This window comes from Acanthochromis polyacanthus, chromosome 7 (genome assembly GCF_021347895.1).
Source record: "Acanthochromis polyacanthus isolate Apoly-LR-REF ecotype Palm Island chromosome 7, KAUST_Apoly_ChrSc, whole genome shotgun sequence".
Classification (NCBI taxonomy): Eukaryota; Metazoa; Chordata; class Actinopteri; family Pomacentridae; genus Acanthochromis; species Acanthochromis polyacanthus.
In genome coordinates, this window is record NC_067119.1 from 19,807,854 (window position 1) to 20,271,241 (window position 463,388).

The following is a 463,388-nucleotide window of genomic DNA, read 5'->3' on the forward strand; positions in this document are numbered from 1 at the left end:
GTTTTGTAGCAGTTTTGTTGTGGTTGGTGTTGTTTTGAGTTCTTGTTAAATCTACTGAAGAGATAACAATTATTCAAAGTTATTAATAATACATGTACTTGATTTTCAGGATTTTTTTCCCCTTTACACTAAAATAAATCTTTGCAATAGTGATGTGGTATTGAAACATCAACACAAAAAAAATCAGACTTGGGGCACTTTCTAAAATGCCTTAAGTTTTGGCCGAGTAAGGTTTTACATTTGAGCAACAATAAAATAGTGGGATCATAATGGGCATTATTTCCACCAGATGACCTCATATTTGCTCTGAATTAATAGAATCTCATATATATTGTGTTTTAGTGAGTTTTAAAACACATTTAAATACGTTTATTGACACTATAAATTGGATCTTAGACGTTCAGGCTCAGGATTTTTTCTCACTTTAAGCCCTGGGAACTGCTTAAATAAAGAAATAAATGCTATTTAAATTTAACTTTCTGTCTCAGGAAAATTATACACGCTGACCAGAGGCCTTCATTCAAGATGATGATACCTAATTACTCTTTGTTCAGGTTTCTAACTTGTTTTCCCCCAATGAAATCAAGTAAATCTAACAAACTTGTATGTTTTTAAATGACTGAATTAAATTTTAAAAAGTTGTAACAATCTCACCATGATGGTTTGCTGCTTCTCTTCCTTCTACATTTGAGGGAGGTGCTGTCTTTCCAGTTGTACCTTTGCACAGATAAAGTTGCTCACATTGCAAACTTGTTGTAAAAAGATTGTAAAACACATTCTTAAGCAGTATACAAGTTATGCAGGAATTAATTCAGCGAGTATCATGTATCTGCTCTTTGTCATCATCAGGAACTTATCAATTCATGTTGAGTTTGTGTCATTACTTTAAACATGATGAAAGCATTTGTTAACTTGTTGCTATCTTAATTGCCTGCTTAGAGCTTAAATTAGTCATTAGGGTTCATAGGCAGTTTAGGAATTGTCAATAATAGCTGTCTGCTCCTTGGCTGATGAATTTTCTGATTCTTCAAAACTTGTGGTAACACTGAACACCCCAGTCTCCTCTAAGAAACTGAACACATGAAAGTTGAGCTAACTAATGCTCACAACTATGTGAATGCAATAAAAACAAAATAAAATGTTTCCGTCTTGCAGTTTGCGATACATCTGTGCATTCTGCAGAAAGGCGGAGCAAAACCCTCTGGTGGTGCATCATTTTATTATTTCTGCTCAAGGAAATAATGTTATTTGTCCACATTTTCTAGAACTTTTGCTTGGCTGGCACCTTCATTGGGTTTTGGCACAGATGAACACAATCCTGTCATAGCTTGAGGGATTAAAAAGAAGTTGCAGTTGAGTCAGTGCTGGAACTATTTCTCTTAATAGTCACGCTTTCTGCTGGCTGCTGAAATGTCTCTGTAGGTTTTATTTAGGGGTTGTAGGGTCTGTTGAGTGTGATAATTATGTGAGATAGAAGACAGGCAACTTCTCTCAAATAAAATTGTTATTCTGCAAGTAGCTTGATATCAAGGACCGTTAATGTTCAGAGGACTGTTATCAACAAGACGTTAATCTGTAGCCGTCTTCTCAGGAATGGATGAAATTTACAGGATACAGAGTGTATTTATGAAATGTGCTACAATCTTATTGGCCAAAAACTGATGGAGAGGAACGATGTTTAACTCGGCCCTCTTGTCGTCGGTGCAGAGGCATCTCCATAACCTCTTGGCACATGATCCCTTCAATCAGAAAATCCCAGATACTGTAAATGAGAACCTCCCCATTATGATTCATATGTATCTTTCTGTACAGTTCCCTTCTCCATTAACTGCTGACTTCTGTCTCAATCATATATTATCACAGCTTCTAGCTGGCACATCAACTCCAGTCATCAGTATTTTATCATTTCTTAAACACAACAGCTTTTGTTCTCACAAGAAGTCCTTCTGACTTGGAGTTGCCTTCAGTACTAAGTGAATGTGCGTGTACGGACAGTGTGTCTATGTTTATGTGTGTCAGCAGTGTATGTTGGTGTGTAAATGAGTGTAAGCAGCTGCAGTTTGCCCTCTGTTGACCTGGTCAATCTACAGTCTTTCTACCCTTCACACCGTGGGGTAGACGCTTGAATCACTTTTATTTATTCACAGGTCAACACATCTCTTTTATTTGGCACATAATGCAATGTGTAAATCAGTATTTAGCCAGCAGTATGTTTAATAGAAATAGTAAAAATAATAAATCCTAACAGATCATTTTATATTTCCACTGTGTTTCTGCAGTTCTACTCTCTGCAACATTTAATGAATTTACGGTGTCTTTTTTTTTTATTCTAATTGTCATAGTGGATTTTTATAATGTGTTTTTTCTGAGCTAATCACATTAGTATTAATTTTTTATGCCAACTCTTGGTTACTATAGTATAGAATGACAAATCTTTTTATTCGTTTATGAAACCAAATAGAGAAATGAAAAGTATGCAACTATTGTTACCTGCTAGACATATTGAAAAAATATCATTTAAGATCTTTGTAAACATCAAATAAGGTTTAATTTCAGTTTGATAGCAAAATGTTGAGCTTGACAGTGCTAAAAATAAATACTTTTCTTCTCCAAAAGGGCCCATGAGCAATATTATTCAAGCCCCAGTGCCAGTGATGGATAGTGATATCCTTTGGTCTTTGTGAAGACTAATAAATGCTTTTGGTAGTTCCTGACAAATTTCTGAAATTTTAGCCTGGTCTTCATGTGTAAAAATTTCCTACAGTAAAGCAAAAATGTTCTAACCTGTTGTTTTCTGTGCCATAAGTTTTAAATTTGTGGATCCTACCAACCGAGTTTTTGGAGCTTGACTTCTCTTGGATGTTTACCTTCTTAGTGCGATGCAGTATCATTGTCTCTTAGCTTTTTCAATCAGATTTTTCATCTTTGCTGTGCTTGCTACTATGTTTTAAAACCACCATAAGAGAGATTTATCTGTGTCACAGCTGAAGCTAAATCTGTTCAGTTACAAAGTTCAGTAGTCTTATATCACCTACAAAACAGCAGTATTAGATTGGAAGTATTGATAATATGACTGCTTATACATAAACAAAAAAATCCTGCACGTCAGAAAGATTTAGATTTTGTCATTCAATTCATAAAAATGTACTTTATAATTCTAGATAACTATGAAGAATTATGTAAACCCTTGCAAATGTAGCCTGGTTGAATAGCTTGGATTGCACTTGTATAAAGAATCAAACAAATAAATATTAATTAGGTTTAGCAGGAAACTCTGAATCTCCCTGCATCCTTCTAGCGACTTTTCTCTTTTTTTTTTGTTCACTCACGCCACATTAGTCACGTTTACTGCAAAAACATGTTACCACAATGATTATGTGATTACACACGTGGACAAAATTGTTGGTACCCCTCAGTTAAAGAAGGAAAAACCCACAATTCTCACTGAAATCACTTGAAACTCACAAAAGTAACAATAAATAAAAATTTATTGAAAATTAAATAATCAAAAACAGCCATCACTTTTGAATTGTTGATTAACATAATTATTTAAAAAAACAAACTAATGAAACAGGCCTGGACAAAAATGATGGTACCTCTATAAAAGATTGAAAACTATTTGACCAGAGTGACATGATTAACTCAGGTGTGTCATTTAATTGACATCACAGGTGTTTCCAAACTCATAATCAGTCAGTCTGCCTATTTAAAGGGAGACAAGTAGTCACCCTGCTGTTTGGTGAAAAGGTGTGTACCACACTGAACATGGACAACAGAAAGCGAAGGAGAGAATTGTCCCAGGACATCCGAAAAAAAATTATAGACAAACATCTTAAAGGTAAAGGCTATAAGACCATCTCTAAACAGCTTGAAGTTCCTGTGACAACAGTGGCTCATATTATTCAGAAGTTCAAGACCCACGGGACAGTAGCCAACCTCCCTGGACGTGGCCGCAAGAAGAAAATTGATGACAAATTGAAGAGACGGATCGTTGGAATTGTATCCAAAGAGCCCAGAGCAACCTCCAAAGAAATTAAAGGTGAACTCCAAGGCCAAGGTACATCAGTGTCAGATCGCACCATTCGTCGTTGTTTGAGCCAAAGTGGACTTCATGGGAGACGACCAAGGAGGACACCACTGCTGAAAAAAACTCATAAAAAAGCCAGACTGGAATTTGCAAAAATGCATGTTGACAAGCCACAAAGCTTCTGGGAGAATGTCCTTTGGACAGATGAGACCAAACTGGAGCTTTTTGGTAAGGCACATCAACTCTATGTTCATAGACTCAAAAACCAAGCATACGAAGAAAAGAACACTGTCCCTACGGTGAAACATGGAGGAGGCTCAGTAATGTTTTGGGGCTGCTTTGCTGCATCTGGCACAGGGTGTCTTGAAAGTGTGCAAGGTACGATGAAATCTGAAGACTATCAAGGCATTCTGGAGAGAAATGTGCTGCCTAGTGTCAGAAAGCTTGGTCTCAGTCGCAGGTCATGGGTCTTCCAACAGGACAACGATCCAAAACACACAGCCAAAAACACCCAAGAATGGCTGAGAGAAAAGCGTTGGACTATTCTAAAGTGGCCTTCTATGAGCCCAGATCTGAATCCCATTGAACATATGTGGAAGGAGCTGAAACATGCCATTTGGAGAAGACACCCATCAAACCTGAGACAACTGGAGCTGTTTGCTCATGAGGAGTGGGCCAAAATACCTGTTGACAGCTGCAGAACGCTCATTGACAAATACAGAAATCGTTTAATTGCAGTGATTGCCTCAAAAGGTTGTGCAACAAAATATTAAGTTATGGGTACCATCATTTTTGTCCAGCCCTATTTCATTAGTTTGTTTTATTAAATAATTATGTTAATCAACAATTCAAAAGTGATGGCTGATTTTGATTATTTAATTTTCAATAAATTTTTATTTATTGTTACTTTTGTGAGTTTCAAGTGATTTCAATGAGAATTGTGGGTTTTTCCTTCTTTAACTGAGGGGTACCAACAATTTTGTCCACGTGTGTACATAATGTTTTGCAATGGCATCTTTTCTTTGATGTTGTGACAGTAAACAAACAGGAAGTCAGTTCTTTACTTACTGGAAAGAGGCTGCAGACAGGCGCTGATGGCAACTATGAGGAAACACTATAAAATAGCAGACTTTCCACCTGTAGAGAAGTGAGCCAAAAAAGAGCAAGATGTGGATGACGTTGTCTCCTAATTGATTTCCCCAAATAGCACGAGAATGCAACTGATAACTCACCAAAATTGTCAAACTATAAATGTTTTGTAAGTAAGAAGGAGTAGAGAAAATCCCTCTCCACAATCCATCCTTGATGTTGTCATGCCAGACACTCCCAGTGAAGCAGGAAGCCACTGAAGTTGCGTGTCTTTCTTTGTCTCGTGCATAACACATCAGCTACACATCTTTCAGTCAAATAGTTCATTTCCCAAAAAGACCAGCCGGGAATCTGTCTAGAGACTCCCACGAACATTCCCACCACCACTTCTTCATATCTTAGATATTTACAGGTTGATGAACTGAGATGATTTCCTTATTACACACACAGTAGCACGTTTCCCACATGACTGGGGATGCCGAAATAACTTTTATTTAATTAAATGTTTAAATAATGAAATTGCAATCCCTCATCTGTATCTTGAAGTCATCATTTTTAAAGTCCAGCTTGACAGATATGTTGTTTGAATTGTTTTGTTTCTACAGACTGTGATGCTATATAAATATTTCCATTCAAGAACAATAAAAATTGCTTTCTTCACATTAACAACGCAGTTTATTTTGTATTGTTGAGGCAAAAAATATCCTTTCACACGTGGCTCACATTGGATAACTCACACAAACTACTAGAAAAAACATGTTGCACAAAGAATGAGGGTAGTTTTCCTGTTTAACTGTGAATGTTGGTGATAGTATAAATTTTTTACACAATATTTCAATTGACTGGATCATTAAGTATTGACAGAGGATATATTATGTGGTGTTGAGCTTGTCAGTTCAGTTCAGTCCCACTAAATTATATCTAATATGGATGTTACTGCTTGTTGTCATGGAGATAATGTTGTCTAAAGATGTAATCCACATCAGTCCAGTGATAATCTCATTAGCTAATGGCTGATTAATGACCACTTCAATTTCTTTTAGCTTGGTCCAGTGGCTCCCAAACTACAGCACGGACTCACTGTAACAGATGAGCTGCTATGATAATTATTAATTATTATTAAACCCATTTTTGAAAGGTCAGAATGGAAAGGAAGGAGGATTAATATCGTTGAAACTTACAGTAGCTTAGGCTCTTGATAATAGACTACCTGCATTTGATGCCGGAATTGATGATATAACTTTGTGTAATGTTACTTGGCACACAGCACTGAACGCCGATGAACTTGTTAAGAAGCAAATTCCTTTAATTCATCAGATGCTTCATATGGGCACACCCCCTGCCAGTCAGCCAGTGGTGAAACTGGATTTTACATCTTTGCAGGCCTTAATCAAAGCACCTGGCAGCAATAATTAAATTTGTCCGTCAATGAAGCATCTCAAAAACACACCCATCATTCCCGGCAGTGACTTAACCTCAACATCTAAAATCAACATTCTCGATCACTGAAGAGATGATGAAGAGATGCCGTAGGTCATTGTGTTAGTGTTAGCGTCATTGTCCAGTGTCAACACACAGACTAAACAGAAAAAGCATCCATGCAAGGCAAACAGGCAGACGATTTTTATCCGCTTCCTCTGCGTTTCTCTGCAAATCTTAAAATCGAGCAGGTGAACAAATCAAATAATCAGGATCCAAGATGTGATGTGTTTTGACTGTACAGCATTTTTGGTCAACTTTTGCTGGTTTTCAATGTCCTTTTTAAATACATTTGACATTAATTTGTAACTCCAGGCTGTAAACCAGCTAAAGCAGTATTTGTGGTTAATTGAAATATCTGGAAAACTTATTTAAAATAGAAAGGCAGCAGATCAAAGACAAAGAACGGTTAGTGTTTTTTATATAGCTTTGTACAAAAATATGGATGATCCTACATGGTGTCAATCATTACCGATAGTTGTTATTTTTGAAGTTTTACTCTGCATTGGTTAATACAGTTTAATGGTGTTCAAGAAATGTCATTAACTGCTGAGATGGTGCAAGCTGAACTATGATCACATGGACAACAAATAGCAAATACTATCATACAACCAAATCAGTCAAGAAAAGTGTTTGTTTTGTGCAAGAGATTCTGGCTTAATGGATTCCAAAATTTCTTATAATCATTTTATTTTAGGGAAGTTAAGTACCAGTGCTTTTAATGACTGCTAAAATAAGAATCGAAACCTTTGTGCTCTGTACTTTATGCAACAAAAGAGTGAATAATGAGGTCATGCATCACTCAGCACAAGGAGTGTCTCACGTTCCAAACAACTCACCTCATGGCCACATGTCTTTCCTGTGATTAAACACCTTCTTTATCAACAGTGAATTCTAACCAACATGCCCACAGATGGTCTCCTCCATAAAGCAAAATTTTCATTATAGATCTGTCACCTCAGCTTGGAAAGCTTCTCCAGTTTTTATCTTAAACCCACAACAACGGATAATTTCAAGATTAGCTTAGAGTTAGAGTAAATTGTAAGTTTTTGAAACTTTTAAAGTCCAAACAGTTCTCAAGGTGAAAAGGTAAACTGTTCCAGTGATTAGGATCTGCCACTAAGAAGGCTCTATCACCTCTATTTTTAGCAATATTCATTTCAGGAGCCTGGAAAGATTCAGATTCAGACCGATTACATCACAGTTTTCTAGCATGTGTAGGCTGAAAATTCTTTTCTTTTTCCTGTATTACTTCATTCATTGCATTCCTTGTCTAAAAAAATTATATATGTGCATATTTGTAGCACTGACTCTAACATTTAATAGTCTTTCCTTGGTAGCACTGGAGCAAGACTTGGATCATAACCTGAACATTAAGATTTGAATTCATCATAACGTTTCATAACGTTTGTCACTCATGCATAAAAGGTTTACTTTGACATGGAGCCAAGTTAAACCAGAGGGTTCACATGCCACAGCAAGTGCCAGGCAGCTCTACCCATGTGAGGCTATGAGGAAAACGTTTTCATCTGTCACACAGAGCCCTGCTCAGGATAAAATACTGTATATCAGGAACATGGACACAACAAGTGTTATGTTACAAATATTGGCTTGCCTGTGAGTTTTACCATGGCCTTAAGCATTTACTATAATAACATTAAGAGTAAGACAAGACAAATGTATTTTCAGAAGCAGTGTATTACATACAGGCATTAGGACAACATTTAAAAGGAAGTGGATGTAGAACAAAATGCATAAACATAACCTATGAGGAGTTAAATAAAGCTGAGTATGTTTGATAAAAGAGGAGAATAGTATTTTATCATTCCTTTATCTAACTTTCACCAAAAACAGATGCAAAACAACAACAACAATAATAGAAATAATAAATGCCCAAATGACTGACTTGACTGTTTTGAGTTGATGCTCTGTGAATACATGTGAACTAACTCAAAAACTCAAATGAGTTGTTTCAGGTCAAAGTCTTTCAGAGGTGACAAAATGATGAAGAAGTTGGAATAATTAAAAATAAAGTGTTTAATGTAAAATGCTCCTCAAGTAGGAATTTCGTAACATTTTTTAAACTGACTGACAAAAGGCCAGATTTAAAAGATGAGTCCAAAAGTCTTTGGATCACTCATCATTACATGTGAGTGATTTAAAGTTGCATTGTGGCAGAGCTGCATTTACTGACAAACAATTACCCTTACATTCACACCTTAGGACAATTTAGAGTTACCAATTAACTTGAGCATGTTTTTGGACTGTTGGAGGAAGTCAGTGTACCTGGAAAAAACCGCATCCACAGGCAGAACAAACTCCATGCAAAGTCTGGGAAGGCCGGGATGTGAACCGGGGATCTTCTAGCTGCCAGGCGAAAGTGCTAACCGCCACTGTGCAGCCCCAATTATTTAACTTTAATATTATAAACAATAGACTGGCGACCTGTCCAGGGTGTCCCCTAGTCATCTGGGATCGGCTCCAACCCCCACGCAACCCTAATGAGTATAAAGTGGTGTATAGAGAACGGATGGATAATTATAAACAATTCCGATTAAAAATGGAACACGAAAAACCATTTTGCGATGGAATCAAACTGGCCATGATGCCATCAACATGTTGATGAGTTGTTGTGATCCACATACTCACCAATCATTAAAGTTTTATGAGTACACACTATCAATATGTTGAACTACATCCATCGTCACCTTCGCCCTGAAGTTAATTGCACACCTTGAATGTTCTTGAGTGCCTGCTGTGACTCTATTGGGCTTTTCCATGACTTCAGAGGACTTAATATTGACTTACATTTATTTACTGGGGCTTCCTGGAGACTTCCTCAAACCTCATGTTTCACCTTAAAATTCAATGATTTACATTATGCAGACTTGTTTTTGTCCCATAAAGATGAAGTGTCCTCATAATTTGACTGTGTAGACAGATGTAGATAATTAACAGTTCATTTTCAGAAGCGTGAAGTTGACTAAAGCATCTCACCAGTTGCACACAGTCCCAAAATCAAGACAATTCAGGAGATAACAGAGATACTGTCTTGGGAAGATTACAAAGCCATTTGTAAGACTCTGGGACAGGGGTGTCAAGATCCGTCCCTGGAGGGCCACTATCCTGCATGTTTTCGATGTTTCCCTCTTCCAACACACCTGATTCAAATGATCAGGCTCGTTATCAGGCTTCTGCTGAGCTTGATGATAAGATGATAATTTGAATCAGGTGTGTTGGAAGAGGGAAGCATCTAAAACATGCAGGATAGTGGCCCTCCAGGAACTGAGTTTGACACCCCTTCTCTGGGACCTCATAGATCCAATGAGAGACTTTATCTACTAATGGAGATGACTTGGAACGATAGTGAACCTTCTCAGAAGTGGTCGACCTTCCAAAGTGCCTCCAAGAGCACAGTGACAGCTCATCCAGAAAGAGACAAAACATCCAAAGAACTGCAGGCCTGTCTCACCTCCATAAAGGTCAGTGTTCATGACTCCACTGGGGAAAAGTGGCCTGGAGTGATGAAATTAAAACCACTGTTAACTCAGGAGAAAATTATTGGATTAAAACGCTTTATTATTGGAGAATGTTTTTTGGGATTGAAGATTGTTTCATCTAACTTGAACCAAACACGGTTGTCAACAATAAGAGCATTATGCCTCTGATCAAGCCTGGAGGTGGCAGTGTTTTGTTGTGGGGAGGCTTTGCTGTTTCAGGGCGACTTGCCATAATTGAGGTAAACAAGAGTTCTTCTCTCTTACAGACGATCCTGAAGCAGAACGTCAAGTCATCAGTTCATGAGTTGGGCCTCGGACGGGTCTAACGACAAGACAATGATCCAAAACATAAACGTAAGTTCACTTCTGAATTTTTCACAAAGGATAAAATTAGGGCTTTGAAGTTGCATAGTTATTGTGTAGACTTGAACCGTATTGAGGTGCTGCATAGGGACCAGGAACGGGCAGTTCATGCTCACAAGCTCTTCAGTGTTGCTGCACTGAAACATCTCTGCAAAGAAGAGTGGGACACATTAGAAGAGATAGACACTGAAAAAGAAACAGTCAGAAGTGGGACAAATACTTGGTTTTTGGTCTGATAGCAAATTTCACTTATTTTTACCTGAGAAAAATTAGTATTGATGTAGTTCAGGTAAAAGTACCTGAGATGACTGAATGCATCGTAGTGTATCGGGAGGGAAGATAATTTGATGGTGGAAATGTCACTCTATGATTTACATGCTTTTTGACAACCTGAACTGTGTCAAAGAGAATTTGTTGTGACCTTTTGCTAGGTCATACACTTTACTGACTAACAGAGTTTGTCCAGATTCTCAGAGAATCACAAATCTAACCTGTCACTATACTGTACTACCGCCACTGTGCATAGGTTAATTTACATATTTAATCTATTTTACATTGTTTTCTTTATTACTCCACCAAGGAATGCAGCGGAGCTTTTTGACGATCGGTGAACATTTGTCTTTCTGTCTGTTGTTCCGTCTGTGTGCAACATTACTCCAAAAAGGAATAACAGACTGGGATGAAATTTTCAGGGAAGGTCAGAAATGACACCAGGACCATCTCATTAGATTTTGAAAGTGATGCGGCTTATAGTCTGGATTCACGGGCTTGTTAAAGATGTCTGTATCATTGCAGCATCACTGTAGCTATGACAACAAGTGACGTTGGCAGTCTGCTGACAATCACATGATTGTGATCTTACTACAAATGCACTGCTGCAGACTTATGAGGACTTATCATACAACGACTGAGCAGCTCTGATGGAGTATGGCGCTCTCTGAATGATCCTTTTTTTTAAATGTATGGCAATAATACAAAGTTGAGAGAGACGTTCTTCTGTATGTCCTGGATAGACAGAAAGAAATTGACAACAAAAATCTTCTGTTCTATTCTCACTCAACAATATAACCTCAGTAATCCATTGGAAAAAACATAAGTATTAAGAAAGAACAAGAAAATACGGAAAATCTGACAACTTGAAAGCAGCTCTTTCTCCCTTCCTTGAATGTAAAAATAGGACATGATAGTTTGTGTCCTAACACACCCTGTGAAGAATGTTCCTCCTAATGTGCTTCCTATGAATAATACACCCATGTGCATCAAAAAATATCCCCTGGCAAGCTTTTAGCATTCGTGTACTCGGTTGCACCCAGCAGACTTATTGCTGAGTACAACAATTAAATCTCTCTCTCTAAAAGTTGGAGGCCTAAGTGTGAAGTCAACAAATACTTTCCTTCTTTGCGTCTACGCAGTATTTTTATCTCTTAAAAAGCACAACAGTAGTGAACAGTACAAAGAATAGTGACAAATGGAACATTTAATCGCATATTTTCTTACTTTCACCAAGGTGTTCATTATCTATATTCAGTCCTCATGCACAGGAAATTATCTAAAATTAAATTGAGTAAAAAATAATAATTTCAGAATTAACAAAAGCACAATTTTCATAATAACTGCTGATATGAGTGCAGGTGAAGTTCCTTAAATTTAATTCAACTTCCACTTTCAAATGTAATTCAAGGGATCTGTTACCTCCACTTCATTACATACATGGTTTCAAGAAAAAGAAAAATAGAATGTACTGAATTAGATAAGCCTTTTTAGTTTAAAAAATAATTTGGATTATATGCAAATACATCCCTTTAATATCATGTGCAACTTAGACTGAAATGTCTGTATCAGTTGATTAAAAATTAAAATGAAATTGAGTTAACTTCATAAAACTGACTTGTTGATTTAACTGCATTTAATTTTCTTGCACATTGAGGTCAGAATTTTTAGTCACCTCCTCTGCCTGCATCACTGTGGAGCAACTTAGTTCTTTAAATTTGCCAACTTAAATACTTGTGTTCATAATTCTGGTAGCAACAACACAGCATTAGTATCCTTCTATTTGACACAGGGTCATAATTTACTGAAATATTAATATAAAAATAGATCTGCACAGAGGTGGAACATAGTAGAATTTAAATTCCATGCTTCTTGTGTTCCTTAGGTGGTTTTAACCTGATCTTTAGGGAGCTGGTGCATTGCCAGGCCGAGCTGAACACTTTGGATCACATGATGAGCTGAGGGAAAAATCCACTGAGCTGGCACCTGATCTGAGACCGCGGTCTGTATCTGAGCCTTTGTGGGTTATATTCACACCATTTTCATTCTATCTTGTTCCTTTTGAGGTTGCACAAAATGTACCAGTGCTGTGGGCCCTTACAGTCGTGGCATCAGGATTAGCTGGCTGTAGGGTTGCTGGCTGGACCTCTAAGACACACCTGATAGCAGTGATATGTAATCACAGCCCTTTAGGACAGGAAATTAACCAAATGACACTGATAAGCATGTAGAGTTCGGTGTGTTGGCCATATATCTTAACAAACTGTCAGTTTTAGACTTTAGTGTGAGGACGAGTGAATCTTCACTTCATCGATGTGCCAGACCTGCCCTTCCAGTACCATACCAAAGAATGGAAGAACATACCTCCGACTTTGGAGGGATGAACTCACTCATGACTTCCACAGAACATTGCAGAAACAAAACTATGATTTTGAACAACACCTCCAAACATTAGATATAAATCACATTTTTACATAAATAATTTGTTTTCTGTTATATTTTGTGTCATAATGTGTTTTTTGCTATTGAAAAAAATCAGTTATCTGTTAAAAGTCTTCATGATACAAATGTCTCCTACATTTGTTGGCTTGTTAATGTGTCTCTGTGGTGTTTTTTTGTATTCTAAAAGACACAACCTCAGCAAAAATAACCAGTTAATGCCATGGCTGAGCATTTCCATCAGAAAACTGGAGTGTATCGATGACAGTCTTGTAGATTCAGACTTCTCAAGTTTCATATGTTTCGGTATGCCCCTGGAGGCACACAAAAAAACAACCCTGCCATCTTGCATTGTGGGGCTTCCAATGTCATTATTCTTCCTTAGGAAAAGTTTCTGTGTGGCTGAATTACTCCAAGATTACAAGCTGAAATTATATGTGTGAGCTGGTGTGCTCGAGCGGCGGAGGGGTGGGTGGAGATAGATTTGAAGGATAAGACAGAAAGAGATTGTTGTCATGGAAAAACTTGTAAATACGCAACTTTGAAATGCGGATGTGGGTTTTTAGGAATTTAATCAATAAAGGGAATCATATTTTAGGTGAAACTGAGCTGTCTAGTCTCAGAGTCTGCACAGTGAAGGCCAGACATCCAAACACTGTAACCAAACAGTGGAGAGGAGTATAGCTTGCTTTGCTGACCTTAGAGAGACGGTCTTCCTTAACTTAAATTAAAAGATTGATATGTACATGAATGCGAGATCTCAGTGACTTCAAGTATATAAAATTACTGTTCATAATAATGTGTTTGCAAGATCTTAGATGTTGAATTGTGCAACACTGGAGCAGGTAATTTAAAAAGATTGCTTAGCCTCTTTTGGAGGAGTACCAAAAAAGGCAGCTGCACAGTTAAATAGGTCTCAAAAACATCTGACAAGCCATCAAATGATCACGCAAGGGCAACGTATCTGAATGTACTTGGCCTCCAAGTCATGTAAACTAATTTCATCTACGTGTTGAAAGGACATATGAGGAATGCAATTAAAATAATATATGATGATAATGAAAGGTGAAATGGTTCTGTGACAGCAAAAGAAGCGCAAGAATTCTTTCCACTCCTGAGTTATTTTCAAGCTTGATCTTTTGCACATTTTCTGTAGATTAGATGAGGAGATAATGAATTTAAAGGGAATCTGCAGTATTTCTGTTTAACAGCCAGTAAATCAAACTGACAAAAACTGTGTCAGATCTGCAGCTGGTTGGTGTTCTGTGACTCATCTCTTCTGAGCAAAGGAAACTTCCTCCAGAGCAAACAAATGCTAATAATGAAATGAAAAAAACAAACAAACATGCACATCAGCACGTGAAGCATCAGGAAGCAAATTCTGAACATTTTCTCATCACATAGGCTGTGTACAATCTGTGAATTTATGCATGAAAATTACTAGAACTTCAACTGCAGCTGTGATGAAACTGGCCACAACTTCACTCTTTTTCCAGTGCAGCATAAATGATCTGTTCAACACACACCATAGGTTTATAGAAGGCCAGCAGACAGACATATTTAGTTTATATGCATGATTTTCTGTCTTCATTTTATTAGTATGATAACTCCAAGATACAGACCAACCACACCTTTAAACACGTGTGTCTGCCTAATTACCCACGCTTTTTTTTCCACTCAAAAGTTTGGACACACCTTCTCATCCAATGCTTTTTATTTATTTGTAATATTTTCTACATTGTAGATTAATTGTAGATTAATACTGAATATCCCACATGTATTCTTTCATAGTTTTGATGTCTTCAGTATGAATCTACGGTGTATATAATAATTAAATGAAAAGCACTGAATGAGAAGGTGTGTCTACTGTAGAAGTGTGAAAAGATTCTTTAACTTTACTGAACTCATATGTGGGAAATAATGGGAAAAAAGGCCCTTTTTATCCTGCACACCAGCTGGGACTTTAAATGTGGAGTTGCAGTGAGTGAAAAATACAAAAAAAAAGACTTGAGCGTACAGTACAGACAGTGAGATTTACGGTTCAACACGATGACATTCATGTAAGACGCATAAACTTCAAATATAGACAAAAGCTGAAACCACAAAACGAAATCATGCACTTAGTTCTCCTGTTAGGTGTAGCCCACATGTTCATAATAAAGTCTAATTAAGGCCGACACAAATAAATGTGTGTCTTGTGCAGACTGTGCCAACTGCGCCCGTTAATAAGAAGGTTTTTAAGGCGCTGGAGATCTGTTTAATTGTTGCGCAAAAAGACGCACAGAAGATGAAGGATGAAGGGTTGTTTTTAAGATTGTAGATAGCCAAGTGTTGATTTGAACGCACAATACCGTTTCCCCAACACAAAAAATAAGAATACCCATCCCGCCCTCCCTCCATATAGGCACACAACTGCACACACACACACACACACACACACACACACACACACACACACACACACACACACACACACACACACACACACACACACACACACACACACACACACACACAGACAGAGTTTTCGTCTGGATGCATGAGGGTGCGAGCGGACTTGTATCTCAGCATTTTACTTGTACTTCCAGATTGTGAACATGCATATGCATATTTCGTTTCTGGAACACAAAACTCCTCCAACTACGGGCCTCTTTTGCGCAGGATTTCGCGACGCGTGACTGGATGAATAGCTTCTGAGAGAACATAATGTTTGTGTGTTTTGTTGCTCAGAAACGGGGATCCGTTAACAAAACAATATTAAAATAATTTCATGACTTATCAGAGTAAAGTGCTCATATAATTATGCAGCAAGGAAACACATTTCTGCTTATTGAAGTTCCTCGTTGCAGAAAATAGTTTTCTTTTCGTTTGTCACGCCATAAGGAGTTCCCACTCATCATGTGGCTTGTCAGAAAACCTGGCGACTGATTTTTTTTTTTTCTCAAGAACGCCAGACATATCTGACATTGTTAAATACCTTGCTTTGTTTTGTTAAGTGCTGTTCAAAAACACAGCAGATTTCCGCCTCATCAGAATGGTTGGTACATTTGTGCGCCTTAGAAACAAATGTTTGGCAAGAAAAAATATCGATCAAATGAAAAATAACACAACAGTCTGCAGTCTTTTTGAAATAATGTTAATCCAACTACGGAGTTGAGCTGAGGGAATCCCTCTTTCCTGAACAATTCCTTAATCAGTGGAAGCACACATCTGATTTTTTAAGAAATCCTGGACTCAAATAGAGAAAAAAATATAAGTCCCCAAACCAATTTAAACAATTTACTGGAACTTGAATCTTGTTTTAAACTGTTTTATGCAGAAATTTAAGTTTAATTTACACACGATATTAAATAGGTGTGATTACAGTTTTTATTAGCACAACTGTTTAAAAAATGTTTGCAAGTGTGTGTACATCAAGAACGTTTTGTTTTTTTATTTATTCATCTTGCAGTAATCCATTTTATTATGAAGTGGTAACAGGTCCTGTGTAGAAATGCAGAATATTCCTACAACAGAGTGTCCAGTTGAGGTTATGGCGAAAAAGCTATAATAATAATAATAATAATAATAATAATAATAATAAAAACTACAAATAACAGGATTTTAATTCATATTATCCAAACATATATTTTTAAACTGTAGCTGTTTCTAAAGAGTACAATGACTTTTAGCAGTGCAACCAATGAGAAACAACAACAAAGTATCAGGGCCCATCAGGAAGAATAAACATCTTCCATAAGTCCAATACTGGGACATTTTATATACACAATAATTAAGGTTTTGCGCAGAGAAATGCTAATTAAATCAAATAAAATCAAATCAAACTTTATTTATAAAGCACTTTTCATACAAAAAAGCAGCGCAAAGTGCTGTACAACATTTAAAAACATTAAAAATAAGAATACCCATCCCGCCCTCCCTCCATATAGGCACACAACTGCGCGCACACACACACACACACACACACACACACACACACACACACACACACACACACACACACACACACACACACACACACACACACACACACACACAAACTCTCTCTCTCTCTCTCTCTCTCACCAATGGCTGTAGGAAGACATGGCGTGGCACCGACGATTGTGGAAAACGCCTCCATTGGGGCCGTCCACACCGGGAGGAGCTCCAGGCCATGCCCACCGGAGGCGCCGACACCCAGACTCCCCGACCACGACAGACACAGGGACCCCACACCGAGGTAGGGAGCCCCCCAACTAGCCGAGCCGAGGAGACCCGAGGACAACACCCTCAGCAGCAGACCAGACACAGCCCCCAGTGTGGAGGACTCCCCTGAGGAAACACTGGAGTTGAAAGAAATAAAATAAACAAATAAATAAATGTGGTAATAACTAAATAATGGGAAGTAAAAAACCGTAAAATACATAAGATGATAAATAAGGAATGATAAGAACATCAGAATATAAGAAGGCTTAAAAGATCAGTTAAAAGCCTGATTAAAAAGGCAAGTCTTTAACCTTCCTTTAAAAACACCGACAGTCTCTGCAGTCCTGAGGTTCTCCGGCAGGCTATTCCAGAGGCGGGGGCCATAATGGCTAAATGCGGCCTCGCCGTGTGTTCGAGTTCTGGCTTGTGGTATAATTAAGAGTCCGCTGCCAGAGGACCTCAGGGTCCGCGAGGGTTGGTATGTTAAAAGGAGATCGGACAAATAAGAAGGCGCAAGGCCATTAAGACATTTAAAAACTAATAAAAGGACCTTAACATCGATCCTGAAAGGGACGGGGAGCCAATGCAGCGACTTTAAAAGTACTCTTTTTGGGAAGACCAGAGAGCAGGGCATTACAATAGTCTAAACGAGAAGAGATAAAAGCATGCATTAGCACCTCCATGCTGGCCTGAGAGAGAAATGGGCGGACTCTGGCTATATTCTTAAGATGATAAAAACCTCGCTTTATGTTTTTAATATGTGGGATAAAATTCAGCTCAGAGTCAAAAATAACGCCCAGGTTTTTTACAAATTCTGCTGGTTTAAAAATGTGTAATTTAGGTAAAAGTTTCTCTCTCTGACCTTCAGGACCTATAACTAAAACCTCAGTTTTGTCCTGGTTGAGCTGTAGGAAGTTTGCTGCCATCCATGACTTAATGTCTAAAATACACATTAAAAGAGTATCAATTGGCCCTGTGTCATCAGGAGACACGGCAATGTACAGCTGTGTATCATCAGCATAGCTATGGAAACTGATGCCGTGTCTCCTGATGACGTCCCCAAGAGGAAGCATATAAAGATTAAAAAGAATGGGACCTAAAATTGACCCTTGGGGAACCCCACACCTAATTTCATGGGTTCCTGAGGAACACGTATCCATACTTACATAAAAACATCGGTCTGAAAGATAAGAGTTGAACCAGTTAAGCACAGTACCAGAGAGGCCAACCAGGTGTCTGAGTCTGTTTAATAAGATATGATGGTCTACTGTATCAAAAGCGGCACTTAGATCCAGTAGAACCAACACTGTTAGTTTTTTATTATCTAAATTCCACCTGATATCATTTAAAATCTTTAAAAGTGCTGTCTCTGTACTGTGGTTTATCCTAAAACCAGACTGATGTTTCTAAAATGTTAATTCTGTTTAAAAAGTCATTGACTTGGTTAAGAACCAGTTTTTCTAAAATTTTACTTAAAAACGGTAAGTTGGATACAGGACGATAGTTATTAAGAACATTAGGGTCTAGACTGCTCTTCTTCAGGAGGGGCCTCACCACCGCCGTTTTAAAGGCAGTGGGGAAGACACCTGTCTGAAGAGAGCAGTTCATTATGTTTAAAAATTGTTCCTCAAAGAATCCATAAAATGATTTTAAGAGTGGTGTGGGAATAGGATCTAAAAGGCAGGTTGTTGGGTTTACTTGGGAGAAAACTCGACCAAGTGTCCTCGCATCAACCAGGGCAAAACTCTCCAGGGTTTCCTCAGGCAAGGACAGCAGATCAGATGTGTTAACAGGTAAAACTTGGTGGGATAAAAGGCTGGATCTGATGTCCTTGATCTTGGTTCTGAAGTGGTCTGCAAAGTTCTCACAAAGAGTGTCTGATGGTGTCTTAAAAGCTTTATTAAAATTAGTGCCTGCTAAAACATTGAAAGTGGAGAAGAGGAACCGGGGGTTGTTTTTATGCTCTGTGATGAGTTGTGAGAAATGAGAAGTTCTTTCCTGTTTGACTGCATTATTGTAGGTTTTGAGTTGTTGACGTAAGATTTCATGATGAACTTTTAGTTTTGATTTCCTCCATCTCCTTTCAGCGCTCCTGCAGTTTCTTTTTAAGTGATTGATTTTATCATTATTTCTCCATGGGGGTATCGGTTTCTTTCTGATTGTTTTTGTTAAAAGTGGAGCCACTGAGTCCAGAGTTGACGTCAGTCTGTTGTTAAAATCACAAGGTGCAGGCAGAATTTCGGCAGGAAACAATCACAATCACACACAAGCAAACAATCACACTTATGACTAAAATTGTATGTATGTATTTTGAGAGATTTTATTTATTTAAATTCTTGCGCCAGGCCGCAGTATTGATTTATATCTGACGGCTTGTTCTTGCGCCAGACCGCAATCGTTTCTTGATAAACGAAAAACAAATTAAAAACAGTCCGATGTTTCTGTAATTGCTGAATCTGCTCCGAAGTTGTCTGACGGGGAGGCAACAGAGGAGGAACCAGGAAAGAGAAAATTCATTCGCTGTCAGAGCAGAATTCCTGACAGTCAGCGGAGTTAGGGATCAGCCCATCCCCTATAAAAAGAGTAAAAGAGAGACAGTAACTCAGCTCAGCCGGGAGTGGAGATCTGACAGCAGCTGGGATATCCGAGGTGCACACCGGACAGGAGTCGAACCTTTTGCAGAGATGATGCTTCTCTTCCTGTTGGTTTTAAGTCTGAGCTTGCAATGCCAGACTGATGCTAGTGAGTCCATCTTCTTTCATCTTACTTTACAACACATAGCTTTAAATACAGTCATTATTTAGTTGATCTAAAACTATTTTTCTGCCATTTGTTCTCTCGTTCGTCTACTAAATTTATCAGAAAGTTGATAGAAATGTCTAAGTTGTGTTCCTCAGTTATGTAATAATTTTTTTTTGAAATTCTGTGATAGGAGTGAAACATAAAATTTCAAAAAGAAAAGTCAGTGTCCACTACCATCAGTATAAAGAGTGACCCAAACAGTAGCCTAAATTAAACATGAGTTTTTCCTCTTTGTTTTTTTCATTTCAGGGCTGAGCAGGAGCTTCATGGAAAACAAGGTGGAGACTGCAAAGGCCAGAGTAGACGCGGACTACTTGTACTCCAGACAACTGTAAGAACGCAAACCTGTTCACTTTCTGATTCACATGCCTTTTTCACTGATGTATAAAGTCTTTATAGAAACAGCACAGCCGTGGCAAGAAGAGGGATCTCAGACACGACTTTTTGTCTGTTAACCATTACAAAGTTACAATTCTTTGAAGCCTTAAGCTGAAAAAAAGTTGAATTTCTTTTTAAATCAATATCATAATTTTAATCTATTCAAACGGTTTTGTGGTTCAGAGGGTTAAGCTGTTGTATAAATTGTTCCAAGCAATGAAAATAGATACGGCATTTGTATTTCAAATAATGTCACTGGAGATTATCTAAATGAACATGTTGATAATTCTGACCTGTCAACGCAACAGTTCCCTTGAACGAGTGAGAAGGGATGCTTCCACCCCCTCGGACTTCCTGCGGCTGATGAAGCAGCCTGAAGGTGTGTCCAGACAGGCCGTGAGGGCAGCGGACTACATGGACTACACCGTGGAGCTCATCACCAAGTCTCTGCAACGGCGCCACAAGCGATCCATCAACGCCACAGGTCAGCATCCACGATGTGTTTTTTGTTTTTCAACTTTCCATACAGGTGGCTTCAAGTCGGAGCTAATTTCTTCTCCTCGCCTTTGTTAATTAGATCTGCTCTCCGACGAGGACCTGCAGACCATCGCTGAGCTGACAGGCTGCACTCCACTCCAGCGACCGCCTTCCTGCAACACTATTCCGAATTTGAACGTCTTTCGCACTGCAACCAGCGTCTGCAACAATAGGTGAGGCAGCTTTTAACTGGCAGACTTTCCAGTGTTTGCTGTACTCTCTTGGAGACACATAAGATAAACAGTGTACAATGCTGAATTTATTTCTCTTATCCAGAGTGAACCCTCGCTGGGGATCATCCAACAGACCCTTGACCCGCTGGCTCCCTGCTCAGTATGAGGATGGCATCTCTAGGCCCAGAGGTTGGACCCCAAGTGAAAATATCAACGGATTCATGCTCCCACTGGTAATACACTTAAGAATATCATCTTAGCTGGTTACAAGGTGAAGTAAACTTGCATTTGTGTAAGTTCTTTTTACATGATTCTCACTGTGCTCTCTTCTCAGGCCCGGGCAGTGTCCAACCGTATCGTGGCAGCTAACGATATGGTACCGACTGACCCCCTCTACAGCCACATGGTGACAATCTTTGGGCAGTGGACTGACCACGACCTGTCCTTCACCCCCCACTCTCCTGTCATCCGCTCATTCAACGACGGCATTGACTGCGATGACAGCTGTGAAAACACAGAGCCCTGCTTCCCCATCCAGGTCAGTGTTGTTACATTACTCAGGAAAAGACACGTATGAGGGTGCTTCAAAAAGTTCTCTGCCTCACCTGGTAACAAGAGGAGTAACTCCAGTTTTGGGGCACAACTGTTTACCATAACCGTATATAGTCATGTAGACAGTGATAAAGGACTTTCTAGTATACGGTTATGAACCAAAGTGGGAGTTACACCCCATCTAAAGCACAAACACACGTATACTAAATGCAGTCTGCTTCTTGTCATTCAAACAGATTCCCAGTTTTGACCCCCGCTTTGGCAGGAACTCAAGTGAGTGCATACCTTTCTTCAGGTCAGCACCAGCTTGTGGTTCTGGAGAGACAGGCAACATCTTTGGCATGAGAAACATCCGTCAGCAGATGAACACCCTCACGGCCTACATGGATGCAGGTCAGGTCTACGGTGCTGATGATGCCAAAGCTCGCTCGCTCCGCAACCTGACGACAGACCAGGGCCTATTGAGGGTCAACACGATGTACACAGACAACGGCCGTGAGCTTCTGCCATTCAGCAGCATGGACCCCAGAATATGTGCCACCCGAGGGCGCATAACTAACGACAGCGATGCAGAGGAGGTGCCCTGTTTTTTGGCAGGTGAGTAGCAACAAATATTCTGACAGCCAATCCTTAAAAGTGTTACAGGTATTCCAAGCAGGGCTGACATTTTTTTCCCCCACATTTTGCATGACTTTTCCAGGTGATTCACGTGTAAATGAGAACATTGCGCTGACTTCTGTACACACCCTCATGCTGCGTGAACACAACAGACTTGTCCGTGCCCTGGCTCAACTCAATCCTCACTGGAACGGAGAGAGACTGTACCAAGAAGCCCGCAAAATCATGGGAGCATATTTTCAGGTTAGATAAGAGATTAGCTACATGATAATAATGCAAATACTGGATTAAAGGATGAGATGGTATGCTCACCTATGTTGCAGTTCACTCAATCCCTTTTTTGTCTTTCAGGTTATCACTTACAGAGACTATTTACGCCTGATTGTTGGCCCAGACTTCATTGCCTCGCAGCTGTCCACCTACCCTGGGTATAACGAGACTGTGGATTCAAGCATCTCCAATGCGTTTGCCACGGCTGCCTTCCGATTCGCCCACCTCCAGGTTAACGCGTTCATATTCCGTCTGAATGAGACATACCAGGAGCACCCTGAATTCCCCCATGTGATGCTGCACAGAGCTTTCCGAGCACCATGGAGGGTCACCTTTGAAGGTATTGCAAAGAACTTTGATAACTAAAACCTCCACAAACAGACAGTGAATCAGTTGATCAAAAATAAATCATCTCGTGTGTTCCTCAGGTGGTTTGGACCCAATCCTGAGAGGGCTGGTAGGCGCGAGGGCCAAGCTGAACACTCAAGATCAGATGATGAGTGATGAGCTGAGGGAAAGGCTGTTTGAGTTCAACAATCATGTGGCACTGGATCTGGCATCACTGAACTTGCAGAGAGGGCGAGACCATGCACTTCCTGGTAACTATTCAGTCTTTATGCCTTCTTTATATCTACAATTAACTTTGTCCACATACAGTAACTTTTGTTGGTTCTGCTGAATGCACACTATCCTCAACTGTCTGTGTTCGGTTTAGGCTACAATGAATGGCGCAAGTTCTGTGGACTGTCACAACCACAAAATCTGTCACAGTTGGCAGAAGTGCTGAACAACACAGACCTGGCCACGAGGCTGCTGGATCTCTATGGCACAACCGACAACATTGATCTGTGGCTGGGAGGTGTGTCTGAGCCGTTTGTCAGAGGAGGAAGAGTTGGACCCCTGTTCGCCTGTCTCATTTCAACACAGTTCCAAAAGATCCGTGAGGGAGACCGGTAAGGAAACAGGAAATTATCCAGCTGGCACTACCAACGATGTGAAGTTAGCTCCGTGAGCCACACATGTAGATTCACAGAATTCAGCCTTCAACAAACTGTCCAATTTCAGATTCTGGTGGGAGAATGACGGTGTCTTCACTGAGGCTCAGAGGGAGTCCCTGGCAGAAACATCACTTGCCAGGATCATCTGTGACAACACCGGCATCACTGAAGTACCTGAGAGACCTCTGCTGTTCCGACCTCGAGGCAGTGGTTACACTCAGTGCATGGACATCCCAGCCTTTGACCTGAGTCCATGGCAGGAGAACAGTGAGTCATGCTTTGAACTGTGTGAATCAGCGCCAACTTTGACATTTTGAAAATACTGATTTTTGCCTTTATTTTTCTGTAGATACCTCACCTGGATCCCCTGGAAGCCAAGGTAAATCTAGCATTCCCTGTCCTACTAGCAGTACATATTAAATTGATATACTAGGAATGTTGCTGGAAAACACTGTGATGAGAAGGTTCATTTTGTGTAACTTCAATTCAGTTTTACTTACATAGCACTACTTCACAATGTATGTCATCAAAAGGCTTTTCACAGAGTAAAGTGAAGAACTTACAGAATCATACAGGGAAACCCAACAAATCCAGAGTTTCCTTTGCTTCGCATTCAGCAACACCTTAGTAGAACTTCTTCTAAGTGCATTTTAAAAATACTGATTTTTCCCTTCGATATTTTTTGTTAAACAGGCCCTCCTGGACCCAGAGGACCTACAGGTAAATCATATTTCTGACAATATTATCCATGAATATTAAAACTGATATACTAAAAACATATTGAAATACTGTAATGGGAACATTCTTTTAAAATATTTGCTCTGGCCTTTTGGCACAGGACCCAGAGGACCACCTGGCCCCAGAGGACCACCCGGCCCCCCTGGACCTTCTTCCAGCACGCACAAAGTGGCCTTCTCTATGCAACTGATAAACAACTACCCCAAATCTGGTCAACCCATTGTCTTCACCCAGGAAGTCTTCAATGAACAGAAGTCCTACAACAATAAAACTGGGTATTTTATCTGTGAGTACCCAGGTGTTTATGAGTTTACATTCTACTGTAGGATCAGCCAATATGGCGCTAAATTGGATCTGATGCTTAACAATACCCGGGTTGTGCATTCGTATACCACCCGGCAAAGAGGTTTCCTCACAGCCAGTGGAGGCGTCATCCTTAAGCTTGCGAAGGGAGACAAAGTCTGGCTGGTGGCTCACCATAGAGGTAACGGTCTTCTCAGAGACAGTGTTTTCAATGGGCATCTTCTCTTTGAATAGAGCTGCTCTGCCTGCTGCCCCACAACACTCAAAACCCTGCAAGAAATCAGTAGTTTTGTCCACTTCATTCTATTTATCACAACTCTTAGATGCTTCCAACCCTTCTTTTGTAGTTTGCTACTGTCAGAAGCCCATAGATTGAGAGTTACCTCACTCCAAAGCAACATCTGTCTTAAAATGGAATTCTACTTTTGCTGTGAACCTTGCTGAAAAAAAGCACAATATTGTATACCATATGACTTTGCTTTACTGTTTTAAAGCTTTGTATTGAATGAAGGCACACACATAATTGCACAAATGTACAAGAAACGGGAAGGATAACTGATTATACATATTTAATGAAGTACAAAAAACAATGTGAACATTTAAAACAATAATTTGGTATATTTTCTTTTGAATTAATCATTTTATTGTATTTTGCAAACTTTTACAAATGGTTGCTTTACAGCTTTTGTTTGACAAATGAATGTAAATCATCAGGTAAGCCTTGCATAAGAAGAAATTGAGTTAGAGCTACAACTTTAAACTGATTCTTTTTGATCAAACTTTTGTTTGAGTGTATAATTTTAAGTCCTTTTAAGTTTGAAAGTAATACATACATGTTGCATATTAATCTCTGACTGTGGATTATGGTACAGAACTCTGTTTTAGGAGATAAAGCCATTTGTTTGGCAACTTAGAAAACCCTCAGCTGTCAGTGTGTTCCTAACCAGACCAGTAGATGGCACTGATATACCAGTTTTTAAGGGAGGAAAGGCAGACACAAGAACAACCGCCTTTGGATTAATTTCAGTCACTGCACTACACACAGGACATAATACTTGCTGTTCAGTTAAAGTGTTGATTTTTAATTAATTCCATGCAAAAAATGTGATAAAATAAAATTGATTGAACCCTTACATACTTGTATTGTTGTACTTTGTGACAGATTCAGTGAAACTAAAGCTAATAATCAAGTTGGTTTATCATTTTGAGTTAAATTAAGAGAGTGTATTTTAGGAGAACATTCATTTAGATCGCACTGCTATATTATGTTTTTAAGAATGCTATTTTCACTTTAAAAACTTCATATTTAGCGTAAAGGTACTGCTGGGAGAACTCCTGTTCAATACTTTGCGAGTTCTTATTTTTTCTCAGCAGGAATGTATACATGCAAAGTTTCTGCTAAAATGATAATGCATCCTGTAGACAATAAAACTATAATACCATTAAGAGATGTTCAAGAACAAACAACAATTACAATCTGGAAGCCAGCTTAAAAACAGGTAAAGAGATACATAAGGACCTGAATTAGGATGCGTTTACCTTCAGTACTTTAATGTTCTGACAGGCCACAGTCTACTATGACTTGCTATATTGTAATGAATTCAGGCTAAGGTCTTCATCATTTGGAAGGACGTCAGTTTGTTTTTAAAAGTGGGGGGGATGGAGACTTGCAAAAGTGACTTTTGAGAAGTGCTTGGGATGATGACTGTAACTGATGTTGCTTTTGGTATGCTACTATAAAATGCTTAAGAGTTATTTCATGTTTTAAGTAATTGTCATGTATTGAATAAAACCCGCTTGAGAGCTGTGCCGACACTTTTACATGAATTACAAACCCCTAACGATGTTGAACTTCATGTTGAAATCAGCATGTCAAATAGACCACCTACATCTCAACAGGATTTACAGCTCAGGGACAGCACATAAACCAACCACTCAACTCTCTTCATTGCAAATAAGATAAAGGTTAAGCCATTTTGAATACAAAAGAATAAACCAGGGGTCACTGAGGACCATAGCTGGAGTAACATTGGAGCACAAGCTGTTACCATGACAACCCATTCAAACCGCATCGTATATCCATGACCGGGAGAATATTGACTTTAAGCCTAACCAGCCATTCCCACTCAAATCAAACAGTTTTAGTACAAAGCAACTCAAGGAGTAAAAGGAAAAATTACAAAAACACAGATAGCCAGCTCTCCAAAAAAGCCACCACGATAAATCTGTCTCATGACTCAAACTCAACTCAAACTGTAGCAAAAACCCAGTAAATAAGCAGCGGAAGAAGAAAATATCACAATATGAAGCCTTCTTTTATTACCTTTCTTGTTTGTAGACTGTAAACATTTATTATTATAATTATGATTGTTTTCTTTATTAATTCAAGTGAAATTCTGCCATGGATGGATAATCCGGGTCATGACCTCCTCTTCTTCTGTGATGTTTCTTGGAAGAGTTCGATTTTGCTTCGTCGTGTTTACCGCCTCCTAAACAACTGGCGTGCAGCCATTCATTCTTTTGCCTTCTTTCATTAATAAAATCTCAGCAAATACCCAATGAACATGTCAAAAAGAAAAGCAACCGACATCAGAGTTTTTTTTCACAATGCAGAAATGCAACGTAAGCAACAGCAATCTAACAGCAATAGCACTGATATTTGTACAGTTACTGTACAATAACTCCATGAATATAACGGAGTATACCTTGTGGTTTAGCTAGCACGACCAATTTGACTGCCATTACTGTCGTCAACAACTTTAGTTAATAAATGACAACTGAAACATTTTGGCCTTAAGAGCCATTTTATCAAAACTCTGTCCATCCATACAGCCACATTCTGGCTTTCACTGAGGCAAATTAAAACAATCTGGTAATACTTAATAATCACCACTAGATGACCTTAAATATCTTTAGGCTCAACACGCTAACATACCAAATATAAACATTTACATTTTTTTGCCATGGTTAAAATGCTCTGGCACCATTAAAGAAATATATTAAAATGGTAACCTTACCATTGACACAAGTACAGACATTATTGAACATTCAAGGTACGTGAAACACAGAAAACCATCAATCTCAGGTGTGTTTTTCCATTATTTTATTTGTCTAGAAGCAGAGTTCAACAGAAATAAACAAAGAGCTGCCAGAGCAGGTGACTTCATACAAAGAGTAGCTTCTTTAGTTTCAGGAGCACCACGTGGTGCTAACCCAGGGACGATAATTATTAGTGATAATTAACGTCAGCTCTGCTCCATCCCGACTGAGGTATTGCTAAGGTAAGGCCGAACAGCTTCAAAATGTTGTTCCAAAAGTGCTGAAATTCATCTGGCAGCCCATATTCTAACTGGATTTGGTATCAGGGATAATGCACATTTTCCTGACAGAGCGTTTTACTCATGGCAAATTGTACCATTAGTAAATTTGGTATGATAGTGTGTTCAGTGTAGTTATTCAAAGACATCCACTCGTCAAAACAAAACAACCGCCCCCACTTGTGTAGTGGTTTCTTTTAATGTTACCATATTATGACGTAGCTCGTGGTGCAGGTTGGACAGAGAGGACACCAGGCTGGTTCTCTTAGCGCTGTTTGACTGGGCATCATTTTAGTGGCAACACAGGCAACCGGTCCACAACAACTCTCCGAACATCATATCACTCCGCCTCCCAAGCGGGCACTACTTTTTATAAGTATAAGTGCGCTGCACTATATACTACAACTTGCATATATTTATTAAATATGATAATCACAGGGTTAAACAAGCAAACAAGTTTTCAAACTCCCCACACCCATTGTCACATGGAAATGCACACCCTGGGTCGGAGCTTTCACTTGGCACAGGCGCAAATTTGGCATCTGCACGGTTTTTTTTAACCTCACAGAGGTGTGCTCCATGTCTGTGCAACTCTCGGCCGAGTGCGGATGGTGCGTTCATGAGCGTCGGAATTACCCCTGACAAGAAGTGGGGGGGACACATTCCCACCGCCCCCCCCCCAAACTGACGCCTATGGAAGTAAGACAGTTTTGTCTTTGTTTGGGCTGGTATCTGCAGTGAAGGTGAAAAGTTTAAAATAATGGGCCGAGCAGATGTTAAACTGCTCTGATATTATAGAACCAATTTAGCAGAAAACTCAAACGTCTCATTTCATGAAAATGTTCTAACCTGTTGTTTTCTGTGCCATAAGTTTTAAATTTGTGGATCCTACCAACCGAGTTTTTTGGAGCTTGACTTCTCTTGGATGTTTACCTTCTTAGTGCGATGAAGTATCATTGTCTCTTAGCTTTTTCAATCAGATTTTTCATCTTTGCTATGCTTGCTACTACGTTTTAAAACCACCATAAGAGAGATTTATCTGTGTCACAGCTGAACCTAAATCTGTTCAGTTACAAAGTTCAGTAGTCTTATATCACCTACAAAACAGCAGTATTAGATTGGAAGTATTGATAATATGACTGCTTATACATAAACAAAAAAATCCTGCATGTCAGAAAGATTTAGATTTTATTTGTCATTCAGTTCATAAAAATGTACTTTATAATTCTAGATAACTATGAAGAATTATGTAAACCCTTGCAAATGTAGCCTGGTTGAATAGCTTGGATTGCACTTGTATAAAGAATCAAACAAATAAATATTAATTAGGGTTAGCAGGAAACTCTTAGTCTCCCTGCATCCTTCAAGTGACTTTTCTCTTTTTTTTTTGTTCACTCACACCACATTAGTCACGTTAGAGCTCCTGTAAGACAGTGTAAATACTACAAACAACAGTCTGCATAATACTGCAAAAACGAGTAACCACAATGATTATGAGATTACATAATGTTTTGCAATGGCATCTTTTCTTTGATGTTGTGACAGTAAGCAAACAGGAAGTCAGTCCTTTATTTACTGGTAAGAGGCTGCAGACAGGCGCTGATGGCAACTATGAGGAAACACTATAAAATAGCAGACTTTCCACCTGTAGAGAAGTGAGCCAAAAAAGAGCAAGATGTGGATGAAGTTGTCTCCTAATTGATTTCCACAAATAGCACGAGAATGCAACTGATAACTCACCAGAATTGTCAAACTACAAATGTTTTGTAAGTAAGAAGGAGTAGAGAAAATCCCTCTCCACAATCCATCCTTGATGTTGTCATGCCAGACACTCCCAGTGAAGCAGGAAGCCACTGAAGTTGCGTGTCTTTGTTTGTCTCGTGCATAACACATCAGCTACACATCTTTCAGTCAAATAGTTCATTTCCCAAAAAGACCAGCCGGGAATCTGTCTAGAGACTCCCACGAACATTCCCACCACCACTTCTTCATATCTTAGATATTTACAGGTTGATGAACTGAGATGATTTCCTTATTACACACACAGTAGCACGTTTCCCACATGACTGGGGATGCCGATATAACTTTTATTTAATTAAATGTTTAAATGATGAAATTGCAATCCCTCATCTGTATCTTGAAGTCATCATTTTTAAAGTCCAGCTTGACAGATACGTTGTTTGAATTGTTTTGTTTCTACAGGCTGTGATGCTATATAAATATTTCCATTCAAGAACAATAAAAATTGCTTTCTTCACATTAACAACGCAGTTTATTTTGTATTGTTGAGGCTTTTTTCAAAGACACAATATCAAACTTGATGCACAAGTGCACATTTAATATCAAAGCAAAACAAAATTTACAGAAAACAGCATGCAAGTTTAAACTGACACAGACAAAAGAGGCATGATGGACTTTCTTGGTCAAATTGGAACCTTTTGATGTCAGATCTGAGGAGTCTTTGTGCAAAGTAAAGTGTCGATCTAAATTTATAATCAAAAGATTGTTAAACTGATTTTTTTTTACCCATATAAGAAATTAATGTTTTTTGTGTTTTCTAGAAGCTGGCGTGCTGCATTACAGAAGTGCTGCAGCGACATTGTAGCAGTTAAGGTACTGTGATAAAAACACAAAGCATTCTCAGACTACACAGTGGGAAGGCAAAGGGAATTATCTTTTTTTTAAGTACAGGCCAAACCTAATACTTATTTACCTTTTTGTTCTTATCAGTGAAGTATTCTGAAGCAAAAAAAATATCCTTTCACACGTGGCTCACATTGGATAACTCACACAAACTACTAGAAAAAACATGTTGCACAAAGAATGAGGGTAGTTTTCCTGTTTAACTGTGAATGTTGGTGATAGTATAAATTATTTACGCAATATTTCAATTGACTGGATCATTAAGTATTGACAGAGGATATATTATGTGGTGTTGAGCTTGTCAGTTCAATCCCACTAAATTATATCTAATATGGATGTTACTGCTTGTTGTCATGGAGATAATGTTGTCTAAAGATGTAATCCACATCAGTCCAGTGATAATCTCATTAGCTAATGGCTGATTAATGACCACTTCAATTTCTTTTAGCTTGGTCCAGTGGCTCCCAAACTACAGCACGGACTCACTGTAACAGATGAGCTGCTATGATAATTATTAATTATTATTAAACCCATTTTTGAAAGGTCAGAATGGAAAGGAAGGAGGATTAATATCGTTGAAACTTACAGTAGCTTAGGCTCTTGATAATAGACTACCGGCATTTGATGCCGGAATTGATGGTATAACTTTGTGTAATGTTACTTGGCACACAGCACTGAACGCCGATGAACTTGTTAACAAGCAAATTCCTTTAATTCATCAGATGCTTCATATGGGCACACCCCCTGCCAGTCAGCCAGTGGTGAAACTGGATTTTATATCTTTGCAGGCCTTAATCAAAGCACCTGGCAGCAATAATTAAATTTGTCTGTCAATGAAGCATCTCAAAAACACACCCATCATTCCCGGCAGTGACTTAACCTCAACATCTAAAATCAACATTCTCGATCACTGAAGAGATGATGAAGAGATGCCGTAGGTCATTGTGTTAGTGTTAGCGTCATTGTCCAGTGTCAACACACAGACTAAACAGAAAAAGCATCCATGCAAGGCAAACAGGCAGACGATTTTTATCCGCTTCCTCTGCGTTTCTCTGCAAATCTTAAAATCGAGCAGGTGAACAAATCAAATAATCAGGATCCAAGATGTGATGTGTTTTGACTGTACAGCATTTTGGTCAACTTTTGCTGGTTTTCAATGTGCTTTTTAAATACATTTGACATTAATTTGTAACTCCAGGCTGTAAACCAGCTAAAGCAGTATTTGTGGTTAATTGAACACACCCTGTGAAGAATGTTCCTCCTAATGTGCTTCCTATGAATAATACACCCATGTGCATCAAAAAATATCCCCTGGAAATCTTTTAGCATTCGTGTACTCGGTTGCAGCCAGCATACTTATTGCTGAGTACAACAATTAAATCTCTCTCTCTAAAAGTTGGAGGCCTCAGTGTGAAGTCAACAAATACTTTCCTTCTTTGCGTCTACGCAGTATTTTTATCTCTTAAAAAGCACAACAGTAGTGAACAGTGACAAATGGAACATTTAATCGCATATTTTCTTACTTTCACCAAGGTGTTCATTATCTATATTCAGTCTTCATGCACAGGAAATTATCTAAAATTAAATTGAGTAAAAAATAATAATTTCAGAATTAACAAAAGCACAATTTTAATAACTGCTGATTTGAGTGCAGGTGAAGTTCCTTAAATTTAATTCAACTTCCACTTTCAAATTAATTCAAGGGATCTGTTACCTCCACTTCATTACATACATGGTTTCAAGAAAAAGAAAAATAGAATGTACTAAATTAGATAAGCCTTTTTAGTTTAAAAAATAATTTGGATTATATGCAAATACATCCCTTTAATATCATGTGCAACTTAGACTGAAATGTCTGTATTAGTTGATTAAAAATTGAAATGAAATTGAGTTAACTTCATAAAACTGACTTGTTGATTTAACTGCATTTAATTTTCTTGCACATTGAGGTCAGAATTTTTAGTCACCTCCTCTGCCTGCATCACTGTGGAGCAACTTAGTTCTTTAAATTTGCCAACTTAAATACTTGTGTTCATAATTCTGGTAGCAACAACACAGCATTAGTGTCCTTCTATTTGACACAGGGTCATAATTTACTGAAATATTAATATAAAAATAGATCTGCACAGAGGTGGAACATAGTAGAATTTAAATTCCATGCTTCTTGTGTTCCTTAGGTGGTTTTAACCTGATCTTTAGGGAGCTGGTGCATTGCCAGGCCGAGCTGAACACTTTGGATCACATGATGAGCTGAGGGAAAAATCCACTGAGCTGGCACCTGATCTGAGACCGCGGTCTGTATCTGAGCCTTTGTGGGTTATATTCACACCATTTTCATTCTATCTTGTTCCTTTTGAGGTTGCACAAAATGTACCAGTGCTGTGGGCCCTTACAGTCGTGGCATCAGGATTAGCTGGCTGTAGGGTTGCTGGCTGGACCTCTAAGACACACCTGATAGCAGTGATATGTAATCACAGCCCTTTAGGACAGGAAATTAACCAAATGACACTGATAAGCATGTAGAGTTCGGTGTGTTGGCCATATATCTTAACAAACTGTCAGTTTTAGACTTTAGTGTGAGGACGAGTGAATCTTCACTTCATCGATGTGCCAGACCTGCCCTTCCAGTACCATACCAAAGAATGGAAGAACATACCTCCGACTTTGGAGGGATGAACTCACTCATGACTTCCACAGAACATTGCAGAAACAAAACTAAGATTTTGTACAACACCTCCAAACATTAGATATAAATCACATTTTTACATAAATAATTTGTTTTCTGTTATATTTTGTGTCATAATGTGTTTATTGCTATTGAAAAAAATCAGTTATCTGTTAAAAGTCTTCATGATACAAATGTCTCCTACATTTGTGCTTGTTAATGTGTCTCTATGGTGGTTTTTTTTTGTATTCTAAAAGACACAACCTCAGCAAAAATAACCAGTTAATGCCATGGCTGAGCATTTCCATCAGAAAACTGGAGTGTATCGATGACAGTCTTGTAGATTCAGACTTCTCGAGTTTCATATGTTTCGGTATGCCCCTGGAGGCACACAAAAAAAACAACCCTGCCATCTTGCATTGTGGGCCTTCCAATGTCATTATTCTTCCTTAGGAAAAGTTTCTGTGTGGCTGAATTACTCCAAGATTACAAGCTGAAATTATATGTGTGAGCTGGTGTGCTCGAGCGGCGGAGGGGTGGGTGGAGATAGATTTGAAGGATAAGACAGAAAGAGATTGTTGTCATGGAAAAACCTGTAAATACGCAACTTTGAAATGCGGATGTGGGTTTTTAGGGATCTAATCAATAAAGGGAATCATATTTTAGGTGAAACTGAGCTGTCTAGTCTCAGAGTCTGCACAGTGAAGGCCAGACATCCAAACACTGTAACCAAACAGTGGAGAGGAGTATAGCTTGCTTTGCTGACCTTAGAGAGACGGTCTTCCTTAACTTAAATTAAAAGATTGATATGTACATGAATGCGAGATCTCAGTCACTTCAAGTATATAAAAACACTGTTCATAATAATGTGTTTGCAAGATCTTAGATGTTGAATTGTGCAACACTGGAGCAGGTAATTTAAAAAGATTGCTTAGCCTCTTTTGGAGGAGTACCAAAAAAGGCAGCTGCACAGTTAAATAGGTCTCAAAAACATCTGACAAGCCATCAAATGATCACGCAAGGGCAACGTATCTGAATGTACTTGGCCTCCAAGTCATGTAAACTAACTTCATCTACGTGTTGAAAGGACATATGAGGAATGCAATTAAAATAATATATGATGATAATGAAAGGTGAAATGGTTCTGTGACAGCAAAAGAAGCGCAAGAATTCTTTCCACTCCTGAGTTATTTTCAAGCTTGATCTCTTATGCATTTTCTGTAATTAGATGAGGAGATAATGAATTTAAAGGGAATCTGCAGTATTTCTGTTTAACAGCCAGTAAATCAAACTGACAAAAACTGAAACCAGTTTGTCAGATCTGCAGCTGGTTGGCGTTCTGTGACTCATCTCTTCTGAGCAAAGGAAACTTCCTCCAGAGCAAACAAATGCTAATAATGAAATGAAAAAAACAAACAAACACGCACATCAGCACGCGAAGCATCAGGAAGCAAATTCTGAACATTTTCTCATCACATAGGCTGTGTACAATCTGTGAATTTATGCATGAAAATTACTAGAACTTCAACTGCAGCTGTGATGAAACTGGCCACAACTTCACTCTTTTCCAGTGCAGCATAAATGATCTGTTCAACACACACCATAGGTTTATAGAAGGCCAGCAGACAGACATATTTAGTTTATCTGCATGATTTTCTGTCTTCATTTTATTAGTATGATAACTCCAAGATACAGACCAACCACACCTTAAAACACGTGTGTCTGCCTAATTACCCACGCTTTTTTTTCCACTCAAATGTTTGGACACACCTTCTCATCCAATGCTTTTTATTTATTTGTAATATTTTCTACATTGTAGATTAATACTGAATATTAACATTATTTAGTTAGCAACATAATCCCACATGTATTCTTTCATAGTTTTGATGTCTTCAGTATGAATCTACAGTGTATATAATAATTAAATGTGGGACTTTAAATGTGGAGTTGCAGTGAGTGAAAAATCAAAAAAGACTTGAGCGTACAGTACAGACAGTGAGATTTACGGTTCAACACGATGACATTCATGTAAGACGCATAAACTTCAAATATAGACAAAAGCTGAAACCACAAAACGAAATCATGCACTTAGTTCTCGTGTTAGGTGTAGCCCACATGTTCATAATAAAGTCTAATTAAGGCCGACACAAATAAATGTGTGTCTTGTGCAGACTGTGCCAACTGCGTCCGTTAATAAGAAGGTTTTTAAGGCGCTGGAGATCTGTTTAATTGTTGCGCAAAAAGACGCACAGAAGATGAAGGATGAAGGGTTGTTTTTAAGATTGTAGATAGCCAAGTGTTGATTTGAACGCACACTGTTTTCCCTACACACACACACACACACACACACACACACACACACACACACACACACACACACACACACACACACACACACACACACACACACAGAGAGAGTTTTCGTCTGGATGCATGAGGGTGCGAGCGGACTTGTATCTCAGCATTTTACTTGTACTTACAGATTGTGAACATGCATATGGACACTCGTGTGAAAAGCGTGCACATAATTGGAGCTAAATAAGATAATTTCGTTTCTGGAACACAAAACTCCTCCAACTGCGGGCCTCTTTTGTGCAGGATTTCGCGACGCGTGACTGGATGAATAGCTTTTGAGAGAACATAATGTTTGTGTGTTTTGTTGCTCAGAAACGGGGATCCGTTAACAAAACAATATTAAAATCATTTCATGCCTTATCAGAGTAAAGTGCTCATATAATTATGCAGCAAGGAAACACATTTCTGCTTATTGAAGTTCCTCGTTGCAGAAAATAGTTTTCTTTTCGTTTGTCACGCCATAAGGAGTTCCCACTCATCATGTGGCTTGTCAGAAAACCTGGCGACTGATTTTTTTTCTCAAGAACGCCAGACATATCTGACATTGTTAAATACCTTGCTTTGTTTTGTTAAGTGCTGTTCAAAAACACAGCAGATTTCCGCCTCATCAGAATGGTTGGTACATTTGTGCGCCTTAGAAACAAATGTTTGGGCAAGAAAAAATATCGATCAAATGAAAAATAACACAACAGTCTGCAGTCTTTTTGAAATAATGTTAATCCAACTACGGAGTTGAGCTGAGGGAATCCCTCTTTCCTGAACAATTCCTTAATCATTGGAAGCACACATCTGATTTTTTAAGAAATCCTGGACTCAAATAGAGAAAAAATATAAGTCCCCAAACCAATTTAAACAATTTACTGAAACTTGAATCTTGTTTTAAACCATTTTATGCAGAAATTTAAGTTAAATTTACACACGATATTAAGTAGGTGTGATTACAGTTTTTAGTATCGCAACAGATAAAAAAATGTTTGCAAGTGTGTCCCTTTTGTTTTTTTATTTATTCATCTTACAATAATCCATTTTATTATGAAGTGGTAACAGGTCCTGTGTAGAAATGCAGAATATTCCTACAACAGAGTGTCCAGTTGAGGTTATGGCGAAAAAGCTATAATAATAATAATAATAATAATAATAATAATAATAATAATAATAATAATAAAACTACAAATAACAGGATTTTAATTCATATTATCCAAACATATATTTTTAAACTGCAGCTGTTTCTAAAGAGTACAATGACTTTCAGCAGTGCAACCAATGAGAAACAACAACAAAGTATCAGGGCCCATCAGGAAGAATAAACATCTTCCATAAGTCCAATACTGGGACATTTTATATACACAATAATTAAGGTTTTGCGCAGAGAAATGCTAATTAAATCAAGCAAACAATCACACTTATGACTAAAATTGTATGTATGTATTGTGAGAGATTTTATTTCTTTAAATTCTTGCGCCAGGCCGCAGTATTGATTTATATCTGACGGCTTGTTCTTGCGCCAAACTACAATTGTTTCTTGACAAACGAAAAGCAAAGCAAAAGTCAATTAAAAACAGTCCGATGTTTCTGTAATTGCTGAATCTGCTCCGAAGTTGTCTGACGGGGAGGCAACAGAGGAGGAACCAGGAAAGAGAAAATTCTTTCGCTGTCAGAGCAGAATTGCTGACAGTCAGTGGAGTTAGGGATCAGCCCATCCCCTATAAAAAGAGTAAAAGAGAGACAGTAACTCAGCTCAGCCGGGAGTGGAGATCTGACAGCAGTGGAGATCTGACAGCAGCTGGGATATCCGAGGTGCACACCGGACAGGAGTCGGACCTTTTGCAGAGATGATGCTTCTCTTCCTGTTGGTTTTAAGTCTGAGCTTGCAATGCCAGACTGATGCTAGTGAGTCCATCTTCTTTCATCTTACTTTACAACAAATAGCTTTAAATACAGTCATTATTTAGTTGATCTAAAACTATTTTTCTGTCATTTGTTCTCTTCGTCTGCTAAATTTATCAGAAAGTTGATAGAAATGTCTAAGTTGTGTTCCTCAGTTATGTAATAATTTTTTTTTGAAATTCTGTGATACAAGTGAAACATAAAATTTCAAAAAGAAAAGTCGGTGTCCACTACCATCAGTATAAAGAGTGACCCAAACAGTAGCCTAAATTAAACATGAGTTTTTCCTCTTTGTTTTTTTCATTTCAGCGCTGAGCAGGAGCTTCATCGAAAACAAGGTGGAGACTGCAAAGGCCAGAGTAGACGCGGACTACTTGTACTCCAGACAACTGTAAGAACGCAAACCTGTTCACTTTCTGATTCACATGCTTTTTTCACTGATGTATAAAGTCTTTATAGAAACAGCACAGCCGTGGCAAGAAGAGGGATCTCAGACACGACTTTTTGTCTGTTAACCATTACAAAGTTACAATTCTTTGAAGCCTTAAGCTGAAAAAAAGTTGAATTTCTTTTTAAATCAATATCATAATTTTAATCTATTCAAACGGTTTTGTGGTTCAGAGGCTTAAGCTTTTGTATAAATTGTTCCAAGCAATGAAAATAGATACGGCATTTGTATTTCAAATAATGTCACTGGAGATTATCTAAATGAACATGTTGATAATTCTGACCTGTCAACACAACAGTTCCCTTGAACGAGTGAGAAGGGATGCTTCCACCCCCTCGGACTTCCTGCGGCTGATGAAGCAGCCTGAAGGTGTGTCCAGACAGGCCGTGAGGGCAGCGGACTACATGGACTACACCGTGGAGCTCATCACCAAGTCTCTGCAACGGCGCCACAAGCGATCCATCAACGCCACAGGTCAGCATCCACGATGTGTTTTTTGTTTTTCAACTTTCCATACAGGTGGCTTCAAGTCGGAGCTAATTTCTTCTCCTCGCCTTTGTTAATTAGATCTACTCTCCGACGAGGACCTGCAGACCATCGCTGAGCTGACAGGCTGCACTCCACTCCAGCGACCGCCTTCCTGTAACACTATTCCGAATTTGAACGTCTTTCGCACTGCAACCAGCGTCTGCAACAATAGGTGAGGCAGCTTTTAACTGGCAGACTTTCCAGTGTTTGCTGTACTCTCTTGGAGACACATAAGATAAACAGTGTACAATGCTGAATTTATTTCTCTTGTCCAGAGTGAACCCTCGCTGGGGATCATCCAACAGACCCTTGACCCGCTGGCTCCCTGCTCAGTATGAGGATGGCATCTCTAGGCCCAGAGGTTGGACCCCAAGTGAAAATATCAACGGATTCATGCTTCCACTGGTAATACACTTAAGAATATCATCTTAGCTGGTTACAAGGTGAAGTAAACTTGCATTTGTGTAAGTTCTTTTTACATGATTCTCACTGTGCTCTCTTCTCAGGCCCGGGCAGTGTCCAACCGTATCGTGGCAGCTAACGATATGGTACCGACTGACCCCCTCTACAGCCACATGGTGACAATCTTTGGGCAGTGGACTGACCACGACCTGTCCTTCACCCCCCACTCTCCTGTCATCCGCTCATTCAACGACGGCATTGACTGCGATGACAGCTGTGAAAACACAGAGCCCTGCTTCCCCATCCAGGTCAGTGTTGTTACATTACTCAGGAAAAGACACGTATGAGGGTGCTTCAAAAAGTTCTCCACCTCACCTGGTAACAAGAGGAGTAACTCCAGTTTTGGGGCACAACTGTTTACCATAACAGTATATAGTCGTGTAGACAGTGATAAAGGACTTTCTAGTATATGGTTATGAACCAAAGTGGGAGTTACACCCCATCTAAAGCACAAACACACGTATACTAAATGCAGTCTGCTTCTTGTCATTCAAACAGATTCCCAGTTTTGACCCCCGCTTTGGCAGGAACTCAAGTGAGTGCATACCTTTCTTCAGGTCAGCACCAGCTTGTGGTTCTGGAGAGACAGGCAGTATCTTTGGCATGAGAAACATCCGTCAGCAGATGAACACCCTCACGGCCTACATGGATGCAGGTCAGGTCTACGGTGCTGATGATGCCAAAGCTCGCTCGCTCCGCAACCTCACGACAGACCAGGGCCTATTGAGGGTCAACACGATGTACACAGACAACGGCCGTGAGCTTCTGCCATTCAGCAGCATGGACCCCAGAATATGTGCCACCCGAGGGCGCATAACTAACGACAGCGATGCAGAGGAGGTGCCCTGTTTTTTGGCAGGTGAGTAGTAACAAATATTCTGACAGCCAATCCTTAAAAGTGTTACAGGTATTCCAAGCAGGGCTGACATTTTTTCCCCCACATTTTACATGACTTTTCCAGGTGATTCACGTGTAAATGAGAACATTGCGCTGACTTCTGTACACACCCTCATGCTGCGTGAACACAACAGACTTGTCCGTGCCCTGGCTCAACTCAATCCTCACTGGAACGGAGAGAGACTGTACCAAGAAGCCCGCAAAATCATGGGAGCATATTTTCAGGTTAGATAAGAGATTAGTTACATGATAATAATGCAAATACTGGATTAAAGGATGAGATGGTATGCTCACCTATGTTGCAGTTCACTCAATCCATTTTTTGTCTTTCAGGTTATCACTTACAGAGACTATTTACGCCTGATTGTTGGCCCAGACTTCATTGCCTCGCAGCTGTCCACCTACCCTGGGTATAACGAGACTGTGGATTCAAGCATCTCCAATGCGTTTGCCACGGCTGCCTTCCGATTCGCCCACCTCCAGGTTAACGCGTTCATATTCCGTCTGAATGAGACATACCAGGAGCACCCTGAATTCCCCCATGTGATGCTGCACAGAGCTTTCCGAGCACCATGGAGGGTCACCTTTGAAGGTATTGCAAAGAACTTTGATAACTAAAACTTCCACAACCAGACAGTGAATCAGTTGATCAAAAATAAATCATCTCGTGTGTTCCTCAGGTGGTTTGGACCCAATCCTGAGAGGGCTGGTAGGCGCGAGGGCCAAGCTGAACACTCAAGATCAGATGATGAGTGATGAGCTGAGGGAAAGGCTGTTTGAGTTCAACAATCATGTGGCACTGGATCTGGCATCACTGAACTTGCAGAGAGGGCGAGACCATGCACTTCCTGGTAATTATTCAGTCTTTATGCCTTCTTTAAGTCTACTATTAAGTTTGTCCACATACAGTAACTTTTGTTGGTTCTGCTGAATGCACACTATCCTCAACTGTCTGTGGTTCGGTTTAGGCTACAACGAATGGCGCAAGTTCTGTGGACTGTCACAACCACAAAATCTGTCACAGTTGGCAGAAGTGCTGAACAACACAGACCTGGCCACGAGGCTGCTGGATCTCTATGGCACAACCGACAACATTGATCTGTGGCTGGGAGGTGTGTCTGAGCCGTTTGTCAGAGGAGGAAGAGTTGGACCCCTGTTCGCCTGTCTCATTTCAACACAGTTCCAAAAGATCCGTGAGGGAGACCGGTAAGGAAACAGGAAATTATCCAGCTGGCACTACCAACGATGTGAAGTTAGCTCCGTGAGCCACACATGTAGATTCACAGAATTCAACCTTCAACAAACTGTCCAATTTCAGATTCTGGTGGGAGAATGACGGTGTCTTCACTGAGGCTCAGAGGGAGTCCCTGGCAGAAACATCACTTGCCAGGATCATCTGTGACAACACCGGCATCACTGAAGTACCTGAGAGACCTCTGCTGTTCCGACCTCGAGGCAGTGGTTACACTCAGTGCATGGACATCCCAGCCTTTGACCTGAGTCCATGGCAGGAGAACAGTGAGTCATGCTTTGAACTGTGTAAATCAGCGCCAACTTTGAAATTTTGAAAATACTGATTTTTGCCTTTATTTTTCTGTAGATACCTCACCTGGATCCCCTGGAAGCCAAGGTAAATCTAGCATTCCCTGTCCTACTAGCAGTACATATTAAATTGATATACTAGGAATGTTGCTGGAAAACACTGTGATGAGAAGGTTCATTTTGTGTAACTTCAATTCAGTTTTACTTACATAGCACTACTTCACAATGTATGTCATCAAAAGGCTTTTCACAGAGTAAAGTGAAGAACTTACAGAATCATACAGGGAGACCCAACAAATCCAGAGTTTCCTTTGCTTCGCATTCAGCAACACCTTAGTAGAACTTCTTGTAAGTGCATTTAAAAATACTGATTTTTCCCTTTGATATTTTTGTTAAACAGGCCCTCCTGGACCCAGAGGACCTACAGGTAAATCATATTTCTGACAATATTATCCATGAATATTAAAACTGATATACTAAAAACATAATGATACTGTAATGGAACATTCTTTTAAAATATTACTCTCGCCTTTTGGCACAGGACCCAGAGGACCACCTGGCCCCAGAGGACCTCCCGGCCCCCCTGGAACCTTCTTCCAGCACGCACAAAGTGGCCTTCTCTATGCGAACTGATAAACACTACCCAAATCTGGTCAACCCATTGTCTTACCCAGGAAGTCTTCAATGAACAGAAGTCCTACAACAATAAAACTGGGTATTTATCTGTGAGTACCCAGGTGTTTATGAGTTTACATTCTACTGTAGGATCAGCCAATATGGCGCTAAATTGGATCTGATGCTTAACAATACCCGGTTGTGCATTCGTATACCACCCGGCAAAGAGGTTTCCTCACAGCCAGTGGAGGCATCATCCTTAAAGCTTGCGAAGGGAGACAAAGTCTGGCTGGTGGCTCACCATAGAGGTAACGGTCTTCTCAGAGACAGTGTTTCAATGGGCATCTTCTCTTTGAATAGAGCTGCTCTGCCTGCTGCCCCACAACACTCAAACCCTGCAAGAATCAGTAGTTTTTGGTCCACTTCATTCTATTTATCACAACTCTTAGATGCTTCCAACCCTTCTTTTGTAGTTGCTACTGTCAAAGCCATAGATTGAGAGTTACCTCCATCCAAAGCAACATCTGTCTAAAATGATTCTACTTTGCTGTGAACCTTGCTGAAAAAAGCACAATATTGTTACCATATGACTTTGCTTTACTGTTTAAAGCTTTGTATTGAATGAAGGCACACACATAATTGCACAAATGTACAGAAACAGGAAGGATAACTGATATACAATTTAATGAGTACAAAAACAATGTGAACATTAAACAATAATTTGGTATATTTTCTTTGAATTAATCATTTATTGTATTTGCAAACTTTTACAAATGGTTGCTTTACAGCTTTTGTTTGACAAATGAATGTAAATCATCAGGTAAGCCTTGCATAAGAAGAAATGAGTTAGAGCTACAACTTAAACTGATTCTTTTTGATCAACTTTTGTTGAGTGTATAATTTTAAGTCCTTTTAAGTTTGAAAGTAATACATACATGTTGCATATTAATCTCTGACTGTGGATTATGGTACAGAACTCTGTTTTAGGAGATAAAGCCATTTGTTTGGCAACTTAGAAAACCCTCAGCTGTCAGTGTGTTCCTAACCAGACCAGTAGATGGCACTGATATACCAGTTTTTAAGGGAGGAAAGGCAGACACAAGAACAACCGCTTTGGATTAATTTCAGTCACTGCCACTACACACAGGACATAATACTGCTGTTCAGTTAAAGTGTTGATTTTAATTAATTCCATGCAAAAAATGTGAATAAAAATAAAATTGATTGAACCCTTACATACTTGTATGGTTGTACTTTGTGACAGATCAGTGAAACTAAAGCTAATAATCAAGTTGGTTTATCATTTGAGTTAAATTAAGAGAGTGTATTTTAGGAGAACATTCATTTAGATCGCACTGCTATATTAGTTTTTAAGAATGCTATTTTCACTTTAAAAACTTCATATTTAGCGTACAAGGTACTGCTGGGAGAACTCCTGTTCAATACTTTGCGAGTTCTTATTTTTCTCAGCAGGGAATGTATACATGCAAGTTTTCTGCTAAAATGATAATGCATCCTGTAGACAATAAAACTATAATACCATTAAGAGATGTTCAAGAACAAAACAACAATTACAATCTGGAAGCCAGCTTAAAAACAGGTAAAGAGATACATAAGGACCTGAATTAGGATGCGTTTTACCTTCAGTACTTTAATGTTCTGACCAGGCCACAGTCTACTATGACTTGCTATATTGTAATGAATCAGGCTAAGGTCTTCATCATTTGGAAGGACGTCAGTTTGTTTTTAAAAGTGGGGGGGATGGAGACTTGCAAAAGTGACTTTTGAGAAGTGCTTGGGATGATGACTGTAACTGATGTTGCTTTTGGTATGCTACTATAAAATGCTTAAGAGTTATTTCATGTTTTAAGTAATTGTCATGTATTGAATAAAACCCGCTTGAGAGCTGTGCCGACACTTTTACATGAATTACAAACCCCTAACGATGTTGAACTTCATGTTGAAATCAGCATGTCAAATAGACCACCTACATCTCAACAGGATTACAGCTCAGGGACAGCACATAAACCAACCACTCAACTCTCTTCATTGCAAATAAGATAAAGGTTAAGCCAATTTGAATACAAAAGAATAAACCAGGGTCACTGAGGACCATAGCTGGAGTAACATTGGAGCACAAGCTGTTACCATGACAACCCATTCAAACCGCATCGTATATCCATGACCGGGAGAATATTGACTTTAAGCCTAACCAGCCATTCCCACTCAAATCAAACAGTTTTAGTACAAAGCAACTCAAGGAGTAAAAGGAAAAATTACAAAAACACAGATAGCCAGCTCTCCAAAAAAGCCACCACGATAAATCTGTCTCATGACTCAAACTCAACTCAAAACTGTAGCAAAAACCCAGTAAATAAGCAGCGGAAGAAGAAAATATCACAATATGAAGCCTTCTTTTATTACCTTCTTGTTTGTAAGACTGTAAACATTTATTATTATAATTATGATTGTTTTCTTTATTAATTCAAGTGAAATTCTGCCATGGATGGATAATCCGGGTCATGACCTCCTCTTCTTCTGTGATGTTTCTGGAAGAGTTCGATTTTGCTTCGTCGTGTTTACCCGCCTCCTAAACAACTGGCGTGCAGCCATTCATTCTTTTGCCTTCTTTCATTAATAAAATCTCAGCAAATACCCAATGAACATGTCAAAAAGAAAAGCAACCGACATCAGAGTTTTTTTTTCACAATGCAGAAATGCAACGTAAGCAACAGCAATCTAACAGCAATAGCACTGATATTTGTACAGTTACTGTACAATAACTCCATGAATATAACGGAGTATACCTTGTGGTTTTAGCTAGCACGACCAATTTGACTGCCATTACTGTCGTCAACAACTTTAGTTAATAAATGACAACTGAAACATTTTGGCCTTAAGAGCCATTTTATCAAAACTCTGTCCATCCATACAGCCACATTCTGGCTTTCACTGAGGCAAATTAAACAATCTGGTAATACTTAATAATCACCACTAGATGACCTTAAATATCTTTAGGCCAACACGCTAACATACCAATATAAACATTACATTTTTTGCCATGGTTAAAATGTCTGGCACCATTAAAGAAATATATTAAAATGGTAACCTTACCATTGACACAAGTACAGACATTATTGAACATTCAAGGTACGTGAAACACAGAAAACCATCAATCTCAGGTGTGTTTTTCCATTATTTTATTTGTCTAGAAGCAGAGTTCAACAGAAATAAACAAAGAGCTGCCAGAGCAGGTGACTTCATACAAAGAGTAGCTTCTTTAGTTTCAGGAGCACCACGTGGTGCTAACCCAGGGACGATAATTATTAGTGATAATTAACGTCAGCTCTGCTCCATCCCGACTGAGGTATTGCTAAGGTAAGGCCGAACAGCTTCAAAATGTTGTTCCAAAAGTGCTGAAATTCATCTGGCAGCCCATATTCTAACTGGATTTGGTATCAGGGATAATGCACATTTTCCTGACAGAGCGTTTTACTCATGGCAAATTGTACCATTAGTAAATTTGGTATGATAGTGTGTTCAGTGTAGTTATTCAAAGACATCCACTCGTCAAAACAAAACAACCGCCCCCACTTGTGTAGTGGTTCTTTTAATGTTACCCATATTATTGACGTAGCTCGTGGTGCAGTTGGACAGAGAGACACCAGGCTGTTTCTCTTAGCGCTGTTTGACTGGGCATCATTTTAGTGGCAACACAGGCAACCGGTCCACAACAACTCTCCGAACATCATATCACTCCGCCTCCCAAGCGGGCACTACTTTTTATAAGTATAAGTGCGCTGCACTATATACTACAACTTGCATATATTTATTAAATATGATAATCACAGGGTTAAACAAGCAAACAAGTTTTCAAACTCCCCACACCCATTGTCACATGGAAATGCACACCCTGGTCGGAGCTTTCACTTGGCACAGGCGCAAATTGGCATCTGCACGGTTTTTTTTAACCTCACAGAGGTGTGCTCCATGTCTGTGCAACTCTCGGCGAGTGCGGATGGTGCGTTCATGAGCGTCGGAATTACCCCTGACAAGAAGGGGGGGACACATCCCACCGCCCCCCCCCCAAACTGACGCCTATGGAAAGTAAGACAGTTTTGTCTTTGTTTGGGCTGGTATCTGCAGTGAAGGTGAAAAGTTTAAAATAATGGGCGAGCAGATTTAAACTGCTCTGATATTATAGAACAATTAGCAGAAAACTCAACGTCTCATTTCATGAAATGTTCTAACCTGTTGTTTCTGTGCCATAAGTTTTAAATTTGTGGATCCTACCAACCGAGTTTTTTGGAGCTTGACTTCTCTTGGATGTTACCTTCTTAGTGCGATGAAGTATCATGTCTCTTAGCTTTTCAATCAGATTTTTCATCTTTGCTATGCTTGCTACTACGTTTTTAAAACCACCAGTAAGAGAGATTTATCTGGTCACAGCTGAACCTAAATTGTTCAGTTACAAAGTTCAGTAGTCTTACACCTACAAAACAGCAGTATTAGATTGGAAGTATTGAAATATGACTGCTATACATAAACAAAAAATCCTGCATGTCAGAAAATTTAGATTTTATTGTCATTAGTTCATAAAAATGCTACTTTATAATTCTAGATAACTATGAGAATTATGTAAACCCTTGCAAATGTAGCCTGGGTTGAATAGCTTGGATTGCACTTGTATAAAGAATCAAACAAATAAATATTAATTAGGGTTAGCAGGAAACTCTTAGTCTCCCTGCATCCTTCAAGTGACTTTTCTCTTTTTTTTGTTCACTCACACACATTAGTCACGTTAGAGCTCCTGTAAGGACAGTGTAAATACTACAAACAACAGTCTGCTAATACTGCAAAAACGAGTAACCACAATGATTATGAGATTACATAATGTTTTGCAATGGGCATCTTTTCTTTATGTTGTGACAGTAAGCAAACAGGAAGTCATCCTTTATTACTGGTAAGAGGCTGCAGACAGGCGCTGATGGGCAATATGAGGAAACACTAAAAATAGCAGACTTTCCACCTGTAGAGAAGTGAGCCAAAAAAGAGCAAGATGTGGATGAAGTTGTCTCCTAATTGATTTCCACAAATAGCACGAGAATGCAACTGATAACTCACCAGAATTGTCAAAACTACAAATGTTTTGTAAGTAAGAAGGAGTAGAGAAAATCCCTCTCCACAATCCATCCTTGATGTTGTCATGCCAGACACTCCCAGTGAAGCAGGAAGCCACTGAAGTTGGCGTGTCTTTGTTTGTCTCGTGCAATAACACATCAGCACACATCTTTCAGTCAAATAGTCATTTCCCAAAAAGACCAGCCGGGAATCTGTCTAGAGACTCCCACGAACATTCCCACCACCACTTCTTCATATCTTAGATATTTTACAGGTTGATGAACTGAGAATGATTTCCTTATTACACACACAGTTAGCACGTTTCCCACATGACTGGGGATGCCGATATAACTTTTATTTAATTAAATGTTTAAATGATGAAATTGCAATCCCTCATCTGTATCTTGAAGTCATCATTTTTAAAGTCCAGCTTGACAGATACGTTGTTTGAATTTGTTTTGTTTCTACAGGCTGTGATGCTATATAAATATTTCCATTCAAGAACAATAAAAATTGCTTTCTTCACATTAACAACGCAGTTTATTTTGTATTGTTGAGGCTTTTTTCAAAGACACAATATCAAACTTGATGCACAAGTGCACATTTAATATCAAAGCAAAACAAAATTTACAGAAAACAGCATGCAAGTTTAAACTGACACAGACAAAAGAGGCATGATGGACTTTCTTGGTCAAATTGGAACCTTTTGATGTCAGATCTGAGGAGTCTTTGTGCAAAGTAAAAGTGTCGATCTAAATTTATAATCAAAAGATTGTAAACTGATTTTTTTTACCCATATAAGAAATTAATGTTTTTGTGTTTTCTAGAAGCTGGCGTGCTGCATTACAGAAGTGCTGCAGCGACATTGTAGCAGTTAAGGTACTGTGATAAAAACACAAAAGCCATTCTCAGACTACACAGTGGAGGCAAAGGGCAATTATCTTTTTTTTAATACAGGCCAAACCTAATACTTATTTACCTTTTGTTCTTATCAGTGAAGTATTCTGAAGCAAAAAAAATATCCTTTCACACGTGGCTCACATTGGATAACTCACACAAACTACTAGAAAAAACATGTTGCACAAAGAATGAGGGTAGTTTTCCTGTTTAACTGTGAATGTTGGTGATAGTATAAATTATTTACGCAATATTTCAATTGACTGGATCATTAAGTATTGACAGAGGATATATTATGTGGTGTTGAGCTTGTCAGTTCAATCCCACTAAATTATATCTAAATATGGATGTTACTGCTTTTGTCATGGAGATAATGTTGTCTAAAGATGTAATCCACATCAGTCCAGTGATAATACTCATTAGCTAATGGCTGATTAATGACCACTTCAATTTCTTTTAGCTTGGTCCAGTGGCTCCAACTACCAGCACGGACTCACTGTAACAGATGAGCTGCTATGATAATTATTAATTATTATTAAACCCATTTTTGAAAGGTCAGAATGGAAAGGAAGGAGGATTAATATCGTTGAAACTTACAGTAGCTTAGGCTCTTGATAATAGACTACCGGCATTTGATGCCGGAATTGATGGTATAACTTTGTGTAATGTTACTTGGCACACAGCACTGAACGCCGATGAACTTGTTAACAAGCAAATTCCTTTAATTCATCAGATGCTTCATATGGGCACACCCCCTGCCAGTCAGCCAGTGGTGAAACTGGATTTTATATCTTTGCAGGCCTTAATCAAAGCACCTGGCAGCAATAATTAAATTTGTCTGTCAATGAAGCATCTCAAAAACACACCCATCATTCCCGGCAGTGACTTAACCTCAACATCTAAAATCAACATTCTCGATCACTGAAGAGATGATGAAGAGATGCCGTAGGTCATTGTGTTAGTGTTAGCGTCATTGTCCAGTGTCAACACACAGACTAAACAGAAAAAGCATCCATGCAAGGCAAACAGGCAGACGATTTTTATCCGCTTCCTCTGCGTTTCTCTGCAAAATCTTAAAATCGAGCAGGGTGAACAAATCAATAATCAGGATCCAAGATGTGATGTGTTTTTGACTGTACAGCATTTGGTCAACTTTTGCTGGTTTTCAATGTGCTTTTTAAATACATTTGACATTAATTTGTAACTCCAGGCTGTAAACCAGCTAAAGCAGTATTTGTGGTATTGAACACACCCTGTGAAGAATTCCTCCTAATGTGCTTCCTATGAATAATACACCCATGTGCATCAAAATATCCCCCTGGAATCTTTAGCATTCGTGTACTCGGTTGCAGCCAGCATACTTATTGCTGAGTACAACAATTAAATCTCTCTCTCTAAAAGTTGGAGGCCTCAGTGTGAAGTCAACAAAATACTTTCCTTCTTTGCGTCTACGCAGTATTTTATCTCTTAAAAGCACAACAGTAGTGAACAGTGACAAATGGAACATTTAATCGCATATTTTCTTACTTCACCAAGTGTTCATTATCTATATTCAGTCTTCATGCACAGGAAATTATCTAAATTAAATTGAGTAAAAATAATAATTTCAGATTAACAAAGCACAATTTTAATAACTGCTGATTTGAGTGGAGGTGAAGTTCCTTAAATTTAATTCAACTTCCACTTTCAAATTAATTCAAGGGATCTTTACCTCCACTTCATTACATACATGGTTTCAAGAAAAAGAAAAATAGAATGTACTAAATTAGATAGCCTTTTTAGTTAAAAATAATTTGGATTATATGCAATACATCCCTTTAATATCATGTGCAACTTAGACTGAAATGTCTGTTTAGTTGATTAAAAATTGAAATGAAATTGAGTTACTTCATAAAACTGACTTGTTGATTTAACTGCATTTAATTTTCTTGCACATTGAGGTCAGAATTTTTAGTCACCTCCTCTGCCTGCATCACTGTGGAGAACTTAGTTCTTTAAATTTGCCACTTAAATACTTGTGATTATAATTCTGGTAGCAACACAAGCCATTAGTGTCCTCTATTTGACACAGGTCATAATTTACTGAAATATTAATATAAAAATAGATCTGCACAGAGTGGACATAGTAGAATTTAAATTCCATGCTTCTGTGTTCCTTAGGTGGGTTTTAACCTGATCTTTAGGGAGCTGGTGCATTTGCCAGGCCGAGCTGAACACTTTGGATCACATGATGAGCTGAGGGGAAAAATCCACTGAGCTGGCACCTGGATCTGAGACCGCAGGTTCTGTATCTGGGCCTTGGGGTTATATTTCACACCATTTTCATTCTATCTTGTTCCTTTTGAGGTTGCACAAAAATGTACCCAGTGCTGTGCGCCCTTACAGTCGTGGCATCGGATTAGCTGGCTGTAGGGTTGCTGGGCTGGACCTCTAAGACACACCTGATGAGCAGTGATATGTAATCACAGCCCTTTAGGACAGGAAATTAACCAAATGACATGATAAGCATGTAGAGTTCGGTGTGTTGGCCATATATCTTAACAACTGTCAGTTTTAGACTTTAGTGTGAGGACGAGTGAATCTTCACTTCATCGATGTGCCAGACCTGCCTTCCAGTACCATACCAAAGAATGGAAGAAACATACCTCCGACTTTGGAGGGATGAACTCACTCATGACTTCCCACAGAACATTGCAGCAAACAAACTAAGATTCTTGTACAACACCTCCAAAACATTAGATATAAATCACATTTTTACATAAATAATTTGTTTTCTGTTATATTTGTGTCATAATGTGTTTATTGCTATTGAAAAAAATCAGTTATCTGTTAAAAGTCTTCATGATACAAATGTCTCCTACATTTGTGCTTGTTAATGTGTCTCTATGGTGGTTTTTTTTTGTATTCTAAAAGACACAACCTCAGCAAAAATAACCAGTTAATGCCATGGCTGAGCATTTCCATCAGAAAACTGGAGTGTATCGATGACAGTCTTGTAGATTCAGACTTCTCGAGTTTCATATGTTTCGGTATGCCCCTGGAGGCACACAAAAAAAACAACCCTGCCATCTTGCATTGTGGGCCTTCCAATGTCATTATTCTTCCTTAGGAAAAGTTTCTGTGTGGCTGAATTACTCCAAGATTACAAGCTGAAATTATATGTGTGAGCTGGTGTGCTCGAGCGGCGGAGGGGTGGGTGGAGATAGATTTGAAGGATAAGACAGAAAGAGATTGTTGTCATGGAAAAACCTGTAAATACGCAACTTTGAAATGCGGATGTGGGTTTTTAGGGATCTAATCAATAAAGGGAATCATATTTTAGGTGAAACTGAGCTGTCTAGTCTCAGAGTCTGCACAGTGAAGGCCAGACATCCAAACACTGTAACCAAACAGTGGAGAGGAGTATAGCTTGCTTTGCTGACCTTAGAGAGACCGGTCTTCCTTAACTTAAATTAAAAGATTGATATGTACATGAATGCGAGATCTCAGTCACTTCAAGTATATAAAAACACTGTTCATAATAATGTGTTTGCAAGATCTTAGATGTTGAATTGTGGCAAACACTGGAGCAGGTAATTTAAAAAGATTGCTTAGCCTCTTTTGGAGGAGTACCAAAAAAGGCAGCTGCACAGTTAAATAGTCTCAAAAACATCTGACAAGCCATCAAATGATCACGCAAGGGCAACGTATCTGAATGTACTTGGCCTCCAAGTCATGTAAACTAACTTCATCTACGTGTTGAAAGGACATATGAGGAATGCAATTAAAATAATATATGATGATAATGAAAGGTGAAATGGTTCTGTGACAGCAAAAGAAGCGCAAGAATTCTTTCCACTCCTGAGTTATTTTCAAGCTTGATCTCTTATGCATTTTCGTAATTAGATGAGGAGATAATGAATTTAAAGGGAATCTGCAGTATTTCTGTTTAACAGCCAGTAAATCAAACTGACAAAAACTGAAACCAGTTTGTCAGATCTGCAGCTGGTTGGCGTTCTGTGACTCATCTCTTCTGAGCAAAGGAAACTTCCTCCAGAGCAAAACAAATGCCTAATAATGAAATGAAAAAAACAAACAAACACGCACATGCAGCACGCGAAGCATCAGGAAGCAAATTCTGAACATTTTCTCATCACATAGGCTGTGTACAATCTGTGAATTTATGCATGAAAATTACTAGAACTTCAACTGCAGCTGTGAATGAAACTGGCCACAACTTCACTCTTTTTCCAGTGCAGCATAAATGATCTGTTCAACACACACCATAGGTTTATAGAAGGCCAGCAGACAGACATATTTAGTTTATGCATGATTTTCTGTCTTCATTTTATTAGTATGATAACTCCAAGCGACAGACCAACCACACCTTAAAACACGTGTGTCTGCCTAATTACTCCGCTTTTTTTTTCCACTCAAAAGTTTGGACACACCTTCTCATCCAATGCTTTTTATTTATTTGTAATATTTTCTACATTGTAGATTAATACTGAATATTAACATTATTTAGTTAGCAACATAACCCCACATGTATTCTTTCATAGTTTTGATGTCTTCAGTATGAATCTACAGTGTATATAATAATTAAATGTGGGACTTTAAATGTGGAGTTGCAGTGAGTGAAAAATCAAAAAAGACTTGAGCGTACAGTACAGACAGTGAGATTTACGGTTCAACACGATGACATTCATGTAAGACGCATAAACTTCAAATATAGACAAAAGCTGAAACCACAAAACGAAATCATGCACTTAGTTCTCCTGTTAGGTGTAGCCCACATGTTCATAATAAAGTCTAATTAAGGCCGACACAAATAAATGTGTGTCTTGTGCAGACTGTGCCAACTGCGCCGTTAATAAGAAGGTTTTTAAGGCGCTGGAGATCTGTTTAATTGTTGCGCAAAAAGACGCACAGAAGATGAAGGATGAAGGGTTGTTTTTAAGATTGTAGATAGCCAAGTGTTGATTTGAACGCACACTGTTTTCCCTACACACACACACACACACACACACACACACACACACACACACACACACACACACACACACACACACACACACACACACCACACACACATCTCAGCATTTTACTTGTACTTACAGATTGTGAACATGCATATGGACACTCGTGTGAAAAGCGTGCATATAATTGGAGCTAAATAAGATAATTTCGTTTCTGGAACACAAAACTCCTCCAACTACGGGCCTCTTTTGTGCAGGATTTCGCGAAGCGTGACTGGATGAATAGCTTTTGAGAGAACATAATGTTTGTGTGTTTTGTTGCTCAGAAACGGGGATCCGTTAACAAAACAATATTAAAATCATTTCATGACTTATCAGAGTAAAGTGCTCATATAATTATGCAGCAAGGAAACAATTTCTGCTTATTGAAGTTCCTCGTGTGCAGAAAATAGTTTTCTGTTTCGTTTGTCACGCCAAATAAGGAGTTCCCACTCATCATGTGGCTTGTCAGAAAACCTGGCGACTGATTTTTTTTCTCAAGAACGCCAGACATATCTGACATTGTTTAAATACCTTGCTTTTGTTTTGTTAAGTGCTGTTCAAAAACACAGCAGATTTCCGCCTCATCAGAATGGTTGGTACAATTTGTGCGCCTTAGAAACAAATGTTTGGGCAAGAAAAATATCGATCAAATGAAAAATAACACAACAGTCTGCAGTCTTTTTGAATATAATGTTAATCCAACTACGGAGTTGAGCTGAGGGAATCCCTCTTTCCTGAACAATTCCTTAATCATTGGAAGCACACATCTGATTTTTTAAGAAATCCTGGACTCAAATAGAGAAAAAAATATAAGTCCCCAAACCAATTTAAACAATTTACTGAAACTTGAATCTTGTTTTAAACGCATTTTATGCGAAATTTAAGTTAAATTTACAACGACGGATATAAGTAGGTGTGATTACAGTTTTTTAGTATCTGCAACAGGTAAAAAAATGTTGCAAGGTGTGTCCCTTTTGTTTTTTATTTATTCATTCTTACAATAATTCCCATTTTATATGAAGTTGGTAATCAGTCCTGTGGTAGAAATGCAGAATATTCCTCACAACAGAGTGTCCAGGTGAGGTTATGCGAAAAAGCCAGTCATACTAATTAATAATGAATAAATAATAATAATCATAATGAATAATATAATATAAAACTACAAATAATCCAGGATTTTAATTTCATATATCCAAAAACATATATTTTTAAACTGCAGCTGTTTTCTAAAGGTACAATGGACTTTCAGGCAGTGCGAACCAATTGAGAAACAAACAAAGTATCAGGGCCCATCAGGAAGATAAAACATCTTCCATAAGTCCAATACTGGGACATTTTATATACACAATAATTAAGGTTTTGCGCAGAGAAATGCTAATTAAATCAAGCAAACAATCACACTTATGACTAAAATTGTATGTATGTATTGTGAGAGATTTTATTTCTTTAAATTCTTGCGCCAGGCCGCAGTATTGATTTATATCTGACGGCTTGTTCTTGCGCCAAACTACAATTGTTTCTTGACAAACGAAAAGCAAAGCAAAAGTCAATTAAAAACAGTCCGATGTTTCTGTAATTGCTGAATCTGCTCCGAAGTTGTCTGACGGGGAGGCAACAGAGGAGGAACCAGGAAAGAGAAAATTCTTTCGCTGTCAGAGCAGAATTGCTGACAGTCAGTGGAGTTAGGGATCAGCCCATCCCCTATAAAAGAGTAAAAGAGAGACAGTAACTCAGCTCAGCCGGGAGTGGAGATCTGACAGCAGTGGAGATCTGACAGCAGCTGGGATATCCGAGGTGCACACCGGACAGGAGTCGGACCTTTTGCAGAGATGATGCTTCTCTTCCTGTTGGTTTTAAGTCTGAGCTTGCAATGCCAGACTGATGCTAGTGAGTCCATCTTCTTTCATCTTACTTTACAACAAATAGCTTTAAATACAGTCATTATTTAGTTGATCTAAAACTATTTTTCTGTCATTTGTTCTCTTCGTCTGCTAAATTTATCAGAAAGTTGATAGAAATGTCTAAGTTGTGTTCCTCAGTTATGTAATAATTTTTTTTTGAAATTCTGTGATACAAGTGAAACATAAAATTTCAAAAAGAAAAGTCGGTGTCCACTACCATCAGTATAAAGAGTGACCCAAACAGTAGCCTAAATTAAACATGAGTTTTTCCTCTTTGTTTTTTTCATTTCAGCGCTGAGCAGGAGCTTCATCGAAAACAAGGTGGAGACTGCAAAGGCCAGAGTAGACGCGGACTACTTGTACTCCAGACAACTGTAAGAACGCAAACCTGTTCACTTTCTGATTCACATGCTTTTTTCACTGATGTATAAAGTCTTTATAGAAACAGCACAGCCGTGGCAAGAAGAGGGATCTCAGACACGACTTTTTGTCTGTTAACCATTACAAAGTTACAATTCTTTGAAGCCTTAAGCTGAAAAAAAGTTGAATTTCTTTTTAAATCAATATCATAATTTTAATCTATTCAAACGGTTTTGTGGTTCAGAGGCTTAAGCTTTTGTATAAATTGTTCCAAGCAATGAAAATAGATACGGCATTTGTATTTCAAATAATGTCACTGGAGATTATCTAAATGAACATGTTGATAATTCTGACCTGTCAACACAACAGTTCCCTTGAACGAGTGAGAAGGGATGCTTCCACCCCCTCGGACTTCCTGCGGCTGATGAAGCAGCCTGAAGGTGTGTCCAGACAGGCCGTGAGGGCAGCGGACTACATGGACTACACCGTGGAGCTCATCACCAAGTCTCTGCAACGGCGCCACAAGCGATCCATCAACGCCACAGGTCAGCATCCACGATGTGTTTTTTGTTTTCAACTTTCCATACAGGTGGCTTCAAGTCGGAGCTAATTTCTTCTCCTCGCCTTTGTTAATTAGATCTACTCTCCGACGAGGACCTGCAGACCATCGCTGAGCTGACAGGCTGCACTCCACTCCAGCGACCGCCTTCCTGTAACACTATTCCGAATTTGAACGTCTTTCGCACTGCAACCAGCGTCTGCAACAATAGGTGAGGCAGCTTTTAACTGGCAGACTTTCCAGTGTTTGCTGTACTCTCTTGGAGACACATAAGATAAACAGTGTACAATGCTGAATTTATTTCTCTTGTCCAGAGTGAACCCTCGCTGGGGATCATCCAACAGACCCTTGACCCGCTGGCTCCCTGCTCAGTATGAGGATGGCATCTCTAGGCCCAGAGGTTGGACCCCAAGTGAAAATATCAACGGATTCATGCTTCCACTGGTAATACACTTAAGAATATCATCTTAGCTGGTTACAAGGTGAAGTAAACTTGCATTTGTGTAAGTTCTTTTTACATGATTCTCACTGTGCTCTCTTCTCAGGCCCGGGCAGTGTCCAACCGTATCGTGGCAGCTAACGATATGGTACCGACTGACCCCCTCTACAGCCACATGGTGACAATCTTTGGGCAGTGGACTGACCACGACCTGTCCTTCACCCCCCACTCTCCTGTCATCCGCTCATTCAACGACGGCATTGACTGCGATGACAGCTGTGAAAACACAGAGCCCTGCTTCCCCATCCAGGTCAGTGTTGTTACATTACTCAGGAAAAGACACGTATGAGGGTGCTTCAAAAAGTTCTCCACCTCACCTGGTAACAAGAGGAGTAACTCCAGTTTTGGGGCACAACTGTTTACCATAACAGTATATAGTCGTGTAGACAGTGATAAAGGACTTTCTAGTATATGGTTATGAACCAAAGTGGGAGTTACACCCCATCTAAAGCACAAACACACGTATACTAAATGCAGTCTGCTTCTTGTCATTCAAACAGATTCCCAGTTTTGACCCCCGCTTTGGCAGGAACTCAAGTGAGTGCATACCTTTCTTCAGGTCAGCACCAGCTTGTGGTTCTGGAGAGACAGGCAGTATCTTTGGCATGAGAAACATCCGTCAGCAGATGAACACCCTCACGGCCTACATGGATGCAGGTCAGGTCTACGGTGCTGATGATGCCAAAGCTCGCTCGCTCCGCAACCTCACGACAGACCAGGGCCTATTGAGGGTCAACACGATGTACACAGACAACGGCCGTGAGCTTCTGCCATTCAGCAGCATGGACCCCAGAATATGTGCCACCCGAGGGCGCATAACTAACGACAGCGATGCAGAGGAGGTGCCCTGTTTTTTGGCAGGTGAGTAGTAACAAATATTCTGACAGCCAATCCTTAAAAGTGTTACAGGTATTCCAAGCAGGGCTGACATTTTTTTCCCCCACATTTTACATGACTTTTCCAGGTGATTCACGTGTAAATGAGAACATTGCGCTGACTTCTGTACACACCCTCATGCTGCGTGAACACAACAGACTTGTCCGTGCCCTGGCTCAACTCAATCCTCACTGGAACGGAGAGAGACTGTACCAAGAAGCCCGCAAAATCATGGGAGCATATTTTCAGGTTAGATAAGAGATTAGTTACATGATAATAATGCAAATACTGGATTAAAGGATGAGATGGTATGCTCACCTATGTTGCAGTTCACTCAATCCATTTTTTGTCTTTCAGGTTATCACTTACAGAGACTATTTACGCCTGATTGTTGGCCCAGACTTCATTGCCTCGCAGCTGTCCACCTACCCTGGGTATAACGAGACTGTGGATTCAAGCATCTCCAATGCGTTTGCCACGGCTGCCTTCCGATTCGCCCACCTCCAGGTTAACGCGTTCATATTCCGTCTGAATGAGACATACCAGGAGCACCCTGAATTCCCCCATGTGATGCTGCACAGAGCTTTCCGAGCACCATGGAGGGTCACCTTTGAAGGTATTGCAAAGAACTTTGATAACTAAAACTTCCACAACCAGACAGTGAATCAGTTGATCAAAAATAAATCATCTCGTGTGTTCCTCAGGTGGTTTGGACCCAATCCTGAGAGGGCTGGTAGGCGCGAGGGCCAAGCTGAACACTCAAGATCAGATGATGAGTGATGAGCTGAGGGAAAGGCTGTTTGAGTTCAACAATCATGTGGCACTGGATCTGGCATCACTGAACTTGCAGAGAGGGCGAGACCATGCACTTCCTGGTAATTATTCAGTCTTTATGCCTTCTTTAAGTCTACTATTAAGTTTGTCCACATACAGTAACTTTTGTTGGTTCTGCTGAATGCACACTATCCTCAACTGTCTGTGGTTCGGTTTAGGCTACAACGAATGGCGCAAGTTCTGTGGACTGTCACAACCACAAAATCTGTCACAGTTGGCAGAAGTGCTGAACAACACAGACCTGGCCACGAGGCTGCTGGATCTCTATGGCACAACCGACAACATTGATCTGTGGCTGGGAGGTGTGTCTGAGCCGTTTGTCAGAGGAGGAAGAGTTGGACCCCTGTTCGCCTGTCTCATTTCAACACAGTTCCAAAAGATCCGTGAGGGAGACCGGTAAGGAAACAGGAAATTATCCAGCTGGCACTACCAACGATGTGAAGTTAGCTCCGTGAGCCACACATGTAGATTCACAGAATTCAACCTTCAACAAACTGTCCAATTTCAGATTCTGGTGGGAGAATGACGGTGTCTTCACTGAGGCTCAGAGGGAGTCCCTGGCAGAAACATCACTTGCCAGGATCATCTGTGACAACACCGGCATCACTGAAGTACCTGAGAGACCTCTGCTGTTCCGACCTCGAGGCAGTGGTTACACTCAGTGCATGGACATCCCAGCCTTTGACCTGAGTCCATGGCAGGAGAACAGTGAGTCATGCTTTGAACTGTGTAAATCAGCGCCAACTTTGAAATTTTGAAAATACTGATTTTTGCCTTTATTTTTCTGTAGATACCTCACCTGGATCCCCTGGAAGCCAAGGTAAATCTAGCATTCCCTGTCCTACTAGCAGTACATATTAAATTGATATACTAGGAATGTTGCTGGAAAACACTGTGATGAGAAGGTTCATTTTGTGTAACTTCAATTCAGTTTTACTTACATAGCACTACTTCACAATGTATGTCATCAAAAGGCTTTTCACAGAGTAAAGTGAAGAACTTACAGAATCATACAGGGAGACCCAACAAATCCAGAGTTTCCTTTGCTTCGCATTCAGCAACACCTTAGTAGAACTTCTTGTAAGTGCATTTTAAAAATACTGATTTTTCCCTTTGATATTTTTTGTTAAACAGGCCCTCCTGGACCCAGAGGACCTACAGGTAAATCATATTTCTGACAATATTATCCATGAATATTAAAACTGATATACTAAAAACATAATGAAATACTGTAATGGGAACATTCTTTTAAAATATTTACTCTCGCCTTTTGGCACAGGACCCAGAGGACCACCTGGCCCCAGAGGACCTCCCGGCCCCCCTGGACCTTCTTCCAGCACGCACAAAGTGGCCTTCTCTATGCGACTGATAAACAACTACCCCAAATCTGGTCAACCCATTGTCTTCACCCAGGAAGTCTTCAATGAACAGAAGTCCTACAACAATAAAACTGGGTATTTTATCTGTGAGTACCCAGGTGTTTATGAGTTTACATTCTACTGTAGGATCAGCCAATATGGCGCTAAATTGGATCTGATGCTTAACAATACCCGGGTTGTGCATTCGTATACCACCCGGCAAAGAGGTTTCCTCACAGCCAGTGGAGGCATCATCCTTAAGCTTGCGAAGGGAGACAAAGTCTGGCTGGTGGCTCACCATAGAGGTAACGGTCTTCTCAGAGACAGTGTTTTCAATGGGCATCTTCTCTTTGAATAGAGCTGCTCTGCCTGCTGCCCCACAACACTCAAAACCCTGCAAGAAATCAGTAGTTTTGTCCACTTCATTCTATTTATCACAACTCTTAGATGCTTCCAACCCTTCTTTTGTAGTTTGCTACTGTCAGAAGCCCATAGATTGAGAGTTACCTCACTCCAAAGCAACATCTGTCTTAAAATGGAATTCTACTTTTGCTGTGAACCTTGCTGAAAAAAAGCACAATATTGTATACCATATGACTTTGCTTTACTGTTTTAAAGCTTTGTATTGAATGAAGGCACACACATAATTGCACAAATGTACAAGAAACAGGAAGGATAACTGATTATACATATTTAATGAAGTACAAAAAACAATGTGAACATTTAAAAAATAATTTGGTATATTTTCTTTTGAATTAATCATTTTATTGTATTTTGCAAACTTTTACAAATGGTTGCTTTACAGCTTTTGTTTGACAAATGAATGTAAATCATCAGGTAAGCCTTGCATAAGAAGAAATTGAGTTAGAGCTACAACTTTAAACTGATTCTTTTTGGGTCAAACTTTTGTTTGAATGTATAATTTTAAGTCATTTTAAGTTTGAAAGTAATACATACATGTTGCATATTAATCTCTGACTGTGGATTATGGTACAGAACTCTGTTTTAGGAGATAAAGCCATTTGTTTGGCAACTTAGAAAACCCTCAGCTGTCAGTGTGTTCCTAACCAGACCAGTAGATGGCACTGATATACCAGTTTTTAAGGGAGGAAAGGCAGACACAAGAACAACCACCTTTGGATTAATTTCAGTCACTGCACTACACACAGGACATAATACTTGCTGTTCAGTTAAAGTGTTGATTTTTAATTAATGCCATGCAAAAAATGTGATAAAATAAAATTGATTGAACCCTTACATACTTGCATTGTTGTACTTTGTGACAGATTCAGTGAAACTAAAGCTAATAATCAAGTTGGTTTATCATTTTGAGTTAAATTAAGAGAGTGTATTTTAGGAGAACATTCATTTAGATCGCATTGCTATATTATGTTTTTAAGAATGCTATTTTCACTTTAAAACCTTCATATTTAGTGTAAATGTACTGCTGGGAGAACTCCTGTTCAGTGCTTTGTGAGTTCTTATTTTTTCTCAGCAGCAGGGCCAGCCGCTGGCATAAACGCTCTATGTCGTTGTTTATAGCCACATCCACTCGAGGGAGGCCACACCACAATAAGTGTGTGATTCGCATTTTGTCCCTGTCTTCATGGGCGTAACGGACGCGGGGTACGCTTGGGACATGTCCCCTGCACTTTCCACATCTGTCCCCTCTGTCCCCCGCACTTTTTTCAGCCGTTACAACAGCCAAACCCGTTATTAGCATCCAGTAACGTGTTTTCCCGAGCCGTCTTTGAATGCACCATGAGCGCATGCTAACGCAGGTGTTCCACAGGAGACGTGCTGCTGTGCTGAGCAGTGCTGAACGTGCGTCTGGAGTAATGTTTAGCAAACCAGCCAGAGCCAGCAAGAAGCAAAAAACTTTACACAGTTCTTTCCAAACAAACCGTGTAAGTTGTGTGACCTTGTTGGATGCAAACAATGTTAGACTTGTTAGCTAAATGATGACAAGGTAAAACGTGGCAATATATCAATATGTTAAGCTAGTTAACAATAATTCAAATGTGGTTGCCTCTGTTACATTACTGCTAATTAGTTTATTCTTGGAATAAACCCAGTCCTCTTTAATTTCTGGGCAGACGATGTGCTCACAATTGCTCTCCATGTATTTAAGTCTTTTGGTCCCAAAAGAGGAGAGTCAGGGAGGAGAAAAAAGAATAGGCTATCTATGGTATAAATTTACAACTATGTTTTTTACTCCTTCTCTTTCTAATTCTATCTCAGAATTTTGATTTTCAGATTTTTAATGATTATTTCCATAACAAAGAGCAGAGTCAGGCAGGAGATGGACCAGAGGCGGTGGCCAGCAGTAATGTTGACCATGCAGGGTCTGCAGAGGTGGGAAAAAAAAATACAAGTGGCTGAGAAAAAAATATGTATCTATGGGTTAAAGTGATTTTGAGGTTAAATTCTACTGCAATTTTTACTCTTCCTAATGCTATTTCAGAAATTTTCTTACCACATTTTTTATGTTTATTGCCGTAACAGAAAGAGCAGAGTCAGGGAGGAGATGGATCAGAGGCCAGCAGCAGGGACAAGGATGTCGGGTCTTTACAGGTAAGGAGAGATTATAACTTCCTGAAAATAAGATATCTATTGCAGGGAGAAACCAGGCAGTACTGATCATTTCATGTTCAGTGTTTGGCACCTTTGGCTACTCGTCCAGTAGATGTTCAAGGGACATTGTTGTCAACTCAGCTAGAGCTTGGCCACTAAAACTTTAGATTTTATAGTTTAAAGTTTTATGCTTTATAGTTTAAAGAACTAGCCTAGTTGGTCCCCTGGTATTGTACTGTGGCTGTTAGGGATTATGTGGTTCTTTAGCCACTAAGGACGGTGCAATTAAATGTAAGAGAATGATAAATCGCTCTGAAAAATTTGTCCCCCTCACTTCTGAGATGGTGGTTACGCCCATGCCTGTCTTTATTCCAATAAAACATAAATCGTCATGGTAACATAGCAATTTAAACTGGCTTATTAGAAAACTATACGGGAAAAATACAGGAAAGAAAAAATAAACCAGCAGTCACTTGGTGACTCCATGCTTCGTGTGTAAGTTAGGCTACTGTGACACCACAGCACCATTTCAAACTGGATTGATTACACTGGTCTGGAGAAGCCACAGATGGAAAAGCAGTAGCACTAGAGATGGCATCATGGCTCCAAAAAGGAAGTTCAGGAGTGGGCTGAATATTTGCTGTCAATCATGTGCATGTGTGTTTTAACCCAATTACAAGCTGTGCATGTGATTTGGTAGTTGCCCTGTGCATGTTTTGGGGCCACAAAAAAAATCTTGCTTTGGGCCACCAAAGTCCTCGGGCCGGCCCTGCTCAGCAGGAATGTGTGTAGGAGACAGAGTGAGGTGCACTGTCTGTTTGAGTGTGTGTATGTGTTGCAGAGGCGGTGCTTCACTTAGAGTGGGCGTGTGCACGTTTGGAAGGTTGTGCATAAAGGTGCGCACTTACCTGTGACACATAGGGAGAGTCACGTTCGGGCATAGCCGTATTTTTTGTTGACCGCGTTTCATTTTTTCATACCCAATTTTTACAGTTTAGTTATATGTTTTTTTCATGTCACGTCGCTCATACTGCTGCGCTCTGATAGCTGTCTTTTGTCCTGCAATAAATGCACCAAACGTATTTGAGGATCTGAGCGTATTTGTACCTATAAAACTTCTTGCGCGTCACAAATGTATGAACCAAGGACCCGACCTCACACTCTCAGCGGCTACAAGGCTTGGTAAGGGGAAGCCGCAACAATGTGTACATGCAAAGTTTCTGCTAAAATGATAACGCATCCTGTAGACAATAAAACTATAATACCATTAAGCAGGGGCATCACCAGACCTAATACTGTACTGGGGCACCCCTGGGACACAAAGCATTCATGAGAGTGCGCAAAGTGTGCGAGAAAAAAAAAACATATTCAGCACTTATTCACATAAAAAAAAAACTAAATAGTTCTTTGAACCATTCAATAATATCAGACTATGCTGTTGTCTAGATCTTTGATTAACCATCTGAAATGTACTGCGGTAATGCATTTGGCCTACTTGTGCACTTCACTCTCGACTTCTAAACCATTACTGATAAATGCAAATAGGAATGTTTCTGGTGAAAAATACAGAAATTTTACTATTTTTTCTGGCAACAAAACCAGATGCTTTAGCTGAAGCCATTTTTCTGGTGACAACACAAGAGTCTTTTAGTCAAAGACAAACCGATTAACAAGACAAGTCTGTGCTATTTTTCTGTGAAATAAACTTGAATGGTTTAAACATTTGGCTCACGACTTGATGATAGGGAAAAATGTTTTTCTTCCTGAAGATAGACCATTTGAGAACCACTGCACCATCCATAGGCTGTATCTGTCAACTAACACAAGCTTACTCAAAATCATCATTGATGCAGAGGTCCTGAGCAGAACCAGCAGACCATAACCAACATTATGTTTCATGCTGATTAAACTCACTGGAAATTCCCCCGAAGCTTGTACAGCAAATTAATATGGTTTGTCCTGATACAAGGATAAGATAAGTAATAAAGAAGAAAAATATGTACACACACACACACACACACACACATATATATGCTTAGAAGAGTAAAGAGGAAAAGAAACCCAAATTAGGGGAAAAGTGGGACACGCAGAGTTCACACAAATCAACAAAAATCTGAAAATTTCCAGTATTATTTACAGGTGATATTTATACATTAAAAGACCTTGAGCTGCTGCTGTTAAACAGTCTGACAGCAGCAGGTATGAATGACCTGTGGTAGTGCTCCCTCCTTGATGGTGGCGGCAGTAGTTAGTCAGTCTGCTACTGAAGGAGCTTTGAGCAGCTCCTTCAGTGTGGTGGAGGGGGTGAGAGGCGTTGTGAATAACGTAAGCTAACTTAGCATTAACTGAAGACAGACTTATGTTGCCTAGCTAGCTAGGACTTACCTCTCTCATTCCTCGCTGCTTTATCCCTGCTGCGGGCGAATAACTTTCTGATATCCATCTAGGAGTTACAGTTCGAGTCAAACCAAAATCAAAAAATTATATTTAACAAGTTGTCGGCTAACGTTACCTACCTCACGCAGTGATTCTCATCGCCTCTCTCTCTCTCTCTCTCTCTCTCTCTCTCTCTCTCTCGACTTCAGTTGATCAGCTGAAGTCGCTACACGTGAATTAATTACCATATTAATTAGCTAGGGTGACCATATTCTGTTTCTCTGAAAAGAGGACACACTTCCAGCTCCCGCGCGAAAAATTTTCAGGGGACTTTCTGTGCTTCAAACTCAGTTAAACAGATATGCTGAATTCCCCAGAAAAGAACACTTTACCTGGATATACAGAAAAATAGCCCAAAACACTCACAAACAGTTGCTTTATAAATAATATATTTATTAAATTAAAGCAATTCTCCTAAACAATATAATCAGTCACATACAAATATGGCATGCTCTAGTCTTTAATAGTTATTGACTCAAGTTGTGTAGGAACACATGTATTCAGATGTTTAACAAAATAAGAAATAATCATCTCTCTTAAGTCTGACACTTACACCAGAAAAGTGAGGTAGAGTACCATTCTTCAAAATAACCTCCCAATTATCAATTATGTAAAAATAGAAATAATGCCTCAAAATATTAAACAAAAAGAAAAAAGAGAGGTAGCCTATTTTTCAATGTTCAGTTAGCCCATTCTTCAAAATAATGTGTCTAATGGCAAATGAAAAAAATATAGAAATAATGCCTCAAGTCAACAGTCCTTTTTTTCCTTCTTTTTCCTTTTCTTATTAGCTATAAGTCCCAGCTTTGCAGACTGTACATTCTGCCTCCCATTTGAGACGACCCGGATGAAAACAGGGGTACTTTTTTCGCATTTCATCAGTGAAATGACATTTGCGTTTCGGCATTTTTTTTCGGTTCGAGTGCTCTCTCGCAGTGTGCCTACCTGCCTGTCAGCCTGTGAGCAAGCGAATCTCCAGCGCCGTGGCGCGCGCCGGCGCTTCAGAGACGCGGCGCTGGCGCTCTGCAGTGTGTGTAGTCGAAATTGTCTGATAGAAGAGAATGGGTTCTAAGTGCTGCAGTACGATTCAAGAGCGCGGCGCTGTGCGGCGCAGCGGTTTCGCGTTATGTGGAATTTAGGGGATCAAAAACCCGGACATTTGAAGGACTTTATAAACGCCAGCCGGACAGGCCGGACAGCCTCTCAAAAGAGGACATGTCCGGGCAAAAGAGGATGTATGGTCACCCTAAATTAGCCATGTGCACATTGTTTGAGTGGAGTGAATACAGTAGCAATGAATTACCATACTAAGTAGTATGTGCGCTGTAGACTTAAAACTCCGAAGTGATTTTTATTTTTTTTTATTGGTGAAATTTTTACTGGGGCACGTGACCCAGTGAAAACTGTCTGGCAGCGCGGCTGCCATTAAGAGATGTTCAAGAACAAACAACAATTACAATATGGCATAGAGAAGCCAGCTTAAAAACAGGTAAAGAGATACATAAGGACCTGAATTAGGATGTGTTTACCTTCAGTACTTTAATGTTCTGACAGTCCACAGTCTACTATGACTTGTTATATTGTAATGAATTCAGGCTAAGGTCTTCATCATTTGGAAGTAAGACAGTTCTGTCATATTCAGCATCACGTTATAATAATCCTACAGGTCCCATAGTGCAGTTGCATATCATTTATATATATTATTTATCACTTGTCCTTTCATTTAGACAGGCTTCAATAATTCATCTTTTAATAATAAGTTTCAATTGTTTGAAGTAACTCCTAAGAGTCATCAAGTTACTGAAACAGTAATCATATATAGCTGGGCTTTATTTAGTCCAGTTTCAGGGCCTTATTCTTGTGCATTCTGGTTCATTGAAGACCAAGTTTTTGCTTTCTCAATTGAGTGTGTTAAACTTTTAGTTCATGCTTGACAGATCTGAACACTGTAACACCATTTTTGGTGTCATTTATATCTTTGTGGGCTGGGCACTTGTATGTGCACAATACAACAAATACAGTAATAACAAAATAAGTAAGTGGGACACTGAAATCACTGAAAGTGCAGGACCATAAATGCAGCACCTGTGATTTTATGGTATCTCAGGTTATGGTATCTGCAGTGAAGGTGAAAAGTTTAAAATAATGTGCCGAGCAGATGTTAAACTGCGCTGATATTATAGAACCAATTTAGCAGAAAACTCAAACGTCTCATTTCATGAAAATGTTCTAACCTGTTGTTTTCTGTGCCATAAGTTTTAAATTTGTGGATCCTACCAACCGAGTTTTTTGGAGCTTGACTTCTCTTGGATGTTTACCTTCTTAGTGCGATGAAGTATCATTGTCTCTTAGCTTTTTCAATCAGATTTTTCATCTTTGCTGTGCTTGCTACTACGTTTTAAAACCACCATAAGAGAGATTTATATCTGTGTCACAGCTGAAGCTAAATCTGTTCAGTTACAAAGTTCAGTAGTCTTATATCACCTACAAAACAGCAGTATTAGATTGGAAGTATTTATAATATGACTGCTTATATATAAACAAAAAAAATCCTGCATGTCAGAAAGATTTAGATTTTATTTGTCATTCAGTTCATAAAAATGTACTTTATAATTCTAGATAACTATGAAGAATTATGTAAACCCTTGCAAATGTAGCCTGGTTGAATAGCTTGGATTGCACTTGTATAAAGAATCAAACAAATAAATATTAATTAGGGTTAGCAGGAAACTCTTAGTCTCCCTGCATCCTTCAAGTGACTTTTCTCTCTTTTTTTTGTTCACTCACACCACATTAGTCACGTTAGAGCTCCTGTAAGACAGTGTAAATACTACAAACAACAGTCTACATAATACTGCAAAAACATGTTTCCACAATGATTATGTGATTACATAATGTTTTGCAATGGCATCTTTTCTTTGATGTTGTGACAGTAAACAAACAGGAAGTCAGTTCTTTATTTACTGGTAAGAGGCTGCAGACAGGCACTGATGGCAACTATGAGGAAACACTATAAAATAGCAGACTTTCCACCTGTAGAGAAGTGAGCCAAAAAAGAGCAAGATGTGGATGACGTTGTCTCCTAATTGATTTCCCCAAATAGCACGAGAATGCAACTGATAACTCACCAGAATTGTCAAACTATAAATGTTTTGTAAGTAAGAAGGAGTAGAGAAAATCCCTCTCCACAATCCATCCTTGATGTTGTCATGCCAGACACTCCCAGTGAAGCAGGAAGCCACTGAAGTTGCGTGTCTTTGTTTGTCTCGTGCATAACACATCAGCTACACATCTTTCAGTCAAATAGTTCATTTCCCAAAAAGACCAGCCGGGAATCTGTCTAGAGACTCCCACGAACATTCCCACCATCACTTCTTCATATCTTAGATATTTACAGGTTGATGAACTGAGATGATTTCCTTATTACACACACGGTAGCACGTTTCCCACATGACTGGGGATGCCGAAATAACTTTTATTTAATTAAATGTTTAAATGATGAAATTGCAATCCCTCATCTGTATCTTGAAGTCATCATTTTTAAAGTCCAGCTTGACAGATACGTTGTTTGAATTGTTTTGTTTCTACAGACTGTGATGCTATATAAATATTTCCATTCAAGAACAATAAAAATTGCTTTCTTCACATTAACAACGCAGTTTATTTTGTATTGTTGAGGCAAAAAATATCCTTTCACACGTGGCTCACATTGGATAACTCACACAAACTACTAGAAAAAACATGTTGCACAAAGAATGAGGGTAGTTTTCCTGTTTAACTGTGAATGTTGGTGATAGTATAAATTTTTTACACAATATTTCAATTGACTGGATCATTAAGTATTGACAGAGGATATATTATGTGGTGTTGAGCTTGTCAGTTCAATCCCACTAAATTATATCTAATATGGATGTTACTGCTTGTTGTCATGGAGATAATGTTGTCTAAAGATGTAATCCACATCAGTCCAGTGATAATCTCATTAGCTAATGGCTGATTAATGACCACTTCAATTTCTTTTAGCTTGGTCCAGTGGCTCCCAAACTACAGCACGGACTCACTGTAACAGATGAGCTGCTATGATAATTATTAATTATTATTAAACCCATTTTTGAAAGGTCAGAATGGAAAGGAAGGAGGATTAATATCGTTGAAACTTACAGTAGCTTAGGCTCTTGATAATAGACTACCTGCATTTGATGCCGGAATTGATGATATAACTTTGTGTAATGTTACTTGGCACACAGCACTGAACGCCGATGAACTTGTTAAGAAGCAAATTCCTTTAATTCATCAGATGCTTCATATGGGCACACCCCCTGCCAGTCAGCCAGTGGTGAAACTGGATTTTACATCTTTGCAGGCCTTAATCAAAGCACCTGGCAGCAATAATTAAATTTGTCCGTCAATGAAGCATCTCAAAAACACACCCATCATTCCTGGCAGTGACTTAACCTCAACATCTAAAATCAACATTCTTGATCACTGAAGAGATGATGAAGAGATGCCGTAGGTCATTGTGTTAGTGTTAGCATCATTGTCCAGTGTCAACACACAGACTAAACAGAAAAAGCATCCATGCAAGGCAAACAGGCAGACGATTTTTATCCGCTTCCTCTGCGTTTCTCTGCAAATCTTAAAATTGAGCAGGTGAAGAAATCAAATAATCAGGATCCAAGATGTGATGTGTTTTGACTGTACAGCATTTTTGGTCAACTTTTGCTGGTTTTCAATGTGCTTTTTAAATACATTTGACATTAATTTGTAACTCCAATCAAACAAATAAATATTAATTAGGGTTAGCAGGAAACTCTTGGTCTCCCTGCATCCTCCCTGCAGATTGTCAGTTCAGTATGCCTAATCCCACTAAATTATATCTAAATGTATCTCAGTGTAAACACACAGACTAAACAGAAAAAGCATCCATGCAAGGCAAACAGGCAGACGATTTTTATCCGCTTCCTCTGCGTTTCTCTGCAAATCTTAAAATCGAGCAGGTGAACAAATCAAATAATCAGGATCCAAGATGTGATGTGTTTTGACCGTACAGCATTTTGGTCAACTTTTGCTGGTTTTCAATGTCCTTTTTAAATACATTTGACATTAATTTGTAACTCCAGGCTGTAAACCAGCTAAAGCAATATTTGTTAATTGAAATATCTGGAAAACTTATTTAAAATAGAAAGGCAGCAGATCAAAGACAAAGAACGGTTAGTGTTTTTTTATATAGCTTTGTACAAAAATATGGATGATCCTGCATGGTGTCAATCATTACCGATAGTTGTTGTTATTTTTGAAGTTTTACTCTGCATTGGTTAATACAGTTTAATGGTGTGCAAGAAATGTCATTAACTGCTGAGATGGTGCAAGCTGAACTATGATCACATGGACAACAAATAGCAAATACTATCATACAACCAAATCAGTCAAGAAAAGTGTTTGTTTTGTGCAAGAGATTCTGGCTTAATGGATTCCAAAATTTCTTATAATCATTTTATTTTAGGGAAGTTAAGTACCAGTGCTTTTAATGACTGCTAAAATAAGAATCGAAACCTTTGTGCTCTGTACTTTATGCAACAAAAGAGTGAATAATGAGGTCATGCATCACTCAGCACAAGGAGTGTCTCACGTTCCAAACAACTCACCTCATGACCACATGTCTTTCCTGTGATTAAACACTTTCTTTATCAACAAACATCACACGCCAGGCCTTGACCTGGAATCCTCAGGGGAAGAGAAAGAGAGGCCGACCAAAGAACACCTGGAGAAGAGACCTGGAGGCGGACGTCAAGCAGACCGGCTGCACCTGGGGAGAGTTGGAGCAAATCGCCCAGGACCATGGACGCTGGCAGACTGTTGTGAATGGCCTATGCCCCTCTAGGGGATCAAGGCCTAAGAAGAAGAAGAAGTTATCAACAGTGAATTCTAACCAACATGCCCACAGATGGTCTCCTCCATAAAGCAAAATTTTCATTATAGATCTGTCGCTTCAGCTTGGAAAGCTTCTCCAGTTTTTATCTTAAACCCACAACAATGGATAATTTCAAGATTAGCTTATTAATAGTAAGAGTCACAAAACAGCTAGAGCAGAACCAAAGTACTGTACAATTAAAATGCAATTCAAGAGACATGGTAACGTACAATGACTATAAGACAAATCTGAACAAAAGACAATAAAATAATGAAAAATAACACTTGCGATACAACAAAGGATGAGGTCAAGATGTCAAATGTCCAACAGAGAGAAGAATCGAGTTTTCTGCAGTAAATTGTAAGTTTTTGAAACTTTTAAAGTCCAAACAGTTCTCAAGGTGAAAAGGTAAACTGTTCCAGTGATTAGGATCTGCCACTAAGAAGGCTCTATCACCTCTATTTTTAGCAATATTCATTTCAGGAGCCTGGAAAGATTCAGATTCAGACCGATTACATCACAGTTTTCTAGCATGTGTAGGCTGAAAATTCTTTTCTTTTTCCTGTATTACTTCGTTCATTGCATTTCTTGTCTAAAAAAATTATATATGTGCATATTTGTAGCACTGACTCTAACATTTAATAGTCTTTCCTTGGTAGCACTGGAGCAAGACTTGGATCATAACCTGAACATTAAGATTTGAATTCATCATAACGTTTCATAACGTTTGTCACTCATGCATAAAAGGTTTACTTTGACATGGAGCCAAGTTAAACCAGAGGGTTCACATGCCACAGCAAGTGCCAGGCAGCTCTACCCATGTGAGGCTATGAGGAAAACGTTTTCATCTGTCACACAGAGCCCTGCTCAGGATAAAATACTGTATATCAGGAACATGGACACAACAAGTGTTATGTTACAAATATTGGCTTGCCTGTGAGTTTTACCATGGCCTTAAGCATTTACTATAATAACATTAAGAGTAAGACAAGACAAATGTATTTTCAGAGGCAGTGTATTACATACAGGCATTAGGACAACATTTAAAAGGAAGTGGATGTAGAACAAAATGCATAAACATAACCTATGAGGAGTTAAATAAAACTGAGTATGTTTGATAAAAGGGCTGCTCAATGGAGTAGTGGTTAGCACTTTTGCCTTGCAGCAAGAAGATCCCTGGTTCGAATCCCGGGGTGGGCCTGGGATCTTTCTGCATGGAGTTTGCATGTTCTCCCTGTGCATGCGTGGGTTTTCTCCGGGTACTCCGGCTTCCTCCCACAGTCCAAAAATATGCTGAGGTTAATTGATCACTCTAAATTGCCCGTCGGTGTGAATGCGAGTGTGATTGTTTGTCTGTATATGTAGCCCTGCGACAGACTGGCGACCTGTCCAGGGTGTCCGCTGCCTTCACCCGAGTCAGCTGGGATAGGCTCCAGCACCCCCCGCGACCCTAATGAGGATAAAGCGGTGTATAGAGGATGGATGTTTGATAAAAGAGGAGAATAGTATTTTATCATTCCTTTATCTAACTTTCACCAAAAACAGATGCAAAACAACAACAACAATAATAGAAATAATAAATGCCCAAATGACTGACTTGACTGTTTTGAGTTGATGCTCTGCGAATACATGTGAACTAACTCAAAAACTCAAATGAGTTGTTTCAGGTCAAAGTCTTTCAGAGGTGACAAAATGATGAAGAAGTTGGAATAATTTTTAAAAAATGTTTAATGTAAAATGCTCCTCAAGTAGGAATTTCGTAACATTTTTTAAACTGACTGACAAATGGCCAGATTTAAAAGATGAGTCCAAAAGTCTTTGGATCACTCATCATTACATGTGAGTGATTTAAAGTTGCATCGTGGCAGAGCTGCATTTACTGACAAACAATTACCCTCACATTCACACCTTAGGACAATTTAGAGTTACCAATTAACTTGAGCATGTTTTTGGACTGTTGGAGGAAGTCAGTGTACCTGGAAAAAACCGCATCCACAGGCAGAACAAACTCCATGCAAAGTCTGGGAAGGCCGGGATGCGAACCGGGGATCTTCTAGCTGCCAGGCGAAAGTGCTAACCTCCACTGTGCAGCCCCAATTATTTAACTTTAATATTATAAACAATAGACTGGCGACCTGTCCAGGGTGTCCCCTAGTCATCTGGGATAGGCTCCAACCCCCACAAAACCCTAATGAGTATAAAGTGGTGTATAGAGAACGCATGGATAATTATAAACAATTACAATTAAAAATGGAACACGAAAAACCATTTTGCGATGGAATCAAACTGGCCATGATGCCATCAACATGTTGATGAGTTGTTGTGATCCACATACTCACCAATCATTAAAGTTTTATTAGTACACGCTATCAATATGTTGACCTACAACTTTCAAAAGACAAAGGTCGTACTGGAGGTGAAAGCGTCTCTTTAGATGAACCTCAGGCCCTTTTACTCTGATCGCTTTTCTTAGAACCTTATGCAACCCGTCACAACCATGAAACATGTTTGCATAAGCATAAAATAAACAGATAATTAACACATAAATGACAATGTAAGAGCTTGGAGTTGAATTTGTTTTTGCAACTGTGTGTTAAAAGAAGAGAAATCTTCATCATTAATGAAAACATCCAATATACAAACAGTAACATGTTGGAATGCTGAGCTGGGACGGGTTTTAGATTCCTGTAAAACAGTGTGTTCATTGCTCATTTCTTTTGAAACTTGCTCAAGTAAAGATGCCGTAGTTCTCACCAAAAGTCTCTCCTACAATGTAAACTACTTACTGGAAGATAAAACTGGGACTTGTTGTAGATCATGATTTCAAACTCTGTGTCTAACCTTTTTACCTTTCACATAGTATTTCCTGGCACTGTGTAGATTGTACAGGTTCTATTCAGGTAGCCATGCAGGCTTGTCTGGTATATAAGTATTTATTTGAAGCAAAAGTCAGAAAACATCAGTGTTTTGTACGCTTCGGTTATTTAATCAGTGTGAACTGAGAAAAACGGTGGAGTCTGAGGTGAAGTTGGTTTTAGTGATAACAGCAGGTCTTTCAGTTCAATTCATTTATTTCGTCAAGGATGTGTAGCACAGAAATGCACATTTTAAGATCATCAGATAACCAATCATACACATATTATGTGATACACACCCCTACTCGAAAGGGAGCAGGCTGAAGAAAATCTTATATTTCCTGCCCCTTATCAACTAAAAACAGCCTTGCTGGATGACTCACGCAGCAAGTAAACATATTCAAAAAAAATCCACACAAAATACATTCAAAGATAACAAAAAGAAGAAGAAAACACAAATAAACAAAATTACCCTTCCACAACCTTCCATGAAATACAAAACAAACACAACACATATAACTCTGCAGCGTACAAAACTGTACAGGACATCTTTTCTATTTCTAATCATAGGTACTGGCCCTGAACGAATAATCCATATTGAGGCATAAATTAAAATCAACAGATCACACATGACACCTATGCGCTTGCATATAATCTCATTGTTCTATCTTTAAAAGCTTTCTTCAGCGAAACTATATTTGTACAATCCTTAAATTCATCATAAAGAAAATTCCAAAGTTTCACACCCACTACTGACACACACATCCGTTTTAAGGTAGTCCGTGCATATGGCTGTTTAAAGTGACCTTTCCTTCTATGCTCAGTCTCCTCTGAAGTATAGACAAATAAGTTTTGTATTGCTATTGGTAGAACTTTGTTTTTAACTTTGAACATAACTAATAATGTACATAACTGAAGTAATTCCTGCCACTTCAGTAATCTAGAATCAAAAAAAGACCGTATTTGTGTGCTCCCGATAACCTACTCTATGAATAATCCTGTTGGCTCTCTTCTGTAGAAGGTACAGTGGTTTTGTGTTACTTTTATAAGTGTTTCCCCAAACTTCCACACAATAACTAATATAATGCAATATAAGTGCACAATACAATGTCCTCATTGTCCTAAAATCTAATATGTGTTTTACCTTATTTAAAATAACAATACTTTTTGACATTTTTTTCCTTACATGTGCAATGTGGGCTTTCCAAGTTAGACCATCATCTAATGTTACTCCCAAAAAGCAGAGTTCATTGACCCTTTCTATTTTAATTCCATCTATGGACTATACAACATTTTCTTCCTTTTTTCCTATTACCAAAAATCATAAATTTTGTCTTTTTTTACATTTAATGATAATTTATTGTCTTCAAACCATGTCTTGATTTTCACCTATTCTTGTTCAACAATATTTATCAAAGCTTTTATATCATATCCAGAAATATATAAATTGGTGTCATCAGCAAATAAAACAAATTTCAATAACTTTGACACCTCACATATATCATTAACATAAAGAATAAACAATTTTGGTCCCAACACAGAACCCTGCGGGATTCCACAGACAATCTTCCTGTGTTCAGATTCACTACCACCAATCTCCACAAACTGTTCTCTATCTTGCAAATAACTCCTCATCCAATCTAATACTATCCCTCTCACACCAAACGTTTCCAGCTTTGACAATAATATGGAATGGTCTATTGTATCAAATGCTTTCTTTAGGTCAATAAATACCCCTATGGTATATTTCTTTTTATCAATTGCTGTTGCTATATCCTCTGTTATATTCATTACCGCTGAAGCAGTTGACCTGTTACAACGAAAGCCATGCTGACTCTCACTCAGTAGCATATTCTTCTCAATAAATTTGTCTAATTTTTCAACAAATATTTTTTCAAATATGAACTGAACTGAACTGAAGGTTTTGCAGGAGTTATAGGATTGATTCTGTACATCTGTCAGTAGCTGCACAGAAAGACTCATACATTTACTCTCTGTTACACTGTATCACAAAATCTGCAGTCTGTCTTCACGTTAAGAACCATTTGCACCGCTGTCACCTCAATAACCTGTCACTATACTGCACTACCGCCACTGTGCATAGGTTAATTTACATATTTAATCTATTTTACGTTGTTTTCTTTATTACTCCACCAAGGAATGCAGCGGAGCTTTTTGACGATCGGTGAACATTTGTCTTTCTGTCTGTTGTTCCGTCTGTGTGCAACATTACTCAAAAAAGGAATAACAGACTGGGATGAAATTTTCAGGGAAGGTCAGAAATGACACCAGGACCCCCTCATTAGATTTTGAAAGTGATGTGGCTTATAGTCTGGATTCACAGGCTTGTTAAAGATGTCTGTATCACTGTAGCTATGACAACAAGTGACGTTGGCAGCCTGCTGACAATCACACGATTGCAGTCTTACTACAAATGCACTGCTGCAGACTTATGAGGACTTATCATACAACGACTGAGCAGCTCTGATGGAGTATTGCGCTCTCTGAATGATTTTCTTGTACTGTATAGTGATCCTTTTTTTAAATGTATGACAATAATACAAAGTTGAGAGTGACGTTCTTATGTATGTCCTGGATAGACAGAAAGAAATTGACAACAAAAATCTTCTGTTCTATTCTCACTCGACGAATCTAAACTCAGTAATCCATTGGAAAAAACATAAGTATTAAGAAAGAACAAGAAAATACGGAAAATCTGACAACTTGAAAGCAGCTCTTTCTCTCAGTTTAAACAAGTTCAACAGTGTAAGCAGCGTCTGCAGCAACAGCTGAGCTAACCTCCAAGTGTAAAAGTACACAAAAATGTCAAACTACGAGCATGTTCACAACTGACTAACTGTTTGATTATTTGAATCTTGTCAAAAATTTACATCCAAGTTTTCTATCTTTTTCCTCTTCAATTCCAGATTTACGCTGTTTAAAAGTCGGACTCTGTCTGTTGAATGTAAAAATAGGACATGATAGTTTGTGTCCTAACACACCCTGTGAAGAATGTTCCTCCTTATGTGCTTCCTATGAATAATACACCCATGTGCATCAAAAAATATCCCCTGGCAATCTTTTAGCACTCGTGTACTCGGTTGCACCCAGCAGACTTATTGCTGAGTACAACAATTAAATCTCTCTCTCTAAAAGTTGGAGGCCTAAGTGTGAAGTCAACAAATACTTTCCTTCTTTGCGTCTACGCAGTATTTTTATCTCTTAAAAAGCACAACAGTAGTGAACAGTACGAAGAACAGTGACAAATGGAACATTTAAGCGCATTTCACCCAGGTGTTCATTATCTATATTCAGTCCTCATGCACAGGAAATTATCTAAAATTAATTTTGAAAGCACAAGTGCCTCTTCAAAGAAAATTTTCTGACCCTATTAAAACACACAAAACGGTGCCTGACACAGTGGTCACCCCTTTCTGCATCCTTGGTTGGCTGAATTAATTTAATCAAAATGAACATTTTCCCTAAATTTCTGTACATTTTTCAATCAATACCGACCTTCGTTCCTAAATCATTCTTTGATACATTAGATTCTGTTATATCATCTTATATATGGAAGGGTAAGTGCCCTCGGCTAAATAAGGTCCATGTCCAGAACTCGAGAGGAGAGGGGGGTATGGCATTGCCCAATTTTCGTTTTTATTGCAGCCAATATCCGCTGTCTTACTTTTTGGTCATATTTCCATAATCGATTAGACTGTCCTTCATGGGTGGCAATGGAGTTGGGTTCTGCTAAAAAATTTTTTCCATTCTAGCACTTCTTGGATCTTCACTCCCTCTCCCACTAAATAAACTCATTGACAATCCAGTTGTCTGGCACATGTTGAGAGTGTGGGCTCAGTTCAGGAGACACTTTGGTTTCCTTGACTTTTGTCTCTCGAGTCCCATTTCTGCCAACCATCTCTTTCAGCCCTCATTACTGGACCCAACATTTCAGGAAGGTAGTGTCTACAGATACGGATCCGTACCCGTAGCCTGGGCTACGGGTACGGCACTTTCCATTTGCCAGACAGATACGGACCCGTACGCGAGTCTCGCGAGTCAAGAAGCTGCTAACCACTGCAAACTGTTGAAAGGTAAGCAAAGGTTAAGGTTAGGGTTAGTGTTAGGGTCAGGTTTAGGGTCCGTACCTGTAGTACCGATGCTACGGGTCCGTACCGCTAGCGTCTACCGGGAGTCACGTGACCAGATCTCGCGTATCTGATTGGCAAATGGCAAGTGCCGTATCCGTAGTCCACAGGCTACGGGTACGGGTCCGTACCTCCAGCAACAACCTTTCAGGAATGGCGGAGATTGGGCATTGGGTGCTTCAGAGATCTCTTCACGGATATTGGTTTTATGTCGTTTGAGAAATTGGCCAGAGAGTTTAATCTCCCAAAGTCTCATTTTTATAGATATCTACAAATAAGACACTTCCTCCGCTGTCAGATACCAAACTTCCCTCAGACACCTGATGTGAACATTGCTGATGCACTTCTTACTTTACAACCATCACGCAAGGGTTTGATCTCCATTATGTACAATAAATTGCTAGGTATAAAGCAAGCCCCTCTTAACACCATTAAAACCGCATGGGAGCAAGACCTGAACCTAACTTTGTCTGAGGACATGTGGGATACCATTTTTAAGTTGGTTAACTCAACTTTGCTCTGTGCCCAACACTGCTTGTTGCAATTTAAAGTTGTTCACAGGACCCATATATCCAAATCAAAATTGTCTCGCTATTACCCAGATGTAGATCCCTGTTGTAACAAATGTAAACAAGAGGAATCTTCACTTATTCACATGTTTTGGAGTTGTCCTAGCTTGGAGAAATACTGGGGGGAAGTCTTCCAAACTTTATCTGTAATTGTCGACTTGGACTTGAAACCCAACCCTCTGATTGCTCTTTTGGCACCTCGGACAACATCGATGTGCGCCTGACCCCTGCTAAACGCTGATGCCTGTCCTTTGCCTCTCTCTTGGCCAGACGTGCATTATTGCTGAGGTGGCAGGATGCTGCCCCGCCCACCCACGCTCAGTGGTTGAGAGATGTTATGTCTTGTTTAAACCTTGAAAAAATACATTACTCAATTTGTAACTCCAAAGAAAAGTTTCAAAAAGTGTGGGGACCCTTTCTGGAATTCTCCCATAACCTTCAAACTAGCTAGAGAGTGGATCTTTACTCACACTTTGTTCCTGGTTTTTTATGTTAGCAATATTAATTGTACAAATCAGTCCTCTCTTTGATGCCTCCTTTTGACCAGTATGTGGGTTCATAATTTATAGATATATTTATTTCTTTACTTTATTCCATCACTTTACTTATGTTTTTACCTTCTTAGATTGGAACCTGACATCCAGCTGCTACTTGTATCTCTCCAGGAATTAAGTACAGTTGGTGGACCTATCCTGTTGACTATTTTACGTAAAAGTCTGGCTTGGAAATGATGGGTTGGGTGGGTTAGATAAGTTTTTTGTTCTGTGTTTTGTTTTTACTCTCTTCCTGCTGTACATGGACAGGATTTTCTTTTTTGTCTTGAGTTGACTCTGTGCTTTGCTGATTTCCTGTCACTACTTTATATCCATACCATGTATTTGCAAAAAAATCCAATAAAAATATCCTTGATAAAAAAAATAATTTTGAGTAAAAAATAATAATTTCAGATTTCGATGGTAACAAAAGCACAATTTTCATGATAACTGCTGATATGAGTGCAGGTGATTTTCCTTAGATTTAATTCAACTTACACTTTCAAATGTAATTCAAGGGATCTGTTACCTCCACTTCATTACATACATGTTTTCAAGAAAAAGAAAAATAGAATGTACTAAATTAGATAAGCCTTTTTAGTTTAAAAAATAATTTGGATTATATGCAAATACATCCCTTTAATATCATGTGCAACTTAGACTGAAATGTCTGTATTAGTTGATTAAAAATTGAAATGAAATTGAGTTAACTTCATAAAACTGACTTGTTGATTTAACTGCATTTAATTTTCTTGCACATTGAGGTCAGAATTTTTAGTCACCTCCTCTGCCTGCATCACTGTGGAGCAACTTAGTTCTTTAAATTTGCCAACTTAAATACTTGTGTTCATAATTCTGGTAGCAACAACACAGCATTAGTGTCCTTCTATTTGACACAGGGTCATAATTTACTGAAATATTAATATAAAAATAGATCTGCACAGAGGTGGAACATAGTAGAATTTAAATTCCATGCTTCTTGTGTTCCTTAGGTGGTTTTAACCTGATCTTTAGGGAGCTGGTGCATTGCCAGGCCGAGCTGAACATTTTGGATCACATGATGAGCTGAGGGAAAAATCCACTGGGCGGCACCTGATCTGAGACCGCGGTCTGTATCTGAGCCTTTGTGGGGTATATTCACACCATTTTCATTTTGTCTTGTTCCTTTGAGGTTGCACAAAATGTACCAGAGCTGTGGGCCCTTACAGTCGTGGCATCAGGATTAGCTGGCTGTAGGGTTGCTGGCTGGCCCTCTAAGACACACCTGATAGCAGTGATATGTAATCACAGTGTCACACTTCTCCTGTGCCCGATCCAGCTAACTGAGCTCAGCTGAGGAGAAGCTAAGCCAAGGAAACACAGCTGAGCTCCATGTTCAATCACTGCAGCATTTAAGCTGGCTTCTCTGCACAACACGCTGCCGCTTCATTGACTCAGCCACGCTCCTCCGTCCAAGCCTTAACACACTCCGTTGGAATCCTGCACTCCCCGCAGAGTTAGAGGAGCCAGATGCCACCTCGCCTTTTGAGCTGGTCGACGCTGCCACTATTCCCAGGCAGGTCGACACCGTCTCACTCCCTGCCGAGGAGAGACCCTGTGCCGCCTCACTCCCTGCCAAGGAGAAGCCCCATGCCGCCTTACTCCCTGCTGAGGAGAAGCCCCGAGTCACTTCACTCCTGGTTGAGGAGAGGCCCTGTGCTGTCTCCCTCTCTCCTGTTCCTGTGGGGGCCATTGCCCCGACTCCTATCCATATGAGGACCATCGCCCTGTCTTCAGTCCATCGAGGGCCTGTCGCCTCATCTTCTGTTCCGGTGGGGCCCATGGCCCCGTCTCCGGTTCCTGTGAGGCCCATGGCCCCGTCTCCAATTCCTGTGGGGCCCACGGCCCCGTCTCCTGTCCATGAGGGGCCCACGGCCCCGTCTCCTGTCCATGAGGGGCCCACGGCCCCGTCTCCTGTCCATGAGGGGCCCACGGCCCCATCTCCTGTCCTTGAGGGGCCCAGTGCCCCGTCTTCTGTCCATGTGGAGCCCATCGGCCCGTCTTCAGCCCTTGTGGGCCTGACAGCCTTAGAAGAGCTCAACGCTTCTCTCATTTCAGCGCGAGAGAAGCTAAAGGCTCTTGATGCAGCGTTGAAGAAGCTACAGGCTCTCGCCGCAGCTCTGAAGGAGCAACCAGCTCCCGCCGCGGCTCTGAGGGAGCGACCGGCTCCCGCCGCGGCTCTGAGGGAGCGACCGGCTCCCGCCACAGCTCTGAGGGAGCGACGGGCTCCTGCCACGGCCCTGGAGGAGCGACGGGCTCCCCCCGCGGCCCTGGAGGAGCGACGGGCTCCCCCCGCGGCCCTGGAGGAGCGACGGGCTCCCCCCGCGGCCCTGGAGGAGCGACGGGCTCCCCCTGCAGTGTTAAGAGAGCAAGAAGCTCTCCATGCAGCATCAAAGGAGCAAGAAGCTCCGGCTGCAGCCTTAGGGAGGCGTTCCGCCCCCTCTGCAGCTTTAAAGAGGTTTCCCGCCTCTCCTGCAGTCCTGAAAAGGCGTAAGGCCCTCTCGGCAACCTTGAGGGGGTGTAACACCTCCTCGGCAGCCTTGAGGGGGCAGAATGCCTCCTCCGTGTCCTTGCCGAGGCGCTCCGCCTCCTCCATGTCCTTGAAAAGGCATACCGCCTCCCCTGAACCCTTAAAGAGGCGTAATATCTCCTCGGCAGCCGTATGAGAGCATAGCTCCTCCCCGGCACCCTTGAGGAGGCGTAGCTCTTCTCTCCAACACCTGCTGAGACTTTGTGCCACCTTAACATCGAGTGGTCCTCCTGCCGGGGCCACTTTGACACCCTGTGGTTCCCCTGCAGGAGTGGTCTCCCCCGTCCTGCCCCTTCAGTCCCTCCTGTCCCTCCAGTCCAGTCTGTCCCTCCTGTCCCTCCAGGCCTTTCTGTCTCTCCAGTCCGAATCAAGTCTAGTTCAGTTTCAGTCCAGTCCGGTCCGGTCCAGTTAGTTGTCCCTGTCCTGTCCTGTCCAGTCAGTTATTCAGTCCAATCCTGTCTAGTCCAGTTCGTTTCCCAGTTCAGCTAACTGGCCAGTCCAGTTCTTGCCCAGTCCAGTCCCCAGTCCAGACCCAAGTTTTGCCCCCGGAGGGGCCGCCGGTTCCAGTTTCGCCCCCAGAGGGGCCGCCAGTTCCGGTTCCAGTTCCAGCTCCGCCCCCGGAGGGGCCGCCGGTTCCAGTTCCGGTTCCGCCCCTGAAGGGGTCCCCGGCTCCGACTCAGGCCCTGTTGGGGTCTCCTGCCCTGGTTCCAGTTCAGACCCTGAAGGGGTCCCACCGTAGCCGTTTTCCAGTCCGGCCACCGGCCCTACCCCAGGAGGGATCCCACCATCGCCGGTTTCCGGTCCAGCTACCGGCCTGACCCCCAGAGAGGTTCCATCATGGCCGGTTCCCAGTCCGGCCCCCGGAGGGGCCCCGTCGATCCAGTTGCCAGTTCCCGGTCCGGCCCTCGGAGGGGCCCCGTCGATCCAGTTGCCGGTTCCCAGTCCGGCCCCTGGAGGGGCCCCGTCGGGCCTGCTGCCGGTTCCCAGCCCGACCCTACTGTCACACTTCTCCTGTGCCAGTCCCCGATCCAGCTAATTGAGCTCAGCTGAGGAGAAGCTCTGCCAAGGAAACACAGCTGAGCTCCATGTTCAATCACTGCTGCATTTAAGCTGGCTTCTCTGCACAACACGCTGCCGGTTCATTGACTCAGCCACGCTCTTCCGTCCAAGCCTTAACACACTCCGTTGGAATCCTGCACTCCGTTCATCGTCCCCCACACGTCGTTTCCTGGACTCTGCTACTCCTTCGGATTACTCTGCCTCTTTCCCTGCCTGCCTCTCACCCCCTCCTGCAACTCAGTCTGCTCTGCCCCTCCTTTCCGCCCGTCAGACACTGGACACTTTGGACTGCTGTGAGTTCTCTTCCCCCCTATTTAGTTCAGTTTTTGGTTTAGTTCTTCTCGGCCTACTGGTCCGCCCTTTGTTAGTTAGTTTACTTTTCCTCTCCGTTGTTTCCCTCGGGCTTCCCTCACTCAGTGTTTCTGTTCAGTTAATCTTCTGGTTTTCTTTAATTAAATCATATTTAACTTCACCCTCCTGTCTACGCCTGCTGCTTGGGTTCACACTCCCAGTTGTATGACACACAGCCCTTTAGGACAGGAAATTAACCAAATGACACTGTACATAAGCATGTAGAGTTAGGTGTGTTGGCCATATATCTTAACAAACTGTCAGTTTTAGACTTTAGTGTGAGGACGAGTGAATCTTCACTTCATCGATGTGCCAGACCTGCCCTTCCAGTACCATACCAAAGAATGGAAGAACATACCTCCGACTTTGGAGGGATGAACTCACTCATGACTTCCACAGAACATTGCAGAAACAAAACTATGATTTTGAACAACACCTCCAAACATTAGATATAAATCACATTTTTACATAAATAATTTGTTTTCTGTTATAGTTTGTGTCGTAATGTGTTTTTTGCTATTGAAAAAAATCAGTTATCTGTTAAAAGTCTTCATGATACAAATGTCTCCTACATTTGTTGGCTTGTTAATGTGTCTCTGTGGTGTTTTTTTGTATTCTAAAAGACACAACCTCAGCAAAAATAACCAGTTAATGCCATGGCTGAGCATTTTCCATCAGAAAACTGGAGTGAATGGATGACAGTTTTGTGGATTCAGACTTCTCGAGTTTCATATGTTTCAGTATGCCCCTGGAGGCACACAAAAAAACAACCCTGCCATCTTGCATTGTGGGCCTTCCAATGTCATTATTCTTCCTTAGGAAAAGTTTCTGTGTGGCTGAATTACTCCAAGATTACAAGCTGAAATTATATGTGTGAGCTGGTGTGCTCGAGCTGCAGCGAGCGGCGGAGGGGTGGGTGGAGATAGATTTGAGGGATAAGACAGAAAGAGATTGTTGTCATGGAAAAACTTGTAAATACGCAACTTTGAAATGTAGATGTGGGTTTTTAGGGATTTAATCAATAAAGGGAATCATATTTTAGGTGAACACAGAGAAACTTTGTGTTCTCGGCAGAAGAAATTGAGCCGTCTAGTGCCAGAGTCTGCACAGTGAAGGCCAGACATCCAAACACTGTAACCAAACAGTGGAGAGGAGTATAGCTTGCTTTGCGGAGCTTAGAGAGACAGTCTTCCTTAACTTAAATTAAAGGATTGATAATATGTACATGAATGTAAGATCTCAATCACCTCAAGCATAAAAAATTATATGAAAAACACCACTGTTAATAATAATGTGTTTGCAAGATCTGAATGTTGAACTGCACAACACTGGAGCAGGTAATTTAAAAAGATTGCTTAGCCTCTTTTGGAGGAGTACCAAAAAAGGCAGCTGCACAGTTAAATAGGTCACAAAAACATCTGACAAGCCATCAAATGATCACGCAAGGGCAACGTATCTGAATGTACTTGGCCTCCAAGTCATGTAAACTAACTTCATCTACGTGTTGAAAGGACATATGAGGAATGCAATTAAAATAATATATGATGATAATGAAAGGTGAAATGGTTCTGTGACAGCAAAAGAAGTGCAAGAATTCTTTCCACTCCTGAGTTATTTTCAAGCTTGATCTCTTACGCATTTTCTGTAGATTAGATGAGGAGATAATGAATTTAAAGGGAATCTGCAGTATTTCTGTTTAACAGCCAGTAAATCAAACTGACAAAAACTGTGTCAGATCTGCAGCTGGTTGGTGTTCTGTGACTCATCTCTTCTGAGCAAAGGAAACTTCCTCCAGAGCAAACAAATGCTAATAATGAAATGAAAAAAACAAACAAACATGCACATCAGCACGCGAAGCATCAGGAAGCAAATTCTGAACATTTTCTCATCACATAGGCTGTGTACAATCTGTGAATTTATGCATGAAAATTACTAGAACTTCAACTGCAGCTGTGATGAAACTGGCCACAACTTCACTCTTTTTCCAGTGCAGCATAAATGATCTGTTCAACACACACCATAGGTTTATAGAAGGCCAGCAGACAGACATATTTAGTTTATATGCATGATTTTCTGTCTTCATTTTATTAGTATGATAACTCCAAGCGACAGACCAACCACACCTTAAAACACGTGTGTCTGCCTAATTACCCACGCTTTTTTTCACTCATACCAGTCAAAAGTTTGGACACACCTTCTCATCCAATGCTTTTTATTTATTTGTAATATTTTCTACATTGTAGATTAATACTGAATATTAACATTATTTAGTTAGCAACATAACCCCACATGTATTCTTTTTGATGTCTTCAGTATGAATCTACGGTGTATATAATAATTAAATGAAAAGCACTGAATGAGAAGGTGTGTCTACTGTAGAAGTGTGAAAAGATTCTTTAACTTTACTGAACTCATATGTGGGAAATAATGGAAAAAAAGGCCCTTTTATCCTGCACGCCAGCTGGGACTTTAAATGTGGAGATGCAGTGAGTGAAAAAATAAAAAATAAAAATAAAAGACTTAAGTGTACAGTACAGACAGTGAGATTTACGGTTCAACACGATGACATTCATGTAAGACGCATAAACTTCAAATATAGACAAAAGCTGAAACCACAAAACGAAATCATGCACTTAGTTCTCCTGTTAGGTGTAGCCCACATGTTCATAATAAAGTCTAATTAAGGCCGACACAAATAAATGTGTGTCTTGTGCAGACTGTGCCAACTGCGCCCGTTAATAAGAAGGTTTTTAAGGCGCTGGAGATCTGTTTAATTGTTGTGCAAAAAGACGCACAGAAGATGAAGGATGAAGGGTTGTTTTTAAGATTGTAGATAGCCAAGTGTTGATTTGAACGCACACTGTTTTCCCTACACACACACACACACACACACACACACACACACACACACACACACACACACACACACACACACACACACATCTCAGCATTTTACTTGTACTTACAGATTGTGAACATGCATATGGACACTCGTGTGAAAAGCGTGCATATAATTGGAGCTAAATAAGATAATTTCGTTTCTGGAACACAAAACTCCTCCAACTACGGGCCTCTTTTGTGCAGGATTTCGCGAAGCGTGACTGGATGAATAGCTTTTGAGAGAACATAATGTTTGTGTGTTTTGTTGCTCAGAAACGGGGATCCGTTAACAAAACAATATTAAAATAATTTCATGACTTATCAGAGTAAAGTGCTCATATAATTATGCAGCAAGGAAACACATTTCTGCTTATTGAAGTTCCTCGTTGCAGAAAATAGTTTTATTTTCGTTTGTCACGCCATAAGGAGTTCCCACTCATCATGTGGCTTGTCAGAAAACCTGGCGACTGATTTTTTTTCTCAAGAACGCCAGACATATCTGACATTGTTAAATACCTTGCTTTGTTTTGTTAAGCGCTGTTCAAAAACACAGCAGATTTCCGCCTCATCAGAATGGTTGGTACATTTGTGCGCCTTAGAAACAAATGTTTGGGCAAGAAAAAATATCGATCAAATGAAAAATAACACAACAGTCTGCAGTCTTTTTGAAATAATGTTAATCCAACTACGGAGTTGAGCTGAGGGAATCCCTCTTTCCTGAACAATTCCTTAATCATTGGAAGCACACATCTGATTTTTTTAAGAAATCCTGGACTCAAATAGAGAAAAAAATATAAGTCCCCAAACCAATTTAAACAATTTACTGAAACTTGAATCTTGTTTTAAACCATTTTATGCAGAAATTTAAGTTAAATTTACACACGATATTAAGTAGGTGTGATTACAGTTTTTAGTATCGCAACAGATAAAAAATGTTTGCAAGTGTGTCCCTTTTGTTTTTTTATTTATTCATCTTGCAGTAATCCATTTTATTATGAAGTGGTAACAGGTCCTGTGTAGAAATGCAGAATATTCCTACAACAGAGTGTCCAGTTGAGGTTATGGCGAAAAAGCTATAATAATAATAATAATAATAATAATAATAATAATAATAATAATAATAATAATAATAAAACTACAAATAACAGGATTTTAATTCATATTATCCAAACATATATTTTTAAACTGTAGCTGTTTCTAAAGAGTACAATGACTTTTAGCAGTGCAACCAATGAGAAACAACAACAAAGTATCAGGGCCCATCAGGAAGAATAAACATCTTCCATAAGTCCAATACTGGGACATTTTATATACACAATAATTAAGGTTTTGCACAGAGAAATGCTAATTAAATCAAGCAAACAATCACACTTATGACTAAAATTGTATGTATGTATTGTGAGAGATTTTATTTCTTTAAATTCTTGCGCCAGGCCGCAGTATTGATTTATATCTTGACGGCTTGTTCTTGCGCCAAACCACAATTGTTTCTTGACAAACGAAAAGCAAAGCAAAAGCCAATTAAAAACAGTCCGATGTTTCTGTAATTGCTGAATCTGCTCCGAAGTTGTCTGACGGGGAGGCAACAGAGGAGGAACCAGGAAAGAGAAAATTCATTCGCTGTCAGAGCAGAATTGCTGACAGTCAGTGGAGTTAGGGATCAGCCCATCCCCTATAAAAAAAGTGAAAGAGAGACAGTAACTCAGCTCAGCCGGGAGTGGAGATCTGACAACAGTGGAGATCTGACAGCAGCTGGGATATCCGAGGTGCACACCGGACAGGAGTCGGACCTTTTGCAGAGATGATGCTTCTCTTCCTGTTGGTTTTAAGTCTGAGCTTGCAATGCCAGACTGATGCTAGTGAGTCCATCTTCTTTCATCTTACTTTACAACACATAGCTTTAAATACAGTCATTATTTAGTTGATCTAAAACTATTTTTCTGTCATTTGTTCTCTTCGTCTGCTAAATTTATCAGAAAGTTGATAGAAATGTCTAAGTTGTGTTCCTCAGTTATGTAATAATTTTTTTTTTTAATTCTGTGATAGGAGTGAAACATAAAATTTCAAAAAGAAAAGTCGGTGTCCACTACCATCAGTATAAAGAGTGACCCAAACAGTAGCCTAAATTAAACATGAGTTTTTCCTCTTTGTTTTTTCATTTCAGGGCTGAGCAGGAGCTTCATCGAAAACAAGGTGGAGACTGCAAAGGCCAGAGTAGACGCGGACTACTTGTACTCCAGACAAATGTAAGAACGCAAACCTGTTCACTTTCTGATTCACATGCTTTTTTCCCCCTCACTATGGGCTCATTTTTCACTGATGTATAAAGTCTTTATAGAAACAGCACAGCCGTGGCAAGAAGAGGGATCTCAGACACGACTTTTTGTCTATTAGCCATTACAAAGTTACAATTCTTTGAAGCCTTAAGCTGAAAAAGTTGAATTTCTTTGATCTTTTTAAAATCAGTATCATAATTTTAATCTATTAAAAATGGTTTTGTGGTTCAGAGGGTTAAGCTGTTGTATAAATTGTTCCAAGCAATGAAAATAGATACGGCATTTGTATTTCAAATAATGTCACTGGAGATTATCTAAATGAACATGTTGATAATTCTGACCTGTCAACACAACAGTTCCCTTGAACGAGTGAGAAGGGATGCTTCCACCCCCTCGGACTTCCTGCGGCTGATGAAGCAGCCTGAAGGTGTGCCCAGACAGGCCGTGAGGGCAGCGGACTACATGGATTACACCGTGGAGCTCATCACCAAGTCTCTGCAACGGCGCCACAAGCGATCCATCAACGCCACAGGTCAGCATCCACGATGTGTTTTTTGTTTTTCAACTTTCCATACAGGTGGCTTCAAGTCGGAGCTAATTTCTTCTCCTCGCCTTTGTTAATTAGATCTGCTCTCCGACGAGGACCTGCAGACCATCGCTGAGCTGACAGGCTGCACTCCACTCCAGCGACCGCCTTCCTGTAACACTATTCCGAATTTGAACCTTTATCGCACTGCAACCAGCGTCTGCAACAATAGGTGAGGCAGCTTTTAACTGGCAGACTTTCAAGTGTTTGCTGTGCTCTCTTGGAGACACATAAGATAAACAGTTTACAATGCTGAATTTATTTCTCTTGTCCAGAGTGAACCCTCGCTGGGGATCATCCAACAGACCCTTGACCCGCTGGCTCCCTGCTCAGTATGAGGATGGCATCTCTAGGCCCAGAGGTTGGACCCCAAGTGAAAATATCAACGGATTCATGCTTCCATTGGTAATACACTTAAGAATATCATCTTAGCTGGTTACAATGTGACGTAAACTTGTATTTGTGTAAGTTCTTTTTACATGATTCTCACTGTGCTCTCTTCTCAGGCCCGGGCAGTGTCCAACCGTATCGTGGCAGCTAACGATATGGTACCGACTGACCCCCTCTACAGCCACATGGTGACAATCTTTGGGCAGTGGACTGACCACGACCTGTCCTTCACCCCCCACTCTCCTGTCATCCGCTCATTCAACGACGGCATTGACTGCGATGACAGCTGTGAAAACACAGAGCCCTGCTTCCCCATCCAGGTCAGTGTTGTTACATTACTCAGGAAAAGACACGTATGAGGGTTCTTCCAAAAGTTCTCTGCCTCACCTGGTAACAAGAGGAGTAACTCCAGTTCTGGGGCACAACTGTTTACCATAACTGTATTTCGTCATGTAGACAGTGATAAAGGACTTTCTAGTATATGGTTATGAACCAAAGTGGGAGTTACACCCCATCTAAAGCACAAACACACGTATACTAAATGCAGTCTGCTTCTTGTCATTCAAACAGATTCCCAGTTTTGACCCCCGCTTTGGCAGGAACTCAAGTGAGTGCATACCTTTCTTCAGGTCAGCACCAGCTTGTGGTTCTGGAGAGACAGGCAGCATCTTTGGCATGAGAAACATCCGTCAGCAGATGAACACCCTCACGGCCTACATGGATGCAGGTCAGGTCTACGGTGCTGATGATGCCAAAGCTCGCTTGCTCCGCAACCTCACGACAGACCAGGGCCTATTGAGGGTCAACACGATGTACACAGACAACGGCCGTGAGCTTCTGCCATTCAGCAGCATGGACCCCAGAATATGTGCCACCCGAGGGCGCATAACTAACGACAGCGATGCAGAGGAGGTGCCCTGTTTTTTGGCAGGTGAGTAGCAACAAATATTCTGACAGCCAATCCTTAAAAGTGTTACAGGTATTCCAAGCAGGGCTGGCATTTTTTTCCCCCACATTTTACATGACTTTTCCAGGTGATTCACGTGTAAATGAGAACATTGCGCTGACTTCTGTACACACCCTCATGCTGCGTGAACACAACAGACTTGTCCGTGCCCTGGCTCAACTCAATCCTCACTGGAACGGAGAGAGACTGTACCAAGAAGCCCGCAAAATCATGGGAGCATATTTTCAGGTTAGATAAGAGATTAGCTACATGATAATAATGCAAATACTGGATTAAAGGATGAGATGGTATGCTCACGTATGTTGCAGTTCACTCAATCCCTTTTTGTCTTTCAGGTTATCACTTACAGAGACTATTTACGCCTGATTGTTGGCCCAGACTTCATTGCCTCGCACCTGTCCACCTACCCTGGGTATAACGAGACTGTGGATTCAAGCATCTCCAATGCGTTTGCCACGGCTGCCTTCCGATTCGCCCACCTCCAGGTTAACGCGTTCATATTCCGTCTGAATGAGACATACCAGGAGCACCCTGAATTCCCCCATGTGATGCTGCACAGAGCTTTCCGAGCACCATGGAGGGTCACCTTTGAAGGTATTGCAAAGAACTTTGATAACTAAAACCTCCACAACCAGACAGTGAATCATCCATCCATCCATTCCCTATACACCGCTTTTTCCTCACTAGGGTCGCGGTGTATAGGGAATCAGTTGATCAAAAATAAATGATCTCGTGTGTTCCTCAGGTGGTTTGGACCCAATCCTGAGAGGGCTGGTAGGCGCGAGGGCCAAGCTGAACACTCAAGATCAGATGATGAGTGATGAGCTGAGGGAAAGGCTGTTTGAGTTCAACAATCATGTGGCACTGGATCTGGCATCACTGAACTTGCAGAGAGGGCGAGACCATGCACTTCCTGGTAATTATTTAGTCTTTATGCCTTCTTTAAGTCTACTATTAAGTTTGTCCACATACAGTAACTTTTGTTGGTTCTGCTGAATGCACACTATCCTCAACTGTCTGTGTTGGGTTTAGGCTACAATGAATGGCGCAAGTTCTGTGGACTGTCACAACCACAAAATCTGTCACAGTTGGCAGAAGTGCTGAACAACACAGACCTGGCCACGAGGCTGCTGGATCTCTATGGCACAACCGACAACATTGATCTGTGGCTGGGAGGTGTGTCTGAGCCGTTTGTCAGAGGAGGAAGAGTTGGACCCCTGTTCGCCTGTCTCATTTCAACACAGTTCCAAAAGATCCGTGAGGGAGACCGGTAAGGAAACAGGAAATTATCCAGCTGGCACTACCAACGATGTGAAGTTAGCTCCGTGAGCCACACATGCAGATTCACAGAATTCAACCTTCAACAAACTGTCCAATTTCAGATTCTGGTGGGAGAATGACGGTGTCTTCACTGAGGCTCAGAGGGAGTCCCTGGCAGAAACATCACTTGCCAGGATCATCTGTGACAACACCGGCATCACTGAAGTACCTGAGAGACCTCTGCTGTTCCGACCTCGAGGCAGTGGTTACACTCAGTGCATGGACATCCAGCCTTTGACCTGAGTCCATGGCAGGAGAACAGTGAGTCATGCTTTGAACTGTGTAAATCAGCGCCAACTTTGAAATTTTGAAAATACTGATTTTTTGCCTTTATTTTTCTGTAGATACCTCACCTGGATCCCTGGAAGCCAAGGTAAATCTAGCATGCCCTGTCCTACAAGCAGTACATATTAAATTGATATACTAGGAATGTTGCTGGAAAACACTGTGATGAGAAGGTTCATTTTGTGTAACTTCAATTCAGTTTTACTTACATAGCACTACTTCACAATGTATGTCATCAAAAGGCTTTTCACAGAGTAAAGTGAAGAACTTACAGAATCATACAGGGAGACCCAACAAATCCAGAGTTTCCTTTGCTTCGCATTCAGCAACACCTTAGTAGAACTTCTTGTAAGTGCATTTTAAAAATACTGATTTTTGCCTTTATTTTTCTGTAGATACCTCACCTGGATCCCCTGGAAGCCAAGGTAAATCTAGCATGCCCTGTCCTACAAGCAGTACATATTAAATTGATATACTAGCGATGTTTCTGGAAAACACTGTGATGAGAAGGTTCATTTTGTGTAACTTCAATTCAGTTTTACTTACATAGCACTACTTCACAACGTATGTCATCAAAAGGCTTTTCACAGAGTAAAGTGAAGAACTTACAGAATCATACAGGGAGACCCAACAAATCCAGAGTTTCCTTTGCTTCGCATTCAGCAACACCTTAGTAGAACTTCTTGTAAGTGCATTTTAAAAATACTGATTTTTGCCTTTATTTTCTGTAGATACCTCACCTGGATCCCCTGGAAGCCAAGGTAAATCTAGCATTCCCTGTCCTACAAGCAGTACATATTAAATTGATATACTAGGAATGTTGCTGGAAAACACTGTGATGAGAAGGTTCATTTTGTGTAACTTCAATTCAGTTTACTTACATAGCACTCCTTCACAACGTATGTCATCAAAAGGCTTTTCACAGAGTAAAGTGAAAAACTTACAAATCATACATGAAATGGAAAACCCATGTAGTAATCCTTATGTAATGTATTTATGTTGAAAATATTTAATAAATTCATTTTTAGTGAAAAAAACGAGAGTTACAGTACATTTAAATAATAATACAAATCTTGGGAATATTCAATACTGTTTAATAGAATTTAATCAACGCAGTCACTAAAAAATGAAGTTTGTCCCAAAGTGTTTGCCGTCCAGCCGACACATGCGCACTGCGCACTGCTCAGCAGCCCTTTCTGCACGATCATCACCTGTCTGCAAGGCCTGTTGTGGCATGTTCTCCTGTGATTTTTCGTCGATTTTCTGGTAAGTACGGAGCTCCAGACACGACATGGTGGAAATAAAATTAAATATAGGCTACAATACACCTTTACCTTCGTCACGAGATAGTACTTCGTTCCTACAAAATGAGTTTAACGTGTGTATAAAGTAGTGATGGTGAAATCGAAGCTTCATGAAGCAATGAACCGCTTTGACACATTTGCTTCAAGAATGACACATTGCTTCGAAGCATTTGACACAACCAGAAGACTGACATCTGCTGGTCCTGTGTCAGAACTGCATCTAAGTTGAAAAAACTGAAAAGCCTCAGGACTGCTTGTCTCACACTGCTTTGTACTTGCAATAAATGTTTTAAAACGTTATATATGTATGTTTGTGTGCATATATGTGTAGTGTGTTTCTATGAATGCACGTGTGTTGTGTATGTGTGAATCTATGAATATGTATCTGTGTGTTATTTAATGCATTTTAATGCAATCTAACTAAATATATACTCTCCCTAACTAGCATATCTCCTCTCAAAAACCCACAATTTGAAGAGTGAATCAGACCCCTATGCCTTTTAAGACCTGGACAGATTGAAATGTCCCACCCTTCAAAGTTCGCGCGAAGCACCGCGACATGCGATGTGATGTAACGAGGCCTCGCTCTCGATAGTCACATGATTGTGGGCGTGCTGAAGCAGGGAGCGAAACACCGGCTGTGTCTGAAATCGCATACTAACGTACTACATACTACATTCTCAATGAGTATATACTGTATACTACGTACTATAAGAATGATTAGAATGCCGACCGTTTCACACTGTAGTATACTACTACGTTTCCCATAATGCATTTCAAACCTCCGACGACAAAAACCGGAAGTACGGCTATCAAATATCTCGGCTGAATGCCGGCTTCAGGTCGATTTTACGCTAACAAACAGTCGCATAATTAATGTGGCAATTTCAAGCCGGCACTCCTCATGCAGTTATTAGCCAGATTATGCGAATCGTTTCAATTGTAGCTGCAGGCTACTGGAGGTAGCTGCTACTTGTTCTGTATGCAAACCTGCTGCAACTAGCTGCTAGCATTCAGTAGCACGTTGTGAGGCGTCTGACAAATTTAAAATGTTGGTCAGAAAACGCCCATTTCTCAAATCTGTGGGGTGATTAGGATGACTACTTAACCACATAAAATAAAATAAAAATCGCCCCGGTCCGGCCACATATCCCGCGGAGGCTTGCGTTTCGGTGGATAGCTCGCAAAGCATTATGGGGCGGTTGAGTATGACTAGTGTGGTCACTGCGCATACTTAAAATTTTTCCAGAAATAGTATACATCCGGGTATTTCTCGCGTACTCAGTCTTTTCATACTATCTAATGTGAACGCACTACATACTTATTTTGACGTCACACTTAGTATGAGTAGTACGTTAGTATGCGATTTCGGAGACAGCCACCATCTCGGAACACTTCTGCTTCAAAGCTCGGCACTGTGTCGAGCAAACTGGCTCGAGCGTAAGGCGTTTTCGTGGCCATGAGGAAGCTAGGTTCCTGGAACACCAGGTGAGAAAATCAAGCGCACCTCCTGGACAGGTAGGGAGCCAAATACCACCAAGAAGGGGCGCTCAATTTGCTTACCTCATGGCTCAGAAACTACTATCTACGATCAGTATTAGTTACACAGTGCGGCTTTTGAATAAAAGTTTCTATTTATGAAAATATATCAAGAATAACAGCGTGCTTATATTTAAGCACCGAAAAGAACTTTTAGAAACGTTGTGACTTTGAGTTTGTGGACAAAAGTGGTAGTGTTTTGCTGGAATGAAGACTGCATTTACTCTGAGCTCGGTTTTTACTGGCTAGCAGCTACCGTAGCGACAACTCGGTGCTAATTCATAGCCTTGCATGCTCCAGATGACCTGTGCCGTCTGCGACGGGGGTCGTCTGGGTAACTTCCCATCACGCCCACCAACAGTGGGGGACTAACGGGTCTGTTGTCCCGGGCTCATTGTGGGGTTGCAGAACTGGGCGGAGGGGCCCGCTGCCCCCGAACGGAGGGAAAGACTTGATACCGGTCATACAGAAGAGGAATAGAGTCACAGTGGAGCGGGAGGGGAACCTAATTTTAGTAATTCTGAATTATGGCCAACAAAAATGACTGTCTCTGAGAGACTACAGTGTGTAGATTGTGAATGTTTATTTCTCTTCCACAGAATCCCTCTGTTGAAAAACGCAGAGAATGCATCCTGAAGGCACTTTGTTTTTACCTCAATGAAAGTCCTGATAACCTCATAAAGGAGTCTCTGGTAAGTTGCAAAATGGTATTACGTGTATGACTCCTTTGGTGAAGCATTTGTTGTTATGGATTTTTAATATAAATATTTATTTAAATCATCAAGTAAATAAACATTTATGATAAAGATCCCTCCTTATGATTATAATGGATTGTGACATAATGTTTACTGGGTGGGAAGTTTACCGAATAAAGATAAAATAATGTAGATCACTGGATCCACATGGGAACATTAGGCTCCGATGTGGATCATTGAGTTCATGTGGCCAGCCTGTGATGTCAGTCAACTATGATGCCAGTCATCTGACATATCGATTATGGATGACTCGAAAGTTAGTCATGCTGTCGGTACAATCACAGACCAATGGACTTCCATCATGAAACTGCATGTAAATACAAAACCCAAAACCAGTGAACCATCCTTGTTTGTGAATGACTGAGCATTTCAGGGAAGCTGCTTTTATACCCAATCATGGCACCCACCTGTTCCCAATTAGACTGTTCACCTGTGGGATGTTCCAAATAAGTGTTTGATGAGCATTCCTGAACTTTCTCAGTCTTTTTTGCCACTTGTGTCAGATGTTTTGAAACATGTTGCAGGCATCAAATTCCAAATGAGCTAATATTTGTAAAAAATAACCAAGTTTACCAGTTTGAATGTTAAGTATCTTGTCTTTGCTGTGTATTCAATTTAATATAGGTTGAAAGGGATTTGCAAATCATTGTATTCTGTTTTTATTTACAATTTGCTAAATGTGTCAACTTCACTGGTTTTGGATTTTGTATTTCAAAAGTATTAAACATATGAAAATAAACAGGGATACTGCTGTACCAAATTGGCAGCGTGCTTACAAAGTTTGGTCCAGCGGTATGCAAAATTACTTCCAGGTTTATAATTAAGAGCTGAAATTATTATTCCCCGCCTCCACGAAGTGGAAAAGGGGGATATAGGTTTGGCCTCCGTCCATCCGTCCGTCCGTGCATCCGTGCGTCCGTCCGTCCGTCCGAGATGAAGGGGACAGCTTTTCTCGGAAACTATTACAGCTGGGATTACGAAATTTAGTGTATAGCTTCACACCATGGATACCTTGATCAAGTTCGAAAATGAGACCTGTGCGATAATATTTAACAGAGTTATGGCCCTTTATCACTATTTTGGATATAGACTCATAGACATCACATGTGGCGGTTGATGTTGATGACCATGTCATGCACTGTTTTCCAAACGCTACTGCTTCACCATACTTTCACCTACAGACTTCATTTTAGTCTTAAAAAAAGCCCCAACTCTCTTCTTTTTAGCCATGTACATATTGTGACGGTGGGATTTATGGTTTTCCATACAGGAGCCTCCAAAAACCCCTAAGTTGAGCAAAAAATCCCATGTTAGAGCATGTTCTCCTCTGGTGCTAGAGTGTGGAGAGGGACAAAATCTGTCCGGTTTTTGTTTACTTAAATCGCCATCCTGGCCAAACGGTACATACTACAAGGACAATCCTTTCACAGACTATAGTAAAGACTCTCTACATTCTGCCTGCACCATGTGATTTTATTGTTGACAATTTTAACAACAGACTGAAGTCAACTCTGGACTCAGTGGCTCCACTTTTAACAAAAACAATCAGAAAGAAACCGATACCCCCATGGAGAAATAATGATAAAATCAATCACTTAAAAAGAAACTGCAGAAGTGCTGAAAGGAGATGGAGGAAATCAAAACTAACAGTTCATCATGAAATCTTACGTCAACAACTCAAAACCTACAATAATGCAGTCAAACAGGAAAGAACTTCTCATTTCTCACAACTCATCACAGAGCATAAAAACAACCCCGGTTCCTCTTCTCCACTTTCAATGTTTTAGCAGGCACTAATTTTAATAAAGCTTTTAAGACACCATCAGACACTCTTTGTGAGAACTTTGCAGATCACTTCAGAACCAAGATCAAGGACATCAGATCCAGCCTTTTATCCCACCAAGTTTACCTGTTAACACATCTGATCTGCTGTCCTTGCCTGAGGAAACCCTGGAGAGTTTTGCCCTGGTTGATGCAAGGACACTTGGTCGAGTTTTCTCCCAAGTAAACCCAACAACCTGCCTTTTAGATCCTATTCCCACACCACTCTTAAAATCATTTTATGAATTCTTTGAGGAACAATTTTTAAACATAATGAACTGCTCTCTTCAGACAGGTGTCTTCCCCACTGCCTTTAAAACGGCGGTGGTGAGGCCCCTCCTGAAGAAGAGCAGTCTAGACCCTAATGTTCTTAATAACTACCGTCCTGTATCCAACTTACCGTTTTTAAGTAAAATTTTAGAAAAACTGGTTCTTAACCAAGTCAGTGACTTTTTAACCAGAATTAACATTTTAGAAACATCAGTCTGGTTTTAGGATGAACCACAGTACAGAGACAGCACTTTTAAAGAGTTTAAATGATATCAGGTGGAATTTAGACAATAAAAAACTAACAGTGTTGGTTCTACTGGATCTAAGTGCCGCTTTTGATACAGTAGACCATCATATCTTATTAAACAGACTCAGACACCTGGTTGGCCTCTCTGGTACTGTGCTTAACTGGTTCAACTCTTATCTTTCAGACCGATGTTTTTATGTAAGTATGGATACGTGTTCCTCAGGAACCCATGAAATTAGGTGTGGGGTTCCCAAGGGTCAATTTTAGGTCCCATTCTTTTTAATCTTTATATGCTTCCTCTTGGGGACGTCATCAGGAGACACGGCATCAGTTTCCATAGCTACGCTGATGATACACAGCTGTACATTGCCGTGTCTCCTGATGACACAGGGCCAATTGATACTCTTTTAAAGTGTATTTTAGACATTAAGTCATGGATGGCAGCGAACTTCCTACAGCTCAACCAGGACAAAACTGAGGTTTTAGTTATAGGTCCTGAAGGTCAGAGAGAGAAACGTTTACCTAAATTACAAGTTTTTAAACCAGCAGAATTTGTAAAAAACCTGGGCGTTATTTTTGACTCTGAGCTGAATTTTATCCCACATATTAAAAACATAACAAAGCTAGGTTTTTATCATCTTAAGAATATAGCCAGAGTCCGCCCATTTCTCTCTCAGGCCAGCATGGAGGTGCTAATGCATGCTTTTATCTCTTCTCGTTTAGACTATTGTAATGCCCTGCTCTCTGGTCTTCCCAAAAAGAGTACTTTTAATCTTCAGCTTTTACAAAACTCAGCCGCACGTGTGCTGACAAGGACCAGGGGGCGGGAGCATATTACACCAGTTTTAAAGTCGCTGCATTGGCTCCCCGTCCGTTTCAGGATCGATGTTAAGGTCCTTTTATTAGTTTTTAAATGTCTTAATGGCCTTGCGCCTTCTTATTTGTCCGATCTCCTTTTAACATACCAACCCTCGCGGACCCTGAGGTCCTCTGGCAGCGGACTCTTAATTATACCACAAGCCAGAACTCGAACACATGGAGAGGCGGCATTTTGCCATTATGGCCCCCGCCTCTGGAATAGCCTGCCGGAGAACCTCAGGACTGCAGAGACTGTCGGTGTTTTTAAAGGAAGGTTAAAGACTTGCCTTTTTAATCAGGCTTTTAACTGATCTTTTAAGCCTTCTTATATTCTGATGTTCTTATCATTCCTTATTTATCATCTTATGTATTTTACGTTTTTTTACTTCCCATTATTTAGTTATTACCACATTTATTTATTTGTTTATTTTATTTCTTTCAACTCCAGTGTTTCCTCAGGGGGGTCCTCCACACTGGGGGCTGTGTCTGGTCTGCTGCTGAGGGTGTTGTCCTCGGGTCTCCTCGGCTCGGCTAGTTGGGGGGCTCCCTACCTCGGTGTGGGGTCCCTGTGTCTGTCGTGGTCGGGGAGTCTGGGTGTCGGCGCCTCCGGTGGGCATGGCCTGGAGCTCCTCCCGGTGTGGACGGCCCCAATGGAGGCGTTTTCCACAATCGTCGGTGCCACGCCATGTCTTCCTACAGCCATTGGTGAGAGAGAGAGAGAGTTTGTGTGTGTGTGTGTGCGTGTGTGTGCGTGTGTGTGCGTGTGTGTGCGCGTGTGTGCGCGTGTGTGCGCGTGTGTGTGCGTGTGTGTGCGTGTGCGTGTGTGTGCAGTTGTGTGCCTATATGGAGGGAGGGCGGGATGGGTATTCTTATTTTTAATGTTTTAAAATGTTGTACAGCACTTTGCGCTGCTTTTTTGTATGAAAAGTGCTTTATAAATAAAGTTTGATTTGATTTGATATGACTCCGACATTGTTCACCTGGCACATTGTTATGTCATGCGCCAGCCCTTAATTGACGTGGGAACCTGAATCGCCCTCCATAAGGCTCAATGCAAATTTATGCCTTGTGCTGCTTCACACACAGCGATTTTAAAACTGCCGTTTCTCGGTCATTTTTCACTCTACAGCAACATTAAACATACCGACCTCTTCCGTGACTCATCCTGCCACTCACCATCCGGTTACTTTTGAGCTAGCATTCACGGTTAGCCCGTAATTAGTGACAGAACGCGACTGCAGCTGACAAGCTGTAAATTGCTGCAGGGGCGGCACTAGGTTTTCAGGACAGGGGGGTCTTAGCCCCCAGGAGATGCACACAATGTGAGTGAACGTTTAATTTTACAGCTAACAATTTAGTGTGTAGCTTCACACCATGGACACCTTGATCAAGTTCGAAAATGAGACCTGTGCGATAATATTTAACAGAGTTATGGCCCTTTATCACTATTTTGGATATAGACTCATAGACATCACATGTGGTGGGGGATATTGATGACCACGTCGTCTTGTTATTTAGAGTATTGTTATTTTTATGAAGTCTGAGCCAAAATGTCATGAACTTGTTTCAGCTTCTGATTCAGAAGTATTTCCTACTTACTGATTTTCCATCATTGTAGTTGACTATATTTGGGGTTTGGACTACTGTTTAACGCCTCAAAACTTTTTGAACTGTTCTGAATATCTTTTTAAAATAGTGTGACAATAAAACAATTTGAGACACTGACTGTTAAAACAGATCTTCACAATACTTTTTTTCTGAATCCCTTTTTTGAGGATGTTGATCCTGATGTGCAGCAGGCAATGAGTGAGCAACTCGACATGGTGGTCTGTGTCATCCAACACGAAGGAGCAGAGCCCACAGATGACCCTGAGGACGTCAGCATTATCATAGAGGGGGTGGAAGTGCTGCAGGGCGTGAAGGACGCGGCAAGTGGTTGCGCACTTCTCCTTGGACTCATCTACTGCCTAAATCTAGCCTAGCCGCGCTAGACAACCCACGGCAACGAATTTAATTCTTTGCTCTGCCAGGGTCGGTCTAGTTACCCTCGGTAAGCCTCGAGGTTGGATGCTCCTAAAACTGGCCGACGAATCACCATGAAGTGTAGAGTCAGAAGGCGGGCGTAACTAAGTGACGACAGAGGCGCGACGATTCTGACAGAAACAACCGGAAACAACCATAGAAACAAGGATAGACAAGAAGATAGCTGCGCACAATAAACAGTTATCTTTCGACTCAGCTTTGGCCACAGCCCTTAAAGGTTTCTGTTAACATGTCTGTAATATACTTGAGCTTCACCCATTGACTGTATAAATAAGGCTTCACCGAACTCCTCAGATTTCCGGCGCTCTTGGAACTACGTCAGCCTATTCGTTGCGCTGATTGGTTGTATACCTACCCAACTGCTGCAGAGTGATTTGAAAGACGACCTTTTAGCCCGCCTCCCTCCCTGTCGAGAGTTCCTAGACCCTTGCGTCTTCAGACCTGGGTCTAGCGCGGCTAGGCTAGCCTAAATCTGGAATACCCCAGAAACCTCAGGTACACCTTTGAATTCATTCAGAAGGTGCTGATGGACATGGATGGACAGAAACTGTCACAGAAGGTACAGGTCCTCAAAGGTAAATTATATGAGTAAGGCAAAGGAGTTTGCCATGTGCTTGCACCAGTAGTGCCTATGACTGCTACCAGTTGGACTGAAGTTGAATACAATCACACACTGAAGTTATAGTGTTTTCAGTAGTATGTGGTGGAGGCTGGAACAGCAGTTTCAACATGTATATTGGGTTTGAGTTCCAGAACAACACATCCTCATCACAGATGATCAAGCAGGGCTTCTTGTTCGATTGCAACAGCCATCGGTTTCCTAGCCTGTAAATAGCTTGTCTAGACATCAGCACTGTTCCAATAGAAGTCTATCGAAATATGACATTGTCGGATAGAAGTATATGTTATGGCGGGTGTCAGTGTGACAAATGACTCCTGTGTATTATGAAGTTTACAAGTTTGTAACCTGTTCTGGTGACTCATTGTGCCCGAACACCTCACTGGCGTTTATTATGTGTTTAATGAGTGTGTTACCTGTTCTGGTGGCTCATTGTTGCCCAACACCTCGCTGATACACTTTATTTTTTTAAGTTTGTAACCTGTTCTGGTGGGTCATTGGTCCCCAATACCTCACTGTGCACTGTTTTAATGTTAATTTTTATAGTTAGACAGCCACAGAGGCAGACAGGCACTCAATCTAAGTACATAAGGCCTGTGTTTGGCACATGCCATTTTTCAGTTTGATTACATATGGCTATTTTCCACAGGCAGACACAGAGACACAGAGTTAGACAGACATGGACAGACACAGAGACACAGACAGACACAGGTAGAAAGACAGATGTACAAAAGCAGACAGATACATAGGCCAACATACACAGAGACACAGGCAGAGACACAGGCAGACATACATGCAGACAGAGACACAGAGTTAGACACAGGCAGACATACATACATACATGCAGACAGAGACACAGAGTTAGACACAGGCAGACATACATGCAGACAGAGACACAGAGTTAGACACAGGCAGATACAGTGTGTCTGTCTGCCTACACACAGGCAGACAGATACACAGGCAGACATACACAGAAAGACACAGACAGACACACTCAAAGCACTTGGGACCTGTGTTTGGCACATTTGGCACTTGCCACTTTCTTGCCTGTTTTTTGAATTTGATTTAAATAAATAAAACATGAGTAACGTAAATTGACATGCGTGGTATTTATTGAGGTCCTCCAATGTTTATTAAATTCAACACAATGATGATTAATACCATAAATTCAATGTAATGTTTAATAAATTCAACATAATGATTTTTACTAAATTAAACATAATGATATTTGGTAAATGCAATGTGTTAAATAAATTCAACATAATGATGTTTAGGCAATTAAACCTAACGGCATGTAGTAAATTCAGTGTGCTTAATAAATTCAACATAATGATATTTAGTAAATTAAACATAACGATATTTAGTAAATTGGGTGTGTTTAATAAATTGAACATAATGATGTTTAGTAAATTTAACAACAACATTTAGTAAATTCACCATGTTTATTAAATTCAGTGAAATGGTATATAGTAAATTCAATGTGTTTAACTGATTCAATGTAATGAGGTATACTAAATTAAACGTAACAATATTGAGTAAATTCAACATGTTTAATAAATTCAACTTAAATGTGTGATGTGGCACTTAATTAAGAAGGTTTGCTAAAATCTAGTCATCTCGTATTTTTAAAATTTAAATAAAAAAGTTTTGTGGGACCGGTTGACGTTATCTTATTATTTAAATCCAATGTTCTGTTTTTTTTGAGTGAGGGAAATCCAACAAATCCAGAATTTCCTTTGCTTCGCATTCAGCAACACTTTACTTCTTGTAAGTGCATTTTAAAAATACAGATTTTTCCCTTTGATATTTTTCCCTAAACAGGCCCTCCTGTATGGAGTAAGATTACTGTCAAAAGTATTCATTCACGATTCTAACCATTCGTATTCGTAATGTTAAACATTTGTATGTTAATAAAAAATTTGTACACAAAGTTCTGCTGTCATATGCATGAGTTTGATAAATTAAGGGTTAGGATTGTTTTTACGAGTATGAACCTAAAAGTTGTGAGTGCAACTCTAATTTCTACGACTACGAAGTCTTCCCTGTGAGGACGAATTCAAGTTTATGGGTACGAGTAGAAAAATACTGGAATGACGTCACATAGGTCACAGGGGAAGGTAATCGAACACCGATTGCTTCAAACGTGCATGCGCCATTTATAAAGAGTAGATGTCGGGTGGACCCGGTGGACCTACCGGGGCAGGTGACGCCTCACAGGTCAAGTAAATAACACATCCAACTTCTTGTAATTTATTTATTTCATGAAACTGTACTGTTTTAATTGATATACAGTTTATGGACGAAAGACGGTACTGCTTAGCTTGCACGCTAACGAGCCGGGCCGGTGACACATTAGTCTTCTAATGCAAGGAGGCTAATGAGGAGGCTAAGGAGGCTTAATAACAAAACAAACATAATTTGAGATTATGAATCGTGGCAATTGGCGTATGAATCAGCCCATTGTACAGCCTAAATTGCTGTAAATTAAGTCCAGTTTTAGTTCTTTGCAAACTCAGACACGTGCATTAGTTTAGTTTACAATGAATCTGGCGGAGTTCGGTGAAGTTGGAAAGATATTCACAGATTCGGACTTCCGGCATCAATAACTCATGAGATATATGTTGTCAAAACATGAACGATGCCTCTTTCAAATCGTTGTAAGGTAGACAATGTGCTACAAGGCCAATTTTATCAAAAGTCGCTGTATTTCAAGCTACAGAAATAACATTGGCGTCTATGAGCAGCCGGCGGTGCAACGAGTGAACAGGGACATAAAACATAAAAATTCCTTAAAATTCAGATTTTTAATTTAGCGCCAAAGCAAGAGTTGTAGTTTGACCAGCAAGAGCCCATTCATGGCTCCAGTGATTTTAGTGGCTCTACAGGGTACAAGAGTAAAGTTATTGAATAAATGTGTAGTGTCTCTTTTCGCTGTTGCAGCGGTTTTGCTATTTGCAGACGGTCCCTGTTCACTCGTTGCACCGCCGGCTGCTCATAGACGCCAATGTTATTTCTGTAGCTTGAAAGACAGCGACTTTTGATAAAATTGGCCTTGTAGCACATTGTCTACCTTACAACGATTTGAAAGAGGCATCGTTCATGTTTTGACAACATATATCTCATGAGTTATTGATGCCGGAAGTCCGAATCTGTGAATATCTTTCCAACTTCACCGAACTCCGCCAGATTCATTGTAAACTAAACTAATGCACGTGTCTGAGTTTGCAAAGAACTAAAACTGGACTTAATTTACAGCAATTTAGGCTGTACAATGGGCTGATTCATACGCCAATTGCCACGATTCATAATCTCAAATTATGTTTGTTTTGTTATTAAGCCTCCTTAGCCTCCTCATTAGCCTCCTTGCATTAGAAGACTAATGTGTCACCGGCCCGGCTCGTTAGCGTGCAAGCTAAGCAGTACCGTCTTTCGTCCATAAACTGTATATCAATTAAAACAGTACAGTTTCATGAAATAAATAAATTACAAGAAGTTGGATGTGTTATTTACTTGACCTGTGAGGCGTCACCTGCCCCGGTAGGTCCACCGGGTCCACCCGACATCTACTCTTTATAAATGGCGCATGCACGTTTGAAGCAATCGGTGTTCGATTACCTTCCCCTGTGACCTATGTGACGTCATTCCAGTATTTTTCTACTCGTACCCATAAACTTGAATTCGTCCTCACAGGGAAGACTTCGTAGTCGTAGAAATTAGAGTTGCACTCACAACTTTTAGGTTCATACTCGTAAAAACAATCCTAACCCTTAATTTATCAAACTCATGCATATGACAGCAGAACTTTGTGTACAAATTTTTTATTAACATACAAATGTTTAACATTACGAATACGAATGGTTAGAATCGTGAATGAATACTTTTGACAGTAATCTTACTCCATACTCCTGGACCCAGAGGACCTACAGGTAAATCATATTTCTGACAATATTATTCATGAATATTAAAACTGATATACTAAAAACATATTGAAATACTGTAATGGGAACATTCTTTTAAAATATTTACTCTCGCCTTTTGGCACAGGACCCATAGGACCACCTGGCCCCAGAGGACCTCCCGGCCCCCCTGGACCTTCTTCCAGCACGCACAAAGTGGCCTTCTCTATGCGACTGATAAACAACTACCCCAAATCTGGTCAACCCATTGTCTTCACCCAGGAAGCCTTCAATGAACAGAAGTCCTACAACAATAAAACTGGGTATTTTATCTGTGAGTACCCAGGTGTTTATGAGTTTACATTCTACTGTAGGATCAGCCAATATGGCGCTAAATTGGATCTGATGCTTAACAATACCCGGGTTGTGCATTCGTATACCACCCGGCAAAGAGGTTTCCTCACAGCCAGTGGAGGCATCATCCTTAAGCTTGCGAAGGGAGACAAAGTCTGGCTGGTGGCTCACCATAGAGGTAACGGTCTTCTCAAAGACAGTGTTTTCAATGGGCATCTTCTCTTTGAATAGAGCTGCTCTGCCTGCTGCCCCACAACACTCAAAACCCTGCAAGAAATCAGTAGTTTTGTCCACTTCATTCTATTTATCACAACTCTTAGATGCTTCCAACCCTTCTTTTGTAGTTTGCTACTGTCAGAAGCCCATAGATTGAGAGTTACCTCACTCCAAAGCAACATCTGTCTTAAAATGGAATTCTACTTTTGCTGTGAACCTTGCTGAAAAAAAGCACAATATTGTATACCATATGACTTTGCTTTACTGTTTTAAAGCTTTGTATTGAATGAAGGCACACACATAATTGCACAAATGTACAAGAAACGGGAAGGATAACTGATTATACATATTTAATGAAGTACAAAAAACAATGTGAACATTTAAAAAAATAATTTGGTATATTTTCTTTTGAATTAATCATTTTATTGTATTTTGCACACTTTTACAAATGGTTGCTTTACAGCTTTTGTTTGACAAATGAATGTAAATCATCAGGTAAGCCTTGCATAAGAAGAAATTGAGTTAGAGCTACAACTTTAAACTGATTCTTTTTGATCAAACTTTTGTTTGAGTGTATAATTTTAAGTCCTTTTAAGTTTGAAAGTAATACATACATGTTGCATATTAATCTCTGACTGTGGATTATGGTACAGAACTCTGTTTTAGGAGATAAAGCCATTTGTTTGGCAACTTAGAAAACCCTCAGCTGTCAGTGCGTTCCTAACCAGACCAGTAGATGGCACTGATATACCAGTTTTTAAGGGAGGAAAGGCAGACACAAGAACAACCACCTTTGGATTAATTTCAGTCACTGCACTACACACAGGACATAATACTTGCTGTTCAGTTAAAGTGTTGATTTTTAATTAATTCCATGCAAAAAATGTGATAAAATAAAATTGATTGAACCCTTACATACTTGCATTGTTGTACTTTGTGACAGATTCAGTGAAACTAAAACTAATAATCAAGTTGGTTTATCATTTTGAGTTAAATTAAGAGAGTGTATTTTAGGAGAACATTCATTTAGATCGCATTGCTATATTATGTTTTTAAGAATGCTATTTTCACTTTAAAAACTTCATATTTAGTGTAAATGTACTGCTGGGAGAACTCCTGTTCAGTACTTTGTGAGTTCTTATTTTTTCTCAGCAGGAATGTATACATGCAAAGTTTCTGCTAAAATGATAATGCATCCTGTAGACAATAAAACTATAATACCATTAAGAGATGTTCAAGAACAAACAACAATTACAATATGGCATAGAGAAGCCAGCTAAAAAACAGGTAAAGAGATACATAAGGACCTGAATTAGGATGTGTTTACCTTCAGTACATTAATGTTCTGACAGTCCACAGTCTACTATGACTTGTTATATTGTAATGAATTCAGGCTAAGGTCTTCATCATTTGGAAGTAAGATAGTTTTGTCATATTCAGCATCACGTTATAATAATCCTACAGGTCCCATAGTGCAGTTGCATATCATTTATATATATTATTTATCACTTGTCCTTTCATTTAGACAGGCTTCAGTAATTCATCTTTTAACAATAAGTTTCAGTTGTTTAAAGTAACTCCTAAGACTCATCAAGTTACTAAAACAGTAATCATATATAGCTGGGCTTTATGTAGTCCAGTTTCAGGGCCTTATTCTTGTGCATTCTGGTTCACTGAAGACCAAGTTTTTGCTTTCTCAATTGAGTGTGTTAAACTTTCAGTTCATGCTTGACAGATCTGAACACTGTAACACCATTTTTGGTGTCATTTATATCTTTGTGGGCTGGGCACTTGTATGTGCACAATACAACAAATACAGTAATAACAAAGTAAGTAAGTGGGACACTGAAATCACTGAAAGTGCAGGACCATAAATGCAGCACCTGTGATTTTTATGGTATCTCAGGTTATGGTATCTGCAGTGAAGGTGAAAAGTTTAAAATAATGTGCCGAGCAGATGTTAAACTGCACTGATATTATAGAACCAATTTAGCAGAAAACTCAAACGTCTCATTTCATGAAACAGGCAGCCTACAGTAATAAGGAGCCTTCTTGTGTTGTTCAGATCAGAACGTTAAACTTCTGTCTCAGTTTTAGCACAATAATGGACCCTGTAAGGTTTTCTGTGTTTTCGACCTGATGTGGGCCTATTTTTATCTGTGGACGTTTTTGTATTTGTTCGTACTAAACACACCATAAAATGTTTCTTTGAGCTGCAGTGAAGGACTGTTTTGAATGAATCTCATTTATCTTTCTGGCACTTTGGATTATCTCAGCTTGAAATTACAGTTTGTCATTTTAAAGGGGGAAACGGACTTTTCTCCTTTAGCATTGCGCATCTGACCTCCATGTTTCTTTAGTATTTTTCTGATGCACCTCAACTGCATTTTACTTACTGTTGGACTACAGAGTAAACAAAAGAAAGAAGTCTAATGACAAATCATGTTTTTCACTTTTACTATAGGGCAAAACAAATACTTAAATTGCAAAAAAAACCTTAAAGCTGAATTTCCTTTAACTCAAATTGCAACAATGCAAACTGTTTTTAACTGATTTAAGTGCATCTCACTGGAATTAGTGGCACTACTTCGACTTACTTAATTTGAATGAAGACATTTTTTGCTGCATGTCAGCTATTGAAGCAATTCATTCAAGTCGATCCAACATTTTTTTTTTCTCTTAAGTGTGTTTCTTTCTTTAAGGAAACATTCAAACTCCAAATTTGCAACAGAGGACGTGGGTACTTGGAGAGTGTGTTCCAAAAGGTTTAGCAGATGATGGTTTGTGATATAAAGAAATGAGGCTGGAGGGGATCACCCGGCTTTAATTGCAGATGCCTCCGCTCCCCGGGGGACCTGCAGCGGTGCCTAAATAAGTAAACAAAAACGTGCGCAATATATGGCGATCGATTGGAGACGTGGTGGGTCGCATTAGCTCTGTTGTTTCCTTCACAGTGGAGAGAGGACGGACGGGAACCAGCTGCTGCGTCCCCAGCACCCCCCTACCCCCACACACCCCTACCCCCCCACACACACACACACACACACACACACACACACACACACACACACACACACACACACACACACACACACACACACACACACACACACACACACGCCACGCCCCCTCCTGACCTCCGTGGACACCGTCCCATCCACACAGAGTGGCTCCGGGTGTCCCACGGGAGCAGGGGAATGCTGGAGAGGACGAGCGGCACACGATACCCCATTGTTTGGTTTTTGCAGTCACTGATCCCCCCCCCCCTCCCTGAAACACACGGGCTGACCGTCTCAGCGGGTTAAATTGATTAGAAAGACGTTTGTGGTTGGACTAATCCCCCATTTTCGCCCCGGCTCTCCGCTTCACCAAATTAAAAAGAGAGAGAGAGAGACAGCCACACATTTAGACAGCAAGTCTTGCGGGTTGGGATAATCCCGCCGGAGCCCTGCGCACCTGTGGGGCTGAACAGGAGAGACGAGTCTGCGCGCAACGTGACGATCAACTGCACAAATCAGAGCAAGATTTTCTGTTAATTTGCACACTATTTCTACTTGTATTAAAATCCAGCAAACTTAGGCCACGCAGCAGTGCCCTTTATGCGGAATGAAAGTAGTGCCCATGTGGAAGGTGCGTAAAGGTGAAGAATTAACTGCTATCAGGCTTCTAAAAAGACACAACAATTCAGGTGCTTTTTGGTAAAGAAGTTGGATACCAATAAATAGATAAAAAGGAAATGTAATTAAATTGAGTAAACAAAATCAGACTTTACAAAAAGAGTCCAATTGACAGTTATAACATGCAGTTCGTGTTGCCAAATGGAAGAAATTGAGACATCAGTGTCTCTGAGAGACTGAACAAACACAGAGGACTGTACAGCTGCTGATCATTGCACTTCATCTTCCTGTCGCTTTTGTTTTCTTTTCGTCCAACATGCCAGTGCTTTAACTGGGCTTTTTGTTTGTGGTTTTGTGATGAAATTTGGGTTTTGTCTACTAATCAAGTAGGTTTATCATTTTGAGTTAAAGACTGGTAACAGAGTGACACCGCTGCTGAAACGCCCACTGGTGAAAAACTGACCATTAGGATTAACCAACCACTTTGTGCAAAAGATTTCCACATGATGATGGCATTTCTGATGGTGGCAGCTGAGCAACTGTTGTGTTTCAGTTTATTTCTAAAGTTTTAACTTAATCTTTTCTCTTTGTGGTTCCTTTAGGTTTGCAAAGGCACCATCACAAAAAAAATACATTTCCTGCACTTAACCAAAAACTCCTAGTCGACTAAATGCACTTAAACACCGAAGTGGCTGCAGTTTTAATGGGCCAGAAACATCAGGCTAAATACATACAGGCAACGTACCCAAAAGAGCGCATCTATGTTTGTTTGTTTTGCACTGAACTGACTGACTGAAGGAATTCTATGAAAGTATGTGTCATCATGTATGGATTTTCCATGGTTTGGGGGTTAAGCAGAGCTGTCAGTCACGTTAGGAGAAGTGTGTGAGGGACACGGCGATAGGGCGGAGACTCGGCAGCAGGATTCCCCAAGACTGCTCTCATAATTGGGGGAACATCTGACTTTGTCCCGCGCTGGCAGATGGTGGGTTGAGGCGGGATCCAAAGGGGGGAGATTTACATTCATTGTCCAGGCGCACAAACTCCACACAGAGACAATAGTCTCAGTAAGGGGCAAGAAAACCAGGATTGGGAGAAAGAAACTTTCCTTTTCAAAGCCAGACGAATGGGAGCGGAAATTAATTTTTAGTCTGGGAAAAATGCCCTAAAACATGACACATGCTGCTTTTATTGAGTCTAAGCAATTAAAATTATACTCTTATAAATAATATTACAACATTTAAAGAAAAATAGAATATATAGTCTATGAGATGGAGAGTTTGTGAATTTACAATATTGTCTAAAATTAGTAGAAACTGTCTTTCGATGAGCTCGGATTGTTTTATATAAACCTGGAGTCAACAAATTATCCAAATCAGCAGCAAATGAAACTTTAAAAGATCACTTTTATATCCAAGCAGAGCACTTATCCATAGAGATCACAATGAAGTTTAAATAAACTATTTCCTTGTTAGCGTTGGTCTATGCACGGCTGATTCCACTACTAGTGTGCGTTGGGTAACACAGTCTGTTGTATTGATTAAGAACTCATTTCGGGCACTGTCAGGCTGCGGTCCAAACGCCAATCAGAGCGCAGCCTTGTCTGCTGCTGGCGGAGATTGATGGACCAACCAGACGGCCATTGTTGCGGCTGACACTGATGCGATGCGTCCTCAGCGGAATGACTGCGTTCAAAGGAGCAGACGGTGGAGCTGCTGAATGCGCGCCTGTCGAGAGCGCACTTGTGTTAAATGTTGACTTGAATGAATAGTCCAAACAGGATTTGCTGTACGGGCTATTCAGGGCAGGAGCTGCGCAGCATGTGGAGCAAAAAAAAAAACATTAAAATCTGCGTCCAAATTTGAACAAGTAGCTTCAATAAAACACAAAAACATCCAGACAATCTGAGCATTTAGAAAGCTTTTATTGAAGCTGTTCATAATTCTGAGGTTGTATAAAACGAATAATGCTGATTGCACCCTCCACTCCAGCTCCAACACAAAGGGAACCTTTCGCTTCCATTTGTAGAATAATATTTCCCCCCCATCGCAGAATTCACAGATGCGCAAAGTTGCAGCTGGAAAAGGAGCAAAATGTTGTGATTTTCTGATGCCATCAACCCGGTCGAACTTGAAGCGTGAAAAGTTTGCAGAGAGAGAGTCACCGGTTGGATGCTGAAACTGGCAGAAGTCCAAACAACGGATGCACTTTACACCAATGAGAGCATCCATTTCAACAATCGGTCCCCCATATGGCACTAAGGCCCCTCCTCCACGCTCCATCCCGGCTCAGGGTCTCATTCATGCTTCAAGACAGCAGTTCACTACAAGCTTCCTGGCCCTCGGATCAACTGTTTTGATCCGATCTGGCCTTGTGACAAAGGAAGACTTTCTTGCTCGCACGTATTTGAAAGAACATCCTGAGACAGACTGGCTGTGGAGCCGAGCAGGTGATCCGCTGACCGAACTGACGTTGGAGATATGCGCCTGGACAATGCTGGTAATCAGTGGAGGGATGTGTTTGCCACCGTCGTTTGAACCTTAATTCTGTGTGGATTTTTCTTGTTTTTATTAAGACGCCTTCTGCAGCATTAAACACCCTCATTTCCCCCCCACCCTGAAAGCTCTACGAAGGCTCAGCGTGTTTTTTTTTCCTGCAACGCTCTGGATGAGCGCAGCGCGTTGAAGTGGACCTTCTGTTGTTTGCCAAAGTGCTTAAAGTGTCCAGCTCCAGTATCTCTTTTTTTTTCTCAAGTTAAAAAAAAGTGCACCACACGAACAGGACAGGGCTTAAATGTTCGGGATCCAGGAGCACCTCATACGAGAAGTGAGCGGATTAAAAGAAAGAAGTCTCGGGGAGGAGATGGATCCAGTCCGGTCGTGGGTGCGTAATGTCGGGGTTGTGGACGCGAACGTCGCGGCGCAAAGGTAACAGTACAAACCCAGCTGATGTGCTGACATTACTTCCTCAGCAGCTTTTCATCGGGTGCGCTCAGGCTTGTCAGCAGCTTGACAGAATTTATTTTAACGATCAGTACGATGACATCTATATAATATAGTTTATAAAGCGTGAATGTTGAACAGCAGAGCAGGCGTCCTTTCAGAAAAGAGCAGCAAACTACTTGTTGCAAAATATGACACGAGTCCTCCATAAAACCCATTGCCCCCTAACTCATAAAACGCCTTTAATTATGACGAGGAAGCAACATTTGACGTTATTTTTTTTAAATCATGTTTATACTAATAAAATGGAGTGATGTGAACAAAAGGTGAGTCTGTTCCCTAAGAGTAAAACTATTATTTCCCATAAAGTCAAAAATAAGCAATTGATTACAGAATTTTGACACATGGCTAGCTTCTTTATTTTTATTATTTTACACCAGCTTGGATAAATCCTCAAAGCTGAATGTGGCTGAAGTTAAATATGCATTTTTTTTCTGGGCCAGTTGTTTCAGCTGATGAAGCTAATAAAAAACAATTTCATCCTCTCAGGTCTTAAATCTTGAAATTACGATTTTTCATCAACTAAAATACTGTTTTTTTTCCTTCTACTGTTCAGTCACACTTCTACTAACAGATTGTTCGACATATTCTCCTAAATTTTCAATTAACATCCTCACATTTTTTATTTCTTCGCCACACACACATCCTAACTAACTGAGTCCAAAGTTGAGAGAAAGAGTTATAAAACCGCAGTGCCACTTTTAAACAGAAAAGCAGACAAAAAGTTAAATAGTATAACACACATATTACATAAAGGTACGTGCTGGTCATCAATAGCGATTATCAGTTAATTAAATATTTTTATTGAGCGTTTAAATTTAATTAAAAACACACTGATTGCTGTATTTTTTTTTTTTAAATCATCATGTTAAAAATTACTTCGGGCCTTTTTTTGGTCCTCACAGGAACGTTTACGGCTGACGAGACAATGTTTAAAACATAGAATCCTAAAGTTTGAGTTGCAGAGAAGATATAAAATAGATCATTTTACAGCCGAAGTAAAATTTGCAGAAATCCTGTGCAGGCTTTTTGCTGTACAAAACTGCAGACTGATTAATCTTTTCTGCACTGATTTAAGGGAAAAAATCAAACGTGCCTGGATCTTTTATTTCTTATAATTAAATAATCAATGGTCTATTGTCTTAAAAAAAAAAAAGGCAACATGCTCAGTCCCAGAAAAATCCTTGATTCTGTTGTCAGTTTTTCAAAGTTAAAACGGAGTTTCAACAAGTTTTCTTTTTTCTTACTTTTTTTCCTATTTGGGTTTATTTAGTTTTTTTCAGTTCGAATTAGCTTCTTCTTGACAGGTAAAACAGAAGATGAATTATCTCAGATTTGTGTTACTTGTGACTGTGTGGCTAATGCTAAGGCCTTAAAGAGTTCTTATTTTAATCTTTCATTTTGCAACAGCTGAGAGATTAAGATGCTTTGAAAAAAAGATTTACAAATTAAACAACTGCCTTCTTTAAACCAAATGCATATTTCAAATGCATATTTCAGGTAATTTTCATAATTCACTGTGAGTATAAAGAAAGTGACTGGTCTTTTGTTTTATTAATATTTCTTTGAGCCATTATTCCAACCACAGTGGATTATATGCATTGTTGGATGGTAATTGTATTTTTTTTAAAGTCTTTATATTAAGCAGTATAAATGAGTCTGTTGCACACAAACATTGTGATAGTAATGATGCTAAATGTGAGCTGACTGTCTCCTCCTGTTGTGTCTGCAGTGGAGTAGCTCTGTCTAGAGCTCATTTTGAGAAGCAGCCGCCCTCAAATCTCCGCAAGTCCAACTTCTTCCACTTTGTCCTGGCGCTCTATGACAGACATGGCCAACCTGTGGAGGTGGAGAGGACTGCGTTTGTGGACTTTGTTGAGCACGACAAGGTGTGTGATGTCTGTCTCTGTGGCTATTTGAGGATGTTATGAATTCATCAGTTAATCATTGCAGCTGCTTCAGGGGAACTTTTAACCCCTCAAACTCTAAATCTAAATCAATATTGTCTCAAAAACAGGACCGACAGCATCAGAATGTGTTAGTAACATACAGCATTTCAGCTGTAACCAGGTGCTCAACTTAATCTTCCCCATCCCCTGTAAAGCCAAGCATATCGAACAGCTGACGGCTACATGTTTACACAAGCTTTACCCTCAATGAGATGATGATGTGGGATTGAAAAAGAATATCTAATGACTAATTAGCAGCTTGCCTCATTAGGAGGACATCACTACTTTTTAAAATGCAAATTATGCTTGCTCCTGTTAAGTTATACAGTGAACTAATCATCAAAGTCTCTTTTCCTTCATGCCCCTCTCCCATCCTCGAAAATACTGCTGTGGGGGGAGCTGGATTCCTCAGGTTGGACAAGACCAAAATAAGGAAGGGCGCAGTGTGGAGACAGAGTTAGAAAGAGGCAGCCTGGAGTGAACCTCATGCTCGGCGTTGATGGATGCTTTTGCCTTGTGGTGAGGGGAGCGAGAATCTCCTTAGCTGGCAACAGCTTTACCCCAAGAGAAAGACAAGGGGACACAGTCCTTTCAGCTGAAGTTCAGGCTGCAGTTTTAGGAGCTTTGTTAGTGAGGAAGGTGGCAGTGCTAATGCCAGGCTTGAAAGCTGTCAGTGTGCTCCCCTTTGTGCCACACAGGCCAGTGCAGACTAATATGATGGCAGTGGAGAAGTTCATTTTCTGCATGGTTACCCTGGCATCTGTTTTTGCTTTGTAATTATGCAGAAGGTAGCGACGGTGGCATGGTGAAATAAATGCTCCTCTGTGTGCATTTGCAAAACTTATGGAGCCAGGCATCCATCGATCTCCTTGTGTGTCTCACTTTCACGTTAAGTTTTGAGCCTGTTACCTTCCAACTTTATCCACGCGCATCTTAATTTCCCCGCTTCTTCTTCCCTCCTCGTAACTGTCTCCCTTTTTCTCCACTTTCTCTGCTCCCTCCCCGACCTCCCTGTTCTCTCTCCTCCTCTCTTGCGCTCATCTCTGTGATGCCAGCCTCCTGGGTTATTGGACCAGAGAGCATTCCTCTGAGACCACTTAGAAAGACCAGTAGAGGTAGAAGGAGGAGAAAGAAAGAGGGGGAACAAGAGACAGAGAAGGGGAACGAAGGAAGAAGTGCGAGGCCAGTGGAGAGCCTGGGGGAAGGAGGGATAGCGGAAAGGAAGTTTTTCTGTCAAGGTCGACTGCTGCTCAGTCTCACACACAGTACTTTCCACTCGTTGGAACAGACTTTGCACACACACACACATGCACATAAACCCATTCCTGCTACCTCATTGCAGGAAGGAGCGCTGCATTTGATATCAGCTTTTTAAGAGTTTGTATCGGAGATGATAGTTGAACCCTCCACAAAGAACATCCGAGTCAAGGTTAAGTGTTCAGCTTATGAGCACGACGCAGAGTCCCACATGAGCTTAGAGCCGACAACTCTCTGATCTCCATGCTGCTCCATGGGAAGGGCGAGCAGCAGGATTAGGAGAGACTCGCTGTGCTTAGCGCTGTGTTCTGATGCCCAGCTGTAGTTCTCTCTGTGTTTAACTGCATGCCCTGTGTCTGTCTGTGTGTCTGTCCTCTCTTTTCCAAGGAGCAGACGGGAGAAAAGACGAACAACGGCACCCACTACAAGCTTCAGCTCCTCTACAGCAACGGTGAGCAGCTTGTGGGTTGGCTCTTTGCCCTCATTTAGGCGGCATGCGAAGAAAAACTTTAAAGTCACTCACCTTTCCACTTAACTAGCCTCGCTCCCTGCCTCTTCTCTCCTCTCTAAGCTCATAAATTACCTTCAGCTCATTGTCTAATCACTTGGTTTGTACAGTTTTAGGTTCAGTTTTTTTTTTGCGAGCAGCCACTTCTGGGTACACTGGGGTACATGTTGCCATCCCCTTCCCAACCCCTCCTCATCCTCCCAGCTCCTCCAACCCCCCATGGTGCTTCCACATCAGATCAGGGGATACACAGAGAAATTTGGTTCCCATGAGCCACTGCTGCCCCTATACTCTGCCATCGCAGTGGCACCCATGGGAGAGAAGATAAAAGCCGTGTTCCAGAGCAGCCCCCTCACACACACACACACACACACACACACACACACACACACACACACACACACACACACACACACACACACACACACGTACATACAAGCACACCAAAAGCACTTCCTCTACATCCCCTCCTCTCATCCCCTTCCCCCAAGCGATATCAAAGGCATCTCAATCGAGACTTTGATGAGAGGAACACATTTTAAAAGCGATACTCTCCAAAGTCTCCATAAGAAAAAAAAATCAGTGGGTAATGCGCTCTTCTCTCAAGAAGCAGTTCATTACATGTTGTTTCCTTCTCTTATGTGATTTACCGAGGAGGGTTTAAAGCATCCAGAGGTTCAGGTGTTTACTTGATCACAGGAAAGTGAGAAACGATGCTCAAAAAAGATCTTTTCTCTTCAATTAAATCCCTCCACAGACTGGTCAGTTCTTTTTTAGTGTATAGCACAGCCTCATGTCATGTTAACTAAACTTGGGACCGAATCACAAGGTAACACCGAGACAAGCACAAAAAGAAACAGCTTGACAAATCATGAGAATGTTGTTGTAAATTGTGGCCTCAAAACAGAACATGACTAATAATCATCAAACATCAAATAACTCCCAATCCCCTCAGAAACCATCAGAGAGAAAATGTGAACTGCATGCCAATGTTGTTCGTCCATGTTGGCTGGACAGAGTTCAGTGTGTTGTCTGAGAGCGCGGCCAGAGTTTGAGAAAGAAAATGATTTATATCATAAATCGTTTCATTTTATTTTGAGAACCCACTGTGCAATGTAAGTTTTTATTGACTGAACAGAGCAGGTTAGAGAGTTTAAGAACTCAGCTTGACAGATTGGTTTTATAGTATCTTACAAATAATGTCAACTAAGTAAGCCTTGTTTTCCTGGTGTTCAGTAATAAAGGGCTTTATCTGCACTATAAAATGTTCCATTTAATGTTTGAGATTTCAGTTTAATTGGAAAAGTTATTCTGCTCATTAAAATCTCTTTCTTACCTAAAATAAGCTTTTAAAGCTATGGAAATCCTCCAATTTCTCATCACAGGCGTTCGTACAGAGCAAGATCTTTACGCACGACTCATCGACTCCGTCACTAAACAGGTTGGTAAACTTCCCTTAAGTCTCCTTGTTGGGGATTCCACTTTCAGCTGTATAAACAGGAGTTTATTTATCCTGCGAAACTGAATCTGTCCCATTGCTCCTTCTTTTCTCCCCTCAGCCCATATCGTATGAGGGACAAAACAAGAATCCAGAAATGTGCAGAGTTCTGCTCACACACGAGGTTATGTGCAGGTGAGTGGTAACACACACACACACACACACACACACACACACACACACACACACACACACACACACACACACACACACACACACACACACACACACTCAGTGAAACCTTCACCCACAGGGACAAAATCCAAATATCTATTACTCTCCTTCACTCTGTTTTGTCTCAGACAGCTTGAAATGTGGTTTGGGGATGACGCTTGGGGCATGAGTTTTTTGAGAATTAGTCTGTTATTGAACTGTAAGTCGGGCCTGTCTGTCATCATCCTTGTTACAGTGGTAACCCCCTGCAGCTGTCTGCTGTAACCCAGCATGTCCCTGGGCCAGCTCTGGTTTCTTCTTGGAGTTCCTCTCTTTCTGGCCTGGGGTTTCGCAGCCAAACCTCAACTGACAGCCCCAGACAGTTTTGGGGAACAAGCTGCCTTTCCCTCTTCAAAATACAACTCCAGGACTTATGTTTGGCCGGGACATCATGTATGAACTTTGTCAGGATGTGATGACAAGTGCAAAAGAAGTGCAGCCAGTGGCAGCGAGTTGCTTCAAAAGCAGGGCAAGATTAGCAAATGTTGGCATGGCTCTGGGACCAAAGAGTTTTTTGGGAGAATAAAGAAAGTAGGTGATCAGAGGACTAAGGATGGAGAAGAACATGAAGAGAGTGATGTGGAAGTGGGGCAGTGACCCAGGATTGGAGGGCAGTAGGGGGAAGGATAGGGGGCTGGGACACGGGGAGAGGGGCTAAGACGGAGTGGGTTTTGCCATTGTGTAGCCAGCAGATGCCCGAATGTGACTCACAGCTGGCTAATAACAGAGCCGAAGAGGCAGAGGGCAAGCGTCACAGCTGGGGAGTGAGGCCGTCTGACAGGGGGGCGGAGGGGGGCAGGGCAGGGCCAAGCTGGGACACGAGAGGGGTGAGGCGAGGTGTAGGGGTGGCAGATGGTTAGGGGTGGGGGCACTTTTGTTATGCAGTGAAGGGGACTTTGGGGAAGGGGTGGGGGTTGGCCAGCAGGCTCCTCGGACAGGACTGCTGACGAATGGTAGGATGATGTGGGACGGTGTGTGTTTGACTGTGAGTGTGTGAGTGTGTGTGTGTGTGAGTGTGTGTGCGCGTGGGGTGAGTCTGCGTGGGGGTTGAGTTTGATTTCAAAATCAATGTGACAGATTGCCTGGCTGGCTTTTCACTTTTGAATGGTCTCTCACTGTTTGTAGGGTGTGTTGTTGTACCTTTTCTTCCTCTTTTATTCTTTTGTCCATTCTTCCCCTCCCCTTTCATGCCTCCTTTGTGTGTTCCTGGATTTTGGCCGACTGCGAGGCAGAGTAGCCTGAGTCTGTGGATGTGGATGGGCCAGACAAACGATGACTCCTCCTGTTTAATTTGTTGGGGGTTTTTTTGTCTTTTCTTCCCCCAACACTGACTTTTCCTCTTTTCTGTTTCTTTAACCGCCCACTCAGCCGCTGTTGTGAGAAGAAAAGTTGTGGCAATCGAAACGAGACGCCCTCTGATCCAGTCATCATTGACAGGTAATGAGATCAAACCATGTCCCACACAGTGTCCGTCACCTCCAACAAGCACGTCTCTGCACTCCGTGTTCAGGCTGACCCTTTGTTGTGTGCGCACATCCACATGTTCACACTCAGTGACACAGCGAGATTATGGCTTGATGTGAAACTTCTTGTGGTGGGATCTCACCAATCAGATGTTGCATTTACAGCTGCTAAAAATAGTGACCACAGAAAGAAAAGTAGTTATGTACAGAGTAGAAGCTCCTACTGTAGTGTATGTATGGGTTGGATGTATTTCTATTATATAATATTATGTTCATATATGAGATTTATTTGTGCATTTGCATCTAAATATTTAAAGGTGTTCATAGGAGTCAGTTTATCCACCATGCCGGTTACACTGCACCAATCCAAGCAGGCTGAACCGTACAGCACACTGTCCATGTCTGTCTCCCATGTGTTTCTCTCTGTTTATCTGTTGATCTATCTTCAGCCTGCTGGGATCTGTTTCAATTTGGTCACTCATTTCAACGTTGCACCTGAAGCCTGACGAAAGCATAGACTTCCTTTTTATCAGAAGCATGTGGTGCATTCACACCACCAGGCAGGCTCACATATGTAGTAAATGTTCACCCTGACAGCCAGTTATCAGGCTTAAAGGCAGATGACCACCCCTGTAATCAGCGTGTGCGAGAGTTTTCACGTCCAGGGGAGTTTGGAGGTCTCACACTGTCTGCCTGGCATTAACCAGCGTGATGAATGCTCATAAGCAGACCGTATGTGAAATACTTTCTCTGTGATCTCATAGATGCAACCTTCATCACCTCTTCCTCCCTCACTCCCTCCTCTCTCCCTCGTCTTCCTTCTCTCCTTCGCTACACAATTGTCTGTCTAGAAAACACTCACTTCATATACGTCAAGGACCCTTTTCTTTCCCCTCCTCAGTTCAAGCTGGCTGGCTGTTGACAGTGTGTCTCAAAGGATCTCAGCTGAAGATAGTTTTCATATAACGGAAAAATCGGGCTGTTGTCTTTTGAATTTTCCCAGAATACCTTAGAGCAGCTGCTTTTCCCATTTACTGTAGCGCATTACTCCCACATTAACCCCCTCCGCAGCCTTTTTCATACATCCTCCTAACATGGCTAAAGCTCTTCGAAATTTGTTCGTGAGTCGCTTGTTGTGCTGGTGGGGGAAAAACAATCTATACGTGTTTGTGACTCCTTGTGTGTGTGTGTGCAGGCCGCTGTGCAGCTCTGAGGACTGATTGAAATGGAATCATTGACCTACTGTACTCTCTAATCACACTGGGCATATCCCGTCCTGATGGGGGCTTCTCCCTCTTGACTGGCCTGCAAAATCCTCTCCTGAGGGAGTCTCCTATTAGCAGCCAGTTAATTTCTGATAAGCCAATGGAATTCTGCGTGGCCCCGTGCCCTTTCATCCCACTTCTTGGGTGCTTTTCAGTGTATGTGCTCTGAAAAGGAGAGAAAGTGAAGAGATTGACAGAGCAAGCTGTGTGTGCATGTTCACAGCCTGCATGCATTGTTTGTTTGCTTACAAACGATGCATATTTTCATGCGTGTGGGGATCCTCGCATGTTTGCTTATGTATGTATATGGATGTATGTGCGATTCTCTGTGTCTCTGTGACCCCTATACTGACCTTTTTCCCTAGACACTGTTTGGTTCCTAAATTATTCATGTGTGTGTGTGTGTGTGTGTGTGTGTGTGTGTGTGTGTGTGTGTGTGTGTGTGTGTGTGTGTGTGTGTGGAGGAGACGGTCTGTTTCTGTGGCTCCAGTAATCAGCCTCCTGCTCCCAGCCCCAACACCTGTTCTCCAATTAACATGCAGCGTGCTGGGGCCCACTCTCTCCTATCGCCCAGCCACTACCCTTTTTCTTTTCTCTTTATTCTCTCACTCTCACCCCTCTCTGCTGCCTTCCTCCCAGCTTGTATCTGTACTCCCGCACACTCCCCTCTCGCTGTCTCCGTTTGCTCTCACATGCTCCCACTGTGCACTTACCATTTTCACTCCCCATTGCCTAATTCCCCTGCTCCTCTTCTTTTTCCTTCACGTCGCCATCTCCTTCTCCACCAGCACCACCAGCACCCCCCCTCCTTCCCTTTAGCCTGTCTAATTTTGCCATAATTAGGCAGTGTCATTAGGACACCTACCCAAGCACAAGGGAGTTTGCAATTCCCCAAACGGCCCAAACCCCCTCTTTTCTAATCTCCTTTCCATATTGTTTCAGTTTTCTCTCCCCCTTCTCCTGCTGCTGCTGCTGCTGCACCCCCTCCATCTCCCCTTCTCCCTAATCCTGATTTGAGTGAAAGGAGAGAGAGGAGATCACAGCTGATCCATAGGGAGGGGTGAAGGGACAGAGGGTGGAGGGACCGAGGGATGGAGAGGGCAAGGGCAGCTCGCTGACAAAGAGATGACTCAAGTTGCTTATGGGAGAGAATTATCTAATGCCCTGCTGCCTGCTGTGCCTAATAGTTTTACAATTGTCTAATCATAACATTGGTGGAGTGTTGCACTCGCAGGCCTAATGTGGCTTCTCTGTTTGCAGAATGTCACTTATCTTTGACTGATGGACTGACTTGTTCACTGATTGGTTAGATGATTAATCAATAGAAAAATAGACAGATCGATGTCTCTGGCCTCATCACCATAACTGTGGCTCTTCAAAAGCGCACAGTCGATGTCTTTGCTAGTTCTTTATTCTTGATGAGAGCATTTAGGTGAACCTTCTATTTGTGCATGATAGGATTAGTGTTTGCTTTATCAAGGCATTTATAAAGTAAAAAAAGACAAACATTTACTATTTCCTGCTACTTATAAATGAGAATTCAACATTTTCTCTCACCTTTGGGTGTCTAATTCCAAAAAAAAAAAGAATATCCAACCCCATGTACAGCATAATACTGGTGTTTTTACACCAGTCTTCATTGCTTTTTCTCTGTGAAACTCATCTACTCTGAGAAGTTCTCAATATAAACCCGGGCAGATCTGTTAATGGTGGCATTATTGCCATACTGACCTCTGACCTCGGAGAAACTATATTGGTTCTGGGCCAAAACTGGCCTCACTATTTATGAGCAAACCATGGGGTTTACAATGGAGACAAGCAGATGTCAGTATTAGTATTAGACTATGTGGTTTGGATGGGAGGGGTCAGCGCTTAGTGCGTGCTTTTATATTTGGCTAAGAAGCTGAGATCAATAGTTGGTCATATAGAGTGTGTGGAGGATCCATCGTCAGGCCTTGTGAGAGCAGTGGGGTGATCAATGGCAAGCACTATCTCACTAATTGATCGTGTTTCCAAGAGGGGTCTTTTTTTTAACAAGCCGGTGCTCAGAGAAAAGAAGAATAATCAATAAGAATTTTCCAATATGGTCAATATGGCTCTTCCCTCCCCCAGAATCAAAATGAGCTCACAAAGACTCTAACATACTTGTGTATATGTAATTTTGAATCCTGGAAAAGCAACAAAAAAATTCCGTTTGGAACAGCCAAGCCTTAGTACGTTTGTGATTTCTTTATACTTTCATTTTTGTGCTCTGAGTTTATGATTTGACTAATTAAACAATGATTAGTTGTCCTGCGAGATGACTTCAGATGCTCAGCTCCAAGAACAATCCATTACTCTTAATCTTCAGTTGTGGTTTGTATCGATCCGTTTGTAGTCTTGGTTCTAGTTAAGTGCATGTACCACAGGTTTGTTTTCAACTAGTCACAGCAGCGTTTTGTTGTATTTCTTGCTAATCAATGTGCAGAGGATTGTTTTAGTTTCAGAGCAACTATACAATTTTCCAGTTTAATATATATTATAGCAGTTATTAGTTGTTAATTTTTTTGTTGATGTGGATTGTCCTACTTTCCTGTGAAAATACAACTTCAAGTACAAACATTTTTGCACATTGGGTGTTAGATTTGCAGCGTGGTTAAACTGTATATCATTTTTCGTAATGGAATAACACTTTCTGAAGAGTCTGACAGTAAACTGTTCAGATATCATTTGTTGCTGTATGTGCATGTCTGGCCTGTGCTTCTGTAACGTATCAGAGCGGCAATCTGACCATCTGTTTTCATGTTAGTCTTTCCACCTGCTCGTGCTTGCCTTTCAGAAACTAATTAAAAAAACACAACACAGTGATGCAGCCCGCTACCCTCTCTGCTTCCTGCAGGGCATCGGCATCTACCTGCTCTCACAGCAGGCCGTAGAGTTTCTCTTTGTCCTGTTGATGGTGGGGAACGCCGGCCTCCTCATTCTTCAGCTTCAACCAAAAAGAAAATAAAAAGCCACAAGTCTTTGGGAAAAGAACCTCAAACTATCAGCCAAAGAATAAATGCAGTAACATTTTTTGGACCGTGTCAGGGGTCGAATTCCTCCCCTTTCCCAGATGCATACTCAAGTTCTGTAGCCAAGTCACCCTGTTAGGTCGTCATATATGCACTTGAGAGTTTTATGTGTGAGACAACAATGTCATTTTAGGAGACTGTTTCTCATACTCCCAGTATAAGTTTCTCCTTTACTGTAGCTGTAAAATGAAACTCATAACTCTCTCTGTGGATACTGGTGTGCTGTGCTGTACTTGTACTGCTGTTACCTTTTCTGTCACATTATTTTAAGATGACCTTTCTGAAGGTTAGTCAAGAGCTGAAAATCGTACGGTGCAGTTGGAGGGTGGTTTTTGATTTACACATTTCAGAAAACACAACTCAGTTTCACATTCTCGGTATGATCTCACATCTGTTTTTGCACAGAATAATACGAATCTGGTCAAGTTGCTCAACCAGTCTAATCAAGCACCATCAAGATTGCACTTTCTTGTGCACAAATACACTCTTTTGTGCTTCTGCCATCTTCACAGCACTCCCTTAATGTCCCATTCTCTTACTGCAACTAAGAATACTTCACAGGGGTAGTGGGCTGAGTTAAGGCAGGTGCATTTTTTTTTTTTTACAGGCACAGTCTTGGAACTTACTGTATTTCATCTTAAAACAAATAATCACTAAACCTTTTCAGTAACGGACTGCAAAATAGTCTTATAACTTCTGAGGATGATTTTCCTCCTCTGCTGTCCAACTTCCAGAGGGTGTGGAAGAGATGTGTGCAGCTGCAGCTGATGTTGGGGAAGTTTTTACAAACTGAGACAGACCTATCTCAACTAATGTTGTTGCTGCTAGAGCCAGTTAAGTCGTTAGATGACTAGAGTTTTTAAGTAAGAAAAGTTAGAACAAAGGGCTAAAATCAAGCATTTTATTTCACTGCCTATCTTTATTTACTCAGGACAAACAGGCTACCCAGATAGCAAACTATGGGTGAATCAATGTTGAATCTATGTTGAGACCTAATGTAGAAATTATACAGAAAGCGCAAGGTTGATAAAATGTTGAGTCAACGTTTGCTTTTCAACCATAAATCACACTTTACCCAGATAGCAAAAGATGTTAAATCAATGTTGAATTAGGGTTAAGAAGGTTGAATTGTGGTTACAGTTGAAGATTGATGGTTGGATCAACGTTGATTCAACAACATTTTGTCAACGTTGAAGTTTGTGTTTAAAAGATGCCATTGAATCTACATTGTATTTTGGTTTAATTAAAATGTTTGACAGGTCAATGTTTAATTAATGTTGAATCTATGTTTGCAAACATGTAATCTATGTAAGCAAACGTTGACTCAACATTTTATCAACCTTGCGCTTTCTGTATAATTTCTATGTTAGGTCTCAACATAGATTCAACATTGATTCACCCATAGTTTGCTATCTGGGTAGGCATTTATGAGTTCTTTTATGTGAGCAACAATGAATAATGAGCTGTCCCAACTGAAGAACATAATAGATATGTGGCCAGTTTGCTTGGCGGTGCAAGTTTTACCAAGTGTAGTTAAGACTTAGAATAACATGAACTATGTTGCTATGGTTGCCTACGCTTCTAGTATACCCAGCTCAATATGTTTGAGGTATCCAGTCAGAAAATTTGAATCTATTTTAGGTTGTGTAAGCAAACGCTGCTTTACAACTGCTGTTTGAATTCAGATAGAGTAGGTGGTTTGCACTCACAATCATTCACCGATGCAGATATTAATATGCGTGCATAAATTACCTGCCTGTCACGCGTGCATGCATGTGCAGAGACAAAATCAGACACATGTGCCTCCCTCAGTCCACTGTCACAGGTCCCTCCCTGGTGGGCTAGCACTGTCCAGTCCCTCCAGACCCCCTGTCAGTGAGCCCCTCAGGCAGGGGACCAGGCAGCGTGGCGACAGGGCCCTAAGGCTCTGGTGCACACCGCCTCACACAGCCGAGCGGCACACAGGCTGGACCACTGAGCAGCTGGCACAGGACCATGGGGATGGCTCCTCCCTTGGGGCAATGCAAGCAGGAGAATGACATGAAGACAGACAGGGAGAGACGATGCAATGTCTAGAATATCAAATTCACTGACAGGTACTGCTTCAAACAGCAAGAGCCCCACTCGGACTCAGAATGGTGAAAATGAGTTCAAGGACCTTTGGTAAGGCTGGAGCTTTTTCCGATGCGGTCTCATGTGAACCGGGAAGAGCCTGGACTCCAGTGTGCACAGGAAGTGTATAATGAGTGGTAGGTTATGGGCCGAGTTTGTGTTTGGTCACCTTTGCTCCGCTTTGGCCAGCGTCGCCTGTTGTGGCTTGAACCCCACCATAAGGAGTAGGGCTGGTTTGTTTTCTTTGAGAGCCTACAGAGGGGGTAGTAGGAAACAGAGAGCAGTGGAGAAATGTTTTGACAGGAAATGGGAATGAACTACCAATGGGCTAATGTGGAGGAACAGTGGGGGCACTTTTCGAGTGGGTGGGATGCAGAGAGGATGGAGGGGGGAATTAGAAGGTTTGAGTTGCTGCTCAATGGCACTTTGAAAGGCCTCGCGCTCCCACAGTTGATGGGGGCCAACCCTCCCATTTGTCTGACCACTAATAGGGTTCACCTTTGGTTGAGCAGTGAAGAGATTAAGTAGGGGCACTCAGAGGATCAGAAGGGGCCATATTAGTGTGATTTAGAGGTACTTCAGATCAGGAGCAAGTCTGGTTATGTGTGTGTGACTTAGACTCAGTTGTCTGTGGGTTTTCTTTACATGTAAAATTCCTGCAGTTGCCATTTATTTTGTAAAATGATCTTGTATCAGTGCAGTCAGGACCTTGTGTGTGGGTGGGTGTGGAGTCAGAGGCCAGTTAGCAGTGGTATTTAGGAACAAGGACTGTTTTCTTTGGCTGGATGCTGCTGCTGAAGGTGGAGCTATGAGTGTGTGTGTGTGTTTCTGGGTTTGGTCAAACTGCACTGTTAAGATCTTAAATTTCACTAATGACTTAACAATGCCCCCTGGTGCTGGGCCGGCCCCACAAGCCACCTTGTTTTTTTGTTTGTCTGTTTATCTGGGATCTAGACGGACTGGTATGTTTGTTCTCAGGAGTTGGATTTCTCTCGAACTCCCCACTTTTCACTCTGTGAAAACATTTCTAAACACTAATATTTACACATCTGCTGCATTTGTTAAATAAAATTTGATTAAGTATCCCTGTTGGCTTGAGCTTGAGGCAACAGTTACTCTTCCTGTGGGTCAAGGATAAAGCAGGCAGGCAAGGATGTTGTGAAGAAGCATTTTTAGTAAGAACGATCTACACTTTTAAAAACTTTTATGGATACTTTTATTATCCCAGACTACCAGAGGAATAAATAGTACGGGCTTGAGGATAGACTTCTGTGCTAAACTGCCGCACACAGAGTAAAGCAGAAATCATTGCTGACTGTTTGGTGTTTATGCAACAGATGTCGTGTTTTCCTTACCATGAGCAAAAATATGAGGAAAACAGTTAGAGCAATGTAACGATTGTATTGTCACTGCAGTGTTTGGGATGTGTGCGAGAGTGTTTGTGTGTAATGGTCCTGATGAATCTGTCAGGGCTGAGGGCAGGGGGTGATGTGACTGCTGACAGCCTCCCAGCAGGCCTGCTGAGAGCCCCAACCGGCTGTGTGCCCTCCCTGCAGCCCCCCAACCACCCGGCTCCCCTTCTCGTCTCACAGTCCTCGGCTCCCATACATTTGCTGTGTATTAGCCACGGATAGTAAATTACAGCTCCCTGGACCTCTGAGTGATTCCATTCCCATCTCTTCACACGTTCCTCCTCTTCTCTTTCCCTTCAGCACCATTATCCAGCTCACCTTCTCCGCGTCTGTCTCTCTCCCTCGTTTTCTCCCGTTTTGATCTGTTTTCCTCCCTCTGTCTGTCATATTCGTCCTGGCTCTTCGACTCCCTCAACCCTGTCAGATTTCTCTCCCCTGTCTGTCTTTCTCTCACTTCTGTTATACTTCTCATCCTCCATTCTTCTATTGTGTCACGCTACACAGCGTTCCCTCCCTTACACATCCCCTCAGCTCCCCCTTTACTTTCTTACAAGCAGGTCCCTGTTGTCTAGGCTTCACAGGTTTCTTCGCAGCTTCTCCCGCTCTCTCTCGTCCTGCTTCCTATTCCTCTCTCTCGCCCTCTCCCTCTTTGCCTCCCCCCTCTTTCTGGAAACAGATGTTGTTTGTCAGATCTTATCATTACTGGCTAATTAAGAAGACATCTCTTCTCCTTCTGTTGTTGCTTCTCTTTCCTCTCCTCTCCCTCTCGGTGGCATCCATCCCAGATTCATTGTTCTTCTTAAAGAAAGGTTTGGGTCAAGCTTTGATGCTTACATGTTATTGGTAAATCTGATTAGCAGCTGATTGATTGAAAGAGTATTGAAAAGGTAAGATTAGCTTTGGTGTATTGCAGATGACCTTCTGGTATCTATTCAGCTGTGGAGGGTGCTCCGTGTCTCCATCTGACAGTTATGAGAGTATATTTTGAATCCTCGTCCCTCAGGACACACCAAGCATGCTGGGAGAGGTCAGACCACTGATGGGACTTCTATTCCCTGTCCTGGTTGTGAATTCATGTTCTCCAGACTCTGAATATCTATCCATATCCATCTATTTGGCAGGCTGACCGCGGTCCCATGTGGCCAAGCTCTGTATGCAATCTATATTTTGGTTAAGCTTGGGAGACTGAAACATTAATTCATTTTAAATTGTTGAAATGCACATTTAGCAGCTGGTGGGAGGTTATGCAGTAAAACACTCTTTGCACCCAGGAGGAACCTCGTTGAAACGCTGGAGTGCCTCTCGTGTACTCTTCCCGACGTTCCACTTTCTTCCTCTCAGCCCTCCTTCCCTCTCAGCTCCGCCGTGCCACCGTCACTTTTTGCAGTGGCAAGCCTGAAGGTTTTACAGCACTACCAAGCTCTATAAATCAGCACTGCTGGTTAAAATGTTTGGCTTTGTCACAGTTCTCAAGTTTAGTGGCGGGGTGGGTTTGGGCTGAGGTTGCAGGGGTGAAACCAGCCTGGGAGGCAAAGGAGAAGAGGCCAAAAGGGACACAGCCGATCAAGAAATGTAGAAAGAGCTGAACTTCCTCATGCTCTCACTGTCTGCTTGAAACTATACCTGGTGAGGATTTACTCTCTCATTTTGTCAGCACTGACCAATAAGAGAGGCAATGTGTGTGTTTACTCAAGTTGAGCTTACTAATTAGTGCAATGTAAGCATGCTTTTCTAGATTTTTTTCTATTTAGCTAAAGAAGCCAGTTATGCATTTTGTCTACAAAAAACAACTATACAAAACTTTTGCATCAATAAATGCAATTTTGAATAGGCCCAAAATGTAATAAGTAATTATCAGCGATAAGGATCTGAATGGGCAAAGAAGACACACTAGAGAATCTGATCTTGCATTCGGATATAACTTTTAGTAGTTTAGTGTGGAGTATATTAACATTGTTGTATTTTATATGAGATCTGGATGCTTCCTATAATACTTTCACTTGGCAGGTTTGAGCTGCACTTAGGCACTGATGTTGTATTAATACTGTTGTCGAGTGAGATTAGGATAGCACAGTGACCACGTACTTCATAGATAAAGGTTTAAACTGTAAAAATCCAGAAAATTGACATGCCTTAAGCTGTTATTGTTATTGTCTTTGCTTTTAAATCATATGTAAAAAGCAAAGAGAAGACTTAAATGTAGTGAGTTTTGTGAGAGGGGTGAGCGAAGCTGATGCCACAGATATCTCTGTATGCTTTCGGAGGAGGAGGGGAGTGGACCGGGGGAACTGGTGTGAAAGGTCCTGTGGTGGTATGCGACAGAGGGGGTATCAGTTCGTGGAGGGTTTTCTGTGCCCCATTAGCAGTGTCAGAGGTCATGTGCCCCGGGTGTTAACCCTGGTGACCAGTCTAGCTTCCAGTCTGCCAGGGGACCCTGGTCCAGGGGTATTTATTACTTACCCCCCGCCCTCCCAGCACACATACACACACCTAGCCTGCTCCATCCCCCAAACACAGCTTTCTTCATGGAGGAAAGCAAATCTCCCCCAGTCATTCCTCAGCCAGGATACATGTACTAATTGGACGCACATCCATACAGTGATGCATGGACACCCATCTGTAGATTTGTGCTTCGGCATGAAGCATTTTTGGGTCGACACCGGTTTATCCAAATCTTCGTCCACACCTATGAGCTACAATGTGCTTGGCCCGCTACTTGCGTGTTTTATTAAAAATCAACTAGCACTTACATGCATGTGACTTTTTGAATTTGAGGCATCATTTTTTGCTAATGTGTATAATTTCACACGATGGATTGTGCACACATGGTTGCTTGCAAGTCAGTATTTGTCTTTGTGTATTTCTCTGTGAACTCATGCGTGTGTGCGTGTGTGTAGGTCGTGCAGCCTGCGTGTGACATGTGCATGCATACGTGCGTGTATCTCGGCCTGCTCTATGAGTTAGTACTCTCAGTGTGTGAGTGTGGCAGAGGAAGGCCCTCAGCATGTCAGTATGTTTTAATGCTTCACATCTGGTTTCCTAATTTTCCTCCTCCTCCTCCCCCCTGCCCTCCCTTCAGCTCCCCTCCGCCGCGATGTCAGGACACTGTTTTGTTTTTTCAGGGTGGCGGTGGGGGGGTGATGGAGGGGATCTCTGATGAGTGATGGCCCCGCATACAGGATGTCAGCATTCTCCCTCTCTTCCCCTGCCTCTTCTCTTCTTCATCTTTCTCTTTTGTGCAGTTTCTTTCTGTTTCCTACAACTATTAGGCATTATACAGATTTTCAGGAGTTGCATATATTTAGAGCATAAAAAGAAGCAACTTCTTCTTTTTTGTTGTCTCCACCTCTCTGTCCTCACCCCTTTCCCCCGTTTTCTGCCTCTGTGTGAGCAGCATAGCATTCATATTGGCTGAACAAAAATGATGGCGATCTCCTCCTCCTCCTCATTCTTTCCCTTCCATATTCTCCTCCCATAATTTTTCTATTAAGGCATAAATTTGTCATCTCTGGTGCACTAACCTAAAATTGGAAGACCAAAGCCCACTTCAGAAAAAGAGAGAAGTGGGGAGAGGTTTCTAACTAACTTTAACTCTGCATTTAAACCTTTTGCATGACATGCTTCAAGAGCCGGTGCTACCCATAAACCTTCATTTACAACGGCCACAGAGGGTGATGTGTTTTATGACTATGTGAAAAGGCAGTTTATGTCAACAGTGATTAGTGCTGATGAATGCCTATGAACATTTTTGTTAAGTCCTGCGTTGCTTAGGTGCTCAGAGCATGATTGAGTCCATATGTAAAGCAGAGTCAGTAACACTTATGCAGAACAGATGCCCCACTGGACTGAAAAATGTAAAACTGGGCGTCCAAAGTTAGGAATGAAAATTTATGAAAACTTTGTATTATTTTTAGTGTCGTGACTTGCTGTTCGGTCACTGAATGAGTTTCAGTTAAACTAGTTGTTGCTGTAGTGGGATGTCCGCCTCATGCTGCAAGGCCTGTGTTTAGTCTTGGGAACCGACGCAGATGCAGACAAAAGGGATTGGAGGCCTTGACAGAGATGCAGAAGTGAAGACAGAAAAGAAAAAAAACACACACACTCCCTGTGGTTCCACAGCGTAAAACGATCCCAAGGTTTAAGACTTTGGTCTATGTTTTGTTTGTGTTTCCTGTTTTAAGTGTGTCTGTGGAGGGAAGATGCTGCAAAAGATAAAACTTTGTTTCCATTGCTGACCGGGAAATTCAGTTTCTTAAAAAAAAATGGCATCGCTATGGAACAAAAAACATCACCACAATTAGTTTTTGTAGGTCTTTTGTCAAACTTTGCTTATAATTTATTATTTACGACATTTTAAAAATAGTTTTATACTTCCCATCACTAATATTTGCACTGAGTTACTCACTTGAAAGTGTTTTAACAAAACACAATCACCATTTTACACATGCATGAAGAAGTGGAATAATCTGTAAATGTACAACAAGGCAAATAAAACATACTAACGCCAGTGGAGTTCTTTGAAAACAGCCTTTCTCTGCAATTTCCCCATGACATGAAGATCACCTCCTATTCTTTGCATGTTCTCCTCATCTCTTCCCTGTGGACGGGGAGGTGTGTGGGTGTATTACATTACCAAAACAAAAACAAACAACAGCAATATTAAACTTTTGCAACCACAATAGAGGAGGGGATAAAAAACAGAGGGTCCTCGACTTCTTATTAATTATGCAAGATTAGTCTAATTATAATTCAGCAAATGAATGTGTGGCAGAAGGTGCGAGGCGACGGGGCTGGGAGATTTGCATGTTAAGTGGGCAGGGGGAAGCGGCTAATGCATGCTAATATATGCGTCAATGTCTCGCTTTAATTTCAGCATTTGCAGCTGTGTGCGTCCGAACTGAGGGGGGTGAAAAGTTGACTCAATGGGTTTTTGGGAGGGGGGCAAAGGTGGGTGTGTCAGTGTATTAGAGTGTGCATGCATGCATGTGAATGTGTGCTTCTGTGTGTGTGTGTGTGTGTGTGTGTGCGTGAGGCATCTGGTGTCATACAAACAAGGAATGATGAGAAGAAGTCAACAAACAAGGTCAAGAACCCTCAGAAAGTGCACAAAGCCTGAGATAGATGTAGGCAGTCCCTGAGTGAGGGTGGTAATTTTGCAATCTGCGGCGTCACCACAGCACAAATGTGTCATGTCAGTCTGTCAAATGAGTGACAGCTGTTGGACTGTGCGGCAAGGAAACTAGTGTAGCCAAGTCACAGCCGGACCATGGACGGGGCTGTTAAATCAAAAGTGGGGTTCCTGTGCTGTTGTGACTTATGTTTTCATACTGTATTTGAGTGCTATAGCCTTAAAAATGAGCCACAATATAAGAATCACTGCCAAGGATATAATGTATTTACTGAATGACTCTCAAAGGAGGCAGTAAAATGAAATAGAACACCTTTGATTATGGCCCACCTTCAGTCAAGAAACAAATTTTATATCTTTTATTGTTTGATGCACTGTACACATGGTGATTTCAAACCCTGTTAATTTTCCATCAAGGTGTCCAGGCAGTTATCAGAAAATATGACAAAGTCGGACCTGAGTGAGGAAACAAATGGAAGAAGGACGTGGGAGAGGTGCTGTAGTGGCTTTTTACATGTTCCCACCCAAAACTGAGGTCTAGCACAGCTCTGAGGTTGGAGGTCCGAGCTCTCCCTGATAAATTGTAATCACCCTGTGCCAACAACAATATTGATTGTCCTCCGACGAAATAGCTCAAATCAAGAAATATTGGACATGCTGGTTGGAACTGAGGACTAGTTTGGAGCCAGATCCTGTTCACGAGGGAGGAAGCTGGAGCGAGTGATGGAAGAATAGCGAGTAAAATCTGACAGAATGAGCGAGAGATTAGTATTCGACAGGAGGATTCAGGGCTATGGGGCCAATATGAAGTTCCTCTCCAAACAACCGCTCTCCATTAAGATGACTTATATTTGTAGAGAGCACAGTGTGGGTGGGATTGGAGCTGCCCAAAAAACACTGCCTCCTCGTGCAGCATTTCTCTCAGTGCTGTTATTCTTTGTTTAATTGGAACATTAACAGGACAGTGATGTGTTCACTGTGCAGGCAAGTGGTTATCTACTTTGAGGGCTACATGTTTGCTAATTACCACAACCCTGCGTCATTTCCCAGCTCATTTTTATTTTGTTTTAACATGCATCTTCTGCCTAATTTCTCATCACCGTGAGATTTGAAAGGATCTTCTCAGCCTCGTCTGCACCTGTCCTCTTTACATACTTTCCTGCCTCTCACCTTGCCAAGTCTCCCTCCTCCCTCCTCGCTGTATTTCAGTGATGGAATGTGTTCTTGTTGTTGCCTTCTCTTTCCCATCGCTGTCTTTGCCTCTCAGCATGGGGACTTTGGGATTGCGGCAGAGCTGCGTTGCCATGGCAGCAGGCCGTGTTGCCGAACTGTGCTCACCTGGGATTTGGAGTCTCTCTCCGTAGTCTTCCTCTCTCCTATTTATTCCACCTTTCTCTCAGGTTTTCTTTGGTGCAGCAGAGGCTATCAGCACCCCTCTCTCCTTCTCTGTGTCTTCACAGCATAACACACTCTCAAGTAAACTCACATACGTAATGAGACACATACTTGAAAACAGAATTCATGTCCATACCAGCGCCTGTGCCTCTATCACTACCTTCCTCTTTCCACCTCCTCATTTCACTTTCTCTGTAGTTGTCTAGTTGTCTCTACTTCGTTTCTCTCTCCATTCCCATGTGGGGGTTCAAATACGGCATTGCGGGATACCACAGTCCCCTGAGTCCGCTGGCATACATCACTGTCTCTAGTTTACTTTGAAACAGAGTAGCGCTTTTCACTGGACTGTGCTTTAGAATCTCATTACTTGATTTAAAGTGTAACAACATTGACTTTAATATTAAACTAAACAGCTGGGATTGATGTCAGAACTGTAATCAGATGTACACACATATTCACGCATACACACAGAACCTGTCTCTAACAGATAATAATGTCTCCTTTGACTGAAAGTGCATTACTGTAACCCAACCACAGCGCAGCAAAAAAAAAAAAAAATCATATACATGATTCTTTCATGTGATTTTCTTAGTTGCTGATGTACAAACACGTGTCCTTTTATTTACCTTTGCAGGTTTTTCTTGAAGTTTTTCCTGAAATGTAACCAGAATTGTCTGAAGACAGCAGGAAACCCGAGGGATATGAGGAGATTTCAGGTACAAATAAATGTGAAAAAAGTATGTGTGTGAGTGTGCCCTTGTGTGAGAACAGAGAGAGGGATGGTGATAATATGAGACTGAAAAAAGATTTCGCAGCCAGGAAAATATACCCTTCATGCCCCTTAATCTGGACAAAAGCATTTAATTTTTCATCCAGTCTGCTCCATTGCAGTATTATACCATAAACTCTCTAATGGTGGGGCTCAGGAGAAGTTTTCCGATGGAAGAACGAGAGCAGAGAGTTAAAGGTGAAAGTTAAAAATCAATAAGGAGTCGGGGAGACGGAAAGACAAACGCAAGGAGTTAGATATGTGGGAGACTTGGTCGTGGGGTGCCGGGGTGCAGGAAATAGGTTGAGGTGTTTCAGGAAGTTGTCAAGAATTGAGTGATTGGCTCCAGATGGAAGAGGTCATGCTCCGTGACCCAGGAAGTGGTCACAGGGGACGCTCCCGCCTCACTTCCTCCACCGTCTTTCAGCACCAGCGGCCTCTGTCTGGCATTCTCCTTCTCCCAGCAAACCCTCTCGGTCCCTTCTCCTTCTCCGTGCTCCCCCTGTCTTTCCACCATGTTTGCTTTAACTCCTGTGATGTGACACATGCTGAGAAGTTATGAGCACGCAGGCACTCCAAGACTCTCATCTCTGGGTTAAAAGGTGTTCAGAGCTGGACAGGAGTCTGCTGCTTGATCGATAATTTACAGTTATTTTCCTGTAGGCTTCCCTCCCTTTCCATCACATATAGAACATATGTTTTTCCCCCTTTTTATCTTGCGTTCTTTCACCTGCAAAGTTACTACCATGTGTTTATATTGAAGGGAGGTTCTATCTTTGCTGTCTGATTTTCTTTATATATGATAAAATATCTGCGGCTAAGCATTTAATTTAAAGCATCTTTTTCACGCTGACCCCTTCCCTTTAACTATCAAAACATGCTCATAAACACACTCGAGGACAAACTCATTATCACTTTCAGAAATAGCAACACATCGACACTCATAAATATCCAAAGAGAAAAAGCCTACATGTATCCTCTCATTAATTATATGTGCGTCATACATATGAGGCAGATGTGAGAAGGGACACACACATGCTGTGGCCAGAAAATCCAATTAAGACCACTATATATCATCCTCCGCTTTAACGGCCGACTAAAATGGGAGATTTGCTCCATATGTTTGGTGTCATTGAAGGATCAGGAGGAGACAACGATGAGCCTGCTTCATGCTGTATGAATCAAAAAGTTAGGCAAGAGGCAGCGGAGAGGCCATATGGAGACCTGATGGAGGAGTGGAGGAGTGTGTGAGCTGTGTCATCCCCAGAATGCAGACATATTATGGAGATCCCAGGGATGTCACATTACCTATTGAGAAATATTACTATCACCTGTATCCAGAAACAAATTGTTGCTTAGGGATTTTAGTGTTGTAACCAGAGACTGTGACTCGCAGCGTGCTGTCCAAGCGGTGCATATACACTCATGTATCTTCCTCTTGGCCCCTTTTCCCTCTTTCAGGTGGTCTTGTCCAGCACCGTGAGTGTAGACGGCCATGTCCTGGCCGTGTCCGACAACATGTTTGTCCACAACAACTCAAAACACGGTCGGAGAGCTCGCAGGCTGGAGCCGGGCGAGTCTGTGGAGAATACCATGGAATATGGTAAAAAAAAAAAAAAAAAAAAAAAAAGCAGACAGATTACACAACAATGTCACCCCTCATTCACCTTCAAAAAATCACTTCATATCATCACTCATTCTCAGAAACATAAGACATTGGAGAGCAAACTGTAACAGCAGGTTCTTGAGTTGCCTAATGTCCATTCATAATCACCATGATAGATCAAACATTACCAGTGATGCTACTGAGGTCATTAACTGAGCTAATTATTGCATTAATTAAATACTTGTCATGAGATGTCACTTCCATCTCTGGATGATCTTGTCTTAAACCAACATCTTAAAGCACGAAGGACAAAATAAAGCATAAGTTAAGGTCAGTTTCCAATTCATAAGTCAAGAAATCATTAATTGATCTCTAAAGCAAGAAGCAAACATCACATTTTTTTGTGCAATCGTGAAGCATAACAAAGAACAGCTACACAAGTTCTGTGAGTCCATTTCAGACCAATGACATGGACCATTTTCCACCACGTTAGTGCTCTTTACATTTAACTGGTAATACACCTGAATTTTTACTTAGAATGTAAATTCAGGACTGTTACTTGTAATTGAGTGTTTCTACTCCGTTGCATAGCTACTTTTACCAAAGTAAAGGATGTGATTATGTTTTCCACAGCTGGTGCTTTGTCATCGTCCTGCATTTTATTAGAACTTTTGCTGTATATGATTACAATGCATTGAGATTGTGTGATTTTTTTTGACGTAAAACAATGTGCTCCTCATTTTTTGTTGTGATCCATTTGTTTAGTTATTAATGGAGAACAGCCTCATCGTGAATGAATCTGTGCTGCAACAATATTTTTTTTCACTTAACTTTAACTTCCCTTGGATTTTGTTTGACACAATTCCAAATAAACAGTTTTTAACACATTCATCTTTACTTATTCACTAAAAGCACTCTATCATCTCTTTACTGTGTAACATCCCACACTGAATTCCTTGGACTAAATGCTTTTCTGTCCTGTGTAGCCACCCCATGCATTAAAGCCATCAGTCCCAGTGAGGGCTGGACCACCGGTGGGGCCATGGTCATAGTCATCGGGGAGAACTTCTTTGACGGGCTGCAGGTGGTGTTTGGAAGCATGCTGGTGTGGAGTGAGGTGAGAGTTGTCTTCAGAACATCGCACTAATGATGGCGTGGACTAAAACACATTTTGGAATAAAATATAAAGCACATGGCTTGTCCCGTTATTCAGATGATGTATAGGCAGTCTACACAAATGAATCTTTCCTGAGTGTTGTGTTAGCCTAAATATTTACAAGGCACAAGGTGAGAGTCATTTCTCGCTAGTTTGTGACACAGTTTCCGTGCTTCATCTCAGCTCATCACACCACACGCCATCCGTGTTCAGACGCCTCCTCGACACATCCCCGGGGTCGTGGAGGTCACACTGTCTTATAAATCTAAGCAATTCTGTAAGGGAGCACCTGGACGCTTCATCTACACAGGTATTTATACACGTGATTCTGCTATTTTTGTCTCTGTTATCAACAGTCTTAGGAATTTTATACATTAGGTTTTGATGAATTGTGATTCACTATATGTTTCTTTTTCTTTTCTTTCTTTTTTAGCCCTTAATGAGCCAACTATAGACTACGGTTTTCAGCGGCTCCAGAAAGTAATTCCTCGACATCCTGGTGATCCAGAGAAACTAGCCAAGGTGAGCCAAGGCTCCTAAATAAATTACCTTACCATGTGCAAGATTATTTTTCAAGAAGCTATGTGCATTACATGCATGTTATTAGGCTGTTAATGCCATAAATTTTGTTCTTTGCAGGAGATCCTCTTGAAAAGAGCAGCAGATCTTGTGGAGGCCCTGTATGGAAATCCACATAGTAATCAGGTAAACAGAACTGTGTGCGATACAATGTCATACTTTAATACAATACTTAAAAATGACAGATTTCACATCAGAATGACACTATATAAATGGAACATGAGGATATTTTAAAGACGACAGCAGGTATTTTGTATGTTTTGCCCATTAAGTATTAATAGTGAATACCATAGATTACTGCTGAACATTTTCCAGAGCTTTGGTTTAAACATTAATTTCCTACTTTAGAATAGTCACTGGTTTTCCAGTCATTTCTCAACTTCATGGGATAATAATACAGTTCTGAGAATGGACTGTTTTAAAAAGATTTGTAGTGAATTTTTATAATGTTTGACTTGGCTACCAAAAGTGTGGAGCTCAGAAGCTATGATGTCTGAGGCAAAAACCCATAAAATAAAACAATATGCAACTGCTCTACTGCACTTTTAGTTTGTGGCAGGTGATTTTCAGTTCGCAGATGAAATGAGAACACTTGAATGCACCAGCATGAGTCGGAAAATTGTCAGCAGTACCGTTAGTCTATGTTACTTGTAGTTAATGTGCTAATTGGGTGTAGCTTACACATTCTCAGCTTCAGACACTAATTAGTGCATCCCTGTTTACTGGCAGGCTGCAGATATATGAATTAACAGCATGTTGGCAGCTGAACAAAACTGTTTTATCTTCCTGTGACTGTGAGACTGACCCATTGCTGGCCATTTTATTTGATCTCCTGTAGGACATGCTGCTGAAGCGTGCAGCTGACATCGCTGAGGCACTCTACAGTGTTCCTCGTCCTCACAGTCAGCTACAGGCGCTGCCCAGCTCGCCGGCCCACGGCAGCGTCATGGGCCTGGGCTCCTACCCGTCTCAGTTAGGTGTTAGCATCGGAGAGCCAGGACAGAGCAGCCAAGGTGAGCAGAATGACCTATAAGCTACTCCTTGCTTCTGTTTTTTATTACTACTAATGAAGCTCACATATGACCCAACATTTTCATTTTCCCTCCAGGTTACATCCGTAACTCCAGCAGTTTGTCTCCAAGGGGTTACCCATCAGCCTCCACCCCCCAGCAGTCAAGCTATGGGAGCAGTGGGGGGATGACTGGAGGCTATGGGACAGTTCCCATGACTAGTCTAGGAGTCCCTGGATCTCCTGGTTTCAACAGTGCCTCCCCCACAGGCTCTCCCTACAGTAAGACCTCACCTGCTCTCGAAATGTCTGCGTGTCTTGTTGATAAAGTTCACTGTTCTGTGATTTTCCGGCTTCGTGTTGACTGTTGCTCTCTGTTCCACAGTAATGCCCTCCAGCCCCACTATACCAGGAAGCTCCAGCTCCTCCTCGTCTCTCTTGCCTTTCTCCTCCTTCCCGTCCGCTGCTAAACAGAAGAGTGCTTTTGCTCCTGTCCTCAGGCCCCAGGGCTCCCCCTCCCCTGCCTGCCCCGCCTCAGGGGGGAACAGCTTCAGAGGTAGTCACCCAACTCACTATCTGACCCCCTGTCTGAACTTACGAATGCAGTCTAACCCCTCATACTAACTAACCCAAAAGCTATGACTGAACGAGACAGAGAACAGTTGCTGGATGTACAATAATGCAAGACCTGATTGATTAGAATCATAGATTTTGTATATTTTTTTCTCTCCAGCGATGACGGGCCTGGTTGTTCCCCCGATGTAGCAAAGCACCCGCCCCAATCTACCCCAGACCACTGCTTCACTTAGCCCCTCTTTTGGCACTGAGAGGGCAGGGAGAACGGAAAATTGATCACTCGCGACCGTGTAAAACTTTCCTCTCTGACCGCTCCCTGTCCCCCTCCCTTCAGCCATTTCTTAGTCCCGTTGTCATCCAGTTGGATGAACAGGACGGGGTATGAATATGTCCAAAGACCAGCCATCTACTCAAGATGCAGAGGAGAATACGTCACCCACAACTACAGACTGACTGTGCTCCTTAGCTAACAGCACAAGACTGGACCAAACACCGCCATGTGTGTGCGTGTAATGAAGCATCTGAAAGGAAACAGAGGAAACTAGTTTCACTTCAAGCTTCAAAAGCATCTGTGTTGACCTCTGGCCTACTATCACATGCAGTATTCAGCACTTCAACACCCGCCCAAACCTTGGCCAGAGACTTACAGGACGCACTGTGAGAGCACTGATGGATGACAGACGACTCTGATGTAATGTTGCAGCTCTAAAAAGCAGGGTGCTATTTTGTCGATGTATGGACACCTTAAATGGCATGTGTGTACGCTGTCTGTGAGTTAGCAAGAGGTTGTTTTTGCGTTTTCTTTTGTAGTAGACTTTTTGAAGACAATTTACATTCCAGAAAAATAGACTCTTTATTTTTTGTTCTGATGTCTACAGTTTTTCAACGGAGAACTCTTTGTCTCAAGGGTTATTACTAAAGGAATTCATATATTGATTTATTTAAGAACAAGCAATTTAACTTATTATAGTTAGTTTAGGGAATAATATAAACGTGTTTTTATAAAGTGGTCCTTTTTCCATCTGTTACTGAAATGAAGTTATCTCAGCAATTGTTACATAATTTGGTAAATGATCATAGGGAAAGGATTTTTCAATTTTGGAGTGGATAAGTTCACTTTTTTGGAATTAAATATCCCCAATTTGCAGGTTCTTATTCTTAAGTATTAATGTTATGCCCACAATTTAAGAAGGATATTGTCCTTGTGTAAAGGAAAACATTAGGCAGCCATACCCTTTTTCATTTCACTTAAAATGCATGCTTTGTCACACCAATGCCCTGATACTTCTTTTTTTTTCTCCATTCCGCATTGCAAATCTAAATTTATATGACTATATATGGCTTATAGTATTTAGAGTTTCCTTTTAGACGTCTCAGCCCAGTACAGGTTTCTAGTCACTATGCAGTACAGTAAATAAAAGCACAACTGCTCAAAAGAAAAGAACCGGGTGTATTAGGTGTTCATTGTCTCCCTCCATCCTGTTTTTACTGCTATTGTTAACTTTTTTCATCACAACAAAAACCGCATTCTCAGGACGTGAAAACAAAGAACACAAAGAGTAGATGACATTTGCAAAATTGTTTTTAGAGTTTGGTTAACTTTATTTATTTAAAAATTATTAGCAATTTAATATTATGTTTTTTGAAGCCATTTTTTCTTTGAAACGATACAGGAAAAAAAAAGTGCAAATGTGATTTGTATATTTCAAGGTGTAATTATATTTTGTGCTCCAAATAAAACAAATGAGGGGAAAAAAAGATCAAAAGTCTTTACATTGTATTAAATTGTGAATTTCATTGGTGGTTTCTGTTTTTTTGCACAGTAAGTATTTCCACACTCACTGTATCATCTGACAGTTTCCTGGACATTAAGACTTCCCCACAATTCTCCGCATCTCAGGGTTGTGCTGGATCTATTTTGACTGTGCCCATCACCTGTGTGCTCGTGCAGCTTGTTACACTGTTTTGTATACATAGCTGATGAGCCGCAGCATCTTAATTGTGATGCGAGCGTTAAAGACTGAGTAGAGCATGTCAAGATAAACAACACCCCCCTCCCGTCTCTCTCCTCTCCAATAAGCCTGCTTCTCTCTGAGGACCAAGCCTCTGGGGGCCCAAGTGAGAACCATATGAGTCTCCCTCCATCGCGGCCTCCTCCTCCTACTCCTCCTTTCCGTCTCTTTTTCTCTCTTAAAACACACACACACACACACACACACACACACACACACACACACACACACACACACACACACACACACACACACACACACACACACACACACACACACACACACATTCATTGGCATGTGCCTCGCTGCCGCCTTGTTTTTCAGTCTTTGTTTGATACTGCTTCATCCCTTCTTTCTTTCTCTCCTCTCTTTCTGCTCCCTTGAAATGGCCCTTCTCTGTTAATGTAATTAGCACTGGTAAAGAAGGGCAGTTAATTACCCACTCTATTTTGATCGGGTAATTAATGTTATGCCAGGAAACAGCAACTGTTTCATTAACATAGCCCTCAAAGCAGTGAGGGGGCAGGGTGGCACCCAGTGGATGTACGTCTGCACACCGCTGTGTGCGTTTATACGCATATGGACAAACTGTGTCCCGGTGACGCTAAAAGACATGTGGACTTCAAACATCCAACACTGTCTGTAATCTGACCTCGACAGCAAGGCGCTCTTTTTCTCTGCGCCGTCTTTGTCACCATCAAGTAGCACTTGCACCTGCTCTTCCCCATCATCTCCCTCTCTCTCTCTTTCTCCCTCCTTTGATATGCTGTTAATTTGACAAGTTAAAGTCAGCTTTGTTGCCAGCACCTCAGCATTCATCTTGCTGAGTGCTCCTTCTGCCCAGTGGTGCAGGAGCCATATGCTCCTCTTCCACATGACTGTTTTGTTGCTGCTGTTGTTTGCGAGTGTAGCGGCGCCATTCACTGTTTTTCTGATCACAGTTTGGATAAAGACAGGATGGGATGCCACCTGCCACCAAGTCATTCCACATCATGCCGCACGCGCAGCTTCAAAAGAGCATCTAGCTGTTGGGTATGTGGCAGCGCATCCATGTCATCTTTCATTATCCATACTGCTGAAGTGCTGATGAGCCTCATGTTTAAGTTACAGTATTGTCTTCCTTACCACAGAGGGAGCACAAAATGCACCCTTCCCTGCCTCCCTCTCTGGGGATGTGTTTGTGTTTATATACCCAATTAGCCCTCCGGCCACAGCATGGCCATGCATTAGGCTGACATTAGCCCCGGGTGTATGCAGCGTCTGTGTGCACGTGTGTAAAATACAGTGCACCCCTTCCTCATTGGAGGCATAATTTCAGGGGTGTGCGTGCCTTATTAGGCAGACTGAGGCAAAGCTTGACAGGGGTGGCCCGCTGATTTGTCAGATAGATTGGTAGATTGGCTTCCACACACCCAGCCAGTGTCCTTTGCCTTTGGCCCATCAGTAAACCCTGCATTGTTGCCCATTAGACCACTGGACCCTGATTCCTTTTTCCAAAATGAATCCCCCCCACCTCACCCCTTCTGCCATTCCCCTGGGTGTCAGTAGAGTGGGGTGGCAGATGGGACAGACACAGAGCTGCCCCATGAGACCCCCCCCCCCCCACTCCAACAACACACACACACGTACACACATATAAACACACACACACACAAATGCATTCACATATAGGTGGACACACGCGCTAAGACATACATACATGCACAAAAGCATAAGCACAACACACACACACACACACACACGCACACACACACACACACACGCACACGAACACACACACATGTGCACACACACGTGCACACACACGTGCACACACTGTGTATTCCTATCTTTTTGGAGACCTACCATTGACTCCCATTCATATCTATCCCATAACCCTTACCCTAACCCTAACCTTAACCCAGACCAAAACAATGCCTAACCCTAAAGAAACGTTTTTGCACTTTTCAGTAACAACAACATGGCCAAGAAAACACTGTTTCCCCTCATGGGGACCCAAATGAGGTCCCCACAAATGACATTTCTTTTAGTTTTCCTATGGTTCCCCACAACCATAGCCAGCACCTGATCACACACACACACACACACACACACACACACACACACACACACACACACACACACACACACACACACACACACACACACACACACACACACACACACACACACACACACACACACGGCAGCAGCAACACATAGCTCCCCTGCCCCCAGACACAAACCTCATCTGTCAGCCTCCTGCTTTGTCCAGACCACAGGAGTGTGTTTTTCTGTGAGCACAGAGTGACATCTCTGTCCCTGCCTCTCAGTCTGTGCTGCGTACACCTGGATTTGTGTTTTTCTGTATCACACAGAAGTGCACAGAAACAGCTTGGTGGGATGAAATGTTTAACTTGCATGACACTTCCAAGAGAAATGACATCTTAGAAGTCATTATAATGCGCTTATGTTGCTCCTAAGATGCTCTTTATGTTGCTCCTATTGATGTTAGATTCATTAATAGACAGTTGACGATACACATGGATATTCTGTAGGGCTTGCATGTGGTTCTATCCATGACTTAGTATATGCAAATATTTACACACAGTATGCTGGTTCATTAAAAGAACTTCACTGTAACTTGTGTCCAAACCTGTGTTTCTTCCCTAATGTGTTCTTTTATTGACATTTGCATCACATTGTGCCTTAAGATTACCATACCCTGATGTACAAATACACACAAACTAAAGCTATTTGGTGTCACCCACTTGTTAATTTATCATTTAACGTTTTCACTCCCCTGTCTGTTATCGGATCTCTTTTTATTTCTTTCTGCTTTCTGAGGCCGACCTAGTTAGTTGATTAGTGAAACATCCGCTTAGTAAAATGTAAGGTAAGCAGACTTTGGGCCTACTGTGATCGGTTTGTTGGTTCAGAGGCCTTTTATGTCACAATCTTTCTCCTCCTCTGGGTACAATATTGACAATTAGCCAGATTAGAGGACTGGGGATGTAATTTGGGCCAAATGCACGTATTGGCTGTTTGTGTGCGCGGCTGTGTGAGGTGAGAAGGCCCCACGCTGGTGATTAATTACAGCCAGGCCTGGTGACAGAGGTGGGAGCTCTCCCAGTGCTGTCTGCAGCCGACATGGAGGGAAACCCAGCCTGGCTAATTGACCCGGCTTCTGTAAGGCCATCCATCAAGTGTGGCCCAAGTGGCCCCTTAAGAAACACATTATTCAGAGGTAAGTTAGTTAACCAACTAGCGCTCCACCGTTCATTAATGGTATTAGCTCCTCTCCTGTCTTTCTCCGCAAACTGGCGCATCCCTAAAATGTAGTTTTTCAAATGCAGTTTAAAGGCAGCATCATCAAACCAAGCTTGTGGAAAGTTTAAAGTTTCATTGTTAATTTGACTGGTATATTCTTAACTTGTGCCCCTTCAGCCTTAGAGCACTGAAGATGAGGCAGCTCGGCCCAGACTGATCAACCCATGTTAAAAAAACACCTAACTTAAAGTTCAAATCATTCTCACCACACTTTCAATGAGATTAACCTGCCTTGATGCAAAAATGCAATATTTATTTATTTGTACTTAAAATAAATTCTTCAGGCAGGCATTTAAAATTCAAAACACAACTTCAGAGCAAAATTTTCAACTGCTTCAAGAAAATACAAGCATGACTAAATGAAAATACAAACTACATTTGAAAAGGTAGATCAAGGAACTAATTCTCTCCTCTTAATTAAATGGATGGTTACAGTATTAACAACATAATTTACTGACTTAGTTAAACCATTTCAGTTGCAAATATTGTTTTAATGAGCTTTTACATAATGATGTTGGTAATTGCATCAACTTACTATTGTCTGTCACTTAAACTAAAATGTCTGTGTTAAAGCTGATCTAACTTAATGAAATTTGTTTAATAACTATGCTTAATAAAAGTTTCTTTACCATGAGTTTAGGATTTCAAGTCCCCTCCTCTAATTACTCCTTAACCTGTCTGGGCAATTTCAGTTAAGACAGTTCGGACTGGCAATTAAAAAAGAAATTCTAGTAAAGGAAGCATTTTGTTTATGGCTTGAACTAATTTTCATTAGTCCATCATGACTCAAAAAGATGCAAGCTGTTGTGTTAACCTTTTTACTTGAGCCCAGACATTATTTTTGAGAATATAAACAGCAGAAACAGGTATAATACTGTTCAGATCAGCTGTCAGATCAGTGTCTGGGTGGTTTGGTTCTAAGAGAAAGAAGGATGTAGAACCATGAGGTCTCGGCCCTTCACACCTGGACCATATGTGCTTTCACTTCCCCCGTTCAGCGGCTCTGCAGATATCTCACAGGAGAAGAGGAGAAGACACATGGAGACATACATTAAAGTCAGCAGGCAGCGCAGACATTTCGATGTAAGCAGGACAGAAATGATTTCTCATCCCCAGAAGGTGACTTTTCACGCAAGAGTCTTTCCCCAAATACCCCCTATCCTCCCTCCCTGCCAGCGCATGGAGAGGCAGAGAGTAATTGCTGCCGGGTCACATTTAGTTGTCACAATTGACCCTTTGCCAGTGATGAAGTTACAGTTCAGAGTGTGTGTGTGAGTGTGTGTTTGTGTGTCAGTGTTTTGCTGCTGCTCTAAATGGAGTTCATTTTAAACAAAAATGCACAATCAGACTTACAAAGGCAACATTTTTTTTTGTTAATTGTTAGATTATAAAGCAACATTTAGTATCATCTTCATTCACGCACGCTGTGGCTCCTGTGTCTATGAAGCAGCCCGATAGCGCCACCTACCTGCGAAAGAGGAGGTTGATTTTTCTGCTCTTTCAATCTTCACTGTTCTTCACTAGATTCATAAAGCAATAAACAAAAAGGGCATCTAGTTAGCTCCAAAATTTCTCTCTGTCTGATTTGTTCCATGCCGTTCCATGTGGAGTTTACATTTGTATCCGTAAATTCTGTCACCGTTGCAGTCGCTGCATGCCAGAAGCAGCAGCAACACTGTGACAACAACCAGGAACAAGGATCTTATATGTGTTCCTGTCCTCTGTATACCAGCATGCATAAATATGCAGAAGGATATCTAATCAAATAAATCCATTCATTAAGGGAGCTGCTGGTATTTCTGCTTTTGCATTAATTACATAGTCATTACCATATCAATTAGAGAAATCAGAGATCATGTAATTAAGGTTTAACCGAAAGCACCTGCTGCCTCTGAGCTGTGATGTGTGATGTGTGCGTGTTTGCTTCAGTCCTAATCTAATCTCTGGCCTTTGACAGGACTCCCCCTCATCAATCCTGAGCTGTCGGAATCCAGCTTCTATTTTTTTTTGTTGTTTGGGTTTTGTTTTTGTTTATTGGGGTGGGTGGCGGCGGGGTTGTCATTGGAAATGTTGTCATGGCGATCGCATTGATTGGCAGGGACGCCTGATTAGAAAGGAAGAATGGCTGACAGGTGGAGGGAGGCGGGCTGTACATCTAGAGGAACAGATTGGGACAAAGTGAGCACTAGCTGGGTGTCATGAGGGGAGTCGCTGTTTGGCTCCGGCTACACCTTGTAAAAGATAAACAGTAATTACTCTAACGGTCCACAGAGGGTGTTCTTCTATTCTGAGGTTTTTGGCTTCGAAACAATATCACAAGATGTTTTGGCTTTATTGCAGCTACACTGCATCAAACTAGACGGATTTATGTGTATAATATTGGTTACAGTGACACATTAATATCAACAAGTTCCAGATGCAAGATCACAGATTGTGCATGTAAGCCGGGGAGTGTTTTGTGGTGAGAGCATGTCACCTATGGGGTAAAGATGGATGATGGAGCTGAGAGGAGGGTGGAATATTTCTTTTAATGAAGGGGCTCGGAGGAAGCCACGTGTCAGGAATCTATGGAAGAAAAATACACACACAGGTAAAGATATAGGCGAGGAGAGGATATGAGGAATGACAGGGGGGAGAAATGAGAGGAAGGGAATTGGACTCAGGGGGACAGATCTGTGCCGCTGGGGTGACACCAGCCTCCGGCCTCCTCCTTCTCGGCACTTCCCGTTCCATTTCCTTTCTTCTCTTGAGTATCCCTCTTTGCCCTTTTCACTCTTCTTGGCTCTTTTCCTCGCTGAGCCAACATTACACGTTTACCAGAGCAAGGTTAGAGTCTGGTCAGTGAATTAAACAGCAAAAGTCAAGTCAAGCCACAGCTATTTTCACATTTCAAACATCAGCCAGGGAGCCTCTGTGTTTTCCAGTGGAGATAAAAGTTGCAAATTTACCTAACAAAAGATTAAGACACTGCAGTGTTGTTTTAGATGTAAATAATTTAAATATTATGGTTTAAATAAATTCCAAAATTATTCACCTGACTAAATGCAGTAGTATGGTTAAGGTACAGTGTTATTGATTATGGAGGGAAATTTAAAAAGACAGCTGGAGAAATATAATTCAAATGTACTGAAGAAGATGATGATCAGATCAGACTGAGCTGCTGATGTTTTAGCCTAGAATATCTCATGTTTCAACAATTTTCTCTGGCTCTTTCAGCATATTTTAAGATACATTCGAAAATTTTAGCGAGTAGCTACTTTTGAGGCCTCTCTCCCAACTCTGTGTTTGGCCTTTCAGGTGTTTATTGCACCAATACTCACTGAGAGATCCTGCAGCAGAGGTCTTTTGCCTCTTTTTCATCACTAAAGAAGACAGAGTCTTTGCAGTCCGAGGTTTTTCAATGACCTGCCAGAGGAAATAAGGTTGGCTTAGTCAGTGACCTCTTTTATATTACTTCTTACAACCTACTTTTATCAAATGGCCTTTCCTGATTTTATTTGGGCTTTAAATTCCTTAAAACTGTCCTCTATTTCTTTCCATATTTTCACTAAACAAAAACAAACAATAAACTGCAGGATCATGTTCAGGGTTAACACACTTTCTGGAAATCCTGGAACTTTTCAGACCTGCTTCCAGACCTAGAAAGCTCCCAGACACAGAGAAATAGTAAAATGTCATGAAAACCACTGAATTGTCCTGAACAAAAACTTCTTTTTGCTGAAAGCATAAACTGTGAGATGTTTACAACAGCTGGACGCTGAAACTATAAAGTTAGAAGGGAAGAATACAATTTGTAGAATGAGCCACTGAACGCACCACAAAGGTTTTTGGCTTTTGAACGCATCCTGAAATATCAGGCTGGAGACAACATGCACTTCCTGAACAAAAACAACAAAAACCAAACAGAAATACAAAGTCGGATAAAGGCACCGTTGAAATGAAAGCAGACATCCAACAAAGGTAAGTAAACTAAAACTTCAAATGCTGACATTTACCGAGTTTCACTTTTCAACACGTTGATCATTTAACGCTGCGCCACAAGGAGCGTTTATCGTTTTCATGTCGCTAGCTGTGAAAACTAACGTGAAACATGTCGATAATGTTAAATTGTATATTTGCTTAATTCTTCCTGGCTGTCACTCCTGCATGTGTGTCAGGTTTGTGGTGTGAACATACTGTGATGTGCTTTACTGTTGTTAAATGAATATAAACTCAGTGTGTGAGGATCAGCATCTGTTGCTAGTTTTCTGTCAGATGTAAATTTTGAAGTTTTGTATTTTCACTGTTATTTTTCACTTGAATTTACCAGAATAATTTAAGTATTATGGTTAAAACGGTAAAAAATTAACCTATAATCGTACGTGACTCATTAAAACAGTAGCTTAAGCCCCTACAGATTAATCATATGGAGATTTACCTGATTAATTTAAAAACTGAAGTTAAGACCATACAAAATTATACATGGAAACCCCAACCAATCCCAGATTTATTATAAACCATAAGTTTATTTGTAAGAGTAGAGAGACAGAACTCCCTTTTTCCAGAGTTTGACCTCCAGCAGAACCGGGCTGAGGAAGGTTGGTCATCTACCTCCACTGGTTTGGGTGAGGATAAAGAGGAGAGAGAGAAAATGAAGGCAGAGACAAACACACAACAGACAAAAGAACATAAACACAGACTGGTGGGACCGTGTAGCTGCAGCTAAAGGACCAGAAACACCTGCAGAGAGCTACAGGAACAGAGATTACACTAATTAAAGGACATGCGATGTTGCATATAAATGTATGAAGGAAATGACAAGGTTAACATGTGAATACAGTCACAAAAAGAGGAGTGCTAACTTAAAGCACACTGATTATGAAAAAACAACAAAATGAAACAGATGTAGCTATGATAGGAGACGATAAAAGAGAAAAGTAAGTGAAATCAGTCCACGGATCAATACAAAACAGTGAGGTGATAAATTTAAACTAAGTGTACACACAGTAAGGCAAACTTCAGAGGGAAGAGAGGAAGCCTTTCATTTGGAATTTCCAGTGTTGGGACAGGATTTAATTTGGAACACGAGACTGGAAGCACTAAGTTTAAAAAGTCGCTTTGTTTTTTAGGTGTGAGACGAGTAACTGTGAAGTTGACCTGAATGGCCCACTTGCAGAAAGTGGACATGATATTGCAGCAAAGTTGATGAAAACTTAATTGTGAAGTGACGAATTTGCCATTTTTATCCCCTTATTGTTGTGAAAAGGGGCCTTGTCTGTCTTGAAACTGTTTTCGTCTTGGTGATAGTGTTATTTTATTCTTGAAAGCATAAAAATTAAAAACATCCAGACGGCAACAGACCGGTTTCACATGAAAGACCCAGTCAATCAAGCTGGCCATTCTCTGCCCAGTGATGTGTTGGTCCCCCTTATTTCACCAAAACAGCTTATAGATCTCTGAATTTGACCTGTGGTATCAGACACCAAGACCTTAGCAGCAGATCCTTTAAGTCCTAAAAGTTGAGAGATGTGACCTCCACGTGTCAAACTTGTTTTTCCAAATCTGAGAATGTGGAGTCCAAGTCAACACCTTAAACTCTTGATCCTCAAACCATTCCTGAACAATGTTTGCAGTGTGCTAAGAGAGGCCACTGCCATTAGAGAATATAGCTGCCAAGAGGGGGTGTATGTGGTCTGCAACAGTATTTAAGTAGGTGGTACATGTCAAGTTAACATCTACATGAAGACCAGGACCCAAAGTTTCCTAGCAGAACAATATCCAGAACGTCACTCTGTCACTGCTGGCTTGCCTTGTTCCCAAAGTGCATCCTGCTGTTAACTCTTCGACAAACTTAAAATTGTCAAATCTAGATTTGATAAGTGTTTTTTTTTAAACATCTCATTGCTGTCTGATTGGAAAAAAAATGTTGGCATAAATAGAATAATAACATCACAAATATGGAAATGAGTTTTAAACTGCCCAACTGGGATTTCTTACCATCAGTTGTTCAATTCTTCTGTGAATTCAGGTTTCCTCAGTATCTCCCGTCTCTTCATGCTGCACGAGTCCTTGTTCTTGTGGTGACTGAGGACAGTTCTTCATGAATATTTTAAAAGCAACTTCCACATACTGGAACTTGTTTGTCTATGTCCTGATTCTCTCATTGTACCAGTTGTACGTCACAGAAAATGTCCTGGAAAATTACTTCTTATCGAGAGTGGAATCTGTGACATTGTTGATGTTGCATTATTGTTATTTAGTCGTGAAGATGCAGGTAAAGATTCCAAAGATTTCAAAACTTTCTCTGTATTTTAGCTCAGTTTTATTGATACTCCAGTGTGTCTTACAGATACAACAAAATGAAAGCATGGACTTACTTCAGTCATTGTTACTGGTGTGCATTTCAGTAGAGGTGGAGGGCAAACATTTGGTGTAGCTTTAGGATTTTTCTTTTACTTCATAAAACACAAGTTATCTATTTGCTGACATGCTGACAGGAACTAAAACAGCAGCTGCTTAAAATCAGTGTCAAGTAAGTATAATTTTATGAAGCAGGCACAGTTCATTCAAGAAGCAGAAAGCTGCCTTTCTGTTTGAATTAAAAAAAAAGTGTACTGAAGTGATGAGATTGGCAGTGATTTAGCGCCTCCAGCACACATAAAACTGTCCTGCTCATGTGCGTTCACCTTATTGTCTGATCAGACACCTTTAACGTCCACATTGTCTCTCCTTGCCTTTGCCAGCTAAACACTGAAGTGGTAAATCTTCTCCCCCATCTTACCACTTTCCTCGTAACATTCTTTCATCCTCACATCCTGTGCCCTTTATGTTTCTACTAAAAGTTTTACATTCCATTATTGAGCCTCTGAAACCCGCTGAAGGTGTTTCTTCACATGTACAGTCGATTGACAGCCACTGATAAGAAGAGACTGCTGTGCCGTAATGTCTAGCATCGGTCAGAAAGGTTGAAACGGCACATCACTGATATTGGTTCATGTGCACTGTAACTCCACTAGATGGCAGTAGTAAACTGGATAAAGTCCCTTAGCTTTATCTAGCTTTATATTTCAAGTACCTCACATAGCCTTTCCTGTGTCTTTATCGTCTCAGCGTTTATTCATCAGCCAGAAATGTGTCCAAAAATGCTTCAGTCAGTATTTCGTGTAATACACACTGAACCACTTCTTCTTTTTTCCCGTTTGTAGAACTGGGCTTTGCAGATTTTAATCACTGACAAAAGTTTGTTGATAAGACATCATGAGAGATAAAACATTGCCTCTGCTGTCCTGTTTGACTGCTTTGGGAGTTTAGCCTGTTCTGTCGCTGACAGTTTGCTGATCCTGCAGTCGTACTTCACTCCACACAGCTTCTGCTTTTTGTGCCATTTGACAGGGACTCACCTAAATGGTTGAGAACAAAAGAGGATTTCACTCTAAGCTATTTTTTTACTCTCCAATCAAGAAAGATTTCCCAGCACAGTAAAAAGATAGTGCCCATTATGTAATTGTTACAATCACCAGACAAGCTCCCTTCTAACAACCAATTCAGAACAAAGCGTTGCTTTGCCTACATGCTGCTGTGCGGCGCTTTGATAGGGCTGCCGCACATAACAGTAGTGACTGTCAATCTGCCTAAGGCCACTGTCATTCCCAGTTGGTGTGATGGTGATATTCACTGGTGCCTGAGTAGCTCTGAGACTACTCTGAACCGCTGTTCACACCTCTGAACTGATGATGCTGCAGCCTCAATGCTCAGGGCGTATTTACACTGATCCCTGGTCTACATACTTCCCTTGAATACGGAGCCAAATCAGATGAGGCCTTTAGATGAGGTGGCAGGATGCCCGAGCCACGGCACAGTGTGGACATGAAGCCTGCCCTTGGTTTGTTACCTGCCATATGGCTTTCCCAATCAGTGCTCTCTCTGCTGGTGCAGATCCAATAGAGAGGTGGGGAGAAATACTGTGTGTGTGTGTGTGTGTGTGTGTGTGCGTGTGTGTGTGCGTGTGTGTGTGCGTGTGCGTGTGCGCGTGCGTGCGCGTGTGTGTGTGTGTGTGAGATCCTTCTAAAGGAGCATTTCAGGTCTCTGAATTAACCGACTATATCTTCCCTTCATGCTCCACTAGCTAAATGTCAGGAGGACAGCAAAATGTCCAGCAGCCATTACGTTTACTGGGGGGGGAGCAAAATAACCAGAACATACAGTATGATCGAGTAGACCTGCTGCACCTTATGGCTAGATGAACATAGATACATTAATATTAAAACAGATTTGTTGATTTAACTTCATAGTTATTGTTGGTGCACCTTAAAGATATGGCCCTGCTTTTTAAGGGATGCAGGCTTGACCGGTTAAACAGTAATAATATGCTTTGTTTCATGTATACAGCCCCAATTTTTCAGTTTTATTCTTGATTTATCTTTTGGTTCAGTCATGTTTAGTGAGGACGCTCAACATATGTTAACGGTATGGGCATGGTTTTGGCTTTAAAATGAAATGGTGGCTCAAAATGTGCATTCACAAGCAGATACGATAACCCTGACTACGGGGCAGGAGGTTGCATTTGGAGAGAGATTACATAGAGATTACATTTATTTACTTGTTTTTGCAACTTGTAAACAAGGCCAGATTTGCCCTCGTTGTGACTTTTGTCAGGATTATCTAAGAGGGAGCTTTATTCAAGGCTGTTAAAGTAAGATTATGTTCACAGTTTTGTTTAAAAAATGTTTCTTTTTTTTGCTCAATGTATGTGAACATTTTGAAGGAGTGTATTTATATGTCTCCAAAACAAAAACAGGAGGTCTAATATGTTCATTCCACTACATCAGATACCTGATGTTCTCCGCAAATAAGTGTAAAAAATATCCATTTATACATCAGTACAGCATCAGCAACCAACCAAAAACGGTTGGAAAATATCAACATATTAGACATCGACATAAATCCAACAGGATTTTTAAATGGTAAAAAAATAAAATAAAATCCTACAGTCTGCATTATTAATGTTGTTCAATTTATTATGATGTAAACCAGATACAAGCAACAAATCCGCACATCTGATGACCTGAAGTCAGGAGATATTTGTCACATTTGCCTCATAAATCACTCGCATGAATAACTGTCAATTCAAGTCAGTTGTCTGTTCATTGAATGTCCATTCTGTGCACGATTTAAACAGCAGTTTAATACAGATTTCCTGCTGAGCCTGCCTTGTTCATGGATGTGATTGTATCTGAATGATGTGTTTTCTTTCAGAGCAGCGGGGAGCTGTGCAGGCTGATGGTGTTGCTTTGTGCTGCAGTGCAGTGTTGAGCTCGCCTCAGTGTGTGTATGCTTCCTCACAGTATTGTAAGAGTTGCCTTTAGGGGGCGCTCTGATCCACAGCGTAATCAGTTTTATGGATTACTCCAGATTCTGTATCACTTGTTGTCTCTGTCTCAGCAGTGGTGTCGTTTTGATCCTGTGAGATTCCACTGGAACTGGTTCTTGTGATAGTCATAGTACAGTAGTTTGTTTTAAATTTCAACCCCAGGTTTTTAGCTAGATCCTTTGACTATAGACCCAGAAAGCGAACGTCTCCGTCCCTTTTTGTCGCAATGCCTCCTATTGATCCATAGAGGGTGCTATGGGACTGCTGTTTTTTGCTGCTGGATGTTTCTTTCCTTTTCAATTGATCTTCTTTGACGACCAGCCATAATCTCTTTCACGTGGTTAAAGGGACAGAATTATGATGCTTTGATCCACTGGAAATCACAAAAATCGTGTTCATCCATATTGTCGAAGCCCAAATACAGCAAGGGCTTTCTTGCTCATCCCGTCATCTCATTTTGGCTGATAGTGACTAAGGCTGCTACTAAAATAACTCTGCTATAAGCCACAGTTGATGGTGCAGAGGATGGCACAGGCTTGCAGAATACTGTAACTCACTGTAGGCTGTGGATCTCTGCCAGCAAACACACTGGAGACTCTCTGTATTAGAAACGTTGAGGTGGATTCGACATAAGTAGCACAGTAAAAAAAAACAGCAGCACAGTTGGCTTCATCTCTACATAAGCTGCTGCTGCTGCTGCTGATGATGCGAGAATATGACTGATGCAAAGCAATAAACTGCGTTATTGTCTTTCCTGTCATTATGACTAACGATGATCTAATGAAGTGTTTGTCTGAGAAATATTCTCCGGACCTTTATGTCCCTGTGACCTGTTCTCGGTGAGGACTAAATTAGAGCAGGAAATGAGAGTATTGTCCCAAGAGTTTCACCTGTGCTGTGGGTGTGAATTAGTCTAATACTGACACTGACTTTTAAAAATAACTGGCAAGAAAGTCCAGCCCAAACACTGTGGCTTCTCATTTGTTGACACACTCTTGACCTACTCTACTGTACACGCTCTTTACTGTCCACCTACATCCAGCAAACCATTTCTGTTTGAGTATCAAATGGAGACATGTCACTGAAGCTGGCCACACTTCATCGGTTAGATGACTGACTGTCTGTGTTGCATGGTGAGGTTACGTACAGTACGCCTCCGTGAGTGGAATAGGCTGCCTCTCCCGTCTCTTTTCGCTGTGGTGAGTTTGTGTGATGGTGCGTGTGCGTCTGTGTGTGGCTCTGTCGTGTCCCGTCCACTGTTTTTAGAGGAGCAGTGGAGCAGTTAATGTGCTGGCGGGTGCTGGCCGTCACACTGAAGAAAGCTTGGGCAATAGCTGTGTGTTTCTCTCTCCCCCCAGGTCCACACAACCTGTCCCTTTGTGTCCCGGGCAGGACCACCCCAGGGACAGTCTTTCTACACTGGGTGAACTCAGAACACAAAAATTGGGTTGTACTGTACATGGGTTTTAAGATTCATCCCAGTGGTTTTGCATACAGGCTTTATTCTAACAGAAACTGTATATAATGATTATTTTATTTGACATTACAGCACGTTAAGAGCAGAATTTCACCACAGGGCTCCCATTTGAGACCTACCGATAAACTTTTTCTTGATTTCTTCTTTTCTTGTTTAAATCACAGTTTTATCCCTCAAATTAAGAAAATATTAAGTTTTTAACAACTAAAATTCCATGACAACTGACCAAATAAAAAATATTAAGGATAGTAAATAGTAAAGATTATGTAATATGATTGGAAAACGTTCTGGCAGGTGGTTGCTTGCAAAATGTTTGAAAAGGAACAGGAGGAAAATGAAACCTGTGCCTCAATCAGACTTTGCATTTTGTAAACTGATGATGTTGATGTTTTAGATCAGTGCTTCTTTTCTCATATGGACTCACTTCTTGAATTGAATGAACTGAATCTAACCTAAAGTTCTGAACAGTGAAATATACTGGACTGATGATAGATTTGCTTATTGGATGTTGATGGTTGCTGAGGCAAATGTCAGTTTATGGGCATTAATTGAAAATTCAAGGATGTTTACACTTATTGTCCAGACATATTTTGGATTACCTTCCAAAGTAAGCCATATGTTTTTAAAGACAGATCATCCTTCGACGGATCCATGACCCGTAGTTAACGTTGAGTCTTGGCGCGCTCGTGCGCCTTCACATGAGACCACAGGCCGATGGCCGAGCTGCAAACACGAGGACATTGGTGACACGGAAAACTACCAGGCGCAGCAATACGCTCCTTCCGTCTCCTTCGTTTTTCCTTTAGCTCCTCCACCCTGGAGTACTCGAACTCATCTACCACTTTACTGCAAAGTGCATGCCAAGTCGCTCTGTCTGAAGGTAGACTTTCGAAGTTGTCTGGCTGAATCTGGCACCTTTTAAGCGTCTCTTTGAGTTGGTCTTTGTATTGTTTCAAAGGCCTACCGACGAGTCGAGTGCCCTGTTCAAGTTCACTGAAGAGTAACATGCGTGGTATCCGCGTCTCCTCCATCCGCACCGTGTGCCTGGCCCAGCGCAGGTGCGCCTCCATAACAAGGGCTTCAATACCACGAGTTCGACACCTTTCTAGCACTTCGGTGTTTGTCACTTGGTCTTTCCAACTGATCCCCGCAATGCAGCGTAGGCACCTCATGTGAAAACTGTTCAGTTGTCTGATCTGTTTACGGTACATCGTCCAGGTTTCGCAGTTGTACAGCAACACTGGGACTACCGCCGCCTTGTATACTGCCAACTTTGTGGACAGATGCACGTCCCTGGCCATATGTAAGCCATATGTTTTTAAAGACAGATTAGGATAGAATATTAGATTGACTACTTATTGGTTTCCATTAAGTTCTATATGGAGCTGTAACATCCATCCCCCTTAGTGTAACTTCCATCATACATTAATCTGTCAGTTCTGAATCTTGTCCTTTTTGGTGCATCTAAAGAATTTTTTAGAATCGACTATCAAAAAGCCCTCCATCAAAAGGTTTTTGAACCATGCTGTTTTCATAAAGTGTCACTCTGATTATACTTAAACCTTCAGAGATGCACTGAGGTTGTCAGTATGTAATGGGTGTGGGACTTTCTCTTCTCTGTAAGGTTTATCAGCCCCAAATGATCCCATAGCTATAAGTGTTTCCACTGCCTGTGTTAAAATCCAGTGTAAAGCTGCTCATCCGTTAGCTCAGCAAGAGTGTAGCTTAACAAGACCAATCTAGTTGGCTAGACAAAAACCTCCTTATTACCAGAGCAGTCACTCCTGCTGGTGATTCATTTAGACACATTCCCCAGAGGTTCAATATTGTGATGGATCTCTTGCCACGGAGCTGTCAGCTTGACAGTATTTGTGTTTGTTTGTGTCATAGCTGGGCCACATGAGCAAGTGATTTGTGTAGTAGCATTGCAGGCAGAAGGCAATATCACCAGTGCTATTCATTAGTATGCTGCAGTATGGATATAGAAAGAGCTGCTATCAGATGAGGGAAACCCTTTGCTGGACAGCAAAGAAAAACAGAGCTATGAACACATCTCTGTAAGCACATTGCTATGGGCAGGAAGCATTAGCAGATAAGGAGGGGAATTTATGTGGAATGGCTGAAGAAGATGGTAACAATCTTAAGTATGTAACATCATTTTGCTGTTAAATAAGAAAGCAACAGCTAACCTTTCTTACCCTGATTTCATTCCAGTTAGAAGATATTTCATTTGAAAAAGATCTGATAATTGCTCTAAGAACAGGAAAAGACATTATAGACTGAGATATTAGGATAGCGAGCAATAATATCCTGACTGTTTCTGTGCATTTTCTATTTGGCTCCTTTAAAGTAACGACTGGAAGGCGACAAAATAAGCCATAAATAAAGATGTGGCTGCAGAATTCTCCAATAGCAGCCATTCACCAGGTGTGTGTGTGTGTGTGTGTGTGTGTGTGTGTGTGTGTGTGTGTGTGTGTGTGTGTGTGTGTGTGTGTGTGTGTGTGTGTGTGTGTGTGTGTGTGTGTGTGTGTGTGGGTGTGGGTGTGGGTGTGTGGTAACACATGTGATGGCATGTGTGTGGACTGTGTGTGTGTGTGTGTTGTAACACATGTGATGGCATGTGTGTGGACTGTGTGTGTGTGCATGTTTGTTTGTCTACCGTATCACTGTGAACTGTATGTGTGATGTATAGTGAGCCGGGCAAAGAGAGATGTTAAAGGATCTTTTCTGCCTGCGTCAGCAGTTTTGCAGGGAGGAGAAAGGAGGGAGGGGAGTAGAGGGGAGGGAAGGGAGATAGCAAGAGCATGAGAGAGGCAGAGCAATACCAGTAAACAGGTGCCGACTCCATTAGCACCTCTTTTCCTATGCACCTCTTCCTCTTTGCATTCATATCCACACTGTACATAAGCTCTGGACACACGCCTGTTTAACACTGTAATACACATGTGCATGTATTTATTCCATCCTTTTTTTTGCGTACAAAACTGAAACAGGCGATAAGGGGAAAGAAAGCAAGTCACCAGAAAAAGAAGTCAATCAAGCAAAGCTTTTGATGATGCTACTGTATCACAGTAAACAATAGACGGAGAAGGAGGGATATGGAACAGCAATTTATTGCTCCCAGCCTCACTCTGATATACACAAGCTCACTGCACCAACATCCTTGCATGGGTACCAATCCTGTCTGCTGCAGCGCCTGAACCGTAGAGCGGGAGGAGGGAGCAGAGAGAGAGAGAAAGAGAGAGAGAAAGAGAGAGGGGGAGAGTAAACGAGTAAGAGGCAGCTTTTTTTCCTCATGCATGTTTTAGATTTTTTTTCATTCCCTCTGGTATCCCGGTGTGTGTGTGTGTGTGTGAGTGACGGTGTGATTGGCTGCGGTGATGACGGGTTCCCTGTGCAGCCTTGCAATCCTACACAGATGGACACACAGCAGGACTATGAGATACTGAGAAATTAAATACAGGAAAAGGAAACAAAATCAATGCAATGTGAGGAGGCAGAGCTGACTTTGATTTAAAGCTGCTCGAGCTATTTCTCAACTGACTGTCAGTTCATCCCTTTTTAATCTTTGTTGATTGTGGGGGGGGGGGGGGTCGAAGCAGTTTCCCAGCATGTTGAAGCAGTGAACACCACAGAGAATGTAGAGAAGGAACAAGTGAGAAAAGGAAGGAAAAACCTGTTTGTTCACTGTTATTTACCCCCTTTTCTTCGGCACAGGGAAGGAGGGAGATCAGAGTGGAAAGCAGGAGAAAAAAATTGAACGAGGGAAGTGAGAGACCAGGAGAGTGTGCAAGCATCGAGGGGAGAGAGAGAGAGAGTGAGAGGGAGAGAGCGGCGCTGCAGTAGCATCCCACAGCAGACGGCTGAGGACTGCCGGTGTGTGTGTGTGACTGCACTGCTGAAGAGGAGGAGGAGGAGGAGGCAGAGGGTGAGCACGCTCGCAGACTCTGCAGGGCCATAGAGGAGCACACAGCAGCAGCAGGAGCAGCGCTAGTGTTGGCCCGCACCAGGTAGAAGTCCCAGTGCCGCCGCCGCCGCCCCGCAGACCGCCGCCATAAAGATCTGGACGCGCCAACGCCACCCGGACCCCCGCCACCAACGCCATGGCACAAGCGGCCAAACATCTCCGCAAGAACAAGGATTTAGAAGCCCAGTTAGAGGCGGAAAAGAAAGAGAAGGAGGAGGAGAGGGCCAAAAAAAGGAGTCGCTCACGGGATAAAAAGCGCAAGGTACTGGGGACTATTCACAGGTGGGGTAGTCAGGGGTGGGGAGGGGAGGGGAGGGGAGGGGGGAGAGGCTGGATGGAGAGGGGGGCAGGAAGGTTGAGACGCCCCCCCCTTCTTTCTCTGTCATGCTCTGCTGTGGTCAGGGCTGCCGGGGCACACATGGAAACCCAGTCATGAGCGTGTTTCTACTGTGTGTACACATTCTCCCCTGGCACACTTGTATGTCCTGTGCATACAGACATGGGGAAACGGTACAACGCACTGCATGCCTTCCTACTCCTCTTGACTGCTTTTTACCTGCTTTATTGACTGTCCTGTCCAAGCCGTCTGATAAGGCAGTGTAGTACTCTACCTCTCACTGTGTCTCTGTCCCTCTTCACATTTCTCGTCTCGTGCTCTCTCTCTCTCTCTCTCTCTCTCTCTCTCTCTCTCTCTCTCTCTCTCTCTCTCTCTCTCTTTCTTTCTCTGCTCTTTGTTTTCACACTGCAGTACGGTGTTAATGAGCAAAAATTTCACCACAGCACTAATCTTTCATTAGGACAGTGCTTGCTTGTTTCTGCAACAAACCGCTCTCTTCTCCTGTCCGTTGTTGTTTTTTTTCTTTACCTTCTGTGTGGCATTGTAATGACTGCAGAGCAATACCTGCAGGCTTCTGTCTGACTGACTGAGAAGTACCAGGCAGAGCTGGAACAACTGGCAAGGTTCGTTGTATGCAATAAATCTCCGCCACCCGCTGACTGCAGGGACATATCATCCAGTCTACTTTATTCCTCCGGCCGCTCGTCGCATTTCACTCAAACTCATTAATGAAAATGAGTCATCCGCAGATTGTGTATTGGTGACAAATTGGTCCTCGGTAACAGAGTCCAGCCGCCCTGTGAGCCTGCTCTGTGCCATGCTGGCTGTAAACCAATCTGATGCTGATGCAGTAGAGACAGTGTTATGGACAGAAACACAGTACAGCCTCCACTTTCCCATAGAGGGGAGGCAGAGCTGTAGGGCCGGTGTAGGGATTAGGTTTTCCTTCTTTACGATGATGAGGTTGTTGGGTGTATTTGAACAAAATGGAAAAAAAAAATGAAGGAGCACGAAGAGAGGGAAAGGTGGTATGACTCAGATACCTGTCAGTGGGGGGTTTACACCTCAGTCACATCCAGTCCTTCCATCAGAGACACACATGGCACCACTCAGTCTGCCACGACCGACGTGAGCCAATGACTCCTGAGTTGAGGGTTCTTTCTGGTCAGATCTTTTGCTTAAAGAATCAGAGAGTGATGACTGTGTGCATGTGTGTTATGCATGTGTGTAAGTGCGGAGATGAGGGTCCAAGATGGGAAAAACCTGCAGCTCTAACAGTATGGATGAGATTTCTGGTGAGGGTGCTAACGCAGTCCAACTTTGACGGAAAGTGTATGGTTTCAGAGGATCCCATATCACTTACGTAACCATGCAGCTTGAGTCTTTCAAATAAGCTTCCTGACTCCCCTCCAGCTCCCCCCCCCTCCCAGTCGCTCTTCCTTTTTTAACACCGGCTTATAGCCATTCCCGGTTTCTGGAGCAGATGTTAACACTGGGGGAATTCTCTCGCCTTTTCTCTCTTTGTTTCCTCTGTGACGCCTGCAGTTACGGATTGAAATTCCGCCGTCTGCAATTCATAAATTAACCGACTGTGTGTCCTCACATTGTTCAATTGTTAACAAACCACCGTCGTGGTTCAGCTGTATCCTTGTTTGCCACTCTACACCTGATGTTTGGAAGTCCCATCCTTTGCATCCACCTCCACTGTAGAAGTGTCATGATCCTCGCAGTGCAAGCAAGGTCAGCACTTTAGCTGTGGCACAATCATCTCTTTTCTTTATTTTAGAGCATTTACCGGTCATGCATACTCACCAAGTTTATCATTTTGATGCCAGTAAAGCAGAGTCTTGTGCACATGCTTCAGTTTTCTTTCTCTCTACTGTGATTTCAGTCAATTATCCTGCACTACTTGTGTGTTTTGAGTCATCATATGAAAAATCACTGAGTTTCTTACATTGATCTTTACTGGTTTTTGTGCACTGAAGTGTTACAATCATTTATCGTTACTAAGGTATTTTTAGTCTCAACAGGAGGAAGCTCTAAAAGGGTGGCAGTTGGTCTTTTGGTCCAGTTGGGTCTAATGAGCAAAACAGCCTTTCGGGGATGCTAGCTGGGCTTTTAGCGTCAAAAGCCTTATTTATTTTTTAGCAAAGCATTTTCATTTATCCCTTAAAGCCATAACCTGATTTGCCACCCATTTATTTATTCATTTCATTGTTTTACTCCCACTGTTTGTGTCTAATGTATGTTGGTGTTTTACATGCTTATTCCATCCCTGTGGGAACACAGTCCCGTGTGCAGTGATGAACGTCCAGAATCATAAAACTAACAATTCGTCATCAAAGGGTGAAAGTGCCATTTTAATTGGCTTCATGGTGTAGTGGCATTATGCAGCGCAGGTCAGTTGCTGAGCAGTGGATAATGTTGTCCTCAAATTACTTTTATTGATGAGTTTGCTCCTCTTGAAAAATGAGCATTGTCAGGATGTGAACAAAGCCCTATTGTCCCAGTCAGCACCTATTTTCACCTCATTCTGCGTGCGCGTTTGTGTCTACATCTGAGGATGCTTTAATGTGAAGTGGTTTACCTGGTGACAGTGGCCCTGACGTTGGAGGGAGTGCTCTGCTGTATTATTTGTCTCATATCAGCACAGATAAAAAGGAGGAAAAATGTATCTCGTGCAATTTTAATTTTAGGCTGTTTATTAGATTTTAAGGTCTATTCCAAGGTCATGGGAATCACCTGGATTTTACTGTATTAATGAACAGTCATTTTGAAGACTGAAGATAACACTCTGAGGCCGCATTGTTTTGTTTGTTCAATCTTAGTAATGTTATTTTGGCCCTTGCATTCATGAACATATTGGTGGCTTAGTTTTGGAAGCAGGGGAATAAAAGCTTTTTTTTTTTTTCCATTTGCAGTTATTTTTTTATCATTTTTCATTATGTTGATCTGCTATTAAAATAATGTAGAAAGACGAGTATCACTGCGACCGGAAAACAGTGTGCTCTATGGTATTATTAGACTCTTTTCTCTTGTTTTGCAGTCTGTTGGAATATCATGGCATGTATACAAAGATTCAGTTCAGTAAAATTAAAGTTTCATATCTAATTTTAATTTCCAAACTAAATTTGTCTTCTAAATTGGTAATAAGAGGCTTGAAAGCATTTCTTTATGACTTTTTTACCATCTGCATCCTCCTGTTAGTAATTGTTTTAGTACTACAGGATGTGATCATTATTGGTCTCCCCTCAGGGTGTTGAACAAATCTAGTGGTACCATTCAGGATGTACGTTATTTCTGTATGCAGTAATATGGAATATATTGATAATAATAACAATTTCTCAGTGGTGTCATTTTCCTTTTGCTCATTTGGTTGGAGCATGAATGAGTTTTCTATTTTAGTGAGTGCTCGTATAAATTCATCAGATGTTTTTATTTCCTCTCCAATTTTTGTGTTTTTTTTACCAACCAACAGCTTATTTAGTTTACTTGCATACATTAAGACTGCAAATATTTATGTTTTTACAGCTGCAACCAGTGAGTTTTTGGCATTTTTACTTTAAATATGCTTGATCCAAACTGTTTCTGATTGATTTTTGGTTGATCAGCTAATTAGGAACAAATATTGTGATTTGGGCTGAAGAATTTGGGGAGATCAATACGATGGTTCTGACAGACATTTATTTCTGATATGCAATATATATTTTCAGTTCAAGTCAAGCTTCAGTATTGACTGTAATAGTTTTCTAATGTGATGGAGCGTTACAACACGAGTGCGACTTTCACACAGGAAGAAAAGGCATGAATTTATAAAAGACACCGACAAGAACAGTTCCTGGATCAGATGCACTGCGTATGTCCTAAGCTGCACCCTTTGCAATTTGCAAATTTCCATTTTGTTTTAAAATCAATGAATTGTTCAGCCCTAATTGCGATCCACAGCATCAGCATGTGAATGTAAATCTGAAGCCGTTTTGTCTGCCAGTAAATAAAACACTATAGCACATTGGAACAAAAGCTGCTTCTTCCAAGCAAAAGTAAAAAAAACAAAAAAAACAAGTTCCACCGTCTATTGACTAAATATGTGTAATGTTGTAGATCTACAGCTAATGTTGGTTGTCATTGTCAGGTAATGTGACAAAATCTTAAAATTTCTGTTGATTAATTGTTATACTGGTCTATAAAACTATAAACAACACTGTTAAAATGCCTGTGAGTCCAAGGTGATTATCAGATTTTTTTGTCAGACCAATTGTCTAATAACAATAATTGTTTCATTTTCAACAATGTAACACAAAAAGCTCATTTTCACATTTGGGAAGATGACACTATCAAATATTTGTTAATTTTTTTAATGACTTGAACGATGAAACGGTCATCAAAAGATTAATTCTCTGACTAAACGAATTATTGTTGTAGCTCTATAATACTGTATTAATGGATGTATCTCAAGATAATTAGAACAATAGGCGACCATGTATCAGTCTGTGCTTGATGTTACTTAAAGGTCAGCGTTAGTGTTTATAGGGCTTTTGGCTGGTGATGCTCCTGAAGTGCAGAGAGGCGTTGTGGCAGCTGAGAAGTGAGCCATCAGTGGTGCTGCTGCTCAGACTCATCAATACATTAAGTCTGCACTATGGCTCCGTTGTTGCTGTATATTGTCTGGCACTCTGTTGGCTGCAAATGTGTAGCGGCCCTTCAGGCATCTTAGGGGTGAAAATCGGCTGCATCGACTCTGTCAAAAAGCAACGCCTGGGCAGGATTGTGCAGCTGATATGGCTGCCGGAGAACGCTGCGATGTTGAAAGTACTGTCTCGGTGCTCCATCCTCAATCTCCATCTTCATATGAAACAGAAGCAGCAGCAGCAGCAGTAGATCAGCATTCCAGCCTTGTCTCTGTCTGCCCTCCAAAATCTCTTACCCTCCCTGCCTCCACAGGAAGCCGAGCCTTCACTGAGGTTAATGTGTCGATGTCTGAGACTGATTGGTACTGTGGTGCTGTCTAGGTGTTGATGCTGTGTTTTTGTGTGTATGACTGTGTGTGTGTTTGAGTGTGTGTTCGGGTTTGGTGCAGTGGATTAGGGTGCTGCAGCAGTGACTAAGCCCATCAGAGCCAACTGTAGCGCCTGTCTGCTGATCTGCCCTGCTTACCTGTATCCTCATCAAAGTGATTTAAAAAAATATTACCCAACATGTAATTTGAGCTATTGGGTTTTTTTTTTAAAGGGAGATTTTTGAAAAATTGAAAAGTCATTTCTGTCATGTCAGCTGTTTGGAGCCAGAAAATCTCAGTTTGAAGTCGGGGGAGAACAACGTCAGTGTCTGAGTGCGATGGCGTATGACACCTGTCAGCCGAGGTGCACCAAATACTGTCTGAGGCTTCTTTGAAACCATGTAGCGTGCATCAAATCGAATGTGCTGTTGAGAGTATTTTAAAGAAAGCGTTCATTCCGTTTCTAGCAAAAAATGAGGTGGGAAAGTCGATACAACTCAAGCTGCCGAGCTATGACTTGGTCAAGAGCAATAACTACTACTTGGAGTCTCTGACTGTTGCTCTAAACTAAAGATGTGACCTCAGAAAATCTCAGCTCTTGTCAAAGAAATAGCTCAAGTCAATCTCCTATGAAACTCTTTACATGTTGTATTAACACTTAAAAACAATAAATGCACAAATTAATGAGCTGAGATTTTGTTAGCTTTTGACAGTCTGATGCTTCCTGTTTCCTGCCTTTGTGCTAAGCTAATTGCTCCGCCAAGAAACACAGTGAAGTTATGCCACCATTGGTTTGTCTGTCTGTCTGTTCAGAACCTTACTCAAAAATGGAATAATGGACTTGGATAAAATTTTCAGGGAAGGTCAGAAATGACACAAGGACCGAGTGATTAGATTTTGGCAGTGATACGGCTTATAGTCTGGATCCACAGATTAGCTAAAGATTTCCTCATCACAGTGACAGAGACGGAGGACTGCACTCTCTGAGGGCTTTTGTTGTTGGTAAATGTACTTTCTGAAATGTCAAACTAGTCCTCTAAATTCCCCTACCAACATTTACTTTCTGTTGCTGAGAGAGAAGTTAAAGGGTTTCATTTTCCCTCCTCTGCTGTTGGGGTTTTCTGGATTGATTCTATACCTCACCCAGTATCTTATAAGAAACACTGAACTAATACTGGGTTGGGTCTCCTTTTGCCCTCAAAGCCGTCAGTGGTCTTCATGGATTTATTACAGATTCTGATCCATGGTGACATGATTGCATCTCAAAATTTTTGCAGATTTGTCAGCTGCACATTCTTGATGCAAATGTCTTGTCCTACCACATCTCAGATGGATTCAAGTCTGATAACTGGGAGGCCACTGAAGAACACTGAGCCCATAGTTCTGGTCACAAAAACAGTTTGGTGCAAGTATTGCTCTGCGGCATGGTGCATTATTAGGGAATATGAATGAACTGTGTCTATAAAGGAATGCACATGGTCACCAATGATACGCTGTGGCATTTCAGAAATGATTGATTGATCTTAAGGTGCTAAATGTGCAAAGAAAACATTACAGTGATACCAGCAGCAGCATGAACTCTTGACACAAGGCAGGTTGGGTCCGTGGATTCATGTTTTTGAAGTCAAATTCTGATACTATCATATGTAGCCTCTGCAGAAAGTAAGATTCATCAGGCCAGCTGCATTTTTAAATAGTCCTCAGCTGTCCAGTTGGTGACTCTGTGCCCAGTGCAAACTCACATTTCTGTTCATAGTCAGCATAGTGGAATGCATGATGTGCCTTCTCAGATACTTTTCTGTCCTTTCTCCTCTGACCTCTCTGATCAACAAGGTGTTTCCAGCTGAAGAACTGCTGCTCACTGGATGTTTTTGGTTTTTCGCACCATTCTGAGATTCTGTTGTGGAAATGCCAGGAGAACAATAATTTAGAACCAATGAAACCAGACAATCATTTCAATCACACCATGGTCGAAATAACACAGATTATATTTTCCCCATTCTGATATTTGCTGTGAGTGTTAATTGAAGCTCCTGATATGTATCTTGCATGATTTTATGCGCTGTGCTCTTGCGATATAAATGTTTTTTTTACATGAATAAACAGGTATGCGGATGCTCAATGAGTGTAGATGTGTTAGACTTAAATGTACAGCAACAGATTTTTTGGGTTGGTTGGAAGCAGTGGAGACAAATTGTCAACACATTATTGACTTCATTGACTTTGTCGCCTTTTAAATTGAACTCCGCTGCCTATTTGTACATCCAAAAGTTATGGTAGCTGCATTTGTGGTTGGTTTTCTACCTGTCAGTCAAACCTAATTTTAACATTCAGTCTCCTTTAGTTGTGTGGTCTCAGCCAGATGCTGAGTGAAATATCTGGCTCTTTAACTTCTTTATGCTCAACCAGTTTGCCTTTAGCTGTGTCAGTCTCCTGATTGGTGCTGAGGGAAATCGCGCTTGCTGTGTCCAAAAACGTTGCTATTAGTCAGTGAGAGTGAAACGGTGAAGTTGGGGGCTGGAAAACTAAACAGTGAGGAGAGACTATATGAAGCTGTAAAGATGGGCGTAGCTGCAGAACCAGGTAATAATTTGCTCACCTATCTATTGTCTATTATAGTCAGGGACGGCTGGTATAAATGGGCTAACAGGGCTAAGCCCTCCCAGGCCAACACACAAAAGATGAGAAAATTATTTTTCAAATACCTTACAACAGATTGTTTTAAGTTTAGGTGAAAACAAAGGTAGCAACAGTACCAATCAGTCAAAAGAAAAACATAGAATATCTCTAAATGGGCATATTTTTTATAGCCCCAGCAGATACAGTCCGTTTTCATTCATTTCATTCTTGTAAGTGATTGACAGGTGTCATGTCCCGCCCCCGTGATTTACTGATCATTTGGGCTAACTTCAGGCAGCCCACAGATCACTGACTTTTGACCAATAGCAGCGAGTTAACACAGCGGTGGCTTTCATTCATTTCGTTCTTGTAAGTGATTGAAAGGTGTCATGTCCCGCCCCCGTGATTTACTGATCATTTGGGCTAACTTCGGTCAGCCCACAGGCCTTTGACGCTACAAGAAAAGGTTAAGCTATACGTTAGCATGAACGAGGTGAATTATTTGCTTTCATGTCCATTTTCCTCAATGTCTTTGGAGGAAAAGCTGGAAGTCAGGAGACTGGGATCACATCGGCCGTCGATGTGAGCTTCTTTTCAAATAAGGTAGGCCCATGTTGACCTGTTAAAGGACTGTGACACCTTGTTTTTGCTGAGGTCATCTGTTGTACTGAAGGCGTGTTTTGCACTACATGTCGCCAAACAGTTGTAATGAGACAGTTGCAGCAGGCTATCTGTGGGCAGTCGTTGCAGTTGGAACACGTTTTGTAGTGGTGTGTGTGTGTGTGAGTGAGAGAGTGTTGATGTAGAGCACTAAAAAAGTATAGTGTACCTGTAATTGATGTAACTGTGTGTATCATAGGTGATGTTGCTTTTGCAGCTGTGTTAACCATTTAATCGGTATTATGCATTTGTTAGCCCACCCAACAAATTTCACCACCAGCCGCCACTGATTATAGTATAGGCAATAGATAGAAGAACCACAAAAGATAGAGCTCAAAAAAGTCTTCTGAACAAGGTGGCAGCCTGTTGCCTCATAAGACATAATGAATATTCACCAGTTCAACCCACCAGCAGTTGACTCATGTTGCTTCTTTTTGCTCAAGCTTCACTCGTGTCTGTGCACGTTAATGAATCCCATATTATACGTTGGTGTGTGTGTGGCTGAAGCCCAGGTGGCCTTGTGGAACCCCTCAGACGGATGACTCAGCAGGCCGAGTTGGGGCATTCACTCATGTTGATGGAACTTGGGCCTGAGCCTCTGTGAGTCCAGCTCTTGGCTCTACAGTAAGTGCTGCTGGGGCAGGGTGGCTGCGAGCTGCAGCCTACTCTCCTTTAATTAAAGGAGGGGAATGGAAGCTACACGCGAGGCCAATTCAGCCAATGCACTCCCTTCTCCTCCCTCCTCCTTCTCCCTTCACCAGGGCAGTGGCAGCCCTTTATTTATGAGCTCGCAGACACTGAGTGATTTTTAAAGGAGATGCCCCAGCACACCCATTCAGGTTCATTAGAGAGGAAAACTCCCCCGCTCAAACTGTGGCATCTATTCTTTGTTAAAAAAGGAGAATGAAATAAACACGAGCAAAATAACATCAAGCATCCAGAAGGCACTCCCTCTCTGCAGGAAGTCGGCTTCCCCAAAACTCCAAAGGCTGAGGATATTTTTGAAATGTTGATGAGCGATCAGGATGTCTCACTGTGTTGTCGGTTTCATCCTCACTGCAGTGATTCTTTCTTTCGTTTTAAGAGCAAAGCCACAACCATCCGCACCTGCTTATTACACGTTATTGTCTGTGTAATAAACGGCAGCATGATGCATGATTTTGATAAGCCTCATAAGCCCGGGAGACAGACCATTTATTGGTGTGTTTGCTGGCTGACGATTGTGGATGAAGCTGAACTGACACCTGGGACTGCAGTGCTTTCAGAATAGCGTTTCGTGTGAACCTCTCAGAATCATGAGTAGCACATCTGTGCTTGCCTGCCTTCCCACAACATGCAAAATGATGTCATTTTTGACAGGGTCTTCCTTAGATTCTACTCCCCTCCCCTCCTCGCTTCATCTTCCTCTCCATCTCTCTCCTTGGCCGATTGCGCTAATCTCTTCTCCCAATTGTTATTCTGATAGTGCAGCTGTTACGTAACTGCCTGAAACAAGAATTGAGAGATCAGGGTTATTGAAATGGATCGTCATCATGCCCAAATAAAAGAGCGAGAGGAAGAGAAGCAGGGAAAAAAAATGAGGCGATATCTTCAGAGAGGAATTTGATAGGTCATTGCTGGACTGCTTGTTGTAGAATGAAAAAGGACGGCTTTTGGTGTCCGTTACCCAACCTGAGCTGTTTCCCTTTAAGCTCCTGAGGAGGGGAGAGGAAAGGACAGGAGGTGGGATAGGGAGCTTAGTGCGGTTTGATATCCAGGTACTCTGAGTCCTGCCTTGATATCCTCAGACTCTGCAGCATCTTGTGGACTGATATCTATAGGAGCCTCTGCAATGTGCAGCCTACCATTTACTGTATTGATCGGCTCTACTTTGCCCTGTGAGGAAAAGATTTCATTCGTCCTGTGTGTTCAGCTTTTAAACAATTGCCCATACAACATGTAGGTGTTTGTTGCAATTTGATGCATCTCCATCCGCGAGATGAAGTGTAAATTTGACATTGAGGTTCACCAGAGGACAAATAATACTGACATTTCCTCTCACGTCTTAGTGAGATTCTTAGTTTTTATAAACTATCTGTACAATTTCTGGATGGATTTCCATTTAAAGGTGCTGCTTCCGAGAAAATTCGTGCAAGACTAATGACCATTCAGTTGTATTTAATGTTTAGTGCTAGTCCACCATGCTAGCGTGCTAAGGAAACATGGTTAGCGTTGTAAATATTGCACATCTTCATTTTGAGCATGGTGGTGTTACTGTTTAGCTCAAAGCACTGGTGCAAGTTTGAGTGTTTGTGTGTTGGAAGGCGAGTCTAGGCCATTGTAGGACGGAGATGTGTGGGAGGCACCTTATGTGTTGGTGATTGTGAGTGTTTGGTGTGAAGGAATATAGCCCAGGGGTAGAGCCATAGAAGAGGAGAGTGAAAGCAAAAAGGAGTGAAATATCAGAGGAGTGCGGGTGACCCCAGGGTGACTCTGCGCCCTTTTCCTCTGTATTGGATGACTGGTGTCTTATTTACCTGATTGATATGATGATTCTTTTTTTTCTGTCTACCGGAGGGAAGAGGAATAATTCAATTCAAAACCCAGCAGTACAGTAGGTCATTACGGCAGCATAGCTTCCTGGCTGTAATTCTCAGTTCCAGCTCTCGGAGTGCGGACAATAGAGAATGTCTGATTCATTTATTGTGATGGGCAGGAGAAGATTGAGTCCATGATTAGAATTTTCAGACTGAATTAAACCTGTGTAGTCAAAAGTGACACCCAGAGTATAGTATACAGTCTATATGTTTCAGAAGCTTAGTAGCGGCTTTTAAGACAGGGGATTCAGATGTGGCTTTCATGACTTTGAGTCCCTTTGGAGTAACAGATGATGGCAGTAAGAGACCAGACCTCGCTTGGTGCTTTGGAGTATCACTGTGTGCTCCCTTATGACAAATCTTACTTAGCGGAGTGCAGATTTCTTGAGTCATCTAATCCTCGTGTCAAGTGTCCTCACAGTGTTGTAGCATCATGGACCTGTTATTAAAAGCTTAGCCATTTGTAAACCTCTTCATCTGAATCCCCTAGAGGGAAAGGTGGTGTCACTTTGATTTGATGCTCCTCGCTCCTCATCCCACCCAGCGTGCACAGAGAGGCTCCGCTCTCCAGGAGGATGACCAATAAATCAGGTATCAGTTAGAGGACAAAAACATGGCACAGAGCAACCTTTGTTCATCCATTCCTGTGTTGAAATCATCTGCAGCAGCAAGAGGAAACTGCTATTTAATTGCCTTGGATGTAAAAATATATTGCTTCTTTGCCAAGTTTGTGACTAACAATTCTTTTAGTGAGCAATTATTCTGGCAGCGCTGTTTTCACACCACAACAGTCAGTGTAGAAGCACAGACAGTCTTTTCTGCAAGTGTGTCATGTGTTTTCACTAATTATATTCAGTAGCTGTTGTAAAGTGTAGTAAGATTTGTTGGTGTTAAAATGCTAGAAGAATGGTGGAGCTTTTTCACACTAAACATCAGTAGAATATTTTTGGATCAGTCACAGTAGAATTTAGTGTTGGGCTCAAACAGTTGGCTCGGTTTTGGATGAAAGATTGGAAAATACCCAGAGAAGGCATCACAGATCTCTCATTATATGACAAAATGTTGCCTCACATAGTCATATATGCATGTATTTTGGTTAGTTCACACATATCAATCTTTGAGAATGAGTTTTCTCAGTCTTGACCTTGAAAACAGCAGCAAACAAGGGATCGGTTTGAAATCCATAGTTCTGTTCCTCTGCTATGCAGGTAAATAGAATTTCACTTGTGGCATTTAAAGCCTTGAAAATGACATTTGTTTCTATAAACAATGTCTCACTTACTGTGGATATTCTGTAAGCCTGACTGTGGACACGTTGTGACAATGTGACTGCAACGACCAAAGAAAGAGAAATATCTAAAGACGCCACGTCTGTTCAGTAGCAGTTTCCGATTCTCCTCAGAAGATACCCTCAACCACTAATCAAATGCAGATTTAAGTTTCCATTCTTTCAGGTTCAATATACAGAATAAGTTCCCTTAAACATTGATATATTCATGTTGCAATACCACTTAATCGGCTCCATCTGTTAAAACTATGTAATGTGACAGAAAGCCCAAAACAGCTCCTGAGTTGACCTTGGTGTGGATGTTTTTATACATTAGTTTCTGAGAGAGTATGTGTCTTTGGTAGGCTTTAGCTCCAATCATAGCTGCTCACAGCAGGGTTTCTGTTTTATTTCGAGTGACAGGGATATTTTTTAATAACAGAAATGAAATTTTAAAGTAGAATTTGTCTGTTGTATTGATGTGGAGACAGAAATTGCAGAGGTGCAGATGCTACAACCCAGGCAAATAAAACTGGATTTATCCACCTGGCTATATAAGATTTTTTTTTTTTGGTAAACATGTTGCAATCAAATTACAATTGCTTACAGGGATCAGGCAGATTTGGGCAGGCGTGTTGCTGTATTGTCAAAGACAGGATGCTGCCACAGGTATGAGATATGAGCCTCTTTGGTGGTGAAGCATGTCAATCAGTTCAGTGATGTTTGAATTACAGTGAGGAATTAATCTCTGGAACATTTCACCGTGTTTAACGCCTTCCAGTCTTACTATAAACAGACGTTTTTGCTCTGTGTGTGTCTCTCTTTGCTTGTTCGTGTGCCTCCGTATGAGCTCATATGTTCATTGAATAGAGGCACGTGGGTTGTCTTGTGGCGCAGGATTTACTAGCTCGCTGCGAGGATAGTGGTGTCACCCAGCATCTAATTGGCTGACCCCAGAGATTTTTCTTGAGCAGATGCAGAGCCAGGTGCCCACCTCCTTCCCTTCCTCCCTCCCCGCCAGAGTATATTCCTTCATCCCTCCCATAATCAATTCTGCTGCTTCAATACAGACTACAACTCCTTCCCTCTTCCCCTCTTTCTGCCGCAGTTACTTGCAGCACATTGCAACACTGCAAGATCATAGATTCGATTCTTCGCACCTCCCTCTCTTCCCTCTTCCAGTCTCTGAGTTTGCGCTAAACACTATGGATCCACATTTAGAGAGAGAGAAACGAGAGAGATTAAGTGAGCAACAGCGAGAGGAACGAGAGGGGTGGTGGAGCATCAGTCACTTTTACTGTTACAGCAGCATAATGTTTTCAATAGGCAGGAAAATGGGGATGTAGTGTAGGTAGATGCCAAATAGTCAACTTCCACTGCACACATTTGTAAAACGTTTGATCTTGTAAACAGACATTTGTCCGTATAATGTTTCAGCTGCATTTCCCACCCTCTATGTATTAAATCAGTTTGGATCGAAGAGGAGGGGGTCATTCCTTGGGGATAGCAGCGGTATCGGCTCAGGATGAGGGAGGATCTGCGTGTATGCAGCAGCTTTACAAGGTCAACCGCACCTCACACTCGATCACATGTAAGCACACATGTATATAGACTTGGCACACACACATCCTACTGTCAGCCAGCCCTTAGTCAGCACAGTGTCGACTGCTCCGTCACAGGGTTGGATGTCGCCACCTAGTGTTGATGCAGAGGAGCTTCTGATCATGATGGGAAAACTGACATCATCTCAGCTGCTCTCGTGTGTGTTCTGGTGTCTTTCTTCCAACCAGATACTCCACTTTCCGGACTCCTACTTAATCTTTCTCAACAACAACACCCATCTTCCGTAGTAACAATCTGAATATATCTTGATCTTTTAGGAGACTTTTTCAAGCGTCATTTTTTTGTTTGTGAAAGAAATCTTTTTCCAAAGGGTTGAAAAGTTCAATTATTGATGAGTGAAAGGAAATCAATATGATACTTTGTCTACAGTGTGTGTGTATGTGAGAGTGTGTGACCCTGCTGAACGCCAACAGCTGGCCGAGGGATGGCTCTAATGATCCCTGTCAGAAACACATTGCTTTAAATGTAGCCTACACACTGTCAGTGCAGTCTCTTTTACACACATCCATACTTTAAATCCATCTTAGCCATGGGTGGATCTGGTCACCACATCTGGCCACTGTGTCCTCTTTGCTTTCTATCTTCTACAGCCCAGTTTAGTCAGAGTGCCACAAAGACACTGATGGAAGCACAGAGAATTTCCGACCTGTCTTTTAGGTGAATTATTCATTTTTATCGATGGCTACACTTAAATCCTGACGACTCTGCATTTGGCTTCTCTCATTATGTCCTCATCTCTTTTTCTGCCCCTTTTCCCGTCCACTCATGCGCCTGCACTTCCCCCCTTTTCTTCCTCGCTCTGACGACCATTCTTCCTTTTCACCGTTTTCCCTGCTGCCTCCCTGCAGAGTCTAAGTGAAGGAGAATATATAGTGGAGCTCAAGGCAGTGCGGGATAGTTAGCTTGGTGGTAATGGAGAAAATGTTTGTCAGAGCATAGAGCACTGTGACTTTGGCCTCAGCGTCCCTCAGGCACAGACCTTTAATTGCTTATATACTGGTGGAATGCTTCTGCATCTGACGCAAATGTGTATGTGTGCAAGTCAGAGAGTATTTATATGTGTGCCTTTTGTGGCTCTCTCTTTGTGTGACCATATTGTAGCCTCTGGGTGTGACTAAAATAACTCCTGGATCAATATAATGCCCGGTTTCCTTTCTCTTCTTATAAAAGAAAATCTGTGACACATGTATAGCGGATAATAGTGCTGGAGTCCCTGCACTCCTAAATGTAGATTGCGTAGTAGATTTTGCGCCTAAACTTGTTCTCAGTTATGTAATAGTTTGATGAAACTGTCACGGAATATAAAGCTCACAGAGCTCATGTCTGTATCTCTTGATCAAACATGATGAGTGTCTTTGTAAGCTTTGGTAAGGGTTAAGATGTGTAGACACAGTCTGGTGTTACAGCTGTACGCTCTTCACTGCACATGCTTTGTGTAAACACACGCGTACACACATTTTAGTCTGTATTTAAAAAGGAAGAGCATTCCTGCTTCAAGCTGAAATCATCAGCTGGTGGACAGGAAATGAATCATTTTTAATCGGTTAACTAAATAATTTTGTCCTTTAAGAAATTAGAATATTCTTGACAGTATTACAAAGTGAACTGAATATCTTTGACTCTGGGTCTGTTGTTTGGATGAATTAGGACATAAAAATACATCACCTTGTTTTCAGAGAGCATGATGTCAATATTTTTTTTTAAATTTTTTGGTCAATAATCAGCTGATCACAGAAATATAAAATCATTGCATCCTTAGTCCTGTTAATACATTTCAGTTAAATGCTCCATCTCGGTAATCTTTCTGTATCCTGAAGAGAACATGACATTAGTTAAATTTTGCATTCATTATTAATAAATATGAATACTTTATGAAAATTTCCTCAGCTCAACCATTTTATTTTTTGCGAGTGGAATAACTCTCACAATTTAAAATATAAAGACAGTAGTATCCAAACAAGCCCCCCTCGTTTTTTTTCATTCCTGCATTTCTTCTGCTTGTCCTTGGTCAGCGAGCTGAAGGTCACCGTAAAGCAGCTTCCTCAGAAGGCTCGCCGTTTTCCCACCATTCATCAGTTTTCTTGCCCCACATCTCCTGCTGTCACTTCATTCCAGTCATTTTTGCATTCTCGCTTTCTGCTGAATCGATGAAACTGAATCTGCTTCAACATTTATTCTCTCTTTTTTTATTCCCCCTCTTCAGCCCATCACGCCTGTCTGCCATCCCTCATGCTCGCTTTCTCCATATTCAGGTTTTTAAATCCTTGTCGTCTATACAAGTTGGTCATATTTAGCATGATTCATATTTTGCAGCATAATTAATAATTCAGTCTAAATAATGCAGAAACATACTGCATAATGTAGTAATGCTCAAAGTATTTCCACATATACTCCACTAAACCTCTTTCATTAGCAGTTAAAGTTGACGTCTGTACTTTGATGCCGACATTTACATCCCTACATGACTAAAATGTGTTTGATTTCATTTAGTTGCACATTTTATTGCTGCCAGGTTCTGTATTTCCACCATGTGCAGTAGATGTATTTTTATGTCTCACATGCCTGTTTTTACTCACTTGTAGCATCCTTGAACTTCAGCCCTGCTGTTGTGTAATGTGCTCAGAATATCACGATACTGAGCAGAGGTGTGTGCGTGAGTGTTAATATCTGGCCCGTGTTTGCTGCAAGCAGCGCTGTCGAATGAAATCCTTTTTCTTTTTTGGCTTTAACAATTTTAATCTAAAACAGCTGCTTGGTTAGGCGTAGTTTTGTATTTTATTTTTAGTTTGTCTACTGAGGCGTCACAGACCCTGCACTTTTATCAGGCTTCTCTTTTTAATCATTTTTCTCTCAACTACACTGAACAGAACAAGATACAGTAGATTCTAAGCAGAGTTTACTGCAAAGTTTGACAAATATATTATACAACTATAGGGTTAAAAATGTTAAGTTTAAGTAGTTTAATGTTTTTATCCACTTAAATATTGAGAAAAGTCATTGTTGTTCTTCACCTACAACTTGAACCGATGTCACTGCAAAAGTAAACAAGTGTCAAGACCATACCGTGTGCTGCGGGGCTGTGTGTAAACATGCATATGTGTGTTTTCACCTAATGTATGTCTTAGCACCGTTATCTGGACATCTGCTTCCCTCTGTAGTGAGGGAACCATGGATGAGAATGGTAGAAATGTACAGACATCAATTTGGTTTCGCAATTTAAATTAAATTGCGGGAGATTGTTAAACTAACCTGATGTTAGTCCTAAATTGCCTGAAGAAGCTGTATCTGATCTATGTGGTTTGGATTATCTGGATTGATGAGTAGCAGGGGCCACATGAGGGATGAGCTGGTCTGAGCTCCCCCTACTGGACAGATGAAGGTCACACCTCATTTACATTCAACTTCCCTGTGACTTGGTCAGCATCTGAGCAGTTTGACAGCTCACCACGACGCAGTCAGTCGACTGACAGCTGGTTCAGAGATCATTCTCAAGACACACGGGGAGAGGACAGGGAGTGTGAAAGACTTGGCCTCTGCACTTCCTTCACATGGAATCAATTGTGTTGTGTTGTGTTGTGTTGTGTGGGACGCCTGGAGGACTCCATCTTTTTCCGACACACACATAGTCGCACATTGCCCCAGATACCAGCTGAGCGTGCAGTACACTCACAAGCTGTGTTCACACCCGCCTCTCCCTCTGATCCAGTGCAGCAATTCAACGCTGTTCTGCAATACTGTTACGCAGAGTCATCAATTATTCATTTAGGATTTCTGCACTCGTTCAGTCATGGGCTTAATAGACAGAGAGATGGAATGGAGAAAGAGGTTAAAAATTGATATGATTTTCCTAAAACCTCAGTGAAACATTAGATTTAGTCCATTAGGATCATTAATGCTACTGCGTGAACTGATATCCTCATGTATCAGTTACTCTCAACCTTAAATCTGTGTGGGTAGATGGATAATTATGATCTGGACTGGGATTTATCTGTCAGGAGCTCAACAATTGTCTCATCGCCAGTGAATCAGTGCCATCCCTCTGCACCTGCCTTGTAAACCCAACACATGGCTCCATCTTTTCTGCATTTTTAACTTGGGTGCCTCCTATAAATAACCACATCAGCACAGTATATTATTTAGGACTCGGTGGTGAAGGTTTTGAAGTAAAAGTTTGCCCCTGAGCTCCAAGTTGCTTGTTCAAAATTCAAAAACGCAAGCAGATTTAGGCAGATATTTGAGGACAAACAGGCATTTGGAGGTCCGTTTGCTCTTAATGCATGTCAGAAAGTGTTAGTCTAGAAAGGACAGCCACAGAGGAGAGAGGACAATATTTTAGGGAACCCTCCACTGCAAAGGATTGGTGTCCAACCTGCCTGACCCTCTGCAAAGCTCATGAATATGGACTGATCGATGGTATGGGGAGCGCTGTGCAGAGAAAGAACCATCAGAGCGAGAAGCAGATTTAAACTTGTTTCACAGATTGTTACTGATGGAAACAGAGGATACAGGTGCGTGAAGCAGGAGCAGGGAGACGCAAATAAATTCTGACTGCCAGAGTGTTTGTGAGTGTGTGTACCTGCTTGGATGAGCATTTGTAATTGCTGTCTGGGAAGGCAGATTTTAGTGCGGGGCTTAAAGCACCGAGTTTAGGGGTGTGTGTGTACTTACTGTCAGAGTGGAGACGCAGATTAGTGGAGGCAGGTCTGGCACTGTGTGGTCCACAGCACTGCAGGGTCATGAATGATTTAATGGCAGGCGAGGTGAGCTTAGTCCTCCAGCTCTCGAAATGTACGTAGACGTTTACGAGCCTCAGAGGTGATTCACTTTCATGACCGGACCAACTGCTGTATCGATATTCTGAATAAAGTGGATTTCTTTCGGTTATATTTATGCCAATAACTTCACAAACAGTATAGCTGCTGCATTTTGCTGCAGTTTATCAAGAACGAAAGAGAGGGAGAGCGAGCCCACTCCTACATTCGTGTGTCAGTGATTTCCTTACATGTTTACAGCAGAGATTTACGCAACTATCAAATAAAGTGGAGAATTATTTTGGCAGATCCACTTTTTGGGTAATAAGTTACAGAAATGCTCTTTGGATGTCAGTATTTTCTCACAATAAAAAAACGACACAGTGTTATTGTTTGACAGCTGGGTGAGAATAGCATCATGTTTCCCTGAGTTCGTAAAGCCCATGGTAATACTGCTCCAACATGGCACATTGCAGCCAGGCTATTGCTGGACTGCTGCCAGTGAGCATCTTCATATACATTCAAGACAAGGCTTTATTCACAGGAAAGGTCACGTGTCATATGGGAAATTCATTTAACCTTTCTTATTGCACTTACTAAACGATTAATTCCAATTTGTCCTCTCAGCAAAAGTCCACGGTGATTTGACTCCTGTCGCCTCGTTTTCACTTTTTTTCAAACCCTCCTGCACACCTTAGAGATCTCTTCTTTAAGCTTTCTATTAGACGGTAACACTCACACAGTGTATTTTTGACAAATAATAACAAATACACAAAATATAATTGCCATTTATGAAGATTTTACAATAACAAATTTGTAGATACCTGTCCAAAAACGTGCCCTTTCCAGATCAGTTAGGGCAGTAATCACTTTTTAGAGGCTAAAATCTGCTTGTGCGTTTACAGCAGCAGGGTCGATTGGATGCATCCAGACCATTAATGGCGCATATCATTTGCGCTGCCTTTGTCTTGCTCCACTTCTGCTTTCAAATGATCCGCTTCATGAATGCTCCAAAAACTAATTCGTCCTCATCATCAGTGGCCTCAGGTGCTCATTTGCAAAGCTGTGCTCATTTAAATCCTCCAATATCAAGACAATGATCCTCTGTTCTAAACCTGTAATCCCCTCATGTTGCTGTGACGTTATAATAGGCCTGTTTGTCATTGTGTTACTCAATGTGACAGTAAAGTAGTAGTGGCACTATGATGTCAGATTAAAAAAAAGACAGAAATTGTGATTCGTAAGTTGAGGCTCCATTTTGGTGCACCTGTGTCCATCGCAGCTTCAGATTTCTGTTCCTCATCGACAGTGGTGGAAGCCGACGTGGTCTCCTGCTGTTCTGCCTGTAGCCTCCGTGTGTTGTTCATTCTGAGATGCTTCTCTGCTCACCACGGTTGTAAACGGCAGTTTTCTGAGTTGCTGCGACGTTTCTGTGAGCTCAAACCAGATGGGTCGTTCTCCTCTGGCCTCTCTCACCCATAAGACGCTTCTGACTGCAGAACTGCCGCTCGCTGCTGTTTTCTGTTTTGCGCACCGTTCTTAAGGCCGTTGTGTGTGAAAATCTCAGGAGATCAGCAGTTTCAGAAACACTCAGAATAGCTTGTTTGGCCCTAACAGTCAAGTCACGATCACATTTTCCCCCCATTCTGATGTTGATAAGTGACCTCTGCTGGCATCAAAGTATGCATTGCGCTGCTGCCACGTGATTACTGAATTGAATAATATATGATGCTAACGTGAGAAAGTGCCTGCTGAGCATAATTTGTATGTTTGTTTTTTTTTTTTTACTGAAGATCATCAGAAAAACTGCTTTTTGACATTTTTGACATTTTGGCATTATGACAAATAACATGAGGAACACCAAGGATTGAATTAAGTGTGTGAATTAGACAGCATCAGGTCATTAAAGATCCAAAGTATCCATGTAAGGATGACTAGTTTTTGGGCAGCTGTGCACTGTGGTGCACAGAAATTAGAAATGAGTACACAGACTTAGTGCCTAAAGGATCAAGAAGAAAATTACTTCAGCAGAACTCTCCTTTACTTTTGTTTTACACATATGCGTCAAAGAAATATTTATTAATGCTCGTTTAAGCTGATGCTCTGTGGGTAAGTTATGCAGATATGCAGCATTTTCTTGTTCAATAAACGTCCTCTACCGAACACAAACAGCAAGGCTACTGAAGCACAAAGGACACCTTTGTCGGAGCTGAAGAGCACCTGTGTGAGAACACATGTCAGCGTCACTGACAGAAGGACGAGTTTGACAGAGATTAATCACAGAGCATGACAGAGCGAGAATTTGAATATAAAAAAGAAATGAGCAAGAAGAGATGGGAAACGTGTGTGTTTATATGTGTGTGGAGCAGATTGAGGAGGGCGTATGGCGCTGGTGACTGTGGAACTTGGCACTTTCTTTGGCTGTTCATCCCTCTTTCATGCTCCATTTATTCAAAATGGCAGCCAGTGCGCTGCCTAAGATTCAAACTATTTTGAGGCATTGCCCCTGGTTACAGACTTTGTTTTGCACATGCTGATGAGACCATTTTTTGAGGCAGATATATACATTCAGCACTCTAGAAGCAGTGTGTGCCCCCTTGTCCTCTCTGGTAAGAATAGTGTCGCAAACATTTTCACACAACATGATGCCCTTCATGGTTCCACACCGATGAAAAACTGTACACTGCAAGAGAAGTTAGATTCATATTTTCTGTGAGTTTTACCCCACTGACACTGCTGGGATAGTATTTTCATTCAGCAGCATCACCGAATGGGACATTCCTGCTTTGATTATTGCACAAAAGCGATGTTGTTTTGTTGTGCCACGTCCTAGACATCTCTGAGAGCCTTTATCCTCTCGCTTCAAATTACTGAACAAACTGTGGATTTGCCAGTTCTTTCTTACTTTGATCCAAAATAGTTGTCTTTTGCAGCCCACCTCTCACTGATGATAATTTATTCTCAATTTCTAAAAGTATTTTCCCACACATTGTTCCTCTTCGTACAAACATGTTCCCTCAGCAGGGCTAACAGTGTATCACCTTTTCACTTTTCGCTTTCTTTCCTCTTCTTGACCCCTCTCATGGCGTACAGCTTCACTTACAATGTTCGCTCTCATCACATCCAAACCTTTCTGCTCTCTCCTCTCCTCCCTCTTTTGTTCTTCTTCTCTCTCTTTGTGTCCAGCTCTCCAGTTTTCAAGACGCTCAGGTTTTTTTTTTTTAACTCTCCTATGCTTTTCTTTCTCTTCAGTACTCGCACTGACCCCAGCCCTTCCATGTGTGTTTCTTTATACGTTCTCAGTTTTGACAGCCCCCTTGAGCTGCTCTCACCATCAAATCCCGACTCAAGTGCTCTCTTCCTGTTTTAGAGGGCTTCGCTGGGGGTTAGGGACTTCTCTGCGGTTGGTATGTGTCTCGTTTGAAAGGGGGAGTAAATGCTTTGTAGGAACAGAAGTGTGTTTTTCTCAGGCCACAGGTGTGCATCAGTGGGGTTTCTTTTATCCTATCTGCGTCCTCGTGCTTAAATAATGCAAGAGGAAAGTTAATTTAGATGTTGAGAGTTTGTATCTGTAAACCACAAAGGACAGGAACCGCAAACATTGTACAGATTAGCTGTTGCTAAAGAGAATCTCAAGGGTTTGTTGAAGTTATTCAACTTTAAATTTGAAGCCCACATCATGTTCTCTTGCATGTTTTTCCTCAAGGCTACCACCTCGTGAACATGTCCCTGCAGGTTTACAGATTTTCTGTTCCCCAAGAAAGATTTCATCCAGCTACCCTCAGACCCTCCACACTGTTGCTCTGACAGCGTAAAATGGACGCTCCTCATTGTAGTGGACGCAAACTTCTTCAAAAGAGCATTGTCAGCCAGTTAGTTTTTTGTCGGATCATTTTTCGCCATTAGATAAGTTAACCTACTTTTAGAGCCCATTCACGCCCAGAGCCAGCGCCATGCATCAGTTCTAGATATTACAAAATGACTAAAACTTTCTGTCTTGCAGGTGCATCATCAGTATCATCAATATAGTCCTTTTGTAAATCTTATTTGCATTTTGTGCCCAGACCAACTATCAAAACATACGTTTGTCCTCGGACTATTAAGTTCGTCTTAAAGTGAAAGTAGTGGGCAGTTTTAACAGAACGGTATGTTCCTTGGAAGTAAATTTTGTGTTTGTTGCTTATTATAGAATAGACTCACTGTTAGAGCTGAAACACAGAGCCTTTTAATCCTCTAAACCCCAGGCGGTTTTTATGCATCTGTCGTATTTTTACTCACTCATTTTTAACTTCAATACAAAGACCTTTTTGGAAGTAGAGAGAACTCTAAACTTTGTGTACAGAAAGGCAAATTCTAATGCTACAAATCATAAAAAAGAAATGAAAACACAGATTGAATGTCTTTGATTATTTATTTTACCAAAGTTGAAAAAAAGGAGTATGCAGCATTTTTCCATGTGCTTTTAACAGTATTAAAAAAAAAAAGAAAAAACAGCGGTGGCTTCCCGTCCCATAGAACTATCTACATTTTACAAACTAGCTGGTTTTCTCGCTACTCTGCACTCTAGAAAGAGATTTCACCATGCTGAATGTATCCTCTAACAACTCACTGACTACTTGCTCCTCCTTTGGTGAATTATTATATGAGACATGGAAAATAAAGTGACTTTGATATTTCTCACAATCTGATGCATTCAAGGACTGTGTGAAAATATAAAATCCAATAATTCTTTTGGTTTTTACAGTTTCTGGCAATGACTACTAGTATCCCTTTACAATTTAAAAAAGCAAACATGCCTTTCAAACTATTACAATTCATTATTAACTATTTGTCAAATCAATTGAAGTCATTTTTCAAGCAAAATTCTCTAACTAGTTCTAGTTTGGCTGCTTTTCTTTTTCATTCATGACAATAAACTGAATGTCTTTGGATTTCCGCTGTTTATTGGACAGCAGCACACTGTCACCTTGAACTTAGGGATGTTACATTTTTAATGTTTTCTGACAATTTTCGACTCACTGTAAGGATTAATCTCCCGCCATCTACAGATAAATCAATGATAAAAAAGATAAGCTGTTAATAGCAGGATTAATAGGAAACACACTGTAGTTATGGAGATTAAGCAGCCTTTCCCTGCTGGAGACTTTTTTCTTGGTGAAACTGCTGAATTTAAAGATGCATAGCTTTTGATTTCACTGTCTAAAAGATGTCACATTTTACTTATTCAACTCTCTTGCCCACTTGTTCATTTTCTACTTTCGCCATGTCTCATCTGTTGTTAGTTACGGTTGATGTCATTACATCTCCTGTATCGGCGGGTCTGCTCTGATAAGATAAAGGTCGTCCTCTGGGACTCGGCCTCCTGTCCTCCTTCGTCTCTTTCTCTCTCCACACTGTGGTGGGTGTCTCTCATCAGTGCTTCCCACTAAAAAGGCAGGCAGAGAGAAAGAGGATGAGGAGGAAGAGCAGGGAAGGAGCTTAGGGACGCAAAAGGGAAATATCAGAGAGAGGAGACGGAGGACAAGAATTGAAAAGAAGGTATGGGGATGTCACTGTTGGTGTCGATGGGGAGACGAGGAAAGCTCCATGAAAGCGGCTTGACTGTCCACCAACTGAATGAGCCCCACTCTGCTGATAAGGATGATGAAAGGAATAATGATGACAGTGGGGGTGCCAATGGGCTGCTATTTATAGACGCATTCAGCTGCTCTGTACGGCTATTTGTATGAACGAGTGAATGTTCCTTTACATGGACGTCTTTCTACATGCGCAGGTCATTTGTGCAGGGCTGTATAAATCCAAGGGTGAATGTGAAGCTACGTCCAAGGGTGTGTGAAAGTGTGCGTACGTGTATCTTTGCTCCTGTCCTGGTGAGCACATGGGCGCAGGTTTAAGCCACGTGCCGTTAGTGCTGACTACAGAATCAGAGAAGAGCTGCAGTGAGGAGCTCAACGTGCCCTCTTCATGAACACGGAGAAAATGGCTTTTCAACAGCTCTGTGTGTGTGTGTGTGTGTGTGTGTGTGTGTGTGTGTGTGTGTGTGTGTGTGTGTGTGTGTGTGTGTGTGTGTGTGTGTGTGTGTGTGTGTGTGTGTGTGTGTGTGTGTGTGTGTGTGTGTGTGTGTGTGTGTGTGTGTGTGTGTGTGTGTGTGTGTGTGTGTGTGTGTGTGTGTGTGTGTGTGTGTGTGTGTGTGTGTGTGTGTGGTATTGCTTAAAGTGCTTTGCTGCTGTGTGTGTCAATACTGCGTATGGATTGAAGTGTAAAAGGACAGCCGATAGAAAGCGGAAAAGCAAATAGAAGAAAGTTATACCAACAATATGACCTCTTTTTTTCAGGACATTATCTGAATTTACGCTGTAAAAATAGCACATGAAATATATGCGCAGTAAGGAATGCAGACTTGCATGCAATGAGACTAGCGGGCCAGATAATGAGTTTACTCAATATATTTGATGCTGAAACTATTAATGAAATGAATATGAAATTGACAAGTTGATCCACTTGACATTTATAATTTTGATTCATAAAATGTTAAACCGTTTAGTTCCAGCTTTTACTTGTGTAACTTGCTACATTTCTCTGTTTTGGTGACATGTTTGAACCCTCTGTGTTAACTCCAAAACCTGTCAGCAGGTTTAAAAGGGCCATAACTGACTCAGTTGTGATTAACAGTCATCTCACGAAAAGTCTGGGACCTTTCAGCTGAACTGGGCTGTTTACACAGAGCAGTTAGGAAGCAAGCATGGAAACGAATACGAAATGTACGCAGTAAAATATATAGAGCATGTACAGGCACCATTTCTTTCCAATATTGTCCACACCTGTGGGCACTTGGAAAAATGTTGTACTTGTTATTTCCATTTTTTTTTTCAATTTTATCAAATAAATAGTCAAAGAAATCTAACTTTCCTTTTTTCTCTTTGTATGCTTTATGGCATTTTGTATTGGTGCACAAAAGCAATTTCTGAGCTCTCCCTACTTCTAGTCATGGCAGACCTGTTTCTATGGAGGTGCAGGACTTTATGTTACAGTGAAAAATGAGCCCACAGTGAGTATAAATATGACGGGAACAAAAATTGCTCAGAAACTGAGGACTTCACAAGTTCAATGTAAATCTTTTTTTTTCATTGTACTGGTCAAACCAAACAAATACTATGAATATATTCTTTGCTTTATACAGCACCTTTAAAAACAAGTAAATTATACAGATAATTAAAAAACATTCATGAATGAGTCTATGAAGACCGTCATGTAAAAAAATGATACTGTTTCTTTGTCACAGTAACTTCCAACCCTGTAATCATATAGAAGTATCAGCGGGGTGTCAAGTATTCTCCTCCTAATGTTGATCTCTCAGTTAGCTCTAAAATTAACCACATTTGAATCCTAAACAAATCGATGTCACCGTCCATCTATCATACTGGTACTAGTGCAAACTCAGGCCACAGACAAGTGAAAGCAGATATTTACATCAGCGGAGGTCAAGTGCACAAAATGTACAATATACATATAATAATAATTAGAAATTTTTCATCTGTAATGCTGCTTTTATATTAGTTTTTTGACCCTTGAATTTTGCTGCAAAGGGTGCTGCAGCTGTGGCTTCCTCCCGTCCAACTGAGCTGTAGAAATGTGAGTTGACAGGTCGGGTAATGGCCAAGATGTTCGTATTGGCATCCTCCTCCTCTCACACTTTTGCTGAGTTACAGCTTGATGAAAGATCTTTGTGTGTTTACACTTTACGGAGCAGTCCAGCAGCACATTGGCACGTACATGTACTGTGAAAACTCACACACATATGCACACACACACACAGAGTGTTTTACCAGCAGCAGCACCACTCGTGCTCCGCTGAAACCAACCAGGACTGGACTCATTAGGAGTCTCCCTGAAGGGAGAATCAGCAACAACAGGAGCGAGTGAAAGAAAGGCATGATAAGAGAAGAAAAGGTAGATGACGGAGGAGTTTTAACTCGGCTCTTAAGTACAGCTAAACCATATTAACCCTCCGTTCCTTTAAAAATTGGTACAATACAGCCCATGATGCTTTTTTCTAACCTCAAAATCTGTATCTGTATGTTTATCTTTCTTTGCTATAGTGTGTATTGATGATATTAGCATCTTTTTAGTGTAGTTATCAACTATGTTCGACTTGAGAGTAACTTATGTGAGTAAAAGTGTACTGCTAATGAGCCAAAGCTGCCATCAGGTGTATTTTTGAGGGTTAATTTCTCCACATAAATACATTTCTTTCTTTCATGAGTGACTTTAACAGACAAAAGCAACAAAGAAAATAGTTAAACTTTCATTCAAATCAGACTTGCAGGGGTCGCATTAAATCTAGTTGCCTTTCTTCGTCACAGTATCCTAATGTGAGAGCCTGCTTTGTAGGCTTTCTCTTTTTAAAGGTTAAGAAGAAAGATGAATTTTCCTGTGGGTTTTGACAGGCTTAATGTGCTGTCTCTCACCCTCACAGCTCACTGGCTGCAGTTTTTGTACCTTTGCAACCCCGAGAATATTACCCTTGAGATTCAATTTCCCCAGCTTAAATCTAATCAAGGATACATGCAATAAAGTTTCATCTGAGGAGTGTTGCAGCAGCCATCTCTGACATGTCTGTACACATTGTGGCACTGCAGTGTGAACAATGTCACAACTGTTGAAAGTTGCAGATGTGTTGGGTTTGAAGTCTATTTACTGGAGTACTACTGCATTTGTCTTTTGTTGGAGCTGCATGAAACCTGTTTTTTTTTTTTTTTTAAATTAATTTTTTTCCTCATGTGACAGTTGGGTCTGCAGAAATTCCAGATAGAAACATCTGGGGATTGTGCCAGTTTTGATTTGTTTTCCCCTTTCATTGCATCTGACAATGCTATAGATGAGAAATGCTAAAATTAATGCAGTACTCTTTTAACAGCTGTGAGGTAAATATACTGCCGGAGAATGTTGGAAACACAAAAAACACAGAGTTTCTTTAAACCGTGACTTTAAAGCTTATTTTAGACCAACTGTGTTTATATGATGACTGTGTAGGTTCTATATGTGTTCCTATGCATGTTTAGTGGTGCCTGTGTGGTGTGTGTTTGTGTGTAAATGATAACACACAGGTGTGAGATGGAGATTCGGTGACTTACAACAGCAAAGGGGCTTAGCGAGCGTCGCATGTAGCAGCGATAGAGGGGGCATCCGTCTTTCTGTCCCAGGAGGAAGCAGCAGAAGGTGATAGTACAGCTCTGATAGATGACCACCAGAACCTGCTGCTCTATTCCTCTAACTGCTGAGCAAACAGTGTATGCACAGATGAACAAGCGCTCACCCAAATGCATTTATAAAACACAATCTGGGATATCTTATTCGAGCGGGGTGCAGGACCAAACAGAGTGTTATTTTGCATGTTTGGCCACATTGCAGCAGGGGGAGCAAGCTGTAAACACAACGTGGACACACACTGCATAATGCATTGGCAAATTTATTAGCAGTTGTTGTACCTGCCTTGCACATTCAGTACAAACAGAAATATAACAACGGTGGCATTTATTGGAAGAGTTTATTTGCTCAAACAAATTTGTACTCATTTTTATAACTGATATTTAGTTTTTGTGTGCATTCCAGATGTTATCAAATAAAAAACTGTTGGGTTTATTTGATTTTCTAAAAATACTTGACAAAATACAGGTAGCTAACAAAATGAAACTATATCAAAATATATGAATATATATTTCTTTATTTAAGGCCATTTTTTAGGGTAGAGGCAGATAACTCCACAAATGATTTTTTAGCACTGTTTAACATAAAACAAGTAGGCAAACTGCAAGAAATGTGCAACAAAAACTGCTTAATGAGCAGGATAAAGTCTTGGCCGGACTACAAAACTATTTTGCACTCTTCCTTAATAGAACTCATTATTCAATCTTAATTATTCTGTCCAAATGATCCATGTTTAAATCTAACTTTGAGCAAAAATTGCAATAACATTTTACTGGTTATTGATTCACTGAAAGAATTTACTGGGTTTTTGAAACTGCAGCACCAATGTGAAGTATGAGTTTGCAGTGCTTTGACAGAGGACAGTGATGATTATTATGACAAAACATATTTAGGCTTTAGAGTGCACTATGTGTTAACCATCAGCAACAATCCGCTCGCTTTTTATTAAAGGATGGCATTTGTTGCCTTCTTGCAAATTATCTCCTCGTGTGGAACAGCTGTTGTTGTTCACTTAAATTTCACAATATCTATCCTTTCAGCTGTCGTTGGTTACTAACTTTTTCTGTCTGCTTTTTTGACACATAGCATGGAGTTGGTTTAACAGAACAGTTTAATTGAAAACAGCTCTTTTTTTTGGGATTTTGCACAATGCTTTTATATGTGCATTGATATAAAATACAAATTAGAGCAGATTTTTTGGTGATATCTTTGCCTCGAATATCATTATTATGGGTGTAGCTTTTGCTGTAGTCACATAAAATATCACATATAACGTTAAACTTGTATGTCGAAGTGGTAGATTAATTAGAACAGTTTCTTTTGGTGTGTGCCATTTTATAGCAGTTTTTGACTTTGTACAGTCTTGACCAGATAAAATGTATCTGTTCTGCATCATGTCTAATTTCTTATGCTTCATATTGAATTCAGACCATTGTGGTGTGACATGCATTGTTTGAAGATGTTTTATCACAAGCCAAATGCAAAGCAAAAAGATGCCTCAAAAGTAGGCGTTGACCTCAGGCTTTTTAGTGACCAACCCCCTAAACTATCACTTCTAAACATTTAATCTTATTGGCGTTCAGTTTGAGACATGATGCTCTGTGTGGCTAGACTGCACTCTGCATGCTGATTATTGCTGGTCTGTAATACATTCTGGCCAGTATTGTGATGGCCGTGCCCTGGTTTAAAGACCTAAATCTATTGTCCACACTGATGTCTGTGGTACAGCTGCTGTTCCTGTTGGTTTAGTCTTGGCATGGCTCTTTGGCTACCCTTATTAAAGCATGTAGCATTCATGCTACACTTGGCAGGGGTGTTTGCTCGAGTGGTAGGTGGCTCTGTCGAAAGTGTTGACGTGAGCCTGGGTAATCCACCGGCTGCTCCGCTATGCCTGTGCACGGCTCCGGGCTGGCCCCATACAAAGGAGCAGACCTGAAAAGCCCCATAATGAGGCACAGGCTGGAAGAAAAGGCATGTCTCTTTCCATTTCTCTGAGCGAAAAGAAAAGAGCAACATAAAAGAATAGAAGACAAGAAAGAAAGATGAAAATAAGCCTCTCAAATCCAGGTTTTTGGCTGTGCTGTCTCTTTGAGTTTATCTTTTTTCCATGCATGTGTTTTATTATGGTAATGAAATGTTGGATAAAAATAGTCTGAGGTGGAAAGAGGGGAAAAATAGGAGCAAGGGGCAGGGGGGCAGCTAAATGTCATTGATAAAACACATAAAGAAACTTGAACTGCCCTCTTCCTCAAACCGTCCACTTTGTGTCTTGTCTTACTTTTTCGTTCCTTCTTTCCTTAACGAAGCTTCAGTCTGCATATAACAAGTTCTGTGGGTTCACAGAAAACCAGAAACTGTAGTTCACTCTCTGTCCATGTCATAGTTCAGCTTTAGAGTGCAGACTGTACATCACTGTAATTTCACTGTGGCTGCCTGGAATCAAATAATCCTTTCTTGGAAAAACAGCATGTGTCCAGATACTCGCATTAACTTTGCTGCAGCACTGTAAATGTTTACTTATACTTGCGTCAGTAGGGACTCACACCCAGGCTCTCAAAAGGTCATTTTGTCAAAACAGACACCTCCACTTGCCGCCTCAACAATCCCCCGCTAAGTATTCTCTGTGGCGGACAAAAAAGGTACAAACAGAGCTGCAGATCAGGAGAAAGTGTACTTTTCTTCAGCTGCAGAGAACATCAAAGCGCTCTGTGGTGTGTGTGCCCTGATGTTAATCTTCCTGCTTTAATGACCTGTGACCTCCACAGGCTCAGAGGCGGACGAAGGACAGGGAGAATTGAGAAGGGCTGGACAAAATAATAGGAACACATTGCTGTGTAATGCAATCCATGTTGAGGAAATGACCTACTGTAGGCTGTGTGAAACACAGGAAAACTGAATTATTGAATAGGAACAGAGGTCAAACGCAAACTGGAGCTCAATGAAATTAACTGAATGGCGAGTAATAGATATTTGCTTAAGCGTGCAATAACAGATTTGTTTTGTCTCTTGGGGGCATCAGAAAAACCTGCATACAAACCACTGACATCAAAATATCAACATGGCATAGCAAGCATAGTAGTACACAATTTGTTGTTTGCATATCCAAATCAAATTTCAAATATTTCAAATTCCTCTTGGTTCAGGGAGGTCCAGTAGTTTTATAGGAGCTTCATTAGTGATTTAAAATTCTAATTTTAATTTGGAAAATTTTGCTAAATTTTTGGTTTGATGGAAATATCAGACTATTTCGTGTCTATCAGCTAGCCTCTAATTTGGAGCTTAGTTGAGGCCGGTGGTGCACATTGGGGTTTTAGAGCTGCTAGCTGCCTGGTACATCAAGAAAAAAACACTATGAGAGCAGTGACTGTGAACAAAACCAATAAGGTTTTACACCAAGGACATAAAAACGATGAGGTTAAGGTAGCTGTGGGAAACTGCAGAGACATGTGATACATCTCTGGGTTTGTCACTGTGACCCTTGTGATGTGACCCTTTTCGCATTTGCAAAGTCGTTTGATCTATTTATATAAAAATAGTTCCTTTAACAACACTACAAACCACAGCTCTCAGCAGTTGCAACAGTTCATCAGAGAAAAAAAACACAAAGGATGTGATGCAGAGGTGATATATACAGTAACAATGACCTGCTCTCATGTATGAAATCAGTCACGCTGTGGATCCCACATTAGGACTGAATAGGAATGAAGACAGAAGGTAGAATTGAAGTGAACAGCGAAGGATGAAGAGGATGACTCTGCACATACTCATACCAAAGCATGCACCAAACAGAGACAGAATGTGAACCCAGATGGAGAGTTAGACAGAGAGTGGGAGAAAAAAATGAGGGTTGAGGTGATAGGTGGAGGTGACTGCACCAACCTTTCCTTTCATCCCACCTGGCAGTTCCACCTGTGCCCCTCCAGAAACCACCTCTCTTCTGCTGATAGAGCTCAGGCTGGTCGGTGCTGGGCACAGAGCTGGCAGCTCTCTGCCATACATTATTAATCAGGCTGATATCTGCAGAGCTCTGCTGTTCAGTCTCTCTCTGTGGACTTTTTACTCTGTCTCACTTTGGAAGTCTCCTCTTCTATAACTGCACTAATTTACGCCTGCTTACATGTAAAACCTCTCACCCGTTTCAACTGTTTCAAGCAATGATGTTTTATTTATTTGTGTTTGGAAGGTTTACCCGATTGTATTTTAATGATACAGCAAAATGCTTCTTATATTGTACAGGATAAGTTGTTCGGTAAGGATATCATAACTTAGATATAACATGGATTTTGGTACTATAAGTTGTGAGACCAAATCTAAAAACCATGTTCTTATTCCATTGTTAGTCAGGCCTTTCTTCCTTTAGTAAGAACACACAAAGATTGGCGAGGAATATTTTTCTATATCAGTTTATATGACAATGATATCAAATCACTCATGAAGTAATACTGAAAATTAGCTATTAGATCAGTGTTAGAAATGTAAAATGTTTAATATCCTGCCTGAGTGCAGTAGGCTACATGCAGACAAAAACAGATTCTACTGCTGCCTAACGTTTTGTATTCACTTTGCTCAGGTTCAACTGATAGACACAGCAGTTATGTTTTCATGTCTGTACTGTTCATCAGGATCTGCACACCAACATCTTGTCTTTAATTACCCTTTTTGCCCTTAATGTTGATCACATTAGGGGCAAATCTCCTGTGCTTTCCTGATGTGATCAGTTAAGTCATGCTGAAACAAGAGCTGGAGACCTGATAAATCAGGTGTCTTCTCAGAAGCTTTCTACGATCCGCCACCTCAGTGAAGATGCTTTCTTGTTATAACGCCACTTGATTTTTTTTTCTCAGGACTTGAATAATTTAGTAGGGGTCCATTTAGTTTAGATACTGTGTCAGCCTTTCACAAGGAACTACTGGCCTAGCTTGACCCGTGACATTAAAAGCTTGATTACTTGACGTTTATTCCGCACTTGAGGATAATGGACAGGAAGGTGGAGGGGCGAGACCAAGGCTGATGCACTGCAGGACTAAAACAAACTAGACTGATGAATAGTTGTCTTGAGAAAGGTACTTGGTTCTTAATGCTGCAGTAATTTGTGTATCACAGCTCATCTATGCTGTGATACACAAAGGGAGTGTGAGATACTAAAGCAGCTCAGGTTCATTTAGCAGCAGAGAGCTGCTCTTTCCTTGTAGATTCTTATTTAAATTAAAACTCTGTGCACAGCTCCTCTCTGTTTAGTGAAACCACTTATGCAGTGCTTCATATGTGCTGATAATTAACCCAGCAGCGATCTCTAACAGTATCTTTATACTTAATTTGTTAATAGCACTTTTCTACGTTTGCGACCTTGACTTGAGTTTAGTTGCTTTCAGACTTTTACTTAATATGCAAAAAGTGTCACTAGCAAAGAGGCCATTTTGCTTTTTAGTATTCACTGACTACAATATAATGCTTCATTCAGTTTAAATCCATTTACTATCGTCATTTCATTCCTGGCTCATGTCCACGCACGAATGCTCAAGAGATTTAATGCGTTTAAGTAAACAACAAATGAAGGATTAAACTGTAAAAACTCCCATATAGTTACAAACTACAAAAAATTGTAAATTTCTTTATTGAATGCTGCAAAAATTTTTGCTTACGAATCAGACTTTTCTTCCATTTCCAATGATTGCAGGACAGATCCATGCTTTTTCTTCCATGTTGTCAATATATTTTGCACCTTTGCCTCACATTTTTCTTGTGATTCTTTAATCTCAGTACAGTTGTCGTGTTGATTTCCAACATTTCTGAGTGATTGTGTTTTTAGCCTGTGGTCTGACAGCTTCACATAAAGCCTTAAAACCACCATCAGACTGCAAATGATGTGTCAAATTTTTCCAGAATCATTGTAGGTTTAAAATCTCTCCCCACCTGCCAGATGGTGGCACTATAACGTCTATGAGTAACTGAAGGGAGCGTGGTGTGTTTATACTTGATATTGTTTGGCTGCTGTTGCTGTGCATTTTTATTGTTTGGGAATTTAAATCCGTACTGTAATGATGTGCAGTGAGCCTGTTGACAACATTTAAATTCATGTAGTGCAGCTGTAGTCTACATCTTCATCTGCGTCTTTATGTGATTAATAAAGAATAAAGATAACAGAAAAGAAGTTATTTCGTCATGTAGTAGTCAGTATCAGTGCACTTAGCAAACAAAACATGGATATGAGGATTTTGTTTTTGCTTTTGATAGTTCAACTTCAGTTCATATATTTCTACACTGACTGATTTCATCCAGTAGAGTCACATTTTCTTTTCTGTTTCACTGCATTCATGAGGAGAACCGTGGTCTCCTCTCTTACTGAGGTCGTATTCGTCATCATACAACTCATGCAGGGAAGCCTTCTTATGTCCTGTTTCATCAGTGCTGCTTCCTCAGGGTGTTATTCTCATAACATCCTTTAACCTCTGTCTCACACTCATCTTTCTTTCATATGAGACTTTCTGTCAACTCTGCAGCTGACACTGTGAAGAATAAGACAGGTAGCCTCCAGAGTGACCCTGCTCCCGGGACCCTCAGGAAGGTTTAAAAGCCCATAAAGCGAGCAGACAAACTGATCCGTCCTTTTACTTATGTGACTCATATCGGTTGTGTTCTTTTGGTCTTTGAGTTTGATATAAAGTAGACCAAATGCCACGAGGCTGCTGGTTAGTTGTTCGGAGGCTGTGAGTTTTATTCTTTTATCCCTTTAATCTGCAGCGTAACAGTTTGAGTGTCTGTTCACTGTCCTGAGGCTCCCAGAGGCTGCACAGCAAGTGGCCTGTTACACTTATCAGCACCTCTCTCCCCCCTCTGCCTCAGTCCGACTCCCCCTTCCTCCTCCCCCTCTTCCTCCCCCACCCCTCCACTCCGCTCTCCCTGTCATCAGTAGCCGTCTGCCACTTAATCCAATTATTCCTTTAAGCTGACACGCTCTGTAACTCAACACAAACTCTACGGTTGACGCCCCTGTGCATCACATCCACACGTCTACACACTACACAAACAACCACCTCCACACACACACACACACACACACACACACACACACACACACACACACACACACACACACACACACACACACACACACACACACACACACACACACACACAACCATATGCACAGAGACCTTTACTGGGCACCGCTACTGCTGCAAATATTCTTCACAGACAAAGGTCATGCAAAGTGAAAAGTAGTGAAAATTTAGAAAGTTAAAAAAAAACGTTGCACGTATTACAGGGATTTCTGATCGCACAGCGTTGTAGCTCTCTTCTGCTTGTTTTTGTATATTTTCAGGTGTCCTAACAGATGCTTTGGCCTCTGCTGTCACCGTCTGATTCACTGTACCCTTGAGGTGACTCTGTCTATTTCTGTGTGGTGTCCTCCACTTCCCTGCTGTGTTTACCAGCATCTGTCTTCGCAGTCACACAACCTGGTGCAGAAGGTCCTGCTTCCTCTGACTGTGTTTGTGCCCATGTACGCTTCTTGTGTCTCTGCCTTTGTGGGGATCAAATGTCCTCACAAATGTAGAGAGAAGGGGAAACTCATCAAAGAGGGCCACATTTTGTCTGTTCCCCGGCTTTTTGAAGGGGATTTTTTCAGGTTAGGACCTAAAGTTGAAATTTTAATCAGGATTAACTTCAGGTTACAGTATGAAATGTGATTAATGCTAGTTCAGGATTAAGACTTTGGGGCAAAATTTGAATTGGAGTTAGTTTTTTGTTAGGTTGAAGGATGGATCTCATGTGGTCCTAATTCACATAACCTCACCCCGAGATTACACTATTATAGTAGGTTCTTACAAGTAAAGCATTACACACTGTAAATGTTGATGGGTGAATGTTCACTCATGTAGTTATGTAACACCCTCACCTCCCCTCATCATTTTGTGTGTTAAAGTAGCCGATCTACAGCCTCAGTCAACAGTTTATGTGCTAAATGGCCGGTGGTATGACAGCCTGCATCACTGCGTCTTAAAAACACAACACGCACTGTAAAATTGCTTTCGTAAAGTAAATAGTAAATGTGCAGTAGCAGCCATGACAGGGTAATTAATCCCTGCATTCTGCGATTTCACCCCATTGCAAATCTTGACAAGTATTCCTGCCGCAAAGAGGGCAGCGCACGTCACAAAAGGAGCTGTGTTCGGTTGTTTTTGGTGCTGACACGACAACAGTCGAGAGTAACAGATGGGGCTCGTTGTGTTGTGTGTAAGTGTGTTTGCGCATGTATGTGTGTTTCAGGGTGACCGGGACTAGAGCTGGCTGCAGCATGTGTTTGATCTGAATCTGAACTGAGGGAGTCTGGGCAGACCTCTCACTGTCTGTCTGTCTGTCTGTCTGGAGGGAGAAGTTTGGGAGATTGTTTTGTTGTAGTTGACTCTCTGAGAGGAGCCTTTCTGGAAAAAAAACCAAAAGGTTGTTCTGCAGGGTTTGCACACTTTTGTTGGTCATTTTTTAAATAAATGAACGTTGCTTAAGCTGTTCTTGCTGTTTCACACCGTTTGCATATTTATTGTTGTGCATCTGCTTACGTATTATAAAGGTGTGTAAGTGTATTCTTTGCTATGAAACTGCTGAAATATGGCAGCACATGCACTCCTTCTCAGTGTTTCTATGTTTTGTTTCTCTCTCTGTTATTGTCTAAAGGTTTTTCTTGGTCTATTTTTCATGTGGTGTGTTTTGTACTACACATATGTGGTTGCACATTTGTATATAAGAATTTGGGGTAAGTACACAATATTTCCGTGTCTATATGCCACTTGCACAAGCGTGATTTCGAGGAATCCCGAGCCCACTCCCGGTGTGTAAGTTGCAGATTTCCACAGCGACATATCTGATCCATCCGTGAGCCACAAACCATCTACACCAGACCCACCTCCATCGCCATCAGCGTGGTGTTGCCTCCGACTCACCACAGTATTTGTGATGTCCTCGTGTCGCGCTACATCATACACCACTCATCCTAACCTGACCTGTTTCCCGCAGGGAGAGTTTTATGTTTTTGGAGGGGGGTGGTACAAGCCAGGTGGGATGGGTGGGGGTGGGACAGGGTTGGGGAGGGTCCTCTTCCTGCTCTCTTCCTCCTCTCCCTCCCTCTTCCACCTTGTTTTCTCTCTGGGTCTCAATATGATGTTCACCTGTTCCTCCTTGCCATTGTTTCTGTCCGCTTTGCTGCTCTCCTCCTCTGCCTTCCCTCCTCTCCTCTTCTGTCTCTCCAGCCCCGCTTCCTCTCACTGTTGCGATTAACCGGGCTCTGTCTTTATGTCGTATGTCCCTTTAGGCCCACGCCGTGCATCGCTGGCTAATCGATCAGGACAGTAGTGTGAGCTCTGAGATGCCGGATGGCCAAGGAGTATGGCACTATGATGATGAAGTAAATATCTGCAACACGTATATCTGGCTTTTCCTACTTCTTTATATCTATATATCTATATGTGTATATATATATATATATATATTATGTATTTATGACCATCTTGTATCTGTCACTTAAAGTTTGTGTCACTGTTGTTGCTCTGCTGTTGTTGTTGTTTTTATCTTTATCTCTCTTGTTTTTGTTGTGTGTTGCTTATGGTATTGTAGTTCTGGTTCCTTTGACTTTCTAGTGTTGCTGTTGTGCTGTGAGCTGATTCAGTCAGGTGTCGTGGGATCAGGCTGGAGCTTTTCCTTTGTTCCTGTCTTTGCTTGACGTATTGTACTAACTTGCTGATTTTAATTTCTTCATTTGGTTTCTTTTACTTTGCGTTCTTTCTTTTAGTTTCACATACTTCTATATATAACATGAGTGTGTTTCTGTATCTCTATTGATATCTATATCGGTGTCTGTGATCTCTCTTGAAATTAATGTTCTCAAGCAGCATATTACATGGCAAGAGTCCACGGGCAAAATATAGCTTTGATATATTTTCCATAGACTCGATACAAGTTTCAACTACGTCTGCGTTTCCTGCTACACAAAGTACACAACAGTTTACAGTAGTGGTAATAGACAACAGTCCAAGTATTTTTCCTGTGGGTTCTTCTGAATTATAAAATATGCTTGTGTCATTGTGTGTTCGTGTGTAGGGTTATATCACAACTTTTGTGCGAGAGAGAGACATAGAGAGTGTGAAGAAATGTGCAGGGATGTGTGTGTGTTTTGTTTGGGGGTTGATCTCGTTGTTTGTTATCAGTGAGTTTGTATGCATGCTTCATTTCCGTCCTTGCATGGCTTCAATCTGTGTATCGGTGTAAAGTGAGATTTGATTGTCCGTCTGAATGTCCGTCTGTGCTGTGTTTTGTGCTCGGTGTATTTCTTATCGTGATGTTCCTGTTCAGTGCTGTAGATGTTGTGGTTGTGCCTGCCTTTGCCCGCGCCTTTGATGTGTTGGTGTTGTGTATTGTGGCTGTGTGTATTTCCTGTATCACTGTTTGTCATGTGCTGTGCCTGTGTTTTGTCTGTTTTTTATCTGTTTGAACAGTCTGGGATACGTTTGCCAAAGGTTTTATTGCACCTGTATCTGACAGATGATCTTGAATCCATGCTCACTTGTTGGAGGAGAGATCATCTAAGTGCAATAAGGCTGCTGGGAAACTTGTCCCAGACGCCTCTTGCCCCTGATGATTTCCCCTCAGATCCCAGCTCCCCCCTTCTGCTCTCATGTCAAATTCCTAAACCTACTCTCCTGATCTCCATATTGCTCCCTAACACTCTGGAGCATCATTGGGTTAAATTTGTTACTGAAACTCAGCCAAACCATTTTCAGCTGACAAAGCAAAGTGTGCGAACCATTTGGAAGTGCAGAACTTAATGGCTAAAAAGATGAGGTGAACACATTTAACACAGAATGAAGGTAGCACATAGAAGACGAGTGAATAAGTGTGTAAACCATCATCAAAAACAGCCCAACGTACAACAATATGGAGTCTTTCCCTCGGTGATGCTCTTGAATGCGTGTGCACTTCGGCAGTTGTATTATTTCCTTTTTTGTTTGGAATATTCTTTTTATTTTTGTGTGAATGTGTGAAAGATGAGATTTTTGTTTATTTTTATCTGCCAAGACTATAAACTTCATCCTGCTATATCTGTAGTCCGACATTCTTCAGGTTTCCAAAAAATACCACCAGGGTAAAAACCACAGATGGTTTACAAAAGATAAAAATCAGCAAGTCAGCTAACAGAATAAGTTCAAGTGTTCCTATGTCACATGAATTGCCTCATGGTGATCACTGGGTGCTGCAGTGACATATTTGTTCCCAAAGTACAGAAAGAAAGAGAAACTGTGATAAATAGTTCTCCAACTAATGTTTACTGTTACAGCATCCCTTTCAGCCAACATCCCTTAACTTGTATTTTTTTAAGAACAAAGTTTAATACAAGTTAAGTTATATTTGTGGCATTTCAGTCATCAGTTATGGTAGCATTGTCATTGGCATTATACATCTGAACATGCAGCAAAACTGCAAAAACAATAAACAACAAACATGACTGGTCACATGATCATGCAGGTTCTAACCAGTTTACCTTGATTCATCTTTAGATCAAAACATCTGACTGTGAAACTACCACCATAAGTCAATAATAATCCTGTATTGCACAGGAAAACTGCTGGTGCAAAACTCATTGTTGCTGCATTTTTTGCCCCTTTTTCCTACATTTTTCTTTTTTGCAAAACTTTCACATTTAACTAAAAAAAGTCACTTCCAATATAAAGTCTGTGGACAGATTGAAACAAAAGGACTGAAAACCTCTTTTGGTTGATCTGCTTGGAGAGCATTTTTCAGTGGTGTTCACTTCATATACCACATCCAGATTGTGTTCATGTTTGCTACCCGCTTGGACAGTTTTAGAATATGCTTTAGCATATGTCATGAAATCAATATTATCACAAACAATGCAACCAAATGCCCAAAGCTATAAAAACAAAAAAAGTGTATTACACCATGCACTACAGCTTCACTGTATTGTTCTCGGCTGTCAGAGCAAATATGTCCAAAAGCATTAAGTAGCATCATGCAGATTGGCCAGTCAGTGGCGTGATGATAAAAAAACTCTCCCTTAAACCTCAAACTGGTCGCACAAACCATGACTCTTCCCCCGAGGCCTGACGTAATTTACACAAAAATCTAACGCTTCATCAAACGCTCCATCCTCCCCCACCCCCTCCTGTATCACGGCTTTGTGAGATGTCAGAGGTCTGTGTAAAGGCCCCATCCCCTTTGCCACCATTAATAGTTAGTGGGCCTGGAGAATATCCCTTATCATCCCACAGCTCTAATTATCCCTCAGTGAGTCCTTGGAGACAGATGCTCAGGGAGCCAAGCCCCATTCGTCACAGAACGGCTGCATGGTAAACTCAATATGAAAAAAAAGCAAACTGTCACACTCTGCACTGTCACATAAATTCTCCCCCGTCTCAGTTTCTCTGTTCCAGCTGCTCCCCGGCCCACTGTAGATGCAGACTACATTAGGAAGCCCATTCACATCCAGCCACCAGCAGTTGGCTGTAATTTGTTTCGGCTAGGGGGGGCAGAGTGTAATTTCCATGTGAAAGGCCTCGCCGCATTCAAATATTGTAACTCTCATTTTGTCCCAGGGTTATTGATACGGGCTTCACAGAATTCAGATTAAAGTTTTACTGCTATTGTACGAGACTGCAGAAGTCGTGTAATAATGTCTCAGTTGGCCACTTACCAACTCTTGGAAGAAGACAGGAGAGCAGGATTCTCCTCGTCTTGCTGACCCATTAGGAACTGATCTTTTCTGGCTTTTGGCAACAGTGAGATGCCTCATGGGAACAATCTGGCCCACAAAGAATACTTTGAATAGAGCCATCCCAAGTAACTAAAGCCCAAATGACTTTATAAGTGCAGACCCACACCTGCACTACACCAGGTTTTGAATGGCTCAAAGTAAATTTGTCTTTAAAATTGGAGATTCAAGACTTTGAGAAAAAATGATGTCATTACAGGTGAGAAAATGTTCTTGAAGTAGTCAGGGAGCATATATTGACACTATATGTACTGTGAACCTATGTAGAACATATTCTTATCACTGAGCACAATTTACAAACCTAAACAAGATATTTCACACTGGTATTAGTATAAATGTGCAAATATTTGTCACAAGGAGCCCCTACGTCATGCACATATCCCTTTATTAAGAAAGATCACCATTACCAGTTCAATCTGAAAAGTAAAATTTTGTTGTTCGAAATAAACTGAAAGTGTACTGAACTTCCCTCTCAATGTTTAATTTTAAAAACCGTGCGTAGACTACCTCACTTTTACCCATCTGATAGAACAGTTTTCATTTTTTTTCCATTCTGAGCCACAAGTCCATCCACCTAAATAATTTTACATTTTCAGTGTATTTATTTACATGACTTAATAAGCCTTCAAATAATTTTATTAAAGACTCATGTTTCCTTCCCCACTGTTCTAAACAGATTTAATTTTCATTAACTTTTTAACAGTACCATTTGTTTTGCTTTTTCCATTGAAACCTTAAAGCACCCTAGACATCATCCATTTCATTTTTTTTGTGTGTATGTTTACTGACAAAGAGAGAGAGAGAAACTGAGCAACAATCAATGTGCATGCATGCGTGCATGTGCATGTGTTTTAGGTGAATGCGCAGAGTGCATGGTAAAGGTGGAAGTATACTCCAAAAGAAAGTGCTGGTCGAAAGTCTAAAAACCGTAAAAAAGATCCTCTACGATGAAAAATCCGTTAGACAGTCGCACTCACCGCTGTAGTTTACCCGGTATATACACGGTAGGCGTAACAAGGGACACAGTTTCCAGTCCTCCAAACATTTACTGACATTCCTGCTTCCACCCTGTCAGCGTTTCAGTGATGAAGACCTGGCGAGCTGTCTGACTATAGAGCCAGGAGAGTACAACTGGAAAAAAAGGCCATTACAGATCTTCTCAGTATTTCACAGACAGACTGTGTCTGTTCGACATTTCCAAGTGAACCCTGCTCATGTTCAGCACAAAGCAGAGGAGAAAAGTCACCTGTACCAGCGATATTCTGTCATTTTGACAAGCTTTAAGCTGATTATTCAGTCATTTGCCATGTAGGAGCCTATTATAATGACATAAAGAACATAACCAAAACCCCCAGTGGATTTAAGAGCCTTTTCATATTGTATAAAACCATTTTATTTTCATGCCATCATCTCCATTAAACCTTAAACAGAAAGTGTATATTGGTTATAGCAACTGTACTGTGGTGTGGTATCAGTATTTATTAATGTATATGAACCTGCCTGCCACAACCAGAAGTTCATAGTTCTGACAAAGTTAAATGTGGTGAAAAGAGCACATTTTCAAACAAATTATGGTGTTTAAAATGGTACAAGACATGAACTAAATCATCAGTATAGATTGTAATCAATGTATGATTGTAATTTAATATTGACTGCATTTTCATGTTTAACAAAATTATTCATATTTTAGGTCCACTTGAACCCAAATCCGTAGATTGCATGTAAAAAACAAGCTTGGCGCTAAAACGTCACTGCCCTGGACCCCTATGGTTTGCACTGAGTTACACGTCTGCTACATTTAATTGCGCATCCAGTTTATAACTTACACGCCTCACTTTAATGACCAGCTTCTCTCACCTCCTTCAAGTATTCTAAGAAAGGGTACAAACGCACAAACCTCCCTCCTCACATGGTCGGACAATGCACTGCACGACCTTGTTCAGTTTGAGTATACCGCTGCCTGAACTGAATGCTCGCATATGGAAGGTTGCTGTGAGCTGCATAGGTGTGTGTGTGTGTCGAATGTAAGTGAGTATGGGTTATGCACCTGCATGTACTGCACTGTAGGTGAATGTGTGTGTGTGTGTGTAAGTGTGTGTTTGGATGTGTAAGTGTGTAAGGCAGCTTTAAAGTAGTCAAATACAGGAAGTTGAATGATTGACGCCAGCTCTAAAATCTTTCTTTGGACTGCACTCGCTCCGACTGACGAGAGCATCTCCATTAATTGCTTATATTTAATATTTATTAACACGTCAATCTCAGATTCAGCAGGCAGCTCAGCATCTGTCCCCTGAGGCCAGATATTAACTGTTGAAGTGGAAAACAACATGGTAACCACATCAAATATGTATTTATTTTTTAATTAAGAGCAGCTCATACAGTTAAGTACGAATGGGTCCTGCTTTGTTGCAGCCGGTCGCTCTGCTGCTTTGCTGTCAATAACATGAAGATGGAGGGTTTGTGTAAGGGAAGGACTGGGGTCTGACTCAGCACTGCTGTGCAGATGAAGAGGCTATCACACTGTCAACAGGACTGTGGAAGAAAAGAAGATGTTGTACATCCACCGAGGCTCAGATTCAGAGAAGCTCCCGATGTGTGTTTATTTATCATCGTAGTTGCCACTGGGCCCAACACGTCCTCTCTTCTTTCTGCTGTGGCGTGCACCTCTTGATCTTTCCATCCATCTCTTCCTTCGTGTTTTGCTTCCCGGCCGATTTCCTTGCTACTTCCACTCTTTGAGAAATGAGGCTGGTGCTGCACCGAAGCAAGTTGGAACGAGTGTGTGGAAACGTTACTGTCCCTGTACAAATGGTGTTGATGTACTGCAAGCTGAGATACAGACAGGTTAAAAAAAATAGAGCACTGAGAGCGATACAGTGCTGAAAGCCACAGGACTGATTGTGCGCCATATAAGGTTACATGCAACTTCTGTAATAACAAGCCCAAACCTTAGATTAACGCCCTCATTTTGTTAGTTGGTGATTTTTCCCTCAAATTGCAGCTCCTGATACAGGAAATGTGACACTGAGTGAAGCAGTAGAGCTAACACAGTACAACATTAAAGACTGATTTCAGCTTTTCTTTCATGCGTCCGTTTCTGTGTATGTGCCAGCTGATGAGTAACAAAGTGTCCTTCTTTCATAATTCATGTAACTTTCAGAAACAAAAGCTTACCATGTAGCTATAGTTAATGTTTATTGTAATTGTTAGTTTTCAATAAAGCTTTATAGGTTGCTAGCTTTGCTGTTTCATGCCTTGAAAACATCCTCACATAAAGGGTTCAATCTTTGAGTCCTCTGGGGATTCGCAGTGAATTACAAAAAGTGAGGCATTGTAAAAAGTAGGCTAGGTTGTTTGAGGATAAAAGGATGCATACAGAACATTTTAACCCTCTTTCAAGAAAATCCTAAAACATCATAGACCGATAATATGCAACGCTAAAACAGTAGGTTATTCTTCTGGTTCTTTTCCCACAGAGGAAACCGTGCAGTTTATTTTCTTGAGGGTTTTGTAATAGAATTGCATTATGCCCCACTTTAACTGAGTTATGTCAATAGCAGCAGGTGAACTCCTGGTCCTGGTGGAGTTTGTTGTCATTTCAGGACAGTACATTAGCTCTGAATAGAGTCTAAATACTTGGGCCACTTCAGCTGTGCGTCTATTAACCAGACTGATTGAATTATGGTCTGGCTGCTCGGACTGTCTGGTGCTGAGTCAAGCCCAGTTGTGACGGATGGTTGGACCCTTTATTTCAAATGATGGAGTCTGTGTCCTCAGCGAGTGCTCAGGTACTGTGTACATGCAGCAGAGAAAGACGTGGAGAGTTGTGAAGACATTTTCTCTCCGCGGTGATGCTTTCTTTTCTCTTTCTCCCCTCTTGCACATCTTCACTCTGTATTTTCCCCATCTCTACTTCTCCACTTATGAAGATTAATGGGAGACCGATCCTGCGCTGACAGATTGCCGTCGTCATTCTTCTCTATTGCCTTCATCTTTTCTGCTCTCCTCCCTCGTCTCACCGTTTCTAACCCCCTGTTTATTGTCTTCCACAGGTCAGTCTGGCTTTGTCACGTTGAGGTACATGTGCAGATTTTGAGGCGTCTGTATGTGCTCTGTGTGTGATAGTATGCATATATGAGAATGAGCCGTGTGTGCTCCGACATATGATATGCACTCTGTCTGCAAAGGGAAGACAGTTTTAACACCCGCTGCTGTTAATGCTGAGTTAAACCGCTCCTCTGTCACTTCACTGACCAGGGAAGCTTAATGTAGCTCGTGAGGAGGAGCTGAAGTACAGGATAAGCTATTGAATGTTTGTGTTTTGTGTGTGTATGTGTGTGATTGTGAGGTTTGTGCCAGGGCTGCAGTAATCAGCCCGACCCAGCCCATAGTCTTTGAAGCTCCGGCAGGCCAATGTTGCAGAGCGTCATGCTGCCACTAGAGGGGCGTTATGCCAAACCGGAGTAGTGCAACCCTGCATGCATGTAACATTAATACTTGTGAATTCAGAACTAGCACAGAAAGAGAATGTAGTATAAAGTATTTCATTTCAAATGATAACCCTGCACATGTTTTGCTTTTGAAATCCTGTTTTGTAAAGACCTGAAATTAGTAATACATGGTTATTTTTATAACCCAGAATTGTGTTGCCCTTCTTTCTCCTTATTAATCTTGCCCCATGTGTTCAGTCCCTACTGCTGCTTCACCACCACGAGCTCTGTTGGCCTGCAGAGTGTTTACGGCGCCATATGTCTGCTGTTTTTCACATATCTTCAGCCACTTCTTTTCGCAGCTTGAGATCAGAGCTGTAGCGCATTGTGAGATGGAGGTGTTGGTTAAGTGATGTTTGTCTCTGTCACCACAACCTGCTTTTATGTTTCGGCCTTCAACCCTTAATTTTGTTTTATCTGTGTGACGTTAGTCAGCATGTGGGTGTGAGCGAGGCAGTGAGTGTAAGGGTCAGACAAGGGCAAAGAGTGTAACAGGTTGAAGAAAGACAGCTGACAGACTGTTTATGTTGATTTCTCCTCCACTTTCTCAGCTCTGGTCTCTGTTGTCGTAGACATCAAGACACGCGCAATAAACCACCAGAAGCAGCACGTGGACAGCTGCCGTCCTTTATCCCACCAACAAGAGGAGCTTGACACAGGGTGCAGAGGGCATGTCTTTCTTGAACCTAAATCAACCCTATTACAAAACAGAAGTGTGGCATATATGCTCGATAATGACCTGAAACCACCCCGAGCCACAGACTAACTGAGTGTCCTGCCTCTTTAAGAGAATATACAAGATTGCATCTTTGCACTTGGGTATAGAGTTACAACCTAGATACTCATGATGCTGTGAGTTTTAGTTCATCCCACAATCTGCATCACACACATGGATGCTTTTCACCTTCTCTTCTCATAAAAAATATAGAATCTGTGGCTAGGTGGAAAGTTTTCACTTTAAAAGTTCCTAGTCTTTAAAAGACTAGGTTCGCATTTTTCAAATTGGCCAAACGACAGCCATGTGCCCATGTGTGCTTTGAAACTGTTTTTGTACACTGTATTCATTCCTCCTGTTCAGACTGACCATTAAAAGATCCCTTTTTGGAATCCTTCCAGTAAAAACAGCTGCATCCATTGAGTCTAGCTGATATATCAGTCAGTCGATACCATTGGCTGATGTTGGCCTGTCACCAAATTAATAAGTATCGTAACTTTTTTGTAATGAAAAAAAGGTAATAATTTAGAAATTGTGTCATTGTATAGTATGTGCAAGAGAGAAGTTCCATCTTCATTGTGTACTCTCAGCTCTGTGTGCAGCACATGTAGCAGAGTACGTAACACAGCTGAGCCGACGGGTGGGCTGAGTTAAGCCTTCTCTCCATGGGAAGTTGCTAACTAGTTTGTATAATACTTTGCTGGAAAGATAGTAAAAAAAAAAAAAAAACAAAAAAACCCAACTCCATAATTTTTATGTATATACAAAGAGTATAGGCTGATATATTAATCTTTTCATTTTTTAACCACAAATTTTAATCTAAAGATATTTTGAGATTTCATAAGTTTCATCAATCAAATGTCTGCCAAAGTTTCAATCTTTTTATTACCACATTCCATGTTTGTGATTCCACAGACACTCTATTTCACTGTATGATGATATGCTGTACATTTTACATAGACAGAGGAACAACAACACAAAGTGCCAAGTACTGAAAAACTGTAGCCTTGCAAGATTCTCCCTTTTGTCAGACTCAGACTGCTGATGTCTCAATATTGCTGTTTTTCTTTATACAAAACAAAGATTTCATGAATGTACTTTATTTTATAGTCCAACATAAGCAGAAGGAAGGACTACAACAAGCAGAAGGGTTTCAGTATAGATGTGGGCACCTGACAGAGGTTTTTAGACAAATAGAAAAAAAACAAACCCTGTCTGTCCTTTAACTTTTGGCTCCAAGATGTCTAAGACTTTACTGTAAAGAAGAGTTGGACTGTAATATTGGAGGCTTATGTAAGTTATGCAAGCAGATGAGGACTTTAAAGCCTAAACATCTGAGTAAAGTAACACTGAGAAGATAAGAAATGGCATTTTTTTGAGTGGTAGCAACTTAATTCTGCCACACCTTAAGAAGGTCTTATCAGTTAGCACCTGATTAGATCTCACTCTTCTCCTCAGATGAGTTGATTTACTCGATGCAGGCTGATCCAGAAGATGTTTATGTCAGAGTTGCAGCTTCTTTTCTTGGAGGACCACGGGATAATTTGTCATGTCTTCATGGACATTAGTGTCCGTAGTCCCCTGCCCCACATTCTTTTTCAGTGCAGCTCTCATCACTGTCTAAACTCAATTCTGTGGACAGGACAGAGGTCCCACGTGATGTTTTTGCCCAGGTCACGGTCCAGTGGTACTGAGTAGTGTATAGCCTTCTTTCTGCTGTGCCCCCTCCTTCCCCTCTCCTACTAGCATTTATCTCTCTGCATGGTTTTGGCAGCGATGTGCTTTTCCCAGCATTTAGCCAGGAGAGGGAGAGAGGAGGGGAGAGGTAGAGAAAAGGAGGCCTTTTCAAGCGAGGAATGACGGACGCTTTATTAAAAGAGGCAGGGCCTTTTGAGAGGCTGGCCCCTCCATGCCCCCCCCCCACCCCATGTGTCTGGCCCTATTGTCACTGGGCGGTGGCAGCAACCCCCCCGTCAGGCGCTTTGTCACTGTAAGTCACCTCACAGACCGAAACAGACCCGCTCGGAAAAAACACACCCATTCGCCACAGTGACTACACTATTCTGGTATCGGCTGGTCCGTGAAAAAATGGATTGTCTGGCTGTCACAAAACATACAGGAGACACAGAGATGGGCGTGACGTGTGGGGAAGAAGGGACAGCAGAAAGGAGGGATAAAGTTGGGGTGACACGGTGTGTTGGGGTGCAACAAATGTGAAAGGTGGAGAGGACAGATGAGGTGGACAGCAGAACACAGAGAGCGATGGAGGAGAGAGGAAAGATGGAGATGAAGGAGAAACAAAAAATAGAGCAAGTGAGGCAGGGTTTGAGAAACTTTAAAAAAAAATGGGGAAAAGTAGCCAAGAATCGGTGAGGAAACTCATGTGGAGAGTGCTGGGGGGACCCGGTTGTTTTTTCCTGTGTGTGAAATGTGTGTCTTTAGATACAGGCAGCATTCCTCCAGAGATAAACCCCTGGGCCCCCCATCCCCTCAACCCCCACCCTCCTCGGTCTCTCCACCCACCATGCTTACTCAAGTGTGCGTGTCTGGGCGTGTGTGTGTCTGTGTCTATGTGTGTGTGTGTGTCTGTGTGTGTGTGTTCATGTTTACGTTGGATGGGGGTCTGCGTGCCCTGTACGGCAGCACTTGCAGGGGGCAACAGAAAAGACAGCTGTGTGTTTGAGAGAAACCGAAAACGTAAGAAAGACAGAGTGGAGGGCCAACAGGCATGCCAGTCAAGACCGTCACTTTTGGAGTGAGTACCACAAACTCTGCTGCTCTCCGTCTCACCTTCCTCTTGATGCACTCGTCTCTTGTCCTGTAACTCTCTCTCTCTCTCTCTCTCTCTCTCTCTCTCTCTCTCTGTCTCTCTTCATATTATCTTTCTCCAACTCTCTGCTGCTCTTAGTGCTGTCTTTTATTTCTTGGAATGTTTTGTTCTGCTATAAAATCTGTGGTTGCATTTTCTCAGATTTAATGCGTCTGCCAGCTCTCCCTGTCTTCACCCCTTCACATCAGACCGTGATGGGCCTCTACCTTTTCTCACCAGCTTTGCGTCCCTGTTTTAAAACCATTTTCTCTTGAATATTCGCTTTCTCTCACACATGAATCTTGCATTTACTCTTTGTCCAGTTTGCTTTAGCTCATTTTATTCAGTACACGCCTCTCTCTGTTTGCTGAGTACCATTCTTGTTCTCCATCCGTCCATGTGAACAGTTTTGGAGACTTCTCACTGGCCCGGCTTTCACTGCTTCTTCTTGTTTTCCATCCTGAATATGCCCTTGTGGTTATTGATGAAAATGAGAGGGAGAAAGGAAGAGAAGTGAACATTGGCTCTGCTTATTATGAAAATGATCTGTCATTTATGGACCACAAATTAACCTGGTTTTAATCAAAGATTCAAAGAGGTAATAGTGTATTAAAAACACGGTCTATTTGGTAGACAACATGGGAGTGAGCTTGGTTGTTTGGAGTATCTTCTCAGAGTTGTGATGCATGTGCAACCAAGATTAGTGTTGGTGCGTACATGTGTGGGCGTGTATCGTGTTCTGTGTTCTCCTTAATCGTGTTTTTGACCTCATTTGTTCGTTTGTTTGATGTTCAGATTGTATGATGTCAACCAGGATTAGCTGTGGTAAGTAAACTGGAGGTCAGTAAACTGATTAGCGGGGCCAGTTAATGAGATGCTTTCAGTGAAAAACTAAAGACTGCTTCATGTAGTGAACCAACACAGGTAATATCAACACGCTGCACACAAGCCCGTGCTGCTTGAATTTGTGTGAGTGCTCATATTGTGTCTGCCTGAGTTTACCTGGGGCAATAGAAGAAGTGTCTGTAAGGTTTAACAGCAGATGATGCAACTCGTAGAAATGCACCCATTGTGTTTAGAACTTATCAGTCCAAGGATGAACTACAGACAGTTTTACAGTGCTGTCAGTAGAGTTTATTCATCTCTGAATCCCCGGTTTTCTAGAACTTTTTCATTACTTGCATTATTCACTTTCGCTCCAAATATAATTTGAAGTGAAGCAGACAAACTTGCCAATGGAAAGCCAGTGATCAGTTAAAATAATAGTGGCCTCATATAATGCAGAATAGCAATGAGCAGTGGTGGAGGAAGTGTTCAGATTCTTAACTTTAGTAAAAATGCAATATCACCCTGTCAAAATACTCAAGATAAAGTTGTGAATTCAACTTTTACTCAAGTGCAGAAATGCTTATTAAGATTAACTGTACTTAAAATAATTTCTGAGTGTTTCCTACAGCTTAATATGTAAGCAGCATTTTAATGTTGTTGGGTACTTTAATTTATAATGAAACTTGTATTTTCAATTTGGCATGTTTTGTAGGTAAAACCTGAAAAAGCTACTTGTCACTAAAGCAGTCAGATAAAAGTAGTAAAGAAAATGTATTTTCCAAAACTATATAAAAGTGCTTACAACACTGAGTTCAGTGGGTTTTCTGTAGCTGTTTTAGCAGGTGTGATACTGAAGCAGCATTCAGTTTGCAGCACTGATGATGCCATCAGTTATGTAAAGTTCAAAGTTTACTTTTATAGTCTCAGACTTTAGTTTGATAGATTTTAGGTCAGTTCACCACCTGGAATAAAGTTACATATGATGTCTCGCTGTCCTCCAGACAGTTATATTCTGTATAATTTATGGTGCAGTAAAGCACAGGATGTTTACCATCTTATCTTGATCCGATCCTCTATAGGTTCCAAGCCCTGTCTTTACCATTATGGCTTTCACCCTCTTTGTCACCTTCACAAAAGGTCACAATAACCATGACAATAATAACCATGACAATCTCATCTACAAGCGCAGAGGCTTCAGCAGAGCCGAATAAGAGACAATCAATGAGGGACAAACAGTGGGCTACAGAGTGGGGGAGGCTGGGAGTGTGAGAAAGTAAATAGTAAAAATAGGACAATACGCTTCGCTACATACAGGCAATAGAAGCAGACAGACAAACGGTTGGACAGACGGGCAGATTTACATGCAGACAGACGGTGTTGAGTGGGGGAATGTAACAGCTTCATCCTGGTGCCCTGCTCACTCTCTTCCTGTAAATCCTCCCATAGCTGAGCAGTCCCCCAGGTCTCAGCCTGACAGACTCTACACTTACTACACAAATGTAGCCGGAAACCGCCTGCTGCACGCTCAGCCTCCTCAAGCAGCCCGAGACATGAAGGCAGGGCAGAGAAAAAAGGGACAGAGGAAAGAAAATCAATTTCTAGAACAAATGCAAGTCAGCAGAAAGGCAAGATGAAATAGCTGTTTAAGCACTTTGCAGGAATTTCCATATCCGCTGTTCAGTGTCCCCCTGAAATGCACAGAAACCCTCCAATCAGATGAGCTTAAATACATCCAGATATTGAGTTTAGTGATGTAAAAATATGAGATGTTATCTGGAGTTTGGTGCATGTGCACAATTTATGTTGTTTAAAGTTCAGGAAATTATTGCAAGTGAAGCAGTACTTGTGACATGTTGAACATACACAAGCACCTTATTTTCACCTTTCTGCTGGCTGTGCAAATGGCTGTGGTGGCACTTAAAATATTTATGATTTGCACCTGGTGCTGTGTCTGCAGATTCATGTTGTCGTGTTGAACGCCTGCGTATTGCTGCGAGTGTGTGTTAGAGAGAGGGATTAAGTGTCTCTGCTGTGAGTTTTATGCTAATTTGAACAAAAATGCTGAGATTTTCTGAAGCAGATAATCACTCGCTGATCTCTGACAGAGAGATTCTTCCATTGACATACGGTGAGAGAGCTCCAGGATTTGTGACTTGATTGCACTGACAAAATATTCTTGGATTTTTTTCTGTTATTGTTGTTCCTTGGCAACAACACCTCTTTAGATTTAGTCAAACCTGTCTGAACTGGAGCATTTTGTGTTAAATCGGTCGTTCCTGAGAGAAATCTCGAGGGTCAAAAGATCATTTAAGTTATTAGAAACAAATAAATACATACATGCTGTGTGTTTCTGTCAAACTAAATTGTGCCTCGTGTTTGGCCTCTTTTCTCTATTTTAAAGAGGCTTGAATTTAAAAATGCTTACACCACATTTACGTCTAAACCTGATGGGACACATAACAAGCAGTTATTGACTTACTGAATGGGGCACAAATAAAAACAGGTTGGGAGCCCCTGAGTTAACAATGGATGCAAGAGCTCCATATGAATGTAATAATAGTTTCAAGAGATATGTAAAGCTGCATAAATGCACAACAAACTGTGGGTCTTTGGAGTGATCCTAGAAAGCATCCTTAGCTACAATCATAAGAAACTGACTTCCAACTCATGTGATTATAGAAGCATGCTCAGATATTGTGCTGTAGTCACTTGAGTAAAAGTATACAGAATATAGTAATAGTCTTCCACATTACTCTTATATTATATATAACAAAATTAGACAGAAAAGGGTTACTCGGTTTACAATCCAGTATGCATGACATTCTGCAGCAGTGTTCATATGATGCAAAAAGATAGAAAATACAGAAGTTATAACAGCCATTTTGTCAAATCCTGATCTTTACAATTAGATTGCAAACACAGTTTTCAGACAGTAAGAGTCTGTTTTCTGCCCTCTAGAATCTCAGCATTCCATTCAAGTCTCACATTGTGTCATTTCTTCCCTTCTCACACATATTCTGTCCAATCCCATTCAGAGACATTGCAAAAAAACATTGAAATTCAGTCCTATCATGGTTGTGAACATGATTCTTCAGGTCCAGTCCTGCGTTCTTCGCGGCTGGAAAGTTTCATCCTCATGCATACGTGCACACTGAGTTTTTGAACACTGCAGTCCACCGGCGAGCGGGTGATGTCATCCTGTCTGCTGCAGCACCAGCAGAGGAGGCAAGCGATGGTGGGGGAGAGAGAAACATGTAAGATGCAGGCGGTAGAGGAGGGAAAGAAAGCAACAGGAAAGAAAAAGCTGAAAGAACGACAAGCGGAGGAGAGTTCAGGGAAAGAGGATTTTCTGTGATGAGATAGGGGAGTAATTTTACTTGGTAATTATGAGTTTCATTATCAGGCGCTTTGCACTGTCTTAGCCTGAGGACAGTTGCATGTACATTGCACAACCGTGTGTGTTGATATAGCCAGTGTTAGCTGTTTAGCTTGTGAGCAGGTTATTGTGTGTTTCTTGTGCTTCAAACAGTATGATTAATGTGCTTGCTCGTTTCTGCTCAGCCCTGGAGCTTCGAGCCTGTCCACCTCTCTTTGGGAATAATCAGAGACGGACTCATTCGTCTAAATCATGCCAGAGCTCAGCACAATGTAGCAGAGGAATTACCTCATAACATTTTCATACTGCTGTATGTATGTGCACTGTATGTGTTTATGTGTGAGGTCGGGGATGGGTGTGGTCGTCCTGCGTCCTTATCTTGCCGCACCACTCACTCACTTCTTGACGCAACCAGATAATCACAGAAACTTGCAGATGCACACATGGAAATGCTGAGTGACCGCTGGGAAAGAAGAGAGTGACAGTTTGCGGTAACCAGCTGAGGGGTCTTAGAATGAGTTTCCGTTGTCTTGTAAACTTCAGCGGGCTGTTTCTGAGGAGGCAGCAGAGCTTTGAGTGGAGGGGGGTTGGACAACTGTAGAGAGGCCTCAGCCGGGGTCACTGTGGTGTTGCCATGCTACCATTTGCTGTGAAACCATGTATATTGTGTGAGGTTGTGTGTCTTTGCATCAGCTGTATTTGCCCCAGCTTTGATGAAAGGATTTTTCAGTGTGTCACCATGGCAGTCTGACACAGTCTGCACTTGTTCAGCTTGTGTCTTCTGATATTTATGTTTAGTTATTGCATACACCACACATGCAAGTTTAGGAGTCATGCAAGAGCAATTTGATAACTAACTGGAGTATTGCATTTTTCTATTTCTCTATAGAAAAACGGTATACGTTTTATATACAAAAAAGATGTATGTGGCACAACAGTGCATGTTAAAGGTGCTGTGAGATGATCATAACTCTTGTAACAGGTGCTTCTGTGTTTCACACTGGGGTCAGTTTGTTTTTATGCTGCTGTCCAGAGGGAGGAGGTTTGTGGGCTGTTATCTTTTTTTAAAGCAAAAGTGAGCAAGAGTCTGAAAATAACACTATAGGAACATGGTTTCGCAAGAAAACCTGGAAATTACTTGCACTGAAACCAACCAACTAGAAACTGAAAAAAAACTATCCAAAAACAGTAGCTTAGAAATTCAGATTACTGTTTTTATTTATAGATTTTTATTTTTATTTTTTTTCCATAATGTAATATCTAAATATCTCAAAGTGTATTTATTCGTGTTTCTGCTTTGCCTTTTTGTTGTTTTGTTGACATTTTGTGTGTGGGAATGTCTCATCAGTCTTTAGCCTGTCAGCATGCGTGTGAGTGATTCAGAGGCTTTGTGCTGCAGAGTGATATGCCTCTCAGTTGTTTGTGACCAAAAAGCTAAAAACAATGCAAAAGGAAAATGACAAAGACTCACAAACAAGTGGTTACGCCTGCATAAGTGTCCTCAAAAGCCCAGGATTTGTCACTTTAAACACAGGACGCTCTGTACTGTATGAGGTTCATCTGATAAGTGGAAACTTTGCCACTGAATAAATTTCATCTTTAAACCAGATATCAGGAGTGTCGGATGTTGTTTTGCTGCCACAGTCAGCTGGAAGCAACTTTTCCTTTTAAAGTTTTCTGTTTCCCTGCCATTGCTGTTCTGCTTTTTTCTTTTTTTTTTAGTGACCTCTGTCTTTGCTCAGCGTTGTGCCTTTGGTGTCATGCTGAGGGTGTGTTGTGTCATTTGTTGCTATGCCTTTACTTCAGGCATGTGGATCCTTTCTGTTTTACACAGACCCTCTCCCTCTCTGTCAGAAGAGGACCAACAACCCTTTCATAGCAGTAGTCAACGCAGCTCAAAGCGTTGTGTTATGAAGTTGAGGCAAGCTGCTTCTGTGCTGCGTGTCTTTGGTGTTTCTCATTTGGAACAGAAAACGAGGGGTTTGCACTGCGAATGGATTTACTATCTGCTTTTGTGTGATACAATAAGCAATTGCAGGGCTGTTTGTTTCCCTGACCAGCATGTTGTGAGATGTCTGGTTAGATGAAAAAAAAGGGGGGATGATGCAGGGTGGGGATGGGCTCGACGAGAGATGAGATTATGTAAATGGCTTGAAAAGGTGCAGGGTTTGCCGCAGTCGAGTTTCTCCCTGTGGCTCTCCCTCCGTCGCTTCGGCTCCAGCTTCTTCTCCTCACTCTGCCTCTGTGCCGCATGAGTGATCCTGTTTCAGCAGCACCCATGGCTGCCTGGGAGAGGCATGAAGCCCACAGACACAAACAAAACACAGACAAAAACACTAGACGTGCCATGTGGCGGCCCGTGAGCCAGGATTCACCAAAGCATTTTTCTGTCTCTCCTTTCTCCACTTACCTTTGTCTCTCTCCGACTCTTTCATTTATATGCACATAAATGCAGAAAAACGGCCAAAAATGTGCTGGCCACGATACATAAATCACAGACTGCTGGTATTATGAACCTCATCTGACTAGCAGATAGATGTACGAGCACATTTTTAGAGATTTCGTGGAGCTAAGACACGAGTTTACACTCAAAGGGTAAAACATCCACAAATTTCAAAGTGCAGAAGCAGATTTTGAAACTGCACTGTCCAAAATCCCAAGGGAGGAGTGAAATGAGAGGGAAACTGATGGACAACTGACATCTTGCTATCGTTCTTAGCCCTTAAATGCCTTTTTTTCCCAATAATAATAACCAAACTCTGTCTCCCTCTTCATTTTCCCTCTCTATTCCTCTACTTTATATGCCTCTCACTTTCTCTTATACCCCTTATCCCCCTTCTTTTTCCCCATCTCCGCTTCACTTTGCAGGCAGATGCTGGCAACAGTTTTCTTCGAGCAGCCCGTTCTGGCAACCTGGACAAGGCCTTGGAACATATCAAAAATGGCATTGATATAAATACAGCCAATCAGGTGAGAGAGAGCACATTCCCCAGATTGAATTGCCTGACTGGCAAGCTCATCTATCAGCCGAGGATTTTTATTTATACTATTCTTGGCTCTTTATTCACACTGGGTAATTTTGCTTATCTGCAAAACGGAACCTCAAATGTACTGCATTATAGCGAGAACAGAAATACTTGAGTATTTATGAGTCTTTGTGTAGCCACACTCCAAGTTTCCATCTGCTTTCTGACTGATTAAATTAAATTTCTGAAGGTGGGTGGACCTCTTACTTTTCATTCAAAAGATAACAGCCTTGTGTGAATTGAAAAGCAGCACAATTTAGCTAATGCTATTTACAAACAGTGAAACGATTAGTCATTTTTCAGCATCTGTGTTCATCATACAGGAAAAATTTGAGTTATATAACAGATACATGGTTTGAAACTCATCATTTTGCATTATCTTCTGCTCAACATTTGTTAGTGTGTGCAGTCATTTGTTATGCTTTTATTTGCGTATGTCTTTTGAGTATCCTGTATGCATGATGTATCTGAGTACGACCACTCTGCTGTTATGTGCCTGTTTGTCTGCCGGTGTATTCAGTCATGCACTACACTGTATGTGCATGCTCCGTTAATCAGTGGCTAAAGGTGACAAGTAGAGATTACAGGGTCTCCAGAGAAGGTAATAAATGGGGCAGAGGCTTTCCTCCGCCCCGTCTCTTCCATCGTGCCTCCTTTACCCTGACAGTCGTTCCTCGAGTGTCCGAGAAGAGGCAGTGTTACTGGGCTACGACTACTGCCCCTCAGGCTACTGAAACTTGGCCAAAAACCTGTATGTGTGCGCGAGAGATTCCTCTGCCTCATTAATCTTACTTAGTCATGGTTTCTCTTCCATTCACTTTATGCTGTCCTCAACATTTTGTAATTACTGCTGGTAATGCTTCTGTCAGGATTTCCATGAAGCCTATTCACAGGCCCTATAGCAGACCCCACGCAACGACACATTTATTTGTGTGTACAGTGACACAGAAGCTATTATTGTCAGACTCGTTGACAGTGATGAAGGGAGACACCCCATGGATTAGAAATATAATTACATACAGAAAACAGTCTGATATAGCAAAGCTTTTGACTTGTTCTGTGATTATTTTTTTCTGAATGAAGCATTTTGTTGTTGATCTTCATTATGTATTTGTCGTTATTTTTATTGTTTGGTGTTAATTGCATTTGAGTAAAAGTGATAATCTGGAGCTTAACACACACACACTGGAGATAGGCCCCCATTTGTGGAATTTCTATATGAATTCTAAATAACTTCTTTTGGTTTATTGAAAAATTGGGCATTTTACTTCATGTTTTGTGAACAGTCATGCTGCACTGTCTCTTTTACACAAGTACTTCATGTAGCAAAGTCAAGAATTTTTAAATTCTACACATAGGAGCTTTAATATTGCAAAGGTTTCATTCAAACGCCCAATCTAAGCTACAGCCTTTTCACTAATATAATGATTGTACTTATTCACAATCCTATTTCTAACACAGGCCTCTGACGGATCTAAATAATGACACTATTTACTCATCTAACACAGTCATGCCGTGATGCAGAGTGATGCATTTTTTGAAAAAGTTGTAGATTGTCACTTTCGCTCAGTGGTGAGAGCATTGTTGTTCAGGTTGTGTGACTGTGTCAGTATGGTGGAAGTTTGGCCCAGTGGAGGCGTGACTGTGGCAGTCGTGTCTCTGTTTCCTGGTCTGAGTGGATACCTCTGCCATGGCTCGCTCACCAGCACACTGCCTCGCTCCTGCCCTCCTTTACCGTGTTTTCTTTCCTCTTCTATCCCTCTCGGTCTAACAACTGCTCCACCACATTCTCTCTTCCTGTTTGTGGACCGTTTTTCTAACTTACCTTCCTTTTTTTTTTTCTTGCTTCTTCCTTCTCCATCGCCTCCCTCCTTTCCCTCCCCTCCCCTCCCTCCCTCTCTCCCGTGTCTGCAGTAGAGTGATGGTGTGCTGTGGTCTCCCCACTCAGAGGAATAATATCAGTGGTGTGGGAAAGGTCCAACCTCACATGTCCTGTGCGGCTGAAGGAAGGCTGTGTGAGGTCAGACCTATCCCACACGGCTCGTATTCTTCCCAGCCACGAGACCAGCGGCCTGCCATCTCCCTCCCGTCCTCCTCCTCCTCCTCCTCCTCCTCCTCCTCTCATTATCATTAATCGAATGAAAATTTCTCCTGTGGATTTTCATCCCCGTAGACGTTGTTTTTGCTAATGACCGGTCTGATTCTGAGAGTACCGCATGCATGGTGTCCAGTGTAAGTATTTGCCTGCACTGGTTTGTGAGTGCTTCAGTCTCTGTGATAACAAACCCTTTGTTTCAGTTGGCATGGCCTTCATGTGTCTGTTGGTGTATACTGTGCGTGTGGTTATTTATCTTAAATCAGGGAAAACTGCTGACAGTGTGTGGAGGAGCCTTCAGTATGAGGTCTGCTCTTCTCTCTCACTCAGAATGGGCTCAATGGGCTGCACCTCGCCTCGAAAGAAGGCCACGTCAAAATGGTGCTGGAGCTTCTCCACAATGGAATCGTACTGGAGACGACCACGAAGGTAAAATCTACAGAAAAATAAGTCTTGACTCTGGAAAAAACAGCGATGTCCAAAAAAATAAATAAATCAAACTTGCTTTGATTTCAGTCACTGCTCCTGGCCAAGAATTAGTCTTTAACCCTAATTTGTTATTCTTACAATTAGGTCACCCCAGAATTAAACAAACAGGATATACAGTGCTAATTACTATGCAATTTTTTTTTACTTACCTGGTTGTTTATCTTACTTTCTTAGTAAACTAAGCACACTGGCTGCTAGTATTACTGTAGCTTCATATTTATGATACAGACATAGGAGTCATATAAATCTCCACATCTTATTTGGTGCTTGGTAATTACTCTTATTTGTTATAACTTACTTGTATTTTCCAAAAATGATTTACTATTGTATTATAGCTATTTCTTTACCATTTCCATCATGAAAATGTATTTTTTCTCCACGACTGGGTATGAAATGTTCTGACCAAAATGTGTCTGAACATTAAAATCTGTTATGTATTGAAATTCTAAATGTAACACTTCTGGTTTGAATCTATATTTTAATGTTGCTACCAGTATTGACATAAATTATGTTGCAATTTGTCCAAAAAAAACCAAAACAAAAATCACATTAATGTCAGATCTCACCTATAATGCTCAGTGCTTATTATAACTGTGTACTCATCCATGTTTAAACAGAAAGGCAACACGGCCCTGCACATTGCAGCCTTGGCAGGGCAGGAGCAGGTTGTCACAGAGCTGGTTAACTACGGGGCCAATGTCAACGCTCAGTCCCAGGTGAGACTCGGAGCTGCTCTCACGGCGGTGGTTACAGGATGCACTGAGGCTGCTCTTCACTACTTACTATGTGAACTTTACTACGAAGCCACTGTAGTAACTATTGCAATTCCATCTGTTAACACGTGTCTCTGTTCCAATATTTCTGTGTGTTGCTGTTTCCTCTCTGTGTACATCCCCGTGTGTGCATCCGTGACCGTCTCCTTCTTGCTGTGTTTGTGTCTCCTCTGCTGCTGCTGCTGTGTGTGTGTGCGCCTGTCTGTCGTGTCTTTCTGAGACAGAAGGGTTTCACTCCACTCTACATGGCTGCACAAGAAAACCATCTAGAGGTTGTGAAGTTTCTTCTGGAGAACGGAGCCAATCAGAGCATTCCAACAGAGGTACCCAAAGAACTGCGAGAAGTTTTTAAAGAGTTATCCCCCAAACTCTTCAGTCCCATCCTTGCTGAGCCACGCTCGCTGTGTTTCCATTCTGTTTTGTTCTCATAAGCCTCTCTCCTTACATGACTCCCGTTTTCTCTCCACAAGTCAACATTTCTTCTCTAACTCTCTCTCGTGTGCTGCAGGATGGATTTACTCCTCTTGCCGTGGCTCTTCAGCAGGGACATGAAAATGTCGTAGCCCTGCTCATCAACTACGGCACCAAGGGAAAGGTCCGCCTCCCTGCGCTGCACATTGCAGCACGCAACGACGATACCCGCACAGCCGCAGTGCTTTTGCAGAACGACCCCAATCCTGATGTACTCAGCAAGGTGTGTGGATCTGTATGTGTGAACAGCAGCAGGTATTGTTGTACAGTACGTGCACTGAAAGAATGGGCATCTGTGTTTGTTGTGTCTGTACAGTTTGACTTTCTAAAATGCAAAGCTAATGAGAATGCCATTTATTCACGCTGATGTGTCCCCACAGACTGGATTCACACCCCTCCACATTGCTGCACACTATGAAAACTTGAACGTAGCTCAACTGCTGCTCAACAGGGGAGCCAATGTCAACTTCACCCCAAAGGTAGGGAACAGCTAATGATGATAGAAGGTCGACCATTTGTCCTTGCTTCCTGCTCTCTCTGTGTTTGTCTAAGCTCGTCCGTGTCTCTCTGCAGAACGGCATCACTCCTCTGCACATTGCATCCAGACGGGGGAATGTGATCATGGTCCGACTCCTGCTGGACCGAGGGGCACAGATCGATGCCAAGACCAAGGTGCAGCAGACTTCTATCCTGTCGTTTCCAGAGCTCTGTCACTCACCGGTTGTCGTTTCTAATTTGATGCATCATGAACTAAATCACTAACAATCGTCTTTCTCCAGGATGAGCTTACTCCTCTGCACTGCGCAGCCAGAAATGGCCATGTGAGGATTATAGAGATCCTGCTGGACCATGGAGCCCCTATCCAGGCAAAGACGAAGGTAAACTATGTATGACAGCTGAAAGAAATGTTTCACTCTTAAAAAAAGAAATGAACACCATCTAGTTTGGTTATGAAGACTAATCAGTGAGCTTTTTGTGTTTTTCCTTTCGGGCTTTAATTAAGTAAATGAAAGCAGAGGTTGGTGATTCATCATGGCCAAACACAACCAGTGCTGCTGCTTTTTCCTCTGATTGTATTCACAGCAAGATCATTTGCTTCCTTCCTGTTTTGCAAGTGATGAAAAAGTCAACACAGTTTCTTTATTTTTGGTAGAATGGCCTATCTCCAATCCACATGGCAGCGCAGGGGGACCACATGGACTGTGTCAAGCAGCTTCTGCAGTACAACGCAGAAATTGACGACATCACGCTGGACCATCTTACCCCTCTGCACGTGGCGGCACACTGTGGCCACCACCGCATGGCCAAAGTACTGCTGGACAAAGGGGCCAAACCCAACTCCCGGGCTCTGGTTAGAGAAAAGCATCCACAGTCATGACGATCAATTCTGACAAAGTTGCTTTTACACGTTGTGGTGATGAGAATTGTCCCTTTGCTTTTTCAGAATGGCTTCACACCTCTGCATATTGCTTGTAAAAAGAACCACATGCGTGTGATGGACCTTCTGCTCAAACACTCGGCGTCATTAGAGGCTGTGACTGAGGTAAATAATCATAGGGAGCAAAAAAATAAATCCAAAATAACTGGCCTAGAAGCACTACGTAAAAGTAGAAGCATCTGGCAGGTGCTTTAATAAATCTGAAAATCCGTTTCTAATTCTTCTACCTCTGCGCTCCCTTTCAACAGTCTGGTCTGACTCCCCTCCATGTGGCATCCTTTATGGGTCATCTCAACATTGTGAAGATCCTGCTGCAGAAAGGAGCTTCCCCCAGCGCCTCCAATGTAGTGAGTAGAAATTTCAGTACTAACTAAAACGTCCCACTCACATCTTTTTATCGCATTGATGCTGAATTTGACAGTTTTTTTTCCTGTCTGTTTGCAAACAGAAAGTGGAGACTCCTCTCCATATGGCATCTCGGGCGGGACACTATGAGGTGGCAGAGTTTTTATTGCAGAATGCAGCACCAGTGGATGCCAAGGCCAAGGTGGAGATTTCACACACCAAAGCACAATCTGCATATCCATGAACTCATGCAACAGATTCCTCATAGATACAGTAAATTTCCTGAAAGCCTCAGTTTGTTACCTGGAAGCACTGATTAAAAAAACAAAAATCCAATTTAGCAACTAATTCCTGGCAGATGAAGCAGACCCTCTAATTTCCGTCCTACTCACTACAGCCTCATTTTGACTAGTAATGGAGATCATAAGAGAACTCAATTAAAACAGGATCATATTTTTACAGTAGAAAACATTTTAACTCGGGTGTTTCATAGAGTATGTTAGGTGTCATATTTACCATTCTCTCCCTGTTCAGGATGACCAAACACCTCTGCATTGTGCTGCTCGGATGGGCCACAAGGAACTAGTGAAGCTTCTGCTGGAGCACAAAGCCAACCCCAACTCTACCACCACAGCAGGACACACACCTCTACATATCGCTGCCCGGGAAGGCCATGTGCAAACTGTACGCATCCTCCTGGACATGGAGGCTCAGCAGACCAAGATGACCAAGGTAAGGCTGTCATGCTAATGCTATTTTTCTGTATCATTTGGCTGTTTTAAGGCTGCCAGGCTGCACAGTTACTAACACTGTGTCCACTTCCCTCTTGGTGCCTCTGTAGAAAGGCTTCACTCCGCTCCATGTGGCCTCCAAGTACGGCAAGGTGGATGTAGCCGAGCTGCTGCTGGAGAGAGGAGCCAACCCTAATGCAGCTGGGAAGGTGAGAAAAATAGGGCTTGGCCATATGAAGGGAACTGCCAAAAGATGAATAAAGTTTGGTTTGATTTACCACAGTCCAGTGAACTTTTGATCCTCATTTTACAGAATGGTCTTACTCCGCTGCACGTCGCTGTACATCACAACAACCTGGATGTGGTTAACTTGCTTGTCAGCAAAGGAGGGTCACCACATAGTGCAGCCAGGGTAAATAAAAAAGAGATACACTCAAGTCAGGATGTAATTCAAGCAGAGTGACTTACGATCGTGGACATATTTTCCTAACCACAACTCATGTCTCTTCTGCAGAACGGCTACACTGCCCTCCACATAGCATCCAAGCAGAACCAGGTTGAGGTGGCTAACAGCCTGCTGCAGTACGGAGCTTCGGCCAATGCTGAGTCACTGCAGGGAGTCACACCTCTCCACCTGGCCTCGCAGGAAGGAAGGCCCGACATGGTCTCACTGCTCATCTCCAAACAGGCCAATGTCAACCTTGGCAACAAGGCAAGAACAGATGATTAAAGAATGAAAGAAATGTGGCCCGAGTGTTTATCTGATGTAAAATAAAATCAGCTGTGACTTGATTTGTTTTGTGTTTGATGTATTTTGACACATAGAGTGGATTAACCCCGCTCCACCTTGTGGCACAAGAGGGTCATGTTGGCATCGCTGATATCTTGGTGAAGCAGGGAGCTTCAGTGTATGCAGCCACACGGGTAAGACCTTCCTCACGTCATTGCTCTACAATCAGAAAAACCAGCAGACCTAATATTCAGGTTAAGGCAGTGTCACCTTGAACTCTTGTAGGGTTGTTGAGACCTTGTCCTTTTAGAAAATTCATGTGCTGTGTGGTTGTATGATGGGCACAATAATTACATCCTCCTTTATTGACTCCTGAAATGCTTTTTGAATGTGTTTTTATGTCAATAAAAACAAAGTAATTTAACATTGTGCTATTTTAAATCATTATTTTATGAAATATTCATTAAATGCTGAACCCCATATGGGATCAAATCTGCATAATGTTATCACGTCACAGTAGAAGGTGCTGAAGTTATGTGTCTGATCGGGACTGTGTTTAAGAGTTTTTACTGTTTTGGTCCTCCATCAGATGGGTTACACCCCTCTCCATGTAGCTTGTCACTATGGCAACATCAAAATGGTGAAGTTCCTCCTGCAGCAACAGGCCAACGTCAACAGCAAAACAAGGGTGAGTGCCTCCCCTGGTTTTGTTGTAAAACTACAACAAAATCATCCTGAGCATGAGTCATAGTTACTGTACACTGTGTGAGTAAATACAGTTAGAGTCCATTACACAGTTAAAAGCACAGGTTGTGAAGACAGCAGGGTGATTTAATGGGCTTTTGTAATGTCTCTAAAGTGTAATCTATTAGCATGTAAAGCAAAGACCGGACATGGAGGGAGCAGACTTTTATGCTCATATCAGGGGGTGGGAGTGATACTGTTTGAAAGCATGGCTTACTGGAATATTTACAGTAACTGTTTAAAACTGGTGCTTCTTTGTTGCACCACACCAGCAACAACTGAAATTGAAGGTATTATCTTTTTGTTTTGTCCATGTGTGCATCCATCTGTTTCCCATATATGATTTCTCTCGCATGCCTTGAGGATTTAAAGGAATTCCTACTAAGACTTAGTGATGAACTAATCAGGTGTTGATGGTCAGAGGTCACTGTGACCTCATAAAACATGATTGTGGTCATAAGTCAAGAATCCACATGTTAATTCTGACAAAATTCGACACAAATGTCTAGTAATACAAAATGATGAAGTGATGACATTTTATATCCAAAAGGTCAAAAGTCACTTTGACTGTAACATCATACCATTCTGCAAAAAAGTTGTTTTCTAGCTATTACTCAGTGCCTAGACTCAGGAACAGAGATGTATCTGGAAAGTGCAACTTGACAAGTTGTCCGAAGCATACAATCATTGGGGAGGAATTTCAGTTTATATTCAGATAATCAAACACACAAAATATTGTGACTTAAAGTGTCACAAATGCATTACAGCACTGTGAACTTCTCTTTTTGCAGATCCCCGATGGGGTCAGAGTGCAGGGTCAGCTATGATAAGGAAACCTTGGAGCAGATAAGGTTGAAGGTCTTTCAGGGTCCCAACAGCGGCAGCTTGACCCTGCTTTAAATAAGATAGCCGAGCCACTACCGCCCACTAGCTGGGCCAGAAAAACTAGCTAATAAATAAAGTTAGATGTACACCTACAACTGACTGTTTGTTTATACCTGCTAATCAATTCAATATATGGTCAGTTAAATTGTCAGATAGCAGCAGCAGTTTTATTTACAAGTTCCTAGAGCCCCAGCTGACTTTGAGATTACTTGTTTTATCTCACCTTTTGCCTCTCTTGCAGCTTGGTTACACTCCTCTGCACCAGGCAGCCCAGCAGGGACACACAGACATTGTGACGCTGTTGCTGAAGCATGGCGCTCAGCCCAACGAGACCACCACAGTGAGTATGAAGATACATCCCCCTCCTCATCCTCAGTCATAAAGTTTGGTCTTCACAGATCTGATCACTGTATGGCTCTCTTTCCTTCAGCATGGTACCTCAGCCCTGGCCATTGCTAAGAGGTTGGGCTACATCTCTGTGATTGACGTCCTAAAGCTTGTAACCGAGGAGACGGTTTCCATGGTGAGAAGTTTAGACCAGCTACTATGGATGCAACGCTGGCTTTATGTGGTCATGATAAACGTATGGAAATACTATTAGAAAAGTTGAAGCTTTTCTCTCTTGCTGTTGCAGACGACCACAGAGAAACACCGCATGAGTTTCCCAGAAACAGTGGATGAGATACTAGACGTGTCTGAGGATGAAGGTACAGCTTCAGATTATTACTGATTTCTCAAAACTGTAGGAAACTGTTGATGTTCAAAATGGTCACAAAATATTCATTTTTTTCAACTCATTTTTTTGCCTTTTGCCCTTTTTTTAGGAATTGCACAGCTAACATTAGGTATGAATGTCTATTTCTTTCTTTGTGCGGCATTCATAGGTCGTTGTCAAAAAGTGTGGTGCTTCATTTCAAGCTCACTCCATCTTTGTGCCCCTGCCTCTCTCTCTCTCTCGTTCCCTCTGTAGTGGTACTCACTGTGATGGTGGCTCTGTTTTCTCATTGGCATGCACCCATAGCACTCATATCTGTCCCTTCAATAACATCCTCACTCTCAAACTCTCCAGGTGTCTTTTTCTCTCCATGTTCTGACATAAATCATTGTTTTAATAATAACAGCCAACACATAGATCACCTATCTACAAGTATTGCATCCATTACTACTAATATCATATCAAATTGTAAAACTCTGAGAAACCTGCTCTGTGAGGTTTTAGAGTTCATAGTGGAGTGGTGTTGTCTGAAATGTGGATGTCTACAGTCATGTCTACATTCAAATCTGCCTTCATTGTGGTGTTGATCATGTGCCACATTTTTTTAATTGTCTTGTGTTGCTGTCATGTGATCTGTGTTTGTCGGTCGGGAATTAGAGGAAATGGTAGCTTAAAAATTCTGAAATGGCTGTAATGAACATTTTTGTATTAAATATATGCCACGACAAGAATCTGGAAGGAGTCGATTGTTGTGATGAACACAAAGAATCTTCACCTGGCTCAGTTATTCTCAGACTTACAGCAACTTTCAGGGAACTGTTTTGGTTTTGCAGCCACTTTTTGGTTCAGTGATGTAGAATTTCCACTCTGATATGCAGCTGTTTTGAATTAAAAAGAGCTATAATAACCCACCATCTAGCAATTAGCTGATAAGATGTCAGATATTTCCTCCAGGATTTGGTAGACGGCATAAAAAGACAGAGAATATTGGTGTTAGATTCATCAGTCAGACAGAAACGCAGCACTGGAATATAGTCTATCTTGTGACGGAATCACACCAACTTTGATACGCATCAACATGTTGATCCCTGAGTACTTACTAGTCATTACTACATCATAACATGAGTACTCAGTACTCATGAATTGGACCACATGCATTTCCAAGCTCAGCTTTCATTTTAATCTCAACGACATGAATGCAAAGTTTTGTGAGTGCATCGTGTACAGGTTTGACGTTATCATGCCACAATAGCGCATATAAATGACTCATTTGTGGTAGTTTCTGCTACAGAAACTGTGTCCAGGACCACATTTTTCCATGATGGCACAGACAAAAACAGACTCAAGGTCAAACAATACTAGCTTTGATTTCGCAGCCTGTGATAAACACCATAGTTTCTTTGTATCTGTAGGTGTGTGAATAAGCCGCTGTTTCTGTGACGTGTAAGTGATATGTCAGTTCACAGCTAATTTCTGCTGCCCCCAAGTGGCCATACAACTCCCTCATGGTAGGTTTCGCTTTTAATTCCTGGAGTTTGCAGCACTGCTGATAATACTGTCAGAGGATATTATGTCTTGATATATTTAGTCCCTTGATAATTCAACTAACAGATTGTCAGTGTTGCTCTAAATATAGAAAGTAGCTGAGTCGCCATCTTAAAGACACATCACATATCCGGAACGGTAAAGTGATACTGGCAGATTATGTGACACACACCCATGCATATGGTAACACTTTGCCTACACAACACACTTGGTACACAAGACAGAGAATACACAAGACATGAGCTGACTCATATGAACCTGTGGGAAGAGCTCTCACAGAGTCAAACATAGTATAATGACACCTATGACATCACTCCGGCTGCAGACCTCGTACAGACACCCACTCTCACAAGCTGTGCTGATACGGTTACAAATTCACACACACAGGGAAGACTCCTCGTCGCTGCTGGTGAATTCTTAAAAGTTACCACCTTTTTTGGGGGGTAAGTAACCGAAACCCACCTCGACTCAGATCTAGTAATGCTGTTTGTTCAAAGGAGAGTGGAGAGCAGCCTGTGCTGGTGTTCTCCTGTGTTGTTGAGGAATGATGCTGTTCTGACTGTCTCTGAGCTTGTAGTTGTGCGTTTTAGAGCAAATCTCCTCATACATCACCTTCTGAAGCAGCTGATCTTTAAAGCTCCCACTTCAGTAACTGTTTATTCTCTAGACAACAGATTTTCATAATGAGATTGTCCTAATGCATCAGAGATAGTGCACTGTGCGTATCTGTCATGTTTTCGTGTAGTAATGATCAGGGATTCTGAATCGAAAGTGTTGGACTCAGCATCCTGTGACTATGCCGGATAACTGTTCATGTCCCTGTACCTTATTTTTAAAGTGTTTTGTAGAAGTAGCTGCATTTATTTGCCACTGATTTGTAGTAACAAGGTCAGTGTAAAAAAGACTGTCACTGATGTGTCATTTCACCAGTCTAACCCCGACATAACAGAACTATCACCTAAATCCTGGGTTGTCATGTTGTCTAACCCTTCTAACCACCAGTTAACGTTCTTTTTCTTTTGTTTCTCTCTTTCTCTTGTGCTGTTTCACCAACCTGACCACGGTCTATTCGCTCTCTTTGGCATGTTGTTCTCTGAAGGAGAGGAGCTCTTGGGGACAGAAGGGGCCAGGTACATGAAGATGGATGACATGAAAGACCATGATGACGATTTCCTCTCCCCCAAGAAATCACTGGAGTACGAGAGAGGGCTGGGCACAGCGTAAGGGGGACTGGGCGGGGAAGCAGGGGGGAGAGAGCCGAGCTAGTAGCCATGAGCTAATAGGTGGATGGATAGAAGAGGATGTACCATAGACACTCACTAAACACCGGGCTGAACACTGGGGAGGAGCTCAGATGTAAAGAGATGTCATCAATCTGACTTGTTTTTTTTCTCATTTCATACAACAGGAATTACTCGCCAGCCATTCCCAGGATTCCTCGTGTTTCTCCAGAGACTGTCATCCTGAGAGAACATGAGATAGATCAGGTACTGTACAGAGCAATATGACTGACATACTTAAAAGCATAAAGGGCTGCACTAGGAATTTTACATTGTACTTCCAACACGTGGCGAAATGGTCAAAACTGAAGAAGCAGAGAAAGTCATATTTGTACTCTGTAGTATGTACAAAACTCTTAAAACACCTGATCCTTAATAGTCTTCCATTAAACCTTTCTAACCTTCTGACCCTTAAAACCTGCTAGTGGGTTTGGAAGGCATGATATCTTTAAAAAAAAAAAATCAAAATTTCACAATGACTCTCTGAGATAAATTCATGGATTATTCAGTTGATCTGCAGGCTGTCTTTAGGAAGTATAAGAACATCCATCTATACACCCTCTTAATCCTCATTTGGGTCATGGAGGGACTGGAGCCAATCCCAGCTGATTTTGTTGCAAAGGCAGGAGACACCCTGGACAGGTCACCAGTGTATTACAGGGCTACATATACAGACAAACAAGCACATTCGCATTCACACCTGCAGACAATTTAGAATAATCAATTAACCTCAGCATATTTTTGGACATAGAGAAATCTCACGCATGCACAGGGAGAACATGCAAACTCCATGCAAAAAGATCCCGGGAAGGCCAGGACACAAACGGGATCTATAAGCTGCAAGGTGAAAATGCTAACCACCAAAGCACTGTGCAGCCCAGTATGAAAACATATTATTATATGTAGAGCCATAATTTATTTTTCCAGTATTAGTAACATACGTGGGCTTTCAGAAAAACATTCCAAGACTTCATTCTTCAGTTTTTGTAAATTGAATAATTAAATGGTAAGAAAGTCAACTTTTGTCCTTTTGTTTTTTTAATGAACTAACAGCATTATAACCTTGTCATACTGTACAGATTTTTGAGTTCCCCTCTATTTCTGTCCATAGCTGTGCTTTTTATAGAGACACAGGACTTTATACTGCAGTGCAAAATGAGCCCTCAGTGATACACAAATAAACCTGAACCTGCTTGGAGTTCAGAGAGATAACTCATATATTCTTTAAAATTCGACATTCCCAGTTTGCAATACAAAAGTGGCTCGTTTACTCCAGATCTTACCACTAATCTTAGGACTAGTAAACACTAATAACCAAATAACCTCCATCTGCTAATAAACATTATGAGATGTGGCTTAAAGCTGTGAAAAAATTGTATAAAGCTCTAAGTGAATCGTGAGTTAAAGTCAAAATTCTGTTTTCAAGACCAAGAATCAATTTTTCCAGTAAGGCTGGAATCCTACCAGTGTAGAGACTATGGATGTGTTTTTAAAGAATCTAAAATACACTGTTTTGATTAGAACTTCTAAATTTAAATCTATAGATGACCTTCTTGGAAAGCACCGACATTGTCATTTTCAGTTCTTTTTTTTTTTTTGTGGCATAACAAGTAACAACAAAGTGTAAACTAGGAGTCTCTGCTTTTCTATGTCAAATTATGTGTAATCTGTCACCAGAGCCTTGTCATTACTCTCTCTGATAATCAGATGGCATTAGTTCAATTTATAGAACATTATTTTTAGCACTGTTGTAGAATCACAAACACTTTGTCTTTTTCTCTGCTGTAGCAACACACTCCACTTCCACTGCCCAAAGAATACGACGAGGACTCGCTGATTCCCAGCAGCCCAGCAACCGAGACGTCGGACAATGTCAGCCCAGTGGCCAGTCCCATACACACAGGGTCAGCACGCCACGCACAGAGGAACACACTTTATTTAACTTCGTGTCTGTTTAATCTCAGATCAGGCGGTTGATTGCCACAATGTTTGTCCAACAACAGGTTCCTGGTCAGTTTTATGGTGGACGCTCGGGGCGGTTCCATGCGAGGCAGCAGGCATAATGGTCTGCGTGTCATCATACCTCCACGGACGTGTGCGGCACCCACCCGCATCACCTGCCGCCTGGTGAAGCCGCAGAAGCTGACCAGCCCCCCTCCGCTGGTGGAGGGAGAGGGGCTGGCCAGCAGGATCATCTCCCTGGGTCCAGCCAGCATGCAGTTCCTGGGGTGAGGAAACTTCCTTCTCTGTGTTCTGCAGCCAGTTTGTTAGTGCATTTGATTTATTGTTTTAAATTTTTTTTGATGAGATTGTCATCTCCAGTGGATAGAATTTGTTATGATTTGATGCATCATTTTCAAATTGTTGTGCTTTTTATTACTCACATCATGACATAGTGTAAGTTTTTCATGTACAGGCTCAACAATTGTAGAATATCCTGCAGACTGACAAAAGCAATGCTCATTTTTTAAAATAGTTTTATACATTTCTGTGTGCATTCTTGTGTAATTCCAGACCAGTGATTGTGGAGATCCCCCACTTTGCTGCTCTGGGTCGTGGTGACCGGGAGCTCGTAGTGCTGAGGAGTGAAAATGGATCAGTGTGGAAAGAACACCGCAATCGCTATGGTGACGAGGTGCTAGAAACAATCCTCAATGGAATGGATGAAGGTGAGCGTTTAACCTCAGATGGACACTCGCATGTCACTGGGTGGCATCACTTTGTCAGAAATTAAACTGTGTCTTCTTACCCCAGACTTGGAAAGTCAAGAGGAACTTGGAAAGAAGCGAATCCGCCGCATTATCTCCACCGACTTCCCCCTTTATTTCGCTGTCGTGTCACGAGTGCAGCAAGAAAGCGACCTGATTGGTCCAGAGGGCGGTTCTCTGACAAGTAAACTGGTGCCGATGGTCCAGGCCACGTTTCCTGAGACAGCGGTCACCAAACGAGTCCGCCTGGGGCTGCAGGTGAGATGGGACGATGAGGAGAAGGAAGGAGAGCAAAGACAGAATCGTTAATGCCTGTGTTGCCTGAAAAAAAAGCATGTTGGAATCGTGGAATGACCTGATCATATCAGCACGTGTGCCAAGTTTCCTGATTTCATTTTCTGATATATTTTGTTTTGCTTGTCACATTGTTAGAGGACCTTTTTGCCTTTTATTTTATTCATTGCATGCACTTGACACCTTCATACAACAGTGGACTGCTCAGTCAGTGCTGATATTGTTCTTGTTTATTTTGTCTTTAGTGATGTCTGTCTCACTAATATATTTACGTCAGTGGCAAAGCCCTGTGCTTCATATTTAGTATATTTAACACATCTAAGAAATATTTAATCTTCTGCATTCTTTTTTTTTAATCTAGGAAAGACTGTATGCATTTTCTGGTAGTTTTGGTATCATTAATGTCAACAAAATGCACTGAAAGGTTTTCTTTTCAGAAAAGCACAAATGTTGCTCTACATAAAAGGAAGTGACACCTGAGCATGTGCGCTTTAACCCTTTTTAATTTTACTTTTATCATTGTTTGTTGAAGCTTTAGGCCCTGTTAAGTGTGTATGGCTGCACATTTCAGGTCAAGCTTTCTCAAACATGCACACCAAAGACAAGAAAAATAATAAAAGCATTTACCACACTGAGTTCTACAGCAAATTTTCATTATAAACATATTTATAAGGGTGCTTTTTGGTGCATTTTTCCTGCTCATCCTGTCATATCAAACTGCTTTTTTTACACAAACATCCCCTCATAATTTAGCCCTCAGTGTCTGATGTCTTTCCCAAACATCCTGCTTCAAATCAAGGAATTAATGATACCATTTCACTGGACTGTTAACTGTAAGATTAAAATCAGAACATTTGGGCTTTCAATTCTTTAATATGGTTAACTGCAGATTAAACTCTAAACTAAAGCAACATTCCAGTCAACAGTCATAAGATTTGATTCATTTTGGCACCATGATTCTTTTCATTCATGCCAATTATCTTCAACATTTATTACAGTTTCTAAACAAAATGTACATTAAATGAAATCTTTCCCTCCTTGTGATATATCTGTTACACATTTTCTCAAATTTGCTGACTTGGGATATTAAGGCTCTGTTTTCATGTGATGTCTTATGACTTATTGAAATGTTAAATATCCCCGCTGTTTACCAATCTACTGTTTTGCATGACCATTCTCCTAGAAAGATTTTATTTCAGCTCTGCTTGCATTAATTCCTATTTTAACAAACTTTAAAAAAAGTCTAATTCAAATTCTTCTCTTGATATGTAGGTCTGGTTTCAATTATGAGATGGAAACTTGTAATTCAGATGTTGGAGTATTTTTTAGTAAAAAAAAAAGAAAGATGGATACAGTGTGAATGGACCTTCGACTGCATGTTTAACTGTCCTTTAGACACATGAATGAATTTATAATAAACTAAATATATCTTGTAGACTAACATGCTACCACAAATCCTGTAACCTCTAAGATGAAAATAGTGAATGGAACTGAATGTACGTTGAATAGAAATTGTGATAGTATTCAGAACAGATTTATTTAAACTATTTCACAGCTGTTTTTAGGACCTTATCTAGTTAACAAAGATGTTATTGTAGTACTCATGTCTTGAATGGCCTTGTGAAAAGCCGCAGTGCCTTTTCTTTCTTTGATATCTCTTTTGTATTAATGATTGTAAACGCTTGTTAACACACATTGTTACATTTTACAATAAAAAAAGCTATAAAGTCATACAACCAGTTTGTGTTACTATTGTTTTTCTAAATGTTTCCTTTTACCTGTGAGACATTTTATTCACTGTGAACTTCTTTCTCTCTTTCTCTTCAATTTTTCCTGGTTTGGTTGTCCTCGCTTTCACCCTTTCTTCCTTTTGCTTGCCTCATTATCCACCTACTTTATTTCATTATCTTTTTTAAAAAAAATCTCCATTTCTTCCTTATGTTTCCCTCTTTTGTGTTATTTCCATTTTTCTACCACATCATCAAACCTGTGCTCCCGTCATGTGCTCCCTCTCTCCATCATTTACTTTCAACCTCAGGCTCAGCCGGTTCCAGATGAGCTTGTTGCAAAGCTGCTGGGGAACCAAGCAAACTTTAGCCCCGTCGTCACTGTGGAGCCTCGGCGGCGCAAGTTTCACCGACCAATCGGCCTGCGTATCCCTTTGCCCCCGTCCTGGAAGGAAAGCCCCCGAGACTCTGGGGAGGGCGACACCACCAGCCTGCGTCTGCTCTGCTCAGTCATAGGTACCACATGCTACAACTCAGCGTTGTGTGCATGTGGGCGAGTGATTATGTTTGTTTGTTTCAATGGCAGCAGATTGCAAGAAGGAGTTATGGTGCAAAAGTGTCAATTTACAGGAAAAATATGCCAGCATCACAGTTGGATAAAAAAATGTTTGTTATGCTTTGTAAAGACCTGCCTTCATGAGACTTTATGAGCATTGATCACTCAGTTTGCCTTCTCTCATCCTGTCTGACTCAAAGGTGGTACAGCTCCAGCCCAGTGGGAGGATATTACTGGCACCACCAAGCTTATCTATGCTAATGACTGCGCCAGTTTCACAACCAATGTTTCAGCGCGGTGAGTTCATTTGGCACCATATACAAGATATCCACCACCCTACTGAAAAACATGGTTTATTCCAAGTATTTACCATCTTAGACCTTCTCAGCAAAGCAGCTTGACTGTGATTAATGAAGACAGAGTAGATTTACATGCAACTCTGTGATTACATGATTGCCTCCTCTCAGATTCTGGCTGGCAGATTGTCCTCGGACAGCTGAGGCCGTCTCCTTTGCCAACCTGCTCTATAGAGAGCTGTCAGCTGTACCCTACATGGCCAAGTTTGTGGTGTTTGCAAAGATGAACGAGCTGCGCGAAGGCCGTCTGCGCTGCTACTGCATGACTGATGACAAGATGGACAAAACTCTTGAACAACACGAGAACTTCACAGAAGTGGCTCGCAGCAGAGACATAGAGGTCAACTGAGTATTCTACTTTATTGGTTAAACACCCTAAACTCATGATGTGAGCTTTGTTTAATTTGCTAGAGGCATGCTTTGGGTTTCAGCTTTGACTAATGCCTCTATGACTTGCAGGTGATGGAGGGAATGCCACTTCACCTGGAGTGTTCAGGGAATCTCGTGCCAGTTAGAAAGGCCACGCAGCAGCCTCGTTGCTTCAGCTTCCAGGCCTTCAGAGATAACCGACTTCCTGTCTCTGTTAAGGTATTTCTTCAATTTTTTATTATATTTGCCGCACACTATTCCCCTGTCAGATCTATCTCCACTGTACTCATCCTTGCTTGGCCTGTTTCTAAGGTGAGAGACAGCAGTAAAGAGCACACCGGCTTTTTGTCTTTCCTGCGTAAGACCACAAAGTATGAGGACAGCCAACATGTGCTCTGCAACCTCAACATCACCATGCCTCCATGTATCAAGGTAAAGCTCTCAAAGTTAGCTATGAACAAGACACATACACTTTATTTAATTACTGTCACTTTCTCTGACATATCTGACTTCTAAAGTATGTTCTTGCCATTGGTAGGTTGTTGGAAGTGAAGACCGGAGGCGAACTCTGACGCCGCTGGCTTTAAGAGAAAGATACAGTGCTCTAAATGAGCCTGCCATGGGTACTAAGCTTATTATATCTACTTATTTTCTTGGTGAACCATTTTAAGGCAAAGTGTGATTGCATTTGTCACAATACTCTTCAATCTAGAGCATATGCAGAATCCATAAGCATCTCAGCTTCATGTTTAATAAACTCACATGTTAATGCTTCAGTTGTGCTCTGATCTCTGCAGCGTCGATGAGTGCCATGGAGAGGACAGAGCTGAAGATGGCTGTGATTGCAGAACAGTTGGGACTGAGCTGGGCTGGTGAGTGAACAGTGAGAATTTACTGAAACCATCCATGTTTATCTTGTGTCTGACAAGCTTGCCTAGCACGCCGCTGATCAAACAAAGCTATAATATGGTGCCCAGCCAACGAAACTAATTATTTTCTGCTTCCCTGCCAAGAGCCACAGCTATTTTACAGAGAGAATATTCCCTTTCCTCTGGATAGAGCTACTGAAAAGCAGTGAACCATTTCAAGAAGCAGACTGTGTGTGTTACACCAGCATGACTCATGTACTAAATGATATAAATATTTCCCTTGCTTACTTGAACTTCTTGGTTTCATTTTCTAAACAGAGTTGGCACGTGAGCTTCAGCTCAGTGTGGATGACATCAATAAGATCCGTGTGGAGAATCCAAACTCTCTGCTGGAGCAGAGCTCTGCACTGCTCAACCTTTGGGCCACCCGAGAGGGCAAGAGGGCCAAGAGTGAGTCAATGAGATCTGAGTTGGCTGCAAATGTCTCTTGTCCCCTGCTTCTCTTTGTCTCTTTAATTCAGTGTAAGCTAGACAATTGTAATTGCTGGAAACTCCTCCCCTCCTTTCCTTTATCCTCGTCTGCTGGTGTCTCTTCTTCATTGCCTTCACTGCAGTGGAGAGCTTGTATGCAGCTCTGAAGAGCATCGACCGTATGGACATCATCAACATGCTGGAGGGCCAGCCGCCTCAGCCTACGAGACAAGGATCCCGTGATCTCAGCAGACGCCGACATAACGAGAGAGAGCACCTCTCCCCTGGTATGACCAATGGTAAGCTCCCTTCCCCAGATCCCACAATGCAGCCCCTCCCCATCGTCCCTTTTGCCTTGACCCCAAGCTATTTTTCCAATAAACATACATCCTCCTTCCCTGAAGTCCCCAGAAGGCAAAGTGAAGTTTCCCTCTGAATTCTCGCTAACGTCTCTGTGTCTTTCTCATGTATTATTCCGTATGATACACTTGTGTATGAGCGCTGCCACAAACGTCAGACTTTTGCAGGATTTTACCTCAGCAACATGCAGAGGGACTCAGGACACTCCTACTGTACTGCAGCCTCTGTAGAGCCATTGGCTTTACATTTGTCACTGTGTTCCTTTACTGCGATGAAAGGTCATAGAGAAATGCAGTGAAATTTACAGAAAATGATGATTACATGATGAACGCTGGGGGGTCGCTGGTTTCCTAGACTATCTTCAGTGGAGTACTGGTCTAGTCATTCCACACACAGGTAAATAAACTATCCTATCATGAATAGTTTATTAGTCTTTTTATTGTTTGTTAGGTAATTAAGATGTGTTCAACTCACCATATAGTATATGATGATATTTTAGACTCTTACACACCATTTAAAATTTAAATGGACTATAATTTAGCATGGTAATCTGTCATACATGATCAGTCCACACAGATCATAAATATAGCCTAGCAGATCTGGCCTTCTAACCAGTTGTCAGTCCTCAGTCTTTTACTCCTTTTCCTCATGGTTTCCTTCACACATGCATATCCTACATCTTATTGATTCCATTTTCACCTCTGGACTGATGTGAGCCTCTGTTTCTTCCTGGGCTGGCTTCTCCTCTCTGTATCCCGTGCAGATGATGAGTTAGTCGGACAGGTAACAGGTCCTCTCTGTGAAAACTGGAGCAATAATCAGAGATGTAACAATGCATACAGATGTGACCATGACGGTCAAAGGGTGAAAAGGGAGACGCTCAGATCACAGCTGCAGTGAATCTGATTACCGTGTATCTGTCTTCTCTGTCTATCTGTCCGGCTACCTTCCTCCCAAAGGCTGTTCCTGCTTTGACCTGGTGGCTTCAAATATCTGGATATTGTGTCTTTGTCCTTATTTTACAGTGGTAGCAGATTTCAAGAGGCTTATGACTTTCTGGATCCAGTTTAGTAGAACTTAAAGGCACAGCAGGCAGGTGCAACACCCAACCTGACCTTTTAGTGAAGAGTCAATGAGTCAACTTAAAATCAAGCAAAGTAAATATAAATGTTCAAAGAAACTGAAAATAACTATGAGGCCATACACTTCTAATACCTATTGTGGTGGGCAGTGAAGGACAAAAAACATACGTGTATTTACAATTTCTTTATGCATTGGATTCACTTTTAAATAATAGATTTCTTCATTTGTTTAACTTGTTCATTTATCTATTTATTTTATATAAAAGAAAATCGTAATATGCTTCCTCCCCAACAAGTTAGATGAGAAGATGATCTGAGTCTTATGTCAGTCTGTTAAATAAGAAGCCACACCCAGCAGCTGGTAAGCTTAGCTTAATCTAGAGACTGGAGACAGGAGCAAACAACTATACGGGCACATCAGGGCAGATTAACTTCCATTTAACCATCTACCCAGGGTGGTTTATATCCCCAACCTGGTATTTTGTATACTCCTAAGGTAAATGTGGCATAGCATTCCCTGTCCAGATAATACCTCATTGTTTTTTCATGAATAAGTGTGTGTTTCAATGTCTGGAGTGTTTTTTTCTTCCAACATAGACTTTAATAACAAGATATAACGTGATACTGCAACATAGAAGATCAACACTAAGTGTTCAAGAAACTATCAGTAATTTCTTTTTGTCTATTTCACAATCAGCAGCACCACTTTTTGTGCAATATTATTGGTTAATCACATCAAAGCTATTCGCAATACAGTGCTGTAGCCTGTGTTTTACTTAACATAACAGACCTACAATGGAAAAAAAAATATGAAAATTCATCCACAATTTATTGAGAAAACAATTTTACACCTCCAAAATTTTCATTTTTTTAAATAATTATCAGAATTTTTCAAAATTTCTGTATAGAAAATCAACATCCTGTCATAATGGGCTGACAGAATACTTAGCTGTAAAATATGGGTCTTTGTGAGCTTATTATTTTGACTTGTGACAATACAAATGGGTTTTAATTGAAGGGTAAATGGCTTTTGGATGTGGAAGGCGAACACCACAACATCATAATTTAACTAAGTTTAAGCATATTGTAAAGTAATTAGAGTTGTGTGACACTGTGTGATAGTTTTGAATTTGTATATGACAGTCACTGAGTTTGAGAGCTAAATGTCAGATTAGTGTCAGTCAGGATGACAAGAAAACTGAAGCAGTTTGTTGGCTGCAATATATGTGATAATTTAATGACAGCTTGTTTGTACGAAGCTAAATAGCAGGGTATGAAACAGCCTAACCCAAATAATACCCAGGGTATATTCTGGACTATTCTAGAATATACCCAGACTACAAAACAGGCCAGCCTACTTTAAAAGCAGGTATATTTTGTCCTGTTACGCCAGCTTTGTTCTGCCTATTTTTGGCTAAGTGCACTAGCTGAATTGTCTACAAGTTTCTTGGCAACAAGTATTCGTGCCAAGAAAGTAACTCTGCGAAACCACAGCTTGTCATTTTAAACTAACAAGATATAACCCCTTGAGCTTTAGAGGTAGTTGCAGAAGTAGATCAATGTTCAGACAGAGCCAGGCTAACTTTTCCGCTCTGTTTCCAGTCTTTAAGCTAAGCTAAGCTAACTGGCTGCTTGCAGTAGCTTCATATTTACAACAGAAACATGAGAGTGGTTTCATTCATCTCATCTAATGCTTGGCAATGGAAGGAAACATATGTACATCCAAAAAGTCAGGTTCGCTCCTCTGTGCAAACGGATCCTGTTTCTCATTAGTAGTGTTTTTACAGAAAAAAAATCCTTCCTTTTCATCTGTAGGATTTTAATTATCCGTTTTCCCTCATAGTTCTTGTGCACTTCTACAGTAGGTAAGCAAACTTCTGCGGTTTGTTCAAGATAAATTCCAGGTCGGAAAATATACAAAATACACTAGATGAAAACACAGTAAGATATCTTCTTCCATACTTTTAAAGGGGGCATTTAAATTCTGTCTGCCTGTCATTGCATGACGAGTAGTCTCTTTAGGGTTAATGTTGGTGCACTGAATGTCCTTTTGGGAGCCCTGTTTTCATTCCCTGTGAATCTGTCCCTCTCTATGTGTTTCTCTGGACATGTCATCTGCAGCCTAGCCGCCCTACTCTTCCTCCTTCTCACTCCTCTCCGAACTCTGACCTCATGCCGACCTCATGTTGACCTCTGACCCATATCTTTAGCTTTTCTTTTTTTGTTTTGTTTTTTGTTTTTTTGCGACTAGTGCATTTTTATTTTTATTCTTTTTACTCTTGAAAACCCCACCTTTTTAAATGTCCGCTCTGTGACAAATACCCCTCACACAGACTGTGTACTCAGCACCCACTGGGAGGGGGGAGGTGACCCTCACTCTCTCTCACTGTTTCTGTCTGTGTTCATCACCCTATTTTATATTCCTCTATTTGTCTCTTGCTACCCTTCTCTCTTTCCTCCCCCCTAGTCTTTTCCTGTCCCTTCTTTCCCTGCCCTCTTGCATGTCGGCATGTGCACAAGACTCTCATTGCTCGTCTCCCTCTGTTTGCATGGACACAATGGGACGAGGAGCAGCAGTAACATTGGCATGCTGGAGATAAGGCTTCAAACACTGCATTACAGCTGCTTGACCAACAGACGTGTCTCTGCATGGCATGCGTACTGAGAATGATCCTACAGTCTGTCTCTGTTACTCCTCAGTGATCTGTCCTAATGGGGGTTAAAAAAAGGCCACAGACCTTTTTTGTGAACTGTGACTCGTGTCTGCTCTGTTCATGTATGAATGCTGTGGTTGTCTTGTGTGATTCTACATAAACTGTCCATCTTATTTCGTGTGAAATATATGTTTTTATTGACTTTGTGAGTGTCGTATGAGGGTCAATCTGACATTGTCCCTCCTTATTGTAAATGTGCTTATTGTTTACTGTGAACTGTCAAATCAGTCCGTGTGTGTGTATCAGTGTGAGCGTCTTCATGTGTGTTATAATTTCTAAAATATAAGTGTGTTGTGGTTTCCATATATATGTTTGCCCAGTGTGTTTGGGCAAAAAGAGTGCTATATATATTTTTACGTGTGCTTCACTGCCCTGTTTTTTTCTGTGTGTTTTCTGTGTTTCAGTCAGAGGGTGGGTCAAGCAGTCACATTTTTCATAGTTCACACTCAACATTCATCTGATTTTCAGTGTTTAATGGATATCTTTCTTTTACTATCATGTCCAAATCTACTGACATGGAGGGAGGACTGGCAAATTCATGGCAATCAAAAATTCTCACTTCATATTTTGTGTCGTTTCATCAAAACAGATTCATAGCGCATAATCATGGCTTCAGGATCGAATATACGGGATATTTCAAAAGCATATCAACAAATATAGATTTCCTGCACTAAGAAATGTGTCCAGATACTAGTGAAGTCACTGTTTTTTCCAGAATATCCTTGTCTTTTCTGAATCAGATTTTCACATCATTGAATATTTTCATGCAGAAGTTAAATGTTGCCACAGTCATGACCCACATTTTCATCGGCAGTGAATCCATAGAATAGTGAACAGTCAAAAGGTAGATAATTAAGTTTCAGTTGAATTAGGAATGCACTGAAATAAGATTTTAATGATATTATCATAACTTTAGCTGTTTTTTTCTGCTGGTGATGTAAGTCAGATTTAAACTGTCAGTGTAAGGACAGACATAAAGAAGCATTTAAACTTAAGCAAAATGCCATTCGGGCTTTTGCCACTGAGGCCTTTACACTTTTAAAGTATCTGACAAAGCAGAGACCTCAGTATATTCAAAGATACAAATAAACACCAATTTGAAACTTGTACTGTAATGCATCAACACAATAAAATTCAATAGCTATTGCTGTGTATATAGCTTGTTTTTTTTCCTTTGTTAGCACAAATCTCCTTAAGACAAAGCACTAAAAGATTATATGTATTCCTCATTCATCGTTTCTACAGACAACTGACAGCAGTTTGGAAGGTGAAAGAGAAAGTAGGACAAGGGGTTTATTTTGCTGCTTGGTGTCTCAAATATCCCCTGCACTCTCAGCAGTAGTCTGCTGCCAGCCATGAATCAAGTTACACACTTTGCCCTGCACAGTTTTCTCTTCACTATACTGTATACAGTCAGTCTCTCTCTCTACCACTCTGTCTCGTATGCATACACATGACCATGCATTAAGGAAACTGTCTCCTCTTCTTACTATTATCTGCATATTGTATGCTCTGCACTGCATCTCCAGTTCCATCCTCTGGTTAATATACCTCTTAGCGATATGTTATCATCATACTGCCAGTCACATTTTGCTTTACCTGCATTGTCATTCATCAAAATGTTCACATAAATGATTCACTTAGGTCAGGGTCATTTTCAGAATTATTCATTTAGAGGGTTATGGACATATTTGTGTATCTGCAGGCTAAAAGTCCAGTCCTTGTTGACTTCAACTGGGATTTTCTCTCTTTTTGAGCATACTGTTGTCGCAATAAAGCAAAAAACAAAAATCCTCCCTGATGTTGTGACATTGCGCTCTGTCGTGTCAGGTCTGGTTTTACAAGAAAAACATGTGGTTATCAGTGGTGTTCAAGTACCAGCTGTAGGAGTGACCTGAGTCCACAGCACACTACCAGTGTGAAGTTTTACTCACTGATAAAATTGCATTTTACGAATAGAACTAATTAAATTTTCTTTTTGAGGCAGCAACCGTGTGGCTTTCACAGCAGGAGACAAATTGAAGTCTGGCTTAATTGTGTTTGCATAAATAATACTAATACTATAAGCTCTATGTTTATATAGCCGTGGTATATTGAATGCATTACAATAAATGTATGTGTCAGTGAGTGAGAAAGCAGCAGTGTGGAATGAGCTGACGTACGTGTGTGTGTGTGTGTGTGTGTGTGTGTGTGTGTGTGTGTGTGTGTGTGTGTGTGTGTTTGTGCACTTGAATGTGAAAAGAAAAATGAGATTGCCTGCGTGCATGCAATCCAGCCTGACAACAATATTAACCTGCCTGTTTCTGAGTGGGTTTGAAAGCATGCATATCTGAGTGTGAGTGTATGTGCGCGTCAGTATGAAGACAGAGAGTGTGTGTCCCTGCTGGACAGGTGTCAGTAATCCCTCTCCGTCTCCCTGCAGGTGGCAGCCAGCAGAGCAGCATCAGTCACTGCTGGGTTCGAACCTCAGTCTCAGTCTCTCGGTCCGTCTGGCTGTGTCTGCTGCTGCTGCCGCTGCTGCTCTCACCGTCAGCGCTGGCTGATTGAGCTTGACAACCCCTCTTTCAAAAGCTGCCCTTGCTCTCTTGTCCTAAGCTCCTTGCACCTTTGTTCTAGCTCCTATTGTCTTGGCCCTCGCCCTCCCCCTCCCGACCCCCACCCCCACCCCCACCCCACACCACACCTTTCCCATTTGTCCCTTCAGCCTCCTCTACTCCTCCCCTACATGCCCAGCTCCTGGGCAGGGGCACTTACCCCCTCCCAGGGTCCAGATGCTGTGGGGGTGAGGTGGGGAGCGAGGCGGGGGGCCGGGTGTCAGTGTGCCTCTCTCTGTCCCGCTCCAGGTTATGGGCTCGCGCAGGAAGAGCTTCTCTCGCCGGCCTCCATGCAGTACAGCCTGCCCTCCCCGTTGGGTGCTGAGCCTTACTGGCAGGAGGTCTCCAGTCTGGACTGTGCACCCATTGCCACCACAGAAGAAGACACCCTGATGGAGATGTCTGATGTGCAGGTGTGGCCCTCAGGCAACAGTCCCTCCTTGGTGCCTGTGGAGGACTCCTCGCTGGAGTGCAGCAATGCTGATGATTCAGAAGGTCTGCTGGGGCTGCCATATGGAAGTCTGGGTCGGCCGGCAAGTCAGGCCAGTGCAGCCAGCGGAGGGGGTGTTGTGCTGAGTGGCTCCATTGAGCTACCCGAAGACGATTCAGAGATGGGCGTAGACTCGCTCAGCACGACCACGCCAGCCTCACTTGGGGGCACCATCGCTGGGATCAATCTTAACGGGCTGAACAATGGTCAGGGGTCAGAGGCAAGTTCAGAGGCATCAGCAGTCACGGGCACGACTGGTGGTGACGGAGCTGGAGGAGAAGGAGGAGGAGGAGGGGGAGGAGGAGGAGGAGGAGGAGAAGGCGGGACGGGCTCAGAGGAAGGGCTTTCTCTTGTTGCAGGACAGCAAAGGGTGTATGCCCGATTGAGTGAGTCACCTGGTCTGAGCTGTGTTGCAGATCGGAATGGAGACAGGTGAGTCTGACCTCTGTTCACCTCTCAGGTGCTGCAAAGTCACAGCAAAACAATAAATCCCATTTTACTTGCATGCCAGTGAAAGTAGAGAAGATGATCACTAACGGGCTATGAAAGCTGTTTGTCTTTGTGGCAAGACTGCATAGCGCACGTACCACCTCCTCACTGATCCATTGATCTCCTTTCAGGTCAGGTAATGGTGGAAACGGAGGTGGTGGAGGCTCTTTCCTTTCCTACCTGCAGGAGCAGACAGGTCCAGGGTGGATCCCTGTCACTGACCCTACTCAGGCCTGGGTGGGCAACCAGCCTAAGCCCAGGCAGGCCGTGGAGACCATGATGTCATCAGTCCGTAATGCTGTGGACGACCAATCCCGTGTGTCCCAGGAGGCCTTGCTTCAGCCTGTGAGGGACATGGGGCACTCTGAAATCTTGCGGGGGCACTTCAGAGGTACCCAGCCATTCGAGAAGGGTTTGGGCTTTCCACACCGGGTACCAGAGCTGAGGGCCTGGGACGACGTACGCCTGAAGGGTCAGGTGGGTCATCCTCTGGGAAGCATGAATGTCCGTACATCATATTGTGGCTATTCCTCCAATATCTGAGCTATATCAAAACACATCATCCTTACATCCACATCACGAGCATAGCTTGAAGCCACTGTGGTAAATTTACCTGGGTATTAAGTCAATCTCATTCAATCCAGTGTATTTTTCAGGGCATAGGTAAAGCAAAAGCTGCTGAGCCCAACTGCTTTTCAGTAGGAAAACAAGATTCACCTAACAAGTTTAAATGCTGAGGTTAAGATCGTATAGTGTGCATATATGGTGTGCCTGAGTAACTTAAATATTAAATGTTAGAACCTTACAAAAGTATGTGAAATATAACTTTACCTGACTGTAATAAATATTGAGGGTAAGACTCAACACTGTTCGATTAATTTAATTCAAGGGATTCAATCTGCATTTGCAGAAAAATATTGCAACGAACAGTCAGTTAAAGCTCACAGTCCAGCCGCTGCCAGTATTCTTAGTTGATCTGACAGATATGACGCAGTACAACAGATTCACCACCATGCTGATCAAACACAAGCAGGAAACTGGCACACTTTGTCATTTGTTACAGTTTCTCCAAGACGTCATACCTTGAAATCAGAATTCACTTTCAAATTAACAATATGTTATACAGATAGATCCTGGAATCACACAGCAAACATAAACACACAACCACAAACACACACGTAGTCTACGGCCCAAGATGGGCACAAACAGCATGTCTCGCCAAAATTAGAAAGCGTCTCACTCTCCCACTCATGTTACATGATCCCCCACCCCAGTCATTCCCACATGGTCACTTTCTGGCACAACACAGACACATCACACTGTAAAGGACAATCTCAGCCACAAAATTGTGTGAGAGCAAAAATAGAGTGCTACGTTTAGGGCCGTTGTGGGCTTCATACTGCACGTGGCTCATATGGGTGATTAAAGAGCCCGACCAGGCTCTGTTGGGAGGCGGTGTATGCTGCATAATTAAATCTGCATAGTGTTTTTGAAGAAGTGTGCCTACTAGGCTGCGTGGATCTTGAAGAATTGCAAACATTTTGTAGTTACAGTACTAAGTGTGAGAGAGAAGTTTCTCAGTGTACATACCACAGCACACAGAGCCACATTGGAGTAGCTGGAGGTATTTAAAGCCCACAGAACACATGATCAGAAAACAGGAGAGGTGGGAACAGAAGCCACCCAAGGTTGGATTTGATGTCTTTGACTGCGGACTCCTGACCTGACGGGTGGAAGGAGAAGGAATAGAGAGCAGGGGAAACGGGGCCCACTGCCCAGCTAATGGAGGACGGATATGAACTGAAACACCAGTTTGACTGAACCAGTTACAAAAGACTGCAGCTGTTAACCTCTCTCTTTGCTGGGAGAAGCACTGCAGCGACAGAAACGGGAGTCACTGAAGGTCTGAGGGACTGAAGCTGCAGTCGTGCATTGCCTTGAGAAGACTGTGTTGATTTGCTGGGGAACAACGTGGGGCGATGTGGGCCCTGGTAACCGAGCTCCTCTTCAGCTTCGTGCTGCTGGCTTTCCTGGTGATCAGCTGCCAGAATGTCCTCCACATAGCCAGTGGCTCGGTGAGGTCTGTGCTCACCTACATACACACTCAGCTGGACCATGAGCTTGGGGAGGTCGAGGGAGTAGCTGACGAAGAGGAGAACGTCACCACCAGAGTGGTCCGCCGCAGAGTCATTCTAAAGGTACAAAAAGAGGAGCAGAGGATAGTCGAGGGGAGATTTGGACAGAGACTGATATTGACAGACTGATATTGTTTGCTGATCAGCTGCCATGTAGCAGTGATACACGATAGGTTTGTGGTAATAAGGGTAAACAGAGTGAGCATGATAAGAGAGGCAGTGAGGATTAACCAAGGATGCTGTGGATATGAAGACATTCTGCATATAGGTTGGGCAATAACAAAACTATAAGTGAAATCTATAGCATGACAACAATTAATTCTCCAGTAATTTCAATTGGTGAAAATACCATCAAATTATTTTGAGAATGTGGCTAAATTTATCACCTGCTGTTCCGGATGTAAATAGATTGTCTTCAGCTCAACAAATTTGGATTCCAGTTCTATAATTAAAAAAAAGCCTCCTGGGCTCTGTGGCATTTAGTTCCTTACTGTATATCCAACTCTCTCAATACTAAAACACTTGTGCTGTAAATGTTAGAGTTTTATTTAGTCCAACTTTGCTTGATTGTTCTGCTGCAGGAATTTCTTTGAACTTATAAATAGCTGTGCAGACACGCTGCAGATTATTAGAGGGTTTAAAAGTATTGTCATGAGCCTCATGAAATGTAATTAAAAGTGTTGCTAAGACACATTGGTGAGAACAGTGGATCTCTGTGAACTTGTGGATTTAGTCACTCCAACAAACAAGCCTCTAACCCCTCACCCATCTGTCGCTCATCTGCTTCTCCATGTTTCCAGTTAATGGAGGGATTCATGGCACACAAATAATTGCACTGCAGTGACAGTTCCTTTAATTAGGTCCCCAGTTCAAGAAGGACTTACGGATACAAATGTTTGTCTTTCTGCAGGGCGACGAGGTTGAAGACCTTCCTGGGGAGCAAGTAAGCGAGGAGCAGTTCACGGATGAACATGGAAACATTGTAACAAAAAAGGTCAGCCATTTTTAAATGTGTTTAAACTGTATTTCTAAACAGGAGTGGATTTGTTGTTTTCCTGACACCAAGCTCACTCAGCATCTCCCCTCAGAATGATTATTAACTAATAATCATGATGAAGTTCTTCATCTTTTATGCCTTCACACTATGGATACATTTTGTTATTATTATTTTTTAAAGACAGTGAGTTATTTCTCCATTTATTCAGATATCACCAGCTTAGTCTTTTCACCACCTTCTCCACCACCTTATCTACCACTCTCTCCCACCCTCCTGTGTTGTGTATATGTGTCTATGTGATAGATTGTGCGTAAGGTGGTGCGCAGAGGGAAGGGTTCAGGTGAGGAGGGGGTTCAGGAGGTGAGCGTGGAGAGTTCTCTGCTGGATGCCAACGAGCTGGAGGCTGACGCTGAGCAGTTCATGAGCTACGCCATCTTGGGTCGGGACAGCAGCAAGGTGGGCTTCTGATCTGCAGGCAGCTCTGTCTCACCCGAGGCTCCCGCTGTTAGCTTTAGGTTGCTCAGGGAGCCCTTAGAGCCGAAATGGACTGAATTATTATCAGAGTTTACATCCGAACACCATCCCATGAGGCCCTGTTTGATTTAAATGGTAGCTAGTTATAGTGAATCGGGGACACTGTGCTGCAGCGGGCTTGAAATTCTCACCTCATCATGGATTCTCTGACCGTCCTTATGTAGCTTAACTTGCATGAACACAGTCTGTGGTCTTATGAATTTTTAAAGCCCTGTTTCATTGTGTTTCAGACAGAAGATAGAGAGACGGCCGTTTGGTTAATTGCCTGCTTGTTGACTTTCTGTAACATTAATCTCCTGTCTAATGTTCATCCTCTGCATGTATGAGGAACAACTGAGTCCACTCTGCTCCGCTGCTGGTCACAGTCCATCACTCATTCAGTTTTTCATCATTTCAGTCGTCACTAAGCCACACCCACAGTTCATGTATTTGTTTCTTGCACATTCACGACTGAATGAACTGATTGTGGCTCCTTGCAGTGGTTCTATTTTCCATTCTCTCCCCATCCTTCCGTTATCTCACTCTTGTGTCTTTTTGCCTTCATTAAAGTTTTGTAGTCCTGCAATTGTGACTGTGTGCCTTATCACTCAAATCAACACGAGTCTCTGAGTCAGAGCGGGGTCAGATAATATTTAAATTCATTGATCAAGTGTCCATAAAAAAAAAAAAAAACTTTGTGTGAAATATCTTTGAAATTGGTGTTTTGTCTTATGTGACTTTATCTCCATCCACTTGGAGCTTTAGAACATTGTTAAAAAATGTCTTTGCAAATACTATTTGACACTACTCTGGACTGCAATTACAGTGTCTTATCTGTCTTTCCAACTGCCAGCCATCACTTCTGTCCTTGCTCGACTGTTTATGCATAATTTCTTTCTTTTTCCTCTCTCCTCACTTATTTGTCTCTCACATTTCTGCTACATCTCCCATGTTGTTTTCCCTGTTTGTCTGTCCTCTCGCTCTCCTTGTGGCACTGTTTGCTTCCTCTGCGGGTCTATTTCTGTTTTTCTTTTCTCATATTTCTCTGCCTCTGTCCCTTTCTCCTTTATTTACTTTCCCCTTACTAATATTCCCTCAACCTCTCGTTCTGCTCCTGTCATCCCACCTCTTCTCGATCCTCGCACCTCTTCTGCCGTCAACCCTCCCTTCCTTCCCTCCCTCCCCTCCAATGTAGCCCGATACTGTGGATGTGAAGAAAGGTGCTCAGATAGTGAAATGTGCCAGTCTGCGGAGAGTTAAGCAGTGAGGCAGACTGAGTGCTGCGTCCCCGCAGGTACGGGACTGACCCACAGCGCCTCGTCTGACCTGTGGGCTAGACCATTTAATCCAGTCTCTCTGGATTAAATGCATCTGAATGTACCTTTAATTCAATACTAATAATATGCAACGTGATGCTGGCACAGCAAAAGCGAATCTTCAGATAAACTAATGGTTGAAATATAAATGATAACAAAAAAGTTTGGGAAAAAAATGTATGACTGCCATAGTTCAACTTTCTCTTGTCTCGATAGTACAACAAAATGTAATGACTAAATCACCAGGAAGTCCTAATTCATGACAAATACTGCCAAGTCTTTCTAGTACAGAACTGATTTGGAGACTTTCGGTTAGTTTTAATACAGTTTATGTAGGTAGACAGACATATCCTGAGAAACCTGAGGTGAATGCTAGTGTAGTTTTCGTTTTGACTCTTGAGCTTCACACAAAATATATTAGCGCTGCAGCCTGAATAAATAGTAAAAATTACAGCGGCTTGCCTCCTGGCAAATACTTTGTCATGTTTACATTCAAGTATGGATTTATATTTGTGAATAACTACATGTAACAGACAGTAATTTTTTTTCTTTGCTTAAGCAAATTAGTCTAAGAATTTTTCTACAATATGAAATTTATCTTAAAGCAGTAAGATATATCTGTGCTTCTCATGTACACTCAGAAATGGGACACAAGTATAACTCCATGGGTTTGATGTAAATAGAAAGATCATTTTTATTGGAATAAATTATGTCAGGTCAGTTGTTTTCTTGTTCATGCATGTCGTGAGAGGCTGTAAAAAGGTTGGCACAATGTGCGCTCAGCAAAGCAAAGGTCCAGCAAGGATCTTATGAAATGACAGCTCTCAAGGTCAAAGCTGTAAGGCCAGTTGTCTGGAGAATTGGAGCATGTGTGTGTGTGTGTGTGTGTGAGAGAGAGAGAGAGAGAGAGAGAGAGAGAGAGAGAGACTTGCCCTTTCTAACGCAAAGGCCATGACATTCCTGAGATTACTGATATTTCAAGTGACTCACTGTTGAATGTTAAACCACTTTTGCCAACCATTTTTGCTTAAACGCTTTTGCAGAACTAATGTGCTGTAGAGTGACACAAGGCCTGATTTTTAAAGAAGAAAGAGACAACTATAATGAAGGAAACATAGAGGGTCTGCACAGGGTTTAGAGCAGTAATGTTAGACAGAATCAGGAGCTCTTCAAGGATAGGGTTAGTATTGGTAGTTAGTACCTTCTTAATGGAAGCCCTTTGTTCTGAGTGTCAGTCCAAAAATTTAAAATATAACAAGTATTTATTAATACATAAATAGACAGAGTGAAAATGTGATGGTTTCTCCACCTACTACTGTATATTTTAAATCAGAGTGCCTCGGACATTCTTTAGACTGCTGACCAGCACTAAGGACTTCCATTAATAAGAAATGAGACATTCATGATTTTTTCATCTTAAAAGAAAGGAGCAATTTGGGTGATATATGAAGATCAGTTGAAGGGGATTTCGAAAAGAGGTCATTTTACAGATAGTACTGAGCAGTTTAAACATTTCCTACTCAAAAATACTGACATCAGCATTGACTAGTTCCTGCCTGCATGCCACCTGTTCTGTGGAGTATTGAGACAAATGTGTTTATTGTCCTAAAAAACCACATTCCCCCTTTTCTCCACAGAGTTCTCCGCAGGATTCAACCCCTTCACCAAAACCATCCTACACGGACACATGACCAGCAGCAGCTGACAGGAGGAAGACCACACATCAAAAAAGGCAGACCGATGGAAACAAACGGCAACAGACACCGACTCAATGACAACCACAGGGGCTATGCCGACTATCAGCACGCACCAGAAGATAAAGGATACGGATTTACTTGTAGTTTTTATTACCTTTTTTTTTAAAGAAACCGTGGAAAAAAACATCTACTACTACGCTAGAAGCATGATTTCTTATAAAACAAAAAAAACAAAACAAACACCAACAAAAAAAACCAAAACAGAACAAAAAACTAGCAACCAAAACGTGCTTCCTGTTATCTGTATCAGCATGAGTGACTGCTGCCGCATGGCCTGTCTTTAACTACAAATACTGAGGGGACATAGGGGTGGGTAAAAGGGGAGGGACGGGGAGGAGACACATCTGTGTGGGACAGGCATGCAGTGTAGGGATTGGTCGACCACTGACCCATTTTCTAAACCCACAGGGAAAAGTTTATCAGTCAAACTTAAGAAAAAGAGAGACTAAAATACTGAGAATTATGTCATCTCTAGGCAACAGGTTATTCCCCCTCCTCCATGCCACACTCCTCCAGATAAGAGCATCACAAACTAGTTTTAAAACCTGTCCCAGTGCTCTCTAAGTCCAGTGAAGCTACTATTATCACCCAAGGATATCAGTGTTGTACATAATATTGTATGCACTAAAATGCTCTCTACGTGACTGTGTGTTACGTGTGTTGTTTATGTTATAAGATCCCTATGCGATGCCACTGATGCTGCTGTTTCAGGTACATAAGAAATTCCTCCCTGTTTTCCTGGTTTGGTTCATTTTGGTCAGAAGCTATATATTATTCTATATATCTTGAGATCTTTGTGGGTACAAGAACATACAAATGTTGTGTCGCTCTGCCTGTTTTAAACGTTGGATTTACGTGTGTCCGGTTGTTTGTTTCTTTGTGCTTTTCACGTGCTCTCATCATTTTCTTTTGACATGTCAAACTGTAGAGGGAAGACACACTGTAAGTCATTCATTGTGCCGTGGGGGTGTTTTGAGCTTTGGGAAGCAGGTTTTTTTCTGCAGCGAACCTGCCTCCCCAACCTTCTCTCAGAGTGGTTTGCCTTGTGGAGAGGTTGACAATGAGATATTTGACAGAGTGACAGATTATCATGAGAGATCGACCTAGTCTTCCATCCCTCTCCTCCGCCGTTTTCTCGTGCTGTATCCTCGTGAGGTTTGTGTTAATAAGATGTCTCCCTTCGCCCTCAATCTTTCCCTCATCACCCAACCTCCCCCTCCTCACTCCTGCAGTCAGCCTCTCAGAGTAGATGTAGCAGTCCTGTCCGCCTCCAGCAAGGGGAACAGGATCCCACCTTCAGCTCGTAGCTGTGTCTGTTTGACCTCACCATGCAGTAAATGAAACCACCACACGAGGTGCACTTATAGACCATCTCACCACCACCACCACCACCACCACCACCAGAAGATGTCACTTGCTGAGGGTAAAGTAGCTGAAATGCTGGTAATAATGTAGCACTGGTTTGACTGGGTTAAAGATGAAGTTGGAGAAAGGAAAGTGTCGTGTCAAGGGTCGAGGATGTGTTGAGCTTTGATGTTTGTCTCCTTGGCGGATCTTAGGAGTGTAGCAAAGACAGTCAGTCACCAATCACTGTGATGAGAAACTGTAATACTGACCCGTAACTGTGAGCCTGACCCTTCCCGAAGCATGTCTCTTGTTTCACTCCTTTTCTTTGGCGTCTTTTCTTTTCATGATTTACTGTCTTAATTGTTCTTTAGAAGAAGCAATAACTGCTTACAAAAGGAAAGGATTGTTTGTGTGTGAGTGTGAATGTGAGTGTGTGTGTGCGGGTGAGTGACAGAAGAGGGAGGATTTTAGGATCAGTTTATGTTGTTCCTGAGCATGGGCTTTCAATCACAGCTTTAGACTCCTCCTCACTCTACTCAGAAATGATGTCAGTACATAAGTATCCCACATTTTATCACTTTGCCTCTCTAGAATAGTAAATTTTTAGTATTTTGGTATGACTCCGTACCGGCCATCTCATCTGCAAAGTGCCCGCTGTTTGTTTTTTGTTACTCATCTGGGAATGTAGGTGTGTTCAGCCAGTTTTTGAACATTAATGACATTCATATGCACCTTGAAAGAAATCCTGCTGTATGTGTGTGTGCCTGTATGTGTGTGTTTGGATGTGAAAGAGATTTTAATATTCAGTCCTGGATATTGGGACATGTCAAAGTTGTGATAATATCACAGAAAGTAATATTGCAAATGGAACAAAGAGTATATGTGTAATTCTAAATCACATATTTTTAAAGGTTGATTTACCTCAATACGCGTGCCATTTCACATTATATCAATTACCTACATGCATTTCTTTCAAATGTTGCATCAGACATTGAATACTTTATTATAGAAAATATGTAAGTCACAAAACCGTTGCAATAAGCACCCATCAATAAGTGTTTAGTATGGCTTCACAGCCAGAGATGATGAATGTAAAGTCTTGCTATACTGTGAGTCTTGTTATGAAGTAGTCATCTGTGTTGGCTCTGTACTTCAGTAGATAGTAGGGTGTTCACGCTGTTGTTTCAACTCAGTATCTGCTGTTGATTATAATACATATGACTTCATTCACATTTCATCACAAACATACATAGAGGAGAGTTTTAATGAGCGAAGCCTCAAATTGGTTTTTGACATTTTAACAAATATCCCTTCATCCGATATTCTTTGTTTTATTATCTTGCTTGATAACCACAAAAAGTTAGATGTCACTAAAAGCTACACAGCAGTGTGAGTAGTATCCCTTCCAGTGTAGCATATGGTTTGCTCTTTATGGGCTCATATTATGGTATGCTTGGGACATTTATAAATCCACTGCTGATGTCAGGGTTAGAGCAAGAGGGGATCTGATGAAAAAATTATGCGAGGGAGCAGTTTGATGTTAGACGGAATTATGGGGATGCTTGGTGGCTTCGATGGCTAGTCTTTCAAGATGACAAGCATTTTTCCTCAACACAGCCCACCCCTGATCTTTTTCTGCCCTCTAACCAAATATGAGACTGAGCCGATTCTCCGGCTTCCACATGGTGACAGTCTGGACATGTTTAGAAAGAAGTCCAACTAAGTGCAAGCAGACGGAGCCGTGGTTACATCAGAAAACCAAACACTGGAGAGTCCTGCACTGAGGGACTACTGAGATGATGCCATGCACCAAGTTCATGCAAAAATATTAACTGTTGCAAAAACTAGAGAACACATGTATATTCCTTTAGAATGGATTGAAGACATTATTAACGCAATAGCATATTACTCAATACTAAGGAATGCAACTGCGCACATGCACAGAAAATGTTTTTAACATAAAAGGCTATATATATATATATGAAATATATGAAAATATATATAAATATATATATTTACTTAGAATGCTATGCACCCTTACTTGTCAACTGGGATTCTAGTTATGTTATGGATGTACTTTTAGCATCATACAGCTGTAGCTACCAAGAGACTGTTGAGTTCTGGGTAATGCCTGCAACCTGGGGATAAATAGGGGTCTTGTGGGTATTTTAACTTGTTTTGTTTGCTTTTTTATTGTTATGGAGAGTCAAACATGGATTTAAAATATACATGTAAAAGCCTTTTAATCCAATCAAATCCGAGGACATCTATTGACAATTTACTCTGTACACCAGCTCAACATTTACAAAATTAATAAAGAAATGAAATGTCTTTGTGTATAGTGTGTATGCTTTTGTGTGAGGCACTTAATCCATTTGCACCGGACTGCTGATGATCACCACAAGTCAAAAGTTATAAATATACTGTTCCTGTGCATACTGCTGAGCATTTTATGAAGATGACTGCATTAGAGTTTGACAAAGGTGAAAAAGGTTGAACTTAATCGTCTCAAACACATGTTTAAAACTCTGTCCACACATGCTGTACTATACATAATGGACAATATAAAGCAACAGGGGCTCAACCATATGGATAGTAATTTAACTGTTTTTAATTTCTATTAAATAGATATAGCTCTACAAAACCAGCAGGCGTTGCATGTGATTTCCTGCAGTGAAATCAAACTAGTGGTAGTACCCAAATCAAATTCATATGATGGTATGAACATACTAAATATGCACAGGCAAAAAACACAAGCTTTAAAATCAGTTTCTAGGCATTCTTTCATTTTTTACTGCAGAATAACCAGGGACAGAAGTACAGAGATTTGACTATTCCCCTTTCACTGTCTCCATGCTACTGTTTTTAAAAGCAACCTACATGCCAGAAATTTCAAGTTTTGCCAAAGGTTTGGATCACGCCATGTCTGTGATGTAGCCACTTTAATAACAGTTCTGTTCTCAAGCATGCAAATGTTCCACTAAAACAATTCCCATGTCACTATTTTGAGTGAACACAGTTACTGCAACTTTTTGTTAGCGCCACACAAGACAACAGTGATTGCAATAAAGAAATACATATATGCCAGAATTTGTTTTCCCCGTTCAGAGTGATAATGCAATGCAGTCAGACCATTCTACACAGTCTACAGAAGACTAACTATGCTTGAGAACAACTGCTCATCTGTTTTTGAGCCATGCTGCATGCTTTATTTCCCTCTAAATCTGTCATTTCTTTCTATGATTGTCCACACTCTGGTCTGTGTAAACACAGCCTGCAGCACATTGGAAAACTTTCTGTATTTTTCCCATGGGACTGTTGATCACAGCTGAAATGATCATGGAAGCACAGAATTTTTAATTTTTTTGGCAATTTTTAGTAGGACATGTACTGTATTATCCAGCTTATATTTTGATCATTTTCCCAATAGAACTGCACATCACACATGATTAGTTCAATGACCCTCGAAAACTGAAAACAGCACTATTCTCTCTGTTTTTACAGTTTCTTGTTTAGATAAAAGCTGTCATTTTTGTGAGAGAAATAAAAGGGAAAAGGGTTAATGTGATTCTAACATCGTGCTGAACTCTGCAGCCTTTGCACAACCGGTCTGTTCCAGCAGAGGGCGGACTGAGCTCACTTTGACCACGCTGGGAGTCTTTCCCCGCAGCCTGTCTGGCTGTCTGTCTGACTGTTGTTTTGTGTGCGTGTGCAGGGTGAGTGCAACGTGTGCTCAGGTCCTTTTAACAAAGATCCTGGACACCGTGTGTGTGAGAGTGCATGTTGTGATGTGACGCATTTAGATTTACTACCTACCATCATTTGCACTTATGACATAGAGGTATTTATTTTTATTTATCACAAAGGAGCCACTCCGTTGAGCCAAAGCAATACTTGAGCTGGCACGGCGTGGCTTTGTTGTTCTGTGCAGACTTAGTTTCGTGTCCCATGTTCTTTAGTTAGCTAGTTTTAGTTCATTCCAGCACAGAGAAGATGTCCACTGACTGCCAGAAGACCACTGCCAAGGCGATCCCGTCGAGCAGGAGAGTGACCATCAGCGACGCGGAGCACATGCCCCACGACTACTCCACGACTCCCGGAGGGACCCTGTTCAGCACCACTCCGGGCGGTACGTACTGTCGCTAAACATTAAATGTACCCCCTTTGTGCCCACTACCCACGGCCACTCGTGACTAACACGGTCCCCTCTCCACAGAACTGCATTGCTAGTGTCAGGCTAACAACATGAGGTCGGCTGCAGTCAGCTGGTAGCTCTGCTCGGCTAGTTGCTAATGCTAGCTAGCAAGTGTTTATTATTGGAAGTGCTGACGCAATAGTTTTTTTGTACATTTGTGGTTTGTTTCTCAGTAAATGAGACGTGTTTCGGGGTTTTATTCGGTCTTGCATCAGCTGGTCTCGGGTGTAGTTTAAAGCTGAGTGTCTGGGTCAGAGTCACATGACCAAACCTGTCTGCAGCTCCAACTGCACCTGTGCTTCAGTCTGCACCAGGTGTTGTGCAGGAGTCAGATAAACTCCTCTAGAGGTCAGTGTGTGTGAGGTTTTATCTTATCTTTATACAGACATGTTTTCCCTCGAGGTTTAAGTTCATTAAGTTCAGCTCAGTGCATTTTATTGATACCTAAAATGTCAGATCATTTACCATGCATCTTCCTTTAAAGGCAGCATTGTAAAACTGGAAAAGGGAGCTTATGTAGTTCATGGTATAAAGTTTAGATTTTAACCAGATGATTGCAACATTATTTCACAGTAAACATGAGTATAAAATGTGACCCACTGTGCTCTCTGCAAAGTAGAAAAGTGTTGCTCAGACTGTTTACTCTGGAATTAGTCTGATTACAGCTATAATCGTGTGTAAAGGTGTGACAAAAATGTTTGCAAAGCACTGAGCCTGACCAGTTTTGCAAGTTTTAGCTGACAGCTGGAGCTAGAATGACATATTCTACAATTTATTAATGCTCATTTACAATTTCAGAATATGATTTTATTTTAATCTTGGTGTCTTGCCCTTTAAATAGATGAGGAAGGACAAAAATCACCTAAAAAGTCCCGTAACGCACTAAATCTAATTAGATAACCGATAATAATCAGATCTGATAAACCGCTGATAAAAAAACACAGAAAATTCTGTCCAAGTTTAGTCTGATGACAACTTCCCTAACTACTGCAGTTGGATATAACTGTTCCCCAACTTCCGTCTCCTCCCCTTCATCCTTTAACTTCTTGAAAAAGCTTTTCATATCCACAATCGCCCAGTTTTGACTCAGTAAGTTAGTTTATTGGCTGCCACCAGATACCAACAATGACGGGCCTTGTAGCTGCTGTGTTCTTTTTTTGTACACTGGCACATACAAAATGTCCAAGTGCCAGTGTGAAGTAGATCAGCTGCTTAAATGACGCACAGAGGACTCAGAACATAGGCTACCTGCGCTCTTAATCAACGACTTCATCCTATTTTCTAGAGTTTAGTGCTTGATCAGAATGACAGAACAAGAATAAACATTCTGGGCTGTAGCCACTGATGTCACTTCTTCCTTGTTTCATTTTTGATGCTGTAAACAAGGTTACTGATTATAAAGAAGGACATGTTGTCAGCTGTTTAACTCACAGAAATAATCATCTGTGTATTCAGTCCAGTCCTCACCACATTTTTACTGCAAGAAATATTGTACGTACCGCAGATTATAGATATGCAGCATCGATAATCCATCATAGTAGATCCGAAAGAAACACTGTGGCAAATACAGCATGATATGATCTAACTGAAATGTTTAGAACCATACTGCTTTATAAACTAGTGAGATAACAAAGGTACAAGGACTATATAATAGTGATTATCTTCATTGTTAATTTACCAGTTGATTCTTTTCTTGAATTGCAGACTAAGACGACATACCCAGAAATATTAAGTTTACTGTAAGAGAAGAGTGATAATACCCAAAGATACGAGAATTTTTTACTTTTTTTGCCTTAAAAATGTCACTTAAATAGTTGACATTTAATTTAGGGGTGGACAACTAGTCAATTAATTGTTGCTGCTCCAGTCAAGAGTAAAGGTTACCAGACAGGAAAAAGGTTAAAAAAAAAAGTAGTGTCTTGTTTAATAGGATTCACTTGTTTAATTAAATTCATTATCAAAATTGCAAGCTATCGGATGACTGCCAACAGTGACGATATCAATAACTATAAATAACTGTGCACACGGCACCGCCACAGTGTATTTGTATTGATTAATTGTATAACAATATGGAAATGCGACCAGCGGAAGCACTGCAGAGCACCAAGCATCAGCAACAGCACAACAACACACGCAATATAAGGAATAATTCCAATGCCCCGGTGCATCACACAAACATGCTCCGAGTGCACTTGTTTTAACGTGCTAATCAGGTTTTGCAGGTCAAGTTGAATGATGTTCGAGCCACTGATTGTCAAGTGTCATCGAAGGCGCTCCTGGCAATCAGCTAATGTAAGTGTGACACCGGTGCGCCGTCTGATCTCATCTCTCTCTTCTCTTTTGCTGCCTCTTCACACGAAAGGCACCAGGATCATCTACGACCGGAAGTTCCTGCTGGAGTGCCGTAGTTCTCCGGTGGCCAAGACTCCTCCGCGAGGTCTGCCCAACATTCCAGGGGTGACCAGTCCTCCCTCCAAAGACACCAATGTGAAGACCCATAATGGAGAGCTACTCAACAACAACAACAAAATCATTGCACCTGACTGTAGCAGCGCCGGTATGTTCACAGTACAGGCATCGCAAACTCCAGCCCTGATTATAACCTCTGATAAATCTGCATCCCTGGTTATATTCCCCATGAAGGTGTTTTTGAGTTTGCTGCCATGCTCAGTCTTTAACGGATGACAGAAGACAGTTAGAGGTTTGAACACAAGACACAAGAGGGGTTTTTTTGCTGTTTAATTTCTCTTCATGGTTCAGCCTGAGGTTGTTCCTGTCGGCTGATTTCTGTAGAGAAGGTTTGTTATTTAGCACTGATCAGGCAGTCAGTGACCACCAACTTCATTTTCAGTTGACTCAGGAGTTGTAGTCACATTCGCAAGGAGCATTTAGCAGTGTCACGTCTTTTAGAGGAAAATGTCAGCTAAACAGTTGATAATGCTGTTGGGTAACTTGCAGTATTCTGTTGAAACCTTTTTCTCAGCGTAATTTTTCTGGCTCTAGCAAAATATGGTGTCATCCTCATTTGTAATAGAAGCACATCAGGCACATTTTAGTTGTTAACAAATATGTGATGCATGCTGTGATTCAAACCAAGCTAAAGAAGCAGCTGTGATTACTTATTATTTGTGGCTTTTGTGTTCTAGAAATGGTTGACTGAGCACTTACACATACATTTTTACCCGTTGCTGACACTCTCACTAACTTCATATTAGTTGTAGATATCCCTTCTTTCTCAGTGCATCTGTTGGCAACAGGTTTTCTGCTGCCATGCTGACTGCTTATATGTAATTTACCAGCTAGTTACGGAAGTCTCCCTGAAATTTTACAGTCACGTGCTGCAACTTTAGACAGGTAAAGTAGTGATGGAATGTGGATTTTAGTGTTCTGCTCTGCATGAAATGTGTGTTTCTGTCTCTCAAGGTGAAGATGCACAGTTCGAAATGGACATCTAAGTGGGGCTGAACAAGTATGAAGATGATGTGAAGAGAGGCTCAGGAGTACCTTCTATTTCCCCTCCATCCATTCAAAGGTTCTTCTTCAGTGTCTCGTCGTTTTAACGTCCGTCTTTGTCATTCTCATTTGGTTGTTTTGCCCAGAACAAACATGTAATGAAATTTTTTTTCTGTCTGCCTCAAGGCTTAAATTTGATTTATGTGTGACAAAGTGTGCCTTCCTGTAGTGGCTGAAATCAACACTGAGAAGTACTTAACACCGACAATGCCTCGTCGCTCAGTAAAGAGAGAAATTAACGAAACTGAAGATCTAATTTTCACAGTTTACTACCATTCCAGACGGGTTTGTCACTTCATGTGCTTTTATTTCCACACATTTCCTGACACCTCTCTTCAGATGTTGCCTTGAAATGTTTTGGATACTGAATCATTTGTCGGTCATGCTCTTGAAAAGGAGTTCATCACCTGAAGTGTTACACAAGGAATGTAAAACTGAATTTTTTGAAGACATTTTGAAACAGATTTTCTCACGGTTTGTAGGGTGACATAAAGCATTAAAGCAAACAAATGAAACTAGAGTTTTGTCTTTGCCGTGTTTTTTCAGCATGTGTGTTGCTAGTGACTTTTGCTGTCAAGTCAATGGATTGTATTTTTAATCGCTCTAAAAAAACTTAATTTCTTCTTAGCCCTCTGAAAGAGCAAAAAGCAATAAATGTAGTTCCTGCAGCGACACACACACAACTGCATTTTTTCCTGTTAAAGTGAAAAGCTAATATACATTTCAAAGTGATAAATCTTTGTCGACTTGCTCAGCAGCCTGTAGCTCCACTGATTCAGCACAAGTCATCAGAGGAATTCCTCAAGGAGCTCACTTGTGACTGATAACCTCAGTCAGTGGACTGTATAAAGAGAGGTCAATATACAACTGCACATATCTGAGATAAACTCCTTTTCCATACAACATTTCTGCTTCCATTGCCGACACCTTGTTGATTGACTGTGCCCACATTTTTTCTAAGTTAATTGTAAAGTGGCTTATCGGGCTTTTACTTTGAAGATGTCATTGAAATTTTTCAGCACCTGCTTGAAGTGAATGTGCTTGAATAGATGGATGTGCTGCACTAAATTACTCACTGTTCCTTGGCAGCACTTACTGTTTGAATGTTCTCCAAGTTCTTTTGTGTATTTCCACTTCCAACAGGATCTTCAAGTCAGGTGGATGGGTAAATAAATTATCCTCATTTATCACTACCAGCGGTGTTGTTCAGCCTGTGATGGACTGGTGCAGTCTCTCACAGATACACCATCTAAGAAAGAGGCGTTAGATCTCTGTGATCTCAAAAGAATAAATTGATAACTAAAACATAAATGATTCAGTGACTAAATATGATCACGGGGTTCTGTGAACTGTGCAGTGGTGCAGTGGTGACACAGAGGGCCAAAGTACCTGACTATCAGTTACCTGATCATGTGGATGACATATTTGACTACAGCTACTAATCAAAGTCTTTCAAATCATTACAAAGCATTTTCAATAATGTAAAATCAAACCAATTTGAAATGACCTTTTACCTCAGTAATATAGTTTGGGTAACACTATACTGAGCGAACAAATGAGATTCTTTAGTTGTACTCAACTAATGCATGAATAATGATGACTTAATGCATGAGTTAATGCAGGATACATCATTAAATCCTTAAATTCATCACGACTCTGCCAAGGGGCGGAGTTATGTGCCAACTGGCGTACGTTTGTCTGTAAATCTGTCTGTCTGTGGAAAACATTACTCAAAAGCGGACAAACGGATTTGGTCAGAAATGACAAAAGGACCACCTCATTAAATTTTCACGGTGATGCAGCTTATAGTCTGGATCCACGGCTTTGTTAAGGATTTCCCATTGCGAGATATAGCTCCACGGTGTTGCTGTAACCATGACAACAAGTGAACATTGTGTCGGTTACCTGCTGACGATCACATGATTGCAATCCTGCTACAAAATGACTGTGCTTTATCAGTTGGAAATCAGACAAGGAACAAATGATTAAACTGTGGGGTGTTTTTGAGTCCCATCAATTCCTGCCTCCCGTTACATATTTAGGTCAGGTATGCAGCAACCCCAGCCAGACAGTGGTGAAGCTCCTGATGTTTCACAAAACCTTTATTTACATTCAGCCGTCAGCCTTATTTTGAACACAAATTCACCTTTCTGTCCTTCACTCCTTTCTTCAGGAAACACTGTAAGTGCTTGTCCCCATTCCAGCTAGGTGCTTCTAAGTTTATACACATCCTTTGCTAGACAACAACAGTGTGGAACTGTTTTCTTTCATCATTACATGAATTTTTTGGACTTTTCTGCAGCATCTTCGCCATGTCAAGAACCCGCTTCTTAGATAAACATTTCCTGTGCCACTGGAAATGGACAAAAGTTTAGTATTTTGTTTAAAATATCACTAAAACATCGTAGTTCAGTATGCCATCTAAAATGTATAAAACAACATCATAGTTTAGTATGTCATCCAACAAGTGGTAAAAAGGTGCCCAGGAAGCTCAACTGGTTGAGAGGGCAACTCATAATCAGAATTGTGTCAGAGATGCAGGTTTGATTCCAGCTCATGGCCCTTCACGGTCTTCCCTGTCTTCCTCTCTACTTATTGATTGGTAAAAGGACCCAAAAAGCAACTTTCAAAAAAACGTCATAGGATGTTGCTCTAAATGTGGAAATAAATGTCATAGTTACCTCCACCAAGGAGGTTAGGTGACACCGGGTGATTGTGTGTCCGTCTGTCTGTCTGTTAGCAAGATAATTCAAAAACGCCTGGGCAGATTCAGATGAAATTTTGAGGGGATGTAGACTATGGTCAGAGGAAGAGCTAATTTCTAAATCGCACATAAATGTATGTGAATACAATGTTCCATGGGAATGTCAATATCCTTGGCGCAGGTCTGCGCTCTCTGAATCATAGTTTGGTATGTTGTCCAAAATGTAACTGAAACGTCATAGTTTAGTATGTCGTCCAAAATGAAAGAAAAAGCATGATACTTTAGTGTGTCGTCCAAAATGTGACAAAAACGTCATAGTTTAGTATGTCATCCAAAATGAAAGAAAAAGCATGATACTTTAGTATGTCGTCCAAAATGTGGAAAAAAACGTCATAGTTTAGTATGTTGTCCAAAATGTGACAAAAAAGTCAAAGGTTAGTATGTCGTCCAAAATGTGACAAAAAAGTCAAAGGTTAGTATGTCGTCCAACAAACAGAAACAAGGTGTCCAGATAGCTCAACTGGCTAAGAAGGTGATTTGTAAAAGGTTTGATTTCAGCTCATGATCCTTTACTGCATGGGCTTCCTGTTTTCCTCTCTCCCTGTTGATTAATTAAGAATGGAATAAAATTGTTCATGAAAATATATGTCTTATGTTTACATGAAAATACAATACAATACTTCAATTTCTAAATCGTACATAAATGTATGTGAATACAATGTTCCATGGGAATGTCAATATCCTTGGCGCAGGTCTGCGCTCTCTGACTCATAGTTTGGTATGTCGTCCAAAATGTAACTGAAACGTCATAGTTGAATATGTTGTCAAAAATGAAAGAAAAAACGTCATAGTTCAGTGTGTCGTCCAAAAAATGACAAAAACATCATAGTTTAGTTTGTCGTCCTAAATGTGACAAAAACGTCATAGTTTAGTGTGTCGTCCAAAATGAGAGAAAAAAACGTCATAGTTTAGTATGTTGTCCAAAATGTGATAAAAACGTCATAGTTTAGTATGTCGTCCAAAAAATGACAAAAACATCATAGTTTAGTATGTCGTCCAAAATGTGACAAAAACGTCATACTTTGGTATGTCGTCCAAAATGAGAGAAAAAACGTCATAGTTTAGTATGTCATCCAAAAATTGACAAAAACGTCATAATTTAGTGTGTCGTCCAAAAATGACAAAAACTTCATACTTTAGTATGTCGTCCAAAATGTGACAAAAACGTCATACTTTGGTATGTCGTCCAAAATGAGAGAAAAAACGTCATAGTTTAGTATGTCATCCAAAATTGACAAAAACGTCATAATTTAGTGTGTCGTCCAAAATGAGGGAAAAAAATGTCATAGTTTAGTATGTCGTCCAAAATGTAACTGAAACATCATAGTTTAGTGTGTCGTCCAAAATGTTAAAAAAACGTGATAGTTTAGTATGTCATGCAAAATGTGACAAAAACGTCATAGTTTAGTATGTCGTCCAAAATGTGACAAAAACGTCATAATTTAGTGTGTCGTCCAAAATGAGGGAAAAAAATGTCATAGTTTAGTATGTCGTCCAAAATGTAACTGAAACATCATAGTTTAGTGTGTCGTCCAAAATGTTAAAAAAACGTGATAGTTTAGTATGTCATGCAAAATGTGACAAAAACGTCATAGTTTAGTATGTCGTCCAAAATGTGACAAAAACGTCATAGTTTAGTGTGTCGTCCAAAAACTGACAAAAACTCATAGTTTAGTATGTCGTCCAAAATGTGACAAAAACGTAATACTTTGGTATGTCGTCCAAAATGTGACAAAAACATCATAGTTTAGTATGCTGTCCAAAAAAATGAAAAAAACGTCATAGTTTAGTATGTCGTCCAAAAAATGACAAAAATGTCATAGTTTAGTATGTCGTTCAAAATGTGACAAAAACGTCATAGTTTAGTATGTCGTCCAAAATGTGACAAAAACGTCATAGTTTAGTATTTCGTCCAAAAAATGACAAAAACATGATAGTTACCTCCGCCAAGGAGGTTATGTGATTTAGTATGTCGTCCAAAATGTGACAAAAACGTCATACTTTAGTATGTCGGCCAAAATGAGAGAAAAAACATCATAGTTTATTTGGTATGTCGTCCAAAATGTGACAAAAACGTCATACTTTAGTAGGTCGTCCAAAATGAGAGAAAAAAACGTCATAGTTTAGTATGTCATCCAAAAATGGACAAAAACGTCATAATTTAGTGTGTCGTCCAAAATGAGAGAAAAAACGTCATACTTTGGTATGTCGTCCAAAATGAGAGAAAAAACGTCATAGTTTAGTATGTCATCCAAAAATTGACAAAAACGTCATAATTTAGTGTGTCGTCCAAAATGAGGGAAAAAAATGTCATAGTTTAGTATGTCGTCCAAAATGTAACTGAAACATCATAGTTTAGTGTGTCGTCCAAAATGTTAAAAAAACGTGATAGTTTAGTATGTCATGCAAAATGTGACAAAAACGTCATAGTTTAGTATGTCGTCCAAAATGTGACAAAAACGTCATAGTTTAGTGTGTCGTCCAAAAACTGACAAAAACTCATAGTTTAGTATGTCGTCCAAAATGTGACAAAAACGTAATACTTTGGTATGTCGTCCAAAATGTGACAAAAACATCATAGTTTAGTATGCTGTCCAAAAAAATGAAAAAAACGTCATAGTTTAGTATGTCGTCCAAAAAATGACAAAAATGTCATAGTTTAGTATGTCGTTCAAAATGTGACAAAAACGTCATAGTTTAGTATGTCGTCCAAAATGTGACAAAAACATCATAGTTTAGTATTTCGTCCAAAAAATGACAAAAACATGATAGTTACCTCCGCCAAGGAGGTTATGTGATTTAGTATGTCGTCCAAAATGTGACAAAAACGTCATACTTTAGTATGTCGGCCAAAATGAGAGAAAAAACATCATAGTTTATTTGGTATGTCGTCCAAAATGTGACAAAAACGTCATACTTTAGTAGGTCGTCCAAAATGAGAGAAAAAAACGTCATAGTTTAGTATGTCATCCAAAAATGGACAAAAACGTCATAATTTAGTGTGTCGTCCAAAATGAGAGAAAAAAACGTCATAGTTTAGTATGTCGTCCAAAAATTGACAAAAACGTCATAGTTTAGTATGTCGTCCAAAATGTGACAAAAACGTATGTCGTCCAAAATGTGACAAAAACATCATAGTTTAGTATGCTGTCCAAAAAATGAAAAAAACGTCATAGTTTAGTATGTCGTCCAAAATGAGAGAAAAAACGTCATAGTTTAGTGTGTTGTCCAAAAAATTAAAAAAACGTCATAGTTTAGTATGTCGTCCAAAAAATGACAAAAATGTCATAGTTTAGTATGTCGTCCAAAATGTGACAAAAACGTCATAGTTTAGTATGTCGTCCAAAATTTGACAAAAACGTCATAGTTTAGTATGTCGGCCAAAATGAGAGAAAAAACGTCATAGTTTATTTGGTATGTCATCCAAAATGTCACAAAAACGTCATAGTTTAGTAGGTCGTCCAAAATGAGAGAAAAAAACGTCATAGTTTAGTATGTCATCCAAAAATTGACAAAAACGTCATAATTTAGTGTGTCGTCCAAAATGAGAGAAAAAAACGTCATGGTTTAGTATGTCGTCCAAAATGTAACTGAAACATCATAGTTTAGTGTGTCGTCCAAAATGTTAAAAAAAGTCATAGTTTAGTATGTCATGCAAAATGTCACCAAAAACGTTATAGTTTAGTATGTCATCCAAAATGTTCTAAATCGTACATAAATGTATGTGAATACAATGTTCCATGGGAATGTCAATATCCTTGGCGCAGGTCTGCGCTCTCTGAGTGCTTTTCTAGTTTAATATGTGGTCCAAAATATGACAAAAACATCATAGGTTAGTATGTCGTCCAAACAAATTGGACCAAAGTATCCAGATAGCTCAACTGGTTAAGAAGGTGATCTGTAAACAAGATTGTGCCAGAGATGCAGGTTCAATTCCAGCTTATGATCCTTTACTGCATGGGTTTCCTGTTTTCCTCTCTCCCTGTTGATTAATTAAGAATGGAATAAAATCGTTCATGAAAATATATGTCTTATGTTTACATGAAAATACAATACAATACTTTAATTTCTAAATCGTACATAAATGTATGTGAATACAATGTTCCATGGGAATGTCAGTATCCTTGGCGGAGGTCTGCGCTCTCTGACTCATAGTTTGGTATGTTGTCCAAAATGTAACTGAAACATCATAGTTTAGTGTGTCGTCCAAAATGTTAAAAAAAAAAGTCATAGTTTAGTATGTCATGCAAAATGTGACAAAAACGTCATAGTTTAGTATGTCGTCCAAAAAATGACAAAAACATGATAGTTACCTCCGCCAAGGAGGTTATGTGATTTAGTATGTCGTCCAAAATGTGACAAAAACGTCATACTTTAGTATGTCGGCCAAAATGAGAGAAAAAACGTCATAGTTTATTTGGTATGTCATCCAAAATGCGACAAAAACGTCATACTTTAGTAGGTCGTCCAAAATGAGAGAAAAAAAGTCATAGTTTAGTATGTCATCCAAAAATTGACAAAAACGTCATAATTTAGTGTGTCGTCCAAAATGAGAGAAAAAAAGTCATAGTTTAGTATGTCATCCAAAAATTGACAAAAACGTCATAATTTAGTGTGTCGTCCAAAATGAGGGAAAAAAATGTCATAGTTTAGTATGTCGTCCAAAATGTAACTGAAACATCATAGTTTAGTGTGTCGTCCAAAATGTTAAAAAAAACGTCATAGTTTAGTATGTCATGCAAAATGTGACAAAAACGTCATAGTTTAGTGTGTCGTCCAAAAACTGACAAAAACTCATAGTTTAGTATGTCGTCCAAAATGTGACAAAAACGTAATACTTTGGTATGTCGTCCAAAATGTGACAAAAACATCATAGTTTAGTATGCTGTCCAAAAAAATGAAAAAAACGTCATAGTTTAGTATGTCGTCCAAAAAATGACAAAAATGTCATAGTTTAGTATGTCGTCCAAAATGTGACAAAAACGTCATAGTTTAGTATGTGGTCCAAAATATGACAAAAACATCATAGGTTAGTATGTCGTCCAATGAATTGGAGCAAAGTATCCAGATATCTCGACTGGTTAAGAAGGTGATCTGTAAACAGACCTGTGCCAGACATGCAGGTTCAATTCCAGCTCATGATCCTTTACTGCATGGGTTTCCTGTTTTCCTCTCCTTGTTGATTAATTAAGAATGGAATAAAATTGTTCATGAAAATATATGTCTTATGTTTCCATGAAAATACAATACAATACTTTAATTTCTAAACCGTACATAAATGTATGTGAATACAATGTTCCATGGGAATGTCAATATCCTTGGCGGAGGTCTGCGCTCTCTGACTCATAGTTTAGTATGTCGTCCAAAATGTGACAAAAACTTCATAGTGTAGTATGTCGTCCAAAAACTGACAAAAACTTCATAGTTTAGTATGTCGTCCAAAATGAGAGAAAAAACGTCATAGTTTAGTGTGTCGTCCAAAAAATGAAAAAAACGTCATAGTTTAGTGTGTCGTCCAAAATGTGACAAAAACGTCATAGTTTAGTATGTCGTCCAAAATGTGACAAAAACGTCATAGTTTCGCATGCTGTCCAAAATGTCACCAAAAACGTTATAGTTTAGTATGTTATCCAAAATGTTCTAAATCGTACGTAAATGTATGTGAATACAATGTTACATGGGAATGTCAATATCCTTGGCGCAGGTCTGTGCTCTCTGAGTGCTTTTCTCGTTTAATATGTGGTCCAAAATATGACAAAAACATCATAGTGTAGTATGTCGTCCAAAAACTGACAAAAACTTCATAGTTTAGTATGTCATGCAAAATGTGACAAAAACGTCATAGTTTACTATATCGTCCAAAATGTGACAAAAACGTCATAGTTTAGTATGTCGTCCAAAAAATGACAAAAACTTCATAGTTTAGTATGTCGTCCAAAATGTGACAAAAACTTCATAGTTTAGTGTGTCATCCAAAATGTTCTAAATTGCACATAAATGTATGTGAATACAATGTGCCATGGGAATGTCAATATCCTTTGCGGAGGTCTGCACTCTCTGAGTGCTTTTCTAGTTTATTTAGTATGTCGTCCAAAATGTCCAAAAAACGTCATAGTTTAGTACGTTGTCGAAATTGTGTTAAAATGTCATAGTTTGGTATGTCGTCCAAAATATGACATAAACGTCATAGTTACCTCCGCCAAGGAGGTTATGTGACACCTGGCGTTTGTGTGTGTGTCTGTCTGTCTGTTAGCAAGATAACTCAAAAACGCCTGGGCAGATTCAGATGAAATTTTGAGGGGATGTAGATTATGGTAAGAGGAAGAGCTGATTTAACTTTGGTGGCAATCCGGAAAGGATCCTGGATTCTGGATCACTTTGAATTTTTTAGTATCTCGTTTAGTATGTGGTCCAAAATATTACAAAAACATCATAGGTTAGTATGTTGTCCAACAACTCAGAGCAAGGTGTCTAGATAGCTCAACTGGTTAAGAAGGTGCTTTGTAAGCAGAACTGTGTCAGAGATGCAGGTTCAATTCCAGCTTGTGATCCTTTACTGCATGGGTTTCCTATTTTCCTCTCTATCCTTGGCGGAGGTCTGCGCTCTCTGAGTGCTTTTCTAGTTTAGTATGTCGTCCAAAATATGGAAGCCAATGTCATAGTAAATATTATATTTATTCCAAAATTTGACAAAAACGTCATCGTTGTATTCATAATTTAAAGCCTGAGCACAAACAGTGACTTTCTCTGTTGTTTAACTGACCATAAAACAGATCACTTTGATTTTTTAAGCCTCTAAGTGCTTAAAATCCAAAAAGTGTTATTGTTAGTTAAAAAGGCTGAGTGTAAAAACACCTGAAAGTTAAATGTGAACTCAGTCTGGTCTTGTCTGGATTATGTGGATTGAACGGTTTCATCTGAGCAGTTCCAGTTCGCCCTGTTTTTCCTCCACAGTAGCTTCACCCGTCAGGTCTTTCTATGCCCTCACATTGCTCTGTTTGCTTGGGGTCTAAATATCCCCTTGTCACCTCTGCTTCCTGACACTCCAACCCCCCTCCTCTCCAAGATAAACAAGTACTACTGCTTCTTTCTCCCCCACTGACCCATTATCAGAATGGTTTTTGTCATTCTGCCCTGGTGTGCCTGTTGATCACAATCAACAAAAGACGCCTGACCAGGGAAACACTAATGTCCTCTGATGATGTGTATTGGTGAGGTGAGGAAGGTAAATATACTAAACTGTAAGGACAAGTGGGATTAAAATGTAAAGGAGTATCTACGAGCCTATTGGGAGTGCTTTTGGTTAATCCAAATGAATTTGTTAACTCAAGTGCATCACTAGCAAAGTATGTGTATTTATTTGTGTATATTAGTCATTCATGAAAAATTTTATGGAAATTGCTACAAATAACATAAACAAAACAAGCCACTGAAAAACTGGTAGCAAATAATAAGTATTAAGTCTGATATCTTATATGCAATTAAATTCTCTTTAATTGAAGATGGAACTCAAATACTAATTAATTTTTTAGCACTTGCATCTTTTCCATTTTCTTTTCAGAAAATTGACAGAATTTACATTGGAAGAGCTGAGTACAAAAAAGAAAAAAAAAATGCACACTTATGTCAAAATAAAACATTTTAATATATTTTTCATATTTTATGTACAAAATATACATGATAATGTATAAATATTATGTATGAAACATTTAACATTTTGCATAGTGGTGCTGAAGTGATACTAAAGATAAATAATACTATTGTGTTTCAGTAGTGATGAAAATTATTTTTGCATCATTCCACCTTAACAACCCTGCTGTTGCTTCCTGTAAAAGGCTGTAATGTGGAACTCAGTTTGATATTTTAATAGTAATGCTTACATCACAACAGTTGAATTAAAGTTCAAGTTTATGTGTTGTCAGCGGTGATGGAGGGTCTTCAGTGGCAGCCACACTCTTCTACAATCATGTCCTCGTGATGTCGCAGGGCCAAATCATCGTTCTCGTAATACAGCATGGACAGCGAGCTGAGGCGTGTCGGCACGCAGGACGGGCAGGTCACTCTGTCTGGATGGTGATGTCGCAAAAGGCTCTGGAAATAAGATTAATCATTCAAATTATTGATCAGCACCTCTACAAACCCTTGTGATTATTAAAGTTTCTCAAGAGTAAATGGGACAATGAATCCAGTTGTCATCTTACCTGCATGTATGCATGGTTGGTGGGATGGAAAGACTCATCCAGGGGTGTAGGACACTCTCCCTCGCAGCGAAACGCATTGTAGCGCTTAGGATGCACAATCCACTCGTCCCAGCCGATGTGCTCGAAGTCCACCCACATGTCCACCTTCCGACACAGCGGCTTCTGGACCGGTTCAGCTGCTGGTGTCACAGTAGGCGCAGCTCCAGCAGCTACTCGCATCCTCTCCATCCTGTTCCTCTTGTTCCGCCGGCTTTGACCCTCACTGTTGACTCTGTCCATGGTCACATACTTGGAGTTCTCCGCAGTATGAATGAGGCTGCAAGCCGGGTCGCCTTCCTGGTGCCGATTCTGTTTGGAGAAGACGACCATCATGACCCTGTTTGTGGTTGGATGGTGAATTTTTCTTTGCCTCAATCCCAGATTTTTGGAGGGGTGATTGTCAGTCATTTTCCCTTCATCCCCAGCACCGCTCCCAGCTTCTCTCTCAGGTTCTCCTGAGGCCTCTTGGCTCAACACTTCCTCTCCCTGATACAGCCAGTATTTCAAAAGAGCAGTCACATTAAACACCTTCCAGGAAGAATTTGCACTGCTGGGCGATGTGCCAAAGCTCCCCAAAAAAAGCTGCTCCTCCAGACACGACGTGCCGTCAAGGTCACAGCTCTGCTTCCGGGAGTGATATAAATCCACGGTGGCTTGTTTAGAGGCAGAGAAAGCTGGGATTCTGATCTGAAGTTCTGCCTGCTGGACGAGTTCGCTAGTCGAGATGGATGACATGTCAAATGTGACTGTCCATCTTTCACCCACTTGATGGCAACCTAAAAATGAGACACGGAGATGAGAATTCAAATTAACTAACAGGAGTCTGGATGGATCTGGGAAAACCAGATCCCTGGACAAATGTCAAAACACTGGAGTGACAGAGTGAAGAGGACAGGATGTGTATTGGACCCCCCTGTGCAAGGATGTCTGAGGGCTCATCTACACCCCCACACACATAAAACAGAGCAAGCCTTTAAAGTGGAATAAGCATTTTGACACTTGCTGGGCTGTAAAAAAAAAAAAAAAAAAAAGGGAGGGTCTGATAACGCAGATAATGCACCAACCATAGAGCTGCTAGAGTAGAAACCAATACATACAATATGTAGCATATTTTACATCCAGTTTACTCACCTTTGGCTATAAGACTCATGACAGAATCAGACCTATGCGCCGACAGGTTGTCACTTTGTGTAGCATCGGTGTTGACAGCTAACGACGAGGAGGAATCAGCGGTCCTGAAGGAGCGGTACAGCTGCATCATGTACAGAGGACATCTGCTGCGATGATTAACTGATAGATTTCTGAAAGCTAAACGGCTCTCGAGGCCGGTGTGATATCTGTGGCCCCAAGTGGAGGCAGCAGCTCCGCCAAAACAGAGAAATAGGGTGCAAAAAGCTGCGAGGACTCTGACTTCCATTTTAAATGAAACTCACAAAAATCTAGTCTAACCAGAATGAGAAAGGAGCAAAGATCTGGTTCCTTCCTCCAGCTGGTCTCAGGCTGAAGTGATGCTTTGTGCAGACGGAGCTGCAGACAGGCCTTTTATAGTGGACAGCTGCCCTTTGATGACCCCTGACCACTGCAGGCATCTGAACGGCCCCTCTGATCACCAGAGCACATCAGAGGGCCGGAGAAAAGCAAACATTTAGCCAAGGTCATTGTCCCGCCAAACTACCTGACCATTTATATTCACTCTGAAACCTAATTCTTTTGAAATCTATTAAATATAAAGATTGTACCAGAATTAGCACCTCTCTCTACAAATGTAAAGCAAATATTGAAGTAAGGATTATAAAAACAGATCATATCATAAATGGGCAGTTTATCTGATTTTTTTTTTTTTACAAAAGAGGATTTTTATTTATTAACAAGTTTCAACAGTATCTGCTTTACATGCTTGTTTTGCCAGAAACAGTACACATACTGTAAACCTCATCTTCAACTCTTCACAAATTTGGTTTATACTTCATAAAAGCTATAAAAACACTCAATAGATCTATGTGTGTGTGTCAGCCACATTTGTGAATTATCTTCAAGCAGCAATCTGGAGATTTCAGGAGAAATTATCAGTACAGTTCAAACAGTAACTTTCATCACTACACAATGTGTGTTAAATAAATGAACAGACAAAAAACTGCTACAGTAGAATGTTAAGAAGTAAACATTCATATAAAGACAAACTCAGTCTGTGTGTTTCATGGAGTATGGTCCTGTGAGAGATTGCAGAAGTCTCTCATATATTATAGGTAGTTATATTTGCTTTACTTGAAGAGGCTCATATGTTCCTATATGTCAACACATTCAGCTGAATGAGGTCCGACCGGTTTCATCTGTTTCCCACAGTGGATGGTTGCTGATGACCAACTCCTCATAAAGCATTGAAAAAGTTCTTCACCTGCGAATCAAATGACACTTTAGGATCACACTGGATCAGAAACAGGACACAAAAAAGTGTTGGTGCAACAGATTGATGCAGGAGTCTGAGGATAAACAGGGCCCTCATGTGGTTGATTGTGGCACAGCAGCTATTAGGTCAAAAAGGCGCACAGCAGATAAACATACCTTGGTAATAAACTGCTCCCGCACAACTGGATCACTCTTAAACTCCACACTGGCATCGAGTTCTAAAACAGGTATCTGCTTTAACTTCTCAAAATGGATCCTGAAAAGAGAGAGCAAAGCTGCATCAGAAACTTTATTACGTTAACAGCCTTAAGTCTCCAGACCACACACTGCTGACCGTCATCTGTTCACAGTGAGGCAACAAACAGCTGCGAGGAAAGGGTGTTTGTCTAAGAGCATCTGGAAAATCATCTCTCGTTTAAACATTTCACACAAAATTCTGGCTGATTCACTCGCATGTCACACCAGTCACATATTGATATTGCTTATACAACAGACATACTTTATGTATGCATGGAAACAGTGAGAACAAAACTGCAGAGAAAAGTAACTCGTAAAAAGTAAAGTAAAAGTGTCGTTCCGGTCATTGATTCAACTCTCTTAACCACAAAACCTGCTGACGAGATGAAATGACATGTTGTCTTTGGAATTGCCAAAATTATAATATTCATCAGAGCTGGGAACTGTAAAAACAGAAAGAGTCTTTTTAGCTTTCTGACAGTCCTTAAACTACTCATCTCTCATGTGCCGTTCCATCAACAAACTTAACCAAATGTAGGCTTAAAATCGCAATACATCATCAATATCCCTTAAAGCTCGTGTCCGGAGTTTCCGTTTGTTTTCAATTTATGGATCATTGTTTAACAAAGCTTAAATGTGTTAGTCTAGTTCGATACTATAATATGTTAGTATGACGCGATATGAAAATTTATTCCTGAGCTCCGCCTTCCTCTCATAGACCCCCATGTTATTCCAAAAAGCGCCGGTCGCTGCCGACCAATCAAGTTCGAGCTTCAGCTTTGTCATGCTGTCAATCAACGGTTACGCGCACAGCAAGCAAGCCCATGCAGAGGTGGGCGAGCTACGCACTACGCAACCGCGAGCACATTTGTTTTGCTTGTGGAGGAGAGAGCATCAGGGATCAGCAACTTCCAGAAAAGTTACCAATCCCACGGCTTGTCAGGCCAAGAGACTGCAGGACGTTTTTTGGCTCGGGGTGCTCGCGTCGTTCCCCGACCACGGCCTCCATAGCCCGCCTGACGGCTTCGTTTAGATGCCCGACCTCTGGAGGAAGATGTTGGGGCATCTGGGACATACTCTTCGTCAGAGGAGTCATGCAATTCTGAACTCTAGATAGAAATAAATAAACAATGTAACACATATACACGCGTAAATGCACTAAGTTTGATAAACAACGTCATCGAGAGGGATACACGAGTGTAATCACATATTGAAACTTTACTCGTTCGTCCTAGCAGATTCATGTTATTTTGGTATTAGGACAAGTTAGACTCAATACAGCATTCTAACGTAATTCCTTTATTATTTACTAAATGTACTAAATGTAGAAGAGTGGAAAACAGCAAAACAGGCGAGATGCTGCAGCACTCCGGGCACTCCTGCCAGGTACTGTGCGCGTGCACAAATAAAGGGGCGAAATCAGAGGGAGGGTGGGACCAACAGTGTTTTGGGAGACGCTGCGATTCAAACTCCGGACACGAGCTTTAATTCTATATGTCTGGCTTTTAAAAAATAATTGTCAAAAAAAATCTTTGCTATAATCATAATCGCTAAAAGACAAAAAAATCTGTGCTTCTTAGCGTAACCGTGGAACCATGACTGACTCAGCTGTGACCAACATTCATTTAATAAAAATGAAAGAACGTAAGCGGAACTGAGCTGAACTGCAGGTTGTGTTACACAGAGCAGATTGAGGAGACAAGCATGGAAATTACTTGAAAATCGAACAATTACAATTTGTCAATTTTTTTATTTTTGGTGTAGGTAAAACCTCTGGAGTATTCAAAAAATGTTCTAAGTATTGATTCCTGCTAGTTCCAATTTTTGTAAAATAAATAATCAAAGTAATTACATTTTTGTTGTTTTCTTTCTAATTATCTGTGGCATTACAACTGTATTATACTGCACAGAAAACATTTCTGAGTTCTCGATTCTAAATAGAATATTCCTAAAGAAAGAAGACTGAGTATGGGTTTTTAAGACTATCAGTTGTGTTTTTGAGAGTGGTACGCGGCGTTTCGAGGTAGAAATGCTCAGCCATGGTGTTGACTGCTTATTTCACTCATGATATGTCTTCCAGAATATAAAAAAACATCAAATGAACATCTGCACAAAGGAAAATCTAGATATTTTAAGGAGATCTTTAAATATCTCAGTCTATAAGTTTCAGTGGTCACTTAAAATATTCAAAACATGAAGGTGTGATGAGGACCAACAACACAGGTGTGTGATCTCATTCACTCACTCGGTGCTTTTCTCAACTAGCCACCTCTCGTGTTGAACATGCAGCTTATCCAGATAGTCCAGCTTCACTCCCTTCTCCTCAGCTCTTCCCCGCTTCTCCAGACGCTCCATACATTTCTGAGAGATACACAAAATTGTTTGTGTGTCATTGAATTTTTGTCTAAAATTCAGAGCATGCAATATGTTAGTCATACCTTTGGCGGGGCTCTGAGGTAAATTATGCCCTCTAGCTCCACTTGGTGTCCAAACTGCTCCACCAGCAGTGAGTGCCAGTCCTGATAGACTGTCCACTCTGTAGTGTTGATGCAACCCAGCTCAAACATGTTGAGAGCAAAGATGTATCTGACAAAACAGAATCAAACTTAAGCTAACGTAAATGTTGACGAAGAAGAATGCATTTGTGCAACATGCTAAAGAAAAGTACCGTAATATTTCAGTTTCATCATAACTTTAATTATTAACAATAATAATACTGTAATAATGTGATTTTTCATTTGCTTTTTTCCAAAATATTGGAGTCAGTCTGCACTCTATTTGAGACAGCTTTGGTAAAACATTCTCACCTTACTAGACAATCAATTTAAGGACAGGGAACTGGAGTTTTACTGACATTTCATTTTCCCTTTCTGGTCCTGCCCTGATCACTCACCTGTCACTGTAGACTGAGCGCTCATACACCTGGACAGGTGTTCCCTCTGAGTTGAGCAGGCGAGCTGGAGGAGGTTGTAGCTGTGTTCTAAGCCGGCTCATACATGAATATGTCTGAAACGTGTAAGACCAGCGCTGAGGGTCCTGGTACATCATCTGCAGCAGGTTACTGACTGTCGACTCGGGCTCTGTCCCCTGTCAAAGACACAAAGAGGGAGATTGAAGATACAGCATTCACCAAAGCCGAGTACAGTCCTGTGTGGTATAAAATTGTGTCATCTCTCAATATTTACATTATTTCTAGGTTTACAAGTGGAATATTAGCTCTCATAAACAATTAGGAACAGATATTTTTGAAAGACTATATTTAAATACAGACCCCAATATAGAAGCTCAATGCAACAAAAGTGAATATATGTGATCACTGTCAGTGATACAAAGCTAAGTACACGTGTGACTTTCATTCAGTCTATCTCTATGAACATGGTTAGAAAATGACCTGTGAACAAAGAATGTCCACCTGTATGTCTGCATCACGGCCCCACATGGAAAAGAACTGATGGAAGAACTGAAAAATCGGATTGTGTGACTTCACAAAGATGGAAAAGAATACAGGAGGACAGGTGGCCAACTAAAAATCAGGCAAAGCACAGATGCCCACAGTAATCAGGAAGTATAGAACAAGCTGTGGTACCACTCATTCCCACAGTCCCAGTACTGAAGCACAAAGGTGGAAGGGTGATGATATGGAGCTGCATGGGCGCAGAAGGTGTTGGTGATGTGACACTTAGACATGGAAACATGAATGTTGGTGGATATCCTAAAATCCTGAGCAGCAAAGCTTAGCAGATGAGGAATGTTCTAGCATGATTACAAGCCAATCTGGAAAAAGAATTATCTGAACAATAACAAAGCATCTCTCCAGAAGTTTGTGCAACACTGGTATCCTCCATCCTGAGGAGATTTGAGTCTGTCATCAGAAATAAAGGTGGATGTATGGAGTAGGAACATTTCAGTCATGATGATCATGTACTGCACAGAATTCCTACTGAAGAACCTGCTTTTTCATATGGTAAATCTAAACTGTTTACAAAGGTGCAGATACCATACAGCTCAATTTAGGAGTAACACAATTACTCTGAGGTGATCAAATGCTGGACATGTAAGTGATGCCACACATAGGATGAACCCACTTCAGTTGTATACAGTATATCAGCTCGGCCTTCTCCAGTTTTTGTTGTGTAGATAATCATGCGACTGTGCCCACCTTGGAGGTCTCACTCCTGATGTTCTGCCACTTGCTGATAGGTTCTGCCATCACTTCCCAGTCTGAACAAGTCGACTGCAGGAGTTTAGCAAATGTCGACTTTCCAACAGCTGTTAATGGGAAGAACATAATAAAGCAGATCATTACTAACACTCACAGCTTAGTACAATCAGTCAGGTCTAACTGTGGAACAACTATAGTGACCTTACCAATGTTGCCCTCGATAGAAACTCTCTTCACTCGAGCTTTTGCCTCCTCAGCTGACCTTGACAGGCACCTCGAAGAAGGAAAACTGAGATTCCTTTTCCTATTAGCCATCGCTGCTATTGTCGGTGGAGCTGCTGTGTTTCCACCTCGTATTAAACCCTCAGACATTTTCCACTGCACAAATCTCCTGACCTGTGTCAAAGCTGGTTGCTTTCTTACTTTGGAAACACAGTTGAAGAAAACACATCCATACAGCGCTGACATCGCGACAGACAAAAGCACAGTTACACCGAGATGATCACTTTTATCTGTGTGTTATTTGCTGCTTTGCTTGTGTTAGCAAGCAGCTCAGAAATCTTCTGGAATTAACCTCATGTTAGCTAGCTCATCCTCGCCATGCTGTAGCAGCAACCTTTATTATCAAAATTCAATGCGTGGCTCAATTTGATATTACTTTCAGACATACTAACATCGCTATGCTGGTAGAACTGTTCCTGTAGCACTCACACTGTCGCGTTTCGCATATTTCCTGGCGGTAAGTAAAACAAGAGGTTCATTACAACATGAGTTCACTTCACGGATGCTACAAACATTAGCAACATGAAGCACTTCCGGGTCACATGACAAAAAAAAAACAGTCGAAACAAACTTATACAAATACATATTTTTATTATTTTGGTTTACATGCTTATTGCGAATATATAAGGGCTTAAATTAAAAATATATCACAAATTGAAGTGGTGATACTTTGACAGTTCTCTCGTAAACCAGGAAGTACTTCAGCTTTGCCTACATCTAACCACATGGATCATGTTAGCAAGGTCAGAGGGCTGGAGTTTTCAAAAAAAAAAAAAAATTTTTTATTAGCAAGTATCCAGAATAGAAATATAAATTCCCCCTGCCTACTTCTATTTCTGACTTAGAGAAAAATTTAAAAATCTCATCGTGATTGTCACGGTTAGCAAAGAGTTAATATGGCCAGTTGTGCAAAGAAAGTTTTGAGTAATTCAGCTGATGATAAAATTTCAACCATTAGGTTAATCATATCAAAGTCAGGTGTGACTGGTCAGAACATGTGACCAGCACAGACACTTCTTTTGGCAGTGACCATGCCTGCTTACTACTTACAATTACTTTTAAAATTTCATTATTATACTACATAATCACAGCAACATTGCTTTATTATTTGAGTATCTTTGCGACTATTACTTTCTACTTCTGTATTCTGGTTTTATATTTAGCTTGCTATAGCTTACTATTTTATAAAGCACTTTAAATCGCCTCACTGTTGAAATGTGCTATATAAATATATTTGCCTTGCCTAAAACGGCTCCTTAAAATGCAGCTTTATTCAAGTGATACAATGCCACAGATGACAACAGAAAGACGATAATGAGCTGTTGGTATGCTGGATGCTGACATGTCACTTTAAGCTGTACTGAGGCACTTGACTGACCACAACTCCATTTGTAATGTAAGGAATTGTTTTAGACAGCATGGCACAACACACAATCTGTCAGTGAAACTCGGATGGACCATAGACTATATAAGTTGTCTTAACATATACAATGGATGTGTCCAACAACTTGATCCTTCCCCCAAAAAGTCCACCACCTTTGTCAAGCCCTTCTGGCAGAGCAGGACAATAGTCATAAACTGGGAGTGACAATTTCATTACCTCTACGTGTCACAGATGAGGGACTTGTTACTCACTTGTGATTTCTGCTCTTTGACCCCACTCTCCATCTACCCATTATCATTTCTAGTGTAGTACATACTTGGTTGTTTGTATGCTGTGTGTTGGAACAACAGCTGCTCATTCCCTTATGTGAAAAAATGGATAGATCTGATACAACATTGCATGATGTCTTTATACTTTCATTCAGCATAGTTTAGAGAATTTTTCTTTTGATCATCAGACTGTACATGTTTGTCTTTGTAATCTCATTATTGATTCCTTGTGGATTATTTACCACAGAGAGGAGATCAACAACCTCACAACGTATGAAATCTTCCAATTCCCAGTATTTTCCTTACTGTTGTGTTGAAGACATTTAAACAGCACAGCTTACTTGCTCTCCAATTCTTGATGCGATGCCTCCATCAAGTTGAACTAAATGCATCCTTCAAAGTTCACAGAGATTCATACTGTTGTTGTACAGTAATGAGTAGTTTAACCTCAGCACCTTAAATGCACAAAATCCCTTCATCACAACAAAAGTGTCAATGGTCTCAGCTGTTTGGACAAAAGCTCGGAAGACATCTGTTTTTTTTTTAAACAACTGTACAATCTACATGTCAATTCCTGCTATAGGAAACAACTTGATGAAACATCCATAGTTGTCTATTAACTGTATGTGTTTAATATGACATCGACATTCATAATGTTTTTTGCACGCATGCACAATAGATCTAATTGTATCCATGTTGCATTTAAATAGCCATCTAAGACATCTAATGTGTTCTAATGATTTAGTCAACTATCAGCTGCTTATTATATACAGAAATTCTCCTTTTAAAAAAAAACCTAATAAGTTTTGTAAAATATGTAAAAGAGCACCATCACAATTTGCAAAATGTTTTAATAAACATTTCAAACTCATTTTAAAATCTATTTAAAAAACTACAATTTACATACTGTTCACAGCAAAATCGGTTTAACAGTTCTAAATTTCACTTTAATTCAAGCTTCAAGCCTACTTATAATGCAAACGTTCTATGAAGCCATTTTTACCATTTGTTCATAGATGAAGGCAACAGACAATTTAAACATGATCAGTGGTCAAAACAACAAAGGAAAAAAACTTAACACTGAAGTGCTTGTGATTCACATCAATCACTGCTGCATCATCAGTAGCTTTTGTTTTTGATGCTGATCCTTTGAGCTGCCTCAATCTTGAAATCCCTGACACCTGAAGGAGAAAATCAGTTATTTTTTTTTAAAGCCCAACAATAATATACCATATTAGTGAGTTACAATGTAATATGTAAATGTGTGTGTGCTGGCTCACCCTCAGTGAGTGCAGTACCATCAGAGGAGAGGTGCCAGTATCTGCGATCGCTCTGTCTGGCTTGCTCTCCATTCACCGCACTTAAGAAAGGTCCCCACAGGCTGGACTCCATCTCATACCTGCAACACAGCATCAGAGATTCGTCATATAGAACTTGCAAAAAAAGACCTGAAATGCAATGGCATATTATACGAACTTACGTGAAGCCGACATGTTTCCCCTTGAGCAGTTCGAGGGCCTCCAGCAGGGAGCTTCCCTTTGGCACATCCACAGAATAAACCGCTGCTGCTCCACTGGATGTCACCACCTCCACCGTCACAGCCACATTGGTCTCAGTTGGTAAAACCACAACAGGATCTAAGGGCTCCAGCGTCAGAGTGTCTGCAGGAAGGTACACAACATGAAAAAACAATATAGACACAACCTGGAAACACAGCAAACACAGAGGAAGTGACGTTGTACATACTGTTCTCATTGAGGCACTCCTTGCTTTTTACTGTCAGGTAGGATTTCTGATGGAGCGCTGGCAGTGTCTGCGATATGGCCATGGGGTTGTGGTAGATGTTGTTTCTGGCAGCTGTCCTCATGGCCTCCATTGAGGCAGAACATTCTGCAACCTCAGTGCCCATTGCCAGTAAGGCCTTGAACACATCAAATGAGTACATTTCAGCTACCATTATTTAGTTTTGTAAGATTTCATGTAGAGAAAAGTAGAAAATTTGGAAATATCCTTACTTGAACTGCAAGACCTGTGCTGAACTCATTGCCAATATGACCATCAGGTCTACGTGAAGCCAGGAGCTTCTGCTTGATTTTGCTCAGAGCTGTGTCGAGCTCAGCACTGTTTTGTGCATGAGAACCAGAGTCCTTCACACACTGGAGAGCCATTCCAGCCATCGCATAGGTATCTATGGAGAGAAACGGGATGAAACATGACTGCTGGACAGACATAGTCTGTTTCATAACTAAACTAGGGACTAAAAAGCTGTTCATGTTTCCACAGTACCTCAATAAATATATATTTATTGATCACTTTTAAAGCTCGACAGGGTCTGGCCTCAAGCTATATGTCAGTCAGCCCTACTGACTGTTTAGAAATCTACACTTAAATCTAAGACTGACTGTATCTGTGTCTACTTTTAAATCATTTCTTTAAACCCAGTTTTACAGATGTATTTTGATGTAATGCTGTCTTCATTCTACTAGTTATTTTTTATTATTTGATAGGCATATTTATTGCTTTAAGTATTTATTTGCATCCGTTGGTATTTGTTGTATTGATTTAGTTTGTAAATCTTTTACTATGGTCAACTTAGTTTCTCCTCTGTTACCTCTGATCTTTTTCTGTCTGGCCTTCTGTTGTTTAGTGATTTTCCTAAGTATCCTCTTTTTATGACCTATCTATAACTTTGTAAACTTTGCTTTTAAAAAGTGTAAAATAAATCTAGGTTTTATTGTTAATGTTATTACATTAGTGGGGAGCATTTCTTGAAGCAACAACTTTTACAGCACAAACTGGTGGTGTGAACAGAACTGAGGTTAAGAATCAAGAACCAAGCACTGAACTGGATTGACACACTATTTACATTTAGCAGAGAGGAGACAAGTATGAAAACAAGTTTAAATTTGTAATTAGTACAACAACTATAAAATTTAAGGTCACTGTTTTATCCCAGTGTCTCTAACAATTGTGTGCACTAGGAAAATGTATCTGCGATTTCAGGATTTTTCACTTTTTGTGAAATAATAATCACAGAAATTCAACTTTCTTCATTATAACTTGCAAAAAAAGACATTTGTTTTTAGTTCTATTTCTTCTAGCCATAGCTGTGCTGTTTCCATAGAGGTGCAGTACTTTATATTGCAGTGAAAACAAGCCCAGTGACTTAAATGTGATGGGCAAAAAATGCTAAGAAACTGCTTGGCATTCAGAGGGTTAATGGACTATTAAGTAACTTCATGGACTATCTGTTGTATGAAATATGAGCCTGAATTCAGTGCAGTAACAGTGGTTCTCTTTCATACTATCTCATTCTAACATAGACAAAGGCCATTCACAGTTTTCCACAGTAGAAAATTCAGTCATTTTAGAATTCAAGATGCTCCTGTCTCCTGGATCCCGTCTGCTTTATTTCTACACATATTTTATTTCAGATTCATATTGACACTTAAAGACAACACTTAGGCATGTTTCACTCACCAACACTCTCAGTGTCTCCATGTTTGAAATGCTCGTGTTCTACAGCTTTGATGAGCTTGTTGCTGACATGGTTGTTGACCCTGATGCCGCTCGTGCAGAGAGCGAGCACACCCAGAGAGTACTGGTAATAGTTGGTCAAAGGGCGCTGGCTGACTGCAAGGAGGAGAGAATAAGTGAAGCAAATTACATGAAAACGTGACTTCACAGTAATCTTTAGGATCATGGTAGCCAATGTGATTTTTACTGCAGTTTGTATGGATTTAGTTGCTTTGCCCCTGCAGGATTTACCAACACCAATGTACCAATTGTAAAATGTTATCCTGTTTCCTTTGGAATGAGCCAATTCAACAAATTCAATTTACTGTCTTACACAATTTCTTGAATTTCTGTTCTGAAGAAATATCTACACACAGCAGACTCTAAACTCCTGCAGTAGCACACAGTGAAAAACATATATATATATATATATATATATATATATATATATATATATATATATATATATATATATATATATAAACAGCTATTGGCCTCCAAAAGATTTCCTACAAGCAATGTGCTCTTTCTCTTGCTCCATCTGCTTCTTCAGGTGTGTCAGCAGCGTCTCGCTCTTCTCACTGACAGTGAAGGTGACTGTGTTCAGGTCATAGCAGGACGACTTTAAAGCTAGAGTGTACAGCGCCAAGAGGCCAGCCACAGGTCGACTGTTAGAGAGAGAGCTGAGAATGACAGTGGAGATAAAGGTTCAGGTGAAAACATCAGTGGACATTAGTTTACTTGTGCTGAAAACAAGCAGTGACGAATGTGGGTACTAGTAAGCAGAGCAATACCTTTGAAGGTCATTATGCAAATTATTTTTCAGTTTATTGAGGTGTTCGCTCTCCTTAGCAAGGTTGTGGGAATTAGAAAGGCGTAACGCCAAGTGGACACTGGGATTTGGAAGTCCTTCCTGCGTCTCCAAAGAGCGAAGGAGGTTCTTGTTGAGGGACAGCAGCAGCTCACGGTTGGATCCTTCAGTATCTGGGATAAAATGTTGACAAGGTAACAATGTTTAAAAGGCCATTTGATATATATATATAAAAAAAGAATCCTTCAGAATCAACAGTTTTCTGTTGCTGACATCAACATGAACCTTCGGAGCATTGCAAAACCACAACAGCTGCATCAGCAGTCATGACAGAGACCACTGAGATTAATGTGCAGAATCTTCACTGCTGTCTTCCAGCTCCAAATAAATGATCGTTTACCATCAGCATTAATGACTAAAAAGGTTTAAAAAATATATAAAGTAGTTCTGGTGGTTTGGTAAAATTGCACAATGTTTTTTAATAGCTGGGCAGAATGAAGATAATTGAAATTTGTCAAAAAGGATGTTGCAAAATCTGAGAATGTCCAGATTGATGAGTCAGTGGATTTTCAAACTGGGTTGCCTCAGAGTTCATGAAGAATTAGTAAGGACAGCCAGATTTTTTTTTTCTATTTCTTTTTTAGCTTTAGCTGATTGGCAATACAGGGTGACCCAAAAGTTTGGAAACAAAGTTTAACTGCAGTGTCTATTTGAATTGGGGGTGCATGTATTCACTCTTATTTTACCCATTTTTGTTATAACATAATAAAATAACTTAAAAGCATAGTATTTGCCGAGTGCAATAACTCGGAAGAAAATTAATAGAACCATAAGGTCCAGGTATGCTGGAGGATAACTTCAAAATGCAGGCCATCAGTGTCAGATTTCAAAACTCCTGATGGTAAAGTATCTGACAGTTTTAATTTTTTTTAAACATTCAAAAGTACTATGAGGCAACATTTACTGGCCAGTTTGAGGAACCTTAAGCATGAATGAAGATACATTCCAGAAGATACCAGTGTGACCAGTGTAACCAGTTGGTGGAAACGTTCACAACTTTGTATAAGAAACAAACATGAACATGTCGAAATATGTTTGTTTTACACTAATCTGTTACTCTTCTGAATATATCTGTGGTACTGATTTATTAAAATAACATTATATTATTTGGATTATAGACTTTTCATTTGTTTCCAAACTTTTGGGTCACCCTGTAGGAAGGTTGTGTCTTTTTAAAGTTACTTACCACATGGTTTGCTGGAGGCAAAAGCCAGAAGGCTTGTAATAACAAACAAAGGCAGCATTCTGTGACCTGCAGGTTAACAAAGAGAATAAATCAACGTTTAAGCAGCATCAGAGGTACATAAAAACACTGTTAAAGACTGCTAAACAGATGTCAGACAATAAAAATGGAAATAATTGCAACACATTTTTTAAGCTACTGTCGCAGCAGTTTTGTAATGAGAGTTGAAGCTTGTTTAAGTTAACTGTAAACAGCAGCGTGTTTACCTGCTCAGAGTTTCCTCCGTGAAGAACCCCAGCTGACTGAAGAAACGAGCGGAGACAACAGCTTCTCGTACTTCACTGTCACATGACTGATCATCTGAGATGACAGAGCGGTGAAAAAGTAAAGAGGTCCCTTTAAACACAAGCTGCGTGTCTGAACATAAACAGGAAGTTTCACAGAATTAACTGGTCAACGGCGTAAACTCGTTTCTAACGGACGGCGAATGAAAACTGGTATTTTAACGAGCTGTAGATGATTTTAATGAGGCAACAACAACTTTACAAGCGAACTTTGCTTCTGAATCTAACCAGGTTTTAAAAGAATCAACATTTTGTGACAAGTCGTTTGTCCGTAGAAACTACATTTCCCACAATTCAGCTAAGTTACCGAAGGTAACATACGCAGTTTCTGCGGGAAAAGTCTTTGTACGCAGTCGATTGTCCACAACAACTACATTTCCAACAATTCATCTAAGTCATTTAACGTAGCATACGTACTTTCTGTGGTGAAAAAAATGTAACAGCTGAACTGGAGTTAACTACATTTCCCATAATTCCCTGCGCTACTGAGCGTAGGTACGCACGTTCTAGAACCTTGACGATTCTTCTGGCGCGACTCACGTTTCTGAATAGCTAGCTAACGTCAGCTCAGCCCAGTCTACCTTCAGGGCAGTTCACACCACAGGAAAAGACCATTTGGGGGCTATTTCAGCTCAACGGTTGTATCATAATATTAAATTAGTCGGACTTGGGCCTGCAGAGACTGCTTTAGTGCGGTAATAGGATTATCCCACGGGACAATAATGTAAACTGAGCGGAGGCAAGCTAGCAAAACGTCGACCAGCAACAAAAACAGCAAGGGGCAGAGTAGCTGCACAGGTCGGTCTTCAACGCTGTGTTTCTGCTTAACTTATGCAAAGTTGTTATTCTGTGCAGGGATGAAACTGCCATTGTGTGTTACAGTGTCGCGGAGTAACAGACAGTTTTGTCTATAACATCATACTAACATAGTCATGTAACTATGGCGTTGTAGCTAGCTACATAACAAACAACTGACCCCGTGCAAACACATTTATAACTTGTGCGTCATGTAGGTTACAGAAAGTGTCTATATTAGCTCATCTGACTGGTATCAATACTGATCTTCCAGATCAGATCCGTTTATAGTTACCTTTCCCGCGTGTCTCTTGAAACCATTTCATCGACTGGATCACCATGCATCACTCTGCTCCCTCAAGCAGTGAACTGGGGTTTCTGCCAGCCATGTATTCATTTTCAGGCCCCACCAGCCTTCCTGAATTTGATCTCGGATCTCCTAGTACGTCTGGACACCTACAGAGAGCAAGAGTCTCCAACAGGTATGTAGCTGATGCTTAGAAGGATGTAAACTACCTTGCATGCATTTTGTCAGAAATACTTTGGTAACATTTAAAATATCTTGTCAGTCTAAGGTTGACATGCATTTTCAGACACATCTGTCTCTGTCTCACAGCAGCTGGGAGACAAGATGCCTTAGGAAACACAGGAGGAGAATAGATGATGAGTAAGTGAGAGATGTGTAGAAAAAAACACTTGGCAATGCCTGGCATAGTCACAGAAAAGTGTTAAATTGAACTCCTAAGACTTGTTTATATATTTCTGGGTTAAATAAGCACGTATCAATATTTCATTAGGGGATGCAGTGCCAAAAAGAGGAGGCTAATGTTTGAGGCAGAAGTGGAAATTTCAGGGAACTCAAGCTCTGGCGCTCATTGTGACTGGCCTACAGCAAACAGCTGCCCTCCTCTGTCCACACAACCAGACAGCCCTGCACTTCCACAGCCCTGCCCAGCCCCTCAGCCCTCTGCTGCCCTGACCCGACCTGAAACAGAGAGCTCCTGTATGGAGATAGAGGCAGCTCAGAGGAAACTCCAGGAGATCGAAGACAGGTACACAACAGTCAAGGTGTGACAAATCTGTGTTAGTGATTGTGACATTAGACTTCTGATACTTACAGTTAGGCAATCTGGAATCTATCTCTTACAGGTTAAACAAGTGGGAGATAAAAAATTGCTCAGCAGTGAGTTTTTTGACATCTTTCGTCAATAGAACAAACACAAAGCTACCACACTCACTTCCTTGATAGACAAACACAAACGTTCCATACTGACACAGAAAGAAACATGAACAAAGTAGTACTGAAAAGTACTGTTGTTAAATGATACAACATTGGATTTAGTTAAAGAAAAATGAAAGGTGATACTTTGTCTAAAACAGTCATTGGGAGTTCATTCCAACATAGATTTGTACAGAAGAGAGATACACCTTCCATTACAGAATACTTTAGTTAGACAAAATCTGCTCTAAATAGAACCGTATGGACAATGTATATACACTTTGGGTACAATATTATCTTTTATTGTCTTGCAATATTATTGTTTTGGTAAATCAGTAAAAGCAATAAATGTTTTTTTTTATGTTACTTAATTTAGATCTACAATTTGTTGGTCATCATTCTAAAATTTAAAGAATTCAGAACTGTTTAAAATAGATACAATCTCTTACAAGCAATATGAATCGTTTTGATTGAAATTTAGGAAGTATTTCATTCATGAAAACTCAGGCAACAGCATTTATCCACATCACTAATCCCTGTGAGTATATACACACGTGGACAAAATTGTTGGTACCCCTCAGTTAAAGAAGGAAAAACCCACAATTCTCACTGAAATCACTTGAAACTCACAAAAGTAACAATAAATAAAAATTTATTGAAAATTAAATAATCAAAATCAGCCATTACTTTTGAATTGTTGATTAACATAATTATTTAAAAAAACAAACTAATGAAACAGGCCTGGACAAAAATGATGGTACCTCTATAAAAGATTGAAAACTATTTGACCAGAGTGACATGATTAACTCAGGTGTGTCATTTAATTGACATCACAGGTGTTTCCAAACTCATAATCAGTCAGTCTGCCTATTTAAAGGGAGACAAGTAGTCACCCTGCTGTTTGGTGAAAAGGTGTGTACCACACTGAACATGGACAACAGAAAGCGAAGGAGAGAATTGTCCCAGGACATCCGAAAAAAAATTATAGACAAACATCTTAAAGGTAAAGGCTATAAGACCATCTCTAAACAGCTTGAAGTTCCTGTGACAACAGTGGCTCATATTATTCAGAAGTTCAAGACCCACGGGACAGTAGCCAACCTCCCTGGACGTGGCCGCAAGAGGAAAACTGATGACAAATTGAAGAGACGGATCGTTGGAATTGTATCCAAAGAGCCCAGAGCAACCTCCAAAGAAATTAAAGGTGAACTCCAAGGCCAAGGTACATCGGTGTCAGATCGCACCATTCGTCGTTGTTTGAGCCAAAGTGGACTTCATGGGAGACGACCAAGGAGGACACCACTGCTGAAAAAAACTCATAAAAAAGCCAGACTGGAATTTGCAAAAATGCATGTTGACAAGCCACAAAGCTTCTGGGAGAATGTCCTTTGGACAGATGAGACCAAACTGGAGCTTTTTGGTAAGGCACATCAACTCTATGTTCATAGACTCAAAAACCAAGCATACGAAGAAAAGAACACTGTCCCTACGGTGAAACATGGAGGAGGCTCAGTAATGTTTTGGGGCTGCTTTGCTGCATCTGGCACAGGGTGTCTTGAAAGTGTGCAAGGTACGATGAAATCTGAAGACTATCAAGGCATTCTGGAGAGAAATGTGCTGCCTAGTGTCAGAAAGCTTGGTCTCAGTCGCAGGTCATGGGTCTTCCAACAGGACAACGATCCAAAACACACAGCCAAAAACACCCAAGAATGGCTGAGAGAAAAGCGTTGGACTATTCTAAAGTGGCCTTCTATGAGCCCAGATCTGAATCCCATTGAACATATGTGGAAGGAGCTGAAACATGCCATTTGGAGAAGACACCCATCAAACCTGAGACAACTGGAGCTGTTTGCTCATGAGGAGTGGGCCAGAATACCTGTTGACAGCTGCAGAACGCTCATTGACAAATACAGAAATCGTTTAATTGCAGTGATTGCCTCAAAAGGTTGTGCAACAAAATATTAAGTTATGGGTACCATCATTTTTGTCCAGCCCTATTTCATTAGTTTGTTTTTTTTAAATAATTATGTTAATCAACAATTCAAAAGTGATGGCTGATTTTGATTATTTAATTTTCAATAAATTTTTATTTATTGTTACTTTTGTGAGTTTCAAGTGATTTCAGTGAGAATTGTGGGTTTTTCCTTCTTTAACTGAGGGGTACCAACAATTTTGTCCACGTGTGTAGACTATATCTTTCCAGTCTACAGGCTGTTCAGTATTTTCAGTTTCATTCTCTTTACATTGTCAAGATATTTCTCAGCTTCCTTTTTAGCATCGTAGCTCTGCCCCCGTTTCTATCAGCCACACACAGTTTGTTTCAGTGGAAGTGATGGGTTTGGCGGGTTACGTCACAGTATATTGTGATACGAGTACACACTGTATTCCTTTAAGTTTGCCATATTGATGTATCCTAGAATAACACTGGAGGACGATGACGAGGATGAAGATCTGGATGTAGAGCCAGCTCAGAGACGGCCGGTGCTGGTGCTCTCTGACAGTTTGAAAGAGGGTCTACAGCGTGGCATCAGTGACATCCTCCCCCACACAGTAGCCCAGTCTGTGTATGTCCTCCTTACTTTGTTATTGGAACATTTACTGGTGAATGAAGCAACAAGTCACAAAGTCCCGACCTAAAGTAACTTGTGTTCCACTGAAGAGAGTTTCTTCATCAAGAAGCGCTAAACTCATGTTTTTCTTTCTGGTGCTAATTCTTGTCTCACTTGCTTCTTCTTTTTATTTTTAGGAGCCACTCCTGCATGGAGCTGGTTCTTTGGAGGCCACCGGACGATCCTTTCTGTCGGAGGCTGAAGGGCTCATTACAAAAACAGCGCAAACAACAGACAGTATCTCGGCAGCCTCCTACTCCGTGTCCATCTCCCATCCCTCACAGTCCCCTCAGCCCCTCTAGTCCACCTGCAGACACACACTCTCCTCTGTACAGTTTTCCTGTGGCCCACAGCTCTGGGGAGGAGGACATGGAAATGTAATAGTGCTTATTGACATTAAAAGCCATGCCAAAGTAAAAGGCTGGACATGATGTCGTACAAAAGACTGAAGGACTCATTTCAAGCTGGTCAGTTTGGCAAAGGCACTTGGCTTTCTCTGAACATTGTGCTGTTCTGAACAGTTTGTACAACGCATCATTTGCTTTACAGTCATCCAGTTTGTTTCCTGATTTCAGTCCCAGATAACTACACATGACATGTAATAACTGACCTAATTTAACAGTTGTATCAATGTACATTTTAAGGTCTATAGACAGTCAGCCTTATATAACCTGTTTTATACAACTTACAGGATTAACCTTTGCCCTTAGAAATAATTTGTACATAATTTTGCCAAAGCCTTGCTAATGACACACTGATGCATTGTAAATCTGGCTTTGTTCTTTCCTAAATGTTGTCGTCCAGCACATGAATTTCCTTGTGCAGCTTCTGGGCATTACTGACAGAACACTAAAGTCGTTTTTAAGTGCTCAAAAGACGACTTCCTGCTTGCAGTCATACTTGAGGTGGAAAGGTTATCTTCCTCTAGTGCTTAGCAAGTGTGCCAGCTTTGAGAAATGTGTAAGGAAGTCGTGGCAATGCACATTTGTATGATATGATATTCATATGTACATAACCAGAATTGCAGCAAGCCATTGCGTGTTATTACTTTATATTTGTTTTTTAATAAACGTACATTCTTCACATAAAATTTCTGAACGGCAAAGTTTCATTGGATGAGGTTTTGCTTGATTTTTAGCTTAAAATTAAAATTTACAGTCGGATAACAGAATGAAACAATCTCCAGTTTGTTACACGGAATTAAAGGTGTATTTATCAGTTCAGCTGAAGCCAACTGAGCCACGGCTGATATTGATGACTATGTGTACTTAAATGGTGACGTCATTGTTATACAGATATGCACTGGTCTGCAGGCACATTTTTTTAAAAACATTTTGATACCGGAGGAAGTCCTTAAAGCACAACCGCTTCAACTTGGGTAAATACCTAAAGAACAGAAGTACGACTAACATATTTAATATAACATACTGCTTGTGCAACAGCAGATGTGATTATTAAAAAACCATCTCTTCATCAGTCCCAGTACATTTTTTATTAATATATTTATCATGCATATTAAATGGCAAAGACATAATTGTATTTGAACTTGCCACAAACCATTATAACATTTTTAACTGTCCAATTAAACATAGAATTACATTTATAGAAGGGCCATTCAATGTAAAATCAACCAAATACAAGAACTAATGTATGTTTAATTAGCACATGCAACATCTTATCTTCATATTAAGAATATTTTCAGAGTAAACGGCCAGCAAATTACAAAGGAGTGGATTGAAATTTTGCCCATTTTTATTTGTGTTTGGCTTTCCAGCAGTTTTGAGTCCTCGCAACTTGTGCATGAGGGAGCCACATAGAAATTTCAGGCCTGCAAAACTGGTATTAATGCTCAAAGTTAGTTCTAGAGAAAATTGTGCTAAAAAAATGAGACGTCTTTAGATTGTGACATCTGGAATGGATTTAAAATTGATTTGATAGAAGTTTTAACATAGCTAAGGTGTGTTTTTCAAGCCTGAAAATTAAACGTGTGTATCTTCTGTACTTTAGAAGTTATTTGGGTTAAAAAATTACGGACAAAAATATGGCAAATTCTAAAGTGTGAAATTTTGACCCACCCCAATTTACTTAGAGGCCCTGTAACTGGGAAAATATTCATAGCGTGAAGAATTATGCATGGTTTCATTAAATACGCTGCACAATATAAGCTATTGCACAAAAGAAATCATCTGATTCTGAGATGGTCAGGTGGGAGGCACTGAATTTTCATGGACCCAGAAGGGATTCCCTCAATGACCTGCCAGCTTTATGAGGTTATTTGACATAACTCACATGATCCTCAGCTTCCAGAAAAATGTCAGGTCATCACTCATGTACAGTTCACTGCAACTGTAAGCCATAAAGTTTGACTGCTTTAACACACAGGAATGTGATCTAAAGACTGCATCATGTCACTATGACCTGCATGATCTGCTATCTCAAGCACAAGGAACAGTCAATGATTCATTTCCATGGCCACAGAGCACTGACTTAAGAACCTTTTGAGGTTTTAACAACATTATGTCACTGGTGTGCACTGACTCACACATTGTAAGGTTTCATGTCCTTCACTTGAGACTGTCCTGACTGACGATTGGCCCACAGTACCGGCACTGTCTTGACCCTGAGCGATCTGTGAAGGAGACACCAGTACTCGTTGTTAAGACGTGCACAGAAAATGTTTTTAGCAGTTTTAGAAATAATTTGCAGTTTATTTTGAGCAAGTACTGTTCGGTAAAAGAGCATTTCATATCAGACCCACAAGTGCCATGCTTCTTACCGACCACAGCAGATAGTTTGATTCTTTTTTTTCCTTTGGTGCTGCTTGATAACAATGGCAGTTGTTTTGTTTTTTTTCTTAAGTTGTGTAAATATTACCATTCTAATGCTTTATCTGTTACTGACACAATCTTTGGGAATATCAGGGCAGTGAATCAGCATCCTTCACTGGAAATGTTTCCCACAAGTTCCTGATGATACCACTGTATATATTTTATATTTATTAATTTATTTTTTACAACGTGCTGCCCTCAATTTTCAACAGAATTATTACTCAAATTAGAACATAGCTCTTTTGCGGTGAGCTGCTTTGTACGCTATTTTATCATGCTTGAGATCTATGTTAAGATATAATGACAAATTTATTGGTTTCTTCAATTCACACGCTTCTTAGATGATTGAACTTTTTATCTAATATAAATCCTTAACGGGAATACTTGACCTTAAATGCAGCTAGTGGCTACACCGAAAGAGGGACAAGGCAGTTATCAGCTATAACCTGCTAATAAAAGAAAGTACTCACAGTTGTAAGATATGATCCTGATAAATCTGAAGGGACTGTAAATGGAGGAGGTGGACTCCACATATAGGCCTGATTTTCCACACGGAGCTGCTTCACTCTGCTCTGGAGGTAACGAAGAAGCTTAAATGAAGTCACATCTGAGGGGCTCTGGGAGGCAGCAGAGTCCACAGCATGGATGGACAGAGAGCAAACGGATTTCTGAGCTTCCTGATGAGAGAAAGCACCAGAGAGACAGTATTCCCGCAAAATGAACAATATGTGCACTACACCGTTTTTGGTACTTATATAAAGGAGTTGATGTTAATGTTCACACAGGAACAGAAAAATATATACCTTCATACCAAACATCATTTCTCCTTCACACTGCTCAGGCTTTCTGTGCCTCTCCTCTTGACTCTTTGACGCTTTTCTGGAAGACAAACAAACTTCCACTAGAAAGATTGTGAAGTATATGATTTACACAAGGAGGTTTAGGTTTACATGTCACATCTATGGCTTAAGCTGCATGTCACAGTGAGTTGAGGTGAGATCATGCTCTGTTAAACACAGACAGCTGGTTAGTATGTCTTCTATTTTTCACATACAGTGATGAGTTACCTGCCCCTTAACAACTTTGCCTTGCACCTGTGGGATGGTACAAAGCAGCGCACAAAGTAAAAACACAGCATGGAGGAAGGCTTAAGTATAGCAAGTATGAAAAAATATTTGCTTCATACAAAGAACAAACATTATGGGGCTGCATTTTCACTGACTTTGGAGGATTCAGTTTTCATGTTGAGCCTGTTACCTTTCGAGTTCAGCTGTGAATTCTTCCTCAAACTTGCATGCCAGACGAGCTGCAGTCTGCTCCTTCCACTCTGCCATGCTCCTCTGAACCTGCCTGAGCTCCAGGTCTTTGGCCTTCAGCTGCTTGCGGAGAGATGCTGCAACTCCTCCACCTCCCTCAGCTCCTCCATCAGTCAAATGAGCCCATCTCAGACTGCTCAGCTCCTCAATGTGTTCCTGCACCGATGTTACAGAGTACAACATTTGTGCAATGGTGTAATTGATGTGGTTTTGTCTTTTTGTGCTGATGTGAGCTCTACAAAGTGTGTAAATTCATACTTGAATGAGACGCTCTTTTATAGAGTTCAAGGCTTGATCTCTCTCCACCCTCAGCTGCTGCCTCTGGATGCTCAATTCTCGCTCCTGAAAAAAAAAAAAAAATTTGCAGACATGTATTCCTGATTGCATTTAACGTGTTGCAGGCACAGTTCAAATTATACCTTGTCTTTTCTCAGATGCTCATTGGTTTGTTTCTGTGATTTCAGCTCCTGGTGTAGGTGGCTAACGAAGTGCTTCAGCTGCCCTCGTAGTGTTTTCAGGTATGTGAGAGCCTCAGTGCCCGTAAGACTGCAGAATATAAAGATAGCACCACTGGAAGCTAATCATCAAGAACCCCATGTTGTTAACAAAATATTCACTTCTTTCTAATTCAGATATGTACGGAAGTCAGAGCAGAAAATTGTACCTGGGAGATAGTTTCCCAGCACTTTGTTTGGCTCCACTTTGTTCCACTAAATGGTTTAGATGCTGGCACTCTGCTACCAGCTGCTGGGCCCAGTGTCTGAGTTGCTGCTCCATCTCAGCTATGACTCGGTGATGGCTGCTCTCCCTTTCTTCTAGCATCACCCGGAGCCTGTCAGTCTCTTTCACTGCCAGCTGAACATCCTGCTCAAGGCGCAGAACTGCCCTCTGACTCTGTTGTGACCACAAACCACCACCGTGTCAGCTTTCTATAACTTGCACATCTTCACATCACTGCAAATGGCTGCTTTCTGTGGTTTTCCTGTACCTTTGCCATATGTCTCTGCGATCGCTGCAGCTCAGCCTGGTGCTCCTCTTTCAGCGATTTGCAAATCACAGCCAGCAAAGACTCCTGCTCTCTCTGCTGTGCACAGCGTTCACTTTCTAACTCCTGCACTTTCTTGCAGATAAAACAAAATTGTGCAAAGACAGCATGAAAATGTCTTCAGATTTGCTTAAGATGGTACTTTTACATGTCAGGGTTGTGAGTCGTCTTACTGCTTTTAATTCCACCACTTGATGTTGAAGAATCAGTGCTTTACTCCTCTCTTGCTGCATATCACTCCTCAAGTTTTCCAGGCTTTTTCTGTGCTGCTCTTCCAGTATCCCACGGTGAACCTGTACTGCCTCCACTTTTTCTGCTTCATGCTTCCTCCTCTCTTCCTCTACAGCTTTGTGTACCTAAATGGGAGCATATCAGGCATATAATGCAATCGTGTTGGAAAAGCCTTGCATGTATCTGTCAGCGGATTACGAAAGTACCTTTTCCAAGGCTTCCATATGCCACTCCTTTTCACATTTCTTTGCCTCTTCCCTCCACTGCTGCAGAGATTTCCTCAGCTGGATGACTTCCTCCTCTTTCAGCTGCCAGAATCGAAGAGGATTACATCTTAAAAGTAAGCCGGTGAAGTATTTGTACTCATTGTATATTGCAGTAGCCACGGGAATAACAGAGACAAGATAGGGCTCACTTCCCACTTGTGGTGCTCAAACGTAGCATATAGTTTACAATATGCTCTCATGGCAATGTAGTGTATTTTATGTCAAGGTACTGCGTTGTTTAAGTCAGTATAGTCACCTGAATGGAACTTTGCATGGACTCAATGTGTCTTGTGAGAGACAGCATCTCTTCTTTCAAACCATGTGCTTTCTCCTCCTCAGCCTGCTTTTTAACCTGAAGATGAGTGACAGGTATCAGTATTTACACTTTTCAGTTTTCTTTTTGGATTTGCTTCTCATGAGCTAAAGCTAACATGAAAGACAAAGTAAACCTATTAGGTTTATCCTATCTTAGAAAAAGTATTTGTACAATAAGACAAACCTCAGCAGCTACCTTCATTCTGTGGGTCTGCTCCTGGGCTTCCTTCAGGGCTTTGGAGTGCTGGGTTTTCAGGTGCTGTAGCTCCCCCTTCAGTCCATCCCTCTCTGCTTGGAAGGCTCCACATTGTTCCTTTAAATCCAGCAACTGCAGCTCTCTCTGGGCCAACATTTTCTCCAGGGTGCCTAACCTGTCCTTACATTCTCCCAGCTCACCCTGCAGCTTGCTCACTTGAATCTCAAGTGTCTAACAGTAAGAGAGACAACAATCATAGTGACACACGGATAAAAATGTTTTGTTTTTTTTCTGTATTAGAATTTTGTATGACAGAAGGTGCTACCTCAGTCTGTTGGTTTTTCTGCATCAGTTTTTCCTCCAGACAGAAACATCTGTCCCTCAGTGAGCTCTCAGCGTCTGTGGCTCTGTGAAGCTCCTCACAAGTTTCCTCGAACTTCTGCTCCAAGATCATACAAACACATATCCAGTGGCATTTTAGAAACAGAAACTAAATGTGACATTTACTGATGAACAAACACCTTCTCCCTGGATGGCATGATGATGTTTGCTTTACTGATGAAACTTAAAAGACTATAATTAATTAGTTACAAGCTTTTAATAAAAACACATAATAGTGATTTTTTCATAAGGTAAAAATCTTTGAATTCTTAACTGCAAGTACTACCAAAACCATTAATAAACCGAAAAATTAAATGGTTTCAAATTTTTTACTAATGATTCCACAAGAAACACAGATCATTGACATCTAACCAAAAATAATGTTGCAGTTACAACTTTGTTTTACTGTACTCACATACTGTTTGAATAACCTTATTATTATACACACATACAGTTCAGATTTTTTGTCTAGGGATTATATATAAAAAGGCTTTAACCCTGTACCTCTTGCACGGACTCAAGTTTCTCTCTTGCACGTCGCTGCTCAGTAAACAATTCTGTTTTGGCATTATCCAGCTGTCTTTCCATCTCCTCCCTCTCCAGCACTGACATTATGACATTGTTCTGTTAGTGGATCAGAGAAACAAAAACAAAAGTGGTGTTATGAGAAAAAAAAAAAAGACAATAAAACTAAGAACTAAAACATATGTTTCTTGAGTCTCTTTTTATTACCCGGTTCATGCAGGATCCATCCTTTGGAGTCTGTTTACATGAACTCAGTGTTGGAAGATCTTTTTCCATAGCTCTAACCTCCAGGAGAAAGGACTCTTTCTGCCTCTGGAGCTTCTGTATCTGGCAGCTACAACACATACAATGTTGTTTTACTATCTGAGAGAATTATTCTTTATGCAGAACAGGATTATGTTGACACAGTGAGCTGTTAGCCAAGTTGATCCGTACAGCTCTGCATGAAACAACCAGTAGGAGTTGATTTTCTACCTAACAGACTCCTTCTCCATCCTGCTGTCTCTCAGAACAGACTCCAAAGTCCTCTTGTCTTTCTCCATCTGTGCTGTCTCTGTAGTCAGTCGCTCTAATTCCTGCAAGGCATGCTGGGCCACAAGCCATTAACTGTGAGCATTAGTGACACCTCTAAACACAGTTTTCTGATAAACAACTGAAGATGTTTGACTTTTACCTTCCGTTTCTGTAGAAGTTCAGAGAGGCAGAGCCCAACGTCTTTTAACTGAGTCCTCTTTAACCTTAGTGCCTCCTCTTCTTTCTCACATTTCTAAACCACACACAAACAGGCAAAGCAGCACCTCTCATCTCATACACATCCACACAAGCAAATTTATCCAACTGATATAAAAGCATTTTTCAAATTAAACTAATTAATATATTAAAATACACTGGGAGGTTCTTTCTTACTTGTCGGAGGTTAGAGAGTCGCTCTTTCAGCGCGGCCCAATCGGACTTCATCTTCGCTGACGTCCTCTCAGGCCTGGACCTCCCGCTGCAGTGGATAATTTCTTCATCTGTGTCCTTCTCGTTGTCACTCAATGAGCATACAAGTCTGGGATACACAAAAATGTAGTGTATAATCTTAAAATCTATTTCAACATTTAAACAAATTAATAAATGATTGGATAAAATAACCTTTTTCTTTTTTTTTTTTTTTACCCGTAAGTTCCTATCTTGTCACGTTGAGCTTTACGTATAGACAGACTTGTGTTTTGTACATGTCCACAAGAAGATGTCTGGACTTTGTAAATAAAGATGGGAGACAAGTTCAAATTAGTTTTATAATGCGGACTCAAAAAGAAATCCACTGTCAGATCTTGCGTTACCCGATGTAGGCTGAGCATCGCTTTCTTCCTGTGTGGGTGTGTCATGGTCACTCTGGTTGGTACAGTCGTCATTCATGTCTGTGACAGACTGAATAAGAGCTTGCCATCCTTGGTGGGGACATACAAGTTATGTTTATATATAATTTTATACATACTCTGGCATTATTACCTTCTACTTTCAAAGAGTTTGTTTCCAAGTTTTATTTATCTTAATTTTCAGTTTGTCACATCAACTGTTTTGATAGTAGTTGTATTTCAAATGGTTCCACTTTTAAAATGGGGCTCACTTTCCATTATATTTGCTGTTGTTTCTTACCTGGCTGCTTGTGAATGTGACGCCTGACTTGCTCTGTGGAGACTGTATCGAGGTCACTGTCAATGGACACGGTGTCAAAGCTACACACAGGCACTCCTGTAACAAAAAACAAAAACAAAAAAACAAGCAGCCTGCAATCACTCTTTTGAGTTAAGAGATTCCCAAAAGCACTAAACTGACTGAGCTTACAGTTTGGTACCTGCCAAACACCTGGCCGTAAGAGAACAGCTGTTGTTGTGCTGTACATTTTCATGGTCTGCTGCAACCCCTGTCCTGTGAGAGACTGAAAGGAAGGTGAGAAAATGAAAAGGTACACAGGACTGTAAAGAAATCAAGGCTGTAGCGTTGTAGAAAAGTGCTGGAACTAGCAATATTGTGGAAATTTTACGATACTTCAGGGATAAAATGTAAGGAATATGGGTCAGGTTGCTCCTTGGGAAAGTTGGGTCAAAGGAGAACACGAATGTATTCTACTAAACAGATCAGTGGATCTCAGCTATGCCTTTACTCAGAAGCCAAAAAATGTTCTAAATTTTGTTGAGATGAAACAAAGACATAGGTAGGGCTGAATAACTCACAAAGGAAACCATGTTGATTAATTTGACAGATATTGGGACTGCAATATGCTGCAGTCTACACCAAACAAGCATGTTAGATTTGACAGGATATGATTTATGAGCTGTGGCATTTTTGTAGCACCACAATGTTCATTTAAAATGGTATTTTGTGACACGTTCAACCTTTACCAGAAAGCTGCAGTTCCTCCAGTTTAGATATTGCACTTATCCATACTGTGAATCTGATAAGATTTGGATTAACTGTTCAACAGTAGATGTAGGTTAATCATTGCTAAGATAAGCGGGCTTTACATAATTATTGCTTAATTATCTGATTCACAAGATAGGACATTAATTATATTCATGCATATTTAGGTCCACTCAGCATCCTTCTTCACTGCCGGCCATACTCTCCCTGCAGTGGCTGAACGTCACTCATGTTTGGGACCACTGGAGCAGGTTATGTGTGCTATAAGTTAGCATTTTGAACTAAAGTAAGTGCAAAAGTTCGCATTCAGAAGTTTCATCCTTTGGGGGTAAGAAATGTGCTCAGTAAATTTCAAAGCAATATGTCCATTTGAGGTGGAAAGAGGAAGGAGAGTCTGTATGTTACATTTGATGCTGTAGGTTTTCTGATATCAATTCATAGGTTTCAATCTGTTTTTGAGATAGGGGTAAGGACGGAGGTGTTTTGACTTGTCTATTGTTTTTGACAAAAATAACTAAGCAAAAGTCCCGGAACTTGAATATCCAAGTTAAAGACAATCTGTCAAATAGCTGTAAACAACCTGATCTGGATCAAATTGTTGGACACACAGATGGATAGCCATCTGGATGATAGATTTGGGAAAGCAGGTGGGTCTTTTTCTCTTAATCCTCAACCACATCACCACTGAAAACTCAAGACCATGCTTGACTGCTCTCTGTTGTGTCCCAAAAATGTAAGAAATGCCAGGTTGTACATACCACTAATATATTATCCCCAAGCCTCTGTAGTGATTTGTATCTCCCTGCAGCTCCCGTTTTCTTACCAAAATGTGATGTGTTTACTCTGAAGCTGTCAGAGAGACATTTCCTCCGTTCCTTTCTTTGACCTGGCTTATTTGAGAGGGAACAGTGAGCAGTCACTGTGTCTTTACTCCATTCTCCAATTGTTGCTGATGATCTTTTGTCAACAAGACTTCGTCCATTTTGTTCATTCTGGCAATCGTCACTAGCTAACATTTCCGTCCTCTCATCCTGTTCTTCCTTGTCTAGCTCTTGCATACTACTGTCTGGCATAGCCACTTCCACCATCTCCTCTTTAAAGCGTCTGACAAAGTCCTCAGTACAGACGCTGTCTGACGGAGGGTATGTTTCTTCTGCCATCCCTCCTTCCTCACAGGTGTCTCCAAGCAGTTTCTGTAACCTCCAGATGACCTGCTCCCTCCGAGATTCCGTTTCCTTCTTGTCTCTGTGTAGCCTGTTTTCAGTTTCCTCATGAGTGACATGATCTTCCCAGCAGTCAGTGGTATTCTCTGGGGTGAAGCAGAGGAGAGATGGTTTGATTTTGTCTAAAGGAAAATCTCAGCCCTATTGCATTTTTACTCTCAACAAAATAGAAACTGAACATGCAGTGTTTTGTTAAATTGTATCCATTCTTTTTATTATAGGAGATTAAATATTTGTTGCTGTAAAACACACCATCTCTACAACAGAATGGATGTCATGAAACAACCAAGGATGGGAAGATTGAGAGTAAAGTCACAGAGCAAAAATCACAATCATGGGTCATGAGCGTGTGACTTAAAAAGGTTGTCTTTACTGCCTTGTGGCTTGGTAAAGCTGACAGACATTTTGGGAGAAAGGATCATGTTATAGGACACATTGACCCATAACTGTCTGAAATGATTTCTTCAGAGAAAAATAGTGGATTTGTGGACATTTAAGTGCCTGTCTAAAGCAGCGTGCAGCAACCAATAGTTTGTTCTCATCTTTCTTGTCATCTGCGGCATCATTTCATCTAAATAAAGCTGCATTTTAAAGTGGTCGTTGGACAAAGGAGCTTCTGTGTTCTGGACACACTATTTGATCATTGTCCTTTAAAACCACACCTGACCAGGCTGTGGATTAACTCAGTGGCTGAGAATTTGTCACTGGCTGAACAGCTCAAAAGCCTTTTGGGTGCAGTTGACCAAATGGAACCCTTTCCCAACAATAACAATAGAAATTAGATTTTTACATCTTCTTTAAGTCAGAAAACAAGAGTATTTGCATGCTATATTTCTATTTTTCTTCAGTCTATAAGCAAGTATTAAAGTGGCTTACTCTGACATTTAACAGGTTAACCAGACCATTTATGTATTTACATACCATTTACATACCAACTTGTTTACTTTTTATTTTGTCTAGTGCAAATTTAAATGTCTATGTTGTCAACAAAAAAATGGTGACAAGTAGCAATTACTATTTCTAATACTGTATGCTGTTCTCTTGTTAACCATGCCTGACGTGTACGTCAGCAGGGTTACTGCATTCACTTCGGTATCTGGCTGGCCGGGTAAGTATGTATGTGTGTATGTCCGTTCAGATATCTCTGCAAGTGCTGAAGTCAGGATAATCAAACTTGGCACTGAAGATCAGTCTAAGGTCCCCTGCTCAGTTGTGGAGTTAGAGGTCAGCAGATCAAGGTCAAGGTCACAGGGGTCACTTAGCACATTTCTTGTTGAATGATAGGGCCATTGGGCGTGGTTCTGCCATCTACTGAGGGCTCGTCTAGTTGTAATAGCACCGATACTTTCAGGCATATGGATTCTGTAAAGCGTCTTGAAACAATTTGAATTGTAATTGGCGCTATATAAATAAAATTGAATTGAATTGAATGCTGCAATATTACCTGAGGTTTGCTCCATCGTTGGAGTGTGCATCAGATCAAGACAAGACATGGGAGTGTCATTTGTTTGACTTGTACTTCCAAAGCCTGTGTCTTTGCTCAGAGCTTGACTCCACCTGAGAACAGCTAAAAAAAAAAAAGCGCAGAAAACACAGTTCACCACATGAATTCTACAATTTCATTTAGCAGACGCTTTTGTCCAAAGTGACGTACAACACAAGCAAGAATTCAGACATAAGGAAAAACCTGTAGTAAGTGCAAAAAGTGCTTCAAGTGTGATTGGTCAAAGGTGTTGCCATCAAGTTGCAGAAGAATTGCCAACCCCCCCCCCCCCCCCCTTTTTTAAACTTTGTCAGCGCTAAATAAATGCTGGGTTTTGGACCACCTGACTTATTCTACCCCTAAGGCGGAGTCAGATTAAGTGCCTAGGTGTTCTCTGAACAATTGAGTCTTCAATTGTCTCTTAAAAGTAGAAAGGGACTCAGCAGAACACACAGAGTTTGGTAGATTGTTCCACATGAAATCTTCAGATTTAATAAAAGGTGAGTGCATGAATTACCTGCATTGCTGCAATCATGCTCCCTGGAAATTGCATCATGTTTATGTGGCAGGACCTGCACACATTAATCACACTAGCTGAAACAATGTATTTTTGATTACACATTCAAAAAGACAAAAAAAATAAACAAAACAGACCTGCAGCTGACCAAGCTCAGCATCCATCGCATCTAGGAGGAGGTCACAGTGGTCCAGTTTGAGAGTCGGGGTATCCACTCCAAACACACTGCTGGTGTCAATGGGATCTATGGCATAAGGTTTAACATGAGAGGGTGTAAACAGCCAAGAGAGTGGCAAATCCAAGACACAGCGGTTCTGCTTATGAAACTTCATACCAATACAAAGAAGCTTGTCAGCGTCTCTCTCTGCTCCATCATGGCTGCTGTCTGACATGTCCGTTAGCTGAAGATAAATATGCAGAGTGTCAGCAGTACCACACACAGATCCATCCCCAGTATGTACCAGTGGTTCAGGCTGACTGGGCAGTCGTAAGTAGTGGGGGGTTTATGTTGCTCAGTTGTCCAGGAAACCAGGACAATTTAGCTTGTTAGCAAGCCAAACTGACTTCTTTTCACCAAGGAGACCATAAATTCTTGTCTGTCTCTCCCACTCCCCAAAATGACCATTCAGCCCAGGAGCTGTGAAAGTTAATTCCACCTTAAAACCCTTGTGCAGAAGTTTCCTCCCAAATGTTTAGCTAGCCATGACTGAAATGACTAAAATCTACCAGGGTTAAAGACTGTTTTTCTCAGGTACGTCCACACAAGAATATTCACATACGTAAGCCTTTAACATCAGTGGCGTTTGTATTTTAAAACTGCACATATAAGTGTAGTTAATGTCACTGACATAAATATATGCACACATATGATGGAAAACTGACTGTTAGTCTAAATCACAAAAGCTTACTAGCATGTCTGAAATTTTAATTTTTATGTAGTTAGCTTAAAAAAAGACAATTATATCACATTTAGAATCCCTAAATCACTCAGTTAAAATGGCACAGCCTCAAACAGTCGTAAGTTACTCACTTTCAGGATTAAACGCAGAGACCGTGAGTCTATGTCGGCCTTCACTCTTCAGAGCTGAAGTTCTGCTGCTGGAGGTTTGATTGACGGGAGCTCAGGGTTGCCCTGGAAACAGCCAAACAGCTCGCGACTGGTACACATGGATACGTCCCTGCGCACGCACAGACTCGGACTGAAAACAACAAGCAGAGCGGGAAGCTGCTGTCGACAAACCATGTTTCATTCACAAGAGACAAAAAAATGTGTGTAAATAAACACAATGTGATACAATACCGGAATAAACTGAGATTTTGGGATATTTTGCTTTGATAAGACTTTCTTCAAACTAGTGGAAAGAAAACATCCAAAATACAAGCTCAGCTATGGGTAATCATAATTTAATGTTGAATAGATAAATATATTTTTTTTTAAATTAGATGAATAAATGAATCAATAAAGATATCCATAAATGTAATAATAAAAAAAAAACGGTTTTGTTTATTTGTCTTTTACTTGACACTTTTATTTATTTTAGAGAACTTCTTTCCCCCTTATTGTAATATTTAATATTTATTTAATTTAATATTTATTGCAGGATATGTTTTTGTTTTCCTAATATTTATTTCTTTTAGGGGGCTTTATTTCCTAATGTCACATTCATTTATTTCAGGAGACTTTTATTTTCTAATATCACACTTATTTTAGGGGACTTTTGTTTCTACATATCATATTTATTGAATTCAGGGGGCAGTTAATTCCTAATATCAAATTTATTTATTTCAGGGTACTTAATTCCCCCTAATATCACATTTATGAATTTTACTGGACTTTTATTTTCCAATATCACTTTTATTTATTTATTTCAGGTTACTTTTTTCCTCCTAATATCTCAATTATTTATTTTAGGGTACTTTTATTTCTCAATTTCACATTTATTTACTTATTTCAGGTGACTTTAGAGGTTTTTATTTACTAACATATCACATTTATTAATTTCAGAGGACTTTTACTTTCTAATGACGCATTTGTTTATTTCAGAGAACTATCATTCCCTACTAGTGCCACATTTATCACACAGCTCTTTATATTTTCATCTGTTAAATTCCAAAGGGTTATACAGGTTCAAAACCAAAGCAACAGGGCCACAACAGCACTGAATCTCAGCAAAGTCCTCATACTACATCGGGCTGCAGCTGCAACACCCTAGGCAGTACTTAGGCAAAGACTGAACACAAATTAGGCCCTAGAGAGATGTACATTTGGGGGTAACAACTGTCTTGATGCAAGTAATTAACTGGAGAAATTTCATGGTGACATCTGTTAGTTTTCTCTTTTAAAGTGCTTTCCAAATAGAACATTATGCTATTTTATAATACGTGTTTTCATAGGTCATTTTCTTCTATTCTGAGCCAGAAATCTCCCCCTCAGTAGTGCTGGACATATGTCAAAAGTTCCAGTTGTATTTCTATCTATATTCTATAAGTCTTTACCAAGGTTTTTCATACATCATCATAACATTTGTTCATCTTAGCCACTAAATTTAACCTGTAATCAAGAAGAAGAAGTGCAGACCACATAAATTAATCACCAGTCTCCTTTACTACAAAGCAATTGTATGTCTTCTTCATTCCTGTTTGTATTTTGTAGGGATTTCACTTTCTAAAGCACTTTGTAGTCTAATCTGCTGTAAAATAAAATTACATATGGGTGTTTATTTGGTTTTCATAATTTATAGTGGGTGTTTTGTTTGTGAAAAAATGCTATCTGTATTGTAATAGAACTATTTAGACATGCTCTGTATTCCATGCAATGCCCTTGTTCAGTTTAGAAATACTAAAGTTGTCAGTTAAAGACTCACCGGTGAAGCAGTGCATCTGCAAAAAATACAATTTAAGTTGAGGAACGATATATATATTTGCTTTTTTCTTGTTTCTTTCTTTCTTTTTTTATGGATGCAGGGCCCTGACATCTCTAAAGTTTGAAAGTATGGTGACATTGCGCAAATAAATCATGCATTTAATGTCAGATTGATTAGTTTTAACACATACAGAACTTTCATTGTAACTCTAGGACAGTTCAGTACTGTAATGATCCCACAGAGGGGCCCATTTGTTTTCAGACCTATTTCTAGTGTTGGTATCTCTAAAGCTTTGAAGGCTACGACCCCCCCCCAAAAAAAAACCTCATCCTGACCTGAACAGCTTGGATCCCAAGATTTTAAAGCTTACAGCCCCCTTTTTATTGCAGTCTATTGCCTGTATTTTATTTTGAGCCCCTAGACTAATTCCATCCTCAACTCTGGAAAGCAGCATATGTTCTCCCCTCATAAAAAGGTGGGGACCATTCAGATGAAATAAAATAAAATAAAGTAATATTCAAACTTTTAATTCCTACCAAGACTTTAGAATCCAAAATAAAGTATTCTGGGTGGACACGGGTACGTGTATATTTTGGTAATTGGATTTTCCGTTCTAAAGCAGGTATTGAAAAACAAAAAACGAGTGGTTATTTGATTTTCGTTTTCAAAGGCAAAAATTAAAATTGAAATACAAGGCGTTTTTCCTTTTCACGATCAAAAAGGGATATACGAATTTTAAAAAATGCTTTGATTTTCATTTTTTATTTACGATAACAAAAAAAATAAAATAAGTAAGAGACAGAAACGAAAAAAGGTCCGTTTTTTCGTTTTCTGAGACCGGAAGTGGTCATCAGCAAGGGTGGAGCCAAACAGAGTACGGTGCATAGACTGTAAATAAATGGGTTTTTTTTGTTTGTTTTCATGGTCAAAATGAAAGATCAAGTGGCCGATCTTAAAATAAATCAATATCGATTTTTTTATTTATTAAGTTTTGCGACGCAAGGGGGCGTGGTTACCTGATTGACAGTTCGTCTGGAATGACTGACAGTCTGGAGGATTAATTCTGATATGGTCACTGGTGGTTTATCGGTGAAGAAGCAGAACCTTTTCCACAGACACTTTTCCTGCCTGTTGGCTTGTTTTAACCATTTTGCTACCTTCGGCTGATTCTACCAGCAGACACTGAAAGTTCGGTAAGTAGGCTAAATGTTTATTTTCTTATCAGTGCCGCTTTTAATGCACTTCATATGCAACTTTCGTGTCAGATATAATGTGTGCCATGCAGTCCAGATGTTGGTGGAGTTTATTTCTTTGTGTATTGACAAGAGAAGAGAGTTAGCATCCAGTAAATATTAGCTTTAATATAAATTAGTGATGCTAACCGAGCGAGCTGCTCAGTCGTAGCCTGATTAAACCTAGTGTAGCATTAAGCTAACGATGTTTGCATTGTGTTTCATGGAAAAGGCTGAAGTGTGTCGTGTTAGTGTAATGTGGTACATTTAGTTAATAAAACTGTGTGGAGACGCTGGTTCACATTAATGTAACGTTTAGAAAACCTAAATGTGATTCAAACAGTAAGGTTAAGGTTCTGTGTTGTCAGTAGTCCTAAATATCTGCTGAGTCTCTGAAGTTAAACTGGAGAAAACAGTAAATCTACTCTCTAGTCGTTAACATTGTTTAATGACTGATTCACATGTTGTAGTACATCTTAGTGCAGATTAGAAAAATAACCTCCCAGAATATGTCCAAAATAATGATGAACACTACAGTTAATACATTTAAACTGCAGCACAGATAAGCTGGATAATAAAATCCTCTCCTAAAGCTAAAGTGACTACAGGTCTTTCTGTCGTTCAGTGCTTGGAAAACTATATGAAATAGGAAATCTTTCCAGGGATACTTTAAAATGAACCTCTGCTGTTGATGCTGATACTGTGACATCTCTCTTCATCTCAGGTGTCTCATGTTCACTGTGAGGATCTTCTGAGTGAAGCCAACAGAAGGAAAACCTCATCTGGTTGTGAAGGAGACTGAATGGACGACATCCTCAGTGAACCACTTCCTGTTTAGCTTTCACTGACAGAAGGACAGACCAACTCTTTCAGCAGTTTATTATTCTCTGTTCTTAGTATTCACAGATTCTATTTATCACCTTTAACTTCATCTCTGCTGCTGTAGCAGAAATACAACAAGGTTTCTGGCAGAACAATTAATAGTCCATTAAGTTGATTTGCAGAAATTAAGCTTTTAATGGCATTAAAAATCATAAATATTTGTCTCAGGTGGCATTAAAATTTCTTTGCTGCAGTTTTCCAAGAAATAATTGACAATAATATATTTATAGCACTGCGATTTGTCAGGTATGTGCATCTGCGTAACATGCCGAAGCAATTGAAGATAACTGGTGTTCCAGCCGAGTGGGTACAATTTCTAAAAACTGCATGTTTTTAAAGTGGCTGGAGGCTGGACCAGGCGGGAAATGAGGGAAACAACAAATTACCAGCAAAAATGGCTCCAAAACATGGATTTCAGAGAATGACTGCAGGCCCGTTGGTGTTCAGGGGGGTTCCCAGATTCAGAAATAGTCAAATGTAGGGTTTTCATATAAAAAATCATCTTACAAAAAAAACAACCCGGTATTTGAGTTCATGGTCGTGCATTAATTTTACAGTATAGCATAAAAATGGCATTAAAAAGCATAAATTTGAACTGACTGATATCATGGCAGAAACCCTGGTACAAGTATATGATATAAGCGATATGCAGCCATTAAAACATCAACACCATTCAAGCTCCAGAGCTTCATGTATTTCCTTCATGCACATTTAAAAACTGCATTATTAACAATTGTGAACTGTAAATATGGTGCTAAACACAGTAATAAATGGATGAATAATGTGTTTGCTGACAGTGAAGGTGTAAAAACTGAACAGTCACAAAGACAAATATTATGAAGAGAGGAGCTTAATCTGCAGCATCATTGTTCTTAATGGAAGCATGAGGAGGACATCAGTGCTGCTCTTCCTCACAGCGATGGAGAGAAGACTGTTCGAGAACCACAGCTGGATGTTCATGTTCTCTGTAGCTCTCAGTTCCATCAGATCAGATTTCCCAATGATCCAGACCAAGGCTGGAAGGAAAAGACACAAACAGTGAGAAGAAGCTCTCCAAGGTTCTTTCAGTCCAACTGCTGGAACTTTAAATATCAGAATGAACACATCAGGGTACGAATGAAACACAACAGAGTGTTGTATTTGTCCTACTTTCTAATTCTTATAGAAATGTTGTTTTCCTGGTTGAGGCCAAAGAGTATTTTACTGCCGTAGATGGACAATAAAGTTTATTTTTATTCTAATGTAGCATTAGCATTAACATGAGCTCCACAGTTATCTGACCGTACACTGTTGTATGAACAGAAGCTGTTAAATAGAGTCTGAAGCAAAGAACAGATATATTAACTCAGAACTGAACTGTTCTTCATTCATTGAAATGAGAGATTAACATTCATCAGAGTTCTGTGTAGGAGCGTTAACATAGATTAATTTCTATCTGCTGATCATTAATGAACTGCGCCTCGAAACAGCAGTTTCCCTATGACTGATCTATTATGATTGATCAGCTGTGACCTTCAGGACACTTAGCTACACCTAATAGATAACACTGACTAACCGGGATTAGCCTCATTGTAAATACAAAGTTAGGAAACATAAATTGAGATTTATAGAACGACTTTAAAACACGATGTTAGAACAAGTTTATATCAGAGGTTACAGTCTGATGGTAACTTACAGTAACTTCACTGCTTTATATGTGATATTGTCCAGAAGTAGAGAAGAGTGCAACTAGTTACAAAGTTGACTTTAAACACTTACCTGTAGAGTTTATCTCCACTTTTGGAAGCTAACGTTGTTAGCAGCAGCGGTAGCAGCGTCCATAAACAGCAGAAGCCGGTAAATGTGGGCGGGACAGAGAGTCCTCGGCTCTGATTCAATCTGACCACCCTTGCTGATGACCACTTCCGGTCTCAGAAAATGAAAAACTGTTCTTATTTCGTTTCTGTCTCTGACTTATTTTATTTTTTGTTTTTGTAAATAAAAATGAAAATCAAAGCATTTTTTAAAATTCGTATATCCATTTTGATCGTGAAAAGGAAAAACGCCTTGTATTTCAATTTTAATTTTTGCCTTTGAAAACGAAAATCAAATAACCATTCGTTTTTTGTTTTTCAATACCTGCTTTAGAACGGAAAATCCAATTACCAAAATATACGCAACCCAGATTCTGGTCTCCTCGTTTGGATTAATTCTGATATAGTAACTGTTGGTTTATTTATCGGTGGAGCAGCAGAACCTCTTCCACAAACAGTTTTTCTGCCTGTTGGCTTGTTTTAATCATAACTTTTTCTACCTTCGGCTGATTCTAACAGCAGACAGACACTGAAAGGACTCTGATAGTTCGGTAAGTGTTTTTCTTCTTATCGGTGCCGCTTTTAATGCACTTTATATGCAGCTTTAATGTCAGATATAATGTGTGCCGTGCACTTCAGATGTTGGTGGAGCATATTTCTGTGTGTATTAACCAAAGAAGAAAGTTAGCATCCAGTAAATATTAGCTTTAACATTAGCGATGCTGCACAGTGGGTAGTGGTTAGCAATTTTGCCTTGCAGCAAGAAGATCCTCTGTTCAAATCCCGGGGTGGGTCTGGGATCTTTCTGCATGGAGTTTGCGTGTTCTCCCTGTGCATGCGTGGGTTTTCTCCGGGCACTCCGGTTTCCTTCCACAGTCCAAAAATATGCTGAGGTTAAAGGCATTATGGAAGATGTTTTTTTGTTTGTTTGTTTAATTTGTCTGATTCACATAAAATGAATATACTGACCTTTAGTGGACTTGTATGTATGGTTTCTAAAAAAAATAACTGTGGACATGGCAGGACCTGAAAAACATCAGCCAATCAATGCGCTCGGACCGAGGCGTTTGCTTTGCTCCCTTTCCTGTCAATCAAAAATCTTCCGGCTCAGGCCTAGTTATGTAGATTACGTACGCCTTGGACTTACGTGTTTTCTGTATGTGTTGCTTTGGTATAGCTTCGTAGTTAGCTGGCGACTTGTTTTGCTCATCTTTTTGTACATAATGGCAGATAAAGATCCAGTGGGACCCAGCCGTAAAAGACAACTTCACGAGTGCTATGCAAGTTTCTGGAGGGGGGCGTTTCTTCGTAAATGTTAAGAGGGGGAGGTTAGAGGGGGGGAGATGTTGTATGTGCGCATGCGCATGCTACGTTCAAAGTCGTAGGAAATTAAATCTCCTCTAATGCCTTTAATTGATGACTCCAAATTATCCGTAGGTGTGAATGTGAGTGCGATTGTTCGTCTGTATATGTAGCCCTGCGACAGACTGACGACCTGTCCAGGGTGTCCCCTGCCTTCGCCCGAGTTAGCTGGGATAGGCTCCAGCCCTCCCCCGCGACCTTAGTGAGGATAAAGCGGTGTATAGAGAATGGATGGACGGATAAATGATATTGGGACGATCATGCCTACAGCTAAAGTGCATCTTTATGCAGGCAACATAACCGTTTGTCTCTTCTCTGAGCCAGGCTGCTGATGGGTTCAGACTAAAGATCCAATTATCAGTCTGGCCAATTATCATGGTTGGTATCTGCGGATTAAAGCAGATAGAGTTTTTGAAGTTACTGGGACAAGAAAAGTGTCCATTTTTCCCAATATCCTTCCCATATGTCTGCTGTTGTGACAGTGTATTTTATAGTTCTCTAACTCATTGTCCAGTACACAACACTGTGCACTTTAGAATCTTTGTTTTTTCCTTTGGCCTTCATCAAGTCTAAGGAGACAGCAGCACTGGTGTATTTTTAATCACAAAGCAGTACTGGGTAAACTCTCTTCCCACTTGTGTAATTTTTTATCTCTTAATAACAGCTGTTAGCTGTAATTCTTGCTCATCTGAATGGCTGCTGTACAGAGTTCTCAGGATTTGCTCTGCTTTGATAGAACGACAGTCTTCTATTTTGCAGCCTGGTCCTGGAAATAACCTTCAGAACTCAGTACAGCTACATGATTTTTTCTCTCTCCCTGAGATAAAGAGAAAGCTACTGTTTATTAAACCTTGACTGGAGTTCACCAGCAGGCTTGCGGGAGACTGAAACTGACTGTAAGAAGTTTCTTTGGTCTGATGAAATTTAGTTTTTAACAGTGGCTTTCTTTTGCCTCTTTCCCATACAGTTTGGACGAGTGAAGAACAGACAGCAGTTGTTGGAGTGCAGTCTCTTCCATCATAGCTGTCTTGGCCTCGTTTATTAGACTCTTTCTTGCACAGTCACTCAACTTTTTTTTAGGACAGGCAGCTCTACGCAGATCTACACGTCATTATTCCTTCCATTTCTTAATGATGGATTGAACTGTACACGAAACTCCATTTGAAAAGCAATAAAAATGGAAAATTTCCATGGGGCATTAATATTTTCTTAAAGCACTGCATATTGTTTTCATGCTCGATTTTATAATCTTGTGTAACTACTTAATGGTATGCCTTGGTGGAAAGGTCTCCATTGAAAAAAAACAACAACTTTGATCTTAAGGGACTTCCTGGTTAAATAGAGGTTAAAAAAAAAAATCAATCTATCCCTGTAGAACAGTACTAGAATTAATTTAATTTAAAATGAAGCATTTTGCAGGAGTAGTCCATATTGCAGCCTGTATATTTATCTGTTTAGTGATTTAAATGGACAATTAGGTGAAATAAAAGAATCGCTGTCTAAAGAATTAAATTTAGGCTGGTTTATTATCTGAGACAGATTCTACAATAAATTCTCATTGGGTTTCTATTGCCAACCAAGCAAAACAGTGTAACAGAAACACCTCACTATTGGGATTAGCAATGATGATAAACTTAATCATCCTCCAACTGCAGCACAAAGATACGAAACCAGACAGATATCCAGTGTCAACAATAACAACTTTATTATCCTTTGTTTTCATTAATATGTCTTTGTTGTTTAAAGACAATGTTATACGAGTATAAATTAAGGGAGAAAATACACAATTAAAAAAAAAAGAAGAAAAACCTCAGTTGAATCTGCAGTTACACCTGAATACACCTGTGTGTATCTGGGGAGTAAGAATAGTAGTCAAGGCAGGTCGATCACCTTTGCTTCTTGTAACAGGCCGCTGTTGTGTCTCATAACTTCCATCATTGTTCAGATCATTAATATCCCCTCATTGTCTGACCACAAAGCTGTGTGTCACAGTCCAAGGAGAAGCAGGGTTCAGCTTAGACAAGGCAAGAAAAACCTCCCTATCTTCATTAGTTTAATTCTGCCTCAGAACTGAGCAGAATCGAATGAGGAGGAAATGTGTGCCAAATACGCACACAAATCAAGCTCATTATGCATACAAACAGTATGAAAACACCAACATAAGAATAATGGCACCCATGAGAAGGAAAAAAAATCTGAACTGAAAATAAAAGCTTAAAAATTAAAGCTTAAGAATCACACCACAGTGAGTTAAGAGTTGGGTGAGCTGAAACGAGACACAATGAGAGGAGGTTTACGTTAGAACCCTCTGAGACAGGGAAGGCAGATGAAGAGGTTTCTTTTACTCGACAGTACTCTCTCCACTTACACTTTGGTTGTCCCCCCCCCCCGCCTTTCTGCATGAGGCAGACAACTGTTCTGTTTGAAGCAACAGCAGCCACGAACTAACAAATCTACACTTCACTGTGTTATTGCTACAGCTGTCCGATACTATACAAGCCCCTAAAAGGGCAACTTCAGTAGGCAAGTCACCATCAAGTACTGAGGTCACGTTACTTGGAAATATATTGATTATGATGAGCTCTCCATTATCATTCAAAATATAATATGTATTCTCAAATATAAAATCATCTCAAACACAATATATTAAAGTAAATCTCTAGTGAACCTCAAGTTGATCGCCCAGAAAAAGGAAATCACAGATTAACTTTCCATTTGTACAATTTCTTCACCAGCAGTGATCTGTGTTCTTCAACATGTCACAACTGTGCACGATGCTTTCCAACACAGCAAAAATGAAACTTGCTGCTGCAGTAGTGTCCGTCCTTACACGTGGCACCCTCGATATGACTAGAAGTGTACACAACCTCAATCCAAATCTTGTTTTTATGTACACGCTCATGGAAGCATTCCCAGTCTATGTGCAGCAGACAGACAAGAGAAGAACCAAAGCAGAAAAGCAAAATGAAAAGAATCGTTTGACAGTTTGGGAAATGTCCTCATGCGCTTTCTTACCAAAAAAAATTAGATTCCACTCTCATATGTGTGTGTTCAAGGCTACAGTCAGCAGCTGCTTAAATTAGCACTAAAACACTTTAAACGACAGGAGACATTTAGTCTGGTTCTGTCCAAAGTAGGGGAGTTTCCAAAGTATCATATTAACGATGCACATATGATTTACAGTAGATAATCCAGCACCAGTAACCATCTGATTGATGCTCCATCAAAAACAAAGCATATACTTGTATTCTGAGGGTCATTACTTTGCCAAAGAAGCAACAAAATACACAACAAGGTAAGTTAAGGGATAATTTTGTCTGATGGCACAGTTTTTTTCCCCTAGTTTTGATAGATATTACAATAATATCGTTATTGTGAATTCAGCATCGTGGCTCCCAGTCCAAAGGTGAAAGAAAAAAAGCCACAAGCATCTTTCCAGTTAACAATTCAGCATATTACATCCACATGAACTTTACTTTCAAAATGTAAACACAAGTTGTATATTTATTGTGATCCAGGTGCGAGACCATTTCTGGTCCACGAGCAGCGAATTATCAAAGATATAATCTGTTGATTAGTCAGCTTCAGGTGCTGGTGGGTGGACTGTTTACTAAAACAGTCTAAGCTCTAAGCTGCTGTCTCTAGCTTCCTTTTAACATCACAAACATGAGAGGTTATCATCTTCTCATTGAACTCTGGCAGAAAGACAAAATAAAATCCTTTTCAAAAGCAGCACATTATTTCTTTAGAGCAAGTGATCTTGGATAAGATATTTAATCACCGATCAAACTGTGCTCATGACAACCAAAGATCATCACAGATTTTTCACGTAAATGAAAGAAGCATGTCTTTGTGCAAAAAATAATCAATCATTGTTCATTTCATTATCAAATCATCAATTCACTGATAAAGAATCTCACAGATAAACATTTTAACAGTTCAAATTATCACACTGAAAATCTCCTTTATCAGCCCAATATTCAGTGTGAACTAATACTTTGATGTGAAGGAATTTCTTTTACAGATAATTGTTCACATGTTCATGGTCTCAAAATCAGAGGAAAAACTGAACTGTCGTGTTAGTATCAAGGAGTCTATAAAAAATGTATTTTTAGTGTGTTAAGACGGTTTTTGGCCAAATTGCAGGCGCATCGGGGTTAACTTCCATCTTTGCAGAATCAATCATGATGAAAAATTAAAATGACAGCAAATCCTCCAGGCTCATTCAGTCTTTTTTCAGTTTGGAACTCCGCTGTACAGATAACTCAATACTCGAATTAGTATAATTACTCTTCATTTTACAATATCATTGTTTTATCACAAAATATTCACACAATTAGACTAGATGGTAGATACAATACCTCCAGCCATGAATTCTACATTCCTAACAATAATTACAAAAAAATACTAACTGTTTTTCAAAACTCTCGTCACCGTAGACTTGTAGTGCACAGGTCAGGGGACTCGTTCCCTTATTCAGTCAGTTAAAGGCAAAAGACTCAGGGTATCTGTGTGAGCTGATCCCAGATCAGCAAGTCCACAAACGGCAAATGAGCTGTGGTGAGGCTGGAGTGGCAGCTGGGACGCTCCTCTGTGGCTACAGCTGACTGCACAGTGGAGCGCTACAGGAACCAGCCCTGTCTGCTTCTAAAGCCTCTGACCTCCTGTCAGCTGGAGCCACTCTGGGCTCCTCAGAGAATCCACTCCAGTCTCAGAAACCGTAAACCCACTGGAAACGTCTCAGCTACAAACTAGTGACTGATGGAGGCTGTGGAACTCGTGCAGTGCACACTACAGGAACGAGCATGTTCCTGGGTGGTAATTACTAGATGCCTCAGTACTTTGTATGATCACTGAGAATGATGTTGGTTAAAATGGTCACCAAGGATACGGCATGTGTTGCTATGGGAGAGCACCAGAGGACAAGGTAAAGTACATGGACAGAGTGAAATCTTGTCAACATCAACACAGAGATATGTACTAATCTCTAGTCAACCACAGTGAAAAGTGCTTATTTAGGGCTTCAATGCAGATTCCTACTGGAGTGATTTGAATGTCTCGAAGCTTAACGTACCACTGCAAGGGCACTAAATGTATTACAACTAAAGGATCAACTACTACTGTAGAATTTTGTTAATCAGCATCACAAATGTCTGAAGCATGTTTGAATGACTGAAATGCTCTGAAGCATCGAGGCAATTCATATTCAAAAATATGAAACGGATCAATTGTCACATTATCTCCACTTGGAGTCTACGCAGACTGGCTATAGAACAGACTACTTGCATGTAACTAGAGTGAAATCCCAACATCCACACCAAAATAAAAATATACAGTGTTTCTGCCTGGCTGCATCCTTCATTAGTTCAGGTAAACCAGCCTCTAATGTATAGAAAGAAAGAGATTATTTGCTCAGTCAAACTATCGAGTTGTTGATTATGGAGACTTAAAGTGTTCAAAATTGAACAAAATATATTTAATAAAAACCTTTGATGAATCAGTTTGGAAAATACATAACATAAGCATCAAACTGTGGTGTGTAAATTTACAGACAGCACAGAAGACCAGTGTCATTTCATACCAGCAGTTTTAAGTCAAAATGCACTTTTTTCACAGCCTCTATTAACTTGACAATGTGTCTACTGTCATACTTTTTAGTGCCAAATGGTCACAAAACAGGCCCTGGTTATCCTCTGTTAAGAAGGTTTTACAACACCTGCAGTTTGATGCAGGGTAAAATTGATACCTTCACAATTTCATGGTTATACTACATATATTTTTTCTGTTGTTATTTATATGTTTATTGTTTTTATACTGTCTTTTTTATTTATTGAATTTTGAACACTTTTGGTCTCCACAGACCCAAGGGACAGAAATTTCTCGATACTAAATTAGGTCTTAGTCTTTTTCTTAGGCAACCAAAAGGGGAAATAATGAGCACTTGAAATCATTTCCATGAAGCAAAAGAGGGAAGTAATTTAAGATTCTTAAAGCAGGCTCAGATTAATCTCACGTGTGCTAAATAAAACAGATGGTGAGGACACTTTTTGTGCAACCACTAAAATACCAACACGTCTTTTCAACACTGTTCTGTTTCTGCCTCTTTGTGAATTTGTCGGTCTGTAATATAATGAGCTGCTCTGATATAGGTTTCTATCCAATTGGTAAAACTCTGTAATGGGATGGTGAACAGAGAAAAGTGCATTGTGGGTAGCATTTACGGAGCACCGGAGCATCAGGACTGTGCAGGTGCCTTTATTGTGTGGTGTTACAACTCCATTATCTCACATCCACACAGTGTCTCACTGCTGTTTCAGTATAGCGACAAAGAGGACTGCTCAGGGAACACCACGTCTTTTCCCCATACTAAAAACAGAGTGAGAGTGTACATTTGGAGGTACAGTGTAATCTGAGATTGTGTGAAACATACACATTCTCATGCTCACAGAGGTCCATATGGTGCTCATACGCCCGCTACGCTCCACCGCCTGAGGACCAGAGGCCGAGCAGTTCCCTGTCCGATGAGGTTAGGTGTGATCTGAGATGGGTTCCTGGGTTAGAAGATGTCAGGACACATGCTCCAGTCCTGTCTGTCCTTAGACTCCCAGTAACCTCCCTTGTACACAAAGTTTGTCTCTCCAGTGACTGAGTCCCTCCTCTGGTGAAACCACAACGGCTGGTAGCCTTCATATTCTCTACCTGTGGAAAGAAGCACAGACGTTATTGAATCATCGCAGTTTAATCGCTGTCTCGCGGAAAAGCCACACTTGCAGGCAATTCACTGAGCAATCAATTCACTTTCATACAAATGCATATATGAGAAGCAATCAATCGCTGTGCACTGCATTTGGGATAGCTCCAAATGTGAACCGAGCTGTAATGGTGGGAAAGTTGAACTCAAAGGCGTCAATAAAAAAACAAATGAGCACGATGTGTGCGATGAGAAACCTGGATCGATCATGATGAAGGAGAACATTCTAATCACAGTTTTGGAACTCCCCGAACTGAACAGTGAATCCAATTCCAAAAACAGCAAACCAGTCAAAGCAAGGGAGGAATTGCAGTTTTCTGATGAGTGAACATTGGTAAAAATACAATCATTTTACCTTGTTACCATTAGCTATCTCTTTACACAGCATAGATTTAAATTAGATGAACAAAGCTTAAACAAGGTGTTGCTAAGTGCACCAGAAAAGAGCCCAATGAAAAAAAACAGAAAGACAACAGCAGAATGAAGTGAAAATGAATCACTTGCTAATGTGGCTTCACCATATCACACCGAGGATTGTTGTAGATTTTAAAGTAGTATCTGTTATTACATGTAACATGTTACTGAGGCTCCGTTCTGAATGAAAATGTCACATGTATGCAGGAAAAAGTCTTTGGTTTTTCCTTAGTCATTATTTGGAGAAGTTGACATGAGAGGTGTATCATGCAGTTCCCACACAGAGGCAGACCACACAGAGGACACACAGAGGATGGTGTGTGTGTTTTTGTGTGTGTATGTGTGTGTGTGCACACGCATATGTGTGTGTGTGTAGGAATGATGCACAACAGAGGGGTACAGGGCGACCCCCACTCACCAGAGTCATAATCACACTCTGACCATCAATAGAGGGAGGAAAAGAAAGACAAGTCATGGGTACATCGAATACAGTCTAGCCTACACACAACACACACACAGGAATGCCACCAGGGTGAAGAGTTTCTGCTGAAGTCTGTGTAAAGATCAGACCTGACTTTAATAATTCCTGAACATTTGATTCCTGACCATTGAGATTAGGACACCCAAATAAAGCATTAGCAATACTGACAGAAAGCGTCTTTGTAACTTAATCCTCTGAACGCCAAAACTCACTGATGGAGTTGAAAGGTTTGTCGTCTAAAGAACTGCCAAAATTACTGACATTTATCAGAGCCAAAAACTATATAAACAGGAAGCATCAACAGATCTTTAACTTTCCAAATACTCACCTGTGATGTGCTGTTCCGTTGTGTGAAACCTGACTAAATGGAATCTCAAAGTAGTAGCGTTTCAGTGGAATTAATCTAACATGTCTAATTTCAAATTTCACAAAAATTAAACAGGGTGCTCTCTTTTCCTTAAAAAAATAAAAATGAAAAATCTGTGCTATACTGCCAAAACTGTAAAGCTATGAGAGAATGAGCTGCAACCAGCAGTCACAAGAGCAAAACTTCAGTGACTTTTCAGCTGAACTGGGCTGAGCCACAGGCTGTGTTCACACGGAGCAGACAGCAGATAAGTAAGGAAACAGAATAAAATGACAGCATTATAATATGTATGGAGTCACTAATTTTTCCAGTATTGGTATCACCTGTCAGTCCTTGAAAAAAATGCATATGCTGATTTCATTCTTAAAAGTCTTTGTAAAAATCCCTTCTTAACAGTTTTCCTATTTTTCTCAAACTTTTCTTTGCATTTTCTTTTATGTTCTTCAATGCAACTTTTAAGATGATATCTAGACATCAAACATCCAGAAAACAAGTTTTCAGTCAGTTTAGAAAGGCTCTCCATTAACTTCAGCTGCAAATACTACAGAAAATGTGCTCGTGTTGTTTGACTCAGTTTTGTAACGAACAAAGTGGGAACAAAAAACTGCAGAATTCATCCACAAATTTTTGAAAAGCAGTTTAAAACTTTAACATGTATTATAAGGTCAATACAAAGCATGACCTTTAGTTTCAACCCAGAAGACCTTTAAGTTCAGTAACTGAATGTTTTTTACCTAAATGCTTCTAGGGTCATAGTTAATTTCTCTCGTACTTTAAAGTCTTTTATCTTTTCTTTTTAATCAACTACTCAAACGTTTTCTCATTCAGGAGCTTATCTTTTCTGCTGATTATTCAACTTGGAGAATTTCAAATAAAGAGTGCTGCAGCTGACACTATACACCGTCTAATCTGAAAATGATTGGAACTTTTACTACAGGAGCACTGGTAGCATGAAGTAAGTTCTCCCACTTTGCAACTTTATGCCCTTATCTCCCTTCTTGATCATCCCTTCTTATCTGTCTGTCTTTCACTTGGCTTCTCTTTGCCTACCTGACATCACACTCCCTGTTCTGTTTCATACCTTCATCCAGAGCGTCAGAGGCTTCTGCTTCTCTTCTCCTTCTCACAGCTCTTTGTTTCTCCTCTAGCCTCTGCTTTTCTGAGTTTGCTTCATCCCATCGTCCGTCCTCCATCAGCCTCTGGTCTGGTCTCAGACGGCTGTCGGTCAGTCCGACTCCTTCTTCCGGCTCATTCAGGGTCAGTGCCAGTGCTGAGAAGTAGTACATGTTCTCAGCATTTTCCCTGAGAAAGTAAGAGGAAATTGGCAGTAGTTACACTGTGATGTTCTACAATCGATGATATTGATCGAACACTGCAGCTATTGCACAACATCTGTGACTCATATATTTTAATGTTGGCCGTTATGAGGCTGATAAGGCAAGCTTACGGGAGAGGGTATTTCTTCCACAGCAGTTTGGGGGACAGCGTCTGATAGACAGTCTTCTGCTTGCCCTCTGAGCCACTGCCCCCTCGGCTGCTCTGGACGATCTTGGCACTCTCCATTTTTTCATCCCAAGTACCAGAGAGGATGTAGTGAGCCTGACCCCCGCTGTCCGCCACCACACCCGTCACCTGGAAAAAGAAATCAGAAAATAAACTCACAACATGGATACCACAGGGAATTAAGAACGAAAAGCAGGTTTACTTTGCTGAGTGAGGTGGCAATATACATGCTGGTGCTGTCCAGCAGGAGGCAGCATCACACAAACTAACCCCACAGTGGATGACATCATGCTGAGGTTGGGTATCAGCAAAGCGTGTTAAAGGAAGAAATTACCTTCCGTGGAACATCCCTGGAGAAATAACTGTAGGGAGAGAATTTGAGTTGGCAGGTCTCCTTGGTCCTGTGATTCACAATCTCAATATCCCCCGACTACACAAACAGAAACAAAGAGAGAGAGAAGAAAATTATATATATTTCACTATGTAGCTAGCAAGTTATGCCATTATCTGAGGTAAATTTGGTAAACAGGCCAGCAAAACTAAAAGCTAAGTAGTTACAGGAGGTTAATCCACAGTTAGAAGATGTGATTTGACCTTGTCTTGTTTCATCTTAAAGGCCTTTAAACCAATTTTATTCACCAGGATTTTGCTACAGTGGAAGCAGTAAGCAAAACAGTAACACATACTCATAGATTAAAAATGTTTTCAGGAGCTTTAAAGGCAGCAGAATCATTTTTCTGACTACTAATGATGCTGCACAGAAATTTTTTGATGAGCAAGTCCCTCCGTTGTTAGTATGTGCTCTTCTAGCAGAAGTATGCATGAGGTCAAACATATATGAAGGGTGGGGTGATGAACACTTCTGCTTGTTGCACTCTCTGATGTTTGACCTGTTTTTGAAGCATCTGTCATAACAGACAAGTATGTTTTTTAAGTTTCAGATGTTATTATGATGTTTATTAATCATATATTCACATGCCAATGCCCATGTAGATTATCTTGTCTTGTCCGTTGCTGTACTATTGACAACTCTGCCTGCTAGTGCATTGGCCAAAAGTAGAGGAAGCAGTAGGAAAACAGCTTCTGCAGTTTAGTATGGCGTTAGTCTGACCTCGTTCTGCATCGGAGGGCAGCAGAGTGGCAGAGCAGTATAAAGACACAGTGAAAGTATTGAATGGAGTGAAAAGCAGTAAGTATCGGTGAAATTCTTTTTCTTAGTGGATAACCTAAAGTTGGAGGTGGTGTTGTTGTTCCATTAGACTAGTATCTTAAATTTACACAATTAAAAAAAAAAAAGCAGAATAGCTTATTTAGATGCATACAAAAAAAACCCATCTAATTACAGAAACTGGTCACAACCTTTATGATAGGTTGGAAGTTTTGCTTGACTGTAACTTGACACACATTGTGCAGGGCAGCTTTAAGAAAGTAGAAGTGTAAATATCCAGGAAATTCAGGATATTATTAAGTACTAATGAATAATACCGCTTTGGTCGAATAATTCAGAGCTGATGTTCTAACTCATAGAATCTCTGACCTTCTTCTAAGATTACATACAAACAGAAACATCCATCCATTCTCTATACACCGCTCAATCCGCATTAGGGCGATGAGGGGCTGGAGTCTATCCCAGCTGATTTAAGGCGAAGACAGGGGACACCATGGACAGGTTGCCAGTCTATCACAAGGCTACATAAACAGACAAACAATCACACTCACATTCACACCTATGGACAATTTAGTTACCAATTAACCTCAGCATGTTTTTGGACTGTGAGAGGAAGCCAGAGTATTTTGAGAAAACCCATACATGCACAGGGAGAACATGCAAACTCCACACAGGAAGATCCTAGGCCGGGACGCGCCCCAGGGATCTTCTTACCATGAGGCAACAGTGCTAACTGTGCAGCCAACCACAAACATTGACTGACAAAATTACATGACAGACACACGAATCAGAACGGGGAGAGAAAAAAGGAAGAAGGTTGCCGAAAAAGCCAGGATTACATTTCCAATTCCACATTTCTGCACAGACAGACAGATACACGTGTGAAGTCTGCTCCTCCCACCTCCTCCCCTATATAACTGGGCCATCGCACACAAAGAGGAGGCTGTTATTTTAGGGTGTTATTAGAGATCAAAGCTAAAGATAAATCCCCAAGGATCGTGAAGCTCTTTATTTATGTGCTGTAAGACTCGGCTCTGATTCCCTTCTTCCCACCACTCTACGCTGCTAGTCCATGCCACACTGTTCTGCAGCACTGAAGGAGAGGATGGAAGGTCAGGGGCATGAAGGCAGATTTCTGGGTTTGGAGATGTGGATGAATGCTTATCAATGAGAAGTACTCATAAACAGACCTGGTCAATCCACAGCTTGCCCACAATGATGTTGTGCACGGTGGAGGTGACCTTTCTCCACACATAGTGGTTCCCGCTGGCATGAAAGTGCAAGTGAATGGCACCTGGGGACAGATGGGGACAAAAGGCCGTCAGAGAAGCAAAATGCAGTTGCAGACCTCAGAGTGATGTGTTAGATTATCAGTTTGCAAAAGGGATTCTAAATTTAGTTTCAATTCTACCTGCAGCAGCTGAAAAACATGCCCTCGAACACATTCATGCTCAGTGCACAGGCAGCACATTTTCACCTACGCCCTATGTGACCTAAGCCCAGAAGATTTACAACATATATTTCACTATAAACGTTTCACACTTAAGGCTTTTTTCTATTTCATGGCACCTGATAGGGGCATATAACATGGAATGAGAGGAGTCAGATAAATACCACCGACTCCCTTGGCTGATCCTGCACCAAGAAAATCTCTCATTTATCTGAGCCAACAGACCGCTCCTCTTCGCTCTCCCAGTGCAATATAGGGCTCCCTTTATACCCATATTTATGTATGTGTCAAAGGGGTCATAAAACCCTCCTGATTCATTTCTACACCCTTTCCTCTGCCTTCAGATTGTGTGGCAGGCAGATCAGTGGCATAATACTCTCAAGTGAGCTGAGGAGTCTTCCTCGACTTTCCTCTGCTGCTTCGGCTGTTCAGTTTCCACGATGGAGTCGTTATTTACACATTTAGTTTGTTAGCTTCTCTACTGAATTTGAAGCGTCTTACCCAGAGGCATAATTGAGAGGTATTTGCCACGGAACTTGCTGGCGATGGTGATTTCCTGCCACAAGGTCCAGCCTCTTTGGGAAATCACATGATGTGCAGCTGCAGGGGGGTGATGGCTCACCTGAGAGGAGATATGGACACAAAGGATGAGCATGACATGGCAAGTGCTCAGACAATCAGAAAACGCATATGAACTTGATTAGAGGACACAGTCTGACTTGGTGTGCCTCGGTTTGTGTGTCAAACATGTGCAAAAACATCAGGGAGTGTGTAAGTAAAATCTCCCTGTGGCTATGCCGTTACCTGCTCACACAGCGAGCGATAGCCAAACTCCTCCAGGCGATCGAGCTCGTAGGTCTCACCCAGAAGGGGGTTGAAGGGCTTGGCTGTCCGGTGGACCGTGGTGGAGTAGGAGGAGACGGAGAAGGCAGCGACCAGGCACATCTGCTCCAAGGAGGATTCACAGCGTGCCGCTTTGTCTAAGAGCTCATGATACTCCAGGTCCTCAGAGAGACGCTGCAGCATCGACAGAGGCTCGTTGAAGTTTACCTGAATGGGAGATAAACAGGTGGAACTCATAAGATCCGATAGAGAGTATTCACACCCCTTTGGAAGTTTCCCCCATGCATTGTTCTTCAAAAACAAATCCTGATCAATTTTATTAGGGTTTCTTGATGAGAATGTACAAAAAAAGACTCTCACATGTCAAAGTGAAAACATATTTCTACAAAGTAAAACCAATTAATTATAAATATTAAATGTAAATTAAAGCTGCAAGCAGCGATGGACGGGTCCTCGCATCCACGCTGGTCGTGAATCCACGCACGTCCACCAGGTGGCGCTGTGACTGAGAGTGTATGTCGGCCTCTGAATCGCATCTGGACCAGAGTCCAATCATACATTTAAAATTTCAGCCAGACTGTAGCATGTTCAGAGCAGTTATAGAGCATTTCCTGTCTATCCACCAGGTGGCGCTGTAACTCAGAGTGTATTTCACACAGTGAATGTGATGAGGGTTGGACTCTGATCACTCATGAAAAGTTTCAGGCTGATTTGATCATGTAGAGGCCAGTTATACAGCATTTACTGTCCCTCCATCAGGTGGCGCTGCGACTGAGAGTGTCTGTTGGCCTGTAGATGTGATCAGGATTGGATTGTGATCACACATGGAAAGTTTGAGGCAGATTGGAGCATGCAGAGGAGAGTTATACAGCAGTTGATGTTTCATGGCGAAGCATCAAAACGCTGATGGTCGCCATGGCCACGCCATTTGGCTTCTGGTTAAACTTTTGATAACTTTTCATCACCAAGTCCTGCTGTGTGGACTGACAAAATTTCAGGTCTCCTGGAATTATCCCCTAGGAGGTATTAACTCTCAAAAGTGAGAAAAATCATCAAAAATCTCACAATTAATCCAAGATGGCCGACTTCCTGTTGGGTTTAGGACATGGCTCCAAGAGGCTTTTTTGTGCGTCCTGATGTGCTCTATAAGCCTCCCAAATTTCATGGATGTAGGTGAAACGTGCTGGGGGGGCTGTTTGTTAAAAATACTGTAGGGGGCGCTATAGCATGTGCAGTGCCGAGATGCATACAGTGTTGTTCCTTGGGTCAATGGTGATGTGTGTGGTAATTTTTGTGAGCATTGGAGTATTCCTAACCTGTCAGAAAGGGCTTTGTTTTTCATGGCGATATTTGGTTGCTACGGCAACAGCGTTACATGAAATGTCACACCCTTCACAGTGTGTGATTGTCAAGAGGTGAAGACTCGACTGACCAATTTCCAGCATGATATCACCAAGTTTGGGGCCATTGTACCTGAAAATATAAGGCCTTAAACTTACTATTACCAACAGGTGGCGCTATGACTTTTTCAAAATTTATGAGTGTGGATGTGTTCAGACTGGACCTGGTATCCAGCATGTGAAGTCTGAGGCAGATAGGATGTTGTTCAGCTGAGATATGAATCGTTAAATTTTCATGGCGAAACATCGAAATTGGTTTGGCCGCCACAGACACGCCCTTTGATGACAAGTCACCATTTTCACTGGGATGCATCATCAATGTGTTTAGGCTGTTGTCACTGCATTTGAAGTGAATATGATCAACCGGGTAACAATAGGGCATGAAAGTGTAAAAGATGTCTATTTCCTGAAACCACAAGGTGGCGCTATGACTGTCAATGAATATCCCTATGTGGATGACATCAGGACAGGACTGTCATCATACATGTAAAGTTTCAGGCAGATTGGAGCATGTTGAGAAGAATTAGACACCACTTCCTGTTTCATGGCGAAGGATCAGTTGTTTGAGGCTCCGCCATGGCCACACCTTTTGGCTTCTGGTTGAGTTTTTGATAACTTTTCATCAGAAAGGTCTGGTGCATGTACTGGCCAAATTTCAGTTCTCTCAGACTTATCCACTAGGAGCTATAAATTTTGACAAATGTACAGCAAATTCAAGATGGCCGACTTCCTGTTGGGTTTAGGGTGTGGCTGTGATTGACTTTTTGGTGTGTCCTGATGTGGTGCATATGCCCACCAAATATTGTAGCTGTAAATAAAACATTGTGGAAGTTGGCCTAATGACCACTGTTTCAATTTTGCAGGTGGCGCTATAGAGCCATTTTTTCACACATATGCGCAACTCCCATAAAATATCAAATTTTTCGCCAGTCCTGATGTGCACGCCAAATTTCACGCGTTTTGGTTCATGATAAGGCCGCCAAAAAGGCAAGTCATTTCCCGAGGAGCGATTAAGTTTGAAAAATTTACAGCAAATTGAAGATGGCCGACTTCCTGTTGGGTTTAGGGCGTGGCTGTAATTGACTTTTTGGTGTGTCCAGATGTTCTGCATATGCCCACCAAATATTGTAGCTGTACATGAAACATTGTGGCAGTTGGCCTAATGACTACTTTTTCAACTTTGCAGGTGGCGCTATAGAGCCATTTTGGCACGCACATCCGCAACTCCCATAAAATATCAAATTTTTCGCCAGTCCTGATGTGCATGCCAAATTTCACGCGTTTTGGAGTATGATAAGGCCGCCAAAAAGCCAATTTACTTTACGGGAGAAAAAAAAAAAAAAAAAAAAAAAAAAAATAATAATAATAATTAAAGCTGCAAGCAGCGATGGACGGGTCCTCGCATCCACGCTGGTCGTGAATCCACACACGTCCACCAGGTGGCGCTGTGACTGAGAGTGTATGTCGGCCTCTGAATCGCATCTGGACCAGAGTCCAATCATACATTTAAATTTCAGCCAGACTGTAGCATGTTCAGAGCAGTTATAGAGCATTTCCTGTCCATCCACCAGGTGGCGCTGTAACTCAGAGTGTATTTCACACAGTGGATGTGATGAGGGTTGGACTCTGATCACTCATGAAAAGTTTCAGGCTGATTTGATCATGTAGAGGCCAGTTATACAGCATTTACTGTCCCTCCATCAGGTGGCGCTGCAACTGAGAGTGTCTGTTGGCCTGTAGATGTGATCAGGATTGGATTGTGATCACACATGGAAGGTTTGAGGCAGATTGGAGCATGCAGAGGAGAGTTATACAGCAGTTGATGTTTCATGGCGAAGCATCAAAACGCTGATGGTCGCCATGGCCACGCCATTTGGCTTCTGGTTAAACTTTTGATAACTTTTCCAAACCAAGTCCTGCTGTGTGGACTGACAAAATTTCAGGTCTCCTGGAATTATCCCCTAGGAGGTATTAACTCTCAAAAATGAGAAAAATCATCAAAAATCTCACAATTAATCCAAGATGGCCGACTTCCTGTTGGGTTTAGGACATGGCTCCAAGAGGCTTTTTTGTGCGTCCTGATGTGCTCTATAAGCCTCCCAAATTTCATGGATGTAGGTGAAACGTGCTGGGGGGGCTGTTTGTTAAAAATACTGTAGGGGGCGCTATAGCATGTGCAGTGCCGAGATGCATACAGTGTTGTTCCTTGGGTCAATGGTGATGTGTGTGGTAATTTTTGTGAGCATTGGAGTATTCCTAACCTGTCAGAAAGGGCTTTGTTTTTCATGGCGATATTTGGTTGCTACGGCAACAGCGTTACATGAAATGTCACACCCTTCACAGTGTGTGATTGTCAAGAGGTGAAGACTCGACTGACCAATTTCCAGCATGATATCACCAAGTTTGGGGCCATTGTACCTGAAAATATAAGGCCTTAAACTTACTATTACCAACAGGTGGCGCTATGACTTTTTCAAAATTTATGAGTGTGGATGTGTTCAGACTGGACCTGGTATCCAGCATGTGAAGTCTGAGGCAGATAGGATGTTGTTCAGCTGAGATATGAATCGTTAAATTTTCATGGCGAAACATCGAAATTGGTTTGGCCGCCACAGACACGCCCTTTGATGACAAGTCACCATTTTCACTGGGATGCATCATCAATGTGTTTAGGCTGTTGTCACTGCATTTGAAGTGAATATGATCAACCGGGTAACAATAGGGCATGAAAGTGTAAAAGATGTCTATTTCCTGAAACCACAAGGTGGCGCTATGACTGTCAATGAATATCCCTATGTGGATGACATCAGGACAGGACTGTCATCATACATGTAAAGTTTCAGGCAGATTGGAGCATGTTGAGAAGAATTAGACACCACTTCCTGTTTCATGGCGAAGGATCAGTTGTTTGAGGCTCCGCCATGGCCACACCTTTTGGCTTCTGGTTGAGTTTTTGATAACTTTTCATCAGAAAGGTCTGGTGCATGTACTGGCCAAATTTCAGTTCTCTCAGACTTATCCACTAGGAGCTATAAATTTTGACAAATGTACAGCAAATTCAAGATGGCCGACTTCCTGTTGGGTTTAGGGTGTGGCTGTGATTGACTTTTTGGTGTGTCCTGATGTGGTGCATATGCCCACCAAATATTGTAGCTGTAAATAAAACATTGTGGAAGTTGGCCTAATGACCACTGTTTCAATTTTGCAGGTGGCGCTATAGAGCCATTTTTTCACACATATGCGCAACTCCCGTAAAATATCAAATTTTTCGCCAGTCCTGATGTGCACGCCAAATTTCACGCGTTTTGGTTCATGATAAGGCCGCCAAAAAGGCAAGTCATTTCCCGAGGAGCGATTAAGTTTGAAAAATTTACAGCAAATTGAAGGTGGCCGACTTCCTGTTGGGTTTAGGGCGTGGCTGTAATTGACTTTTTGGTGTGTCCAGATGTTCTGCATATGCCCACCAAATATTGTAGCTGTACATGAAACATTGTGGCAGTTGGCCTAATGACTACTTTTTCAAGTTTGCAGGTGGCGCTATAGAGCCATTTTGCCACGCACATGCGCAACTCCCATAAAATATCAAATTTTTCGCCAGTCCTGATGTGCATGCCAAATTTCACGCGTTTTGGAGTATGATAAGGCCGCCAAAAAGCCAATTTACTTTACGGGAGAAAAAAAAAAAAATAATAATAATAATAATAATAATAATAAACCCTAGGGTTTCAATAGGGTCCTTGGCACCGCTGGTGCCTTGGACAGTCGGTGCCCTGGCACCGCCTGTCCTTCGCACCCTCGGTGCTCGGACCCTAATAATAATAATAATAAACCCTAGGGTTTCAATAGGGTCCTTGGCACCGCTGGTGCCTTGGACAGTCGGTGCCCTGGCACCGCCTGTCCTTCGCACCCTCGGTGCTCGGACCCTAAATATGTGATTCTATAAGTATTTACTCCTTCAAATCAGTATTTAGTGGATGCACCGTTGGTGGCAGGGTTGAGGTGACAGCCAGCGGTCTTAATCAGTCTTGCATATCTGGAAATAGTGATTTTACTCCATTTGTCTTTGAAAAACTGTTCATCTCTGCCAGGTTTCGCAGGGAATATCAGTAAATAAGCGCCTTGTGCACCTTTTGGCTGTTGGAAAGCGCTATTTAAATAAAATTTGATTGATTTATTGAGTAAATAGCCCTTGTCAAACACAACTTCTCAATTAGGTTGAGGTCTGGGCTCTGACTTGGCCACTCCAAAACATTCACCTTGTTGTCTTAGTTCATCTCTAGAACCAACTGGCTGCATCTGTGTTGAATTACCGTAGGTGAGTCACTTTAAATTGGGTGAATACTTGGACAAACAATTACTTAATGCTTTAAATTTTAACATAATTGACAATAATGTGAAGAAATCTGCTTTCAGTTTGACATGAAAGAGTATTTTTTAGTAAATTCTTGTCTGAAAAGTCCAATTAAATTGAGCTGATTCAATATTGAAAAGCAATGAAAAACATTTATAGGCACCATATCATTCCTGCTGAGTTATGGTAACCTGTCAGCTAGTGGAAGGACAACGCTCATACACTTACAGGCATGGGGATCTTAGAGAGCTCCTTGCCAATGCAGTTCTTCATGATGCTCCACAAATTGAGGGAGTAGTTGGGTTTGTCTGGGATATGAGTTCGCCTCTGTCTGCGAGGCTGCAGCTCCTTTCCTGACACATCATTACAGCTTGGAGACATCTGGAATTAAGTGGGGGAGAAGGGGTGGGTATACGAGTTTGAGAAAACACTTTCAACTTCATGGACAGCTTGGCAGAATATCACCAGACACAGTGACAGAGTGAGTGAAGAACAAGTGGAGAAGAGAGAAGACACAGATGTGTAAGGCAGAAGAAGCGGCGCAAGAGTGTTGAGGGGAAAGAAGAACAGATGTCCAACTGGTAATTAAGATTTAGAGGAGGAATGATGCAACCGTATATCTTCTGCACCGCAGGGGTGACAATGAGACCGCAGGAATCACAGACGAAGCCTGCGTGTGTCTGTCTGTTAGCAAGGGATGAATGCAGGACACGAATGGAGGCTTGTGAAAACAGCAAGTGAAGACATATAAATAAATCAATGAGGGGTGAACTTTGCAGCGGCACGACAATTCTATATTGATATTACAAAAGCCAGAAGTGTTCACAAATGTCAGTCCTATTAGTAAGACCTGTTAGGGAGACAGACACTCACATGGTCGTCCTGGTTCCAGTCACTCGGCTGGCCTCCGCTTGCTCCGCTCAAATTACTCTGAGATCGCCTGGAACAGAATGAAAATAGTTTCGACAATGAGAACTGGACACAGTCATAGACTAAATGCCCCTCTCTGTCTTATTTTCCCTTTATACACACAAGCAATAAAAACACAACACACATAAGTGAGGAAAGAGACTGTTGGCTATTGCAGATGAACGCTGTGTAACAGTTTGCATCAGTCTTAACGGAGCTACTGGAGCTGAGGATGTATTGCAAGAGCAGCAGGAGAGTCAGCAGGTCTTGTGGTATTTTTACTTGCATAACACAGAGTGAACAAATCTGACAACATTCAGGAGTAAGGGACATGCAATGTTAAACTGCCACAACACGAACCATCATCAGAGCCTTGTTCAGCTGTCAGCTAATGTCAAACTTAGAGTTCTTACAAATCAGACCTGCACCATTCCTTGTATAAATTTGTGCTTGTCTGTCTTTAATTTAATTTTTTTCCAGCATATTTCAGTAAATAATAAAACATGTTTTTAAGAGCATGGCCCACATGGATCCCGAAGTAACACTGACCTGTGCTGTGTGTTCTCACTGGCAGTCACTGTGATGAACGCAGGGGAATCCTCCATGGCATCAAAGTACTCAGTATCTTCATCTTCATCACTTGCTTCTTCTTTGCGCGGCCTCTCACTCCCTTCAGTTGGGACATATGCATTTGTGACTCCACACAGACATTAAGCAGAACTACCTCATGATGGTGAGTTCGTATTCTACAAAGTTCAGGAGGAGGAGCGTCTAATCACAAACCCATGGCGATTAATCAAGGAATAATCAGCTTAGTTAAACTGGCAATGTTCCTGCTGGTTAACTAGCCTGAATGATGCAAGTTCAGCAGGGTGTGCTTCTTATATTCAGTATCCAAAATTGAACGCTCGGTGTGATCAGTGGTCCATTATGTCTACAAAGTAGCTTTCAACAGAGAGGCACAAATCCTCATAATCATGTGATCATAGTGCTTCTAATGAAACGCATTTCCATTAAAGGAGGAGACAATATGATTGCTACTTACTAATGGCCTGTAGGATGAATGTATTTTTGATGCAGATTTGCATTTGCTGCGAGCCATGCTTCCAACATAAATACTGCATCGAGATAATAAGATTACTTTCACTACACCGATTCCAAGAACACTCAAAATGGTTTTATACCATGTGAGCTTTTTAAAAGAGAAAACATTAATCACTCCGCTAAAGTATGTTCATACCAAGGTTACATACCAACAAGTCCTCTCACTTAAACAACAGTATAGGCTGCTTTTTTTTAGTGTCGTCAAATTGACATAAGCCTCTTCTACTACAACTAAATCAATTTATATTCACCTTTAATGAACTTTAAGGGAATTAACACTGATTGATAGTAGGAAAAGAGACTCAAACCATGTTTTAAACTCTTCTTACAGACAGCAAAAAACCCTTTCACACAGCCTGGTCAAGGCAGGACTGTTGCATCGCTGTTCTGTATGTAATCTATGGAGATGAAATGGGGGTGAATTGTTGTTGCACCTTTAAGCTGGAGGCAAGAGTCGCCATATAGTCATATTGACATCTGTGGAAAATGGAGAAATGGTGGAAAAAGACGGGATGCACCACACTAAACATCAAGTCACACCTCTGACTCCAGAACAGTCACACTACCTGAAAGCACACACTAGGGCAGTGCTGCAACAGCTGTTTGCAACTCTTAATATTTCAATGCATTAACTCCGTCTTGCTCTCTGTCAGTTTAAACTACGTCAAAGTTGCACTGCTTCCTGATTTGGCACTAAATATTTTAAGTTACTGCTAATAGTGCCATCAGGATTGAATGCACTAAGCGTAAAGTCATGTGGTCATTAATGTCATTGGGTTTCTCTTGTTGAAGGCACAAATATATGTACAGTGTGTCAAACAAACAATCAGGAGATTTGAAATTAAGAAAAAAATCTTTAGTGCAAAGATCATGTAGTCACCAAAATCATTAAGTTTCTTGGAAAGGTATTTTGGTTATAGGTAAACAAATAAAGAAAACAAACTGGACTTATAGACTGACAGGAGAGACCACATGGCATACGGTTCGTGGTTAAGATAATTAACATCTGTAACTTAACTATTATGCAATGTAAACATTCTGATACATGAGGAGCATCTATAACATTGGGCCTGAGGCTACACGACTTTTCACCAATGAAATGAGGTTCACACTGAGGCCAACAAGAGTAAGTAACACACAGACAGTCAGTCTCACCCTTGTTGGTGGTCGGGGCACTGGGTGTGCTGGAAACAAGCGTGGGTGCTTCTCTCCACGCTCGCTCCAGGCTGTTATGCTGCTTGGCTAGCTGCTCAATGGTCTCCTCTAGGTGGGTACGCTGCTCTCGCTCATACTGCAGAGCCCGCTGCCATCTCCTACTGTGAGTCTCGGCTAGGTCCAAGAAGTCTCGACACGCCTTGGGGAACACATGCACATAAGTACACAATCACACAGACAGCACTGAAAGTTTTCTAAAATCCTGAAAAAAAGAGATTCTTAACAGGGTATAAATTCACTTTCACTGACAGCTGAAATTTCTGCATTATAAATACTCCAGCAAGCTTGGAAGTGAGGATAGTCGGGACACTTTAACTGCAGTTGCATCATGAGGATTTAAATAAAACATCTTCAAAAACATGAGAAATCATCTAAATTGATAATAAAACATTTTCTGGCAGCTGGCAATAATATGAGAGAGCATTAGGATGGAAAATGGTGCAAAGACATTTGCATCAATCACTGTAATCAAGGCCGCTTATCATCACTGTTTCCAGCAATCATCAATATGTTAATTAACTGTCTGCTGAGCATTTCCGGATGTCCCTGCTGTGTCAAACGCTCCTCAGAGCAAACCATAAACATAGAAAACATTAATGACTCGGGAACAGTTCAAACCCCTGACTGCGTCGCAGACTATATTTGAGTCAAGAGGGGGCATCATTGTTGCTTCTCTACTTCTACTGCTGAGATAAAGAGGTTACTTCAGATCACACATGCATTACATGTCAGCACTTGCTGGCACTGCATCATATGCCTGACAGCTTTTCCTCATAGTAAGCTCAAGGGTCGATGAACCTAAGTTACACCTCTCAGCTGCCTACATACATGATAAAAAACGTCATGTGATGGTCACTGAGCTGCCAGAGGGAAGGCCTCCTGAGGATTTATGATTTTTTTTAGTTCTGTAACATTTTGCATAGTCTTGTCCCACCAAACTATATCAGCACATGACTACATACATGGTCTATAGATATTTGCAGCAAATGTCTCTTAGGTCCCAGGGCCAGAGGGGCCGCCGAGAGTTTGTTAGATACAGTAAATATGTGGCTTAAGGTAGAGAGCTGGAGGGGCAAAAGTGTCACATAGCTTTAAAAAAATGTCTGTTCTGTCTGGTGAGGGAGAGATCAGGATGTAAAGTAGCACCTTCAGGCAGTGGGAAGAGAAACAAGTAGACAGTAACACACGATTCTTTCCTTGAACTGGCAAAAAAAATAATGCGGCCCTATAGCTCTATCCCTGTCTCTCACAAGCGTACAGTGTGTTATTTGTGACTATATACAACTTTAATTTTTAATAAATTTTTGTTTTATTTTCAAAGATTTATTATGATAAGATACTAAATATGTATACCAAGTCGAGCATCGTATCACTGAGTATTTGACTGTTAGAGCAGCAAGTTCTCATGCAGTACATACAGTTAATATGATCATTTACAGATTATTATGTGATTTTGGATCTGTTATTTTGTGTTCCTGCATAAGAGGTCGTTTATACATATTTTTTAAACACAATTCAGTCATGCAATCATCATAAATGTATTTGAGATTATATTTGCAATATTTATGCTGATTGAGAAAGCACAGAAGACACATACATGGTTTAATACCTTAGTGTCACTGAAAAAAATTAGTTAAGCCTCTCTACAGTAACCCAGATAGCAAACTATGGGTGAATCAATGTTGAATCTATGTTGAGACCTAACGTAGAAATTATACAGAAAGCGCAAGGTTGATAAAATGTTGAGTCAACGTTTGCTTTTCAACAAATTTAATAAATAATAAAATTTTAAAAATTTAATAAATTTAATAAATTTCAAAAACCAGAGTACTGCAACATCAGTAATAAGTTTTCAAGAAAAAAGTATAATGAACCTAAATGTCAAAGAAGACATATTTTTATTAGTTCAGCTATATTAACAAAAATAAGACTTGACCAAGTGATACATTTTTATTGCTAATTACTCAGGTAAATGATCTGTGAAAACCAATAGATTGTATTCTAGGAGTAACCAAATATTTTACAATGAAAATTAAATAATGTCCAATCAGTCTCTTACCTTCCATCAGTCTTGGGTGAACAGTCTAAACATAAATGCTGAGCTTCAATTTAAATGTCAAGTGCATGTGACGTTATGGTTCACTTCCCCAGACACAACCATGATATGAAACTCATGCACCCACTTAAAAAAAGTATGACAGTTCCACTTTTTTAATGCTGACACTCGAGTACCCACGCAGACTGCATGTGACTTCCGTTACTGCGAAGACAGGGTTGACAAAAACTAAACAAGCGAATGGACTTGCAGGAGTGGATGTGTCAGTAGGAATTGGCATTAACAGTCATCAGTGTCAAATAATCGGCCCTGGTGACCTCTGCAGAATGAACAGCGTAGCAAAGAATGAAGTAAACTTGAGTAAACTTTCATGTGATTAAACCATAGTAACCAGAAGTGGTGAGTGTGTAGATACACACACACACAAACAGGCAAGTGTGCCACTGGAGTCAGTGGCACACTTGAGAAGTGAGGTCACCGGTGAATGAACTAGAGTGCAACCCACTCCCCAGACCCAGCTCAGATCCCTCAGAACATGCAGTTGTGTCTTTTCATTATGGCTTCCTGCTCCTCTGTGCCTTGTTCCCTCTTCACATGCATACTCCTGTTTCTTTTATAATGCAGTGTAAAAAGTGGAGCCAAAAACACTCCTTTACAGCAGCTGAGCAAAAATCCAAAACCACATATTTTGCACTGCTCTCTGCTTCAATAGAGCCAAGACCAAAAAACACTCCAGGGAGTTTGCAGCAGCATTTCTTTCTCATTAGAAGCACATTCTTGGCAAACCAAATGGCACTTTAATGAGTTAGGCAGTCCAAGAAGGTCTATTTTATTGCTTGTCCAGTAAGTTTCATTTTCTTACACCAATTAATAAAAAAAAGATGACAAGGGGTTCATCATTTTGAGCAATGGCTTTTCACATAATTTAACTGTGATCTAGTCTTAAGACCTTTTCTTATCGCAAAACTGCGGCTCAAGTCAGTTAACAACCTGCATTAACATCTACTTATATTGTAATTAATAGACCCTCACTACTTGAATTAACACATATCTACACCAAAATCACTGCAACATAAACACAGCCAAGCCTAACCTAGCTATTGCTACCTCTAACAACCACATATATAACAAGGTATTTATCAGACATGCATAATAGCCAAAGTTAACCATCCCTAACCCCAAGAAAAAAGCCACTGAGACAAGCAGGAAGAAAGACAAACCTTGTGTGATTGTCTGGCTTTAGTCAGAGCAGGTCTGTCTGTCTAAGTGCAGCTCAGAAGGCTCTGACATTCCTCACCAAGCAGGGAGGGTCCAGGGTTTGGGAGGAGGGGGGACCAGGGCTATTCCTGTCACCTCCCACCCACTATCATATCTAGTATCAGGACCTCAACCCTCCCTGAACTCTCATCCACTTCTAATGTACTGTAAAGCCCATGATATTTACCGATGAGGTAAGTGGAACAGGGCCAGTTACAGTAGAGCATTTCATAGTACAGTAGTAGTAATCACATCCTAGATTTGGTGATGAAGAAAGAAACCTGGCCATGTTTGTTGTTGGGTTTTGTTAAATAAGACTGATAAGGTGAAGCATTTGGCAATATGTTATCCTTTAAAGATTTCAACCCTCTACAAGAGTCTCCTTATTCTATCGCTTTTGTTATTCAAATCAAAAATCTCAGGACAGAGTTTGTGTCCGTGTGCATTATTGTGACTTCTTTGAACAACAGCAGAGATGGTGATATTTCTAGCAATAATAAGATTAATTTTATAAAATTGCAAGCATAAGAACCACCATGACCGTCTCACAGCTTAATTTTGTCCATCATTTTTAAACATCACAGATTGTTATGTTTAAGTAGGTTGAACAAGATTTAGTGAGGTGTAAAACTGCTTGTCTATACCTGCGGTCTCCCCGCCTGCGGCCAAGTGGCTCTCGTCTAACATGCTACACTGTGAAGTGATCTCATCTCTCATCACTCACAAACCACTGGCATTCTTGTCACATTGATCATGCCAAAGCATGAGGGAGACAAATCACTCGCTGTCCACTGCTTCTGCATCTTGTTCCCTGCTCTGTCCCGGCTACTTACATTGATCATAGCATTGGAAGTGATGCGGAAGAGGGTGGCTCGCTCGTTGACTGCCTTGATCTTTTCTCCTCCCTCCACGGGGACTTTCAGGCCTTCAAGTTCACTCAGGGAACGCTGCAGGGCCGCCCCATGCTTGGCGATCAGGTCATTACACGTGCTGAGGTCATCAAGCTTGCTGACGAGTATCTTCAGGGTGCCCTGGATCTCGCTGCGGTCCGACTGCGATGTAGGCTCCTCGTCCCCGGAGTCATCTAGAAAAGAGACATCAGAGGTCATGTAAGGGAGAAGAGAAACAAAGGCAAATTTTGCGCTGATATGGTTTTGTTTGAAATTTCCCACAACACATTTACCTAAAAAGACGGCATGAATGAAAACTGATACTTTTCATTTGAGATCCATTAACTTAATTTGCAGCAATTATGTTTTCTCCAGGGCTGTAAAGCACTTTTGCTTTGCAGCAAGAAGATTCCAGGTTTGCAGCCCGGTCTTCCTGGGATTTTTCTGCATGGAGTTTGCATGTTCTCCCTGTGCATTCGTGGGTTTTCTCCAGGTATTCCGCCTTCCTCCAACAGTCCAAAAACATGCTGAGGTTAACTGACAATTCTAAATTGTCCGTAGGTGTGATCGTTTGTCTCTATATGTAGCCCTGTGATAGGCTGGTGACCTGTCCAGGATGTCCCTTGCCTTCTCCCTAAGTCAGCTGGGATAGGCTTCAGCCCCCCCCCGTGACCCTAATGAGGATTAAGCAAGGTACAGATAATGGATGGATTGATGTTTTTTCCATTGCTCAGTGATCTCTACTCCACTGCCCAACTAATTTATCACAAACAATCAAAAAATACAGAAAGCTGTAGTGCCAACTGATACAGATGTAGGAAACCACCGTGACACAATGTGTTTGCATATATTCCTTATTTTGGAAGCATGTTTCTTATTAAATGATAACAAGACACACCATTTACGAGTGATTTGTTCAATCACGCAGTTAATTTGAATTGGGCCACCATTACTCTGATTTACAGATGTTTGGTTTTGACGCACACATCTATAAGACCATGACACACTAAATCTGATGGCTATAATGGTAGAAATCCCCGCAAGCTCATCAAACGTAAATCTAAGTTGCATGAGGCCTGAAAATACAGACAGCTCGCCCATACCCGTGAGACTTTGCCGCAGCAGCTGCTTTCGCCTATGATGTCACTAAAGAGAGGTTACTCAAGGTTAAACAGAACATATGAGAACAGTGTTGCAGTGTCAGCTCTATATCACACACACATACACACACTGAGCAGAAGCACACACACACACACATACACAGAAAGACAGAAATACACCAGGGGTAAGACCCAGGTTCATAAACTGCCTGGTGACACCCTGACAGGAACAAATCCAAAAAGAAAGCAGAACTACGCATCTTCATAAATGGGATGGATGGGTTAGCGAGCTTTCTAGAACAACAAACTCTTGGATGATGGAATTTATTAGGATATTTTAGCCTTTATGTGACAGGCAGAGAAGACACAGACAGGAAACAAGGAAAGAGAGTGGTGCTATGACATTTAGCAAAGGTCTGTGGCCATTAAGAAACTGTTGTCGTTATGTGGCAAGTTCCATATCCAGACGCTCCACTGTGAAGGAGAAAACCACCAGAAACCCCCTTTAAATCAAGATATGTTTGTATTCAAATCTGAATTCACGTACAGAATTATTACCCACATATTGTAAAAGCATCTGTATGTTGTATGTTTCTATTTCAACAAATCAAAACAAGCCCATATGTTGAGGATGAATCAAAAGGACCAGTTCCAGTGCTGTTGTCCATGTTCTTGGCACATTATGTCATGTTGAAAGCACTAACAACCACACCAGTGGAGTGACATATAATATTAATGGTCCTGCTAAAGCTAAGAAAACACATGGCAAGGTGCAATGAATTGGAAGGAGGAGGAGGAAGAGAAGCAGAAGGATATAAGAAGAAGAAGGAAAATGAGGACAAAGACAAGGACACTGTTTATCTCGACATGGAAAATATATCCCTGTAATAGCGAGGTTAAAAGTTTGAGAGTGGAGAGAAAGTCTCTCTACCCTCTAATCTACCCTGCTGACCCTCTAATGCTCTACTGTCTAGAAAGTGCTGTTCTGCTGCCGTCTACATCCCAGCATGCAGAGTATGCTTTGTCACACTCAAAAGGTCTGTTATGTAGCTGATAGGAACGACTGTCGCTGTGTTGGTGAGAGGCAGCGTTACAGCAACACTTTCTCCTGAGAACATGGCAGCTGGCTGTGGCCTCGCAGTGAACAGACCATCACCTCTGTCACCCTATTTACACCATGCAAGTAGAACATGGATCTCCGCCTGGGGGATGGCGATAGCCTGGAAGTCTCATGCTTACATTATGTACTGAATTCAGATTTGACCGGGACCTTTGGAGCGTCCGGCTGCACTGAGAAACAAGCAGTGACATTCTGAACTAATCCAGCTAATTAAGGACATCCAAAAGCCATGCTCCAGTTACAGTGTTTCGTTAAACACAGCCGCAGGACACTGAACAATAATGGGAGTCGTACTTGTGTTTGTAAGTCTTATTACAAAAATTTACCACATAAAAACTTCTATCTAACTCACTGCAGTGATATCAAGGGCAGAGATGGTTACTTGATTTTAGAGGCTTATATAAATATTACTTAGTAAAGATTCTCATAATATCATTGGTCCAAGAACAGATTTGTAGACATACTGCTCATAGGGATCAACTGAAAAAATGACTCAACAAACAATGCAATGGATTGTAATGAAATTTTGTACAGATATTTATATTTCCAACAATGAATCCTAATGACTTTGGAAAGCATTTTAATTTTTTTTATCTCGTGCCAGCATGAAGTCGACATTTGTCTTTATTAGTTAAATGTCACCACCGCTGTTGGAGGAAAAAGAATATTCAAGTCGTCTTTGACTTTTAAAGATTTAAAAGTGATATTTTAAATGTGTTCAGTAGTTTGACTTATGCCCGAGTACCTGCAAAAGGCTTTCTCATCAGCCTCTGCTGCACTGTGTGTTTAGTAAAACAGTTACACTGCCATCACACTATTAAACAGGCTACAAAACGAACTAAACCCTCACTCAGGCAGTAGCATGAGCTCTTAACATGTCAAAAAGGCATCTTTGGCATTTCTGCAGTTTGTCATCATTTCCTTGGTTCCGTATCACTTCACTTTAGCAGCCACTCAACTTCAGTCGGTGGATTATTTTTCAACCGTATTTCTCATACATCAAAGCAAAGATAAGGGGAGAAAATAAAATCTCTCACCATGTTTGCAATCCTGGGCATCCATTTCCAACCAAAGGTAAAACTTCCGCCAGTAAGACACACACACACACACACACACACACAGGTCACTGAGCTCTAACCCCTGAGGTAGTGTGTAAACATGCTGATCAGGCTTTCAGAGAAACATCACTGTCTGGCCATCAGAGAGGAGAGACAAAAAACAATCCAGCCAAAGGTCAGAAATGCAGCCGTACAGCAGCAACAAAGCTGAAAGGAAGCCTGAATTAGAGAATGACACCAGCATGTACCCATTACCAGCTAGAAATAGAGTAGGAATCAAATTACACTGAATTTGATTTTTTTTTAAAGAGCTGAAAAAGCTAAAGAGCAAGTTCAGGGAGAGTCAGAGGATAATGAAATAAGCTTTAATTGATATAGCGTGACAGGGCAGCTTTCAACAGATAAGTTGGTGTAATTCTGGACTTCCTCCCACAAGGCAACAAGTAGCCTGTCAAAAACAATATTAGATTTAATAAATGTGTGTAACTGAGCATCACTTTGAAATTAATCATACAAAAGAGTTTTACATTCTACTGGACGAGGAAGAAGAACATTATTATTATACTCTTTGAACATACTGAAACTTCCGCTGTATTTAACAAACGACATATTCCAAAGTGGTCACAGGAAATGTGGCGCGTTTGTCAGTAAGCTCAGCATTCATTGCCAACGTTCATCAAAAATGCATCGACAAAACCAGACAGCAGTCATTTTCAGCAGTTTTTCAACAGCAGATCAGCTTGAAATATTGCGGGGAGTCAAGTTAGATGAACAGCTGTTAGATGAGAAGCTGCAGGCGATCGACTGAACACCTCCAACCGGTCAGCAGGATAATCAACTTGCGCTTTCACTGTGCCCTGGTGTTTGCTACGTGCAGCATAAAAGCAGATAACAGTAGCTCACAGAAGGTTGGAAAAAGTGAAATTATTGCCTCTTCTTCATTATTAATACAACAACCATTTGCTTTGCTGCCTCCAGAATTCCTAACCTGGAGTACTAAACCACATTTGCTAATTTTAAAAGGTGTTGCCAAAGACTGCCACTTTAAATTTGAACATACATTACTGGATGTGGCAAATTACCACTACTTTTATTTTTGAACAGTTCTTGTCAAAGCAAGCCAATTAGTGCACCATTGTTCAAAGGCCAAAACACGGTGGATTAGAGGCACCACTTCAGTGTCCAATCAGTGGTAACGAAAGGTTGTGCATCACACGTGGATAAAAAAACCCTAATTAGGGAGCATTTACTAACAGATTTATCTCTACAACAGGCCATTGTTATGAAAGCAAATGTTACAACTTGCAAACCCTTTAGAGGCAGTTATGCTGAATGTTAGAGATGATATTTCATGGACCAAGGATGAGATTACGAGAGAGAGTGACGTGCAAGGAAGAAGAACATTATGCATCTAGCTTCAAGTTTCTTCTAAATCAGTTACATTGTGCATCAGTAAGGAGCAGAAGAACAAAGACTGACCCATAGTAGCCTCCTCAATTAAATTAAACAAAAACACGGGACTATCTTCTGTTCTGATACAAAACCAAGGTTACTGAATAGCAAAAATCTCACTGACGCAGTTACAGTAAACTGAATCTAACGCTCTGCATCACGTGTCTTTTTGAGAGTGTGAAATTACAGAGTTGTGTCTGGATAATATTAGGATCATTTCAGAGCTTCTGTGAGGAAAAATACAAGAAGTACAAGAAAGGAGAGACAGCATGGAGAACACTCAGCACATTTTAAACACCAACGGACTGATTGATTAGTTGTGATTATTGGACACATTAAAATATATGTGCAGTTGGGACATTTAAGAGTGAACTGAAACACATGGCAGAGCAAAGATGTTTCCAGAACAGCAGAGAAGCCTTGCTCATATTATTCACCCTCATTCTGCCAATGAGTTCAGCAGCTCCAAGTGATGCCACTTAAAAATAAACTGTCACATGTACCAAGGCATATTTGTTTAGAAGAGACTCCGCTTACAGCACGTCATCTGCAAAACCCATTCTCTTTCCAGAACTGCACAGAAGCAAACTGCGAGCTGTAGGATCACAGATATTTGGCTATCAGCTCCTCTACATTAACAGAATGCACCTACAAAGAGGAAGCTGGAAACAAAGCTTCTTCAAAGTATGTCAGAAATGGCCTTTCAGGAATGTCCTTTCAGTTCACGGAGTCAGATCCATTTCGCATTGACAAAATGTCAAGCACTACCGGACAAGTTTGAACACTGGAGATGAAAACAGTTTAGAATGAGTGCACATATTTTATCAACTGGATATCATTCAGACGTGGAGCACAATGTGAATAGTGGTATTTACATGTGTCTGTAAATACACATTTACTGTGCTCCCTGTGCACCAGTGTTCCCTCCCAGTCCACCCCCTCACATCTCTCACCTCTTCCCTCACAACAGCAGATGTAGATGGATGGCTTCTGATAGTGAAGTCGATGCCATGAGGCAAGGCCACAAGCCCATTACCACGCCAGTCATGCCTCAAGGGCGGAATACCTCCCGCCCTCCCCCACAGTCTCCCACCTTGAAGAACACCCTGCACCACCATGAATGCAAGTCCATTTCCAGTTTCTACCTACTACGGCCCCACCTTCTCAGATAATGGAATTTAAGGAAGTGTCTGACGCAAGCTGAAACACAAGAGGTCACAGCTCATCAAATCACAACATTTCAGCACACAAACACATGTCCGTCTTGCTCCTCAGCATGTGCACAACCTCTCTGTCTTTCACTCCATCCTTACTGTACATCTCAGGGTTGATAAAAAAAGTGTTGAGCAAGGGAAAAAGGGAGAAAGCAAGCGAATAGGAGGTGGGAGTATGTAATTGGGCGAGCTGTAGTCTGCTATCTCACTGTCAGGGCTCGTCTCTCTGCTGGTCCCTAAGGACAGGCTGTCAGATCAGTGGAGCCAGGCCTCAGGCTGACAAGACATCACACTGTGGCAGAAAGATGAGCATGAAGAGCACATGGGAGAAATGTTCTGCTCCTCCGGATTTAAACATAGTGCTAGCCCTAATTAGAGGGGACACTAGTGTCAGAAAATCAAGAATATATATATTTTTCAGTGCACAGCTTATATTTATTTGTAATATTTGTTACAGCTTTACATGCATGTCACATCACCAGAGGGCTGTAGACTCGAGTTAATAAAAAAGCCAGCAGCAATGCCCTGAGGCAGGTTTACTTTACCTCAGCGTGGTTAGATTTTATTTTGAGTCAGTATTTTCTTTCACAAATTAAGTCTGCTTTTTGCTGAAAAAAATAATACTTCACCAGGAAATGTATTTATCCTTAGAGTTATATTTCATGACTAAATCTTTTTCACCTCCCACACAATGAATTTAAACTATGCTTACATAAAGGTGTGAGGAAAAATAGCAATATTTATGTACAGAAAACATGTAAGAAGAAATCATTTAGATATATAAACTGTGTACAGTAACTGGTCGAGAAGCTCCTCTTCAAGACAAAACTTTCTGCAGGTCAACAGAGTAGGACATACTTTCCATTTATATCGCTGCACCAAAAACGAGCGAAATCGTTTTCTGGATTCTCTAGGTAGAATGTTTTAGAAAGTTTAGGATTCTAGTAAGTAATAAAAAAAAAAAATATATATATATATATATATATATAGTCGTTAGTTTGTTAGTAATGTGAAGGGTTTCACAATGGCAGACAGTTCTATGAATCAAGACAACACACACTATACAGAAAAAATTACTACTTAAAAAAATTGAATTTTCATAATTTTTTAAAATTTATTTCAGAGCCCAGGTTTTTGCTTTTGTATATACAGACTGATCAAACACAGCATTAGAACCAGGAACAGTCTAATTGTGGGCCTGGTGGGATAATATATATTCAGTCTTTTTCTGATGATCAGAATCGGACATTTTTTAACTGATTCCTGATAACAAAAAAAAACAACAACAACAATAATTTAAAATGGTGCTGCTTTGGCTCCAAGGCAGTTACTGCGATTGCCCTATTGGTTACGCACTAAGAGAAAAAAACAATCATTCAACACTGAAGAATAAATATTGAAAAGTTCTCTCTAAAATCAAAATGAGTAAAACCTCAATAGATGTTTGTGCTATTCTAAATTTTGACACCAATATTTAAATTTTGGCAGCAAATGCAAATATCCGTTTCAAATATCGCTATCTGTCTCTCTGATTCCTAATAACTGGTATCAGTATTGACCCTAAAGAAACCATATTCATCAAATTTCAAATAAATCCACCTGATTGTGTAGCCATGCCACCACAACAGCCTTGACTAGTCGACCTATACACAGTTGGCAGTGTGTCCTGTGGGTTGTGGGTGGGGCTCATGTGAATCCGAATTGTTCCGGTACATCCAACAAATGTTCGATCGGATTGGGATATGTAGAGTTTGGCTGGATCAATGCAGTAGACTATTTGTTGTGTTCCTCCAGTTGTTGTGGTGTGGTGCAGCACATTGTTGTGATGAGGAGGGCTACTGCTGTCGTGTAACGCCACACGACCGCCAGGACACAAGGTTCCCCAGCAGAGCACTGCATTGTAATAAGATTATCAATGTTCACCTGTCATTGGCTGTAATGTTGTTGCCTGGGGACCAGACAGCCTTTATATTGTGTATTACAAATACACATAAAGTCAGTCTGGAACTGCTCCATTGAACCAAATCTAGCCCAGAGGCGGGACTACCGATCACAGCTTGAATTGGAGAGAGCCAATCAGCGTAACACATGTGTGACGGAATCACTAAGCGACCTAACAATTGCCTTTCCACCATGATGTTTTGTAGTTTTAACAGCTTCCTTCACCGTACAGGGGTCCTGAGGAAAATCTAAGCTCTCCCTTTCAACAGTGGAGGGCAGCATTACGCATTCTATCGTACAGCCTGCCGGAATTAAAAATACATCCTTTTTAAAAAGAAAAGCTTTAAGAGCTGCTTCTTGTTGAGGTTTTAAGGACAAATTCAGCCCGTGCAAAACAGAGGAAAGCGCACGAGAGAAACCTCGCTCTGTTGCGGTCGCATCGTTAACTCCCGCCTCTGGTGCTCTGATTGGTTCGGTCTGATCTGCTCGGAGCTTGAAAACCTTTCAAAATGTGTCAATGGAGGAGGGCTAGACCCTATTCCCGTATATCCCTTATAACGGGAATACAGTCTAGCTAAGCTAGGCTAGTAATGTTGTGGCTGATGAGTGTAAAGCAAATTGTGATAAATGTTATTATCAGTTTAGAAATCATCTCTATGTTTATCATGATATCGATTTCAGCTCGCCAGCCCTAATGCACAAGCAATCTAACGTCCACACAAAGAGTTAATTTGTTTCAGCACAGGCAGCAAAGAGATGTGGAGATGGCTGTTTTGCAGGTGACTATTCTGATGGAGAGTGAATGGGGAAAAGAAGAAATGAGAAGTATATCAGAAACAGAAGAAAAAACAAGCTAGATGAAATGCGAGGACGCGTCCCAGGAGATGGGGCTGTAATCCTGGCCAGTAATTGCTAACTGGCTCCATACCTCCCCTGAGACGCATCTCAAGCAGACAAACCGTGGAGACAGCAGGTTAAACCCAGGAACACAGCGCTCAGCTCTCCACAAGCAAATGAGAAACTGTGCAGTGCAACCCATCACTGTCCCCAAAGCTCTGCAGTCCAGCTCTGGCAGTGTATCCAATCGAACGCTCAGACACCAGCAAACAACAAAAGAAAAGATTAACAGCAAACTGCAGCAGCTAAGCCTTGAGTTTTAATCCAGTAATGTTTTACAATGTGCTAGAACGGACACAAAAGAACACAATCAGTCTGCTGACTGCTAAACTGCAGATTTATATTCTGCTATGTCGAATAAATTTTAAATATTCCCATCTGGTACATCAAACCTGTGAGAGTGAAATGTCTCTGGCGTACTGCATAACTACAGTCTGAAGGTTGAGGTCATTAATTATCCTACAACGTCCGAATGCTAACCGAGCTCATCTACACAAGTCTGGTCATTGTGGCAGGGTTTTAGGATATTACTGCAGTAATGAAAAACTTTGCTGTTGTACAGAGAATCAAACAAAATGTGAGACCCGTGTCTACCACCTGAAACAGTCTGCAGTGATCATTTCAATGTTGGATGCTCGCTGCCTTTATAAATTTGCAATGAGCTTAATTAAAATCCATGCATACAACTGTGGCTAGCCTACATTAACTGCATACATGCTCACACACATAAGTTGTTCATTAGCATGCATGCAAGCAGCTGCTCAGGCTGTAAGAGGAGGAGAAAGGCGTGTTTACAGCTACTCTAGCTCATTTAAAGTAGGTCTCGTATATAAAAAAATAAATGCTTCTGACAGACTGGTCTCATTAACAGAGGTACAGTGTATCAAGTGTAATTCCCCAACACAGCGCATCATCCCCAGTCCAAAGTAATTTGCTTGTGTACGGCAATTTTAAACGAGACCCTCATTAACAAACACATGCACACTGTACACATCATACAGCAGCTTGAGATGGTGATTTCTTGAGATGCAGCATGATTGATTATTTAAGATACAATCTTCCAGATTTTCATCAGTTCCAACCCTTTTTTTAAAACATCACATAAAATCAGTGTTTTTCTGTTGTGTATTTACTGTCTATAATTCCCTCACTATTTAGTGCTGACATTCTTGTGCTGGTTCCAGCAGGCTTCAAATACACGCGATTAACAGGTTATCTACACAGTCAAGTCAGTGTTATCATTTTGTAATTTTACCATCAGATTTCAATGATAATTTAATATTAAACCATCAAAAAAATCTTTACAATTTTAACGACAGAATTTTGAAAGCCACCTTGACTTATAAAGTTTACTGACTCCTATTTGAATACTAGCTTCACACAGCATAGTTCTTCAAATATATTAATCTAAATACTAGTTTTGGCTATTTTGGAGATATTAACTATTAGATCATACAAATATGTCAACTGTCAAAGATTTTATCGTACTCTTTGTCATAAAATAGTTCTCCCTGTAACATCTTTAGCTGTAAAATTCAATATGAGCAGTGTTGTACTTCAATCACCAAACTAAAATTGTGATAAAACTTTGTAATTAGTCACGTTTAATGCAACTATTTTATCTTCAAATAACAGCTTTCAAATTATTTTGATAGTGCACTGACTTAATACAGAAAATTGCTTCTCTTTCATTCCCACAGTGCATCCCAAACATCTGTTTCTGCACTACGTAACTAGAGTGAGTGGATTTGATCTTATGGGAAAAGTGCAGATTGCTTTACAGCACTACATCATGCACGTTTTCAGTGCATATCACCTTAATGCTGGTTGCTATGGCATCAAATTTGGGTCGAAAGTCGCGTGCGCACAACACTCTCTCGCGCGCGTGAAACACACATACCCCACGCGAGCGGAAAAAAGTCTCCACGGGCGCAAAAAACACTCTGCGCGCGCGTGGCAATGTCTCCGCGCTCGAGGAGCCTCTTATGCGTGGAGACATTGCTACTCCTCCGTGTACGGTGCCATAATTATCCATGGAGCTCTGATTTACACACGCGGGGAGAAGACTTTTGACCCTTTGTGAGCGGATACCAGTGCTCGCCACAATCTCCCTATGATTGGCTGTCTGCGACAGCAAGAACTCACCCCCCACGTGGGCACAGTCGGCTGGAGCCCCTTTGATGCTGCTGCCGCTGTTCTGCAGCTCCGCCGAACACACACAGAACTGAGCCCGGATCTCCAGCTGTCAGAGGGTGAGTGTCTCCACGTATTTCTGGTTCTAAACGGGAGGTCTCAGTGCTCCATTGCGGGGCTGTCAGCCTTTAGTACAGCGATTAGACGTTAGTTAGCTCCATTGCTAACGGCAGTTACCCAGGTGGACTGACCGGAATTGGCCCAGAAGCCCAGCGTGTCTACTCCAGTGATTCTGACAGGGAGTTTAACAGTGATTCTATAATTAGGGGTACATTTCAAGTCCATGGGGTGTAGACACGCTGGGCTTCTGGGCCGATTCTGGTCAGTCCACCTGGGTAACTGCCGTTAGCAGTGGAGCTAACTTCGCTGTACTAAAGGCTGACAGCCCCGCAATGGAGCACTGAGACCTCCCGTTTAGAGCCAGAAATACGTGGAGACACTCACCCACCGGCAGTTGGAGATCCGGGCTCGGTTCTGTGTGTGTTCGGCAGAGCTGCAGAACAGCGGCAGCAGCATCACGGGCTCCAGCCGACTGTGTCATTTCCTCTCTTGTATAGAGTGGCATCCCACGTGGGGGGGTGAGTTCTTGCTGTCGCAGACAGCCAATCATAGGGAGGTTGTGGCGAGCACTGGTATCCACCCACAAAGTGTCAAAAGTCTTCTCCAAGCACCCAGGAGGACAGTTTCGTGACCCACTGGACGCACGGAGCTTGGTCTGCACACGCGGAGACATTGCCATGCACGCGCAGAGTGTTTTTTGCGCCCGTGGAGACTTTTTTCCGCTCGCGCAGGGTACGTTTTTTGCGCGCGCAAGAGTGTTGCGCGTGCGACTTTTGACCCAAATTCGACGCCATAGGTTGCTACCTCCCATAAAATGGAGAAAGAAGATGATTCTCACTCTCACGATAGAGCCGAACAGACCAAACAGCTTAGGAAGTTAAGAAGGGCAAAGTCAGACGAGAGTAAACCTCTTGTTTCTTTACTTCACCAAAAAAAAACCAACAACAACAACATCTAGACAGATGATGAGCCGTCTTCATTGCTGTTGGACTAGTAAGTAACTTTAGCCAGCTTGTTTTGTCTTGTGTTCTTTTACTTGCTTGTTACAGCCAAGTCAGCTCATTTTAACAGAGGTTTAGCTGCTGGTTGGACATCTTGATGCAAAGAGAAAGCCTCTGCTTTACTCAACTAGTAATGTAACTTCGAACACTAGCTTCTACTATTTATTGGTAACCTGTGCTGAACTGGCAGAATTATATTTGTCATCTTACTCATCTTTGTCATCTTAGCGACCCCTGAAGGGAAAAGCCGAAAGAAAAAGAAGAAGAAGATGAAGATCTTAGTGTGACTTCACAAGTTTTAATCACATGAATAACATGTAAGGCTAACATACATGCTACTGTGGAAAGTGAAATTGCTAGTTTCTATTGAAATGATGATATTTTTTCTTTGTTGCATCAGTAATTGATGTTCAGTACCCTTTGATGCTAAAACTTAGAGGCCTGAATCCTGTAATTATCATTTGTGGCCACAAAGGCTCCTGCTGCTGCTTAGCAAAAGTTGCATAATGTCGTTGTAATCCGCTGGCTAGCCCATCTCATACCAATCACTGCAATGACACACCACAAAAATTGCCAGCTGGTTTTAACAGCTCAGTGAGCATTCTGATCTCCTGATTTGACTGTTCCTGCCGATAAAGGACTCATTGTTGAGTCCGTGCTTCTGCTACTGATTGAACAACCTGATAATCTAGAAAGATTTATTAAGAAGTCAGTGTAACCCAAGAACACAGAAAATGCTGTGTCTCAGGAGGGATAACAGCAAACTCTCCACTGCCTGTGACTGCTGACACAGTTTTGTCTCTCGTTTCATCTACAGGAACAATGTCAGAGCAGAGACACACACATGGTTTAATAACAACTGATTATCGAACTGATGTGGAATCTCACATGGTAGTGCAGCTGCAAAAGAGGTTTTCCATGTCAACAATCCACTTACAGTCATTCTGTTCATCACACCAGCACCAGAAATTTACACCAAGGAAGAAAATATTTCTTTGTCAGATACCACCAATTTTTGATGACCCACCTTCTAATTTTTTGATTAATAATTTGTTCTCATGGTGAAGGACTAACAGTACCATTTGAATATATGAACATTTAAAACAGATAAAGGCCAGCCATGAGGTTAGGGTGCATACCACAGAAGCACAAATACTATTGGGGTCATTCCAGGTGAAATGACCAGATATTCCTTGGGGGTGTTGCTGCACCATTTTCAAATTAGTCCGAAATTTGTATGTCCCTAGATGGTTACAAAAGTACTTTCTATGCAAAATTGTAGGTCTGTAGCTCAAATAGTTTCTGAGTTGTGGGGGTCTGAAATTTTCAGAATTTGGGCTATAAAAAGCCTCGCCAGCATTTTTTGCATCTTTAAGTGGTTATTTCTCAGCCTCTAGACATACCAGAGAGCTGTGAGTTTGTAAACAAGGTCTCTGCATGTAGCTAGTGCCCCACAAACATCCCCAGGTGTTTCCCTACACTCTGCAGGCCATGGGGGCTTGCTAAAAATGCTAAAAATTTAGAGATAACGACTCAGGAGTGTGGTTTGGGACCTTAAAAGTACTAGAAATACTGCACAGAAGTGTTCTAACACCCCTGGGTTCCATTCTACACAAACTTGTGTGATAACTTAGCAAACTGGAGCTTTCTAGGTACCTCAGTTTGGAAAATATGAGCTCCCAAAGTTGGACGAGATTTTTAATTGGCTATTTTTGGTGGCACAAATCTCAGTGTGGGACAGGTACCAGAGACCCCAAATTTTTCTACAAGACAGTTCCATCTGTCTTCTATCACTGTACAAAAAAGCAGCAGGGTTATATTTGTAGTTACTGAGATATTCTTACTCAAAATGGCATGGGTAATGTCAAAATCGTTTTTTGCTTTTCAGTACTTTAAATTGGGATACAAGTATTAGTAGTCATTCCAATGGTAGTATTATGTATGTTTTGTTCTTTTTGAAATATTAGTTGTTAAAGGGGACTACCTTCAAAAAGTGTAATGGTATAACTTAGGTATACCTAAGTTATAACTTAGGTATTTCAATTCAATTCAATTCAATTCAATTCAATTTATATAGCGTCAATTACAGTCAAATTGTCTCAAGACCCTTTACAGAACCCATATGCCTGACCCCCAGAGCAAGCCCAAAGGCGACAGTGGCAAGGAAAACACCCTTTTAACAGGGAAGAAACCTCGAGCAGAACCCGGCTCTAAATAGGGGGAACCCATCTGCCTGCTGGCCGGGCGGGTTGGGAGGGACAGAGGAGGGCAAGGGGGAGGGATGGGAGGAGAGGGAGGGGTGGGAAAGCAAGGAAAACACAACACACATTTGGATACATGTATGACAGGATATGTGACACAAACAAAGTATAAGCTGACATTGAAAACTAATTTACTCTTATGATGTACGGCTCTGACATTAAACATACTACATATATAGCTAACAGTAAAATTCAAACAGTATGTAGATTAGCATAACAAGTATAGTGAAGGCGATACAGAGTTGACTGGTGGAAAAAGGGAGCTGGAAGCAGAGGGCTGGAGGAAGGTCAGCAGCAGCATCCCACAGTGGACATGGTGGAGACTGGACCAGTTGGTGGAACGTTGACCGCAGATCTGAAGCATCGAGCTCTGGCAGATGCATCCAGCTAGGTTCTTTTGCTTGTAACATGACATTGTACAATTAAATTTAACATATTTAATCCCACTGCACTGATACTATAAAATTCAACATTATTGTTGTTATATTTAAATTAATCAACCATGAACTACTACAGAGCTCCCTGAATTCAAGTTAGTACATGTAATTTGTCAGCATGTCATTACACCTTTTGAAGGTAATCACTTTTAACAACTAACATTTCAAAAAGAACAAAACATACATAATACTACCATTGGAATGACTACTAATACTTTTATCCCAATTTAAAGTACTGAAAAGCAAAAAAGTGTAATGCCCTTTTTGTGTCTCAAGGTCTAGTTTAGAGCCATACCTGTAGATATCATGACATGTTGACACCCATTTGCAATGCATACATGTAATTATAACATACACATACAAATTATATGTACTAACTTGAATTCAGGGAGCTCTGTAGTAGTTTATGGTTGATTAATTTATAAATACAACAATAATGTTGAATTTTACAGTATCAGTGCAGTGGGATTAAACATGTTAAATTTAATTGTACAATGTCATGTTTCAAGCAAAAGAACCTATACCTAAGTTAGACCATTACACTTTTTGAAGGTAGTCACCTTTAACAACTAATATTTCAAAAAGAACAAAACATACATAATACTACCATTGGAATGACTACTAATACCTGTATCCCAATTTAAAGTACTGAAAAGCAAAAAACGATTTTGACATTACCCATGCCATTTTGAGTAAGAATATCTCAGTAACTACAAATATAACCCTGCTGCTTTTTTGTACAGTGATAGAAGACAGATGGAACTGTCTTGTAGAAAAATTTGGGGTCTCTGGTACCTGTCCCACACTGAGATTTGTGCCACCAAAAATAGCCAATTAAAAATCTCGTCCAACTTTGGGAGCTCATATTTTCCAAACTGAGGTACCTAGAAAGCTCCAGTTTGCTAAGTCATCACACAGGTTTGTGTAGAATGGAACCCAGGGGTGTTAGAACACTTCTGTGCAGTATTTCTAGTACTTTTAAGGTCCCAAACCACACTCCTGAGTCGTTATCTCTTAATTTTTTAGCATTTTTAGCAAGCCCCCATGGCCTGCAGAGTGTAGGGAAACACCTGGGGATGTTTGTGGGGCACTAGCTACATGCAGAGACCTTGTTTACCAACTCACAGCTCTCTGGTATGTCTAGAGGCTGAGAAATAACCACTTAAAGATGCAAAAAATGCTGGCGAGGCTTTTTATAGCCCAAATTCTGAAAATTTCAGACCCCCACAACTCAGAAACTATTTGAGCTACAGACCTACAATTTTGCATAGAAAGTACTTTTTAACCATCTAGTGACATACAAATTTCGGACTAATTTGAAAATGGTGCGGCAACCACCATCTGGTAAAACCACACGGAATGACCCATTGGCAAACAGTCTCTGGTTGGATTCCCAGCCGGCCAGATCTTTCCTGCATGTCCTTCCCTACTTTCTCTCCCTACATTTCCTGTCTGTCTACACTGCACTACTGGAACACAGGCAAAAAAGCGAGAAGAAAAGTGAGGACTGTGAGGTATCTTACAAGGGTAAAACTGCAGCCACTTTCTGGGAAGCAATACAGTACAAGAGGCATTCTCTGCGGGTGCTTTATTTGTGCTCTGATCATTTATTTTTACAAGCATACTGTGTTTACATGACTGTTCAAAGTAGACAGGAGTTTCAGAGGCTTGTCAGGTTTGTTCGCATTAAAAATTCATCCTTACACTGAGGAATAAATGGACTTTTCCTCTTGCAGCGTAAGAAAGCTGCTCTCTTTGTTGAGAAATGACAATTCCTGCCTAAAACTGCAGCACAGTCTTGATGATAGTGATAATAACATGCCTTTCAGAGTTTTCTATCATGGTAAGTTGGGACACTGTAATGCATCCTATTATTTACTGCTACTGTTATGTGTTTGTTAATTTTTTTCTCAGCAGTGGCTTGTTTGGAACAGTGTGTTTAGTGAGTGGTTTCTACCGGTTTAAAGCTACGGATTAACGACTCTTACTAAAAACTATTTAAGAAATTTACATTAACCTAAAGTACAGCATGTTCTACCAGAAACAGGTTGTAGTTACAGCTAATTATTTCATACCATGTTTATGTATCGATGTGCATGTTTAGTTTACACAGTAGTTTATGCCTTTATCTGTGTATCTGTATGCTCACTGACATAGTAAAGAAGTGGATGACGTTGATAAGAAATGTCAAAAATTAATGACAGCACCAGAGTCATTGCGATGCTCAATCTTCAGTATTGTTTTTGTAGCTCTGTGGTTCCTTTGTCAGAACATGCATCAAATAAAAATTTCTAAATGTCCATTGTTTCCCTGAACTAATTTGATAAAGCAGAAGTAGCTGCATGTTACTGAATATTATGAGTCACATTTAATTACGTTACATTAAAATACTTTCACACAATCCACAGCAGCTGATGTGATGTTTATTGCATAAACATGTAACTCATTTTTTGTATCAAAACATCTTAAATTCATGTCTTTAGCATATCAGCCTCATTTTCTGTAGCAGACTAAAATTTAAAGTTAACTGTATCTCAAAAATTGGGCATTACCAGTAGAAACCCATGTATGTATAATACAAGATCGAAGCACTTTCATATCAAAATATTGTAAAGTAAACATGCAGGAGGTTCTCATGACAGCTTACGGTCCATCACCTTATCTGTAGCACTATAAGAGAACAGTCAGCAGTGGAAATACGTCTGTGGATGGTTGTCTAAGGATCTAAGACTTGGCATACATGAGTTCTGATTCATCTTCATGTAATTTCATCACATCCCGACACTGAGGACAGTGTGCAGAAGCCTACTGTGACAGACCACACCAGGTCTTAAAACAGCATGGACTGTACTACCTATGCCAACTTCATTTCAGTGAACAAACAGGCAAAGTGAGGAGACGGAGAGCCCGGGGCTTCAGAGCACAGCTGTTCAACTCCACATTGTCCAACTCAGCCATGGGCAAGAAAACAAGAGATGAAGTGAGAGATGTGAAAGACACAGTGGAATGGGCAGAGACAGTGAGGGGAAAACACAAGAGCTAACATGTTTATCATTGTTGCTCCAATGGTAACAACATAATAATATACAGGCAACATGAATTACAGCATATAGGAGGTTATAAATCTGTCATGAGCAGTGAGAGAATATTGATTTGTTCTGTGCAAAATTCCTTAGCATTTGGTTAACGGGTGATGCAGAGTAATATTTCTTCTTAGTGGACAGTGCAAAAAATTCTATGATCTGTTGAAATTAACTGCTGTCCTCTCTCCCCCACTGCAGTATTTGAACAAACAGGTTCTAGGACCCTGGGACACACAGCACATCCCATTTTACAGTTTCTGATGGCGCAATGAACTCTACCCCTATAACATGCGCGCACAGATACACATTGCCAACACAACACGTAGGCCTGGCAGGCTCCGACTCATCCATATGCAAATGTAAGTGGAGCAGGCGTAAAGAAGAAAGAGGAAATGAGTCCGAGCGAGAGCAGCACGGGAGAAAGAGGGGAAAGAGGGAAGGAGACTGCATGCAGTGAAGAGTGCGAGACAGAGGACACACTGCTCTTTTTACAGGGTGAGGTGCTACGTTGTTGAAGAAACTGCAGAAATGGAAGCAACCGAGGTGGCAGATGATAGATGCCAGGGAGACGGATGGAGGGATGACAGCTACCTCTAAGTCGTGCGATAAGGAGGAGATGGTAGGATGAAGAAGCTTTTGTCGGTGGAGAGATGGAGAGCAGTGACAGCTCCTGTGCTGCAGCTTTAGCCATAACTGTACTGACCCTGGTTGAGTTTACTCAGGCAGCCTGAGTTGCAGAGGGAGCGGACCGTCCCCGATTCCCAGCAGCTGCGGCCCTTCATCCCACTCTCTGCAGGCCTGATCCCACTCCACGCTCCCTGAGACGCAACGCTGCCCTGGGCCGCTACATAATCCCAACGAGGGGGGAGCCGAGGCAGCGACTTTCCCTGTTCAGCATTGCAGCGTGCACACACATGCATGCATACTCACACACGCTCAGTGCACACATACAAGGACGTGGGGAGCGATGCAGGCGCCCCTCTTGTAATTCCTATCTCCTCTCCTGCATTGCTTCCCTGTCTTCAAGAAACACGCACGCCCTGTGCACACACACACATTCACAAAGCTCGGCACATTTACAATTCTCCTCCACATGCTTCTCTGAGTGCAGTGCAGACTGGAGAGGGAGGGAGTGAGTGAAGCAGAGAAGAGATAGGACTCAGCAGCCAGCAGTCATCTACATAACCAAGACCAGAATACAGTGTGTCCTCTCTGCTACCCCCCTGTCTGCTGCTTTGGTAGCTTGACAGCAAAAGTAAAACATTTCAGGAATCAGCAGAGATGGTACTAAGCATGGGCTACTTGGGTTCAGAAATGAAGAACACGAACAGACATGAGGGATGAAAAGATTTCAGATAACCTCTGTAGTGCAACTTGACCGCGTTGTATGGTCAAAGAAACCATGTTTCTATAAAATTTCTTCTCCGATTGATTGACAAATTCCTGCAGTGTTGCCCACAATCTTTTTTTAGTGCTGATTATCTGCTCTTCATAGATATCTTAAAATCTGACCTCTCTGTCAGTGTCACTGTACCAGTACAGCAGAATTCAGACTGAAGTAGCAAATGGGCTGCAATAACAATCCTCCTTCTCTACCTCAAAGTAGGTGGAGGTTGTCTTTACTGCATTGCTGCCAGAACACATATCACAGCGTCCTGTAAATCAAGGTCACTTTTGTCACCTGAACCAATTTTCTACCCCTTCAGTTAAATGTGAATTTCTGTGAAAATACGTGCTACATCGCTCTTGGTAGAACCAACCAACTTTCCAGTATATGAGATATGTACATCCAACAGAATATGTATATACACACTACCAGTCAAAAGTTTGGACACACCTTTTCTTTTAATGTTTTTTCTTTATTTTCATGACTATTTACATACATATTACTTTAGTCCTAGGAACGGCAAAGATACTGAGTAGAGCCCTCAAACGCTCAGTCACAGCATTTGAAACCTGTCTCATATGGTGTGCCGTGTTGATTCAAACGGTCAGACAAATTAGGTGTGTTGCTGTGGCAAAAACTTATTCTACTAATAGGATGCCTGTTTTGTTGGTCAACATCATCCTTTCTGTAGCTGAAATATTTAAATACAACTTATATTAAGTTTCTATTTGCAACGAAATTGTCCTCTGTGTTTATCTCTTTTTCTTTGCTTATTTTGCTTTAAACACATGGAGTCAATGAATGATGTGTTCTGAACAGAGTTTAAAAACACTCAGTGTACACAAGAATCCTTAAATAGGAGTAAATTATGTTCAATCAAACAAACTGCTCTTGTATATTACTCAGGGAAAACGAGAAAAATGGGAGTTCTTTTTTTGTATCAAGCAGCAAAAAAGTTGTAACACAATATGTTTGAGCTCACTTGATTTAGTTCCCACTGCACTTTCTGCAGTGTGACTTTTGCGCATATGCATACCGCATTGCTGATGCTAAAACAACATATTGTTCAGCCCTACTATAAATCATGAAATGGTTTACCACTAAACAGTAGCTTTTCCACCTGCCATTTTTAAAACCCATGTAAAATCTTTTCTAAATACTCATCATGATGAGTGAATGCCCAAACTGTCTTCATTTCTTTATTTACAGGTTCTCCGTGTAATTGCGTTGCTTGGAAAAGCAAAGGCTGTAAATGTTTCTTTATGCAACAATTCCTTCTTCCATGGGGTCACAGCGTGAGTAAAATAAAAACAGCTGTGCAAATCAGCTGCTGTACTGTACAGTCTGAAGTTACTCCCTTGATTAAAAACATTGCTGCTGTATCATATGGAGCCTGTCTACTGTAATATCTTTGTTGCAGTGATTCTGTAGAAGTATCTGGTAACAGCAGGTAACAGGGGAGGGCTGCTACAGGCTGGAAGTGAGGTGAGAGAACTGCTGACGTAGAGAAATTGCTGGGCTGTAAATAAATAACGTCGTCTAAATGTCCCAGGGCATGTTCTTGAGGGCAATGAAGCATGAAACAACAATTAATTTCATACTTGACCTTCATTTTCCTTCGTCGCTACAGTCATGTTTAACCATGATAAGAGTCAGATCTCACTGGTGAAAACAGCTGGATTGGTGTGATATGCCACATCTGTTCACAGTGCTTCTGCTGTTTAAACAGTCTTCTATTTTCAATCACTGCTTTTAATGTAAAGTGATTTGAAATGAATTTTATGTAAGAAAAGTGCAATATAAATGCTTAATGTATTATCACTGTAAATTATGGATTAAACTGCAATAAGTACAGTCACTTGGGACATTAAATGGCTCGTTAATAGGACTAAAATTTTGTCTTCTATCACTTAATATGTTAAGCTATTGCCTTTGATTTCACATTGTTAGCTACCAAATACACTTACTGACACATAATTGTACACAACATATGCACAGAATTTACATCGATCAGCCACAACATCTGGAAATCGGTCCTCTAGAGGGGTTTCATGGAACCAAGACCTTGAACGTGTGTCCTTTGGGTACTTTTTGTTATTGAGTCTCCATGGATCAGATTTGTTCCAGTGCATCCCACAGATTCTTGATCAGATTGGGATCTAGGAGCTTTGGAGGTCAGATTAATGCTTTGGGATTGAGCCATTCCTGAGAAGCTTTTGCGGTGTGGTAGGGCACATTGTCCTACTGGGTGGAGATCACTGTTGTCAGGGAGTACCGTTGCATTGGAGAGATGTGCCTCGTCTAAAAGAACATGTAGGTGGGTGGTTCATGTCAAAGTAACATCCACATTAACTCCAGGACCAAATGTTTCCAAGACAAACATTGCATTTTAATGAGATGATCAGTTTTTTTTCCCTTCACGAGGCAGTGGTTTTAATGTTGTGGCTGATCAATGTACTTACATAAGACAGAACTTCCAAGTAAATACTGCAACTAAATTTCCAAACTAACCTTAGTCTTTTTTCTTTGTTTAAGAAACGTCCTGTACTGACGCCTCGCCAAATATCACATGACAGTCTTTTGAAATCTCAGTTAAAGAGAAATTCAACTCCAAGTTTCCCCATTTATTTTTAACTGGAAGAGAAATGTATGAAGGTCAAACCCTCTGAAAGACAAACTAAAGAGAAAGATGATGTTTAAAGAGCACGAGCTACAGTCTCATTGTGCCAATTACTGCATTAAGAAAAAGGAACCCTCCAAAGCCTGAGCTCATTAAAACCAGTTTAAGAGCGAGAACCGTTTCATCGTGGGAAAAAAATACTTTTAGGATGATATTTTAGAAGTCTCATTCTGAATGTGAGAGCATTTAAATCATTAGTGTGTGTTAACTTCAGCGGCAGCAGCAGCAGCTATTTAAATGTTATCGATCCAAATAGAAGGACCATATTAATCAAAGTACTGTGCTGTCTCACTCTCACTGAGGAGATGAGAGACCACATGCTTGTACAAAGCAGAAACAACACCAAAAAAAAAAAAACTGCAGTGAAGCCAAACTGTGGTCTCCTAATGCGCCGACAATCCTGTGGCAATGACAACCCGCTTATGCAAAGGAGGCGGAAGATCCTTAATTAACCACAAATGTGAGAGTTGGGAGTAATTGCTTCCTGTGTCTGCCTGCACCGACTTAGAGTAAGAGGACCATGCATCAACTTAATGATTTAGTAATCGCAAACAGACACTTCATATGAATGCCGCACGCAGCAGAGTGAAATTACAGCTGACTCTCAATACGCCGGGGCGATGAATCATCCGGCCCTACGTGCACTTAGTCATGTCTGACAAATAAACTTCAGGTAGCATCTTTGCATGGCAGCTGCTCGTGCTGGTGCTGTAAGTAGCTCTGTGTGCTGCACATTGAAACTGTTAGAAAGGGATGCTTTGAAAAATATCTTGAAGCAGGTAGAATAAATGCTATTCAAAAATAAACAAGCCATATTCACATGTAAATATAGACACTTCAGAAGTTAAAGTGATAATCTTCTCCACAGAACAGAAATCTTGTGTTAGAGGCTCTATCATTATCTCTGACAAGTGCCTAAATTTCCTTGTGGGTGATTCATAAAAGCAAAAAGTATAATATATTTTTCACATCCCTACTGAAGATGTTGTTTAAGCACAGACAGCCTTAGATTTTAAAAAGCGAATTTACATTTAGGATGTTAATAATAAACCATCCTTATTAGCATAAAGCTCACCCAAATGTTTCCATGGCTGCTGAGCAGAGCTGCAGATAGCCGAGTTGTTTTTTTTTGCCACTGCTCATTAGAAGAGAAGTTTCAGTTCAGTGGCAAGTCTTGAATGTACAGTTTAACGGGCTTAAGGTCAGCAAAGGACAGATCATTTCAGCGGTCCAAACCTGCCGTGGAAGGATTATTTCTGCACTAGCGTGATTCATTATCGCATTGTGTGAAATGATCTCTCTCTAACAGTCAGATCTTAAATGAGCACCTTTATTTCCCTGCAGAATTTCACAAAACTATCAGAAATTCATCAGAGGTTGCTAGTTTGTCAAAACGCCAAGCCGCTGTGCTTAGTGCCTGTGGTGAAGTCTTGGTGTTAGTACACGTCTTCAGATTTTTGCTTTTTTGTGGCTAAATTCATGGAGGTCCATGCTGCAAAAAAAAGCCTTTGGTGTGCGTTACAACAACATGGACCTCACAGTTGTTATGATGCACATCTCATTACAGACGTTCCTGTAATGGGAGTCCATGCTGCTGTAATGCATAGATGAAAAATAGATGCTTCATAAACAGTAATATGTAAGAAGAGAAAAGATTTTGTTTAAAATATTTTGATAATATTGACCCATGTGCCAAATATTATTCAGTGAAGTGAAGGAACAGAATTATTTGTACCTACAAACCTACTTTGCCTCTTTTCCATCACTTCTTTGTCATCACCAAGTCAAGGAAGTCACCAGTAGCGAGATGTACGAAGTCTCAGTTTGTAAGCACCTACAAAGAACAATGTTTTTGTAGGCATGGCTCAGTGGGTAGAGTGGCCGTCTCGCAACCGGAGGGTTGCCGGTTCGATCCTCGGCCCGTCGAGCTCATGTCGAGGTGTCCCTGAGCAAGACACCTAACCCCTAATTGCTCCTGGCGGGTCGTGGTTTAGCGCCTTGCATGGCAGCTTCCACCATCAGAGTGTGAATGTGACGTATCTTGTAAAGCGCTTTGGGTACCTTGCAGGTATAGTAAAAGCGCTATATAAATACAGACCATTTACCATTTTAGTATTTTTTTTCATAAACTGTAAAATTAAAAAAGTGCCAGTGTTTCAAATTAATGTTACACCCTTTATTCCTGTTTTTTTTTTCTGATACTTTGAATGACTACTCATTAAAGACACCCTCTGTTATTACCGGCAGGGGGTCGGAAACTGATCGCTTTTTCTACTTCATTAATCTGTATTTATTTGAGTTTGTAATTCTGTATGACAGTGAACGAGGTGTTGTTTGTTTGGGTGGGATATAATTTTTCTTTTTGTGTGTGTGTGTGTGTGTTTTTTGTTTATTTCTTGCACTGTATTCCTGTTTGAAATAAGTATGTTAAAAATAATAAATATATTAAACTCAAAGACACCCTCTGTTGAATTTATTTATTTATTTTACTTTTTAGCATGTCCATGTGGGGATTTTTCTATGTTTGGAAACATTATGCATAAAATAAGCAGCCAACACCATGGCAGAGCATCTCAGCCTTCAAGTTGTAGTGACTTGATGACAGTCTCAAAAACACAGACTCAGAAATCTGGGGGTTTCAGACACAACAAACCTTAAGAACCAGTCCTGTCAGCATTATTGCTATTCTTCATAAATGGTTTCTGGCTTAAACATATATGGCTGAATTACTGCAATATTAAAACTTGGCATTATGCAGTGTGGTGTAGAGCAGATTTGTGATCGGAGGGAGCAGGGAATATCAACTATCTGCACATGATAAAGCTGTAGAGTTACACCTACACCATTTTAAGACCCAAACAGATTATTTTCATGGAATAAACTTCTAAATATGTAATTTTTGATGAGTTCTTGGGGGTTTAATCAACGTCCAGAGAGGTAATTTAAAGGAAATCTGTGCACCATACACCTCACACATTTACTGATATAAGTACAAACAAATAAAAAATGAATTACTTCTCACAGTGTGTACTAAAAGCATAGTTTCTAATGTCAAACTCAACAGAGCTTGGTTGTAAGGAGTACATCATTTAAAAGTACATGATTTTTGTATCCTCTTACTGCCCTTAATAAGATAAACAAAACAAATGGCCATCCAACCACGGTGTCCTTTCAACAGCAGCAAAACACCACCACATCTGCAGAGTTAGACTGTAGAACTGTAAGGAAAGTCACACTTGGACAACTGTGGAGGAAAGAGCAGCAGTTGGAACAAACAGCTTCACCTGACCAGTGAAACGGAGGTGTCATGGCAACGAAATCCAGTAAGAGGGGGAAAAAAAAAAAGGAGGAAAATGGAAACTGAGCACTGAACCACTATTGTCCCAGCTGACCACCGTGAAAAATGGTTAATTTATATTTCAATGACCTGCCTAAATCAGCGTTCTCGGTTTCTCAACTTGCTGCTGATAAAGCAGAAAAGCTACAGAGTGCGCGGCAAGGAGAAAATGTGTGCACCGACTGGGACACAATGAGAGCTTAATAATGAATTCAGGCTTCATGCAGCATATAGCAGGTCAGTGTGTTCACACTGGAGCCACACAGAGCAGGCAAATCCTGTAACAACCAAGGACAACACCATAATACTAGTAATACAGTGAGGATTCTGCAACAATAGAGTCTTTCAAAAAAGCCCTTATACTGTCTACTGTAGGTCATGTTTAACATATTTCATAGATCAGCTAATTCCATTATCCCATCAAAGATATGCTACAAGAATGTCACAATGGACTTAAACATGGTTTAATATGTTAAGACACTGATCCGCATACAATCTTTAAAAGAGCATATTTATGAAAATAGGCTGTTTGCAAACAAGTGGTCTTTATATAAAAATGTCCAGATATATTCAGCTCAATCAACTCTCATCTAAATTTTGTAAGTGACTTGCTTTAACAACTGATCCCTACTAGTCACATTTAAAGAAACTACTTGAATCCAACATAATCCATTCACACTGTAAGTCCATTTCATCCAATAATAGTAACTGTGAAACATTACAGTCTTGTAGAAACAGGTAAGCACTGCCTCTTCGATTCACCTCACAATAGATGCTGACAATCACCTTGACACAAATCAAAGATGGCAACAGCTTTATCCTTAGAGAACTTAAAAGATTTAAAATAAACATCAGTGATTGAAACTTTACTCGCAGAAATGCAACCAAACACAAAATTTGAGAAAAACACTGAACTCAAATGACTAAACCATGACTAAATCTAACATAGCAAGACTAAAACTACATCAAAATCACATGCAAAAAAATGAACACTCACAGACTTCTGTTACAACAGCTGGGCAGCCTAAAATATTCTAAGACTGAATATGAAACACTAAAACCCTGTGGCCTTAAAGGACGACTGTAAAATGTTTCTTTCTGAGACCACTTAAGCAGCAGAATAGCAGGAAGAGCGTGTTAAAACATGCAGAAAGCAGCATGCTCTTGTTTGTGATTTAACCTTAGCAGAAGACCCAAGGCAGCATGTTTGGCCAAGAAAGCAGTTTCTAATGTCTTAGCAGTTTAACACAAGAGGAGAGTGCCAACCCTGTTCTGTTTAGACACTAGTCACCTTCTGGTAGGGGGATTTAGAGCCCACTGAACATGTGAGCTAAAAAAGAAATGTTTACCTGACTTTGAAAATATAATAACAAAGGAGATGGAAGAAATGGAGAGAGAGAGAGAGAGAGGAGCTGAGAATGTAGATGTAGGTTTTAGGTTTGAAAACAAGTCGACTAGAATGAAAATGGGCTTGACTGCTTTTAATTGTTTACTGCGGGAAAAACAAAAACAGCACTAACACAGATGAGATTCAAAGAGAAAGTCCGACCTGCGGGAGATGAAACAGGTAACGTGTAGCTCCAAAAATCAATGTGCCGGCATGACCAGCAGTGTTGGGAGGGGTGTGCAGTTTAAGGATGAAGTAAATCACTGCCCGCTACGCAAATCCAATATAGAACAGCAAAGGTTTCATTTCACAGGGATAACTTCCTGGTACACCCCCAAAACATTACAGAGACAGATAAGGCGGACAGAAGTTAAATATGGCTGAAAAACATGAGGAAAAAAAACAAAAACGAAGACAGAAGAGCAGCCAGAATATCAGTTCTGGCTAGATGACAATTTGGACAGCGACAGTGTTTATAATCTCTGTGAAGAGCTTGGCTTCCGTTGGGTTTGTTGGGTTACAAGACTGAATCTGACTCTGATCCCTTTGTCTCCCGCTCACTTGTGCCTGAGCTGATCTCGCAAATCGACCTCTGCCGGCACACGCTGTTACATCCAAGACAAACAAGGACCGGCAATTCAATACACAGCCGCAGTAGGACTAATTGATGAAGATGATGAGCGTACCATCTGTCATTTCAAAACATCCTTTCATGAGCTCAAATCGTCATGCAGGATAGAAGCAGCTGCAGGTTAATTAAAAATATATAACATAATATCATAAAATAAAAGTCATTTAAGACATTTCTTATTTGCATTTGATAAAATACCAAACAAGACACAGGGCAGTCTTTGGCTCTACTTTGAGTAGTAAGGTAGTTGTGAATATTTTCCATAACAAGACAGAGACTTTATTCCACAGAATAAGCCTGACAAAACCATTTTATTGAGAAATCATTGTATCATCACTATACTGACTCATTTGTGAGTCATGAATTTATTGATGTGACCATTTGGTGGAAAGGAATCCAGAGTTATTGTACATGTTTTTTACTCTAATTTAATGTAGGCCGGTATAATAAAAACACACACAATATATACTCTGTCCTCTAATCTGAGCGTTCTGCTCTGCTCAGGGAGACCCAAGCACACTAAATAATATACGGTAATAAACTAATTCAGACTCAGAGCTTCCTATTTAGTGTGATGAACAAGCATGTTTACATGTCACACACTTATGTTCTTAATAATTCTCCATTTAAATAGTTCTCTTTTTACTTTACTTGAACAGTTTCTGAGCAGATATCCACTAAAATTAACACTGAAATTAATGATGCTCTTTTGATTTATCAAATGACAATCATGCATAATAAAACAATATGATGCGTGAAGCCATGTAAATACACAGTGACACCTAATAATCTTCACATCTTTAACACATGTATACACAAAATCGCACACACACACACATTGCTGAACACAACACAAATGGAAGAAAAGCAGTGTACTTACAGGAGGGAGACTGTGCCTTATCTTGTTTGCAGGACAATATCAATGCATTAAGCAAAGGAAAATGGGTGAAAAGAGGAGAGTTGGAGAAAGAGGAAGGTCATTCTATTCAGAAGTAAACCCTGCTGGATGAAAAGCAGAGTAAACGGCTTACTGAGAGAGAACGGGAGAAAGAGAGAATGACGGAGGGGGCGGGAAAACCAGACAGTGAGCGAGAGTGTGAGTGGAAGACGGAGGAAGAGCGAGCGCTGGTGTGAATGTATGGGGGTAAAAAAAAAAAAAAAAAAAAAGGCAGTTGGGACCAAGACGCAGCAGGGAGAGGGAAGGAGCTGCGGAGAAATGACAAATGGAGCGTGTTTTAAAGGAGTGATCCTAATCTGTCCTCCGTTCATATTCTTTGAGATTCTGGAGGTTTCAGCACCATGGACAGAGCATTACCTTTTATTGTGAAGGGAGGACAACAGCTGGGATGTCAAAATGAAAGAGATGATACAAGAGAGAAATAACACAGTCGAGAGGATTTGCTCAAACATGTACCCAGAGTCAGTCTGAGCAAACATCCCCCACAGAGTGTCAGATTGACTCACTGATCAAACGCTGATGCAGATCAATACACTGTATTGTGTTTGAAGACTCCAGAAACACATCAGCTTGCATGTCAGGCACATAATGGTCAGATGGTGTTGTTCTCCAGCCTACCTCATCTGTATCTGGGTGAGTTCAGCAACACCAGTAAAAAAACCTTGACCGGATGACTGGTTTCAACATCTATGAATTTCTTTTTTTTTTCAATAATCTCCATAAAAAAATTGCTGTTTCCACTAAAGTTTGCCATCTAAGGACATTTTTACTTAGGCTAAATTCAAATAGGAGAGTACAGCAAGCTTGCAAATTCAAGCCACCGCTGGAACAAGTGATTTTAAGCGCTGCCGAGCCCACTTCCCTGAGGAGTGGCAAAAACAAGGCAGACCAACCATGAGAGTGGTCACACTTAAGTGAGAGGAAACACTGCCACCTGCTGAAAGTATACGCCTCAGATTAATGGGAATAGGCTGAATAAACTTGGAGACATCCAATCAAAGCTTAAATTAAAATAATCTAAAATGGAATCAGTCGAGTAATTAATTCAGGGTTCTGGTCAGGACGAATCTCATTGCTGACAGACAAAAACAGACTATAGAATGTCAGAGAGAAGGTAATCAAACAAGCCGCATCAAGCGTATTAACTTACACCTTCACTCTCTATTGACACACATCATGTGTGCCGGATTTACACTCTGCTCTCCTGAGGGAATCAATGACAGCTCTTTGTTCCACTGACAGAGAATGGTGGGCAGGTTAATGAATGCAGTCATCCTGTCACTGATCCATGTTTGTCTAACAAAATGTACAAAGAACTACATGTTCTTAAAGACCCTAATTGCAAAATGATCAACAAATTGAATTTTGATAAGCATCAGTGACATATACCAGATGGTATTTCACTGCGGTATTAAAGCATTAGTACTACTCTCAGTAGTCAATGTATTAGAAGACACTTAAATTCGTGTAGACACATTCACACGGGGTCTCTTTTCTCACATTCTCTTAAATCCTCCTCCCACAGATAGATTAGCTGAGAAAGGAAATGTAACAAAAACACAAAGGCACACGTATATTCTTTGTCTAACCTTTAAAGCAGTCACTAACTCAAACCTCAAGCAAAGTATACACAATTTACTGCTTGATAGAGTGCAATCTAATGCATAGCAGGCAATTATAGCACTAATGCAGAAAATACAAGAGCTTTCAAGTTCAGGGATTTTAAACAAAGAGGTTCTGATTGACAGTGTTAAATCTGTAACATGTAATGAAAGCTACAGTGAAACTGGAGCGACGACTGTCTGCATACACACAGGAAACACTGAAACAGGTGCCTTTGTGTGACTTAATGCATTTAAATGGGCACTTGACCGCACCAATTTTATTTATCTACTTCAAGTTACTCATGACTATTACACAACCTGTGAAAACAGTTGTATAATGTCTTGTATGGCTCTTGAGGAAACTTTCCATAGCTTGAAACAAAAACTCTGATGACATCTTTTGGGTTGTCTCAGCTTTCACCCGAGACATAAAATTCCCAACAGAGAGCCTGTCTAAAAACAAGTGGCATTATATTCAGAATTTTTGGACCTGACACAAACTGAGGATTAAAAGCTACAGCCTCTTGTGTTTTGATTTTTGTGTGCGTTAGTGTATATTTGTACTTTTTTTATTTGCTAGACTAACAAATTTAAATGTCAGTGGTTTACTGAGAATACTGGGATAAAGAAAACTGCTGAGACAGTGACAGAAGTGTGTGTAAAAAGACCTATCAATTCAATTCAATTTTATCTATATAGCGCCAATTACAGGTCAAATTGTCTCAAGATGCTTTACAGAATCCATATGCCTGAACCCCCAGAGCAAGCCCTAAGGCAACAGAGACAAGAAAAACACCCTTTTAACAGGGGAAAAAACCTTGAGCAGAACCCGGCTCTTTATGTGGGGAGACCCTTCTGCCTGCTGGCCGGCAGGTTGAGAGGAATGGAAGAGGTAGAGGTGCATCAAAGTTCAAAAGGGGAAACCAAATGTTAAAACAAACACACAGATCATACATTTAAACAAGTTCCCTGCAGCAAACATATCTGAGCAAGAAGCAAACGCACAAACGGTACGCAGTCGGCTTTCATATTGAACTTTTTATAATAACTTGAATGAATAATATGCTTTGCTTTGTTTCAAAAGGCAACTATCTTTTGACAAATGCTTGATTTTAATGACTTTGAAGCAGCTGATACATCATATTTGGTCGACCTGAAGTGAAACTGTCTCAAAAGGAGCTCCCGGCATACACTTGCTCTAGTAATGATGCAAGTGACATAAATGTCTAAACCACCAATACTCTGACTGATGAACTACTTCTCTTGTAACACATCAGGAAACATATTGTGCAAAACACTGGTTAAATACACAAAGAAGGTGAGGGTCTGTGAAGAGACATTATAGAATACAAAAGCTTCAGCTGGACATCAGCATAGCTGAACTGGCCATCCGAAAATGTATGCACACGCACACACGCGCACACGCGCACACGCGCACACACGCACACACGCACACACGCACACACGCACACACGCACACACGCACACACGCACACACGCACACACGCACACACACACACACACACACACACACACACGAAATACTACAGGCTGCTCAATAGCCTAACCTTTTCAAAATACAAATATAACAGCATTCCTCGGCAGCTTACTGGAAGTGGTGAGCTAAAAAGCACTCGCCCCCTGTCTATATTTAGTGATCAGCCTTTCAAATGGAGGCCAGAGAAATATATAGCCTGTCTGAGTCTCTATAGACCCTGTCTGCAAAAGACAAGGGTAGGGAGGCTCTGGGAAGATGCCAGGGTGAAACGTGAAGAAAAACAGTTCTCCCAGGCTTTTCCCACAGCCTTTGACCAGCAGCATCTTATACAACCATACAAGAATAAGTCCCCTTGGAAAGGAGAGTGTTTTGTTGTCAGGAGGAGGCTGAATGGAAGCTCAGTTCTCACAGTCCATTAGCATACTCCAGTTTCTTTTCCAACTTGACTGGGCAGGCAGCGCTGCCCTCTCCTGGCTCACAATAGAATGTGAATTACATTAAAGAAGGAGGGCGTGAGCTGAAATAACAGCTGTGCTGAATATCAAATGGCAGAGGACACTGGGAACCATTGGCTGGATGAAAAAATCAAATCTGTATAAAAATATATAGGCTGGACTAAGAACTGAACGTGTTCAATTAGCAGTAAACACAACTTTTACCTAAGATTGATGCTAGAGGTACGGACCCGTACCCGTAGCATCTGTACTAGAGATACGGATATAGGGCATATATGACATATACATTGCCATTGTTTCATGTCGTGATTTTGTTTGTATGTATACAGCTGTTATATAACTTTAACCATGACATAGATCTACTGAAATACATCTTATACTCTATTATAAACCTTTCTACACCGTGGCGATCTCATTCATCTTTATTACTTTTTAAATAGATTCTAAGACATGTTTGTCCAAACTGTATTAACCTATCCTATATTTGTCTTGAATGTACTCTGATCATTAACATCTTTCAATAGTAGTAACTCACGGCAGTATAAAAATTTGTTGTGGAACTTCAATGTCCATATAAGTAGCTGCTTTTACAGCAGATCTTACCAGACTGATCGTTCATCATGCGAATGGCTTTAGCTTTGGCCAACTCAAGTGCCGTGACCCATCTCTGCCGCTCCACTTCTGTGCTAGCCTTCAGATGGTAGGTGCGGCCGCCACTGCTCAAGACAATATTGCAGGCATCTTCAGTGTCAATGTGTGCTGTGGCCAAGTTTATTGTCCCACGACATGTATGGGCCATCTCTGCCTGCGTCCTGCAACAAAATACCATGCAGAGAAAGTTTAAGACATTGATCTTGGACATGAGTTCAATGTCATCAAAAAACAATCCAATCAAAAACATACTGTAGCAAATCATTCATATCATTCGGCAAGGTTGCAGGTTGAACAGTGCACTAGACATCTTATGAACACTCAGCACAAGCAGGGAGGTAAAGACGGACAGAGAACTGCCAGAGTAATCAAGTCTGACAGCCAAGCAACTGTGGAACTACCTGATCACGTCACTGAGCACATCCATTCATGAAACCTAAAACTGCATTGGCTAAGGTAAAACAAATGAGATAGTTTGAACTTCTAATTCTCTTAACACAACCTGCCTGTCCGGCTGTGAGTGTGTTGAACTGTGGGTGTCTGGGTAGCCTCCACTAAGGCCAACTGTTGCACATTCAGTGGCCACAGTAGTCTAGATAACAAGGCCATTGTCTGGCTCCAAGCCTCTGTAGTGAACACAACCAAACAATGAATAACAGCGTGAACAAAGACAGAACAGAGTGTGAGAGGTGGTAAAAAAAAGAGAGAGAGTGATAGTACGGAGACAGAGCCAAAGCAGCAGGGCAAGAGATTAGAACAAAGAGCAAAGAGAACAGAGTGCTGTGTCTATGCATATATGCACTGTGTAAGTCTTTGACAACAGTATATACTGCATATTCTGTGTATCCGTTTCAATTTCAGTGAATTAGGGGCTGCATAACAGAAATGAAAATGTACATCTTCTAAAACAAATATAGAAGAATCTACCGTTTAGTCGGTCTACACCATGACAAGTTTCTAAATAAGTCTCATGTTACTACAACTAATTTGATTAAATGCAGAAGAAGAAACTGAAGAGAAACATTGCAGTTTGAATTCTTTGGTGAAAAGCAGGCTGTCTGACATTTTGTCACGGTCAGGCAAGCTAAGCTGCAGGGCAGGGATGAACCATCATGTCCCTTAGAGAGCGAGTCCTCAGTCTAGCCACAGACTGCTGATTTTGCTGATTAACAGCTGCAACCAGAGAGCAGCAACTAATCAGTTAAATCATATGCTCCACTCACTCCGCTGATGTGCAGAGGTTGTTTCAAATGAAACAAACATATCCTCAGCCCTCCATGTTACATGTTTGCCCATCCATACCCTTGGAAACAGCCCTTTGGAAGCATGCAGCCATGCAGTCATGTGAATTTATTTGTGGATGCTAACATCCATTCATCAATCCTCAGTAGGCCCTCACTGCCACAAGCAGCTGGCTCTCAGCAGCACTAAGCTCTTCATCAGCTCCAGTCTCAGCTGACACTAACAAGGTGGTTGCCACCTTATTAAGTCAGGGGTTGAAGTGCATTTGTACGTTCTGCCAGGCAGCGACTTCCCTCACATTGCTTCTACAGGCTGAAGTCAAGTCTTGTTATAATGCCAATCCAGAACAAGTGCTTCAGTGTACCGCTCCTCTGCTGGCACTTGGTGCACATCAGTTGCGCAGACAACACCGCACTGGGGCCATGCGAAGCAGAGAGGAGGGCGGGCAGGGATCCTCAGCAGCCCAGTTTTTTAGCCCAGGCGAGCTCAGCTGTAGAGTCCTGGATGTAAATGGGTCACCAAACTGAATGTGCTGCTGATGAGTAAGACGATATCCACGCTGATCGTTTCTGCCTTATGGGGAGGCGAGGCCATGCAAAGGCCATGAAATTATACAGTCAAGAAAACTACAAAAGCTGGAAAAGAGAGATAAGCACTACAGGGGCATTACGACACTAGAAGAGGAGGAGGAAAAGGTGAGTGGGGGCAGCTGGGGGCATTACAGGGGGGTCCTGCATGTTACGCTGAGCCAGGAGAGAATTGCAGTGCTTTACCTGTCAGTCCCCTGTGCACACATCCTCATAAAACACAAATCCACCGATCTGGAGCATGTAATGACAGAACAACAACCAGTGAACAACACACATCAGATGTGCCATACGCATGAAGAGACATACACAAACAAGCAGAGGGAAAAGAACTCAGTACCCAGGGCATGAGAATGTAGATAGGTTTGCTGTGGCTGTGGGCTGTAATATCACAAGACATGGAGGGAGTGTGCCAGAGAAACCCTGATGAACGTGCAGTGCTGAAGACAGAAAAGAAACATAAGACAAGAAAACCAAAGCAATGATACTGCAGCATGGACAGCATGACATGACCTGGTGAAAGACTGAAACAGTGAGATGTCGAGAACGTGGACGGACTCCCTGCTCTCTTTGACATCACTCTGCTACTCTCACCTTCCACATTAAAACACAACGACCACCTAGACAGGCACCGAGCCACTTTAACACAAGACCAAAGAGGAGCCCATTAGCAAGATTAGATCACAGCAGCCACATCTCTTGCTCCAGTCACTCTGCTGATGTGCCAGGCTAGCAAACAGGATTCAGGCCAGGCTCTACCCCCCAGCTGGGCCCAAGGTTGGCTAGCTCACCGCTCTCCCTCCCCGCCTCCCTGCACCCAGCAGCTGAGTGTGCAAGCAGCAGCACCACCATAACCTGACTCTCCACAGGGACACAGACGGTGCCGAACCCCCAGTGAGCACTTAAATTGATACTATCTGGTTACTGTCGTGCAGCTCAGAAGGAAACGTGGAAGGCTGAGTCTACTATGAAAGACAAGGCTGGATTCAATGATACAGCAGCTCCAATAGCACTCAAAGCTTTAATGCCTTGTAATCTTCCCCAACACACAAAGCCGGATTTACTTTAAGAGGTGCATAAGTAGCGCTGAGAGTATTAAAACTGGGAGGAAAAGTCAATTAAGAAATTAAAAAGTAAGGAAATTCAGTGCGAGAGAGGGAGAACAGAGACCTCGTCATATGTCCATACAGCACAATGCTTAGCCCAGTTTAAGCTAAATACGACGAGACACAGCGCTGATGTGGAATAAAAGACAGCCTGACTTGCAGTATCAGAGCCAAAAGTAATCAATAACAAATGCAATGCTGAATCTCTATGAAACTCATTACAATTTAACAGGCGCAAGTGCTGAGTGTGTCAGTCCGTTCAAAGCATTGATTAAGGTCCACCACTGGATTCTCAGCTCCAGGTTAAAGAACTTAGCCTTTCTTTACTTAAACAATAGCAGGCCTCAGGAATGAAAGCGATCCCTCAGGTTATTGACCAGTCCTCTAACTCGAGAGGCAGTCACTATTGATTTGCCAAGAAATATAAAGCGGCCTCTTAAAAAGGGAAAACAAATGTTGGACACTGCAAATTGCGAACTGATTAATGCCTGCTGGACTTCATCTTGAGTTGTTCGAGTGTTAAAATACATCCTCTCATGACAGCCTTTAATGTGCTAGAAAATGTTTATCTTGTGTCTTTTTACTAAATCATATCAAACCTTTTAAAAAAGGGGCGCTTACAAGTAACCTTCAATACCAGCACGAAAGCAGCAATTGTAATCCTAAGTACTAATAAAATAATGAGATGCAATTGTGGTTATAATTACAGTTTTTCGATTCGCCTCATAAAATTGCAGGACAAAGACAGAACGAAAATGTGCTGCAGAAAATGTACATCTGAGACGCAACAATTATCGCTCGACATACAATGAAGACACATCAATTAACGTGTTGTCACATTTGTCTGGCTGCTTCCCTTTTCACTCCGCTCACAATGGAAGTGCAGACCATCGACAAGAGACGCCGCCACACAAAGGAACACAAAGCCTGAAGTCAGACACGCACAATGTGGTCTGCCAGGAAGACATCAGCGGAGGGGACAACTCGTGCGCCTTACTGCCTCCGTGCTCAGATGTCGACAGGCTACCTTTACTCCAGGGACGCCAGTCACCTCACAACATAATGGACTATTAATAGGGCAGAGGCAACAGGCATCTTTCCTTTCACCACGAGCCCAGGCAGGAGTGGTGCTCTGGCCACCGTACCCTTCTGTCAAATGACACACTGTTGACAACAAAAGACAGTCAGGCTGCTTGAGAGATGGTGGCAAGACTGTAGCATGGCATGTAATGGGCTGACATAGGTTTTGATCAGATTTCTGGAAACATGATCAGAGAAGAATGTTCTCATTTCAGTCTGGAAAATTGCTTTGCGTTTATGACCGTTGGAGCTGCAAGGAAGCATGGCGATAGCATGAAAAAAGCATTAAAACTGAAACCTCTATATTGACAAGAATGATGACATTTGAAAAGACAATTATCCATAAGTCATCAGCTTGTTGTCACATTATTTTATCACTGCAAGCGATTACAGTTTGAACTGACACATTAAGCAAGAAATTAGAAGGTTTTTTTTTTTAAAGTATTACTGATTTGTGAAGGAATTTAATCTACACAGACACAGTCTTGACTTCCAGCAGAGGAAGGTTAACTTCACACGGCACACCTTCATTCTGCTGCGCACCATTTAATTAGGAAAACTGGGTCAGTCAGGCTGCACAACTGTTGCAGCAAATACTCTGTCTCTCCATTCATGTGGTGCAAATCTTAGTTGTGTTCATTCACTTGATATTCTAGTTAATATGAACATTTTGGCTGTTAATGTAATAGTCTTCAAAATGAAATCTAACTTGTTTAAACTTCACCAAGGCCAGAGTGACCTAGAAGGTGATAAAGCAGAGAGTTTCAGTGTTTACAAAAGCATTCAAGTGGTAGCAAACAAACTGGTTAAACATGCATGAACTAAGCAAAGAAAGAATGAAACTTTTGTGAGGCAAAATATTATCAGCTCAAGGTCCGCTTATCAGCTTTTTTCAAAACTTCAAACCAGATCTTACCATCTTTGTCAGCAAATGAAGCCCGGTCAGGTGAAAAATCTGAACATGTCAGACCTTGAACTCACTTTGCCTCACAGATTGTTCCCAAAGTCAAGAAAAATTCACTTGCAAGCAAGTTGGTATTAACACTAAACCGACAGTAAATGAGTAGTAACAGTTTGGATTTCTCTCAGACATTCAAGTTGTCCTTATGACCTTTGAGGATACAACATGCAGGACTCCTCTGAGCTGAGCAATAAACAGCTTTCTGACATGCTTTATGGTCCATTCATTGTTTCCACGTTGTGCCTGAACACCCACACCTGCAGGAAACATGACTCCTTTGCAAGAAGCACCTGAGCCACAGGTGTTGAGCTGTCGTAGAGCTAACTCCAGCTCACATCGAGCAACTGTGTGATCGGAGTGAAGACAGCAAGACAATGATAGCGAGCATCTCTTGCTACGTATCTCCTTACAGTGATCCTCCCGAGCAGCTTGGCTCAGTAACATGAGCAAATGCGATGAATGGACGCACTTGGAAAAGTAATAAAAGCGGTAAACATTTCAAACAGTGACATTGACACAGAGAGCAGTAATTGGGAGTTATTTAGAATATGTTAAAATACCAGTACATGATGTCGTGTTAGTGACAGAGGAGCAGACAGCTGGATCTTCAGCCTCCTGACAAGAACGATGCAAGCTCCTGACAGGAGGCTAACGGACTAGCTTAGTTTGCTAGCTGACGTCGGTGTCTGTTTTTAATTCAATTTCTGACATTTTATTGAGTTAATTTAAAAGACATGTTGCTGTACGTGTCTCTCTGTATGTTCCTGTCTTTCCGTGACACACAGTGAGTTAAAGTGAACCGTTTTGTCGCCGTCAGCTCGCAGTAAACAGCTGACTCTGTCCATTTGACAGCTAGCTTTAGCCTGCTGCTAGCCAGCTGAGCAGCCAGCTGTAAAGATGCGCCGACACACTAATGTGACTCTGTGCGTCCGAGCAGCGTTTATTCCGGGAACAACACCCAGCACGTCTGCGATATTTACCTGTAATACGACAGCAGGCCGTTGCTGAGGACGAACCATCTCCGCTGGTAGCCTTTCAGATAGTTGGTCCATTTAAAAAGCCAGCCTTTGTAAGTATCCGACCCCGGAGCCGGGGCCGCGGCAGAGGCGGACGCCGAGCCCTTCCCTTGCTCGCTCATCCTCCGCTCCGCCGCACGCCGAAGGGTGCAGGATAAACCGGGGCCAGCGGAGACAGGGACACTACCCCACCGGGACTACCGGGGCGAGGGAGGGACGTCGGCACCGGCGAATGAGTGCTTGACGGAGGAGGGTCCGGTGTGAGGGGGCGAGAGGAACCACCGTGAACCCCGTTCACATGACGCTGGAATGGACACGGGAGGAAGGACGAGAAATGTTGCCAAGACACTTTGCTGATGCAGACTGCAGAGGATCCAGAGAACAGAGCTGCGCTGGGTAGAAGGGAAACTACTCACATGGTGTCCTTCTCATGTGATAAACCTGTCGTTAAACTGACAGAGATTTTCGCGGAGACTGTGGCAAACAGTTTGAGGCAGCAGTGGGAGCAGGGAGCGGCCGCTGAGCTGCTCTGTCCTGCGGTGTGGAGCGGCTGGATGACCGCTCTATCAGCTCCGGTCTATGATCCAGACCTGCACCACGTGATGCTGTTATTTAAACATTCCTAAACATTTGACATGCGGTTCTGATGCTGGTTCAGACCCGCTGCTGCTCAGGTGAGAGGGTGGGCGCAGGTCAGACCCTCTTCACAGCACACATTTGGAAATATGACAGCAAGAACAGCATGTTTTTATTATTCATGGCTGCTATTCTTTATGTTGCTTCACTGCCATGAGCCCAGCTGAGATAATCATTAATGTTTTTAATGAAAAGTGTGCATTTATTAACTTTCAAGTTGCAGACAGACACGCTCGGTGATAACAGGTGGCGGTAAATGTCTGCCATCCTTTCACTTGTTAAGAAGTTTATTTAACTGTTCAGAGTCACATTAGTGGTCAAATGAACTACATGACTAATGCCTGAAAGTCTGCAACTGGCCCCCAGAGCCACTACTTCCTCTCTGATAGGTTCCTGCTTGATCATCACATCTTAAAGCTCTGTTTTGCTGGGTCATCTTGTGTCAAATTGTGATTTAAAAAAAACAACAACATTATTTTAGTTAATTGCATGCATGCATGTTGCATATTCTGTGAAAAAATGTTTTAAGTTAAAATTACCAACAACTGACTGACAGATAGTTTGAATTTGGAGGCACAGTCAGGAGATGTGGGGTCACATTAAAGGTCAAATGCACCACATGACCAGTGTCTGAAAGTTTGCAGTCATCCTCAGAGCCACTACCTACAGTTTCCTGCAACATTTCCAAATCTTAAGGCTCTGTCTTGTCAAAATGTAGATTTTTAAGTTCATTATTTTAGCATACGTCTTGCATACATGTTGCATTTTGCATAAAAATTGGAGGCAAATGTAAGGAAGTCTTGGGTCACATTAGGGCTCAGATGAACTACATGACCAATGCCTGAAAGTCTGCAACTGGCCCCAGAGCCACTACTTACTCCCTGATAGGTTCCTGCTTGATTACCACATCTTAACGCTTTGTTTTGCTGGGTCATCTTGTGTCAAATTTTGATTAAAAATATATATGCAAAAGTTCCTTATTTTAGTTAATTGTATGCATTCATGTTGCACATTCTCACAAAGTGTTGTAGATCAAAATGACCACATACTGTCTGACACTTAGTTGGGAATTTGGAGGCACTGTAAGGAAATCTGGGGTCACATTAGGGGTCAAATGAATCCCCAATAGTCAATACCGATGTGCAAAAGAAAAACTGGCCCCAGAGCCACTGCATGCAGGTTTTTTGCAATATCACATCTTTAGGCTCTGTTTTATCAGGGGCATCTTGTCATTTTTATTGTTTGTTTTAAAATGTCATTATTTTAGTTTACAACATGCTACATGGCTCATAGTCCCAAATAGAAATGAGATAAATCAAAATGACTGCAAACTGACTGAAATTTAATTGGGAAATTAGTGGTAGTGTGAGAAAATGGGATCACAACAGGGATCGCATGAACTACATGACCAATGAGTGAAAGTTTGCCACCAACCCCAGAGCCAGCTGTGGTTTCCTGCTTTATCACAAAATCTTTAGGTTCTGTTCCTTTGAGGGCATCTTGTGTCAAAATGTAAGTTTTCTTTACTTACTAATTTTAGTATCTATCATGCTTGCATGCTTCACATTCCCCCCAAAAATGTTATTAATCAAAATCAACACAAACTCACTGACACATATTTTGGAATTTGCAAGTGACAGCATACATGCAAATGCATAGATCCACCAGCAGCCAGACATCAGTTTACACTTGCAAAACAGCATATTGGTCAGTGCAGAGATAATTACTCAATTATTTACTTAATTTATACATTATAGTCACTATCACAGTGCCACCTGAAATTAAAGTCTGTGTAAACATGGGGGAGGTCATTAGATGATCATCTCATTTTTGTAGCACACAGGTAAAGCAGAAATGCAACAACTGGAAGGTGTTTGTGTTCAGTTGTCTGCCTCTGATCTGGCTCCTGATAACATTACTTTACCACAAGATGGCAATGTTGTCAAAAAGGTTCTGAAGCTGCCACACATGACTGAGAAGTGACCACAGAGGTTGCTGTTCTCAAATGCATTTAATAATTCATTATGTGTCAAAATAAGTAAAATTACTCACAGTACCAACACCATAAAAATAAATACATAAGTAATGTTTCTGATAAAAAACTGTAGCCCTTTTTATTTGAAAATGCGCCCACAAACAAACCGATGAGAACTCATGCTACACACATTTGCTTTCTAGTGTATCTCTGCTACATATTTCTCTTTTCTTTTTTTTTTGAAAACTAGAAAACAAACAAAACAGGGAAACTAACACAGCCATCTGTCCTGACTGAAGAGTTCACCACTACATCGTGGAGAGAATCATGAGCTTGTGCTCTCACATGTCGGTTAAAAACGACCACATTCACGCCACTCAGCTGCTCATTACAGTGTCAGTAAAACCATGTATTACAAAAATTAAACACAATATCACATTTTCACATCAGTGCAATTAAACCCTGACCCGTTGGCTCTACCAACAAAAGCATGCAATTCAATTACTCTATGGATCACTCTTATATACAATAAGTCTGCTTACTTTCAGTGCAGCCATATTCACAAAGTACCTACCTTGGCCTAATCAAATGAAAAAGCAACTGTTAATCTCACAACATTACCAATTAAATAGTATTCAGATATTGGTATGAAAGCTATATTAATGATCCATTTGTGTCTGTGAAGCTCTGCTGTCTAACTTGTGCAGGATAACTTGAGCGTTAGAGGATTACATCTTTTGCATGTGAGGCATTTTTAATATAACATTGTGGTACATATAGTCAGTCAGGACTTCCCTGTGGGAGTTTATTGCTCCTTTCTAATCCAAAGCTTCAACATCCATCTCTTATCTTGCTGTGTCTGTCCTTTTCTTGCCTGAATGTCAGCAATCAAACCTGTATTTCTCCATCTCCCTCACTTGCTCTCCCTCTCTCACACACATATACACACACTTACACATAGACACACAAACAACCACAATGCATGTGCAGGTTCTCGTTTCAGGCTCTGCAACCTCCTGCAGGTCCCCAGTTCCCTGGATTTAATGTATTCATCAGAAACAGACACTGAGTGAGGGGAGGGAGCAGATTAAAGTCCTACGGTACATCATGATAAGGGACTGCAGTATTTTCTGCTGCAAGACAACCTTAAAACACCCTTCCTCTGAACAAACTGCTTCTACCCTAGGCCAAATTTGTAACGGGAACAGGGGAAGGAAAAAAAAACGCAGGCTACTTCTCTGAATCTAAAGTAAGACACCACCTAATCATATCTATCTATGTACATTTTGAGATAATCTTTACTGCTATCCTTAATACTCTTTACTATTCCATGACCATTTCCTTTCATACCGTTAAGTAAATCCAAATATGTCAAGTATGAGCTTCTGATGTTGACGTTACTGAATGTGACAAATTCAAAAGGAAGACTAGATGATATTGCTGTCTCTCCGTTTTGAGTCTCATGAACACAGCTTCCATCCTGTCAGGCCCAGCTGCAGACACGCTGCTGTGTTACAGTATTTTCGGAAGCACAGCCTTAAATGTTTGACTGTCTAGTCGATGTGATAAAAAATAACTGTGCTATGATAATTTTATTGTTTTTATATATACCTGCTTTCTCTTCTACCTCCTTCCGTGTTTCTACACAGCTGGCAGAATTTGACTAGGAAGTGGTTGGATGACCATGTGTGAAGTTTTAGTGTCTTATACAGCGCAAGAGTCGAATAAACCTCATTATGAAAAATCAGCTCAGTAAAGCAGGAGGCCACGGGGTATTTTTCCAGCCATTTAGATAAAAAGTCCTTTTCCTCCACTGCCACTCCACCTCTCCTTAGGGTTGAGAGGGGTGGAGGGAGTTCTCAGGGTCACATGATGGTGCAGCGATTCCTCTGTAGCGCCCCCTGCAGCCGGATGGAGGTGTGGTTCTGGCGCATGCCTCGTGCCACAGCAATGCCCAGCAGCTCCTTGAAGAGCAGGACGACATGCCAGTTAAACTTGGCAGAGCACTCCACATAACCGCACTTCCAGGTCTTCTTCACCAGGACAGACACCGCCCTGCGAGGCATGAAGCGCTGCCGCTGCAGGTCCCTCTTGTTGCCCACCACCAGAATTGGCACCTCGCTGCTGCTTCCTTCCCTGCAGGGGCATGTGAGTGGAAAAGGTTAATTTTGAAAAAGCACAGTTGGCGTGGTGGTGCATGTCACAGTGGCTGCCTGCGTGGAGTTTTTCCTTCCTCCTGAGGTGTGTGGGGGCGGACTGGAGGATTAGAACTCACAGGCTCAAGGGTCCTCCCACCACCACACTCTGCAGTGACTGGTTTACAGCAACATCAAGTGTGAAAATGTATGGTAAGCCTGAGGTACTGTAGGAATACATTTGTGATTCACGACTTGTGTTTATACAGCTTAGTCCTACAGCGCTGATGGAAAACATGCAGGACGGCCTCATCGTGTCCAGCCATTTCCAATCACATCAGATTGGTGGTGGTTTAGAAATCCAATCTGACACCAAAACGAGGCCACTACTGCAATGTGGAGAACACACTGAATTGGATTATATAAATAGGATTTCTAACAATTAAATACATTTTTACTGCCTTGACTGGAGCAAAATCCGCTCAATTAATATAAAAAATAATAAGATTAGGATATGTATTATTTTTAAAAAATGATGGTAAGTCAGACTAAATTCACCAAGGCCTGCAAAGTCAGATATATTATGAAACGTGAGGATGCAGTGATGTGTGTAAGCCCAAGACATCTTCTGACTTGCTGAGCTGTGTCAGCTGAGGCAAGGTAGAGGTATAAATTGTTAAAGCTGCAGCGTTAACAATTTATCTGCTCCTCTTATAGTGAATGAAGGTTTCCTTTTGTTGCATTGTGTATCATCCTGTGACAAGTGCTTGCATACATACGCAGATTTGCATGGCTGCCTCGACAGATGGACAGATAACTCGACCCAGGGAGAGACGTTTAGAGGGGGAGAGATACAGTACCATTTTTAAGCCACAAGGCAAAGTTTCTTAAGAGCTGGAGTTGAAAACCGAATCACAGCATTCATCTTTCTCTTCTCCTTTTCACAGTTTGTGCTCACATAACAGACCTAAAAAATACCTCCTGGCGTTTTTGCTCCGGCTCGAGTGTTGCTGCACAGTGAATTGTACTGTATGAGTGTGTGCATGGTTGTGTTTGTGAGAACTGGAGGGGTCAGTGTGCAGAAGTGATGGAGGGACACAACGCTGTCATAAGCCTCACTGAACTGAGGGTGGGTTTCACGGTAGAAGGCTGAAAAATAGGGCAGAAAAATAAGGTTGTCCTGGTTGCGAGAAGATTTCTGTAGCGTTCCAACCCAACACCTACAGTGGGAAAACCCCTCTGAAACCAAACCTCCATTATTCATGATTTCACTTCATAGGCTGTGCAGTATCTTTTCCTTTTCTCCTCTATAGCATGATGTCAGACCTTTGTCCTGTGATTGCACATTTCTGCCGTGTTCTATTTCCCCTGCATTCACCCTTCCTCCCTTAGCAGCCTCTGGTGATTGGTTTCTGTCTTGGGCCTTAAACATTCGTGCTGTCCCATTAGGAGCTGCAAGAAAGTGGGGATGAAATGTGCAGCTTGGCCATGTACAACACAACAAACAAATGTAGTCGCTCATTGTACCTTTCTGTATGTAAATATATGCGGGCATGCCAGTAGTGAGGATAGAGCAGGTGACGCTTTTTCATTGGTCTTTTAGTTCAGTCCTTTTAGCTCATATATCGATATTTATGGCATGTTAACTCCCTCTGGCAGTCAAGCCTCCTGCCTTTTAATGCTGTGCTCTGTCTAATAAAAGCAGAAATATCACAAAAGTAATCTTTAAATCACTAGTGACGTCTCAGGCGGCTCTCATGCATCAATGCCAGAACCAAAAGTCATTACGAAACTGTCAAGAAGCGGGGAGGAGTGGGCTGAATTAGAAGATGCCACCACAAGCAGGCTAAATATCACTGTCACGAATCATGTAATTGTACGGCTTTATGGCAAGCTGTGAAATTGCATGCTGTCTCCAGACAGGTGACAGGGCATCCTCATTAGAAATCACCAGCGAGGAACAAGCTGTGCATCAGCGGCTGTGGATTCAGTAAATTTCTGTTGTCCGTACCTGTGCTCTACTATCTGCTGTCTGATCATTTTGACATATTCAAAGCTCTCCACGCAGCAGATGTCGTACACCAGGATGTAAGCGTTGGCATTGCGGACGCCTCTGCAACGTAAATCCAACCACTCCTAAAGGACAGAGAGAAAAATATTAATATACAAACAAAGAAGAGCAGCCTAGAGATGTCTTATTCAGCTCAATGGATGGCAAGGTCTGTCCGTCGGTTTACTGAATTTCTAACATATTTGCTTTATGCGTTGGAACAAAACTTTATACAGACTTTCAAGGCTCTTAAACAATGCACCCTAATGGCTTTGTTCAGAGTTTGACATTTTGTCTAATGCCATTATGAGGCTGTAGTTATGAGTCTCATCAACTTGTGAATAGATTATTGTGAAATTGGGAGCAGACATTGATGTTCCCCTCAGGCCAAATTAAAATGACTTGTAGCTTCATCGTGACTCAGAATCTTAATCTGGCTCGTGACAAATTACCTTTGAAACTAACGGCACTCATCAGCCTCAGTTGTACTTTGTATTTCGTGACACTTGGCTCATGTTAATGTGCTCACATGCTAAAAGAAGACTGCAAACACTGGAAATATTGCCTTCTGAACGTCATCATCTGTGCTTGAATTTCCACTATGAGCATGTTAGAGCGCTGATGTTATCCATTCACTGTGCATCAAGGCACCGAATGAGTCGTGTGTTACTGTAATTATTCTAAAGCACTTTGGCTCGGTGTCACAGTTTGTTTGCCTCTGCTGTGAAAAAGTGCAGCGAGCGGCTCGAACAAAGTCATAAAGCGAGTTGACCACCCAGCAGAAAGCTCTGCACAGTCTCCCGGCAACACATGTTGAAGGACACTGACAGGGGTTGGAGACAAGCAAACGCTCGGCCTTCTGTCAGCTGAATGAAAGACACACATACTGTTGTTTAACTTCTGTTGCGGCCCGGCTGATCTTTGTGATGCAGAACACATGCAGCGTGGCAAACACCAACATTTGTTTGATGATAGTGAGCTTCAAAGTGTAATTAAAGCACATAGCACAAGTGGGTACATTTGCGCCTTACTGGGGGACATTTGGTTCAATAGAAACGCGGTGACCCATTCTTCTATTCATGCTGTGTTTCCCACAAGCTCACACCGGCCCGCCGCCGCCTCTAACAGCACGCAGCAATTTATAAACATTTGATCTGATAAAAGCGAGAGACAGGAGAATAGAATGGGAACTTCAGGGGGATGGTGAAGAAGAGGTGATGAGGGAGGGAAATGAGCAGACAGACGCTGGCCAGAGAGAATGTGGAAAAGATGAAAAAGGCAGCAGCAGATGCAGTGATGAGCTGACAGGGTGTCAACATAACCTCTGGTGCTCCCACACACCACTAATGACTGGTCTGGAGTCTCTGAGACCGTCACGCTCAGCTCAGCTCAGTTTAAAGCAGTTCAATTCAGTTTAAAGTCCTGCTCCGGTCATTGATTAAATCCCTAAAAAGTCATCTCTATGTATCAAAATTACACATTCAGAAGCTTGTCCAGGAAAATAATCCCTTCCTGCATTAAAATTATTTAGATATCGCATCACTGCTTCCTCTATAACGTGCAGATCTATGAAGCCTCTTTCTACAGCCATGCCTCCACTGCTTGCTGTAACTCAGCAGCTCACCTGCCTACTATGAAGCTGCCCAGTTGTAATTTTGGAGTATTTCAGTCATATATGGTTGAACTAGAAACCAATTTTGATGAAGAACAATGACAGAGAAAGTCTCACCCTGCAAGTCGATAGGATTGCTTCCTGAGATTTGTGAGATCTGAAACCCCAGAAATCTGAATCCATGTTTTTGAAACTGTCATCGATATACTGCAGTTTCAAAGTAGAAGTGCTTAATCATAGTGTTTTAACTGCTTATTTTACTTTTGATATATCTTCCTGCATACACGAAGCATCATATGGTCATGTTGACGAAAAAAATACGTGATTTTCACTTTGTGTTTTTTTTATCTTTATCAGTGGAAACTGAAGGGTGCAACAAACAACACTGCAATACTGATTTTATCTGCAATGTATAAACTACTGTATACAGCAGCACACTGGAGATATATAAAGCTTGGATGATATCTTGTTTTTATCACAGAGGATCTTGAACTAGTAGTTTAACATTTTGAGAAGTACTTTTGTGACTGAGAATTAAATGAGAAGAAAAGCCTTCCTCTTGCTCCACATGTTTCAAGGGCTTTGGATTGCTCTTAAAAGTCTTAATATTTTATCTATTTATATTAGTTGAAGTGAAGTTATCGGTCTTACAAATTCCTGTCCTGTCCTGTTTTACCTTGTTTTGTAGTATTTTATGGGAATACAAATGATTTTCTCTGCTCCTGCCTATCTGATAACATGTGCAGCACATTGCTCAACTTGCGCTGTAAAAACAAACTGGATGTAATTAAATTTTCATACGTGTACACTACATGAAGCTGAGACTTAGGCTAAACACTGAAAGCAGGAGGTAGCCTGGCTCTTCTCTAAAGGTAACAAAATCTGCCTTCCAGCACCATCAGCATTCACTATATATGTATATATATTCAGATCTGTGTATGGAGAATTGTTTTGGTGGAACATTTGTACACAGGGAGGCGAGCGCTGTCATTAAAATGGTAAAAACGTAGCTTGCAGAAGGGAAGAGGAAGCCGTGCGAAACGTGCGGCCAGTGGCACCTCACAGCTGCAGTCAACATCTGGTGACTACCAAGAGGTTGCCAGGCAACCAGCAATATGTTTGGGAATTTGAACTCGTCACACGCTTGCCAAGTACGAGCATATTCCCATAATATCAAACTACTCCTTCAGTTTATCATTAATATAGTCAACTTCCAGGTGTTTATCAACTAACTAATATATGTATTTAACTTTGTGTCTAAAATTGCATTTGTGTCTAATTTCTGAGCACTTTTTTAAAAACGGTTTGCGCAATAAATTTTAAACAATTCGGACACAGTTGTCATTCCATACCTGACCTCCATCTCTGCTGAAGCATTTCATTTTGTCATATGCTGTCATGATTTTAAAGTTCTTTTGCTCGATACATTTGATGTATTCTGACTGATGCACCTGAACCTCAGGCACAGATGATTTGGCCTCTTTGGAGCTCTCTGTTTGTTGTACCCTGCTGCTTTGAAAACTCAGATATCAAAGTGCTGATTGTCAGACCTCCTTTGATTTCCATGCTCCTAATTAGCATGCAGGCTAATATGACCCTCATGTGCAGCAGTAATTGATTTGCTACAATGTAAAAGTCATTTTCCGTGCGGTGTTTACATTATTTTTTCTACCTCCTGCAACAGCTTGTGCAACTCGAAATAGAAATGTGAAAAATGCAATTACACCGCTGTAAAGGCTGGGGGAAAATATGCATTTCAAATTAACATATTGTTCAGCCAATCTGTGCAATGGAGATCAACCGATAATTTGAGAGGAGGGGAGGCTAAGGGAACAATGCCTTTTAATGATAATGCCAACACGCTGAGAGGTGAGGAATAATTGGCTGCCATTTGAAATGGGGTATTTGTGTGTCGACAGGAAGTATCAGCCACACATATCAGCAGGAAGATAATGAGGCCAATCAGGCGTGGAGACAAACATGGGGCAAGTAGATCACTGATATCAAAAGCGAAAGAGTAAGGAAGAGACTGTGTTGTGAAAACTGGCACATGTTTGTTGTTTTCTGTGTTCTTTTCAGCAAGCTTTTAGCAACAGGTTATAGAATATCTGATTTGGGATTTTTTTTATTTATGATTTGTCTTCACCAAAACAATTTAAATTCAAGTTGTGTCCAGTTTGCTAGACAAACAGGACATATCCACCGTCACATCAAAGCATATCATCACCCTCTTTCTGATAACTGAGGCAGCTGACGACGTGAGATTCACACAGTGGCTTCAGTTGCAGCCTCGCATCTCTTGGGCTAAAAATAGCAGCTTGTGTTCTCATCTCATATCTCTTTGTCATCCAAGTCCTGTTTTTAAATGTGGAGGAGGGGCCAGGAGCAGCAACACCACTTCTCCAAACCCAAACAACAGAACACAGGCAAAACCAGAGGAATAAAGACAACGACGGAGCACCGACGCACCGCTGATGAAGCAAATAAATGCAAAATGCATGTGTGGGCATGTTTATTTGTGTGTGCTCGCAGGATGTGAGAGTGTGCTTGTGGGAGCGTGAATGTGAAGTGTGGTGCCACTGTCTGCATCCTCCAGTCGGTCTTCTTAACACGGTGCACAAAAAGAGCATCTTATCCTTCACTCCTCAAGAGCCAAACAGAACATGTTTCCCTGACAACCGCAGCCCATGGTCAGTTTTCAGCGGTCTATGACAAAGCTGTCGTGTCTCCTGATATTAGGGGGAAGCAGCTTAACGGTAATGAGTGGTTGTGACAGATCAATACTGAAGCGCAGGAGGGAGGCCGGTGTAACCTGGTGGGGGAAGGGTGCTGAGCAATTAGAGCTATGTCATATACAGGGCCAGGCGGGCTGATCTGCAATTAAAATCCTTATCGTCCTCTGGGGATGGAAGTCCCACTGCTCAACGATGACCTGTAGCCTGAAAAACCATTATTTATTGCTCTTTTGTGTAATTCAGTTTGTTTGAGATGATATGGAGTGGGTGGTCTGTTGCTGGTTTCTAGCACTTGCACAGAATTAAAAAATGTTCACGGGATCAAGTGTGGCTACTCTTGGGAAATGGAGTCATGAATTGTTGACTTCTGAACTGGCGCTAACAAGGACTTTACACATTTTGAACCAGTTTTAAGAGAATACGTTGACAATTTGGAGCATTCGCTTGTTCAATTCTGCAGGGCGGTTAGATGAGAAGATTGATGTCTTATCTGCAGCCTGTCAAATCTGAAGCTACAGCGCGAAACCACTTAGTTTAGCTCGGTGTAAAGACTGGGAGCTGGGAATAACAGCTTTGTTAGAAATTTTTAAAATCAACTTATCTTTATGGCATCAAATTTGGGTCAAAAGTCGTGCGCAAAACACGTACCCGCTCGAGCGGAAAAAAGTCTCCACAGGCACAAAAAACAGTCTGCACGTGTGGCAATGTCTCCGCCAGGAGCCTCTTACGTGCTTGGGGACATTGCTACTCATCCGTGTATGGTGCCATAATTATCGGTGGAGCTCTGATTTACGCGCGGGGAGAAGACTTTTGACCGTTGGTGGGCGGATACCAGTGCTCGCCACAATCTCCCTATGATTGGCTGCACAGTCGGCTGGAGCCCCTTTGATGCTGTTGCCGCTGTTCTGCAGCTCCGCCGAACACACACAGAGCCCGGATCTCCAACTGCCGGTGGGTGAGTGTCTCCACGTATTTCTGGTTCTAAACGGGAGGTCTCAGTGCTCCATTGCGGGGCTGTCAGCCTTTAGTACAGCAATTAGACATTAGTTAGCTCCATTGCTAACGGCAGTTACCCAGGTGGACTTACCGGAATTGGCCCAGAAGCCCAGCGTGTCTACTCCAGTGATTCTGACAGGGAGTTTAACAGTGATTCTATAATTAGGGGTACATTTCAAGTCCATGGGGTGTAGACACGCTGGGCTTCTGGGCCGATTCTGGTCAGTCCACCTGGGTAACTGCCGTTAGCAATGGAGCTAACTTCGCTGTACTAAAGGCTGACAGCCCCGCAATGGAGCACTGAGACCTCCCGTTTAGAGCCAGAAATACGTGGAGACACTCACCCACCGGCAGTTGGAGAGCTGGGCTCTGACATCATCTCTGCAGGCAGGAGGACAGTTTCGTGAGACACTGGAGGCACGGAGCTTGGTGTGTACACGCGGAGACATTGCCACGCACGCGCAGAGTGTTTTTTGCGCTGTGGAGACTTTTTTCCGCTTGCGCGGGGTACGTGTTTCGCATGCGCGAGAGAGTGTTGCACGCGACTTTTGACCCAAATTTGACGCCATATATCTTCTCTTAACACTTTCATTATTAGCATGACATACCTCTTTTTCCTTTTTTAAATCCACACAAAATACAAAGTGTAAAAAGGTTACATGCGGTGTTACATGTAGTCTTGCACCTTATTAGTATTTTGCTATTGAGACAGAAAATAATGCTCTGGCTTGTCTTTAAACCAGTCACAGTCATCTCATGTGGTGTTAAGCCCAAGATGCAGCAGTGGTGTCCCTGTAAGATAATGAACATTTGCATGCAGGGAGATGAACACTGTCATTATAACGGCTTGTTCACCAAAGGAACCAAGCATAGCTGCTTTAATGCATGATCCATATCTTCTTTAAGCCTTTGATGCGCAGTGTGAGTCAGGAGAAACCCCATTGGATTTGGGTCACTTTTGACCCATGCTGTGCATCAAAGGGTTAAAACTTTTCATTTTCAGTCTGCAGGTTGCTGCTCGTAGATTGTTGTCAGTGTTTCCCATTTGGATATGGTAACAAACAATGGAAAAGGAGATGAGTGAAACGTGTGATGGAAATGGCAGGATTACACCCAGAGTCAACATCAGACTCAGACAACGCACAGTGACAATTTGGTTGTTTGGTTTTTGTTATTTGTTCAGATTTAAAGGTGGTACAAGTCAGATTTCATTACATTTGGACAAACACAGTCACCTACTTATAGCCAATCTACCTATGGTCAGGTGACAATTTAAAGGAAAGACACACATAAAGTGTCTGAGTAAGGTGTTGGGTCCCCTTACGTTGCCAGAACAGCTTCAGAAATGATTCCTGATGGGATGAAGGTGACCGCTCAGAACAACTTTGTATTGATTTGCAGTGATCCTTCCCTGTAAGAGGACAAGTGGACCAGAGTCAGGCAGCAAAATGCTCCCCACAGCGAACAGAACAAGATCCCGCCACTAAAGGGGGGCAAGCATTCAGGGTTTTCCTTTAATTTGTCACCCATGTGTAGCTCTCAGCAAAGAAGGCAAAAAAAAATCCCATTTCATAAAATACAGAATAATTATTTTAATCAGAAGATTTGAATAATGACAGTTTTCACTGAGTAAATGGAAAAAAAATCATTTAAATGTTTGTGAACATTGTAATTAGAAGTTAGCTGTCTAATTGTTATTTCAATTAATTTTAACAGTCACCACCAAAACTTTCAAATCATATCAGATAAAATGGTTTATAAATGTGGTCTGCATGGACACAAACACATTTTCTAGTGCGTCTGTGACAGCCAAAGTGACACAATGCGCGACATGAAAAGCAATCATTTCCATGCTGTTATCACAGAAAGTATTGACAGAGATAACTGAGGAAAATGTCCAGAGAGAGAGCGCAGAAAAGGGAGAGGGAGCATTTTGTGTGGGAGGAAGTCATGGAGATGCATTATGGCAAGAAAGACAAAAAATAAAAAAAAGAACAAGGAAAATCATGTTGAATCCTGTCAAGCTTAAATCCATCTGTCATCACATCGTATTGACACACTGTGACAGATGCTCTCTAAATGCAATACTATCAGCAACAGACAGGCATACCACAAAGCAAACAAATCATTAAACCATCGCAGAAAAATAATAGAAATCTTGCCTTGTCTTCCAGCACTGGGAAGGATAAAAATGGCTGTCTGTGTGGTTGAAATGGGGTCACAAGTAGCCTTCCAGAACATTACTGCTCTTCTTTTAAATATAATCTGAACTGATGAGAAATTGCCAAGCTGCATCAGAACGGAGGCGTACTGACTCACTCCATTCTGCAGCTTATTCATCACAAATTTTACAGGGCATTATAAAGCCTCTTCTGGTTCCCCCTGAACACCCGGTGTCCATTAGGCTCCGTGCAAACTTTTCTAATTGACTGCAGCGATTTCCTCCTCTCTCCTTTGTTGGGCTTTTATTCCCAGCAGTGTTTCGAACGGGGAGCTGCACTTTAATTCAATTTGCTGCGTATAGCAAGAAAATCTCTATCTGGGTTCTTTGTATCGGCAGTGCTCGCGGCTCATTACCTCCTCTGCCCCTGACCCAGGCTGCATTTCTCTGGTAAATACAGGGGAGGGCTTTGACTCAAAAACAGCCCCATCAGTGTGTCACCACAGTGGATAGAGGACATCAGCAGACAAAGCAGCAGAATGGGCTTCAGAGCAAGGAGGACATGACCGGAGCAGGGAATGAAAAGCCCTGCAGGGTCGCTCCTCTGCAAATGACTGACCATAAATCTGTTTGATAGAAATGTTGTGGCTGCACTCAGGTAATTGTTTTCTTCCTCTGTATATGATCAGCGACCCTCTCCCTGCACCACCACTCTGACATGGCACAAAATGTTCGCCCAGCGTGCTACAATGCGACATTAAAGCTGCTTTCTCGTGAAGCTCAACCTTTGGGACGCACACACTCATGAGACGCATCCTGCCTTATTCCTGCTTTCTGCTCACACCTGCCAGCTGGTTCCCTAATGGGGGTTAAGCACCATTTAGCAGAAAAAAAAAGAAGAAACTCAATGTCTTTACAGATGGTCTCTATGGGCAGGAAACAATGAAGCACTCTGCAGACCTCTTAACATCTACTAATAAAATGTTTAATCTAGCAGAGGAGCCTGTGTGTAATTCTGACAGGAAGATCGCTCCGATCCCTCCACCTGCCTGTCAGATGTTTTCTGTGTTAACGCCAGGCTTTCTAGAGCGCACAGCGAACCAACACTTTGGGAGGCCTCTCGTTCAAGCTGCTCTTTTGTTGTCTCCTTCTTGGCCCGATCTCATTTTCTCCACAGCATCTCACCAGTACAGATAACTACAGCTGTTCTTGGGAGGACTACCTGTGACAGCGAAGGGGAGAGAAGGAGGGAAATGTTCAACAGGAGCAGCAGACAGCTTGGTGTGGTGACCTTGGAGATCTCTGAGGTGTTGCAGCCTCCACAATGAGGACTGCAGTTAGATACACACCTCAAGTCAGCAGAGGCCTATAATAGAGCATGTTGTGGACCATATGTGCACTAAAATTGTACTTTTCTGTACATTCTGGGCTGGAAAACAGATAAAGGGGATTTTCTCCTAAAGGATAGATTCATGTATTCCAGGGTATCTAGAAACAGTTCTCACATGTTCAAAATACACATTAAAAGACTCTCAATTACTGTAATAGATCCTCCTCTTCCTGCCACCAGTAGATCTCTTCATAATGCAGTTTAAATGTACTGTAAAAGATGGGAGACAAAATCCACACTCCTCATTATGTGCAAAAATGTCATTTACAGGTTATTTAAAGCTAATACAGTTCAGCAAATCAATTGGGTTTCCCCCGAAGTTGCAGATTTTGTAAATTCCTCCCTATACCTCCCCCTTTGTGTTTTCACAGTGGAGGAATGGAAACACAAAGACGGGATTTAGGACTTAAAAGATTACTTTAAGAGAAAAAAAGCTCAGTAAGACTAATTCTGGATGTGGACGCTTCATATTGGCTTTGGCAGAACTTCAAAATATATTTCTCCACAGACTGAGTGCTGTCATCTATCACTCATACTGGAACTGCATTAAGAATGGATCTCTATGGGGGCTATGAGTATGTACAGGAGGAAAAATTACAGCATCTGATAAAGCTTTCAGTGGGTTGTAGGAGAAACTCAAAAAGTGTGAGCCCATCCTTACACTTTTTTTGTCTCCTGAAAAAACTTCAGGAGATGAAAAGCTTCAAGAAATCCCCCTGAAATCACAGATTTTTGATAAGGAAGAAGAAACGGCTTTCTGCAAAGTGATTACAACCTTCGGCATTTGGAGTTACAGTGCATTTTTGCCATGATACTGCAATCAGGTGATGTCTCTCCAACTAATGAGGTGTGGCATCTGACCTGTGGTCTTGAATGAAAGGGCACTCTGTTCTATTTTTAAATAGAGACTTGAACCAGGTGCTGCCTGCAGCAATCGTGCCAGCATTTTCTGCATAGAAGCAGATTCAGCAGAAGCAGCAGCAGAGATAATGTAATCAGCTCATCTGAATATGTCTGACACTGATCACTGCTCCTAGTTTGAAGACATCTTATGATTAATAAACAATATGCAAGTTGCCATTCTCTCCTCGTGAGGGGGTTGAGAAAAGGAGAGAGTTTGCATCGCCAAAGTGAAGCTCTAAAGGCTTTAAGTCAGACGGGTCTCCATAGCAACTAGTAGACTAGGGACATCTGATAGTGATAGAAGAATAAATAAAATGTTGCCTTTGAGAAATGGCAGCTGCTTGTGAAAAAAAAATAACGAGATTCAGGCAATCAGAGCTTGTATAAACCCTCCTCTGGTAAAGTTGACACAGACACATGATACCTGACTGGAGCTGGATGGAAAGGAGGAGATTGGCGGGACGTCCAAAACCTTCAGCTCATACATGTTCCCGTTCAGAATGACGGAGGGTCTGTACACATATCTGGTCCTGGTCGGCGTGTACACCTCCGAGAAATCGTTATAGATGAACTGGCGGATTATAGAAGTTTTGCCCACTCCGGGAGCACCGATCACTGCGATACTCAGCGTCTCCACCATTCCTGGAGCACGACTTCAGCACCATGGACAGCGACGACGACGACGACGACAGATGTGACCGTCCAGGAGCGCAGCTGGATAGCCGCTGGTTTGTACTGCTGCTCTGATGGAATTCAAGTCCACCGCTGCCCACCTTTAACCAGCAGCCACCGAATCACCTCAGCCGGGTTCAACTACGTGCGATGTGGGCGAACAAATAACGAATGATCCACCCGTCGAGCGCCAACGGAGAAACTTTACGCAGCGTGCGGGTTGTCAGAAATAAAGCCCGGGCGCGATCACGCTCGGTTGGGGGGATGTTTTTGTCACCTCTGCGAGCGAACAGAGAAACTCCTGGTTTTCGGGGGACATCCCCAGGTAACCTCGTCCCCGGAGAGGAAGCATCAAAGTCCGCCCTTGCGGTCTCCACATGGGCAGCAATCTCATCCAGGCTAGACTCTGACCTTGTCCAAACGCACAGCAGCTCCGGGTGTCTTCATTGATTATCTCCTCTGCGCCTCTCACTCGTTTCCAGCGATGCACCACCGCCGCGCTCCTCCATCACAGGGACGACGGGCGCACGGACGCGAGGCTCGTAAATAAGATTTCCACGTGTTCTGAAAGGGGATGCGAGCCCATAATCTGCTCGTGTTCGATGTCAGAAAGAGCGATTGGGGTGTGTGATGATTCAGGGGAGAAGAGGCAATCCACACAGCCGACTGACGTGTGTTTTCTGTAAAGGCATCTGGAGTCTATTAACGAGCACTGTGTGTCTGCCGATGGAAAGAGGAGCTCTCCCTCTCCTCCTCCTCCTCTCTCTCTCCCATCACTTGCAGTATCCCCTGCCCTGCTCATCCAATAGGATCATGTCGTGCGCAAGGCGTGTGAAAGCTTGAAGCTCCCATACGCCGCAAAATAGATGGCAAAAGGAAGAGGCCACACACTGTATATCATCTCAGTGTGAGGGTCGTGGAGGAGCCGAGGCGCAAGACTGAGCATCGTATCTGTGAGGTGACTTATTGCCGGACGGGGTCCTCGGGCAGGGCAGGGCCGATGGGTGCCATCAATCACAGCTGGCTGACAGCTGCGCACAATGGACCAGTCTGAGGGATAAACATCACACGGTTTATGGCAGCTGCAGAATAACTCGAGCGGAGCATGTGAAAGTCTTAATAAAGGATAGTTTTAAAGGGTTTTAGGTGAGTTAGAAATGATCAAGAGCTTGATCTTACAGTCGAATGCAGTGGAGAGAATCATTTGTTTTGATTACATTAAATTTCAATCATGTTTAATTATTTATAAACCCATTTATGGTCTGTATTTTATATGGATTGTGCTGATTTTACTCCTTAGTGCAGCTATAAAAAGTAGTTGGTTAAAAAAAATCTGTTTATCTCCGCAGAGGAAGCCAACTCAGATGTTTTGACAATAAAATGAGAGATTTCAGTAATGTCTCCTCTCTGAGTGAGCTTTGAGTCCAAACACTCCACCACAAGAATTAACCCAGACCTGCTGATAATTCACTAATAAACAGATTTTACTCCATCAGATCAAACGTAATGACACAGTGTAAGACATGAATGAAATATTTTTGTAACAATCCTAAGTGTGCAGTTACAATTGTTTAGAAGGGTTGTATTTGCATATATAAGCTACATATTTTAACTTCTTCATTTACAAAAATTCTCTGATTATCTAAAAATAACAAGTGTCAAAGCCAAGAATAAGGAGATTTAAATCCTGAGTCTGTCACCATCTTTAGCTGTAGGGTAGAAATAAAAAAAATGGTATGTTTCCTCTTGTACACACCAGGTTTTCATGAGATTCATGTAAATTTCACCTGTTCAAAGCACAGAAATGAAGCTTCTTCATACCTGTTTTTGTTTTTTGTTCCTCTTCCACAGTGGCAATTTCACATTTAAGTAAATTTGGACTATTTGATTGTCTTTGGTCTCTAAATAAACAACTCCTGTCTTTGGAAACTGAAAAGAGTAAGCAGCTGCAACTACATTTATTTTTGATTAAACTAATTGTAACTGCTTTATGTGTAGGCATCCAAAAGCTGCTTTGTTAATTGTGTACAATGTTACTGCAAAGCATTAGAATGAATTTTAAAATGGTCCTAGATAGAGGATCCACAAGTAGCTGCATTAGAAACACGTGCCAAGCCACATGATGGATGTCAAAGCCAGAAAAACGACTCCTTATGTTGAGCTGAAGATGAGGTGAGACCTCGGTTAATGGACTTTCTCCCCAGATATGCACCTGATGTTCTTTCTTGCATTAGTTTCAAAGGCTGAACATCACATGGAATATATTGTGACTGCTCATCTGTGCAGAGGTTCATAATGTGATGGCAATGTGCTCTAGATGCATTGTGTACATTTTGTAGAATTTTTCCACTGGAGCTGGTCATAAAACGATTGTTTAATGCTGCTCATAAAAGCTAAATGTGCTGGGATGGAAGTGAAGTGTTAAAAAGTGAGTTTGAATAAGAATCCAAGTTAAACCTGATATGTATATATATTTTTTTACTTCTTCTTTTAGCCAGCACTGCAACTTTAACTTTGAAAGTCAATGACTGTCCCCTTCTACAGACTGAGCCCTGACCAACAGGCAGTGAAGTGGCGCCCCCTATTGGGATGCAATCATCACAGAGGATCGATATTATCGATCATTCATTAGTCAAAGAAAGTCCGACACTTGTCACAGCTTCAGAGTACTGGCTTTTCTCTGGTCTGTGATTTTGCATCTTCGCACACGGCTGACCTTTGTCGCTCACAAAGGAGCAGATCTGAGATAAGGGCTGTTTGTGTTCCACATTAGGTCAGGCAGTGGAAATCCTGCTTAAGCTTTCCAAAGCAGGTAAGAAAAAAAAAAAAAAACCTCTCACAGCTTCAGAGCAGCTGCTGTGAAGCGAATAAACCTCAGACTTCACTCAGGGATCATGGTCGAACAGCCTGCTGACTCTGCTGTAAAGCTGTAAAGGCTGTAATACTGAAGCTGTCCACGAGAAGAGCCCTGAACACCTCAAAGGTCATCGATGATTACAAAGCAAAGCATGTGACAACAGTGAGCACGGCCCGCGGGGCTTCTGGGAACGTGGACTTTACCGAGCAAATAAAACCGAGATAATGTTTTAAATCCTGTGACCCTGTACTTCTGGGGCATCAGCAGAAAATTTCACTTTCAATTTCTGTCTTTTATCCTGTGCTAACACCTAACTACTGAAAAAAAGTCAATATGAATTTATCAAGTCTTTTAATAGTTCTTTTTCAAATGATGTACACACAACAAAATGATGTTGATCAAAAACATCTGATTAAAGATTTGATTCTTCTTTTTTTTGTACAGCATTTCATATGAATCAGCTGTCACGACACACAAAGACACACACTCGGAATACACAGCCTCCTCGTCTGTTGTAATCTGCAAAAGGTGTTAGTGCATCCGTCCTGTAGAGCCGATAAAAAGGGCTTCAGTGTAATGACTCGGAAAAGGGATCCAATTAATCTGCAGAGTCTGTGGGTAAAACAGGGAGACTGGATGCTGCTGCTGCAGCCTGGTTTGGGCTGAAACACTGAGCTACCAGCATCCACACTTATTACTCAGAGGTGTTACAACCCGTGACGGTGAGCCTATCTCACCTGAGCCTTCATCTCAGGTGGTCACGGAGCTGGAGAGGAGGATGCTGAGAGAGCAAAGTGGCAGAAAGCCCCAAGTGGCTGTCGCTGACGCACGGGGAAGCAGCAAATATAAAAATCCTCACCGCCTGAGGCTCTCACCCACTTCTGCACATGTACACTGACAAGACTACGAACACAAAATTAAACTGTGGAATGACTTAGTAAGAGAGCAGTCAGTGGACGACCGCTGCTAGTCTATAAAATGTCAAGATACCGATGTAAAAACTAAAGAAACACACACCGACAGAGTTTCCATGCACACATCAGACATTCTGCCTTCAGGGACAGTAGAGGATCTGATCCCACTGCTAACCACAGATACGAAAGAAAACTCTAGAAAATGACAAAGACAACAATAGTGTAGTTTGTATGACTCTTTTAAGGCCCACACAGCTGTCATCCCCTTCACACAGGTGGAGCATAAGGAGAGTTAAAGCCTTTTATTCCTCACCGCATCCTAATTGAAATTACCCCCCAAATAAATACGCTGAAAGTGATGATTCACCTGCTGATTGCAGATGCTAAAAATAGGCTCCAATTTACAGAGAAATGGGGCTGGAAAATGATTAAAGAGCCTCATGCAGAGAAACAATCAGGATGGTAGAAGTCGTAAAGCCGCCTGTCCCCACGAGAGCAAAGGATGTCACAGGATGGCTCAGACAGAGAGGACCTGCTCAGATAATCTAGCTGGAGATAAGGTCCTGGAACTGAAACATGTGGTGGCAACAAGCACACAAAGAGGGGACAGGAAAAGCCCAGCCAAGAGAGCCAAGTAGAAATCTCAGTGTGGGAGAAATTAAAATAACAATAAAAAAAAAAACACAAACAAACAAAAAAAATCGTAACAACAGACTATCAGCCATCCTAATGAATAGGCTGGATGACATTCAGACTGCAGTCTCCAGGTCAAATGAAGCCGGAAGTGGCTCCTGCACTGCATGATATGGTTCGTGGGCCGGGAGAGAAAGAGCGAGAGGAGTCTGGAGGGCAGCGGCTGGCTGGCTGTACCGGTGTCTGCTCAGTTCTTCAGCACCGCCTCGTAGCTCTGGAACACACACTGGGCAACCTCTGGAGCTCTGCACTTCAGAGAGACCTGAGGGAGAGAAAAGCGATTCCATTTATACCATAATCGGCTGAAATGCAAGGTTCTGACAGTTCTATAAATAAATAGCTGACTCATGAAAGCCCAGTGAAGGACATGCAATGCAAATGATCAAATGCAAAAAGTCATCTTCTGCTTATTCTTCTCTCCAAGTCTTTACTGCTGTGTAATTGAGCGTGAATGAGACAAGTTTAAAAAAAGAACTGCTCTCAAAAAAATGCAATAATTGAACAGTACAGTCTGCAAAGTCTTCAAAGTCTTAATATTTCACGAGTTTTGTGCACTGATGGGTGTAAAATGAGGCCACGGTTAAAAAAAAAGAAATCAGAATGACTTTGTCTAAAATTTTTCTGGTGGGAAGAAATAAAAGGCTTTGGATTAAAACCTGCTTGATTTAGTCTTATCAAGCACAAACATCAATCCATCCATTATCTAAGCACCGCTTAGTCCTCATTACGGTGAGGCTGGAGTCTATCCCAGCTGACTTGGGGTGAAAGTAGGGGACACTGGACAGGTCACCTGTCTGTTATTTTTTTAAGGTACTACTAACTGAACACTGAAACTGATATTACATATGAGTGTTGCAATATTGATAATAATAATAACCATTTTATTTGCAGTGGATGCAAGAGTTGTGCTTGACCTTTAAAAGGGAATAGATGGAGCCAAGCACCAACTCCAAGCTCTGATGGATACAGACAGGTCAGGCTGGAAAGCTTCAGCCGCTTACAAAAAATGTTTCTTCTTCTACACATGAACACACCAACAAGGACAGAGTTTTGGCTTTGATACACAGCATATTCCCATTCCCTTACAAGGTAACAACTAATTGTACTGAAACTGCTAAATTCAAGGTTGTTTAAGGGTGGAAACCATAATAATCCTTCCTATGAGATACCACCAGTAGCTGCATCACATCACAGCTAACAAAGGAATAGACTAACAGGTAAAGAGCGGAAAGAGCTAAGTCCAAACCACGGCTTATCCCCAAATTTAGCCAATCACATTTCAAAATTTGAATTATATGTTTGTGTTCTATAACCAATCACATTTCACCATATTGGATAAAATGCTCTGTTCATGTCAGACTTCATCCTTTTCTGGGAGGTTGTTCCAAGTAGAAAAGGTCCATGTACGAGATTCTTTTGAGACACTGATATTAGAAAACAAACAGCTTAATTGGAGAAAAGTAGTTTATCTTCCATCTCAAAAAACAAACACACTCAGCATATTGCAGGGCTACATATAGAGACAAACACTCACACTCACACTGACGGGCAATTTAGAATCATCGATTAACCTCAGCATGTTTTTGGGAGAACATGCAAACTTCATGCATTAAGATCCCAGGTAAGCCGGGACGTGAACTGGGGATCTTCTAGCTGCAAGGCTAACCGCTACGCCACTGTACAGCTCAAGCACAAAAATACAGACAGAAATATAGACACATACACACATAAGAGGAAACAGACACAGTCTCTCTACTCTTTGAAGCCAGGTTCAGCTGGGAGTAAGTTTATGATCTGATGGAGCATCACAAAGTGTTCTTTTCCTCCGTCATACCAGTTAGATCCAGAAAAGCACCATTTACTGGAAACACACGGCAGCCACAGCTTTGCAATAGTTGCATCGGGACAGACCGAGTCATGGCGCTGCAGAAGACACTTAGTCAATTCAAAAGCCAGAGTTTCTGAATATTTAAAAGTGTTTCGCTAATTAATTGCCGCACAGTTAAAACCAGCTGTGCTTTCTCTGGAGACGAGCAGAACCCTTAATAACCTCAAACATCTTTGCAAAGTGGGAAAGCGAAGAGACCAACCGGCAATTTTTATTTTTTTCACCCTGACAGTGACACACACGCTCATGCTCCCAAATCATTACTGTGCTGTTCTCTCAGCTTTAATCACTGTCATTCCTGAGAATCACATTTGTTCCACTGAAGTGGAGCTGGAACGGTTTGAGGGTCACAGTCTGCCAGCAGTTAGCGCAGACCCTCAGCGACTCCTGCTTTGGAGCCACAAATCGAAGCACCACAGAAAGATCCAGGTGAGGTCCAGCATTTTAAAAAAACCTGCATCTCAGCTTGACTAATGCCCCTTTCATTTCCTCTCTGAGTCCTTCATTAAAGAGCCAGGACAGGCTGACCCTTCTTCCTTGAAAATGTGATTTTTGCCATCGTCTCATACTCACTAACCCTCCATCATCCTCAATGACAAAGCACAGTTTTCCTTTAAGTCCGTTTCTATTTTGCACCGACACTAAACGCGAATGTTTTCTCCACTTTGAAACTGTCACCATAATTACAGCGATCAGCTTATTCACCAGAAATCTGATGAGTGACTGATGGGAATTTCACACCAGGCAGTGAATAATATCAAACAAAGGTGAAGGAGTGGGGAGCTGCAGTTTAATGCTGCACAGCTCCTTCAGTGCTGCACCGGTACACTCAAGGCTCTTTACTAATGCATGCTGCTGCTGGCAACATTCAGGCAGCCGCGCTGCGATCAGCATGAGGTAAGATGTGAAGAAATGCAGGAGCACCAACTGCTGTGCTATTAAAAGAGCCTTTAACGGCAGCATTTGTGTGTTCAACTCAGGTCTTGCTGCTGAAATAGTAATATAATATTGGGGTCCGTAGGCAGGGAAATAACAGTCTAGAAATACCCCCTAATGGTTCTATGCTTCCACCAAGCAGTCGAGTTGCATTTTTACACCAATGTCTGGCTAGACGTGTATATCTGTAGTGATAAATTTATAGTGTGTCGAGTCAAATTACTCGTATTCCTTATGTCTGAATTCTTGCTTGTGTTGTACGTCGCTTTGGACAAAAGCGTCTGCTAAAAGAAATGTAGAATCGTATGAATTCACGTTTGGCCAAGAAAAGCAGATTCTAATAAATAGAATCTGCTGTAGACATGGCAGCAGACTGGGCTTCAAAGAATTGGTAAATTGTAAATGTGGATACTTCAGACACGTCTTCAACCCAGCAGCACAGAAGATCTGCACAATCATTCCAGTCTAGTGTCACCAATTCAGTTATCTGACCGAATGTGAAATACGGTCACAATCTCGCCTCCTGTTCCTGAGTTATGGCACCAAATAACAGCCAGGAAAGTGTGGAACACTGCGATGAGTATGACGCTATGATTATGTAGTTCTGCCGTTGCTGATCAAATAAAGGTTTACAACGAGCTACAGGGTGTTTTTTTCTAGGATATTTCCATTCATGCTTATTCCTGGAAAGCAAAGCTGTGCTGTCAAGAGACAGATTAAGGTGGCTGTTGTGATTTAACCTCCATGTAGAGATCTGAGGACAAGTTAATCCTCATCCTCAACTTGCCATTTTCAGTGTGTGGGTTGTTGCTTTGTGATCGTTGTTGTTTCCTGAAACGAGGGGAATTCTGAAAGCTCAGAGGGGAGAAAGCTGTGTGAAATGAGTAGCCCAAGGTGGGTTTATACTCGCAGCAGACTACAACGGAGCTGATTTTCAGATATGAAAAGTAATCATTTCATCTTTTTATCCTTTAGATGTGCGTGTGAAATTGTCGTAATTAGCGTTTAAATTCTTCAGTTCGGGCCAAAAATATGTTTCGTGAGATCACAGTGACCTTTGACCTCCACATTCTTATCAGTTTATCCTCGAGTCCAGGTGAACTTGGTCCTAAACTTGAAGAAATTCCCTGAAGACATTACTGAGAATCAGAAGAATGGGATGGATGGACAACCAAAAACATAAGGAGCTTTGTTTCATCATTCCAAGACTGACACTGAAGGATTAAGGTATTTATGAGAATGTGTTCTGAATGTTCTTTTAGCAGGTAACCAGCCTGAGAACACTGCAGGAGTCTGTTTAGATGGGAACATGAAGCAGTTTGCAACAGCAAGCTAAAGCAAAGAAAAAGAGTTGACTATAGATCATAGACTGATAAAGAGATCCAGCGGCCACGTTAGATAAACTGCCATTAGATAATTTCAAAGCAAATTTAGCAAAACATGTTCTACTACAACAAACAAATCTGGTTTCAACTTGAGAAAGCACTAACACACTCCTTTAACATAATGAACTCTGTCTGTGGTGACTCTGCTTGGGGAGTCTGTGCCAACTGTAGGGTAGCTGCAGCCACTGATCTGAGGTCCTCCGTCCTCCACAGCTGGGAATGCCGTCAAAAAGTTCAAAAATGGATGACTGGGGCTGAGAACAGACGGCAACCCAGCTGCAGATTGGACATCCGCATAATTGTGAATGAAATCATGGAAAACAGGCGACACACAGCAGTACGGTCGCCTCAGAAATCAACGAGGACGACAAGTCTCAACTCAGTTTATGGATCGTTTGAAAGAAAACCACAAGGTAAGGAACAAAAAGAGAGTTTGTAAGATGTAAGAATTAGGTTAAATTTGCAAAACAACATGCACAGAGAGACTACAGCTTCATCAGAGCGTTGCTGAGTAACTTTCTTCAGAGTCCAAATTCAATCAACATAAATCTGGAGAAAACCAGAGGAGGAATCCCAGCCAGACTACACAAAACATATGGCGTCATAGGGGAACATACGGGAATGTCAAAGTCTGTTTTTCTTACAGCGCTGTATGCGAGTTTGCATTTATTAATGGAATCATGAACTCTGAAGTCCACAGAACAATTATGGATGCAAACTTACAGCAATTAATTAAACAGAATGATTCAAGTGACAGAAGTAGATCTTCTAGCAGGATATTGAAGCTTACTAGCAGCCACTTGCTCAAAGATTATTTTGCTCAGGAGGAAAAGTCTTAGAACGGACTTCAAAGAGCCCTGACCTAAATCACACGGATCTACAGGAGGTCGTGGAGAAAAAGTGTCGGCGTGTTGAGGCTTCAGTGTGGACGAACTGAAAGCAACTTTCACCACAGCTGTTACAGAAACTGAGTGATTTAATGTCCAGATTTTGTCAAGCGGTTCCGCAAGGATAGGAAACTAAATACTGAAACATTGTAACAGCTGTTCTGTCGCAGAAACCCCAACAAACGTATTTTGTGGAATATTTTACTTGACAAGGTTGTTTCTGCTCTTTCTTTAAAAACAAACACAATCCGTTTTGACTTTTGTTGTTTCATACAATTAAAGCCATACATTTGTTAGCCTCAATTATGTTTCCAGACACTTTAAAGAGGCAGCATAATTGGATTTCCAGACCCTCAGCAATTTTAATCTATTTGACAGTGAATCTAAAACTAAATAAACTGAAAAACGTAAAAAGGGGCCTAAATACATTCTGGATCTTAATGTTTGATTTAGTTACATTTATTCTTGCTTACTAGGGAAAGTTTATCACATGAGAATTAAGCTTGATGGTTTAAATATTTACAGGACTTATCAAATTGCGCTTTGATTCTACATGCTAACTATGGTTGGGCTATATATAACTAGGGTAAATGTAACTTAATACTGCTATATAGAAAATGCTCTGGAAAATCCAATACAAAACTTTTCTACTGACTAAATAAACAGACATGTTTATTTTGGGGTAATTTAGTTCATTCAAATCGTAACAAAAAAAGGCATTTCATCATAATGTAACAAATGAATCCGATATAAAGTGAGAGCTGGCCTTAATAATGATTTATAATACTACCCACGAAGCCATTAAGGGGAAAGATGCAATGCAAAATATCTTAGAGACTTGTTAAAGAACCGTCACTGTGCTTGTTTAGAGGAATGACATATTTCACATTCAAGGAAACACTGTGGTGTCGGTTTCTGTGATGAAACTCACTTTTACCAAAAACCTTCACAACTACCAGCTCGAGTGGTGAGTAAAGGAAAATCAGCCAATGTCGCTGGCCACATTGTTGCCATGGGGACAGGAGATGGCAGATGAGAACACCATGCTTCATGTCAAGAAGACGACTCTCTACTGTAAATATTATCAAGAATACATGAGCACAGATGGAACTCAGCCAGATGAAATGTGGGAGCTGCAGGCGACTTCAAATTTGCAAACTCGCAGCAGAAGTAATGGATGTTTTTATAATAGCAAGAAATTATTACGTGAAGACGGTGTAAAATGGCTCGATAACGGGCTGGGTGATGAAGCTATAGACAATTTAAGAGGAGTTTCGGCTCATTTTTACAGCTGTCCAGCCCTCCACTCCACAGCTTTGGCTCACTCTCACTGCTCTCAGAGTTGTTGTTGGCAGCTGTTTGCAGCAAAACAAGATGCAAATGGCTGAAAAGTGTGAATGTTGAATGTAAAATAGCCAACTGGCCCTTAAACATGACTCCAAAACAACTAAAAAGACGATGTCAATGATGCATTCACAACTAGATCTCATTGGCTTCAAGTGGCCAACAATGCAGCTTTAAAGAGAATGCAAAACGTAACTGTTAGTTTTTTTAATATTGTCCATAACTTATCTTATTTCTGTCTACTATAGTATAATATTTCAACTATGAGTTGCTTAATTTCCACTACACACTGCTTTGTGTGATAACGATGTCCTATTAACTGCACACTCAATACGAAGCCAGCTTAACGTGCACACTAACATCTTCAAATATACTTAGTTTGATCGTTTTTTCATTGTTAATGAACCACAGAGCCAAACCCAGCTAGCAGCAGGACAGACTGTGGAATTGGGACACAGCTATAATACTCTAATATAAGTAGTGAGGCATCATGGGAGAGCTGAAGCCAATCAAAGTTTTAAAATATCAGAAAAATAGGCCAAGCTACATCGAGCCTTAAAACAGCAGCAGCAAAAATCAAACACGTTACTGTACGTCTCCACACGCAGCAACGAATTACAAATGTTTGGATGCCTTGTCTTCAGCATAAAGCCCAGAAAACACGCAGTGGCAGGGTTTTGCTTCATCAGCTCTAAAAATAGCTGCCGACAAAAGGCTTTGGCAGCTTGGCTTTAATGTTCTGTGCCAAGAGAGCGCAGGGATCGTGCAGCAGGCAGCAACTCGGAGGGACGACCATCCGAATACACACAGGACACACAGCAGAGTTAACTTGAAAGTGTACTCCACTCGTCAATAAAACAGTTTGTGATCCATCTGTAAGAAGTAGGGAAGCCGTTCCAGCCAAACTGATCAGCAATTTGGAATTAAAAATTAACTCAAAAAGACAGAAGGAGAACCAAAACAGAAACAGCTGAAGGTGCATGGAAACAACCTGCTGAATTAATGATGTTACACCACAAATGGAGGCACTAGGATATAAAAATGCAACCAATTAAATAGAAAAACTGAAACATGCACATTTCCTTCAGCAGAAATAAAAGGACAAAACACGCTCTGAATCATCCTTAAAGGTAAAAGTCTGTGATTATATTCTACCGCATAAAGCACATCCTCACAGTTTATTAGCTGTGTGTTCTGGGTGTTCGCACACAGCTCTGGATCTCTAAATGAGAACCAAACAAGGTGACTCAGACCGAACCACACAATATTTCAGCATGTCATGGGGTAAGAGGGGAGTGGAAGCAAAAGGGACAGCAAATCTGGCACATTCTAATTATCTAAATACACTTCTCCAATAATGATCAACAAACTTTCTCTAAAAAAAAGTAAAAATCAGCTTCCAATTCACTGAGAGAACTCTGTGCTTAAGCCTTATTTCCTCCTGCATCACATCAGGTTACACGATAACTAAAGTGACTGAACTGTGGAAGGCGAGGACCGATTCAAATTCTGAAGATTTAATCAACATGAGCTGGCTGACAGACACACCGAGTGGTCTAGACAGAAGAAAGCAAAAAGACAGTAAATGCCACCTTATAAATAAATCATGATCTGAAAGCAGACCGAGTGATGAGCAGGGAGGAGAGTCACGCCAAGGTCAACGTTCTGGACTAGTCATGCAGAATTTCTAAGCCAAACACAATCCATCAAGAGCTAAGACTGTGGCACGCTGACAAAGCAGAGACACGCAACGCCACAACGGACTGCACAAACAACTACATGTGCACACTGACACATACATGAGGCGCACACACATGAGTCACCAATACCAGAGCCACACTCCAAGTCAGCCGGCCCCCCTTCAGCACAATCAGCACTCATTCCTGAACATCAATCTCCGTCACGTCTCTGCTTGTTCACATCAGATACTGATATGTCATTGGCCTCTTATCTGTGACGTGCAGGGATGACAGTATTTATTATGCTGAATCCATTTAATGAGCAGGGCAGTGATTTGTGCTGGAAATGCAGAAAAGAAATTGGAACTTTTTTCTGGAAAAGCCATGATTCCCTATAATTGACAAGCAAACTTTTGTGCAAAGTGTTCACATGATTGTAGGCTTGTCGCTATTAACCAGGCTGCATGGTGCAGTCAGATGGTGGTGACATAGGATTACAGATAAATGCGGTAGAAGAAACCACAAAACAGCACCAGTTGTTTGCTAACCAACAAAAACCCTTGAAGACGAAACAAAGAAAGCAATCTCAGAGACAACCACAGAGAAACCTTCAGGACTTACTATAAACTGCACAAGTTGCAATTATTCTAAAGTGTTTCATGCTGTCCATAAACTATGGCAGTCCAATGTTCACTGCATCAGAACCTATTTAGAAAAAAGAAACAGCGGTCCCATCTCGAAGCATGTGCATTAATTCATTTTGTAAAAGGTCAAAAACCTCAAGTGAGCATGAAAACGTTTTTTTGTAAAATTGGAAAGTTTTTTGAAATGTCACTTGTGAGGAACTGTTAATGATCAAAGATGTGAAAGTCCTGGGTGGACAGTTTGGTTCAGTGATCGCACTTGATTTTAATTTGTTTTACTTTTCATAATATTCTGCATTGCATCTTATAATACTGTCTCCTTGTTTACATATGAAAGATCGACTTGTCTTAATCCATTTTGATTAAAAAAAATAATCATCAGACACATATCAAAAGAAAAAGCAATTTGAAGCCCCGCATTTAATAAAACCTTAATACACTAATGCAAAAATCCTGATGAAAGGGAAACTATCTGATGGATTAACTTCTCACTCTTTGCAGGATGCAATAATAATCATTTTTAAAACTGTTACTGCAGTTCCAGGAAAACATTTCCCAACGCTCTGATTAATGTGTGCAAGTCATGCCAGGACAGGCTAAAAAAAGTTTCACATCTTCAGCAGATAAAAAATGTGGCTCATTCAGTGGCAGGTAAAATAATGCTGTCAACAATAGGGATGTTAACTAATTATATAGTGGGTACGGAAAGTATTCAGACCCCTTGAAATTTTTCACTCTCTGTGTCATTGCAGCCATTTGCCAAAATCAAAAAAGTTAATTTTATTTCTCATTAATGTACACTCAGCACCCCATCTTGACAGAAAAAAAAGAAATGTAGAATTTTTTGCAAATTTATTACAAAAGAAAAACTGAAATATCACATGGTCAGAAGTATTCAGACCCTTTGCAGCGACATTCATATTTAACTCGCATGCTGTCCATTTCTTCTGATCCTCCTGGAGATGGTTCTGCTTCCTTATTGGAGTCCAGCTGTGTTTAATTAAACTGATTGGACTTGATTAGGAAAGGCACACACCTGTCTATATAAGACCTTACAGCTCACAGTGCATGTCAGAGCAAATGAGAATCATGAGGTGGAAGGAACTGCCCAAGGAGCTCAGAGACAGAATTGTGGCTGTGCACAGATCTGGCCAAGGTTACAAAAGAATTTCTGCAGCACTCAAGGTTCCTAAGAGCACAGTGGCCTCCATAATCCTCAAATGGAAGAAGTTTGGGACGACCACAACTCTTCCGTCCAGCCAAACTGAGCAATGGTGGGAGAAGAGCCTTGGTGAGAGAGGTAAAGAAGAACCCAAAGATCACTGTGGCTGAGCTCCAGAGATGCAGTTGGGAGATAGGAGAAAGTTCCACAAAGTCAACTATCACTGCATCCCTCCACCAGTCGGGGCTTTATGGCAGAGTGGCCCGACGGAAGCCTCTCCTCAGTGCAAGACACATGAAAGCCCGCATAGTTTGCCAAAAAACACATGAAGGACTCCCAGACTATGAGAAATAAGATTCTCTGGTCTGATGAGACCAAGATTGAACTTTTTGGTGTTAATTCTAAGTGCTATGTGTGGAGAAAACCAGGCACTGCTCATCACCTGCCCAATACAATCCCTACAGTGACACATGGTGGTGGGAGCATCATCATGTTGTGGGGGTGTTTTTCAGCTGCAGGGACAGGACGACTGGTTGCAATTGAAGGAAGGATGAATCCGGCCAAGTACAGAGATATCCTGGAGGAAAACCTCTTCCAGAGTGCTCAGGACCTCAGACTGGGCCGAAGGTTCACCTTTCAACAGGACAATGACCCTAAGCACACAGCTAAAATAACAAAGGAGTGGCTTCAGAACAACTCTGTGACCGTTCTTGACTGGCCCAGCCAGAGCTCTGACCTAAACCCGATTGAGCATCTCTTGAGAGACCTCAAAATGGCTGTCCACCACCGTTCACCATCCAACCTGACAGAACTGGAGAGGATCTGCAAGGAAGAATGGCAGAGGATCCCCAAATCCAGGTGTGAAAAACTTGTTGCGTCATTCCTAAGAAGACTCATGGCTGTACTAGCTGAAAAGGGTGCTTCTACTCAATACTGAGCACAGGGTCTGAATACTTCTGACCATGTGATATTTCAGTTTTTCTTTGAATAAATTTGCAAAAATTTCTACATTTTTTTCTGTCAAGATGGGGTGCTGAGTGTACATTAATGAGAAATAAAATGAACTTTTCTGATTTTGGCAAATGGCTGCAATGACACAGAGAGTGAAAAATTTCAAGGTGTCTGAATACTTTCCCTACCCACTGTATACACAATCAACCACATACAAGATATTATAAGCTGTCATTTCAAATCCCTCTAACTTAAAATGTTGGAAGGTGGCAACTAACTACTAAATCAGATCATTACTAACATGTTAAGTACTCACTGTGTAATTTGGATTTCCTGCCTGCACCCTCAGCTCAGCCAGCACCCAGATGCCATTGGTGAGTTTCGTGGACTGATACAGCATATCCTGACCGTCCACTGTACGCTTAGCTATGGTGAAGATGTTGCTACCCTGCAGTTTGCTGGAGGCTGCATCTGTTGAGGGAACGCAATCGAATGTCAACACAACCTGCAACATTTTTCCCGTTTGACTAGAATTACACTGCTCGGCCTTAGTTGGTTTATTACTGGATGTGGAGAGTCACTCGCTGACTGCTGTCATGGTCCCTGGTTGTCTGCTGAAACACTCATTACATGTACCAGACCATGAAGCATTTCTTTTACCCTCATCACGCTCTAAAATTTCACTGCAGGCTGCCTGTGCAACAAAAATACAGTCACTAATTTGGAATTAACTTTTCTCCTCAGCCTCGGTCATGCTGTTGTGCCCCAGCAGGATGTGAAATCCTTTCTCTTTGTTCATGAAGAAAAAATTTAATCTGCAGGGGAAATCTCCATTAAGCTGTCATTAGGAATTCTTCTCCTGTTCAGCTGCTCTCGCACTTGTGTTAAACTAAATTATCACACGTAAATAGGGACTGCAGCTGATGAGTTTTCGTCAAATACAATTTGGTTCATTAGAGCAAATCTGATTTTGAGCTCTCCACTGCTCTGTCTGGCTGCTGTCAAATATAGAGAAGCTGCAGGATATGGCAGCACAGTGATACAGATATATTTTATTGTCCCCACAGGGAAACTTGATGCGTTTTCATCTCGTGTACACTCTGTTCTCCATTCATCTCTTACCTGAGCTGAGATGGCAGTCTTTGATCTGAAACTGGGACTCATTGTCATTAGGAATGTCTTTCCATGTGGCCAGGAAAACTTGTCGTTCTGAGGAAGAAAAAATGTAATCACTGAATAAATCTGAGCCCAGAGCACACACTGAAATACATAAGTCTGAAAGCACAGTAGCTTTTGTGGAAAGCACAAACGTACACAATGCAGAGAATAAAATGTCCAAGTAGTGTGTGAGTAGTTTGATTCCACTGTAGACACATGGTTTCCTGCTGTGGCTTAGGCTCTGGAGCATTAGCTCACAGCCTCTGGCAGCAGTCCTGCTGCTAGCTGCTTTAGAAGGCTCCACAGGGACAAATGCCAACACATTTGTAAAGAATAAATCAAACAGGAACACATAAACAAAAAGGAAAAGGGCCGTAAAGGCACTAGCGTACAATCTAGGAGTAAATGTGGAGCCTTGAGATGTGAATCAGTTCAAACAGGTGGACAATCACATAGACCTACGTCACACACTGCTTCACAGCTCACAACAGTCACAATAATGAACCCTCGCTGAAAGATTGATGTATGTGTGTGACGTCAGCGAGGCGTTGAGCCTTCTGGGCGAAGAGATTTCACAAGAAACACTCACCCATCTTCCCGTCCTCCACAAACAACATGCTGATGGGGTACTGGCAGCTGAAGTAGAAGACGTCAATGTTGTTCTTAACAGCCACCTGCGAGAGTGATTACACCCAGGGAGGGGGGCAGAGGAGGAGAAACAAGAAGCAATAGATGAGCAATTACTTTTCGAGTGCCCTTCAAGAACGGGCATTGCAGGTTTATGTGCACGGTTTATGGAAAAATAAAGAAGCAAAAGTCATTTGGGAATGTTACCCTCTCACAAACACACACTGGTGGATAATAGAGTCACTCCAACACTCAGACCTCTATTTCTATTTAGCATTTGCTAAAACTGATCATATTAGTTTCATAACTGGAGTGACAAACTTAATCTTTGGAAAATGCACATGAATTTCAGAATATCTACCCTATTCATATATATATATATATATATATATATATATATGTATATATATATATATATATATATATATATGTATATATACACACACACACTCTTAATTTAGTGGCAGCAGTAGCTGAGCAGCACGAGCGCCACAAATTTATGCAAAAAAACAAAAACAAATCCATGTTATTCCAACATGATCCGACAATGATCCAAAAAGCTTCCTGTTATGTCAAGACTGCTTGGCTTTCTCGGTCTCTACGTGCCCCCAGAAATGTTGAGTGGGTTTGAGGCGAGGCGATTATGAATGGAAGAGCATGAAAATCAACACGTCTTCAGGTGTTTTTTCAAAGCTTTAAGGTGTGTTTAGGCTCATTATCTTAGGGCAGCATGAATCTGTCTCTGCACTAATGCAAACCAGAAGAAGCAGCACGTCTCTCATGAATAAAGTGCTGCTTCTGCTTGATCGATGTAGAGTTGATTTGGTGTAGGCGTCCCAACTCCAGAATAGGCAAAACACCCCCAGACTTCAATATTCCTACCACTATGTTTCCTTGTGGGTTTGATAAACTGCAGTATTATTCCTTCTGCTGCTCATCTCGGTACATACACCATTCTGTAACTGCTATAAACTTTAAACTTGGATTCCTAAATAAGCTGTGATTTATTTTTTCCACCACCATCCACTGTGAAATGTCTTAGCCCACGTTTGGCCTTTCTTCCTCTTCCTGAGAAATAGCTTAGAGACGCTGCTCATCTGAAAGCACTAAACAGCCTTCATTTGACAACAGTTTTGCTGATTGGAGTCTTGAATCCTTCCGTTAGCAAATTCCGTTTCTGTGATGAAGTTGCTTCTCTGTCTATCAGTGAGCAGAGCTTGGTATATTGATCTTCTGATGGTGTGGTCACTTCTGGTCTGGCTGACCGTGCTTTGGATCCATCTCAGCCAGTTTCCACAAAGTGTTTTAGAGTGCCGTGTACTGCCCCCTGAGAAACTTTCAGTCATGATTTGGCACTGAAAGCCCCGATTTGCTCAGAATAACAATTTGACTTCTGACATTTTCACTTAGTTCTGATGCCTCGTTTCCCACTATCACAATGCCGCTTAGGAACCAAGGTTCTGCTGAAAACTCGAGGGGCAGCCATATTTATTTACCATGAGAACAATAGCTGCAAGTTGATTTACTAGAACAAGACTTTGATGAACAGATCAACTCATCTAAATGTGTACTTTAATGGAGGAATACAAAACTCAAGGAAATCTGACTTTTTACACAAGAAGTCAATATGGCCAGTTCTAAAAATGAACTTAAAATTGATTTCATTTGATTGCTGTTGTAAAAATAGTGCTGAATCTGAAGCATCTGTTCTGCATTTTGCTTCTTTATTCATGCTGCATCTCACCTAAGCCTAAAGGTAAATGCCAAAACAAACTATCCATCTACAAATGGCCCTTTGATTGTGTTTCACAGGAAGATATAAATAAAGATGAGAACGCAAGAAGAAAAGAACAGCAGACGGTGGTTAAAAATAAGAAAAACAAAAGGACAACACACAAACAAGACTGAAAAGTGAAAAAAAAAAGAATAGTACCTGACACAAGGTCTATAAATACACAAAAAGGAGTGAATTTGTTTGCCTAAGCTCTTTAGGCAGTTTAAAGGCCCTGGAGGCTAAACTACGAGCACAACGACACACACGAGCAACTGAGGTATAAAAGGGAGCACCTGAAGCCGCATGCGGCACACAATGATACTGATCAGACTGGCCAACAATGAAGTGCTTGGAGGAGGACAGTGAGTTCAGCCAGAGGATGGCAGAAGATGACTGGTGAATAATTCATGAGGGCATCTTATTCCTGGGTGCAATTCAGGACAGCACAAAGTACACAGAGCTTCCTTCCCAATGTTTGATTACAGCAGCTCTATAATCAGGGTTAGCTGACCAAGACGAGGAGTTCTGACACCAAATCCAGCTGAATAAAATACAAATGCTTGATAGAATTTTTTGACACGTTATTACAAGTCCAGTGGGCTTTGATGAGTTAATCTACCAGACCGCTAGCTTCCAACTCTGCAAGGTCCCTCCTCTGCACAAAAGGATATTTCTGTACTCCCCAGTGTTCTTTCTAGCTGCAGCAGCAGGCCGTGTCTCCAGTTTTATCGGCATTATTGTCTTACCATACTATTTGACTTCCACAATTAGCTTTAAACTAGAGCTGGAACAATAGCTCATTAATCAATCAGTCAAACAATAAAAGCTATCAAAAAAGTATGACAGAAAAAAAAATTCAAAGCAAAAATGCAAATTAAGTCTTTTGTTACAGCTGATCATTTTTGGAATATTTGTCTGATTTCTATTATGCTAATACAGCAAACCAAGACATCTTTGGATTCTGAATTGTTGCTCTGCCAGAACAAACTATTTGAATTTGTCAGCCTCATAACCAGACTGATGAAGAGACAAAATGATGCATCTACTTACAACAGTCACCGAATTACAGATTCACCAAATGAAATATTTACTTTACATATCTCAGTTCTCTGCAGTAAAACCAAACCATTGAATTACCAGGTTAGGAACCACTGCGTGCGACTGCGCTTCTCAAATTTCTTTACAACTGACTGAACATACTGCACAAATTTAATTCTGTGACAAGCAAACAATTGTCATTATTTTAAATTTAACTGCTGTTCCACTGCAAACACAACAAAACAAGTCATGAAACCCAAAGTTACTAAATGTACCATATGTAAAAATCTGTGATAAAAGAGACTACGGCAGAGAATAAGTGGCTCTCTCTTACATCAGTGATGGCAGATAATGTCCTAAAATATTATTCGAGACATTATCTTCCATCACAACCAAAAAGAAAGGGGAAAAAAAGGGCTCAATACCTTTTGAAAAAACATATCTGGGAACATGTCACAACTGACAGTAGTGCCCATCAAAGTCAGGCCTTGAGGCAACTAAGTAGAAAGGTTAGCAGGACTGCAGAGGCCAGGAGAAACAAAGGAGCCATGTGCTGTGAAACCACTAATGACCATCCCCACCTCCATCACCCCCCTGACACTCTTATCTTCACTCTCCAGCTGCACACAGAACCCGTCCACCATTCTGTCTAGTTAAAAGCACCACCCTGATCAAAAACAAGCCAGCTTCGGCCTCCCTTTTGTATTTACACCTATCACAGCCGCTCTGAAGTCTGTTTAATGTTTTAATCCTGTTCTATTCTCAGCGTAGGAATTCAACAGTATAGCTGAATAACAGTGAGGATGCATTACTAATCGGTTACGACATATGGTCATATTTTCAGCACATTGTCCCAAGACAGACAATTACAGATATTTAAAGCTAAATTACTGTGAAGGGGAAAAAACTGGCAATTTTATTCTGGAATTTGATCGATTGAGTCAAGTAATGTTTCCATTTAATTATCAGAAACTTAACAAGCAACAATGCCTGCTAGCTGTGTTTAAATTACAATGAATCTCTGAGAGGGGGACACATTAGAACAGAAACCTTTAGGCTTCAGTGTCATGATAAAGTCATAGCTGAAAAACTGAATACAGCGGGCATACATTACATTCTGCTTCTAGTTTGTAACAGTCTTATTGACAATTAATGTGCTTCTGTAATGCTCAGTTCAGTCTAGGTTAAATAAAACCGATGGTGTTCAAAACAAACACAAAATTGGAGGAAATAATATTGTGGAGTTCATACCTGCAGGTTATTGAGAGGCTCCATCTTCATGACAGGTCCCACAGTGTTGAGGGGAAGGGCCACTTCAATACTCTGGTTCGGGCTAACAGGAGTCAGAACCTGGAGTGGTCCGGCTGGAGCAAGTCCAAAGCTGAAAAGATGCACAGCAGAAACAAGAGAAAGAGTCACAAAATATGTCTGGCTATAGAATTCAGACCATGCATTGCTTAGTAGGTGGTCTTACCTGTTTCTGTTAAACTGGATGGCAAAATCAGTCATGACACTCATAGCCTTATTAGTGAGGGTCATCTCCATTTGGACGACCCCAGCACGGCGGGCAAAAGTGCCTGATATCTCAAGACCCTTAGCCTTCATTGCCGGAAGCCAAATCTGAACAGAGACAAGATTAATTATTCTACAGCGGATCCCACCACTGGCGTTACAGAATTCTTCTCATGCCTCGTCTCAGCTTGTTAAGACTCACTGATTTTGGGGGGCTGTAGGCTCCCGAAGGCATTCCAACTCCACCTCCCAGATCAAACAAGTCATCCAGACCGCCGCTAACAGGGGCATTGAAAGAGGCCGGCATTCCTGCAGGGGGAGCACCAAAACCAGCCCCCATCTGAGGATCACAAAGCAACGTGTTACCCTAAAACATTCAATGTCATACTAACTGATCAAAGTCTAACAAAAACTCAGACAAAATGACTTACAGCGGGACTTCCTCCTAGGTCTCCACCAAGCTGAGCATAGGACAGAAACACAAAACATTTGTGTTATCATTAATTGTAAGATTAAATAATATTTTTGGAGGTGAGAGGAGGATGGATGAATTGGCGTGAGGGTCTTAAAAAAAAAAAAAAAGGTCTTTCTGTGAACAATAACAGCTAGGGGATAGACACTATTAAGAAGCAACAAGAAGGAGGAGACACCAGTACAGGAGAGTTTCTCTTTTTAATCTACATGACCTTTTAATGTTCACACAAGTCCAGTTAAGTGTCTACTGAAATCCAATCCAATAGGTTTTGTTCAAGTGCTGCTCAATAAATGTGTGTGTAATGGTGGGGAAAAGGTTGAGAATACAGTGAACAAAACCATTGCCGTGATTCCACACAGTGACAAAGCTACACTACTGTGGAAAGCAAAAGTTTGACAAAAAAACAACATAGCCGTGATTTACTAAAATCTCACCAGGAACATAAAAACAGTGCAGTACAAAGTGCAAACAGGCACAGATCACTGCTGGGGAGGACTGATCAGAGGACACAACAGGGGACAAGAGAGGGGGTTCTAGGCTGGTGCTGGCCTTTACTGGTCCAGCGTGGTCCAATGGACCAACCTCAGTGGGGCTGTAATCTGGGGGCGATGGGGACTGATGTGGGAGCTGAGGTGACTGAGGAGTGTCCGTCCGCAGGGGGATGGGCGGCTGATTGAAAGATGAAACACACCGCAGAGCCCACAGATAAGAGATGGACTGTTGAATTTAACAGCATTCTTAAAAGGTACTTATCAGGACTGTAGAAGATGATAAACAATGGATGAAAATGTCAGACTGATGCACAAAAACAACAAAAAAGCAGTGACCAATTATTCTACAATGGCCTGACATGGTTTACAAATGCTGCCCTCTCCCTCCATGTAGTTACCGGCTCAGACTCATCCCCCATCTGCAGGTGCAGCATTGAACAAAGAAAGGAAAGCATTCAAAGGTCAAAAGAAAAAGCACCAAAAGGTAGAAGAAGGCAGAATACAAAGATACATTACCAATAACAGGTCCCATTATTATTAAGCTTATAAATGAAATTGATAGTTTAATTTAAATGATGGTGTGTAGAAGACATACCAGGCTGTCCAATCCTCCTCCAAGGAGGTCCATAGCACCCATCTGCATCCCAGAGGAGGTTGGTGGCGGTGGTCCAGTGGTGGTGGCTGGAGGTGCCAGGTCCAGATTGAGAAGATCCCCGAGAAGGTCTCCCTGGGACGGGATGACAGCGGGGGGTGCATCAGACACTCCAGCAGCAGAACCAGTGTCTGGGCTCTCAACGCTCTCCCCACTAGTAGAAACAAAAAAGAAGACAAGAAAAATGAACATTCATTTAAATTTGCATTTTTTTTTAAATTACGGTTTTAAATAATTATACAATTTGAAATCACTGTAAGCCCGATTTGTTATTAAACTGCTGACATAATGCCAACTAGTCCATGAGAACAATGTTAGCTGGATGTGGATGCAGTGAGTAATATCTGGAAGGGAAGAAGGAACAAAGAACAGCTGCATAGCCTGACACTGCTGGGAGGCGTTACTCAGCAGATTTGAAGGAAAACATAATAGCGGAGTCAAGAAGCCAGGTCGACTTAAGTAAACAAACCCCTCTGCCTGCAGTGTTTAAGAAAATATATAAATAAAACCCATGACTCACGATCCAGCACTGCCAGGGAGTCTCTTGTGCTGAACACCGCGGCTGCCCTCGACAAAGGCACTGGGAGGCTTGTGGTAGACAGAGGCCAGAGTACCAATGTGGCAGATAAGCTCCTCCAGCAGTGTGGGCTCAATCAAATCGGTCTCCTCTGAGATCAGGGGCTTCTCAGCCAGAACCACCTCCTTGGCAGCCACAGGGTCTGTGGAGAGCAGACGCCAGTAGATGTAGCCTCGGTCCCTGAGGTCTGGGTTATCGGAGTCCTGCGGAAAGAGTTGGAAGCATGAGGATTATTATTTATGGAGGATGTTTAATAAATACTTAATGTTAGACTCTTTCCATCTTGGGCCCGATGTGAGAGGCTGAGCAGTGATTCAAAGATATCAAGTACTGAGTCAGCCCCAGGGTACTGCTAGAATTTGGATAATATATGAGGCAACCTGACACTGTACATTTTTATTAGCGCAGAAAAAGTACAGAGTTCCCAGGGTTTCAACAAAATCATATCGGCTTCAAAGGAAGCTTAGAGAATAAATAATATATCCTGTTATAAGGTTCTTTTAAGTTCGGGGGCACATTTTTACTCCATCTCTGGTTTCTGCCTGCCTTGTTTGTGAACGACAGAGCTACAGAGTTACTATACGTTTGGTGTAAATATATCTATACCAACTAATGTAGTATCACATCTGCAATGAGCAGACATATTGCTGCTAGTTTTTGTGTCATTCTCAAGATAAAACCACAAATGACAGGATCTTCATTTAGATATCCATTTACAAAAATCACATATATTGATAAAATTTTAGTAAATACTATAAAGATAGCTTTTCACATAACTGTGTTTAATTAACGTAACACTTCAGTAACCTAAAGGAAGGTCAAGGCTCAGATCCATGATGCCATTACAATAATACAGTGTCCCCAGAATTATTTAATCATCCAGAAATCCTTGGAATAAGACAGAAATATGGAAAGAGCCATGTAAGGAGAACAATTTACACAAACTAAAACGAGAAAGGCATTGGTAACTCCATAAGCACAGAGAAAATAGTTAAATGCCTGTAGGCAGAGGTAATGGCAGGACAAATTAAATGCATGAGCTGAACAGCCTGTATTTTTTTCCTCACCTGTGTGGCAAGGCTTAGCACCTGCTGCACCAGCTCCTGTGTCTCTGTAGGCTTTTTCAGGAACAACTTGACGATAGCTGTCAGTAGCTGCAGCTGCACCTGGAGCACACAGTAAACACGCAGGATGACTTTTAAAATGCAGTTAGTGCAGGTATAATTCAGCCAAAAACGGTTATACAGTAAAAATGCATCTCAGTGATGATGTTTTAACAAAGTACTGCTCTGAACCCCAACAAACATAAAAGAAATAAACAAGATTTGAGCTCCTTTTAAGTTCCAGGGCTTCGCTTTCCCATAGATGCCACACATTGCTTATATAAAATATTTCAATTAATTATCTGATCTGCAGTTACCACACAACAAGACAGAACGGAATATATTATGCAGAGTCCACAACACTCTACTCTCAAAACCAATTAATGGAACCATGAAAGTATTTCCAGGGCAATAATATGGGAACTGTTCAATTACTTGGGGGGAGCCAGCCTTCACTCTTCAGAGTGAAGGCTGGCTTCTTTACAAAATGGGTCCCTGAGCCAGATATAAAAAGTGATCCAGTTACTGCAGCATCCTCCCATTAAACATAGTTAGTCACCATAAAAAAAAACAAAAAACAAAACAAAGAACTCTGTACTCATTTGATTGCATAATTCTTCTCACTTTAAAATTATTTTGTCACTTTAATAAGACCAGTTTTCTTAAGTACACGTCACCTAATATTACAGCGCTTTGCAGCAGCTAACCAGCAGCTTTAATAACTGCCTGCTACACAATGTGCCTCTCTCAGCCAGCACTGGCTGCAAATTATTGGTGCAACTACCATTAAATATTGACATTTTGAAATAACAACCTCCCCAAACACTGCTAAACACACCTGAGTACTTTCGTCGTGGAAACCCTCCAAAAAGCTCTCCAGCAGCTCATCAGCATTGTCAATGCGCTCTGCATACTCTCCCACAATCCAGATCATGGCAGCACGGGCCTCTGGCTCGTCCAGAGAGTCCAGGTTTTCACACAGAGTGGCAATCACACTTTCATATCTGAAAACAGTGACATAACAACATTACATGCACTCAGATGTTGCTATTGTGTTAGGAGAGACAAAGAAATTAAACGGTCACATATTGCAAATTATTGTAATTTACTTAAAACTGCAGTCATCTACATTTGGCAAAATGTTACAGAAAAACAGCAATAAAAGTTGACAAAGAAACAATCACCACATGTCTGGCCTATAAACAAGGCAGCAAACAACTGCTTACTTTAACAGTGTAGACACAGAACAACATTAGCATTACTCTGGAGTTGTGTTTTCTGGCAGTCAGACAAATCTAAATCCATTATTCACACCCCTTTTAGCTCTGGTTTGGTCTTTTGCATGCTAAATGGAAGGCCATGATGTTTGCTGGAGTGGCTGATGAATTTCTGATCTACATAAAATGTTTGGTAATAACTTATTCCATTTACATAATGCTTTTATTACAAGATATGCCAAGGCAGAGATGTATAATTAATTTCAAAAAAGGCAGTAGTTTGACTGGGCAGTGCATCATATAGCTCAAGGCACGAGGCATGCCGAGTTGGAAGCTGTACAAAGCTGCTCGCTTGGAGGCTCACGACTCCGGGATGATGGTCGACTGCTGTGTGGGAGAGGTTTCTGTCTGACACATGAATCTTCTCTGTTGGATCCACAGCAGGAGTCACACTACAGCCAGATCGCCCTGACCTTTGACCAGGTAGCCATCAAAACAGAGTGTTACGCGTGTCTCCAAAAACTTTACTTGGAAAATTCTTGTGTATGTCTTCTTGAGGTATGAGCTTTCACACTGCCTAATTAAAGACCAAGAGAAAGTAAATAAAGGGTGTCTGCTTATGCAAAACTGTACGTGTAAGGAAGTACTAAAGTCGTCTGCTACAGAAAGTCATTCCTGCCCACTACAGCAGACACCCCTCTGTGCAGGGAGAGGAAACATCCATCCATCCATCCATCCGTCAATCAATCAAATTCAACAAGTACTGAGTAAAGAATAGGTTCAACATTCTACCGCCTTCAAACACTGAATCTGAACAGCGAAGAGAAAACAAAATGCAAATGACATCGCTGATGGTTGAGGACACTTACTTGTTGGGGTACTTGCGGAAGATGTCCTTGATGACCACAATGGCTTCCTGCACCACATAGTTGACCTTGGTCTGGATGAGGTCCAGCAGGGTGCTGACACAGCGCTCTGCTGATTGCTAATAAGAGGAGAGAGGAAAAAGATCAAGATAGCTCTGCAGATAAAAAGTGTTACGCATAAATGCAGATAAAAATCTGTGCATATAATTTACACTGGCCACAATGTGAAACCAGCTGTGCCATTTTTACTGAGGATTAATTCCACTTTTAAGTAGAATCTTTAGTCTCTTAGGTCCAAGCCTCAAACATTAAGTTATATGTTTCTTTTCAGTAGGTTATAAACAAATAATGAATGAAAATATCCTGCATCGTCCACTCTTGCATGCCTAGAATGAAAACAATAACAAACTGTAGTATAATTTGTTGTAGGAACGAGCACTAAGCAGTTATGATGGCAGAGCCACCTTGTGTTTGAAACTGAGTCTTACTGATGTCCTTTAATCATTTACAGTGCTGTGATCTGAGTTCATGGACCAGACAACATGAGCATTCATACAAACCAAAGCTTTACTGCTGAACTGGAAAGCTGACACAAATATTTGAACAACAAAGCATGTGATGACAGTATTACACCATCTTCACCTACCTCTACTTTGATGGCACAGCGGCCAATGGCTCTGACCGCCTTACGCACAAAGTCCACGTCCACCTCAGTGGCATATTCCTTCAACTCAGCCAGCACCTACACAAGGACAGACATCTGTGTCACTCAGATGATCTGGTTAATGATACTTTTGCTTTCTTAAAGGGATCCAAAGATAACATTGTACTGTATATATGAGTGTGGAACCTGGGCAATGTTGGCTTGAGATGCCAGGCGAATCATGATGTCCAGCTTCTCCAGTTTGACATAGATCGGGTCGTTGTACTTCACAAAGAAAACCTTCATTTCGTGCTTCAGGATCTCTGGGCTAAAAGGCACATTGAACATGCCTTTTACACAAAGTTCAATGATTACAGTGAAATATGGCACAATTAACAGCAACATGTACTCAGGCCTGCTGTATCAAAAGCAGAAATAAGAGCCTCTCCCCAGACTGACCGTCTCTGGACGATGAGGTTGATGTTTCTAAGTGCCACATATTGCAACTCGGGCTCAGCAGAGAGCAGAGTGACCAGTGGAGGGGCCAGCTTCTTCAGCAGGGTGCCATAATAGTCCAGGTCTTTGGGCAGCATTTCCATGAACTTCATTAAAACTTTAACTGCTGACAACACCACTGCAGAGTTGGCATGGGAGAGCCGCGGGGTCACACGCTCACAGATGCTGGCAGATGTTGATGACATCGGGAAAGAAAAAGCAGAAAATTAAACAGAGCCCATGGGGAATATGTGCCAACTGACATGCAGGAGGACGAAAATGCAGGGGTGCTCTCTCTCTCTCCTACCTTTGGGACTCACGGTCATCACGAGGTGTGTAATTGGCCAGACAGTCAAGAATGAATATCTGTCCCCACTCTGTACACTCATTAAGAGCTGTCAGCAACTTGTTTATAGTCTGAGGGTTCAGGTCCAGTAGGTTACTGTTCGGATGAGATTCTGCTATCTCAGACAGGGCTGCCACTGCGTTTGCTACAACCTAAAGATGAAGACAGGAGTAGAGATAAACGAGAGTAGCAAAAACAATGAGGTTAGCAGCTTTATTAAAATACATTGCATTACCACAATAATGACATCAAGTTAAGCATTTGTGAAAGACATCTGGCTGGTTCAACAACCGGCTACGAGGCTGCGGGATGAAGGAGTCGTACCATAGGATTGGAGTCAGAGATGAGATCTTTCAGGGTGTCTAGGAAGCCTTGGTCCTCCACCAGCTGGGCGTTGATGTCATGGAGCTTTGCCACACACACAGCAGCTGTCTTCCTCACATAAGGGTCTTCGTCCTTCAGACATTTTCTCAGTGGCTCACAGAGGTACTCAGTGATCTTGTCCACACGAATGCAGCCCATGGTGCGAACGGCAAGGGCCCGGATGAGAGGGTTGGGGTCTTCACAGTCCTAGATGGATCATTAACAGAGGTTATAGGTTTGGTCAAATTTGATTCCCTTCTATATCATACATCGTTATCTGAGAGACATTTTGATTTCATTTCATATTTGCTTGAATCAGCATTCTGTAAAGATGAAAATTACATACATTAAGAGGTCATTGCTGTTGAGGTATTTCACAGCTGTCATGTCTGTTGCTTAAAGTGTGAGTCGGTTTAAATCAGAGAAGACAATTGCTATTGCCCTAATTATGAGGTGCTATTCAAACATTTATAGATTTTTGTTTATAGAATGGGCATTGTTGAAAATTTTATGATAACAAGAGTAGTTCCTAATGGTTCAATTTATTTTATACATTTGCATTTTTCAGATTCTTTCATTGATTTTTTTTTTGTAAAATCTTTTTTGGAACCTAAGTCGTAAAGGGACTCGAGGATTGCACATCCACTTTTATAGCTCCAACTGTACACGTTCCTTCACTTAAATGATAGAATACAAACTGACAATTACACAGCGCTTCTTCACATATGACAGAATAAGCGTTACCTTCACAAAGGTGTTAACTGCCATGATAGCCATGTCGGGCTGACTCTTGGCGTAGTTCATCAGGTAGAGATAGACCAGCTTTTTCAGCTCCAGATTGTCTGTCTGCATGCAGTTCACAACATCTGGAAACAGTGCACTGAGGGAGAGACAAACTGTTAGGTGACTTCTGTCTGAAAATGGAAGACAAAGTTCATAATTCTACTGTGGACGTTTCGGACATTACTCCCATTGTCTCACCTGACATCCTTTCCCACTGTCATAGATGCGATGACCTTCTTTACAGCCTCCTTCTTCTTCTCTTTCTTATCACTGTTTAGCTCCGCCTTGAGCTCAAAGATCTCCCCTGGACACATAAGAGAATACAGGGAATCACTCATCTTGTAATCCTTTTCGCATATAGCAAAGAAGAAAGCAGTGCTGTGCAGCAGTGTCCACAACACAATGTACAAACCAGACAGTGGATATACTGACAGAGACGATGTACACTATTCTGTCAGAAACCCTCATAAATACAGAATGAGTAGGAAGGTAGGACTGGTTGCCTGGGTAGTGGGGGTTAAGATTTTAGGAGAAAGTGCTGCACTGCACTGTATGAGTTGTTTTTTTTCTGCAGCAGCCTAGTAAACGTTGGGACTAGAGTAAGTACCCTACACCTTTAGTTTTCATCTAAACACACCAGCATGGTTGTTGCTTCTTTCCCAATTCCTATCTTAAACAAAAACCCACATTGACGTTCTTGTTTATTTTGTCTTTGAGCTCTGTCAGACAGTAAAACACAGCTCAATGCGCTAAATATCATTTTAGCAATATGATGGCATACCTTCGTGTTGTAAGACTCTGAAATGAACAGTTGCTCAGGAATTGCTGAAATTTATTACAATGCAGGCTTTACAGTGAAAGCGTAGGTATTGAGCAAAGTATACCATCGTGGGAATCAAAAGAGTTTCTTGTGTGTTTGTGTACCCATTTGTCTTGTTCTATATAGAACTGAAAGGGCCTCAATTTAATTTGTTTACATTTCAGTGCAGTACCACTTCGGTGCAAATCTACACCAATCAGATTACACACACTGCACGTACACTGTCAATTTTGGACTTAAATTTGAATCTACCCACTGAAGAGTTTCCCAGCAAAGGTAAACCGTTAATCATTCACAATCTCCTTCAAGATGTTAGCAACAGACTGTAAACAAGAGCATAAGGCAGATACACGGAAAAGTAGATTCTGAAAGAAACATGTTATGTCTCAAGTTATCCTAAACAAACATAAGAAGTCTGTGCACCATCATTCATAATTATCTGTTTGCACTTTCTAAGTCCTGCATGTGGGAACATACAGAGCTCCGAGGCTCTCATACAACAATGGTTCTGGGATGTGTGAGAGGAACCATCCAAATACAATAGAAGGCAACAGCTACTGCACATCCCTGAGAGCTAATTCTAAATATGACTGATCTGATTTACAATAACCAGAGCTGCTCTTCTTGGCATTCATTTCTGAAGGACCTCTCAGATCTTTCACTAAATAAACACCTTTGGCTTCACAGGCTATTGGGAAAATTCCACTTTCATTTTTCTGCAATCAAAAAACAGCTTTTAGTTATTTACAAGGATAGCAACCTTTTGAATTGATGGCAATAATAACTCTGCAACATCAAGCTGACTAGGTTCCAAAATTCAAAAAGCGCAACAATGCACGGCTACTACCAACACTCAAAGACTGAATATCTATTCAAAACAAATCAATTTGTTACACACAGTGGTACATGGTACAGTGCAGAGTAAAATGTCTTGTGTACCTGATCCGGCTTGAACACACAAAACAAAGTAGCAGCGCAAAAGAGACGAAAAAGGCACACAAAACAACGAGCCTGCGTAGGTAGAGACAATATATGTAAAATATAAAAATAAAGTGACTACAGAACAGAATTCAAATATACAGTGACTCTTGTAGTGTTGTGATGTATAAATATGTGAGGGTAGAGTGTGGAGAAGTGCGTAGGAGCCGCACTCACCAGCGCCATCTTAGCAACAAACATATAAGCTGAGAAATGCAACCTCACATTGAGGTTAATGCTAAGTAGTCTACCTCATATATTAATGATAGTAAGATATCAGACCTTTCTTGGTAGTGGTGAAATACTTGGAGTCCGTCATCTTGGATCCAAACTGTCGATTCTCCTGCAAAAGATTAAGAGTGTGAGAGAGATGACTGAAATCTTTTCCTGTGTGGAAACTTGGAGCATCACAAGAGCAACAGGAAATACTAGAAGTGCAAGCGCAGGAAAATAAAAGGAATTCCGGTCTTCTCCTGAACAAATGGCAGAGACCTTTTGGCAAAGAAAACAATGGATTTTGCACTAATATGTCCTCTTTCAAAGTGACTCTCCTTGGTCAGCATGTACGAGGACAACAAGCTCTCTGTAAGTCAACTTTGAATGTTTTTGTGCACTTCCTGTTCCTAATGCCTGACATCCAAATGACCCAGTGCCTCTTTGCAAAACACCTTAAAACAATTTAAATAGCAAAACTAGCCGTTTTACTCTATAAAGTTGAGCAACAGTGTTCAAGGTAGAGGGAAGGCTGCTCAACTTTATATCAATCAAACAGCGAAACGTCGACTCAGAAACTTTACACTGTTTTGACTTATGGACTGGAGGTACTTTTGAGATCCTTATGGCTCACTCTTTATATTTGAATTATTACTACAATAAATGCACCTTAGTATTGCACTGAATATGTATTGGTTACAATGTTCTCTATATACACAAATATTAGTGTAGTGTCTGGAATTTGTCTACGCTGAATGATACACATGCTTCCTCATTCTAACTTAATTATAAATCCACAAAGCTCTGAATAATCTGACAGACATTCAATTCAATCAGATGGTGCTGCTTAAAGGCCTTTGTTCAATATATATATATATATATATATATATATATATATATATAGATATATATATATATAAAAAACTCAAAATCCATACATAAAACAGTCAATAATAGATAATGTTATCAAAATTTGATTTATTAGTGTGCTAATAACAATAAAGCAGCGTTTAACTGTGTTTTCAACAACGTTTGTTTGCAATGAAACTTGCAGTCAGTGATGCTCCGGTAGTTAAGTTATTTCACACCAATTCTAAATTCATGGATGAGGCCTGTCGTTTATTAATGCTAACTTGCTTTTAGCCACAATAAACCGCTTCGACAAACTAGTTACAGCTTTCACTTGTTTATTTACCGAGTTTCACGCAACTGTCAACATCTGACAGGTTGCTAACTAACCACACGATAACTAAATACGACGCTTTAATGCTGACGACGTAGCTAACAAGACGATAGCGCTAACTACGATGCGATTGTACGATAAATTACGCTACTACTGTATCACACTGACACGGAACTTGTAGAGCACTCTTAAATAGTTCACAAACAAACAATTTAAGTATTATCCCGAGCTGACTTCAACTTAAACGGCTAACTTTAGCCACAAAGTAGAGGAAGGGCTCGCTAGCTGGTTAGCATCAAGCTACAATGACGTTAGCATAGCAGGCTCGACTGTGTACAGAAGAAGCACAGTGAAAAATGAAGTTAACGGTGACGTAAAGTTGGCTAAATTAGTGCAGACAGTTATGCAGTTATCGACGCTGATCTATCTGTTACTCACGCATAGTTGATTGGCCCATTCCTGCATGTTTGCAGTAGTTAGGGTGGATGAATGAAACTGATGCTAAATGCTAGCCGCCTGCTGCAGTGTGCCTGTCAGTGTCAGCTAGCGCCTGGTCACTTCTCCAGCTAGCAAAGCTGAGACATGACCTTCTAAGTAGGGGCTTAAGGAAGCCTTTGCCGGGACAGTTAAGCTCTTAATCTATCAGCCTAATTCAGACCTTACCCAACGAATTAGCGTACCTTCTGGAGTTAAATTTAAACTCGCGACCCGAGAAAATCTGCAAACATCTTACCGTGACAGGCGTAGCAGGAGCTGTGATGGCCTGTTCGGTCCCCTCCCACTTGATTTACTTCCGTCTCTCCACAAAATAACAACAGCCAGCCAGCTTCAGCCTTCATTCAATGAGAGGGGGCTCATGAGAACAACTCTGTCAATGATATATACTGTCTTTAGCACTAAGATTAGTTTTGTTTGGGTGCTGCAGGCCACAACATCCACAGATGAAAGTTGGCAACATAAACAGTGGCTTACAAAAATGTACCAATAATTTGAAACATTATGAAAAAGTAGGAAGCAATTATGGTTGATAATGTGTTCAGTTTATCTGGTAGCTAATGAAAACTAACTCTTGCAAATGAACTGATACATTAAAAGGTATTATTAAAGTGTTAGTCATTCGCCTGAGAAGAAATCATAAGTTTTTATGTTTTATCTATTCATTTAGTTGTGTGTACTAAACACCACAAGCATCTGTGAGGGTGAGACAAAATTCAAATGACACTATAAACTAAAGCCCTAGAAGATGCACAAATTTTAATAACCACCCCTTAAAACAGTTTCAAAAAAACTTGAATACTACAAAATGAACAGATGTGGGTATTTTGACTAGACTACATTAGTTTTAGCTGGGTTATTTAACCAAAAATAAATATTCTAAATGTAGGCTCAATGCAAGCTTTTCCACACATTTGAAAGGAGGTTCAGTTTTGCTTGAGTTTTGGTAACAATTTGAATGTCAGACTGCACAAAGAGATAGACAGTTTGGATGATTATACACATTATCTTACATTTTATGACCATGAAATTTGGTTTCAAATACAAAACCGTATGTAGTATATCACACAGTGCATAAAGAATAATCTGTCATCATCTACATTCACATTCTGGCGTGTCTTTGACTGGAACTGCAGGACGGCTGCCAAATCCAAACATCTTCTGCTCTGCACACTGCTGTGACCACATGAAAAATTGATCAGAGCTAATTCATAAATTTCAGAAGAAAATATTTATTACAAGAACAACTTGACAGTCTTTCAACTTCAAAAAAGAGTGAAATGTTGCAGTATTGCTATTTCATATACACAAATCCCACAATGTCAAGCAATCTGTACATTGAACTGAAGTTTTTTGTGAAAATGACATTAGCAAACAAGAAACTGTCTGATCACAAACATTCAGATTTTGCCGATTGAGAACACGGAGGAGTGAAATTTGTAAAGTTGTGCAGGACAAAGAGCAAACTAGCGGACAATCACTCATTTTTTATGACTGAGAACCAAATGTATTTTTGTGTTTGCAAGAAGTCACAGTTTACATGACTGAGAGATTTCAAAACGCAAATGTCTTCAAATAAACCAAAATGAAAATAATTAGGATACATATAATAATCTTTTTGTACAAGTGAAACTGATAACCAGATACATATTCAACCAAAGTAGCTCTAACAATACTGACACATCATAAATTATTTGTAGCAGTGAGGAGTCAGCAATAAATCAAATTACTGTGTTTCTGAATGATGGGAAATGACGAAATATGTTCAGCGCGTCTGCAGGATCATTCCAGTTCTTACTAATTGGACACATCACTAATGGATTAATTCTCTTTATAGTACACTGTTGAGCAAACTCAAACATCTTCAAATGCCTCGCCTCATTTGGATTCCCCTAAACACTTATTTATTTAAAGTACTTGGGACACAGATATCACCCGAGCCCACTGAGCATCGATTTCATAAATAAATAAATTAAACCAACATCACATCCTTCCTTACCCCAATTCTGTACATATTCTCACACAGTACGTACACAAACATATACACACTCCTTTTTTTAACCTAATCATTGCTAGTGTCCTGCAAAAACAATTTTATTAACTTTTTTTCCTTCCTTTTATCTCTCCACACATCTCTGTTGGAAACATTTATCAAAATGATTCCAAATCTTAAAAACAAATGGTCATTTATTTATCTTATTTATCTTGTGTTTATGTGGTTTCTGCAGAACACAGACAGCAAACTTCCAACCTTTTCAACTTTCTAACATATTTTTAAAAGTCCACATCAAAAAAGAGAACTGTAAGCTCTGTAGATGGAGACTGGCCTCTCATATTGATGACATCTGTGCAAGAGCTTCGCAAAGGAACCTCGATATCCAGTTACAGTATCTATTATTCATGCACCTTTGCACACATGCAGACACTCAAGTCATTCTTCATCCATCGAACTTCGCCACATCATGCCACCGTTAACAGCTCTTACGGCTCTAATCAGCACCAGGATATGTCTCATAAACATATCAAGAAAAGGAAACAGCATCAAGATAATCTAATTTTACTGTGAATAAAACACGTCTTTCTTGAGCCACTAGAGGTCCCCATAGCTTGTGTCTTTGAAATCCATCTGCTAAGTAGGTTATCTGGCTTCCTGTGCTCTCAAACAACAGAGGGAATTCATTTCATATCCTTGTCATGAATTGTACATCAACGTCAAGTATGATTTATAATTAAAATTGGCAAAGTTCCTCGCTTTTTTTCTCCACATTCACACATCCAAGCTCTTCAATATCCATTACTATAAACAGCAAATGACGTAAATGACAGTCAATGTAGTGTTACCAAAGAGATGTCAGTGATGTTAAGCAAAAACATTCAAAAAATAACCTGTGAATAAAATTTTAAGGCAAAGGGAATAGTCAAGGCATTTTCAACACCAATATTGCATAGCTAAGGCAGCACAGAACTTAATACAGTGAATATGTACATTAAACTGTATATTCCATGCTTTTTTATGTACAAAGTGCCCACATCCCTCAGTGAGCACATGTATTTACACATTCAGACTCCTAAAAACGTGACTCCTGCACATATATATCCCATTGTATTCTAGAGTACAGTTTGGTCAGAGGAAGAGCTCTCAACATCTCTGTTTCAGTGGCAATGACACAAAGTAATAGAACCTTCACCGCTTCTCATATTTTTACACTTAATCCACTTCAAAGTTAAAATGTTGTACTGCATTAAAACAAAATCTTAACACACGAAGCATTCGAAAACGAATATTTTCTATCTTGACTACACAGATTGACTGTGAAAAGCTGACATAGAACGTTAATAACACCGGGTAACTGTACAGAAATTGGTAGTTCATAAAGTCAGAAGAATGACAAGGGTACCTTTGTCTATGTGACCTATTATTGACTGTGAATATGAGTTTACAGAATCGTATATGAAGACCACTAATGTGGAGACACTGAAAGAAACTGCAGTCATCATACCAGCATTTTGACTACCAAGGCAAGCAGAGAGGCAAACCACAAGAGGGAGCCAATCCGTGTGACTAACGGTTTAGTGTTTACAATGAGTATAGAGTTGTAGTTTTAAATCCCTGGCACTTTCCCATGCCCCTCAGGGGGGCACATGGCAGCACATATGCTCTCTCTCTATCTTTGAGTATCAACCATGAGAAGTTCACAAGTGTCTTGCAAAAAAAAAAAAAGAAAAGAGGAGAAAAACACATCTTATGATTGGCAAAAGCATCCCCATGCAGACATTAAAACTTACAGTAATATTAAAAACCATTCCTTTGGTAATAAATAATTTTGGCTTAAGTGCAAAAAAAGCAACGTGAATCCCCTGCAGGTATTCAGGGGAGAAACTAAATGAAAACGAAGGAGTGTGTAACATGCAGTGGAAACAGTCTATAGCCCAGTTTTAAGTCTTTTTTTACACAGTAGTTCAAGTTCATGACGACCACCCTCTGTGCCATATCCAACAGTTTTGTGCTACATCCAAGCTTCAGTGTCCAGGCTGCCTGACTGTCCAGGAAAGGGGCAGTCTTTGTTGCCCATGGCAGGAGAACGGGGCTGAGGATTGATCATGTCTGCAAAGGCCTGGTGGAGGCTTTTGCATGTGGCTGGACGACCAGGATGGTGAGAGCTCTGGGGGGACAGTGGAGGGGTGTGACAGGGGGAGAGAGTGTCATTAGCCTGCAGGTCTCTGTAGCTGACCGGGGTGGGGATACGAGATCGGCTGTTTTCTGGTCTATTGTCAGTGCGGGGTCTGAACCTGGCCCCCAGTTTGTGCTTAGAGATTGAGTCTACACTGTTTGATTTTTTCTGCAGTTTCTTTGTTTGCAGCACTTCTCCATCAGCGTCCCCATTAGTTAAGGGTGAAGTTGGTGGTGGGGACTCGGAGCGGGACTCGCTCAAGCTGAAGCACATGGAAGAGCTTTCACTTGAAGAATCCTGGAAGGAGCAGTCCTCAGAGGGGGGGAGGGGCACAGGTGACGGACAAGCCTCTGGAGGTGGGAGGTCATCGCTCCCGTCACCATTTTCCAGGTCATAAGGTAAGTTTGGCTGGTGATTTTCCAGAGGAACGTCTCCTTCAGGTCGTGTGCCCCAGCCGAGCTGACCCTGTCGACATGCGAGGCCCCCTGTAGGAGGGCAGCCTCCATGCTCTCCATTCATGTTCCTACAGTGGAACGCAGGCTGCGAGGAGACCTGATTCATCAACTCTGTGTCTCCAAGACCCGGCAGGGAAGATGGAATTTCACTTTCCTCTGTTGAACTAGAAATGGCCGGGAGCTTCTTGAGACCCCCGCTACGATCGCCCCAGTGCTCTGGCTCTCCTTGGCTGTGTGATCCACCAAAATTGTGCCCGTAAAGTAAATTCAACGGGTCGTCCATTGAGAAGGGACGGTTAGTTCTCTTGGATTCTCTGAGGTCAGGCAGATTTCCTATCTTTGCCCCCACATTCAAGGAGGATGTGGAGGAGTTGGAGGAGGAATAAGCAGAGTCAGTAACATTAGGATCAGTGATAGCTGGCACTGGATGTGTCCCAGCTCCCTGCAGCGCTGCTCCTCCTGGAGTTTTTGGAAATACTCCTTTCACCTGCTGCGTATTGGCCAGAAACTCGGCCTCAAAGCTGCGATACAGGTCCTGCTCCTTCTGAGGGTCTAACGTCGGCAGCATTTGGAAGCCAAAGCCCAGGCCTTCCTCCTCAGGCTCCTGCCGCTCCAGACCAGACCAGTTCTTGTGGTGGCCTCGCCCAGCAGAGCGGGCGCCTTGTGAGATCCGAGGGGGGCGGGAAGCATGATGATGAGAGTTGCGAGGAGATGAGTGCGGTGACCGTCTCCCTCCTGAGGTGACGGGTGGCAGCAGTCTGCCTTTACCTATGGAGGGTGAGCGAGGGGCAGGGGGTCTAGGGGTGGTTATAGTCTTTTTGCTGGGGTTGCTGTTGCTCTGAACTGCTTTAATCGGTGAGTTTGAACACGAGGACGACTGCCTCTTGGAGAACCCACCACCCACTCTGGGAGAGGATGGGAGCGTTTGCTTGGGCCGAAGGTCCTCTCGTCTGTCCGACGCTGGGGGCTGAGGGTCTCTGTGGGACAGACTGGGACCTGGACTGGCATCGGTGGACTGAGTACGGCTGGGTACCTTACTCTGGCTGTGAGAACGAGGAGCGTGGAACCTCCTCGGGCCCTCGTTGCCCAGCGAACGGCCCCTCTCAGTGCGAGACGTCCGAGCTCCATCAGACGATCCCTGCGGTGGGTTCGGTTTGAGTATTGGAGTGAGTGTAGAGCGTTCCCGTGACTGGCTGCGAGTACGAGGCAGCGACGGACGTAGAGATGGGGTTTTATTTCCAGCTCCAGGCCTCTCAATCATATGCTTCCCTTCCTTGCGATTGACAAGCAGCACTACCTCTTCACCAGAACGCCGCGAGGGACCACCAAGAGAATGACGTCCCCCTCCTCCTCCTCCTCCACTTCCTCCACCCTTAGAGGAGGCTGTAGAGGAGTCACTGTCTCCAGACAGACGTCTTGTCACTGGCAACATTGTCTCCTTATTCCTATAATGTAGGATGGAGAAAGAGTTAAATACATTCATAATAATGCCACATACTTTAAAGAAATAGTCCAGAACTTTTCCCAATTTGCAGTCATATCACTACACAGGTGGCAAATCCGACACAGCTCTCAAGACACCAGCAAATTTAGGGCAAATATTGTCCATCTTTCACGATGTGATTTCACATAATGTGCAATCTTAAGGATTTGTGAGTATTTCTAACTGTTGCACATAGACAGTATTTCTGAGCCAAGGCTCATGTGTTTCTTGGAACAGTGGACAGCGACAGTCAGGGGGATTACAGGGAAGATGAGAACAAGTGGGGGCAGGATTAGAGGTCTCATAGATTTTCTAGTCCAACACACAACACTGCCTTTCCCGACCAGACACCACTCCACTGTCACGCACCAGTAGAACCAGCAGGTTTAACTGGGTAATCAGCTCACAGTTGACCTTACGGGAAGAACAAACCTGGATAGATGGTGGATGATAGGCAGCACCCATACATTGCATGACCCAAAACCTACTCACATATACATCTGAAATGTAGACAATAAAACCACAAAGCACCACAGTCTGCTTTATCCATATCATTTACAAATAATATATTACAATAACTGTAGCTAAACTTTAATTCTAACATTTAAAACATCAGTATAAACAGTGTAATAAGCTGCTTTTAAAATGAACCGATAAATCAATTGATTCACGACAAACTGCTGCAGTCCTTTGTTCTGAATTTTGTTGATGGAGATACAGTTTTGTTTTCATTTAGGTCCCATTCTGTGCCTTTATAATTGGTATTTTATTACACCGCACTTGTAGTTATCCTCAGAAATTAGATTTGTACACATTCAGGCATAGAAATTCCCCAACATGGAGTCCACCTGTTGACCTACTTCCCTAGTTAGCAGTGAACAGTTGTCCAGGGATAGTTTGCAGATTAGTCTTCATCTAGTCTGGCGCGCCCACACAGGGTTAACTTGAATGAGCTGCTGCCTTGACGTCTGGACTGAGTGATTGCTCAAAACAAAAATGAGCCACATACTGGCTTGTAGCCAAAGTAAACCACCATTCAGCTCCTAATTGTGTTAAACAATAGCGCCTTTGCGCTGTCTCATATTGGGAAGGTATGTGACCAACTGAAGCTTTTTCCAGCTTAATAAAAAGGCTCAAGGAGATTTTCTTGTCTTTATATCTCCACTGAAAGAGTCATGTGTAAAGATCTTACAGTTACAATCCTGACTCCTTCATCTCATTTCAGAAGCGTTTCACAGAAGACTGATGTGTGGTATTACTTGTCGCTGGCTTCAGACTGATTCAGACCATCTGTTTACCGTGGCAAGAGAAGAAAGGCTGAAGCAACAGCTCTCTCAGAATCCTTGCCATGATAGACGGTCAATAGTCTAATTAGCTGAATGAAAGTGGAAGAGAAAAGAGAAAGAGAGCAAACATGTAGATGTCAAACCTGTAGCCACCAGGAGGTGCTGTAGGGCGGCTGTGTGAGACAGATTTACCAGGGCAATGTCACCTGAGATTAGATAAATCTGCTCTGGTTTGTGTGTTTGTTGTGTGTTTGGCCCACTCTTGGTGTGTGTGTGTGTGGTGTGTGCTGTCTGATTGCCCGTCTGTGGGCACAAAAGAGCAAGCAGCAAAAACTGCCCTGCCAGGATGCTTCTTAGAGATTAATTTCTTACCATGGTATCACACACTTATCCGCACACTTGCGTAGACACACAGACTCACCTGAGAGGATTAAAGTGTCGGGGCTCTGAGCGGTCTCGTGGCGGCCGTGGGAGGAGAGTTCGTGCTGCAGCCGAGTCGGGCTCAACGTGGACGGCGGAGCTCTGAGATCGGCCTGACCGTGTGGAGGAGGAAGAGCAGGAGGAGGCACAGGGAGCAGCGAGGGGCTCCAGGGAGCGTCTGTCAGGGGGTTTGTAAGGTGCGATGCCATCGTTTCTCCAATGTGGTCCTGGGCTGGTGGAGCGGGAGGAGTGGGCACTGGAGGACTTGCTCTGGGCCCCCTGACCTCCACTGGCTTTAGCCTGGTGGTAACGGTGGGCTGCGTAGATAGATTGATAACAGGTGGTCAAGAGAAACCTCTAACTCTGTCAGACTCCACGTACAATCACCAAGGATAAAAGACATTTAGTGGTCAAGAAATAAACCAGAGCTACCAACATCAATGCCATCAAGGGCTTACAGTAGATAAAAGCAGTGGATAAAATACTGCCTCTGCTTCCAAGAGATTCTTACTTGATCCCTGAATGATCCTGTCATTTTGGTTGAACATTTATAGAGCACAAATGCCCTGTTCCTCTACCCATTCAATACTGTCTGATCTTTAGTGTGGCCCTTTGTGGTTCCAAATATAACACCAATTATGATTTCAGCTAATGTCAGCTGTCCAGACAGTCGTCTCCTCTACAGCAGCAGCGGATGGACAGTCTCAACCAACATCGCTTTGGGCTCTGTAGTGCTAATCAAAGTGAGTGTAAACACTGAATGGTTCGGACAGGTGTCTAGTTTTTAAGCAACAAAGTGTTGTGTTGACATGAGTTGCTATACAGATGTGCTGCAGGATCAGGCAGTGGGAGGGAAACTATAAAATCATGTGTGTGACATTTTCCATTACAATCTTGCATCATTTTCCACATCAACATTTCTTGGCAGGGTGTACACACTAGTCTAAGTTCAGTATGACACAGACTGAGTGATGTAACAATGTCAAATTAGTCACACAGCAAAAATCTGATATATGCAATAACAAAATGTAGAACTGTCTAACTATAAATCTGCAAGGACTGAATGATGAATACTATTATCCAACCTGACCTTCACGGTGTTTGCTCCTAGTCAGAACACAGTACATCTGATGTGATTTGTGTTGTTTATAGTCTTACATGTATTATGAATTATGCAACGCTGAGCCATGACAACAAAGTTGTTTTGTGAGGGGCTGAATAGGAAGTGACCTCACCGAAAGCAGCACAGCGACATGGGTCATGCTTGTCCAAATAGTGCTCTAATGTGTCCCAGCCCCCTCCGACACGCACCATCACATGAGTCCGAAGGACCTGAGGGGGAAAAGAGAAAACAAGGCTTCAATAGACGAAGAAAAAGTAGCATGCAAACTCATACACAAATAAAATGGCTTAAACCTTTTTGATATACTGCACTATCACACACACAAGTCCATAGAAATGCAAATGTGACAAACGAGGCAGCTTGCTGAAGGCTGGCTGGCCCTCAGTGTTACGTAACATCTAGATGCACCCCTGTATGTGCCCCTGCCTCTCCCTCCCTCCCTCTGACAACTCCTCTTTCTCCCACATCACCCCCAGCTGCTGCCATTATGAGGGCCGTTCATTGCTATGCCAACTCACTGAGTACGGTAGCATAATAAAGAGGCAAAGTGCTGTGAAAGACACTCTTTTTTAGTACCCCTCTCCTTCTCTCATGCCTCTCAGCTGGCTTCCCCATGTTTTCAGAGGGGAGCGGAGGGGGTGAATTAGCATGGTAACAGCTCACCCCTGCTGTCCGCTCAGCTCCTCAGCTGGGAATCCAGTTATCGGGGAGAGGAGCAGAGCGAAGACGGAGGCCGGGATAGCCATAGCAGAGGAGGGGTGGGTGGACATGTCACTTCCTACTCTCCTCTGTTCTTTGAGGCATACACATCCACAAGATCAGACCAAAGAGCCTCACGCCCTCCAGGCAGAAATTGCCTTCACTGAGGCAGCACACTGGGCTTGATGCGACAGCCCTGTGGATGCCTCCTCCTGCCTTAGGTTGTGTAACAACGGTCTGCCAGCCACATGTTTCAAAGGTTGTACCCGTGTCTTTGAGGGCACGCAAAGCGAAGCCATAATGGTAAAGCTGTGTGGGCTGGCACAGTATTTATTTCCACCAAATGACACGTGTCGCAGCATCTCATCTCCAGGTCCCTGATCGTGGTCAGAGAGAGGCCACAGACGGGGCATGTGCTCCAAAGTCTGACCCCACCTTCTCTCCAGTACAATCCCTGCCAATCCACGACAAGTCTCTGCTCGACTACTACATCAAATCCATCAAAACAGCTGATCTGCTTATCTCTGTCAGACCTGCGAGTATAAACTGCTTACTCTCCACTGCTTTGGCCTTATGTCAGTAACAGGTTTACAGTTTGTGTGATGCAGCATCCCCATCATGAGCCAGCAGTGAGGAGCAGGGTTACACAAGGTTCATAACATATCAGATTTTTAGGATCATTGCAATATGAACTTCAACAATAATAAGATCACAAGGTCTGGCGAAGAGAGATTTGAAAAAGACACAAAGTTCAAACAGCAGAAGAGCAGACTAAAATTCCTCCTTTGACTTTCTCTGCGATCCTTTATTTCATGTTTCTGCTCATACTGCGATCCAGGTGGTGCCAGTGACAGATAAAGACACATCTTAACACTTGTATTTCAGGCAGTTTTTATAGTTTTTATCTGTGCTAGTGTAATAGATGTCAGGTTTGGTACCAGCTCCAAGGAATCCAAATAAATATTTAATCGCACTGTGATAATTTCATGACTATAAAGAGAATTATTAAAGACCTTAAAATGCTTATCGCGGAGCAATAATTTCTAGAATGTTAGCTCATTTAATTCACTGTGGTTATCTAATAACAGTATAACACCATGTGGTAAGGATAATCCCTATTTTCTGATATGAGCTGCCAAATTACAAAGCAAGCTGTTTTTAGAGACATCGTGAGAAATGGACAAAACAGATGTATGTTACATTATAAAGCTAAAACAACCTGAACTTGAGGCAAAATTAGAAACTGAGTGATCAAAATTACAGTATAAACACTGAAGAAATGTCTTTTCCTGTATTCTAAATCACTTGCTTCCATACACAACATGCATGTCATATTTTAAACATGATGCCACAGCTCTGCCCATGACTCCGCTGAGGCTGAATGGATGTTTAGGGACCATGTTCCACTTTGGAGCTGTGGCTCAGCTGCCAGATTTCCCAACAACTGCAGGGGCATCTTCACCAGTACAGAGACCCAATCCCTGTTTCTATAGCAACCGTGAACAGAGAGACTTCCAGTCATCATTGCGGGGGCGTGTTGAACCAATTTCTTCCTAAATCTTGCTGCTGAGTTAAAAAAATTAAGCTCATGCTTCATTTCAGCTGTTGTGCCCCACGACTGAAGGCATCTCCTCCCACTGGGTAGCAGCCTCCCTCTCAGACAAAGATGCCTTATTAACTCCCCACCCCTCGTGTTCATGAGGTCCGTTTGCCCATTTGCTTTCACGACTTCATCCCCCGTGATTCAGCCTGAGATCCTTGTAACAGCTTTGGCAGCTGAATAGGGGCTTTTTTTGGCTTTCAAGGCGGCTGCCGGTTTCCTCCCATCAGAAGAATAAGGGAAGCGTGTTGGGTGCACTTGTAGCTGCTTGGGCATATGTACAATCCCCAGTGAGGAATCAGGAGAGGGCGGAAACAGCATGAAGAGAGCCAATCTGACAAGCGAAAGGCTCCCAGACACGCTCATGCACACACATTAACACGCGCACACAAAGTCCACCGCCATATTTAAATGTGTCTGTTACATTGAAATGGCTGCTGCACATGTTACACAGATCAGACACATCACTCTCCATCTTAGGGACTGTATGGAAAATACACAGGGAGGAGTGGACGGCAGCAAAGAGGGAGTATTGTATAGCGTCATTTTTCCTAAAGGGGGGAGGGGGATTTTTTTTTTCTGAAGAGCAGTGAAGCTTTTTTTTGTTATTCTACAAACAAATACTCATAAAAAATGGTTGTACTGTCCTCAGTGGGTAATGAAAGCATGCGGAGGACAACAACATGTCTCCATTTCAGTGTGATGAAGCAGTTTTCTGAAACCCAGAATGCCAATGAATCGTTGTGGTGGTCTAATTGATCTAATATAGGGATTACATATTGTCTCTACTAATAGTAATCACCTCCTCTTGAGAAAAAATGTTGATTCTCTCATATAAAGTTGGCCTATGTCATAATTCTGGTTCAGCGTTTTATTGCGTTACTCTTTATTAAAAGATAGGAAACTGCTTCATCAATTTGTCAGATTAGCCATAAATTTAGAAAATGTTAATCCACCTTGAATTCATACACACACACTGGTGCATGGTGGTGGTGAATGAGACCACACATTGATGAATTCTTTATGCTTTGCTTCATTTTGTGAAGAGACCGAGAGGACTGCGTTGTGCCAACTCAGTGCTATATTTTAAACTGTGAGTGCTTTTTTTTCTAGGTCAAAGAGAGAGCGCAGAGACAATACTAATAACTGGGGAGGGTTCTGCTATTTTAGAAATTTAAGATTCAACCACTGTCCACAGAGCAATGATTTTCACACAGGCTCTTACTGTAGCTGTAAATCCAGTACACATGACAGGATCGGTGACTTTGCTGCGCCTATTATATGGACAAAGCTATTTCTTGACAGGGATGGGTGTGTCAAACATTTCATCACAAAGCGTCTACCGAGTGGTGCCACTAAATGTGAAAAAAAATGGCAACATTACTGGCAGTCAGACTGACCGACAGTAAAATGTGAATGCAGGCAACTTGGAAAACCATCCAAAGGGTCCATTAATGTGGTTGTGGTACATTTTAGGTAAGTGAGACGAAATCGATCTGTGGCATCAGGAAGCCTTCCTGCACCGTCCTCTGAGGCCAGAGGCTACGGTTGCAGCTCTCAAACTGAAAATGAGACACGCAGTCCAGCAGAAAAAGGCTGCAGCCAAGATAAGGAAAAGTCAGGAAATGACCTAAAGCTCTATTTGCGTCGAGATGGAAAGAGTAGAGTCCTGGGTGTGGGCCAGATGGAGGCAGTTTGTAAACACTGGCTATAGACGGAGAAATCACAACACTGTTACTTACTGTACTGTACGTTTCACTGAGGTTTGATTCTGCCCAGCAGCTCAGGAGTTTATTTGTTGCTGCCTAACCTTGGTCTTCTTGAAACAACATATGCCAACGTGCCATATGCCAGCACCGTATGGCTCCATGCAATTACTGCACGACTTCTGTGCTTTGTGCCAAGCGGATATGTGAGTTGAACATGTGTAAAAACTGACCTGAAGCATTCAGAATGATTCAGCTTCATTGAAACTTTGGGCTTCATTTTCGCTTTATGTCTGTTACTTGAAGTTGGAAAAGTGAATTTTGACACTAGACTGTGTGCATGAACAATTATGGAACATTTTAAATTTGAACCAAGCTGTCATCAGAAGACAAGTGTGTGTTAGTAATACTGTAAAAATGTAATCTGAATGTAGAATCACATTTAAAAGTCATGAATCTATTTAATGTGAGGATGAAAAAAACAAACAAAATGAAGTCATGCTATTCTCATATTTAGAGGTGCTGTGTTTGACAGTCAGAGCTGCAAAGATGCAAAATTGTAGATTTTCAGTGACAAAATAATGCAGTTTGGTCTGTGTAACTGCACCTTTAAAATAATAATAAACATAATAAGCTTTATTTCTAGAACACTGTTCAAATAATGTAGTTACAAGGCGCCTTACAAAAGCAGAGCAAAAGTAAAACATCAAAAAGACTATAAAATATAATGCAAATGCCTGTCTTTAGGTGAGTGTTAAAAGCTGAGGCACAAATTTAGGGTTTGTGACAGTATAGGGAAGGTTGTTGGGGCTAAAACTGAAAAAGTGTTAGTTTTAAGTTTGGACTGTGGTCTTTTAACAGAAGTTGACTGTCTGATCTGAGGGGTTTGTGCAGAATAAAGAGTTAAAAGTTTTGGGATGTAAAGTGGAACCAGAACACAGAGATTTTTAAGTAATCCAAATTGAGTTCTGTAATGAATGGGGTGTAATTTGATAGGACTGGAGAGATGTGTTTCCTGCATCGAGCATTTATGAGCAGCAATAAAAGTGAACAATACACCGACAGATATTTGGCATCACGGTGGTGAAGACCTACCCGGATGAAGATCAGAGCGCTGGAGTCTCCCACTTTGTATTTCCCCTCAGACACCTTTATCATAGGAAACTGAGCTGGACAGGAACAGCGGCCCAGAATCTCACGGACCTGTGGAGAACAGAAAATAAAAAATCATTGTAACACGTGAACATGATGCACACTTCAGAGAGGAACCTGACAGTGATCCCTTCCTGTTTTCCCGAGCAGTGCCCCCACATTATGTCAGGTCATGTTTAGTCACATATCTGAACAAAGCGCTGCTGGACCTGTGTGTCAGCAACACAATGGCTCTGTTTTAATGTGGTGAGAAATGAGCAGTCTTGGCTGCTTTTGCATACGGGGGTGTCAGAGTGCGTTTGTGCGTCACCTTCCTGCCAAGTTTTCTCTCCAAATACCTACTGGGTGATGAAGTGCCCCGCCTGCTGTCGTACCACATTAAAAAGCCCCGCCTCACCTCATCTCCTCAGAACATTTTGGTCATTTAGCTCACCGCAAAAAGTCACAAAAACACATATCTGAACGTTCTAATGACTACTCTCCAGCCCTGGAGCTCTCTGAGATTTTACAAGACAGCGTTTGTGCTCGTGACATCATAAACTGAACGGGAGAAAGAGCTCAGAAATCAGACTGGAGGCGATGATGTCAGCAGGCCTGTGCTGCCAGCTGGGTTTTCAACTGAGAGAGCTGGTTGCCCTTGCTGTGGTTGGGGGTGCTTATTAGGCAACTAGAGGCAGACACAACTGCAGGGTGGAGTGAGATGGGCCTGTGTTGCATAGGCCTGTGTGCCCTCACCGGATTGGACAACTTTGATGTTGTTCTTGGCGTCTCTCTCTCAGACAAAGGCGTGTGCACACTTGTCGACCAGGAGAAAGTCAAGGCAGAAAAGTGGACTGAGGAAAGAAGCACAGGAGGGGAGCAGAGATAACTGCTTTACAACATGCCTTCATAAAGGGCACGGGTGTATTTTATTGATATTAAAGCGATCAAATGACATGCTGGAGGTAAATGCCAGGCTGTGAGCTTTCACCCTTCAGCTGTGTACTGCACCTTTCATGCTGAACGCTGAGCTCCTGGGATGTAGCTTACTTGTGTGTGTTCTTGGCCTACAGCACCTTTATTATGGAGTATTCAGAAGATTACGGTGGCACCTTGTTATTTTCTTGAAATAGCACCCTTCTTCTATCCCATGCTAATTAAAGAGGTTAGAATCAGAGCTAAGCCTCAGCATCTCACCTGCCCCTCTGTTCTCCCTCTCACCTGCTTCTCTTGAGCCTTCTTTGCTTCCTTTTCTCTTTCATTTGCTTTGTTGTGTATCAGCCTTTGTACTTGTCTTGTGCACTTGCTGACCAGACCTATATTTGTCCTTTTTTGTTTGTTTTCTGCTAGCTCCTTCTCCTTTTCTCTGTCCTGTCGCTCTGTCTCTCATTCAGTCAGTAGGTGGACGAGCCCTGTTTGGAAAAACCCCAGCCAGTGAGTTAATGGAAAGACTGCTATGGTAACAGACACACACATAGCCTTACCCTTCCCTTTTGACTGTACAGTTTCCCTTCTTTTTTTCATTCTTGCTATAGTAAAGGCAGAGCTGTTCAGCTGAGGTCATAAGCTTTCCTCTGGAGGAAAGGTGTGCAGTCTCATATGAAACACTGAGCAGGATACAGACTAAGAACCATGAGGTGTTTCAATAATCACCTAATCAATAGCAGCTCTGACAGCTGAAGTATTTGCTCTGTGGAACCCTTGACGTGAAATGTGTGCACTTCCCACGTCTTCACTGTGTCAACAACGACTGCTGGACTGAAAACACAACACACTGCAGAGGGAGATCGAAGGGGAGGAGAGACACAAGGTCACGCAGGAAACATGCGGAAGTGGAGCTGGAACGCTGCGAAAAAACTGAGGGATGAATTATAGATGCACGCTGGTCACACAAGAGACAATTTCAGCAAGAGCTGCAGATGTTTGAGAAGGAAAAGAGAGAAAAACGACGAGCGACTGAACAATCCACAGCACGCCCCTATACTGGGAATCTTCACTATCTCAAGATAGGAATGTAGAGATGTTTTTGCAGGAACAGAAATTGTTTCATTTATGAGAAACTATACTGGAGGAGCAGCTGCATTTGTCAACGTCTAGTTTAACATGAAGAACTTATACAGAAGATATTCCTTTAAAGATCCCATTGCTCAGATCACGTCATATCTGCTCAGTATGATTTAACAACCTCTTGATTCTTTTCCTTCCTGACCTGCAAACATCTGAAGGACCATTCATGGCTGAGAGCAAACCCTGGGGATGAGCAGAGGAAATGGGAGGGGAAGAGATAAAGATGTTTAGGCTTTATTTATTATATTCTTGACTGATCGGAAATGCAAGCTAACATGCTACACTAAGACTGCAGATCATAGCTGAACAACGTGGTATCAGAACAAAGGAATGCAGGAGGTTTGCCAGTATTGTTCTACTAAGTGCATCTACTGTTGTTTGATTTGAATTCATTGGTTCTAGCTTTTGTTTCCTGGTTTTATGGCTCAGGTTTTTGAATGAAATTCAAATATCCAATTGAATATTTGTCTGCCCGACCACACAGCTTGTTCTTGATCAAAACAAAGGTGTGCTGCCTGCTGTGACTGGCTTCAGGACACTTATTGCTAAACTCCAACAATAAAAAACTGAACATTAAAACTCACCACTCAGTTCACAGGAATTTATACAAGCTCTTTCCATGGTTTAACTTGAATGACGCAATTGCAGGGCAGAGAGAGTCTATAAAAGATGATATGGCACTGGTGCAAACACTGTATTTGAGGTCAATTGTATAGAAAAAAATGACAGAACAAGACTCTTCTGTTAGCTTTTCTTTTATCTGTACACCCTAAAGACTGGAAACTTCTGGAGATAAACCAGCCTCACCATCAGATAAGCACAGAGACAAGGAAACTATGCTACAGGGGGCGCCTGTTTGGAACTTGAGGGGGTTATTGCTCCACCACCCATAAGGAAGCATTCCTGGAGCTCATGAAGACACACTGAAAACAGTCACATATCAGACTCTATGCTCCTATTAAACCTCTACTCTGACAGCCTGTATAAACGACTCCTCTGTGAACAACTGTGTCACATTTCATAAACACAGGACAGCCGCCGCTGCACCAATTCTGTCTTTAAAAACAACACGGGGGTGTAGGGAGGTGACGAGCAACTAAATGAAGGATAATTATGTTTTCTAATTATGTTGAATGTGCAGCCTGAGGGAATGAACTGAAGACAGCATGGAAGTACAAGCATTTAGAGACAGTTAGTGCTCTGGTCTAACAGGCCTAACCAGCAGAAAGAAGATGGAAAAACAAGAGTGGGATCAACACCTGAGGGACAGGTGTGTCCTTTGAAGCCCCAGGGAGGAAAAACAGAAGATATAAATTTAGAATCATTTCGGAGGCTGCTGTGCTGTTGAAGCATATTGTGTTATGCTGACTGTGGTTTCTGTTACGTTGTTGTGTGGGGAGGTTAAAAACGGAAAATCTATAAAGCTTATCAATACCTCTCTAAAACCTTTAAAACACATTCTATCCAGCCAGCTACACTGGCATTACATCCATCCTTGCTACTGTTGTTATCATTTAGTATTTGGAAATAATATAAACTTACAGGCTTTAATAATAGCTTATTTCCTAATCAGCTGCACAGAATCCTCCCTACTCTTCAGCTATTTACTTACCTACATTTTACTCATTTACCTATTTTATATACACCTTTATAGATTTGCTTGTGTACTTATTAATCAATTTTCAATTAAATATTATTTATCTTTCCATAATCTTGATGGAGAACTGCTTGATAAACTAGTTGCCAGCTATCTAATTAATCACCAACTATAATGAATCAGTCTGAGTAATTTTTAGGTGGAAAAAGTGTAAATGATTTGGTTCTAGCTTGTTATAATTGAATATTTTATATTTTCTTCACTTTTCTATGACAGTAAACTAAATCTCTTTGGGTTATGGCCAAAACAGGACATTAGAGGATGTCATTTGTGAGTTTGAAAAGCACTGATGGACATTTGTCATCATTTTTTGACATTTTTAGACCAAACATTTCATTAATAAATCAAGAAAATAATCTACAGATTAATCCACAATGAAGAAAATCATTAGTTGCAGCCTAAATATTGGGGGCCTGGTAGCTGATAAGCTCCCTTCAAGTAGAAAGTTTCCTTCAGATTCAAATTAACATGCCCTTTATAAGGGTTGGAGTAATTTGCTGAGTGTATTTTGGCAATAAACACATACTACAAAAACATGAAGCCATATTTTAGTGTCTTGGGAAATATAATTACTCTCCGTATGATGCAGAGTTAGACGAGTGGGTTAAAAATAATGCAACAATACAGTCAGCAGCTATTTAGCTTAGATGTGGCATTAAAACTGAAAAGGATTAGCAGCAAGACTGGCTCAAATAAAAGGAACCAAATCTGCCTACCAGCACTTCTAAAGTCTACTAATAAACATGCTGTATTTAGTTTGTTAACTGGTACAAAAACCAAAGTGTAAAGGCAACAATGTGCAGTTTTCAAAGGGATTCTGAGCCTTTATGTGGCTTTTCTTTTTTAACAAGCCCAATGCAGTGTGTTAAAGCTGTATGGGGCAGAAATCTAAAAAGGGCATAAACCAAATTAAAAAGCAAACAGAATTTGGAAATACAGTGTTCTTCCTGCACTTCTCTGCTTTCTGTCATAATTTTGTTCCACCAGATGACCACAGACAAAGACACACTTCAAACTTGAAAAAAAGGAGTCAAACCAAAAGCTTTTCATTAAATCAAAGCCTATTCTCCTGATTAAATGTCTTAAATGTCCATTTATCCACATTGTCCTCCCCTCACACTGGAATTTATTTCTATTTATACGATCTCACCTAATCTGTGTGAAAAGCTTAAGTCTTCCATCAAGGCCTAGATTTTCGAAAGCCGGAGTCAAGAAGAGCTGCAGAAGTCTAGTTTCTTCTCAGACCACTTGAATTACAAAATGTTGAAAGGCTAGTATGAAATGTTTGCCCAATGGTGCCAAATATATACGGCCTACCACAGCTATGAGTAAGCTTTAAAGGTGCTGATAGATGGTTTGAAATACAAGTTTCCCTACTAAGTATAAAGAAATGTATTTTCAAAATGTCTAACTATTCCTTTAACTGTTATCTGAAGAATATAATGCTTTTATCTTATTTTCTACTCTTAGCTGTTTTTGGCCAGAGTGAAAAATGTAATCATACGTGCTCCTGGTTAGACAGCATCACCTGCTTGAGGGAAATCATCCTCAGTAAATCGATGCCTGTCTCCTGGCCTCATGACAAACAGCCCATCAGAGGCTGCAGCAATATGGGAATCTGATGGACATGAAGGGCTATATGCTGAATAAATCCATTATTCATCTGCTTCAGTCAAACAGCAATGTAATCACTTGGTGCAGGAAGTTAAATATCCGGTCATCGTCTAACTCATTTGCCGGTTTGTTCTCATGCAATTCAACAACAACTCAGCCCTCTCCTTGTCACACTCAAGGTTAGAGGGATTGATGCTCGGCCTCCACCTGAGACCAGCTTGAGGAAGCTGCAGGCAAATGCAGGAAATAGCCAGTGAACAATTATTCTCACAGTCAGACAGACAGAAGGCCACTCAGATAGAAACCCAATTAAAACGATACTTATGCAAAACGATCAGCTGATGGCATCAAACGCTGCAATAAAGAGGTAAAGAGGGCGGCATGCAAAGTGAGGAGTCAGCTGTTTCCTCACCGCCGCATGGATCCCAGTGAGGACGAGTGAGAAACGGTTACTGGGCAAAATAACCTTTAAAGACCAGGAAAGCACGAGTGCATGTGACACAAGAGGGAGAAACACTGAAGGCTGCCATGCTCTCCCAGCAAAGCGTACGAGTGTGACCCATTGCAAAGCATGATGACCTACTTTTCCGTTTCACTCTCTCTACTGTAGCGCTGCCTCTCAGAGTAACATCCACCCCAGTCAGGTTTATCAGAGTGTACAGTAACGTCACTCAAGGCACACTGTGTGTTGTCTGCTCCCCTTTCTACTTCCTGAATGCATGAATTGGACCATAAGGCTAATGGAGCAGAGCGTCCATACAGGCAGAATGCACACATTTTGTCTCTACACCTCCCCCACCTCCCCTTCAATCGGCTGGTGTTTCCATCTATAGATTGAGATGTCGGCCTTTGATTGCCTCGTCGCTAACAGTGGCAGTCTATTCATTTCCTCTGTTCCATGCCACCAACAAGACATACGGCTCCACTCTTTGCCTTATCATCTCCAGTGGAGACGGAGGTGGGGGATGGGAGTGAGGGCTCACATACATGAACCCAACAAGGGCTGAATGTTGAAGCCTGGGGTGAGAAGAGACGTGAACCAGTTTCAATGAGAAAGAAGGGAAGATGGTAATTGAAGGAAGTCAACAATGACTGTGAAGCTCCTCCGGTCTGTTGTTTACAAGCGTGGACACTGTACTGAATAGAGGCCTACGCATGCAGTAAATGTGTGAACAATTAAAGTGCACAATACGGGGTCACTAAGTGTTATTTTAATTATTAAATATAGATCAGTTTTCCACAGCGACAACATGTGTTATTTGAATAAAGCACAGCGACTAATGACCTAGAAACCACACATAAAAGGTCATTTGTGTAGGTAGACAAGCATATTGCCTGAGGCTCAGAGCTGCATATGGCAATAAAAAGATACAGATCATGGCCATAATCCCTCTCTAGTGTCGATATGTGAGAAAATCCCCTAATGCAAAGGATAAACTTTCTGTGGCCATAAAGAGCGATGTGATCAGGCTTCTGTTTGCACATCTCATGCACTTGGGAAAACACTGAGTCAAACCATGATGAAGGAAATGAGTCTCCTGCCACTTCCTCAACTTTACGGTGGAAATCTATCCCACTGTGAGATGAGTAAGAATATACATAGCTGCAGATCAGAGGATGGATGTTGTGTTTATATGAGGGTGTGACCAGGAGAGCCAGGAGCTTATAGCTATTGTATCCAGCAGGTAGTTGATGTGACACACCAACTGTCTGCACTAAGAGTCAATGAGTCACTTTGCTGTTGCACAAGCCGAGTGTTCAGGGACAAATCATAATTAGTAATATTTCATGACGCACAGTGAATATTGAGGAGATGGGTGTCCAAAGAGGCGGTTGTATTTTGAGCCATTGCTGTCTGTCGGTACAACACTCCTTAGAATAATGACATGTAATCCTATTATCTCCACACTTGTATTGTCTCAACAAGAAGATTACCGTGACTGACCAACCACCAAACAACCTATAGATGAACATATAGCTGCCTTAAATACAAATGCTATGAATTACTCAAGAAAGAACTTTAAAAAAAATAAAGAAGGATTTAAAATTGCTGTTATTGTGATTCTGACATATTTTACAATCTCATTAAGAGGTGCCTTATTCTAAATAGTAGCATTAAATACCTTCATATGTACTGAACAGCTCACATTTTGGCCTGAAATTCAATTTGTTTAGGACATCTTGATGGCACATACACTAATGAAATTCCTTTAGAGCTCAACTGATTTATCTGCTTATCGTAGATATATACATATAGCTATATGTTGTCCAAAACCTAGATTTTTTTTTTTTTTACAGAACATATTGAAGGAAAAGATCCTTGAAGTAATTCAGGAAAAGCGTCATGAGAAAAGCTCCAACTCCTTTCTTTATTGTACTTTCAGCACTGCCTGCAGTACATGTAGCAGTGCTAAGCAGACGGTGGTACGGAGTAAAAATGGTGTCTCCACAGAATTTCCAAATATAAATCAAATGCCATATATTTATAAAGAATAATGGCCAAAATAGCATTATCCTAAAAATCTGTATCGGCTTTAAACCAAAAAATCCAGTATCGGTCGAGCTAAATTCGAAGTAATTCTAGGTAGATGTTATCATCTGTTGCCCCACATTGAGATATCTGGACAGAAAATATGACAACTAAACAAAAGCTGAATGTAGCATTTACGTTTGCACAGGGATGTGAGGCTGCTGTGCACATCTCTGGAGTGAATGGGCCGGTAATTAATTGATGACATTTCATCAATAATGTTACTGGATATGAATAAGAACGCGGGTAATGGAGAGGATGATAATGCATTTTTTTAAAAAGCGGACACAAAATTAAACCATCGTGAATCTACTGTTGATGCCTTGTTAAGCATCTGCTTTGAACAAAAATACAAACGTGTTCTGTTGGACGAATGTTACGGAGGACGGAGAGGAATAAAACCTTGCAGCTACAACTGAGCAGCAGATATTTATTACTGTATTTAAATGTGGGTTTCATTTCAATTATTTCCTGGTAAATACACTGTGCTGTGGTTCAGGAAATTAGGAGGCATTCAGCGGAAGAGAAGATTAAACCTCAACATGAGAAATGGACCACAAAGAGCTGAAGTCATTAGACAGGATGTGTTGGTGCATCTCAGGGAACTCTGTAAAGCACCCCAGACAATAGCGTACTATTTTAATATTGTGGCTTTGTAGCAAGACTGCAAAGGCCCTGGAATTCCTGAGCTGATCAAAACTCAGATAAGCTCTCCCTCTCTCCAACACTGACCAACACCCATCTCTATAGGAGGATTGAGACATTTGTATTTCTGTAGGTTTTCATTCACAGAAGGATGGAGCTCCTGTGAACATTTAAACCCCTGGAATAACTTCTTCTTTTTAAAAGACAATGACTTTCAATTATATGCTATGGATGTTTGTTTAATGAACTTTCATGCTAAAATCCCTTTTCAGCTTTAGGAGACCCTCAGCCGGAGATGTCTCTGCATTCCACAGATCAGATAACAAGTCGTAAAACTTTATGGCAGAAGGCTGGAGTCACCCTCTCTCTCTCTTTGACTGAAACAAAGAGACTGGAACTGAACTTAAACAAAAACACTTGCCAAATTAATATTTCTATATGCATTTGGTTTTTCCAGATTTACCACAGTTACTCACAGTGTTTCATCTATGTCATATTTGAAGATCATATTTGCATGTCTGATAGAAGTCGATTTATTAATTTGTGATGTTAATCATTTCTTCCCCAGGATACTATGATTTTGGAATGAATTCCCTTATTAATCTCTGAATTTCCTCTCCATTTAGGTTGAATAATGACCATTGTATTTACCTGTTACCAAATCTCTGACTTGTTGTTATATTTTCACTGTGATACATATTTTTAATGTCATAAACATAAACATATAGTTATGAATGAAATGATTCACATCATATGAACATATGTATTAATCTACACATTTCACTTTCACACAACTGAATATGGTGGGATAGACAGATCATGTTTTGCGCGTTTAATATCATATTTTAATCCATTCTGGATTCCTCTTTCTTCTCTACTCTGTGAGAACAAAGAGATTCCAAATTCCACCAGACTCGCGCCTAAAAGTTCTCTCTCTCCGCCCAGGTCCTCCCCTTAGCTGGACCCACAGATAAAGTCAGCCGTAGCCCACATCTCACGCTCTTACTCTCTTACCACTCTTACTTCTTACCCCTCTCTTCCTGAGAGGCCAACCAAAGTCTCTCTCATTATTTTCTTACCTAAAGCGCGTTTTTTCTATCTTTGAAATTCCCTCACCATCTAAGTTTGTTAACTATTTATCTTTTAATATTTTTGTAACTTAAGGAGGCATTTTGCTCAATTTTAAACCAACGTTATTCGTTTTAATCTGAAGAACAGATTCAGAACCAGCATTTATTTTTCTTAATTTTGACCGTTTTTCATCAACACCCATTTTCTTGGCTAAAGCCTGAGAACCATCATTTTTAAACACTCAGCTGAGAACTACGGAGACCTGTTGGACCAGGTCTTTGCATAGAACCGATCAACCTGCGGCAGGACATCTAGGCGTGGCCACAACAACGACGACGACGCACCGCTCCGAACCCGCAGGTCCAGACCGTGTGCATAATCTGAAGGCCTCGCACGTCCCAGCCCCATGACGGTTCACTTCAATAACTCCAGCTGAGTTTGCTCTGATTCCATTCTATGGGTGATGTACTAACAGCTTGGTCAATTAATTAGTTTAATCAATTTATTCTTTTACAAATCATTAGAATTCTTAATCCAAATTACCGGTTACCTCGTCAGGTTAGCTCTGGCTAATCCTCACCATATTTCCTTCTCTCTCACACCACACACACACTCCCACATTCCACGCACACATGTAGTCCTGCACGCACACACACACACCATATCTACATTGTACATAGTTCACTTGTCATTATTTTCATAGAATAGTTAATAAATACCTCATTATAGACCAAATTACAGTCTTGTGTTGCTTTGTGTAGAATGTGGTCAATTTAACCGAGGATTCAAGACTTTTTGATATGAGATTGATCAAAATTTTTATGAATATTAATTTTTTTATTAATATTAATTTTTTCCCTAGAGATCTAGGGTGGTGCCCCAATTATTAATAACGAGAGCAATAAATCATAACGTAGTACTGCTACATATATTGGTGCCCCGTGTGAGGCCGATTAAAAACCTTTTTTGCACAAAGAAACACTGAAGCCTCCTCTGCCATTCATTCACATACACTGGTTCTTTATCTGCTGTGTGAGCATATGTCTTCCTTTAATCAAATTGTGTAAGTAATTTACTGCTTGAAACGCTGTTTTGTTTTTATATCACGTCGGATTGATAACATTAGTGGACGCACTTGTGTTTTATTAATCTGTTTTGCCGTGAGCGCTGTTGATCCGTGACGTCAGCTGAAGCTGCAGTCAGTCCCTGTGTTGCTAACTAAACTAGCCTGAGCTCTTTGAGTTGTTGTTTCGAAAGTTTTTATCCATCTTGATACCGTTTATTTGTCGACTAAAACAATTAAAAATAAGGCCTGAAATTCATGAACAGTGCTATGCCTTACCGATGAAACGTCCGGAACGCATAGTTTGTTCAAAAGCCTCCCAGTTAGCGTTCGGAGTAGCTAACCGAACTTGCTAACTCTGCTTCGGCAGCTTGAGGTAATTTAGCATTTGTGTGCCCAACACACATTCATTGCTTGGTTAAATATAACCTTCGTTTGCTGTTTGCTAAGATCCACAGCGACCTAATTTTATTAAATAAGGCACAATTAGCCGCCGAGCTAACTAGCATTAGCAGCGAGCTAACTAGCATTAGCCCGGTCTTCAACCACCAAATTAAGAACAAGCCCAGTGGCACCATCTTGTGGCTGTTTCGAAGTGTTACACTTAAAGCAGAAAAACTGCAATTTCTAATACATGTAAGCCATTGAAACGCATTTTAATCGAAAAGCATGACTTATTTTTGAATGTAAAACTGAACTATTGTAGTTAAGAGCTATTATTAAACATTTCATGCACTTATTCAATTGATTTCAACCCACTATTGAATTTTAATTCACTTTTTGATTTTCAGTTCAGATTCTGAACCTAAGCAATTTTCACAGATTCTGACTCATCACTTAAACACAAGTTAAGTGAGTTGTTTTTGCATCAACTAATCAGTTGAGCACATTTTAGGTAAACATTTAATGGGCATAATCAAGCTTGCAATTTAATGTTTATTTTGAAACTTTTTCATAGTTAAATGGTTTTCCACAACTGAATGCCTTTAACTAACCAATGCTGAATTAGTTCTTCTTTACCTATGGTAATTGAGCTTCTAAACTTGAACACTGAAACAATTAATCTTACAAAAACAAATGTAAATAAATCCAGGCTGTTGACCAAATTATTTAAACTCTTCTTTTTGAGAACATCTAACTGCATTTGAATAATCTCACTTGTTGTTATGGTTGTTCCGATTCCAAAAACAGAACTTTTCCAGCCCAACTTGTGCTAAAATTGTTTCGTTGTAAATTTGTTTGTAACATTTGTCCATTTGCTCTCATTAAAAGACATGGCCCCAGATGCGTCTGACCTCAGTGACCCCCTGATGAGCTTAGATGACGCTTTAAGTGGCTTGACTGAAGACATGTTACCTGGATATGTAGGAAAAATCCAAAATGTTGGTCCTTCTACCCTTGAAACCAAAATGACAGAGCTCCTGACGGAAGCGATCTCAAAAACACACAAACAAAAACAATTTTTGTCAAAAATCTTAGGGAAAATGGCTGCTGTGATGTCAGCACAACTTCAAAACACTTTTCAACTCTTAGAGAGAACAACAAAAACTCTAAAAGCCCGCAATCAGGAAAATGAACTATTAAAAAAGCAGAACCAAACTACTCAAACCCAGATAGAGCAAGAACACCAAGCTAGGGTAGAAGCCCAGACACGTGTTGCTGAATCGGAAGCCCAGATCACTCAACTTCAAAGCAAAAATGCTGAATCAAACCAAGAAATACATCAATTAAAGACAGAAAATGACCGATTGCAAGAAGCAATTTCCAACCAAAAAACCCAGCTTCAAACTGTAGAGACAGAGCTGGAACAGTCCAAGAAGGACTATACAGAAACCAAACACCTTCTAAAGAAAGCTGTGTTTGAAAACAATGACTTAAAATCTCAAATCAAAGACAACAGCAGCTATGTGGCAAACCTCGAACGACAGTTGCATGACGCTGAAGTCAGAGCTGCAGAACCACTAGAAATTCAAAAGATCGAACCAAAAGAGCTAGCTGAACTTGAAGCTGAGCTCACAGAACCGGGGAGATACACCCCATCTCCTCCAGCAGCTCAGAGAAACCCATTACCCCAGGGTTCCACAGTCCGTGATTTAGACAGCATCGCTAGACACATAAAGCGTTTTGAACCAAATTTTAATGACTCCAACTATGACATCCTAACCTACTTGTCTGACATCAACTTCTTTTTGAAGAGGCGTCCACTCGCCTCAGCAGATGACAAGATTTGTCTGGTAAAGATGACATCCAGTCGTGATGTCAGCAGCTTTATCGACCGCCAACCTCTCAATGTCAGAACTGATTTTGAAAAGCTGTGTCAGGCCCTGAAAGAGGAATATCGCGACCTCATGCCAGACACTGGCCTGATACCTGCCCTTCGTGTCAAACAGGGACGATCAGAGAATCCCCATCAATATTACCACAGGCTACGTCTAGCCTACTTTGGATCCCAAAACAAACCGGGAATGGAGGAAGATTTGCAATTCAAATCTCTCTTTGTCGAACACCTGCATCCTACTACTAGCTACCACCTTGGAGTGTCGGCTTGCCCACGCTCCTTAGACAGCCGACAGCTACGCGAGCTGGCTGCAAAAGGCTTCTTTAAACAGAGACAGAGTCAGTCCAGATCAGCAAAACATAACACCATTCTGCGTCTTGACAGCCCTCCCTCACTGATGGAGCTTGAAGGAACGTCAGGCAACAATTCACATGGTCGGATTACTCATCCACCACAAGCTAAGCGACCTGGCTCAACACCGACACAGTCCTCACCTCAGGAACCTAGGCAGGCCCACAAACCTGTCAAACCACCTTGGACTGGCGGACGCCAGGACCACATGAAACCCGTTCCTAACCAAACTCGGCCCCCAGGTCACCCACGAAGGGGACGGTCGAACCGTTGGGACAGACATCACAGTCGTGGTGCCTTCCATGACAACTACTCGCATAGGAATGATGAGAAAGGCAGACCCAGACAGAACCACGTCAGTGGAACTGGTGAGTCTGACATCCCTCACATTTCCCAAGAAGACGTAAAGAACCTTAAACAGCTGCTCCAAGAGGTCCGGAAAACACGAGAGAAGTCAGAGCGTGACTCTGTAACGTCTGTGTCTTCCTCCACGGATTCCTTCAGTCCCTCAACCACGGCTGGAGAAGAATTCTACTTGGGACCTCATGAAAATGCAATGCACTCAGACCTACAACAATGCATGACTGAATACTCCAACCATGAATATGACAACCCTGCCAGCCAACCAGATGACACAGAAAATATGTCAAACTGGGAAGCTGATGAACCTGACTTTGACTCAGACCCTGAGACTGACACGCTAGATTCCCAACAGGGGGGTGATGACCGAGAACCCCTCAGTGCGCTCTCAGAAGTCCAACCAGACTCTGATGATGAAATTTTTGAGAACAATGCATTCACTGGTCCTATGACATTCCTGAGCCACCTCACTGAAAAAGGAGGTACAGGCCGAAAATTTCACCTACCGATACACATTGAAGGTGTCCTGCATCAGGACGCACTTCTGGACACTGGAGCCGACATCACAATAATGTCACTCCCTCTTTTCCAGGAACTACAACACAGACTGCACAGGACAGGTAGAAAGTCTGATTGTCAGTTCTGTGACTTAAACATCCAGCCATATGCACAGACGACGGTCACGTTGTCCACTAGGGCTGAATTGATGCTTCAGATAGGACATATGACACTGATCCATCCAGTGTATGTGTCATCTCTGGACAACACTCCTTTCCTTATGGGGAAAGACCTTCTCAACCGCTTTGAACCCATAATTGACTTTAAATGCTCTGTAATCTACGCACAGGTCCGCCAGCCTCTGCCAATCGCAGCTCCTGATGACACTGTGACACAGAGTTACAGCCTAGAGCACACAGGCATGACAGGCGACGCCCGACGGACTCCACAGAGCCCATATGACATCTTCCTTTGCACAGTGGCTGAATCCACTCCTGCAACCCACCTCTGTCCCCAGTCTGAATATGTCACTGAAACTGCAGGTATCAAGTGCACCAGCAGGGCCGCACTGCATAACCTCCAGCTTCCACTGGACCCTGGTCTTCCTTTTTCCATCCAGAACATTCCTGTGGACACTCCTTGGACAGGTGCCTCCACATGTCAGCCCAGCCCAGGATTTTGTGCCCACCCGCCCACCCTGTCAGCCAGTGAGCTCACTCGCCCTCCCTCTGCTGCCCCACAGGCCACTCACTCTCCTGTGTTGGTCTCCCTGGCAGCTGACTCTGACCTTATGACCCTGCCTTCGCTTTGCTCTGACACAGAGGGCCCGGTTCCTGATCTTGTGAGTGCTAATACCTACACTCTGCGCTCTCTGCACTTCTCCTCGGCTTCTCACTTTTGGCTCCTCTCTACTGTCCTCGCCATTTTCCTGGTGTTCATCGGCCTACTTTTTCATGCTTTTGGCCCTCTCTCTTCACCTTCGTTCGTGGTGACCCAAAACCACAGGGGGTGACGTTGACACACGGCCATGAATCACCATGGGCAAATCCCAGCCTGAACACCGTTCACCAGACCTCAGGTCAGATAGGAAAAGCCAACCACAGAAAGTTTAAAACCAGACTACTCCTACTTCTGATAGCCATCACAGGAACTCCACATGAAGTGACCAAAGTTCCACTCCTTAAAATAATGACAGGTAGACAAAGGATTCTACTACTGCACCTGCTCTTCCAGCCAGAGGAAGCCTGTGTTGATACAGCTCACACAGCTTCCCACTATACGACTGACGTAAGTGACCAAAACCTCACGCAAAATAACCACCAAGTGGGGGACAAAACATGGTCCTACCTCTCTGCCCAACCACCTGAGAACACTAAACCAAGTGGGGGTAAGCTCGATCGAAAGCTCCTCCCTCAATGGTCTGACAACTACAGGATTAAGGACAAAACCTGTCCTGTAATCTATCAAAACAAAATCGATAGGGACAAAAACCCGTCCACTTTAAATGAATACATAAAAATCGCACCAAAACTTCATAAAGACTGCATGGGAAGCAATAAATCAGTCAGATCTCATACCAGAACTAAATAGATAATTAGGAAAAACTAAACGTCCTACAGAAAAACAACAGGTGTAGAATAGAACAAATTAAATGACTTAATTTTACAAGCCAATTGTAGAATTAACAGAGAAAAAATAAATAACTTAATTTACAAATCCAATTGTAAAATTAACAGGCAAAGAAATAAATTACTAAGTTTACAAATTCAACTGTAGAATTAGCAGAGATAAAAGGAAATAAATAACTTTACAATCATAAGCCTAACTTTAACAAATAAACAACCATACAATCAAATTGTCAGGAAATTACCAAATTAAAAAAAATATAATCACAACAAACCAAGACAGTTTACTAAAACTAACATAAACAGAGCTGTTTTCCTTCCTTTCAGACTCAGAAAAAAAAATCACTTGAGGTCCTCTCAACCACAGGTGTCTTGTCTTCAGTCAAGTTCACCTTTAATATCTTTATTAGCACCCTCGTTAAACTCCGTAGGTACAAGTGGGGGTTAAACCCATCATATCAAGTGCACAACTGACCGTAGCCTCTGTTTTGATTCTCGTTAACATAAGATTCGCGTCTCTTATCACTGCTAGTACTGTGAATTCATAACTCTCTGTTTTCCAGGTTGTCTGCTCACCCGGTAGATAAATATACTTCTGTCTGACACGTTTCAAGACACCAGCTTTAGGTAAATCATACATCTACCTTCTCACTCTAACAGAACACCTTGGATTCATTACTACTGACAATTACACCTCTCATACGGTTAAATGACAATTTAACCATGATCTAACACTTCTGTAAGGATTTACATTTTTCAGAAGTGGCATATATAGCTTTAGGTTTGTTTTAATTTACCTTACTTTGTTTTATTTTTATTCTCTAAGCCCATAGGACTTATCTACTCTTTATTAGAATCTTGATTCTTTTACTTTACCTTACTAGTCAGTAATAAAGCTGTTTCAGAAGCTAACCAACTAACCCTTAGGATTCCTGTTCCTGATACTAATAAACATCAGCCCTGAATCAGAGCAGCATCTGAGTTTGATCCTGACACCACGGATGACCTTGATGTTGGACCGAAGTTCGTCTGATACAACGAACATCGCTCCAAAGTGGGGGAATATGTAGCAAGACTGCAAAGGCCCTGGAATTCCTGAGCTGATCAAAACTCAGATAAGCTCTCCCTCTCTCCAACACTGACCAACACCCATCTCTATAGGAGGATTGAGACATTTGTATTTCTGTAGGTTTTCATTCACAGAAGGATGGAGCTCCTGTGAACATTTAAACCCCTGGAATAACTTCTTCTTTTTAAAAGACAATGACTTTCAATTATATGCTATGGATGTTTGTTTAATGAACTTTCATGCTAAAATCCCTTTTCAGCTTTAGGAGACCCTCAGCCGGAGATGTCTCTGCATTCCACAGATCAGATAACAAGTCGTAAAACTTTATGGCAGAAGGCTGGAGTCACCCTCTCTCTCTCTTTGACTGAAACAAAGAGACTGGAACTGAACTTAAACAAAAACACTTGCCAAATTAATATTTCTATATGCATTTGGTTTTTCCAGATTTACCACAGTTACTCACAGTGTTTCATCTATGTCATATTTGAAGATCATATTTGCATGTCTGATAGAAGTCGATTTATTAATTTGTGATGTTAATCATTTCTTCCCCAGGATACTATGATTTTGGAATGAATTCCCTTATTAATCTCTGAATTTCCTCTCCATTTAGGTTGAATAATGACCATTGTATTTACCTGTTACCAAATCTCTGACTTGTTGTTATATTTTCACTGTGATACATATTTTTAATGTCATAAACATAAACATATAGTTATGAATGAAATGATTCACATCATATGAACATATGTATTAATCTACACATTTCACTTTCACACAACTGAATATGGTGGGATAGACAGATCATGTTTTGCGCGTTTAATATCATATTTTAATCCATTCTGGATTCCTCTTTCTTCTCTACTCTGTGAGAACAAAGAGATTCCAAATTCCACCAGACTCGCGCCTAAAAGTTCTCTCTCTCCGCCCAGGTCCTCCCCTTAGCTGGACCCACAGATAAAGTCAGCCGTAGCCCACATCTCACGCTCTTACTCTCTTACCACTCTTACTTCTTACCCCTCTCTTCCTGAGAGGCCAACCAAAGTCTCTCTCATTATTTTCTTACCTAAAGCGCGTTTTTTCTATCTTTGAAATTCCCTCACCATCTAAGTTTGTTAACTATTTATCTTTTAATATTTTTGTAACTTAAGGAGGCATTTTGCTCAATTTTAAACCAACGTTATTCGTTTTAATCTGAAGAACAGATTCAGAACCAGCATTTATTTTTCTTAATTTTGACCGTTTTTCATCAACACCCATTTTCTTGGCTAAAGCCTGAGAACCATCATTTTTAAACACTCAGCTGAGAACTACGGAGACCTGTTGGACCAGGTCTTTGCATAGAACCGATCAACCTGCGGCAGGACATCTAGGCGTGGCCACAACAACGACGACGACGCACCGCTCCGAACCCGCAGGTCCAGACCGTGTGCATAATCTGAAGGCCTCGCACGTCCCAGCCCCATGACGGTTCACTTCAATAACTCCAGCTGAGTTTGCTCTGATTCCATTCTATGGGTGATGTACTAACAGCTTGGTCAATTAATTAGTTTAATCAATTTATTCTTTTACAAATCATTAGAATTCTTAATCCAAATTACCGGTTACCTCGTCAGGTTAGCTCTGGCTAATCCTCACCATATTTCCTTCTCTCTCACACCACACACACACTCCCACATTCCACGCACACATGTAGTCCTGCACGCACACACACACACCATATCTACATTGTACATAGTTCACTTGTCATTATTTTCATAGAATAGTTAATAAATACCTCATTATAGACCAAATTACAGTCTTGTGTTGCTTTGTGTAGAATGTGGTCAATTTAACCGAGGATTCAAGACTTTTTGATATGAGATTGATCAAAATTTTTATGAATATTAATTTTTTTATTAATATTAATTTTTTCCCTAGAGATCTAGGGTGGTGCCCCAATTATTAATAACGAGAGCAATAAATCATAACGTAGTACTGCTACAGCTTCATGTCTAAGTACCAGTGTGGTTTCTTGGTTGAATTGCCTCATGTTCATGAAGCTGGCTGTTCTGCAGCATGCAATCAATTTTACACGAGGATGGAAATTCACCAGACACATGATGCCACTTCCTAAATCGGTCAAAAGCTCCTGAAATCTGTCGCTGTCCGACAGATGACACAGCGCACAGAGATCTGACAGATAAGGAAAGACAGAAATAAGCACCTGTAGCTTTTCTGTGCCGGTGTAGTCCCAAAATTCAGCTGGCTTGTATTATCCTCAGCTCTCAGTCATATGAGAGAGTGTGTGCAGACTGAACAGAGCACATCCTCCTCCACATGCTCTCTATTTCTGTCTGTGGAGGTCACACCAGAACGGCTCTGCTCCGCTGCTCATCAGGCAGGAGTGTGACTGTCGGCCCTCCTCCATCGCATCTTTGGTGTCAAAGAAGGACATTGTCCTTCTCATCAGCATGAAAATATTAACTTCCACCATCGTGCAAAACCCAACAAGCATGTGTTCCACTGAGCTCTGCTCTAACAAGATCTTACATGCTGGCAGGCCGGGGCAAAGGTCAGCCAGTTCAACTGGACAAATGACAAGAGTTGATGGAAGGAATGTATGAGAACCAATATGAGAAATGGGACATGCAATTGGTTCTGAATGTGGAATCTTCAGGATATTGCACTGATTGTTCTTGATGGACAGAAAAAATGAAAGAGGCTGAAGATAACCATCGAATGACTCCTACATTTCCACAAGAATGCAGAAGACACGTCTCTGAGCTGACCTGTGACTTTTCAGAGCTCTGCTGTGGGTGAAGGTAAGAATGTGTGACCCTTCAGGTGACCTACAGGTGAGCAGGAATGTAACAGCACGGGTTAAACTAAGTTATGCACATATGCATGCACACGCCCAGGCCACAGGCAATCTATAAGGCGCCTGAATTCTGTATAGCACTGATGTGATACTTTCAGAAACCGTGCTTCACTTTTGACACTCTGCTGTGTTTGGCTGTGGGAAAAGCGAGTCGTCTATCAGCTGCTTCATAGTTTTTAGCACCAGACAAAACACACCTCATGATATTTACATTTAAGCAAGGCCAGGAGAAGGAGGAATCATGTAGGAAGCTGCGGGAAGCGTCCCAGCAAATCCCCTCCTATGAGCAGTGAGATCATTACACTAATCTAATAAATCATAATGCACTTATGACACATTTTGGATTCCTATAGAGTCAGATCAGGGCACTAATACACAGCAGCTTGTGCGTATTTTCTTTTATCTCCTCAACTCACCAACTCATCCAAATTCCTCATGTCACATAAAACTCTCTTCTGCTGCCAGACGAAGGGCTCTGGATCAGGCTCCTCTTCATCCTCCAAGCTCTGGCTCTGGCTCTGGCTCTGGCTCTGGCTCTGGCTCTGGCTCTCCTTCCGACTGAAGCACCTGCTGGGCGGACTCTGCTCCACCGGCTCCCCGGCATCGATCCTCAGGCTCTCCTGGTCCCGGATCTCCTCCTCGATCTCCTCCTCCAGCTGGATCAACATGGGGGCCAGCATGCCGAACTTGGAGCCGCGTCTCGCCACTTCGAGGAGGCACAGGATGAAGTTCTTCTCGTTGCACCTCTCCACCAGGTCGTTGGTCTCGAACATGAGGACGTCCTTGATCCACAGCTCCTGCCTGCACCAGCTGATGAAGTTGGACACGTTATCCCGCGCCAGGAACGAGCCGGGGACGACGTTGCGCGACTGGAAGACAACATCTTTGGACGGCAGCTTCATGGACTGTGCAACCTCCGGGCTCTCCAGCTGGAAGTCGTGCGCTGCGCGGTTGACGTTGTTGGCGTGCCGGCAGAGCGCGCAGCCGGTCTCCAGGCCGTCCATGAAGGTGTCCGCAGTGATGTCCAGATCGTACAGGGTGTTGAGCCACTCGGCCAGGTCCTCCTTCATGGCGTACAGGTACTCTTCGCTGGATTTAAAGGGCCTGATGCTCTTGGAGGCGGCGGACTGGATGTTGCTCTGATCAGCCATATTGTCGGATTATGTATCAATAAAAGTCTCACTTGATAAATCCCGATTCTCTCATTGCAAAACTCGCCTCGTCCGCAAAACGTCGCGAAACAACCGTGTTGACGCACCCATGCCGACGTGCATGTGCGGGTTCTTGTGGCAGCTCCTTGAAGCCAGGCTTTGTGTTGTCAGCAGCATATCTGGATGCGGAGCGGCCGTGGCGCATGGATGCGTTTTCCGGATGTCTGCGAACCCAGTTTCCTTTAATAAGCGCATCGCCGGGTCCGGGAGTGGAAAGACGCGCACACACCCATGCGACGACCGGTTAATCCATCCAGTGCTGCTGTTGCTGCTGCTGCTGGTGGCCGGTGGGTCCTCTCGCCCACGGGGATCCACGTGTCACCATGTCCGGTGTCTCAGCTCCTCATCGGTGAAATCACGACCACTGAGAGGCACCGACTTCAGCTCGTTTCTCCCCGCAAATAGGCTCAGCCCATGTTGTTGCGCCGCCTCTTGCGCTGAATATGTTGACCTGCTGTAGCTTAGAGCGGCGGAGCGACTCGGTGGCACATCCCATTATGAGGGATAAACGCTCGGCAGAGGAGGAAAACTTAACCCCATGTTCACCAAGTCTGCTGTGGGGGTGCAACAGGGCCAGATTTTAATGATCGGTGCTGGAAACAAAACCTCAGGACCATAAATACCCCAGTAAACAGCAGACCACGCATAAATATCTTATTGTCTTGATTTGTATCTCTAATTGTCCAGAATGGTTTATTGTTTAAAGTATATTTTTCTTCTTAGTGTGGCCATATTTTTTTTGTTTATATTGTGATATTGCAAAGGAGGCCTTCACACCCCAGTGTGTTCACAGTATAAATAAAGGTTGAATTAATAAATAAAACTCCTACAAGATAAGTGAAAAGTGCAGTATTTGCCTCTTAAAAATGTAGTTAAAGCATATGTAAAATGTTAGCAATGCCCCAGCTGTAGACATATTTAAAAGCAAGCTAAAAAATGACAGATTGGTATTAATCAGATTTTAATTATTCAGTTTTATTCACTGAAATGTGGCCTGAACTGCAGGGATTTTTATTAAAATGGTCTGCATTATTTATACTTCACATTTTTATTTTCATCGTTTGGTTTAAAATAGAGTATCAAATCTGTGTGTAGACTTTATTCAACTTGTCTGAATTTATGTAATTTAACAAAGTTTATCCTGTACATGTTTTACTTTTCATATATAATCATGTATAATGTGTGTATTATGCCTATATTTATTTTAAATAAAGCTCTGTTTATGACAACATTCTATATTAATAAACCTGCTTGCTTAAGTAAACTAATAAATAGCTCAAAATTGTTAATATATGTCAAATAGTCGATACAAACGTCAGACAGTTTGTTGCTTTTCTGCGCTCACAGTGCCGTTGCACACTGACTGCAGTTCATGCTGCTTTGTACACCCTGTAAGAAAATGACAAACACATTTTTAGGATTTTTCATTTGAGTTAACACATAAGCTCTTTCCATAATGAAGTGTTTGTGCAGCCTCTTCACCAAACAGCCTAAAGACACAAATTAAAGCTTGAATTTTAGTATGAAGAGATTGCATCTCTCACTGACACAATAGCTTCCCTCCCAACTGTATAATCTGAGCAACTATTAAAGGATAAGATGAGCAGGAAACTCCGTTAAGCTCTGACAGGCTTGTCTGAAACAAGTTTTGCAACAGCTGTGTGATTGTTGTTTTGTAGGAGGAACACAGCACAAATCAAAGATCTAACAGGAGTGAGGACAGGAGCTGTAAACCCAGAGACAGGAGGAGATTGGGGATTAAACCGGGTGATAGTGTGATAGTCAGTAATCAAGTCTGGGCACATGGGCTGTAAACAGGAGTACAGTACAAAGCAGCCAATTCAGGAGCACATGATCTGCAGAGTGTATGATCGAAAGTGTGTGTCACCAACAGTCGAAGATAACAGGGCTGCTGGTAGTGGGAGCAGCACAGTGGAGCTCATTCAGGAGGCTCTGTGATAGGGAGTTAAACTTAGTGTTGTATTAACTCAGGGAAATGTTTTATCATTCTTTCTCTGGTTCATCTAAAAATACAGGAATGATACCCCAAAGGCCATATACATGTTTCATGGAGGGTAAATGTCCAACTCATTGTTTGGAATGTTTGTCCTCACAACAAAAACAGAAGATTCATCTTAACTCTAGCTGTTATAACACCATCATGTCTTTTCTCTTCTAATTTTATTAACTCTGAAAAATATAAATTGTTTTCGTACAAACATTGAATCTCGTGTGGGAAACCATAATTAGCTTTATATATGTTCTATTATATTTTAACCTGTTGCATGACTTGTCTTTTCCTGACATTTCTGCTATCAGTTGATGCATAAAAGTCAACAATCGAAGCATAAAAAGTCACCAGAATACAGACAATGAAGTGTTTGATGCTCAAAATTATTCCCAATTTTTCCAATAAAACCTACACTGTATATTATATTAAGTTTGTACTACTTAAGAGCACAAGTTCTTTTGTTTTAGCAAATAATTTACCGTTATTTTAAGAGTTTTGACATGTAAACTAGCTGAGTCAACTGATCATGTTCAGTCAACCAAACATATTAAACTCAATCAACTGTGTAGAGTCTCAGACAATGCTACTCTTTTTTATATTTCCCTAATTTAAGGAGTCAGTTCTTTATTACGTGAAGATCAGCTGCACGCACTGAAACCATTTTATACCTCAGACATGTGACGCTGCTTCCAGTTACGCTGATTTAAAACAAATGTACAGGAGCAGAGACTGAATTCAGTGCTAAGCTTCCTTGTGGTATGCGGTTTTCATTATTATACAAAGAAATAACCAAAATGTAATACATCCTAGATATCGCATTGCAGGTTTTCACTGTAATTATGTTTTGAAAGCTGCAAAAGACAAGTGCCAGGCAGGTTTTAATGCATGGCAGGAGGTTTGACAGCATTTCAGTTTTTTCCTTTTATAATCTTGATTTAATTAATTGACCAACTTCCAGCTCAAGATTCATCATTTTAAGTCAAAAGACCTCAAATCAGGCAGGTAATGTTACTATGTTATGTGAAAATGAAATAAAGTTCAGGCTGAAATAACTTCGACAAGAAAATATAAGTTAATTCCACTAAACTCCTGTTTAATATTTCACACTAAACACCACCATCGCTTACATGACAGAAATCTTCACACTTTGGTTTTGAAAATGTTGAGGATTAATGACTTTCTAGTTCAGCATTAATGGTTTGTTTGAACTTTGTTAGAAATTTAAAACATCAGTGAAACGTGCTCAGATTTTAAAGGCAGCAGCAGATGTTAATAAAAAAGAAGCTTCACCTCCAACATTTGAATTAGAAGCTGCTGTGAATCTAGTATTGTGTGCATCAGTAATTGCTTCCTCTACAAGCTTCAAATATTTCTATTTGGGTCTTCCATTTTTTCCCCACCATCTCCTTTCCCCTTTAACAATCGTGGGCCGTCCTCTATTGGAGCAGCTCGTGTTCTCTCCTCAAGTGTGATTGTTTGAATTTAGGCAAAGCCCGCTGCCAAGAAGGAGGGCTTGTTTTCATTTAAAAAGAGGAATGTGTCTGTTTAAGAGAGAGAAAAAAAGGAAGGGAGGGATGGATGGATGAAGAGAGGGGGTGGAGGAGAGAGAGAGAGAGAGAGAGAGAAAGAGGGAGAAGGTGGGGGTTGGTGAGATCATTTTCTGGGCCGGGATGAATCAGCTTTTCTGTCAGTAAAGAGAGAGAGAGAGAGAGAGAATTTAACACTCTATTAATCCACATGAGCAACTGGCCACAGCCAATGAGAAGCACTTCAAGATGTCAGCTGTGGCCGGATTGCATCAGGGGACAACTTTGAGTGGTTCAAGTATTTTTTTTTAAAACACAGAGACATGAGCCTTGAATACTTTGTCTCATCAATAACAGAACTGAGGTCAGAGCTCCTCTAATGTACAAACCTGTGAGTGAGAAAACAACCTTTCAGACATTTGTAATCAAAGAGGAGATCAGTCTTGTTTTTCCCTCTACAGGGAGGTCAGCAGGAAAAACAGGGCAGCTGGGGTTCAATAGAGTTTGTGTCCTGCTTCAGGAGAGTTTAACCCTCCTGTTGTCCTCATTTACAGGCACCGAAAAATTGTTTCCTTGTCTGAAAAAAAATTAGCAAAAGAACTCCCAAAATTTCTGAAAATTTGCAAAACCTTCAGGAAGAAAATTCCAATGATTCCTTAAAGATTTCCCTAAAAAAATCCCCCAAATGTAGCAAGAAAATCTTTGTAAATATTTTCAAAAAAATGAGAAAAATCTTTCCCAAAAAACCCTAAAAATATTTAAAATGATTATACATACATACATATATGTATATATATACATATGTAAAACTTT

General features: G+C 41.2%; 14 protein-coding genes and 1 long non-coding RNA gene across 57 annotated transcripts; 6 read left to right on the forward strand and 9 right to left on the reverse strand.

The window, feature by feature from the left end:
- The first annotated feature begins 9,859 nt into the window (after positions 1 to 9,859).
- Positions 9,860 to 106,030, forward strand: LOC127534645 (eosinophil peroxidase-like). Of its 13 annotated transcripts, XM_051950387.1 has the most exons (21): positions 9,860 to 10,077; positions 10,362 to 10,449; positions 17,245 to 17,386; positions 20,404 to 20,485; positions 20,841 to 21,016; positions 21,110 to 21,242; positions 21,346 to 21,475; positions 21,577 to 21,780; positions 22,031 to 22,391; positions 22,495 to 22,655; positions 22,764 to 23,022; positions 23,111 to 23,281; positions 23,398 to 23,635; positions 23,748 to 23,947; positions 24,030 to 24,059; positions 41,524 to 41,553; positions 58,918 to 58,947; positions 91,590 to 91,619; positions 91,926 to 91,955; positions 92,339 to 92,460; positions 94,637 to 94,694. In XM_051950387.1, the coding sequence occupies exons 2-20, from the start codon at positions 10,396 to 10,398 to the stop codon at positions 92,440 to 92,442; spliced, it is 2,565 nt and encodes an 854-aa protein (XP_051806347.1). In that variant the 5' UTR covers positions 9,860 to 10,077; positions 10,362 to 10,395; the 3' UTR covers positions 92,443 to 92,460; positions 94,637 to 94,694. The 13 variants fall into 13 exon arrangements, with proteins under 13 accessions (XP_051806347.1, XP_051806340.1, XP_051806342.1 ...); XM_051950380.1 differs by lacking the exons at positions 24,030 to 24,059; positions 58,918 to 58,947; positions 91,590 to 91,619; ... (1 more) ...; positions 92,339 to 92,460; positions 94,637 to 94,694 and adding exons at positions 41,866 to 41,892; positions 104,695 to 106,030; XM_051950382.1 differs by lacking the exons at positions 41,524 to 41,553; positions 58,918 to 58,947; positions 91,590 to 91,619; ... (1 more) ...; positions 92,339 to 92,460; positions 94,637 to 94,694 and adding exons at positions 59,262 to 59,288; positions 59,407 to 60,742.
- Positions 20,235 to 20,949, reverse strand: LOC127534646 (uncharacterized). Its single transcript, XR_007942874.1, has 2 exons — positions 20,839 to 20,949; positions 20,235 to 20,483 (listed from the first exon to the last, which is right to left on the reverse strand). It is a non-coding gene; the product is annotated as an uncharacterized LOC127534646 (long non-coding RNA).
- LOC110945416 (myeloperoxidase-like) lies at positions 86,889 to 91,452 on the forward strand. Its single transcript, XM_051951088.1, is given in 14 exon segments — positions 86,889 to 87,229; positions 87,535 to 87,616; positions 88,003 to 88,178; positions 88,272 to 88,404; positions 88,508 to 88,637; positions 88,739 to 88,942; positions 89,193 to 89,553; positions 89,657 to 89,817; positions 89,925 to 90,183; positions 90,335 to 90,505; positions 90,622 to 90,859; positions 90,972 to 91,078; positions 91,081 to 91,170; positions 91,448 to 91,452. Coding segments are annotated over 14 exon segments (2,175 nt in total). The 5' UTR covers positions 86,889 to 87,171.
- A 4,708-nt stretch (positions 106,031 to 110,738) lies between the features above and the next one.
- ebf2 (EBF transcription factor 2) lies at positions 110,739 to 140,480 on the forward strand. 4 transcript variants are annotated; one of them, XM_022212545.2, is made up of 16 exons: positions 110,739 to 111,660; positions 113,468 to 113,624; positions 115,329 to 115,392; positions 116,835 to 116,890; positions 117,009 to 117,082; positions 118,529 to 118,597; positions 133,623 to 133,704; positions 135,219 to 135,360; positions 136,350 to 136,480; positions 136,703 to 136,829; positions 136,953 to 137,041; positions 137,159 to 137,224; positions 137,937 to 138,111; positions 138,207 to 138,389; positions 138,493 to 138,663; positions 138,841 to 140,480. In XM_022212545.2, the coding sequence occupies exons 1-16, from the start codon at positions 111,527 to 111,529 to the stop codon at positions 138,870 to 138,872; spliced, it is 1,752 nt and encodes a 583-aa protein (XP_022068237.1). In that variant the 5' UTR covers positions 110,739 to 111,526; the 3' UTR covers positions 138,873 to 140,480. The 4 variants fall into 4 exon arrangements, with proteins under 4 accessions (XP_022068237.1, XP_022068238.1, XP_022068235.2 ...); XM_022212546.2 differs by having other exon boundaries at positions 110,740 to 111,660; positions 115,335 to 115,392; XM_022212543.2 differs by having other exon boundaries at positions 110,740 to 111,660; positions 138,493 to 140,480.
- An 18,025-nt stretch (positions 140,481 to 158,505) lies between these two features.
- ank1a (ankyrin 1, erythrocytic a) lies at positions 158,506 to 252,571 on the forward strand. Of its 16 annotated transcripts, none has more exons than XM_022212524.2 (45): positions 158,506 to 159,059; positions 196,141 to 196,233; positions 214,698 to 214,799; positions 217,281 to 217,379; positions 218,057 to 218,155; positions 218,437 to 218,535; positions 218,721 to 218,906; positions 219,064 to 219,162; positions 219,257 to 219,355; positions 219,463 to 219,561; positions 219,837 to 220,034; positions 220,128 to 220,226; positions 220,370 to 220,468; positions 220,570 to 220,668; positions 221,001 to 221,198; positions 221,308 to 221,406; positions 221,511 to 221,609; positions 221,712 to 221,909; positions 222,023 to 222,121; positions 222,517 to 222,615; positions 223,798 to 223,896; positions 223,987 to 224,079; positions 224,191 to 224,263; positions 224,381 to 224,401; positions 226,916 to 227,036; positions 227,225 to 227,303; positions 228,885 to 229,000; positions 229,100 to 229,324; positions 229,611 to 229,765; positions 229,851 to 230,062; positions 232,137 to 232,341; positions 232,582 to 232,678; positions 232,849 to 233,077; positions 233,197 to 233,325; positions 233,419 to 233,538; positions 233,645 to 233,729; positions 233,904 to 233,978; positions 234,294 to 234,425; positions 234,590 to 234,745; positions 241,446 to 242,118; positions 242,307 to 242,652; positions 245,221 to 245,304; positions 245,611 to 245,763; positions 247,016 to 247,114; positions 248,774 to 252,571. In XM_022212524.2, the coding sequence occupies exons 1-44, from the start codon at positions 158,934 to 158,936 to the stop codon at positions 247,085 to 247,087; spliced, it is 6,138 nt and encodes a 2,045-aa protein (XP_022068216.2). In that variant the 5' UTR covers positions 158,506 to 158,933; the 3' UTR covers positions 247,088 to 247,114; positions 248,774 to 252,571. The 16 variants fall into 16 exon arrangements, with proteins under 16 accessions (XP_022068216.2, XP_022068230.1, XP_022068231.1 ...); XM_022212525.2 differs by having other exon boundaries at positions 158,551 to 159,059; positions 234,590 to 234,733; XM_022212527.2 differs by having other exon boundaries at positions 158,551 to 159,059; positions 226,916 to 227,012.
- A 1,317-nt stretch (positions 252,572 to 253,888) lies between these two features.
- On the forward strand, positions 253,889 to 258,468 carry LOC110963985 (eukaryotic translation initiation factor 4E-binding protein 1-like). The gene is made up of 3 exons (XM_022212542.2): positions 253,889 to 254,369; positions 256,798 to 256,992; positions 257,859 to 258,468. The coding sequence occupies exons 1-3, from the start codon at positions 254,234 to 254,236 to the stop codon at positions 257,888 to 257,890; spliced, it is 363 nt and encodes a 120-aa protein (XP_022068234.1). The 5' UTR covers positions 253,889 to 254,233; the 3' UTR covers positions 257,891 to 258,468.
- Positions 258,469 to 268,181: 9,713 nt separating this feature from the next.
- On the reverse strand, positions 268,182 to 270,664 carry spaw (southpaw). Of its 2 annotated transcripts, XM_022222269.2 has the most exons (3): positions 270,084 to 270,664; positions 268,914 to 269,728; positions 268,182 to 268,803 (listed from the first exon to the last, which is right to left on the reverse strand). In XM_022222269.2, the coding sequence occupies exons 1-3, from the start codon at positions 270,367 to 270,369 to the stop codon at positions 268,651 to 268,653; spliced, it is 1,254 nt and encodes a 417-aa protein (XP_022077961.2). In that variant the 5' UTR covers positions 270,370 to 270,664; the 3' UTR covers positions 268,182 to 268,650. The 2 variants fall into 2 exon arrangements, with proteins under 2 accessions (XP_022077961.2, XP_051806396.1); XM_051950436.1 differs by having other exon boundaries at positions 268,914 to 270,202.
- Positions 270,665 to 270,782: 118 nt separating this feature from the next.
- On the reverse strand, positions 270,783 to 276,571 carry dguok (deoxyguanosine kinase). The gene is made up of 7 exons (XM_022222270.2): positions 275,964 to 276,571; positions 275,755 to 275,864; positions 274,489 to 274,682; positions 274,034 to 274,181; positions 273,841 to 273,956; positions 271,515 to 271,614; positions 270,783 to 271,347 (listed from the first exon to the last, which is right to left on the reverse strand). Exons 1-7 carry the CDS (start codon positions 276,223 to 276,225, stop codon positions 271,321 to 271,323), a joined length of 957 nt encoding a protein of 318 aa, XP_022077962.2. The 5' UTR covers positions 276,226 to 276,571; the 3' UTR covers positions 270,783 to 271,320.
- A 1,955-nt stretch (positions 276,572 to 278,526) lies between these two features.
- On the reverse strand, positions 278,527 to 283,621 carry tcn2 (transcobalamin II). The gene is made up of 10 exons (XM_022222275.2): positions 283,529 to 283,621; positions 283,266 to 283,331; positions 282,003 to 282,192; positions 281,722 to 281,891; positions 281,173 to 281,325; positions 279,708 to 279,880; positions 279,439 to 279,613; positions 279,173 to 279,353; positions 278,973 to 279,091; positions 278,527 to 278,873 (listed from the first exon to the last, which is right to left on the reverse strand). The coding sequence occupies exons 2-10, from the start codon at positions 283,321 to 283,323 to the stop codon at positions 278,812 to 278,814; spliced, it is 1,281 nt and encodes a 426-aa protein (XP_022077967.1). The 5' UTR covers positions 283,324 to 283,331; positions 283,529 to 283,621; the 3' UTR covers positions 278,527 to 278,811.
- Positions 283,622 to 284,740: 1,119 nt separating this feature from the next.
- On the forward strand, positions 284,741 to 289,319 carry ccdc117 (coiled-coil domain containing 117). Of its 4 annotated transcripts, none has more exons than XM_022222276.2 (5): positions 284,741 to 284,883; positions 285,018 to 285,068; positions 285,199 to 285,453; positions 288,038 to 288,184; positions 288,367 to 289,319. In XM_022222276.2, the coding sequence occupies exons 1-5, from the start codon at positions 284,741 to 284,743 to the stop codon at positions 288,608 to 288,610; spliced, it is 840 nt and encodes a 279-aa protein (XP_022077968.1). In that variant the 3' UTR covers positions 288,611 to 289,319. The 4 variants fall into 4 exon arrangements, with proteins under 4 accessions (XP_022077968.1, XP_022077970.1, XP_051806400.1 ...); XM_022222278.2 differs by having other exon boundaries at positions 285,021 to 285,068; XM_051950440.1 differs by having other exon boundaries at positions 284,768 to 284,883; positions 285,021 to 285,068; positions 285,327 to 285,453.
- A 387-nt stretch (positions 289,320 to 289,706) lies between these two features.
- On the reverse strand, positions 289,707 to 302,119 carry si:ch211-102c2.8 (trichohyalin). Of its 4 annotated transcripts, none has more exons than XM_022222272.2 (29): positions 301,992 to 302,119; positions 301,296 to 301,362; positions 301,099 to 301,205; positions 300,962 to 301,016; positions 300,406 to 300,528; positions 298,562 to 299,047; positions 297,173 to 297,256; positions 296,974 to 297,069; positions 296,658 to 296,765; positions 296,491 to 296,572; positions 296,239 to 296,383; positions 296,006 to 296,098; positions 295,807 to 295,919; positions 295,540 to 295,666; positions 295,312 to 295,431; positions 294,752 to 294,865; positions 294,427 to 294,657; positions 294,172 to 294,267; positions 293,856 to 293,957; positions 293,592 to 293,774; positions 293,362 to 293,493; positions 293,038 to 293,267; positions 292,793 to 292,919; positions 292,632 to 292,715; positions 292,315 to 292,529; positions 292,125 to 292,151; positions 291,861 to 291,936; positions 291,528 to 291,734; positions 289,707 to 290,858 (listed from the first exon to the last, which is right to left on the reverse strand). In XM_022222272.2, the coding sequence occupies exons 2-29, from the start codon at positions 301,351 to 301,353 to the stop codon at positions 290,745 to 290,747; spliced, it is 3,735 nt and encodes a 1,244-aa protein (XP_022077964.2). In that variant the 5' UTR covers positions 301,354 to 301,362; positions 301,992 to 302,119; the 3' UTR covers positions 289,707 to 290,744. The 4 variants fall into 4 exon arrangements, with proteins under 4 accessions (XP_022077964.2, XP_022077963.2, XP_051806392.1 ...); XM_022222271.2 differs by having other exon boundaries at positions 294,415 to 294,657; XM_022222273.2 differs by lacking the exon at positions 289,707 to 290,858 and having other exon boundaries at positions 291,535 to 291,734; positions 291,869 to 291,936; positions 294,415 to 294,657.
- An 8,656-nt stretch (positions 302,120 to 310,775) lies between these two features.
- On the reverse strand, positions 310,776 to 374,172 carry osbp2b (oxysterol binding protein 2b). 4 transcript variants are annotated; one of them, XM_022199019.2, is made up of 15 exons: positions 373,615 to 374,172; positions 367,611 to 367,819; positions 335,197 to 335,447; positions 330,991 to 331,189; positions 329,281 to 329,401; positions 328,696 to 328,762; positions 328,051 to 328,203; positions 322,033 to 322,278; positions 321,730 to 321,850; positions 320,969 to 321,072; positions 318,945 to 319,040; positions 318,555 to 318,739; positions 318,189 to 318,409; positions 316,678 to 316,695; positions 310,776 to 315,793 (listed from the first exon to the last, which is right to left on the reverse strand). In XM_022199019.2, the coding sequence occupies exons 1-15, from the start codon at positions 373,770 to 373,772 to the stop codon at positions 315,651 to 315,653; spliced, it is 2,292 nt and encodes a 763-aa protein (XP_022054711.1). In that variant the 5' UTR covers positions 373,773 to 374,172; the 3' UTR covers positions 310,776 to 315,650. The 4 variants fall into 4 exon arrangements, with proteins under 4 accessions (XP_022054711.1, XP_022054720.1, XP_051806394.1 ...); XM_022199028.2 differs by lacking the exon at positions 316,678 to 316,695; XM_051950434.1 differs by having other exon boundaries at positions 315,673 to 316,695.
- A 2,106-nt stretch (positions 374,173 to 376,278) lies between these two features.
- Positions 376,279 to 391,826, reverse strand: rasl10a (RAS-like, family 10, member A). Its single transcript, XM_022199038.2, has 3 exons — positions 390,668 to 391,826; positions 380,408 to 380,532; positions 376,279 to 378,397 (listed from the first exon to the last, which is right to left on the reverse strand). The coding sequence occupies exons 1-3, from the start codon at positions 390,881 to 390,883 to the stop codon at positions 378,127 to 378,129; spliced, it is 612 nt and encodes a 203-aa protein (XP_022054730.1). The 5' UTR covers positions 390,884 to 391,826; the 3' UTR covers positions 376,279 to 378,126.
- A 2,280-nt stretch (positions 391,827 to 394,106) lies between these two features.
- On the reverse strand, positions 394,107 to 424,390 carry ap1b1 (adaptor related protein complex 1 subunit beta 1). 3 transcript variants are annotated; one of them, XM_022198998.2, is made up of 23 exons: positions 424,303 to 424,390; positions 422,456 to 422,516; positions 420,574 to 420,679; positions 420,337 to 420,472; positions 419,554 to 419,799; positions 419,191 to 419,381; positions 418,848 to 419,069; positions 418,596 to 418,716; positions 418,392 to 418,487; positions 417,749 to 417,864; positions 416,501 to 416,666; positions 415,627 to 415,725; positions 414,503 to 414,762; positions 413,926 to 414,136; positions 413,729 to 413,749; positions 412,796 to 412,825; positions 412,567 to 412,704; positions 412,327 to 412,472; positions 412,104 to 412,233; positions 408,003 to 408,087; positions 407,378 to 407,464; positions 406,572 to 406,726; positions 394,107 to 395,641 (listed from the first exon to the last, which is right to left on the reverse strand). In XM_022198998.2, the coding sequence occupies exons 2-23, from the start codon at positions 422,490 to 422,492 to the stop codon at positions 395,567 to 395,569; spliced, it is 2,874 nt and encodes a 957-aa protein (XP_022054690.1). In that variant the 5' UTR covers positions 422,493 to 422,516; positions 424,303 to 424,390; the 3' UTR covers positions 394,107 to 395,566. The 3 variants fall into 3 exon arrangements, with proteins under 3 accessions (XP_022054690.1, XP_022054675.2, XP_022054682.2); XM_022198983.2 differs by lacking the exon at positions 424,303 to 424,390 and adding an exon at positions 424,008 to 424,122; XM_022198990.2 differs by lacking the exons at positions 413,729 to 413,749; positions 424,303 to 424,390 and adding an exon at positions 424,008 to 424,122.
- Positions 424,391 to 425,276: 886 nt separating this feature from the next.
- On the reverse strand, positions 425,277 to 459,562 carry gas2l1 (growth arrest-specific 2 like 1). Its single transcript, XM_022198971.2, has 5 exons — positions 458,244 to 459,562; positions 438,104 to 438,211; positions 433,116 to 433,212; positions 431,882 to 432,197; positions 425,277 to 430,136 (listed from the first exon to the last, which is right to left on the reverse strand). The coding sequence occupies exons 1-5, from the start codon at positions 458,976 to 458,978 to the stop codon at positions 428,072 to 428,074; spliced, it is 3,321 nt and encodes a 1,106-aa protein (XP_022054663.2). The 5' UTR covers positions 458,979 to 459,562; the 3' UTR covers positions 425,277 to 428,071.
- Positions 459,563 to 463,388: the final 3,826 nt, after the last annotated feature.

Bases quoted from the DNA above. Each gene is read 5' to 3' on its own strand.
- LOC127534645 (XM_051950380.1), top strand. From the start codon at position 10,396: ATGAGTTGGGCCTCGGACGGGTCTAACGACAAGACAATGATCCAAAAC. The intron at 17,387-20,403 runs GTAGGGAGCCCC...TTTTCATTTCAG, and splicing joins CACAGGGACCCCACACCGAG to GGCTGAGCAGGAGCTTCATG. The intron at 22,392-22,494 runs GTGAGTAGCAAC...TGACTTTTCCAG, and splicing joins GGTGCCCTGTTTTTTGGCAG to GTGATTCACGTGTAAATGAG.
- ebf2 (XM_022212543.2), top strand. From the start codon at position 111,527: ATGTTCGGGATCCAGGAGCACCTCATACGAGAAGTGAGCGGATTAAAA. The intron at 116,891-117,008 runs GTTGGTAAACTT...TTCTCCCCTCAG, and splicing joins TCGACTCCGTCACTAAACAG to CCCATATCGTATGAGGGACA. The intron at 118,598-133,622 runs GTAATGAGATCA...TTACCTTTGCAG, and splicing joins GATCCAGTCATCATTGACAG to GTTTTTCTTGAAGTTTTTCC.
- ank1a (XM_022212524.2), top strand. From the start codon at position 158,934: ATGGCACAAGCGGCCAAACATCTCCGCAAGAACAAGGATTTAGAAGCC. The intron at 221,910-222,022 runs GCAAGAACAGAT...TTTGACACATAG, and splicing joins ATGTCAACCTTGGCAACAAG to AGTGGATTAACCCCGCTCCA. The intron at 232,679-232,848 runs GTGAGTTCATTT...GCCTCCTCTCAG, and splicing joins ACAACCAATGTTTCAGCGCG to ATTCTGGCTGGCAGATTGTC.
- LOC110963985 (XM_022212542.2), top strand. From the start codon at position 254,234: ATGTCCACTGACTGCCAGAAGACCACTGCCAAGGCGATCCCGTCGAGC. The intron at 254,370-256,797 runs GTACGTACTGTC...TTCACACGAAAG, and splicing joins GTTCAGCACCACTCCGGGCG to GCACCAGGATCATCTACGAC. The intron at 256,993-257,858 runs GTATGTTCACAG...CTGTCTCTCAAG, and splicing joins ACCTGACTGTAGCAGCGCCG to GTGAAGATGCACAGTTCGAA.
- spaw (XM_022222269.2), bottom strand. From the start codon at position 270,369: ATGGAAGTCAGAGTCCTCGCAGCTTTTTGCACCCTATTTCTCTGTTTT. The intron at 269,729-270,083 runs GTGAGTAAACTG...TCTCATTTTTAG, and splicing joins CATGAGTCTTATAGCCAAAG to GTTGCCATCAAGTGGGTGAA. The intron at 268,804-268,913 runs GTAAGATGACAA...TCTTATTTCCAG, and splicing joins CCAACCATGCATACATGCAG to AGCCTTTTGCGACATCACCA.
- dguok (XM_022222270.2), bottom strand. From the start codon at position 276,225: ATGTCAGCGCTGTATGGATGTGTTTTCTTCAACTGTGTTTCCAAAGTA. The intron at 274,683-275,754 runs GTGGGCACAGTC...TGTCTTTGACAG, and splicing joins TCAGGAGTGAGACCTCCAAG to GGGACAGAGCCCGAGTCGAC. The intron at 273,957-274,033 runs GTATGACTAACA...TGTATCTCTCAG, and splicing joins ACCTCAGAGCCCCGCCAAAG to AAATGTATGGAGCGTCTGGA.
- tcn2 (XM_022222275.2), bottom strand. From the start codon at position 283,323: ATGCTGCCTTTGTTTGTTATTACAAGCCTTCTGGCTTTTGCCTCCAGC. The intron at 282,193-283,265 runs GTAAGTAACTTT...ATTTTATCCCAG, and splicing joins TGCCTCCAGCAAACCATGTG to ATACTGAAGGATCCAACCGT. The intron at 279,354-279,438 runs GTATGTACAACG...ACCTTCCTGCAG, and splicing joins GGAGTGCCTCAATGAGAACA to ACACTCTGACGCTGGAGCCC.
- ccdc117 (XM_022222276.2), top strand. From the start codon at position 284,741: ATGCATCACTCTGCTCCCTCAAGCAGTGAACTGGGGTTTCTGCCAGCC. The intron at 285,069-285,198 runs GTAAGTGAGAGA...ATATTTCATTAG, and splicing joins AGGAGGAGAATAGATGATGA to GGGATGCAGTGCCAAAAAGA. The intron at 288,185-288,366 runs GTATGTCCTCCT...TTTTATTTTTAG, and splicing joins CACACAGTAGCCCAGTCTGT to GAGCCACTCCTGCATGGAGC.
- si:ch211-102c2.8 (XM_022222271.2), bottom strand. From the start codon at position 301,353: ATGTCAGACAGCAGCCATGATGGAGCAGAGAGAGACGCTGACAAGCTT. The intron at 296,384-296,490 runs GTAAAAAAAAAA...TGTGTATCCCAG, and splicing joins GACAAGATAGGAACTTACGG to ACTTGTATGCTCATTGAGTG. The intron at 293,958-294,171 runs GTGACTATACTG...CGATTCTGGCAG, and splicing joins CCATGCAAAGTTCCATTCAG to CTGAAAGAGGAGGAAGTCAT.
- osbp2b (XM_051950434.1), bottom strand. From the start codon at position 373,772: ATGAGCGAGCAAGGGAAGGGCTCGGCGTCCGCCTCTGCCGCGGCCCCG. The intron at 331,190-335,196 runs GTAAGTAGCCGG...GTGTTCCCCAAG, and splicing joins CTTCCAATGCTATGATCAAT to GCGTGTCGAGACTTCTTGGA. The intron at 321,073-321,729 runs GTAAGACGCTTC...ATCTGTCCCCAG, and splicing joins CCTCTCAATTATGCCTCTGG to GTGCCATTCACTTGCACTTT.
- rasl10a (XM_022199038.2), bottom strand. From the start codon at position 390,883: ATGGTGGAGACGCTGAGTATCGCAGTGATCGGTGCTCCCGGAGTGGGC. The intron at 380,533-390,667 runs GTATCATGTGTC...TCTGTCCTTTAG, and splicing joins TTCCATCCAGCTCCAGTCAG to GAGTGGTTGGATTTACGTTG. The intron at 378,398-380,407 runs GTACGGACAACA...ATGCCCCTGCAG, and splicing joins CAGCAGATAGTAGAGCACAG to GGAAGGAAGCAGCAGCGAGG.
- ap1b1 (XM_022198983.2), bottom strand. From the start codon at position 424,034: ATGCAGGAATGGGCCAATCAACTATGC. The intron at 417,865-418,391 runs GTAGGTGAAGAT...TCCTCTTATTAG, and splicing joins GCTGTGCCATCAAAGTAGAG to CAATCAGCAGAGCGCTGTGT. The intron at 414,137-414,502 runs GTGAGTCATGGG...TGTTTCTACTAG, and splicing joins CTCCCTGGCAGTGCTGGATC to TGGGGAGAGCGTTGAGAGCC.
- gas2l1 (XM_022198971.2), bottom strand. From the start codon at position 458,978: ATGGCTGATCAGAGCAACATCCAGTCCGCCGCCTCCAAGAGCATCAGG. The intron at 438,212-458,243 runs GTGAGTTGAGGA...TGTTCTCCACAG, and splicing joins TGAGGAATTTGGATGAGTTG to GTCCGTGAGATTCTGGGCCG. The intron at 433,213-438,103 runs GTAGGTCTTCAC...TTTCCCCCTCAG, and splicing joins GCGCTCTGATCTTCATCCGG to GTCCTTCGGACTCATGTGAT.